Source organism: Podarcis liolepis, assembly GCF_965112155.1.
Source record: "Podarcis liolepis genome assembly, chromosome: 12".
Taxonomy (NCBI): Eukaryota; Metazoa; Chordata; class Lepidosauria; order Squamata; family Lacertidae; genus Podarcis; species Podarcis liolepis.
Window position 1 is genome coordinate 13119968 of NC_139563.1, and position 487587 is coordinate 13607554.

General features: G+C 42.4%; 6 protein-coding genes and 1 pseudogene across 17 annotated transcripts; 5 read left to right on the forward strand and 2 right to left on the reverse strand.

Moving 5' to 3' along the window:
• The first annotated feature begins 137940 nt into the window (after positions 1–137940).
• Positions 137941–158182, forward strand: RNF32 (ring finger protein 32). Of its 3 annotated transcripts, none has more exons than XM_083467173.1 (9): positions 137941–138074; positions 141409–141489; positions 142036–142306; positions 144804–144946; positions 145841–145873; positions 147049–147173; positions 148382–148490; positions 154745–154912; positions 157726–158182. In XM_083467173.1, the coding sequence occupies exons 2-9, from the start codon at positions 141469–141471 to the stop codon at positions 157963–157965; spliced, it is 1110 nt and encodes a 369-aa protein (XP_083323299.1). In that variant the 5' UTR covers positions 137941–138074; positions 141409–141468; the 3' UTR covers positions 157966–158182. The 3 variants fall into 3 exon arrangements, with proteins under 3 accessions (XP_083323299.1, XP_083323300.1, XP_083323301.1); XM_083467174.1 differs by having other exon boundaries at positions 137942–138028; XM_083467175.1 differs by having other exon boundaries at positions 138061–138387.
• Positions 158183–160269: 2087 nt separating this feature from the next.
• LMBR1 (limb development membrane protein 1) lies at positions 160270–487385 on the reverse strand. Of its 2 annotated transcripts, XM_083467064.1 has the most exons (17): positions 225623–226187; positions 208549–208621; positions 204782–204821; positions 203379–203518; positions 198223–198326; positions 185829–185955; positions 185399–185467; positions 184958–185022; positions 182858–182930; positions 178506–178586; positions 177284–177360; positions 176641–176718; positions 174918–174991; positions 174571–174661; positions 170986–171052; positions 165398–165559; positions 160270–163924 (listed from the first exon to the last, which is right to left on the reverse strand). In XM_083467064.1, exons 1-17 carry the CDS (start codon positions 225683–225685, stop codon positions 163839–163841), a joined length of 1470 nt encoding a protein of 489 aa, XP_083323190.1. In that variant the 5' UTR covers positions 225686–226187; the 3' UTR covers positions 160270–163838. The 2 variants fall into 2 exon arrangements, with proteins under 2 accessions (XP_083323190.1, XP_083323191.1); XM_083467065.1 differs by lacking the exons at positions 204782–204821; positions 208549–208621; positions 225623–226187 and adding an exon at positions 484262–487385 and having other exon boundaries at positions 203379–204409.
• On the forward strand, positions 246612–263931 carry NOM1 (nucleolar protein with MIF4G domain 1). Its single transcript, XM_083466786.1, has 11 exons — positions 246612–248366; positions 249273–249397; positions 250187–250382; positions 252178–252501; positions 253165–253275; positions 253612–253779; positions 254584–254705; positions 260154–260286; positions 261537–261668; positions 262277–262386; positions 263494–263931. The coding sequence occupies exons 1-11, from the start codon at positions 247437–247439 to the stop codon at positions 263669–263671; spliced, it is 2529 nt and encodes an 842-aa protein (XP_083322912.1). The 5' UTR covers positions 246612–247436; the 3' UTR covers positions 263672–263931.
• On the reverse strand, positions 280426–292120 carry MNX1 (motor neuron and pancreas homeobox 1). Its single transcript, XM_083467154.1, has 3 exons — positions 291427–292120; positions 286198–286358; positions 280426–282849 (listed from the first exon to the last, which is right to left on the reverse strand). The coding sequence occupies exons 1-3, from the start codon at positions 292046–292048 to the stop codon at positions 282475–282477; spliced, it is 1158 nt and encodes a 385-aa protein (XP_083323280.1). The 5' UTR covers positions 292049–292120; the 3' UTR covers positions 280426–282474.
• LOC310690237 (serine/threonine-protein phosphatase PP1-gamma catalytic subunit B-like) lies at positions 300946–302714 on the forward strand (annotated as a pseudogene). The gene is made up of 2 exons: positions 300946–301634; positions 302182–302714. The product of its transcript is annotated as a serine/threonine-protein phosphatase PP1-gamma catalytic subunit B-like (transcript).
• On the forward strand, positions 335858–393072 carry UBE3C (ubiquitin protein ligase E3C). Of its 5 annotated transcripts, none has more exons than XR_014517419.1 (24): positions 335868–336444; positions 340880–340933; positions 343535–343609; positions 345126–345272; positions 347444–347559; positions 347836–347993; positions 348780–348933; positions 349299–349519; positions 350161–350315; positions 352041–352228; positions 360099–360185; positions 361395–361552; positions 362353–362585; positions 369233–369337; positions 369829–369916; positions 371761–371858; positions 373003–373135; positions 374191–374438; positions 383231–383443; positions 386458–386646; positions 386750–386816; positions 388030–388160; positions 391075–391375; positions 392844–393072. XR_014517419.1 is itself a non-coding variant. In XM_083466681.1 (23 exons), exons 1-23 carry the CDS (start codon positions 336379–336381, stop codon positions 391243–391245), a joined length of 3255 nt encoding a protein of 1084 aa, XP_083322807.1. In that variant the 5' UTR covers positions 335858–336378; the 3' UTR covers positions 391246–392737. The 5 variants fall into 5 exon arrangements, 3 of the variants coding, with proteins under 3 accessions (XP_083322807.1, XP_083322808.1, XP_083322809.1); XR_014517420.1 differs by having other exon boundaries at positions 335877–336444; positions 343539–343609; XM_083466681.1 differs by lacking the exon at positions 392844–393072 and having other exon boundaries at positions 335858–336444; positions 391075–392737.
• Positions 397317–458824, forward strand: DNAJB6 (DnaJ heat shock protein family (Hsp40) member B6). 4 transcript variants are annotated; one of them, XM_083467206.1, is made up of 10 exons: positions 397348–397530; positions 407572–407664; positions 409591–409700; positions 411121–411177; positions 413002–413112; positions 421942–422073; positions 423783–423924; positions 424513–424583; positions 452303–452500; positions 457101–458824. In XM_083467206.1, exons 2-10 carry the CDS (start codon positions 407600–407602, stop codon positions 457181–457183), a joined length of 969 nt encoding a protein of 322 aa, XP_083323332.1. In that variant the 5' UTR covers positions 397348–397530; positions 407572–407599; the 3' UTR covers positions 457184–458824. The 4 variants fall into 4 exon arrangements, with proteins under 4 accessions (XP_083323335.1, XP_083323332.1, XP_083323334.1 ...); XM_083467207.1 differs by lacking the exon at positions 397348–397530 and adding an exon at positions 402452–404665 and having other exon boundaries at positions 404806–407664; XM_083467208.1 differs by lacking the exons at positions 452303–452500; positions 457101–458824 and having other exon boundaries at positions 397350–397530; positions 424513–425282.
• Positions 487386–487587: the final 202 nt, after the last annotated feature.

Sequence of the window (487587 nt, forward strand, 5' to 3'; positions counted from 1 at the left end):
AAAAAAATATAGAACCTCAATATATTATCTCACACAAGGTACCCTAGTTCTATTGAGACTCTGAAATGCAAATGTGTGCTGCTGCTGTTGTGTTGGTTACAGAGGCGAAACTGAAATTGGAGGAAGCAGATGCTGTCCCCCAGTGCTGAGGCTGTTCTTGCTGAGTCTGAACAATCACTTCAAGAGCTAGTAATGAGAGGAGCTGAAGCTGCTGCTGATTACAGACTACATCGGAACGTAAGAAAATGAAAGTGATGACACCTTCTGAAAGGGGATATTGCAGCCACAATATGAACCAAGAAAACCAAGCAATCTCATTCCCAAATCCCACTCTTGGAAGCAAACCAGACTCTCCCTTTTAAACCAGAGAAAGAGTATCATTCACCTATTCCCCAATTAGCAAGGACTATGGGTCACAGGGAAAAAACAAAAATGTGTTCTGGACATCACTAGCCATTATTAATTATGTGTCTAAGAGCATTTGTCAATATAAATAGTGGAATAAATGAATGAGAATAAAACCATGATTAACGTGTTTTTTGGGGGGGAGAAGTTGGATCTGTGCCCCCAAAGGCCTTGCAATCTAAATTTTGACACGAGGAGAGAAAACAGATTAGAGCAATGGCAAAGATAAGGCAACAAGTGCAATCTTGATCCAAAGTCTTTGAAGTCATCCAAAGCATTTCCCATAAGTACAGATCACTCAGGTTGGCTCACAGCCACAAATCTTTCTAAAGCAGATTGAATGTTGGCATGGCAAATGATGCTATGCGTTCAGGATACTGTCAGGCAAAAATACTATGGCTCCTTTTTCCCCTGAAAACAAATCTGGGGGGAATAGTCTCTTTCACTCAGTCTTTGTGTGAATCAGCCTTGGCTTCTATTGGTGGATGGATTCAGGCAATAAGGGATTTTCTACCAAGCAGTCGCCAATAGCAGCAATGAATTGGAACCACGTTGTCTGAAGCAATGCATCCATCAATTCTTGGGGAAAGTGTGGTAATTATGAAAAACATGAGGCTTCCTGATACCAGATTATACTTTGTTCATCTGATTCATTCTTCTCTACCTTGACATAATCTCACAGGTGGTGAAAGGTCTTTCCTGTCACCTGCTACCTGCTCTTTAGCCTGACAGGTAGACCGTAGCCAACCAACAGTGCAAACAGTTGTGCCCACATAATTTGCATTCACAAGTCCAAATAGAAGTAACTTCCATCTCAAGAAATCGCAAATCTCTTTAATTTCCCAAGTGCTTTTCCACCTTTGTTGTGCTAGTGTCTGATTGATGATCACTCACATTAGGAGCTGGAAAAGTGTAGCTACCAGCCCTTGCACTCAATTTCATTTGCTCACAGACAGCTGATGAATTAGGCCAAACCAGCACCACAACTAACCAGCTGTCACGTATATATTAATTTGAAGGTTTGTTTGCTTATTTATGGGCAGTCTGATCCTCCATGACTGCATACGGCACTGGGGTTGTAGAAAACCTTATTTTACGCTAAGGTTTCTAAGCGTTTTGGTAGAGGATGGAAATAACTTACCAGATCACATCGGTGCTGGGGCATAATCTATATTTGATTATCTGTTTATTCACAGTAAAAATAATGGGTGACTTTCTCTCTCCCAACAACCCTCAATGTGATGTACACCTGTTATAAAGCATAAAAATGCCACAGAAATGTCCTGGGTTATTTGCTGTTCATTATCCATGAGCACAAATGCACATGAGCAGTTCCAGTTGTACAACTGGTGACTATCACTTGTGCAACGTATAGCTTGTGCTATTTAGATACTATACACAATGCAGAAATAATTAAGAAAATATCCTACAAAATTACAGAAGCAAGACGTTCAAGCTTAAAGAAAGTACGCACACCAAAGCCTATCAGTTCTCACGACCTTCCAGAAGATAACTTGTTTTAAGAGATCCCTTCTCTCCCCTGAAGCTGCCTCAAGCACCCCAACCCTTTTCTCTGGGCAGAACCATCCTGACTTTTGTCATAAATAATGACTGCAGCCTGGGCTGTTCATTCTCGGAAGCCTTGGCCAACCTGGTGTCCTCCAGACATTTTTGGACCACAACTTCCATTAGCCCCAGCTGGGGGCTGGTGAGAGTTATGGCCCAAATAGTCTGCAGGACACCAGGTTGGCCAAGTCCATCTGTGGACTTGGATTCAGGGGTTTAATGCTATTTTAATCATTGTGATCATGACCTGGAGCTGATGGGTCCTATGTGATTCCTGTTTCAGAGTGCAGGCTATCTCTCCTAGCCAACTCTGTTTCTACCCTTCTCTATGTTTGGTTGCTTCCATGACCACATATAGTGTTGTTACCAGGAAGGCTTCCCACCTATTCAGTGAACACAGGTGGCCATTTCAGGTATATTTTGGAAGACAGAATTGGTTCTAGATCTATTTGCTCCATTTGCAAACTGAATGTATTATCTCACAAAACCAAGGCACTCATTTCATAGTGTGCATGTTTGGTGGCAAGTACTGGGGAGGGGGTCCCAGCATCAGTTCTGCCAGGTTCTGAGCCTCTGGTCTTTTATTTTTGCTTGGATGACTTTAGAAGAGGGTCAGGCAGCTGCCGTCTAGAGTGGTACAACTCATAAACCAGTTTACTATCTCAGTTAGAAGAAAACCTCAGAAAGTGAATGCAGCTTCTAGTTTTCCCCAGAAGTTCACGGCATGTGCGCCCCTGCCCTGTTCTATCAATTTCCATGCTGCATTCATCTAGACTCAGGTTGGTCTTCTCCCGTGATCCCTCCCATCCCTAAATCCAGAGCTGCAGAAACACCTCCCTTTAAAAATGAAATCAGTGGCATGCCGCCCCACGCTCTCACATTTTGCTAAGCAATAAATGTAACAAAGGAAAAACTTGCCTTTCACTGACTATACAATTGTCCTTGCTTTGGGACTGACTGATTATACACATTTTCACCATCTGCAAAATAAAATATTTCCTTTTCCTTTCAAGGTGTCATTATTGTGCCGTGCAGCTTCTGCTGGATGATGTCATGGGTAGTGTGGTTTCAAACAGAAGCAAGCATCTGAGCCAAAATATCCAGCAGATGTTTCAAGAGCGCAGCTGGCCGCATGAGAAGGGTAATTTTAGCGCTCTCCAAATAATTCAGCAGCAAGACTTGTGCTCTGCTTCTAGATCTCCTGCCTGGATATTTGCAAAAAGGCATCAGGGGAAATAGCTGGTCCCTCTCTGTATGTACCCACCTCTGTTGTTCATACAACATCCATGCGTGGTTAGTTATTCTGAGAGACGGTGACTAGCCCAAGTCCACCTCGGTAGCTTCAAGGCTCAGTAGAGATTTGAACTCACGTCTCCCAAAGGTTAAATCCATTACAACATACAGGAACATCTCACATTGGCAAAGTGTTTAGTGAAAGCAGAGAATAATTTGTTAAAGATCATGATAAAGACTGCTGAAAACCCCATAGCCAGATATTTTGTGGGGAAGGGGCCTGAGGGCGGCACGGAACCATTGCAAAACATAGATACAGTCTACCATGCTTAAAGACATTTAATTGTCTGCAAGTATTAATATAATAAAATTTAATGTTATAAAAATCTAAAAGTAAGGGCAGACTGCTTGTCAATTACTCTGATGCTTTTACAGTCATTGGCCAGAACACAAGGAATGTGAGAATCTGCCTTGTACCAAAGTCAGATGTATCTCAGTTTTGCTTCTACTTTCCAAGTGTAGGTTTTGCTCAGCTGTACCTGGAGATGCTAGAGGAAGCACCTGGGGACACCTGTGTGCAAAGCAGGTTCTCTGCCCTTAGCTGTGGCCCTTTCCCTAACATGAATATAAGATTCCAGCCCTCGCAGTTCTGAATAAAGGGCTGATTTAAATAGAAACACAGGGATATGCCTTATACCATTGGTCTCTCTGGCTGCATTCTGTCTACACAAACTCAGCAGTGTCTCTGCAGGGTTTCAGAGTCTTCCCATCGCCTGATCCTTTTAAGGAGAGACAGTGGCAGACTGAACTTTGGACCTTCCACATGCAAAAGTTACAAATGCCAAATGTGTATTCTAGGTTAAAAAGTGCACAATATATACATTTTAGGTTAAATTGCATTAAAATGGTTATTTTAGGGCAAAATGCATACTAAAAATGCAGGATTTTCATGTGTGTGTCTTTAAATTGCAGCATGTTGCAGAAATAGGACGGAACAAGTTTATAAATGAACATCTGGAAAGCTGACACGGATTGGAAATAAACCAATCCATCCTTTCCTAGGAACGAATATATTTACCTGGGAGACAATATGAGATCAGATCAACACAGATTCATAAAAATCACAAGTTGTAGTCTTCTGGGGTGTATACTATTTCAGAATACAGGTGGGAGAACTGGAAGGAAGGAAGGGAGGGCGGGAGGGAGGGAGGGAGGGAGGGAGGGAAAGGAATTTGCATGCACTAACACTATCATACTAGGAGAAGGCTAACAGTCCTTGGAGCCTATACCATATAAATTTTCTGCACAGGATTCATTGGCGTCTGGTATAACTTTATAGATACTGAGTTTCATAGGATGAAACTAGGAACAGAAATTGAATTGATGACACCACCTGTATTGAAGGCTACTCCATGTGTATTCCAGGACATATCCCAGGAAAAACACCTGAGATGCTCAAGAGTACAGTGAGGGATTATATCCCTGCTGGTACTCTGGAGCACAGGTCTTTGAGTTAATAAATCAGGAGCAAAATTCAAGCCAGCTCTCAGTGCAGTGGTATAGGCAAGGTACTGCTTTTCCCCATCATGATTTAGGTCACAGTTTCATGGCTATTGCCATAGCAACCTGAGTTTTTGCCTGTATGCAGAGACTTCTAATGGTATACCACAAGGTGAAAAAGAAAGAAGGCAAGCGAGAGAAACCAAGAGATGTTAAGCAGAGAATCGAACAAAGCAGTTAAAGGAAAAACTTTAAATCACTTTGCCAGTGGGAAGAAATGGCAAAAAGTGGTGCTGGGAAGAGCCCAAGATCCATGCCAAGGATACCTTGAGTTCGGTTTAGGGTTTCCATGGCCTCCATGGCCTCCATGGAAACCATGGGGAAATCTCAAATGGTTGTTGGCCTGAAACTCAGAGCAGGGCATACCCTCGATTTGGTATTTCCTCCAACTTGAGAGGTTGGTTGTTGTTTGTGGAAATAGGAGGGGGTAGATACTGCCCCATTATAATTGCCAGATCACTTCCTGGTGAAGTCTGGTTTTACAGAAACAATTCATGCCTGCAGGGGTGGACAAGCAGTTCTGATGGTCCGCACTCTGGGCTTCTGGAACTCACAGTGGCAAGTATGAGCGGTTAGCAGGACCCTGAGAGGCAGTCCCTCAACTGACTTAGATGCTGCTTTTACAACAAATCCAGTCGAGTTATCCAGCGTCAATTCTGGCCTGGTTAGGGTCATGTTTCACAGAAATTACTTCCTTCGAGTTATGAACAAATCTGTTATGTACTGAGTTGAATAGGATCCAAAATGCAGCAGTCTGATTGGTCCTAGAGCAATAGGATTCAGAATGCAGCAGTCTGATTGGTCCACAGGAGCCACCCAATCCAGCTCCAGGTGGAAGTGAATCCGCAACCTGATTGGCCTACAGGAGAATCCCGGAATTAGCCAATCACGTGGGGCCCATTCTGTAAATAATGTATATAAAGCAGACATTCTGGGGGAACCTCCATTCCTCCTCACCACTATGAGCTGAATAAAGAGCATGAAATCCACTCTCGACTCCGAATATATTTCAAAATCACATCTTTTCTTTTGACACAAATTAAAACCTGTAAAATAAAAAATCCAAAAATACTTCATCTATGGTGCTACTATTCCTGCCGAAGCTCCTTCAGTTATGATATTTTCACATCTCTCTCACTCCTCTCTCATGACAATCGAAAAGCATTTGACATAAACAGACTACATTTATTATATCTCTCCTCCTGACTTAAAAAAAAAAATTCTAGCAAGCTGTAAAAATTCCATTTGGAAACTTGGCCTTCTATTTATAATTTTTATTTCTTTCAAATCTAATCCCAGCAGTGGAAGACACACTTTGCATGTAGAAAATTCCAGGTTCAATTCCTGGCATTTCCAGGTAGGGCTGGGAAGGACTCCTGTCAGAAACAGCAGAGCCAGTCTGTGGAGACAATATTGAGCTGTGAATTCAAGAGACTATATTTAAAATAAATGCTGAAGGCCTACGGGTTTCTATTTTTTCAGAAAATATTTTTTGCATAGCTTTATATAGTTCCCCAAGTCTGGGTACATTTCTCTCCTGGCACACGATCGCAGGCATCATACTGAGCATAAATGATATTCATCTGTGTGCCATATTTACTTCTGCAGATCTCCCCCCTGTAATTGAGCAATAGTTAATGAGCACTTAGGCATCTATTCACAAAAGTTTACTAATGTCTGCCTATTGGGGAGCTTTTCTCATGAAGACTCCAAGTGTTTGGGTGGCTGAACAATCAGCCTCCTAAATATTAGGCAGAACAGTAGAAAGTATACAACTTTGGGGGAACTTTAGATGGAAATTCTATTTTAATGCCAAGATAAAATAAGGAAAAATGCTGCTTCTGTGCTCAGATTTAATGATGCAAATCACACAGACGTGCAAATGTTTATAATTCCCATAACATGTCCAGATTCTTGCATTAAGTGTATCTGAACATTCACAGTGCTTTGGCAAAGTCTGAGATACAGTGGTACCTCGGGTTACATACGCTTCAGCTTACAAACGCTTCAGGTTACACCCTCCGCTAACCCAGAAATAGTGCTTCAGGTTAAGAACTTTGCTTCAGGATAAGAACAGAAATCGGGCTCCGGCGGTGCAGCAGCAGCGGGGGGGGGGCCATTAGCTAGAGTGGTGCTTCAGGTAAAGAACAGTTTCAGGTTAAGAATGGACCTACGGAACGAATAAGTACTTAACCCGAGGTACCACTGTATAAGAATACAAGGAAAGAAGGAAGCATGGGAAAAGATGGGAGGCAAAGGAGTTGTCAGGAGTATTGTAAGGTGAACTTTGTCCATTGTTCTTTGATCTTTTAATATCCCCCCCCCAAAAAATTTACCTGAACTTTTAAATCTGATGTACCCATTAAGGTGAGAAATGTACATGCAGTTAAGATTCCATGCATATATTCCCAGAACTACTGGTGTGTTCATTCAGTTATTTTATTACTCTCCCAGCTACTGAACACCATGTGCCACTCCACTGCTGCCCATCAGGAAGGGAAGGGGTAAGGCAGCAGGAAGCTGGGCACGGTGCAGGTTCAGCAATAAGAGCACTGGATTAGCTCTCCTGACCAGCCCACATCTGCCAAGCTCCCTACTGCCTTACACCTTCTTTATGGTCCAGTGGAAGTGAGAGCTGGACCATAAGAAGGCTGATCACCAAAGAATTGATGCTTTTGAATCATGGTGCTGGAGGAGACTCTTGAGAGTCCCATGGACTGCAAGAAGATGAAACTTCTCCATTCTTAAGGAAATCAGCCCTGAGTGCTCACTGGAAGGACAGATCCTGAAGCTGAGACTCCAATACTTTGGCCACCTCATGAGAAGAGAAGACTCCCTGGAAAAGACCCTGATGTTGGGAAAGATGGCGGGCACAAGGAGAAGGGGACGACAGAGGACGAGATGGTTGGATAGTGTTCTCGAAGCTACCAGCATGAGTTTGACCAAGCTGCGGGAGGCAGTGGAAGACAGGAGTGCCTGGCGTGCTCTGGTCCATGGGGTCACAAAGAGTCGGACACGACTAAACGACTAAACAACAACATCAGCAGCTGTAGGATTGCTATTTTATCCAACTTTATCCTTCCTAACCAATGCACAGAGGTGGGGCAGATCCACCCATAAACCAGCAACTACCACTTTAAATTGAATTTAGTCTCGCTGATTTTACCGATTCCCCCACTTCCTTGTGTGATCTTAATAAATGAGTGGGCTGTGAGTTTAAGACACTGAAACTGCGGCGAATAATGCAGACAAATCCGCAAATGCCATTTGTATGTCCAAAGCAATCATATTATCCCTAATTAAGTTTGAACATGACTGAAGGGCTATGCAAGAGGGCACAAGGGAATCTTTAATTTCATATTCCACAGCGGCATGTCCTATTTGTTTGCTTTGAATCCTCCCCTTTCAATAAGGTGAAAACTTGTGCTAATCCTCCATTCACCAGTTGCCTGGGTTCGTGTGAAATAAACCATGTGGACAAAATAAACCATTGCTAGCTGCAATATTCCATTGTGCCTTAAGCTGCTTCAAGGACCCTCTTCACAGGTAGCCAAATACCACTCGGGCCTCTTCACATATTTGTTGAGGATCCTACCTTTTTTTCTGTCTTTCTCCACAGAACACCCTTACTCAGCCATTGAAGAATAGCCAAGATCCAGGCATAAAATGAAGAGGGTTGGGTGGGAAGGGGGGGGGGGAGAGACACGGGCGTTAAAGGAGCCCAAACTGGCTTTCTCCACACACAAGGAGATAATTGGCATGGCTGTAATTTTGGAGCCCTGAATGACATGAATAAAATGGAGACATGGGAAAAAACTGAAAAGGACAACAGTTTCCTGGCATACACATAATCACTCCATTTTTCTTGGGAGGCCCAGTGGATAAAACAGGACAAAAATGTTTTTTCTCCATTAATTGCTTTCAAACATCGTCCTGCTAAATGCCTAATTAAAAGGTAGAAGTGTGGTTGAGTCTTACTTCCCTCTCACCCACCCCCTCTTATTTCTAATGACCACCTATCGGGGATGGGAAAAAGAAAATCAATAGCAATGTCCTCACAATTTCTTTTATGGAGGCGGAATAAAAGAGATCAATGGGAGAAGTTCTAAGCTTACCTTAAACCTAAGTCGCAGCCTCAAAGACCAAAGAACAAAGTGAAGGGGATGTGGACAAGTTGCGCACGGATGAGGTGCACTCAGTATGTTCTGCACGTATTGCAAAGCCATCTTTTATACCCTGGTCTACTTTATTGAATAAATTATGAATGGATGTGTTGCTTTCATTCCATCCTACCATCATGTGAAGAGATTCTCTGCATTTCTAGCTTTCTTCAAAACAGAATCACCAGGGGGGGTTTTGTTTGGGGTTTTTAAAAAAGCAAAACTCAGGTTTGTCACTTGTATTATGTTCCCCACCACCACCTATGTCTGCAATTTTTCCTATCTATAATTCCTTCTAATACTGAACTCGGTGCCCCTGTGTCAACAGGACTGGAGCAAAAACGTGACTACTGAAAAAATAAAAAGGAGGTATCAGCATGGTTGGGAAAACCCTAAGATTTACAGAACTCCCCTACCCCAAAAAGGCAAAGACAAAGGCATGTTGTTTTAATGAAAAGTCTATTAAGCATAAAAATGGGAGAAACGCCTTCCATTTTATTGGACCCATCAGCTGACAAGGAATGAATCTGAACACAACTGAGGATAGTTGCAGGTATATGCCCAACGTATGCCTGTAATAAGCAGGCTGAATAGCAAAAGCACTAGATGTCCATATCACAGTCTTTCTGGATTTTATACCTTCCTCGGGAATATAAAACAGATAATTTGTGTCCTCCAGGCAGTTTTTATAACAAGAGTCATTTAACGCCTCTGATGCTTTAAAGGGGAATTAGCAAAGGCATTATGTTCTCATCACTCAGTAGGCATCAGGAGTTTATGTTAACATTGATTAAAGTATTACTTACCTTAATGGAGAGTATTTTTGCTTTTAAATTGGGCAGTATAACTAGTAAGGTAGGGCTGGGGGACCTGTGGAATCCAACTCCCATCAGCCCCTGCCACCATGGCCAATGATCAGGGGAAATGGGAGCTGGAGTTCAGCAACATCTGGAGGTCCACAAGTTTCCCAGCTCAGAAGTATGGAAGGAAGCAGCTGACATCCACTATTGGCAGTGAGGGGAGGGAATGTGCTGCCATGAGAGGAATGGGTAGGCTGGGTCAATAGAAATGCAACAGGACCGTCTTTTACTATTAATGATAATGATAATGATAATAATTTTTTATTTATATCCCGCCCTCCCCAGCCAAAGCCGGGCTCAGAGCAGCTAACGACAGTAAAAATAGCACAGTTTACATAAAATCACAGTCAATTAATTGAAATACATTCTAAAATCAGTTCAGAATCAAATTAATGGCAACCATTGGGCTACAGTTCTATGAAAATTACAGAAGGAGAGAGGTCAGAAGGTCAGACTGTGCCTTGGCCAAAGGCCTGGAGGAACAGCTCTGTCTTGCAGGCCCTGCGGAAAGATGTCAAGTCCCGCAGGGCCATAGTCTCTTGTGACAGAGCATTCCACCAGATCGGGGCCATGGCCAAAAAAGCCCTGGCTCTGGTTGAGGCCAGCCTAACCTCCCTGTGGCCCAGGATCTCCAAGCTGTTTTTATTTGAAGACCGTAAGGTCCTCCATGGGACATACCAGGAGAGGCAGTCCCGTAGGTTTTGGCATATGTTAAATAAAATACTACTACTACTGCCAACAACAACAACATGCCTGCCTATCAATAAATATTTCCTGGCCACCATAGAAACAAAACAATGTTAAAAATAAAATATATAGTCATTCATATCAACAATAAGCAATTATAGACAACCACAAAAACTGAGACATCATCAACAGTTCACCTTTTGTCTTCAAATCACAATGAGACTGCAGTCATAGTTCCACTGACCTGGGAGTAATCCCCATTTAATTCAGTAAGACTTCATTCTGAATAGATATAGTTAGGATTGTGCTGTAAGCCAAAAAAAACCATGAAGTTACCAATTAAAAACCTTGGGCTTCACCTAGCACTGAAAAGAGAATGTGCCAGGTGAGCCTCTCCAGACATAGACTCTATAGCCAGGGTGATACATCCAAAACAGCCCTCTCCCTCCACCCTAGGTTCCTTTGGAGGGAGGGAAAGTGAAATAATGATAATATTTCATTGGTGGGAGAGCCTAGAATCTTAAGATTTCTGTTAGCTATGTATGAAAAAAGCATAAAACTTTGGACCTTGAAGAAGGTAGGACATTCAGTTTTTCTTCATTTGCAGAATAATTAAATGACCTAATTGACAGGCCTAGTTTAGTTTAGTGGGTAAGTGGTAAAACTGTTTCTGAACTGTGCTACTTCAGACTGCCAAGTGGCGGATTGCATAACAACATGCACTGAGAAAACTAGGATTATGGGGGTAGGACAGGACAGTTTTCGCCTACTGTTGCATGTAGGTGTGTGTGTGTCATTAAGTGGGAAACATGCAAGTCCCTACCTGAAGTGTAAATGGCAGTCCAGGGCCAGTTTTGCCACAATTCCTACTTTGGGGGGGGGGGATGAACTTCTTTCTCTGGACGTCCTATGGGGTAACAATCTCCTTCTTTGTTTTTCCTTTCTCCAGATCATTCCAGAAGGTATCCAATCCTCACAAACTGCACAAATCTGGAAAGGGGGATGTGTGGATCATTTGTACACAGCAGTGCAGACTTCCTACCTCCTGGTACTTTCAGATAGTTGCCTGTCTCCATTGTGAGAGGCAGTCCTATCCAGGTTAATATTACCAGGGACCATCTGTATTGTCACTGGTGACAAAGAACTGAGTTGTCTTGCTAGGCATCACAAGTGTGGGGCATCATTGAAAACTATGAGGCAGTGCTCTGTGTCTTGCTAGCTGGGCCACTGGAATAATTAAAACATTTTTTTTACCAATATTTATAGACCATTTATTGACAATAAACCTCTAAGCAATTCATATAAAACAGTAAAAAAATACTCCTTAAAGTTCTGATAAAATCAAACATTAAAATCAAATTGACATAAAATTTAACAATATATAAATAAAATGAACCGTTTCAAAACAAATATATATAATAAAAATACATATTGGTGTAGACTTGCCTAAACAAAGTTTTTAGCAGGCAACAAATTACAGTTACCTAATATCAAAGACAGTTACAATTACCTAATATCAAAGACCTGACAGGGTTGCACTGCATTCTAAACCAATGAGCCTCTTGGGCTTGCCGATCAGAAGGTCAGCGGTTCAAATGCCCGCAACAGGGTGAGCTCCCATTGCTCTGTCCCAGCTCCGGCCAACCTAGCAGTTCAAAAGCACACCAGTACAAGTAGATAAATAGGTACTGCTGTGGCGGGAAGGTAAACAGTGTTTCTGTGTGCTCTGGTTTCCATCACAGTGTCCAATTGCTCCAGAAGCAGTTTAGTCATGCTGGCCACATGACCCAGAAAGCTGTCTGTGGACAAATGCCAGCTCCCTTGGCCTGAAAGCGAGATGAGCGCCGCAACCCCATAGTCGCCTTTGACAGGACTTAACCGTCCAGGGGTCCTTTACCTTTACCTTTTTTTAGTTCTTGAGAGTAGCTGCTGCCACTCTGAAGGACCAGTTCCTTGCAGATGCAGTAGGAACGTTATCTAATGACCAGCTCACAAACTCTTAGCATTTCTGTTTACTGCCTCAGCTAGAACTATCAATCAGCTACAAGTGTGAAATATACTTGTTGTTTTAATTGCAAAACAAGAGCATACGCCAACCAATGATAAGGATGGCATAGGTGTGTGATCAAACACTTAAGGAGTACAAAGTATTTTGCCCATAACAAATCAGCATGCAACCATGACATCATGATATAACAAGAACTACCTTGTCGGGCACTGCCATTGTCTGGGCAAATTTAGGTGTATACCAATATTACCTCAACAGAAAAAGAGATTGTGAAATCCCAGGGGATGGTTTTGGACCAACTTAAGAAACAATCCTTGCAATGACAAAAGTTCCTTGGAGCAACATCGGGATTAACAACGGCGAAAGCCAAGAGCCTCGCCCTCCATTGACAGAAAGACGATGCTGCAATGTTTGATACATAAATCCAGAAAAGCGATGGTAATAACGAGTCCAAAAGATGACAAAAGAAAAACAGAAATGGGAAAGGAAATAAACATTGTTTACAAATGGCGGGGCACAATCAATACAGGTTTATGCACAGTTCAAGGTATGCTTCAAAACACACACAAAACTCATGAATACGACTCCTTCATTCAGTTCAGTGGAGAGACCACTGTGTTCACACATCACGTGCCAGGAGGAGTGACTGAGAACCTTCTTGCACAGGCGAGACCAAGCACTCACAAGAAATTGCTGGATTGGCCCACAATGACTTCGCTGTGTTTATGGCATCCCAGAGTTGCTATGACCAGTATTGGCTTGCTGAAGGCCATAGGTACATAAAAGGCTCCACATACAGTGGCACACCTAAGAAATTTTAGATCCTGGACGTAACAGTCTTACAACCCACCCACCTGTTTTTCATAACCATGTGAATTTCTTCGGTTGTGAAGCATGCAATTAACATTTCTCTTCTCCTTCCACTCCATCATTCCTCTAAAAGAGAAGGAAATACACATCGAGTATGCGTAGTTTTGCATTTTAAAAACTCGCTTAAATCTTACCACCATGACTACAGGAATAAAATAGGGGTTGGCTTCTGCTGTTAAATATATTTACTGGGGAATAAGTACCACTTTGTAGTAGAAAGGGGTAATATATTTTTAAATAAATAAAATGAGCACCTGTAAGCACGGACAGGCCTGGTTGGCTGCAACCTGACTATAAAATGTTTTTTTAAAAAATAAGAAGAAATAAAAGGTAATAGAGATGTGTTCTTTTATTTCTAACCTGTATGAATAAGACTGCATGAAAGTGATAGCTATAGCAGATAAAATACAGTGGTGCCTCGCAAGACGAAAAGAATCCGTTCTGTGATTCTCTTCTTCTAGCGGTTTTTTCGTCTTGCGAAGCAAGCCCATTGACGGATTAGCGGATTAGCGCTATTAGCGGCTTTTAGCCACTTGTCTGCTGATCGGATCAGCTGATAAGCGGCTTAGCGGCTTAGGAAAAGGGGGGAGGGGAAAAAACCAGCAGGAACTCGCAAGACATTGTCATCTTGCGAAGCAAGCCCATAGGAGATTCGTTTTGCGAAGCACCTCCAAAACAGAAAACTCTTTCGCCTAGCGAGTTTTCCGTCTTGCGAGGCATTCGTCTTGCGGGGCACCACTGTAATGGCCATGGGAAAAGAACTGGGGTCACAATGTACCCTATCCCTCCCACTTCAAACACTATATACAGAGAAAAGAACTTTCAGGTTTAAAGCCTGAAGGTTTTTTTTAGTCTGCTTAAAGCAGGGGCACTTGGCTCATCCTCTAGTCCTCCAGAAGTTGTTGGACTCCAAGCCACATCTATCTCAACCTAGATAGCCAATGGCCAGGGATGCTGGGAGTTGCCATTCAAGTTCACCTCAAGGCAGGGTGGTTGTGTGTCTTACTTTACAAGGGATGGTCCTCTATTTTGAAGGTTTGGCAGTCCTTTGTTTGAAAGTGTCCTCTCTTTGAGGGCTCTCCAAGTCTGGTTCAAAGATGAGGAGCCATAAAAAGGGAAAGCAGAAGTCCTGAAGCAGCCCATCAACAGTTAGTCTGCAGCACTTGGCCAGGCACAAAAGTCACGTAGTGAACTCCCCACCGGTGAGATATATGAAGCTTCGGTTTAAATCATAAGATTTTTTTCTACATTTGCGTTTACACCAGTCAATTGCTAAATGAAAATTTCAGTGACGGAAATCCTCTTTTTGGTAATGCAGGCCGCCCTACCTGGAAGGTCACAAGGTAGCCACCCCTGGTCTAAAAGACTGCCTTCTCCCTCAACCTGCCTGCTACTTCAGATCATCATTGGAGACCCGACTCTGGTCTGTCCCACTTTCAGAGTTAAGACGGTGGTTTCTGGAGACAGGTAGAGAGGTGGCATTCCAGTTTTGCAACACCCTCCTTAGGGAAGTTCATATAGCAAATACCTGATTGTTGTGCAGGTGTCAAGCCACGGTTATCCTATTATCCTAAGCTTTTCAGCTAACAATGGTTTTGTCTCTTTACTCATTTTATGGCACGCTACAGTTTTAATTCTTGCTTTAGTAGTTTCAATGTATTGTTTGCTTGGTGGATGTTTTCTAATGTATGCCCAGTGGCGTAGTGTGGGGGTGCAGGGGGGGCCGGCCGCACCGGGCGCAACATCTGGGGGTTAGGGTTAGGGGGTGCAAATCCACGGGTTAGGGGGCGCAAATTACTTGCCTTGCCCCGGGTGCTGACAACCCACGCTACGCCACTGTGTATGCCACATGGACAATCTCCTGAAAAAACTAGGAAGTGGTGTATAAAAACCCTCAGAGAGTGCCACACAACCTGGGATGTTTGGAAATGGCATGCTGAATATTGTAAATCATAAACAGTGAGCCTTCTTCTCAACAGCTTATTAAATTTGAGACTGAGTTGGGTAAAAGCCTTTGCAATCTACAAACAAGTTGAAGCACTCCCTGTTTGTGAAGTTTCAACTCTGGCTTCTTGCTCACTTCTATTTTACATCATGGGCTTGTATTATGAGAGAAAGAGAGAAGTTTAATTGCCAGGATGGGGGAAGGTAATCTTTTTGTTGTCAAATGCTGCTTCTGCCCCCTATTGGTAAATGTTCTACAACTTTAGATTGCTTTTTTCAAAACCACAATAGATACAAAATTAACAACAGATCAATGTTCGCCATAGCCCTAATTAATTTTTACATTTGTGTATGGACTGGAACTAGTGATGTCATACTATATCCCTGAATCAAGCCATCGTTGGTTGATGGGTTGGTTTTTAAAACATAACAATGGCCACAGAGCGGCTTAACCATCAATCCCTCTTCACAGGGAATCCTGGAAATGTAGCTCTGTGTGGGGAAGAAGGGTCTCCTAACAAGTTTCAGCACCCTTAACAAATTACAGTTCCCAGCATTCTTTGGGGGAAACCATTTCTGTTTAAACTGGTACCAGAGCATTTTGAATGTATGGTGCGATGTGGCCAATGTGGCCTGTACCACTGAGCCCAAGGCTGATTGTGTCATTTCCTCCTGATGGTCAGAGGCAGAAATGCTTCTAAATACCAGTTGCTGGGAAAACGCAGGAAAGAAGACTGCCCTTGTGCTCGGGTCCTGTTTGCGAGTTTCCCACAGCCTTCCGGTTGGTCACTGTGAGAACGGGATGCTGGATGTGGTGGGCCATTGGCCTCATCCAGCAGGCTGTTCTTACGTTCTTACAATTGAAAGTAAGCACATAATGCTTATTATTGCTGTGCTATGTCCTGTGGTTTAGCCTGAAGGCTTGTGAGGGCATCAGCTCACTGTTGGCTAAGCCAATGTGGGCCTGGGTGGGATCTTCACCTGGGAACCACATGTACACAGTCTTAGTTTCCATGACAAAAGGAAGGAGGGGTATAAATGTAAGAATGCAGAAAGAAACAAATCTGTTAGTTCTGCCCACATCTCATTTCTGACCCCCGTTCAGTGATGGCACAGTGGTACCTCGGGTTACATACGCTTCAGGTTACAGACTCTGCTAACCCAGAAATAGTACCTTGGGTTAAGAACTTTGCTTCAGGATGAGAACAGAAATCGTGCGGTGGCGGCGCGGCGGTGGCAGCAGGAGGCCCCATTAGCTAAAGTGGTGCTTCAGGTTAAGAACAGTTTCAGGTTAAGAACGGACCTCCAAAATGAATTAAGTATGTAACCAGAGGTACCACTGTACTTACTTTCAAGACCCTAAATAGCTTGGGTGCGCAGGTAACTTAAAGAGCACCTTCTTCCAATCCCAGCCTATCTTCTCCTTATGTCACCTGCTGAGGCCCTTGTGTGGTGTGAAGCAGATGACAATGACTGATGAAGGCCTTTGGGGGGCTGTGGCAAGAAGAAGAGTTTGGATTTGAAGAAGAGTTTGGATTTGATATCCCGCTTTATCACTACCCGAAGGAGTCTCAAAGCGGCTAACAATCTCCTTTCCCTTCCTCCCCCACAACAAACACTCTTTGAGGTGAGTGGGGCTGAGAGACTTCAGAGAAGTGTGACTAGCCCAAGGTCACCCAGCAGCTGCATGTGGAGGAGCGGGGAAGCGAACCCAGTTCACCAGATTACGAATCTACTGCTCTTAACCACTACACCACACTGGCTCTCATACTGTGGGGTGCCCCTCCCCAAAAACTCACCTGGCACCCACATTTGGTGAAACCTTTTTGTTCACCCAGGCAGGCCTTTAACTTGCTAAGGACATCTAATCTGCTGGTTTATTTTTAACATTTTATTTTTTAAAAAACTATTTTGGCTATTTTAATTTTGTTTTTGTTTTTTTGGTGAAAGGCAGTATTAAAATGTTTCAAACAAACAAATACAGCCACGGGCCGAGTCAGAAACATGATTTCAAGCAGCAGCAAGGATCTGTCCCTTGAAACATCCTTGTTTGCAGTCTTTCTAAGAGCAGTTCGAAATAGAAGAAGAAGAAGAGTTTGGATTTGATATCCCGCCTTTCACTCCCCTTCAGGAGTCTCAAAGCGGCTCACAATCTCCTTTCCCTTCCTCCCCCACAACAAACACTCTGTGAGGTGAGTGGGGCTGAGAGACTTCACAGAAGTGTGACTGGCCCAAGGTCACCCAGCAGCTGCATGTGGAGGAGCGGAGACACGAACCCAGTTTCCCAGATTACGTGACTACCGCTCTTAACCACTACACCACACTGGCTCTCACTACCGAAATAATCTCAGTCATGGGCTGCTGTCCAGAAAAGAACATGCAACAGGGAAAACAAGGTTTGCTACAAGCTGGGAAAGAGGTCCCCTCAATGCAGACAAATGGTGCCTGAAAACTATTCCTTGTACAACAACACGGTCCATGCAAACCTGTGTTCATAATAAGGGCTACATTGGCACATTGTTTGCATGGTGCATAAAACTGTATAAGAACCTCACTAAGGTTCAAGACAGAGCTAGGTTGGATACTACTATGAAAAGTCCTGTGCAATAGGTTTTACCCATTTTTAAAACTTCAATATTTAATGGCCCATTGCAGCCAGGATGGTGGCAGTGTAATGGGAGAGCCATAGAGATGCCCTCTTGACACTGGCATTGCTGTTTACTGAGATGAGGATGAGGCAGGAGAGAGGTGATTTGGGGCCTGATGAATCACTGTAGACAACATTCACACCATCCTGCCTCTAACCATGTAAGTTGCAGCAATGCCAGTTTCAGAAAGGTGGCACCACGGCTCTGCCCCATCACACTACTAGTCACTATTGCACTTGCAAGGATGGCAAAGACAACTTGGTTCTTGATAACAAAAATCCAGAAGCCACACCCCAACCTAACACATTTAAAATGGCAAATCTGTCTATTCCAGTTCTCCACACAAGTTTGAGCTTTTTATTTTTGTAAGAAACCCTCGTGGAAATTTATCAGCATCTGAGTGCAAAATTCTACCATATTTATGCAAATCTAATGCACCATCAAATCTAAAGCGCACCTCAATTTGCAAAACCTCGAAACCCAAAAAAAGTGTTTGCTGATGCCGTCAAATCTAATGCGCACCCTAATTTTTGCGATGTGATTTGGCCAAAAAAGTGTGCCTTACATTTGAGTAAAGCAATTTCCCCTAATTTAATGCATGTTGGTATGTTATTTTTCAGCAGTATATCCATTTATATGCACGCTTTCCCCATGTGTATGAATTCTTGTATATATTACTTAGCTGGAGAACTTCAATGTAAAATCTGGAGAAGTGAAACACATTGTTTCAGAAAGTTCAATTCAGGTGGGTTCACCTGTGAATAAGAATTGAATCAAATTTCTCTCCCATCCCTGCACACAACCTGATGGGAAGTTTTCCAGTTCTAGGGAGGGGTCTTCATGAACTGTCCCCACTGGTCACAGTGAATTGTCTTCTGCTCTGTTGCCCTTAATGGCACTACAAATGGACTGCTGGAAGCAGCTGCATCACCTTGCCATACTGGCCAGTTCTGACTCCTCACCTTATCATAATACTATATACACACACATGTGTCTAGTCAATGCATGCTGATGAGGAAACAGGATCATGCCCACAGGCTCTGGCCTCCCAACATGCATTTCCCAGAATGGTGAGCATGCCTGCACATGTAGGCACTACTTATGCTTCCAAGAGCCCTGCTTTGGGCAGAGTCTGTTTGTTTATCAAGGCCATTTTCACACCATACATTTAAAACATTATGACATCACTTTAGATAGTCACAGCTTCCCCAAAGAATTCTGGGTATCCGAGCACTTTAAATGTATGGTATGAATGCAGCCTTAGGCAGTTCATGTGCTGCGTATATTACGGGGTGGAGGTAGCCTCTGAGTAGTTTACAATATATCTTAATATGTCATAAATATATATCAAATACCAAAAAAGCCCTTAGAAAAATTACACATGACAGAACACCCCAATTAACTGCTAAATAAGGCATCTTCTTAAACATCAGAATAGAGTGGCAAGTACCAAAAAATGCAATAAGAACTACAGATCTTAAAACAGTGTAATTAAGAGCTAAATAAATTCCCCTAAAAATGTCAGAATAAAACAATAAAAGGTAAAAAGGTAAAGGACCCTTGATAGTTAAGTCCAGTCGCAGACGACTCTGGGGTCACGGTGCTCATCACACTTTACAGGCCGAGGGAGCCAGCGTTTGTCCACAGACGGTTTTTCCGGGTCATGTGGCCAGCATGAGTAAGCTGCTTCTGGAGCAAAGGAACACTGAAACCAGGGAAGCACGGAAACGCCTTTTACCTTCCCATCGGAGCGGTACCTATTTATCTACTTGCACTTTTGGCGTGCTTTCAAACTGCTAGGTTGGCAGGTGCTGGGACAATGAAAACAATGAAAAGCAACAACCCAAAAAAAATCCACTACAAATTCCAGGTTTTAAAATAATGTGATCGACAATTAAGAAAAGGAAAAGTGAACCCATTCTTTCCAACCCACCATATGCCCAACAAACAATTAAACAAGCCAAGCCAATCAAATTCTCAGCCACCCAGATAAGAATAAACACAACCTAATCTAGCTGCAGAAAAAAGGCTCCTACTGCACCTAAAGGTCCCTTCTACTCTGTTCCACTCAGACACACCCTCTCATAATAACACAGTCAGAACCTGCACAAATACAGCTTCTCCAGACATGGGCTCCTGGACAAGTTGTGCAGAATACAAGTAGGGGCTGTGAAGGCGACCAAGCAGGCACAATCCTGCACCCCCACATGCACACACACTGCCCACAGACTGTGCACACATGAGATCTTACAGCCTTTCCAAGCTCTCAATGCTCAAATTACAAGAGGCTCTTTTGTGACTTCCCTCTTACTTGCTGTCTTTCTGAAGACTACAATCAGGCCCAGGCCTAAGGTTAAACTGGGTGAGAACCACAGCTGGGGGCTGTGAATTTAATCACCAGTCTTCCTACTTTAGGAAGTCTTCCTACCCATATATTGAGCACTGTGGAGCAGGAGATCCACTTTCTGAGACATCACCATGAGGCCAGAGAATATTGCGCGCCTTCAAGGTCATATATTCAGTCCTGATATTGTTGTGGAGCACACAAGCATGGACATGGTCATCTAAAACCAACCGAGAGAGAGAGAGAGGGAGAATGAGAATGTTAAAACATGTAGGCTGGGGTGGTGAACCTTCTTCACCCTGAGGGTCACCTTTCCTTCTGGGAAGCCTTCAGGGTGGGCCAGTGGTAGGCATGATCAGAGGTGAATGTGGGTGAGCACCAAATGTGAAGATAATCTTTGAACATTAGACTAGTGCCTATACAACTCAGCCCATCATCAGGAGGGAGAGGTGTGTAGCCCTGCCCTTTCTGACATGTCAATGTCCTTCCCTGTATCCTGGGTTGGAGGAAGTGTTTTCTAGGAGATTAAGGGACCTCCCCCTTCTAGTATGTCCACGTCTGACATGGGGAGATGATCTCAGCACAGAAGACATAAGGGGTGAGGTGTCTGGGGAGGGATCTTAAAATGCTGGTTTAAATACGCATTCTGCACTTGACCTCCTTCCTAATGTTTTATTTTGGAACCTTTAAGATAACATTTCCTGTTAATTATGTTGCAAATGTATACTTCATATTTTACTTTCATTTGTAATGTTTTCTTCCAAATGGTTTCATTTGGTGTTTTAATGTAGGCTTTAAACCGCTTTGCGATGTTTTTCTTAAAGCGGTATAGAAATGACATGAACAATAACAGCAATATACAGACCCCTCTCTAGCCACCAGCCAGGCAAACAAGAGCCATTATCAGACTTCAAGGACATATTCCAGCTAAGTGAAAGCACTGGTGAGCTGCAAAGGAGGATCAGTAAAGGATGTAGCCTGGGAAGAGGGGGGATAGTTTAGGAGAATCACAATGAGTGGAGAGAGATTACTTGAGGCCCACATTTGCCCCCCCCCCAGGCCTGAGGTTCCCTACCCACTGTGTAGACCACCCCCCTCTCTCTCCCATCATAACTAAAAAAATATATATGTACAAGTGAAACAGTAGCAAATGTTTTAATACCCTTCAATTAAGATTTGGTATACCCACCTGGGTTCAGAAAGTGGGGGGTGGGATATGATTCATAGGTTGTATCCGAACCACAGGACACCAGCTGGCCATTCCTGGTTTAAATATTTGAGAAAAGAATATAACATCACCTAACAAAGAGCGATGGGGAGAAAATCTTTGATATTTTTTCTCCTCCCTTTGTACTGAATTTATGATTAAATAAGCTCCACTTTTATGTTAAGCATAATAGAAAGATATGTGGAAGATGCTCAGTACTCATCCTTTATGGATTCATTTAAATTCCACATATTAGACTAAGAAAACACCTGCATTTAAAAAACAGCTTTACAAAGAATGCTCAATAGCAATTGAAAATACTGTTAGCACAGGTGTTGGCTGAATATCTTTGATCTTTAAGGCTCGCTTTCTTAAAAAAGCATTAGGGAGAATGAATGTGTGTGTCTAAGTCAAAAGAGAAAGTATTCTTTCTAAAGCAGACAGGAAGAAAAATAGCTTCAGCTTGTATACCGGCTACTTTCTAAGGAACACAGGCCTCCGAATGACAAGCGAAGGGAAAGCGCGGTCGCTTATGGCCCGAAATGAAATGACATGAATTCAGCTAACTCAAGCCTGCCACTGCTAAGTGTAATACATTATTCATGGAGGTCTGTGATGAGATACTTCCCTGTACCCTGGTGAATTCGCTCCCCAGCATAAATCTGAAATAGATCATTTACTCTAGATTAATATCATGCAGCTTCATAGGAGCTTTAAAAAAAAAAAGAGCTTATATGGGGCAATGCAAGGAAATGCATACGTTTGCAAAGGGAACGCTGACCACACAAATGGAATCCTGGCTCCACTGACGCGCAGGTCCACTGTGGATCTAAGACAACAGCCGAAAAAGCCCACCGAGTTGCAGAAAGATGCTGGATGGCAAACCAATGACTTTTAACCTGCGCTCAGCCACAGGCTCACTGTCTGCCCTGCGGCATCTTTGATTTCTGTTTAGGCCACACAGTATTATTTTCTAGTAGCGTTTATTTGATTTCTTACTCACCCTGCACCGTGAGGTCCCAGGGCACATTACAGCCATTTAAAATAATATTAAAATAAGTTTAAAACATTACAGTCGAGAGAATAGGGTATTTCAGTAATAGATAACATAATATAATGATAATACTGCAAATAGTGTGGTGTAGTGGTTAAGAGTGGTAGACTTGTAATCTGGGGAACCGGGTTCGCGTCTCCACTCCTCCACATGCAGCTGCTGGGTGACCTTGGGCCAGTCACACTTCTCTGAGGTCTCTCAGCCCCACTCACCTCACAGAGTGTTTGTTGTGAGGGAGGAAGGGAAAGGAGAATGTTAGCCGCTTTGAGACTCCTTTGGGTAATAATAATAATAATAATAATAATAATAATAATAATAATAATAATTTATTATTTATACCCCGCCCATCTGGCTGGGTTTCCCCAGCCACTCTGGGCGGCTTCCAAAAGAATATTAAAATACTGTGATACATCAAACATTAAAAGCTTCCCTAAACAGGGCTGCCTTCAGATGTCTTCTAAAAGTCTGGTAGTTGTTGTTCTCTTTGACATCTGGTGGGTAGTGATAAAGTGGGATATCAAATCCAAACTCCTCCTCCTCCTCCTCCTCCTCCTCCTCCTCCTCTTCTTCTTCTTCTTCTTCTTCTTCTTCAAATAGTAATAACTAAACTATTTAGAAGAGAATAAGAAGGCAGGGTGGTAATCCTACAATGAGATCTGCTGCGATGAGCAGTTTAGGATGCAGCAAATCTTCAGCTCAGCTGATTCCTGGATCAGCTGGGCTCAACCAGTGTTAAGTCTCCAACCCCAGCTCAGCCAAAAGTACATCTTGGCACTCCATGGCTGGGACTGGAGAGGGCTGACTTGGGCTGGAGCTTGTTCTTGTGCATAGGGTTTCTCCCTAGCAGTGTGAAATCCAATATAAGCTTTCAGACAGCACAAATGATACATCCACACTCTGGGAAAATATTCTCTATGAGATGGTATTAAATTGGCAGGAGCATGACACTGTCAAACATGGCACACGTATGCCAATAACAGCCAAAATATGTAGAAGAGACAAGGAGAGTGGGAGCCTCAAAATATGCCTCAGGACACCACTATTCATAAATTCACATCCAGGATAGTGCCCTGTATGAAGTGGCAGCCAATTTTATCCGGTTCAATGCTTTATTTGGATGCAAGACACTGTAAAGGACACAAAACTATGTCGAAAGCAGCTAAAATATGTAAAATGAAGGAAGTAGAGATATGCACTCCCAAAATAGCACTTGGGAACCCTCATCCCAACCTGAAAGTGTGTGTTTGTACATATTCTGGCAATCATTTGTGTGGATCCATGGACATCAGCACCCTGCAAAACACTGGCTCAGAGTATAAAATAACACAGTATTATCATTATTATGATATTATATAAATGTTGCTGCAGGTGGATGGCTAGTATCATCTTTGCTCCATTGTATGCATTATCAGGCAACTAAAAAGGTCCGAATCGTCAAAAGCTGGACACGATTGCCAGCATTTTTTCCACCCTCGTCACACCAAATATATTGCAGAAGCCATTCCAAAGCTTAATTCTGCACTCCTTTATTTTCCTAAAGGAGTTTTGCCTAGCCAGCCCATGTCTGCAATAAGGAAAGCATTTGGCATTGTGGGATTACAAGCACAACAATCAAAGTAAAGCCTAAAAAGCAATCCCCAGTTCCAAACTCCTTGCTCTTGCAGCATAGGAAACTATTTTATACTTAGGTGCCAATTTTTGCATAAGCCTTAAGCCTCACACAAGCAAACAAAGGCTAAAGGAAAATTCGGCTCCCCGCCTGCATCACTGGAGCAAACACAAACATGGGGGGTGTACATCCCTGACAAAAGGCCATTTGGGTACCAGACCTTGCTCTGCTCTTCTTAGAAGGTTTGCCTCCTGCTCTTTTCAAAGAACTAAAAGACAAGCTGGGAGATGCACAATCCCTTTGGTCAACTGGCCTCCATACCTTCTCCTTTTCACACTGTCCTGTTAAAGGTTTGACTCAAAGGTGCTCTTTAATGTCTCAAAGGAAAAGCAAGCTGGCAAAATACGCTGGTTCTCAAGGATCCAGAAGGACAAACGGAGCTCAGGAATAATGAGTAATTTGTTTGTCTCCTAAAAGTTTAGATCATCCACTTATTTCAAGAAAGTGACCTCAATGAAAAGAGTAGTATACATTGAAAATAGATTATAATAATGCATATGGAAATTTTTTTGTTACATTTTTTAAAGGCAAGAAAAGACACAAAATCCTGCAATTCTGCTGCAGCCAGTGGAAACTACACCAAGGAGCCTGCTGTTCTCTAGGAGTTGATACAAGTCATGATATTGTCTTTAGTAATGAGTTTTAGAAACTTGCACAGTTCAATAAAAAAAGAACCAGCTGTGCTGTTCTTATATAATTGCATTTGTTCTACTCACTTCAGGACCAGCCTTATTATGAAGTAACATGACATTCTTGCTCCAGATGAGATTCCAGAAAAGTTATTGGCTGTCCCTTTATATCCCATCTTTCTTCCATCTCAGAACCAAGGTGGCATATATTTGGCTCCCAGGAGGTCTCTCAACCAGGTACTAACCAGACTCAGACCTGCTTAGCTTCAGATTACACCAACCTTTACAGTCATTTGGGCCTATTTTTTCCTAAGCATTGCGTAGGGATGTCTGTATCTGTCAATTTCAGTTTATCTCAGAGTCTCAGGTTTTTTTTCCAGTCTTCAGTTCAGTTATCCACATTTACACCTCTTTTTTATTATTCCTCATGAAAATTCACCAGCATTTCAATGTTAATCCCTCAGAACATTTGCACATCTATCTGATATTTTGACTAATACAGGTGGCAACCAATTTAGGCATGTCCAGCTGATGTGCAGTCGGGGATGTGTGGGTCCATTTATACTGAAGTTTGTTGTTGTTGTTTAGTCATTTAGTCATGTCCAACTCTTCGTGACCCCATGGACCAGAGCACGCCAGGCACTCCTGTCTTCCACTGCCTCCTGCAGTTTGGTCAGACTCATGTTTGTAGCTTTGAGAACACTGTCCAACCATCTCGTCCTCTGTTGTCCCCTTCTCCTTGTGCCCTCCATCTTTCCCAACATCAGGGTCTTTTCCAGGGAGTCTTCTCTTCTCATGAGGTGGCCAAAGTATTGGAGCCTCAGCTTCACGATCTGTCCTTCCAGTGAGCACTCAGGGCTGATTTCCTTAAGAATGGAGAGGTTTGATCTTCTTGCAGTCCATGGGACTCTCAAGAGTCTCCTCCAGCACCATAATTCAAAAGCATCAATTCTTCGGCGATCAGCCTTCTTTCAGCGAAGTTAAGAGTAGCAAAATCACAGCTAAGAAGCTCAAATCATATATGTGACTGAAACCCTTCTTTGGGAATTAAACCAATGTCCAGACTTTAACATTCAAAATTTTACAGTGGACACTCAGGTTGCGAACGTGATCCATGTGCACGTTAACAACCCACAGCGTTTGCAACCCGTGTCTGCGCATGCGCGGGTTGCAATTCGGCACTTCTGTGCATGCGCAAAGCGCAATTTAGCGCTTCTACGCATGCACAATTGCCGAAAACCGGAAGTAACCCGTTCCAGTACTTCCGGGTTTCGGCATTCCACAACCCAAAAAAATGCAACATGAAGTAGACGCAACATGAAGGATGACTGTACTTGCAGAAACTTATAGTTAAGATGTATTAAAACATAATATTTACAGTCACATGCTTCTCCAAGCATGGGCCTACAGTCTATTCTTCCAGGTTCCAAACAACCGTAATTTCCTCTCTTTCCACAGCTCAGATTTGCTCTCTCTCTTTCAAGTAGAGAAGAAACACTCCAACACTCTATTCAACTTAGCAGTGCTCACAATGGATTCTAAAACACAGTCATCTTGCTTCACATAAAAATGGAGTATCTCCTTCGCTAGATATCTCCCATGTAACCAATGTTAGCCAATCACATGAGAACTACTAGAGAATTTGGGTTTTCCTAGGGGAAAGTGGCAGCTAGGGCACCTGCTTGAAGGTGGTAGGCTTGCATCAAACAACAAAAGCAAAAGAACATAAGTTGTTGATCAATGATGCCAAGCTCCAAAGGCCACTTTTTCATGAGGTCTGCCAGAGTTCAAAACTGCCCATTTTCAAAAAAATTTGCTGAGAGTTGTTATTCCCTTCCCAGAGCTACAATTCTCACAGTTCCCTGTGAAGCAGGATTGATGGTTAAAATGCCCTGGGTGTTGAAGCTCTGGGAAGAGAATAGGTGCCCACTTAACAAATTACAGCTCCCAGAATTCTTTGGGGGAAGCCACGATTGCTTAAAGTGATATAGTGCTTTAAATGTATGGTGTGAGTGTGCCCTTAGTCTTCAACTGCAAGGATTTTATCTGTAGAATACTGTAATGTTTACTCAGAAGGAACAAGGTGGAGTCGAGGGAAGCAGATCTTCTGGCCTGGAAAAATCTGTAAGTCATATTTGTTTTAGTTGGATGTTTTTCCCTCCCCCCACCCCTTGTTGTTTTTAATCTAGTCTAACCTTCCCCGTTCATTGTATCACAGGGAATATTTGCCTATTGTCGAAGCCCAATATTTTCCTGATGGTTCCTGGCATTTGACTTGTCATATGACTTTGATGTGGTCTGGCTTTTGCATTTAGGGTGGACGGCTTTTCTTTTGGATTGACTCTGGTGATCGCATTGTGGTTTTGTTCCTGTTGTTTAGATGCCTTTGCAATAGGCATATTAGAGATTCATTGACGTAACTGGTAGCGAATGTTACCTCTGTTGCGAAATCTTCAAAGTGCTGGCAATCCTTGCTCCTTCCATAGTATCTCTCTCATTTTGAAATAGCTTCAGTGGCGTCAACTCCACTAGAGATGGCTAAAAATAAAGATCTCTCCTATAGAAGAAGAGGGAGAATCATCACCCACCCATGGACAGGGCAACAAAGCAAGAGCTTTGATCAGATGACAGTATGACAGATTTATCGGAAGATCATTAAAGTCAACTGCACCTAAGTCCCATTGAAACCAATGGGACTTCAAAACGAACTTTTCACATTGATTTCAAAAATACCTTAGACTGGATCTGATCATAATGCTTACTTGGGAATAAGTCCCATTGAACTTAGTGGCACTTTAAAAATTATTATTATCAGGTTGTAAGATATAGCAAAACCATTGACTGTTAAGACTAGGGGGCTCAGAACAAAAACTGATGTCCAAATGCTTCTGAAATTAAGAAGAAGAAGAAGAAGAAGAAGAAGAAGAAGAGGAGGAGGAGGAGGAGGAGGAGGAGGAGGAGGAGGAGGAGGAGGAGGAGGAGGAGGAGGAGTTTGGATTTGATATCCCACTTTATCACTACCCTAAGGAGTCTCAAATATCGGCTAACATTCTCCTTTCCCTTCCTCTCCCACAACAAACACCCTGTGAGGTGAGTGAGGCTAAGAGACTTCAGAGAAGTGTGACTAGCTCAAGGTCACCCAGCAGCTGCATGTGGAGGAGCAAAGACTTAAACCCGGTTCACCAGATTACGAGACTACCGCTCTTAACCACTACACCACGCTGGAACCCAGAACAGGTTCACCCAGTCACCTGTGTTCTCTTCCACTGCAGCCATACTCTTCACTTTTCTGTACTTGGCCCTGGCACCAGTAGTGGTAGGGAGGGCTGGTGATGGGGCCTCCATAACATCTTAGAACACGGTTAAAGCTGCTTCCTTGGAACTCTGCTGATTATGGTTCCCAGGGTGCCTGAGTCCTTACCAGGGTGGAGAGGCAGGACCTCCCAAGCCACATTTACCAGAGTACCTAGTGCTCAGGGGGATTCTATAGCAATGTAAAGACTAATGGAAGCTGCATTGCAGAGCTTCTCTGTTGCATGACCCTCATGTCTGTTGCCAACAGGCAGAAATGCCCTAGAATTTTGTTCAATTCATATTTACATAGCCTAACCCGATTCACAGGGACGCGGGTGGCGCTGTGGGTTAAACCACAAAACCACAAACTTGCTGATCAGAAGGTCGGCGGTTTGAATCCCCATGACGGGGTGAGCTCCTGCCAACCTAGCAGTTCGAAAGCACGTCATGTGCAAGTAGATAAATAGGGACCGCTCCGGCGGGAAGGTAAACAGCGTTTCTGTGTGCTGCTCTGGTTTGCCAGAAGCGGCTTAGTCATGTTGGCCACATGACCCGGAAGCTGTCTGCGGACAAACACCGGCTCCCTCGGCCTATAGAGCGAGATGAGCGCACAACCCCAGAGTCGGTCACGACTGGACCTAATGGTCAGGGTTCCCTTTACCTTACCTTTAACCCGATTCACATTTCCTGGGCTGGAACACAGTTCACACTTCTCTGAATTCTGCAATAGAGTTCTCAGTTCATGATATGTACCAAAATGCATATAAATGTGCGTATCTTGAGACAAAATATATTTTAGGATAAAATGCATACGAAGTTAATAGTATATATATAATGCATACTAAAAAGAATGTGATTTTCATGTGTGTGTTTTGTTTTAATTGCAGAATGGTGTGAAAACAGGACAGAAACCAGCATGGATTGGAAACCGATTTATCTCTATCACTAGGTAAGTTTGGGAGGAAAGAAAGAGATGCCAGATGGGAATTTAGACCTTCCCTCCCTCCCTCCCTCCCTCTTTGTTACTGAGAGATGTGGGGAGCTAAGAAGTTCTCATGCCTTCTTATGCTCCTTATGATGTGATGGGATCAAACTTCGGAACTCTTATGACAATTGACTGATACTTTGCTTTTCCTCCTAAAGGAACCCAGGCAGCAAACAAATATATGGAAAACAAATAAATAAATCTTTACCCGACCCCATTCCACACTGAGCAAGCCCATCACAGGAAAGTGTTTCCCTGACTGCAAGAGCAATTCATTTGCCAATAGAACAAGAAGATGTCAAGGGTGTTTATGGAAATCTCCCTTTGGTGCAAGTTTTCAGAAAAAGGTTGGGCTGTCATGAATTGTTCCTCAGCCCAGCCTTGCCCAGCCCAGCCTTGGAATGCAAAAATCATCTGAAGCCCATTGAGCTTCCCCCTTCCTTTGCCTACAGCCTCCCAACCTCTCCGGTAAACGGAGGCAGAGAGAAGCTGCTGGGAAGCAAGTCAGCAGCGTGTTTGTTTTGATTTTTTGACACTCCTTGATGGTGTCTGAACTGGGCCTTGGGGTGTCCCTTTAATTCATTTTATATAATTATTATTATTATTTACATATATATTTTTAAAAAATCTACCACCTTTCTACTGTTCATTTGTCAGAATGACTTGCAAAAATTAAAAATCAAAACACAATAACCATCTACACACACACACTAATGCATGAACTTAATTTTTTTTTAAAAAAGCCACAATGGACACAGATGATAGATACGACTGAGCTTCACATATAATAATTAGCAGGCAAAAGCCTGGTGGAATTAAGATGTTGCTACCAGCCAGCCATAGAGGCTGTCCTCAGCACTTCATGAGCCACATACCTATGGGACTGCTTCTCCTGGTATGCCCCATGGAGGACCTTAAGGTCCACAAATGACAACATTTTGGAGGCCCCAGGTCGCAAGGTGGTTAGACTGGTCTCAACTAGGGCCAGGGCCTTTTCAGTACTGGCCCCGACTTGGTGGAACTCTCTGTCACAAGAGACTAGGGCTCTGCAGGAATTGACATCTTTCCACAGGGCCTGCAAGACAGAGCTGTTCCGCCCAGCCTTTCGTTTGGACTCAGTATGACCCTTATGTTTCCCTCCCTTTATGGTTTTGATCTATGGGCTACTTTTAAAATGAGGCTGCATTTTAAATTGCATTTTAACCTGCATTTTAAATTGGTTTTTTTCCTATTATGTTTTTACTGTAATTTTATTGGTGTTAGCTGCCCTGAGCCCAGCTCTGGCAGGGGAGGGTGGGGTATAAATAAAATTTATTATTAATATTATTATTATTAATATTATTATTATTAGGCATGGCATCATCTCCTTATCCAAGACTGTTATTTCCACTGAATTCAGTGTACTTTTGTCAGAGGCGGAGCTAGCTGCTCCAGCCCCCGGAGTGGCTTGCAGGGGTGGAGCTAGCCGCTTGCGGGAACGGAGCTAGCCGCCTGCGGGGGTGCGTCGGCCCACGTCCCAGAGGGGTGCACCAGCAGCGGCACACATCCCGGGGGGCACCGCATACGTCAATGTCACCCCCCTCAGGGATGACACCCAGGGTAGACCACCCACCCCCACCTTTCTCCGCTACTGACTTTTGTCTGCCCACATTGTTCACATCCTGCCTTGCCTGCTACATTTGGCAGCATTTGTTCCGGATGCCATAGGATACTCTGCATCAGGCTAGGAGCTTCCGCATGTTATACACTGTGTATAGGCCAGGCACGTGGAACTTTTTGCACTCCATCGGCCTGATCTTTATCTGGCTCCACCTCCCTGGATCAACTTTACCATGTCCAGCCCACCTGCTCAAATCCCTTGCACAGGGGTTCCCAAGTGCCTGAGAGTCATCTGACTCCTGTACAAAGGACTGGGAGTTCAACCGAAGTGAATGGAAAGATAGCTGAGATTAACCAGACGCTTAATTAACGCAGCACAAAGGGCTAATCTCAGCACTTTGAGAACCCTGCACAAAGCTGGCTCCCGGGTGCTATGCAGCCTAGGACCCTCGTACCTACGGGACCGCCTCTCCTGGTATGCCCCGCGGAAGACCTTAAGGTCCACAAATGACAACATTTTGGAGGTCCCAAGTCGCAAGGTGGTTAGATTGGTCTCAACTAGGGCCAGGACCTTTTCTGTACTGGCCCCGACTTGGTGGAACGCTCTGTCACAAGAGACTAGGGCCCTGCAGGAATTGACATCTTTCCACAGGGCCTGCAAGACAGAGCTGTTCCGCCTGGCTTTGGCTTGGACTCAGTCGGACCCTTATGTTTCCCTCCCCTTATGGTTTGGATCTATGGGCTCCTTTTAAAATGAGGGTGCATTTTAAACTGCATTTTAAATTGGGGGTTTTTTCCTATTATGTTTTTACTGTAGTTTTACTGGTGTTAGCTGCCCTGAGCCCGGCTCTGGCCAGGGAGGGAGGGGTATAAATAAAATTTATTATTATAATATTATTATTGGGGACCCCTGTGCAAGCCCTGTGCAGCTGATTGAGCAGGTTTGCGTCCTCCTGCCTAAGGTGCAGCCTGCTCTTTGCAGATATTGGCTGCATGAGTGAGTTTGTCAAGGGATGCTGTCGCATACAGCCAAAGCTTGCCTCCCTTGGCCAACGCACATTCAGGAGTGCACTTTAAGGCTCCCGATTGTACATTGGCAGCCACATTTCTCCTTGCCCCATACCTGACATTACGTATGATGTCAAGTGTGGGACAGGTAGGTGTGGTTTGACTCACACACCAAATTTGAACCCTGGCAGGCCAGGTTTGGCCTACAGGCTAAAGGTTTCCCACCCTGGTATAGGTGACCAATGCTCTGTATAAGAGTGCCAGTTACTCACATTATGCGCTACAGATTTGAGTGGAACATGGGGCATCCCTGCATCAGTTCCTGCTAGATTGACCTGAGAGGCACGGCTATTGTTATGCCAAAACAGTAAGCATCCCCCTTAACCCTTGAAATATAGGAAACATCTCTTTTCCACTACTGTTGCACCTTGAAGCAATGTGCAAAAGTACCTTAGACAACAAAGGAAATTGAGGGAGTCTGCCCACTGGTGTACAGTAGTTCAGTGGCAAATTCAGAAATGTCATGATGGCCACCTCTTCTAAGATTATAGAACTTTCTAAAATTATACAGTAATCTTATCATTCTACGATAATAATTAGGGACGCATTGCAATGTTCAATGCAGATCTCCTCGTGTTGTCTTTCAGCTAGATCTACTATTTTCTGTGCAGATACATGGGAAAATGATCTTGCTCCAATGTCTTCTTTCGGAGTGCTTTCTATGATGTTCCACTGCATGTCAGAGAACTTGCACAACATGCTCCTGAAACTGAAGTACCTTGTGTTTCCATATGCTTAGTTCTAGAGCATATGGTAACTCCCATTTCATGGTGATTGGTAAGCCCTAGGACAATGGAGACAGAGGCCCTGCAGGGACACTGCTGCAGCCCCACACCACACCACTGGTTTTTCATGCAGATAGTCCCAAATTCAATCCCCAGCAGCTCTAGGTAGGGAAGGACTCCTACCTGAAACCGGGGAAAGCTGCTGCCAGTCAGTGTAGGCAGTACTGAGCTAGATGGGCCAAGGGTCTGGCTCATGATATGGCAGCTTTCTATGTTCCTAAGAAGTTAAACTCTCGAGCTGAGTTGGTATGGCAATGCTACGTTGTTTTACAGATGGCTATAGTGTAGGGAGGCGAGATATTTCCCCACAATGGGTATCTTCCCCCCAATAAGTAGTTAAAAGCGAGTGTGCCTGCATAAAACAAGGTAGGTAATTAAAATTATTAACTATAGTCAAACCCATAGAGCTGTGGAGTGCCAACTGCAAACAAAAGTAGGGCTGGACAAGTCTGAACTTGCCACTTTTTATTAAATCTTATTTAAAATACTGGAATAAGTGGAGTGTCTGATGAAATATGCAGGGGGTTTAAACATGCCACAGCTGAAAGAAAACTATACATGTCTGTGTTTTGACTGGCCAAAGATTCCTCTGCTGAATTTGTAAGCATTATTCTAAATGGGCCGAATCGGTAGGCTGCGATCCAAACCCCACTTACCAGGGAAGAAGCCCCAGTGAATTCTAGAGGACCTGCTCCTGAATACACACGGTTAGGATCACGCTGGAAAACAGGGCATCTGAGCTCAAGTTCTTCAGGCCTTTGGTATTACTTTAGGCATCTTACAAACTGTCCTTAATCTGTCAAAATTATTCCGGGCAGATGAGAAATGTTATAAACTCTCATCTACGTTCAGAGAATAATGTCATTTTAAGTATGTTGGGCAGATAGTTCAAGATGTTACTATTAGTATATAAACCCTGTGAAGCCAGTTTCCTTGGGAGATGTCCATACCTCATATATGCCACCTCAGCCTGCAGAACTGGCACTGTTATAGGGGCCACATAACTCTCATTCCACACATGTAAGAAATTGATCTTTTAGAGTGGTAGCACCCACACGCCGGAACTCTCTACCTGTTTTCAATCAGTCATTTTAATTGTTTTATTTTATGTTTTTGTAAACTGCTTAGAGATTTCCTTTTAAAAATACAACATATATATTTTTGTAAAGTTATAAATGAAACAAATTAAAAAGGGGGGGTATGGGAAGGCAGCCTAGGCTTTGGTTTAGGATTAGCATTGGGAAAGCAAGATTCATGTGCCTTTAACAACTGTATCTCCACAATAAGAACTATTATTTATTATTATCTATTGAATGTATAAAGGTAAAGGTAAAGGGGACCCCTGACCAGTCATGCCTGACTCTGGGGTTGTGGTGCTCATCTCGCTTTATTGGCCGAGGGAGCCGGCATACAGCTTCTGGGTCATGTGGTCAGCATGACTAAGCCGCTTCTGGCGAACCAGAGCAGTGCACGGAAACGCCATTTACCTTCCTGCCGGAGCGGTACCTATTTATCTACTTGCACTTTGACGTGCTTTCGAACTGCTAGGTTGGCAGGAGCAGGGACCGAGCAACGGGAGCTCACCCCATCGCAGGGATTCGAACCGCCAACCTTCTGATCGGCAAGTCCTAGACTCTGTGGTTTAACCCACAGCGCCACCCGTGTCCCTAGCATGTATGTATACACCACCCTATACCCACAGGTCTCAGAGCAGTTCACAGGACTTAGGTGACTTCCCATGGCAAAAAATGGGGTTGCGGTGGTGGTGGGGGACAGCAGGCCTATACTCCCTCTAATTTCGTGTTATGCCATGCCCCCATGTTACGTTATACCATGCCCCCCATGGCAGCCATTTTGTAACTGGCACCCTTGGTGCTCTCAAAATCCAAAATGTGGCCCCTGATCCAAAAAAGCTAGCAACCACTGCTAAACTTGTACCCAAATATGCATTTGGAGACCCATTTCTTAATTTTACACCATATGGTAATGGTGGTACTGCTACTGTTGCAACCCGCCTTAGATCAGGCCGTGACCCAGAAGCAGGTCCCAACCCACCAGCTGAAGACCAACGGGTTAGAGTGTGAAAAACCATTGCTGTATCATTCTAATCCATCATTTTCTCATGATAGCATTTCCTTAAGCCTTGGGAATATGCTTGCACATGAACTGGGCTGGCCATGTCAGTACATGTCCATGTACTTCACTTAACCTTTTATTTTGATTCGCAGATATAGCATGCACACATATTTACTTGAATTGTATTACACAATGGACAATAGCATTTGCTTTGGAAGGGCCAGATCCCGCAGCTGACTGCATGGGCGGTGGCTCTCCTCCACCTGTTCAAAGCCAGCAGACATTCTTGCTGATGACTAAACAACACGAGACCTCGAGTCTTTGACATAAGAATCTCATTAATCACACCTGCTTGACACGGGCTAAGATCCGAATCCTGCAGTGTGCATGAAGTGTATCCCAAGCAGGAATCGTGCCCTTATCTTCAGCACCTTAAGATATTATATGGGCACATGGATTTCTTTATTTCAAATGTTTATGTCCACCATTCTATTTGAGACGGGTCTGCATTGCACATTCTCTGAGCTCAAGAAAATAGGAGAGTCCTTTTGTGCATTCCATTCCCTCCAAGTGGTCTAGAAATGCCAGATCATTCATTGTGGCAGGTGTGCCAACTTGAAAAACATATTGGGGAGAGGGGCACATAAGCTCACCCTGCATAGTCAATCACATGATGCAGCACACACCATTTGAATGGCAATGTCCATCAACCTTTTGTGGGGGGCTGAAGGGACCTTGGCCCCTAGGAGTTGGCTCCTATGCATTGTGGCAGTTTTGGAAGTAGACAGACACTGAGCAGACACTGGTGCCTAGTTCCATATGATGCTGCTCATCTGCCAGCAGGTCTGCTTAGATAACATGTGAAAGGTTCATTCTGCATTAGGAATGGGGAGCCTGTGGTTCTCCAGATGTCCCTGGACTACAATACCCATCATCCCCGACCACTGGCCAGGGTGGCTGGGGCCAAGAGGAGTCAGAGTCTAAGGAAAGTCACAGGTTTCCATCTCTGCTCTACAAACTCTCTCTACAGGCAGGGCAGATGGAAGGACCGTAAACCACTAAAGCAACATTTGTCACCTCTCTGTTTCTGGGAGGGAAGGAGCTAGCTTTTGTTGTACAAAGCTACCCATTTAATTTTACTTTCTCAGCTTGTCATTTCTCTAGTCTGCAGTACAGTTTTCCACATTTCAACATCAGTTTGCATTAAAAAAAAAAATCAGCATGAAAATCCATGCACATTTTCACACGCATTTCTCCTAACACACACATTTTCAAGCAATTTCCCCTAATATATGCAATGTATATTAATTCAGCTCTTCCCAACATATGTTTTTCATACACATCTGCCTTTATAATCAGTTATTATTGATACCTTTGATTACAACACTAAAAGGGCCATTCTTTGCTTATGGAAGAAATGAATTTCTTCTGTAATATGCAATAAATGGTTTCCACTGTATTGCACAGGCATCCTGTTTTTGTACGCATATTTTGGCTGGAAAGAGGCATCAGGCAGACGCAGGCTTCCAGTGTTCAAATCCCCACTCTGCCATAAAGTTCCCTGGGTGACCTTGGACCAGTCTCTGGAAGGAAGTAGGGAACCACGTATACTACATTGAACTTGTTGGTGGAAAGTTGGGAATATGTAAATGTAATAATCAATTAATAATTACTTGGTTGCTGAAGTGCTAATTAGGCAGATTTCCATTAAAATGCATACCAAACAAATTTGTCTCCCATCCCTCCTCTGAGCAGTGTGGGCTCCTGGCCAAAACATCATGTCATCAACTAGCCAGACTTTCTCTTACTTAATTTAGGGTTCCCTCTCAGGCTACTGGTCTTCACTTCTCTTTCCCCTCCCAACTGTTCGAAAATATTAGCTGGAAAGGGTGACAGGAAAGGGGAAGTCCAGACAATGCACAGTTTCTTCCCTTGGATGAGGCAATCTGCTGCCAAAGGTCTGCATCCTTCCAGGGAGGACAGCTATGGCAATGGATTTAGTGCTTCAAGCTTCTTGAGATCATGCCTCCATCAGGTCAACTTGAGAGCATTTATAGCCAGGCTCTGAATTTGCTCTGAATGCCCAAGGGGCCAACCACTCATCAAATCTGAGACAAGGGAAGGATTTCATAAGAAGGTAAGAAGAACCTGTGGGACGCAGGTGGCGCTGTGGGTTAAACCACAGAGCCTAGGACTTGCCAATCAGAAGGTCGGCGGTTCGAATCACCGTGACGGGGTGAGCTCCCGTTGCTCGGTCCCTGCTCCTACCAACCTAGCAGTTCGAAAGCATGTCAAAGTGCAAGTAGATAAATAGGTACCGCTCCGGCGGAAAGGTAAATGGCGTTTCTGTGCGCTGCTCTGCTTCACCAGAAGTGGCTTAGTCATACTGGCCACATGACCCGGAAGCTGTACGCCGGCTCCCTCGGCCAATAAAGCGAGATGAGCGCCGCAACCCCAGAGTCGGTCACGACTGGACCTAATGGTCAGGGGTCCCTTTACCTAAGAAGAACCTGCTAGATCAGGCCAGTGGCTCTACTATTCCAGCAGCCTGTTCACAGTGGGAAACCCACAAGCAGGACTCAAGCACAAGAGTACTCTGCCCTCCTATGGTTTCCAGCAAGAAGAAGAAGAAGAGTTTGGATTTGATATCCCGCTTTATCACTACCCAAAGGAGTCTCAAAGTGGCTAACGTTCTCCTTTCCCTTCCTCCCCCCCAACAAAGACTCTGTGAGGTGAGTGAGGCTGAGAGACTTCAGGGAAGCGTGACTGGCCCAAGGTCACCCAGCAGCTGCAGGTGGAGGAGCGGAGACCCGAACCCGATTCACCAGATTACGAGTCCACTGCTCTTAACCACTACACCACACTGGCTCTCCATACCATTACTTACTGCCTCCGACTATGAAGCATGGGCATCATCTCTAGTCGCCATTGATAGCTTTATCCTCCATGACTTTATCCAATCCTCTTTGAAAGCCATCCAAGTTGGTGGCCATCACTCTCTCCAGTGGGAATGAGCTCCACAGTCTAACTAGGCACTGCATAAAGAAGGACTTTCTTGGATACCCCCAAATTCTAGTGAGGGAGAAAAACCTTCCTCTAGCCACTTTTCCCCATGTCACACATAAGTTTATAAACTTCTAGCATGTCACCACTTACCGTATTTTTTGCTATATAAGACTCACTTTTCCCCTCCTAAAAAGTAAGGGGAAATGTGTGTGCGTCTTATGGAGCGAATGCAGGCTGCGCAGCTATCACAGAAGCCAGAACAGCAAGAGGGATTGCTGCTTTCACTGCGCAGCGATCCCTCTTGCTGTTCTGGCTTCTGAGATTCAGAATATTTTTTTTCTTGTTTTCCTCCTCCAAAAACTAGGTGCGTCTTGTGGTCTGGTGCGTCTTATAGAGCGAAAAATACGGTACTTGCCCTTTCTCTAAACTAAAATGTCCCAAGCACTGCAACCTTGGGCTCATCCACACTTCCTGCCACTTTCCCCTTGGGGGAAATCCACTGAATCAGAGCAATTGTCCATCTGTTTTTCTCCAGATTGGTGTTTGTTCCAATTTAGCGCTAAAGAGCAGGTTTTCCAGGGGAAAATGGCAGGGCAAAGACAAAACTACTTGGACCTGTGCCTAGAAAGCAACAGGACAAATGGGAAAATGTTTGGAACCTTGTTTTTTATGCACAGGATGAGCAGAAGTGTGAACAAACCCCTTTCCTCATAGGGGAGACACACCATCCCCTATATTATCACACACACACCCAGGTTAGACTCACTACTTCTTCTTTGGCGATCACTCGTAGCCAAGTAAGATTGTCTTCCAAGAAAACGGTCTTAACTGTGAGTCCGTAAGTGTCTGTGGAGGCCAATTCTGGATCCACATGTCCTTCCACAGTAGGGCCATAGGTTTCCAGGTGGGAGTTGATCATGGTGAGAGTTTGCCAAATGTCCCTTCCTCTTAGATTGTTTCTCCTTTCCACTCTGAGTTTGTGCTTCTTCAAAGTCCAGAATCAATAGATTTTCCCTGGGCCAGCAATACTGATAGACTGTAATTTTCCCTCCTCTATACTCTGTGTTTTGCTCGCTGGGTTGCTCACTGAACCATGTTTGGTTCTTTATTGTACTGAGAACTTTGCTGCATGGACTCACTTTCAAGCTTCCATGCAAATATGTAGTGGTGCAAATTAGCAAAAGTAATTAAAACAATTTTAAAAACCTGTTATTTATTTATTTATTTATTATACCCCACCCTTCCAGGTTCAGAAAACCGGGCTCAGGGCAGCTAACAACAAATTTAAAACTCTTAATTGTGATACAACAAAAACAGTATAAAATATAGTATAAAAGCATGAATAACAATAAATTCAAAGTTCTAGAATCAGTTTAGGGGAAAATCCATCCAATAAACATTAGATGATCACCAGGGCTAGCTGGCTAAATTAGTCCTATTTGGGCCAGCAAGGGGGCCAGGGAAGAATTAGCTGTGGGATCCCAGAGTGGGTAATCTTCGTAAAAAGGGGAGGGGGAAGGAAGGACGGAGAATAAAAGATCAAGCTGAATTCAAATTGAAAGCCAGGCGGAATAGCTCTGCCTTACTGGCCCTGCAGAAGGAAGTTAAATCCTGCAGGCCCCTGGTCTCATGGGACAGAGCATTCTACCAGGTCGGAGCCATCACTGAGAAGGCCCTGGCCCTGGTGGAGGATAATCTGACTTCCTTAGGGCCCGAGACCTCTAAACTATGATTATTCATGGACCTTAAGGTCCTCTGCGGGGCATACCAGGAGACGCGGTCCCGCAAATACGAGGGCCCTGTATAGGCAGCAACTAATTTGCACAGGGGTTGTGTTCCAGACCCATGTGTGTGTTGATGGGCCACACTGTTCCACGAGAAGTTCAATTTTGTCACCCGTGGCTTGAATTAGGAAAATGGGTTTTTAATCATGCTGCATTTGTTAACTAGCTTACAAGTGCCAGGATTTTTCTGCTATCACCCCTCTGGAAAATTATATTTATGGATAAATTTTTTTTGCAAGACAGTCTCTTTTTCCATCAGAGCTAACTTCCATCAGAATTAACTTCAACTCCACATAGTAAACACACAGTCACCACTTGGGAGAACAGAGCAGGCTGGGCTCAATGATGAGTATATGAAGGAAGTATTTTGGCAACATTCCTGATATGAACTCCTACACTCTGAAACACAGCCCCTATATGTCCTTTGCATTGGTTTTCAAAGGGGGGAAAAATACAACAGCCTAGGGACAGATGTGCCATAACTATTTATGGTTTCAAAAGAACAGAACAGGTTTGGTGAGAATTTAAAACACTGTGAACACCAAGAAATGTTCTAAGAGGGGATAGGCATGTTCTAAAGGTGTTTTATACAATCTTCTGGCTCAGAGCCCAGAACTCAGTTGGAACAGCTGTGTTGAGCACCAAGCAACTACTCTTTGAACTTGGAAAAACCTGTGATTAGATCTTAGTAGTGGAAAGGTGTATGAATGAACAGTAGGAGCCTTCTATCCATGACATCCTTCTACATTTCTCAAGTCTTTGCTGCTTATTATTGGAAGAGCACAGCTTTGTATTGCGGCGGGGGGGGGAGAGATATCTTTCACAAGGAACCCATTCCATTTGGATTCTGCTTTTGTAGCATCTATAGGTCTTACAGCTCAGCACGGAGCCTCTCTGATCAAGGTGGCCTCAGGTATGGTGTTGGAGACCCCAGGAAAACCACAGGGCTGTTTCCACATATCATTGGGCTGACATACAGAACAGGATACATGCTCAAATTTTGTTCCAGAACGTGGGAGGGATGGTCTGGAAGTAAGGGAAATGGTAGCTCCATTGTCAAGGTGAGACCATGTCTTGGTAAGGTTTAGTCCCAAAGCATCAGTTCCCTACTGCAGAAGTGGGAGGCTGGGTCTATTGAGTTGGCCCACCTGCAGAAATATATGGAATCTGAGCAATTCTTGAATGCTCTGGGGAAATTTCCAGAAATCAGAACAGGTACTTTATATGGTGCTGCCCCTGAGGACGATTTGGAAACTACAGCTGGTGCAAAAGAGGGCAGTTAGGTTCCTCCATGCAGCATCCTACCACAAAAGTATAACACCTGTGCTAAAAGAATTGCGTTGGCTGCCAATTTAAGGCTTACTTATGGACTTATAAGGTTCTGAACAGCTTGGGCCCAAGCTACCTGAGATAATGGCTCCTCTTGTATAGAACTGCCTGTTAATCAAAATAATCAAGACACCTTGTTAGATGTACACGTCCAGCAGAAATTCATCTTAATGGGGCTTGAAAGAGGCCCTTCTCCACAATGGTACTTGCCTTATGGAATTATCTCTTTTTGGAGGTGTGGCAGGCACTTGCAGTGTTCCTGTTTCATCACTTATTAGAAACAAATCTCTTAGTTCAGGCATTCTCAGGTAGCTAATTCTTCAGTTTAATTAACCTTTCAGTGTCATTTTAATATATATTTTAATATGCTGCCACTGTGTGGTTTTATTGTATTGCTCTTGGTTTTGCAAACCACATTGTAAGCATTCTTGTGAACAGCAATTATTTAAAATTTTGGTACATATTTTTGCTTGGAGAAACACGCTGGAAATTTGAAAGTACAAATTTTGAAGGACAGCTGTATTTTGGTCCATGTATTTTTTCAGAAAATGACGTAGGTTGTTCACATTAAACTTAATACATTTTAAATTGTCCCTCACTCCTAGAGTAACATTGAATGGGAACTTGAATTGACAATATATTGTGAATGTACTGTAGGTGAAATGATTGCACACGCATACTTCTCAAAGTTCTCTTCTGTGAATTAGCAAATCTTCTCAAGATATTCTCCAGCTGGGCGCACACTTTATATCCCACATTGACATCAGCATCCAGTGATTTTTCAGAACCAATCAAGTCCCGCCAATATCTGAAAAGTCACAAACAACAGTTCACACACCAGGCAGCTGGCATGCAGCACTCCTGACACCACCCTGGGATCCTGTGGGATGAAGGGTGTGATATACATTTTAAAAATAAGTAAAATCTGGCTGCAGCAGGACGTCAGACTTGAAATGGCATTGGGGCATTTTGCAGTCACTTTTTTCACTTAACTTGTCAAGAAACGTCCCCTACGATAGGAGGCAGAAACGAAGCTGTCAAATTTTGCATTCTGAAATTCAAACGTCAAATTTCAAGGGTACATTTCAAAGTCAAAAAAAGGTCAAGTGTCAAGTTTGAAAACTTGTTAAATGTTCAGTCTTTCTGAAATTTCATTTGGCATCTAGAATGCATCACGGTCCACTGAAAAGCATGTTCAGATGGATATAGAAACAAGTGACTTGATCCCTGATGGCTCTACAGTTTTTTCTCTTGCCCTGGACAAGTTCTTAAGTTAGCAAAGCACCATTCTTGCTGCTTCTGTGTGGTAGCTTTCTACAATCCTTGTTCTCATGGCTGCTTTGAAAGATCAGTGCAATCCAACAAAAGTTAGTAAGTAATTGATTCTCATTGAAATAAACTGGGCTTAAGTAGTCATGACTGGAAGAGCACTGAGCCCCCTCTATCCAGCTCTGCTGGGTTCTGTTGTCTCCCACTATGTGTAGGATGGTGCCATGGAACTGCCCCTTCTGGCTGCCATATGTATGGGCAGATGGAACTGCTGCTAGTAGCATTCTCACCAGCAGCAGGCAGCCAAATCCCCTGAAATGGCCTTTCAGGGGGAAGGGGTTGGGTTGAACCAGATCCCAAGCAACCCAGCCACCATCACATGACCACCTGCCACTCACCTTCCACCCTGGCCATCAAACACAGCAGAACCGGAGGGTGGAGGGGAGTCAGGACTGCTGCCTTAATCACACTTCCAGTTTTCCGTGTGGCCTTTTCCATGTCTGATTTTTGCAGATTGTGCCCCAAACCTCTGCTTGCTACCACTGAAGATGATCAAGCCTGATTCATGCTTGCAAAGGTTTAAGATGAACCAAAAAGCACTGTGGATTGGACCCATTGGACTATTGTGGCCTCGGGAAGATTTTGCAACCTTGTCAGGTGCCAGCAAAAGAATCTCAGCAAGCTGACATGCCAAGATTTACACAGGAGGGTAACCGCAGGTGCTTATTTTTTTGTCTCCTTGTAGTTCATCAGCGTCACGCAGCTGTTGGCTCATTTTGCAAATGTGTCAACTCTTGGAATAACAGCAACTTACGTAGGTTGGGTGCAGTGCCAGGAGATAAAGAGTTTTACAGAGCAAAGTCATAAAGCATTGAGGGCACAAACCTTGTGGTAGTTAAGGAGACTTCCCACTTATCTATTTGTTTAGATTTTAACACACCTGATCCTGCAAGTTCCAGGTGGGTAACAATGAAGGTAACAGAAATACAAACAGCAAATACATGAAACATTAACAAACATGAAACTCTCGAAGGTGTGTGTGTGTGTGTGTGTGTGTGTGTAGGTTTATCATGCTGGCAAGAGATGTGATCCTGGTGTTCATGGCATACTTACAACCCAAATTCTGCTGTTGAAGAGACCTTCCAAATATCATCTATATGCCCTTTTAATAACTGACAATAATTTATTTATTTTTAAAGTGGGGAAATAGAGGTTAATAGGCCAACACAAGCCCCCAACTTGTGCTAAGGCTATTTGCATTATCCCCAGTCCAAATATTCAAGCCCACGAAAGGGAGGAAATGCAAACTAAGCCATTAGAAGTTATTTGTGTGACAATCAATGTGCATTACAGGCATCTTTGCGGTTCGTATAAAATCCATTTTTGAGCAGAACTCGTGGGCTCATCCATTATAGGTCACTGTGTATTTCAGCATGAGTTTCTGTCGGTGTTATATAGTCTTTCCTAAGATACAAGGATACCTGGGAGTAGTTTGCATAATGCTCTGTTTCTGCAGATCCCATGATTTTTCCCTCTTCTGGAAAAAAAAACTTACTTTTTTTCTACATTTGGGCTAGCCTTCGGCACATACTCATATGTAAGGAAATGCATCTGAACCAGTAGACCATAAATGCACCTTGAAGCAAGTTGGGAAATTATATTAGCCCAATTTAGACATGATGGAAAACATTTTTTTTCACAATATGTGAATAAAGCTGTAAGAGCCTTGAGTTTCTCTGTTATTCTCCTCCTCTTTTGCATGCCACAGTTCCCTGTGATGTTCAAATTCAGAGCACTATGGCTGATTTAAACTCTAGTCCAGGGCTGGGGAACATGTGAACTTCCAGGTGCTGAATTTACACTCCATCAACCCCAGCCAGCATGGCCAGTAGTGAGGAATGATGAGCACTGCAATCCACAACATCTGCAGGGCCAAAGGTTTCCCAGCCCTGCTCTACTTTGTGAACAAACCAGGATCCCAAACCTGAATTGAACCTGGTTTTTTGTTTCCTATTACACCTGAACTCAGACCATTGAATACAAAAGTAACCCAATGGCATAGTTTAGGGATCATGCCAGGGACCAAATGTGGCCTTCAAGGCCTTTCTGTTTGGCCCTCAAGACTCAGGCTGCACACCTTCCTCAGCCTTAATCTCCATGAATTTGTCTAACCCCAATAATAATAATAATGTTATTACTTATACCCTGCCCATGTGACTGAGTTGCCCCAGCTGCTCTGGATCTAGAGCTTCCAAGGTAATATAAAAACAAAGCAAAACATCATACATTAAAAACTTCCTGATGCAAGGCAGTCTTCAGAAAGTTGTGTAATTGTTTATCTCTTTGACATCTGATGGGAAGGTGTTCCACAGGGCGGGTGCCAGTCATAGCTGTCAACTTTTCCCTTTTCTTGCGAGGAATCCTATTCGGAATAAGGGAATTTCCCTTTAAAAAAGGGAAACGTTGACAGCTATATGCCATTACGGAGAAGGCCCTCTGCCTGGTTCCCTGTAACTTCACTTCTTGCAGTAAGGGAACCACCAGAAGGCCCTCAGAACTGGACCTCAGTGTCCAGGCTGAATGATGGGGGTGGAGACATTCTAAGTCAGTGGCCGTCATGGCCTCCAGTGGGATTAAGGATATTGTTTTAACTATGTGCCATGTAAAGCAGCCTCATTGGAGGTCCCCAAGTCCCAGCGTCATGAGAGATGAAGAAAAACTTTTCTCCACTTTTTCCTAAGTTGCATATTTTTTTAAACTTCTGTCACTGCATCTCTTAATCACCTTTTCTCTAAACTAAGAAGTACCGCCGAGACCACATAACACCGGTCTTGAAAGACCTACATTGGCTCCCAGTACGTTTCCAAGCACAATTCAAAGTGCTGGTGTTGACCTTTAAAGCCCTAAACGGCCTCAGCCCAGTATACCTGAAGGAGCGTCTCCACCCCCATTGTTCTGCCCGGACGCTGAGGTCCAGCGCCGAGGGCCTTCTGGCGGTTCCCTCACTGCGAGAAGCAAAGCTACAGGGAACCAGGCAGAGGGCCTTTTCGGTAGTGGCGCCCGCCCTGTGGAACGCCCTCCCATCAGATGTCAAAGCGATAAACAACTACCTGACATTCAGAAGACATCTTAAGGCAGCCCTGTTCAGGGAAGTTTTTAATGTATGATATTTTAGTGTTTTTTTTTGTTTCTGTGGAAGCTGCCCAGAGTGGCTGGGGAGGCCCAGCCAAATGGGCGGGGTACAAATAATAAATTATTATTATTGTTGTTATTATCCCAAGTGCTGCAACCTTTTCTCACAGGGTGCTTGTCTCTGAATGTCGCTGAATCCCAGTTGCTGAGAATCACATGTATGGAAAGGACTCTTGCACTCAGGTCCTGTTTTTGGGCTTCCTATGGGCATATTGTTGGCCACTGTGAGGAGAGGATGATGGTCTAGGCTTTGGCCTGATTCCACAGGGCTCTTATATTCTTACTAGCAAAACTACACATGCTCCACTTTTTCTCAAACACTAAGCTGCAGATTTTTGCCCAGCTAACAAGCTTAATTCCAGAACTGGTTGGTGAAAACCCCCAATAATATCAGAAAATGGGTATTTCTAATACAGGATTGGACTGTTGGCTCATTCATTTAGTAAGAAGAATGGAGAGCCTCAGAAATAGCCTCATGAGGATATGTCTCTCTCTCTCTCTCTCTCTCTCTCTCTCTCTCTCTCTCTCTCTCTCTCTCTCTCTCTCTCTTTTTCTCAATTTGTTTCTGACACAAACTGAAAGCTGAGATCATCTATATGACAATTAAAGGATATAGACTGATTCCTGAATGCTCTTTAAAGATGAATTACTTATGGATTCCTAAAGGCCCTCATCCCCTTCTTGCTATAATCTCTCAATAAGTACCGCTGTCTATGTTGTTCAATGTTTGACATAAACGATTTGGAGGCAGTATATATTTCATCTTGGTTGATACAAGAAATTACAAGTGGACTAAGAGCTAGTGACAGAAGCTGACTTATCAAAGGTTTCTTAGGTACATAAACGAAAAATAAGTCACCATTCTGCTGCCCCTCCCAAAAACTAAATTCCTTATTTTACAAAAGGCCGTATAATCCTTTCATTTTCAAACAAATGCCACAGCACCGTTGTTATTCTAACTTAAGCTCACATAAACCGTACAATGAGGAGCATGTTTAATGTGTTTTTTAATAGCCTTGTTTGAAGGACTTCTTACTGACATCACATTGCTGGGGAGATCCAGAGGGGATTACTTGTGTCAACCCAATCCAGTGGTTGGTAATTGTAGCACAAAGGAGCGATCCAACGGCAGAGCAAAGCCTGTATTTATTCCTGCCTTGATAAAAGCTAAGAGAGAAGTTCAACAAACCTAAACCACTAAATTAATTGGCACTAAAAGCATGTAATGGTTATCTAATCTATTAATTTTTAGTTGAATATTAACTAGGGTGTCTGCTATGACAGGTATTTGACCTGGGCAGATAGAATGGACCAGGAGCAGCCTTGCAGGCAGCTTTCAAGTGAACAAAAATAATTAGTCGGCAGGAAAGGGTGACAGCATTCTTCAGCAGCTACCTGGCAGTCTAAGATTTTTATTTGTATTGACTTTCTGGGGCCAGACGTCTTATGCTTGACACAGCCTGTTCCTCAGCAAGCAGAGGGAATTTCAGATCGAGCTGGGCCTGCTGCTATTTGGCCACTGAAATCCCTTGCAAATATTGTAGCACCATCTTCTCTGCTTCCATAGAACTAAATGTGCTAAGGCCTGGTTCACACATGACACTAATAGGTTTTTAAACTATGGTTTATGACTTACCCATGTTATGTGTGAACCCAGCCCAGCAGCCTAATTGTAGTTTATTAACTAGGGTTGAAGGTCACTCATTAACCAAGGTTTGTAACTGGTTTATAAACCTTAATTAATGTTAGCCATAGCTTAGTGTTACATGTGAACCTAAACTTCCTCCTTAACTATGCTTCAAAAGCCATCACCATCTCAAAAGCTTGAGCAGCAAAATATTCAAACTACTCTCAAGCCTCGGGTGCTCTCGCTAGGGTTTTTAATTGTTCTGTGTCGTAACAAACCAATGTTTAAGTGATCATCTGCCAGACATCTCAGCTTTAACTATGGTTAATGTTAACTATGGTTAAGATTATCTACGGTTTAGTGTTATGTGTGAACCAGGCCTCTATGTTATAGAGTAAGGCCAAGACAAATGTGGACTCCTGCGGTGGCAAAGAGCCTGGAATTGGTGTATGCTCTGTATTTTTAATATTTTGTTTTCACACATGGCCTTTCCCATGTCTAGCTTCATTGTGTGGTGGAGAGAGATATTTTCGAAGGGTCGCATTCAACTAATCCATTGCACTAGCAGAAGTTAGTGCAAGGAGTTCTGCTAGTGCCACGGCCCCCACATGTCCCCTGTGCCTCCCCTAAATCTGCTCTGGAGTGCTTGGTATTGAAGCAATGTAGCCAAATGGGGCGCGGCTGTGCTTGGTTCTATATTAAAGCACTGAGGTTATCAGGTACAGCTGTTTCATGGTTAGTCTACCACTGCCACACCCCTGCAGGTGCTGAAGTGCTATATGTTTGTCTCCTTTGTAGGTTAGATACAATAACATGCACAGCCTATGCCCATTTGCTTAGAACTATAAGAACTTTCTAGGATCAGCTGTGTACTAAGCCGATAGCCATATCTTTCCTTATCTAAATAGCATTTGCGGCACCCCACCTATTGAGTCTAAGCACGTTATAAGAAGTTATGAAAATTAACCATAGGTTCCTGTACAAAAACATGAAATACATTACATGCTGTGAATTCGTGCTTAGCAATCCATATGGCCAAACTGCAGTCAACAAATTATTAACAACCACATCTGTGCAACAAGACAGCATCAGATGTCTGGTTTTCAACTGGACCATTTCACACAGATTGTTTCTGCCCTGTGTGATCCTGAAGACAACCCCCACCCCCAGTAAGCTGGTATTAGTCTCAGAATGAAAGCTCCCTTTGGAACCAATGGAAGCTCCTGTATTGGCATCAGGGAAATGTTCTCCTAAAACAGGGGTCAGCAACCTTTTTCAGCCGTGGGCCGGTTCACTGTCCCTCAGACCATGTGGTGGGCCGGACTATATTTTGGAAAAAAATAAATGAACAAATTCCTATGCCCCATAAATAACCCAGAGATGCATTTTAAATAAAAGCACACATTCTATTCACGTAAAAACACCAGGCAGGCCCCACAAATAACCCAGAGATGCATTTTAAATAAAAGGACACATTCTACTCATGCAAAAACACGCTGATTCCTGGACCGTCCAGGGGCCAGATTGAGAAGGCGATTGGGCCTCATCTGGCCCCCCAGCCGTAGGTTGCCTAGCCCTGTCGTAAAACCTTAAGGCAAGGATGTAGAACCTGTGGCCCTCTAGATGTTGCTGAACTCCCAGCTCCCATCACCCAGCCTGTCCAATGGATAAGGATGATGAGAGCTGTTGTCCAGCAAAAGCCAGAAGAACACAGGTGCCACAATATTGGTCTTAAGAAATCCTTTGTGCATTTTTTGCTTCAGGCTCCAGTTCTCTCCCTTTCCTCCTGTATTGATTTTACCCCATAAATGAATTTTATGAAGGAGGGGGGGGGGAGAGGAAAAAAAGAAAAAAGAGGCATCCGCCAGGTAAAACCTATTTAACGTGGGCACACATGTTTATGAATCAGATAAGATTTGTATGTCTGGTAGGCGGTGGCACTAAAAGCTTTCTATGTCACGACATCAAAGCAGCCAAGAGATGAAAGGCCATATTTGTGCATCATAAATGAGATTTGCATATTGTGATACTCCAAGAATCTTTCATTTGAACAGGTGGAAAAACAGGGAAGCAGGGGCACCCACGTGAAAACAAAGCCTTACTTGCGGTTGATGATTAAATTTTTATATAGCTTTGATATAACCACTGCAATTAAGCCTGGGCGATGAGCAAGGACTTGTTTTGCCCTTTAAAAAGGTACACATTGTTTACTAATCCCTCATTTTATATGATGAATCTATCACCATCTAGGCACAGCTGCGACAAGCCTTTTGAGAGGACGGGTTTCATCCCATGTAACAAATTTCAAACTTTTCATCTCTTTCTCTCTTTTCAAAAAGAAGCAGCAGCTTCTACTTGACAATTGAGGCTCAATGAATCCGCGTCATTTCATAAACGACTATTTCCACCTTTTGTCAAGATCTGAGACGAGGTGTATACAGTGTAAACATGAACCCAGGATCTTTTTACCAGTCGCAGTTGGCCTTGAAAGTGACTGTCAGAAGCTTGTGGAATGTGCCTGGATTCAAACTCATTGAAATTTTCACTTTGTCTCTCCCCCCCCCCCATCCCAAACTTCAAATATTCATTGCTGCTTGTTCTTCACCCTTGAGAAGGAGGAGGGCAAAAAGACAAATGACTTTAATTAAGAATTAGTTATGAGTGAATGAGTCGTCTCTAATTATATCAAGAACCTTTTAAACAGTTTCACTCAGGCTTATTTGATTTCTTAATTACTGAAATAAGAAAAGTCCCCCATACAAATTGCGTTGGCTTTGGAAACAGAAAAAGCTGTCACGCTGTTGCTTATTGTGGATTAACCGATCATGGACTGAGAGAAGGCGGCGCCGCTTCCAAAACTGCATCTTTCTTAAATGCATCTAATGGAGTGGATCCGTGCCTATGAATGCTATATGTGACTCAGGTGCCAGGTGACTATGTTATTTTCGCTGTAGCAAATTAGCACAGCTACCGTTCCAAAATTGGATACATGTTCAATTTTATATTTCAGCAAAAAGGCCAAAGCTGCTGATGGATGAAAACAAACTCCAAACCGATAGATCTAACCACAAATCAAACATAAGCTATATCCACATGAGCTGCTTAGTTCTGAAATCCTGGAGAGCTACTACCAGTGAATGCATAGGCGCCGACTCCATGGGGCCTGAGGGGGCCCGAGCCCCCTCAAAAATTCGTTTGGGGGGGCTCTGCCCCCCCAATAATTTAAGAAAATTATTAGGCACCTTGCCAAAAACCGCGCAGGGGACTCCGGCGCGCGCCTCCCAAAGTGACCGGGAGCTCCTGAGAAGGGGCGGGCAGGTTGGTCAGTCAGAGGAAGACCCCCAGCGGCGGGACTTTAGAAAGGAATGGAGCCGCGGGGCCGAGGAACGGCGTATTCGTCGCCGGCGAGGGACGGGGTGAGGGGAGAATGGAGGGGACGGGAGTTCCCGCCGCCGGAGCGGGGCTTTTTTCTGGGTTCGGCTAAGGTGACATTGGTAGGAGGGGGTGGCCGCCTCCCGGTGCGAAGCCTGGGGAAGGCAGGCCGGTTCTTGCATGCAAAAGCACCACTGCCATCCTGCCGCCAGTATGGACCCCGGTTTCCCCCCCCCCCCCCAATATTTTTTATAAGTCGGCGCCCCTGAGTGAATGTAGACCATGCTGAGCTATTAGAGAAGGGCTGTAATTCTTCTGTAGTGGCAGAACATTTGCTTTGAACACAGAAGGAACCAGGTTCAATCTATGGCATCTCCAGGTAGAGTTGGGAAAGGCAGCTGACTGAGAGAGCTGCTGCCAGTTAGGGTAGACAATATTTAGCCAGGTGGACCAAGGGTCCGCCTCAGCATAAGGCAGCTTCCGACTCAGCATTCCTTTCCTACTTACACAGAAATTAGATGTCATTACCAACACGGGTGGCGCTGTGGTCTAAACCACAGAGCCTAGGACTTGCCGATCAGAAGGTTGGCGGTTCGAATCCCCACGATGGGGTGAGCTCCCATTGCTCAGTCCCAGTTCCTGCCAACCTAGCAGTTCAAAAGCACATCAAAGTACAAGTAGATCAATAGGTACTGCTCCGGCGGGAAGGTAAACGGCGTTTCCGTGCGCTGCTCTGGTTCGCCAAAAGCAGCTTAGTCATGCTGGTCACATGACCCAGAAGCTGTATGCCGGCTCCCTTGGCCAATAAAGTGAGATGAGCGCCGCAACCCCAGAGTCGGCCACGACTGGACCTAATGGTCAGGGGTCCCTTTACCTTTACCAACCCATAGCATATAAGTATTTCCTCATATTTCTTCCATGTTTTCTCAAACCACCAAAATGCCAGGTTTTATTTTTATTTTTGAAAGCATGAAACTGCAGCACAATCACCTCCAGTGCAGATCGCTCTTAGTGCTTACGCTTCTGAGTATTTTACGGTTCCTTTCCTCCCTGCCTAATTAATTACAAGCGACTCCTCACTTACGTGGGGGTTATGTTCCAGACCCCCTACCCCACTCAAAAGTGAAATGCGTGCAAGTGGGGAGCCCTCTGAAGTACTGGTACATACAGCTCCCTACCCAACAGCTGTTGAGCAGGGTAGCATGGCAGCAACAAGAGCTCCCGTGCACCATTTTGGAGCCCTTGGAGTCTTTTTTTGTCTGGACTTTTGGCTCACTGATGTCCTCTTCGGACTCTCAGGAGGGTCTCCTCGCGAGCCATGAGGACTTTCCAACTCTCTCCTGCCAATTCATGTTAGAATTGAATTATTTATTTATTTCCCAGTGGCGCATTTGCATAAAATTGGCAAATGCTAATGTATAGGTGCAAATTTAGGCATAATTACTATAATTTAGATAGCATGCATTTTGCCAAACATTGGCCCAATGACCTGTGTGTCTGCACAGTCTGTTGCCCGGGTGCCAACTGTTGATGGGCAACTTCAAGACCCCTGTTCTTTAATTTTTAAAATTTGGGTCTTCAAAATATAGCTGAACAAATAACAATATCACCTAACTGTGGTGTGACTCAGTCACAAGTCACTTCCTACCTGCCTATACACCAATCCTGGGACAGGGATATCTGGATAGATCGGCTCTGCAGGGTCAATGGCACTATGAAGATCTGCTGAAGGGTCCTGCTCCATTTGCTCCTCCTCTGAGGACACCTCAGGTCAGGTTCAAGGTCTGGGCAAGTACGAACCCTGACAATTCTACTGGAGGGCCCAGAGGGAGGGGGGGTATTTGTGCAGTTACCATCTTTGGAGGTAGATGCACATTTCTGCATAGCATCTACTTTGGCCAAAGTCCCATTCATTTCATTGTCATGCTTTCCATGACCCATAAGCCTGGACCCTGTTTGTGTCTGTATGTATAGATTTCCTGAATTCCTTAAAAAAAGTTGTAGAGTTTTCTGCTGTGTTACTAGTTTTTATGTTTTACTGATATTGTTTTGCTGTTTTTATGTCTTACACTGCTTAGAGATTAAGCTGTTTGTGAATGTTTTAAATAAATAAATCATTTAAATGGGGTTTGGACACGGCAGATGCACATACAGTGGTACCTCGGGTTAAGTACTTAATTCGTTCCGGAGGTCCGTTCTTAACCTGAAACTGTTCTTAACCTGAAGCACCACTTTAGCTAATGGGGCCTCCCGCTGCCGCCGGAGCACGATTTCTGTTCTCATCCTGAAGCAAAGTTCTTAACCCAAGGTACTATTTCTGGATTAGATGAGTCTGTAACCTGAAGCGTATGTAACCCGAGGTACCTCTGTACGTATCATACAGGCATTCACTATCTCATGCAAGTCACAGAATGAAAAAGCTAGCCAAGCATTAGAGGCCATTCCCCATTCAGCTTCCTTGGAAGCCGTGCTGCTGTACTTCAAGGTGTTCCCAAAGCAACTGAGATTTTCTTGATGCTCGACAGCCATCTTTCCATCTCCGCACAAGCGTGCCTCTCTTTTCCAGCATCCCCTTGCCCACAGTTCAGTGACTTCATTCTCTTTTCACGCTACCTCCAGTGGGGTCTATAACGGCAGCCCGTCTTGTGGATGTGAGGCTTTTCCACGGTTCCCTTGGGAGACTACCAATTACATTCTTTCAGCTAGACAGAGAAGGTCAATCGAAGGAAAGGCTTAAAACATTTCCCCCTGCCCCCTCCCTGCCACCCTTCCCTGTTTCTCTGCAAGCTGCCGGCAGAGTCACTGCCTCGGATTCCAGCTCTTATCAGGCCGGAGCGTGTGAGATTTCATCACATTTACTTCCATCTCTCTCGTATTATAGCTGCGTGGACGGATAGCGATCCCGGAAGAATATAGAGGAGAGGGGAGCCGGAGAGCAAGATTAGCATCAGGAATAAGTGTTTTTCTTGGCATGGCTCTAGAATGCCATTTGGGAGATAGAATGCCCTTGCAAGTATTCTCATCCATACAGCAGCAGGACCCAAGCCTTGCCCTCTTGCGTACATAAGAAAGAGCTTATAGACAAAGCTGAAGTGTTGTCCACTAGTCTCAGACAGCACTGCATGCATGTGGTACATTACAGTGCCATCACATTGGGACAGATTGTAGCATCATTACTACACCACCGTGATAGCACACAGGTACATTAACCACCCATTATTTATTTTTATTATTATGCATTAAGTTTCTATACCACCCTACATCAGAAGATCACAGGGCAGTCTGCAATATACAGTGGTACCTCGGGTTACATACGCTTCAGGTTACAGACGCTTCAGGTTACAGACTCCACTAACCCAGAAATAGTACCTTGGGTTAAGAACTTTGCTTCAGGATGAGAACAGAAATCGTGCAACGGCGGCGCAGCGGCAGCAGGAGGCCCCATTAGCTAAAGTGGTGCTTCAGGTTAAGAACAGACCTCCAGAACAAATTAAGTACTTAACCCGAGGTACCACTGTGTGTGTGTGTGTGTGTGTGTGTGTGTGTGTGTACACACACACACAGCATAATAACAAAATAAAAACAAAGAACCTCACCACACAGTTTAAGAGGCCATATGTTTCAAAGGCGTCAGGTGACACAAATGGGGAGCCACCGCAGAAAAGGCCCGTTCCTGTGTTGCCACCCTCGGACGTCTCGTGGAGGAGGCACACAAAGAAGGGACTCAGATGATGATTGCAGTGTCTGGGTCAATTCATATGGGGAGAGGCAGTACTTGAGGTGTTGTGGTCCTGAGCTGTTTAGGGCTTTATAGGTTAAAACCAGCACTTTGAATTGCGACCCGAAACTAATTGGCAGCCAGTAGAGTCGGACCAGGATTGGCATTATATGCTCAAACCGTCTTGCCCCAATAAGCAACCTGGTAGCTGAATTCTGTACCCAGTTGAAGCTTCCAAACCATCTTCAGAGGCAGCCCCACGTGTAATGTTTTGCAGTAATCTAACCTAGAGGTTACCACAGCACAGACAACAGAAGCTAGGCTTTCCCTATCAAGATAGGGGTGTAGCTGGGCTACCATCTGGAAATCACTCTGTGCTACCAAGGCCACCTAAGTCTCAAGTGAGAGTAAAGGATCCATGAGCATCCACAAGCCACACACCCGCTCCTTCAGAGAAAGTGTAACCACATCAAGAGCAGGCAACCTCTCATCCATCTAGTCTAGGGAACCGCCCACTAACAGTGCCTCAGTCCTATCTGGATGGAGCTTCAGTTGGTTGGCTCTCATCCAGTCCATCACCAAGGCAAGACAATGGTCCAGCATATCCACTGCCTCACCTGCAGATGTGAAGGAGAAGTAGAGTTGTGTGTCATCAGCATATTGCTGACAATGTACTCCAAAACTTTGGATAACCCCATAAAGATATTAAACAGCATGGGGAATAAAACTGAGCTCTGAGGAACCACACACTGAATGCTCTACTGGGCTGAAGATCACTTCCCAAGCATCATGCTCTGGAAACAACCATCTATGTAGGACTGGAACCACAACAAAGCATTGTCACCCACCCCTAACCAGGACAGCTGCTCCAGAAGGATACCATGGTCGATGGTATCAAACACTGATGGGACGTCAAAGAGAATTAACAAAGACACATTTCCCCTGTATCTCTCCCAACAGAGCGAGAAAGCAGTTTTTGTGCCCAAACTGGACCTAAAACCTGATTGAAATTGATCTAAAAAATCAGTTTACTCCAAGAAGATCTGGATTTGGTCTGCCACCACCCGCTCAAGAATCTTGCCCAAGAAGGGGAGATTGGCAACTGGATGACTGGCATGCAATGGAACTATTTTCTTGGCCTAATGATTTTTGTAAATTGGGGTGGGGAGATTGGGTGAAAAAGCCCTATGAAAGTTGGATTCAGTTATGGGTGGCTAATGGGGGCAATCTCCAAGAATGTCCCTGGAAATGACATTACATCGTGTCAGTCCTGTAAGGCGGGGGGGGGGACATTTTTCAGCCCGGGGGCCACATGTCAGGTAGGGAGGGTGGGGCAAAAGTGAGCTACTGTCCAAAGCTAACAGTAACATTCATTTCTCTGCTCACTTGTGCCTCTCACCCTGAGAGAGGCAATACAGACCATGGGCTCAGAAAGGTTCCCCACTCCTGCCCTTTATGGCCTATAACCTATGGCTTGTATCTCAAGGGCTGCTTGTTCTTATATGAACCTGCCAACACACGGAGTTCATCTGCATAGACCTTTCTCCAGGTCCCCACACCTGCATAGGTGGGAGGAAATTGGATGTCCCTGGATGCCACGTCATTTGTAGAATCTCTTGCCTAGGTCCACGCACCTGGCACCAACAATTATGAGCATTAGACATTAGGTTGTATTTTCCCAGGCACTCAGGTTCAGACTGTTCTTGTTTTATTGCTTTCTGCTTTCAGAGCTGTGAATTGTTAGAATTTCTCAGCTGCTGTGCTGGGAATCTTTTTTTAGTGCTCTGAAAAAAAGTTTTACCCTGTTGCTATTTTTGTTGGGTCATTGTTGGTAATTATTTCTTTTATGATCATTGGTTTTTATGATGCTGAGCTGCCTTTTAAATGTTTTGATGAGGTGGTGTGTATATTAAATAGGGTAGGGTAGGGCAGCAAGTAAGAGCTGCAATATCTGTGGTATATATTTAAAGCAGTATCATACCATTTGAAACAGCCATGGCTTCCCCAAAATAATCCTGTTAAGGGTGCTGAGACCCCTGTTCCCTTCCCAGAGCTACAATCTCAGAATGGTTTAATAGTCAATCCACCTCTGCAGGAAACTCTGAAACTTGTAACTCTGTGAAGGGAATAGGGGTCTCCTAACCAGGTGTGCCAGGGACGCAGGTGGCGCTGTGGGTTAAACCACAGCGCCTAGGTTCGAATCCCCGCGACGGGGTGAGCTCCCGTTGCTCGGTCCGTGCTCCTGCCAACCTAGCAGTTCAAAAGCACGTCAGTGCAAGTAGATAAATAGGTACCACTCTGGTGGGAAGGTAAACAGCGTTTCCGTGTGCTGCTCTGGTTCGCCAGAAGCAGCTTAGACATGCTGGCCGCATGACCCTGAAGCTGTACGCCAGCTCCCTCGGCCAGTAAAGCAAGATGAGCGCCACAACCCCAGAGTCATCTGTGACTGGACCTAATGGTCAGAGGTCCCTTTACCTTTACCTTTAACCAGGTGTGCTGGGTTCTGCCCCACATTGTGAGTGCCCGGTGTGAGCCTGTGGCATCACATGGTAGGAGGAGGTCCAACAAGGCCCATCACAGACACAGGAGGAGGCCCAACAGAGCACGTCGCGGCCTCAGCCCCAACAGAGGCCCTGCAGTGGACCACCACGGCATCAGAGAGTGGTAAGGCAGCTGACGGCAGCAGGTGGAGGTCAGGCATCCACAGTCAAAATTTTGTTGGTGCCCAGGCACCTAGGGCCCTGCAGAGATGGCGCCTGCCTGTGCTCCTAACAACTCTCAGCACCCTGAACAAGCTACATTTTCCAGGATTCTCATTCACATTTCTGCAAACTTTGGGCCTGCTGATTCCTCCCCGCCCCCCATTTATGTGTGTGCGGTGTCATTTTGGCTACCTAACGATCAGCATATAAGGTATTGATATAGGAGAAAATGGTAATGATAGAGAACGACAGGGGCAACAGGAGCACCCGACATCACTAAATTATGTAGCATGGAATACTTAAAACATTTTCAGGGAAATGGAACAATAACAACAGAACAGATCGAAAATTCCTCACTGTTTTTCTTTTTTCTTTTTTGGCCTGTGTTCAGCTTCCCTCTTGAAATGTTCCTCCATTCACTGAAGCACAGTGATATTATCACCTAACTATGTCCTGATATAATAGGATACATCTGAATTTGCGCGCACTTACTTTGGAGTAAGCCTCATGAACTCAGTGCAAATTATGTCTGCATAAACATGCACATGAGTGTGCTATACATGAGATAAGCATCATCAGGCCAGTATTGGCTACAGAGAACCACCACTTGATCTTATTTACAGAAGTCAGTGCTGCCGTGAAGTCAGCGAGTAGCAACAGAGGGCAGCTCTGAAGGACCAGTGACTCCAAAGCTGAATGCCAAACATTTTCAAAACAAACAATTTCCCCCCCCCCCCGAGACAGAACAGCAAGAAATCAGCTGTTTCATCCAAGCCAAGTTTCAAGCAGAAACTGAATACTGCAAAAAAATACACAGTCTTCACCCTCATACTCGCTATGCATCCAAGTTCATTTCTAAACCATTGACTGGGTTGTACTGGAGTTCCCTGTTTTAGAGTTGGACACTGTATTTGGGCAGGAGTATGCAGAGGTACAGAGAAATGTTTCTCGCATATTTCTTCCACATCTTTGAAATCTAAATGATGCACCTCAAACAGCTCTAAGGCTCTTAAGAATTATTTCAGCAATGCCCAGTCTTCCCAGAAAACTGTATCAGTTCCTCCCAGGGCATAAGGAGAAGAAAACAGGATGGTTGCTCTTATTTAAAACTAGCTCAGAATTCCTGGACCAGCCACAGCAGACTTGCCAATTATATCTTTGGAGTGGGGTTAGAAACCTCTGGCTTAGGGGCCAAATGCAATCTTCCAGGCTCCTCTAGCATTGGTCCTTTGTGACTCTGCCCATGCTTTGCCTCTTATTCTAGGCCTCACCGTTCTTCAGACCTGCTCCACACCTCCTCAAGTGTTTTTGTGTGTTCCTGGACTGTGCTAATGCCTCTTTGCTTTCTTGGATGGAGTGTTGTAATGTGCCATGATGCAATGTATGAAAACCACCACTGGGGGGTTCTGCAATTGTCAGCCCTAGTTTCTCCCCATAGTTTTTCCATAAAGGCTTGCTGTGTGGATACACAAAGCTAAGAATTGCATCTATTGCTCAGACCACTTTTTCCTCTGGACCTAATGGTTGGCCTCAGGACAGAAAAAGCTACCCACTTCAAGATTTGGAGCACCTGGTGGGTTATTTTAAAATGAGATTTAATTGAAATTCTGTTTAGAAACCTTTCATTAGTTCGGGGCACAAATATAAGGTATATGCATTCTAACTTTCATCCTCCTGTAACTTTCCTCCCACCCTGCCTTACTACCAAACTCTCACAACTGTCTAACTCTTCTGTAAATTTGTCAGTAAACTCTGTTATTGTGGCATTTCTCTCCCTTCCCCTTTTCACTTAAAGAAGAACTGAGATTTCAGTCAAAATAAAAAAATTCCTTCCAGTAGCACCTTAAAGACCAACTAAGTTAGTTCTTGGTATGAGCTTTCGTGTGCATGCACATGTCTTCAGATACACACGAAAGCTCATACCAAGAACTAACTTAGTTGGTCTTTAAGGTGCTACTGGAAGGAATTTTTTTATTTTGACTATGGCAGACACGACTACCTATCTGTAACTGAGATTTCAGTAAAAGTCTTTTTTTTTTTAATTCTTTTTATTGAATTCCTTTTATGCACACAAAAAGAAAAAACAAATACATTCAACAAAATATCACGGCACTTAGGTACTGAAAAAGAAAAAAGGAAAAAAGGAAGTAAGAAAAAAAAAGAAAATCAAATAAGGAAAAAAAGAAGGGAAACAAGAAACTACAACATAAAACGTAAAACCATCGACTTCCTTCCCTACTGATTTCGGGTTTTTACTTTCAATAGTTTCCTTTTTACCGCTGGTATTTGTTTTTAGTTTGCACATCGGAAGTTTTAAAACAAACCTGCTGTATTTGGTAAGTTTTTAAAATTACCTTCAAAATAAACCATAAATTTGTTCCAATCCTCTTTTAGCTTTGTATTTTTGTGATTTCTAATTTTTTGTGTCAATCTTGCCAATTCAATAAAGTCGTATAATTTTAATTGCCAATCCCTCACCGTTGGAAGATTTGTGCTTTTCCAATTTTGAGCGATTAGCATTCTGCCCGCTGCTGTTGAATATTGAAATAGAATTTTATCTTTTTCTTGAATTTCTTTCCCAACCATCCCTAGTAAAAAGGCCTCTGGGTTTTTGGGGAATGTGTATCTAAATATCTTTTTTAACTCATTATATATCTGGTCCCAAAATTTTTTGATTTCCTCACATGTCCACCACATATGTATAAAATTGCCTTCTTTTGTTCTACATTTCCAGCAAGCCTTGTCTACAGTTTTGTACATTCTATTCAGTTTTTCTGGTGTAAGGTACCATCTGTATATCATCTTTTCTAAATTTTCCCTAATTGCAGCGCTTGCCGTGAATTTTAATCCCTCACTCCACAATTTTGACCATTTTTCGTATTCTATATTATGCCCCAGATCCATCGCCCATTTGACCATAACTTCTTTGATCTCTTCATCTTTAGTTTCCCATTCCAGTAGTATATTGTACATCTTAGATAATATCTTCGATTTACTTTCAATTACTTCAATCTGAAATTTGGACTTCTTTTCATTCATTCCTGTTTTTTTATCTTCTGTCCATTTTGCATTAATTTGATGATACTGTAGCCAACCCGTCAACTTCTCCTTTAATTCTTCATATGGTCTTAGTTTCCAGCTGTCTTGGGATCTTACTAGTAGATCTTCATATGTCAGTTTTCGCTCTTCCATATTTGTTTTTTTAATTGATAAGATATCTGTTGGGGATAACCACCAGGGTGTTCTCCATTCCAACAATTTCTTATTTTTTTTCCCAGACTTCATACAAAGGGCCTCTAATAATATGGCTCGAAAACCTTTTGTGTACTTTTTCTTTATTTGACCAGAGGTAGGCATGCCAGCTGAATCTATTGTCAGCCCCTTCCAGGTCTAATAAGTCCGTGTCCTCTAAGGTTATCCAATCTTTAACCCAGCAAAGACAGGCCGCTTCATAATATAATTTTAAATCAGGTACTGCCAGTCCTCCTCTCTCCTTTCGATCTGTTAGTAATTTGAATCTGATCCTTGGCCTTCTTCCCTGCCATATGAATCTTGAAAGAGTCTTCTGCCAATCCTTAAATATTTTAGACCCTCTGATGACAGGTATGTTTTGAAATAGGAACAGCATCTTAGGGAGTATGTTCATTTTTATTGCTTCCATCCTGCCCAGCCTCAGATTTCAGTAAAAGTCTTGATGTCCTGGATCACCATAGTTGTTAGAAATTTCAGGAAATCTTTGAAGATGTTGTGACCTTGCCATTATAAGTACTGTTCAAAAGTGGCCATTTGGTCATGGCTACAGCATCTCTTTATCTACATAATGCAGGCCAGGAACAGGAGAGCCACATGCTGTCATAATAAAAAAACTGCATCATTTAGTGCTGCTTTGGAGAAATCTAGGACCAGCTAAATGCAAACAAAGGAGGCAGCAGAGGGAGGGATGAAAAATTGACACTGAAGCACCTTTCCTTTGAGGAAAGACTAAAAGTTGACATTCAGAAAAGAAGGTGATTAAAAGTGAAGATGATCAGGGTTTCTCAAATTACACATGGTGTGGATAAAGTGGATATAAAGGTAGCATATATCTCCCTTTTTCACAAAACTATAACTTCAGATATTCCAATGGAATTGATTGGTAGTAGTTCAGTGGAGAGCAAAGAAAGTAACTTCTTCACACAAAGCCAATGACATGGAGATGCCTACGAGCTAAGACATTTTTAAAGGGAACTGGATGAATTCATGGAGGAGGGTAGGTCTTTCAGCAGCTATGATCCATGATGATTAAATGAAACAATATACCTGAACATCACTTGCTCGGTGGGGCATTCAGCAAAGGAGGCAATTGACTTCATGCCTTGCTTGTAGCTTCTCAGAGGGATCTGAATACAGGGCTGGGAAATATGTGGCCTTCCAGATGTCTTTGGACTCCAACTCCCATCAGCCCCAGCCAGCATGGCCAATCAGAGGCAGTTTTGGGGTAGTACAACTGGTGTGCCGCACTCTGCGCTGTGCTACAGAGGGAGCTACAACAATGCTGTAGAATGGAGTGCAAGAGGCAGAGGCACCAAATTTTAGTGTCGCACAGGGCACCACTGAAATTTGAGAGCCCAAAGTCCACTACCTGGGTCACAGGTGAAGTGTTAACAGTCCAGCAACATCTAGAAGACCACAAGCTTCCCATCCCTGAACTAGATGGACCTTCACTCTAATCCAGGGTTCCCCAAACTTGGGTCTCCAGCTGTTTTTGTACTGCAATTCTCATCATCCCTGATCACTGGTCCTGATAGCTAGGGATGATGGGAGTTGTAGTCGAAAACCAGCTGAAGACCCAAGTTTGGGAAACCATGCCTAAATGTTCAGGGCTGTTCTAATGTTCTTACATAGTAGCAGTAGCATTTAGTGCTGCTGGTTAGCAATGCAGTGAAAAGCACACAGAAACACACCTTTAAGAAGAAATTCCACAGAGCAAAGGGCATCGCTCAACCCCTGTGTACCTTTGAAGGTACCCGTGTACCTTTGTACACACCTTAACCTCTGTTGGACTTCCCTTTGAGATAAGAGTACTTTATTTAAAGTGTTGGGGGGGTTCCCCCGTCGGTATTTGCAGGCATCTTATCTACACATTGCCGTTTCCTTGATCTTGTCAACCAATAAATGGAAACATACTTTACAGTCACGCAATAGGTGCACTTACCTGTTAGTATGTTCCATTTATCCCAGTGGGACTTACTTCTGAGTAGACATGCCCAGGATTGCAGTGTTGTTCTCTCACCACATACACATGCCTAGAGACATGTGATTTGTAGCTTTTGAAAGTTGAGACTGGGAGAAAAATGTAGCCATATTATTATGCAACAATACATTGTGCTGCCAAACAATGGTGTCATAAAAACATACGGCCCGCACACCTGTGAATGCTGGCATAAAGTTTAAATCAGTAACACCAAAAAAGAAGTTGACAAATAGCCAATTATTTGTCATGCAAAAGTTTGGCTTAACATTTGAATAAGGTGTGCTTTTATTTTTTTATTTTTGAAGTGTGAATTGAACAATTTGGTACTTGTGAGATAGCGCTGCTCTTTAAAAAACAAAACAAGGTATTTATTCAAAATTAATATACAATTATATTAATTAGGCTTACATAATCCCTGTGGATATTACTGTATTCTTATTAGCATCTGAATGGAAACAGAGTACAGCTGATGCCAAGTGGTGTGTAGATGTCTAAAGTTTGAAGTACAGTTTCTGAAATATGCATATAGAATCACTCAAAACCAAAAATGAGAACCAGTTACCCATTGCCTCTTGTTCACTCTAATTGGGATATTGGATTGCTTGGAATACTGCTCTGAATTTTGCATGGCAGTTCTCAAGCCATGTCATGTGTTCAAAAATGCACATACTAGGGTAAAGTGTGCATGAAAAAGCATGTGTTAGTAGTAAAAGTAACATACAAAGATGCATTATATTAGAGGGGGGAATTTGAAAAATTCTGTGTATTTGGCAAAAACCATCTAGATTCAGAAAGGGGGCAATAAAATCAGAAACAAATCTCAGTAAGAAGACCAAATAAATAACCAATTACAGCCAGGCCAAAAGTAAGTTGGAATGAAGAACCAGAATTGTGACCAGGTGTGGATGGAGCTAACTGTCTTCTTCTTCATAACTGGGCTGTTCCTTTCATTTTGAAGGGCTTAGAGATTTAACCCACCCCACATCTTGGTAGATTTGTACAAAAGCAAATCTGCCCTCCTTTGCATCCTGCTAAGGTGTGGCAGCACAATCAGAAAAAGGGGGATCTGAGGTTCAAAGGTCACATCTGTAAAACCTAACACAAATTTTTTTAAAAAAAAAATTTTTTTTAAAAAAATTAGCAAATAAGATGGTAGAACTGTTTCTGGATCGTGTCATTTCAACTTGCAGGGTGGGGTGGGGGAGTTACTGCATAATTGTGTTTTTATTGGACAAAGAATCGATTTTCTTTCAGGGTCACATAACAAAGAGCAGAAATCAACCAGCTAAACTTCTCCCGTCATTAAATTTTGGGGAAAACACATTTTGTGTCTGCGTGCAGTATCAGAACCTTTGTTCGAAACAGGAGTGCCTTAGGGACAGCACAGTAAGGTTGGTATCTGGTTTTCATATTAATGTCCAGAATCCAAACCTGAGGCCCCAACCGCAACAACCAGTGCAGCTGCTGGGCCACTGGTGAGACAGCCTTGGCTATGGCAACGGCCATGCCATGGTGAGGGAGACATTCCTCCTGGCCCTGCCCCAACATTAAGGCAAGGAGGAAGCAAGGCAGGAAGTGGGAGGATTCGAGGTCTTTCTTGCAAGTATTTAAAGGCAGGGAGACTCCACTGTGGCTCCTGGTGTGCTTCAGAAGTTGGACCACAGTCCACAGGGACACTAGGACGTGGACAAGCAACAGAACTTTCTGGTACTTATCTCAACAAATAACCCTTATCTGTGCCCAGAAGTCAACCTCCATATGCTTCAGGAAAATCTGTCTAAAGGAGGAAAGACAGAAAGCTGACTTCTCAGTCAAGAGCCACTTCAAGGAACTGGTATGCATATTAACAAGCCTTGCTGACAATACCTGCAGTGCTGTACAAACGCTCCAGCCAATTTTCAGATGTTAATTGCTTTGCCACTTTACTCTTAAAATAGCAAAAAGCCTCACCCACATTATGGACTGAAGCTGAACCTTTAGTGAGCAATTTTTTAAAAAAGAAAAAAAAGAAGTGTGATAGTACGCCTGATTTAAACATACACCATACTAAGTACAGTACACTGTAATCTAAACAGAACCAGATTTTATCATTTGAGGCAAAGTTCACCTGATCCCTCAGAGACCTGAGGAACACCTATTTACTTGGGTGATCGAAGCAAGATTTATTTATTTTATATAACAAAATGTGTATACCATACACATTGTAATATTATTGTAATAAAACCTCAAAGCAGTTTACAAGAAATCTACCGTAAGTGGTTTACAAGTTGGAGGAAATGGATTGACTCATTGGTCCTAAAACACCTCTGGCCTGGATAAATAATAGTATATTAAATTGTTATAATTAGCAATGGTTGCATAATATGAATATTGGGCTGTCCAAATTTCAGAGACTGCAAATTGGTAACCCCACTTGAAGTACTCAAACTGTATCAAGAAAACTGTAAGCGTTGACTACAAATGGTAGTTCCTGAGTTAATTTTCCAATTTGTTGGAGACCACAAATGCTCAAAATTATTCAGAGCTCAAACTATTCATGTATGTGGGCCTAACAGAGATACAGTGAGCAGCTACACAACATAAGGTACTTTTGGTGGTGGCACCCACTTTGTCAAATTCTTTGCCCCAGAATATCTGGTTACCATATATATATATACCATAAGCACAGTACAATACTTAAAGGTCACAAACGATGACCTTCGAACAACAATCACCGAATGAGAAACAAAATGGAATTGCACAAAACTGGAAGTAGGGATTGGGAAGTATTTGCATCCAGGAACAGCTAGTGATTCAGCAAGAGGCAGTTGTAAATTTGTAGTTCCTACCTTACAACTAGAAATGCAACTGGAACTCCTGAATGTTTAATAGCTATGCAGCGGTCTGAACTCCAGAAGGAATGACTGCTTCTTTGACAATGTGGTGATGGGAAAGGAACTTGCAGCAAATGAACTTCACCTTGACGAGATGCTGTTAAAGGTCCTGGAGACCTCCCTAGACCAGGAGATCACAACACTGCATCTCAACTCCTATTCCTGATAGGGTCAATTCGATGCCGCAAATTCAGAGTGCTCCCGAAAGTCATACATTCACCCTGGAAAAGGATGCTGCGTGGAGCTGTGTAACCGGGTGATTGCTTGTGTCATGTGTGAATGGGTTGTCACAGATAGGAAAGTGCTGTCAGTGGTGTTGTCTCTCCTTTAGCATTTCAGATTCAGTGCCTTTCTTTCAATGGAGCTAGGTCACACATGTAGTCACCACTTATCATACACCCGTGCTGAGAAAGTATGAGCATGAGTGAACTTGAGGAAGGGTCATAGCGCAGAGTTAGAGCATCTGTTTTGTGTGCAGAAGGTCCCAGGTACAATCCACAAGCATCTGCAGGTAGGGCTTGAAATGTCCCCTGTCTGAAACCCTGGAGAGCTACTACCAGTCAGCATAGATGACACTCAGACAGATGGACCAATGGGTTGACTTCGTATAAGGCAGCTCCTTGTGTTCCTGTGTTAACTGAACCCAGGTCAGAATGAAGTACAGGTACCATAAATGACTTGGCAGAATTCAACTCTTTTCACCTCTGGCATACTTTATTGATGCAAGTGTTTATGCTTGGAATGTAATATAATAACAATTCCTCCCTTGCAGATAAGGATCTTAATTGATTTTGGAAGAACATGATATGCAGTAGTATGGTAATCATTACAGCAGAACTGCTTTATCCATTTTAAAGCTGCATCACAAAGAGGGGCTGGCACTTCAGTCCTATGTTATTAAAAGTGGATTAGACAAATTCATGGAGCAACTCGTCAGAATACTGATACAGAGCTTCCATGTTTGGAGGCAGTAAACCTATTGATGGGGAGCAACAGCAGGAGAGCGCTGTTTTCTTCTAGCTTGGCTTGTTGGCTTCCCAGAAACATCTGGTTGGCCATTGTAGGAAGCAGAATGCTGAACTTGATGGATCTTTGGCCGGATCCAGCAGGGCTTTCCAATATGATCAATGGAATCCAAGGTTATGGGGGGACATTTAGATGGCTAAATGGGGAAGTTACCCAGCTAATAAGGCCAGTGGCGTAGCGTGGGGGGTGCAGGGGGGGCCGGCCGCACCGGGCGCAACATCTGGGGGTTAGGGTTAGGGGGCGCAAATCCACGGGTTAGGGGGCGCAAATCCATGGGTTAGGGGGCGCAAATTACTTGCCTTGCCCCGGGTGCTGACAACCCACGCTACGCCACTGAATAAGGCAACTTTGCTGTCTACTGTATGTGTTATATGGAGAAAGAGTTAAGTCACATCTTCCTCTGAGCTTTAACTGAAGTGCAGGAAGGCTGGCTGCTGAATACCTAAGAGTGTTACTCTTGCTGTTTTTGTTCTTTCAGATAAGTCATTCATTTTACACTTTGTTTAAAAAAAATTCCACACTGATCTCTTTAAAAGCAAGACGAATGCACTTAAAAATAATAACAATTGAGAGCTGTATGGTGCATATTAGGCAAGCCTCTTACTTTCCTGTATTTAGAGCAGGGAGGGGGAACCTGTTGCCTTCCAGGTGTTTAACTCCAATCCCCATTATCCTCAGCCAACATGGCCAATGGTCAGGAGTGATGGGAGCTGTGGTCTAATCACATCTGGAGGGCAGCAAATTCCCCATCTCTGTGCTTAGATGAAAGCCTAGATGGTGATAATGTGGGGTTTTCCAGAAAGGTGACCACCTAAGAATCAGGAGAGACGATGTGTCACATGATAGAAAGGACACTCACAACGCACCATGGCTTCCTTAAAACAAAGGTAAGCACAACAAAACTTTGCACCCCACCCTTGAGAATTTTACCAACATCTTATCTACTCTTTCATAATTTTCAATTTTCTTTTCTTATTAATTGATGGAGACTAAGAATGGGAAGTGCAAGAGGAGCTATACCATGAGCTATAATGGGCACCCACTGTAATTGCTGCATATGGATGCTCAAAAGTTTGGCCCCATAAACCGTCACTTCCTTCTCTGTCAAAATGTTTGGTGTAGAAATGAATTTTTGTATCTGAGCACAAGACCGGATTTTAAAAAAAACAGAAACATATAAATTTGCTTTTGTCTGATCCAAACTCAGGGAAAAATTTCCACGGGAGACCAAGCCCTAAACTACCTTCTTACGCTACACACCAAGACAAAAATTTATAACTCTGCCTGCATGTTCCAGCCTTGAGGAGGGAGGGGGAAAAATCCTTATTATTTATTTATGCCTGTTGTGTTTAAGAAGTTAAATCCCCAGAGCATCTCAATTTAGATCAAAAGCAAGCTACCATACTTCACCTGGCACACCTGTGCCTTATGATTTCTTAATTACCTGCCTCGCATTCCCAAAGCTAGAAGGCAACGGGGCAGGACTCATTTTCGCGCATGTACAAATCTCTGAAATGCACCTAATGTAACAAAGCCTTTCCAGAATGCCTGAGGTGTTAACCAGTTTTAAAGAATCCCACAGATCCCAAGCCACTTGCATTCCGGCAAATTGCCTCCTTCCAGGTTTTGAGGGTTTAAAAGAAAATGATGAGGGAGATGCCATAGGGCTCTCGGGCTGTGGCCAGTTATGATTGCTCATCTCTGGGGATTTCCATCATCCCACCTGGCCACCAAAATGGCACTGAACCTGCAATCAAAGGAATCCTGGATCCTGATTTCAATGAGGCCGGGGGGCAAGGAGAAGATGAGATTCTGGAACTGGAGAGGTAGATGCATACAAAGTTGCCAGTTTTCTGGGAGGGGTGGGGGATAATTGACCACCCTTGTGCCTTTATTTGCCCTTCATGGATTACTGCCTTGCCGTGGTGAAGGGGCTTGAATAACTCAAAGAAGCTATGAACTATGCCGAGCAGGGCACCCAAGATGAACAGGTCATAGTGGAGAGTTTTGACCAAACGTGATCCACCTGGAGGAGGAACCAGCAAGCCACTCCAGTATCCCTGCCAAGAAAACTCCATGGACAAAGACAACAGGCATATAAAAGTTATGACACTGGAAGATGAGCCCCTCAGGTCGGAAGGCATCCAACATGCTACTGAGGAAGAGCGGAGGACAAGTACAAGTAGATCCAGAGCTGATGAAGCGGCTGGGCCAAAGCCGAAAGGACACTCAGTTGAGGATATGCCTGGAAGCGAAAGGAAAGTCCAATGCTGTAAAGAAAAATATTACATATAGTGACTAAACGACTAAACAACAACAAATGTGCCTTTATTTTTACATTTTTACATTTAAACCTCACTTTTCTCCATTAAAAGAAAGTTAATTCACATAGTGCATTATTTAAAAGTATGGAATTCACTCCCTCAGGAAGCAGTGATAGCAACCAAGTTGGGTGTCTTTAAAAGAGGATCAGACAAATTCATGGAAGACGAGGGCTATCAGTGGCTACTAGCCACTGTTGGAGGCAATAAGCCTCTGAATACCAGTTGCTGGGGATCACAAGTCCTGCCCCATTACCTTTCTCCATCAATTAATAAGAAAATTGAAAATGTCCTTGTGTCCAGGGAAGTCAAGGCAGTACACAATATTTTCCAAAAGAGTCTCCTCTCCACACACCAAACCCAGACCTGTTCAGCTTTGGCAAGGTGGCTGCATCATCCAGTGGCGTAGCGTGGGGGTGCAGGGGGGCCCGGCCGCACCGGGCGCAACATCTGGGGGGGCACGTTCGCACTCGCAGCTCTCTGCCCCCTGCTAAAATCCACGGTTTAGGGGGCGCAAATTACTTGCCTTGCCCCGGGTGCTGACAACCCACACTACACCACTGGCATCATCTGCCTTCAGATGATACCCTTGATCTTTCAAAATCAGCAGGGAGATATGCCTGTTAGGTCTCCCCAAATACAGCTACAGTATCTGTCTGGAAAGCCGGAAAGCCTGGGTACATCTCTCCCCACTCTTTATTAGGTTTCATGCCAATTCTCTTTTCCTTTAAGAGTACAGGTTGCAAGTGAGTAGAGCAATAATTAATGTTCAACTGGAGTTACGTGGCTAGAGAGCTCTTTCTTATTTCTTTTACCGCAGCACCCCTAGGGGCCCATAGTAAGCCTCTTAAGCTGGGAATTAGTTGCTATAGCTTTGCTATGAGAACCAACTCCACCCAAAATAGAGTGTAACTTGATTGTTTGCCATGTCCTTTTGGGGACCAGCACATGTAGCTTTCCTTTGATATTTTCTTCCTCCTGTTTAAAAAAATATGCAGGTGCAAACGCTGAAATCTTCAGGAGAACATTGGTACAGGGAAAATGCTTCTTTCATCCTTTTCTCTAAGAACTCCCCCAGCAGCTTTTCCTCAATAGGGAAAAGATACCAATACCTTATCTCTATGGAGAGGGGGGAAAGCACCTGGTGCCATTTTTAGTGGGGAAATTGCCAGAGGAAACTATCCCTCTTTACTGGCCTTCCATTTGTGGCTAAAATGGGGGTCAAACCTGCAACCTTGGCATTATCAGCACCACACCCTAACAAACTGATGTTAGTGGTTAAGTTTAGACACCATTAGAAGAACTTTCTGATGGCAATAGCTGTTTGACAGCAGAATGGACTACCTCAGAAGGTGGTGGACTCTCCTTCATTGGATGTTTTTAAAAAGAGGTTGGATGGCCATCTGCCAGGGCTTCTTGAGCCATGATTCCGCCACTGCAGGGGGGTTGGACTAGATGATCCTCAGGATCCCTTCCAACTCTATGATTCTATGGTTAAATATTACTCCAAAGGAAATCAGTGCGAGGCATGTACTTTAAGTTTTACTTCTATTCAGTCTTCCACTCTATGAATCCACTAGTCCCAAGGAATTATCACATTCTTAGTATCTCAACCAAAATATAGAGATAATATGACAGTAACGTCGGTATGTTATAAATCCATACTGCAATAAGAAGAAGCTGAAATGTGTAACTCTGCATTTACATGGTCACAGGCAAGTGGACAGTGCCGCATTGTGGCTTCCACGACTGCACAATCTGTGTTTGTTTCAGGGAGGCTTGTAAGAACCTCTGGCAAGGGGCTTCTGGATTTCTCCTGCTGCGGTAAGCAAATTTCCAGGTCCCCAGATGTTCATAGCAAGAGGAGTTGATATGCTACCAGATTTGTATCCACATACATTTCGACAGCAGTCACGAAATTAAAAGACGCCTGCTTCTTGGGAGAAAAGCAATGACAAACCTAGACAGCATCTTAAAAAGCAGAGACATCACCTTGCCAGCAAAGGTCCATATAGTTAAAGCTATGGTTTTCCCAGTAGTGATGTATGGAAGTGAGAGCTGCACCATAAAGAAGGCTGATCGCCGAAGAATTGATGCTTTTGAATTCTGGTGCTGGAGGAGATTCTTGAGAGTCCCATGGACTGCAAACCTCTCCATTCTTAAGGAAATCAGCCCTGAGTGAGCACTGGAAAGACAGATCGTGAAGCTGAGGCTCCAATACTTTGGCCACCTCATGAGAAGAGAAGACTCCCTGGAAAAGACCCTGATGTTGGGAAAGATGGAGGGCACAAGGAGAAGGGGACGACAGAGGACAAGATGGTTGGATAGTGTTCTCAAAGCTACCAGCATGAGTTTGACCAAACTGCGGGAGGCAGTGGAAGACAGGAGTGCCTGGCGTGCTCTGGTCCATGGGGTCACGAAGAGGCGGGCACAACTAAACGACTAAACAACAACAAAAGATTGCCTCCACATTTCCATCTCAGTCTTCTTTTAGGACTGAGGGGAAGAGTGAGCAAGGAAGAGCATTTCATGTTCACAAACGTGAAGGCCAGATTGTTTAGTGTCTTGTGTCCTTTCCTCAGCAGAAAAAAACGCCTCTCATCTAATGTCACCCTAATTGCCCAATTTAATTGCATTGTAGCAGCTGATTGTTAAGTATCCTTGCTAAAGCTGTTTAGCTGAAATTGGATTTGCAGTTCAGAATGAAAAATTAATTCATGCAGAGTTTATTTAAATTAAAGAGGCAAAAGCAGCCACCCGTCATCCTCGTGCTCAAGAGATTCAAACAGATAGATGCCTGAAATGAGCTGCATTGAATTGCAAAGAGCCCTCTTGCAATCATCCTAGGTTTGTTGAAGTTGTTCGGTGTTAGGCTACCCAGCGGAGGCATGTCAGCTCCCATCAATAAGCGGGCGAATTATTCTTGCCCTCACAAACCCTTTTATTATTTGCAATTTAATTCACGATGCTGCATTCTAATACAATCAGGAGACAATTTTCTTTTAATTGCAACTTTGGGTACTTTCCCATGGCCTGAACAGGGATGAGGTCATGGTTGACTTTATTCTGCATATAATCCATAAACATGTAGAGAGAAGGGAGTTTGTGTGATGATTCATGTGAGGATAGTATGAGAGAAGAACCACTGTGGGGATTGTGCCTTCAGTTCTTGGACTTCAATGTGGGAATTGTGCTAGCCTACTAATGTTCTATATAACAGTATTCAGTAATATGAAATGTGAACCCCTTTCCTCTCTTTACTATTAAAAACTAGAGTGGCATTCAGCTAATATTTACTCTGAGCAGACCCACTGAAATTAATAGACTTAGCCATGCACATTAATTTCATGAGTCTACTCTGAGTAGTTAAATACAACCCCTAATCTTTTATCTACAACATCAATTACACATTTAGTCCCGCTAAACGTTTCCTACAAGAAAATTGATCCTTGGCTATTTCCTAGCAAACATCACTTTTCCAGCTCCTCTGTTCAAAAACTGCAGCTCTTGGCTTTAATCTAACATGTTTCCTGGGCTACATGTTATTCAAACTGATTAGTCAAATCACTGAATGAACCCTCTTGTTAATCTGAATTTAATTGACATTTCACCCGTTTGCCAGGAGCTGGCCTCCCTTGCTTACCCTTCCAAGAGCGGAGGACAAATCTCAGGATGGCCTTACACTCCCCGGCACAGCTAAGATTATAGCCTGCCTCTCTTGACTGTTGTTCATAGAGGCAACAGCAGCATGTCCCTAACACTAAAGAGAAGCTCGAGTTGAATTCAGAAGCACAGTTTTCACTTTGGAAAATATTGTTTTCTTTTCTCTGTGTGTTATTTTATCCTCTTCATAATCCAGGTAAAAATAATAATTCAGAGTGGTTCTACACATTACACAGAATGCAGCAGCTGAAAGGTGTTAGAAGTCAATTGTACCAACTAATTGAAATTGAGGGTCAATATTTTTTAACACACACACAAACACAAATACACAGCTAATAAAACTATTATTCATTCTGCTGTGCTAGTTTACCTAGTGTGGGGAGCTCCTTATATTAGGAATCATTCAAACATCTGAAAACCTCCCCTGAAGTCTGAAGTGGTGCAGTCCAAAATTCTACTGATGAATTCTGCAGCCATCCTGTATTCTCATTCTGATTCTGTTGTTCGGGTTTATGTAGCTAAAAGGCACCATGCAGAAAAAGGACAAGGCACCTGAAGAGTCAAGTTAATCCTGATATTTGCAACAGTTATGAAAAAAAATATGGGGCAAATTACCTAAAGGATGAAGATTCATATTGTTAGATCTGCTCTATTATGGAGAGCATTATCTTTATGTGACTCTTCCTTATGTGTTAAATACCAAATTTCACCTTGGAATGGCATTAAAATCCCATTAAAATCAACAGAATTTAACAAAATTGCAAGCCATTTCACACACACCCTGCCCTTCATGCCATTGCTTTTCCACTTCCATGGTCACAACTAATTTTTGCTGAATTGTATCCTTGCAAAACTCGGTTTAAGGTAAGCTCATATTCCTACATGGATAAAAAACCCCACAATAAAAGAGTAATATGTCAAAAGGTCCATAGGCCACATTCACATCATACATATAAAGTGCTATTGTACCACTTTCAACAGTCATGGCTTCCCCCAAGTAATTCTGGGAGCTGCAATTTGTTAAGTATGCTGAGAGTTGTTATGAGACTCCTAACCCCCCAAACTACAGTTCCCAGAGTCAATTAACACTCCATCCCTCTTCACAACCTTGGGAATTGTAGCTCTGGGAGGGGAATAGGGCAAATAGGACCACAGTTATAGCATAATACAGTGGTACCTCAGGTTAAGTACTTAATTCATTCCGGAGGTCCGTACTTAACCTGAAACTGTTCTTAACCTGAAGCACCACTTTAGCTAATGGGGCCTCCTGCTGCTGCCGCGCCGCCAGAGCACGATTTCTGTTCTCATCCTGAAGCAAAGTTCTTAACCTGAAGCACTATTTCTGGGTTAGCGGAGTCTGTAACCTGAAGCGTATGTAACCTGAAGTGTATGTAACCCAAGGTACCACTGTAATATGTTTAAGACTAAGGCCATTTTCATACAATCCATATATAGCACTATGATACCACTTTAAACAGTCATAGCTCCCCCCCAAAGAATTATAGGAACTGTAGTTTGTTAAGTGTGCTGAGAGTTGCTGGGAAACTTCTATTCCCACCATAGAGCTACAATTTCGACAGACAAGCCAATTTAGAACTCAAGAGTATTTGAATTTCCAATGACTTTAAGGGAACTAATTTAGTTTAACTCAAGAGGTGCTTTTTGTTGCATCTTAAGTAAAACTCTCATTTGCCCTGCTACAGATCACTGCAAGAACGGGTACCCTCTTCTAATCTAGAAATAACTAGGCTTAACTCTGGTTCATTGAAGTAAATTTGCTACAGTGCTGAGGAAGTGTATGGTCTCACCTGGTGCTCTTCAGGAATTCTATGGGTTGGTTTGCACAGACATGCACTTCCCTTTATTGCTCAACACTTGACGATTCCCTGATGAACGCATAAGCCAAAAGCATTGTGCTCATGGGGATATGAGAGCAATAGTGAAGTAGCAAATTCAGATGTGCAGGGTGCCTTCCTCACAGCCATGATTATACAACCTTCTAAGATTATACAATAATCTTATAATTATACAATAATAATAATTAGGGATGCATGGCAATGATCAATGCAGAACTCTGTGTTCTGCCTTTCAGCTAGATCTACTGTTTTTTGTACACTTACATGTGCAAATGATTTGTGGTGCTGCAATAACCTCTTTCAAAATGACGAGCTGTGTTTTTCATGAAGGTCCATTGTACATAACAAAACTTGCACACTATTCCCTTGAAACTGAAGCATCTTGTGTTTTCAGTGTTCCCAAATGCTTAGTTTTGGAGCATAAGAGGTTCCCCTTTTTTTTACTGATTGGGCAGCTCTAGGATGCTGGAGACAGGGAATCTGCTGCAAAAATAGTAATAGGACCCCCATCCCACAACCCCAGGCCATTGCACCGGTGTATGAGAGTTCCATTTACAATGCTTGATCTTCAGTTGCACACTCTGCAATTAACACTTGATGCTGTGACGCCCAAGAGATCAGTGTGCATGTGTGAGCTTACCCTGAACCGAACCAGACCCTGAGAGCATCACCTGAGGCCCTTCTTCATGTGCCCCTACTCAAGAGTTATGGAGGGTTGCAACACAAGAATGGGCCTTGTCTGCAGTAGCTTGCTCTGTGCCTTTGTTACAAGCAAAAAAACATTCCTCTTCTCTTAGGCCTTTGGCTAATTAAACAATCTGTGGCCTTTTAAACTGGGGGGGGTACTGTTTTGCTTGTTCCTATGTTATGTATTTCTCTGTTTTCATACTGTAAACTGCCCAGTGAGCCTCAGATGAAGGGTGGTATAGAAATTTGGTAAATAAACAAAAACTTGTGGGTGAAACTGAGAGAGGCAAAGTTACTTCATACATTTGGGAGAAACCATAGAGATACAAGTATGAGTGGGAAGAAACCTGAGCAGATAGCAAGACAAAAGCAACTTGCAGACAGCCGTGAAGAAGATGGGATGTTCTCTGCATAACCTTAATAATCTCCAAACACACTTATAACAAAGATCTTGAATTCATCTCTTAATGCCTAGAGGAAATTTTCATCCAAAGGCAGCGTGACATTGAGATTAGCTTCTGATGAAGGCAGCCAAGTTGGAAGGAGGGAGAAAAGCCAACACCTGGCATTTCAATTTATCTTACCTTTCAAGTAATTTATTCAGTAAATAAATAGCTGATTACCACAATAAGCTTTCCTTGGCTTTGAGAGCTGGACTGACTATTGGAGGCTATATAATTGAAAGCCTGCGTATGTTTCAAAGGGAGGGGAGAGAGGGCAAAAGAGAACCTCTTGAAACACACAGCTGGATGTTTTAGTGGAGAATAACATTCTTTATACTCCATAGACTTTTCTCTTAAATCTCAGCTGTCATCGCTGGGTAATATCCCCACCCTATCAGATGTCATGGATGCCCCAAATTTCCCATCGCCCTCCGTCTACTTAAAATGCTTTTGCTTTCTGTCTAATTGGTAGAAGATCAGATAGTGGCTGTCTTCAAATGAAGTCTGTTGTTTTTAGAATGTTAACAGTCTGAAACAGAGCATGACAAACAATCCAACCTCTTCAATTGTTTCAGTATATCTTGAGGGTAGCTGCACTTCTACTGGGGCTCGGATCACCAAGGATGGAGCCCCTGTTGCATTACCAGAGCTCCTCCACGGCAGAAAATGAGGTGCTTTGAAGCTGGCTCAAAGGCCTTAGAAGGTATTTCATGGCCTGGATGTCGGTGGAATTTTAGTATCTTCCACATCATTCCATGGGCCTCCAGAAACTACAGGGCTAACTGTTCACCACCACCAAACAGTAAAAAGGATCCCAGGTAGCCGTGCTGAGAAAGAACTGCAGCCAGTGACAGCAGACAGTACTGAGCTACATGGACCAGTTTGGAACAAAGCTGTTTTCATATATTCAGCAACGAAGCAGGCATAACCCTAAATAGATTCCCTACATTATAAGCAATCCAGGTACCAGGACTGAGGTTGTTCTTTTAACAGTAGACATGTAGAAGAAGAAAATAGGACCCAATGCAGGACCCAGTTCAACCTTAACTAAATCCCATTGAAATAGGGGTGTGTGTGCAAAGTTACAATGCATACAGTTAAGTGGTAGTAATCCACTTAACTCAGAGGCTGTACATTCAAATGATTTCAATATTATTTAAAAGCAGAAGAGCCATGCTGGATCAGGCCCAAAGCCCATTTCGCCCATCCTGTTCTCACAGAATGCCTATGGGAAGCCCTCACACAGGACTCAAGTGCAATTTATTTATTATTCTAAAAGCTTTATAATACAACTTATTTTGAAAGGAACTCAAGGTAGCTTACATCATGCAAGATAAAAATGGATATTCATCCGTCACACATCAACCAAGTATCGTGGAAGAACAGCATTAATGGAAGAAACCAAGGATTCAAATAACAAGGGTCCGCCATTATAAACAGCAAGCAAAAGAGAACATAGCTTGCACAGCGGTAGGTCAGGAGTGGTCTGCCTTGTGGATTGGCCAGTGGTCAAGTTCAAGGAATAGCCCTCTGCAGAGTCCAGGCAAGAGCCCTTTGTAGGCAATACAGTAAAATGGCTTCAGAAACCTCAAACAAGCCTCACCAAGCTTACTCTGCTGTAAGCTCCTATAAGAGAAGACAGAGACTGTACCTGAAAACCATCCAGCCACACCAAAGGGCAATACTGCAAATAATGGCAGGGCCAGGGCTCAGCCCCCAAGTAGAGCTTGGAAGCTCAGCATGCCTGTTTTGCAATTTAGGTGATCAGCTGAGCACCCTACCCCAGAACTGAATCAATGTCTGCTTCATCTAGGAGCTCTCCTAGGTCCTGCACCACTTCACTTCGCCCTGCTATGAGGATCTTGTCTGTTGACTGTTGCATGCTGATTGGCAGTAAATGACTCCAGCTGCAGTTGAGCCAGAGTTCATTCAAATTGTATTTAAATATATATCCATTAATAAAAATAGCATACAAAAATGCATTCTGTCAGGGGGGAATTGGGAAAGTGCATATACTAAGCAAAATTGTACTGAAAAAAAATTGTGTGAAAATGTATATGAATTTTCAAGCAGACTTTTTATTTTTTAAAAAACACACACATATGCAGAAATGTTCAAACCAAACTTAAAGACTGTGGAAATGAGAAACTAAGATAAACCAAAATGAATAGATTTGCCCATTCCTAGCTGTATCTCATTAAGTACTTCCTTTATGTCTCTCACAATCTGAAGCTCTGCACCAGTCAAGTTTAGTCTGCCATCAGTTTCATTTAATACATTTCTTTCAAACTGTAACACTTAAAAACCATAACCAATGTTATAACATAGTCTGTTTTCATCTTTTGCACATTAGTGTTGCTATTGCCTTTAAAAAAGCAGCCTGTGTTTTGTTTCCAAATTAATTAAATTTGTTTCTTAAAACTGGGTGTTGTTAAGAGAACTTGGAGTTAATGCTGCAATCCTATGCATGTCTTCTCAGAGATAAGTCTTACTAAGTTCAGACGTATTCCTGGGCAGTGTATGTAGGATTTCAGCCTCAATTATTTACGTAGGAAAACTCAATTAACAGTGTAATCCTAAACTTGTCTCCTCAGAAGTAAATTATACTGATTTCAATGGTGCTTGTTTCCAGGTAAGTGGGGTAAGAATTGCAGCTTTAATAATCTAAATCTGGTTTAAAGATGCAACAGAGTTGATGAAGAGATGAATTGCTCTTCTTGTTGTGTGTGTTTTTGGAACAAATAGATTTTCACAAGCGAAGTATCTCGTTCCTTACAGCTACTTTAGGCATTTAACTTGTTACTACATGACTACAACTATAGTCCCTTACTGAAATGAACATTCCCCCCCCCATTTTTTTTGTCACATCATTAATATCTTCATTCAAAGATCACACATCTTTACTTCAAATAAGCCATTCAACCATACAGTCAACATCATATGACCTCACTTACAAACAACCTTTGACAGCTGGCAGAAGGGTGAGTAATGGCGTTCCACCTGCCCTCTCCGAGAATTCTTGCATACTTGCTTTTATATCTTTGCTTTGAATTATCACATTGCAATCAGTAACCTCCTAAATTTACCAATGATTTTCACAAATGCATTAGCTTTCCTACTTAATTCAGTTTTGTTTGTTTGTTTTCAAACAGAAATGCACATTTAAGCAGAGAACATCCTTTTTTTAAAATATAGAAATAGAGGCTGAAGAAATCTTGGCTCCCATCCAGTTCTAGTCATGGGCAACTAGATGAGTGTTAACAACTGGTGGTCTCAGGTGAGGATGCAGACCCCAAAGCAAATAAGAAAATCTAATCAGACCATTCAGTGGAATCTAGATGTTCAGAGCAGTGCAGATCCATACTAATGCAAGTGGAAGCCCCTATATGGGACTGCCCTTAAAGACTATTCAGTGGGGGTAGATAGAGTAGCCCATTTCAGTTCCCAAGTGGTTACATATTGAACTAGTTCCACACTGGCTGCCAGGGACATTCCAGGCTCAAAAGATTTTTACATTTAAATACCTTCATGGCTTGCAACTAGCATTATCTTCCAAAGCTCCCTCCTCCTGCATGAACACACTCTCCTTTTAAGATTTGCATTGAGAGTCATGCTCCAACTGCTCTCCCTTTCAGGAGTTTACATTATAAATAGTGTTGAACAGGACTATCTTGACCATTGTCCTATCTTTGAAGAATCACATCTCCCAAAAGGTTCATCAGCATTCTTTCCTCTGTGTTTCAGATGTATTTGCAAGGTCCATCTGTTCTGGAGGGTCTTCCTCAACATGATGCCTTCAAGATATTTTGGACTACAACTCCAGTAAGCCTCAGGGACAACAGGAGTTGTAGTCCAAAACCTCTGGAGGGTATTAATTTAGACCAGTTAGATGGAGGGACAGATGTACTTTAAGAATGGAAGAGCCTGCTTGGTCAAACCAATGGCCCATCAAGTCCACCATACTATTCTCACAATAGTCACCCAGATGCCTGTGGAAAATTCTCAAGCTGAGAACAAGAGCACTCTCATCTTCTATGGTTTCCGGCAACTGGTATTTAGAAGCATGACTGTCTCTGAATGTGGAGGAAGAGCATAGCCATCATGCCTAGTAGCCATTGATAGCCTTATGCTCCATGAATTTGTCCAATCTGTGGCCATCACTGCCTCCAGTGGGAGTGAGTTTCACAGTGCGCTGCGTGAAGAAGTATTTCTTTTAACTGTCCTGAATCTTCCAACTTTATTGGGTGCCCATGGCTTCTAGTGCTATCAAAGATAGAAGAAACTCTATTTACTTTCACCAAGCTATGCATAATTTTATAAATGTCTATCATGTTGCCTCTTACTTGCCTTTTCTCTAAACTACAAAGTCCCACTTTGGTTTTGACAGTATTACTGTTTTAGATTTTCAGGTTTATAGTTCTAGGGTTTACTTTTAGTCTGTTCTACTGTATGAAATTGATTTAAATTGATGTTGTAAGCAACTATGGAAAAGCTGGCTAGGAAAATTATAAATTAACCAGCTCACAGACCTGCTTCAGGATTTTGGATGCACATGTAGAATGCCTGCTGAAGGACCAGGAAGACACATTTTCAAATGAACTTCGCTGGGTGATCTGGGACCAATAACTTTCTCTTACTCAGCCTAGCCTACATCACAATGCTGCAGGGAGAACACAGGAGATTGGGAAACACGAAAGCTGTCCTGATCTCCTTCAAAGAATGGTGGGAAGCAAATGTAAAAATAAATAATTCATGAGTCCCAGCAGCCCAAAGTAATACAGTCAGGATTTATTTTATACATGTCTACTCAGAAATAAATCCCATAGCGTTCAATGGTATATGAATATAGCCATGCCACTAAAGGGTGGTATTTAGCTAAGTTACTCAGATCAGACTCACTGAATTAATAGACCTAACTAAGTCATGTTCATTAATTTCAGTGAGTTTACTCTGAGTAAAAGCTGAGTACCATCTGAAGTGGTCTAGCAAGTTAACTTTTACTTACGAGTACACCCACTGAAATAAATGGATGTTAGTTGGTAATGTTCATTATTTTCAATATATCGACCCTCATCAATATATCGATCACTGGATATAAACCATAGAATTCTTTCAGATCCACCGTCACCGGAATGGAGACAGGTTTTTTTTTCTTTAATGCCCAACATAAAACTCCAGTGAGTTGTAGTCATGGATGGTTAACAAGAGCCAACACAGTCAAAATCATCTGGACAGGAAGCCAGCACTCTTTTGAGGGCCAGAAATATTACTGGAAACTCATCTTTCCAAAAATTATTATGCCTCAAGTTTGCTTCCGGCTACTAGGTCAAAGTGCTTACATCCAATTAATGATATACACCTACGTCTACCCAGAATATAATTTAGTTGTGACTATACTTTATTGCTCCAGTAATCCTTTGAAGACCAATCTAACAGTCATTGTGGATCTTTTATTTAAAATGCTACTTTATAACAAATGCCACAGTCTCCAGTTTTACCTACAGACTCCTCTAAGCAGCAAACACACAAAAATCAGTTAACAAAGAACAGAGGGGGAGGGTTTCAAATACACTAGCTAATATGCTTTTCTTTACAGTGTAGTACTATGGCCTGAATGTCACACAATATGTATTTTATAGCAAGAGACATAATTAATAGCAAAACAAGAATATGCTTCAAACAGCCCTCACATTTTTTTATGTAGCATATCAATATTGTGATAAATAATGTATTTGAAAGCACCCTCAGATAGTAAAATCTATATTTATCTCAATAAGACAAATTCCCGTTTTCAATGTCTATTCCAGTTTTCATACACATCTTTGCATGAAAAAGTATGTGATGAGGCACCGTAAGATATTTAGTGGGGAAAGGGAATCTTGTTGTGATTTATTAAATGCATAAGAACCAAGAATGGCTTTCAGATCTGCACACAAAGGCCATGCTTGCATGACAATGGCAATGCAATCATATTCTCTCCCAGGGAGAAAATCAAAGCTACTTTGCTCCTCCACCATCTTTTTAGCACATCTCAGGGTGGCAGAACAGCTAAGCCAGCATTCCGCTTAGTGTGTCTTCCAAATACAAGATTGTGGTAAAACTCTCTCCTCTTTAACCATGATTGGTAGCCAGGAATAAACCATGATGACATCTCTATGAGATTTTCATGTTCTGCAAAACCTCTGGTCCTATTGCACCAAGGCTGTGACCAGAGATGGTCAAAGATATGTTGGCGCTTTGAGCCAAAAAATCCAAATGGTGAGCCTTCTTCCCAGTGGGGCATAAATACATAATAATGAACTACATATCTGTGCATCAAGTCTGGGTGCACAGTAGAGCTTTGAGGTCCTCTCTTCCCCCCCCCCCCCCACACACACACACGACGAGGGGAGTTATTCTGTCTGAGAATCTAATTCCATACCTCCCTTTTGCAACACCAGTGGAGAAGAAATGGGATCTTCCTTCCTAGAGAGAATCTCTTTTCTGTAAAGAATGTTATGGTATGCCAAGGTATAAAATTTCTGGGTTTGTTAATGACTACATGAATTTGAAATGTGTGTAGTTCAGGAATGAAGAACCTGTGGCCCTCCAGAAATTTCTGAGCTACAGCTCCCACTATCCCTCACCATTGACAATAGTGGCTGGGGTTGCTGGGAGCTGGAGAAAACATCATTTGGAGAACCATGAATTCCCACCCATGAATTGTGGGGCTGGAACACAGATACAAATGAAACTGCAGTCTCTTTGGATACATTTATTAAGTTCACAGTCAGAGAGAGGAATAACATCACATTCTCTATGGAAAAATCAGTTTATTATTTGGGGCAGCCAGGATGTGCTGAATGAAACATCTGTTTGAGAAGCAGAGGAAGAGTGGAATAAGGCTCCTGGTGTGATCTAATTCTTTTCCGAATTCTTTTTTTTTAATGTTCCAATGCTTCTATGTATAATGAAAGAGCCTACGCAATTGCCACACTAATCATTTATAATCAGAAAATAGACAAGTCCCATTGTATAACTGAACCAGCAATATAGCACCATCTGGTGTGTGAAGAGTGAAGATGCAATATGGGGAAAAATGCAAATACAATTTTGTAATAAACAAGAAGAGAAGGAATAACAAAGTGTGCAGTTTTAGGAGGGGCCACCACATGGCTTGCGGCAAAAGCAGCAAAAATTATGGCAATTTTCAAAATCACCTGGTTTTTGTTCAATATATGCCACAGTTATCAGACTTCTAATGCAGAACATTTCTGAGAAAAGTGTTCTGCAAAACACCAAATAATAATTGGCCAAATAAAAACACTGGGGAAAAGGAGTGAAAAGCAAATGGAGCTCATTTTCTCCACCCTTGCTCCTCACTCCCACAGAAAGCATCTGAGTTGCCAGAACTGATTATCCAGATCACCCTTCCTAATCTGGTGCCACCCAGATGCTTTTGGATTCTAGTTTCTGCTATCTCTGACCAGTGGCTGTGCTAGCTGGGGCTGATGGGAGCTCTAGTCAAAAACATCTTGAAGATCACCAGGTTGAGAAGATTGTAGGAACAGTGAAGACAAAAGGCACTGTGAGCAGCTTTGAGGGAGGCAAAAGGAGCAAGGACTGACATAGGGATGCATAAAGTCACCAGTCTTTCCCAACCTGATGCCCTCCAGATGTTTTTGATGACCATTCCCATCAGCCCTGGTGTCATATACCTGTGCTGGCTAGGACTGGTGGGAATTGTAGTAAAAAGAAAAGGGGAAAAAGAACACCTGGATGGTACCAGGTTGGGGACAGTTGCCTTACACCAAGTCATACTGCTTTGTCCATGCAGTCCAATATTGTCCACTCTGAAGGTGCATCTTCATGGTCTTTCCCATCAAAAAGGACCCATACCTGGTCCTTTTTAACTGCAAATGCCAGAGGCTGAACCTGTTGCTCTTATTGATGGGCTTGGTCCAAACAATGACAAACTATTGGTGCTTTACTATTCCAATTTTAAAATACGATGGGATTGGATTGCGAATATAGGGTATTCGACTTCATGTATTTTGCACGCACTCAAAATGCTCAGTTGATGACTGTGACATGCATACATGACATTAAACAATGTTTCAGCATTGTTTGGAAGCTTTCATTTCTGTTTTTCAACTAACGAAGGTTTGTTGTTATTTCAGAACCTGGAACTGTGGTTAATTATAACTATGGTTTAAGGGGGGAACCTCTGGCTCACAGACCAAATTAAGCCTGGTATCATATGTGATGTCAGGTGTGAGACAGGGAGGGATGCAACCACCAGTGAACAATTGGGAGCCTAAAAATGCTACCCTGATGGTTTCATAGCAAGTAAGACTTGCTGTCAAACGCTAATCAGCCAAAGCAGGGCTTACTATTAGCACAAATGATCCTTTCAACTGCTTGCCTGAATGCAAGCTAGCAAGGCAAAGGCTCTTCCTCATAGCCTAATCCAAGCCTACAAACATAAGGGAACTAAGGATCCAACCCACTGGCTGTAAAAGGTTCCCCACTTCGCTATATAGTATACAAGCAAGACGTAAAACTTCCTTGCACTTACACATGAGACTGAGTGAGATTTTCTTCATGTTTGAAACTAATTTACTCCTAGTTTAACCAGGAGTTAGTGAAAACATAAATGGGGAGTGCAATACATTATCCTAATGTAAGTAGAAGAAAAAGTAATATGTGAACTGAGACAGGAAGTCTATAATATTTTTTATACACTGGGTCTGATTTAAGCATCCTTGTCTCACAATTGAAGTGATTAAAGCTTGGTAAGGGAGCGATTCCTTCTTGAAATCCATATTCATGAGGACCTCCTCAAAATCTCATGTTATTCCATGTCTTTTATTCTTGATTAATTTGGAGTGTTCTCATCATTGCAGATACAGATTAGAATCATCACTGGCCCTTCACACAGTCTTTACAAGGGGTTAGAAATGCCTCATTTTGGCAGGTTTTAATCACCTTCTTTCCTTAACAGAAAGTCCAACTGTTACCCCAACTGTTCTAATTTTGGACCAGGATCCCTATTTATTTTCATTTCATTTCTGCATTCATTTACCCCAATTTTCTGAGGCTTATGCCCTGCTCAGAGTATCTTAAGGTTGTTTTTTTAAAAAAAAAATGTAAATTCAAATTACTAATCACCATTAAAACAAATCAGTAAAATAAAATACAAAGACAGATGTAACAGATAATAACAGCCCTCAACATAGGCACTTATGTAAGGCAGTGTAGAACATTTTAAGGCAAAGGCTGAAATTCTAACCCCGCTTAACCGGGAGGAAGCCCTACTGAATTGAATAGGACTTACTTTTTGAGTAAACACGATTAGGATTAAGCTTCTGGTGTCAATTTTGCTCAAGGATGGTCTAAGACATTTTGTTACCTGAGGCCGAAAAATCCTACAACTGCCCCTTCCTGGGAGTAAAAATGCTACAATAATAAATTAAATAACTAAGATTTTGTTGCCCCTTCATTATACCCCAAACATTATACCGCCTCATTCTCTCTAATGGTAGAACCTGCCCTTCGTCTACTAGGCCTCTTGGGCTTGCCGAGCAGGTCGGCGGTTTGAATCCCCCTGACGGGGTGAGCTCCCGTTGCTCTGTCCCAGCTTCTGCCAACCTATCTGTTCAAAAGTGTGCCACTGCAAGTAAATAGGTACCACTGTGGCAGGAAGGTAAATGGTGTTTCCGTGCGCTCTGGTTTCCATCACAGTGTTCCACTGCACCAAAGCTGTTTAGTCATACTGGCCACATGTCCCAGAAAGCTGTCTGTGGACAAACGCTGGCTCCCTCGGCCTAAAAGCAAGGTGAGCGCTACAACCCTAGAGTCGCCTTTGACTGGACTTAACCGTCCAGGGGTCCTTTACCTTTTACCTTTGCTACATGGACTTATTTGGTAGGCAGGAATGAAGAAGGCAGCCAGATTATCTCCTCATATTCAAACCAGGTCCAGGTGGATTGAACTAAGAGAGCAAGGTACTAAAAGGTCACTTTGAGAGGCCTGCTTTCCATTCTCACATATGTCCACGGCATGAGATACCCAAAGCAAAAGCAGCTGGGATGGTGGTGCAATTGGGGCTGCCTTGCTCTCCCGACTTCCCAACCCCGCATGTCCTGTAACTTACTGAGAGGGGGACAGGAAAGGGCCACAAAGAGCTCAGCTTGGTACAGGTGCAGCATTAGGAGCACTGGATTGGCCCTGCTGCTACTGACTCCAGACTCCCTACCAATTCTGCTTGGGATAGAACTAAGTTGTCAGAGGTCAAGGAGTCTAAATGAAACTCAACTCGCACCCAAAAGTGGGTTCAGAGAGATTCTCAATGAGCCAGAACTGAACTCAAACCTAAGACCCCTCTTGGTTATCTTGACTCCTATCCTCCTACATTTTGTGTTTGAGTGTGAAGTGTAGGGAGGGCTGTAGCTCAGTGGTAGAGAATATGCTGTGGATACAAAAGGTCCCACGCTCAATCCCCAGGATTTCCAGGTAGGTCTGGAAGAGACCACTGTCTAAAACCCTGGAGTGCTGCTACTAGTCAGTGTACACATACTGAATGCATCTATATAGACTGATGGCCTAACTTTGTATAAGGCAACTTCTTATGTTCCTAATACAGGCAGAGTCCATGTAAATGTAGATGGCTTGATCATAACACCAGCCAAGTTCAATTTGTATTTTTGTTGGCATTCTTAATCTAACTTATTAAACTCTGGATAAATTTTCAGTTCAAACTTTACATTTAAACTGAAATTTCAGATCTAGTATGCTGATTTTATTTTTTTTAGAACATGGAATTGGGAAAAAGTGTATTTTGCTGGAGAGCAGGAAAACCAAAAGGTGGGATGTTTGGTGCAGAATTCAGTTTCCTATAAATCTCATATTTCATTAAAAAAAAAAACCCTTATGGTGGATTAGAATAAATCTACTCTGGCTCATGTGTGCTGTGGTACTGAAATTGTAGTGCTGTTGCCATGTTGTTTTTATGCTTTGTTTCACTGTTTAAATATTATTTTAACTGACTGGTTTTACTGATTGCATTAGACAGTTTGTAGAGGAATACATAAACATGGAAAGCAAATAAATAAACCCTAACTTTTAGCTCTCATGGTTGCGGATGTATGCTTTAAAAAGTGTGTGAGACACTTGCTCAAATTTTTGGAAATAAAAAATGGACAGTATAATATTTCCAAAATAACACTTAAATTCCAGTTTAATTACCAGTTGGATAAAGAAGAAACTGGTCCCTACAGCTCAGGCCTAGTCAGGTTTGTTACAGCTCAATGTCATGCTGTCCATTTTGGTGTCAACAGCCACTGAAGTGCTTGAATTACGGGGTCAGGGGCTTACATTTTGCAACAGTCCCTGTACCTACTGTTTCTAGAAAGCTATGGGGGATATGATTTGGCCCAAATTGGAGAAGGTATCTATGGATTAAGGCTTGTGGATTTCATTAAAAGTTCCCCTACCTAACTCCCCCTTGACTGCATTTAATGGCATCAGCATGGGAAAGAATATGGGAAATTATGGGCTCCAGAAAATGGGATTCCTGGGTTGACACAAGGCTGGGATTCAGCCACAGATCATATTTTTCCTTTTCTCCTGTCTATGTCATAAAGGAGGAGCCAATGAACTGCAAGACACATGCATCAGTTGTACAGACTTCATGCATAACCCACTCCTGATTCATCAGCTCATACTGCTGAAGATGCAAGCCTCTGTTGAGTTGAAACAGCACCTTGCTGCTGTTGCTTCTATCAAAATTACTATGGAGAGTACTTCAAGGAAAGTGCCAGTTGTCGGTAGCTCTGGAGCAATAAAATCCATGTAAACCACAAACAACTTAGGGAGAATTCACTGACAGGTTCATGGAGCACTGGTCTATCAGTGGCTATTCATCATAATAGCTTAAGAATGCATCCTCCAAGTTCACAGGCATCATCAGATGCTGGAAACAATCACAGGTGGAATGTCTCCTCCCCAGCCTCTCTTGCTTTTGTGAGCTTCTGGAAGTCATTTGGCTAGCTACCTATAAACAACTGGGATCCTGTCTTTGCTTCAATTTTTCCATACCTCCCCATTGGCAAGTACTGGAGCTAAAGGATCAATTTCCGCCACCCAGGGAGACTTGCCTGGTGCCTTTGTTACGTATCTTTAGGTGGCAGTCAAAATATTCCTCTTCTTCCAAGCCTTTGGCTAATTAAACAATCTATGGCCTTTTAAATTGTGGGGGTATTGTTTGTTTGTTACTATGATACGTATTTCTCTGTTTTTATACTGTAAACCTTCCTGTGATCCTCAGATGAAGGATGATACAGTATAGAAATTTAATCTTAATCATAATCTGCATTGTGTCTCTGGATTCACAACCCATATTGTTTTCTAATTCTTTTTATTTTTCTTAGGAGAGAGAGAGAGAGAGAGAGAGAGAGAGAGAGAGAGAGAGAGAGAGACTCCTGTTTGTTTCTTGTTTTCATCAGGGGCTCTTGTCTAGAGTGGTTTCAGCCTGGCAACCAAAATGACGTTTAAGCAACACACTTCCTCTGATTTCCATCTCAGCTTTATGACCCTGAACAAGTTTATCTAATAGTGTGGAACAATGTAGTTTTGAAAGGCACAAGAATGTTTCATCCTTAATGTGGAAATGCTTTCAGATGAGCGGCAATGACAAACAGGATGCTATGCAAAGATGTTTATAGGGCTGTTTACCAGAATGCCATTATTATTACCATGCTATAAACTGCAAAAGATTGTAGCCAGACTAGCAACGAAAACTTCAAAAGAACTGGACAACCATATTAGCAACTTCCTAGAAACCAGGGCTACTTCTGCAGGCTCTGAAGTTATGTGGTTGAATTTTCTACAAATCCTCAATACATTTAGAGATGAATCACACTAGGTCCTTAGTTCTTCTGCACTGGTTCAGGACTGTCATGCCATATATAAATGTTTCCTAAGTCAGTGGGCTAGAGCAATTTTAAATATTTTCTGGCAAGTCACTGACCCAATTTGCTCATCATTTGCATGGACATGGCCAGGGCCATTAGGGAGTCCTACCGTTAGGGAGAGTGAGGCAACAGCCTTAGGTAGCGGTGGCACAACCCCCAGCAATTTATTCTGAGCCCTTTGGTCATTCCCCTCTGTTGGGAGTTCAGAGCTTTGTGTACCACAGACATGTCATATGTCCACTAAACCGGCCTGCTACCTTCAGGTGCTGTGGATAATGCCTATGTTGAAGTACAGTCCAATCAGTTTCTGTACAGAGAATATAGGAGGCAGCAACAAAATATCTTTGACCAGCCCTGAACCTGATAAAGGACAATGATCTACTGATTATTTAAGCCAAGGGTATGCTGGGAACTGCCCTGTGGTCCATGGATGAAGGTTGGTATACAAATTTAATAAATAATTAACCTGTGGCACTCCAGAGATTTGCAGGACTGCAACTCCCATCACCCTGACCACGAGCCAGGGTGGCTGGAGTGATGGGAGTTGTAGTCCAACAACATCTGGAGGGCCACTGGTTATGTAAGCATAGCTGTCAATGTTTCCCTTTTTTTAAGTGAAATTCCCTTATTCCGAATAGAATTCCTCAGAAGAAAAGGGAAAAGTTGACAGCTATGTATGTAAGCAAATCAAAATCAAGTCTGCCATACTCAGAAAGTGGAACCCATAACTATAGACAAGTCACACCAGTGTTGTTTCCTCCAGTTGGCATTTTCACCTGGAGGAATTTAAAGTTTGGGAACTCTTTGAGTTCAATCACACTACATGGTAACCCTATGGGAATGAGCTGTTTCCACATCAAGACTACCTGTGCGACCAACATAATAAGTATAATCAGGGTAGCTTGAAGAAGTCTCCTAATCTATCTTAGGCCAACACCTTCCATATTTTTTTGACCACATCCAATCTAGGCAAGTCCAAATATGGTCTGAAAATCACTCCAACTTCTTCAAATTGTGGATTTTGGTACTATGCCTAGTAACTATATACTAATCCCACTATAATACAACTCAAAATGGCCACAATTCACTCAGTAACAATGCTAAGAGAATGGCTATGGTTAGAATTCATGGGTAGTATGAAGAGATCCTGAAGGGGGCTGTTGCCCCCCACATGGCTTCGTAGCTGAGCCAACACACCACTGAAGCCAGATGTGGGGGTGCATGAGGATTTAGCAGATTAAAGGGCAGCATCAAAGAGTGTTCCCTTCAGGTCCCAGAGGGAGGCAGCAGGAGGAGGGGGGAAACAAGAGCAAAGGCGAAGGAAGACAGAGGAGAGAAGGAGAAAGCAATAGCAAAGAAAGGAGGGAGATGAAGTAGACAGTAGTGGGGAACAGGAAAAACTACAAAAAGGAAGTAGCAATAAACATACTGGAAAGGGGAGAAAAGGAATCTAGGGAAGTAAGAGACTGAATAGGTCAGAAATGTGTGGGGAAAGATGGTGTGCAGTGATGAAAAGGGGTAACCAAACTCTTGCAGTAAGGTCCCACCAGATTGTTCTCTAAAGAGACCACAGACCACCTGAGGTTCTTAGGACTTCTTAGATTTTAGGTATGTAGGAGCTGATGGACAGGAATAAAAATGGCTGAGTGAATGGCTTGGAGCTTTCGCTAAAGATGATTGAATTGGTAATCAATTGGTGCATTCAAGTTGATTGATTCATTGGCTGTTTGATTAAACTTGCTTGGTTTTAAATTGTCTTGGTACTCCCTGAAGTAAACAGAGGCATAAGAAGTTTTATAAATAACATAAAATAAGTCATCATTTCAAAGACCCTTAATCTTGTGCAGACTTTTTTTTCTCTTCCAGGGACATGGAGAATTTTCAGGTTTTGTACAGATACAAAAATGCAGTTTACAGAAACAGGTTGACCAGATTCTCATCCTTCTTAGAAATTAGGGCTGCTTCCCACTATTCCTTTCCAACCAGTAAAGGAAAGAGGGTGAACCAGGGTCATCTTTGGAAATCAACACAACTCCCAGGTATGTTTTACTGCTTGCATTTTTAAGCAGGACCTTTCAACTGGCTCACAGTTAAAATTACTGCTTCCGTTTCAACTACCAAAAGGATAAACTGCAGAGTAAAGGTACAGCATAACAGTACAATGATAAAATAGAACATACTGCTTTCAGTGAGATTAATGCTTCCCACTTGGAAGGCTTCCAAACTGGTGTCGTCTAATTGAGTTAAAAACGTGTCACATTCCCCATTAAGTTTCCAATTCTTCTCATTTGCCAGCAGAAATATAAATGTCAATAAGAACCTTCCCAGTTTCAAATTGCAAACCTCAACACCACTTGCACACTTGAGCTGCAGTGAACCTTTACAGCAGAGATGGTGAATCTCTGGCCCTCCAGATGTTAATTGGACTCCAGCTCCCACCAGCTTCAGCCAGCATAGCCAATGGTCAGGAATGAAGGGTACTATAGTCTAGAGTGGCACAGGCTTCCCATCTCTGCTTTACGGGATCAAGATGTCCAGAATGGTAACGTCAACAGCAAAGACCTGGTGTCCCCTTTAACTGGAACAACACTGATCACAGTTTTAACATATCAATTGCACATTTTTAAGGCATATTCTGCCCTTTCCAGACATGCTTCATATATTGGGAAATAATGTGTATGGGGTGTGTTAAAGGAGGGGTATTACTTCTGGTGGGGGAACACATCACACTCCTTCTGGGGTAGTTTGTCTACCTTTGGTCCCCACCATGTGCTCAGCTCTCACCTGTGGCTCTTAGAAGCTGTCAGCATGCCAACAGCAGGCACACCCTGAGAAATGGCTTTGACCGGCTAGCTAAACCAGGTGAGGGTAGTTGATGGGTCTCAAACCCTCAATGAGTTAGGGACTTCCCCTGCATGCAAAGACAGCTCCAACAGATTGTGTGGCAAGACCAATGGCGGGTCCAGTGGTCAAGAAGGCAGTTTCTGCATGTGCTATAGAGGGAAGTGGGGGACAGATGAGTTGCTCAGGGCAGGCCGACTGAATCATAGAGGCATGGGAGACCACCAAAAGTGCCACATCAAAAGATCTCATTGTTGGAGGTGGAGTGTAAGGAATCATACATGTCACCATAGTGAGGAAGATACAAGACAGCTTGTGTGCCTAACCAGATGCAACTGTTGATGGGCAACTTCAAGGCTCCCACTCCCCCCACTTTTTTCTCCTTATGGGACTGAACAGCCCTCAAAAGGAAGACCCCTTCAAACAAAAAAAGAGGGCCACTTTCTGTAAAATAGGACACACGGCCACCCTATCCTCAGCCCACTATCTGATAACTTTTTAATGGGGGGGGTTGAAATTGTGGGCCCATCTGTATTGCAAAGCATGTGCTCTACCATTGAGAGATGGTCCCTCCCCTGAATTTATCCAGAGTAAATGGTATTGATCCAGACAGGAGGTAAGCTTAATATGGAGGGGGGGGTTAGCTAGAGCAGAGAGACGTCCAAGGCCTACAGCAACACAGCAAATCATAAATTCTAAATAAATCAATGTGATGTCTTTGTGTAACAACACTACTGCGTGGATAATAGGCAGTACGAGAATGTAATGTATGCTGCAGTCCCTATCGTTTCCCAACTTAGGAAAGAAAAATAACAAATGCTTGAAAACTCTGCCAAACAACAAAGCTGAGATTTTATACATGCACATCAATTTCGCCCTAAAGCCTTAAAAGCCCGAGGGTCATCCCAGCCCCTTTAATACCAAAGGGCCTAACTATGCCGCCGATCGTGCACCAAGCCCAAACCTGCTTTTGTCTGAGGAAAGATGAAAGCTCCCTAAAACAGGTGAAGGCTCCTTTTGAATCATCACCTGCAATTAAACAAAGGGAAACTTAGAGGAGGAGAGGTAAGCTGAACTCTCTTTTAAAAGACACCAGCAGAGCAGGTGGATGCTTGCCGAGGATGGCTGTGGTGTCTGCTGTCATTCTTTCACCAAATGATGTGCAGTCATGAGGATTTGCTGCACGGAGGCAACAGGTCAGTGGTGACGAAGGCTGATGAGGGCAGAGCACGGGAGGAGAAGGGAGGAGGAGAGGCAAGGGGAAAAAATGGAAATATATATACACAGCCCACATATAAGACTCAGTGGGGAAAGACTTGGCTGTTTAATAGCATTCCTAGATCTCTGATGAGTTCTAGTTGCAAAGAGAATTTCTTTAGGACCATCTATCAGAGGTAGATCACATCACATAGACTAACCAGAATATCGAAAATACGTACGTCCTGCTGGAGATGTATATCGCCAAGAGCAGATTGTTTGCATATCTTCTGGCAGTGTGAAAAAATTAAAGTAATTCTGGAACAGTGTATTTGAAAGTACAAGAAAACATTGACTACAACTTGCCACACACTCCAGAAACAGGTTCTCTTTGCTATTTGAGGTGAGTCTGACAGACTCAGAAGCGATGGCAACTCTTCTAGAGACAACCAGAAATTGCAATATTCGCTAAATACTGGATGATTGAAGAGACCCCTCAATTGAAAGACCGGCTAGAGAAAGTATGGCATGTAGCTACTTCTATTAAATTGACATACTTAAGAAGAGAATAACCATCAAGAGAACAAGTTATTAAAACAATGAGCCCTTTTCACAAGGGTTGAACATACCTGAAAATAAGTTACAAAGGGAGATGCTACCCAACTCTGCATTATACACACACACACACACACACACACACACACACACACACTTTTCCCATCCCTCCCTTCCCCTTTTTCTTCTTTCCTTCTCTTTTTCCTTTCTCTCTTCTTTCCGCCTTTCTTTTCTCCTTTCCTCCCCCTTATTTGCCTCTTCTCCCATTTTTTTTCTTCTCTGGTGTTTTCTAGGGAGGGCATTCCACAAGCAGGGAGCCACCAACGAAAAGGCTCTATTTGGTGCAAACATATAAAGCCCTACACAGCTCAGGTTATCTGAGAGGCCACCTGATCCCTTATATATCCAAAGATATCAGAAACTTGTTTCACAGTAACTCAGAGCAGAGCAGTGCTGCTACCTCTGTTTTGTGGGATAGCATTCCTGTCAAGATAAAACAGACACCCACTTTCCAGACACCCACATTCCAGAAACAATTGAAGACATTTTTGTTCTGATGCATTTTTCCAGCTGGATGTATAAGTTTCCTCACTGGGTGTCTATTTTGTTTTCATATTTTAAATATATTTGCTTTTGTGTTTTTGACTCCTTTTTGATGTTTTTGTTGCACATTGCCTTGAAATGCTTGTGTAGAAGGTGATTAATAAAACAACAACAATAATTATTTTGTCCCAATTTTGGTTAGTAACAATTATTCTTTCCTCAGTTTCACTCATATGTTCCCATGGCACTCATCCAAGGCTTTGGAATACTAAACCTGCTGAGCAGGTAACGGTAGTTACTTTCATTCTCCAGGTCTTTGCAAGAACTTGCACTTGTGGTATTTAAAACATTAACAGCATTAACTCGTTAGGCCAAAGTTTGCCTCGGTGCAAATACCACAATGTCCACTCCATGGAAGCCAATAGGGGAAAAGGACTGTTTAAAAATAATAATAATTTCAGTGGTACTCAGCTCCATATTATGCCAATCATTTTGGGCCTGGCTGCAGGAAAAGAACAATCACCTGATGTCTACATAGAAGTCAGCCCCATTGAGTTCAATAGGGCTTACTCCCGGCTAAGTGGGTATAGGGTTGCAGCTTTTGTCCATTAGAGTCAATCCATTAAAAACCTCTTAATCAATTAAAAAGGCTACTGACTGGAACTGGTCTGAGGGGATACACCCTCTGATGCAGATTCACTGGCTGCTAGTGTGCTCCTGAGCACAAGTGAAAGCGCTTACTTTTCAAGCAGCTTTATATGAGGACCGGAAGTACCTGTCTTTTCTCTTCTTCTTCTTCTTCTTCTTCTTCTTCTTCTTCTTCTTCTTCTTTGGCGATCACTCATAGCCGAGTAAGATTGTCTTCCATAAACACGGTTTTAACAATGAGTCCATAAGTGACTGTGGAGGCCAATTCTGGATCCACACGTCCTTCCACAGTGGGGACATAGGTTTCAGAGCACGAGTTGATCACGGTGTGGATTTGCCAAGCGTGCCTTCCTCTTAGCACGTTTCTCCCTTGCGTCCTGAGTTCGAGCGCCTTCAAAGCCCATGACACCTTTGGTAAAGGCTATTCTCCAACTGGAGTGCTCACAGGCCAGTGTTTCCCAGTTGTCAGTGTTTATACTACATTTTTTAAGATTTGCCTTGAGACAGTCTTTAAACCTCTTTTGTTGACCACCAGTATTACGCTTTCCATTTTTAAGTTCGGAATAGAGTAGTTGCTTTGGAAGATGATAATCAGGCATCCATACAACGAAGTCCAACGAAGTTGATGTTGAAGAATCATTGCTTCGACACTGGTGATCTTTGCTTCTTCCAGTACACTGATATTAGTTCGCCTGTCTTCCCAAGTGATGTGTAGAATTTTTTGGAAACACTCCTTTCAAGGAGTTGGAGATGGTGTTTATAAGTGGTCCATGTTTACAAACATATGGTAAGGTTGGTAGTACAATAGCTTTGTAAACAAGCATTTTGGTTTCCCTGCAAATGTCCTGGTCCTCAAACACTCTGCACTTCAATCCGGAGAAAGCCGCACTCGCAGAGCTCAGGCGATGCTGGATTTCACATACCATGGTCAGAGGGCCTTCTCTGGTCCCTGTTCATGGCCGCCACCACACTCATCTGCTGGCAGTGACGCTTGTTAAGTTACCTATGCATTGTGTGAATAAACCCTTGATATATTTGTAATTGTGTTTACACACTGAAAATCAAAAAACCTCTTTTGAAAAAAGATCCTTGATATGGGCTTATATATTCTGAACCTTGGAGTTCTCAGGGTGGCTTCGTTATAATGTTTTTGGAAACAGAAAAGAACAAGTGGGGAGTGCTCCTGTTTAGGATGCCTCCAGGATGTGCCAATTCCTTCCCAAGGTCAGTGGACATGCTCAATCTTCATTTTGTCATCATCGTCCCCCACAAAGCTTTTCCCCCATCATCTCTACAGACCTTGGGGTTTCCTCAAGCCTACTGATCCTCTTCTGTGAAGATGGTACTATTCTGGCAGTATCACCACTAGAAGAATGAGTTTGCTAGAGTTCCCCCAGAAGCATGCAATGGCACTTGCTGTGTGATCAACTCCTCTCCACCAAAGCTGCTCGCCAGTCATTCTGCGGCTCAGTTCCTCTTTGCTTGGCCTTCACTGGCTGTGCCCATGCCCTCTTACCCTTCTGATTCCACTAACAGGCATTTAGATTGGTAAGGAGAGGAAGAGCAGATAAACAATATAAGCTCTGCCAAGCTAGCGTATCAGTGTTGGGGGCCTCAGCAGTGGGGAAATGAGCTACCAGGGGGAAGCTGGGGACAGGGAGGAAAATCAGAAGCTCCTGGAGGGGTTGACAATGGGGAGGTCAGGGAGTCCTTTAATCAGTGAATGAAATCATCAAACCCTGATCCCTGCCAGACACACACGCGCACACACCCTGCATTTTAGCTAAATATTGGTTCACCTGTAGCCCTATAAAAAGCAGAAGCTAAGGGGCTCAGCACAAAAAGGCCTCAGGAGCCTTGGCTTACCTGTAATTTAAGAACTCCCCCCCCCCCAAATGGTGATCTGCACTGTCAGTGCTTTTCATCTATTCACATTTGTGTTTATACAACTGTTTCCTTAGTTTGCTGGATGGTGTCAGCAAAGAAAAATGAGTTTCTGAAGTACAGATCCCCCAAACCACACTGACCACTAGAAATGAAAATGAAGAAACACAGCCAACTCTCAGAAAACAACTAGTATTCCTGATGTAAAAGCTGGAATCTCGAAAAAGAAGAAGAAAGACCAAAAAGAACGGGGAAAGAAATGCTTCCAGCAACAACATTATGGATAATAATATGCGTCATCCACCAGATAAGCTGTTGCTAAGAAATGAGTACAGATGCGCCAACCTCTCTTTAGTGCGGGAAACCGCTGGGTCAAAAATACTGAAATTAAAATACCCTTTTAAAAGATGCAGGTGTAAAACACTGGAGTTTGGTTGATAGGAGGTAGTCAATGGAAGGTTGTTGTTGTTTTATGAAAAGGAGTGGGTGAGAAACATCTGTAACAAGAAAGAGTGTGCTTTAAAATGCAGAGCAAATACCTCCTTAAATCTTGCTGCAAGTCAAATTCTGCTCTTGGGTGCAAGTCAATAAACACCATCGACTTCACAAAGAGACAGTTATGAATATTCAAAAGCAGAACTTGATCCAGTGTATGAGAATGACTGTACAGTACATACATACACACAGAGAGAGGGGGGGAGAGGGAGAGGGAGAGAGAGTTGTTATTGAGTGTTTCTGAAGGCAATGTATTTCAACATTCCAAGAAAAGAAGAGGCCTCTAGAACAGATCAACCCTGTGCTGGAACCAAGTGAAAACTACCCCCTTGCTGCAGCGCTGGGGCATGTTGTAACACTTTGCGTGTTGGTGCTCCCCTGGAGCATGACATGCAGCTACAGAATAATGAAGACATTGAATGGCTTGATTGACAGGGCTCCAGCGGCGCACAGAAAAGAACAATGATTGCAACATAGTGGCAACCCCCTCTTGGATTAAAATTTCCTTCTCATCTGCAGAATCAGGAGGATGCCAGCATTTGTAAACATGCTTTATTAAAACAGTTACCACAGTCACACATAAACGCACGCACGCACACACACGCACACACACACAAATGTAATAAGAACTGAGGAAGGTTCATCCTAAATAGAACTCAGTGGCAAGGCTAGTCCTACTGTTAGGCAGAATGAGGCAACCGCTGCATGTGGCAGATACTGAAGGGAAGCTGTGGAAACCCTCGGGCTGTTATTTTTATACCACTTTATAATCTCCTTTTCTCCAAACTCTGCAACCTTTGTTAATGGTATAATGGTGTTTTAAGTTTTGAAATGTAAGTCACTTGGAGACCTTTGGGTAACAGGCAACTAAGAAGTCTAATAAATAAAATAGTAAATAAATAAATGGAAGTATTTCCTGCACTTGGAGAGCCCCACCCACTAGGAATCAAGCAGCTGCCTAGTTGCATAGCTCCTTCCAGGGCTCTGCTGCTGTTTTTGTCATACTGCAGTCTGATGAAATGTCAGGAACATGATTTGATAGACAGATAGAGAGATGACCCTGATGTGCCTTCTTCTGAAACACGAATCAAGTATTTCATTTTCCATGGGTTCCTTTTACAAGGGCAGCTTGTAACATGCCATAACTTTAAGGATATGATTACTGGGGACTCTTAGGTAACTCTGTTGTTGTGCCCAACAAGACACTGATGTTTTAATCACATTACTGAACGGTGTGTCTGTTTACCTTAAACCATCAATGTTCAGTTCTTCAAAGCTCTTTGTATTTGGGTTCTCACCCTATAAGCTCATAAAGCATCTAAGTTTTTTACCTCCCCCTTCTTCCTTTCTTCAGACTGCGCAGTAACTACATTACAGTTGGCACAGCACCATAAAAACACGTTGGCAGTCAAACAAATAGCACCACACGAGACCCAACATAATTGTGGGTTATTGAAAAATGCTTCCTGTACATGGCTGGAATTCCCCTTGCGAGCTGAAAAGTTTTCTTAGCTGGCCAAAGTTCACTGTCAGAAGTGCCTGCACACCTTCATGTCCTCCCCTGGAGGACACACTTGATCCATGACTTCAAAGCTCAGCCAAACGAACCTGTCACTTACGCCTTAGAACTCTTGTCCAGTGCCACCTAACCTGGAAGCCAGCTAACCCTGGGCTTGGGGCCAAGGTATCACTCACAAAATCCCACCCAGCACAAACGTAAGGAGCAACAGGGGAGGGGGAGCACAAAGGATTGAAGGAATTAAATAGGAAGGGATTCACTATCTTCTCCAAGTTACTTCTCCAGGTGACTTCCTTTACTTCTGTACCTGATAAAGCACCCTCAGCCCCCAACTGCGCCAATGGTCTCCTGCACAAAGTCCAAGACAAAAGTATTTAATGCCATCAAATTATATACTTGGTTGTATTTATGGTGTAAGTCCCTCTTGACTGCCGGTTCAGGTATTATTTATTATTGTTATAATTACTGTTATTGTTTTTATTATTACTACGTACTACTGCTGCTACTAAGGGACGCGTGTGGTGCTGTGGGTTAAACCACAGAGCCTAGGACTTGCCAATCAGAAGGTCGGTGGTTCGAATCCCTGCGACGGGGTGAGCTCCCGTTGCTCGGTCCCTGCTCCTGCCAACCTAGCAGTTCGAAAGCACATCAAAGTGCAAGTAGATAAATAGGTACCGCTCCGGCGGGAAGGTAAACGGCATTTGCGTGCGCTGCTCTGGTTCGCCAGAAGCGGCTTAGTCATGCTGGCCTCATGACCCGGAAGCTGTATGCCGGCTCCCTCAGCCAATAAAGCAAGATGAGCGCCGCAACCCCAGAGTCGGCCACGACTGGACCTAATGGTCAGGGGTCCCTTTACCTTTACCTTTACCGCTGCTACTATTACCATTGTTATTACATACATAACATAATTTTCTTTGTATACCACCTTTGCGCCGTTCAAACCATGCTCAAAGTGACTTGCAACTTGAAAAAAATACATAACTACAATGTAACAAAAGTAGTGATATTAACAATAAAATATTTAAAAATACACAACCAAGTGGAACAATTTCCACATAAATCACAAGATGATGTAAAATATACAAAAAACCAACAGCAACAAAGCCCTGTCAACAACCCTCCAAACAACACCCCAGCCCTAGACTTTACAATTATACAATTGTATAATTGTAGAGGCAACTCTCATTTTATGCACGTTCAAGGCATGCAAAACCACTGGTGCATACACTTTTTTCAACCCCAGAAGGGGACAGAACAGGGCATGGGGCACAGGACAAGCTTATAAATGCTCCACTAACAATCACCCAAAATGCAACTCCCACACAAAAGGGGAGTAGCCAGTATAAGATTGTGTGTATAAGAATTTACAATTATTAGGATTATTTTTACATTTATATCTCACTGTTCCTCCAAGGAGATCAAGGAAATTTCATTATTCTTTTGCTCCCAATGTTATCCTTATAAAAACCCTGTGAGGTAGATTAGGCTGTGAGGCAGAGTTTCATGGTTGAATGGAGATTTGAACCCTGGTCTCCCAGATGCTAACCACTGCAGTCTGGTACAGACTCAATGGTGGGGGGAAATGAAATAGACAAATAATAAAATACACTCTTCTAATTTATTCTCAAACAAATGAGTTTTTAAACCCTGGTGGCTATCACAACTTATTCTCTTCTACTTTAACGCTTTCTGTAAACACAAGCCATACCCCTGCAAAGGTCTTCCACCACTAGACTCAGTTCATATTTCTGGTGGGTTAATTAATTCATCTGCATTCACCAAATCACCATAATCTGAAGCTGAACCCCCCAGCCACCTTGAACTGCCTTGCCACTTTTACTACAGATTTATGACTCATGAGTTGTATTGCAGTTTAAATATTAATACTTCGGGCAAAACATCCTTTCCTGTTCTCCACAGCATAACATCATTGCTAATCTCTCCCCTTCATGTTAAAACATTTTCTAACTTTCAAACGGCACATGCAGCACGCAAGAACATTTTCAGCATTGCAGAACCCAGGAGTAGAATGACTAAAACCTGTGATTTATTCACCGGAGAGTTGTTAGAATTTTGGCAGTGGTTTATTCTCCACAACAAGTTGCTTGAATTGCAACATGGTACCCTAATAATCCAGAGCATTTAACATTTCAACACGAACATTAGTCCTGTCATAAGTAGTAATAGTGACACCTTGTGCCTATCAGTACACATTCTAACCAGAAGTCTTGAGTCATCTATGGTTTAGTAAGGCAGTCTGGAACATAGCTGTCAACGTTTCCCTTTTTTTAAGGGAAATTCCCTTATTCCGAATAGGATTCCTCGCATGAAAAGGGAAAAGTTGACAGCTATGGTCTGGAAGCTTCTTGCAGAACAGGGGGAAGTTTCCTGCTTGGCAAGGGGTTGGACTCGATGGCCCTTGTGGTCTCTTCCAACTCTATGATTCTATGATTCTATTCTATGATTCTAAGTGCTCTAAAAATCAATAAATGCATCTGCCATGATATTCTCCAAAAGCCAGTAAATAAAAACAGGTGGAGCCGACACAAGCAATCCAAGCCAGCTTTGTGACCATGTCACTGAGGACTGTTGAAAGTGAGGACAGTTTAGTTGGCTAACTGAACATTTCCCCAAAGACTGCCAAAAAAGGTGTTTAGCACTGCAAAAGGTGTTCACAAAAACTGGTGGGTGTTAGTCCTTGCATCTGCCTGAACATTACATCAACATTTTAAGTTCATACCTCATTTTGAGTATGGCCACATTCCTACCATACATTTAAAGCATTATGATTCCCGTTTAAACAGTCCTCCCCCCCTCCAAATTTTTCAGTAAAGCCGTTTTGTTTAGACACGCTTATTACTGGCATGTAGATGCTGATGCGTTTTCATCTCTTTTGCTATTAATTTTAATTGTTTTGTTGTTATTTCTTGCAAACCTCTTCAAGTTCATGTGATTTACAAATTTCGTTAAATAAATAAATAAAAATAAATGCAGTGCTCCAACCATATTGCACACAAAAATACATAAACTGGGTTAAAGTGTGCATCCAAATGTATATATTAGTGAAAACAGCATACGAAAAAGCATTATATTAGGGGGAAACCTGTTTTGCAAAAATGTGTGCAGTGGACAGAATCTCATGTAAATATATGCATATTAGGAGAAATTACCAGGAAAGGCTGATGATTTTTCATTAAAGCTTTTTTTAAAAAGAATTACGAACCAATGTGGAAATGTGAAGAATTGAATTTAATATTGGAGAAATGAGAAACCAAGAGAAACCAGATTTTTCAAATTTGTACATTCCTAGGACTCCCAAGACACTTGGAGAACCGAAGATAGTGAGCATTTCTCTAATTGCGTCAGCATGGGGCAGTTTCTCCTTTCAAGTTCCAGGCGTTATAGAATAGAATCACAGAATTGTAGCGTTGGAAGGAACCCCAAGGGTGATCTAGTCCAACCCCGTGCAATGGGTTGAGATCCTTGCTCAGCTCCACATTTGTAAATCTGGGATAACCGAGAAATAACCATTGGATAAATAACCATTGGATTCCATCTGCACATATTTCTAATTTTAATCATGCGCCCTAAGAGCAATGAATGCAGGTAGGCATGCAATTAGAGTATTATTAGAAACGCATATTAATGAACTTTTCTACACGTGTGTCTTCCACAAAGTAATCAGCTAATCAGAGCTGATTAGTTGCTCAGATCTAGTGGCATTGTAGCCCATCATTGTAGCAATCATAAAATAATTCATGAATTATCTGAAGGCAGCCCTGTTCAGGGAAGTTTTTAATATGTGACATTTTAGTGTATTTTTCATCTTTGTTGGAAGCCGCCCAGAGTGGCTGGGGAAACCCAGCCAGATGGGCGGGGTACAAATAATAAATTATTATTATTATTATTATTATTATTATTATTAGATGGGCCTGTTGTGTCATTCATGCAAATGAATTTTGCTTTGGCCAGTAAACTACCGTATGTACTCATCCACACCTCTGCTTCCCCCACTACTTTCCCCTGGGGAAACCCAGTATTTACTGCTGAATCGGAGCAAAACATCAACCAAGTTTTCCATGGATTGGCATTTGCTCTGATTCAGCAGTAAAGAGCAGGTCTTCTAGAGGAAAGTAGCATAGCAGATGGATAAACTGCTTGGACCTCTGCTTTTAGGGAGCAGTACAAGTTAAGTGTGAATGACCCCTATCTTTCAAAGAAAACCCCAAAAGTATCTGCCACTTCAGCTAATCACAAAAACAAACCCCTGTGTTACAATGAGAATGAATCACAGAAATATAGACACAACACGTAGGCTAATAACTGTTAGAGCATATATAATAGAATAATGATATCGTTCAAAAAGTATAAATAAATCTATTAGAGTTCATATATACAATGTAACAGACTACTGGCACAGAACGTCAAGCCATGTGTTCAAGATAGGTGTCAAAGGTCAGTCTCATAATCGTTATACAGTGGTTCCTCGGGTTACATACGCTTCAGGTTACAGACTCCGCTAACCCAAAAATAGTGCTTCAGGTTAAGAACTTTGCTTCAGGATGAGAACAGAAATCATACTCCGGCGGTGCAGCAGCAGCAGGAGGCCCCATTAGGTAAAGTAGTGCTTCAAGTTAAGAACAGTTTCAGGTTAAGAACGGACCTCCGGAACGAATTAAGTACTTAACCAGAGGTACCACTGTACAAAGGTTTCAACAGAAGAAGTCTCAAAAGTCTCAAAAGTAAAGTTTTCTCAATAGTTTTCCTGAGACATTTTTTGAACCATGCAAATGTTCAGGCTCCCATATGGCAATGTATCTCTGAAATCTGGAATACAATTATTTTCATTACTGATGGAATTTGAACTTATTTAGAATTTTTTTGAAGCCATTGTGACTGTAGTATGTAACTGCAATCCAGATTCCTCAGATTTTAAATATATTAACCATACATTTTAAAAATAAAAATAAATGGAAGCTGCTGTTTATTAAATTGTAGATCATCTCAAATGTAAAAAGGAAGGAAGGAAGCTATGTTTCTGCCAAACCTATCAATATCCTTCAAAACTGTATTAAAGTTTTATTAATGTATCAATAAAAAAAGATAATTAGTCAACTAAAAATCCATCCACTGGTTCACTGCCCTAAAATTTTATAGTAAAGGAAAAATAACCCCTTTTTATACATGACTAATTATTTAATATATTTTAACGTAGGTCTTGTACCACCCTGTCACGGGTAAGATGCCTGTGATGATTTTTTAAAATTTCTGTACTGAATCCAGGATTTTATTTTGTTTTAAAATAAATTATACCTAATTGCAACTCTGTTACTTCTACACACAAGCATCTCAAACTGGGAGACTTGGAAAAACTTGTGAATATGTTAGTTAAATGCCTTGAGCATACACAATGTTATCATCTTGTACCAATTTAATAATAGTCATTTAAATTTTAAATGAAGGCAAACCAATCAATAAAAACACACATGGACTCTCATGGGATGCAGAGAGCCCTAATCTGCAATTAGCATGCAAATAAAGACACAGCAGGAAGCAATGGAGAGTATTGACTTAATTGCAGTATTTTAGGAAAGGCCTACGTACAAGGAACGAGTGGCAGTCTTGTTTTTTCGTCAGAGCAGACTTGGATATGTTTCATAGACTTTGGCCATGATCGAAGGGAAGTTGTTGTGGCCATTGAAGGGAAGACATGCCTTCATCGTGGGCTAAGCTAGAGCCATCTTTTCAGCCTCACTCCCTAGTCTCCTAGGGCAACAGTGGGTTACGCTCCCTGGTAGGTGGATGTCAAAGGGCAGCACTAGAGAAGTCTGAGGGTGAGGGTAGGAAATGCCACCTGAATCTTCCCAGCACCAAAGTCCACTTTAGAAACTGCCATCATGCACATTGTGGAATTTTCTCATGTGCAAGCAGGGCTAGTCTTACTTTTGGTGGGGTTGCACTACAGTGTTAAAGCACATTCTTTCCATCCAAAAATTCTGGGCATTGTAGTTTCTTAAGGGTTGCTGAGAATTTTCACTTTGTGAGGGGTTAACTTCGTTCCACACTTGCAAGGAACTGATCTTTCAGTGTGGCAGCACCTATATTTGGGGATTTCCTGCCCACTGACTGTTGTCAGTTGCCTTAACTGTGCTGTTTTCGTCACCAGATATAGAAATTTGACACGTATTTTAAAGTTATTTTATTTTATAATGTATATTTTAATTTATTTCATTTATATTTTTAATTTTTTTTTTCAAGTTAACTTGTTTTTAACATCTGATTTTTTTCAGGAATTTTACATTAAATATATAATTAAGTGGTATATCAACCATGCTGGATATGTAAATAAATGATTGTCATTCTTTCCCTGGGTTTCTGATATGCCTCTTCTAACTCTAATCTTTCTCACTCATCTTCCTGCCTTCCAGCAGCATTAGCATATAAACAACCATACACTGATGTCCTCCTTTTCATGTGGGATTTTTCCCCCCAGTGAACTTTTTGGCTGCAATCCTAGGCAGCCATATGTGCAGTTTGGGAAGAAGTGCCTAAACGCACAGCTGGAGGTGTTGGGAACGCTCCTTTCCTTTGGCAGCTCAACCAGCAGAATAGGAAACCTGCTTCCTTTTCCCTCTCCCCCCCCCCCCCCAAATCTTAAATCAGCTTGCCTGTTCAACCAGATGATCTGTAAAAACCTTCAAAATCATCTCCCATTTCATGCATATTTCTCGCACTTCTACACATACAGCTTTCCAGAGTCTGGTATTTTTTCTTTTGACTTTTAAAAAGTGTCTCTCAACTACTGAGTGTTTTTTCTTTTGATTTTTTTCTCCCCTTTCACATCTCCAATTAGAAGGCATATTATATTGCCTCTGCTAAGAGACCAGCTCTCTTTGGTCCTACCTCAACTGTCACCTAGCAGTAGCCATACCATCAAACTACCTGAACTACTCCCAACTCAGCTGCTCAGTATAAGAACTGTAGCTTTAAGAACTTGTACGTGAGCTCGCTTTATTCCCTCTTCCGTCCCCATCCTTTCTTCCTTGTGTGTCATGTGTGTCATTTATACTGCAAGCTTGAGGCCACTGGCTGTCTTACTATTGATCTTTATCAACCATTCTGAAAGGCTATTTTGGCTAAAGGGGGGGGGAGTCTTTAAATAAAAAAACCCAATAGACATTTCCAGTAGAGCAACATTTTTAAGGATTAAATCCTCCCTCTTAATTCGCTCACATTTACACTGTACGCTGGGTACTACGTATAATGCAGTGCACCTGTGATACCCAAGCTAAATGTATACTTTGCGTCCTGTGTGTATATGTGTAAAAGGTAAAGGTAAAGGACCCCTGGATGGATAAGTCCAGTCAAAGGCAACTATGGGGTTGTGGCACTCATCTCACTTTCAGGCTGAGGGAGCCGGCGTTTGTCCACAGACGGCTTTCCAGGTCATGTGGCCAGCATGACTAAACCGCTTCTGGCGCAACAGAACACCGTGACGGAAAGTAGAGCACACGGAAACACTGTTTACCTTCCCGCCACAGCACTATTTACTTGCACTGGCATGCTTTTAAACTGCTAGGTTGGCAGTAGCTGGGACAGGGCAACAGGAGCTCACCCCGTCATAGGGATTCGAACCACCAATCTTCTGATCGGCAAGACCCAGGGGGTTAATGGTTTAGACCACAGAACCACCGGCGTCCTATGTGTATGCGTGTGTGTTCCACAAAAAAAGTGTTAATGCAAGGGAGGAGGAACCTAGATCAGGATGATGAAATGAGTGGTAAAAGTTTAACTTTTCATTCATCTGACTTGTATCTCATTCTCTCCAGAAGCAGGGACCCAATGGTTTTAAAGATGCTCTTGGAGTTGGATTCCAACTTCCGTCAATGCCAGCCAGTGTGCCCAATGGCCAGGGATGATGGGAGTTGTAGTCCCCCAACTACTGAATGACCACAAGCACCTCATCCCTGTTCTGTTTAGTCCAGTTGCAAAACTGGAGTTGCAGCACCAACCCAAACCCACCCATCCTGAATCCTCTACAGATTAGCAGAGTTAAACCCCAGCTGCTTTGAAATCATGCCTAAACCCAAGAGGTTTACATTAGGTTTGAAGGATGAAATATCAAGTGCTGTTTCTATTTATAAACTACTACACTTTTTTTTCTTTTTGTCATGCTGATAAATATCACCTGATAAATCAGATAAGAGAAACATTGGCAGAAGCCCACATTCTGATCTCATCCAAAGCCAGCCTGCTGCTGATTAATGAGTTGTGATATCATAGTCTGTGAGGACACATACTAAAGTGGCAGCGAAACAAGTAAGCACTAGACAGTGTCACACCTTCTTTCTTCTTTAAAAGTTGAAATTTGTAACTTCACAAACAACTTACATATAAATACATTTTGTTTCACCCAACACCTTGGTCCTCGGTTGTTGTTTTATCCAAACTCAGTATTTTTACTTCACGGTTGTAATTCTATTCACAACTGCTGTAAACAAAGATCTGAACTACACATTCAGGTCAAGAGATATAGCTCTCTTAGAAATGTACCAGCACAATATGTTGGTGCAAATATATATATATATAGAGAAAGGATAATTCCTGGATGCCAAGATCCAAGTTTGGGGCAAGTCCTCTTTGGAGAGAGAACCCCAGGAGAGATTTAAAGTCACAAAATATGCAGCAAAGTAAAGCATAGAAAGGCTGCTGGACCTTTGAAATATGCCCTTCCAAGTCAGTTCCAGAATGTCCCCTTAAAAATTCTCTTTCCAAAGTTTCCGTCTTCTCCCAGTATAGGAAAAAGACCCAGGCATTTGGTAAGTTGAAAACTGGTTTACTTACAAAGATCATGTTAATGTGCTTCAGAAAAGTTGCACAGGCAGTAAAACTTAGTTTAGTAAGCAAGTTGTAAAAACTCCTAGATTATTGGTATAGGTACTCAAAAGAGGCTTGTGAAAGCCATAAGGTTCAGCTGAAGCAATCAGCTCAAACCTCTTCATAAGCTGATCTTCTGGATAAAACAATAGGCTTGATTCTACTCAGTGTAGACCTATGAAAATGAATGCACCCAACTTCATCATGTTCATTAACTTCAGTAGATCTATGCTGAGTACAGCATATGACCCTATGCCTTTTAGAAATACCTGAAAACACATGTAAATCAGCCCATGTGTATAGGTATGCCTTAAAGGGACCAATGCAACTTATGATTCAAGTATATCATTAGTAAGCTAAAGAACACTAATGGGCTGTCTCTTATTCTTTCTTTTTTGAAAAAATGTCTCCGGGCTTTGTAACATAATATGACAAAATGAGTGGTTACATTCCATTCATAAATTGATTAAACTGAAGATCACACAGGTAAATTATATGTAGAGGCTGGAATTAGCACACATAATGAATTTTTTTCTTTAAATCTAACCAGCTAGCCAATTGATTTTTTACCTTCACAATTCCAGTTTATAGTGCCATTTCTCTAAGTGATGTTCTTCACCAGGGTCTAATTTAAATGATGGATCCTTCTCAATTACTGTCCATTAGAAGACAGGAAAACATTAAAATCAACAGAGTATTGTGAGAATTATGGGTTAGTCTTTAAGTAGGAGATTGTAAGTGAAAATTAATTTAACATGTTCATTTCTGACCTGGATATTTTAAAAGGGGGTGAGGCAGAAGAGATTAAGCTAGAGTTGTTCTTTGACCAAGAAGAAGAAGATTGGGCATGATACGGAAGAGACAGGGGGCACTTAGGGCAGTCATAGATTAAAAGCCAGATGTTTATCTTGTCCAAGGCATGAATATGTGGAGTTCCTGAAGGCAAATATTGGGTTAAAGGTAAAGGTAAAGGGACCCCTGACCATTAGGTCCAGTCGCGACCAACTCTGGGGTTGCGGCGCTCATCTCGCTTTATTGGCTGAGGGAGCCGGCATACAGCTTCCGGGTCATGTGGCCAGCATGACTAAGCCGCTTCTGGCGAACCAGAGCAGCGCACAGAAACACCGTTTACCTTCCCGCCAGAGTGGTACCTATTTATCTACTTGCACTTTGATGTGCTTTCGAACTGCTAGGTGGGCAGGAGCAGGGACCGAGCAATGGGAGCTCACCTTGTTGTGGGGATTTGAATCGCCGACCTTCTGATCAGCAAGTCCTAGGCTCTGTGGTTTAACCCACAGTGCCACCCGCGTCCCAAATATTGGGTTAGCAATCTTCAAAGCAGAGGTAAAAGGTAAAGGACTGCTGGACGGTTAAGTCCAGTCAAAGACGGCTATGGGGTTGTGAAATACTTCCTACTGTTGTATTCTGGCTGTGTCTGGGAAATTCCGTACATTGGCAACCCTAGTTAACCCAGTGACTGGCCCAAGGTCACGCTGTGAGCTTCATGGCCAAGTGGGGATTTGAAGCCTGGTCTCCCAGGTCCTAGTCCAACATGCTAACCATTACACCACACTGCCTCTACTTTTGAGTAGAGCCTCAAAGCAGAATGGACATGGGCACTAAAAAAATTCTAAAAATGCTTATTAGTGTGAATCTGAAAGAGAACTCTTAAAACAATATTCTAATGGTATTTAACTGCACGCAGAATTAATAAAAATTTTGGCCAAAACATGCATTGCTCGAGGTACAACGGAATTAAGATGTATTAATAGATATCTTTTGTTATTGTAAAAAAATTAAAATGCCTTTTTAGACAGAAGTATTGAATATTATATGAATAATAACAAGCTACAATCTTCCAAGAAACTCTAAAATAACTCTCCTTTTCATACTTCATCCTGATGTCATTAATATTGATTTACAACTGATTACAGCAGTAACAACTGCAAAACACCATACAGTATACTGAACAAAAATGAGAAAATTAAAACCTTCCTACCATTGGGTAGGGAAAACTTTGCATACTATCTTAATGATAAATCTTACATATGAGAGAAGCATAATACTTAATAATCAAGAAAACAAATTTATTGAGAAGTGGGCCTTGTTTTTACATTTCTGGAATGACAAAGTAAATGACGATAGTTTTGTTTTACGTTTATTCATGGTATTATAGAGTTTTTGTTATGTTGTCCCTCTCCCCTCTTCACATGTTATTTCCTCAGGGGGTTGGCTCACCCCCTCCCCCTTTCACTTGTTTTCCTTCTTTTTTGCATGAGAAGCAAGCATGATTGGTGTATAATGTGTTTGGGGGTTTTTTTGCTATATATTGTCACAACGTAATATTTATTTAACAAATTGAAATAATAAATACTACGACTTAAATAAATAAATAAATTAGAATGCCTTTATGGTTTAAAATCATTTCCCACATAAATTACTTCTGGAGAAGAAAGGGGTTGCACTAATGGTAGCGGGGAAGCAAACTCAGAGGAGAGAGGCTTACACAGAAAATATACAGAAAATTCTACTTGCGTTCTAGTGCCAGAAATGCAAAAACAAAAACAAAACCCATTTTCCTTCTCAAACTCTCAGGCACTATTTTTTCTTCCTGTCACAATGCGTGTGTGTGTGTGTGTAGAAAATCCCCAAGCTGATAAACTAAAAGCAGGCTACTGCTGCTGCAGAAAAAAAGATACAGTAATATAATTATCCTAATGACATCAGTCAAAGAATTTCATGTAACTGAAGCTGAAACTATGAATGAATGAGGAAACTAATGTTACAAAACCTCTACCGCTCCCACCCCTCTCCTGTGGAATTAATACTACGGAGACCTATAAAAGATTAATCAAGGTAAGCAATCAATAACTTCTCAAGTGCTAATAAGCACTGCCATGTTCTATGATATGTTGAGCACTTTATCATGTTTAACCATATGAAGATTTATGGAAAATCCATTGTTAAAACTAAAGGATGAGGTAATGGACCACTTAGTAAATGAAGTGCAATTACAATTTATGCTTGATATTGTACATTCCAGAGATCTGCAAAAATCATTTTGATTTCTTCCTTTTTAAAGAGAGGAAACTGAGGTACTGTGGTCACACATCTTGACATGCAGTTGTGTGAGAACAGCCAGGAAGTCAATGGTACCCATCTCTCAAGGAAAGTAACCCTGAAATACCGTGCTTTTCTCCTTCTCAAAACAGAAACATGCCAAAAACCTATTATAATGTTATTCAGTTGTTTGACTTTTACTCAACAAATCTGAAAGATAAAATATAAAATGAATTAGGATTAAAAAGGTTCCTATTATTACACATCATTCTAAAAGATTTGTAGGTCGGTCCAATGAAGGGCTTAATGGCTTATTAATAGCCCATAAAACAAAGGCCTCAACCCAAAGGGTCATTGACAGGGACCCTATGGGGCCCTACATCCTACTGCATATTATTAACTAAACCTACCAAATCATGTGTTTAAGAAAGCTGCTAGAATTACATGAATGGATCCCATGTATTTGTTATGACAGCCAGCAATAAGTATTTCTGCATGACAGTAAGTCTAGGACATGTATTTATTTTACAGCTCCATGTTTTAATTGATTCATCAGCGGCCTTAATCAATTTTCATCCATCAAGTGTTATGTGGCAGGAGTTGACAACATTCTCTGGCCAGGATCCAAACAACTGTACAATTATATCTGTACACCAAAGGAAGCCTGGAGCTTGTGTTTGCTTGAGAGCAGTCAGCCCATGATCCCATGCACATGGAAAGTTTTGAAGTAGCAAGACCTTTCAAGAAGGCATACCTGAGGGAAGGCTGCAACCTCTATGCAGGCCTATCAAAACAGTCTTCTGTGTAGCCCCCCACTATTCAACCTAGACTGCCTGGCAGAAGCCTGAATCACTCTTGGACCTCTCCCTCAGGAGCCATCAGGAGCCTGGTCCTGCAAAGAAAATGTGGCTCCATAAATATCAGAAGAAAGGCTAGCCCAACACACACAAACACATTTCATTACTTGTAGGAGTGTATAATGACTCAGCTCTCCAAGAGCATTTACTTGGACGCTGTGGGGCCACTATTGGACACCCTGGGATACTTGTGATGGCTTTAAACATAAATTATGGGTAATACTGTAACACTTACTGGTATTAATTTTCTATAAGTATTTGTCATGATCCAACATGGGCAATCCATTCATGCATAACCTGATCCAAAATGAAGGTTTCTTCCATGAATTAACTGGGCTTCTTGAATCATGACGAATATTTCTAAAATATCAACACTGTAAATTAGAACTTGCTTGTCAAAGGAGGTGGTACAATGAATCACATCTGGGGTAAGTATCTGTCTATTTCAGTTTCTTGTTTTTCAAATGTTATATTAAATCATTCACATCAATTCACAATTTTTTAAAAGTCCTTATAAAAATTTATTCTACTATGAATTTGCTTAATATGTACATTTTTGCAAAGGAAATTTTCCCTAACATGATGCATTTTTCATTGCCATTTTCATTAACATATGCACTTTTGTACGCATTACTTGACTGGAGATCTGCGCTGGAAAATTTGGTGTCCTGTGAATTTCAAAGGATTGCTGTGTTTCTGTTTTGTTTCAGAAAATATGAATTAGGTAGATTTGTGAACTGAATCAAATTTGCTCCCACATTCTGTGCCTACTTGAAGGCCTTGGTTTTGAAATAATTACAATGGAGGATGGTTGTCAGGAAGGGGGAAATCACAGGTACTAGGTATCCACCAATACCCTTAATGACCCTTTCTGAGCACCTTCTCTCTAGGATCCTGAATAAGTGAGGCTGATATAACCTCTACAACTTAAGGAGTGGCTAACAATTTTTGGTCTGTGGGCCACATTCACCTTTCATCAGTTCTCCTGGGGCCACATGCCAGCAGTGTGTGTAGTCACCCAAACTCTCACAAGCAAACACATCAACACCACCACTACAACAACAACACACATGTAAATCTGCTGAAGAGGAGGCATGTAGCCTTTCTTTGCTTATTAAGTAATCAATCTGGTGACAAGGGAGGGGGTGATTTGCATCCCCATCAAAGTGCTGGGCATGGTGTCTAACTTAAAAAAAAAAATATGTTTGCCACCACTAAAAGTCAGGTTTGGGGGGCCAGAAAAAAATGCTTGGAGGGCCACATCAGGCTCCCCAGACAGGTTGGTTAGCACCCCCACCTTACACTTTGTGACACAACTCATCCATGTGTTGTTTATTTCAATTTTTCTGAACGAAAATTCATGAGTTAATTTTTCAGAAATAGTAATCATGAGAATTCACACACAAAAGCACACACCAATATCCCCTAGCACTAATAAGTCATTCAAGACATACTGCTTTCTAAAGCAATGCTGCTACATATACAAAAGCCATCATTTCTTAGATTCTCCAGGGCATAGGATACATAGTCTAGGATTTATAACGACAGATTTAACATACACTACATTAAATGTCCCAGGCACTTTCATTTACCTCTTTATAATTAAATATTAATCAATTTCACAAATGTATACATTACGTTTAACCAAAGTGTATTGATCCTTTTCATGTTTGAAAAGCAGAACAACCACATTCTGCTTTAATACAGCATGTTTAGAATGCTGATTGATTAAATCCTCAGGCGTTCTTATGGTCCAATGTCATTGCAGAAGCAGACCCACTTGCAAGGTTTCAGTAGATCCTTGTGTGAATTTGATTTATTCTGGTGTGTTGGTAGAGGGGTTTTTATTTGTTTGTTTGTGCAAGTGTACAAATAATATAGCACTTTCCCTTTCACCAGAAAGGGTCATGGCAGTGTGCAGCAATCAGAATAATTAGAAAGTCTTGACACATATTTCAGCAGCAGAAAGGTCCTCGAAACCAGGCCTGCTTAAGTCATATCTCTCCAGCATTCCAGGAAAGATCTCCACCTGCTCTCAGAAATGTTTGCCCTGTTATTCTTGAAGCCAAAATACAAGGGGGGACCACCTCACCCTCACCTTTCAGAGTCCTTTAGTTGACCTTACTTTCAACTTATCACAACTAGAGAAGCAAAAGACCACACCAGCACTTAAGCATGCCTGGCCTTCTGGCGAGAGATAAACCTGTCAAGGGTCCTCCAAACTGGTGTTTCCTGCAGGTATAATCTGCAGCATGTTAATGACACAGTAATAGTGCATTAGTGCTTCATTTATATTGGACCATCCACACACAGAATCATAGAACTGTAGAGCTGGAAGGAACCACAAGAGTAATCTCACCTAGCCCCCTCAATGCAAGAATCTTTTACCCAAACCCACAACCCTGAGATTAAGAGTCTCATGCTCTAGCAACTGAGCTATCCCAGGGGAAATCATTCTGCTTTATAAATTGCTCTGAGATGCTTAACCAGCCAATATCATTGCATTAATATCAACAACCTCAGATATGCAGATGACACAACCTTGATGGCAGAAAGTGAAGAGGAATTAAAGAACCTTTTAATGAGGGTGAAAGAGGAGAGCGCAAAATATGGTCTGAAGCTCAACATCAAAAAAACGAAGATCATGGCCACTGGGCCCATCACCTCCTGGCAAATAGAAGGGGAAGAAATGGAGGCAGTGAGAGATTTTACTTTCTTGGGCTCTGTGATCACTGCAGATGGTGACAGCAGCCACGAAATTAAAAGACACCTGCTCCTTGGGAGAAATGCGATGGCAAACCTAGACAGCATCTTAAAAAGCAGAGACATCACCTTGCCAACAAAGGTCCGTATAGTTAAAGCCATGGTTTTCCCAGTAGTGATGTATGGAAGTGAGAGCTGGACCATAAAGAAGGCTGATCGCCAAAGAATTGATGCTTTTGAATTATGGTGCTGGAGGAGACTCGTGAGAGTCCCATGGACTGCAAGAAGATCAAACGCATCCATTCTTAAGGAAATCAGCCCTGAGTGCTCACTGGAAGGACAGATCGTGAAGCCGAGGCTCCAATACTTTGGCCACCTCATGAGAAGAGAAGACTCCCTGGAAAAGACCCTGATGTTGGGAAAGATGGAGGGCACAAGGAGAAGGGGACGACAAAGGACGAGATGGTTGGACAGTGTTCTTGAAACCACAGACATGAGTCTGACCAAACTGCAGGAGGCAGTGGAAGACAGGAGTGCCTGGCGTGCTCTGGTCCATGGGGTCACGAAGAGTCGGACACGACTAAATGACTAAACAGCAGCAAATCATTGCATTATTACTATCTGGAGGGGCATTTTTGCACTATGGTGCAATGAAAGTGGGACAAAAAAACTTTTTGTATAAAAGGTTAGGATTTCAGCAGAAAGTTTCTGGATGTGCCCTGAAATGGTACTTCATTCACACACTTTTCACCCAAGGAAAGACGCTCTGGAATCTTTATTCATGCAAGTAGACTCAGCGACTTCATTGATCCTGTTGCATTTAACCAGCTATTCATATGAGTCAAGGTTTCAGGAAGAAGCCCTATTAAAAGTGGAGCCACCCAGCTTTCACACTGCAAGAGAAAGGCACAATAGATTTGCTTTTTATTGCAGTTTACCAGACAATGATCCACCAAGGCTGGGGGCAAGTAAATGGTTCTGTTCCTTTCCAGGGGTGAGGGCTGGGATCTTGTAAATCCCCCAAAGGCTAAATTAGATTAGACAAATTTAACCCAGCTGAAAGCCCAATCAACCATACTCAAATAAATTAGTAGAATGCTGTTGCAGCAACAGTTGACCTTTAATTCAAAAATTAGCAATGGCATTTATTGTCAGGTACCGGTATTTTAGGTAGCTTAAGCTAAGGAAGTTTGGGGTCTAAGGTTGCCAGGTTACAATGCAGAGACTGCCCCACAACCTTTACTTCTGCTGCTGAAATTTGAGTTGGAACAGCCAAAGATTCTCTTATCAATTCTCTTTAATCCTTTGGTTTGACCTCTTCCCTCATTTACTAAGAACATAAAAACATAAGAAGGCCCAATCCAATGGTCCGTCTAGTCCAGCATTCTGTACTCACAGTGGCTAAACAGATGCCTATGGAAAGAATACAAGCAGGACTGATAAGCACAGCAGCACTCTGCCCTCCTGAGGTTTTCAGCAACTGGTATTCAGAAGCAGAGCACACCCATTCAGAACATTCAGAGCCCTGCTCCCTAAAGCAGGCTGCAGGCAAGAGACTTGGGCTGTGTACACACTGCCACTTTAAAGCACACAGAAGGCTTTTTGAACTGAGTTTTCTGCATGTGCTTTTATGCACAATGGTCCACATCTGTGATTTCTGGTAGGACTTCAAGGAGGATAGACAAAAGGGCTGGAGGAAACATCTGAAAGAGGCCCACTGAACTGAGAAATGACCTGTCCAGAACACATTATGGTTCTCTCTATCCTTTTAATGTCTATGTGTCTTTTCCTATGCCCGCTTTTCCCAGCTACTCTATTTTATTCCCCTCCCATCCAGTTGTCATTTTTCCCACTCACTGGGCTATTGCTGGAGTGAGGGAGTACCCCCAGAGGAGTTTTGTCTGCATTTTGTTTGTACCTGGGTAAACCTCAAAATTACCCTTCCCCTGCTGCTGCTGCGCTTGTGTGTGAGAGATGCAGTTTTGGCTGCATTTTGTGAGCATGTGAAGATTTGAATTAAAAAAAGAGGAAATGATAGCAAATGGAGCCTCCATATTCAGAACCAGCCAATCTCAAAACACCAGCTGCTAGAGACAAACAAGTGAGGGCTGTTGTTTAACTATTCTTAGGTGTTTCCTAGAGATATCTTTCTGGTCACTCTTGGAAATGGTATTCTAGACTAGATGGCTCCTTGGTATTCTGAAGCAAGACTCTTCTGAAGTTCTTAGCATCAACTTGAAATTCATTCCACATGCAGCCCCTTGAAAAAATCTATTTTTGGCTCATTCTTATTTCAATTAAAAAGCAATGTTAAAAATGTACTTGATATGCCAATCCCAAAAGCATATAATAGGCACTAAATATCTGCAGCTTCCCCCCACCCCATACAATATAATATGTGACAACAAAAGTATTATCCTAAGGGTTTGATAGAGACATCCATGTTAGCTGAAATCACTGGGCTTTGATTGCAATCCAGACATGAAACACTTAAAGCATGCCAATTTAAGAACAGTGCCTCTTTGATCCAATTTTGCCCAGCCTTGCATCATTTACCTGTCTCTGTATAGTCTCACCAAACGATTGGCCTACAAAAAGAAATCTTTTGAGGGCAGGGAGGAACAAATTTTAATCAGCATAGGAACACTCACTAATCTCTATAACATTAAATTGCAAGGGGAGCCATTTCTTCACTGTCAAGATTAAGTCTCTCTGAAATGCAACATCTCACTTTCCAACCATTCGGAGCAATATATATTCATTCATTTATTTCTATCCCATCCATTATCCCCCAAAACCCAGTTAAAGTAAAACAAACTACATAGAATAAAAACAAAGAAGCCAATTAAAAACCACTGAATACCTGCAAAGGTATTCCCAATGAGATCTCCCCTTGGGGCAGCCATCAATAAAATCTCTCTTCTCTCTCTCTCTCCCGCCTCCCCACCCATGTGCCCTTACTGATCAAACACAGAGCGCAAAAGGCATAACCAGGACTCTCCCCGCTGCCGCCGCCCCTCGCCGTTGCGGTCCTTGAACTAAAACCATTACTTTCCCTGTGGTCTGCCACCAAAAAGAACATTTCCATACTATGTTGCCCACCCTGATAAAACACCCAAAGTTGTGCTGTCATGAAACCATGCATTTTCCCATCCTTGCTACACATCACGGACTGCTGCCAATGGGGAAGGAATTCATTATGATGTAATATCACATAGATGAGGAGTATGCTTTACTATACAACAGGGGAGGGAAAATCCTCCACCCAGGCAAGGCAGAGGCATTATCAGAGTTCAAGGGCATATTCCAACCAGGCAAAAATGCCCAAGAAGGGTGTAAAGGAGGGCTGGTGAGGGCTGTGACCTGCAGAAAGTCCTGGGGGCCAGATAGAAAGGCATTTGGATCCTAGATCAGAGGTTTCTGCCTCTGCTGTACAAAATAAAGAGGAGGGTTGCCATTTTCAATAGCAACCCCTTATCTGTTTTAATATGCAGCTATTTCAAAGAAAAATCAACGGATCATCTCTAGGTTCAGAAATAAAAGAAAATTGAGGTTTTCTGCTATTGTTGCACATTCTGGTGCTATTGTGCACTAGAGAAGGACATGGTGTGTTGCCAAATGGGCAATGGTTCTTTTGGATTCAGGTAGGCAACAAAGAACACCAAATTTGCTCTTTAACAGCTTTTATTCATAGGATGAAGATATAAAGAACAAAAGCAAAGGCAAATAATCTTACACCCCTTTGTGTTGCCTTTGTAGGAAAATTTTGCGTTCTGAAATTTCCATTGTCCATCTGTGTGGGAATAGGTACAGAATCTTAAGAGCCAAGTTGCAGCCCTTGTGCCAACCTAACATCTGTGTCCGCTTCTCTCTAAGCAGGGGTGCCATTGGGACTTATATACCTTTTCCCTGCTGGTCTGCTCCCACCAAAGCGAAAGACTGACTAATATTTGGCAGGAAGTCATCACAAATAACTCCTAAAGCTAGCTGATACTCCCTATAGCAGGTGTCAGTGTGAGATCCCTGTGGAAGTCAATCTAGGTCATCACAATTCCCATATAGAGTTGCTTCAGCAACTATTTTATAGAATAAAAAGAATTAACAACTTAAAAGCCCAGGTTCACAGGATTTCTAGGCATTACCTGGGCATGAGAGGGAGAATTGCTTGGCACCACCCTAATCTCCTCAAGATAATGATTGTCTTCCGTGGTATAGCAATATAGATGGAAAACTTCCACTTCTGACTTTAAACTAATCACAGTCCCATCTGACATCTGAGTTGGGGGGTGTCTATGGTTTGCTTAAATACTAATTAATGAGTACAATACAAGATCAAACAGAGCCTAGCTCATCCTAACAAACCAGTTTAAAGAAACCACAGTTCTCCAAGTTTGGACATCATGGGAAACTGTGGTTTGTTTAAAATCAGAAGTTTTTGATCTCCTCCTCTAGCATGCAAAGAGCAGGAAAGGGAGAGGTGCAAACTTGAAGTTTATGCATAGCGGGCAATAACAGTTTTCCATTGCATCTGAATGTGGCCACTTTGGCTCGGGTTTTCTGCAAATTGCCGTTTATTCAGATTCAGTGCTAAAGAGTGGTTTTTTTCCAGGGAAAGTCATGGGGCAAACAATAAATCGCACAGACCCATGCTTTCTAGGCACAGTACAAACAGAAGTGTGGAACAGCACTATGTTAGCAAACTATTATTTATTTAATTGCACAGACACATCTGTATGGGGCTTACAGTATACAGGATGCAATTACTTAAAATCTATTTTGTTAATTTTGGATATCTATGGCAGTGCAGTATATTTTGGGACATTCTCCTGCCCCTTAAAATGAGGATAGAAAGCAGGTAGCCACATACTCCAACTCTTGGGACATGTTTCACTGCAATGCACAGTGAAGCCAAGGTTACAAAAAGGACATCAAAATAAATGGGAAGGAAGCAAATTAGAAAATGGAAAGAAAGAGCCTGCCACTTAATAAATATTAGGCTAGCATTTGCCTTCAGCAAAGAGTTATTCATTTATTAAATTATTTCAATTTATATTCTCCCGTGTTACAAAGACTCTTGTCAACATGTTTTTAAAAATATTAGATAAATAAAAAATGAGGTGCTGAGCCATAAAAGAAAAACAAACTCAGATTGGCCTTCTGCTAGCTAAGCTCTGCAACTACCGGTAAGTGCCAGCCTATGCAAAGCAGTCTTATGAAGAAAATTCCTAAATAAGGCTGTTGATTTACAAAGCATAAGCAAGTTGAAAAGCTAGTCCTCGATGGCACCATGTCACTGAAGAAAAGGGAATCTGTGAGCGTTCCAGGAGCAACTGAGTCGCCCTCTGTGGAAATGGAACAGAGTTGGTGGGCTGGTTAAGCATCTCAGAGCAATTTATCCTTTTCCTACTGTGGGGTTGAAGACATTCTGGGGCACCATGCAGAGACTCAGGCCAAGGTCATGCTAGCCCCAGTCCCAATGACTCCAAACGAAATTAAGAGATGATGATGAAGAAGAAGAAGAAGAAGAAGAAGAAGAAGAAGAAGAAGAAGAAGAAGAGTAGTTTGGATTTGATATCCCGCCTTTCACTCCCCTTCAGGAGTCTCAAAGCGGCTAACATTCTCCTTTCCCTTCCTCCCCCACAACAAACACTCTGTGAGGTGAGTGGAGCTGAGAGACTTCACAGAAGTGTGACTGGCCCAAGGTCACCCAGCAGCTGCATGTGGAGGAGCGGAGACGCGAACCTGGTTCCCCAGATTACGAGACTACTGCTCTTAACAACTACACCACAGGTCATGCCATAAAATACGTCTTTCTGTTTAACATTGTTGCCATGCATATATATTTTTTGCCATATTGATTTATGGGACAATCTACCACACTCTCCTCTCCTCCAACCATGTGCACAGTTCTGAATACTGTACTCCCCTACCACCAATTTGTCATAGTTGTGGAAAGCTATGCACACAAATAGGCTGTACATGCTTAGAGTAGGTACTGGGTTGGCACCTTGTTTTAGCAATATTGATTAAACATTAGGAATAACTTTCTGATAGTTAGAGCTGTTTGACAGTGGAACGTACTAGCTCAGAAGGTGGTGGGTGACTCTCCTTCATTGGATGTTTTTAAAAAGAGGTTGAATGGCCATCAGTCAGGGATTCTTTAGCTGTGATTTCTGCATCACAGGAGGTTGAACGAGATGACCATTAGAGTTCCTTCCAACTCCACAACTGTATGATTCTGTGATTGATTGATTGATTGATTGATTGATTGATTCATTCATTCATTCATTCATTCATTCTCTAGAAAGCATATACAGGCTCAAACTCAGAGACTATTTGTAAGCATTGGGGAAGGGGTCATGCTAAATGCTATTGCTCCTTAATAACGCCCTCTACATTAAAAGTGAGCATGCCGTAAATAAGTCTTATAGCCTGCTTTTCTCTTCAGCAGCCCTGTTAAAGGATCTGCGCTGTCTGCCAATTTGCTACTAGGCCAAGTCTGAGGTGCTTTTTTTTAGTTTACAAAGCATTCAACAGCTTGAGGACCTGGCTCTTTGAAAGACTGCCTCTTCCTTTACACACCTTCCTGGTCAGCTAAAAAGGCCCTCATGGTGAGGCCACCCTTTACGTCGACTAAGGGGTTACTGAGAGCTGGGCATGTAGTATGGTGGTGCCCGTTATGTGGCTAGGGCTCCTATATAATAGTAAACAAACATTGACTGTTGTTTGCTTTTGGCTCATGCTGAAGTCATTTTTATTCAGGAAAACTTCCTCAAAATAGCAACGCCAGCCTTCCATTTTGATTTTATTGGTCACTGATTACTTGTATTTCTGTGCTTTTTCATTGGATACATTTTGAATCTGCCTTCTGAAAGTGGTTCTGGCTACAAAGGCTATACCACATATTTTGCCCCCATGCCTCAAATGTCTGAATCAGCTCTAATGCCTTTAGAAACAAGTCAAAAGCAGGTGTCAGAGACATATCTAAGGTAATAAAAGGTTTCCGACAGGAAGCCCATTCTCATCATTTGGGACAAAACGTGAAGAACAATTCATCTAAATAATGAAAACTACAGTGCGATGGAGAGTGGCAGAGTGTAATTATCCAGCTGGCACAGAGCCAGGTCACCAAGTGTTAACACCTTTAATCTTCAATCAGCAGGCCTTTCATATAGGACAGGATTCTTTTTCTAAATCTGTGGAATGAATGAAAAGACAGCTGAGGAGGAGTGGTGGTGGTAAGATTCTATCTTCTTTCTTCATTGCTTTATCACTATATATGGATGTAGAAATTCTGAAATATCGATTAACTTGCAATCTTTGAAGTTAAAAAATGTAATAAATTGTAGCATCATAGCCTGGCAAACACAATATTCCTTTATGGCAGCTCCTGATAATTGTGAGGAGCTAAAATAAGCTCAAATGCTAACAAATGGATCTCCTCAGCACACAGTGAACTTAAATGGTTGTAAAGTTTCCAAGTATTGGATAAAATTAGATTTTTCTTATTTAGATTTTTTTATTTTAAAAATCTGTCCCTCTGCCAAAAGGTTCATGGTGGCTCACAGTCTAAAAAAAAGAAAAACGCCAAGAGATAGATAGATAATAATAATAATAATAATATAATAATTTATTATTTATACCTTCCCCAGCCACTCTGGGCGGCTTCCAAAAAAATGTTAAAATACTGTAATACATCAAACATTAAAAGCTTCCCTAAACAGGGCTGCCTTCAGATGTCTTCTAAAAGTTTAGTAGTTATTTTTCTCTTTGACATCTAGTGGGAGGGCGTTCCACAGGGCGGGCGCCACTACCGAGAAGGCCCTCTGCCTGGGTCCCTGTAACTTGGCTTCTCGCAGTGAGGGAACTGCCAGAAGGCCCTCGGTGCTGGACCTCAGTGTTCGGGTAAAACGATGGGGGTGGAGACACTCCTTCAGATATACTGGACCGAGGCCGTTTAGGGCTTTAAAGATGATAGATAGATAGATAGATAGATAGATAGATAGATAGATAGATATAACATTTTTGGCAATACAATGACCAAATAAATGTGCACCTTGTTCAGCAGGCCTAGAAGACGTATGTGTCTTACACAGCAATCATCTATATGTTTACTCAGAAGTAAGCTCCACTGAATTCAATGGGACGTGCTTCTAGGCAGGGATGGGCAAGCAAGTAAATACATGGCCCTCAGGACTCTCCCTGGACCACATCCCTCACCAGCCTCGCTTTACCCTCTCCTTGAGTATTTTTGCTTGGCTGAAATGTGTCTGTCAACTCCTATAACATTTCTTGCTTGCCTGGATTGAGGACAGATTGGGTTAGTATGTGTAGAAACTAACCTACAGTGCAAAGAAAAAAATACAGTTCCTGATGTATGAGATTCTGCATGATGTGGATGAAGAGAGGTTTTTCTGCCTCACAAAATACTGGAACCCAGAGCCATCCAATGAATCTCAACGTTAGAATATTCAAGGCAAAAGAAAGTACTTCTTCACATACCAAATAAGGTACAGTGGTACCTCGGGTTAAGTACTTAATTCGTTCCGGAGGTCCGTACTTAACCTGAAACTGTTCTTAACCTGAAGCACCACTTTAGCTAATGGGGCCTCCTGCTGCCACCGCACCGTCAGAGCCCGATTTCTGTTCTTATCCTGAAGCAAAGTTCTTAACCTGAAGTACTATTTCTAGGTTAGCAGAGTGTGTAACCTGAAGCATATGTAACCTGAAGCGTATGTAACCCGAGGTACCCCTGTATTAGTGGCCACAAGATGCAGTGATGGCTGTACACTTGGCCAGCTTAAAAAGAGGATTAGACAAATTCATGGAGGCTGTGGCTATCAATTGCTACAAGTCATCATAGTTATATTCACCTTCCTCTGTCAGAGAAAGCATGCCTCTTTATGCCAGTTGCCGGAAATCACAAGGAGGGAAGATGTTGCATGCAAGCTTCCCAAAGACATCTGAGAACAGTATGCTGGACAACATAGGCCTTTGGCCTGATATAGCAGGGCTCTTGTCAGGATCCTAGGTTATGTATTTCCCTACCTTCGCTGATTTACAAAGCAAGTTGTTCTATTTTAAAGTCACAGGAAGTAGACGCCTCACACATTTTAAATAAGAGATCTCCCACCTTACACAAAGCCACTTTACAGAATCAAGTAATGAGTGAGCTTTCCTCAGTTTAGCAATGTTGATAGCAAGATTAATTATCTTTCTGTTGCGATGCAAAAGCTGCCACAATGATGTGTCACTGCCACTTAACCAGCAAAGGCTTATTCATCACAAGTGACAAGCCGGCAGCAAAGTGAAATTCTTGTTCCAAGAGTTGTCTCTATGGCTAAAGGTGCTTTGAACACAATAGTTCCCTCAAAGCCGGATGAGGAGGACGTGAAGGAGGAGGAGGGAGGAGAAAGACGGAGAAGTACTTGAGCCAAAGAAAATGAGTGGAAGAATTTAAGCAATTTGATTTAAAACAACAACAAAAAAACCCTGACCTTTTCAGATTTAATCTGAACACCCATTAGGTAAAGAGGAAACACTGTTTTGCTTGTTTGTCTCATTTGAATTAACTCAAATTCCTGCTAAGAACAACAAAGCACTTTCTTTGTCCTCCTTAAATTAAAAGCTGGGGAAGGCATGTTTACAAACAGCTTAATTGCTTTCGTGCAAATACTGTGTTACATTCCAACATCCTGTTAAAAAAAACCCTTTGGATTTTCACATGTTCCTCTTCAAGGTGCAAAGTTGGAGTTGGTGAGTAACTTGATATTAGTGCCACTGTGCTGTGTTTTACAAGCAAATTGTAGCAAGGGAAGCTTTCGCTTACCCAGTGATCTGTCTAAAAACATAATGGATTTTCTGGCATGCTGTGGCCTTTCAGACAGAAAACTAGCACCTCAGGGAGAAAGGTTCCAGCCCTGGAAAATGAGATTACCCACTTGCAGTCTGAAGTGGAACAGTTCATTATACCACCCCAGGATTCTTCTGATATTGTCCTGCACTTGTTGACAGGGGCTGAGAGATAACGATGTTGGCCAGTTAACAACTACCTGCTTCTCCGAACAACCTGTTTATTGAGCATTCATCCTGATTTGCTTGCACAAAGTTTATGCAAAGATCTGGTCATTATTGAACATTTATTCCAATTTGTTTGCAAGCAATGAGCATTCATCCTGATTAGCTTGTGGGATATTTACACATCTTCCCAGCAATCATTTGTTCATTCCAGCCTTTTCAATGAATTTCCCCATCACTTTCTTAACTGCAAACAGTCTAATTCTTTTTTAAAGTAGATTTGTTGCGCTAGGGTGACAGATCATTTAAAACTACTTTCATTGCACAAATGTGCATTTCCAGTAGGCACTTAAATTACTCTCACAAAATACTTGCAGCACTTTAAATGAAGTTAACTTGTGCTGGAATTCTAGTTAAGGATAGCCCAGCAGGAAGAAACACACAGTAAAATACAAAGTATCTAAAAATAACTAAAGTCAACTTGTTGAGAGTAGAAACAACACAGTTTATCAGTTATTAACATGCTGGGAGGTAGGAGAGGTGCAGGTGAAAGAACACACCTCAAAGCTCAAAAAGCATTGAGCAAAGCACCTACAGAAGTGCTATTTAGCACAGGAGACACTTAATAGCCTCTTTCAATTAAACACCTCTCACTGCTGAAATTAGCTCCATGGCTTAATGAAACCAGCTGGCTGAAAGAATTTGAATGAACACAACATGCTCACAAGGATAAGTGTGACAACAAATAGTTAATTGATTTATCCGTCATCTAAAACAGTTTCTGGGGCTGAACTGACTTGTAGTCCAAAACATCTGGAGGGCACTAGGTTGGGGAAGGCTGATCTAAAAGCACTGCTCACTCATACAGCTGTAGTGATATAATGGAAAATTTGCCACTACATTTCTGTGGGTCTTGCATCCATCAGTATGTGGTTCTAGGTGTCCACTTCCCAGTAAAGGTTTGTTCTGTTGCTGGTAAGATCCAAGGACAGTTCCACAAATGAAGAAACTTAGCACTTAATCTCATGCGAGCATAAATACACCCTTTAAAACACAAGAGAAATGGCTGAACTTTACCATTAGGCTTCCATAAAACCACATTGCGTACAATCCCATAAAATGAAGTTAATATGTAATTGTAATCATAAAAATTACATTAAAATACTGGTATTGTCAACTTAATGGCACCATAAAAGAAACTGCTATAATGGCAGTCTTTGTTAGCCCACTTGCATCACTATTAATTAAAACCTAGCCTTTAAATTTGGACCCTTTGGTAGCTAGAAACATTGTCAATGTTCATGGGAGATTTCATGCATATAGCAAAGTATAATGGGGAAACCTTTCTTTCAGAGCTGTGAGCATAAGTGTAGGCTGATCTACATGTGGACAGAAACTGCATGCTCTGATATGCCATGCCACTTCAGATTAGAGGTGGGGAACAGGAATAGGCTGTGTACCAGATCTGGATTTAAGATCTAGATTTGGGATTTGGTCAGATCTAGGAAAGCAGAAGTTCCAACTAGACAAGGATAATGAGGTTCTGGTCACTTAGTTTCCCTTCAAGAGCCCCCATTTTGGTAGTTCAATCATCTCCCCATTAGTAGTTATTTTATACTACAAATGTTCGGGGGGGGGGCGTTGCCCTGCTTTCGTTACACTATAGTGCAAGAGTGCCCCTCCAAAAGGCACTGGCAATAATGTTGGGGAACCATCACAGAATAACTAATAAAAATGTATGATGGGTGGACTGTCCAGTATAAATCAAGGAAATACAGCCCTTCAAAGATAAAGATTCCCCATCTTGCAAGAACAACAGCGTATTTGTCACATTAGGCAAGTATTCACCTTTCGCACTGCTCCATCCCCAGTAATGGCCAATGGGAGACCAGCCACATTCAGCAAGGAAATCTATTTCCCCAATAGACCAGAGAAGATCAGGAGACATGCCACAGGCCCAATAAAAGCTTCTAGGTGAGGCTTGCTCACTAGCCTGACTCTGAGCAAACAGGTGTCTGCTCCTGCTGGCTATGAATCTCCATAAACTTGCTCATCCTCTGACCTTGTCTTGCCCTGCCCTGTCCCGTCCCATCCTCAGTGTAACAAGAACTGCAATGGGCTGTAACAAGGTTGACTTCTGCTATTTGAGCTAGTGGAGCAACATGCAACGTGGGGAAGAACCATAGCTCAGTGACTAAGCACATAAGTTTTGAATGAACAAGCTCAGTCCTGAGCATCTCCAGGCAGCTGGCAATGGGAGACACCTCCCTGCCCAAAATGGTGGAGAGCTGCTGAAAGTCAGAGGAGGCAGTATTGCGCTAGGTGAACCAATGGTCTGGTTCAGTATAAGGCAGCTTCAGGGATAAATATGCATAAGATAGCAGAATGGTGAACCCAACCCTACACATGCTAAAGACAGATCACTTTATTAAAATTTCACAGAACATTCTCTGTTGCTTACATCAAATGTCATTTTGATGCACACTTCACTATAGATACAATAAAGTAGTGCCAGAGGTGTTGCTGCTTTCATCATCCCCTAAAATGAGCCTGGGCTTTGGTTGGGGGGAGCCTTACTCCAGCTAAAGAAATATGAACGGCAATGAGTCACAAATGCCAGGGGAACTCCTTCGTCAGTTGGTTGATGCCAGATTCCTGGTTCTTTTTTTCCCAAGCCAGCTGCCAGTTTCCTTTGGAACATGATGCTGGGATGTGGCCAACTGCTTAACAAAAACTCATTTAATTTAGAGAGACTTTCAGTTTTATACTCAATAAACTGAGACAGCAGTTCGCTTAAAAAAAAAATATCTGCGCGCATGCAACACTTGCAAAACACACACACACAGCCCCCCCAAAAATCCTTAGGTAAGTTCTCTTTTCAGAAAGGAAGAAAGAAAAAAGAAAAGAGAGGGGGGGGAGAATCCCAGTGAACCACTGAAAAACAAAGTGGGTACAGTGTGTAGATGGGGAATGTAAAGGAAGATGACCGCCTAAATGTGGCTGCTTTAGCAATGGGTGACATTTCCAGTGGGCACCGGAACAACTAGATATTTTACGAATGTCAACTTGTCCCTGCTGCACTGGAGTGCTGTATGTCACGTAAATGAAACAGAGCCTCCTGAGTCAAAATCCTTTTTCAACTGGAAAAGGTCATACCAGCAAAGAGAGAAAAGGCGAGTGGACAAATGCACGTTATGCACACAGAGACCCAAGAATGAACTGACAGGAAAGTTAAAGCCAAAGAAGGCAGCAATCCAGTTTTCTTCATGGAGAACCAATACAAGACAGAGCGTTAGATTATATGAAGCAAAATCATACCTTTATTCTGTTATGCACCTGAAACCTGTTGTGGGATGTACTACACACTTTCCTTACGTTCCATTGCTGGGCAGGATATAATAATGTTGGGTTGCTAAGGTCTTGAAACTGTATGTCCTATTCATGGGCATAGCCAGGGAGGGGCAGCTGCCCCCCTAAATCAATAAAAAACAATAAAAATACATAGCTAACTGAGGTTCTGCCCCCCCCTCAACAAAGGCCTGACCCCCCCTCCCAATAAAAATTCTGGCTATGCCCATGGTCCTATTTCAGTTAGCCCGAGAGCCCACTGAGCAAGATTTGAATGAACCTGATCTGGAGGGGAAGATGCCCAGCAATGTGAAAATGGTATCCGGGTTTTTACATGTGTCTGGCCTGCCTTTCTATAATAATTGCTAAGGCAGGTAACCTTATATCAAATTTACAATACCAATACAAACCAAATATCATGAAAATTAAACAAGAGAAGGTTTATTCACTTTCACAATTTTATTGATTTAAAAAATGGGGAATGACAATGTAACAACAAGGAATAGTATGCATACATGCAGAATACAACAATCAATGTAACAAAACTAGAAGGGGAAGATGAGGGAAGTTGGGGGGTGGGAGCTGGGGAATTGTTTCTCTTTTTCTTTTTTCTTACTTTTTCTTAATACTCTAACTTCCTTGTGAGATAATATGTATTGCAATGAACATAAAATTGTAAAACCCAATAAAATCTTTTTTAAAAAAAGAAAATTAAATGAGATAAACAGTTTTAAAGGGTGGGTTTTCATGGGGGAAGCTTGAGGCAAAACAGCAAAGGCCACCGCTAAGACACGGAGCATGATAGTGCAGGCCTCTGCCTGGAAAGAGAAGGGCAAAGGGTAGGTGTAGAGAAGCCCAAAATACAACAAGAACCTAAGAAGAGCACTGCTGGATCAGGCCAGTGGCCCATCTAGTCGAGAATCCTGTTCTCGCAGTGGCCCATGGGAAGCCCACGAGCAGGATCTGAGCACAGGAGCACAACATTAAAAGCAATGTTAAATGATGTACATTTAAACAGCAGCAGCTACAAATTCATAAACAGTATCCATATCCATGAAAATAAAGACAAAGCATTACAAGGCAGCGTAACGTAGAGCCACCTATTCATAGAACTGCTCACCCAACTTCACTCTCACCATCCATTTCATGGCCGGCATTTAGTACCTCACACATTATCCTCATCCGCTAGCCCAGGGGTCTGTAACCCGCGGCTCCGGAGCCGCATGTGGCTCTTTTACACCTTTGCCGTGGCTCCGGGGCGGATACTAGCGAGGGGAGGAGGCGCATTGTGCACCCCGACACTCCCCACTGTGGCGGGCGCTGTACTGGCTGTGATGTCACATGGGGGCAGTGCGTGCGTTAGTCACGCACCGTCCCGACGTCACCTTCCCGCCCGCTACATTGTAAGGGGCATGTACGCTGGTCACTGCATTGAAAGGGGGCATGTACGCTGGTCACTGTTTTGAAGGGGAGTGAAGACACACACAAAAGGTAACTTGTTAATTTAACGTTTATTTCTATGAGGAGGAGTAATTCTGAGGGGTCAGAAATAATAAAAAAGTGTCAAAAAGGTAATTTTTATAATGACGAGTTTTGCGGCTCCCAGTTTTTTTTTCTTCGGAAATGGGTCCAAGTGGCTCTTTTTGTCTTAAAGGTTGCAGACCCCTGCGCTAGCCGCTCACATGCCACAATATTAAAGGTTCTCCCCATCTCACTAATGGGCCCTTGCCCCACATGCACTGAAGCATCATAACCTGGGCCCAGACCTTTAAATAGTACAGTGGTACTTCGGGTTAAGTACTTATTCGTTCCGTAGGTCCGTTCTTAACCTGAAACTGTTCTTAACCTGAAGCACCACTTTAGCTAATGGGGCCTCCTGCTGCCGCCGCGCCGCCACCACGCAATTTCTGTTCTCATCCTGAAACAAAGTTCTTAACCTGAAGCACTATTTCTGGGTTAGCGGATTCTGTAACCTGAAACGTATGTAACCTGAAGCGTATGTAACCCGAGGTACCACTGTAATGCCATAAACGCAACATAAAAACAAAGACAACACGCGGACTCCATTTTTCATTGGACGGTCCGTTACAAAAAGTAATCTGACGTCTTCTGAAAGAAAGCTCCACACAGAGAGCGTTACACACAGATATGGTGTCAAGGCATAAACACAAATGTATAGCATGTATAACCCCATTGACTTAGGAGTATTGTTATTTTGTATTGTTCTTAATGTTTCTTTGTTTAATCAACACTCTTCATTATGGGTCCCTGCAGAGACCAACAGCAAAGGACTTCTATGAGGTGAAGAACATAAAACTCACTCTCAAAAAAAAAACCCCAAAAACCCCACACAGCAGTACATGAATAAGGAGCTTGTTCCTTTGTTAATTCCTAACAAGGAACTTAACAGCACTGAGGAAATTTGAATTGCTTTTTAATACTTCAGGGAAACTTTACTACTAACCTGTTCTTGAGGGTTTGGGGCCGTCCAGAAAGGCGGCAACAGGAATCACCTGTTCTGAGGTAAAATAAGCCAGTTGCCCATAATGGTGGCTGCTCCCTGCCTCAATTCTACCACTGAGCATGTGCAGCCTTGTTAACATGATATGCAGAAAGCAGGCTACACTTGCTTGCCAGTGACTGTCTACAGTGGTGCCCTGCAAGACGAAAAACCCGCTAGACGAAAGGGTTTTCCGTTTTTCGATGCGCTTCGCAAGACGAATTTCCCTATGGGCTTGCTTCGCAAGATGAAAACGTCTTGCGAGTCTTGTGATTTTTTTCGCTCCCCCCCTTTTTTCCTAAGCCGCTAAACCGCTAATAGCCTTTTAGCCGCCAAGCCTTTAATAGCCGCTAAACCGCTAATAGCGCTAATCCGCTAAGCCGCTAATAGGGTTGCTTCGCAAGACGAAAAAACCGCTAGACGAAGAGACTCGCGGAACGGATTATTTTCGTCTTGCGAGGCGCCACTGTATTTTAAAGGTGAATGAATGAATGAAAGGGGAAGCGACTACAGAATTATTATTTTTTGTAGTTCCACTACTCTACAAATGTGCTAGCAAATGCCAACGCTTACCGAGTGCCTGTTGGTTTCCTTCCACCAGGCCTTTGCCCATGGGTAATATTTAGAGCTGGAAAACACTCCTATGTTTGAAATGTGCTTAATGTTTACAAATCTGAGGATCTGCATGAGAATTCCCCCTCACACAGGCTGTTTGAAGCACACAGGCTTACTTCCAAGAAATGTTTCAGAGCAGATCATCTCAGGAGACCATATTATACGTTGATCTCTTGGCTTAGTGAAGAAATTCCTATGCCAAATGGATATTATCAGATTCTTAAGCAGCAGTTAGGCCTCCTCTAGGAACGATTTGTTTCAAGTACGCATATGAGCACTCATCCAGGCCCAGAGGCATCTGTGAAGTGGAACGATCTGTAGTGGCAGCACCCACTGTAACAGCAGCAGCAATGGGGGGCGGCAATAAGGGCGGTGGCAGCAATGTCCAACTTGAGCTCTGGTTGGAGCTAGCCAAGCTTTCAGCTGCAAGAGCCAAGAGCCTACTGAAATCTGATGCTGGCCTTGTTGTCAGCCTCTGTCAACATCTGCTACCTGATGCTTTCAAGCTGGAAATGCTGCAAATTGAATCTGGGGGTTGCAGCAAACAAAGCACCTGCTCTGCCACCAACTTGTGGTCCATACCTGATCATAGCTGTCAACCGTCCCTTATTTGGCGGGAAACTCCCTTATCCCAGCACTGTGTCCCGCTGCTGTCCCTTATTGATGATGTCCCTTAAATTTTCCGGGTTTCAAAGGAAGCAGCTCCTCTCCCTCCCTCCCTGCTGGCCAGGGAGGCTCCAACTGTGTTGCTTGGCTGCGCGGCCCGCCCCCCTCCGGTCTCCTCTCACCAGTCTTGGCCCCTGGGAGCCCCTCCCCGCCGGGACTGAGGAGCCTTGAGAGGAGAGTGAAGGCAACCATAGAGAAAGCAGTTGAGAGAGAGGAGGAGGAGGCGGAGGCGCGGGCAGGTGTTCCAAGGGCTAACCATAGAGGGGGAAAGCAGAGGAAGGACCGCAAGCGCTTCTCCCATAGATTTGTAGTGGTAGACTAGCATAGATGGTCTGATCTGCGGGTTTACTTCGGGCGCTATTCCCTCCCCCCTCCTCCCACCCCGCCTGATGGAACTGAGAGCTGCAGATGGAGCACAAGAAAAGATACAGAACTGCAGCAGCATCTTCGTAGCTTGGACTTCGTTTTGTGCAAAAAGTGGTTGCTGCTTGTAGTTATTTAATTGCAGTGTTTCATCAGCTGGTGTCTTGAACAGCAACCTCTGGAAACGAAGGGCTAAAAACCGGCGCTGCTCTCCCAAATTATCTGGTCCCTTTTAACTTCGTATTTCAACTGGTTGACTAAAATCCCTTATTTTGGCTGCTGGTCCCTTATTTTTGAGGCTGCTGGTCCCTTATTTTCAAATCTGTAAGTTGACAACTATGCACCTGATGTCTTTTCTGAGTTTCAAACCCACCTTCCACAGCTTGCGACACAATCAAGTGAAAAGGCAAGCTTCATGCGAGTCAGCTGAAGACAAACCAAAATAATACGGCTGATGCGTGAGAGAAGCAAGAGACCGGGCGATGCTCACTGTCATGCGCCCTCAGTGCGGGGTTCGCCTGCTTCTGGCTCAGCCTTGCATTTTTATTATGACAACAGTGACATCCAGTAGCTTTCAATCCTAAAGACTTGATGAAAATATGTGATGGAAACTTTTCTCTCTCTTTTTTTTCTTTCTGGAAACATGAGAAGAAGCTGCTTATCTTTGGGAAGACGCTACCTTTGATGCTGATGTAAAAATGTACAGAATGTGTCTAAACTCAATTAAGAAGTGTCTGAAGGGGGAAAAGAAATCACTTAACCTCTTCAAAACACTTCCTTTCCCCATTCTAGAGACGGCTGATGTGGTCTTTGAACAAGAGTAGGAGGGCAGGCGAGAATTGTGCTGAAAATTTGCTTCTTTGAAGTAAATTGCCTACTTCAAACTACTGTCTCTAAGTAGTTTCATAAAGGGGGGAGGATCAAAACTAGCATGAATTACAGTTTAGAGCAAAATAATGTTGCCAATCTGCTCAAGGTAGCACTGCCCACCTTACCTTACCTTCACCTCTCCTTGGCACTGCTCTCGCACAACTGCCTGTTGGAGTTGTGCTCAGCTTTCCCCATGTGGTAAACCAGAGAATGGCACATAGCAGCCTTTTCAGGGACCCTGGACTGCTTCTGCCCATCAAGGCAGGCCATTGGGATCTTCCAGGACAAGCAGAGGCATAAAGAGCTTCCTGTTTCAGTTGAGCCTGGATTGAGAAACAAGGTCTTTCTGACATAGATGGTTCTGTATCCTTTGGTACTGACTACTCAGCCCTGACTACTGTTGACTATGGTACAACCCTGACATCACTGAACCAAGGACTGCTATGGTCGACACACTCTCCACACGTGGAGGCACCGTGGAAACTTTAAATATGTTATCTGTCCAATCCCATAATGCTAGCAGTTACCTTTACAGGACACTTAAGAAGAGCCCCCCCCTTAAAATGACTATTTTGGGGAGGAGTTTCCCCAAAACAGTTCAACAATTTGGGTTTGTTCCCAAAGAAAGCTCAACAATTTTGGTGGGTTTCCAAAAATAGCTCAACAACTTTGCAGGTGTCAGGAATTTTAATTTTTGGAATACGGCAACTCTACCTAAGATCATGAATTACCTTGCATGTTTATTTTTTAAAAAAAAATTAAGGGTGGGGGAAGTTGAACAAAAGACTGCAAAATACGATCTGTAGCATGCAAGTTACTTTTAAATGCAAAAGATGTAAATGCTAATCAAGGTTAAGAATATTTTGCTCCCATAAGAATCAAATTCCTTTAAAGGGTTTCTTTTTTTTGTACAAGGAATGTAAATGCTACACTTAAAACAAACTGAAATTTATTTTGTTAATATAAAACAATATTAGAAACTGCAAGGGTGTGTTGTGTGGAATTTAACATGTATCCATACAGCTCTGTACAAAAATATTAACTTTAAACTACAAATACAGAGACATCTATAGACTTAAGTCACATTCAAAAGTTCTGGCTGGTGATGCTGGAAAACAAGACTACATTGAGGATAAGCTCAGTGACCCATTTCAGACGGAGGTATGGGGAAAAGGGTTAGGGACTGAAACCAACCACTGTCTGCCTCTTTTAACACGAATCAATTAATGAAATGGTTTGCTGTTAAATTATAGCCTGCCCTCACACACATGATGTAAATACATGCTTAATTCCCATTGAAACCAGTCAGTTCTGCTCAAATTAAATTGAATTATGCATAAAGAAAAGAAGCGTCTTCAGAGCACAAAGCGCCCATAGCACCCTCTGCTGATAAAGAGGGAAGAGAATAAAATTCACAGACAGCAATTCTACAAACATGTGTTTTTTTAAAAGACTGTTCTGGGGGGGTGGATGCATGAAAAATGCATATGATATTAACTGTCATGTAAAGTGATCTATTAAAGAAAATTGTACTTGGAAATCTACATTCAGAACATCCCAGCCAGATGAAAAGATTCTAACCAAGCAAATACATTTCACAACCTTCCCACATTTCTATTCATCAGTCCAGTATTCATTTTGACATTATTTGAGGCCACCACTCAACAGGCCATTGAATTATTCATTTGGCTCTTATTGAAATATTAAGGATGTAATCAATGGAGCGCATGGATGCTTAGTAGGCTTGTATTGAAATGAGATGATGGGACGAACTAGGGTCCAGACTAGCTAGGATAGGGTACCATTCACTGTTCGTACAGAGGTGAGATCATAAAAAGCTCTTCTGTTAAGTCAATTTAACTTACTATTACTGATCAATGGGGCAACCTAATATAAGTTAAGAGTCAGGAAGTAGTGGCTCCTAGGCAGTACCCTGATAATGCCATTGTCAAAACCAAATGTAGACAAGTAAATTAAAACAATTCTTTAAAAAGATAGTTTAAAAGGCTCTTCTTAAAAACCTAAAAACTCCCTTAAAAGAATCAAGTCTTCAAAGAAGTTGTATGATGTAAGAAAGTCTTTAAAAGAATCCTTCCAAAAGAATTTAAAAATTATAAAGTAGCACCTTTGAGACCAACTGAGTAGTTTTAGGTACTGTATAAGCTTTCGTTTGCATGCACACTTCTTCAGATACCTGGACAAGTAGTAACTGCTGGGATAGGTTTTGCCAGAAGGCCATTATGGAGTATAGATATTGGAGCTGTGACCCATCCAACCACTTTTTCCCCCTACGGGAAAATGTCCTTCAAAAGCAGAGTCCAGCATGACACTACACTACTGCACTATAATTTATTGTCAACTTCCATTCTGTTCAGTCTAGTCAAGCCTGGGAGTATTTTTTATCCACTACAGCATGTAATTGTTCCTCTTTAGGTGTTAAATTAGCATAGGAAGGAAGTATTATCACAAATGATATTTGTGAGTGGATCAGTTTGGCTTCAACAGAATTGTAAGACATTCTGCTATCATTTGCACACCCAGCCAGATGGGCAGGGTATAAAGAATAAATTATTATTATAACAACATCCAGTGTAGATGTTCCTTTCCAACTCTGGATACTTCATGCATCTGATGAAGTAAGCTCCAGTCTACAAACGTTTGTACCACAATAAATGTGTTAGCATTCAATTTCTACAGCATTGTGACTTTGACAGCAGAGAAGGCATTCAGAGGCCCATTTGCCCCACACTTACAGACAGACAGACAGACAGACAGACAGACACACACACACACACACACACACACACACACACACACACGACTGCCTTCCTTTTAGCTCAGTATTGTCTCAAGTGTTTCAGGCAGGGGTCATTCCCACCCCTAGCTGGAGAGGCTGATGGACCTGTTCCCCAAAAATTGAATCTGTGTCCTTCTACATACAAAGCAGCTGTGCTCCAGCCCTTCCCCACCAGAGCTCTGGGGGCCAAACTATATATTCTTTTTTCTTTGTTTTAGTGGCTCTCATTTTTCAGTGTAAGCTGCCTTGAGTCCCATCAGGGAAAATGGGGTGTGGGGTATAAATAAATCTTTAATAATAATAATTTGATTTCATATCTTTGCCCTTAAGCGTAACATAAGGTGTAACATCAATTGCCAATGCAAGGAGTCTATCTAGAATCGAAATGCAGTGGGGAGTAGGAGGGTTTTAGCCTTTGACAGCCTTCCTGCAAAGGCCTGTTTTGGAATCAACCCTTGATTGCTGGCAATTAGCATACTGGGGAAAACTTCTCATTTGCTTTCATTTTAAAACTCACATGAAAAGTAATTTTAAGATGCTTCGTACTGTTGTTTTTAAAAACATAGTAGTCGACTTTGGAATTGCTCAGAGCATGCCCTGAGATCTACTGTGATGACAGTTTTAATAAAGCAGCTGCTACGTGCCACCAAGCCTAGCTTGGTGCTGCCTTTTAAATAGGATTGTTTGTCTAGAAATGCAAGCAAAGGCCAGTCTCTGGACTAGAAGAGGCACCTTTTGATTGCACACACTGAACTGAATCCCTAATAAATTTCCCCACACCTTTGTCTGAACCAAGGGAGGCAAAGGTCTGCATTTTCTCACAAGCATGTACAAGCCTCATCCCAAGTCATATGGCTTTCAGCCTCAGAATCTAACTCTTTATTGACTTAAAGAGTTTGTCTGAGTGACAACGGACATCACTGATTTGTTACTTCTGTCATCTTTGCTACCAGTGCGCTTTACTTCAGATCAAAGTCAAAAGCCTATCTAAAATATATATATATTACATATACAAACCACAGTGACAAATAGTATGCTTTGTTTGACATTGCAAAGCAAACAAGAAATTGCTTTCAATAACAAAGAGAAAGAATCCCCTCTTTTCAGTCCTAATTCTAAAGCCTGAAATGCTATGAACTAGAGGTTTACTTCACGCTCAAGGAATGAGCCCCTTTCAAAAATATAACTAGCCTGACAAAAGTTAAACTGGAATTGCAATGTCGGGATTTTTTCAAAATTGTGTACTAAGAAAATGAAAATAATTAGCTTCCCATCAGCAGAAAGTATTTCTTTTAGCACAGTTTGTTTATTAGAGCCAATACAGTAACATACTTGCAACTGCAGGAAATAAAATAACCATAAACACCTAAAATAACCCCCAATAATGAAACAAACGTTGAAAAATACATACAAATACCAGTAGTATTTGCATACCTATTCTGATTTAGATGCAGCTCAACAGCCTTGAACCTATGCTGCCCTAGATTTCAAAGCCAAAATTCTATGATCAGGAAATCCCAAACTATGGGAATTCAGGACTCACAAAATAAACCATGCAAACACACTAATTTTGGACTCAATTTTATTTGACCTAAATATTGCAACAATGGTTGGTTAGTAGTAGCCTGAACGCAGTTTAAAATAACATCAGGCCTTATTTGAATACCTACACTAAGCTAGATATTGAACTGCAAAATAGTGCAGTTGGGAGCAGTGCAATGAAAACATAGCTTATACTCATGAATGTGACCCAGAACCCTGATGTGCACATAATTCCTGCAGGGTCAAGCTTCTCATCAGGGCCAGCACATCCTGAGTCGGTACCCCTGTGGGTGGTGAAGTTGCACTGGCATCAGCACAACATCTTGCTGAATTGCATGAGATCTTGCGGAGTGCACAAGATTATCCTGGAAATCGGTGAGATCTCACCAGCAATCGGCAATGCTTCTCCACCAGTGACAGAAGCAGTATGGCTGAAGCTGGGAGGCATGGCAACAACAGCAGGGCCTCCAACAGCAAAACAAGACACACTGTTCCTGCTCCTCATTCATTTCAATAGAGGCTGATCTGTACACGTTTCCATAATCATAAAGGAATAGCAGGCTTCCTCAAACTCGGCCCTCCAGGATCCCTAACTAGCAGGATCAGTGGTCAGGGATGATGGGAATTGTAGTCTCAAAACATCTAGAGGGCCGAGTTTGAGGAAGACTGGAATAAGGCAAGTAACAGTTTCATAATAACCCTGCTTTGAAGTTCCATCTGCAACATGTATACCAATCTTGCAGCCATGGCCCTCTTGTTGTATTGCTGGCCACAGCAATACAACCCTGTCTGCTAGCAGGGTTGCATGTCTACGCTCAGTTGTCACAGGCATGCCACTCAAGCCAGGAGTATCAAAGGGTGTGGCCTGCAAGCACAACCCAACTCTCCCTTTGATCCAGGGAACATATGACGGGCACATCTTCACACTAATGATATATGGGATTGTGTGCATGAGCAGGGAAGAATATAAAGCAGGGATAGCCAGTGTGATGCTCTCTTTTGGTTACTGTATTTTTATTCTCTTTCACACCGCTATACACATTTGGATAACGTGCTTTGTGTGCTTTTTGTTTCCTTGGCACAGGTCACTTACTGCAGCAACCAAGGTTTGATTTGAATTTATATCCCATACTTTCAACATCAACCTATGTTCTCATGGCAAGTAACAAAATAGAAAGAAAGCAAAAGTACAATTTTAAATAGTAATAATGAAAATATAATGCATACAAATTATCACAGCGAACAACCTAATCAAATAGAGTAAAATTAAATTGTCTTAAGTGCCGGGACGCAGGTGGCACTGTGGGTTAAACCACAGAGCCTAGGACTTGCCAATCAGAAGGTTGGCGGTTCGAATCTCCGTAACGGGGTGAGCTCCTGTTGCTCAGTCCCTGCTCCTGCCAACCTAGCAGTTTGAAAACATGTCAAAGTGCAAGTACCGTAGATAAATAGGTACCACTCTGGCGGGAAGGTAAATGGCTTTTCCGTGCCTTGCTCTGGTTCACCAGAAGCGGCTTAGTCATGCTGGCCACATGACCCGGAAGCTGTACGCCGGCTCCCTCGGCCAATAAAGCGAGATGAGCGCCGCAACCCGAGTTGGTCATGACTGGACTAATGGTCCCTTTACCTTGACGTGCCAAAACTCAATGGCAGGGGACCTGCTTTGCATGCAAAAAGTCCCAGGTTCAAACCAAGAGACCCCAGTTGAAAACCCTGAAGGATGTCACAGCCAGTCAGTGTAGACTTTTGAGAGGACCCACTGCAGAATAAGACAGAATCAGTCTGCAATGAGGTTTTATTTTCGGAATGAAATCAGTTTTCCAAGAAGCGCTTTTCAGGGGCAAAAAAATATGTGTTATACCTCTCGACTGTGGGTAAACTACATAGCAAAAACAAAGACTCTCCACGGGGTCCTGGAGGGATGCGCGTGCATACAGCCTCAGTATAAGGCAGGTTCCTATGTTCCTTAAAATGCTTACTTTGGTAAGGAAACAGAAATAGGGAGCGTCTACAAAGCAGGTGCTCACTACTGGCTACTCCTAACTAGGAGAATGAGGGGTCTCCAAGCGAAACACGTTCTACTGCGGGCTCTTCACAAAATCAGCAGCAGCAGCAGCGTTCACTGTAAACCACGCGCCGGATCCACCTGAGCCGCCCACCGCCAGAGGTGCGTATGCGCCTGCGCCTTCCCTCTTCGTCGCCGCTTTGCGTCTTCTCCCGCGCGCCGCAGACGTTCGTTCAGTCTTTCTCTCTCTCGCGCGCGCGCGCTGAAACCTCCAATCACAACGAATCTCTCTCGCTCGCGCTCAACAGTCTCCGTCGCCGGTGGGCGCGCGCGCGGGCACACTGTCTGTTTGGGCGAGCCTGGTCGCTTAGCAACCGGCGCGTGGCCGAGCCTGAGGGGGGGAAAAAGAGCGGTTGACCAGGTCGGTGTGTTGGAGGGGCGAGGGAGAGAAACGTCGCGGGAGGCAGGCAAGCTGAGGGGGGAAATCTGGAGCGGGGGCAACTACTGTTAATCTGTTTATTACATCATTCATATCCAAGAGTTTTCTGGTTTCCTCCTCCCTCTTAACCCTTTTCCCTTTTATGTAGCAAAAGTCTTGAGGGCAGGGACTTTTCTTTAGCCGTTTGTAAGCCGCTCTGGAGCCTTCCCTCCACCCTTTTCTGAAGAGCGGGGTAAAAATTCGTTAAATGAAATAAAACCAACATCTCGCCTTTCTTCCAAGATGCTTCAAGCAGCGCACGTCGTCCTCTTTCCCCACTATCCTAACGAAAAGCCTGTGAGGTAATTTCGGCGGATTGGTCACCATCAGTGAGCTGCTTGGCCGATGGTGGAAGTTTGAAACAGTCTCCCTTGCCCTGATTAGACACTCTTAACCAGGGGTCAGCGAACTTTTTCAGCAGGGGGCCGGTCCACTGTCCCTCAGACCTTGTGGGGGGCCGGACTATATTTTGAAGGGGGGGGTGAACAAATTCCTATGCCCCATAAATAACCCAGAGATGCATTTTAAATAAAAGCACACATTCTACTCATGTAAAAACATGCTGATTCCTGGCCTGACCATGGGCCGGATCAAGAAGGCAGTTTGGCTGGATTCGGCCCCTGGGCCTTAGTTTGCCTACCCATGGTCTTAACTAACAGCTCAGGGGTGCCAACTTGAATAAAATACAGTATTGCGGGGGGCAGTTAAGCCCTGCCCTGCATATTCGATCACTTGACACGATGCATGCACAAACCATTCGAAAGGCAATGCCCATCAACTTTGGGAGGGGGAGGGGCCCCTCAATTTATGGGGGGGGGGGCAAAGGGCCCTCGACCCCTAGGAGTTTGCTCCTATGACACCACTGGACTCTTTGTAAAGTTTTTCTGTTTCATTTATGCTATGCGATTCGTGCTCAGAGTGCTTTACAATAATTTTAAATTGGGATGCGAAAATATGTAGCCCTCTATTTTTATTTATTGAATTTATATACCACCCTTTACCTGTGGGTCTTGGGGCAGTTCACAGAATAAAATCAAGATATAAAACCACAAAATACATAATAAAAATAAAAACCAAGCCAGTTTAGGCCCCCCTCCCCAAAAAACACATTTTATAAGGGCATTGCAACTCCCCTCACCATTAGCTGAGGTGGTGTCCAACTACACCTAGAGAGATCCCTGATTAAAAATGACGAGATAACAAATCAGGGGTGAGACTCACGTTTTGGAATCACAGCAAGGGACCTGTGAGAATGATCAGTAAAAACATTATTTTTTGAAAGTTGGTTGGCGTTGAATTCTAACAACAACCAGAGGGAGCCCTGATTTAAAACAACCAGCTGTTAAACCAGGGGTGGATAACCTTTTGCACCTATGGTCAGCACTCCAGAGGCTGTGTGTCAAAATGCACAGGGCCAATTCTTGATTTATTTTGAAAAGGACAAATTTAGAGCTACAGTTCACAACACAGATTGGCATCACAGTGACCTTTTTTTAAATGGAGAGATTCTAGAGGACTTGGTTTTAAAAAAATAAACCTTTTAGCACCACAGTGTTAGAGCCGGGGACCAATGGGATCAGTGAGTAAAAACATTTAAATTTAATTTTAAATTTTTAAAAGATGGAAAAGTTGGGAGGAGTGTGCAAAACCTTCTGGCATTATGGTATCCAAGTGAGGAACCCAGAGAAAGTATCAGTTTTATAAAAAGCAAATCAAACTTTTATTTGGTATCATAGTAAAATGAAGAGTCCCCTGCACCAAGGAAGTTACATACTGTATTCCAAAGTTTGCTATAGAAGAGGGAGATAGCAAAGGAAGATTACACATCCATTTCAGATGTCCTTATTTAGGCTTAGTAGGAAGATGTAGATTAAAGGGCTGTGATGAAAAATATGAACAGGTAGACGTAGTATAGAGCACAGCTCGGAAACCTATTGCCCTACAGATGTTGTGGACTGCAATTCTCATTTTCCCTGACTATAGGCCTTTTAGAGTGAGGATAGTGGGAGTGAGAGTACACCAATATTTAGAAGGCCATTGGCTTCCCAGCATTCATCTGAACATAGCCTGGCCCAGCCAGTCTGGCAGGTGCACAATGCAATACTAGTTACCTGCCAGACAATATTTTTGTTGGTCAGTTTAGTGACAGTTGGAGGAGAGCTGCATTGTACTTGAGCTTTTAAAAAATCAGGATAAAATTGAATTCTTGTTAATGCATCTTATGTGTACATACGATTAAGAGGTTGTATATAAAGAGAAGTGGAGGGGGTGATCAAAGTAGGAATCATAAATAAAGCACAGTGTTATGGGGTGTTGGGTGCCAGTAGAGGGAAAACCACAATGGACGCAATCACACAATCCACTAACAGTCTGTTCTGAAGTCCCCCTAAAAGAAATGATGCTTAGCTTAGTTACAACAAACTCACATCCCGTTGCTTTCAAAGGGATTTAGTTGCAATTATCTTTTACTAGATTTTGTCTAATTAAATGTTGCTGCTCAGTCCTGTCCATGCTTTGGAGCACGTCCTGTTGATTTAAAGTAATAATTACTTCAAGTAACTATGCTTGGAATTATATCCTTAAGATAGTAATGTGGTGCATATTTACAGATAATTTGCAAAAAAAAAGTAAGATTTTTGGTTACAGCAAAGATTAGCAAATGGGCAGGCCAAGGTTTCTGATTAATAAGAAGATACCATAAGTGAGTGTAGAGGTAGTACTGGGAGACAATTAGAAACAGAAGATGACCGAGAAAGAAGCTTTTTATATTGTGGAAGAATAAAGGAACTAGTAGCTCATCTAGTCAGTCATGCTTTGAATATTATTAAAGAAGAAGTCAAAAGGAAATCTTAAGTTAATAAATTGTTTTTTATGTAATAGAAAATGTAGACTATTTGAAACATTTTAGAAGAAAGCACCTAGCTTCAGGTTTTGGTCAACCATCTAGGATGGTCAAGCAACAATGAAAAATAACGTTAAACCTGTGACATGGAAACTGTTGGAACAATTGAAGAACTGAGAAATGTATTTTATAAGAGCTCACTTAAGTCTTTGAGAGGTCAGCTCTTCCAGATATATTCTGAATACTTTTTGTTCACCACATATGTCACCAGAAATAGGCATGCCTGTTTTATAGCATTCAGCTGTGATGCTGAAACTGACTCATGGCATAATAGACTGGCCCCACCTGTCTCATAGAGCAACTTCAACATGTGCCATTGTATACACATTATATTTTGGGTTATCATTCCAGTTACTTCTCTAGTGTTTGTATTTGTTGTTTTAGGACACAGTTTTGACAGACTGTTCTATCAAATGTTTAGATCAGTGAAGCATCCTTCCATACTGAAGATAACGAAATCATCATTGCCTCCAGTTCCAAGATGCAAACAAAGTATAGCAAGGTGCATGAATTGTATGGTTGTAAAACATGCTAAAAATTGTAACTTTTACAATAAGGTATTATAAATAGGCCCATTTGATGTATGTAGAATATTATCTACTGACATGGGGTTTTTTTAATGTGTAGTTGCTTTGGAAGGCAAGAGTAGCCTAAGGTTTGGTTTTTAATTACATCGAAACAAAATATGTTTAGGCATGTCAAACTTTTATAGTTCATAATGAGTTTATTGCACATAATAATTATGGGTTCAGTAATTAAAAGTTTAAAAATTGCTGCTATTTTATTTAATATAAATGATAAATCAAAGATTTCTTTTGCCTTTATATAAGTAAAAGTTAGGATGTGTCAAACATCAATCTTATGTTTCATATTATGGTAATTGTATATTAGTAAGACTTCAAGCATGGGAGTTGTAAGAGTATAAAGCCTCTGTCAAGTGAAAAACCATCATTGGCTAAGGGCTGAATTTCTTTTGTTGTTTAATATGCAGTACATAACGTACACATACAGAAGTAATTTATAATAATAATTATGAAACTTTATTTAGGGGAGTTCCTCCAAACGAGACTCTGTAGCACTTACCGCCGTGGCATTACAAGATCACATTTTACATAATCTTCAGGTGCAGAATCTTTCATTAGCAGATCCTTTTAAGTCAAAGACACAGAGTAAAAAGAATTCATACAAACCTGTGAAGAAGGAGACAGTCAGAGCAGTAGTTGATACTGGACTAAAGAAAACAAGCAGGCACCAACAAAAAAATGAAGATCCAGAAAAGGAGTATGTTCTTGATCCTTGTCCTCAGCCTCTCACGTTAGGTAAATTATGTTACAATGTGTTATTTGAAAGAATATTAATTAAATTATAATAAGTATTTTTTTCCATATTGCAACAAAGCAGAAGAAGAGTCCTACTTGTCCTTACAAGTAGACCCATGTAGTCTGCACTGTTTGGAAGCTTATGAGCAGGGCACAAATATAGCCTGACCTGGTTTGCCTAAGCATCTACTATTCAGAGAAAATACTGTCTCTGAACATGGAGGTTCTAAATATGATAAGTAGAAGGAAACTTTTAAAGACCAAGGCTAATTCATTTCAAGACTTAGAGTAAAAAATAAATAAATTGGTAAGGATGTGAAAACCTTATTTGTGAACTGATATGGCTATGATTACCTTCAGTTGAAATGTAATAAATTACAGTGGTTGAGGGGGGAAACCGCATAAGGTGCTGACTATATCTTTGATAATTGTGTTCACTCATTATGTTTGCTAACACAAAGAGGTATCTCACGAAGGCTAGGACTTACTTACTTACTTACTTACTTACTTACTTACTTGCATGCATAATATACTGTGTGACTTCATCCTTTAAAATAGTAGCTCTGGCTTTGGGTTAAGGGGCAATGTCTTTAAAAGAATGTATTGTTTCCTCCTCACCCATATATGTAAATTGCCACTGTGATAAAGAATAGCAAAAGACAATCCTTCCAGAATAAATAACTTTTTGAAAGAGAGTTCTTGATATCAGTGAACTGAAAATAAAGTGCAATTAAACTGTATTAGCACCATCTAGAGTTGCATTATTACTGCAGGTGGGATAAGCACTTGGGCAACTATTGCTTTTTTAAAAGGCAGTTACTAGTCTGGGCATAAAACTTTTACTTAACCTTTATCTACCCCTTGCTCAAAACTTTACAAGTTATGTTTTCATAATGATTTTAGGGCAAACCCATGAATAATGCCTGTAGTTAAACACTTCAAATCAAGAAGCAGACGTGTCTCATAATAAAAACACATGGATGCAGAAGCTTAGAATCCTGCCTCAGGAAACAGGAGTTGCACAGGCAACACATAATATTGCCATGAGATAACATGTTATATTATCTGGCAATCAGGAAGGCCTGCCCAGCTCAAATGTCTACACTTTCCTGACTCCTAAAGTTTCTAGCACACTCTTATTAACCCAATAATAGAAAAGCATTTAGCCTTTCTTTCCCTTTCAATCCCTTCCCCCGGCACTTAAAAAATGTGACTCAAGCATTTCCAGAGGTTTAACACTCTAATCCTGCAAGCACATTAGATACTTACAGGTATGTTTAGAAGTCTGCAACTGGAAGCTCATTAAGATATGTAGGTATGCAATCACATAACTCTCTGGGCAAAGGGACTTCATAGTTCAACCCTGCCAAAAATTGTTAAGATCTTGGTTTCCGTACATCATCCTACATCTTGGACCTCTTCTGCAGCTTTCTTTCTGCTAATATCTCAACTGCATTTTTTTAAAAGCATCTTACATTTGTTTGTGTATTTAAAGCACTTGCACCCCACCTTTAAGCTGCATAGCAAATGCCCATGCAAATAAAAAGCCATCAGAATTGGGAGGGATCCAGATTTGGACATGCACACAAATCTCTGGCGCAGTCATACTGTATAGGCCCAAACTGGGCTTGCTGCCGCTATTGTGCAATATACGAGGAAAGTCAATTCATATATGACAAAGGATTTCTCAGAAACATTAAAGCCTGCTACATCTTTCAGAACTGCAAAAAGGATTAATAACTGCCTTCAAAGAACACTTCATTGAACTGGCTTGATGACCAAGATACTAGGTGGAAGGGTGAATCACACCTTCTGCTGGTTCAAACAAATAAGCCTCCAAATTCCAAGAAATTTACAATCAGTTGATCAGTCTGCATTTGTTTAATTGTTCAATGCACTTTCTGTGAGTCATAACATGGAATGGTTTCCGTGCTATTGTAGGTAAATACAAATATACATACAGGGATGGGATCTGAAGTCTACAAACTAAGATGTTCTGACCATCTATTTTTGATTCAGGATTTTGTTTGTTGGCACCCTGCACTGCACATATTCTCTCAGTAACTTCAGTTGAAGAGTTGTCAGAGGTTTTGCTTGCCTGAAAAAACTATAGTGCTGCTTTCAGATGGCACATCTGCCACTCTGAATAAGTGAGACTTAAGGGTTCATAAAACAAATCAATTAATTTTTCATTTAAATGTAGATTTTAATATTCAGATTAGTAATAAATTTAATATGTGCACATGCAAAAAGCATTAATTTTTGGTGGTTTCTTGTGGGACTAAAGCCAGCCTGCACACTGTCTGAAAGAACGCTGTCCAACAGAATTCCATTTTTAAAAGGGACAAATAAAGTTTAATTCACTGATTGCCTATTATTCTGTTACTTTCATCGAAGCCATTATTTTCAAACCTGTGCTGGCATGGTAGATGGATGGATGTTTGTGTACACAGAAGGAGGAAAGCTTTCCATATTTGCTCATATTTTGTGTCTATAGCTCAGCAACTTGGGTTGGTGGAACCTCCTGCCATGCCACTAACCATTGAGGAATGGGAGCATGTGAAACAACGATCCATAAAACAAGGAGATTCAGTTCAACCTTGCGCCATATGCAGAGAAGAATTTGCACTTCAGCCACAGGTATTTTGTCTGTCTTAGCATTAAGTCAGCTATCCCATGAATATGTTGAAATATGGACTGGAATCACAGTCAAAGCACTGGGAGAGGATAGCAAAACTTAAATTATATCATTTTGCCACTGCACAGAGTCTTTTTGTATCAATGTGTGTTGATAGAATGTATGCTGAAGGTTGGGCATAGGAAACTTCCCAACGTCACTTCCCAACGTTTCTGAGAGAATGGAATAGTTTGCTACTCCTGAGCAATCATTGAATTCCTCTTCCCCAAGAAGTCTTCTGTCAACTAAGAGCTGGAACATGCTTTTTAATACAGAGTACCTTGTGTAGCTACTATAAATAGCTCAGGTCTAGGCCTTGTGAAATAGCTCAAAGTTGCACCATTTTTGTAAACCGGGAGGGGGGGAGAGAAGCAGGCCACAGGAGTTGAAAAACTTTAGAAGAAGATCCTTAAGTTTATTTATTATAGTCAAGAAGAAGAAGAAGAAGAAGTAGTTTTTATTATTATCACCACCACACCATTTCCTGAGCAGAGTTCATGATCATTTTTAGGAATTTTGATTGTACTAAGGTAGAATTTCTTAATTGCTTGCAATCACGCTTTTAAGAAAGGGAAAGCCAATATAGGTTAGGAAACAATTTTTCAAAGTAGTTACTGCAACTTTTTGTTCTTGATCTGAAGTTGCAGATTGTTATTCTGGCCAATTCCCCAAAATGGTTAATGTAAATTTTGCTAGATAAATAATTACAAATTGTGATTGAGCCCTAAATATTCTATTTCTTCAATGAAAGCTATTTATCTGACATGCCATTGGCAATTTTCACTAGTTATACCAAGAGTAGTATATATTTTTTGAACTTTTAAGTTTCACAAGATGTTTTTATTCTCCCCTAACAGGTGTTGCTGTCATGTTCTCATGTGTTTCACAAAGTAAGTAAACCATACGTTTATTAAAAGTGAAATGTGCATCAAAGCAGTCTTGTACATTGTAGAACTAATGTGAATTTAAAGTGTTGAAGTCAGGCTTTTGTTTCTAAGATTCACAAGTTGAAATAATTTGAGGATATACTGTTTTGAGATGGTTGCTCTTTCTTGTAACACTAAGCCAAGCCATGGTTTAGCAGGAATACATGAACTGCTGGAGAAAAGATTCTGGCTGTTTTGCTCCTCCTCTGTTCCTGCTGCTACTGCTGTAAGCTTAGCTGCAGTTCAACCTAGTGTGTTGCCCAAACCCAGACTCATGATTTGTCTCCTCAGCACAACAATGGCATGTTGTAAATCATGAACCTATCTTGGTTTACAGAGCATAGCTTGTCTGAAGCAAGATAAACCATGAGCCCAGGTTCAGATGATGTGCTGAATTAAACCATGGCTTAGTTCTCCATGGTAGGATTGAAGAATGAACAAAGTAATTGTGATCTCCAAGAGAGCACACTAAGCCATGGTTTGGTTTGGCTTAGCTTTACATGCGAGATGGATCAGTGTCCTTTATCTTATTGTGAAATGTTATCATTCATATATATAAAGGCAAACGTACCACAATTGCATGTAGTTATGCACTCTTGAGGTTCTAGTTATGTCAGTGGACCTAGGGTTGCATTCCATTTAAGTGTATCAGAATCAACAATGTGCAAGATTTAACTGCGTATAAGAATAAACAATTTGCAACATTTAACTATGCATGGCTCTTTATTTACTCTAGCTGCTTCATAGTTATTTTATTTTATTACATATACTATTTTATTAATATTCTGATATTCCTCTTTAAAGAGCCAACACTGTTTATTAAAGTAAATCTGGAATTGGCAGTCTGAGTAGTGCTCTAATAAGGATGGCAAAAAGTGCCTAGACAACATGGAAGTATAGGAAGAACAGAAACAGATCAGGAATTGTAGAAACTCCTCTCCGCATTCCAATTCCATTACTTTGAAATAACACATTTCCAGAATTTTAGCATCACGTACATTCGCTTTCCCCTGCTGCTAGTTCCTGTGCAAGCTTTGCATAAATTGTACCCACAAACTCATATGTATGAAGATGGTGGGGTGGTGAGGGAAACACATTTCAAGCAGATTTAAAGGTAAAACTGAATGTTATTTTTCTAGGCATGCCTGAAAGCTTTTGAAAGATTTGCAGGTAAAAAGACCTGTCCAATGTGTAGAAAGATCCAGTATCAGACCCGAGTAATTCATGATGGAGCACGCCTATATAAAATAAAGTGTGCTACAAGGTAAGGATGACTGGCAAATGACAAAACTGTTTTCACTGAGAAACATTTATTGGAAGATCTGCATACACAGAAGACACTACACAGTGATGGGTGCAGTGTTATACCAAAGCTAGAGAATGATACTTTAACCTTTTTTATTTACATTTTAATGGTTAACATTTAATTTTTACAATTTAATCATCTCTTATTTAAGCAGAGATGCAAAGCTTCTATGCAAATTTTCACTTTGAGGCAGATACTAAGTTAAGGTTGATTTTGCTCAGAAAATGTGTGATCATTTTCCAGGCTCATTCCAGACCACCATGTGGTTCATGCAAGTGCCTCTACTGGCGCAGTGGAACAGTAGTTACTACGAAACTACTAGAAATTTAAAAAGCTCAACAACTTCAATCCTAAAAAAAGCGCAACAACTTTGGTCGGCCCCCACGGCCCTTCACTTCATCAAATCTGGCCCTCTTTGAAAAAAGTTTGGACACCACTGCTTTTGATGGTAGATGTATTCGAAACCAAATGACCTGCTAGCAAGATTTTAAAGATACAGTGGTGCCCCGCAAGACGAATGCCTCGCAAGACGAAAAACTCGCTAGACGAAAGGGTTTTTCGGTTTTGCGTTGCTTCGCTAGACGAATTTCCCTATGGGCTTGCTTCGCAGGACGAAAACGTCTTGCGCTTTTTTCTTAAAGCCGCTTGAAGAGGTGCAGTTGCGACGGACCGTGCTTCGCACGACGAAAAACATCGCAAGACGAAAAGACTCGCGGAACGAATTCTTTTCGTCTTGCGAGGCACCACTGTAAAAGAAAGACCATAATTTTCTACTTATAGAAAATCTTTCTAACTTGTAGTAGCAGTAATTGGTGTGAAATAGTAAAAAATGGAAGTGTCTAGTCAGGAGCTCGCAGTCAAGGGTTATGTTTTGCTGCTGTAGGAGAGCCTGTCATGTTACAGTAGTGGTGGAAGACGAAAAACAATAAGTGGTGCAAAAGCATTCTGGATGCATGGTGGCCACATAAATGTGCTTAGCAGTTTTGGCTCCATTTAATAGAGAGCCATTCCTCTAAAGTAGCCACCACTGACAGAAATGAGCTCTTTTTTCATCCTATTTGTTAGTCCCAAGATAGGAGCCACCAAAGCTCGCAAAGCCCTATTTATAGCCTTCATTCTGGGTGTTTTAATCTGGGTGTTTTAATCTGTATCTTTTCTTGCTACAGAATTCAAGCTTTTTGGCGGGGGCATATTGTTAGGAAATGGTATAAAAAGCTAAGAAAAACAGTGCCTCCAAAAGATGCCAAATTAAGAAAAAAATTCTTTGAAGAAAAGGTATGTGTAGCATTTTTTAATTCTTCACAATGTTCCCCAGATTCCTCAACCTCAAATTATAGTGCTATAAAAACAAAACAAGGCCAGCATTTATTTATAAGTTAATACTTTATACAGCAGAAACCTAATACACCTTGATAATGTTTAAAAAGTATATAATGACTCTGGGTTTTTCCTGGAGATTCTCTTCTGCATGCATTTTATGTTTAGTCAAGCTTGCAGGTAGGTGTTCTTTTGTTTTTTCTCCTATATAGTACATGGTGGAAGAGCTGGATAGCTACAGTGCTTCTGATTTAATCTCAGTTTTAGTTTAGACTTTTAACTATGGGATAGTGAGAAGAAAGGTCTCCACTTTGTGTAGCAGTCCACTACACAGATGTTGGGGACACTACCATGTGGAATAATTTCAAATGCCTTTCATACTTCAATAGCTGAAAACAAAAATGTTTTTCAAATGATTTAAAATAGTTATTCTTAGTTCTGCGGGAATCTTACACTTTGTAGTTTTGGGTAATTTTCTTATTATATTCTCAAAGGATTAATTGTTAGACCAAGTCATGTTTGATACATAAACCATATTCAATGCCCTTCTAATGATATGATTCAGTTCCCCAAAATCATTCACATATTATCTATTTTTATGGATATCGCTTCTATGTAGAATAACAACAGCGGTCATTCCAGTGTTAGAGACACAAAGTAGTTGCAGATATTAAGAGCATATGTATATTCTAACAAAAGGAAATAATGATTATGACAATAAGAAGCCATGTCCTCTCACCCATCATGCTCTCTGTCTTTCTGACCTTTCAGGTTCAATCATGTTGCTTTTCAATGCAGCAAAATCACTCTGAGTTGACTTTACTACATCAGTTACAATCTAAGATGCGTGGTTTGAATCTTCCCACACCTAGTTAAAAAAATTGCTTCAATGCTTTACTGTGTCACAGTAATTACTAGCTCTCACCATGTGAGGGCATATTTAAACAATATATTTGCCTCTCAAAACTGATATGGGGAAATCACCTCAAGGTGACTTTATCACATCAAAACGTAACATGTTAATCAAGCTTCAGTCTTAATCTTAAAATGCAATCTGTACAACTTGAAAATATGCACTTATGGAATTAAAAGTAGAAATCTAAATATAAAGAAGAGTTGGCTGAGCCACAGCTTGCATAATCATAGTCGCTGGCCATGATCTAGAGCAGTGCTTCTCAACCTGTTTTAACTGATGCCCCATTTTAGCTAATACAGAAATCCCACCACTAACTTCAAACCCAACTTCCCTAATTATTTTATTTTAATGTTCAAATGGATGGAAATTGCATGATGTTCAGTTTTTTACTTATATTGTACATATTTTTTGGAAATACACCCACACACAGAATATCTTCATACGCCCCTGGAGATGGGATGCCTCCTGGCTGAGAAATACTGAACTACACAGCTCACATACAAGGAAACCTTCATATTAATTTCAACAAAAACATGGCAATAGGTGTTCAGGCCCCTCAGACCCTCCATAAAGCAAACTTTGCCTTTTCCTTCTACAGATTTTCTTCTGTTTTCATTATTTTAAAAAATCTGATCAACCATACCAACTCTTCCTTAGTTGCCATACCCTTGCTGCTTCTTTCTAACACAGGGGCACACTACTAAAACCACTCGGATGACTTGTATATAAGAGGCAGCATCATTATATTAATGGTGTTACATTGTAATTGTTAACTCTTTAATTCGTTTTTCTTAGTCTCTATTTTTTCCTCAGTCCTAGTACACATTCTTCCTCCTCTCTCTGCATTGCCAGGAAGTTCTCAGGAAGTTGCAAATAGCCATGGAAGGAACTGCAGTTGATCCATGAGCCCCTTGGGGGGGGGAGGCCTGCTCTAATACCTAGTCTTATTAAAAGGACCAGAATGCAGGACAGTATTTTATACCCTCAATGTGGTCTACACACTGTCCTTGAGCAGTTCTTTTCTCATGGACTTAATGCTATGCCAGGAGTGGGGTAAGAAACACCTGCAACTCAGTTTGCTCCATCCATTCAACTTGCTAGGTTTGATGGACCGATAGGTAGTAATAACCAGTCATCCTTGTCTGCAGAAAATAACACATTCGCATTCAGTTCTCCTTATGGAAAACCATTGTTCCTAATCATGTACTGCCCTCCACTTTTGAATCAGAGATTCCACACTACTTTTCACAGTTATCCAGCCTCGTTGTTCACGTGAAATATACTTTTTAATATGTGTACACTTCAAGGTCTCATGGGCATTCAACTTGGTCCTGAAAAATATAAGGATGGAAAAATATAGGGCCATAGCTGCTTGCACCAGTATGAACTTTATCCAGTTAGGTATGGATATAATGGTCACATGGGCAATTGGTGTAATAAACTTAGCTCTTTATATATTATTAATACATTTAATATTTATATATTTAAGGGATTTGAACCCCCCTTTCCACTATACAATATGTCTCAAAGCTATGAACAAGCCTTGTGCCCCCTTATGCTCTTCTCTCTTTGTGTCAACAAGCAAGCATACCAGAAAGTCATTGGTAAATTATATTTTCCTTTCTGTCAGAAAATCTATAGTTAATGGCTTTAGAGCAAGCTAGGATATCAAGCTGCATTTTGAAGTTGGCTTCATATTTTGGCTTTTTCCAAAGCAGTTAACTGTAGTTTTCTGATTTGAAAGTGATATAGAACATGGATAGAGAAACAATAATTAACTGATGACTTCCTGGTATGTTTGCTTGCTCACAAAAGTGGAGGAGTGAAGTGGCTGTATTTGGGGACACAAGACTTGTTCATATATCTGCTACTTATGCAAAGATACAATAATTGAAACACAGGTACTGCCTCCTGCCAACCAGCCCCTCCCAGTTCCTTACCACTTAATCTGTTCCATGAAATCATGATGATCCTGAATGGGGTAACTGTGCCCCTGAAGGACCAGGTGCGCAGCCTGGGAGTCATTTTGGACTCGCAGCTGTCCATGAAGGCACAGGTTAAATCTGTGTCCAGGGCAGCTGTTTACCAGCTCCATCTGGTACGCAGGCTGAGACCCTATCTGCCTGCGGACTGTCTTGCCAGAGTGGTGCATGCTCTGGTTATCTCCCGCTTGGACTACTGCAATGCGCTCTACGTGGGGCTACCTTTGAAGGTGACCCGGAATCTACAACTAATCCAGAATGCGGCAGCTAGACTGGTGACTGGGAGCAGCCGCCGAGACCACACAACACCGGTCTTAAAATACCTACATTGGCTCCCAGTACGTTTCCAAGCACAATTCAAAGTATTGGTGTTGACCTTTAAAGCCCTAAACGGCCTCGGTCCAGTATACCTAAAGGAGTGTCTCCACCCCCATCGTTCTACCCGGACACTGAGATACAGCGCCGAGGGCCTTCTGGCGGTTCCCTCACTGTGAGAAGCCAAGTTACAGGCAACCAGGCAGAGGGCCTTCTTGGTAGTGGCACCCACCCTGTGGAATGCCCTCCCACCAGATGTCAAAGAGAAAAATAACTACCAAACTTTTAGAAGACATCTGAAGGCAGCCCTGTTTAGGGAAGCTTTTAATGTTTGATGTATTAGAGGATTTTAATATATATTTTTTGGAAGCCACCTAGAGTGGCTGGGGAAGCCCAGATGGGCGGGGTACAAATAATAAATTATTATTATTATTATTATTATTATTATTATTATTATTATTATTATTATTATTTATTTTGCCATTGTTGGATACATTCATGCAGGACCAAAAGAATGACACAAATCAAGAGCATGTGTCCTTATCAACATCATCTGTGTTGCTCACATTACTTATCTACAAGTACCTACTGATAGATTCAGCAACTTTGAAGATAAAAAACAAAGTCTGCAGAAACAACAAGATGGCTTTCATAGTTAAAGAGAAACTTGGTTTATTCGTATGTTTTATCATTTATAATTCAAGCACCCAGGAAGATGCACACAGATTTCCTTTAGATATATACAAAAAACACTGTAGTATTTTACTAGCAAGTGAAAGTTATGGCTGATTCTGCACGCTATTAATCACTGTAGGTTCAAAGCTATCCAGTACACTTACATGAGAAGTAAGTCCCATCCAAATCAGTGGGGCTTAATTCTGAGTAAACATATAGGATTGCACTGTAAATATCAGTTTCTTAAGGCACTTAGTCTGCAGTCCTCTGCACATTTACCTAGAAGTCAATCTTTGCAGGCCTTAGTTTTGAGCAAACATGCATAAGATTGTAATGTCACCCTGTGATCCTCCAAAACTGGTGTTTCTAGATCGCAAAGAAGCATTTTAACATGGAAGTCTTACCTTTTCAAAAGTTAAAGAACCACACAGTTCAGTTAAAAATGCTACAAAAAGATGGCTGAGTAAAATGTATTAAAATATATATTGACTTCCTTTGGCAGTAACACACAAAAGAAGGATCACGTATTGTACTGGTAAAGAAATTCTACAGTCAGACCTTCTGTTTAAAATGTCACTGCTAAGTAGAATGTATTTTATTTGTCTGACTGTGGCACAGTAGCCTTTTTATTAATCCATTCAAGATTTTACTAATAAACATCAAAGGGGTTGCAAAAGGTTACTGCAACCAAGCTATGCTAATTTTTAACACCAATGTATACACAGAGTGAAGTGTTGCCTAGAATTCAATGTGCTTGGTAGTGAATTTCTTTGATCCTTATCTAGAACTCTGCTTGTATATGTCATCTAATTGAAGTAAGATATTTTATTGCTGTAATTAAATCTTTTCAAATGCATTGCATTATCTTAAACTTAGCTAAAAATGCAGACAATTGTTTAAGAAGCTAGGTATATTATTTGTAAAACAGTGCAGCTTGTTCTAGTATCCTCCTTCCCCACCATGTGACTTCTTCCCAAAGATTTTAATTTAAATCTCACCAAACAGCATAATGGTCCATGAGTTTGTTTAGCCATTTGACTTCCTTTATCACATAGAGATGGCAAACATTCTGTTGCTAACTTGATGTGGCTCCAGGCAGCAAGGCTATGAGGATTTTAAACCAGTAAAAGCTTATCAACTGATTCATTGATATGCTGTAAATTCCAGTCTTTTCATTTTACTTTAAAGTCAACACATTAGTAAGCAATTTGCTGACATAAAGATGGATTGCTTTAAAAGGGTTCCCCTTGGGTGGACAAAGTTCACCTCAATGCTTTTGTGTGCATCTTTAATTTAATCTTGTTCTTGGGCGTTGCCTAAAACTTGTGACTGATGGTGCTTTACATATTGATAAAAATATTTAGAAGGCCTCCACTTTGTCATATTGTTCAAGTTAAAGGGCAAAGAGGTCACGAAGTAGATACAAAATTAATTTCTTAAATATAGCATTCTTTTCCAAACAGCTTTTCTGGGAAATAAAGATATCCCGGTTTTTTAACAGGATATTTTCCTTTTATTCATTAATTAACTACCTTTCCTTTGAAGAAAACATGTAACTGCTTGGATCCTAAGTTGCTTATCCATTCATGTAAAGTGAAAGGGGTGGTTTCTGCCACCTCTCCTTCTGTTTCCAGCTCACAACACCATATCACAAACCATTCCCAAAAGTTCCCAAGCCCCCAGGAGGGGAAGTGCCGGGGTGAAGGAGACGTGGGAACGCTCTATTCAGTCCAGAAAGGAAAACATTAGGATCCCCCAAATTTTATTTTACATTACAAATTTATATTTTTGGTGTCTGTTGAAGATCTTCCTTTTTCAACAAGCCTTTTAACTATAGATTTTTCACCAGTATCACATTTGAAACTGTTTTCTTAGATGTTTTTATTGCTGAACACTTTGGGATGTTTCATAAATAAAAATAGATTAATTGCAAACATTGACTTTGGTCTTAGTGACAGGAAGAAAACTGCCCTATGATCCTCAGATGAAGGGCAGTATAGAAATTGAATAAATAAAATAAATAAATAAAAATATTTAGGAAGCTTCATTCACTGTCAAATAGCCAGGGGCAGTTTTAGGTAGAAAACAGGCAAAGGGTCCTAATCCTGATGGAGAGCACCTTCTGGATTGTGGCCCCACATTCTGGGTGAGAAGCAGATACAAAGCTAGTAATGTGCATTGGGAATAGGATTCATTATTTAAGCCAGAAGGGTGTGTCTTAACTCCCTGCAATGGAGGCAACCCTGGCACTGATACCTCATATACTCTTCATATCTGCTTGCAACCTATTACAATGGGAGTAAAATCTTTGTCTTACCGTTCAGTTTTCAGAGATCTGCCAACGATTATTGAATTCATATGATACCCGCATAGACGAACTCTTCTCCGAGATTGATTCTAATGTAGCTGAAAGTCAAAACGTGTTTCAGCAGCTAGACAAGAAGTTGGGCCCAGGCATAGATGAAGTTGAATGGGAAAAGATACAGATGCAGGTTGGTTTCAGAGACAAAAATGTGTATTACCTCAATCTAGCTAAAAGACGGACTCTGCCTCCTGTGCTTTGTGTTAATTGACTGGTAGCAGCCTTTTCTGTACCTATTATTTACATCTTTGTCCTCCCTTTTCCAGTGGTGTGCATGTGCTACTCCCATGAGGGAGGATTGGCTGGCTGGGCTACTTTCTGTGAGCTTAGGAGTTGAACACAAGTGGTGGACTACTTTTTCTGATCCAAGTCCAAAACTGCTTCTACTATACACCGGTGCACACAGAATTATCAGTGTGCCCTGTTCAGACAGCAAAGCCAGCTATTGGTGGTTGCCAATGCCAACTTGTCCTTGAAGCTTTAACATAATCTACCTTAGAGTTCTACCACCTGTCCAGCACAAAGCGTAGTTACCTGATTTGTTGCATTAACCCTTCATCCTGTTCATTGTTGGCATCTTAGTGATCTAACCCATTGAGCAAGTTCAGGGAACCATTTTCAGTGCCAGGGCTTGATCAGAACTTGATCAGAACTCTTTTGAGAGAGCTATCCATCTTATACATCATATGGTCAGGCAATTCAGATTTCACGCCAGGAACAAGTTCAGGCTAATCTCCGATTTTAAGAGCTGTAGTGCTTAGCACCAAAACTTGGAAATAAGGAGATATCTGTGATCATATTAGGTCAGTTGACAGATAAGTATGTGCGCTCAGAATGGGCCAAATTCAGAGGCATGAACGTACCTTAAGGACCTCTTGAACCCTTATACCCCAGCTTGATCAGAGAGATCATCTCGAGGAGCAGTTACCGTATTGGCCTGAATATAAGCTGCACCCGAATATAAGCCACGCCTTTAAAAATCGGGTGGGGGCGGGGGAAAAGACAATACCCGAATATAAGCTGCTCCCTTAAAATTCTGTGGGCACTCACACCTGTTCTGTTTTACCATATGTCTATTTCAGCAGCGATATCATAAAAGCCAATTTTTGTAAGGTCGTGAATTTAAGCCACGTTTTAACTTTTCATGGTCAGAAATGGGGGGGGGGGGTGTGAGGCTTATATTCAGACCAATACGGTAGTTGCTGTCCATGTTTCAGAGGCTCAACCAGTCTCTGCTAAAAATTGGGTATTTTGTGTCACTGCTACCATGCTATGGAACACTTTCCAGCAGAGATTCGACAGGTATTGTTGCTTGTGACTTTAGACCTTATTATGCCTACAGGTATTTGCAGCTGATTAATTTGATTAGCGAGTCACTTTAAGGATTGTTTTTAAATGTGTTTTATATTTTATAGTTGAGCACCACGATGATATTTTATATGATGGTACAGAAATACTTTTATAAATGCAGAAATTAGGCTTGTGGACCAGAGATTCTTTACCCGTTCTTAAGTCACAACCCACTAGGGCTGTGCAATAAATTGCAATCTCAAATAGTGGTATTGAAATGACATCGTGATAAGTGTTTCAACAAGGCAATATACCGAGAACAAAAGGTGGAGACTTGACAGCTACGCAGAGGGTAGCTCAGCTGATACTTTGCAGGCATCAGCTCTCCTGCTTTGTTTGCTCTCTCACTCTTCACTCCCTCCAAACCCCTCACACAAACCAGCGAACTCTTTAAGCTTAACCAGTATCTTCCACACCATCTCTCTCTGCTTTGTTCTCACTCAACCTCACTGAGAAATAAGGAGAGTGGCTGGCTGTTGGTAACCCCTTGCAAACACACAAACCAACTCTTTAAGCCTAACTTCCTGCTCTCGCCCAAGAGGTCTGCTAATTATGCAGAGCCTGCTAACAGTCCAGGAGGAACACCCCCCCCCCCAGGCTAGACAATCAAAGATTCAGCAGCAAAGTAGACAGAATGTAAAAAAAGAACTGGAAAGCTCTTCTTTCTTCCCTCACACTCACCCCCCACTGGTGGAAAAAAAGAGGGGGTAGAGTTTTCATTTTTATTTTCTGGTGGTGTTTATGTTGTTGGTTTCCCCTAAATAGCTTTCCTCCATATTAAAAAGGAAGATTTTTAAAATTGATTTAAAGGAGACAGTCTTTGCTTGCTTGCCCTCCCTCCCTCTCTTTAATAAAAAGGTAGAGATTGGTAGTATGGGGGTTTTGGGGGAGCCCTTCTGTGGAGGGGGATGGAGGGGAGAAGATTTAGCTGCCTGCCTTATGCTGAAATGGGAGGTTAGGTACTATGTGAGAATGATGGGGACTGTGTCTGTAAGCAATGCAAGCAAATGAGTGCTCACAAGCAAGCCCTACTGAATTCATTGAGACTTACTCCCAGGAACGTCGAAGTTGGGTTTATGCATGCATGGATTCCACTTAGACCTCTGAGTAGGGAAGCAGATGCAACTTGACTAGTAAATCACTTAAACTACTCTTAAATAAGTTGAAAATATATTAATATATTCTATGGCAGTTTATTTATTTTTATTAAATCTACTTCCCTACATTTTATCATGATATTTAGCTGATGCTGCATCGTGATGTTGAAAAACAGATATTGCTCTACCCTACAAACCCACTAGAACTCTTTCCTACATTTAAATATTTATTTTCTCCATCTTTCATCAGTGAAACATTTTGAGTATTTTTTTATTTGACCAGAAATGACTAACTTTAGTGCTGCAAAAGTTGGTGTAGTCTAGTATAATTCCAGTTTCAACTGTTCTATCAGCTTAAGAGCTGTTGCAAAAATGATGATTCCAAAGCCATTCCCCCCCCACACACGTTCTTTTGGACTTTTTGTGTGTATGAATACAACATGTTGCTATTAAGTCAGTTCAGTATTTTCTATGCTTACCATTTTCTTTGTTTCAGGCATTCCGGCAAGACATAGTTGACTGCCCAATTTGCATTATGCCGCTCATCTACCCCACTCACCTGCAGGATGGAATTGCCCAAGCCAGCTACCCATCATGCTCCAGCAAGACCGTTCTGCTCTCCTGTTCACACATGTTTCATAGTACTTGTGTTCAAGCATTTGAAGACTTCTCCTTGGGAGAAAGACCCATATGTCCTTTATGCCGCTCCCATTATCAGAAGAAAATACTTAACTAATGTTTTAATATAATTGTTCAAGGTAACTAAAAAAAGGCATTGGGTTGTATCCAATGCTGGCCATATTCCTTGGAACAGACCCATTGAAATTTAAGTCATTAAATTTTAATGGGTCCACTTTGAGTAGGCCTTCGTTGAATGTGTATTATAGAAATATTAATGTATTTCAAGTATATATATGAATTACTTGCCATTTTCAGCAAGAGCTGCCACACAAGTTTTTCCTTTGTGCATATGTTTATGTCAATAAAAAAAGATTGCTGTCACTGGCCTTCTGGCAATTCAGAGTGGGATGGGCTTTTATAGTATTGGATACAGCGTATTTTCCCATAATCGGGAAAGGGGTGGAAGAGATGTCAGATTTATGGGGGAAGGATTTACCAGGCCTTAATTAAAACATAGCCATTGATTTACACCCCTTTCATCCAGTTTCTCGAAACCAGAGACTGAAGGCAGAGGACATTGCAAGTGTGGTAGCAGTAGCAACTAGGCCACCATGTTCAATCTTGTCCCTCACAGACTCCCAAGCAGGAGAGAGGTTTCAATTCCTGCCAAGGAGTAAGCACTGAAACTGGGAAGAAAGGCTCAAACCCTCAAATCTGTAAGCAACCTAGGGGGTCATTTCATGCGTTTCACTAGAGTCGGATGTAAATACATGCGAGCTCCATCTCATCACCATTCCTATTTTTAGAACAGGGTTCTAAAACATACAAGAAACCTCCCTGCTGCAATTGCTCTTCACGAGTCATTCCCATTGTTCCACATTGCAGGCAGTCACATTACAGAACCATCATCCTAATCCCTGAAGAGAGCTTTTCTCTCCCATAAAGTCAGTTCCTCACAAAACAGAAATAATATTATATTACTTGTACCCTACCCATCTGATGGGTTGCCCCAGCCACTCTGGGCAGCTTTTAACAAAATATAAAAGAACTCACAAGGTTAAAGCATGGCTGTGTTTATCCACAGGATAGCCACTTGAAGGAGTTAACAGGAAGGTAACTTTTGTTTGTGGGTTCTACGGAGTCCCAAATGGGAAGAATAACAAGCTCACCAAGAGATGGGAATAGGAGGCAAGCAAGTAAAGAGACAATTGAGGTAGTTCTCAGTAGCTTAGAAATGCTTTGTATGAAGCCAGCAAGCTTTTTTTTCTCTTTCATTTCTGGCAATACTTGCAAGATTTGAGCATGTGCTCCTTGCCCAGGTGAGTGAGGCACAAGCCAAATATACTCAAAAGAATTTTATTCCCTACACTCACCGTGATGTGAGTATGACAACAGGCTAGAGACTGGGACTAGAAAAGACAGCACCAGTACAAAGGCAATGAGGAAATGCTAGAACAGAATTCCAACTCACTTGGAGATAGAACCAGTGTCTTTCTGCTTAGTTCCTTTCTGACTACTCAAGAAGGAACCTCTGTACACAAGAGGTTAGTCAGAAAGGAACTAAGTAGGAATACACTGGTTTTACCTCCTTATAGGTAAAGGGTAAAGGGACCCCTGACCACTAGGTCCAGTCGTGGATGACTCTGGGGTTGCGGTGCTCATCTCGCTTTATTGGCCGAGGGAGCCGGCATACAGCTTCTGGGTCATGTGGCCAGCATGACTAAGCCGCTTCTGGCGAACCAGAGCAGTGCACGGAAACGCCGTTTACCTTCCCGCCGGAGCGGTACCTATTTATCTACTTGCACTTTGACGTGCTTTCGAACTGCTAGGTTGGCAGGAGCAGGGACCGAGCAACGGGAGCTCCATCCGTCGCGGGGATTCGAACCGCTGACCTTCTGATCGGCAAGTCCTAGGCTCTCTGGTTTAACCCACAGCGCCACCCAGCACCTCCTTATACTATGCATCAAAAAGGTATTGTACAGGAGTGAGGAGAGGAGCCAGCACTCCTAGTCTTCCAGAGCTTTCTTCAAGATTCTGCTTGTGGTCAGCTTTCAAATCATGGGATGTATATCTTCCCCTACCTAGATGTGCTTTCATCCATCCTCTATTTAAAAAGTGTTCCTGGGCACATTAATGGTACACCCCAAAGATCTGTAAAGGTGGCGTATCTTATTGTCCATAAACTTCACCCATACATACAAACAAATACATACATTGCTACCCACTCCCCATTTCTTCTGAAGAAAGTTCACAAGCTCCCTAAGAGGAGAACAGAAAAATCTCAGTGCAGAGGCAGAACATCTGTGAGATGTTCTCAATACCAGGCTGTACGCAATGTCAAAGTGTTTTAAGTGAACAGAAGACAAGGTGCACCATTATGAAGCTTGAGCTGAATGAAACACCTCTGAACCAAGTAAGCTGTAGAAGAACATATTGTCAAATCCTTTAATTGACACTGTAAAACAGGCAACTGTGTAAAAGAGATTGGAGAAAGAGGTGAAGGTAAACGTCACATTACAATCTGTAAACAAAGTGTCCTAGTGAAGCCAACTTCTAAATAACCCCTCTATGTCTGCTTGACATTAGCTTAAAAAGCTAGAGAGTAAAGATGTGCTCAGACTTTGCAACAACAATTCTGTCACGCTGTGTTAACACAGTGTACCAGTGGAGGAGAAAGCCAAACAATGGCGCACTTAAGACACTTAACTTGCATACATTTTTGGTCTGATTTGATATACATCTAGCTCATACAAGAAAAGCATATTTGTGCTTTAGCCTCATAACGAGGCAGATGGTTTATGACTGAAGTAGAGGTTTTTGTACCTTAAAAAAAAAGGTACAAAACACTTGACTACACAAGTCAAACCACTAGGAATACATTACTAGTATCCATCAAAGAATTACTAATACCATCTACTTAAACACATTTAAGCCTTTATAACTTTAAGTATTTATGTGTAATTTTTATCACTATATTTGAAAGTAGAACATCTGTAAAATAATTTTCAACTGAGGGTTAAAATGACAATTTTAACAATTTCACATGGACAAAGTCAAGGAACAGGAGACCATCACATATACTTATAATGGGGGGAGGTGCTGAATCTGTCCCCCTTCTAGTGACTCTTATTTCACTTGCATCTCCAGAGTGGTGCATTGTGGATTTTTGTGTAAGTTTGGAAGTGGGAGGCAGCAATAGCCAGGTTATGCTTCAATTTCACAGGGTGAGATGGCCTGTATTCTTGTATCACCAGGAAACAATGATTTGCTGCAATGGCACTGGTCACATTACTAGATAGATCCCTCCTATTTTCGTGCCAAAGGCATTAAAACTTTACAGGGGACAGCTTAGACTTTGGCCTAATTTCATGCAAGCGGCTGGGAAGGGGCGAGGAATGGAAGGGGAGGAAGAGGTCCTACCCATCACTGGCCTATTTAGCACCACAAATATTGTCCCAAATGTGGCCCTAATCAAATGACTTTTGGGGATGGGGGCAGGTTTCATACCATGTACCATTAATGCTAACCACCCCAGGATAACCAAAGGCAACATTTTCAGGGAAGCATTTCCTCTTGCACAGCTCCTGATTTGAATGGGGCTGTACAGTAGAGCACTTACAGGTGAACCAACCCAAGTTTATTAAGGTACTTACGGAAGATTCCGCATGCCATCTGCATTTATTGTCTTTGATGTTTAATTTGCAAATTTGTCTTAAGTCAACTCTCTACCTATGAAGAACATGGATTAAAATTCTCAGTAATTTGGTATGAACTTTGTCCAAAGAATGATAGCCACAGAATCACAAATACTTTCAAATTCAGTTGGATCCATCTATATGTTGACTGCAGTAGCTATGGTAATAAGCATACTGTTGATGTACCTTTACTATACAGAATCCACTTTTTTTTTCTGTAGGCATATTACTATTACGACATGAACGATTATGTTTCAATGTGGTGTTGAGTGGAGGTGCCAAGCACACTAAAAATCCTAAAACCAATTACTACCATTTCAAAATGAGATACAAGGTATCAATATCTAAACTCTTGGGCCTGGCTCAGATACTAAAATGCTGTGAATGTGAATGGAAAAACAAGTCAGGAAGCAGAAGTTCATTGCAACTTCCCTTGCTTAACAGCTTCCAAACAAGCTTATCCACAAGTTGGCTGGTTCAGAAGCCATTAATTTTCCCATTTGCATGTGATGTGAAGTTATAGTTAACTCATAACTACAGCTTCCTGGCTTCTTTCCCCACTTATGTGCAGTGTGCTGTATGTGGTGCACAGCACTTGTGCATATCCTGGCTTAATCTGATTACCCTAACAATGTCACTACGTGAGTCGATTTCTCTACATCTTCCACTGTGGCAAAAAGCCCCCAGTTTACAATTTATTCCAGTTCCCAGAAACAGTTTTATGAAAATAAGTTCTGTCCTGCATCTGTTCTATTTGTCATTTCCACTGACAATATTAGAAAAAATTCTATTATGTATTTACTATAAATGCTACCTTCCAAAATTTAATGCAAGATTAATTTTCATAAGAAATCATATGAAACTTAGAATAGTGTCTATTATCCAGGAACTCTACACTGATTTCAAACAGTGTAGAAAATGCTTGTGAGCCCCAGTGAATCTAGTAACATTCTGAACTTTCTTAAAAAGCAGGATAATTTGCAGAATTATTTTAACATTGTACAACACATCAAAACCCAGTTTTGGACTTACTGAGATTAATATAATACTGATATTTTCAAAGTGAGGTAAAACATTAAAGTTGTGAAGATCCAGTTAACCTTATGGGATCTAACTTATAAAATGTGCTCATCTATGAATGGCCAGTGTCACTTCATCATCCAAGAACTACAAACCTTCAGCAAAGTTTCATAAAATGTCATGCTAGCCTTTACAATCTACCTACCTCTACTCACAGTATGTATGCTAACTTCCTTCAGATTCATATGTTACACACAAGGTTTGCTAAAGTGTAACAATATCAATGAAAATTGCATGCCTTAATTGGAATCTATATTTTCATATTTAAAAAACTGGAGTTTATAATCTGCTACCTGATTACTCCATGTTTTTTAAAAAGATAGATCAACAAAGAAAATAATGAAAAAATGGTCTATTCTAATGAACTAGAATGCACTGCACACTTAACCCAGGGCATCTAGAGTGGGATAATTGTTTTCACACTTGTGGAAGTTGTGTGCTATTGTATCCTTTTCTCACTGCTTATGCATATAAGGCGACACATTACACGGAAGGGAATGAACAGAATTCTCTGTGCATTTAATGGAGTTGTGCGATTGCCCTAAAATGCATGATTATGTACACAACAATCAGAGGTCTGTGAAATTACAATTTAGCACTGCAACCTAGGCTTACGTTATTGTGTAATTCGTAAGTCTCAGTGGAAGTTACCTTTAGTGATAACTGTAGGCCAGTTTGTTATTTAGAACCAGGAACTGCTGGTATCTTAAGACACAATGACAGTGGAAACTCATCAGACGGGCAATGAATGTACTGATCCTGGATCTTACCATGTTCTCTATAAGTTGTCCGTTTTCATAATGCAATTTTACTGAAAAAGCAGCAACTCTAGTAAAGGATTTGCCATTTTCAACTAGCAAGGCGCAACTCAGACACCCAGCCTAATTCTTCAGCAAAAGGTTTATGCTTGGGAGATTCTTGGCCTAAGATGTTGATGGATCAATATGGAGGTGTATCCAGAGAGGAATGGAGTTTTCTTTTCCGCTTCCAGGTTTCAAGGCAATTCTGCGCCAGCTGACACAGTAATTTAACATGGATCAATCTGAGCAAGGAGAGAGTACAGTCTGATACACCCAGCTTTCTTGGGTGCAGTTTTTTTTTTGTTATCAACTTGGACCCAATATACAAACAAGAAAAAGCAATACAAAAACAAGTGCTATGAAGTGACAGGAATGTCATGAAGTCAAAAGGGCTCGGTTCCACCACCTGCTTTTCACAGTGTTTTCTGGTGCCCGTTTACAGATGGCTTGGCAGCCTCAGAGTCTCTTGCATTGTGTGAGAGGTGAAGCTTGTCTAAACCTGCAAAACATTTCAAAAGACAGTCCATTTAAATTTCTCTTTCACTTCTGACAACTATAGGTGTTTTCAAAATCACATTAGTCTTCGTTCCAATACATAAATAAATTGAAGATTTTTGTCTGTGGAGACCTTATCTGAGAACATGGGAAACTAGACAGGATTATAAATGGCACAAGAACAGCATCTGTGCAACTTAAATGCCCCTTGCAACTGTCTAGTAGAACTTGCAAACACTGTAAAGTCATAATAAGAGGTATTTCCTCTCCCCAGGTCTAAATATTTGGTTGCTGACGGGAGAAGCAGAATGTCATGGCATCATTATACAAATTTAAATTCTATCAGTCATTGCAGATGGGAAGGGGAGCTGTATGTGAGCTTTCCATCACATCTTACTTTCACACAACAAATACTGAACATTCTACATGGCTTTGTCTATTGATTTCTAATGTGAAGTTGAATCCATAAATCTGCAATTTCATTATTACTAAATTTTCAAGTAACAAAATAAGCCTCAAAAACTGTAAAACAATAAACTACATCATGCAGTTTGAAAAGCAAAACAGAACAGAGCATTCGTCTACTCAAAGCATCTCTCTGTCCATGAGTCTCTGGTGGTCTTCTAATGTTGCAATTCCTTAATTTCCACCTCAAAGCTTTCCAGCTTTTGCATCATTATCCAAAGCAAATCAATTGGCATGTCAAAACCTGATAAGAAATATCCTGTGCCCACTCTCAGTGTTGGTGGATTTGATTGTGGCAACACATTCCTTAGTTATATCTTATCTGAACTACTGTAATGTGCTGTTCGTGATGCTGACTGAACAGTGAAAGTTCTACTGCTTCAGAATATTGCAGCCAGGCTATTGAACAAGGCAAGCTGTAGGTGGCATGCAACTCCCATATTACAAGAGCTTCATTTGGTACCAGTCTGCTCCCAGGGAAAATTCAAAAGTACTGGCTGTTAAATCATGACAAGCCAGAGAACTACTTGGCCTCAAATTGTGTAAGTTTTTGCAGATCATAACTAACATAATAATAAATTTTATTATTTTTATAAATAATAATAATAATAACTAGCGTTATTATTACTACATTCTGATGGTAGATAAAGCTTTTATTCAAACAGGCTTTTGGCTTCATAAGCTGGCTTGCTATGGACACTGTAAGTATGCAAAACAATTGGTTCAGTTGTTCTAGTTGTTTTTATTTTTACTTTTGCTTCATTATAAGTTGTCTTGAGACCACTTGACAGAAAGATGGGATAAAATCAAACAAATAAATTGTTTTCTTAAAAGGAATAAACTAGGTGAACTCAACACAGAACCACTCACCACATATGTCTTTTTATACCACATGAAGGAAGCTGGAAACCCACACCAGGCAAATTACTCTCCCTATAACTCTAGAATTCAAATTAAATTAAATTCAAATTATGCACAATATGGCTATCAAATGAAAGAGAACAAATGTTACCTAATGCTTTGAGAAGCTCCTCTCTAACTGCAGAGGTGAACTTTCTAACCAGACACAGGGTTGTCACAATGGCAAAGAGGATATTGTAGGATAGCACAATGTAGAAATTTCCTAACCAGTTAAACCTTCCAAAGTCTCCAAGGAGATCAAACCTGGTAATACCTGCAGGGGGAAGAGAACGTGACATAATTCAGAAAAGCAAATGAATGAGGATGATATCTAAGATTGAAAAATGACCTCCAAGTACTTTAATCGAAATAAATTTAAAAATTGTCCAGTAGCACCTTAGAGACCAACTAAGTTAGTTCTGGTATAAGCTTTCGTGTGCATGCACACTTCTTCAGATACACCGAAACAGAAGTCACCAGACCCTTATATATAGTGGGAGGGTGGGGTGGGGTTTTTCTCAGAAGGGTAGTAGGAGATGGGTGATTGGCTCAATGGATATGATAAATCTGTTGACGACTGTTAACAACTGAATTAGTCCTACAGGAAAAAGCAAGGGATAGGATGCAGATGACCAAAAATAGCTTTAGCATATGCAATGAGACAAGAATCCAATATCTCTATTCAGACCAGGTCTCTCCATAGTTTTCAGTTTAGTAATAAGTTGTAATTCAGCAATTTTTCTTTCAAGTCTGTTTCTGAAATTCTTTTGTAATAAGACAGCTGCTTTGAGATCCTGTATTGAATGTCCTGGGAGATTGAAGTGTTCTTCTAGTGGCTTCTCTCTCTTGTGATTCCTGATGTCAGATTTATGTCCATTTATTCTTTGGCGTAGGGTTTGGCCTGTTTGTCCAATATAGAGAGCTGAAGGGCACTGCTGGCATTTGATAGCTTACACCAGTGTTTCCCAACATTTTTTGGGCAAAGGCACACTTGTTTCATGAAAAAAATCTCGAGGCACACCACCATTACAGCCCCGTGACGTCAGCGCGCAGCGTCACGCCGGGAGGGACATGAATTGCTAGCAAATTACATAATCACCTCCTTGAGGGCTGGCTCATCTTCTCCGAAGGCAGAACCCCATTAATTAACAGCACAGACTCACACCATAGCCAAGACGAGGGGGGAAAACCTCAGTCATGCACAGTCATGCACATGTGGGGGCTAAATGAGGACGAAGACCGGGCAGAGAGCAGGGTTCAAATCACCCCACCTGGCCAGGACAATCCCTGGGTGCTCCCTTGGGCCACTCGCCTGACCCACCTCACAGGGCTGTTGTTGCGAGGGTAACACGGGGAGAACCACGCGCGCCCCCGGGAGCTCCTTGGAGGAGAAAGCGGGCGATGAATGCAATGCACGAAATATATGAGAGGCGACCAGGTTTTGCAGGTGAGGGGCCCCCGCCAGCCTCCGCTTCCAACACCCGCCGCAACGATGCCGAAGTTTCCCCCCCGGGCTCGGCTCGGGGAGCAGCGCTGCTCCCCCCGGCTCCCCTTCACCCTCCCGGCTCTCTCTGCCGCCCACTGGGGACTCCCCTCACCTGCCAAGTCCGGAGCGCCGGTGGAAGTTGCATGCATGCATGCAGGGCGCCGCGTTGCCATTGCATTGCACTGCACTCCATGCAACGCCTGCACGCATGCATTGCCTTGCATGCCCGCCAAGGGGTCTCCCCGCGGTCCGATGCGTCCCCTCCGGCGCGGATGCAGCATTGCAAAAATAACACCCCCCCGACGCAGCCCTACCTGGGGGGCAGCCTCCGCCGCTCCGCCTCCGCGGGGATCCCCGGGCTCCATCCTGCCGCCCAATCTCCACGGGGGCGCAGGCAGGCTGCGCGGGGTCTGCGCGGAAGAGCCCCTGCCCGCCCGGCCGCCGCCGCTGCGCTCATTCCATGGCCGGGAGAAGAGGGCTTCAAACAAAACGCCCGGCCCGCCAGGCCACGCTGGGAAACGTAGTTCGCGCACCCCGCGCGGGCGCGGAGCCCAAGGGCGAGGGGACTACGGATCCCGGCAGTCCCCGTGCCGGGGACGGAGGGGGAGAGGCCGGGTGCAGGGATGGAGGGACGGGTGGGCGAGCGAGTGAGTGAGTGGCAGCCGCCAAGCCTTGGCCGAGAGCCAGGAAGGGCCTCCCCGGAGGAGGAGGAAGAGGAGGGAGGCGCAGAGCGGGAGGGAGGGAGGGAACCCCAGGGGTCATCTAGTGACGGCGCCCCAATCGAAAATTTGACTTTTTTTAAAAAAAAAAATCTTTCGAATTTTTAAATTTTCCCCGCGGCACACCAGGCAACATCTCGCGGCACACTAGTGTGCCGCGGAACAGTGGTTGGGAAACACTGGCTTACACAATGTCAGAAGATGAGCGATTAAATAGGCCTGAAATGGTATGTTTGATGTTGTTGGGTCCAGTGATGGTGTTGTCTGGGTATATGTGGCAGCAAAGTTGGCATCTGGGTTTATTGCAGGCTCTGGTACCAGTGTCCATGTAAAGTCTGGTTGCTGTATTATTGTGGGTGAGGAGTTGTTTAAGATTGGGTGGCTGTCTGTAGGCAATGAAAGGCCTTCCTCCCAGGGCTTGAGAAAGAAAGAGAACTGTCATTGTCTAGGAGAGATTGTAAATCTCTGATGATGCGTTGAACTGTTTTAACTTGAGAGCTGTATGTGATTACTAGTGGTGTTCTGTTATTTTCTCTTTTGGGTCTGTCTTGCAGCAAGTTCTCTCTGGGTATCAGTCTGGCTTTGTTGATCTGTTGTTTAACTTCATCAGGCAGAGATTTTAGTTCCAAAAAGGTTTGCTGTAGATCTCTTAGGTGAGAATCCCTGTCTGTAGAGTTGGAACAGATGCAGCTGTAACGTAGAGCCTGGCTATATACAATTGATTGTTTGGTATGTTTGGTATGTTAGCTGAAAGCATGTAGATACGTTTGTCGGTCAGTTGCTTTTCGGTATAAGGTGGTGCCTATGCACCCATCGTGTATTTTTATAGTAGTGTCCAGAAAATGTATTTCTTGCATAGATTGGTTCATTGTTAGGTTGATGGTGGGGTGAAAGTCACTGAATATTCTAATACAGATAATTTTACTTTCCCATTTGCCATTCCCATTTATGACAGAAGCTCTCCTCATTTTATCACCCAGAAGCCTGCTTTACTCATCCTATGAAAAGCTTCATAGCATCCAATGTGGTGTGTTTTGAGACTCTGCAAAGCACCACATGACTCACTGTACCCTAATGCACTCCACTAATCCTGTTTGGACAGCTGTGTATGTGCATTTTGTTAGCTGTGTTTTAACTGTTCATCTTTGCAGTTTTAGCCTTCCTTTTATCTCTATGGCAAACAATATAGGAATTTCATTTGTGTCCCTCAGCAGGGAACTAGGGAGTCTTGCCTTTAATTTGCTTTTTGTGTAGCAGCAATGACACATCCTCTTGTGTGCATGTGTGCACACTCATTTTTTTCCTGATTATATTTTCTATAAGAAGGTCATCTTCATGCCAGTTGATATAAGGTTTCCCACCCCCCTAGAAAGCCTGAGCAGCAAAAGATTACAGACCTATTTTTACCCCTCACATTTTTTTAGGCTGAAATACCTAATGGCTGCAATTACTCACTTCATTATTTAAATAAATGTGTACTAAAAGTTAGGAAAAATTGCTAAATTGATGAGACTTTCAAAAGCAGTTTGTGGAATAGCACAGGGGGCTTGCTCCATTAAAGGGAAAATATGCCTCTAGGCATGATCAAACATTTGAGAGTTCCTCAAGTAGCTCTTTCTAGGTTGTTGATGCTACTTTCCTTTGGTTTCCCTTGTTTCCTCTACTTATCTAGCAAGTGAGTATCATCAGTAGTTATGACGGAAAAGCTCATATTTGTTAACTATTTATAGAGGTCTTGTTTGTTTGTTTGTTTGTTTGTTTGTATCCTGCACTTCTAAAATCGTCTTCAGAAACCTCAGAATCTAAACATTAAAAGAACAATATGGTGCCATGCAAGTCTCCTGGAGGAGAATATTCCAAAATGAGGGCAGTGTGGTCCCACAACTAAAACTGCTCTTGTCCTGTTATAAACCACCACATCTCAGAACGCAAGGAAATCTGGAGCGGAAGCTCACAAATGATACTCTCTGTCACTGCACTGCAGCCATGAATGGCTTTAAGGGGCACCAAGACTTTGAACTGAGCTCAGAAAGAAGACTGAGAATCACTGCAGCCAGTCTAGTACAGAGGACTATGATCCCACCACCCACCCCAGTTAGCCTTGCAGCTGTAACCTGAGCTACTTGCAATTTCCAGACTGTCTGTAAAAGGCAGCACAATGTACAGCCCATTGTAATAGCCCAAGTATATTAGATTTGTTATCTGTGGCTGCAGCTGCTTTCCTATTATCGCAATGACAAGGTCATTTGTGTTATGAAACAGTCTGTGTGGCTTTTCAACAAGACCACCTCACTGAGGTTTGTGGCTATGAAGAAACCGGAATCTGGATTTTCCACAAGCAACCCCAGACCTATCCATTGTGCTACACTGGCCTCCAAACTGCATGACTGCATTCTTGGACAAACCTGATGGTCTATATTCCATTTGACTTCAGGACTAGTTTTAGCACTGAAACTAGCCTGGTTGCCCTTACACCTGAAGGACACAGGGGTATGGCCTTGTTAACACTTCTAGACCCCTCAGCAGCTTTTGATACCATCAATCAAGGGCAAGCTACTCAGCTTCAGAACTGGGGCACTTTGAATCAGTTGCTCCATTCCTATCACAGAGGCAGATTTCAGGTGCTGGTGGGAAACTACCACTGAGCTCTGAAATTTAGACTACAGTTCTGTTTTAGGCTTTTGCTGTCCTGACCTTTTACTGCTAATACAGTGGTACCTCGGGTTACATATGCTTCAGGTTACATACGCTTCAGGTTACAGACTCCGCTAACCCAGAAACAGTACCTCGGGTTAAAAACTTTGCTTCAGGATGAGAACAGAAATTGTGCTCCGGCGGCGCGGCGGCGGCAAGAGGCCCTATTACCTAAAGTGCTTCAGGTTAAGAACAGTTTCAGGCTAAGAACAAATCTCCGGAACGAATTAGGTACTTAACCCGAGGTACCACTGTATTTATGCCTTGGTTTGTTTTTAATCTTTGCTAGCCACGCTGGGAGGGCAATTTGCTTGAAATCAGGCCATAAAGTCTGTGCACACATCAACACACACAAATCCAAGGGTTTGTCAGTATAAGAATCTTACTGTCTATATTTCCTCCTTGCATGAAGAAAAAACACTACACAGAAGGGAAGGGTGTGCTACCAAGCAAATATACGCTGACTTTCCCCAGGGTCTTTCCTCTGAACTCTGTCCCTTTAGGGCCTACCACCCAAGCCACAGGCTTACAAGGAAACTTAGGCATTGATGCTTGTGTTTCTGGAACCCCAGCAGTAATGCTCAAAGTCTGGCGCTGACATGGGAAGAATGGCCAGAGTCTGCACTGGCTTAAGAGCTCCAGCAAAGTATGTTCAGAACGCTGTTTCATAAGACACTCAAGTTGTACCTAGATTTTCTTTCCTGAAAATAGGACTGAAACCATTTACTGATCTGTAGGCAATGACACCAAACTACACACACCTCAATAAAGAGTTCTCTAAAAAACAGAAATAAGACTTACCCAGTGTCCTTGACATAACTGGCAAAGCTGAACTGAGGACTAAGATCGAAACGCAGTTCCCAATTATCTGTTTGAACAAAACAAAATAAAAGGATTTCAATATGATTGATGAGCTCTAAGTCTACCAAGTAAGGCACTGAAAACACACCCAGCTTCTTCTAATTTGATTTTAAAGTCTGCCCATCCCTAAGGTTAATGTTTCCTCTGCATTTCTTCAATATTGCTCAGGTCTCCTCTAAAACAAATTATATAGACCACCGGGACTTTAGATATTGGCATATACTGTATCATACAAACACAAAGAAAGCATACTAAGCCCCTATTTCTGCCACAGATGCTTTTTAACATACAGGGATTCCAGCCTCTGTGCATCCAGAACGGCATTTGGTCTCTGTATTGAATCGAGCAGCAGGCTGGAGTTGCTGCTGTTTTTGGTCCCAAAAGAATCTTTGGGTTCTTTGCTGGCAAGAACCACTGCAGATCAAGAGATGAAACCGTAATGGGCATCCTTCTGTGTGCTGAAGTGGGGGGCTGAAAGAATACTACAGGTATACAAATCACTGTATAGTTTATTTAAATTTAAATAACAATTTGACACACAGCTGTGAGGCATTTGCGAGCTTTTTTGCTCCGCCGTGACCTCCCTGCCAATTTGGATACAATAACGGAACTGGAGGCCCCTCGACTGTCCTCGGGTCCAGTATTGGACCACTTTGACCGGATATCCCCAGCCGATGTGGACAGACTCCTCCGAGCTGGAAAGCCCACCACCTGTCCTCTCGACCCGTGCCCGTCCTGGCTGATTAGAGCGTGTCCAGACGAGGTGCGGGCCCCCCTAGGGGATATCATCAATTTGTCCCTTGGCACCGGGACATTCCCAGGGGAATTGAAGGAGGCAGTGGTGCGCCCACTCTTAAAGAAAACATCATTAGATCCTTTAGATCTATCCAATTACTGCCCGGTTTTGAATCTTCTGTTCCTGGGTAAGGTGATTGAGAGAGCGGTTGCTGAACAGCTTGGTGGGTTTCTGGATGAAACATCGGCTTTGGATCCATTCCAATCTGACTTCCGCGCTGGTCATGGGACCAAGACGGCTCTGGTCGCCCTAACAGATGATCTCCGCAGGCAGCTGGATCAAGGCGGGTCGGTGCTGCTGATTCTTCTAGACTTGTCAGCAGCCTTCGACATGGTCGATCACGAACTCCTGGACCACCGCCTTGCCGACGTGGGGATTCAGGGCACAGTCCTTCAATGGCTGCACTCGTTTCTCTCTGGTCGGGGACAGAGGGTGGCGCTTGGGGGGGAACTGCCATCGCGCCACTCCCTGGTGTGTGGAGTCCCTCAGGGTGTGATACTCTCCCCGATGCTTTTCAACATCTTTATGCGCCCCCTCGCCCAGCTTGTCCGGAGTTTTGGGTTGGGCTGCCATCAGTATGCTGATGACACCCAACTCTATCTGTTGATGGATGGCCATCCTGACTCGGCCCCAGACACACTGATCAGATGTTTGGAAGCTGTGGCTGGATGGTTACGTGGGAGCAGGTTGAAGTTAAATCCTTCGACAACAGAGGTCCTTTGGCTGAGTCGGGACGATATGGGATTGGGGGGCAACTCCTATCTCTTGTGGGGGCGCAATTAGTGCCAGCACCGTCCGTTAAGAGTTTGGGTGTAATCTTCAACACCTCCCTCTCCATGGAGGTGCAGATTGCAGCTATAACAAAGGCGGCATTTTTTCATCTCCGCCAAGCTAAGCAGTTGGCTCCTTACCTCTCTCGCCCTGACCTAGCCACAGTGATCCACGCGACAGTCACCTCCAGACTGGATTATTGTAACTCGCTCTATGTGGGGCTGCCCTTGAGACTGACCCAGAAACTCCAGCGGGTGCAGAATGCTGCAGCGAGACTCCTTACGGGGTCCTCACTGCGAGATCACATTCACCTGGTGCTATACCAGCTGCACTGGCTCCCGGTGGAGTACAGGATCAGGTTTAAAGTGCTGGTTTTAACCTTTAAAGCCCTATACGGCCTAGGACCCTCGTACCTACAGGACTGCCTCTCCTGGTATGTCCCACAGAGGAATTTACAATCTTCAAACAAAGATGTCAAGTCAAAAACATCTTGGAGGTCCCAGGCCACAGAGAGGTTAGGCTGGCCTCAACCAGAGCCAGGGCTTTTTCAGCTGTGGTTCCGATCTGGTGGAATGCTCTGCCACAAGAAATTAGGGCCCTGCGGGACTTGACATCTTTCCGCAGGGCCTGCAAGACAGAGCTGTTCCACCAAGCCTTTGGCCAGGGCACAGCCTGACTCCCTCCTTTGGCAATCTTCACAGAACTCTACCCAATGGTTGCCATCAATTTGATTTGAAGTAATTTTTTAATGAAATGATTTTAAAATGTTGTCTTATTTTATTGTTGTTAGCCACCCTGAGCCCGGCTTCGGCTGGGGAGGGCAGGATATAAATAAATAAATAAATAAATAAATAAATAAATAAATATTTTTATTTTTATTTTTATGGCATTTAAGGCCACTTCTACAATTCAACACAGCACCCAGGAGACTGTTCCATCAATGCAAATATTTCTCCTTGCCCAGCAGAATCATCTCCCTTCTCCTTCGCAATGTTCTTGGAGTCTCCTGAGTCTCCAGAGCAGATTTGAGGGAGTCACAGGGGGAAGGAGGGGGGAAAGCCCCACTGCACTAGAGGGAGTCCTCGCACTGGCTTCCGTTTATGCAGTGGGTAGTTGAATCTGACACTCATACATTAACCATGGATTACATAAATCTGTGATGAGCATTTTTCTAACATGCTGTATGTGAAGGGGCTGAGCATATATATTGGGATTCCTCAACATTTTTAATCAAGGATCATCTATAGTTGTTTACTTTCCCACTTTCAAGAATTGCTTTCAAGATGAAAGCAAATATTTCCCCCCTCCTCCAATTCTTTGAATACAAAAAAGAAAGGAGGGAAGGAGAAAGGGGATCTCAAAAATTCAGAAGTTAAAGGACAGTAGGTTTTCAGTTTAAATAATTTTGCTGTTTGTGGGAATGACTTTTTAATGTGTACACCCCAGCACTAGTTCTTCTAAAGCCACTATAAAGTTCTGGAAAAGTCAAAGTAGCCTCAGAATAAAAAGTGTTGCTGAATAAAACTACTTCTGATTTAGTTATTCAATTTGAATTAATTTGCCTGCATTACTTGTAGCAACCAAATTCTTTGCATTTCAAAGAAGCTCCTAAAGTACAGTTTGCACAGAGTTACTCATTAGCAATACAAGGGGGGGAGGGAACCCTTCAACAGATTTTCTATGGCTAGTTAACAAGCTTGGCCATTCCAGCACTTTACAAGTGAATGGACGCCATCCAAACTAAACAGGACAAGGCTTTTCCTTCCTTCCCCTCCCCCTCAAGACCATTCAGGGCCTGAAAAAAAACTTCTAGTCTGTTTACGCAACTTACAAACACTAATCACCACAAATGAGCCATTCAGAGCAATTACCATCTGTGGGAGTCAGGTTTGCCTTGGGTGGAAGAAATGGGCAAGCAAGAGGAGGGAGACATCACCACCTCAGACTTTTTAACCTACCTTTGTCATCGTTGTGTCATCCTTTCTGGGAGTGAAATCTCCAAAAAAGCGTAAGCTATAGAAGCCAACAACCGAAGAGACCATTAGATAGCTGTGAGAATCAAGGAATAAAAGAACCACTAAAGAATGCCGGTTTCAGACTCCTAGAAGACTTAAGCACCACAAAGGGAAGGGGGGAAGAGAGAGAAAGAGAGAGAGAGAAATAACAACCACTTTTGAGTGCATGGGAATGACCGGCCTGTCATTTTCTCTCTTCTAGGCAAGTGTCTTAGTAAATTAACAGCGTCCCAGAAAATTAGACAGAATACTTGTTAACAGACAAGAACGGCTACTGAAAGAAAGGATACAAAATCAAAATGATCTCGAGTGCTGCTCCCACAAAACCAAATGTGGACAGAGAGGCATTTCCTATGCCAGGCCCCTGCAAGATTTAAGAAACAAAAGTATTACACAGAGAGCACTATTATTTTTCTGCCCATGAAATCTCAAACGCATTGGACAGAAGTACTAAAAAGGAAGAGTTATGAAGCATCATTTTCTGATAATCTTCTTACTAAGCTAATCCCTAGCCATTAATAATCACACACTATCAAGGCTGAAAACATGAGCCAGACATTCCAAAACATAATTATTTTCCATCCAGATGAGTTACGTTAGAATGCCAGTGTGCACAAATAATTTGAAATGCACAAATAATTTGACGCAAATAAAGGGAAACCAGGGGAATTGTAAAGCAGTTTGCCTTACTGGCTCAACAGTAAATGCAACTCTTTCTAAATCATGCTCCATGTGTAAATAGAGTAACACAGAAAAGTCACAATATAACTAAGATATATATAAAGAAGGGTGACTCTACACAACTGGAGCCTTGTTCAGTCTTCCTGCTGATGTGATGATCCCTATTGCTTTAGATACATGCCACTTTAAACAGCTTTCCCCACCAGCGGTGGTGTTAATGGTGACAAAGCCATTTCCGACTATGGGGAGGAGAGGGGGTTGCGGTCTAGCCCCTCCTCCCCAAGCGCGGAGGCTAACCTTGGCCCCCGCGAGAGTTGGGGGAATCCCTGGGCGTGCTCGCGACCCTGCCCGCCTATCGGCGGGCCGGGGGGAAGCGTGGCTTAAGGTTTTTTAAGCCGGGTACGCCCAGGGTCCGCCCTCTTCACTCCCGACCAGCTGAGAGGTTTTCCCATCCCACCCACCCTTAGACGTTTAGGTAGCCGTAGGTAGTCATGACCTTGCTATGGACTTCGGTTGGTCGCCGCAAGGGGCCTGGTAGGAATTTTTCCAAGTTGGCGATCTTCCGCCAGTTGGTTTTTTCGCCTACCTCGTAGCAAATCGTCACAACTTTCCCTGTATTGGCGGTTAGGCATTGGCTGGGGTTCAATTGTTATGCAGATGGTTGGGGGGGAAGGAACGCCATCACCTTCCCCCAGGAAATGGGGTAGTCCGGTACAGGACTCCGTGGGGCGTTGTCTTGTCCGAAACCTACCTAGGTAAGGGCCCCCGGCACGCCCCAAGCGGTGACACCGGTGGGATCCTAGTTGGCGTACTCCAACGGGGGCCTCCCACGGTTAGTGTTAACCCTTCCCGGACATCATGCCGGGTAGCGGATAGGAGCCAATGCCTAGGGCCAATACCTTCAATTCTCTAATCAATAAAGTTGTGGCCATTTCATGCCCATTAAACTTAAACATCGTGTCCTGTGTCTTTCTTTCTGGGGGAGGGGTTTTGACACGCAAACAAACAGCTCTGTCCATTATTAACCTGTACACATCTGCTGCTGCTTCCAACACTGATTATTGAGATTGTTCCTTTTATTCTAATTTAGATATGTTACACATGCCAAACAATGTGTGAGCCACACTTCACAATATGAAAACTTGAGGTTGTGTGACTGCTAAATCAAAGTCAAGGACAGAATTCATACTTCTGAACACAGGTCTGCAATTCTATACCCATTTTCCTGAAGCCCACTGAATTCAATGGGACTTTTCCAAGTAGGCATGTATTAGATTGTGCTGTCAATGTGCCTTTTGCTGGTGTTAATATCACAAAAGAATAACACTTTACCCTTGACCCCTTTGGCATTGCAGTTTCATCAACCAGCAGGCAAAGAATATTGCAAGCAACCAAGAGGACAGAGATTGCCTTAAAAAGAAAAAGAAACATCAAGTCATGAAGGTTCAAAAATATTTGCTGTATTTCACACTGATTACCATTTCTGAAGAATTCCCCTCTGTATTGGAGAGGAAAACTGAGTGCTAATGGCTTAGGGCAGTGGTTCCCACAGGGTGTGGCAGGAGCGGGTAGCAAGTGTGGCAGATTCAAGGACAATCAAAGAAACATTTAAACATTTCAGTGTAGTATAGTATCATATCACATCAAATGTAATTGTTTTATACTCTCTGGATGTCCCACAATCATATTATAAAGTAGTTGTGTTCTATGTTATAAATCAAGCACAAAAAGAAGTTGTTTCTTTTTGTTTCCCAATGTACTTCTTATCAATAAAAAATTGGTGTGGCACAAGCAGATTTTTTATTCTGGAAGTGTGGCCCAGGCCCAGAGAAAAAAGTTTGAGAACCACTGGCTTAGGGAGACAAAAACAGCTCCTTATTATTTTTGTTACTCAGCTCACACACGTACATGAAAAAGATCACTAATCTCAAAAGGACAGGTGGGTTTTAAGCAATGGAAGGAAATTACAGCTTACAGTTTCAATTAGCAGCAGGATCATTACAGCTGGATACACAAGATTCCTCTCCCAAGCTGAAGCCTTTTTCCGTCGTTCTTTTAAGAGAAAAATAAGAAAACTTGCTATATTAATTTGTTTAGAGACAAACATCTTTTCCTATTCTGAAAGTAGAAGTTCTCTAAGTCTAAGATATACATCCACCACACTTAACTAAAAGTAGCCCCAATTAATATTGTAAGCAAGACTACTGTGGAATTCCAAGGACAACTTCCTAGCCTACCTCTGGTTTCAGGAGCAATTTGTAGGTCATTTATATTGCCCTGTCAGGCAATAAGTGCCACACACATTACTCCACGTACTATTAAATTGTCCCTAACCATGACCAGGCAAAGCAGTGGAAGGAGTCATTTTGGGGACATCAACCATCTACCCATCTTTCTGGAATGTTTTCCCCAACAATCTGGCTTCACATATGAGGAAGCGCTTGGAACATTCAAACATTTGGCTCCCTGTATGGAGTCTGCAATGGTACCCTTTTTAATACAGATTACATCACATGCAAAAAGCTTATCAAAAAGAGCTAACATCCCATTGACAGAAGAATGTATATGTGGTTTATTTCCTCTTTTAATATAATTTTCCAAAAGCACAGTCAACCCATGGAATTTGTTACAAGGTGTGGCAATTCTCACCAACTCAGGTGGCTTTAAAAAGTGATTAGACGAATGCATGGGAGGATAAGGCTTATGATGGCTCCAGGACCAGAAACAGAATGCATCTAAAGACCAGCTGGTTAAGTACAGCAGCAGGAAAGGGCTAGTGCGCTCATGACCTATTTGTGGGTTTCCCAGAGGTATCTATGGGAATCAGGGTGCTGGACTACACAGGTCTTTGGTCTAATCCAGTAGGGCTCTTATTTCCTTATTTTGTGTGACTATATCCATCCATCAGATGGGATACTTAATTTTAAAAAACAACTGAAAGCTATTAAGTACATATTTACCGAGTCCCATCAGGGAAAAACACAGGGCATAAATAAATCAAAACCCATTTACAGGACTGCAGGGTTTCCCGCCATGAAGTGTGATGTTAACAAAACCTATTTACACAAGAGATCGTCTTGGTAATAACACCTGATATGATAAGCACACACATTTCTAACACCACCCAGAAACAGTTTTAAACTGAACTAACACACACACACACACAGGGAACCACAGAAAAGGCCTGATGTAATTACCCAATTTTGTCTTCATACTCTTCACATTACTTAGTTCCTGCTTCAGCTGCTTTGTGTTGTACTCCACTGGTGAAGACATCCCTGTTCAAGAAGAAAGACATGGTTAGGACTACTAAAACAAACCTGGCTGGATTATAATGGTGCAAAAGAAGCAATTGCGCCAGGGCCCATGCCAATAGGGGCCCAAGACTATGAGCTGAAGCTGCTAGGAAAGTTATGAAGCAAAATGTGCAAGCAACCTTCTAAATGATTTCTGTGAGAAGACTCACACTGGCTGCTGCCAGCGATGTTTTTAGCCAATGAGTTAAATCAGAACTGTGACTGAAGAACTGTTTGAATCCCAGACTATCGGAATCCCTGGGATCCTAAAGAGTTGTTGTTTTCCTTCCTCTTTCCTGCTTTTTTCTTCTTTTCTAGTCCTTGGCATTTCCATTGCCCTTCCTTTCTTTGCAGAAACCAGGATGCACCTTTCCTGCAGTGGTCCATCTGCAAAAATATAAACTGTCCTCTGCTTCCACATGGAAAAAGGCAAACACCTCTTTAACCATTTTACATCAGGAACAGAACCATAAATCACAGGTGGAGCATAATGTTTGCATGCATGGGGTGCTAGGTTCAACATCTGGCATCACCAGTAATGAGGATAAGAGCACAGCTAGGAAAGTCCTCAAAGAGCAGCTGCCCCTTGGAGCAGAGAAGAGTGAGCTAAATAATGGGCTACCTTGTATAAAGGAAGCTTTATTTGTCAATACAGGTGTTTGGATGCTCACCAAATCTCACTGCATCTGCAGTAATTTTCACATCAGTGTTAATGGGAAATACATCAAATCTTTAATATTTACACTGACGCATAAATGACAGGTCTTACAACTTCCTCCGAGATGATAACAAGGCAACACTAATCCCAATATTTTGCCAAAGAGCAAGGCAACATTTTAGAGCAATCACATCAGAACTCTGAAAGACAGCACAAACTATTCAAAGCACTACAGCCTCTCAACTTCATTTCAAACAAGCACAAAAGTTTAATGTCTGCATTGTCTAGCCAATAAATCAAACTGGTAGACAGAACATGTCCAGACTAGTCATGAAAAATTAGAAGGGATTCTCCAAGAAAACCACAAAGCAGCTCATTTAAGGTCAATTTAACAGTATTATTTTGTTTTTCTTCCAGCCCCAACATAATATTTCAGTACCTCAAAGGAAATTGTAGGAGTATCTATTTGCATTCCCTGTAGGTGATTGGCAGTTCAACACCAATTAGTTCAAAATTACACTGTTACTAGTGCGCAATAAAAACAACACCTTTCATCTTTCTTACATAGGTCAGAATACCTTCAGAGCCAATAACTTTGATCAAATAAGCATTTTTGATCCTGCCCCACCCGTCTCCTTGGATTCAGGAAAACTAATAGCTAAAGGCAACTTTTCCCTTTTAATATAAAGAAAGTCCTAGCTTTATTCTTTTGGTGTAGGAATGATGTGGGTATTGAAATACAATATGCTAGAAACACTGCTGCCAACCCAGTCTCTTTCGCAACAAGAAAGTTTAGGCAGATCATCCATTGCAGGGATGATTTCCTCACCACCAAAAAAAGCATATGGGGAAAATAAAGTTATATAAAATTCACATTTTATAAATTATAAGTGTTTTTAATAATTGGCATGATCTTAAAAAGGCATTTTTAAAAGACACAAGATTAATAATAATGTAAGTTTTTTTCAGTTTGATTCCTAGAAGCATTCCGCTAAGCCAGAACCGAAGTAAAAATATTGCTGATTCAGATCCCACCGTCTAGGAAATTATGAAGATTATAGCTACCAAAGTTTCTCATTCTTTCCAGGATTAGAGGCAGGTTCCATAGTCCTTCATTATGCTAGTACCTGAGTTCCTGCCAAAAATGTGATTAACATCTGTTCTATGTGTGTCCACACTTGCAAACAGGTGCTCAATACTTCCTTGTTCAGTATTTGTTAGTTCTCAGTAGCATACAAAGACACGGTTCTTCAACAGGTGTGTTTCTTTTTCTTGGATAGATGAGTGGGACAAGCGAAGGTCCACAGCACCACTGTGTTGACTGCCCCACAGACAAAGGAAGATTCTGAAAAGGTTCCATGTGGTGTAGTGGTTAAGAGCGGTAGTCCTGTAATCTGGGGAACCGGGTTCGCTTCCCTGCTCCTCCACATGCAGCTGCTGGGTGACCTTGGGCCAGTCACACTTCTCTGAAGTCTCTCAGCCCCACTCACCTCACAGAGTGTTTGTTGTGGGGGAGGAAGGGAAAGGAGATTGTTAGCCGCTTTGAGACTCCTTAAAAGGAGTGAAAGGCGGGATATCAAATCCAAACTCCTCTTCTTCTTCTTCTTCTTCTTCTTCTTCTTCTTCTTCATGTTTAGCCCAGGGAATTTTTATGTACAATGCTTTATAACACACAAACCAACTAACCTATTCAAGAAACCGAGGAGAACATTTCCTGTTTTGTGGTTGCACTTCCAACACCTCTGATCCTACACTGTTGCAACTGAGGATAAACAGGAACTGCAGCTTCCGACTCCAAAGCTCTTCTTTGGAATTCTTCAGGGAGAGGGGATTTTCATCAGGACTGGCATGGGAGAAAGGGTTAACTTCCCTTGCCCGCAGAGTCCTGATTAGTCATAGGGGCAGTATCTCCAGCAATTGCTGGGTGAAGTGCAGGAAGCATAGGAAGCTTTCTTCTACCCAATGAGACAATTGGTCCATCCAGCTCATTACTGTTTACACTGACTGGTGGCGACTCTCCAGTTTCAGGCAGTCCTACCTGGAGATACCAGTCTGGTATCACGGGACACCAGGGACCTTCTGCATGATGCAGATGCTTCACTACCAAGCTATGGTCCTTCCCAACGGTTGGCTAACTAGCTGACCCCCTGATCAGGAGCACTCAGCACTGCAACGTTTTGTAGCAGGCCCATCTGTCCACAAAAAACTTGAAAATAGTCAAACTAAAGGAAATGTGACTCTAGTAACTACACGTATTCCAAAGCTTCTCAGCTATACAGTAAAACATTTAAGCAGCTGAAATGCATATTTTAGTCTTCCCATTTGATTCTCTGAAAGGACAGAATTCAAAACCGACTGTGTCAAAACACGATTTCTCTTAAGGAAAAAAAGGGGGGAGGGAACCATGACCATTCCATGAGCACCAAGGAAACAATAATGAAATACACAGCAACAATTATTATGCAGTTCCATCATAACATCAAGCTCGGTAGTTAGGGAAAAAATAATTACTCCACTGTAGCTTCAAAGAAATTCACTGACATTTGTGCTAAAGGTAACATATAAACCTGTTCAATGAAACAGATGCTCTGCTCTAAAAATCTTGATGTAGTCTTTGAAATTCCAGCTATAATTCTCTGTATTTTAGATGCTTATACAAATAAAACTATTCTCTATGGTTATATTATGACATGATTACGGTACATTACATAATGATTACATTATGACTTGAGCTCATTTGGAGGTTCTGGCAGGGCAACACAGCTATCATATACCCTTGGCCGAAGAACGGTGCATTCATTCTTATCTGAGATAGTCATCCTCTTCCACCAAACTTGCAGCTTCAGGAAGGACGCACATGGAACAGTGAGGGAGGAAGGGCCCAATCAACCCTGGCGACCAATGGAGTGATAGCCAGATCACCCTCAAAACAATGTCACTTCATTGTAATTGCCACCCTATATTTGTTTATTGTTTTTTTCTTCTTATGATAGCACCTTCATTTCTATACTGCCAGCACAGTACACAAACACTTGGGCCACAATCCAGCAGCATCTGCATACCTTCTGATGGAAAAGGACAATGTGGTATTTCTTTCTGTGAGGTCCCTGTAACGTTTTATGCATAGCATGTAAAGAAATGGTTGGCATCCATCTGTTTTGAGAAGCAAAGGAGTGTGCCTCCAGTGGTTCTGAAGTCAAATCGCTGCATTAGCAGCACAAAAGTGACCTCTCCAGGGTGCAAGCCTGGGACGTGTGTATGGGGGTCCTGACGTGCCCAGATGATAAGAACCCCCTCTCTTGTCCTCACTGATGTGGTCCAAAGGAAAGCAGAGTGCATTTGGCACCAGCTTGGCTGCAGCAGCTTCCGGAAGGAGGGATACAAGGAAATGTATTCTTGGTTTTGCCTTTATTTAAAATGGCTGCCCACACCACAATCCGATCGGAGCACTTCCTGTCCTTAAGCAAAGGCAGGTTTGGATCGAAAACAAATGTGGCAGCTGGTAAAGCTTATCATTTCTGTAGAAATGACAAAAAATTGCCGCCTTATACAACCAGATACAAGACGAACCACCGTAAGTATCAAACATACCTACCATTTAGCCTCCTCATGATAGCTTCTTCTTCTAAGGTGATGATATATATCTGTTCATCCAAGTCTTCAAGGATCTAAGTCAGAAATTTAGACACTAGATAAATATGCATTACAGGTAGTCCATACACAATTCACCATGTACATGGCAGAAGAGAATAGGAGCCTAGGCATGAGGACAACCTATACTGCTGGGCCAAGTGTGAACTGGCCCTCAGCTGACCAAAATGGAAACATTTATTTTTATAACAATGCTTCTGGCATTCTCCTAGGTTTTTCTCTTGGTTCCCAAACACAATGGATAATTTTACATTTGTGCATATAGAATTGATCCTATGTGATGAGCAAAATTCTTCAAGTTGTCTACATATGAAGAAGGTTTGTTAAAAAATGTTCAGTTGACGACACAGGTCAAGATCACAATTCTGAAAATACACAAGTACAGATTTATTTATATGTAGGACCCAGGTTACAACATAAAAGCATTTTCCTATAACAAAGACTATGAAACAAAAACTTTCACGTTTGTCCAGACCTAATATTTTTTTCTAGAAAAGTTTTCCAGTTTAAGTCACCTGGCCTGAGATAGCTCAGTCAGTAGCACATGAGAATCTTAATCTCTGGGTCGTTGCTTCGAGCCCCATATTGAGCAAAGGATCCCTGTATTGTAGGGGTTGGACAGGGTGACCCTCAAGGTCCCTTCCAATTCTATGAATCTGTGATTCTGATAGAACTTGGTCAAACACAGACTGTTTAGGTAAAGCTACTTTCTAGTTTGGGATTCAGGTCCCAAGCATGATATTTTGGGGCCTGTTACAAACATGTTAACATGTGCCTTCTCCACACACTTGCCATGATCCCATACATACAATTTCATGTTATCATAAAAGAAATTTTTCTAATTCTGAAATTAAATTGTATACATTTCTGAAATTGCACCATGGTGCACACCGAGGTTTCTCTGCCATGCCCCCAAACACTCCTCATTTCTGCTATTTTGTTAGAACACAAATTCCAGCCGGAATGAAAGTTCTACAAAGCTTGCTGACTATTTTGTAAAGAAAATGGTCCTAATAAAGGGTGTAATGTTTTGCTTTTTTATCATATTGTACCAACACAGCAGGACGCGGGTGGCGCTGTGGGTAAAACCTCAGCGCCTAGGACTTGTCGATCGCATGGTCGGCGGTTCGAATCCCCGCGGCAGGGTGCGCTCCCGCTGCTCGGTCCCAGCGCCTGCCAACCTAGCAGTTCGAAAGTACCCCCAGGTGCAAGTAGATAAATAGGGACCGCTTACTAGCGGGAAGGTAAATGGCGTTTCCATGTGCGGCTCTGGCTCGCCAGAGTAGCTTCGTCACGCTGGCCATGTGACCCGGAAGTGTCTGCGGACAGCGCTGGCTCCCGGCCTTTAGAGTGAGATGAGCGCACAACCCTAGAGTCTGTCAAGACTGGCCCGTACAGGCAGGGGTACCTTTACCTTTACCTTACCAACACAGCAGCAAACGTTTTACAAATAAATCAATTCATTTCACAGCTTTATCTTTCTGCACCTTTTCTTTGCAAAATCATGGATTGCTTTCCCAAAAAATAAATTTCTCATTAGATCCCTTGACCGACAAAATAGCCAGGTGCCATAACTGCAGTTTTTGATGAGTGCAAGCTTGCTTACACTTATTTCGGTGTCTGACAGAGAGCCTGACAGTGTGCAAAAAGTATGGAGGGCTATACACACTTCACTGAAAACTAACTGCAGTTCTTTGTTGCAAATATCCTTTAGTAAGGTAAGTGATGATACTTCACACTCTTTTCCAAGTGGTCTTGGAATATTTATTTTCAGGTGGAAATGTCTCTGAAATATCTGTAGGATATGTGTGAAACAGACATTTAGAAGTTTCCTCCAGTTTATCGGGGCCTAGTTAAGTATTTTATGACTGAACAAAATATAGAACATATGGGTTTATTTGATGACAATTTAGCCTCATTATCCCCTCATGGTAATGGGGTTACAGCCTGGCCAGACCAGGCTCCTACTTGATCTCAACCCACCCAACCACATGCTTGGGACCTGTTTGCATTTGCTTACTGCATCAAAGCAGGCAACACCTACCGTTGGCTTCACAAGCAACTGACCCATCACTGTAAACATTCGTGAAAGTCCCACTGGTGTGCATACTGTGGAGGAAAACACAATATAACATAGTTCTAGTCTCCATTAAACAAAATCTGAAAGAATTAATATAGGGAACGAGCAATTGTAGATAGCAAGAGAAGCTCCATTCTGCCCAATAGTTTCTTAATTTGTTGACATGCAGGATAGACATTGGCTGTTTTCAGCTGTCAGAAACTCTAGTAGGGGTATGAAGTTTTCACAACTAGTGAAGCGCTGAAGTTTTCACAACTAGTGAGCACATTTATAAACAAATGTTGTTAATACTAGTCTAACAAAAACCAATAGCCAGGGGTGAAAGGATAAAGCTATTGATACTAAAACGTCAAAAATAATTACATATGCATTACTTCCTCTTCTGGTATATATGGCAAGACTTACGTAGAAGTAATAAACATCCCATCAGTGATATACAGGAATATAAATAAGGGAGGTAGAATTCCCAAAGATCTGGAAATAAAAAAGGTAAAATGGATTCAGCTTGTACAGTATTTTGTCTCATTTGGGCAATAACATGGGGAAAAAGTATGCCGATCACCGTGCAATCATTCTGCTGCTGTCTTAGTAAACAATTATACTACCATGCTTACAAACATTTACTTTAACACTTTAACAGTGGCTGACATGGACAAATCTACCCTATGAATGCATATATTTGTCAAGTTGCTTTAACCTCAATTAAGACTCTTGCTGAGCAGAGAAATGCAACTCCCCATACCTTCTGTTCGCCGCAGTGGCTAGAACCTGGAACTGCAAGTTATTCATATCAATGTTTTGAAAACAACAGAATATGTTATAAAGATGTCCGTACCATACAAAGACTCCATACTCGCAGCATCATTGTCTATGAGAGCTGAAGCCACCCAAACGATTCCAAGGATAAGCAGTGCAAGAAGAATGAGCATAACAAGGGTTTCCAAAATGCGTGCTTTGATCCCCTGTAACAAAAAATAACTTGCAGTTAAAACACACACAAATATATATTGACCCACACACAGCTGATCACCATATATTTCCTCCCATAAGTGACTTTTGAGAGCCTAAACTAGACTTTCTTCTTCTAAAGCCACAGACAACAGTTTACAGTTACTAACTGGCATCACAGTTTTTAACAATTTTATTCCATAAATCTTAATATTTTCACAGGAGCGTTTTCAAATGACAAACTGCTTTTATTAAGTCCCTCAGCTGAGAAAGGATATTGGTCAAATGTTATCTACAGTTCCAGTCAAGAGAATGGAAAGCCAAGTGTTGTATGTAATCCAGCCGCCATTAGTTTGCTCAAGTACAATGTGCCAATCCAAACACAGTCTTCCACCATAATGGTTTCTGCTCTGTTCCTTGCAATGTGAACACCCTCAAGAGCACAGCACAGCACTACACATACTTGAGATGCAATACCAGTTCCTTCGCATGTAGGTTATTGGAGATGGCTGGGTTTGATATAAACATGGCCCAACACACATCAGTTTCTCCTGGGCCAGACACCTAGATCCTCACTTTAAAGTTCCTGCAATGCCACAGGGCCAATTTCAATTCAGCAAGAGAAGGTTGCACGTTTTAAAAGCTTAGCCTCATTTTCATAAAAGCACTTCTAAAATCCTTCTATACTTCCAAATCCAATTTCCCTATGTCTATCGCATTTCTTTTCACGATTACAGCCATCCTGCAGAGGCGCATAAAGGACCTGATAATTAATTCTTCTAAAAAGCAGAATATGCCTGTAAAGTAACTTTTCAGCTCATGTACGAATGGCAGCTGACTTTACAGTCTTGAAGCAATGAGAGACTAGGAAGCCACAAAGCATAATTACTAAGAAAGAAGCCCTCTCTCCTCCCCTAATAAATCTGTATTAAAGAGGATTACTATTATGTCAATTGAAACACATTAAGACATGCCTCAATAAGTGTGTTTACAACTTATACCTAGAGGGTAGTTTCTCTCCATTCATGAAGTATATGTTTTCTGATGACAGTTCCCTGTTGACTCTGGATCTAACTTTTGACTTAAAATTTTCAGATTTTGTACTTTTGGAAAATTCCAGGAATAAGTAGAAGCAGAAAACACACCAGGCTACCATACACATACAATTATATGGATTGGCTAAGAAATATTAAGTATTATTGACTCAGAATCAAATGAAAATTATCAAGTCTTGTCAAGACAGTGTGTATTAGACTACAGATAAAATTTATTTTAATTGTGAGAAAAGCCTGACTTGTTAGGTTGGTATACTAGATTTGGAGCTTTCTGCAGTCATGCTTGAGGCTTATATTAATATGCATTTGTAGCTAGTGTCCTCATTAAATTAGTGAAAATCACAGAAGCTGCCTTTGTTGTTACAATTATTCACTACAGTGGTGCCCCGCAAGACGAATGCCTCGCAAGACGGAAAACTCGCTAGACAAAAGAGTTTTCCGTTTTGGAGGTGCTTCGCAAAACGAATTTCCTATGGGCTTGCTTCGCAAGACGATAATGTCTTGCGAGTTCCTGCTGAGTTTTTTTCCTCCCCCCCCCTTTTTCTAAGCCGCTAAGCTGCTTATCAGCTGATCCGATCAGCAGATAAGCCGCTAAAAGCCGCTAAAAGCAGCTAAAAGCGCTAATAGCGCTAATCCTTCAATGGGCTTGCTTCACAAGACGAAAAAACCGCTAGACGAAGAGAATCACAGAACGGATTCTTTTCGTCTCGCGAGGCACCACTGTATTGGGACATGAGAGTCAAGAAACTTGAATCAGAGTTAGCAGACCTAAATGGAAGGGGAGCAACACAATTTTTGAATATACTCAGGATAAAAGATGCATGGATGGATGACATACAAAAGCCTCATACTGTCTAACAAAAATTGTTGTCTCTCATTCATTAAAAATGAATGAACTTGGTAGGCTGGTGGAAACCTACACATCCTACAATGCTTGCCCCAAAGTGCTATCTATCAGCAGTAATATATACATATATTAAAGGAAGCTAAACATCAAATAGGAATACTAGACTAAGGGTCATTTTAAAATAATATATTTGCATACATATTTATTTTAAAATATTTTGATACCACCTTTCACGTCAAGTATTGAAGTGGTGTAGTAGAACAATTATCAAAATTATAAAAAAACAAGGAGAAGATGCAAATAAAAACTAGGAAAGAGATATTATGACAAGCATTAGCAAAGATCGGTGTTTTTTAAATACCATAGGATTGCATTGGAAAACAGGGAGAACAAGCTCCTTCTGGTATCCCGGCCCCAAACCGTTTAAGGCTTTGTAGCTCAATACCAAAACCTTAAACCTTATTAGGTGACAAAATTCAAACTGATTATTAAGGTCAATTAAATTTTTCAAAGATCTTAAACTTTAGCTGTCTACCGTATTTTTCGCCCTATAAGACGCACTTTTTCCCCTCCAAAAATGAAGGGGAAATGTGTGTGCGTCTTAGGTGGCGAATGCAGGCTCCTTGGCTTTAGCGATAGCAATGCGAAGCCTCCGAAGCCTGTGCTCCAGAGGCTTCACGTTGCTTCCGCTGAAGCCAGGAGAGTCTGATCTTTGAGGCTGGTGGTGGGGGAAAGCAGCGCTTCCCCCATCGCCAGCCCCAGAGGATAGGGGGCAGTGGGGAGGCGCACGACGCCTTCCCGCTACTCTCCAACCCGGCTTTGAGGCTGACGGTGGGGAAAGCAGCGCTTCCCCCATCGCCAGCCCCAGAGGATGGGGGGCAGCGGGGAGGCGCACGACGCCTTCCCACTACTCTCCAACCCTCCTGTGGGCTTTTGCGGGAGATGGGGGAATTCCCCCACCTCCCGCAAAAGCAGGCAAAAGCCGCACGCTCTTTAAAGGGGCTCTGCGGCCTCTGCTGGCTTTTCTATGGGGGGGGATTCCCCCACCTCCTAGAAAAGCCCGCAGGAGCCGCGCACCCTTTAAAGAGCGTGCCGCTCTTGGGGGCTTTTCCCCGAGGAGGGAGAAGGAACTGACTGGCCGTTTCAGTCCCTTCTCCCTCCTGGTCGAAAAGCCCGCAGGAGTCACGCGGGGCTCCTGTGGGCTTTTGCGGGAGGTGGGGGAATTCCGCCACCTCCCGCAAAAGCAGGGAGAAGGTCTTGGAGTAGCGCACAGGCTGTGTGCAGCCTGTCCACTGCTCCCAGAGCTGCGGGGGGGGGGTGTCATATTTTTTCCTTGATTTCCCCCCCTGAAAACTAGGTGCGTCCTATGGGCCGGTGCGTCCTATAGGGCGAAAAATACGGTATTTCAACAAACTGAATCAGCATTGCAGGACACTAAATTATCAATGAAGTTAAAATAGTTATATTCCTTTTTAAAAAGTAGAGGAGGGGTCTGAACAATAAGCTGACATGTTTCTACAGAACTCAGGATTTAACACACAATTCTGGCAGAACATCTTGGCCTCTTGCAATGTATGCTGACATTACATTTTATGGCACTGCCCTCTATGCAACTGGCAAATCTGAGAAACACCCATGAAACAGACCCAACCAGAACGTTTTACTGCTTAATTCTTTTTCTAGGAGCTGTACTTAGGAAAAAAATATTGATAAAAATATTCTTTTCTAACGCTGGCACAATAATTTAGCATTCCAATACCACTCCAGAACTTTTAAAAAATAATAAATGAGGCAAACATGAATGAGGCAAAAATATGTAAATTCATTTGTTTCATATAATTTATTCTTGTTAGAGAAGGAATGGGCAGGGTTGTTGCATGGTGTAGACCTGGCCCAAATTATTTGCCCATCATCTGTACTGAAGTCACCCTGAAGTCACCAATGCTGCTGCAGTTTTAATTAGCAACCATAGTATCAAATGCCCTATATTGTGGCTTTTATAGTTCGAGGATTTTCAAATTTATGTTTAATAATAGCCTTGACCACTACTTGCAAAGAAAGCCCTAAGCCAGCGAGGATGCCACTTTAAACAAAACACCTATAGTAGTATGCTTTAAATGAATTTTAAAGAAAATATTAACTTAAGATTTTAGCACATGTCAAAACATTGCAGCCTTTGATGTCACTGATTAAATAACTTTTGCTTCTAGTTCTGGTAATGAAAAAGTACATAGGGTGTAATATAGTGCAGCACAATTCAGCTGCATACCAGTAAACATTTCACTGAGATCAGAGCACTAAAATTTCAGTCTGTGATGAATGATTTTTATAGACAAATAAATATGAGAGTAAATGCCAAATAAACACACACTCCTAACCACATTCCATTATTCTGTTTGGAAAGCCAATATTCACAGTAGCTTGTGCTTATCCCAAACTTCAGATATTTCAGCAGGCATAGAGTGGGCTTCTGTCATATAAAGGAACTCTCTTCTCATTAACAATTTTTCTGGGAAGCTATACAGAAAACCCTGCTTGGGAAAAAGGCAAGAGTTTAATCAAGAGATGATTCCCCAGTGAAGAGCTGCCCTCGTCTTTAATAGTATTACCAAAAATAAAAGGGATTAAAGTTATTCCAGAATTTTTTTAGAGGAACAAAATGTTTTTAACAACAAATCCTCTAAGTGATGCACTACAAATATTCCATCACAGTTAAGATAATTCTGCACTGACTTCTTAAAACATGTAAAACTGTGTTAAGATACCTGGCAAGAAAGCCAAGATCTAAAGCATTTGTACTAAACAATATTCAAAGATGATGCCAAATAAGATTCTCTCTGTGCCAAAAAATCAAACATTAAACCTATATGTAAGGCTGCTCCATCAATTTCTAAACCTGCTATTCTTGGCATAGCTGAAATTTCAAATAATGTAGTTTATGAACTCCAAAATCTATCAGGAATGATCCTGTGAACTAAGGAGTCACAGCATATCAGTCATCTATATTAAATAGCCAGCACTAATTTGCTTTTTTCTGTTTAAAAAACATATAGGACCTAAAATCACCACAAAGGTGTAAATTATTTAACTGAAGTTTTATAGATTTTTTCCCCTGCATATTATCTGTACAGTGCTATGCAGTCTCTTGTTGCAAATTGTTTCTCACTGCTGAAAATTTAGGAAACAATTTGAAGAACTACAGAAATGCTTAACATAACTTGAAGAACTGAGCTGTCATAAATAAAGTCTTTTGGGCAGCGATCTCTCACTCATATCTGTACAAAAAATAAGGCTAAGCCTGTTTTATTTTCAAACAGTTTTCTTATTACAACTGTTCTATGCTAGAGAGGGAGAGGTGGAAGTGGTGATGGGGTTACTACTTGACACACAACAGCTGGTGAAATATTGCTCTATTTTTTGTAACAAACACCAAGATCAAAACATTATGCAAGTTAAATTTCCTTGAAAGGTTCCCAGCAGGAGCCTTCCTTTTTGTTTTTCGCAGTGCTTGATTTCCTTTCACCCACAAAAAAACGGCTCACCAAGAACATCCATGTGCCACTAACACTAAGCAGCACTTCCTTAATCACTTATTTCCAACAATTTATGGATGATCAGTGGCAAAAAAAACGAGCAAAAATAATGAAAGAACGCAATGAAGCGTCCTTGAGACATACTGGCTTAGACTTCCTACTCATTTCTCTGTCTCTTTAACATTGGGGGCCTGATACAAATTAGCCACTGAGGGGGGGGAAGTCATCTGGTCATAAAATACAGTACAGGGTCACTTTTATGTAAGTTTGCCAAAAGGGACATAAACCAGGACAATTTCAAACTGTGACACAGGATAGAAGTATATTAAAACAATCTTTGTTCCTCCTCTATTGTGCTGTCATGTTGCTCAGCTTTATAGATATTCTGAGCACCAACACTGGCCTCTTCACTTCCACCTGGCCTACCTAATTAATTAAGCAAGGAAGTTACCTCAAAATTTTCTACCATTTGCTTTTATTATCAAGCACTCTCTTTTGATGTTCTCGGAGTTAACTTCTTAATCCACAGACTTCTTGTGCTGTGTTTCAAACATGAAGATGTCTGGATACTTTGCATAATTGGTCAGGATGTTGCTGTCGCTCATGGTAAATTTTATGCCATAACTTCAAGGGCAAAAAAACCCACACACACAAAAACCCAAGGTGAAAGTATGCTATGGTGTGTGTTTTTTATTCATGTTTCAAATTTCGCATTTCAATAAAATACAAATGATGCCCCTTCAGAAGCCCTTCTTACTATGATAATACATTTGATGATATGTGAAGAAGCATCACTATAGCTAGGTTATGAACACATATAAACAGCATTTATCTTTCAATTGAGAATAAACACAAATTGAACTTATGGCGTTGTGTACACATTGTGTGCACTGCTCCCCTAGGTTCCTTTGGGAGGAAAGGAGAGATAGAAATTTAATAAAATACATACATACTCTGACAGCTGAGATTTCAACATACAGGCCAAAATCCAAATAGCTCCTTAAGCCAATGCAAAAGGTTTATCATGGAACATGGAAATTTAAGAATTACCGTATTTTTCGCTCTATAAGACGCACCAGACCACAAGATGCACCTAGTTTCTGGAGGAGGGAAACAAGAAAAAATATATTCTGAATCTCAGAAGCCAGAACAGCAAGAGGAATCGCTACACAGTGAAAGCAGCAATCCCTCTTGCTGTTCTGGTTTCTGGGATAGCTGCACAGCCTGCATTCGCTCCATAAGACGCACACACATTTCCCCTTACCATTTAGGAGGGAAAAAGTGAGTATTATAGAGCAAAAAATACGGTACTTTCCTTTCCAATAACCCGCATCCCCATGCCGCATCCCCTATAATAGCAAACTCAGGGCAATACAATCAAACCAAAATGAGGTTACTGAGAAACAAGAGGGAGAGATCAGCTTAATTGGGTGAACTTCAAGCAACTTAGAAGTCTAAAACTTTTTTTTTTAATTCAGAGGGGGAAGCCTATTCTATTCTATTCTATTCTGATCACATGCTGTAGGCAGGAGCAACGATTTCTGAGATGTCAGCTCGCTCTGATCAGTTTTTCAGACTCGCCAAGCTGTAGCAGGTGTTAACTGTGTCCTTCTGTAAAACATCTAAGCAGAATTGTATACCTCCCACCCCAGATCAAAACAAGGATACACAGAAAAATGTAGAAGTAAATAATGAACACATATTTTTAACAGAAAACTGAACTGCACACCCAAGAGGAGAGGGCCCTAGTTAAACCCTCATCACCTACCGTCCTATTTCTGTAAGTTGACGAGGGATTAACTTGCTTGGGACATACCACAATGGTTCCCAACTGGACGTGTCCCAATTGCAGTGCTAGCGATCAAAGCACCTGATGCAAAACTGTGCAGCCGAATGCCGCATCAGAGGAAGACCACTTGTAAGCTCCTTACAAGTTATAATATTCTAGAAGATATACTGCAATATTTTGTTGCTGATAAACTTGTCACAAACTGTTTTAAAAACTCATGAGTTTTTGTGTTTGTGGGTGGGGGGGTGCTATCTTGAAAAGAACATGTCTAAAGGTCCTTGTTATCAAGAACTAATTCCACAGTTCTTTGGATCACAGGCTTAGAAGGCAATGGTGTTTTTTGTTTTGTTTTGTTTATTTATGCATGTATGTACAGTATATATTGTTACATTTATAGCTAAAGGGAAAGGTAAAAGATCCCTAGACAGTTAAGTCTAGTTGAATTCAACCTTGGGGCACGGCGTTCATCTTGCTTCAGGCCGAGGGAGCCGGCCTTTGTCCACAGACAGCTTTTCCAGGTCATGTGGCCAGCATGACTAAACCACTTCTGGCGTACAGAACACCGTGACAAATGCCATATCACACAGAAATGCCATTTACCTTCCCGCTGCAGCAGTACCTATTTATCTATTCACGCTGGTATGCTTCCAAACTGCTAGGTTGGCAGGAGCTGGGACGAAGCCATGGGAGCCTACCCCGTCATGTGCGGATTCAAACTGCCAACCTTACAATCGACAAGCCCAAGAGGATCAGTGGTTTAGACCACAGCACCACCTGCGCCTCTATTATATTTATATCTCAAGGTGGTGTAATAGTTCTCCCCACTCCATTTTATCTTCACAACAATCCTATGAAGTTAGGCTGAGAGACTGTGACTGGCCCAATGTCACTCGCTGAGCTTCTTGGGTCAAATGGGGACTTGAACCCTTATCTCCCTAGTCTGACATTCTAACCACTACACCACACTAGCTCCAAAGAGCCATGAGGGGAAAGAAGGACACTCCCATTGCTATTTTGGAAATGCTTGTGGAAGAGCTTTCTCAGACCATCACACAGCGCTGTAACAACTCTCATGCTTCTGCTTGCGCAAGCAGAAGAACATCCTTGATTCAGCTTCCTTTTTCTGACGCAGTGCTCAAGTGCATGGCATAAAATAGTCCTTCCACATAGGAAAGTGTAGCTTGGCTCTAACACAATGAGACAGAGAAGCTACCAATTCACATAATAGGTAAATTATTCCAAAAAGAACCAGCTGAAGCACCAGCTGCATATTAACAACAACAACAAAAGTCAAGCAGCAGATGAACAAAATCTCCTTGGGTAAAATAAAAATCAAGAATTAAAATATAGGAAATTAATTACATTGCCCTTCTTATGTGCTTTTAATGCTTTGTGTATCACAATGAGTGAATAAGTGAAAAAGTAGATTCTAAAAGTAAGCCTAGGTGAAATAATTTGGGTAACTAAAACAATTATGTTTGTTTACTATCAAGGCAATAATGAACTCCAAGACATTTAACAAGGATGTAAGTACTGAAAACCAGCTTTCAGAGTGAAGACGGATCTATCTAGATTTACAATTTAAAGAATATGGAGAAAACTGCAGACCCAATAAAAAAATGTAACAGTGGACTAAGGGAAAAGGCCATTTAAGCCCCTTTTAAAAAGCAGTGAGTTAATCCCCTTAGGCCTAAAATATCCTGTCTGAATTAACAGAATGGTTTAATTAAAACCCTAGACAGAGAATCGTGTTTAGTTTGATTTTCAGAACACTGCATCCATCCGTGGTGAGTGGCCAATTTCCGTATCTGTATCTCTGTGTAATATGGAAGTGGTTTAAAAAAAACAACTTTTGCCCAAGGGAATCAATGGGAGCCTTCCAGAGGTACCATATGCCATAGAGAATGAATGCCATCAATTAGAACAGAATAACTCACAATAAATTTGCAAGCAGCAAATAGTGGTAGTGATGAGGATTTATCTTTTTTAAACAAACAGAAAATATTAGTCTAGATGTTATAAACATTACTAAGGCCTACTTTTCATTATCAAAATATGTCATAATTTATTATACAATATATTACACTAGGGTAGGAGGTTAAGTTCTAGCCGTCAAGCCATCAGCCGGTACCCAAAAAGAGTCAGAAGACTTTCTTTCATAACTGCAAATTTAACACTGTCTGTTCCTTAACTGTAGTAATAAGTTCAGGAAGGTAGCCGTGTTGGTCTGACGCAGTCAAAATATATATTAAAAATGTCCAATGGCACCTTAGAGACCAACTAAGTTTGTTCTGGGTATAAGCTTTTGTGTGCATGCACACTTCTTCAGATAAACAGTAATAGTAGTAATAGGGTTATGAAAAGGTAGCAGAATTACATATTCCCATCAGCCTTAATCAAAAGCAGTATAGCTATGGTCCAGAGACAAAGCCATGGTGAACACTATCCAAGACTTGTTTCCAAAATCAGCACAGCGATAACAACAATCATGTAGAAAGAAGCAGAGACTGAGGGGAGAGAGTGTGTGTTTCTAAAGAAAATGCATATTCCTTAGCTGGATCCCAGCTCCATAATGATGATTAGGGGATTGGTATCATTACATCTGTGGAGGCCTCAGATATCAGATACAGATTGTAGTCCTACCTAATGGGAGAACCTCAAGACTTGTTCGGGGGGGGGGGAGGATAAATGGCTTTTCAAATGCTATAAAAATACTCACCATAAAGTAATATCAAACATCAATTCACATTTTGAATTCCCATATTTTTCGTCCCATAGGACGCACCTAGTTTTTTGGGGGGGGGGGAAATAAAGGGGGGAATTCTTTATTTCCCCCCCAAAAGCAGGTCGGGAAACCGAACCAGGTCAAGGAACAGCGGGATGGCGGCGCTGCGCCTCCCTGCTGTCCCTCGAGCTTGTGGGGCTGGCCAATGTCTGCCCGGCGCGAGGGGCGCTCTGCTTCAGGGCACCCTGCCCGCCGGGCGGCAGGCTGCTATCCACAGCGTGGGGAGCCCTGCGGGGAACTCCTGCAGGGCTCCCCACGCTGCAGAGGTGTTCCCAAAGCGCCGGGCGCTCTGCTTTCAGGGCGCCCGACGCTCCGGGAAACAGGCTGCTATCCGCATCCTAGACAGCCCTGCGGGAACTCCTGCAGGGCTGCCTAGGCTGTGGATGTCTTCCTGAAGCCTGGAGAGCGAGAGGGGTCGGTGCGCACCGACCCCTCTCGCTCTCCAAGCTTCAGCGAAAGCCTGCATTCGCCCCATAGGACGCACCCAGATTTCCCCTTCATTTTTGGAGGGGAAAAAGTGCGTCCTATAGGGCGAAAAATATGGTAGATAGTTCAGAATTCACTCACTTCATCACTTACATCCTCATAGAAACTTGCACCTACTTCCATTAACAAATGGTTTGGGAGCACCTAATCTTGCTCCCTGAAATTTGCCATTTTAAAAGATGGTGTAAATATATACAAAGAAAAAGTGAAGAGTTTTAATTATTTATATTCATGTTGCTACATTTAATCAATTTATCCAGAAGCACATTTACATTTTTTTTAGCTCTACTTTATTTACATTTTTTATATAGTAAAAAACAAATTCATTATTTTGGAAAAACCTATTTCCATTTCATTTATTGAGGAGTATGATTGTGTGTGTAGGAAAGTTTCATAAACACACACACACACACACACACACACACACACACACCAGATACAAAAATTCCTCTGCAGGCATGGTATGTACATTTTCATACACCACCACCTGTGAAGCAATGCAGGTATCAGATATTCAGTGAAGGGCGACAGCTCAATGGTAGAACATCTGTTTTGCATGATGAAGGCCCCAGGTTCAATTCTCCAGGTACAGGTGAGAAAGACTCCTATCTAAAAACCTGGAGAGCCACAGTCAAACATGTTGACAGTACTGACTGAGATCGACCAGTGGCCTGACTAGCAGATTCCAGGATCCCTTGGATATCTGAACCGTTTTCATGCTCATATGCTGTCATATGCATTTTGCCCTGTCTGGGCTTCAAAATATAAATCTGTCTGAACAGGAATACAAAGGAGACTTCTAAATTGTATCTATGGGGACTCCACATGAAGAGGAAAGGATTAATTCAGATGGCAGAGGTGGAGGATAACCTGCAGAAGGAAACTAAGACTAAGAAGGAGACCATACCAAACAATGGGAGGAGTTAGCAGTCAGCAGTTGTTCTATTTAGCTGATTGCAGTCTCTGGGAGCTTGCGACCAGGACTTGTAAATAGGGGTGTCTGAAGCGTGTTTTCAGGGGAAGGCCCAGAGTGCTGTCACAGTGAGCCTGGTGCAAAATTTTACTCATTTTTTTTAAGTGTCAGCCCAATGGTGGACCTGTCCTTTTGTGGCCCTGAAGCTTCAACAGTTATGGGGGCCCATTTGCAACCGGCAATGTCTGGGTAACCACTGTTATTTTCTTCAATGGGATTGTTCCACAACAGATCACTGTACCTTTACAACTGTGCTACTGACTCTCAAACTTTGGGATTGTTGAAATATATACAACCCAAAATTAATCAATTTAAGTCATGTGACTCCATTTGGGTCTACTAGACCCAAAATTGTAAAGCAATGAGACTTAAGGTCGCTTCTGGGCCCCTTCAAGATTCATAACGTATTTCAGATATAAACTCCCTAAATAAATCTCTCTCACACTCACTTGTTATACTCCTTCAAAAATATTATTTGTGTACTGTGTTATTTCATAGAATCATAGAGTTGGAAGAGACCACAAGGGCCATCGAGTCCAACCCCCTGCCAAGCAAGGTTATCAAACCTAATATATTAAGAGGACTAGCCTGAATGCAGACCAGCCAAGAGTTTTGTTGCTACTATATTTTTAAGTTCCTATTACTCAGGTTTATACATAAATATTGCCAACGCCAATTACTATCATCATTTAACACACAACAATTTGTTTTACATAGATCCTAAAAGCTGGCCATTAGTTTTATATATATAACGCTGCTGGCTGCTCATAGTATTTTAACCATCACATTCACATATATTTAATACCCACGCACCTTTTTTAAGCCAGCAAAGCCTTCCGACTCCAGAAAGAAGAAAGCAAAGGGCATCAGTACAAACAAACAAAGGTTGGAAAAGAGAGAAACAAGATTCCATAAGCCTAGAGAAAAACAAAATGTATGTGTTACTTGTGAAAACTGCAGAATCTTTACAGTATAACACAAAATGAGTTCTATCATTTATTCCACAACACCCTCACTGAAGTGAAGAAACATGCTCAGTTATTTCTAATGATTTCAAGTTTACTATAGCTGAAAGTAGGTGGGGAAATTAGCAAAAAGGGCAGGGGTATTATCCTGCAAAACCTCTTCCCCGAGCTGCCAATTTGGGAGACATGTAAAAGAAGGCACCATTGCCCTGATTTGATTTGGTTTCTCAAATGTCTTGTAGCTGAATTTGATTGACTATGTGGCAGCGTGACATCAGTACACTGGTTGTATGAACCCTGGCTGGCTATAATGAACAGATATCATGTTTTTTAAAAATACAGTATGCCAAAGCAGCTACCCAGAGTCAGCAAACATGAGCAAAATGGTAGGGGGAAAGGCCAGGTTTGTGAAATCTTCGGAATAAACACGTTGGTTCTGTGAAATTAATTCATACCAAAAGTGTTTGTCCACAATTCAGCTCACTGCTGAACTTTATTCTCATCTGCTTATGAAAGACCACTATATCACTTAATTATTACCTTCCAGTGTTAACAGCAGAACCCAAATATAATGCTCACTGACACTTTCACTACTCTGAAGTACAGTGGTACCACTAGTTACAAACTTAATTCGTTCCAGAGGTCCGTTCTTAACCTGAAACTGTTCTTAACTAGAGGCATGCTTTTGCTAATGGGGCCTCATGCTGCCGTTGCGCCGATGGTGCACAAGTTCCGTTCTCATCCTGGGGCAAAGTTCTCAACTCAATGTAACTCCTTCAGGTTAGTGGAGTTTGTAACCTGAAGCGTTTGTAACCTGAGGCGTTTGTAACTCGAGGTACCACTGTACTTAGTTTGAAAACTAGATTCCTCTTCTTGGAGGAAACCAATTTTCTGGATCCATTTCAATCAGGGTTTTGGCCTGGTTTTGGCACAGAAACTGCTTGTATGATAGCCTCTGTCATGAGGAGAGATGGGGAAATATGTCCCTGTTCAGTTTCCTTGACCTCTGATCCTGGACCAGCTGCACTGGCTGCCAATCAGACCCAATTCAAAGTGCTGGTTTTGACCTATAGCGCTTTTAATGGCTTAGGACCACAATACCTCCAGGACTGCCTCCCCTCATATGAACTGCCCCAGACCCTGCAATCATCATGTGAGGCCCTTCTTCGTGTGCCCCCTTCCGAGAGAGGTCTGCAGGGTGGCAACATGAGAACGGCCCTTTTCTGCAGCGGCTCCCCATTTGTGGAATGCTCTCCCCAGGGAGGCTCTGGCTCACCTGGTGCCTTCATGACATATCTTTAGGCACTGCACAAAAGTGTTCCTATAATACCTGGCCTTTGAGCAATCTAGGGCCTTTAAATTGTGTTTTTACGGGGTGATTTCTTTTGTTATTATGTAATCCATTTCATGTTTTCGTTTTGTATATTTCTGTTGTGCACTGCCCTGTGATCTTTGGGTGAAAGACTGTATATAAAATAAATAAAATAAAATAATAGATTGGCATCTGAAGTGGCTCAGTTGCATGCCACATGTTGTCTAGCTCTCTGAAAATTACTGCAGGCAGTGCAACGTAGAACTCAACCTCATCCATTCAAAGTTTGGTCCTCTTTTCCTTAGAAGAACCTATGAGGCGAGCAGCTTGTGCAAGATCTTTGTCAAGGGGGGCAGGGAATCAAACTACACCCTGAAAATATGTTTGGAATGTTTTGCTATGCACACCTAATTGTTCTCCTATACTTACTTTGTCCACAAATATTTGTGTGCCAAAAATTGCTTTTATATGTATGAAGAAGCATAGGCCTATTACTGCCGGTAACTCTTTTAACCCCCCCAAAGAGAGGATATCATAAAGGAGGAACAAAAGGTTGTCTGGGGAGGGGGTAAACTGGCTGGGTGCGCAAAGCATGGGGTGAGCAACCACACCCTAAGCATTAATGCGGCTGATGACAAACTACAATGTATGAAGGATTTTATGAGCAACCCACACAAACCTTGCCAGCTTAACTGATACAATCTAAATGTTAAAGCATTTAAGTGAAAGAAAACTGCAATTAAGCAAGCATGTTACCACTTCTGATAAAGCCTCACCCTTGCCGACAGTACTTGTGGAATAGAATGCAAGTTCGGCATTGTGTGGATGTGGAATTTTCACTATATTCTATCCCCATCTGCTGGACACATATGAGATAACCAGAACCTCACATTTGTCATGTTCATTTTATGCACATTCCACTATCTCAAGAGTTTTGAAAGTGAGCTAAATTTATCTGGTGTTAGACATACCTTAAAATTATTCTTTTCACTTGAAAAGGTTATCTACCTTGGCTTTCAGAATCATTACAAATGAATAACTGAACTACAATCACTAGCCTATTCCAGTTAGCTCAGTTGGTTACAAGTATGGTGCTTGTAAGGCCAGTGTTCAGTTCCCATACATTTCACCTGCATATTCCTGCACTGCAGGGGGCTGGACTGGGTGAACACGGGGGTCCCTTCTGAGTCTACAATTCTAGGATTCTAAGTGTAATAAACCTGGCATTCCCTAGATGTTTGTATCAAGCACAATGCATTTTCAAAGTTTTCAAAAGATTTCTGCATTCAATTAAACACCCTTTATAAAGGAATCTACTATAGGAATAGACTGCAAAATTATATGCTTACATGTAGATTACAGATATTACTATGCAAAATAAGATAAACAAACTTCATGTAGGAGCTTCTGGTTTTAAACTACCATGTGCGCCCCCCAGGTAGCAGATGATACACAAATATATTTTTATTAATTCAATTTCTCTATGAAGGACTCAAGGGAAGTAACACATTCTAGTGAAAGAATTAAAAATATTAAGTATCTAAAACAATCCATGCTAGCGCTTGGATACCACAATGACTGAGGACCCCCAAGCACACAAATTCAGCAGCTAACTAAAGTTAATACAGTGGTACCTTGGTTTAAGAACAGCCCGGTTTAAGAACGATTTGGTTTACAAACTCCGCAAAACTGGAAATAGTGCCTTGGTTTGAGAACTTTACCTCGGTCTAAGAATGGAATCCGAACAGTGGAAGGGCACCAAAGGCAGGAGGCTTCATTAGGGAAAGCGCACCTCGGTTTAAGAACGGTTTTGGTTTAAGAACGGACTTCCAGAACAGATTAAGTTCGTAAACCGAGGTACCACTGTATAACTTTGTATATGACATTCAATATCACACTGAGATTCTAAGCTGCTGACTAAGCAGTATACTCCACCTGTTCAATTACTCCTCCCCCCCCAAAAAAATATGGTGACTTCAATGTCGCTATTTCACAGACCCTTTATTCACACGCCACTAATTTATTTATTCAATTTATATTCCATTTTGCCTTCAAGGAGCTCAAAGTGGCACACAAGTTTTTTTCTCACCACCACCTCATAAGGCAGGTGAGATAGTGTCTGGTCCAGCACTACTCAGTGAGCTTCATAGCTAAGTGGGATTTGATCCTGGGTTTCCCAAATCCTACTCTAAGTGCTACACCACACTAGCTTTCTCATCTTCAAAGCAAAGAAACGGAATAATTCCTGTCTTGCACAGCCAATAATCTTGCTTCTGCACTGCAAACTGAAGTGCCAAAAAGAGTGGCAGTCTTTATACACACATTCCCACACATCAGTCTCTCAAAGCAGAGTTACCATTGATGATCTTCATTTATCTCATGCCCCCTTAAATCTACAGTGGTGCCTCGCAAGACGAAAAGAATCCGTTCTGTGATTCTCTTCGTCTAGCGGTTTTTTCGTCTTGCGAAGCAAACCCATTGACGGATTAGCGGATTACCGCTATTAGCGGCTTTTAGCGGCTTATCTGCTGATCGGATCAGCTGATAAGCGGCTTAGCGGCTTAGCAAAAGGGGGGGAAGGGGGGGAAACCGCAGGAACTCGCAAGGCATTGTCGTCTTGTGAAGAAAGCCCATAGGAAATTCGTTTTGCGAAGCACCTCCAAAACGGAAAACCCTTTCATCTAGCGGGTTTTCCGTCTTACGAGGCCTTCGCCTTGTGGGGCACCACTGTATTCATCGTACAGTTGGATATGTGGGTTCACATATGTAGCTTGTTGCTATTGGTGAGCTGGAGGATGACCAGGAGCTCCCTGAGGCAAACATCACGGAGGAGCAGCCTGTCAATGAGTTGTGTCTACCTAGCTATTTGCTGGGCCTCCCTCTGTTTTGACTTTAAGACTGCCTTTGAACCATGTTACCTCTGGGTTTGAATGTATGACCGCCATCAGACTGCGATTCACATACCATTCACTGCTGACTCTCAGGTACACTGCTTGTGTTATCACCTGTGGAACGCCAGTTCTGTGTGGTTCAGAATACTAATCTGAATACTGGACAGAAGTAGAGCAGGACATCTCTGACCTCATAAAAACAAACTCTATAATGAAAACAAAGCAGCCACTCTTCCCAAGTTTCATTCTTCCCACACAGAACCAGAATGACAACTAATTGGGGATGCCGCCACATCCCACAAATCTAGTATAGATAATTGAGGAGTGTCTAAAAGACAGCATTCAACCCCTTCTGAAAAATAGTTAAGTTGATCTATCCAATGGAAGTCCTGTTTGTTTGTTTGTTTGTTTGTTTGTTTGTTTGTTTGTTTTGTTGTTGTTGTTGTTTTAACTGGACTTACAATCACCCTGTCCCAAGAGCTCAGGGTGGAAAAGAAAATGCTAATTATTGTACCATGTCCCTTGCCACCAAAAGCCAGTTTGACTAAAAGCATCTTGCATCAATTGCAGAAGATGCATAAGTTCAGGATTTGGAGAGCCCTTATGAAAAAAGAGCATTCTAAAGATGAAAGGAGGTAAGATTACCTGCCCAGTTTACTGAATGCCCCTACTTAGGATGGAAAATATTTCCTAAAGTAATCTGTGTACCCTAATGGTTCTGATTTGATGCATAGCTGGTACACTTAAGATAATTTTGCGTTTCAAATTCAAGTACCAATATTAAAATGATATAATACAAACCATGAATTAGAGATCCATTTAACCACTGAATATAGTAGCTATGTGGAAAAGAGAGCAGGATTTCGTTGCTGATTATTGAGAAAGGTAGAAGGAGGACAGCACCAGCTGAAACTGCAAGTGTAAATGTACTCAAGAATAGCCTGAAAATCAAAAAGAAGAATTATTGTTACTGCTAATACAACAGTTCAAACTGTTAAGTTAATGAAAACAGCTTAAAAAGAGCTTCAATGCATAACTGCCACTGCTTTGCAGGCACCAGAGCTAATATTCAACATGCAAAGTTTAATTTTTAAAAAAAATAGAATGGAGACCTATCAAATATTAGCTGCTATTATTATTAATTTATATATGTCTTACACATACCAAAATGGCCTCTAAGCAGTTCAATTAGCACACCATCCTCTCACTTCCTTATCTTTCCTTATACCTCACAAAACAAAACAAGACACTATTCCCGAATGTGTTAAAGAAAACCAAACATCTGTCAAGGTTAATGAAAGTGCTCCCTCTGCTGTAAAAGTCTAGTACTGCTGAAGTAATGAAAAGCTCTGCATGGGAGCAAATTCAAACAAATTTTGGTTTGCAGATGAATACTAAAAAGGAAACACACACATATGCCAGAATCCAAAGAACAACACAACTAGACTGGCATGCATAAGGAGGCTCTGGGCTGAGAATTGTCAGATTGCAGCTCCCATGCCGTATGGAAGTTATGATAATGATACTTTTATAAGAGTTCTTATAAAAGCTATTCAAAAAGTCAAAATTCTCAGTGGACACCTAAGTTTTAAAGAAAATTTAAATACGGGGAATGCAGATTCTATTTTCAGTTTTTGCTTTCATCAGGCTATTTGATTCATAAACACGGTATCTATTGTCAAAAACTAAGAGCTAAAAAGCTATGCAAGCAGCATATATTTTAGTTTTGTGCTTGGAGAGCACAAGAGTATTCTTCTTCTACAACAGAAAAACACTTATTTGGCCTCATTCATTCATTATACTAAACCATAGTTCATTAAAATAAATTAAAACTAAATAAATTAACTACGGTTAATTTAAAATAAATTAAAACTAAATTAAAACTAAATAAATTTACTACGGTTTGTTCAGTGATTTGAAACCATGGTTTGTTTTTGGTTCACCAAACATTGGCCTGGTGTTACGTGTGAACCCAACAGCCTTCTTTAACCACAGTTTGTTTGCCCACCCAACTCTAGAAAAACTACAACAGCATGGGGCAAGAGCAGCTGGAAAACAAATAAAACTTTGGAAAAACAATCCATGATTCATTTGATTGTCTGTGGGTTTAGCGTTATGTACAAGCCAGACCTATATTTGCATAGCACTGGAAAGGTAATGAAAGCCTAAATAAGATATACATATACATACAAACATATACATACGAAATTCTATTGACAATAGCATCTTCATCCTCTTGCTCATCTGAAAAATAATGCATATTTGTATTACATTTTATTTCCAAGACAATTGTTGCCTGCTTTTTACTTCTTTTCCAACATTTTTATATATAAAAAAGTTAAAGTGATCAAAATGCACAGATTACAAATCAGTGAACCCTTGTTTAGACTGCCCTAGTCTTTGCCTTAATGACAGATGCCTACACAGCAAGATAGCCCAATCTTTGCACTGTCATAGTACAATGCTCCTATATACAAGCTTTTTTCCTCCACTAATCTCAAATTCAGCATTTGAGTCTGCATCACAGTTTACAAAACCTATTGTTCTTGACTGACTGCCTTTGGACAGTCAATGAGGTAGCAAATGAGGAAGTCACTCATGCTTCCTCTATGGCTGTTTTTAACTTTTACATAGGCAAGAGACACATCTCGGTGGCAAAATGCACAGTCCATGTTATCCAGTGCATAAACAAAACAAACATCTCTCCCTTCACCCTCAAATGAGACCCAGAAATGTCAACAGAGGAAGCGTAAGTGACTTAAGTTTCCTCCCTTGCTTGCTTTGGTAGAATGTCCTAAGGCCATCTTATGCTTATTTTATTTGCAAACACCACCAATATTAAGAAAAGCGTACCACGGCACTGCAAAGCATAACATCAACAATAAAATTCCATTAATAAAGAGAAGTGAAATCTCAAAGCACTTTGAAACCATAGGTAAAAAGTTTATTTGTAGATGGGATTGCACATAATTTGGGGGGAAATTAGAATACAGTCGTACCTCGGCTCCAAACGCCTTGGGAGTCGAACGTTCCAGCTCCCGAAAGATCGAAAACCGGAAGTTTCAGATGTTCTTTTGGAAGCTGAACATCCGACGGGGCTTCCGTGGCTTCCGATTGGCTGCAGGAGTGTCCTGCAACCAATCAGAAGCTGCACTTTGGAAGTCAAACATTTCAGAAGTCGAACAGTCTTCCAGAATGGATGGTGTTCAACTTTCGAGGTATGACTGTATGTACAATTCTTAATTTGTTATCACACTTTCTTTACTTCTTAGCACTTTGGCTTTACTTTAACAATGTTAAAGAAAATGGAAAATGGAAATTGTGCTTCCTCTGTGTTCTACCATGAATTTGTATTTACAGATTGGACTAGCAGACATTCTCTGAATAGGATGACTCCCCACTCTGGCCTTGATAGGCAGGGTCTTCAAGACTGTTGCCACCCCTTCCAGGGGGAGCATTTGTCCTGCCCTCCAGACCTAACTGGCAGAAAAGAAACAACCCCTCAACCCCAAAATAAAACAACTCAGGGTAGATAGGAAATGAGAAACAGATTGAAAAGAGGTTTAATTTGAAAAGTTCCAACTGTAAGGTGCAAGACAATATGAAACCGTATTAGTTATTAGGATTTGTATTAAGAAATTATATATATATGATTTGACAAATCAGTGCAAAATTTCATATTTAAAGAGAAAAAAGGAAAAACACAGTTTTGGAATTTTGAAACTTTAGAAAGCTCCATTCAAATATTGTCAGAAAAGAAATGAAAATGTAATCAAAATATTATGTAAGGTTTTTTTTAATCAAACGTCATATTTTTTATCATACTTCATATTTGTACTTTATAAAAGTACTGTATTTCATAAATGTTTAAACAAAAAAGAGAAATGTGAAAGTTTAAAGGAACTAATTTTCATGAAGCTACATTTATAAATATACACAATGTTAGAGATGAAAGTGAAGAAAAATGTCAAGATGGCTTGATGGTGCAAGCCACCAGAAGCTTACCCTTACCCAAGTATAACTTAGTTTTTGACGGATAAGAAATGACCAACCAGGTGCCTGTGGGAAGTCTGCAAGCTGGACATGAGCGCAACAGCCTTCTGCCCACCTGCAATTCCAAGCAACTGATAGTTGGTGGAATAATGCCTCTGACAGTGGAAGCAGAACATAGCCATCATGGCCAGTAGCCTTGGATAGCCTTGCCGTCAATTAATTTGTCTATAATAACATAACTGAGTACAAATAAATTTGGATGTTAAGTTTATTTATGTTTTATTAATTTTTCAATTTGCAGATTTAACAAAGAATTGGGGTGAAATATCATGAAAAGATGGGGAATAAAGTAAAGAAGAAGAAAAACAGGAAAAATAGTACTAACAGTAACAGTAAACCATAACATATTGGATACACTGTCCATTAATATGTGGATCTTACATTAAAAATACAAGTTAATATAAGCCCTCCAGTTAAACTTTAATCTCAAACCCTTAAATAGTATATCATTTACTGACATAGTAATGATAAACTAAATTAGCAGTCCTGAACCCATATTTATTTAGACTGCAACCATACTGCTATTTGTATCACTAGGATCCCTGTCATGCAACTTTTAATAAGATTGCACGTGGACTCATTGTTAAACCGTGTTTATGGAAGACAATCTTACTCGGCTACGAGTGATCACCAAAGAAGAAGAAGAAGAAGATTGCCACCATGCAGTCTGTAGACATTTGGTAGCTAGGTGGCAGCATGGCACAGACAATGAGCTTTCTTTCTGGCAATTGCAGTAAGGTGCTTTCCACGACTGTTAACACACATCTGCTTGGGCAGGTTTTGCCCCACTAGGTTATTGGCCCATTTTACATATGGCGCTGTTACATTACTTACTTACATACATATACATATACATATACATATACATATACATATACATATACATATACATATACATATACATATACATATACATATACATATACATATACATATACATATACATATATATATATATATATATATTAATAATATTTATTGCTTTTACAACAATTTAAACACTACAAAAAAACAAAGAAAAAACAATACATTACAATACAAAGACACTGCCTTACACTAAAACAAAAAAATTCCTTCCAGTAGCACCTTAAAGACCAACTAAGTTAGTTCTTGGTATGAGCTTTTGTGTGCATTGCACACTTCTTTCGTGTGCAAGCACACTTCTTGTATCTGAAGAAGTGTGCTTGCACACGAAAGCTCATACCAAGAACTAACTTAGTTGGTCTTTAAGGTGCTACTGGAAGGAATTTTTTTGTTTTGACTATGGCAGACCAACACGGCTACCTATCTGTAACTGCCTTACACTAAAACATTAAACTAACAAGACAAAACAAAAACAATTTAAAAACACATCAACCAAGAAAAGAAAAGAGAGAAAAAAGAATAAATAAATTTCAATGTCTTATCTTTCTTTCACATATTTCCACGACCTCCTCACATCTCCCTTTTTGTATTCCACTTCTGTTAATTATTATTAATTACTTACTTATATTGTTGATTATTTTTTAGATTGTATGTATAGTTTAGTACTTATTTGTTCTTATACATATTAACAGTTTAGTATTGGAATTTTAGATGGTAAACCACTTGGAGATTCTGTTATCAAAAGCAATATATAAATTATTTAAATAGATAAACTTCACCTTCTATTAACCAACTTGCAAAATTATAAATGAAGAAAACAGGCACAAGTTAAGAGCTAAAGTCCTAACAATTTGGGAAACTCACACTGCAAGAAATAAAGGTTGGGCAAATACAACGAAGAAATAATGTAAAATAGTACGGCTCTCTGGTCAAACACAAACTTTCCCCTCATCACCCAAAACACCTTTTTGGCACTGTGCCCCAATATCATCAAGAGCATCTCATCTATTTCCCATTTTGACTGCAGTCTACATATGACTATAAAAACAGTTACCTCCTTTCCTCTTGTATCTTCTGATAATGAAGTAGGAAACAATATAGAGAATAGCAAACAGAAGAAAACAGATCTGAAAAAGAAAGTTACAGAGTGAAGAGATTCACATCATATAACAAGCAGCAATTTAGTTTTCAAAAATACTAAGGTGACACAACCTATAATAAATAGAAAGAAAACATTATACCAACAGTATAATTACTAATATGCAACGCTTATGTTATTTTGGCTATTTTTGTAGCTTTTCCAAGTACCAATTTTACTGCTTCAAGGGCCACACATAAGAAAATTCACCACTGTATCTTCTTAACTAGTCAAGATATATTTAAAAGGCCAGATTGCACAGGAATTAATCCATCATTTTTCAGGAACAATGTGTATTAATACGCAAGATGACTGCCAGTCTTATTGTCCAGTGAGCATGCCAGCAAACTTCTGTTTTGCTTGCACAACACATTTGAAGATATAATCTGGCAACTGACCCAGAGCACCAATAGGATGCAATAATGGCACTCCAGCGCTCCTGCAACACATGAAGTCTGCTAATTCATTGCACAAGTCTAGGTATTTTTTTTACTGGATCAGGCTTGTGAGAAAATAAACTATGCATTAAAATGGTGTTGAACTTTATACTAATCATTTGTATTTCTTTCAACCACTGACATGTAGACAACTACTGTCCCCAGAATATAATACAGGAAAACAAAGCCAGGTATGTTAGAAATAAAGTAGGAACAAAATGAATGGAAAGTTAATTAAAGGTTTTAAACCATTACACTTCCTGTAGTAGCCCCACAATCTGACACTAAAAACCCAACTATTCAAATTCATAATTTATGGGATGCCAATCCCCAATTCTACCGCTAATTGACTAAGGCTTGCAATCCTATGTACACTTACCTACCAGCGAGCAAAGACTCCAGACTGTGGGGCTGCACAAAACATCTCATGTCAAAGGACAAAGTATAAAGTTTGCAATTTGTGCTACATGGGAAACAACTACTACTGTATGTCTTCCTTCTTACAATGACTGGCAACTGAACAGAGTGATCAGTGGAAATCAGCAGCAATGTATCTTTCTAACCTGATTTATTCTTTTATATCCTGTCAGACCTTGAACTTTTTCATTAAAAAATATCTTACAATCATCATCATCATCATCATCATCATCATCATACTAATAGAAACTAGGAGAATAGAATACAAAAGTGTTGGCAATGTGGTGCCCTCCAGCTGTTGTGGACTGCAACTCCCAGCCTCAGACAGCAGGGTCAACAATGAAGAATGATGGGAGTTGCTCACAGAACCTGAAGGGACCAGATGGCTGCCCCTGGAATCAAGTGTCTAGAAAGAAAGAATGGCTGCCGTGGTTGATTAGGAATATTCTACGCTGCAACATTCTGTTGCAGGTCCCACTTGACTCTTACCATAATTGAAACTTTCCGATACAAAATGTGATAAAAATGCAACATGAAAGTTAGTCTTTCCTCTAATAATGAGAGTCTGTGCAATGTAATGTTGCCCATGGATAGCAAATGGCCAAAGGATTGCACTCCTCACATACACAAATTTTACTATTAATCATGTTTAGTAGTCAGTATGCTGGTTTAGGAATAACACCAAACCATGGTTTGGCATTACGTATATAAGAAGAGTAGTTAATAATAATACTAAAAGTACAAAGGCACAACTGTGCCTTAAATGTCTGAGTAGAAAAGAAGAATAGAGATTAATAAAACAACAAAAATAACTCTTCATAAAAATATTCTTTAACTTTAAAGTCGAGTTTCACATTAAATACTGACTGAAAGGCATCATATAAGAAGAATGAACTCAGGATGAAAGGGAGAAATGAGCTAAGAGGAAGGCATGTTTGGCAAATCCTCGCCATGATCAACTCCTACCTGGATCCAAAATTGGTCTCCACAGTTGCCTACGGACACACCATTAAGACCATATTCATGGAAGACAATCTTACTCAGCTATGAGTGATCGCCAAAGAAGAAGATTGACTGTATATTTGGATGGAAATAGAATATTCCCTTCCCCCCATGCATATGTCAGGACTTAATCTGAGCTGGATTGTACCTGAACAGTATATTAATTTGCAATTTCTTTGGACTCTGGCTTTATTCACTGTGCTTTCACTCGAATTAGCTATCTCTAAATGCCAATAACCAGTTATATCAAATGACTGGACACATCAGCACTCTCCAGGCCAGCGCTTGTCAGCATATAGTACCCCATTCCTGCTTCAGCTCATCTTACCCAGCACTTGTCATTAAAACCCTGAAGAGTGCTTCTATTATCCTTCGTTCTCAGGGTTTCAGGAAGGAGATAATGAAAAAACTAGAGGGTTGTTTATGCAAAGACTATTTTAAAATACATTATCTACAATTAATTGGCTAACACTTACGTTCTCATGCAAAAACACTTATGGATTAAAAATGGCTTGCTTTGCCAAGTTCAGTTTGACTGGAAGCAGGGTCATATTTAATTCTGAAACAGTACTTCCAACCCACAGCGAGAGATCTATTATTCCAAATTAAATCAGTGTGATTTAAAGCCAGAATAAAGGTAGTTCACATTTTTGCAGAGAACACCTAACGCCATGCAGGGATTTGCACATGCAATCAATTTCTGACTTCCAACTGCAGCTACCCATAATTTCATCAAAGTGATCTTCAAAGTGTATTTTTAGGATAGAGTAGGAAATGGGTCTATAAACAATTTGTCATGTGATGCTATAGAGGATAATCAAAAGTATATCCTTTCCTCACCTCTTCCTCATGCTAAACCTCATCCAGTGGGTTGGATGGTTGGCACCCATGTGTTGGCACCCATGTGTCTCGAGAGACAATGAAAGAGTGCACCTTTGGGGATGAAGCCAAACTATTGGAGGGTTACAGCATCTGCTGTGGCTGTAGAGACCGATACAGGAGGGACATGTTTTGTTATAGCGGGGGCAGATGAAGGCACTAGGAACTAGAGTGGTTAGATAAATCACCTAGAATGAAACATTATACATAAGAGATGGCAGCTACCAGCATGCCCTACAGATAGTTAATTTCACTTGCACAGTATCTTTCTGTTGTTTGGCTAGTGGTTGAGACTCCACCAACCAAACTACAAAATGATACAAGTGAAATTAACTGTCAGTAGGATACACTGGCAGCTGCCATGTCTTTTTACATACAATGTTTCATTCTAGTGATTTAACCACTCTCAGTTCCTAGAAGTTTACACACCATATATTCTGTAATAGGGCAAAGAAAGGTTGGCAATGTTATTATCACATTCCAAGCATATTGTGTCCAAGGACCAACATTTCTCATGGCTAGCGCTTGCAAAAGTAACTGAATTTAAGCTCTAGAACTTCTTTGTGATCAGATGCTGTAGTTAAAAGGTTGGTGGTTTTTTGGTTTTTTTAAAAGGCCTAAAATCTGGGGCAGGGGGAGATTATACAGCCCTAAATCATTCCTTAGATTCCCCCAACCCCAACTCAAGAGATGGTTCTACAACAGCAAAATACTACATACAAAAAAAAAAAAGGTCAAATGATGCAGGTCTGACAAGAAGCTATAATAACTCATAGCAAGCAAATAAACACCCAAAAAGTGAGAGGCAGTCCATATTAATGCCCTGAAGTATATTAATTCTTGAATAAAAGCAGCAGGAAATATAACCATTTGTGCATCATCTTCAAATTGCTGATACAGAACTGCATGTAAACCTGGAAAGGCCACAGTGCAGCCTTTTTCAACCTTGGGTCCCCAGGTGTTGTTGAACAACAATTCCCATCGCTCCTAGCCAGCATGGTCAGTGGTCAGGGATAATGGAAGTTTATCCAAAAATGCTGAATGTGTATGCGGATAGATGACTGCATGGAAACACATGAGGTTGAAACCAGGATGAAGTGGGAAGAAGCTGAAACATGTAAAACCACTTCCACATGTGCTCAAAAAAGCACAGCCATAATTGCAAATACAACCATGGATCCCTCAAAATAATTTTTAATTATTCCCAATATTTTATAATTCCCAATATTTTCCAAGCTTAGTGATAGAGAAACTGGTTACAGTGGTACCTCAGGTTAAGTATTTAATTCGTTCCGGAGGTATATTCTTAACCTGAAACTGTTCTTAACCTGAAGCACCACTTTAGCTAATGGGGCCTCCTGCTGCCGCCACACCGCCAGAGCACGATTTCTGTTCTCATCCTGAAGCAAAGTTCTTAACCTGAAGCACTATTTCTGGGTTGGCAGAGTCTGTAACCTGAAGCGTATGTAACTTGAAGCGTATGTAACCCGAGGTACCACTGTATCTTGTAGGTTATCTTAGGACTCATGATACAACACAAATGCATAGAATCAACAGCAATGCCTTCCTTAAACTATCTTTCTCAGTGGTACTACCGTTGAGTCTGCAAAGCATTACAACTGTAAACCACATTAAAAGGTTTAGAACAATTTAGAACAGTTTTCCAAATTGAAAGCAGTGAATATAATTACAATTAGCAATCTTTCTTCTATACAGCAGGTGGCAACAGACTGATTCTAATGCAAGAGTGTTCCCATAAGGAAATGCTTGTGTCCTTCAGGGCCATTTGGCAACTAAACAAAGTACTAATAGCTACATGCAGATCCATCTCAAGCATCATAAATAAAGATATGCCACTCACAGACTTCTGCAAAGAATATCAAATCAAAATTTCATTTTTATTTGCATTCCTTGGTGCCGCAGAAATGCTTTAAAAAAATGGAAATGGGAGTGGGGGCATAATATTGTCAGTTGCCTTTGCTCATGAACTGCTTTGATTACAATTAAAGAGGTGAATCAGGAATTAATTTCATATGACAATAGTTATCCATCTTCCTTAGGAGAATGGTGAGCCTGGAAGACCTTAAGAATGATGGTATCATTCAAGAATTTCTCAGTCCAACCCATCTGTAGTATAACAACAACGATGGCCTATCATATAGGGTTGTCATAAGGATTACTAAGAAGGATATTGACAAGCTGAAATGTGTACAGAGGTGGGAGACAAAGTTGGTCAAGGATCTGGAAACCAAGCCTTATGAGGAATGGTTGACGGAGTTGGATATGCTTAGCTTGGGAAAGAAGAGACTGAGGAGACTGAGAGGAGATGTGATAGCCATCTTCAAACATCTAAAGGGCTGTCACATGGAAGATGGAGCATGCTTGATTTCTCCTGCTCTGAAGGCTAGGACCCAAACCAATGTACTCAAGTTACAAGAAAGAAGATTCCGACTAAACATCAGGAAGAACTTTCTGACAGTAAGAGCTGTTCAAAAGTGGAACAGGCTCCCATGAGAGGCGGTGGACTCTCCTTCCTTGCAGGTTTTTAATTAGAGGTTGGATGAATCTAGCTGAGATTCTTGCACTGCATGGGGTTGGACTCGATAACCCCTGAGATCCCTTCCAACTATGATTCTATAAAATGTAGCTTCTGAGTGTAGAAGCATTCTTTACCTCAATTTTCAATGCCTGGAAGCCAAAGTTTACTTGGCATAACAACATAAAGAAGTCAAGTCTGTTAACCCTGCTAGATCATCCACCCATAGCAATGTCCTCAGAAAACCCAGGTCCATCACACTGATCTCTGAAATTCTTGCCATTGTAGAGGAAGGAACAATAGGCTAGATAATATTAATCTCACTGCTTCAGAAAAGAACGTTGAAAGGAGTGTACTTTCCATACTCTCAAGCCTTAGCTTATTATTATTGGTTTTAAAAATGAAGTTCCCAATTAAAACAGAAGGGCAGTATGATAAAGCCACAACAATATCAAGTTATCTTCTGCTGCTCTTTGTAACACACCTTTAATAAGGGTGAGGAACCTCTTGCCAATGGGCCAAATTTGGGGTACCATAGTTCCTAATTTGGTCCACGAGGCCGGTTTCCCCAAACCATGCCCATCTGCCCCACACCTGACATCTTATGTGATGTCAAGTGTGGGGCACCTAATGGTGTGTCTGAATCATCTGTACAACAGAGTTCCCCTTGCAAAGCCCCTTGCAGTGGTGTTCCCAGGCACCTGACAACCAGTTAGCTGTCAAGACACTTGGGAAGCACTGCAGAAGGGACAACCCACCTGTCCAGTCAGGAATGAGGATGGAGAAAGATCTGGTCATTTGGGTCAAAAGGTTCCTTGCCCATGCTAGAAGGTAAAAAAGGTGTATGTTCTTCTTCTACATTGACTGTTCTAGGCATAGGCATGTAGAAGAAAATTTGAAAATAAAGAAGTTGTTGGCACAAGTTAATATCTTTTTAGCTTAAAGGTACAGGTACCCCTGCCCGTACGGGCCAGTATTGCCAGACTCTAGGGTTGTGCGCTCATCTCACTCTATAGGCCGGGAGCCAGCGCTGTCCGCAGACACTTCCGGGTCACGTGGCCAGCGTGACAAGCTGCATCTGGCGAGCCAGCACAGCACACGGAACGCCGTTTACCTTCCTGCTGGTAAGTGGTACCTATTTATCTACTTGCACCCGAAGGTGCTTTCGAACTGCTAGGTTGGCAGGCGCTGGGACCGAACGACGGGAGCGCACCCCACCGCGGGGATTCGAACCGCCGACCATGTGATCGGCAAGTCCTAGGCACTGAGGTTTTACCCACAGCGCCACCCGTGTCTGTTTTTAGCTTAAGTTGATCTTATTTATATTTTAAATTGTTTGGAATACATGTTTGAAACTTTTGAGAACTTAATGTGTTTTACTCTTTGTAAACCACTTAGAGATTCTATTTATAATCAAGCAGTATATAAATCTTGTTAAATAAAATAAATAAAATAAATAAAATCCCAAGGTGGCACTTTTACAATAAACTATATAAATAAAACTCAATATATCAAATTATTCATGATATTCTTTAGTATAGAACTACATCCCCACACCTGCATATTCATGGAAGCTAAGAGTTATAACTCATAAAAATTTATCCCAATGTATTGATTTTTCATACTTTTGATATGACAGATTTATAATACTCTACAAAAGCATTAAATTAGAACCAGTACTTTCCTCCCCTTAGAATAAATAAGAAACTAGCATTAAGCTTTTATGAAGAAAATATAAGCACAAACAGAAGGATTTGGAGTCACTAAAAACATATTATTCTGTTTACAGCAGAATATTACTTCCTAACACAACTGGATAAAAGCAAATATCAACAACCAACAATCAAAAACCAGGCAAATCACTCCCTCTTCTCATAGGCCAGTGTTTCCCAACCACTGTTCCGCGGCACACTAGTGTGCCGCGAGATGTTGCCTGGTGTGCCGCGGGAAAAATTAAAAAATTCAAAAGATTTTTTTTTTAAGTCAAATTTTCGATTAGAGCGCCGTCACTAGATGACCCCTGGGGTTCCCTCCCTCCCTCCCGCTCTGCGCCTCCCTCCTCCTCCTCCTCCTCCGGGGAGGCCCTTCCTGGCTCTCGGCCAAGGCTTGGCGGCTGTCACTCACTCACTCGCTCGCCCACCTGTCCCTCCATCCCTGCACCCGGCCTCTCCCCCTCCGTCCCCGGCGCGGGGGCTGCCGGGATCCGTAGTCCCCTCGCCCTTGGGCTCCGCGCCCGCGCGGGGTGCGCGAACTACGTTTCCCAGCGTGGCTTGGCGGGCCGGGCGTTTTGTTTGAAGCGCTCTTCTCCCGGCCATGGAATGAGCGCAGCGGCGGCGGCCGGGCGGGCAGGGGCTCTTCCGCACAGACCCCGCGCAGCCTGCCTGCGCCCCCGCGGAGATCGGGCGGCAGGATGGAGCCCGGGGATCCCCGCGGAGGCGGAGCGGTGGAGGTGGAGGCTGCCCCCCAGGTAGGGCTGCGTCGGGGGGGTGTTTATTTTTGCAATGCTGCATCCGCGCCGGAGGGGACGCATCGGACCGCGGGGAGACCCCTTGGCGGGCGTGCAAGGCAATGCATGCGTGCAGGCGTTGCATGGAGTGCAGTGCAATGCAATGGCAACGCGGCGCCCTGCATGCATGCATGCAACTTCCACCGGCGCTCCGGACTTGGCAGGTGAGGGGGGTCCCCAGTGGGCGGCAGAGAGAGCCAGGAGGGCGAAGGGGAGCCGGGGGGGAGCAGCGCTGCTCCCCGATGCCGAGCCCGGGGGGAAACTTCGGCGTCGTTGCGCCGGGTGTTGGAAGCGGAGGCTGGCGGGGGCCCCTCACCTGCAAAACCTGGTCGCCTCTCATATATTTCGTGCATTGCATTCATCGCCCGCTTTCTCCTCCAAGGAGCTCCCGGGGGCGCGCGTGGTTCTCCCCGTGTTATCCTCGCAACAACAACCCTGCGAGGTGGGTCAGGCGAGTGGCCCAAGGGAGCACCCAGGGATTGTCCTGGCCAGGTGGGGTGATTTGAACCCTGCTCTCTGCCCGGTCTTCGTCCTCATTTAGCCCCCACATGTGCATGACTGTGCATGACTGAGGTTTTCCCCCCTCGTCTTGGCTATGGTGTGAGTCTGTGCTGTTAATTAATGGGGTTCTGCCTTCGGAGAAGATGAGCCAGCCCTCAAGGAGGTGATTATGTAATTTGCTAGCAATTCATGTCCCTCCCGGCGTGACGCTGCGCGCTGACGTCACGGGGCTGTAATGGTGGTGTGCCTCAAGATTTTTTTCATGAAACAAGTGTGCCTTTGCCCAAAAAAGGTTGGGAACCACTGTCATAGGCTAATGTGGCGGGAGAGCAATCCTGCTTAATGCTGGGTTCCTGCTTAATGTTTCAAAGGCTCCCAACAACTAGCTGGCTGTCAAGCACTTTGGCAGCTGCTCAAAGCAGGCTTTGATCAAGCCCAATTTTTATCAGTATGATGTCAGGTCAGGTACAGGGCAGGTGAATGTGACTTGCCCAAAATGGACTCAGGGGCCAAATGGGGAAGCCTGGTGGGTCAACACTGACCTGAAGGCTGGAGGTTCCTCACCCCTGATTTAAAGCATTCGGATTTGGTCCATGACATGCAAGTTCATATGCCCACTCAGCCATAAGTTGCACTGGTGACATTAGGACAAAGGCTTGCCTGGCACCTTTGTTGCGTATCATTAGGCACCAGGCAAAAACATTCCTCTTCTCCCAGGCCTTTGGCCACGTAAACAATCTATGGCCTTTTAAACTGGGAGGTGTGTTGTTTCTATTTGTTACTATGATACATATTTCATTTTTTCATGGTAAAGCACCATGTAATTTTCAGTATAAGGGTGATATAGAAATTTAATTCATTCAGTGGTTTCCAACCACGGTGTCATGGCACCCTAGTGTGCCTTAAATGATGGTCAGGGGTGCCATGGGCAACACTAGCCTCTGTCCCTCTTTCCTTCCCTCCCTCCTCTGATGCCCTCTCACATCTCTGCCTACCCCAAGCTTGCATAGCTGTTTACTGCAGCAGCCCTGGCTATAAGCTCTGCAAAGGAATGGTGCCTGAAGGAGGCATCTTTCTTTAGGGTAGAGTGAGGGCATCTCAGAGACCAGAGAGAGCAGCAGCAGCTGCCTGGAGGACTCCCAAGGAGAAGAGGGGAGCATCAGGAGGCTGAGGGAACACTCCACAAGGGACGGTGTTTGAAAAAGGATGAGAGGCTGCCAGCTCTGCAGGCAAGGGGGGACATAGCTGCACTCCAGAACCCCACACAGATGCCCTAAAAAGAATGTAGTTGGTCAAGGTAGCCGTGGACTTAAAAAGGTTGAAAACCTCTGAATTAATAAATTAAACTAATTAATAATAAACTCACAGTTAACCCCATGGGGAAAGTATGAGGTGCAAATATTAAAATAAGACTCTGAGCTTTCTCTAGTTATTGTAGATCGTACCATTTTACCAAATATTTGCAAAAATATTTGTGAAAAGGAATAAATGCTGAAAAACCTGATGTTTCTCAAAGACCATAGAACAAGTTTATTAGCTGAGCAGGAATCTGGATTTTGGGGAGCCATTCAAATTCTTGCCCAGCCAACAGAATTCCTAGATCCAACCTCAAAACTTTAGGACTGTATTACATCGCCACATTCACTGACAATACTGAACAATAATTTTAAATAATCAAATTTCAACAAACCATGGATTAGTCTATGAAGCCTCCTCATTTGGGCAAGGCATGCCCATATGCCCAACCTCTGACATCAAACATGACACAGTTTCAGTGTAGGCTGTTTAAAAGTCCTTTTGCAAACAGCCCACGCTACTCTTTGAAGTCCCAACAACTGGGGCTACAAAGTGCATCACCTGATGTTATAGTGACTATAGTAACCCCACCTGCCTGCCAAATTTGGCCCAGCAGGCATGGGGAGTCATGGTCCACCAGGATTCGCTCAATTTCCAACTACCAAAATCCAAAATAAATGCGGATTTATAAGTGTGTGAAACAGGCACTGCAATACTAACATGCCTGCTGCTGGGGCTTCAAGTAACCAAAGGAAAAATTTAACAATGATGACTGAACAGTTCAAACCCACTCTGGTCAACATTCACACAGAAAGAGAATACATTTCACCTTGAACTCAGCTGAATAAATTTCTATCCATTTTTAGCTTCTCAGGAAAACAACTGTCTGTGATGCAAGCCCTACAGGTCAAATAAAGGACCAATTGTACTGTTCTTTAGAAGATTCTCAGCAACATGCCAGGTAGGCCAATTAATCAAGAGTTATAGTGAGAAGAGAAAAAGCTTTCAATCCTAACATTATCACATTCTTGTAACATTAACACATTCACGTTAATACTTGGCTTCCATTCATGGTTTGTCTGGAAAGAAAACAAATCTGTGAGCCTGGTTTCACACTTCACAACAAGCCAGGTTCTGTATTGGTTTGGGCATGTTTCCTCTCCCACATTGGCAGAGTAAAGAGCAGAGTAGGAGAAGAGCACTGGTGCACATTAATTTATTTTAAACTATGGTCTAACAGTAGGAACAAACCCAGCCAAAGAAAAAATAGCATCTCCAAGGAGACATTGAAAAATTACTTAAAAGACAGATATTGATTGGTAGTTTGTGTGGAAAAACTAAGAACAAATGGCAGCAGCCAAATCACAAATATATGTGATTGAGTACCCACATTTTCCCTTAATTTTTAGAAGCCACATACAACACTGGATCCAATCTAACTGTAAGCACACAACCTGATAGCTCAGTCAGCACAGCATAAGACTCTTGATTTCAGGGTTGTGGGTTTGAGCTATGCATTGGGCAAAAGATTCTTGGATTGCAGGGGTTTGGACTAGATGACCCTTGCGGTCAATTCCAACTCTACAATTCTGGGGTTCTATTATCAGAAAATCATATCTACCTTCAGCAGAGAAATGGGAGTGAGTAGGAGCAGGTGAAACCAAGTCCATGCCCCGCCCCCTTCATCTCTTGGAACACTTATCAATGCAACTGTTGACTTTTCTACTGCAGTTACTGTATCTGGACTGAAGGAGGGGCCATAAATACAACACCCCACCTGTGAACGGAAGAGGTATTTCTCACTTCCCCCTACCTTCTGCAGTACCCAATAATCTTCTCCTGGGTTTGGAGACCCTTGGGAATAGTGTGCGATATTGTGCACATGGCTGCAGATAGAGAGGGGAGTTGGCTGATATCTCCCCCCTTATGTGAATAGAGGAGCAACTTAGGAGCCAAGTAAATGTTCTTCATCCATATAAATTTGCCCTTTGATTGGATTAGGAAACTAAAAACTGCCATACATAATTAGTTCTTAGACAAAAGTAGTCAAGTAGTCACTCCCACCATAGTAGACAATGACCTCTGGGAAGGGATTGAGAGAAACCATGAATTAACAACCATAAATTACCTCTATGCAACATATTCTATTTAACACACCTACATGGAAAAAATACCCAGAGGATCTAATTTATACCAGGGAATTTTACTCAATAAAGCAGAATGAATGCCATTTACTTAGACAGTAAATAAGCACTGAGGATGAAAAAAACTGTATTTAATTATTGTTTCCAGATTTTCCAGAAAACTAATTAAGGATTTATATTTAAGATTTTCATGAAACAATAGCACCATGAGTAGTCCTTTAAACTTTTGCAAGAAGACCCTAAATTCTACACACAAATCATCGAAACTATAAATTTATTATCATTCACATTTGTTCAACTGGGTTCTCCTTAGAACTGTTGCCATGGTCTGGGAGCTTCAGGTTACATTTGCTTCAGGTTACATATGCTTCAGGTTACAGACTCTGCTAACCCAGAAATAGTACCTCGGGTTAAGAACTTTGCTTCAGGATGAGAACAGAAATCGCACAGCGGCAGCACAGCAGCAGCAGGAGGCCCCATTAGCTAAAGTGGTGCTTCAGGTTAAGAACAGTTTCAGGTTAAGAACAGACCTCCAGAATGAATTAAGTACTTAACCCGAGGTACCACTGTATATGCATTCAGCATTGAGAGGGTCATAGGAGTCTGGTGCAAGGCAACCAGAAAAGTTATGTCTTTTGATTATTGGCCATCAATCAACATATTAAAACTGAAGCAATAAAGCTGCTGGCACATTTGTAAAGCTAAGCAGGGTCTGATATGGTTTCAATTGGATGGGGATTGCAAGTTGAGATTCCTGCACTGCAGGGGGTGGACTAGATGACCCTCAGGATCACTTCCAACTCTACAATTCTAGAACTCTTTTCTTTCCATTGAGTTGTGATCTCAATGAATCAGTCAACAAACTTTCTAAACTGCAAGTCATCTCATTTCTGGAAAATGTATCGTGCATTATTTATAAACATGTAGCCTTTAAAAATGCTAAGTTGGCATATTTGGTGCATCTCAACCATCATTTACCCTGAATGCTATCACTTCAAAGACTGAAAAGGATGTTATAAAAAGAAATTCCACACTGGAGTTTTATAATTCGATAGAAAGGAAGTGAAGGCACCCATGGTGCAATTTCACTTCCAGAAAGTCCATTTTCTCATATATTGCTAATAAAATGTTACAATTTGTTTGATGTTTATCTGTATTTTGAGTCTGATTAATCTATTATTCAAAGTCTCAATGAAGCAAGGGACTAGGTGAGGAAAGCTATCTGAAGCTGAATCCAAACAATGATGGCATGATGACATGGGTACAAGAAACTGACTACTGTATTATTCTTTGGTAAATTTGCTGTACGTTTGTGCGGTCTGAAGAACAAAGGATGGTATGACTGCCAAGTCCACTTTCACAAACTAAATTTGTAGCTATTCAAAATGCAAACTAGGTTCATAGCACCAGGAGAATTGGACCAACAGTAAGAAGATGCTGCTGAGAATTATGAAAAAAGCAGAAGGCTAACTTAAGGTATTAGTTATTCTGCAACTTTTGCACAACGCAGAAGTGTTGCTGTGCTATGTATGGGCTGCAATTTCTGAGAAGGGCTTAAAATTCACTTTACTGAAAATATCAGCTTACAACTGAAGAGAAAAAAAAGGTTTTATAAAAGACCAAAGCTGAAAATAACAAATCCTCAGAAATGAGAACAAACCCTCAGTTGTTCACACCTTGATCTAATAAAACAAGCAAAACAAGAAGGGTCACTATAATCAAAACCAACAAGCTAAACAATCTGGTCTGCTCCTACTCTGAAAGGCAGGATTCTCCATGCATTAAATGAACAATGTGTCCCAGGCCACAGGAACCAGCCTGATTCCGGGAATAGTGTAGTGCAAAAAAGCAATTAAGGAAGTATGCCAGGTTACAAAAAGCTTCCAAGAACACTAATTTTATCTAACCTGTTACAGTTTTTTCAATAAAAAATTAGAGGCCAAAACTGAAAACACAGTTTGGGGAAAGTATACCATAACATTCCTAGAGAAAGACTATATATTCTATTTCTGGTTAAGAACAGCATTTAACACAGGCTGAGCAACTATAAAATCCATTACCAAAAGTATTGTGTAGAGGAGATGACGTAGTCCTGTGACACTGAGGTGTTAACCACATATTCCCTCATTCTGATGCATGCCATGCTCAGTCTGGAGAAAGTGTGAAAGACGTGTGTAAGGAAAGAAGGAACGCAACAAGCCACCCCATACTTGCCTATGGAATTTACAAAGCAACATGGTGGTTTTAAGTACTGTCTTTATCTAACATTAAAATCAGCCGAAGGAGAGAGAAATGTAAAATATTACACTGGGGCGTATTGAATAATGGGATGGAGGGCATGCCTTACAGCACAACAATTTAAGGTGGCATCAGGCAATAAATAAGCAGGAGTACAATCTACTCACACATCCAACTTTTCAGTATTAAATTGGCACATCACTTCATGGGGAGACGTGCAGATTCACTTTTGTATTTGTGGGGGTGGGGAGATGTTATAGAACCAAAGTGGACAACTCCGAAGAGGCCATACAGACAGTTATGTATCTCTGAATGTACCCAGCATGAAACTATGCAAAGCTGGGGAGGCGGACAACAGGTTGGGGAAGAATGCTGTGAGAATAGTATTTAGTATGATGTGGGGAAAAGCAAAACATTAGTGGGTACAGAGTCACAAAGTACATAGCACTTACGAGGCAGTTGGCTAATACGGGACTGATGTGGAGAGGCTAGACAAATGATGTACTCTTGTACTTGACTGGCACAGGTTCAACAGTGTGTGTCAGCATTAGAAATATTCGGCCATGAAATTCACTTGGTAACCTTAAACCCATTACCCTAACCTACTTCACAGGGTTGTTATGAAGTATAGTGGGGTGGGGGATCCATGCACTTTTTGAGCTCCTTTGGGGGCAAAGTGAGGTACAACTTTTTTTCCAAAAGTTGATGGTAGTCAATTGCAAACAACATGACCTCTAGAGATTCATCTATAAATGTGTGGGGAATCTTTTTCAGCATGAGGGCTGTATTCCCCCATTGGCAACCTTATGGAAGTGGCATGCCAGTTTAGGTGGGACTAGAGACAAAACTGGGTGGAACAATAGGCATGACCACACACAAAAAGTAAGGTGTTTCTTTATGCACATACATCTCTCCATGCTTTACTCTTGCAATTAAGAAACATTATCCCAGTTCAAGGAAACATTCCAGTCAGTAAAAAGATGATGAGGAGCATGACCTGTGGAAAATCCCAATGGCCAAATAATGAGGCCTGGAGGGTCACATTTGCACCCGAGGCCTGAGGCTTCCGATCTGTTCTAGAAGATGGAAATACAGTGGTACCTCGGGTTAAGAACTTAATTCGTACTGGAGGTCCGTTCTTAACCTGAAACTGTTCTTGACCTGAGGTACCACTTTAGCTAATGGGGCCTCCTGCTGCGGCCACGCAGTTTCTGTTCTCATCCTGAAGCAAAGTTCTTAACCCGAGGTACTATTTCTAGATTAGCGGAGTCTGTAACCTGAAGCGTCTGTAACCCGAGGCACCACTGTATATGCAAGAATCCTGCACACCTGCTCAGTACATGATAGGCAAAAGTAGTAGATGGTATTTATAGAAGGGCTGTGGTGACACCATATACTTCCAGGCTTGGGTTAAGGTTTGGATTATGATCTGGAGCTAGGAAGCACTTTATATGCAAATCAGAATGGCATAAGCTTCTTTATAGAATGTACTCCCACATTCAGCACAGGAGGTAAAAGCAGTGGATAGCTGGATACATCAAAAACACATCACTTGTGCAAAAGGTGATGGACTGAACTTTGAATGCTTCGATTTTACTCAGAAATTAGTACCAAAGAAACTAATGAAACCACTGAGAAGTTTTATTACAATCAAGCAGTATATAATTTACTTACAGGTACTGAGAATCAGAACTAGAGTACAGCTACAGTGTGTGTGGTACAGTCAATACAGCTGCCGTACTTGGTATGGGCTGTGTTTGGGGAGAGGGTTATATGAGAATGAGGAAGACACTCTCCTGCAGGAAAGTATGATACATACCACTTATATTGGCTGCAAAGGTTTTTTCTCTACTCTGTATACCCATCCTGTGGGCAGTCATATGAGCATAAGCTTTTCCAAGTGAAAAGATCTTTGTGAACTAAGTGTCAGTCAGTCAACACTTTATATGCTGAAATGAAAGGTCACTGCAAGAGCGTCCCATGAATACATTTGACCCACATAACTTATGCCCAATAGAGTGCAAAAGTATTCCATGAACACATTTGACCCACATTACCTTGTTTGTTTAATATATTTCAGACATGCTTGTTTACATATTTATTATATTTCTAAACTGTTCTTCACCTGAAAGGGATCCCAGTGTTATATACAGCAAGTAATAAATACAGTAACACAATGCTGTTTTAAAGTCACAGACCATAAAACCAACTTACAGCAAGTACCTGACATAAGCAAAACCCAGAACTCTGTCTACAGAGACATCCCAGACTCTTAAGAACAATGATGCTGTTAAAGGGTGGTAAAGTGCTATTTATTATTCTACCTCCTCTGCCTATGGTGGGAACAAAAGAATTATAGAACTAATAATAATAATAATAATAATAATAATAATAATAATAATAATAATAATAATAATAGACACCCTGCGCAGGTGTAGAAACTCTTTAGGCCAATCCTCCTTGGAGACAGAAACTATGACCACACACTTCCAAAGCTGCACAAAAGTGCAACGCGGTTAATTGTCTCATTACATGTTTGCCTTCGCAACTACTGTACTACATAATGCTTAAAAGCCTGGCTTTAGTCCCTAAGCAGCGACAGTAGGGGCAACACGCACACAAATACGGAAAAACGTGGAACAGTTTCTTTAAACTGAAAGGCGAAGCGTGACTTGCGGAAGGCGAGGGAGGAGGGTGCAACTTAACCACAAGGGAAGTCCTTTTTTAAAACAAACAGCAGCAGCAGCAGCAGCGTCTACCAACTGCCCGGGCGCATAAAACGCAGGTGCAAATCACACGAGCCCGCTCGGCGCCGCTTGCAAAGCGAGAGCGCAGCGCCGTCTCCCCGCACGCGGGGGCGGTGTAGGCGGGCCTTCGTGAGGGGGGGGGGCAGAGCAAGCGGGATCCTGAAGGGGCAAATGGGGTCGACACGTTAGAACCGTGGGGGGCGGTTTCGGAGGGAGGGCGAGGGGGCCGTCGAGGGAGGCGGTGCCAGCAGCCCCGAAAGGGCCCTCGGTTCCCGGCGGCTACGCACCGTGTACTCCCGCACTTGGCTGTGGAAGTTCTGCTCGCGGATGGTCACCTCGTCCGCGTCCATCCTCTCATCGCCGCCTCGCAGCCCCCTCAGGCAATGGCGGCCGCCGCCCCAGCTCCTCCTGCTTCCAGGGCGACGGGCGGGGGACCATGGCAGGGGGCGGCGGCGGATGCCCCTGACACCTGGGGGGGAGCGGGTGAGGGAAAGAGGGCGGAGGGGGCAGGAGTGAGGCGCGGGCACGACGCGACACTTAACGACGCGCGCCGCCGCCGCCTCCTCGCTCCCTCGCCGCGGGGTCTGTCACACACCGTCCTGCGGCTGAGGGGGGCGGATCGGACAGCCTCTCTGAGGGGGTACCTCGCTCAAGGGTGACGCTGCGCCTGCGCGGACAAGGCGGGGGCCAGCCCGCGCGAAGGGCGGGCAGGGGGCAGGGCCTCCGCGACCGCGGCGCTCGAGGAGGAGGGCGGGGCTTAAGCGGCGAGGGTGTGGCTACCGCCGCCTCTTCTGCGTTGCAAGGAGAGAGGCGCGCGAGCAAAAGCTGCGAAGAGCGCCCGCGCGCCTCTCGAGGGCGGAGCTTGCCAGCGGGAGTGGGCGAGGCTGCGGAGTTGTTGACTTAGGAAGAGACATTGGGAAGAGGTGGAGCCAAAGATGCAAAGTGAGGCGGGGCTTAGGCAAAGGTTTGCGGGGTTCGAAATAGGCGGAGCCAGTGTGGCTATTCCACGAGGAGGCGCAGGCGCTGATGTTCTTAAGAGCGGAAAGCCCACAGCGCTGCAGGTGCATACTTATTCCCAGTACTGTACAGGAAATTTATGTTTGTCTGGACTAGATGACTCTTCGGGTCCCCTTCCAACTCTATAATTTTATGATTCTGAGGTGAGGCGACGGCCTCTAGTGGCAGGATCCACAGGTAGCACAAGATTCCCCCCTCCCCGATGTTCTAGCTTTCCATGTACAGTGGTACCTCAGGTTACATATGCTTCAGGTTACAGACTCCACTAACCCAGAAATATTACCTCGGGTTAAGAACTTTGCTTCAGGATAAGAACAGAAATCGTGCAGCGGCAGCAGGAGGCCCCATTAGCTAAAGTGGTGCTTCAGGTTAAGATCAGTTTCAGGTTAAGAACAGACCTCCAGAACGAATTAAGTTCTTAACCCGAGGTACCACTGTATATTAAATTTATATCGAAAAGAACACTCGGGTATTTCCCCCATCTTGCAGGCTAAAATGGTACAGTCCAGTAAGTGGTGCTTCTGCTGTTTAGTGTGAGTCACTTAGTCTGAACCAGAGTCCAAAAAAACTGTTCCATCTTTAAGTAACAGCAATGACACATCCGTAGGAATGACACATCTGAAGAAGGGTAACGTAAGAACTCTCTCTTGACCCCTCTGCATTCTTAACATGTTGATTGCCGTGCATCTATCAAGTTCTGTCAGCCGGTGTCCAGAATAAATCAACCACATTCCTTATGACTGAATAGTTGGCCCCTATGGAATCGAAAAGCAAAACGAAAACAGTATTTTTCATTCTCATTATTTGAAAGCAACTTGGTGATATTCAAGGGGCTTGCAGTTTGGCACATTTACAGAGATTAGGAAGGAAGACTCCTTTATGGCTGCAGGATAGAGAGGATGAACCAAGCTGCTCCCTCTTTCTAGTTTAAGATGCACAAGGTCCTAAGTTTCATCCCCAACATATCTAGGTAAGGCTGGGACTATCCCCTGTCTGAAACCCTGAAGAGCTGCTACCAGTCAGTGTTGACAATATTGAGGTAAATGGACCAAGGATCTGTCTTGTTATACAGCAGTTTCCTATGTTCCTAATTACTTCAGCTTTGATTTTCAGTTACTAGATAACCATCCAACAAGAATTATTAATTAAGAATCTCACAATTGGTCTGTGATCATTTTTACATTTAGCAGATAGATGACGCTGATTCCTATTTAGCTGTACATTTGTAATAGCATTACTTACTTAAAGAGACTGTAAGTACTGACATCATTTCCATTACAAATCACCAGTATTTTGATAGATTTGATAGTCACTGCTAAGGGCTATTTAACAAATGATTTGAAACAGTTCATTTAGCTCATATTTGTTACACTTTGCTACCATGGATGTGTTAATGTTAAAACTGTCAAAACGTGATATTTAACTCAGTAATAGAATCATTGTTCCTAGAGTAACAATTCATTGTCCCAAACTATCTATAGTTATCTATTTTAATTCATTCTCACTCATTGGTCACTTACAAATCTTCAAGTTCACTTTTGTTCTAGACATATGCATCTAGAATAAATACCATCTGCCAAAATTGCACTAAAAATTATATATTCTTGTATTTAAAATGTATATTCTTATTTCTTAGAACAGCCTGATTTCTGTGTGCTATTCATTGTGTTCTCATGCTTTACCAGCCCAGCCCAGGGAATCAACCAATCTGCATGGATGGATATTGTACAGATGTGAGGATTTGGGATTCATCATCTCTGCAAATATACATGTTTACATCACTAGTGGAAGAAGTATCTGAATCAGCACTACAGAAGATATTCCAACAAAATCAGGAAAGGCTGAAAAAGTTGGATATGTTCAGCCAGGAGAAAAGAAGCTTTGGCTGGTGAATGGGGCCAGAATGTCCTTTCCATTTTCTTGTGCAGTCTCAGGGCCAGTGACAACTGAGGCTAAACATTCATTCATGCAGAGATTGTGAAAGCGACCTCCCTGTGGCTGCTGCTTTGGACAATGGATGGTGGCAGAATGGTCTCCTGCTTGCAGTGATGTTCTTTCTGGAAGGCAGCCTCCCAGGAACCATAGGTCCCCAGACATGTTCAGTTTGTTCTCATTAAATGCATGTTACGGATCTGTACACACATGAATTAAACATGGCCTGGAGATACTCTGTTAATTCTAACTGCAAAGCTCTAAAGAGATCTAAGCTTGAATCCAACCATGTGCAGAGTTGTGCTCACATAATGGAACTTCTTCTCCTGTCCCCTTAAACCCCCCCCCCAACGCTTTGGAACAGATTCTGAGAGTGGGGAGGGAAGAGAAGGTAGAAGTGCCAATACCATTCCCCACAATCACCCATGACATGCACAGGAAGTACAGCAAAATGTGAGGTTTATAGTATGTGTCATGAAACAGAATTTCTTTTCTTTTTCTTTTTTTCAGAACTGTTCTGGATTTCCATTGCATGCCATGGTTCTCCTGCTCTCTATCAATAACAGCCACAAGAGAAATACATTATGATATAAATCACAGATAACATCCTTTTGAAAGTGCAAAGGGGAGTGATCTAAGGAAGAGCAGTCACTGTGAATTACTGGGCAGATCTGTTGAAAACATTTGACCAATAATTTATGAGCTTGGGGTATTTCTTGACATGTTTTTAATGTGGGAGTATGGATTTTTCAGGGTGAGCCATTCTGGGAAGTGTCCGTCTTGAATCACTCTAATTTCCGGGTTATTGGATGTATTCCATTCTAATGGTTTAAAGTTCGTGGAAAGCTAACTTTGTGTACAGGTTTTATTTCATAGTTGACCAATGTCCTTTTAATATCCGTTGCAGGGACAGGAATGAGGCAATGCGTCTTGCTAGGTTGGCCCTGCCAGGTAACACTCATTAGGCAAAATAGACTGGGGTGTGGTGGGGAATTGTATAGTAACTAGTAAGTTTCAGGAACATGGAAGGCATTATGGAGGATGATGTTGGGTGTGAGACAGGACAGTGGGTTACCTTGGGCCATTCACTATCTCTCAGCCTAGAGCGCAAGCTGGTTGTAAAGCTAAAAGAGGGAGTGGGAGAACAAGGTATCACACTCTGAGCTCCTTAGAGAAGGGGGAGATAGAAGTGTAATCAATAAGTAAAACTTGCCTCAAGCTATAGCAAAAAGATGTGGGACCTTTCAAACACCCATTAGAAATGGAACCCATGTGTAATATTTTCATATTAAATGTGTCCCTATGTGTACTGCTGTGGTCATACAAAGGGCTGCCGAAGAGGTCAGAGACCATCTTGGTCAGGCATAGGCAAACTCAGCCCTCCAGATGTTTTGGGACTACAACTACCATCATCCCTGACCACTGGTCCTGTTAGCTAGGAATGATGGGAGTTGTAGTCCCAAAACATCTGGAGGGCTGAGTTTGCCTATGCCTGATCTTGGTTGTGAGTCCTGGAAAACCTGCTCCCTGCCTTGGGAGGGTGGGACCCTGACTGACTCCAGCTACAAAAGCTGAGGCTGCAGAACAGACTTTTGGCCTGGGGTATTGTTTAGAGGGAGGCATTGCTGCTGCTGTTGTTAATTTTTTATTATTTATGTGGCAATTGTTTGATTTGGTTGTGTACTTTCGATGTTTTGCTTATTATTTATGACTACTTTTCTTGTGTTTGTAGTTGCGTAATTTTTTAATATTAGCTGCCTTGAGCATGGTTTTAACTTTGGAAAGGCGCATACAAATAAAATGATTGATTGATTAGTTATCACATCCAAAGCAGATGTAGCCCTTCTGCTTACAAACATCAGCCAAGTTGGACAGGACCCTCAAAATCCAATCTTGGTATTACCAACATTCACAGTTAGAGATATGTTAAGTTCAAGGGCCCACTAACAATGGTGCGTTTCCATCATCAATTGAAGACAACCTGTTTACTCAGCCTTTGCCTGACAGTTAATAGCAGTGCCCGGTGTCCATAAACTGTGGGTGTTCAGCTGATGACAAGTGTTGCTTTTTATTGAATATTTATGGTGTGAACTGCTCAGATGGATGGATGGATGGATGGATGGACGGACGGACGGATGGACAAGCAGATAATAAAGTCATTGATTTCACTATTGAGTGATTTTTATTGATTATAAAGTTTTTATGCTGTGAGCTGCTTCAATTTTTCCTTTGTAAATGAAAGGCAGTATAGAAGATACCCTTTTGATAGATTGACTGGTTGCATTTATATCCCATCTTTTTCTCCAAGGAGCTCAAAATGACATACATGCTTCTCTGCCTCCTTTTTTAATCCCTACAACAGCCCTGTGAGGCACGTTGGGCTGAGGGGCAATGGCTGGCCCAAGGTCATCCAGCAAGCTTCATGGCAGAGTGGTGATTTGAACCCCGGTCTACCCAGCCCTAATCTGACACTTTCACTCCTGCACCACACTGGCTCCGATAAGTCATTTTTTTACTTCAGGGCAGTATTTTTAAATACATAACTGTTGTCTTCACCAACTAGGTACCCTCCAGATGCGCTGGCAGGGTCTGATGGGAAACTAGAAGGCACCAGGTTGGCAAAGCCCACGTAACTATATTCTTGACGTCAGCCCCTTAGGAAGAATTATCTCCCAATTATACATAAAAGATGACCAAATAGGAAACACCTTAAATTTATATCAAATTATAATCGAGTTATTCTCCACTATCCTAATTATGTGCATTAAATATTTTTTATAGGGCAATAATTTCAGAGTCTCATGTTTTGTGGGCAGCTGCTAAAGTGGTAATTGCATTTTAACTTGAGAAAGACAGATCAATCAATCTCTGGTCTCAGTTCAAAAAAAGAATGTTTGCAGCTGTCACTAAAGTCATTCATTCATCCTTTTGCAATATGTTTGAGTGGCGCTTCCCATTAACACCCCTAAGCTGCTTGCTTTCGGTGGGTGAGTTAATAGATAACGCAGGTAACTATGGCATAGCAATCTACCTACATGGGTAACATGCAACCTAAAAGTACCATCACACTTCTACGCGACCTTATGTCTGTCTTATCTCTATGGGATCGGGATTGCTCATATTGCTCCCAATGGGACAGAAGCAGGCTATCTTTTTTTTATTGCACTCCACATCCCTGATTCGGGGATCTGCAGGAGCCTTGATGCAGACATAAAGCTCTTCCCCGTAGCTTTCCTTTTCACATAATAATAATAATAATAATAATAATAATTTATTATTTATACCCCACCCATCTGGCTGGGCCTCCCCAGCCACTCTGGGCGACTTCCATAGAAACCAAAAATACACTAAAATATCACACGTTAAAAACTTCCCTGAACAGGGCTGCCTTAAGATGTCTTCTGAATGTCAGGTAGTTGTTTATCGCTTTGACATCTCGTGGGAGGGCGTTCCACAGGGCGGGCGCCACTACTGAGAAGGCCCTCTGCCTGGTTCCCTGTAGCTTTGCTTCTCGCAATGAGGGAACCGCCAGAAGGCCCTCAGCGCTGGACCTCAGCGTCCGGGCAGAATGATGGAGGTGGAGACGCTCCTTCAGGTATACTGGGCCGAGGCCGTTTAGGGCTTTAAAGGTCAGCACCAACACTTTGAATTGTGCTCGGAAACGTACTGGGAGCCAATGTAGGTCTTTCAAGACCGGTGTTATATGGTCTCGGCAGCTGCCCCCAGTCACCAGTCTAGCTGCCGCATTCTGGATTAGTTGTAGTTTCCGAGTCACCTTCAAAGGTAGCCCCACGTAGGGAAGTAAATGTAGGGAAGAGCGCCTTGCATTAGTCCAGATAAGAAGACTGGAAAACAGCCCAGTGTTTGAAACACTACAGATAGCTCCAGGTGAGCAACTTGCTCCTCCAAAGGCTGGAGGTAATCTAAGGTGACTTGTGAGTCGACCTCAGGTCCACCCCTTTTCAGGTTTAAAGGTAAAAAGGTAAAGGGATCCCTGACCATTAGGTCCAGTTGTGACCGACTCTGGGGTTGCAGCACTCATCTCGCTTTATTGGCCGAGGAAACCGGCGTACAGCTTCCGGGTCATGTGGCCAGCATGACTAAGCTGCTTCTGGCGAACCAGAGCATGGAAAAGCCGTTTACCTTCCCACCAGAGTGGTACCTATTTATCTACTTGCACTTTGACGTGCTTTCGAACTGCTAGATTGGCAGGAGCTGGAACCGAGCAACGGGAGCTCACCCCGTCACGGGGATTTGAACCGCCGACCTTCTGATCAGCAAGTCCTAGGCTCTGTGGTTTAACCCACAGTGCCACCCGCGTCCCTATTTTCAGGTTTAGCTTCCTCTTATTATTATTTATTGAATTTATATACCGCCCTGTGCCCAGAGGTCTCAGGGCAGTTCACATAAAAGATCAACATAAAAACCACAATATATATAATCAAAATAAAAACAACTCAATATCACACACACACACCCCAAAAAGAGCCACATTTTAAAAGGGCCTTGTGTACTTTTCATTGTGCTGTGTTTTGTAAGGAGGTTTCCGGAATCGCACATGCTGTCTTTTCCTCGCATCTGCCAGAAGCCACCTGCCTGAACAGCTAAAAGGCTCCTGAGAGGCCACTGGAACCTTTAGGCTCTTAAAGGGCCACCCACCTGGACTGGAGGAGAGTGTGTCTTCTTGCCACTGCCCCCTGTCTGGTACACTCTCTGAGCCACTGGGCAAACATGGCAGCATGGGAGGTACTTGGCTCCTTGAGGCTCAGGGGAAGGAGCTTCTGAGGAGTCTTGGGCAGTTCTGGTCCAACTCTGGCTCTGTGTCCTGCGCCAGATCCGTCTCTTCAGCCAAAAGCACTGCAATCTCAGACACAACTACACAAAGCAGGATAAGAGAATTGTTGTTGTCCTTTCCTTCCATCCCTTAAATTTTGTATTTAGATTTAGTTTCTGAATCACCAGTAACTGAGCTAAATAAACAGTTCAATGATCTACCAGGCTGCTCACTTCTACAAATTAGTCTTTGTGTGGCAATTGATCTGGGTGATCATCAATGCAGCACAGGATCAGCAAACCCATGTGTGATCTCGTCTTCCATGAACTGGAAAACTGGGAGGGGGTGGTTCCCTCCAAAGGAAGGGCAGATTTTGCAAGAGTTTGTTTCTCTCAAGGCAAAAACAAGTGTGACTTACTGTCTATGTACGCTATTCCACAAACACGCCACCATCTTTTAAATGCAGTTCCCATCAGTACTGCTCCATATAACACTGGTGGCCTTTTATACTGGTAACCCCATCCCTATTGGCATTTGACCAGCTCTTGAAGACACATCTGTTTAGACAAGTGTTCTCCTAATCTGAACCTCCTGATGAAATAATTTTAATAGCTGTTTTAACTGCTATGCCATTTTAATGGCCTCATTTTATTTTAAAATGTTTTGCTGGAATTGTTTTATTGGGAATTTCAATTATGCATATTTTTATACTTGTAAACCACTTAGAAGCCATTCTGGCATGTAAGCAGTATATAAATTAATAAATAATATTAACGGTATACATTCGGCATTGGTACGCCAGTGGCTTATCCACCTGGGTCACTGGTTTGCTAATATGGCAACACTATCAGCAAATGGTCTGGGCTTTGCATCACATGTAGTAAGTGTTCCCCATCATGCTAAAATACACTTGCCAAATGAGTTTATTTAAACATGATGGGGGGGTGGAACATTTGCACAGGTAAATGATTTAGCTAAAGACCATGTAACAACTGTTTCATTCCCAAAATTACATGCTACTCACACAATTAGATACTGCACTCAGAAATCATAACATTTAACTATAATATATTTCCCCCAATGGGTTTACATAATCCCTTTTTGCCATTTTCTCTTTGACAAGAAGCCATACACTTTTATTAAAGGCTTTTCCCTCCCAAAAATGTTAGAAATCTTAAGGGCCATAAATCATCTTAATTCTTACAATTAATAGAGGCAAGATTTATTCTTAAATCATGAATGCTCCTTTCTAATTAAATTCAAATGAGTTTAATACCTCTCCAAAGTGTTCGGATAATAAGTAGTCCCTTTTTTTGGACCTTAACATCCTTGATCCCTGTCAATAATTAGATTGGGTGGCTTATAAAGCACAATGCTTGGCATTTTTAAAAATCTTTATCTTCCTCTTCTGTCTCATTAACAAAAATGAATAGGTTCACTCTTCTGGCAGAGGAAACCATGGGGATTCAATGTTGCTCAAGGACATGACAGATTCTCGGGATATTGAATTACGTCCTTCTGTCCTCCTTGGAATAGCCACTGATGAACAGGAGACCTAGATTTCCAAACTCATAATTATTTCTCAACCTGAAAACTCAAATTGTATGATGAAGAAAAATTATGCAGAAGTATAAACTGAGGTCATTTTCAGTATTTGTTCCAAAAAAAATTTTTAAATTCTTGGCAGGATGTTGCAAATGGTCAGAGCCTGCGTGAGACATTTTGCTGTTTCAAGCAGCTACGGTGCAGCCCAGAATCTATTAGGGATTCTCTAAGTAGTGGATTTCCTACCATGAGCAGGTGCTTGGATTGGATTACCTTTGAATCAACTATATGATTCTAGGAGTATCTTGGGGGTCTCACTATTGAGGGTCTTCTCATGGTATTCAAAGCATGAATGCTTTGAAAACCTGGTCCGTTCAGAGAAGTGCTGGAGCAGATGATTCAACCTTAACTCCTAAACAAAATGCAAATTAATTTAAAGCTGTTGGTGTTTGTTAAGATGTTTACATTCCCCGCATCGCAAACCCTGCACTCGCAGCTTCCTCTTCTGAAAGGTACAACTTTCTGCCAGGGCACATTTTGTGACTTTGCTAAAGGCAAAGGACAGGCTTGTGTGCCTCTTGTCAGATAGCTCTAAAAGTAGATCTGAATCACATTCTGACTCACTCCAAAGCACTCAGAAGGGATATTGAAGGAGAAAGAGATGTGATGTGATTGTTGACCTCCTAGAAGTAGCTCAACAGCCTGGCTGTTTTCCGTGCCCTCACCAGCGTTAGGGGTAAAAATATATTTATGAGTGCAGCATAATTTAATATTTGTATGTTTCTTATTTTGCTCATTACTGTGTGAGGTACTTGATTGATCATCGGCTGCCCTGCTCCTTTTCCAGAATGCAGAAAGTAATTATGTGAGCAGCAAATCTAACTGATCAGCTCTTTGTATCGATAGTCAGGAGAACTTGACCCAAAATGAAGATAACAGCAGTTAGGATTGAGATTACCCAAAGTATAAAAGGGGGAGGTTAAAATCCCACACTCAAATGCCATCTTCAGAATTTTATCTTCTGAACTATAGTCCTACAATTCTGATTCAAGGATAACCCTGCTCAAACCATCAAGGTCTCCTACTTCAAATGCAGCTTTAGAGAAAGCTGGTCCAAAGAGATGGGAATCCTATCATACACTGATAGAGGAGATGATGGTACCATATTCCAAACCTCAGTACAGTTCATTATAATGACCTGGAAGATGTGGCACTGGGAGGCCCATATAGTGTGGAATAAACTAGGACCCCAGTCCTGGAAGGAGCAACATCAGCTCTTCTGGAACAACTTTCTCTCCAGCGGCTATTACAGTCACTTACAGCCACTCCAGCAGAGTGCCTCAAGAAGAAGAGGAGTTTGGATTTGTTATCCTGCTTTATCACTACCCGAAGGAGTCTCAAAGCGGCTAACATTCTCCTTTCCCTTCCTCCCCCACAACAAACACTCTGTGAGGTGAGTGAGGCTGAGAGACTTCAGAGAAGCGTGACTGGCCCAAGGTCACCCAGCAGCTGCAGGTGGAGGAGCGGGGAATCGAACCCGGTTCACCAGATTACAAATCTACCGCTCTTAACCACTACACCACACTGGTTCTTCAATGGAAGAGATGGGAAGCAGGACTCATTCCATCAGCTGTGCTGAAGAATCAGTGCCATCAGGTTACCCCTTCCCCTGAACTGCTTTCTTCCAGCTAGTCAACATAAGGAGTACTATTTAACTCCCCCCATCCCCCATCCATCCCTGTCCCTTTCTCCTTTTGCACCGTGTAGTTTTAGATTATAAGTCTGTGGGCAGGGACTGTCTTGTTTAACTGTATGTAAGACACTCTGGGAGCCTTTTGGCTGAAGAGCAGGATACTGGTGCAATAAATAAACTACTGAGGAAATGACACTCTCTGCTGAATACATGCCATGCGTTTAAAGCACATGGCTTCTGCCAAAGAATCCTGGGAACCATAGTTTCCCTCCTGCACAGTGCTACAATTCCCAGCACCCTTTAAAAACAATATTTCATCCTGCTCCCTTTAGCTTTCCTTTCCCATTTACCCCAAGCTACTAATCTCCATTGCCTGCTACAGCATACTCCTTGCTCTGAGCAACACCAGACTGTTCAGTCCCTTATTTGTTTTTTAGAGTGTGGGATTTATAAACAATACAAAATGGAACAGCTTAGGTTCCCTTCTTCAAACCTTCCAGTCCTGTTACCAAAGTCATGCAGTGCAATCCTAAGCCTTCAGAGGGGCTTCCTCCCAAACAAATGTGCACAGGATCACACTCTTTGCATCTTCCCCATGATGAATCCATACTGAGAATTCCAAGCAATAGATATTTGTAAGACAGAGGATGCACTACGAGGCTGTGAGCTGCCTGTTCTAGAACTGTAAGTTCTGAGCCCGCAGCAGAGCATCCGTCACGCAATTGACAATGATTTCTCTACATGATCTCAGTTTAATCTGCATATGTTTATTGAAAGATGAGATTTAATGGGTGAGTCTAACCTTGCTGCCTAATTATGTTATTGCTGCTTTAATATTTCTCTTTAGAAAGTCTCCTGAAGGGAATTGGGCATCTCCCCAGAAGGGAAAAGGTTTTGTCTTAACCGACCGGAAACATTTATACTGATGTCAGGAAGAATTATGGGTATGGGTAAGGTAAAATAAAGTCATTAAAAGTGAAAAATTTTGTTTATATGTAAATACATAAGCTACATTAACCAAAGCATTATGCTAATTATTTCTTTGCAATGATGCTAACCTTTTGCAGAATATACATGGGTACCAGAATGCCATACATTAACTGCCATTCCAATTAAAGTGTGCATTCAGAAGCGCAGGTGCCCCTTAGGGCTAAACCACATGTTACATACTGCAGCTGTGTGTGTCTGTAACATAACCACAATGGCTAGTTCTTCACTGCAGTGGACCTTCAGGACAGAGTGGTGACATCACACACACACACACACACCAGTGCTTTTCTGCTTGTGGGGATTCCAGACCCATGATTGTGATGAAAGCCCAAGCCTGGAAGCCCAGCAGGAGATGGCGGGGGCCAGCAGGGGGTGGGATAGTGAATGAAGCACCCTACCCTGTTAGACTCATAGAAGAATAAGAGTTGGAGCTCATCTGGATCTGCAATGCAGGAGACAACTACATCATCCCCAAGAGATGCCCATTCAGCCTCTGCTTAAATACCCCCAGCAAAGAAGGGCCCAGAGGCTCCCACGACAGCACATCCCACTCTCAAACAGCACATACTACAAAGAGATTTCTTCTAAGAATTAGCCAATATCTGTTTGGGTGCAATTTTCACCCATTGGTTCTAGTCCTGCCCACTGCAGCAACAGAGATCACATCTGTTCCATTTTCCAATTACTGTAGTCAGTGGAGGCTACACACTCTGATCATAGTTAGTGGAGGGAGGGAGGTTCCACCCACCTCAGGATCCTACCCATCTATTGAACTTTGTCTCCCTGTTCAGGTATTTGTAACCACCCTCACAGTCTGAGGATCACTGCTTACTCAATCTTACCAGCTATGAATAAACCATCAGTCCAGTTGAACTTAACAGGGCTTTATAACAAATACACTTGCCAATTTCAGGATACATGAAGGCAGCCTTCCCCAATCTAGTGTTCTCCAGATGTCATTGGACTATAACTCCCATCATCCCTGAGAATTGGCAGTGCCGGGTAAGAGTCCAACAACTTCTGGAGGGCACAACGTTGGGGAAGGTTGCATTTAGGCAACCAGCAAAGGCCACAAAATGGCAGTGGCCAAGGATAGAACCAGGTGGATAAGCGAGATCAGAAGTTTAAGCCATGAAGCCGTTGAATTCCCAGACTCAGACCCCAACACAGGAGCCCCTCAAGCCACTGACCCCTTAAACTTTTGTCCCAACTCCCAATGTGCACCTTGAAAACCAAATTCTCATGAGGAACTAGCCCCTTCTTCACCACAAGCCTTGCCATCTCTAGGCAATAACAAGGCAACAAAGTGGGAGCTTTCTTGAGAAGCGACTGAGAGCAAGGTGCAGGCCAGAGGACTGCCCCTTTAAAGGTTCACACTGTTCAGCAAAAGTGTGGAGTCTGGGAGAGTTGATTTGGCTGAGAAGGATAAAGGGGCTCAGCTGAGCTTGAGATTGCCTTACAGCAAATTGGCAAACAAGGAGCTATCCAAGGTCCTGCGACTCCAGCCTGATACTAGAATCATAGAATCATAGAGTTGGAAGAGACCACAAGGGCCATCGAGTCCAACCCCCTGCCAAGCAGGAAACACCATCAGAGCACTCCTGACATATGGTTGTCAAGCCTCTGCTTAAAGACCTCCAAAGGAGGAGACTCCACCACACTCCTTGGCAGCAAATTCCACTGTCAAACAGCTCTTACTGTCAGGAAGTTCTTCCTAATGTTTAGGTGGAATCTTCTTTCTTGTAGTTTGGATCCATTGCTCCGTGTCCGCTTCTCTGGAGCAGCAGAAAACAACCTTTCTCCCTCCTCTATGTGACATCCTTTTATATATTTGAACATGGCTATCATATCACCCCTTAACCTCCTCTTCTCCAGGATAAACATGCCCAGCTCCCTTAACCGTTCCTCATAAGGCATCGTTTCCAGGCCTTTGACTAGCTTCCTTGCTGACAAAATCACACCCAAATGTCTATTGTGCCCTGTGGTCAAGGCAGGACACAGTTTCTGATGACAAGTCTTCAAAAGATGCCTAAGAACATCAAAGAGCAAATATAGAGGATTTACAGTAATTCCCATTTGTATTCAAAAAAACCCTACATCCTCTTCTGTTTACATGAGCCATCAAATCCATATCTAGTCCCAATGAAGAGATTAAAACCTATAAATAGGGAAGGGGGGGTCACTGAGTTCATGGATGGTGACTTCAGCAAGTGACTTCAAGCCTACTTTCAGCAGGGATCAGTGGTAAGTTCCCCATGGAAAACTTGGGCATTTCTACATGTCCCACATCTGACATCACATTTGATGTCAGGTGTGAGACAGATGGGTGTGGTTTGCAAAAAACAGCCTTACAGGGCCCAGTTTGGCCTGCTGGATGCTGGTTCCCCCAGCACTGCTATAAATGAAGGATGCAGTCTTTGTAGCTTTGGGAGTTAATTCACTGCTGTTTCTTCTACTTTGACTTTCTCTTCTCCCCACTGTGATCATACATAGTAACAGCTGCGTGAAAATGACAGGCATGGTTGTGGTTTAATGGGAATAACGACTGACATCAAGGGCTAGATCAGAAGGGACTGACATTTTTTTTAAGTTAAAAATAACGCCATTAATTTAACAAATATGGAGAAAGGACAGAGGCAAAAGGAAATGTCCCCTTGTTAAATATTTACCACTTGAGCTTTGATGAAAACCACCCTATAAATGACAATATAATACAAGTAAGTGTTCCCAAGGTTAGGTCAACTTTCACGTTGAAGTTAAGTCTCTCATAGAGGGAAGAATTACATTTCTTGGCATGGACGCATTAATTATATAAATTTCATAAAGGAAATGCAAAGTCCTATAATGTGTGGCATTGATTAATGATGCTCTTCTGATTTATGGCTGTGTATTTTTGAACTGTGATATTTAACAAGCAGCTAATTTAAAAGCTAGGTTTCTGTCACAACTTTTTATGATGCTTCCAGCAATCCTATTGGTAGCTTGAAAATTATTGTGTTAACACTTTGGAAGGCCAATTTCTAAACCGACAGTTTTCCCACTGAGAAAATAAAATTATTGTGTATTAAGAAATTGTGTTATATCTGTTTCTTCTGTCCCTTGCATATTTCAGAGGAAGCATCTCCCCCTGCTATGATCTTGACTGTTCTTTAAGCTTTGGCATACAGGCCAAGCCTGTTACACTGAACACATAGGTAAAGGTAAAGGGACCCCTGACCGTTAGGTCCAGTCGCGGATGACTCTGGGGTTGTGGCGCTCATCTCGCTTTATTGGCTGAGGGAGCCAGCGTACAGCTTCTGGGTCATGTGGCCAGCATGACTAAGCCGCTTCTGGCGAACCAGAGCAGTGCACGGAAACTCCGTTTACCTTCCTGCTGGAATGGTACCTATTTATCTACTTGCACTTTGACGTGCTTTCGAACTGCTAGGTTGGCAGGAGCAGGGACCGAGCAATGGGAGCTCACCCCGTCGCGGGGATTCGAACCGCCGACCTTCTGATTGGCAAGTCCTAGGCTCTGTGGTTTAACCCACAGTGCCACCCGCGTCCCCGACACTGAATGCATAGCTACCACCAAAACCAGCAGCTGTACAGGTGCCTTCTACATGCCCAACAATAATGCTCATCTGAACTTATCTATGTTGTGAAATCATGCAGCTCTCCATTACCCTACCCTTCTTCATATCATTGGCTGCTCCCGGCAGGAGGAAGAAAATATACAATGCAATCCTATGTCACTGCCCTTAATGGAGCAGAGGGTCTGCCACCCATCCACAGCCCTGCTGAGAATGCTGACTAGGGAGGAAGGTGAGGAGGGGGCCAGCAGATCACTGCACCAACCTGGAGCAGGCACAGCAACTGGGCTCACATTGGGTTTGATGCCATCACGTGATGGCAGTAGGATTGGCTTAGTATCCAAGAGATCCAGGGCCAGCTCAGTCATTATCCCCCACCCTACTGGAATACCCCCATTTGGGGGCTGTTGGCTTGCTGCTTCTTGCAAGGAATGCGCTGGCAGCACTTCTACCTTCTGCTGAATCCAGTCACACCCAGCCTATTGCAAAGAGGGTTGGCATTGCTTTTCCAGTTCTGTTAGATGTTATATAGGCAAAGGAGCCAGTGTGAGAGCCAGTGTGGTGTAGTGGTTAAGAGCGGTAGTCTCGTAATCTGGGGAACCAGGTTCGCGTCTCCGCTCCTCCACCTGCAGCTGCTGGGTGACCTTGGGCTAGTCGCACTTCTTTGTGGTCTCTTAGCTCCACTCACCTCACAGAGTGTTTGTTGTGGGGGAGGAAGGGAAAGGAGAATGTTAGCCGCTTTGAGACTCCTTAAAGGGAGTGAAAGGCGGGATATCAAATCCAAACTCTTCTTCTTCTTCTTCTTCTTCTTCTTCTTCTTCTTCTTCTTCTTCTTCAAAGGGAAGCAAGACAGTTACCACTTTCAGTGGCAGCTATGCTATTTGCATAAAAGCTGGGGGTTTTGTTCTCGTTTAAAAAAAACATGAAAATAAGTTCTGGATGCATGTGGAGAAGTGTCTTATATGAATTAACATCCACATTATTGTATTCTATTTTTATTGCATGAAATTTATATACTGCTTGATTATAAAAAAAACTAAACAAAACCTCACAGCAGCTATAATGGTTATCAATGTCTCCATGCTTTTTCAGAAGTTTCATATATTTGTACATCATCACAGACGTTCTGTAGATGTATGAGATACATTTGGCCATTAATGTTAATTTTCAGGTCTTTGAAAGCCATTCATCTTTGAAAGCATGACATCAAGTTTAAAAGCCCTCCTTTATTTGAAAGGTTAAGCCTATTAAACACTTAGTGTGTGGGGGGGGGGGTTTTGGTAGAAAAACAGTGTATATTTAAAAGTCAGCACACTGCTGCTACAAAGAATTAAGTTATAGCAATTTTTCATGCTGTAGTTTTAAAAATTATTTTATTTACACAGTCAAAGCTATGTGCAATAAGAACAGCAAAGAAGCCGATATATTTAAAAGAAAAAAGCCTGCCAGAACAAAAATGTCTTCAATTGTTTCTGCAAAGTGCAGATACCGAGCACCTGTCATATCTTGACAGGAATGCAATTCCACAGAACAGGGGCAGCCAGGTTAAATCGCTGCTCCAAGTTACTGTGGAACAGGCTTCTGTGATATTTGGCACTTGCAGGAAAAAAGTTACTGCAGATCCCAGGGATCTACTGTGTATTATTATGTGTGTGTATATGCACACACACACACACACACTGTCATTCAGGTGGTTTCTCATGTAATCTGGTCCTGAGCTATGTAGGGTCTTACATATAAGTATGAACGCCTTGAATTTGGCCCAGTTGCAGATTGGCAGCTAAGTGTTATATGCTGCTGATAGTTTGCCCCAAGCAAGCTAGCCACTGCATTCTGCCCTTGGACCAACCCCGAGGATAGCTCCACATACAGCACATTGCAATAACTCAACTGCAAAGTTACCATTGCATGGACAACTGAGGTTAAGCTATCCTGATCCAGAAACAGCCAAAGCTGTCTTACCAGTACATTTCCGAGTACCAGTACGTTTCCGAGCACAATTCAAAGTGTTGGTGCTGACCTTTAAAGCCCTAAACGACCTTGGTTCTGTATACCTGAAGGAGCATCTCCACCCCATCATCCAACCCGGACACTGAGGTCCAGCGCCAAGGGCCTTCTGGCGGTTCCCTCGCTGCAAGAAGTGAGGTTACAGGGAACCAGGCAGAGGGCCTTCTCAGTAGTGGTGCCTGCCCTGTGGAACTCCCTCCAGGCAGAAGTCAAGGCAATAAACAACTATTTTACATTTAAAATACAACTGAAGGCAGCCCTGTTTAGGGAAGTTTTTAATGTCTGATGCTGTATTGTTTTTAATATTCGGTTGGAAGCAGCCCAGAGTGGCTGAGGAAACCCAGCCAGATGGGCGGGGTATAAATAAATAAATAAATATATTATTATTATTATAATTATTATTATTATTATTATTATTATTATTATTATTATTATTATTATTCCAACCACAGTTGGTACATTCTCAGTTTATCAGCACCTTTCTGAGAGCCAGTGTGGTGTAGTGGTTAAGAGCGGTAGTCTCGTAATCTGGGGAACCGGGTTCACATCTCTGCTCCTCCACATGCAGCTGCTGGGTGACCTTGGGCAAGTCACACTTCTCTGAAGTCTCTCAGCCCCACAGAGTGTTTGTTATGGGGGAGGAAGGGAAAGGAGAATGTTAGCCGCTTTGAGACTCCTGAAGGGGAGTGAAAGGCGGGATATCAAATCCAAACTCCTCTTCTTCTTCTTCTTCTTCTTCTTCTTCTTCTTTACTCTGTATGTCGGGCTTTGTTTTCTCTCTTTCCCCCAAAGTTTCTCCAATTCACACTGGTGCAAAGGGCTTACTGCACACCTGGAAACCACAGAGCAGGCACTGCAAAAGTGAGGATGCACCAGTGCAGGGTGGAGACCAAAGGTGGACAAAGTACCCCAGAAGTACCACCCCTCTCCCAACACCCCATACACCCTGATGCCAGCAACAGAATATCCTCTGCAAAATACTAACCAAACGCCAATTTCATAGGAGTTTTCCTATGCATGAGTAAAGTGCAATTTAACCTTGGAATCTTCGTGGGGGTAAATATATAGTTAGAAATATAACATCTAAATACTTTGACAGATCAGCAGGACCTCCTGTGCCAACGAAGGAGAAATATCCATTAGGCATAAAGGACTTTTGCCTTGGAAGCGGAAAGCTGTAGTTCTGAGGCTCGTGCCACCTAAGATACATGATGTAATGACTGAAAATGGAGAAATGTATCGAAGGTAACAAACCATCTTCTGAAAATTAATGAGTTATTAAAGTTTCCCAGCCAGAGCTGGATGCAAATGCTCAGTACTTAGGAGGACGAGAAATGACGGCCTTGGGACTGCAGCCCGGGGACAGCAAGTCCAGCCTAGCTAGGCACTGCAGAGGATACAAATAAGTCAAAGCTGGCAAATTGGTTTCTTGCTGGCAATTATCAGGAATATGGCTGAAGGTTGGCCAGCTGCAGCGACTCAGTTTCCTTTTCACCTTTAGGGTAAGAACAAAGCAAGAAAATAAAAGGATCCTGGCTCCTCCTTCTCTCCTCACCCTCCCAATGTACTCTTCTCACACACGCACCTGCCTTTTGCTTGGCTGCGTTTTTATAAATCACTGTACTTTATCAAACACTGTGGTTGATGCTGTGGGAGATACTGATGACCTAGTTCCCTAAATGCCCTTCCCCACACCCTGCACAGCTCTTGCGAGGAAGCACAAGGAGTAGTGGTGAGAGAAGGGTTGTAAATGGGCCTGCCCAGGTTTGTATAAGGTAAAGGTAAAGGGACCCCTGACCATTAGGTCCAGTCGTGGCCGACTCTGGAGTTGCGGCGCTCATCTCGCTTTATTGGCCGAGGGAGCCGGCGTACAGCTTCCGGGTCATGTGGCCAGCATGACTAAGCTGCTTCTGGAGAACCAGAGCCGCACACGGAAACGCTGTTTACCTTCCCGCCAGAGTGGTACCTATTGATCTACTTGCACTTTGACATGCTTTCGAACTGCTAGGTTGGCAGGAGCAGGGACCAAGCAACGGGAGCGCACGTCACGGGGATTCAAACTGCTGACCTTCTGATCGGCAAGTCCTAGGCTCTGTGGTTTAACCCACAGTGCCACCCGCATCCCACACAGGTTTGTAAGCCACCTCAAATATTCTAAGGGAAAGGGTAGAAATGTTTTCAATAAGCAAATCCAATCCAGGTAAGATTTTATGAATAAAGCATGTATTATAAATATGCATACCCAGAGAAGTGCACCTAGCACTTACGCTGACCATTATGTGGGATAACCAGCCTCATATAGCCAACATGCTTAAGTCTAAAGCATGAAGGGGCTAACCATAGAGTAAGCTGTCCTTTGTTCACCTTGAGAAGGACTGGGCAATTAAGCCTGTTCTTCATCCTCCAATGTACCTGAGCTCAGCATATGAAGAAGTTTGAGCTGCTTGCTCCAAACTCTGACTACATGGCTCTCACAAGCCACTTTGGAGTTCCTATACCGATAATTTATGAACTTTCATCACTGTAACTAAGCCACGTTTTACTGCTTGTGCAGCTTTTTCTCAATGTTGTATGGAAGGGCACAGGAATCTGACCATTGGAGAGTTTGTAAGTAAACCATTTTTATCTTACCAAATATCTGGTCTTTTTCTATGCTAGAGGAAGAGGGAAGTTTTGGAACTCACAAGGGCATATTTTAAAGGTCTAACAGTCTATATTTCCACGCTTTACTTTGCTGCATATTTTGTGATTTTAAATCTCTGCTAGGGTTCTGTCACCAAAGAGTACTTGCCCCAAACCTGGATGTTGGCATCCAGGAATTCTTCTTTTATATACCTATGTTTTCCTTGCCACCAACACATTAAAGCCCTGAATGGCCAAATATCTGAAAGAACACCATCTCCCATTTCAACCCATCACCCATCCAGTCTTTTAAATAGCAATTTCAAAACTTTGGGGTAATCTTTCAACCAAGGTGTACATCACCTCTATACTCCATTAAGAGAAAGGTAGTTGGCTTTGGATTATAGTCTTTGCTATTTTATGTATTTTTAATACTGTGTTTATTTTGTATTGATGTTTAATTGGTTTGAGAATATGCAATGATGTGTTTTAATATGCTGTACAGCACCTTATGAACATATTGTCAAGGATGATATAAAGATGCTCAAGTAAATAAACAAACAGTTGCCCTGGCACCCCAGAAGGAAAAGGAAAGGACACTCTAGCCCATGGGTAGGCAAACTAAGGCCCAGGGGCCTAATCCGGCCCAATCGCCTTCTCAATCCAGCCTGCAGGCGGTCCGGGAATCAGCGTGTTTTTACATGAGTAGAATATTTAAAATGCATCTCTGGGTTATTTGTGGGGCCTGCCTGGTGTTTTTACATGAGTAGAATGTGTGCTTTTATTTAAAATGCATCTCTGGGTTATTTGTGGGGCATAGGAATTCGTTCATTCCCCCCCAAAAAAAATATAGTCCGGCCCCCCCACAAGGTCTGAGGGACAGTGGACCGGCCCCCCGCTCTAAAAGTTTGCTAACCCCTGCTCTAGCCCCATCCATGAGCCAAAGTAACAAAAGCCACCAAGTGCTACCCAAGTAATAACATTCAATCATTTAATATAGCAGCACCAACCAATACTTTTGAATTCCCTGCCTATTGATATCGGGCAGGTGCCTTCACTGTATTATTTTTGGCATCTGCTGACGACATTTAGACAAGCCTGCCCAGATGTCTAAAAAGTTTGTACGAGTTTTAATTTAACATTTTTATTATTCTACTGTGGTTTTAAATTAGGGTTGTGATTGGTTTAGTGACAATTTTGTTGACTTATCTTTTTCTGTAAACTGATTTGAGGTTTTCCCCCACGATCAAGTGGTATGTAAATTTTATGAAAGAAAAAACAAACAAACAAACGCCAGAAAGGGAACATCAGCCTGACCTGAACCAGATCTATTCATGCTTATAGCTCAACAGTTCTTTGCAGCCTTGAAGAGCTGATCTCCATACTCTTTCTTTTCTAGGAGTTGTCTTTTTAGTCTGAAGGCTGGGCCTCTTTCTTATTCTTAATTAGTAATTGCTTTGGGAAGCTGAAAATTTTGCCATTTGTTGATATTTTGTTGATATCTCATACGCAATGGATTGCTGAATTCTGTTTGCTTTCAGTTTATAGTCACAGCATGGCAAGGTGGCCTTTGCTGAGAGTTACAACAAAGGGATACACAGCAGGCAGAGAAACAACGAAATGAAAACCGTCTGAAAACGGAGCGATAATAAGTCTCTGAAAACCGGAGTAGGCGGGTGGGAAACAGTCACAAACAGAGAATTCCTGTATGGCTTTTGCGAAGAAGATCCGTTCCCAGAGGGAACTACATTTCCCAGCGTTCCTTGCGGAGGACGAGTCAAACCAGCAAAGGGTCCCGAAGCTTGCCCAGGTTGCAACGAAGGTCCAGCAGGTGGCGCTGCCGTTTCTAAGGCCCGAACCAGCCGCCGCGCCAAGATGGCGGCGCCCATGAGGCGCAACGCTTGAGGGGAGAGAGAGAGAGGCCTAGCTTGTGTACACCGGCAGAGGCCATGAAGCGGGCGGCCCCAAATGGCCAGGCGCGCAGCAAGAGGCGAGGGCGGCAGAAGCAGAAGGCCGGGAATCTGCAGAAACTGGGGCTGGCGGTGCGGGAGTTCGTGGCGGCTGCCGGGGGACCCGAGGGCGGCCTCGGCCTCCCCTCGCCTCCACTGCAGGAGCCACCGGCGTCGAGCAGCCGCAAGAACCGCCGGGAGCTGCGTCGAGAGAAGCGCAGGTTGAAACGGAGCCGGCGGCGGCGTCTCCTGAACGGCGGTGAGGCGGTGAAAAATCCCCGGCCTCCTCCTTCGGCAGCGCCAGCTGGGAAGAAAGAGGAGAAGGAGAAGAAGAAGCAGGTTTCCTTGCCGGCCCCGGAGCCAGAGAAGCGCCTTCTCCCCGCCGCCGCCGCCGAGGCCCCTCGAAAGAAACCCGGGAAGGCCTCTCCTTCGGCCTCGGCCCTGGCGCGCAAGCGAGCCTTGCTGGCGGCCAACGAGGAGGAGGAGCGGGAGATCCGGCGGCTGGAGAGGCAGCTGGGGCTCGACAAGCGTCGGAAGAAGAAGAAGCAGCAGCCGCTGGAAGGGCTGGCGGAGGAGGCGGCGGCCCTGCCTCCCAGCTTCGCCAGGGACGGGCTGGGTTACGTGCTGGGAGCCCTGGAGACAGGGACCCCCTTCTCCGGCCTGTACGAGAGCAGCGAGGGGGAAGGAGAGGAAGAAGGAAAGGGGCAGGAGGAAGAGGGGGGAGAAGGGGCTGAGGAAGAGGGGCTGAGGGGAGATGAGGAGGTGGGCCTGGAAGAAGAGGCCGAGGAAGATTTCGCTGACCCAAGAAGCTCAGAAGAATCCAGTGGTGAAGGAGAAAGCGAGAATGAAGAGGAAGAAAGCAGATCCCCTGACCTAAGGAGCCCAGAGTCTGGAGCCAAGGAACCTACCTCTCCTGAAGAACAGGATGAGGTCGGTTTTAAAAAAAATATTGGAGGATGTTTAGGGGGTCTGTGTGAGATAGACTTAGTGTATGAGATAGACTTAGTGAGATAGACATGGGTCATAGCTCAGTAGTAGTACAGCAGTAGAGCCAGTGTGGTGTAGTGGTTAAGAGCGGTAGTCTCGTAATCTGGAGAACTGGGTTTGAGTCTCCGCTCCTCCACATGCAGCTGCTGGGTGACCTTGGGCCAGTCACACTTCTCTGAAGTCTCTCAGCCCCACTCACCTCACAGAGTGTTTGTTGTGAGGGAGGAAGGGAAAGGAGAATGTTAGCCGCTTTGAGACTCCTGAAGGGGAGTGAAAGGCGGGATACCAAATCCAAACTCTTCTTCTTCTTCTTCTGCTTTACAATTAGAAGGTTCTTGGTTAACTTCCGCACATCCCCAGATCAGGCTGAAAGAAACTCCTGGAGGCCTGCTGCAAGTCAGCATGAGCTATATGGACCAATGTTCAGACTTGGTACCAGGCAGCTCTGTGTGTTTCCTAAGACATACCTTTGACAAGTGCACAGCAACAAACTTTCTCCTTGGAGAGCAGCAGCTAATCTGAGCTTCCCAATGAGCATACCTTTCAAACGTCTATAAATTAGCAAACCTACATTTGTCACAGTCACCATTTACACTTTTAGGTACAGATGCCAATGTTAAACTGTGAATATTTTTACCATGTTGGCTATCGCATTGTCACAGAGCATTTGTTTCCCGCCTTTCGCAATATCAGTGTGCCAAACGTTCACATAGGTGGCTTACATTATAGTAAAATATACAGAACAGGTTCCTTTTCATTCATAAATCACATGAGATCTCAATTTTCAACCATTTTCTCAAAAAGTAAATTATTTAATTAATCCATTGTCTTTTTTTTTCCTTCTTAAAGAATCCTTGCCAATATGCTACAAAGTATATTCCCCCACATATGCGAAGGTCTGAAGAGACAATAGATGCCCCAAAAAGGGAAGAATTGGAAAGGCTGAGGAAAACACTGAAGGGCCTAATTAACAGGTAGTATTTTAATTTTTTTATTTTATTAAATGTCTCTAGCACCCTTCATCCGAGGATCACAAGGTGGTTTACAATGTAAAAATGCAGAAATATATAACATAGTAACAAACAAAAACAATACCCCCAAAATACAGTTTAAAAGGCCAGAGATTGTTTTATTAGCCAAAGACCAGTGAGAAAAGGAATGTTTTTGCTTGGTGCCTAAAGGTATGTAATGAAGGCAAGCCTTCTTGGGGAGAGTATTCCACAAATGGAGAGCCACCTCAGCAAAGGCCTGTTGCCACCCTCTGGACCTCAAGACAGGAAGAAGTATCTCAGATGATGATTTACAGGACAGTTTGTATAGGGAGTATTGAAATTTTCCTTACAGCCAAGACAGCACATTTAAGGACTTCTAACTTGCCCTACTCATGAGTCTGACCAAACTACGGGAGGCAGTGGAAGACAGGAGTGCCTGGCGTGCTCTGGTTCATGGGGTCACGAAGAGTCGGACATGACTAAACAACAACAACAAACTTGCCCTACTGCAATTTTTATTTGTTGCTCCAAGTATTATTGGCATCACTTTGTGTTCAGTTAGGGGAAGAAAGGCAGGAAATAAAGCAAACAAATTGAGCTGAATGGCCTATCAGTTTTTCTCAAATGGACGAAAGTGTTTATATAAATATATACTTTAAACACCCATGAACACACATTTTGAAATACATTTCATGTGACTGGATGTTAAAATGAAACAGAACATTAAAGCTAACGTTTAACTTTATTTCCATATGATTTATTTTCCGCTAGGTTGAGTGAACCAAATTTAGCCTCTATAAGTGGACAGTTGGAGGAGCTCTACATGGTGAACAGTAGAAAAGATATGAATGAAACGTTGACAGATATCCTTATCAGTGCTTGCGTTACAGAATCAGCAATGCCTTCCAGGCTGGTGATGGAACATGTGCTTTTAGTTAGCATCCTTCATCGGACAGTGGGAATTGAGGTAATTTTTCTGAATCTTCCCCATTGTTGAGTAGCACAGTAATAAAGGAACTTTTCTACTACGCCTTTCCTTTTGGTTTACTAATAATTTCATGACACTTTGGTCATTTTAGATTTTATGATACTTGGTTTTTTAAAAAAAACAACAATGTCATACCAGGTGCTGTTAAGCAGAAGGGTAGAATATAAATATAGTCGTTATTTCAGAAAATATTCATTAAGTAGTACTTCACACCTTTGTGATGAAAAAGCCAAGGATCTTTGCATGTTGACCACAGAGAAAAGCAACTTCTGCAAATTTCACTCTGTGTATTCTGTAGTAATGATTTGTTTGCCATAGTTCTATTAAAACTAATAGGAGGTTTGACACTGGTTTCTAGGAGCCTGGAGTGCATGTTCTGATTTCCAGCCATTTCTGAAAAAGGGCATTTGTTATGAAGGACCACAGTTAATCACATAATTGTACTTCTCTCTCTGGCCTTACTTTTTACAATTCTGCCCACCTCCCCACAAAAAAACTCACACATGTACACACACACCTGCAACTTCAGGATTATGCTTCATGCATCTGATGGACTAAAGTCAAGGAAAGCTTATGTCAAGGAAACAAATTTGTTGGTCTTTAAGGTGCCCCAAGGCTCTTTGTTGTTTTTGCTGCACAATAGTAGTATAGCTACTTATTGAAAAGGGGGCATTTGTTTAAACAAAGGAGCACTTCAGTTTTTCTGTAATCAACCAGTATGCATAATTAATTGAATAAAATTTGTAGAAAGAGGGGTTCATTAGTATTTGAGTTTCACATCTTTTCCCTCAAGAAGGCAAACTTGAAATGACCTCAAGGTCACTTACCATAATAAAACAATAAGGTGCTGTTGGCAGTCTGAAAGTCAGCGCAGTGGCGTGGCTAAAATGTTGGACTAGGGATGATGAGACCTGACAGGGCATAGGGGTGTGTGACTTGCTCCTTTACATTAAAGGTAAAGGACCCCTGACAGTTAAGTCCAGTCGCGAACGACTCTAGGGTTGCGGCACTCATCTCGCTTTACTGGCCAAGGGAGCCGACGTTTGTCCACAGACAGTTTTTTCCAGGTCATGTGGCCAGCATGACTAAGCTGCTTCTGTTGAAACCAGAGCAGCGCACGGAAATGCCATTTACCTTCTTGCCGGGACAGTACCTATTTATCTACTTGCACTTTGACGTGCTTTCGAACTGCTAGGTTGGCAGGAGCTGGGACCAAACAACAGGAGCTCACCCCGTCGCGGGGATTCGAACCGCCGACCTTCCGATAGGCAAGCCCAAGGCTCAGTGGTTTACACCACATTATCAGTGTGTGAATTTTCTACAGTCACACGTTCATTTTAATAACTGACTTGCCTTGTATACAGGAGCATCACCATCCACTGCAATCTAAGGCTGTTTTCAAAAGTGGTGCTTAAGTGGACTTCTGTGCTTCTCTATTAATTATATTGAACATCTACACTTGTTCTTTCTTAATCACCTTGATACAGCTCATTAGCATTTGCAAGGGTGTCCTGCCAAACTAAAATTCATTCAGATATCACTTGTGAAATAATCTTGAGTGAAAGGACTTGTCTGTGTAATGCAGCCTAATGCAGTGATTAGTAATCTTATGCTAGCACAGCAGCTAATATTATAAATTATTATATATGACTTTTAAATTGCTGGTCAGCAAATTCTAGGACCACAACATTAGTTATACATTGTTGGCTTTCTGCTTTAAAGTGTTTAAATGGTCAGCAGCTCATGGATCATGTTTGTGTGTTAAATGTTCCAGGTTGGTGCTCACTTTTTGGAAACTGTGGTGCGGCAATTTGATGAAGTCTACAAAAGTGAAGCTGAAGGGAAAGAATGCGAGAACCTCCTTATCTTAATTGCTCATTTGTATAACTTTTATGTAGTGCATTCACTGCTGATCTTCGACATCTTAAAGAAGCTTGTTAGCACTTTTTCTGAAAAGGATATTGAGCTAATTCTGCTGCTGCTGAAAAATGTAGGCTTTTCCTTGAGGAAAGATGATGCTTTGGCCCTAAAAGAACTTATCACGGAGGCCCAGAAAAAAGCAAACGCAGTAGGAAAGCAATTCCAGGACCAGTCAAGGGTATGAATGCCTTTTTAAAGTACCTTTTTGGGGTAACTTTTTCATCAAAATCTGGTATCCCATGCTTTCTGGGATGGAAAGAATCTGTCAGCGGAACAAGGGGCGAGGCATTTTTTGACAATTTTTTCTTCATCCTCTAGAGTAGATTTGGGGGACACTGGGGGGGGGGAAGGAATCCCTAAAAATCCTCATCAACCAGGCCTTTGGCTGATTAACATGTGATACTCTTTTAAATGTGTTGTGGGATGGGGGGTTGTTAATTTGGTTTTTGTTCTTACATTTGTTATGTATTTTGTGTTTTTTTATGTTGTGAACTGCGCCGAGATCTGCAGATGAAGGGCAGTATACAAATTTAATAAATAATAGAAATAATCACCTCCCTCTCCCTGTTCCATCAGCAGACAGAAAGCACTGAATACCATCCTAAAAGAGTTTGGTAGAAACTTTAGTATCCCTATATTTTCCCAACACCACTTGCACTATGCTATGATGTGTTGGGCGTTCTCTGGAAAACTTACAAACATTTGATTTTGTTTGACGCATTTAAAAATTGGTCTTAGGGGTGGGTATAAAACTTCAGTTCTAGACCATTTTTTTATGCTACAGTTCTTTGCCGTTTTAGGTACTGGAACAATAATGCAGGCTTACTGTCTTTCTCTAAAGGTTTGTTTCATGTTGGAGACCATGCTGGCACTAAAAAACAATGACATGAGAAAAATCCCTGGGTACGATCCAGAGCCGGTTGAGAAACTAAGAAAGCTGCAGAGGACACTGGTAAACTCCATGAAAAACCATATTGCTATGTTTCTTTCATACACTGTGAACAGACTTGAGTATTAGCAAAAGCTGCTACTAACATCCTGGGCCGTAGGAGCTCCTTATATAGAACAGTTGACTGCAACAAGGTTTGGTTTTCAGTATGAGCACTGGCTGCTGAGTTTACCAGTAGTTCAAAAAGAGGAACACTTTCAGTTCAAGTAAACCACAGCCTGGCTTTCCATCATATCTGCTGCCAGATGTAACTGGAGGACATCTAATTAGGCTGACAACTAGGTATAAAACTCTTTATTTTAAAAAATCTTCTGACATAGCATTCTTCCTTTCTGTAAGACTCATAATAGCAGTTCTGGAAAAGAAGCTCAACTTCGAGTGTCATTGGAATCTCTCCTAACTGCTGAACAAGTTGGTCGGTGGTGGATTGTTGGGTCGTCATGGAGCGGAGCGCCAATGATTGACAGCACCAGCAACCAAATGCAACCAATACTAAGTGTAGGAAAGGTAAGTGTGATCCTCCCTATTAACGTCGTTCTGGAAGTGTGTCTTAAGACAGTCTCCCAAAGAATAGTCTTGCTCTAGGGATTCTTAATGAGCATAAATGAAGGTATTTGTGGTGGTTGTGCTTAGAAATTTATTCCTTTCAAAATCTGTTCAAAGGTACAGACATACATCATTTTATTTGTATGCCGCATTTCCATAGTTAAAATCAAGCTCAAGGGGGCTTCATGGCAGAAAACTGGTGCTGGGCTGTGAGCAAGTTCCAGATCAAATCCTTGTTGCTGCTTTTTCTTCAAAATAATAATAATACAGTGGTACCGTGGTTTATGAACTTAATCCGTTCCGGAAGTCCGTTCTTAAACCAAAGCATTCTTAAATCAAGGCGTGCTTTCCCATAGCAGCGGGGGACTCAATTTACAAATTTACACACTCAACAGGAAACAGCACATGTTCTGCTTCCAAGTAAAAGTTCACAAATCAAAACACCTACTTCCAGGTTTGCAGTGTTCTTAATCCAAGTTGTTCATAAACTAAGCTCTTCTTAAACCAAGGTACCACTGTACCCATTTTAATCACACTTTGCAAAAAGTATGAATAACATACTATGTAGTTTGGCCCTGAGGATTACATTTTGAAAATACCTGGGTTTCCTCACTTCCTGAGAAAGTTATGTAGCTTGAAAGCCAAACATTTGACTTTGCTCACATTCCTGATGAAGATGTTACCCGACTGTTTGAAATTATGAAATTCATCCGCGATATTAAGAGTTTGTGAAATGTTAAGTTTTCAACCCTTTCCCCTACTCAGGTGAGTTCGAAGATTCTGGAGCTTGCTCGTAAGCAAAGAATGAACACAGATATTAGGAGGAATATATTTTGTATCTTGATGACTAGCGAAGACTTTTTGGATGCCTTTGAAAAACTTTTAAAGTAAGTAGTCGCCAGGGTAGGATGATTTCAGAAACTTAAGCCACTCTTTGGATGTGAAATACCTTTCTTGTGAATAAGAACTGATAAAGCCTTAGCTGGAGCAAGTGTACATTCTGCCTGGTGCAAACCCGAAACAATTAGAAACATTCTTACAATGCATTGCATGTTTATTCAGAAGTAAAATATTCAATGGAGCTTACTTTCAAGTAATCATGCATAGGATTGAAACCTAAGATACAATCCCATTTTTGAAAAAGAGCTTGCTTTGTAGAGGGAGAAAATAATTTTTTTGCACCTTTTTGTGAATTTAGGCCTGTTAACTGAAATCAGATGGCCGGTCCTGATGGTTTGCTTAAAGTGTTGCCTGATGGATGTAAAAAAAACACCTTAATGTTCCTTTAATGGCTGTGGATGTTCTCCTGAATGGGCAATCTATCTGCAGGGGGTGGGATCTCAAGCTAGTGCTCTGCAGGGTGAAGGGGACAGCATGAAAGTGAGAGGCTGAATTTGAAGAGGAGAGTTTTAGCTTGGGCTAGCTAAACTGGAGCAGCCTTGTGTGTGGCTGCGCTGACAGCTTTCTGAGGTCTGATGGAGCCGCAGCAGACGTGCTGTCTGCCTGTTTCCCGTAAGCTATTTTTGTAAACTTTAAATTAAATGATTTTTTAAAAATCACAAATTTCTCTCATCTAAAGGCAGGTGCCCACACTTGCTGGGTCAAGGATTCTTTATCCTTAATCAAGAAAGGCTACCAGATGCCTCTAGCAGGCTCCACTTGCTCAGCAGTTTGAATATAAATAAATAAATTTCTAAGTACATATCTGTGCAAGAGAGGGACCTGTCCCTCAAGCCTTGAAGAAGACTCAAGTACTTGATAGTGAGGACAAATAGGTTTCTCAGTAAGACAAGCTGATTCTTGGACCCTATCAAAATGAAATGAAACCCTATTATGCCGCTCCTGGAAACTTTTGCCATGCACAAAGCAGAGAGTGCATTAACACTGGGGTCTGGAATATGAGCTGTTATGACAAACTGGGACCTAGTATAAATCGAACCAACATGGAAAGAACAAGACTCCCAAGGAATGTGAGGCAATCCTGAAAGTGAGCCTGGAGGTTGCATGGCAGGAGATGAGGGTCTTGAGTAATCATCAGCTGCAATGGGTCAAGGTTGACCCTGAAATACAGCTTCTTAGCTCTTAGTTGTGGGTGCGATGATTGAGGGACAGTCTGCTCAGGAGCCTGTCAGTGATGAGAATAAAAAAGCTGGAAGAAACTTTTAGTAAAGCTGCTGGGGAAAAGCTCTGCCAGAGTTGAGCAAGAGAAAATGCTCTCCACACTGGAAGTGAGTGGTTTGCAGAGAAACTAGCTGGAGCCTTCAGCCATGAGCAAGAACAACCTCTTCTTGAGCCTCTCTTCTCTGTGCCATGAAAGTTTAAGTCGGTTGGACCAGGCCCTTAAATTTGCACACCCCAGAGGCAACACCATACAGTGGGAATAATTCAGAAGCCTGAAAGTCAGGGAAGTAAACAGATGGAGAAGCTTAGTAAAGGTAAAGGGACCCCTGACCATTGGGTCCAGTCGTGACCGACTCGGGTTGTGGCGCTCATCTCGCTTTATTGGCCGAGGGAGCCGGTGTACAGCTTCCGGGTCATGTGGCCAGCATGACTAAGCCACTTCTGGCGAACCAGAGCAGCGCACGGAAACACCATTTACCTTCCCGCCCGAGCAATACCTATTTATCTACTTGCACTTTGACATGCTTTCGAACTGCTAGGTTGGCAGGAGCAGGGACCAAGCAACGGGAGCTCACCCCATCACGGGGATTCGAACCGCCGGCCTTCTGATCGGCAAGTCCTAGGCTCTGTGGTTTAACCCACAGTGCCATCTGCGTCCCTCATGGAGAAGCTTATCTGCCTCTATTAGAGGTCCTGTCCACTACCACTGGGGGCATGGGAGGAGAGGAAGATTTCATGGCAGCTCCCTGGAGTGAAGTCAGTCTTAGCAGAATATGCTCCTAGATAAAGACATATTGTAATGGAACAGGATCAGTGCATGTGTAGTAAAAAGTGGAAGGGGTAACAAATCTGCAGGAGATTCATGAGCCTGGCACATTACAATTCCTGCTGAACAACTCAGGGGTTTCTTGGCAAAGAACTATTTGCTGCGAGACTGTTTGACATTCACATGTTGCTTATGGAAGCATGCTTAGAAATGGCTTGCCAAGCAGACGTAAAAGCTACAGCCATTGAATGCTGTGGAGCCCTTGGGCAAGGTGTGTTGTGTCAGTAGAGTGGTGTGTTTGGAATCAGCTGTTTTAGTATCTTCCCTACTTCAGGGATTTGGGGTGCCTAGGTAGAAATGCCTTACAAATGTTAGCTGCCAAGCTGCTTGTTCGATTCGGGTGGGGAGGCAGGTATCACATTTTGGTGATTGAATGCACTGACAAATTAGGTAAATAGCAAGAGTAAACCTCACCCTGCTTTTGTTGCTGAAATGCCATTCATCTCAGAAGTCTTCCTAATGTAATGGAGGACAGAGGAGGAACGGCTTATGATTAAGGATATTCTGATTCATGTTCTGAGAAACTGGGAGCCAAACGAGTGCCTGTGTAGGAATGCTCTGGGGGCCTTGTTACTGGTTGGAATTTGTTTTTTGTCTAGAGAAGTAAATATAATTGATGCGGAAATATTCTGTTATGGAAATAACTAATCATGGTTCACTTGTATGTTTTTGGCTACTTGCTACTCCAGTTCTCTGTTCCCAAGAGAACCTTCAGCCAGGAGCTTTTTAATGGTAGCTGAACCACTTTTGAGAGAGGGGCTGGTATGACTTTGTCCATCTATCTGATTACTGTAAATGGTCTGTCCTTATGGCTTTCCCTAAAGTGTCCCCTGATGGGATCTGACAAAAGAGCCTTAATGTTCCTATAATGGCTATGAATGTTCTCTTGAATGGGCAATCTACCTGCAGGGGGTGGGGTCCAAAACCAGGACTCCACAGGGTGTATACATATGAGGGAGGGTGGGAGAGAAAAGGTCATTTGAATTTAGAGATGAGACCTGGGATTTTTAGCTAGAGTTGTCTAAATTGAGATAAAGCCTCAGAAGGAGGTGCTCTCTGGGATCTGATGCAACATTTGCAGGTTTGCTGCCCGGTGGACTGCCTGTTACTATCCAATATGCTTTGTATATTAACTAAAACATATACTATAAGGACACAACACAAGTCTCCAGTGCTCTTTCATATGTAATGTTGCTTCCAGAGTTAATCACTGCTCAAGAAAGCGGCAAGAATCTTCCATTTGAACAAGTAGGCAGCAACATTATTTAAGATTCTGATGTAGGAGTAGACCCTACGTCTGAAAAGATGAGAAACAGTTGCCACTCAGAAAAGCAAAAGATCTCTTTAAAGGGTGTGAGAGAGAGAGAGGCTGCTTTTTGCCTTAAATTATAGGCAAATGGCACACTTACCAAGTGAAGGAATCCTTTTCTGTTTAAACCCAATCAGAGAAAGCCCAAACAAGGAAGCACTTGAAAGAGTGAATATGGAAGCTCAATCAAGTTTCTTAGTTGGAGAGTGCCTAGTAGGAACACATTTCTATGCACCCTTCTTGTTGTGTGTTTGTGAGGTTTCTCGAAAATTTAAGTCCCATTAACCAACTCTGCTGCAGGTGGCTTAAATTAAACTCCAATTTCTTTTACAAAAACATTATTACTGTAAGCAAGCATATATGCACAAATGTAACGGGAGGTCCCATAGACCCCACTATCTAAAATTAAATTCAGCTATGAATCATTGTTGTGTATGAAATGTGAGGTACTCGCTTCATGGATTTCAGTGGGCCTTCAGCTGCATCTTCAGGTTAAAGGCCACCTGTCATCAACATTTGAACAATGGTACTAAATCCTGCAGAATAAATATATGAGAACCTTAGTGTTCTGGCATCCACATATCTCCCTATGTTCATTCTCAGCTCTTAGGTCAGGAATTGCCAATATGTTTTGCTCTGTGGACACATCTGCAAACTGAAGAAACTTGTGGGCACCACATACACACCTCAACCAAGCACAATTTATTATATTGGCTACAAAAGAATGCTTCTTTCAAGCCTAATTTCAGCGGGGGAGTGGTGTGTGACAGGGAGAGCACCATTGGTGACCCTTGCCGCTAGCTACAGAAATTAGTTGCATTACTTCTGATCCTCTTGACTAATAACATCTTCTGGGGCGATCAGTGGCATTGTTTGCTACAAATTGCACATTATTGTTCCATTGACTTCACTGAAAAGTGGCTTGGTGTAAAATGAAGCATTTTATCTATACCTTAGCAAAATCAGGCCATCCCAGCCATGTAGTTCATCTCCGACTGGGTAACTATAGATGAAAGCCTCATTTTGAAAGGATGCAAATTTTGTGCTTGACACTCTCTGCATTATAATATTAAGCATTTTTCATTTTAATTGGCTTTAGTGCTGCCAAGCATTTGACAGCTCTGGAATCTAAATCAGACTTATTTGACAGAACAGGTACAGCACAAGTTAAGACTATTCCTTGCCAACAGCGTCTTAATCCTCTGCGTGGTCCAGCTCTGTGAGTAAGGAGGCCGTTCAGTCCTGCCAGACTTTCTGCTGAGACAGCCAGTGGGAACTCATTAATGCTGATTATATTTTTGTAATTAGGTTGGTTGAAATCCCCAACACCCTCAATTAGGAATTGGAAAAACTTGAGAGGGTAGTTTTTCCTTCGGTCACTCACTAGCAATTTCTTAATTCAGAATAGCTTGGCCTCCCCTCAGCCTGGTGCTTTGGGCTACAGCTCTCATCAGCCCCAGGAAAGACAGCTGGTTGTAGATAACCCAGATTTTTGTAACCCAGAGGCCAAACATAGAATTGTAGAGTTGCTAGGGACCCTGAGCATCATCCAGTTCAAGCCCCTGCAATGCAGGAATTTGCAATTGTCTTATATGAGGATCAAGCCTGCAACCTTGTTGTTAGCAGCACCACACTCTAACCAACTGTGCTATCTACATATTGTCATACTGAGAGATTCCCTCTCCCAATTCTTTTGCATACCACTGCATTCAAATATGGATCGTAGTCCTACCTACCTTTCCTATCAAGACTTTTCTCTTTATAAAAAAATTAGTAATCGTTCCACAACTGTATATTATGCAAAGCACACAGTTAAGAATGCTTTCTTTTCCAGAAACCCATGGTATGGATCTTGTTGTCCATATATTATTGAAATCATTATGCAGAATACACTGCAATGAAGAAACTGGTTTGGCATAAACTATTTAGATCCTTTTTCTTTTTCTTTTTTTAACTTGATGCGTAATGGATTGAGTTCGAGTCAAGAATGAATTGGGTGGCAGTAACTCTTCCATTTTATGGTAGTTCAGCCTAAACATTCAGGAAATGGAATTTACATAATGGCAATTGATGTTTTAGGCTTAGGCTGAAAGATCAGCAGGAGAGAGAGATTGTCCATGTCCTCTTAGACTGTTGCCTGCAAGAGAAGACTTATAACCCCTTCTATGCATATTTGTCTGCCAAGTTTTGCGAATATGAAAAGCGATTCCAGGTAAGCTGAGAACTTGTCTTTCTCTTTACTGGTTGCACCTTTTAAATTTCTGGGAATGAAAGTGGTGTTATCAAATGGTAATATATGGTAGTTAAATACATGACTGCTAAATGTAATAGCTGCATTTATGTAGAAAATACGTTTCGGGTGGGGGGGGGAGCCATAACCCTTTCATATGTAAAGCCAAACAACAGCATTGCCTCAGAAAGGAACCACAGCTTAGTGATGGATTGTATGGAAAATATTTCAGAGTGATTCCCTGCCATATCCATTTAAATGATTTGGAGCACATGAAAGTAGACACACACACAGAGAGAAAGAGAGAGCGCAAATACACATTCTGGGACCAGTGTGCTCCAGTGTTTAAATTAATCCTCAATTCTGTATTTAGTAAGGGACAGTCTCTCATGACAAGGGCACCATAAGGCAGGAACCTGTAGCTGGAGGCATAAGAGATGCTGTCTGCCCTTTCACACAAATTACCCTCCCTCTGTCCTCTTTCTCCTTGAAGCAACTCCAAGGGAAGGAATGACTGATGATGCAAGCGTCAGGGAGAGGACAAATCCATTCTCTAGCAAAGCATGGTCTGCATGATCTCTCCTCCTTTCCAAGGAGGCCAGACCAGAAGAAAAAGCAAAAAAAAAAAGGGGGGGAGATAAAAAGGGAAGATCTCTCTCCTGTACCCTACTCTCTTCCACTTCTGATCCTCCAACTGGTTTATATCTAAAAGTTTCCCTCTGGAGTCAGAGGCTATCACCATTTGGCCTGTCAGAATGTACTGCACATAACTTACAATGCTGCAACAAGTAATTAACTGCAGAAAGTGATCCTGCCTTATATTGATGGTTTGGGGCAGGAGGTCAGCTGGTGAAGCTAGCACCGTATCCTATGACCTGCCATAATACCACGGGGGGAAGGTGGGTAGCTTTGATTGCAGTGGAGGAGAATGAACTGTGCCAACCCCTGAGCTGGGATAGGGCTGTGCCAGTTTCTGGGACATGTCCAGAAAATAAAGGGGCTTAGATTTAGTGCCCCTGTGCCCACCCCAGCATGCCCCACTTTACCTCTAAGCATTCTGAAGGCAGGGCAGCGTCCTCCAGTGATATAAATGTCAACCTGCTAGTGTTACCTTCCTCTCTGCCAGCAGAGCAGCACCATAGATTGCCTTTTGAGGCCCCTCAGCCAGCTCTCCTGTGAGAGTAGGATTGTTAATAAACAGGCTTTTCTCTTTTTATTTTTTTTTAAACCAGATGACATTCCAGTTCAGTATGTGGGATAAAATAAGAGATTTGGGGAACCTGTCCACTACTGCTGTATCAAATTTAGTTAATCTCTTGGCTCATTTGTTGAAGACTAAGTCTCTGTCCCTCACTGTTTTCAAGGTAAGCAAAACTCTTGTTGTTGTTGTTGTTGTTGTTTTGAAAAACTTTACTTTTAGATCTCCTGATAGACTCATGCATAATGTGCATGTTCTTTGGTATGTAACGTCACCTAACAAGCAAGGCAAAGCAAATGGTTATTCTATGGGGGGAAATCTAGGTTTGCAACAGTATCCATGCAGGGGTACCCAGGGTGATGCTGTTTGACCACATCTGCCATCATCCCCAACCAGCATGGCCAGTGGTTAGAGATGATGGGAACTGTAGTTTGACAAAAGCTGGCAAGTGCCCTCTTAGCTGCCCTTGAGGGTGTTAAGATTTAAGCAAGTTGCTGTTGATCTCATGTTTCATGAAATCTTTCCCACTTCTTTGTTAATTGGCCAGTATGTGCAATAAACAGATGTCTTTTTGCATTGAATTCACAATTAAGCTTTAGATCCCATTGTATATTCAAACAGGTGAGCTGAGCTCTCTGGAATTATTAAGGACTGTTCTTTTGGTAATAGTGTACAGGTGATTTATTTAATACTAATAACATTAGCATTTTCATGACAGCTTAATAGCTTGAGAGTGTCTTAAGAGTTTTTGACATTTCATTGCTTTTTAACTAGGTAATTGAATTCAGTGAATTAGACAAGCCAAAAGTCCACTTCTTACGACAAGTACTGTCTGCACTGTTCTTGAAAACAGATCCAGAAGAACTAAACCACATCTTTGGAAAGTAAGTCATCCCAGGGGTTCCAGGTAGAATTTGTCAAACCATCATTTTAATGATAAAAGGGGTTCTGTCTCAGGTAGTGTTAGAAACTGAGATATGAAAGCTGGGAGCTAAATGGCACCTTATACCTAGGATATGAGTGCAACAACGGAATGTCTAGGTGCACTTTTTAAAAACAAGAATACAAAGCTGAAAGTGAATGAACTGCAGCTAAAATATGTTCATTTTTCACATGGTCTAGTCCTTCCCCTGCCCGCCCCCCAATATTCTTAAGAGGGTCTCTTCAGTCTTCAAAGAGTAGCCGGAAGTGGGGAAGCAGAAAAAGGTCCTCCTTTCCTTCCAGTCTGCAGTTTTAATCTGAAATCTTAGGTGCAGTCCTGCTCCCAGAGCTCAGAAAACTGCTTGCGCTAATGAAATTCCCTGTCGCAAAATGCACCTTGAACAATGGGAGTTTCAAACACTGGTCTCAGGTAAAGGTAAAGGGACCCCTCACCATTAGGTCCAGTTGTGGCCGACCCTGGGGTTGCGGCGCTCATCTCGCTTTATTGGCCGAGGGAGCCGGCGTACAGCTTCTGGGTCATGTGGCCAACATGACTAAGCCGCTTCTGGCGAACCAGAGCAGTGCACGGAAACACCATTTACCTTCCCGCCGGAGCGGTACCTATTTATCTACTTGCACTTTGACGTGCTTTCGAACTGCTAGGTTGGCAGGAGCAGGGACCGAACAACGGGAGCTCACCCCATCGCAGGGATTCGAACCGCCAACCTTCTGATCAGCAAGTCCTAGGCTCTGTGGTTTAACCCACAGCGCCACCCGCATCCCCTGGTCTCAGGTAGAATTTGTCAAACCATCACCTTACTGTCAAAAAGGGGTTCTGTCTTTTCTCCCCATTACTGTAGCTTAACTGGAACTAGAAGCCGGAACATTTCTGTTCTTCTGCAGAGCCCTAATGTGGTTTTCCTTATGGTGTCACCAGCCTAGCCATACAATGCTCCAGAGTATTTTGTAAGCCTCTATCCTGCTTGCCTGGCTGTACCCGATTAGTGATGTAACATTGCCCTAAAGAAAACACTGGGTTGGTTAACTTGCAGTTCTTTGTGTTTTCCCAGGTTGGCTGACAACCCAAAATTGGGAATGCTGCATGAAGGCTTGAAGCTTTTCCTCACCCATTTCTTGCTGAAGAATAATCAAGCTCACAAAAATGTTGAAGAAGCCACTTTGCTAAAAGAGAGAATTGAACTAGTGACTAGGACTTTGAAAGCAAAAGAATCTAAATTAAAATTATAGCGTTAGGTCCAATAATTTTTATCTATTGGAAATGCAGACTTAATGGGGGCGGGGAATGACTTGAATTGGGTGGCCTTTCATGAACAGCAGACCTCATGTTCTGATCAGTTCCTTCACAATAATGTGGAGCTGGATTAGGTTTGATATTCAAACTGGCTAGTATTTATTATCCTTCTGTTAAAAGACAAAACACAGTCACTAGTGAAGTCTATTATCATCTATACAGTGTATTTTTGAAAATAAAAGTTTTGTACCCTTGATTTTTAATGTAGCGTTTGAACTTCTTTTTAAAAAATTCAACAACGTATTGCCACATCATGTTTATAGTGCTAATTTAAATTCCTCATTCTTATGCCAGTCTGTTGTCACTCCCCACTCCCCCAATTCATTCTACTAAAATTTTGGTAGCTAATGCAAACAGTACATTGAATGTCTCTCTGACAGTCCATTCCCTATTGTTATTGAAATCAGTGCAGAAACTAACATTGTTACTCCATGGTACCCACTCCAAATACTTTGGAAGTCCCCCCCCAAAAAAAGTTCCTTTCTATGTAGTCAAACACTTTTTATACATACAAAAAAACCCCATTACTTTCCCTTACTGAATTCAATAGAAGCCAAATGTAAGATGAGGGCAAATGTCTGCTGTCACCTTATGGATTACATTTTCTTCTGCCTGTGCTTACACAGAAGCTGATCAAGAGTAGCTTCTTAAGGACAAAAATCAAAATGGTAGCCAAACTTTCCTCATGCAGCAAAAGCAACAGAAACTTGTGCCTCCTTAAATACTATGAAATTCATTGTGTGTGCAAAACAAAAGCTTTTTGCTGCAGTAGCTTTATTAGTTTTAAACTGCCACTAATTATTGATTTTGGTTACTGTCCACAAATCTATGACCTCATCAAATCAAGCTGAGTAAAATAATAATAAGCAAGCCAAGTGGATTTTTTACTTTACAGCAGGGGTTCTTAACCTGTGGTCCATGGACCTCTAGGGGTTAATATACCAGGTGCAAAAAAATGACTTTTCCATTGGGATTAAATAAATTGTATACAGAATTTTATGTGCATATGCATTTTTCTGGGGTCCATAGCTTTCATCAGATTCTCAAAAGGGGTTTGTGACCCAAAAAGAACCAATGCCTTACATTGTCACTTAAGTTTCATGAGTCAGTGTATCTTGCCAGACCTTCCAAACACAGGATAAGAAAAGGCAATACATTGTTTGGAGTATTTGTGAAAGAATCGCTCAACCAGTTCATTTGGTAAATTGAATGTCCATGTAACAAAAATTGGGTCTTCGCTTGTCTTGTGTATACTATGAAACAAGTGTGTGGAACTTCTAACCCTTTAGATGTCATTGAACTGCAACTCATTTATGAATCTCTCTCAATGAGGCATGCCAAAGTACGCTAATCTTGAAATACAATAAAAACCATCTACAAAACAACTATGCATATAAAAACAATTTCAAATAAATTCAGATACTGACAAGATAAGATTCAGTACTTAGAAGTCTTGTTGAAGGACAGGTCTTGTTAAAGAAGAAAGTATTCAGCAGGCACCAAAAATAAAAGATGGAATTAAATATAGAATTGCAGTACGACTTCAGTTTTATATTTCCTATTGTGGGGGGAAGAGATGGGTTGTAACTGTTTTGGGCTGTAACTGTCATCCCTGACCATCAACCATGCTGCCTGGGACCCTGGGACTTGTTCTCCAACAGCATATGGAGAACATCAGGTTGTCTCTCCCTATGGATAAGAATTCCCTGTGGCCAAGGGAAATGTGGCTTCAAATCCCTGTATGTTTGTAAAGCTTGCTATATGTCCCTGGACCCAACAGTCTATCCTATCTCAGAGACTTATTGTAAGAATAATGAGGAGCTAACTACCAGAGTTGCACAACACATTTAAAGCAGTATCGTGCCACCCTAAATAGCTATGGCTTCTCCCAAATAATCCTGGGAACTGTATTTTGTCAAGGGTGCCGAAGGTTTTCAGTACACCCTTATTCCCATCTCAGAGCTCCAATTTCCAGAGTGGTTTCACAGTCAATCTCTCTCTCCAGGGTATTTATTGTGGGATAGCCAGCCTCATAACCAACATGCTTAAGTCTAATTAATGTATGAAGGGGTTAAAACCATAGAGTAAGCTGTCATGCCAGGCTTAGCTCACCTTGGAAGGGACTAGGTAGTCAATCCTTTATTCACCCTCCCATCTAAAAGAGAAGCTCAAGGTGTGAGGAGGCCTTGACTGCCTGCTGCAACTTAAGACTGCTTGGCTCTTACAAGACACTCTTCAGTTCCTATACCAGGGGTCAGCACACTACGGCCCGGGGGCCAAATATGGCCCCCCCAGGCTCATAAATCTGACCCTGCCACCCACTTGGTCAGTCCCCTCACGCTGCAGACGCCTCGCGGCATGGGGACTGACTTCCACAACGCTGGCACAGCTTCTGTGTGGGTGGCAACACTGGCGCAGCTTCGGATTGGCTGCAGGAAGCTCCTGCAGCCAATCTGAAGCGTGGACGCCTCTGGACAGGTGCCACTGCTAGCATGGCTTCAGATTGGCTGCAGGAAGTTCCTGCAGCCAATCCGAAGCCTCGCCACCTGCGTACTGAGGTAAACCCAGCGTGGCCATGGACAGGGAGGCCGGCGGGCGGGTGGCAGGTCTGAGCCGTGCCATGGGCATTGTGACGGGCATGTCATGGGGCTTCAGCCGGGGCTTGGCACGCCTGCTGGCCCTGCGCCTGGCACCCAGCTCGGAGCTGCTGCAGGTGGCACGCTCGGTGGCCGTGCTAGAGCAGCTGGAGGGTGAGCTGCACGCCACCTGCCCAGCACGGGGTCAGCAGGCATGACCTGCCCGCCAACCTGGCCTCGGACGACGGGCTGCAGCAGTACACGCTGCCTGGGATCTCCGTGGGGACTGGCCAATGGAGCAGCTGCTGCTTGTCAACAACGCCAGTGAGTGGGCAGCGCCAAGACGCATTCCTGAGCATGTGCAGAGTGCATTCCTCCTCCAGGTCCTGAGACAGCTGCGGGACCAGTTTGCAGGGTATTTATATTTTTCAAAATATAGTCCGGCCCCCCACAAGGTCTGAGGGACAGTGGACCAGCCCTCTGATGAAAAGGTTTGCTGACCCCTGTCCTTTACCAATAATTTAGGAACTTTCACCAATGTAACTAAGGCCCAGTGATGGCCAAACTTGGCCCTCCAGCTGTTTTGGGACTACAACTCCCATCATCCATAGCTAACAGGGTCAGTGGTCAGGGATGATGGGAACTGTTGTCCCAAAACAGCTGGAGGGCCAAGTTTGGCCATCACTGAACTAAGCCAAGTTTTACTGCCTCTGCAACTTTTTCTGAATCCTGCATGGGAAGGCACATGAATCTGACCATTCGAGAGTTTGTAAGTAAACCATTTTTAACTTACCCAAAGTGTGGTCTTTTTTTCTATGCTAGGGGAAGGGGGGAACTTTGGAAGGCACTCACAAGGGCATATTTTAAAGGTCTATCAGCCTATATTCCCTTGCTTTACTTTGTTCTATAGCTATCTATCTATCTATCTATCTATCTATCTATCTATCTATCTATCTATCTGGTTTATATACCGCCCTTCATCATAAAATCTCAGAGTGGTTCACAGAATAAAATATTTTGTGATTTTAAATCTGCTGGGGTTTCCTCACCAAAGAGTTCTTGCCCCAAACTGGATCTTGGCATCTAGGAATTATTCTTCTTATATTTTATTTTTTACTTGCACCAACATTTATTATTGTCTTTGACCGTGGAGGCAGATCATAGCCATCGTGGCTAGTAGCCATTGGTAGCATTATCTTCCATTAAATAAAAGGTTCCAAACGTTTGCTTTCGGATGTTGTGCCACCATGCATTTATTTGCCTTTATACCTTGATACCTTGGAGGACACAAGTGAACAGAGACTCAGGCTGAAGCACAACAGTTGTCCTCCTCTGTGAAACTAACCTTTCGGGAAGCAAGGGCCATATTTTATGCTACCCATTTTAATTCAAATAATAAGTGTCCCTCAGATATTTGGAAAACCCTGGTCCAGGATGTAAGCATAATGTTTGATTAAAGACATAGTGCAGCTGTCAGTTGTACATTCCACATAGAGCTATTGTCGTGGATTGTAGCTTTTTTTTAAAAGTCGGGGCAATGAGATGTTAAACCCACTATTCTGGTTTTTGGATCAGCGTTAACAGGAGAACACAAAGAAGTCTGTTTTGTAGCTTAAGAGAAAGTGTTACGTGGATAAATCACACACAATCCCCTTTGGCAGAGCTTTAACGCTGCAGCACCTGAAAAGAGCTGAGTTTCTGCAGAACTCTTTAGCATTATATTTTTTCCCATTGTGCTGCATGAAGTGGGCGGATGAGTTTGATATCAGCACTTCTCCACAAATGTGCAAGTGCGTCGGCGTGACAGCCAGGCTTTGCCTTGGCAACTTAATATTGTCCTCGAAACATCTGGAATCATTTGATTTGCATTGTTCAAGAGAACTTGATCTGTTAAACTGTCAGAGGCTGGGGGTCCAAACAGTGCCAATCAAATGCATATTGTCAGGGAAGATGCATGTGTTCAGTTTAACGCTAACATTCCCTATACCTCAATCCCACACTGGATTCCAGAACGTATATAGTTCTTTCCACAAAAGCCCTCATTCGTGACATGGTATCCAAATGGACTTTGCCACAACTCTGCAACTGCTTTCTGTATAGAAATAAAGCTGAGGGCTGAAAGCATTTATTATTTTTACAAAATGTCAAAAGTGCTTAGTAACGGAAGGCTACAATTAGATAACTCGCTAATAGGTACATTAAAAAACAGGGATGCACACAGCAGAAATAATGGCCTCTGGCTTAGATGGGGGAACCTCTGGCCTTCCCAGCATTGTTGGACTATAATTCCCATCATCCCTGGCCATTGACCAAGGCTGGTGAGAGTTGAGAGTCCAACAAGTTCTGGAAGGGGCATAGATCCCACACTACCAGACTTGGTTCATCTTTGATCTGATCCTGCAAAGTTCTTCTTTATGTTCTTAAGTCCAAAATAGCAGAGGTCACCAGAGCCCAGCATGAATAATGGCTGCACTGTTGACTTCAGACCATAAGCTGGACCCTGACCACTGCATGGCATATTATTTCTAAAAGGCCTTTGACAGTCTCCCAGTTCGTATGGTTTGTGATCAAGCATTTGCCCTGAGCCCACAGAGAACAAAGGTATTGGTGTTTTGTTTTTGATTTTAATATAGTATTGTTGATTTACAGGGTCCCAAAGAGGGCGTGGCCTGGTTGTAATCAAGTCACCGGTTCTAAAAGATGACTTTGAAATGGTGTTCCTATTATTGCACTTGACTGTATTTTCGTTTTTGTAGTGTAAAACAAACCAAGCAACATCTGGCAAGTGGGGAGGTCATGGTCTAAAATAACATTATTATTGTTCAATGTTGTGACATCAGATAGGTTTGTGGATATTTCAAATACAGATGCAACCACCTTTTTGCCCCAATAGATGGGGCTTACCATTTGTAGGGGACTCTTTTACCAGCTGTCACTTCTCACAATTTCAGATCTCCTAAACCTAAAGGCCCTTCTTTCCCATAAAGCTTAATTTACCTCTCGCCCTAGAGGCATATGAATCACACCTGCTTCTATAAAAAGTTACTCTGCCACCAAAACCTGCTAGGATCTGCATTCTCACTTAAGTGAAACTGCAAGTATGCCACAGTAGCCTCCCTCTAGCATCGATCTGGGTGCTTACCCAAGAGTTGCCAACTTTTCAGTAAGCTTCTGCTACAATGCCTTAAATGCCATTTTAATCTACAAAAACTAGCAGGTGATGTTTGTATCTATTAAGTGAACAGCTTTGCCCGCTAATTCCTGCAGATAAAGTGCTCTGTTAATAGAGGAGCATGTGGCTAGCCCAGGTAAAGCAGACCTTTGGCCCTCCAGTTGTTGTTGGACTACAACTCCCATCATCCCTGACCATTGGCCATGCTGACTGGGACTGATGGGAGTTGGAGTGCAGCAATGTCTGGAGGGCCAAAGGTTCCCCGCCTTTGCCCTAGCCTGTCCACAGAGAATATCTGTGCTGTGAATAGCTCAGTGTTTTGAATCATACTGAAAAAACGTAAATAAAATATACATTAGGGCCAAGGCTGGCTGCTCTAGCTGATAACCAAACTGGCTTACTTTATCAACAAAATAGATGGTTAGAAGGACTGGCGTACCATAATGACCACAGTTCCAGCCCACCATCAAAACTTGATTATACTTTGGGTCTGTGATAGTCAGTGACTGGTTGTGGACAGGGTGGACCTGCAAGTAATGTAATTTCCTTTGGTTTGGGAAGGAGAGCTTGTTCTCAAGTTCAAATGCTGTCTGATCTCCATAATGGAAGACATGGAAAGATTTTGCTATATACGTAAAAGAAGTTAATAGAAACCTGGTTGCTTGTCCCTTGTTCTTCAGTCATCACTAATGATGAATGGGTATTTGTTTGTCGGCATCCTTCTGTCTTGAGAGACAATGGATTGCACTTCCGGGGATGAAGTCATACCATTGGAGAATCACAGGACCTGCTGTGGCTGCAGAGACCAGTAACTCATAACTGCTGCCTCCTGTGGTGTTTTTGTGGTGTTAGCAGCACCAGAGCGACCTCTATGGGGGTGCAAGCCTGGCCAGTGTGCCTGGAGGTCCTGGGCTGCCCAGACGACAAGACCCCCCTCTCAACCTCGCTGATGTAGTCCAAAAGAAAACAGAGTAATACATTTGGCACCAGCTGGGCTGCAAGGGTTGCCAGAAGGAGGCGTACAAGGCACCACCTTAGGGACTCTACTCCGGATTTGTGTGGTATTTACTCCTTAGCTTTTTCTTCTCCCAAAGATGTCCTGCAATGCAGCAGTTATGGGTTTTTCCTTAGAGTTTACTCCTGAAGCCTTCCTGGTAATCACAAATGGGGGAAGTGATATTGCACTCAGGTTCTGCTTCACATTTCCTAGAGACAGCTAACTGGCCACTGAGAGAAGAGCATGCTGGATCCCGTGGCCTGATCTAGCAGGACCTTTATTAAGTTCTCAGCAGACTGGTTAATACTGCTGGACGTGGCTACTTCACCCATTGGTGAGTACACTAGCTGCCTCTTCCAGAGGCCAAAACACAAGAAGTGCTTGAATACATGTGTCCATCTTGTTAAGAAGGCAGGGCCAACCTAAGAAGCTAACTGAGCAGGCAAATAAATCTGACGAGTGATGATGAGGACAGCATCTACCACTCAACCTGAGGGTAGCAGGTTAACTTAGGAGCCACCCCTTGTGACCACAAGTGTGAAAAGTGCTAAGCTAGATGGATCAATGGTCTGATGGTATAGGACAGTCAGGTGGCTGCTGCCCACATAAACACACAAACACACAGCATGGACCTCCTAGCAGAGCCAGCTGTGTTGGGCATATTCTGGCAGAACATGTGGCTTTGGATAGCTGGCTGCTGGCTGGCTGCCACCATTTCCCATATAGCAGCCAAAGGTAACTGTAACTGCATTTGAATTCTTCTTGACCTCCTTGACCATGAAAGGTCTTGTATCCTGTTACTAATCATTTGAAAAAGTAGCCCACACCACCCATCCAAAGGCCAGCGGGAGTCTAGGGTGAAACTCCATCCATTTTATTGTCTCATGATATAGCCCTGAAGGAATTCATATATCCTGGTCAAAAGAGAAACCAGATGTTCTGCAACTTGGCATCAGCTAACAAGTAAATATGGGATCTGGGGGCTTAGGCCACAATCGTGACCCCGCTTACCTGGGAGTGAGCTGCACTGAATTCTATTGGATTTACTTCTGAGTAAAGGGTAAAGGTAAAGGGGACCCCTGACCATTAGGTCCAGTCGTGTCTGACTCTGGGGTTGCGGCACTCATCTCGCTTTATTGGCCGAGGGAGCCGGCGTACAGCTTCTGGGTCGTGTGGCCAGCAGGACTAAGCCGCTTCTGGCGAACCAGAGCAGCGCACGGAAACGCCGTTTACCTTCCCGCCAGAGCGGTACCTATTTATCTACTTGCACTTTGATGTGCTTTCGAACTGCTAGGTTGGCAGGAGCAGGGACCGAGCAACGGGAGCTCACCCAGTCATGGGGATTCAAACCGCTGACCTTCTGATCAGCAAGCCCTAGGCTCTGTGGTTTAACCCACAGCGCCACCCGCGTCCCCTTGCTTCTGAGTAGACATGGTTAAAATGTAAGAAGAGCCCTGCTGGATCAGACTAAAGATCCATCTAGTCCAGTGTTTCCTAAAGTTGGGTCTCCAGCTGTTTTTGGACTACAACTCCCATCATGTCTTGCTAGCAGGACCTGTGGTCAGGGATGCTGGGAACTGTAGTCCAAAAAAAAGAGCTGGTGACCCAAGTTTGGAAAACACTGATTTGTCCAAGATCCTTATCTCACATTGCCCAAACAGATGCCTCTGAGAAGCCCACAAGCAGGACCTGAGAACCACAGCATCCCTCTCCCCAGTTGTGATTCCCAGCAACTGGCATACTGCCTCCAACAGTGGAGAGAGCACATAGCCATCCTGGCTAGTAACCACTGACACAGCCATGAGTTTGTCTTTGTTGTTTAGTCATGTCCGAATCTTTCCCAGCATCAGGGTCTTTTCCAGGGAGTCTTCTCTTCTCATGAGGTGGCCAAAGTATCGGAGCCTCAGCTTCAGGATCTGTCCTTCCAGTGAGCACTCAGGGCTGATTTCCTTCAGAATGGATAGGTTTGATCTTCTTGCAGTCCATGGGACTCTCAAGAGTCTCCTCCAGCACCATAATTCAAAAGCATCAATTCTTCAGCGATCAGCCTTCTAATCCTCTTCAAAAACCATCCTGGTCGGAGGCCATCACTGCTCCTTGTGGGAGCAAATCCCACAGTTAGGATGCGGTGTTAGGCAGTAGGTGCCAGACAAATGGAGCAGACCTACAGCACGAAACAAGGAGCCTTCCAGGATGGAGCTGGCTCTGTGATGAACTCTTCATTTATGAAGACTGTTTGTTCACAGGGCTTCCAAGACAGACAGGTCTAGTGCTTATGTGTTAGGGTTTTCTCATCAGTGAACAGTTTTCCTTAGAACACATGGATCCTATTTGGGCTTATTTGTTATATCCCTTAATCTTTATGAGACTGTTCATTAATGACATCCATCTGGTGGTGTTAAGGGCCACACTGTATCCTTGTTCCTACTCGCTGCCTCTCCAGCAGAGTGCCAAAAAACTTTTTTTTAAGGCTTTGTTATCTATTGACTCTTAGATAGTCTTTGGATCATGAACATTAAAAGGTTACAGGCACGGACTTATGTATGCATGTTAACGTTACAAGACCAAAGAAGAGACAGAAATGTTGTTGGTCAGCATTTTTATTTAACACTAATAAATCAGCCACAAACTTTTTATAGCCGTGTGTAGCCCATAAACTGGCTGTTCTGGAGCAGCTCTAAGTGCATGCAGGCTTTAGAGTTGCACAGGTCACTTTGTCATGCCAAATTATGAAGGGGGGAATTTGAAGCTTCTGATCTTAGGCTACAGTTCCCTAACCAATGGGCTGCAATCCCAAGCCTTTAAGGGTTATCAGTATTCTGTGGTGCCTAAAGAGGAAGCCTGTGCAACAGGAAAGCTCACACACTCTCACACCAAGAAAAGCTAAATAAAGGGGCTTTGCTTTCTTCCTGGGCATGAAAGCTCCCCTGTGACCCCTTTGAGCCAGGCACTTTCCCTGAGCCAGCTGTTTCCTCGCTGTCTCCAGAAGGGCCTAACTTGAACCAGTGTTGACTCTGCACATTGTCTCCAAGAAGATAGCTGGCAGGACTCAGCTGGGGGCTGTAGCAAGATAAGGACCTTTGTTCCCCTCCAGCTGAGTAAACCAAAATAAGTTGCAAGGGCAGTGCTAAATCTCATATAAACCAGGCCTGAGTTTTAGTTGGGTGGCCACTACTGAACAATCCCAGTCTGAGAGGGAACCTCCACCCCCCTCCTCGGCTTCTTGTTTGACTTCAGGGCAAGCCGAGGCTACTGAGGGGTTAAATGTACCTTAAGCAAATAGGAAAGGAAAATGAATGGATGCAGGTGGTGGAGCGCCCCCTCCCCAGGTGGAGGTGTGCCTCATGCATTAACTTTTGGTTAGAGCAGAGGATGCACATGACAAGAGTTTCAAGCTACGCTGCAGTCTAAAGGACTGCTTGGTTAAGCCGCTCACCTTGCAATACTGTCTGCTATGCTTTGCTCAGCTTTTGGCAGGACCGTAGTCCCCTCCCAGAGCTACAATTCCCAGAGTTCCCTGTGAAGAGGGATTGGCTGTTAAGCCACTCTGGGAACTGTAGTTCTACGTGGGGGCATAGAGGTCTCCTAACACCTCTAAGCACCCTTAACAGATGTCAGGGAAATAAATAACTCTCTGAGATTTAGAAGACAATTGAAGATATCAAGGGAAAGAGACCCCTGACCATTAGGTCCAGTCGCAGACGACTCTGGGGTTGCGGCGCTCGTCTCTCTTTACTCACTGAGGGAGCCGGCATACAGCTTCCAGGTCATGTGGCCAGCAGGACTAAGCCGCTTCTGGTGAACCACAGCAGCACATGGAAACGCCTTTTACCTTCCCACCGGAGTGGTACCTATTAATCTACTTGCACTGCGTCCTTTCGAACTGCTAGGTTGGCAGGAGCTGGGACCGAGCAACAGGATCTGACCCCATCATGGGGATTCAAACCTCCAACCTTCTGATCAGCAAGCCTAAGAGGCTCAGTGGTTTAACCCACAGCACCACCTGCGTCCCTAATTGAAGGTATAGGGAAGTTTTTAATGTTTCTTGTTGTATTGTGTTGCATTTGTTGGGAGCTACCCAGAGTGGTTGGGGTAGCCCAGGACTCAGCTACTTTAGTAAAACAACAACAACAATGTTTTGAATGCATTATAAACATGCAACACCAGATGGTGCAAGAGAGCAAATAAATTTCTATGAGATTTTTACATAGCGCTTTTTTCATAATGATTTAATTTCTGACTTATTTATGGTGGAGGGGGGTTTCCTATGTGTAGATCCACCCCAGTCAGATGGGTGGCATCTGAATAAATTAGTATTAGCATTAGCATTAGCATTAGCATTAGCATTAGCATTAGCATTAGCATTAGCATATTACAAACTGCAGCTCCCAGAATTCTTTGGCTGCAGATATGACTATTTAAAGTGGTATCATACTGCTCCAATTGTATAATGCAGCCCTACAGATACTGCTGAACTTCACCAACCCCCCACCACGACCGACCTGGCTGAGGTAGAGGGGAGTTGGACTCCACCAACATCCAGAGGGCCACAGATTCTCTATCCCTGGCCTCAATATCAAATGCTGGTGGCAGCAAGGAGTCTGTGGCTATTCAGGAGAGTAGAACTTCTGAGTGTTTGACACACAATCAAACTCACAGCAGCAGCTGCAGCAGCCTGTGTGCCTTCTGCAAAGGCCTCTCGTCATCTAGAAGCAAGTACCCTCCAATGTACATTTGTTAATAGGATCCCTTGTAATCACTCCCTTGTAATCAGTTTAATTTCTGGGCCAGAAGTGAAAAGTATGTTCCATGGCTTCCTTCCAGGGATGGAAATCTTATCTAAAAAGCTACACATTCCATTTTCTAGCAGCCCCCTTGATGACCTTTTCTCTCCCCCCTCTCTCCTGCATAGTTTGCACACCCACAAACCAAATAAACCTCCTTTTTACATCTTTATCAACCAGGTTCAACTTTTTTTTCGTTTGCGGGAGGGGGGTAGTATTTGTTTACTTCCCACTTTCTGGAAACACCTGGAGAGCCATGCAATGATTTATGAAGTGAAAGTGTTAAATGAGGCCGCCAGCTGCTAAGACTGACAGTGCTTTATACGTTTTTATGAGGTGCCCTATTATGGAAAATGAACTTTAATCCGCCCATAAAAAGTGGGATCTGAAAACCATATTTACACTAGTAATCTGGCATGCTGAAAGCATTCTTGGGACACGCAGGGAAGGCTTTAAAGGGATAAAGGTTATACAAAAGGCACAATACACTGGTAGGCTTTTGCCATTGCAGCCTGTGGCCTGCTGCTACAAGTCTTATTTACAGTCTTATTTACAGTCCTGAATCACACGTGAATACACACACCTCTTGAGACACACAGGAGAATTGCATCATAAGAAGACTGGTGCTCTAGCTTGCTGCAACCTTATTTACATTTTAAAACTACATTGATGTGGCACTTTTTTGTATTGCAACCCTCAAATCCCTCCCTTATTCCAAGGGTTCCTAACTGACCAGAACAATCAAGGAACAAACACACACACACAGACACACACACACACAGAGAGAGAGAGAGAGAGAGAGAGAGAGAGAGAGAGAGAGAGAGTGTTTACTAGCTTGCTGTGCAAGATTATATTCTGTTGACTTTGATGGAAGGTTCAAGGTTGACAACTTTTCCCATTGTTCCTTTGCCTGACGTTACAGATGTTAAAACTCCTGGCACTTTTCCCACCCCTTTTTGTTCTACGCCATTAAAAAGTTCATTTGGCTCTTTTTATAATAATAATAATTTTTATTATTTATACCCTGCCCATCTGGCTGGGTTTCCCAGCCACTCTGAGCAGCTTGCAGCACACATAATAAGATATCAAACATTTAAAACATTTTTTCATTTTTTTAAATGCATCCAAGTGCTGTTAAAGGCACAGGAATAGAGTATTTTAAAAAGTTGGCAACTAAAAGTTTAGGAGACTATTAATACCAAACAGAGTGGATATTATACAGGCTTGTGACATATGCAATGGCTAAGGACAGGAAATCAGTCTGTAGAGACTTTCTCTCTACATTTGTATTTGTAAGGTGTTGTTTGTATGGTTAGCAAGCAAAAAAAGAACAACCTTACTTCTGAGAGGGAAGTACTGACACCTCACTGCTTGCGACCATCTGTGTTTATTCACCAGATCTCCTCCTTATTGCACATTCATGATGATTTGCACTCACGATGCTTTCAGGGCAGTCACATACAAACCCATTTTCAACACTGTTTTTGCCTGCAAAAGCTTCATTTCCTATGAGAGCACATCCCATAACTTCCTGCTGAGATCCTGTAACTTTTCGTGCCACAAATGCTCTATTTCCCCCCTATTTCTATAGCAATAATGTGGCTGCATTAGGAAAGCATCGCAGAACAAGCTAAATACAGACACATCCACCTCAGTGCACTATTACTATGTCAAAAACAAGTTGCAGAATATATCTGCAATAAAACACCAGTCTGGAGGGACTCTCAGCAGTAAAGCCAGCATGGAGTAGTGGCATGAGTGTTGGACTAAGACCTGGGAGACCAGGGTTCAAATCCCCACTCAGCCGTGAAGCTCACTGGGTGGCCTTGGGCCTCTCAGGCTAACCTACTTTACAGGCAAAATAAAAAAATTCCTTCCAGGAGCACCTTAAAGACCAACTAAGTTAGTTCTTGGTATGAGCTTTCGTGTGCATGCACACTTCTTCAGATACACATCTGAAGAAGTGTGCATGCACACGAAAGCTCATACCAAGAACTAACTTAGTTGGTCTTTAAGGTGCTCCTGGAAGGAATTTTTTTATTTTGACTATGGCAGACCAACACGGCTACCTATCTACTACTACTTTACAGGGTTGTTGTTGTTGTAGAGATTAAATGAGGACGAGGAGAATCATGTATTGAGTTCTCTTGAGGAAAAGCTGTTATGTGTGCAATAAATAAATAAATTGAATTCAATCACGTCCTTGCAGACTGCCTCTCTGTGTGTGTTTACTCAGGGGTAAGCCCCATCCATCTCAATGGGGCTTACCCCTAAGTAAATGTGCATCTTTTGCCTCTTTGGTTTACAACAACTCCGCAAGGGAGTCCACTTTTGTCCCTTATATCACTGCTGTTACCCTTTTTTAAAAGGGATAACTGGACGGGGTTGTAGAAGACAAACAACAACCTGGGGGGGGGGGAGTTCCCTCATTCACACACCTGGAGTCAATCCGGAGTCACTCCGCTACGTTCAGGGAGGCGGGAACCTCTTTCCGTCGCCTCTTCGGTGGCAGTCGTTTGAACCCAGAAGCGCCTTGTGAAGGATGGCTGGAAACCGAGGCCAGATCGCCGACCGGCAGTAATTCAAGGCACCGGCGATGAATGGCGAGCGGCGGCCCAGAGTTAGCATCGATGAGCCGGTGATGATATTTGAATCTGCTATAATTGATTTGGGGAAGCGCCTCGCTGACAAGGAGGAATTGATCATTCAATTTATTAGCCGGATAAATCCCGACGCTGCTAAGGGGCTGGAGCGGGGGTGCTTTTGCTGAGTAAGACGTTTAATTTAAATATATATATAAATTAAAACGGGAGCGGGGGAGCCAGCAACCCTGTGCTTGACTGCACTTGGGAAGCCTGAGGCCGATCCATCAAGAACTTGAGCCGGAATGCCAGGGAAGATGGTTTTGGTTTTGCACAAATTCGAGTCCTTTGTCCAGCAGTTGGCAACGTGGCGCCTTCCAGATGTTTGGGACTACAGCTCCCGTCAGCGCCAGCCAACAGATGAAAGTTATAGCAGCGTCTGGAGGGCGCCACGATGCCAAGGGCTGCCGCTGACCAAGGTGCTGAAGACGCCCTTTTGGGTTCCACTGCATGCATGTTTGATCGATTGCAAATTCCTATTGATTTCTATGGCGCGACGAAGCGAGTTTTAGGATCGGAGATTGACCCAAGAGGAGAAAGATTCTTTTAATTAGAAGTCGTTTACTCCAGAGGCGTTCTACTGACTTCAGCGGTACTTTTCTAGCGGGGCGGGAAGAGTTGGGTTGTTTATTCAGATCAGAGTGCATATTAACTCAGAACAAAGGTTCCACTCTTAACCGCACTTACCGGAAAGCAAGTGCTCTTGAATTCAATAGGACTTACTTCTGAGTAGACATTGTTAGGATTGCACTGGGGCTTCCTCCTTCGAGTGTTTAGGATTGCAAGCTTAATAGTACAGTGCAGGGCACCTGGTGCTTCAGAAAGTAAAAGGCAAGTATTTCTATCCCCTTTTCCGGGTTTTCCATTTTTCTTTTCCAACTGACACACAGCAGTCCTCAGCTGTGGACTTCTAACCTCACTGAGTTGCTTGGGGGGGGGCTGACCCCCTGAGGTATTGTGAAAAAGTTTGTTGTACTTCTGTAAACCTGAGGGGTTCCTGCGTCCGTCCCCTGACATTATTCTCTTATTTCTCAATGGCCTCGTTGTTTTTGCTTCAAAGCTATGGACAATTACCACCTAACCCCGCTATTAAAGGGAATGATTTTTAATTACGTATTTACCCAAACGTATTTCTTAAAGAATATGAAATATGTTCTGCATACAACTTGTCACATACAACTTGTACTGCTTGGTCTATTTATGACATCTCTCTGTGTGTAGGTTAGAGCATGGTGCTGATAACACCATATGGGACAGCTGCATTTGGGGGGGGTTGGACTAGATGGCCCTCAGGGCCCCTTCCAACTCTACAATTCTACATTTCTATGATTCTATATCCAGTGTTACACAGTGCATCAAAATCCTGATTCCTACATCTACTTAAAGATTTCTTTTTCCACTTGGTAAAGCAGATAGAAAATACAAGTTTAGAATGCAGCACATAGAGCTGGGAAGGTGTTTTTTTTATTATCTGGGCTCAGAAACAGAATCTGAATGGGGAAGGACAGTCAAGTGTGCTGAAAGTAGTGCAGCATCAGCATTTGGGCATATATTTGATCTACGCCTGCAGTTCCTGATCCAGCTAGCGAGATGCGCAGAGATCAGTTTTCTCTGCTCCCTTGGCCTCTGGTGTGGGGTGGAATGGCAAGTTTCCTGCTAGTTCAAAATATCCACACATTAGTTTTACACTCTGTTTTCTCTCCAGGCTGTACAGTGAGCAACACAGTTCAGTGCACAGGAAATATACGCAGTCTGTTGTAATCGGTTGCAGTTGCAAAATTAAAGGCCTGCATACAGCCCTCTAACACTGAAATACTATAAAAACATAGATTTTATGTACAGTGGTACCTCGGGTTACATACGCTTCAGGTTATACACTCCGCTAACCTAGAAATAGTGCTTCAGGTTAAGAACTTTGCTTCAGGATAAGAACAGAAATCGGGCTCCGGTGGCGCAGCAGCCCCATTAGCTAAAGTGGTGCTTCAGGTTAAGAACAGTTTCAGGTTAAGAATGGACCTCCGGAACGAATTAACCCAAGGTACCACTGTATCTCAGAAGTTTGGAGTTGCATTTTCGGTGCATGCTCAGTATATGTATGCATTTAATTTGAGGCATTTATGCAATGTTTGATCAGTATTGATCAATGCCCCCATTTTAAAATGCAGTATGAAAGAAAGCAGCATTAAAATCAATGGGCCTGATCCAGCTAAAAATCAAACACAGCTAGAATTAAGAATTGTGTGCTTATAATGGGGAAAAGTCCTTACTTAAGGTTATCAGCCTTCTGTGATATGAAGCCGTTTAGCAACCCTCAACCTCTGCACTAGGAATGTCATCGTTGGTTGACCTGACCTACAGTTCTTAAGGCACAGGATCATGCACAAAAACCTGGAAATCCTAATTCTATCTGCTTCATTTTAAATGAGTTGTGAATTGGTTTTGTTGAGCATAAAGCCTAGGAAAAATTGACACACAGAGCCTTAAAGCCAGCTCTTTGGCTCAAGGAATCCATGCAGATCTCAAGTACAAAACCGTTTTATTTTACATAACCTTTGGGACATTGGGAGAAGCCGATTAATAACTTAGCATGCATAAGTAGAGGTATTTCTCTTTAACTCTTTTTATAAATACAATGTACAAAAATAAAGACAATACAGTCCTCCCGAGATTCCCAGCAGATCCAAGCTTCATGGTCGTAGGTTTCCCAGATTGCTTCTTATAAAGCATAAAAACTCTCAATACTGTCGAAGAGAAGAGGCAAGGTGGTCCAAAGAGACACATGTCCAGCGTCAGCATTCAACACGGTGGCACTGACATAATAGAACAGGGAATCGTTAACCAGGGCTGCAGAAAGGAGACGACTCTAGCTTTCGGTACTATCTGTACTGGGTTGTGGGGGGTGCCCATCAGCTGTGCCTTGTGAACTGAATTTTTTCACTGAGACACATTACTAGGTCTGGAGGTTGGCTCTTCTGACAAAGAGCTGGCGACTTAACATTCCCAACCAACCACTAGAGGACAATGTGGTTTTACACTCCTGATCATTGAGCAATGCTGAGGAGGAGCTAAAGGAGTGAATAGTGCAGGGCAAAAATGGGGAGGTCAAGCCACAGGCTGATTAAGCAGGAGTGAACTGTCAACCCTATTTTCCTTAAAGGCCCAGAAGCTTCTAGCCAGCGTGGTGTAGTGGTTAAGAGCAGTGGACTCGTAATCTGGTGAACCGGGTTCGCTTCCCCGCTCCTCCCCATGCAGCTGCTGGGTGACCTTGGGCCAGTCACAGTTCTCTGAAGTCTCTCAGCCTCACAGAGTGTTTGTTGTGGGGGAGGAAGGAGAATGTTAGCCCCTTTGAGACTCCTTAGGGTCGTGATAAAGTGAGATATAAAATCCAAACTCTTCTTCTTCTATACTATTTATACAACCATGCTGGGCCTTTGATTCTTTTTAAAAATATGTTTCATTGCTGGCTGTTGGAATTATTTGTTTTAGTGTGGTCACGGAAGGGAGGTTTTATTTATTATATATTGTAATGTTGTTGTGACTTAATACTGTTTGCAAGATGGGGAGGGGGAGCTGTCAAAGAGCAGCCCATACAATTATTAAAAGTCAATTTTAAACAATAACAATCGAATTAAGAGAACTCTCATGTGCTAAGTGTAAAGGACTGGCTGGGCAAAGAGGAATGGTGGAAGGCACCAGCCAAGAATCCCTCAAGGGAAACCCCAGAGGAGGAAGGCTCAGAGCCCAGGGATCCGTGATGGAACACTGAAGAGAGGTCAGAGGGGCTGGATGCTGAAGGGGCAACAGGGTAAAGTGATCAGGAAGAGCCTGCGACAAGGAGCAGTTCAGACTCCGAGGCCGAAGCAGTGGAGGGGGGTCAAGAGGCTGTTGAAGACTCCAGGGAGTCTCCCTCTCCTGTTGCGCCAACCTCCCCTCTCCATTGGTCCCCAAGAATGCACAGAAAAATGAGGAGAGCAGGAAAGAGGCCACAGGTGTGTAGACGCAGCTTGAGACTGTTTGTGAAACATCTGGGAGAGGAGAAAGAGTGTAAGGCAGAGAACCTTCAGTTCTGCCTACTGCTCCATAGGGGCAAGACCTACTGGGCAGTGTTGCTGAGTTGTATGCCATTTCCTTGAATTGTTAACTGCACAGACATGCTGACCCACGTTTGACTCGAGCCCTGACACTAAGCCTGAGTCCATGGGGGGGGGAGGCAGGACACTGAGGAACATGACTGTGTAAACTGGGGAGAGCAGGGTTAGTTGCACATGGAGCGCCATTGGGGCCAGTAAAGTCAGTTGCATGGAGGACAATGAGAGTGTTTTACTTTAGACCAGCCTTCACCAACCTGCCACCCTCCAGATGTGTTGGACTACAACTCCCATCAGCCCCAGGAAGCATCACCATGGTCTCATATGGCCATGCTGGCGGGGGCTGATGGGAACTGCAGTCCAAAAACACCTGCAGGGCACCAGCTTACACACAGAGCAACAAACACATGTGGGGTTGGGAAAGGATTTTCTCCTGAACCAGTGCAAGGAAGGCGGCTCTTGGCTCTGGGATCCAAGTGTTCAGGGAGCCGAGGTGGGGGGCAATTGTGGGTGGGCTCCCCCATGCCGTCCATGGGACTGCCTCCCATCCTCATCCCCGTCAGAGCAGTCGGGAGACCCATAGGGGCAGCAGTGTCCGGGCCGATCTTCCTCCTCCTCCTCTTCTTCATCATCCTCTTCCTCATCATCCTCTTCCTCCCGGTCACTGTCCCTGAGTTCCTGCAAGCGGCGCCCTCCATTGTTTTTCTCTGGGGGCCCCGCGGGCACCACCTCATCCCCCACTTTGTCCTCCCCAACACTTCCTCCTTTCTGCTTCTCCGCCTCCTGAGCTGCCTGCTCCTTGGCCTTCTTGCTCCGCTTCCACTTCATACGCCGGTTCTGGAACCAGATCTTCACCTGGGGAGGAGAGGGTGAAAATAGCACACAATGTGATCAGGCGACATACATGGGATCAGACCTATAGCATGAGGAACAAGGTCTGTCACAGAACGAGCCAGCAGTAAATCACACCGTTCAAAGTTGGAGTCAACTCTTTCTTAGCAAAAACACAATCTCCACAGACTTGGTTGAGGGTCAGGCCTGACAAGCACAGAAGCTAATTCCCGGTGGCCTTACTGCATGAAAATCAGCTGCTGAGACTGAAAGTTCCTGGTACTCTACAGCCATCTAAGTCCTCTCCTCTCCAGGGCTTTTCCCAAGCAATCAGAGACTATGCCTGCATACAGCCTGTCACTGCTCTGCCCGTTTCAACCCCATTCTGGTTCTGGGAGACAAATAGGGAGAGGAGTTGGTTGCAGCAGGAGGGAGAGACACCCAGGACTCTTCACCAGCCTGACTCATCTCTGCCTCTTGACCTCCCTCCTTTCCCGCTTCAGCTTCTGCCTCTGAGAGAGAGAGAGAGAGAGAGAGAGAGAGAGAGAGAGAGAGAGAGAGTGGTGTAGTGGTTAAGAGTGGTGGACTTGTAATCTGGTGAACCGGGTTCACTTCCCCGCTCCTCCACGTGCAGCTGCTGGGTGACCTTGGGCTAGTCACACTTCTCTGAAGTCTCTCAGCCTCACTCACCCCACAGAGTGTTTGTTGTGGGGGAGAAAGGGAAAAGGAGATTGTTAGCCGCTTTGAGACTCCTTAGGGTAGTGATAAAGCAGGATATCAAATCCAAATCCAAACTGATTCTGGATTTCTCTCTGCCAGTTTTGACTGTTTGAAGAATGAAAAAACTGGAAAGATGGTTTGTAACTTTTTAAATAAATCTATCAAGTGAAGGCTTCCACATATAGCATCTGCATTTACCAAGATAGCATGAGCTTGGGCACTTTACTAATCTTAGGGCCACACTCTCTTGGGGCCCCCCAAAAAACATACTTCTTCTTAATTGTATATCACTATTAATATACTTCTTCTTAATTGTATCTCTGTTCAACAATTAGTTTGATAAAATACATATTTTGTTATGCGCAAATGGCTTTAGATACCTATTAGGTCCATAAATTACCATATAGCATATATTCAACACAAAAAACAGCAACAATTTGTTGTAGACAAAGGACAGCTGGACATATAAAGGGCCCCATTACCTTCAGTAGCTTAGGGCCTCATCAAACCTAAATCCGGCCCTGGTCGTGGCTGGGGGAGTTGAAGTCCAACAACTGCTAGGGGGGAACAGACTCCCATCCCCCCCCCCCATAATTTTTATTATTTTTCATTCAAATAAATAACATATAACTACAGTAACTTGTCCAGTGATACATCATTAAGCTTCACATGCAGTACATAATACACAAGCAATTTGTTTGTTTGTTTGTTTGTTTGTTTATGTGTTATCAATTCAAGTAGCCTCCCCACAGAGATTCTTGTCTTGAAGGTGGAATAACAGTATCTTCAGTCTCATTTATAAAGGAAAAGAAAGGAAACCAAATCTCACCAAAAGGGTCCTTGAAGTGCTTCTAATTAAGTCTTTTGTGGCAAGTAAGTCATTCCAGTTGAGCCAGATTCCAAATACTATTTAACCAGATTTCATTGGGGATTTCTATAGGTTGTTACCAATATTGGGCTATTGTTAACAGGGCTCCTAGTAACCGGGGGGGCGGGGGAATACTAAATTTCAGCATCTAAGGTTATTTTTTAAATTTGAGTCTAATGATAACAAGACAAGAGCCAACTTGGGTGGGAGGCATTGCTGTGTAATTGTGGAAATTATGTGAAAACCTGTTTCGCAAAAGGAGTATACCAACGCAATGTACAACTCCACAAATGCATGAAAACATGAGCCTATCTCTCCGCAGCCTTTCCAGCACAGTGGGGAGATGCTGTTTTTTATTTTGGCTAGACATGATGGAGCCCAGTGCCAGCAAAACATAATTTTGAGAGAAGCCTCCTGCAGACAGGCAGAAATTGTTCATAGGGATGGGTGGTGCCAAACTGATTCCCATTTATGATCTGCAATTATGATCCCTTGCCTTCACTCCCCCCATAATGTCCAGAGGCCGCCTATATCGCCTGTGTGTCGTTCTAAAAGAATCCTTTAAATTAAACCCACCTTAGATTTAAATAAGGAAGGAAGACATAGAGAAACATAGTAAGCTACACTATGTCAGACTATTGGTCCATTTCGTTCAGTAATGTCCACAGTGATTGGCTGCAGCACTCCAGGATTTTAGATGATGCCAGGGATTGATCTGAGGACCATCTGTATGAAAAGCAGCTGCTCCACCCCTGACTCAAGGCCTCCCCCCACAAAACAGCACCCAGTACAATCCCACGCATTCCCCCTAAGAAGTAAACCCTGTGGAATTCAGTGGACTCAGTGCCAGATAAGTGACAATAGGATTGCAGTCTTTATTAAGATAGATAGATAGATAGATAGATAGATAGATAGATAGATAGATAATTTATTACGGTCAAAGTCCAGCTTGCATAACACAATAAAAACAGTGTCCATAAAGATAAAATATACAATCAGAGCAGATTGCAGCAATAGCTCGTAAGTTAAAATTGAGATACAGTGGTACCTCGGGTTAAGTACTTAATTCATTCCGGAGGTCTGTTCTTAACCTGAAACTGTTCTTACCCTGAAGCACCACTTTGGCTAATGGGGCCTCCTGCTGCCGCCGCGCCGCTGGAGCACGATTTTTGTTCTCATCCTGAAGCAAAGTTCTTAACCTGAGGTACTATTTCTGGGTTAGCGGAGTCTGTAACCTGAAGCGTATGTAACCTGAGGTACCAGTGTATATACATACACCCGTACAACTGAGATTTGGGCTACCATAAAAATTGACCCTGGGGCACCCCAAAGGGCGACTTCAGCATTTCCCTAGTAAGCTATTTTATTCCAGAGGATGATCTGTGCCTACCAATCTGGGCGCAGAATCTGGCTACCAGCCAGGAACCTTTATTGCATTTCCAAGTTTCCAAAAGGGCCTGGAGCACTGGAATGGCAGGGTGGGGTGCTTTGTGATGTAAACAGAAACTAAACGACACACTATTCCGCTCCCCCGTGTTAATATTTTGGCTGAAATGAGAAAGGAAAGCCGTGGACTCAAAAGTGCGGACCCGAGCGCTTACTTGGTGGTGAGCTGATTGGACCTCAAGGGTTCTTTACGCAGGTTCCTCCTGCCTGCGGAAGATGCGCAGCGAGCCCAGCAAGGGGAAAGCCCCTTCCTCTGCAGGTGATCCCCCTCCTTTGCTGAATCCAGCTCCCTCCTCTCTTCCTCCTCCTCCTCCTCCCTTCCCCAGCAAGACACTCACCTGCGTCTCGGTGAGCATGAGAGACGTGGCCACCTCGAAGCGCTTCGGCCGGGACAGGTACTTGTTCAGTTTGAACTGATGCTCCAGTTCCAGCAGCTGCTGGCTGGTGAAGGCCGTGCGGGGCCGCCGGCACTTGCCCAGCAGGTTGGACTGTGCTTGGGCTGAGGAGGGAGAGAGGAAAGGAGAAGGCGTGAGAGAGGACGAGGAGCAAGGAGCGCGCCACCCACTGCATCCCTCCAGCCGCGCTCCGTTGCGCAAGGGCTTCCTCCGTCCTGGGAACAGCGGCGGAGCTCAGGACCCTCCTGGAGAAGCTGATCCAGTACAGCTGGGCGTGAAACGGAGATGGCGATTAAGGGGGAAGGAAAGGCGGTCTAGAAAGACACACAGCAACAAGATCGGGGGCGAGAGGAGAGACTTCCTGTATCTTCTGTTTATGTAAACCATGCTGGGAATTGTGATGGAAAATCCTCAGAATAACTAATCCTATGGAAACCCTCTCTCTGGGGTTATTTCCGTGCTGTCCAAGTCCCCCTCCTCCTGTTTCTTACTTTGTTTTCGCCCGAGTCGAATTTTGGACTGCAAGCTCCGCGGGGCGGGGACATGGTCGCCTGGACTCGACGGCGTCTTATGTTGCTTTAGGAACAGGAAAATGAACAGCCCCCACCTCCTCTGGGTCTCGGGTCCCACGGAGCGCTTTGCTCCGCTAGCCTCCCCTCAGCTTCCTACTATCCGGAGATATGCTGCCTCGGTCAATGGGGGCTGAGGACGCACCATATATTTAAATCACATGACTACCTGACAAAGAATCATTTTGCTCTTATGGCTGTCCTAATATCCATTAATCCGTCTAAATTCTCCTCTCTCTTTTTTTAAAAGTCATCTGTCCTAGTTGCCATCACTGCAGCTTGTAGTTCCGCGGGTTAGCGATGCATTTTTATTTTTATTTTACATTTATTGCATCTATGTTTCGTCTTTCCAGAACCTATCTCGCTTAGCATTTTTGAATGCGCCTCCTGTATCAGTGTACACACACACACACACACACACACACACACACAATCCCCCTTTCCACAGCACAATCGTATACATCTTTACTCAAACGCAAGTCCCTTCGAGTTCAGTAGTGGGTATAAGATTGCAGCCGCAATCAATGCATGAACGAGTTGCCCTGCGCAGGGAAGTATGGAGAGCGTGGACCGGGCCAGGAGCAGCGGAGGCTGAGACATTTGTGCGGATCCGAGCGGATTATCTCACACCCAACTGCTCCTCATCATAACATCTTTCAGATTCATGATGCCATCTCACATCTAGGAAAGAGGGGAGGTGATTTAGCTGTATAGCTTTGGGCACAATAATTTAATTCTATTTTTAAGAACTATTTTTAAAGGATTCCTTAAAAAATATTCCGGCAGAAGCACAATATTGGTCGCGGAAGGACGGAGCCAGAAAGGGGAGCCATCCTGCTACGGCTTCCTCAGAGCCTGTAGCCTCGGTCTGAAGTCATGCTCTGATGTCAAACGGTGATTCATGGACACGGAAGAAGAAAGTCCAAGGGAGAGATGTGCGTAAGAGAAGCCCGCTGGATCAGGGCAAGCGCCCATCTAGTCCCGATGCCTGCGAGAAGCCCCAAAACAGAACATGAGAGCAACAGCCCCCCCCTCCTCCTCCTCCGGATCCCGACCAACTCATATGCAGAGACACATATGCGGACACGCGAAACCTTTAAAGCGCATTTTTTCCTTCAAAGGATTCTGGGCACTGTAGTTCATCCTTCGTAGAGTTACAATTCCCAGCATTCTTTAGCCAACTGCAAGTGCCCAGAATTCTCTGAATGCGCCTTGAAAGTCTCGTGGAAGAAAACAGTGGCCTTCGCGACGTTGTTAGCCTTCTCCTCCGTGAATTGGCCCGATCCGCTTCTCTTGCTCGCCTTACAGATCGTGAGGCAAGGACTGGACCGTCGCAAAAGCGCTAGGGCGAACGCCAAGGCAGGCAGCGGACAAACTCGCCGCCCTTCCGACGGCCCTTGGCTCGGCAAATCCTAAGAAGCCCCAACCGGGAGAAGATTGCAAACGGGGCTTCCTTCTCAGTTTCTCCTCCGCCTTCAAATCCTGGGCTTCACCTGGAAGGGTGATCCGTCCGGGGAGAGGCCTCGCTTCCCCAGATTGCTCTCGCTGACCCCGCACCCTGGTGGGTCTCTAGACATCTCCTTTCTCACCAAGGGAGCCTACCTCTCTGCCACGCCAAGAGCCGCAGGAGAAGCGAGCCTTCCCTCTACCCAGCCAGCCAGCCCTGTCCCCTCTCCGGGCCTTGCTAGCCCCCGAAGAGCTGCTGGCCGCGGCAAAGCCCGCAGAGCGCCGGGAGATGGAAGCGCGGCGCTCCGACGGGGCGCCCTGGACCGAGGGAAGCGCTTCGCACAATCCCAGCCGGAGAAGTCGAACGATGGGGCGGCCTCGGGGCGGGGTCACCAAGCCCATTCTCTGATTTCCCAAGAGATAATAATTGGGAGAAAGTGAAAGGGGCGCGCGCGATCCGAGGGCTCAGGAGAGCTCGCCCCCCCCCACCGCCCTGAGGGAGAAGGGTAAGGGGCAAACCGTTGGCGGGTTTCAACTAACGCCCCCTTTTAAGCAATGGTGCCCCTTTATTCTCAAACTGACCCTCGAACCGGACTTTTTAATTAAAAGGAGGACTCTTGGGGAATCGATCTGAGAAAAAAAGGCCACAGGGAGCAGACTCCGAAATGACATTTCCCCCCCTTCCTTGACTAGACTTAATATAGAACCGAAACATACCCCGCTACCAATTCCAAAAGACTTTTGGAAATAAACGGGGGGTCTTCTGTAAGCGGCGTGGAAAACGAGAGGTGTTTTCCTCGACGCAGTACGAATTAAAAGTCCTGTTTTCTAGGGCACTGTCTGGCAGCCAAACGAATGGTCTACATTTGGGTGTGTTCTGTTCCGCCCGGATTAGGGTCGTCAGTTTCCACCAACTGATATCGGAGATATCAATGTAACTCTCCTCTTGTTAATATTGCCCTGTAAATACAACCATGGAATTAAAATCCTGCTATCCATGCTGGGCTTTGACGGAACAAGCGCTCAGTCTTGAGAGGTTTCATCAGTCTTCTGCGACTTGTTTGTTGTTTAAAATGCGGTAGGCTTATTATGCTAAATAAACTAAATAATTTTAGGAAAAACGTGGTAATTTTAGGAAAAACGTGGCAAGCTGAATAATTTTAGGAAAAAACGTGTAAAAGAAAAATGTAACAGAAATAAATCCTGAGAATGTTCCGCTTTCTTGTCGCGTCAAAAAGAGGGATGTAAACGCTGATATTTAGCTGCGTTTTTTGCTAGAAAGCAAATCCGCGTTGCCTAAATCTGTTATCTAACAACCAGGGCTTTTGTGATCGCATTCAAAACTTCAAAGCCCTGTTTTCCTAACCGGAATTGAACATAGGAAGATACAGGCCACCTTTAACCCTCGTCGATTTCAATATCAATGCTTAATTTTTATTTATTTTGTTGCAGTACTGAACCCGCAGTCTCACCACCGCTTTGGGTACTTTAAGAGGATTCCTTTCAACAGAACAATTAGTTTGATTTGCAGGAAACCTCTTAAAATATCAGAATAGTACGTGGCGTTTTTTTCTCTCTCCCTTAAATTTCCAGAGCCTCCTGCCACGTGCAAACAGCACCGCCGAGGCGGTTTTTCGCACCCCGGCGCGATTTCTCCAAGCCTCCCGTTATGGTCTTTCTTCGGGCTGTTTGTTCACACGTGCGTTTTATTTGCGGGAGCAGGAATTTTGACAGCTTCCCTAATTATTACTTTTTCCTGTCGGAAGGGCCTCTTCTTTTCTCCTCCTTCAAAAAGGGACGGGGGGATAAGAAACAAGTAACTCCCCCCCCCCCTTTAACGATTTATCAAGAAAAGTAAGCCTAACTCTGAGCTGCACTGCTTTTATAGCAAAGTGAACATCAAGGAACCAACACGCCATTATATCTGCGAGGTCGCTTGTCTCGAGTTATTAATATGAAATAATAATAATATGGATTTACTGAATGATTATTGCACAGGGAGGGGGGAATACAAGAAATAGCCTCACCTAGGCCTAGCTGAAATTTTACCCCAAATAATACAAATCTTGGTAGGGAGTATTAAGAGGTCAGTCTTTTGGAGACACAGCCCTTGTCTGCAAGAACAGCTAATGGTTTGGCTTCGATATTCCAGTGCTCCCCATACAGTTAAGAACACATATTAGGGATATTATAGCAGGGATGTCGGGCGCACACCCAGGGGGGAAAGTATTTTAAGATCCCGACATTCTCAAGGGAAGTCAGTCCAAACAAAGCCCAAGGTTAACCCTTCCGTTGAAATAAACGGGACTTAATGGGGACTGGATCATCCCCATCGCCTTTTTTAAAAAAACGAAGCTCTGAAATTGTCCCCATGAAACCCTAAATCAGTTGCTAGGTAGGGCGAAAGACAACCACCGGACTGGCTAATCCGATGGATTCGCGGTTTAGGCTCCAGTGAGTCGGCCGCTGCCCTGTGCGCAATATTTGGCCTTTTCCGCGCCACCCAACCCTTCCCACTGCTTCTCGTGTTCGTCCGTGTTTGATTCCCAAAAGAACGAACCCCCAAAGCACGCGTTTTGCAGGTTTAAAGACCTCCCTGCTGGGAAATGGCCTTTTCCTTCCTTGTTGAGAGGAGCCGCTCCTCCCCAAGGCCACCTCGGCTTTCCCAAGGGCGATATTTCTTTTAGCGGGGGTCTCCCTTGCTCATCCCCAAAACCCCATCCAAATACACCATCCTCGATCAGCCAGGGAGCGTCTTTTTATCGCAAAGGAGGAAGGGCGAGGAACAGAATCAAGGCAGGCGCCATCGGCCGCATTTAGGCCCCAGCTACTGCCTGGCAGAGAGAAAAACGGATAACAAAGGAAAGATCGCGGCTCCCTTGTCCTTAAATTACATATTCCAGAGGGACAGAGTCTATATCATAGGTGTGTGAGCGTTCACACAATCGTATCCGTGCTGCTTAGGTATGCATCTCTTCCCCCCCACCCCACCCCGGGAAACCCAGCCAGATGGGTGGGGTATAAATAATAAAATTAAAATTAAATATAAAACCCACACACAACAAGAGCAGCACGCATCCAGAGGTGCGCACGCAAGCTCACACACATTATTATTATTATGGATCTTTTGTCCGATCTCTCTCTCGGTGCTACTCACAGTTAAAGTCGGGCATCTTGGGCAGGATCATGCCCGCGGTGGAGGCCCGCAGCCACTGGTCCAGCTGGAAAGTGCCGGCGCTCAGCTTGATGGGGTCGGCGGCGGGGTGCGACGGCTGCACCTGCGAGTAGGAGTAGGAGAGCGCCGGGTGCTGCGAGGCCAGCGCGGCCGCCGCCGCCGGGTAGCCGTACATGGGGTGGCCGTAGAGGGCGGCTTGCGGGTGGAGGCCGGCGCCGCCTTGCGGGTGCAGCCCCAGGGCGGCGTGGGGGTGCGCGTGGGGGTGGGCATGGGGGTGAGGGTGGGCGTGGGGACCCCCCGCCGCGCCTCCCCCGCCGCCCAGGAATCCCGGCTTGGGCACCAGCCCGCAGTGCGCGCCCAGGAGCCGAGGCGGCGACGGGCTGTCGGTGCGCAGGCCCTCGACGGACGAGGGCGGAGGCTCCGCCGACGAGGGCGGGCTGCAGCTGGAGCTGGAGCTGGCGCTGGAGCTGCTGGATCGCGAGCTGGCGTGGCCCGACAGCGAGGTGACCAGCGCCAGAGGCGACGTCTGAGCCGTCGAGGCCGCCGCCTTGGGAGGATCCACGGCCAGCAGCGCGTCGATGCGGAAATTCTTGGATTTCTCCATCCCGGCGGCGCGGGCTTAGACGGCTTCGGAGAGGCTCATGGGGTCGCCTTGCAAGCAGCAGCTCCGGAGGAGGAGGAAGGGGAGAGAACCCAAGGCGGCGGCGGATGAGCCCCAGCCCGCAGCAGCCCCACCATCCGCGCAACTTGCGCCCCCGCGCCCCTTCCGCGGAGATTGCACGGATGCAGCGAATGTCTCCCCCACCCCTCCAGGGGAAAGCGCTCCTTCTCTCACCGCTCTGGCGAAAGCGCTCCGGACCTGCTGGCTGGGCTCACTTGAAGGCTCGGGAGAGGCTCCCATAGGCTCTCCGGAGAGGCAAGGCACCATTGGTGGCCGGAGAGGCGATCCGGAGCAGCCGATTGGCCTCGGCACACAGCTGTCAAGGATGCTGGGCTGCTAGGTCCCGCCCACCTGGGGGGAGCTTCCTGCTCCTTTTGGCCAGGGGGGCGCGAGGGAGAAGGAGAGAGAGCGCTGACGGTTTACGCAAAACGCTTCATCCGACGAGTTTCCCATAGAAGGGAAAGGATATTTTTTCCCCTGCCTTCGACAATAGCGAAGGAATCGCGTTTCTAAGTTTCTTTCCTAAGTTAGGATGCTCTGTCTGGCTGCGAGAGCGATATGCTCTAACCTTAATTAGTGGGGAGAAGGAAACTTCTCTTTCCTTTCTCAGCTACTGAAAGTTATTTGGGCAACTCACGCAGCTAGGCGAGGGCTGAGGCTCTGTGTGTGTGTGTGTGTGAGAGAGAGAGAGAGAGAGAAAGAAAGAGAGAGAGAGAAAGAAAGAGAGAGAGAGAATCTGAAATAATTAATAGCAGCACGGGGAGGTTCTGCTCTATTTAGAGGCTGTCTGACCCGCGTGCTGAGTTCACAAGTGTCCCCTTTGCTTTTCTGGGAGCCCGTGTGGATATTATTACAGAAAGAAATACATAATTTGCACAGAAGGGAACTCCCGGTTATTCCTGTATTTTACTTTTCTTCTGTAGGTAGCATAATTAGGATAGGACGAGGTGTATCACATCTGAAGCCTGATTATTTTGGGATGGCGTAAAATATTTTCCTCGCCCTCTTTTTAAAACCTTTCATTTACAGCGGTCAACAGCCGACCTTTCAGGGATGCTTAACAGTAGCACCCGAAGAAGACCTTTGTGAATTAAGAAGGGACAACAAATACATAAACCCCAGTTGTTCTTTTGTCTTGTTTTCCCACCCTCCTCGCATCTTGACCTGGATATGGAGTGGACGTCCAGTGTTTGAAATGGCGAATGCTGCCATTTCTGGAACCTTGAGAGACTTCAGCGTTCTACTCCCCGGGAATGGAACGCGGATGCATTTTCCTCCAAGGATGATATCAAAAGAGCATCAACTCTTTGCTAAGGTGCTATGTTTACTTACCTAGGGATCAATGTTTAAAAATCGCATCCTTCGTAACAGAGTTGCAGGTGCGAAAATAAAAATGAGATGAGAGTAATAAACTCCCAGTGTGTCCGTCTTTTAGAAAAGTTTTATTCGCGCTCGTTGTGCTGCTTTTCAGGTTGTCACAACTGAGGACCAGTTTGAGCCCATGGTTGCTTACTTGGAAGTAAGCTCCTATCAGTTCAATGGGGCTTCTCCCACATGCATGGGACTAGAGTCTCGGTATTATTATTTTCTAATCCTTTTCATCTTTAAAATAAAAGGGATGCCAGAGTCCTGAATTGATAATTCAGTCCGTTGTTAACCAAACATACAGAAAAAACCCTCTGAATTTGCTTAGGCATCATAGCCTTTACGCGAAACGATGCACGATCCTGGTTTTGAAGGGAATGAAAAAGAGTCTTTTAAAATCCCATTAAAATTAGCGTCAATGATGTTCTCTTTTCGTTTCCTATTCAACAAAGATTCTTGTTTTTCTCGCCTCCGCCAACTGCAAATTCTGTCGTCCTTGCCTATCGTGAAAATGCGCTCCTTTCATTTCTCCTCTCCTGCCTGTTAAATGTATTTAATGTGGATAAGTTCTTGCCTTCCAGCTTCTCCTCCGATTCCTGGACACCTGAAATTAAATATTCCCCGCCTCGACGGTGCCAACAGCTTTTTAACGAGCTGGAAAGAATAAACACGGCGAGGTCAAAGAAGTCAGGTCCGCCGCCAACGCATGTTTAGTCGATGGTGTTATTAAACCCACTTATCTTACACAAACACGGCTAAATGCATATATATAGAGACGCATATAGGAGGCGTTAAGAAAGCGAGGGGAAGAGTTTGGGGTTCATTTGCTTTGGGGGAGAAATCAGAAACTGCCAAGGCGGCTGCAGCAAGTTGGAGAAAGACAGAACCGCCGGCGGGAATGTGAACGGAAGGTCATGTAACGTCGATGCAAGGCTGGCAGAGAGAGAGCAAACATCGGGTCCTTTGCCTCTCTCTGCACCCCTTTTCTTGTCCCTCCCTTTCTTCAGAAGCTCTTTGTGAAAGAGACCAAGTTCGGCTGACTTTGTACCGGGAACCATGCTTGGTTTTGCTGCAGGAAAGACGGCAGCCTCCGGGGGTCAAAGAGGTTTATGAAAATGGGTTTCACCTTTTGGTGCCTTCGGGCGCTTCTCGGGAAATAGGAGATCTCGTCCCAAGGAAAGCGAAGCGTGTGAAGAAGAACTCCTGACCCTCAAAAGCATTGTAGGATATCACGACAAATAAGCCTGTTGTTGGGCCTTAGTTTTTGGGGCGTTAGTTGGACGGCGGCTGATGATGAGACTATTTCACGGACAGCAGCGTGATAATCTCTCGGCCACGTCCAACTAGGCATCGTGTTTCGTTCCTACACCGCTTAGCAAATAGTCTTCCTTGTAGATTTGCTTGATGATTACTTACTCGTTTATGAATACAGGGCAGGTAACGTGGGGCTCACGTGCCTTTGAGCATGTGCAGAGGGCCTCTCCCCTTCTCATCAAGTTTCCCAGGCGTTGAGGAAGGCTTCCCCAAAACACAACGACTTTGAGGGTGGCCCCTGCCCTATATGGCAGATATCCCCATGAATTCAAGAGCCTATAACTGCGCTCCTGTGAGCCTTGTGTTTCTCCAGATGATTTTAAGACAGGGAACCTGATGGACTCCAACTCCCATCAGCCCCGGCCAGTACAACCAATGACCAAGGATGATGGGAGTTGAGTCCAAGAACATCTGGAAGGTCACAGATGGGAAATCTGGAAGGTTTCCCATCCCACGAAGCTGTTCAATATTATGTCCGCTAACAATTTGTCCCTCTGACCTATTATTGTCGAAGGGTTCAAGGGCTCTCCACCTCTTCAAGCAGAGGTCTTTCTCATCTCTCACACACCTGGAGATGCCAAAATTAAACATGGGACCTTCTGCCACTGAGTCACGGCGGCCCATGTCTTCTTGAAGGGCTTTCATTAACTACCGGTAGTTCTGTGTCTTCAAGGTTGGCTGCAAACGCACCGCACAATTAAAGCCGACCCAATAATCTTGGGAACTGTAGAATCTTGGGAACTTGTTAGGGGTGCTGGGGATTGTAGCTCTGTCAGGGATAAACTCCAGTTCCCAGTATTTGGGGGGTGGGGGTGGGAAATGTGCTTTAACTGTATGGTGTGTACGCAGCTCTGTTATGGGCGCCTCTCACACCGTGGTGACGCGACTTGTAGGAACGATCTGGAAACAGGTAAACGTTGTTCTCATAAGATGCTCCTTCAGCCAACCCATTGATAAAGGCGGAGCAGCAAGGCCCGACTGGAAAGTTGGCAACCCAATTCTCTGGCTCTGTTCAACATACCAGGATGGGGGGCAAGTCATAGAACGGTTGAAAGTCTCCTTCTGAAGCACTAAATGGCACTGAGGCGCAAATAACACAACAGCAATATATTGTATGATCATTCGTTTTGGTTACTTCTAATATTTTGTAAATATCCAGGGGTTCCCAATTAGCTAATTGCTGAGGATCCCCTATTTTTCGAAAGCCAAGCCAGGGACCCCCTACTTTTGAAAAAAAATGATAACTCTATGGTAGTTACCTCTGCAAAGCAGTTTTCTGAACAAAATGTGGGGTAGCCTTTAATAAGCAAAGGATTTTTGGTATACTAAAATAAGACCATAAAATTTGTGATATTACCCTGCAAAAATGACCCAAAAAAATTAGTTGGGGGCAGGCAAGGGATGAGGCTGCGGACCCCCAGGAGTCCCCGAGTCCCTAATAGGGAACCACTGATATAGACTGTTCCTTCTCGAGGAATTATGACACGTGTGAAACGACGGAGGCAGTGTGCCCTTCCTGCAGCCAAGAGATCAGGCCATTGCACTGGATTTTGTATTCGCTAACTTATGTGGGGATGGAGGGAGCGGAGTCCCACCAAACCTTCTCGCGTGGAAAGCAGCGGATAAAGCAGGGATCGGCCCAGCCTTTCTAAGTGGGCGAAAACTTCCAGGTTTGTGACCTCACCATCAAGCTCTGGTGGGAGTCACTCAGGATTCTTCTCGGGTCTCTCTCTCCCCTCCCCCTCCCCGCCCACCCCCGGCCTATAAATTATGGGCCTGTAAAACACACCGCTTTCATTTGTATAATGCACTCTTCCCCACCCCTTCTCTCAGAGGCCATAATTTATCCATCAATCCCCCACGCCTCCCGGCGCTTTTAAAGACGTCTCTGATAGAACGGGGAAGATGGGCTTTTGCGAAGGTCCCAGGGACGCAAGGAAACCTCAGCAAATCACCGATTAACACTGGAGGGCTGATTCTCCCCCCTTAATCTTTTTAAGTCGTAGTAGTGGCAACGCAGGTCCGTTAAGCCAAAACTTCGAGGACAATTTGGAAGCCACGCGATGATGAAGGAGGTCAAGTTCGCAAGTTGGTTCTCGCTGCCTTTAGACTTGGCCGCTGTTATTTATGATTGTTACATCCACCGACAAAGCAAAGCAAATATACCTTAAATGCAGGCTTCTTGCAGCGGTGCTCCAGGGTCTTTCTCCTCCTATGGCAGGGAGGGGCGGTTGCCAGATTTTTAACTGGGCTCTGCAGCTGTGCCTTTAACTGGGAGGCTTTTAAGGTGCAGGAATTGGCTGTCGGAGCTTTTCTCAAAGTGGAGATAAATGCCACCCGCCATCTGATACCTCCTGCAAAAGAAGGCTCCGAGTTAAAGACACAGGCACCGATTTTAACCCCGGCAGCCCCCTGACGACAATCGCCACCCGTCCACCATGGGGTTTTTAGGGGAAACGAGTGGCGTGACTGGCAAGCGGGCCCCCATCCACCCCACCTCTCCGTTTCTATAAATGAAGCACATCTCCCAAACTCATCAGTTAAGACTGAACTGAGATCGGCCATGCCGCCTTCGGTTGAGCAGTCGCGACTCCGGATTTACAGCCGGAGCCGCTAATGGTGGAAAGTCGGAAGCCTTCTAATAGGAAGTCGTTCTTCTTCTCATTGCCTTTCCTTTAATCTGCTTTCCGTGCGGAAAGCCGGGAGATTAGCAGTTTGATCTGATTATATCCCTGTTAAAGTTGTCCTTCTGAGTTACAGGCCCTGTCGGCAGGCTAAAGTAGAGGGCAGCGAAGCCTAGCAAACACCTCGATCCTATTCTTTCTTTTTTGTTTCAGTACTTTCACATCACGAGCAATTTGTTTCTGCAAAGAGGGAGAAGCGCAGGGTGGGGATTGTTGTTTTAAACCCCTGCCCACCCCACCCTCAGACTTTAACATAAACCCGACATGCAGTTAGCGTGCCAGGGCTCAATGGCACAGCAGCAGAGGCCGGCGGAGAAGGTGGCAACCCGTTTGTGCGCACTAGGTTGCTGTTAAAGGCACAGAAGCAGAGTCAGGGGGAAAAGTTGGCAACCCAAGCAAAGCAACCCAGGCAGCATCTTCGTGGCCTAGGCTCCTAGGGTGACTCCATGTTTCTGACAAACCTGCTGGGCCTCTAGGAGATTATTAGGTGAAGCTTCTTCTATTAGAATTGAAGCGCAATCAGGAAAAATATCTATCCCTTGCATGGAATCGCATTGAGACCTTTAACTGGAAAAATCTATCCCTTGGCCGTCGCGAGGATGTTGAAGGCACCGACGCCCTGATAATGGGTTTTTCCCCCTGTATGAGATCAGATGCCCTTTGTGGACAAAATATCTGGATTCGCAGTTTAATCCTATGCATATTTCTTCAAGATCTTCGCCATCCTGAACAGGGGAGAGTTGGGTTCAATCCTCTACTCCTCCATGAAGCTATTCTGTAGTCTTGGGCAAACCTGATAGCATAATGCCTTTATATGCATCAAAGGGGGGTTTGAATTTCTGCACTGAAATACCTTGGAGGAACGCGCTTTCCCCTCCAAGGAATCGCATTGAGACCTTTAACTGGAAAAATCAGAAAGCTTATTTTTATTATGGGACAAGCACACTTGGATAGCAAAGAGTCTAACTATCTAGCTGGCAATCCAAGAGAGCGACGCGTGCCTCTATATTCTCAGCAGAGAAAGATCCGAAGGATCCTAAGAGGCTCGGAATAAGTGAGGAGCGGAACAAGAAGTGAAAGTTGCAACTAAGAATATCAGTCTAAGATCAAAGAAGAGGTCAGTCCAGAAAACCTCCTCATTCCTAAACTGTCACACGCACAACGTAGGGCACTTTAGGAATGGGGAGGGAGGTTCCCTTCTCCATCCGTTTTAACCCCGTGCAAACTTCTCGGCAAGTTGGGTTGCATCCCCACACTTCCAACATTACATTATCACTATTTTTCAACCTAACTAACTTCGCAGGCTGCTTGTGAGGCTAAGCTAAATAAATCCTAGACCCGAATCCTATTTCCAGAGCCAGGAGCATGAGACTCCCATCAGCCCCGGATCGGTCAGCATGTCCAATGGTCAGGGAGTTGTAATCCAGTAATTTACAAAGGACCGTCTCTGCACTCGCGAGTGGTTCAAGTTGCTTTGAGCGTCTGCCACGCGCAGTAGCCCTTCCCGCTGGCTACCTGAACTACCTCTATGTCAGCCGGTCGCTACGAACTAGGGCTGCGTTTGCTTCTTTCTTCTCCTTTCCCACCCACCTTTCCTTACATGTTGTGCCCTTCAGATTATAAAACTGGGAAGACCATCACCCTTCTTCACGGCTGATCCCTGGTAACCTGCTGTTGCGAGGCATCCTGTCCCTGATCCTAAAAATCGGATATAGCCATCTTGACTAGCGGTCAAGGGCTTGCGGATTTCATCAAAGCCTCTCTCTCTCTCTCTTTCTCCCACCCTCCTCTCCCAATAATCCTATCACTAGGCTGGATTGCCAGGGATACTATAGAAGGAGCAGGGATTATTTTTCCGTCCGGGGTGGGGTGCCTTTCCTCCTGAGCGACCTTCTGGGGTAGGAAGTAGATGCCAATTGGTAGGTAGAGGCAAAAGTGAACAGAGCAATGGATGCCAGGACCAAGCACAGAAATGGACACGCCTTGGTGCATGTGCAGAGTGCATTTCCCTCTGCAACCGCATTTCGTCCGGGATTTATATATATATATGCTGTATGAATATATGAACTGGAATACGATTGTGCCTGAAAGTTCTGGCCCATTTCATGTGCTCGGGGAGCCATCAACTGACATTACAGCCATCTCGTGAAGGTGATACAGCCCAGGGGGGCTTTGACGTCTGCGTAAGCTTCAGACCCAGCACCGAACGTGAAAGCCCTGTACCCTGAGGACATGGCAGGCAGGCTGTCCAACAGGTAAAGCATTTCTGTTAAGAGCTCCCGTGGGCTGTAGTGGTTAGTGTGTCGGACTAGGGTGAGGGAGATCCAGCTTCAAATCTCCACTCAGCCAGGAAACTCGCTTGGGCATCTCTCATCCTTTATACAAACAGACAAGCAAACCTTGCCTTGACTCGCTTGCCCTGTTGATTTCAATGCAAGAGCTGCCCGATCCTATTCACGTTTCCTGCGAGGTAAATCCCACTGAGTTCAACAGTAAATGCGCCTATTGGACTGCAGCCTTAAGCGCAATTAGCTGTAGCTGGGTCGGCCAGGGGCCAGGTCTCTCCCCCTGCCAGCCGGCCTGGGAATCAGAGAGATAATCTAGCTAATGAACTCGTTTAAACGCTCCCAGGTGACCCTCTCCCTCTCAGCCGGACTGATCTTTGCTGTGCAGGAAAGCACCGCACTCTCCCCAGGGCGCATGCGCCCTCCTCACACCATTTAATCAATCTTACAAAGGGGAACTTAAATCTCTCGTTTCTGCCTTCTGTTTAGAGATTCTTCACATTGACCGTTTTCTCGGAGAAGAAATAACGCGCGCAATTTTTTTTGCCCCACCATTTCGATCGTGTAAATTTCTCATCGCCTTTGGAATTGAGTGCCTCTTGAAAGGTTTAGGCGTTCAAGACATTTTTCTTCTGTTGAATCCTAAGTTTTATTAATTCGGGGAGTGGAGGTGGGGGCTTGATAGATGACCCCCTCCTATTTCATCGTAATTTCATTATGTGGGTTAATCATGGGGAGGGTTGCTGCTGTCACTGATATTTTATATATATATAATCTTCATACTGGGCCCCTGGTTCTCTCACAGGTCCGATCCTAAACCCATTATTAATTTGATGGAGGGGAGAGCATTGATTTAAGTGGAAATGAACCCGAGAGGCATGTAATGAATTCTACGTAACGAAGGTTGCCAACTTTTCAAGCAGGCCCTGATGCTGGGCCTTTAAGGGCACCACGATTGCAACAGTTGGCAGCTAGTAAGGGTTTTGATTTCCGTGCTGTGCAAACCGTCCTCTTGCAGATCAAGTGTCTGTTAAAAACACAGCAGCTGAGAAGTTGGCAACATGCAATAATTGCCCGGGTGAATGGATGGCTAGATCTCAGTCTGTCGCAGAAAAATCAGTAAGAGTATTGCATCTTAAAGCCTAATTTTATTTATTTTAGTATCGCTTAATAAGCATGGTAGCAGTCCTTGTGAGGGGAGGAGGGAAAGGCGGCCGTTTTGTTCGCCCGCCGACGCTGTTTGCGGCAGCTCCACCTCCTCCCCTCTCCGAAAGCGAGAGAGGGAGGAAACGGGGCGCGCGGTAGGACATTCAGGAGAAGGAAGGAGCCAGCTCGGGAGCGGGGGAAAAGCCGCGCGGGTCGACCCGGCGGGCTCCGGCTTCGCTCCCTCGCCCCGGCCGCTGAGAGGCGATGGCGGATATTGACAAGCTCGACATCGACAGCATCAACCAACGGCTGCTGGAGGTAAAAGGGTCAAAACCCGGTAAAAATGTGCAACTTCAAGAGAACGAAATAAGAGGATTATGCTTGAAATCTCGAGAAATCTTTCTCAGTCAACCCATTCTGTTAGAACTTGAAGCACCACTTAAAATATGTGGTGACATCCATGGACAATACTATTATTTACTTCGACTCTTTGAATATGGAGGTTTCCCACCATAAAGCAACTATCTTTTTCTTGGTGACTATGTTGATAGAGGGAAACAATCTTTAGAAACAATTTGTCTTTTACTGGCCTACAAGATAAAATACCCAGAGAATTTTTTCCTCCTTAGAGGGAACCATGAATGTGCCAGCATTAATAGAATTTATGACTTCTACGATGAATGTAAAAGAAGATACAACATCAAGCTGTGGAAAACCTTTACAGACTGTTTTACCGTATTTTTCGCCCTATAGGACGCACTTTTCCCCTCCAAAAATGAAGGGGAAATCTGGGTGCGCCCTATGGGGCGAATGCAGGCTTTCACTGAAGCTTGGAGAGCGAGAGGGGTCTGTGCGCACCGACCCCTCTTGCTCTCCAGGCTTCAGGAAGACATCCGCAGCCTAGGCAACCCTGCGGGAGGTCCCGCAGGGCTGTCTAGGCTGCGGATAGCAGCCTGCCACCCGGCGCGAGGGGCACCCTGAAGCAGAGCGCCCCTTGCGCCGGGCAGACATCCGCAGCGTGGGGAGCCCTGCAGGAGGCGGATAGCAGCCTGCCACCCGGTGTGCGAGGCGCAGAGCGCCCCACGTGCTGGGCAGACATCGGCCAGCCCCACAAGCTTGGGGGACAGCAGGGAGGTGCAGCGCCGCCATCCCGCTGTTCCTCAACCTGCTTCTGTTTCCCCAACCTGGTTTTTTTTGGGCGGGGAAATAAAGGGAATTTTTTCCCCCTTTATTTCCCCCCCAAAAAACTAGGTGCGTCCTATGGGACGAAATATACGGTAATTGTTTACCAATTGCAGCCATTGTGGATGAGAAAATATTCTGCTATCATGGAGGCTTATTGCCAGACCTCCAATCAATGGAACAAATCCGACGAATTATGCGGCCTACTGATGTGCCAGATCAAGGCCTCCTTTGTGATCTGCTGTGGTCTGACCCTGACAAAGATGTCGTGGGATGGGGAGAAAATGACAGGAGTTTCTTTCACGTTTGGAGCTGAAGTGGTTGCAAAGTTCCTTCATAAACATGATTTGGATCTTATATGCAGAGCTCATCAGGTGGTTGAGGATGGATATGAGTTCTTTGCAAAAAGGCAACTGGTAACTCTGTTTTCTGCCCCAAATTACTGTGGGGAGTTTGACAATACGGGTGCCATGATGAGCGTGGATCCTTCCAGATTTTGAAGCCTGCAGAGAAGAAGAAGCCCAATGCTAGCCGGCCTGTAACACCACCCAGGGGAAAGAAGACTTGAACTAGCAGAGAGTAATGCTGGGATCAGCTGGGAGGCAGGATTAAAGCCTTTTGATACTTCCCCTATATTCAATGTTGAAGCTTGTTTGTTTGTTGCAGCTGAAGACTTATTCCACAAAGTTTAAAAAACAACCAGCTACAACAGTGAACACTGTTCACCTGTTTCTATGAATATAACACAGTATCCTGTGGTGTGTGTGTGTTTTTTAATTAAAAAAACCTAATCTTTTTGAACAGATGACAGTGTACAATACAATGTGGTAAAATGCTTATTAAATGAATAACTTTTTAAAAAATAAAAAATAAGCATGGTAGCATGCAATTATAATTTGCTCCACACTAATGTCAATGGGCTTAGCTCTGAAGCAGAAATTAAAGTGTATTGGGAAGGCGTAGGGACTGCCTGCAAAATAGGATCCCCATCAGCATACTGTGGTAGAAAGAAATGCATCCGATCTCATTAAGTTCAACAAAAAATATAAGATTCCAAGTTCTTTGGGGGATCGGATTCGCTTCAGCCGCTTTGCCAAAAGAGCACGAGGAATCGTTGGCCGTGGGAGCTTCAAAGACCTGCCACTGACCCCTTTAGATCTGACCGATGCACCTGTGTTGATCCAGCATTTTGAGCCTTGTTCTGGGGGCGGGGGAAGCGGGACTGCTTTATCTCTTCCGAGATAGCTTTCTACATCCTAGGTGGTCCTCCCATTCAGGAAAAAGTTCCCAGGGCTGGCCTGAAGTTCTCTGGGAAGCTTCGAAACGAGAAATAAAGTCAACAATCCTTCTCTGATATCACTGCCTCCCCCCGCACCTACGGGGCTCCCATTTGATAGAGTTGGAGGGGTCCACAAGGGTACAACCACCTGCGATGCAGGGATCTTTCACCCCAATTTGTCTGTTACAGGGAATAGCCGATGGTAGACATGCCCGGCACGAATTTATTATTCATTCTTTTGAAAAAAAGAAAAGAGGCATCTTCTAAGAGAGTCGCTCACCTAAGGTGACTGCAAACCGCATAATACAATAAAAGCTTCACCCGCTGATTCCTAAAGATCCACCCTCTGTGAATGGCACATTGTGTTGGGTTTTGTTTTCCCCTGGCAACCCTAAACCAGATGGATAAATCTGGGCTGAAGAGACGAGGAGAGTCGAGCGCTCTTCATCACACGATGGTTTCGATGCTGTTGATGTTGGGGAGGGGAGGAGGGGGAGGGGGATCAATCTGCGGCCCGAGGAGAAAAACGAGTATTTAGTTTTTAAAGTAACGTAATCGGTGACTGCAGCTTCTCTGCCTTATCCGGTTCCGTGACTTTGATCTGGCTTGTCGGCGGCCATCTTGTCGGCCCCAGAGACGTCTATTGTGCGCGACATTTTGCCGACGCGGCCTACCGAGCGCCTGGTCGCAAGGCGCCTTCGTTAGAGTAGCAGCGGGAGGGAGGCCCCTTTCGTCGCCTCGCCTGGGGGCTGAGGCTCCGCAGCCCTCCCCGTATGGGCGACGAGGTCAGGCGGAGGCGCAGTGTCGCTCGGCGGCTGCCCTGAACCCAATAAAGCTGATGCGTTTGGGCCGATCCATCATCCGCCAGCCACGCGCCGCGCGGGCCCTTCCGGTCGGGGCCTCTGCGCCGTCGAGGCTTCGCTTTGCTCGGGGGAAATCAAGCCGGCCTCTCGCCCCCCCAGGGGAGGCTGCCGAAGGGGCTCCACCGGCGCAGCCTGCGGTGGAGGAGACACTATGGGGACGGAGGGGTGGGCAGCTTTTCAACCATCCCTGTCGACGCGCCATTAAGAGCAGCTTGATCAGAAGCAGCAGAGGGTGAAACCGCGTGGACTCGCGATTCACGCTGGCATGAAAGGGATAAAGTCGCTTTAGGAAATAGCTGAAGAAGAAGAAGAGTTTGGATTTGATATCCCGCCTTTCACTCCCCTTCAGGAGTCTCAAAGCGGCTAACATTCTCCTTTCCCTTCCTCCCCCACAACAAACACTCTGTGATGTGAGTGGGGCTAAGAGACTACAAAGAATTATACATGACTAAGCCATTTTTCACCTTCTCACCCCTTGCCTTTTCCTGTAAGACCTATTGCAGTCGTTAAGAGTCGTCAACAGGCTCATCCCACCACCCTTCTGAGTAATACCCCTCCCCACCTTCTCACTATATAGAAGGATCTGGCAACTTCTGTTTCAGTGTATCTGAAGAAGTGTGCATGCACACGAAAGCTCATACCAAGAACTAACTTAGTTGGTCTTTAAGGTGCTACTGGAAGGAATTTTTTTATTTAGACTACAAAGAAGTGCGACTAGCCCAAGGTCACCCAGCAGCTGCATGTGGAGGAGTGGAGACACGAACCCGGTTTCCCAGATTACGTGACTACCTCTCTTAACCACTACACCACATTGGCTCTCACTCTGGCCCCTCCCCCTAGCTGGGACTTGGGAGACGTGGCTTTGGGTTGTGTGGGGAGAAATGGAGAAACCCACGTCGTCTGGGCCCTCTTTGAAGACACAGTGAATATAGAGTAGAATAGAAGGGATATATCATCAACCATCTTTGCTGATAGCCTCTTGCATTTAGAAGAAGAATCATCTTTATTTGCATCAGTCACTAGCCATAGCAATAAAATAAAATGTGCTGAAGAGGTAAAACCTTACCTATAGAAAATATATTTTGGGGGTTTACATCAATCATCAAATTGCCCCTGCTAAAAACCTTGCATTTATTATACAGTAACCTAAAATGCTAAACACAGGTGACACATTCCACTCCATCCTCAGTTCCAGCCTCGTTTGCATCGTTTTATAAATAGGTACAAACAGTGTTTTTGTATTTATAATTATTTAGGTAGGTAAGGTGCTAAGTGGCCCTTGCAGCCTGCATTTGCATAGCAGCTAGCAGGGTGAGAATGTCACCCCAATATTTGTCCACCTAGCCTCTCGTTTGACTGGCAGTCCTACTCGTTCAGACGAAATTGCAAAGGATCGGATTGTATGACTTAATAAGTCTCATTGCAATCCGCTTTCCCCTTTTCCCCCAAGCACACTTTCATCGCATTATCTGTAGCTGCCCAGTTTTGGTCTAGCACTGTAATAGTTCACACGCACACACGCGTCCTTGAGTATGCATCAAAAAGCAGGGTAAACAAAAACAAACGGGCCACAATACAGCTGGTGACAATTTGCCCATCACTGGAACTCCAGAGGAAACGAGACCCCTTTGATTATTTGTTCTGATGCAGCAATTAAAGAAGATAAGGTATGTTCTATTGGGGGATGGAGGAGAAAGGGGGAAACCATGTGTCACAAGCTGAAACGTTTCCTTGAAGCAATTCCTTTTGTTTTCAGTTGAATTTAGGAGTACTTCAGGTGTACACTCAAAACATTCCTAGACTCCTTCAGTGACTCCTTCAGTGCTAAGAGAGGCCTGTTTACATCAAATAAATTTAAAACAAGAATCTAAATGCTATGAACTAATCAACACCATGTCACACTAACAGCCACTGCAAATAAATCAAATGAAGAGTGGGTGAGGGATAGCCTGTTAGTCCCTGCAGGGGAAAAAACAATGATGAGCTACCTACAGTAAAGCTTTAGGCTGCAATGCTGACCTGGGAGCAACCCCACTGAACACAGTTCAGTTACTGTATCATCAGTTGGCAGAGCACCCATACTGTATTTACATGTATAGTGGGAGGCTATAAACATTGGTACCAGATGGGCTTGAAAAGCAAGAAATGTCTAGCCATTGGTGTCGGTCTTAAGACATTTTGCTGCCTGAAGCAGAGAAGCAAAAGTCTCCTCCCACTCAGTCAAGTTAGGGTGCTTAGTAGCCAAGGCCAGTCCAAATTATTGCCTCAGCCACTGAAAGTCTGATTAGTGTGTTGCCTCTTCCCATTGGTTACCCTTTTGTTGCAACCCAAATCCTCACCTCGCTCCAATTAGGACATACTGCTGTTCAAGATACAGTACAGTATTGCTGAGATGTATGCAAGAGGAAGAGGGCATTCACATTTAACATTTCTCTATGCCCGACAGCTCAACCGCAGGGAGATATAGTGGGAGGCTGGGGAGAGCTTCAGTCCTCCCATTTCTCTGTGTGAAACAGGTGCAGTGAAAGAACATGGCGTTGTCAGTGACACTGTCCCTGCCTGCAGTGCTTGTGGCCAGGTTTACAAGTGACTCTGAATATCGGGCCACTTAGTTGGAGAGAGACCATCCTTTGATTATATTATTATATTATTGTTTCTGCCTTCTGCAACATCCCCAGTGTAAAGCAATGCAGATTAAGAGGTGCTCACACATGCCAATATGTTCAAATTCTCTTGCAGAAATCCGCTGTTTAAATTACACTGCGGACTTTCAGGATTTTTGTGGACGAGGGATACGTATAATTCGTACTGAACGGTCTAAATCTTCAAGCCTATGTTCACTTTCCAGGAAGCAACTGAACACAGCACCACTTCCTTCCAAGTAAACATAGACAGGATTAAGGTGTAAAAAAGAGGGAAACTGCTAAATATTACATAACCTACTTTCTTCTTCAAATAGCGAGGTTTAAGATCATTTTCGTTCTTCTCCTTGTATATTTCAAAATAATATAAATAGAAATAGTGTTCCTATTTAAAAGAAGATGAGTATCTGGAAAAGTCATGGCTTGGCAAAATCCGTAGAAAAGAATTGAGCACAGAAAGCAAAGCTGTGTGACCCAGAGCAGCGTCCGTAAGCCGTCTAATGGAGGAACAGCAGCCAAATTCACATTGGCAGATGGCAACAACGGTGTGCAAATATTGCATCTTGCAAGTGCTCAACATCTTGCTTTTGACACCTAATTTTTAATCAATGAAAGCGAAGCATGGCTTTGCGTTACGCTGTTTACTGGCAGGTACTTGGATAAATACGGATGTGCTTGCTTGGTTCTCTTCCTTGAAACTGACAGGCATAGATCCCCATTCCACCAACATAGAAATGCCCATCTGCTCTCAAATATGTTTAGACCAGTGAGTTTAAACAGCTTTTAACACCCAACTATTTGTACAGTATATGATTGCCATGTTTTCAGCTGGCTTCTGCAGCAATGCCTTTAACGTCTGCTGAACCTGCAGTGTCCAGAATTTCAGGCGGAATCTCAGTCCAAATTTCTCGCTGGAGATGCGGAGTCTGAACCTAGGACCTTCCGCGGGTGCTCCGACACGGAGCACAGGCTGTTCTCAAGAGCTTTCTGAGCAGAAGCTTCCTTAACTTTCTGCTGCGAAGCAACACAAGAGTCTTGTGGCACCATTCAAGCCAACACATTTATTGGGGCGAAAGCTTTGGTGCACCAGGGTCCATTTCCTTGCTAATCTTTAAGGTACCACAATACTGTGCTGTTCTCGCTGGAATGAATTGAAAACCAGAGGACCACCGTCGCCTTTTCTGCAGTAACCCATTTTGCTGACCACCGTGGTCTCACTTCCTTTCAGCGTGTTGCTTTCATCTGTTGCAAGAACCCCGCAGCAATGCAAAATACACCGGGAGGTCCGGACTGGAATCCCCCCGCCGCCCTAAGGACGGATATGGCTTCCATGTAACTTCTCAACAGGAACGACCATCTAGCCCACCCTCTCCTTGCAATGCAGAAATCTCAACTAAAGCATCCATGGCAGATGGCCTCCCAAGCTCCGTTTTAGGACCTCAATCGGTTGCGCGTTGCTTCAAAGCAAAGCCGTCGAGCCCAGGAGGGTGATTTCAAGTTGGCACAACTTTTCTCCTTACCCTGCTTTCGGTTTCAAGGGTGTTGCGAACGGGAAACGGAATTTTGCTTGATTCTGATCGTCTTGGTTTTGCTTGCATTTTATTGCCACCCTCTTTAAATAAAGACTTCCAGCTTGCTCGCTAGTTTTCTGTGTGGAAATACTTTTTGGAGAGGGGCACATCGCAAGGCCTAAGTGGGGAGGGGCCATAACCATGGGCGAAGCCAGGTTTTATGTTGCGGGGGGGCAGGCTCCATGTTAGGGGGCAAAACCTCAGTTAAGTATTTTTATTGATTTTATTGATCTGGGGGTGGGGGGAGCTGCCGCCCTGCCCCCCTTGGCTGTTCCCATGACCGTAGTTCCGTGGGAGCCACTTCGGCTTTGCAGGCTCCAGGTAGGGCTTGGGAGAGACACCCCTTGTCTGATGAAAGCCTGGGATGCCGCTGCCAAGGAAATGGTCCAAATGGTTTCGCATCGACCACCTCTGTTTTTCTAGCGAGCGAGCGCCTCTTGGAATTGCACTGGAGGGGGGGGGGGGAGACCTACGTGGCTTTGAGCTGACGGATAAGACGTTAGAGGGGTTGTGTTATGCAACGGAAATTATTCTGCTTGCCTTAGCGAGTTTAAAAATCCCGGTCATTATTTCTGAATTTGCACAGATGCATGTAAATTAGCGTGTGCAACTTGTGCGCAATTTTGTGCTCCTGGGGGCCCTCGCCCTGGATATTTTGAGTGTCCATCTATGGACACCCCTTGGAATGAATTCTCTTTTGTTTCCCAGGAAGGGCTTCTGATATCTCACATTCTGTGCGCAGAATTTTAGAGAAATCGCCGCTTTTTTTCGGGGAAAAAACACCTTTTGGAATTTTAGCAACGAAACTGTCAACAACTTAAACACTTCCAAAAACGTGGGCAAAACCATGTCGATGTCCCTTTAAGCTCATTCCCCTCGGCTATTCCCAACCCCCCCCCCCGATTTAATTTCATTAAAACGCAGCATGAATATTTCTATTAAACCTAAAATGAAATATGAAGCCATTTAGACTTTGCCTGCACCAATCATCCAGATTTATGACTTTTATTCCTCACATCAGGAGCTGGGGGGTGAAAATGAATTTTCTTCACCCAGGAAGGAAATAAAAACCCAGCCTCGGTCATTTCCAGAAAGCTGTTAATTTGCCCGTGTGGTAATTACTTTCACAATTAACTAAAATACAAATCAACTTGACAAATTGGGTTAGTTTAGATATTAATTAGCCCTCTTAAATTTATTCATTATGAAAAGACAATTTAAGAGGACCCCGGGTGTCTGTTTTATTGCAATAAATTATGGGTAGGAAATGGGGCTCTAATAAAAGAGCAACGCGCGGCGAAGCGGGGCCCCGTGGAAACCTCCGGAGGAGGGGCTCTTGCGATTTCACCCACTCCACTTTGCAACTGACAAGGCCCGGCGCATTGTTGCAGCTCCGGCTCCAGCGCTTGGAGACAGGCACGATTCCACCGACGAGGTGTTTGCCTGTGAAAACGTCCCTTTAGAAAGGTTGGGCGTGAAAGGGCGGGTGGGAAAGCACTGATTACACGTGTCAAAATAATAAAAGCGGGAGAGAGCGCTAATGGGGGAGGCAGCATCCTCGGATTGGGTCTCAACGCCACACAAGATGAGTAGCCAAAGCGCCCTTCCATCTCCTTCCCTCCCTCCCGCGCCAAGTTAGATCTTTCTGATTTAACACCATGTCGATAGAATCATTCCATGCCTTTTAGCTTGTGATCTTTATAAATGTCCCTCTATTAAATTAGAAAATGATTCTCTGCTCGTTTAATTGTATTCTTTCGTTTTCTTATTTCCAATTAATTAGTCCTATCGACGTTGCAGTATTTTAAACGACTGGAGTCCGTTTGCAATCTTAAAATATATGGGTCAGCACACGTAATTTGGTGCTAGACAGAACTATATAATGTGGGTTTTAACTACTGTTCTCTCATTCGTCTTCAACGGCTGTTTGAAGGCATCAAAGTCTTTATGGGGGGGGGGGTGCGATGAGAGCTGTCTATTCCAGCACCCTTCGAACGAGTGGTTTTGAGATATAATACATTTTTTGGCCATACATCTACTGGGGGGGGGGGAGAGGAATGGAGGTGGGGGAGGAAGCATTTTGCAAAAGGGTGAAAGGAAAAAAAACCACCCACTGCTACTTGCTTCTTACAATCTGTATGTAAAGTAGGAAGAAATTACACCATTGAGTAGGATAGTCTTGTTCATTGTTTGAAAGTCTTGTTTTAAAAACACAATGAAATCCTGATAGGCAGATACTAATTTTAAGCAACGGCCAATCTGGCAAAAAAACACCCTACTGAATAAGGGACTGGCAGTATCGGGGAAATTGATATTCAATGCATTGTTTACTGAATATACATGCATTGGCTTGCAGGTTTTACATTGGTATAAGTATGAGAACACAAATATGCTGGAATATATACATGACAGCCGCCCAGAGTAGCTGGGGAAACCCAACCAGATAGGCGGGGTATATTATTATTATTATTATTATTATTATTATTATTATTATTATTATTATTATTATTAATTATATTTTTCTGTACACGCATGTCATCTAGCAATTTTGCATATACTTATTTTTACACGTTTAAGCTATGCGTTGTGCTCCTTTCTTCCCAGAAAAAGGATTCCTCTGATTTCATGGGAACCATGACTTCCGTGTAAGCGGCTCAAAAACACACACCTGCGGATACAAGTTCAATTATTTTCAATACTTTCAAATAAATTTATTTAGGGACTGGGTGGAATGATAACTATGTGCGTTAATGGTTTAGATATTCCGTTTGGTCGTAACGTCCTTTCCATTGGGAGTTTCAAGCCGATTCTTTTATCCCGCGATTCTAAATGGTAATTACTTGCAAGTAAACGCCATGGATTTGGAAATAAGCTCCATAGATTTCAGCGTGACTCACGTCCAAATTACATATGGTTGGGTCTGAATCTGAAAACGCATCTGTTTAAGACTGCGATTCTATACACAGTTACCTGGGAGTAAGCCTCGGTGACTTCAACGGGGCTTCCTTCCGAGTAGATACGCACAAGGTTGCTCTGTAAACGAGGCTTGCGTTCACTTCTGAGTACTGAACTGTATGCCGGAGACTTTGGTTTTAAAAAGCAGACATGATCCTATTATATTTAAAGGTTGAGCACAGAGAGACTGACCAGCGCGTTTGTCAGGAAGAATTAATTGGGAAAAGGTTGGCGATCTTGTCTTGTTCGAAATACGTTTCTATCCTGATTTCTGGGGAAACAATCGTCTTGAAAGCTGTGCCACAAGCGAGGACCCGTTTTCCTGAAGAAAAGCTCAAATGACGAAAAAGAGCAACGTGCCGTTTCGATACCAATCCGATCCAATTGGCTGCTGTGACCTTTTAATTAAAAAGGGGGGAAAAAACTGCTATCGCGAGGAGGCAAAGAGAATCCCAAATTTGACAAGGCGCCTTTTTGCAGGCATGAAAAAAAACCCCATCAAACCTACCACATTTTAAAAACACTCATAAAAAAACAACCGAGTTTAGATCCCAATTAACCTAACGTAGCTGTTTACAATGAAAGGAAAGGAAGAACCCATTCCTGTAAACTCGACGGAGGTCAAAGGGGCCTTATGATTTTTGAGGAATTATTCAGTCATTCAGACACATGAGATTCTAGGATGCCGTTCAAAATGTTTAGGGCACAATGTGGGAGGGGACTATGTTATTTTAAGTTCCTGTATTTCAGTGGCAGAGATTTAAGCCAATGCTTAAATCAGGGGTGGGGTGTTGGCGTTTTGGAGTTATTTTAACTCAGCGGAAGTTGAACTTAAAACCGAATCCCCGTTGGAGAAGCACCCTGAAACTCTTGAGCATGGGAAAATGAAAAAGCCACTACATGCTTGATAGGAAATACCCTAGTTCTGTCTAACTACATAAAGTAAAGGTAAAGGGACCCCTGACCATTAGGTCCAGTCGTGGCCAACTCTGGGGTTGTGGCGCTCATCTCGCTTTATTGGCTGACGGAGCCGGCTTGCAGCTTCCGGGTCATGTGGCCAGCATGACTGAGCCGCTTCTGGCGAACCAGAGCAGTGCACGGAAACGCCATAAAGTAAAGATACCCTAAGCTGTGCTTGGTTTTGCATCTCAGCAGAAGAAACACAAAAGAGGTCCCAAGGTGAGAATGATGAAGAAGAAAGTAGGAAATGAGGTCGGCGGTTCGAATCCCCACGACAGGGTGAGCTCCCATGCTCGGTCCCTGCTCCTGCCAACCTAGCAGTTCAAAAGCACGTCAAAGTGCAAGTAGATAAATAGGTACTGCTCCGGTGGGAAGGTAAACAGCATTTCCATGCGCTGCTCTGGTTTCGCCAGAAGCAGCTTAGTCCTGCTGGCCACATGACCTGGAAAAACTGTCTGCGGACAAACATTGGCTCCCTAGGCCAGTAAAGCGAGATGAGCACCACAACCCCAGAGTTGTTCACGACTGGACGTAAACTGTCAGGGGTCCTTTACCTTTTAGCTAGATTCATATCATGCCAAACACCAAGGACACAAGGCAGGCAGCAGTATGCACACAGATAAAAATGAAGATCATTAACTGCTCCACAAATCGTCAACCTAAGAAAGGAATGTGGGGTAGGAAAAAACCCCCACAACCTTTAACACTGAAATTCTAAACATGTCTGCTGACTTACTCTCAGCTAAGCACAAATAAGATTTTAGGCTATCTCTCTCTCTCTGACTCCCCTCTACCTACCCCAAATCTCTTATGCTCAAATTATGTTCTTTTCTAAAGCATCAAGGTGCGCCACCCACTTCCCATGCAGAGCAGACGTCTCTCTAAAACTGAGAAGTAAAACAGACTGTTTCCAATGCAGAAAGTCTTAGAGAGTTGATTTATTTCACAGGGTTATTCTGGCACCTGCCACTTAATTTTGTCTCTTTCACTCTTTCAGAATGGTGGTGAGGGGGTCATTTTCTGGCTGCCAATTATATAGGGTGCCATGATTTCGTGAGATTTATAATCAAATATGATTTGCTCCATTCTCACAAGAAAAGCATGCAAATAAGTATCTTTGAATTTAATGCAACTCCCCATGGGATTTATTTTAAGCATGCACTTAAATGTTCAATAACGTGTGTGAAGTGCATTGAACACTATAAAAGTGCTACAGAAACGCTAGGTATTATTATTATTATTCTTGGCAAATGTAGGAATGAATCGTCACATTGTGCTCTGCTTCTCCCCCACGGATCAATGCAACAAGAGTCACGGCACCTTAAATCTAACTTTTATTGTGGCAGAAGATTTTCTGGGCTAGAACCCACTTTTTCATATGTACAAAATATTAGCTTTTGTTAGAAGATATATACACACATGCACTGGCAAATGAAAAATATATAAAAGGAAACAGAAAGGTCAAAAGACCATGATTGTGGTTTTGTGAAATTTCTACAAAGAACTCACACTCAAGGTGGGAAAAGACCGATCCATTCGTAACTGTGGTTGTGATAATACTGTATTTCTAGTTATGCTATGTATATTAACACCTGTAGTAGGAAAGAAGCCTGTTGCTCTGATTAAGCATAAGATTTGCTTATAAATTTTAGTTCAGTCAAATTGAGTCTATTCATTTCAGCCTCTCTTTTTTTAGCAGCCTTTACCGGTTCCCATCTGTTAATATTTGGTTCTGGTTGAAAACATAGGATTCTTAAGACATGGGCACAGATCCTTGGACTCATAAATGAATATACTACCATACAGTGCTTTTTTGTGTGGTGAAAATCTGAGTTGCCTCTACCCATATCTTGATATAAGGGCTCTGGGGTGTCAGCACAAAATGGCTGCCATGGGCAGCAAAAGAGGCGATGGTAGAGTTCATGCCACTGAGTACAGTCACAAAACAAGCACAGCCATTATGACATAGCACAATTGGGTTAGGCTACAGTTTGAGGACTAATATGGTCATCTCTCACTACAGAAGTGATCAATAACCAAGGAAGGGGCAGTTTAATTGTCCTAATTTCGCTGCTCAGACATCATTCTGCTGAGGGCTGGAGGTTGACACTGCTGGATAGGAAACAATATTTAATAGGTGGAGGAGCAGCTGGCCTGCTAATATAGCAATAGATAATAGGTGGCGAGTTCACAGGAGCATATGATGGGAAATATATTGATAATGCCATTTTTCTTAAACTTTTGAAAATGTATGTAATGAATGTAATTTCGGGTTGAAAATTAATTTAAGGTATAAGAATCATTGGATTCAAACTCATGCTTTTTCCGCCCTAATGGCACTCGGTGCTAATAATATCTGTCTAGCCAGCTAAAGAGGTTTTAAAAGAGTAGGCCATTAGAGTAGCCATCTGACCTTGATTAAAACTGCATTAACCTTTACATTAAAATGCATTTAAAATGCAGACATGCTGAAAATATCAAACACAAATAACATAAATCTCAGAGATTCTGCGGCTTTACTAGCTTATTTGTGTGAACGGCAGCAATTTGTTGCTGTGACATCTACAATTTCCCAGGGAGGAGGTAGCATTTTTTGTCGCATTAATTTCCGTGCTGTGAGTTGGCATTGCTCTGGATGGTAATTGGGAGGAAGCAACGGAATTAATGGCCATTCCGATGAAGTTTCACAGGACACAATCTTCGCTGGAGATGGTCCGGAAGATCGTTTAGAGTTCATTTTAATACTTTCCAAGTCAGCGGCATCATTTTGAAGGGCAAATCCCAGTTGTCAGGGTCTGAAATTATATAAGGTTGGACTGTAATGGTGTATCACAGGTTTAACACACATAAGGTCTCAAATTCAACCCCCAGGATCTCCAGTTGACAGACAACCCTGCCTGAAACTCTGGAAAGCCATTGCCAGTTGTCAGGGAATGGTCTGAATCAGAGGATTGGGAAATGCATTCTCAGCCAAATCAGCTCCTCTTTGAAGGAGAAGGAGGAAGAGGGGGAAGATCCAGCGGTTTCAGAAGCAGAGGGAGACACAAACACTGAGCAGCTTAGACAGGAGTTGCCTAGCTAAGAGATAGTGGACAAGGAAACAGAAGGGAGGGAACAGCCAGCAGAGATGTCATTAGAGTTTTGTGGGGCCCTCCCTCCCCAAGAACTAAGAGGTCCATCCGTATTAGAGAACAAAGAATGCAGAGCAGATGAAGAACTTCCCGTTGGCACCTAGGATGTTGTGGGAGACAGAAGGGGGAGGATTTAGAGTAGCCAACTGCTCTCCTTGTGGAGAGATGTGGATTTTTGCTTGCAACCAGATGGTTGAATAAAAAGGACTATAAAATGTAAACTGCTCGTTAATTCTTATCTGTGAAGTTACCAAAGGCAGGGCAGGACTCTCCATGCCTGATACCAGTCAGCACAGTCAATATGGAGATGGACAGACCAAATGGTCTGATTTGGTATAAAGTATCTTCCTGTTTGCCTAGTTGTACCACTACCCTTCATTCTGGAGCCCAAGGACAAGTGGCAATTGCAGCTGAGTATTCTTTCTCCCTACAGCTGCTCTTCCATTGGCCAATGGATGGGACCAGGTAGGTCTTCTGGTTGCTGTGATGTTCTCCCTGGGAGGTAGGAGGTGCAGCAACGCACCCAGTGACCCTTATTCCCTGATGGCAGAGGCCAGAGGCAGCTTCCCTTCAGGGGTGACAAATGCATCATTCTTTTGTTGTTGTTTAGTCGTTTAGTCGTGTCCGACTCTTCGTGACCCCATGGATCAGAGCACGCCAGGCACTCCTGTCTTCCACTGCCTTCCGCAGTTTGGTCAAACTCATTCTGGTAGCTTCGAGAACACTGTCCAACCATCTTGTCCTCTGTCGTCCCCTTCTCCTTGTGCCCTCCATCTTTCCCAACATCAGGGTCTTTTTCAGGGAGTCTTCTCTTCTCATGAGGTGGCCAAAGTATTGGAGCCTCAGCTTCACGATCTGTCCTTCCAGTGAGCACTCAGGCATGCATCATGCTATTTATTGTAAATAATTGAAAGTGATGTAACTTTATGTTGGTTTCACAAGCAGCAGGTGAGGGTGCTATAACTGTGACTGGGCTGCACCACTTCAGGTGGGAAGTTGTGCAATGGACTGCTCCTCCATGCAAAGAGGCGTGTTTGACTGATGCCACAAGCAACTCTGAGTTCATACCATTCACCTGGCTGGCATATTTGCACAGGTTTGGCGCTGTGTTCACTCAGGTCAGCTCCTTGGAAATGTTATCTCAGCATAAATATCTCAGTCTCCTTTTGAAGAACTCTAAGCTGCTGAATTACAGAGTGTGATTAGCATAATGAAGGGAAAGACAATATTGACATTTCCTATGTCTGCACTCAGATAATGCTATATGAAAAGAGATATCTGAAATGCTAATGGAAATGTAATTGATGTAGCCTGGGCACTTACATTACCACCCACTGGAAAGGTTAGGAGCAAGCTTGTGAGGTAGATAAGATTAAAAAGCATTACTATTGCATTAACACAAAACATATTTAGATTGCCAAATTTGGTGTGAGATGGGGTGCTAAGAATTGCTTTCTGAATCAGAGGCCTTCAGCAGGCAAATGGTCTCTTTGAATGAGCCTAACGCTATGACTTGCAGAGGGCTGTACTATTTTGGAGATTTGTTTTAGAAAAGAGAAGGAGAAAGAAAGAGAGAGAGATCAGGAAGTTGAGCAGAAAAGGAGAAGAAACACCAACCGTGCCAATTTATGCTGAACCAGGTATCTCTAAGGCAAGTTTGTGGGAGTGGCAAAGCGCATCCTGAGCATGTGTAGAGTGCATTTCACAATTGAGGGGAGCCTAGCAAGCTACATTAAGTTATACCAGGTCAGCCACTATTGGTCCACCTTGCCCAGGATGAGGTCATTCTGACTGACAGCTGGTCTCCAGGGTCTCAGGCAGTTCTTTCTTGTCATCTGTTACCTGATCTTTTAACTGGGGAGGCCCAAAATAATACCAACAGGGGGGGATATAAATGCAGTAAACAATAATAAATTTATAATTATGGGTCTCCCAATGTCAGGTCTAATTTGACTCTTCACAGCTGCTACCCCTCACTCAATAATCACCCACCTACTCAACCTGTACGGTAACATGACAATTAGGTTCAGAGGCAAAAATGCCATTCATGCAAATTGCTGGGCAGGGACTGAATCGACAAGCCAGATTCAAAGGTTATGTGGGTCGCATTGGCATGTAGGCCACCATTTTCCCACCTGTGCGTAAAAGCATTGTTCTTCAACCTTGGGTTGCCAGATGTGGTTGGACGACAACTCCCATCATCCACGGTCAGCTTAACCAATGGTCAGGGCTGATGGGAGTTGTAGTCCAACAATGTCTGGGCACCCAAGACTGAAGAACACTGCTTATAGAGTAAAGGTAAAGGGACCCCTGACTGTTAAGTCCAGTCACGGACGACTCTGGGGTTGCGACGCTCATCTCGCTCTATAGGCTGAGGAAGCCGACGTTTGTCCGTAGACAGCTTCCGGGTCATGTGGCCAGCATGACTAAACCGTTTCTGGCAAACCAGAGCAGCGCAAGGAAACGCCATTTACCTTCCCACCAGAGCAGTACCTATTTATCTACTTACACTTGACGTGCTTTCAAACTGCTAGGTGGGCAGGAGCAGGGACCGAGCAATGGGAGCTTGCCCCGTTGCGGGGATTCGAACCGCCAACCTTCTGATCAGCAAGCCCTAGGCTCTGTGGTTTAGACCACAGCACCACCCGCATCCCATGCTTATAGAGTAGTTCTGTTCTAATTCTTACTGCCTGGTTCAGAGTACTGGCATTTCATTTAAAAATAAATAGGATTGGCTTCCTTTTTCTTGATGCACCTAAACGCATTATCAGCCAAGGTTGTTTATTCCCACTGGCAACCAGGCTATTGTTTCAAAGGATGGCAGAGATCCAGAGTTCTCTTGGTTCATAGTGCAGCTCCAGACCAATCAACCTTAAGTTGTTTAAGGCTGCTGTGTACTTTAAGTGTCTATAAATCAGCCTAATGAATAAAACAGCACATGCAGAAATTCATTACATATTGGATACACTGGGGTGCGATTTTATAATTTGATGCATGCTTGTTTTGCAGCATAACATCCAGCATATGGAGGCAAAATTACAAAAGGCTGACATTTCTTTCCCTGTAAGTGGAAGGCATTTCCAAAATAAATGAAAGGAGAAAACCCAGCTAAATGTTTTATTATAATAAAGTTACTTGAGGCCAGAAGTTCAATAAGGAGGATTTATAAACGTATCATTCCAGTTCTTGGAAGGATTTCAACATAATTTGCTCGTGGCGTAGCAAAGTGAGGTGAAATCCATCTATGGTCCCTGCGGAGCAATAAATACACAAAAATGTCTATTTAGATTTGCCATTTGAGTTTACTGTGTCACACACACACAAATTGCCCTAGATCATCCCAACCAAATATTTCTGACTCTTGGTCCAGTAAGGAATCATTTTACAGTGTGCGCTTTTAAAGTAACGAATGCCACTTTAACTGTAAGCACAGTGTTCATGTATGCCTGCAAAACAAAACCTGGTCCTTGTAAATCCCTGTGCTCAAATTGGTCTACTTGGATGTGTAAGGACTACCAATGTGATGGATGGTTTGCAGAGGTGGGCTCCAAGGTTTTCACCCTCCACAATAATGTTGCATACCCTTTTAGGCTGAGTTGACAGTGTAAATACATTACAATAATGGAGGCTTCATTTGATGCCCATTTGTAAAGGCACATAGATTTTTCAGTTCATACAGGTAATTAGGTTTCTCTATTTTCTTCCCTTCTTTCTGCTGTGAGACCACAATCATTTTATTTACAACCTGAAGCATCTTTACAACCACCGTCTGCAGCTGATAAATTTCAACACATAATATGGTAATTCAGACAAACAACGATTTGTTTCAGTAATATGAATAATAAAACTGCATTTCAAATTCTTTACAAGGTTAACTAACAATGCTTCACTTGTATCAGCAATTCTAAAAATCAAATAATCATGTGCTTTACTCTACAGCTTTTCGTATAGGATTTTTACCTGTTAGGTTTACAAACCATAAATTTGCCTTTGTCAAATGAAGCAGGTCATATCTGTCAACATTTCTCTGCTGAAAATATCCTGTGAACTGCCCCTAAGACCTGTGGGTATAGAGCGGTATATAAATTTAACAACAACAAGAATAATAATAACAGACATCCTATTCATCTTCATCATCACCATCACCATTTTATTATTTATACTCCATCCATCTGACTGGGTTGTCTCAGTCACTCTGGAAGGCTTCCAACATATATAAAAACATAATAAAACTATACAGGGCTGTCTTTAGTGTCTTCTAAAGGTTGTATAGTTACCTATCTCTTTCGTTCGGGGGTTGCATCTCCATACATTCCATCATTTCTCTGATGAAAACAGGGACACCCTACCACATCGTCCAATGTTTCTCATTTATTTATTTATTCTGCATTTTCAAAAACAGGAACAGAGAGCATATTTAACCCCGCTCCCCCCTCCCCTCCCCCTGTCCCACTTTCAACTTTGTACCAAATAAAGCATGTGTACTTATACCATATGACTTCCCTTCCACACTTTACCTGGTTCCTTTGCTTTTCTGCTACTCTGCGCAATCCACATCTTTTTAATCATCCAATTTGTTATCTATTAAAAACTCTTACCTATTTCAACTCTGCTGGATTCACTCAAAACCTGCCAAGCTGTGTATTTGTTTTTACTGGTTTTTAAAATATTCAATGAACATTATCCATTCCTCCTTGTACTCCTTATCTTTGTTTGTAATAAATAGTAAACTTTATTGGACTAGTCATGTTGTGCTGATGCCTGATTATCGTCTTCCAAAGCAACTACTCTATTCTGAACTTATAAACGGAAATCGTAATGCTGGTGGTCAACAAAAGAGGTTCAAAGACTCTCTCAAGAAAAATCTAAAAAATGTACAGTGTTATAAACACCAACAACTGGGAAACACTGGCCTGTGATGTCTCCAATTGGAAAACAGCCTTTACCAAAGGTGTCAGGGGCTTTGAAGACGCTCAAACTCAGGATGAAAGGGAGAAATGCGCTAAGAGGAAGGTTGCTTGGCAAACCCTCACCATGATCAACTCCCGCCTGAAAACCTATGTCCCCACTGTGGAAGGACGTGAGAATCCAGAATTGGCCTTCAGGGTCACTTACGGACTCACTGTTAAAACCATGTTTATGGAAGACAATTCTTACTCGGCTATGAGTGATCACTAAAGAAGAATAAATAGTGAAAGAGGTGAAGAGAGACTTGGGATCAGGAAGTGTGGCTGGGCTCCAGAACTGGTGGCAGAGAGAGACATGTGAGACATTGTGAGAAGGATACTGCCCTGCTCCCTGGCTGACTGGTGGACATCACAGGTACATCTTGAGGAGAACCTTTGCAGTTTTTCAGACAGCTGGGGAGCTTGTGCCACTTAGTATCACACAGACACAGAAGTGGGAAGAGAAGGACACAGAAACCACACACATCAATATTGCCAAGCAGAACCCCTACAACTAGGGAAAACTTCATGAAAATTCAGATGATGGCATTAATGCAGAACACCCTCCTTGCGTTGCCTTGCCATGGAGGGAATTATTGCCAGGATGGACTCAAGAATCCAAAATACATTCCCAATTGCTTTCAGAATACCAATGGAGATTAATTGAATCAATGTCCTACAAACACAGTCATCAAATGTCCTACATAGACATTAATCAAAAGTGTGTATCACTTACTGTGTGATAGCTTTCCAATAGTGTCTCCAAGGTAATGAGAACGTATTTTCTTCCCTTGCCAAGACTCAATAGGTTTTTAGAGGCACATACCACTTTTTATCCTAGGGTTGCAGGGTGGTTTACAGTATGAAAGCACAAAAATACATAATATTATGAGTTTTTTTGAGGGTGGTGGTGGTAGCCTGTATGCCAAGACCCTTCCAATTCCGGGATCCAGTAAGTGTTAAAATCTATTCAAGGATTCAAATGATTGGAAGAGACAGGCTCGCTTCCCTGTGAGGTAATGGGTCTTTAAGGTAACAAAGGAAGTGGATCTGTGCCAGAAGGATGATGGGTGGAGCCTTCTCCCCCAACTTGCTGGTAGTTAGAAAAACAAAGGCCAGAGCTGAGAGTTGAGTAATGTGAGCTAGAAGCTGAAAGCAAAGCTGTAGGCTGTGAAGCCAGAGACATGCCTGATTTCTGTTGGAATCCAAGGCTCTGGCTATGGGGGAAGCAAGGCCCTTTGGAGTTTTTAATGCTGTAACCCCCACTCACAAGAGACCAGGGCCCTGCGGGATTTGACATCTTTCCACAGGGCCTGAAAGACAGAGCTGTTCTGCCAGGCCTTTGGTCAGGGTTCAGTCTGATTCTTTTTTTCTGTATAAGAACAAGCATTAAAAAGGCCTCCTGGCCCACTCACAGGTCCTTTATAAGACCAGTGGTAACAGTTGGCCCTGAATAACCTGAAAAACCACTCTCAATTTTACCCTGTCCAGATTTTAATTTGCTCTGAACTAATTTTAAGATGTATTTTAATTAATTGATTGCCCGTTTTTATGTTCTTTGTATACTGTGTTAGTTTTGTGATGTTAGCCGCCCTGAGCCCGGCTCTGGCCAGGGACAGCGGGGTACAAATAAAAATATATTATTATTATTTATTATTGTAGACTCAGGTTGTATATATGTGTAAATAAACCATATATCATAAATACACCACAGTCTCTGCTGTCCTTCATGCCAAAGGAAACATGAACCCTCGGGGAACACCTGGAATCTCACACCACTCGAAGATTGGGGTGTCATGCAACGGTCACATAATAACAAACAAAACAATAACCCCTCCCAATATAGTTCTGAACCTGTTGACACAGCTCTTTATGGATCATTTCTCTCACAGCTATGACGTTTGTCTATCCACTCCACCAGCAACTGAGCTGAATTGGAAATCTTATAGTCTTTCCAATCACAGCACTGGTGTTGTGAGCAAATACCCTTCTGCTAAGTATACCATCCTAGAGACCTTTCTGTGGAACCAAGCTTGATGCTCCATGAATGGCAACATGAAGTCCGCACAAGTCTAATTCCGTTTCATACTTCTCCACTACAATGGAGGGATATATGGCTTGAAGAAACCAAGTGATCTTTTTTTTCAGCCTTCACCTTGGGTTCTAAGTGGTTGTTTCAACTGGAAACATTTTACTAAAAGCCCTTTTGATGGAACCGAGTCCTGTAGGAACAAAGCCAGCAATTAATGAAATATGATAAAATAATAAAAGTAGTAATACATTAACTATATTATCCTTCCACATTTGGACAGTTCTTTTCATTATATCCTCTTTATGGACATCCTCCAGTCACATTTGAAAAGCTGCTTTATTGCAGTTCTGCGACTATTTTGGTTTCCAGACATTTAACAATCTACTTAATACCAATGTTCTCATTTGTCCTTCCATTTTCCACTGCAAGACATTATGCAAATGTTGAAGAGGTTTTTCTTTTCTTTTCTTTTTGTCCCTGTTGTGTTCTGGATATTACATCTGCACCATTCCTGTAGGCTTCTGAATCTTTGTTTTAAATAGATTGTGAAACCTATTTCTCCCTCTCCATCAGTATGTCTGGGATGAAAATAGCATGCTTTTGAGAACAAAACTCACCTACGTATGCACACAAGTTGCGTTTTAGAAACGAGATTCAGATTCATAGTGGGAAGGGATCAGTAGATCATCTGGGCCAGTGTTAAGATCCCATAACAGTCCCAGAGCGATGCAAAAGTGTTAAAATAAAAAAGTGTAGTCTTCTTTTCTGTAATTCATTTTCAGTCTTGCACAGCTTGTGCTTTACCAAGTCTAAATGCAGCTCAGCAGAGCAGAGATATTTGGTGACTTAAATAAAGCACACAAGGAATCATCTGCTTTTGCTTCCTGCTAGAACAGTAAAAACAGGAGCGTGTGGAACAACTTGCAGCCCACAGTACATTGTCAGTGGGCAACACTTGCCTTGGTGGGTTCCACAATGAACAAGAATGGAGTATATCCATGGAGTTAGGAACATAGGAAGCTGGCCTATCAATCTCCCTTGGGAGATTGTGGACTCTCCTTCATTGGAGGTTTTTAAGGAGAGATTGGATGGCCATCTGTCACTGAGAGATAGAATCATAGAATCGTTGTGTTGGAAGGGACCATCAGGGTCATCCAGTCCAACTCCCTGCAATACAAGAATCTGTTGCACTAAAATGGGGCTCAAAAGGACAACCCTGAGATTAAGGGTCTCACAATCTACTGACTGCTTTAGCTGAGATTCCTGCATTGCACGAGGTTGGAATAGGTAACCCTTGGGATACCTTCAAACTCTGCAAATCTGTGATTCAGACTGAAATGGTTTATCTAGCTTAGTATTGTCTACTACTTAGTCTTGCGGCTTTCTCCCCATTGAAGTGCAGAGTGTTTGAGGTCTGGGACATTTGCAGGGAAACCAAAATGCTTGTTTACAAAGCTATTGTACTACCAACCTTACTGTATGCTTGTGAAACATGGACCGCTTATAAACGCTATCTCCAACTCCTCGAAAGATTCCATCAATGGTGTCTCTGAAAAATCTTGCACATCACTTGGGAAGACAGGCGAACTAATACCAGTGTACTGGAAGAAGCAAAGATCACCAGTGTTGAAGCAATGATTCTTCAACATCAACTTCGTTGGACTGGTCATGTTGTGCGGATGCCTGATGATCGTCTTCCAAAGCAACTACTCTATTCCGAACTTAAAAATGGAAAGTGTAATGCTGGTGGTCAACAAAAGAGGTTCAAAGACTGTCTCGAGGCAAATCTTTAAAAATGTATACTACACCAACCATTGGGAAACACTTGCCTGCGAGCACACCAATTGGAGAACAGCCTTTACCAAAGGTGTTATGGGCTTTGAAGACACTTGAACACAGGACACAAGGGAGAAACAAGCTAAGAGGAAGGCACACTTGGCAAATGGACACTGTGATCAACCTCTGCCCCGTAACCAATGTCCCCACTGTGGAAGGACATGTGGATCCAGAATTGGCCTCCATAGTCACTTACGGACTCATTGTTAAAACCGTGTTTATGGAAGACAATCTTACTCGGCTACAAGTGATCACCAAAGAAGAAGAACAACACAGACTGGCAGCAGCTCCTCAGGGTTCCAGGCAGGGGTCTTTCTGCAGCCCTACCTAGAGATGAAGGGACTGAACCCAGGACCATCTGCATCAAAGCAGATGCTTTTCCACTGTAATATGGTCTTTCGCTATATCATATCTCCAATAGTAGGCCCACCACCAATGACAAGGAAGTTCTGTAATCATTAGGAGTTGTCCTAATCAATGGAACACCAGCTGAAACTTAGTGCAAATGAGGACGGTATGTCTTATTTTACTTAGGCTTCATAGAAACGGTGTGGTATTCTTTATATATCTTTCATGTGTTTCCTCCTCTTCTTCTTCTTCTCATTCTGAAATAGCATTCTTCCACTCCAGGAAGTAATTTTTTTTTTTAATTGCCAGCCATGATCTGCAAGAGCTTTGCCAGGCTGTGAGAGAAATGTCAATTAATTGTCAATTCGGAATACTGAGGAAATTGATTAATTGGCACCATGAAAATCCCCAAATCAGCAGCAATAAATAATTCTTTTCTAAAAAAGTTTTGACCCAAGAAGTGCTAAAACACCTCAGATTGCTGCTGCTGCTGCTGTTAAAAATGACTGATGAAGCTGTATTCTCACTAGGATCTTTGTAGGTCCTAAAACATCTGACTAATTGATCATCACAAGAATGACACAAAGCCAAGAATGGAACAAAGTGTCACCATTGCTGAATGAGAGACCCCACCTATAGCCCTCATTTCATTTCTATTTTTCCTCCACAGTTTTGCTGGTGGGCACCCTTGATTATTCTGAGGTTGAGGAATAGGGCAAGGACCATATCTTCTTAACCCTTGATGTCTATTGAATGAAATGCCATGCTTGGGCTGGATTCTTTCAGATTTGTATTGAGGGTAGCATCATGGATGCATGTTATGGGGGGTTTAGACATGCAGCATAATGAAGTGGTTGAAGTCTGAGATGGCTGAGGAGTGTAGACAACTCTGGACAACACAAGAGTGTTCCAGGCTGCTTCTTTGGAATGCTCTCTCATGCAGTTAAACCAAACAAAGAAAACGGCACATAGAAAACTCGCATGCCAAGAAGAGAGCTGACTAGAACCTTTCTCCCTGATGAGCTACTACATTTCAAGGGAGATTGTTGTTGTTACAGTGGTACCTTGGTTCTCAATCTGTTCCGGAAGTCCATTCCAAAACCAAAGCGTTCCAAAACCAAGGTGCGCTTTACCATAGAAAGTAATGCAAAACGGATTAATCTGTTCCAGATTTTTAAAAACAACCCCTAAATTTTACTATCTAACAAGACCATTGATCCATAAAATGAAAGTAATAATCAATGTACTGTACTATAAAATAAATAAGACAGCATTGTAGATGATAAAAATTAAAACTATTTTTTTCTTACCTGCACTGATGATAGTCATTGTTTGGATGGGGGACTTTTATCCATTTCCACAGTCACACAATCAATCAATCAATCAATCAATCAATAGCTGAACTGGGTTCCACACAGTCACAAAAACAAATTAACTGAAAAAGCCGCAAAAACAAAAATGCAAAATAAATAGCAAAAACAAACGCGCCAAACTTAATCTGTTTCGGAAGTCCATTTGACTTACAAAATGTTCGATAAACAAGGTGCAGCTTCTGATTGGTGCAGGCACCCTGGAAACAATAGCCGACAACCGCATTGGACTTTTGGCTTCTGAAAAATGTTCGGAAACCGGAACACTTACTTCTGGGTTTTCAGCGTTTAAGAGCCAAGGTGTTTGAGAATCAAGGTACCACTGTATTATTAAAAGGGACCATCCCAATACCACCCTGTGTATCTGCAGTAACAGGCAATCAGGGCTGAGTCATGGAAAGAGCCAGGAGTCTCTGCCACAAAACAATCAGGGTCAGAGGGCCAGCCAGAAAGCAAAATACAGAGAACAAACCAGGGGTTGGTAATGAAGAGCAATTGGGATCAGAGGGCAAATCAAGAGGCAAGAATAAAGATGAAGCCACAGTTAAGGAGCAAAGGAAACTCCAGAAACACAGAAGAAGAACAGTTCTCAGGTAGATGACGTTGCTCAAGCAATGATTGAAAAAGCAGCCTTTGTTTTTAAAGTCTGTTGACTTTATCAATATTTTCTTATGAATATTTTATACTATTTTGTGTAAAGCACTTAGATTTTTATTATCATCAAGTGTTCTATAAATCTCGTTAAATAAATTACTTCCTCTCTATGATTGGCTTTCTGTGTAGAGGATATATTTAATGGTTTGTTTGTGTTTAAAGCTCTACATTTATATATATATATATATATATATATATATATATATATATATATATATATTATAATATACTTATGTTCCTGGCACACAAGGAATTAAAACAAGCTCCCCAAATCTAAATGAAAGAAAACAGCATTCCCATTTTTCAACACACAGTGAAAATAGCAAGTTGTAGCGATTCCTTATCATCTGAAACACTAGCGCTGCACTGATCTTTTCATCATATTTCATTATCAAATGCAAGGTTAAATTCATTATATAGACATTGGTGGTGTGCGCTTTGCAAGGTTAATGCTAGTACAGTGATAACTCCTCTTTGAATATAATTATATTTTCTTGCATTCGCTCTGATATGTATATTCCCTTGCTGGCCTGGATGATATAGGGAACCCATGTTAAGTCTTTAAGCCAGCTGTGTTATTAGCATTTGGCATTAGAATTCATTATATAAATTTATTGAAGTGAAAGTGGAATCTACCAAATACAGTGTGTAAAGGGCAGTTGTTGCCCAGGATATGTTTTCTACATTACGCTTGTAGCTAATGACTCGCGACGATCCATTACCAGTATATATTACACTTTGGGATGGTGCCCAAAAGCTATTTCCACTGAAAACAGTTTAAAATTAAGAATCAATTTACATGGGCCATATCAACACACATCAAGCTCAACATGTCTCTTCTCAATGGGAACCCTGGTTTTCTAGCCGAGGAGATGAATGAGTAGAACACTCAAAGTTCTGGTGACAAGAACAATCCTCATTCCTCCACTTACTCTTTTATGTGGATTCCTGGACGCATTGTTCCAAAGTCTCTCGCTGTGACCCATTTGCCATATAACTCTTTACTACAAGGATAGTTACATGACAATTTTTTTTAATTAATGTGGATCCCAAGTTGCAGACTAGCATTAAAAGGTGGATGCCTGATATGAAAAGATTCAAGGTTGCCAAATGACATCTCGGAAGGCAGAGGAATTGCTGAATATGATTTTCAGGGATCAGAGGGTGGTAATCCATAAAGCCCTTTGCTTTCTCCTATCTCCAGGCAGGGCTAGATTTAGGTTTGATGAGGCCCTAAGCTACTGAAGGTAATGGGGCCCTTTATATGTCCAGCTGTCCTTTGTCAACAACAATTTGTCGCTGTTTTTTGTGTTGAAAATATGCTATATGGTAATTTATGGACCTAACAGGTATCTAAAGCCATTCGCCACTGCTGCTGTATGTAGGTTTTATTTCATTTGTTTTTTATCTTATTTTTTGGAAATGTACACCCAGGTTTTTTCCCTTTAATTTTTTTGGGGCCCCCAAGCTATAGCTTGTTTAGTTTATACGTAAATCCGGCACTGTCTCCAGGATTAGCAAAAGCAGAACAAATTATATGAAATAAACGCAGGAAAAAATGCTATGCCAAATTAGAAATAACATACGTTTTCATAATTGAAACAAGGCACAGAATTCTATCTATTCTATCTATCAGAATCCTGTTTTTATATAATTTGGTTTGCCTTGCTACAGAATGTCTCTCTCTCTGTGTGTAATAACCTGTGGGCTGCATCTGCACTTCAGGGCTTTGACTATAAGTCAGTGCCAATTTAAGGGCAGGCTAAGCAACGCGCAGCTGTGACAATTGTCAGCTGAGCAGTAGGGAAAGGATCTCCAGGGAAATGTCGCACAGGCGATTCAAAGGAGGCAAAGGCTGTTCAAGTTCCTTGGAAGTCATAAAAGGCAGCGGGACACTTGCCATTTGACTCCCACCAAGGCAGGATCAACTTAATAAATCTGTGGGGCAGACGTGGTGGCGTTTGGCACATGATTAACCCAGAGCATTACTCTAATTGGTTTAATTCATATATTTACTGTCAATCTTTAAAATACAACTTAGAGCTTTAAAGGGCTGAATGATCCTGGGGCAAAGCCACCCTTTGCAAAAAGCCTGCAAGAATGGTGGATGACTTGTTCGTTTGGCAATCACATATTTTTCCCTATTTATGGCTTAGATTGTAGGAGTATAATGTGTGCTTAATCTCCAGACAGCTCTCCTATTTAGAATAAAGCTCAGGTGTCCTCACTGTGGCCAATGTGAGGCTCGCAAGTAAGGGAACACAGAAGAATCCTACAGTGCTATTATTCTGTGTGCAAGGAAAGTGGGGCTTTTACTGCCTCCTTTCTGGCACGACTGCCAGAATGGATAGGCCAGCCGGGCAAGGGACTCTTAGGTAGGCAGCCATGACACTTAATTTGTATTTGCCCCCCACACTGAGGGGGCCCGGCGTCATGTGACCCATCCCACCTCCACCCAGCGGGCCGGCACTCACCCAGGGGGAAGTGGGAGGTGGCAGCCCCCCTCAATATGGGGGAGGGGGTTTGGCCCCTTGCCCAGAAATATTGAGGGGGCTGAATCCCTTTCTGCCCCCTATAGTCTGCATTACTGTATACACTGTAGGAACTGAAATGATCTAGAAATTGTTGTATGCAAGGAATCAGTTCTAGGTGGAACTAGCAAGGAAAGGAAGTTAAGGGATATTTGACTAGTATCAGTCTCATAAATAGTTTTGCAGTTGTTGTTGTTTAGTCGTTAGTCGTGTCTGACTCTTTGTGACCCCATGGACCAGAGCATGCCAGGCACTCCTGTCTTCCACTGCCTCCCGCAGTTTGGTCAAACTCATGTTGGTAGCTTCGAGAACACTGTCCAACCATCTCGTCCTCTGTCGTCCCCTTCTCCTTGTGCCCTCCATCTTTCCCAACATCAGGGTCTTTTCCAGGGAGTCTTCTCTTCTCATGAGGTGGCCAAAGTATTGGAGCCTCAGCTTCAGGATCTGTCCTTCCAGTGAGCACTCAGGGCTGATTTCCTTCAGAATGGAGAGGTTTGATCTTCTTGCAGTCCATGGGACTCTCAAGAGTCTCCTCCAGCACCATAATTCAAAAGCATAAATTCTTTGGCGATCAGGCTTATTTATGGTCCAGCTCTCATGTCCATACATCACTACTGGGAAAACCATAGCTTTAACTATACGGACCTTTGTTGGCAAGGTGATGTCTCTGCTTTTTAAGATGCTGTCTAGGTTTGTCATTGCTTTTCTCCCAAGAAGCAGGTGTCTTTTAATTTTGTGACTGCTGTCACCATCTGCAGTGATCATGGAGCCCAAGAAAGTAAAATCTCTCACTGCCTCCATTTCTTTCCCTTCTATTGGCCAGGAGGTGATAGGACCAGTTAGTTTTTTTGATGTTGAGCTTCAGGCCATATTTTGTGCTCTCCTCTTTCACCCTCATTAAAAGGTTCTTTAATTCCTCCTCACTTTCTGCCATCAAGGTTGTGTCATCTGCATATCTGAGGTTGTTGATATTTCTTCCGGCAGTAGTTTTGCAGTAGCATACTGCTAAGCAAAGTCCCCTCCCCTTCTAATCCAGTCTTTGTGAATCATTTATAAACTTGCACAGGATGGGCTGTAGTTGAGAGACAGTAACTTGTGACAAAACACCCCACAGGTTTAATACTGCCTTTTAAAACACTTAAATAATTCCTGTATATATATTGAAAAAGAAGTTCTATCTTGTAGATACCTGCTGTGCGAAGCAATTAATAATGATTTTTAAGTGCCCTAATAAATTTGGGTTTCATCGCTATTGTCTTGCATATCACTGACTTTTTAAAACAAGGACCAGGAGCTCTTAAGGAGGACAATAACACATGCTAAAATGTACATTACCTGACATTTTCCCTTGGCACATCAATTATAATTAAAGAGTAATAAGAATGCCAAAATGGACCTCTCAGACACTTTCAGAGACAGGGTCTGGCATTAATAATTAAATCCATTAATTGTAACTACTATATTTTAGGGGTTTGTGTGTGAGCTTGAGCCTTCAGGTAGCGCACAAACTAATTCATTGCTTTTGCATTCCTGCCAGTCTTTGTTAATTAAGGTTCTTGATTTACTTAACTCCAGGACAGATGTGTTAGGAGTGCCCAAAAGTAAGCCAACAAAGGGCCACTAGTTCATATTACTGAAGACCGTTTGCAACCTCATGAAAAATGTTTCTGACGGCTTCACAAAAATTGATCTTCAAAATGGGTTATAATTGTTTTTTAAAAAGTTGTGGAGAGGGTAGAGTTTCTCTTGCTCATACTTGTGATTAACAGTGGGTTTCCTATGCATGTCCACTCAGAAGCAAGTCCTGCTGAGATTCAAGTTGTGGTGGTTAGCTCTGGCAAATTTGTATTCATAAAGAATCCAAAATTGGAAACAGCCACCATGCTCTTTAGAATGTCCCTTTTGAATTGTTGGTCGTAACCTATATGGTGGGGGCTGTTGCAATCTCTGGTTGACAAACTGGCAGGGCCGGCTGAATCAGAATACAGTGGTACCTCAGGTTACATACGCTTCAGGTTACAGACTCCGCTAACCCAGGAATTGTGCTTCAGGTTAAGAACTTTGCTTCAGGATGAGAACAGAAATCGTGCTCCGGCGGCGTGGTGGCAGCAGGAGGCCCCATTAGCTAAAGTGGTGCTTCAGGTTAAGAACAGTTTCAGGTTAAGAACGGACCTCCGGAATGAATTAAGTACTTAACCCGAGGTGCCACTGTACAGCAAGTCTGCTTTCTGCTATCACGACAAGGCTCTTTTGTGTTTACCTTTTTGAACTGGTAATATTTCTGCTAGATGCTGCTGCTTTTAGGCTATTTCAGGCTATTATAATTATTTTAATTATTTCAAGCCTACGGGGTTAGATCTTGGTATGCTGCTTTGGGGGGCTTTATTGGAAAACTGGCTTATAAATGCAAATAAATGAACAAGATATAATTCCTTTTAATAGGAACTAGATGTACATTGCCAAGAATAAAAAGTGTCGCGGTCAGCACGAAAGGGACACGTTGAAACTGGCCCAGAAATTTAGTTTATTTATAAGGGTGGCTTTAGGGGTTGTGTTTTTTCAGCTATGGTCAATCATACCGCTTTGAGTTGTCTCTACAAGCTTAGAGGTAAGGTTGGAATGATTAATGAAACCCTGAGTCTGCTGAATTTTATGTGAATTTTGTCAGTGAAATTGCTTCTGTGTAAGGACATGCCTATTCTTGCTGACTTGTTAGCATTTGATTTTCATGGGCAAGAACAGCAAATGTTCTTAAAGCATCCATTAATTAACTTCAATTAATTAACAGTAATGGCAATCATTCATCTAAACCCCTTAGTGGTAACTGCAGTCCTGTATTCTTGTTTAATGTAATTATCTATATTAATTTCTCTGATGCACAAATACCATGTCCCATATTATCTTCCAGCTTTCAGTTACCAGTCCTGAATGTACTTAATCACGGATGTGACATTCAGCTGAATGGATTATGGGACATTACATACCCTCCAACATGTTGAGTCCCCAAACTGGGACGCATGTCTTTCCATCTGTGCTCCCACTCGAGTCACATGACCCATGCGAGATCACGGAGCCCAAAAGGTGTGCTTTTTTCAGGGCTATGCTCTCATGGCACCCAAAAATAGATGCTCTCATGGCACCTAAAAACTTCCTTGAGCAGGGCTGCTTGCGTATTCATGACTGGTGCCCACTGGGGCAAGCTGGGAATGGAGAAGGAAAGGTTGTGGGCATAGAAAGTACTTGTGGGACGACAGAGGATAGCAAGAGGATGGGGGTCAGAGCACAGGAACTAGAGGAGCAGGACCCCTCACCATCACCATAGGGGTCCATCTCTCTCTAAACGTGGCAGAATCTGAGCTATAGGGAGCTCAGAGTTGTTAGACTACATCTCCCATCATCCCTAGCTAGCAGGATCAGTGGTCAGGGATGATGGGAATTGTAGTCCCAAACCCAAGTTTGGGAAACCCTGCTCTAGGAGACAAAGGCAGGCAAAGGTGCATAGCCCAGCTCACTAGCTGGCCAGGTGTGGCTTGTTAGCTCTGGGAGTGTGTGATTCCTCAACTGGATTAGGCTCAGAGCAGCTGAGGGTCACATGCCTCATAAAGCCCAGATGTTACAATCAAGATTCAAGGGATAAAAGCAGAGCCAAGGTGCTGTGTCTGCTCAACTTCCCATACTGATGAACCATGGCTTGGGTATCTGAGAAGCTCCGTGGGACTGAACTGCAAGTACCCTAACCCTGGTTTGGCTGCCTAGGCAGGCACCTGGATTTTGGACGTGGCTTGTTGTATTGAACCTGGACAGTGTTTCTTGACCTGTTGGACTGCCAGACTAGCATTTGCCCTTTGGACTGGTTGCCAAGTACGCCAGGGTTCTGGACAGATGTTCTCTCTCAGTTGTGGGTCAGATACCCATTGCTGTTGACAAAGATTCTCATTGAGCAGATTATTAGCACCATCAGCATTGTATGATTTGTCAGAGCTGTTAAACTTTTGTTTAGTGTTAACAAATTTTTTTATGGTAAGCTCAGTGCGGTATTCAACCAACGATCTAATAAATTGTCCCAATAAAATTTATCAGTTGAATTAATCAGGGTGTAAAATGACTACTGCACACTATATTTCTTGCTGTTTGATTTTTATTTAAAAACGGGCTGAATGAAAATTTATGAAAACAATTAAAGCTGTCACGAATAGAGTCAGACTCTATGCCTATAACTTAAGGTAACAGCAAGTCACTAACAGCTACAAGATTATAAAGTTAGCATGTTATTCTCGGGAAGTGTTACATTACAGTCATAAATTACCACTCAGCAGTCCATTAATTCCAAGTCGGTCTCTGAGAAAGAGGCTTTGTTTCCGTTGCTGCCAAAGCTCCAATTGTCACTTGAGTAGCTTGTTGCTCTGGTACTGTAAGCCATAATGACTGACAGACTTAAGTCCAGATTTAAATACAAGTTTTCAGAAGAAGAGATACTTATATATTTTATATCTATTTATTATTGCATTTCTCTCTAAGGTGCCCAGGGTGATATACATGGTTCTCCTTCCTCTCCATTTTACCCACACAACAATCCTGTAAGGTAGCTTAGGCTCAGAGATGGCAACTGACTGAAGGTTGCCCAGTGAGCATTATGACTGAGCAAGGATTTGAACTCTGACCTTCAATTTCCTTGCCCAACACTTTAACCACTGAACTACATTGATGGTGATGGACAAAAGACCAACATTTGCCTGCTTTGATGGTTTCTGGGATTATTCTCCACTAGCAAAATGCTCATTGTGATGTGCTTGATGTATGCAGAAGGATGCATTTTGTCTTGTGAAAGCCTCAGGGTGTGTGACTATGGGCTCTGAACCATCACACCTAGTATGGGATGGCTGTAGGTTAGGTTTTGTCACCCAGTGTCATGGGTGAAATACTCCCCCCCCCTTCCACACAGCAAAGATGAACTTCTTTACTTGTAAATTGTGTGGTGTATAACATACCGCTCTAGGATATCCACCCACAGTTCAGATTTCTTTTTATTCATGAAATTTGCAAAATGACATTTGGCCGGCCATTATCACTTGGCCTAGACTACCCCACAGAGTTGTTGTGAGGATTAACGAAAAGTGGAGAAGGGGTAAGATAAAAGCATAATAAATACATAATTTATTTTTATTATAGCCACTTTTTCTCCAAGAAATTCCAGACAACACACATGGTTATTTGCTCTTTCCCTGCTCCAACACCCTTTAATCCCATCCTCACCCTGTCAGGTAGGTTAGACTACAGCTGATGTAGCCTTCAAAATGACAGGGGCTACAAGTCCACCCCCCTGAATCTTTGACTATGCTTTCTGGAGCCAATGGAAGCGGGGAATCTGTGGCCCTTTAGAGATCGTTTGACTACTACTCCTATCATCCCTGACCATTAGTTGTTCTGGCTAGGGCTGATGGGAGCTGGTCCAACAACATCGGAAGGGTCACAAGTCTCCCATTTCTGTTGTACTTCAAAACATCTTGAGGGAACCAGATTGCGGAAGGCTCAAGCACCATGTGATATCTCCATGTGTGAATTATCGTGCGAACCTGCCTTTAGTCTAAAGCAAGAACTGGGAACCTATGATTCTCCAGGTGTTGGTGGCCTACAGCTCCCACCATCCCTACTTGTTGACCCTACTGGCTGGGCCTATTGGGAATTGTAGTCCAAAAAATCTGGAGGATACTACGGTAGGTCAAGGAAGCCTGGGATGCATGGAAGCAGAGCAACCTGTGACCTTCCCAGATGATGGTGGACTTCATTCCTGACTGCTGTTCGGGATGGGGGCTAAAGGGCAGTGGTTTTCTTTTCAGGGGGTACTCAAGGGTACGCAGTACCAACACCTCTTTTTTCTTGTCATTAAAAAAGTGTGGCATTGCTGTAACAACTTCATGGTGAGTACCAGCACCTATTTTTCTAGAGAAAAGGCACTGAAGGAAATTAAAGGGGGTTGCAGCCCATCAACAACTGGAAGACCACAGGTTCCCCACTCCTGATGTACAGGTGTAGACACCACCCTGAGGTTTTTTCCTACACTCAAGTGGTGAATCAATTTTATGACATAAAAAAATAAGTACATTTAAAGCACATGGCTTTCCCCCAAAGAATCCTGAGAACCGTAGAAAACTTTTCGCAGAGCTACTGTTACCAGCGCCCTTAAACAAGTTTGTTTATTTTACTCTTTAAAAAAATTATTAAATGTCTATACCACCCTATGCCTACTGGTCTCAGGGCAGTTCTATGCATATGGTGTAGATGTGTGTGTGTGGGGGGGGGATACAAGAAAAAGTGCAGCCTGCGACCACATCCCAATAAAACCTTTATTTGCGTGCAACATAAAAACAGTGGCCACACAGGACAGAAACCCCAAGAAGAGAGGACCCTTTTCTTTGGGAGGCAAACTGCCTTAGGAAGCCCGGGGGGCAAAGGAAACTCCTTTCTCAGAAGAGGCGAGAAGCCCCATCACAGCTGAGGGCACCACGTTGCGTATGTGTGTGTGTGTTTTTGTGCTTGCACCCACACCACAAGAACCTGCTCTAAAAACCCCGCCTTGTGCTTCCTCTGCTTTTCCCCCCCGCCTGTCATCCTCCCTCAAAAAGCGCCGGGCGCTCCGTCTCGTTCTCCCGCCTCCCTTTCCCTATAGGAGGCGCGAGCGCGCCCGCGCGCCCGAGAGGCGGGAGCGCGCTGAGGGAAAGCTGCAGTCGGCGGCGGCCATCTTCTTTCAGGAACCGGCTGATTTCCACCGCCCCCCCCACCTATACCCCCTCCTCCACCTCCGCTGCAAATGAGGCAGCCCCAAGCGAGACCCCTTGCCACTCACTGAGCCGGTGCCGGGGCGGGGAGCCGGAGCCACACGGAGAGACACCCACACAGGATAATTTGGGAGTGGGGCGGGGGAATCTCCCTTCCTGGCCGGCCGGGGTGCGGAAGGGGCTGAGGGAGGAGGGGGCGCCTCAGCCCTTGGCATTAGGAGCCCTGCGCCGGGAGTGGGCGGGTGGGCGTGAGGCTGGGGGCTTCCTCTCGGGGTCGGGCGCCCCTTCCCTGGTCCCCACCCCCCGCTGGCTCTTTCTGCCCCGCCAAGGTGCTGCTGCTGCTGCCGAGGAGGCGGAGGCTGCTCTCTCTCTCCCCCTCTGGATGGGAGGATAAGCTGTAACCATGTTCAGCTTCGAAGGGGAGTTCAAAACCAGGCCCAAGGTGTCTCTTGGAGGAGCCAGTAAGAAGGTAAGCGACCCCCACCCAGTGCCTGCGCCGCCCTTCTCAGGTCTCGGGGTCTCTACGCGATTTTTGTCTCCGCCAGCCCCGTTTCCCAGCCTGCCTGCAGATTCCGGTGGGGCCCGCGAAGCCGGCGTGACTAAGGTTAAATCTGAGCAACCCCTTGTTTTCCGCGGTGTCTAGTGTGTTCTCCCCTTTCCTAATAATAATTTTTATTATTCCCCCACCCCAAGACCAGGGGCCTCTCTCAGACCTGTGGGTGCAGCTCAGCCCCAGTGTGTCTTGGGTTTGTTTTTGTTAGGAGGAAAAGGCGCCTGGAGAGTCATTTGTGTCGCCCCGGCTTTGGTCTTTCCCGGAGAGGGTTTCCTTCAAGGCCGAGGGTTTTGAAAAGAGAAACTTGAGATTCTTTGGTTGTGAAATAGCCAGCAAAAAGGCAGAGGCGTGATTGGAAGGGGGGGGAGGGAAGGGGGCCACCGTCCCATTTGTGAAACTCCTGTGGTGCATCAGCTCTTGCAAGTGTCTCCTTCTCAGGACCCTTGGCATCAGCTTGGCATCCAGTTGGAAGAAACGTAATTGTGGGAGGGGAGAGCTAGGGGGCGGCGGATAGGCCTCACTCTTGTGTTGGGGGGAGAGTTTAAGAATTTAGGCTGTAATCCTAACACTGTTTACCTGGGTGTGATTGAATTGAGTAGGCATGGTTTAGGGTTGTGCTGTTAAATTCCCACATTGCAACTCCTGGACTGTACAGGAGTCTGCGAAACATACTGATTCTCGACACTGCCTTTTTAATACACGATTTGAGGAAAAGCGCACTCCAGGTTTCTGAAGTAGATAGGACAGCAGGGAATGCATTCCTTCACTTTGGCCTAGGTTTTTCTTTTCTTTTTTCATTTTCTTATCAGCACTCTCTTACTTAATTCGTAGGCCTCTCCTAGTGCTGATAAAGCGCATAGGGGCCCACTAAAAATGTCCATGCACAATATGGCATCTATGTATAGCTTTCTGCTTTTTATTTAAAATAAGTATCTGTAATAAATAGGGGTGTGCGTGCTTTTTAAGTATTGAGATGGCACAAACTGAAACCTGGCCTGGTTTCAAAACTCTCTTGTGTCTTTTAGTGGTTTAGAGGCTATTTATGCAAGTCATTGGTTCTTAACATAAGTTTCCTGCCTGCAATGGGAGTAATAATGCTTATCTCATATGATTGCTATGCAAAGGAACAGGTTTACCCACAAATGCAGTCATTTAGCATTTGCTTTAGTTAACTATAACGGCCTGTGTGTTTAAATGTACCCATCATTCAGAATTGAGGCAGACCTGAAAGCAACAGCTGGTCAGTCTGGTTTGAAGCTATTCAGGTAACAAATACAAGAGCTCATGAAGCTTGTGAAGCAGTTTGCATACTGAAAGTACTGCGTCAGTTATTAATGAAAATATGCTTTATTTGGATTCTTGATTTTTATTTTTAATTCTGAAATTTAAAATACTTCTCATGAATTGTATGAGATGGGGCCTTTAAATGATATATTGTGCCATAAAGAAATATCACAGCACACCCTTTTCTGCGTAGTGTTACCTAGGCCATATTTTCATGAATCAGATGCACATCAGAAGTATATTAGGTATGTGTAGCTATTCATCTGAATTATTGAGGAACTATCTACTGACACATTTCTGATGGCTAGAAGCCATTTACGTTCATTAAATCACATGTGCGATACTGTTTTCTGCACTGAAGAAAGAATAAGTCTTGATATGCAAAGACGACAATTGGCAGGGTATGTCCTATTCTTCAGGAATGTATCTTAGGTGCTTTACATCTTTTGTCATCAAATTATGAACACTAATAGTACCACTTAAAGATTGTGCTGCTTTGCTTAAAAGTTGGGCAGGAATAATATATTCTCGCTGTGATTTTTAAACCTCTGTTTAAAATTATTAGGCTGTTTGTGCAATAATATTGAGCGTGATTTATTAAGACTTAGATCATTATTACACTTATATACCACTTTTCTGCCAAGGTGCCCAATGTGGTTTACAGTTTAAAAGTACTAAAACAAATGAAACAGAATGTAAAGTTGGCCAGGGTGGGGAAACAGTCTGCCTGGAGCAGGCCCTGATTTCTTTGCCTCCCTCCCTTGATGTCTTGCTCTTGGATTATTACCTAAATCACTTGAGAGGCTCATTGGTGAACTTGTAGCACACTTTCCCTTCCTTTATTATCTTGTCTCTTTCAGTTTTCCTCATCCCCTGTAAATTTGATCCCACTCCCATCCCCCTCCTATAAATTGGTTTATTCAGTGGAAGCTTTCTGTAAGAATTGGCATGTAAACATGAGGCCCATTTCCTCACCTCTGCTGTGACCCCCTCGATCCAGGTAATGGTGGTGGGGACAGCTAAAGTGGGCCATGGTAGAGCTTTATAAAATGATGCAGAAAATGGATAGACCTTCCCCCTCTGCTCCCCCCCCCCCGCTCTCATAACACTGGAACACGGGGTCACCCATTGAAATTGATCCACTGTAGATTCAGGACAGAAAAAAGGAAGCACTTCTTCCCACAACACATAATTTATGGAACTTGCTGTCACAGGATGCAGTGATGGCCGTGGCTTTAAAATGGAATTGGACAAATTCATGGAGAAAAGGTCTATCAATGACTATTAGCGATGGCAGCTAAATGGAAGTTCCATGTTCGGAAATGGTATGCTGCTGAATAACGGTTGCTGGAAGGAGACTGTATGAGAGGGCTGTTGCCTTCATGCCCTGCTTGTGGTCTTCCCGGAAGCATCTGGTGTGGTGTAAATAGGGTACTGGGCTAGATGAACCTTTGTTCTGATTCAGCAGGTTATCCCACAGTCATCCTGGAATATGTGCTTGACAGATAATTCTGTTGAAATCAGCAGAATATACCTTCAAAGAAATGCATTTGAGATAAGGGTTTTCCCCAAGGATTTAGGAATGTGATGGATGCTTTAGTGCTGGGTCTAATGCTTACATACTACTTAGAGGCAGCTTCCGTTGTTTTAATGGTTTTGTCCATTTGAAACACCTTGGCATTGACTTCTTCTCTAGAGCTCTGTGTGAATGGCGTGAAGGGAGAAGCAAGGGAGCCCAGGCTTTTATCCTCGGCTCCAGTTTGGCCCAAGAAAGTCACTTTACGTTTTGTTTAATGTATTTGTTCTAAAATATTTTTAAAATCGTGAATCACCTCAGGTTCCTAAGCAGAAAGGTGGCATATAAATTTAATAAATAACACACATTGGTAAGTTGCATGTCTGATAACTCGGCTGTACAGTGGCACCTTGGTTCCTGAACGGCTTAGTTATCAAACAAATTGACTCCTGAATGCCACAAACCCGGAAGTAGGTGTTCCGGTTTGCGAACGCTTTTTGGAAGCCAGACATCCAACACAGCTTCCGCTTGAGTGCAGGAAGCTCCTGCAGCCAATTGGAAGCCGCGCCTTGGTTTTTGAACGGTTTCGGGAGTCGAATGGACTCCCAGAACGCATAGAGTTTGAGAACCAAGGTACCACTGTATAGGGAGATCTTGAGTTTGGATTCTCATTGGATGATTGAAATCTATTGGGTTGACTCAGCATTAGTAATGAGGATGTAAATCTGTGTTGTTTATTAGCCTTTTTGATTGGTTATTGTTAGGCCTGTTATTTTCACTTTAAAAAGACTGATAATTAGGCTTATTTGCTATTGCAAATGTTTAGTTCTGCTTTGTGTAAGCAACAGAGAACTATCTTAAGTGTGTAGGCTTCACCACTTCTTTTCTGATATTACTTCATCAAATTATAAAACCAAATAAGGCAATATTGTTAAACAGTTTTTCTACTGTAACTTTCCTTTTAAAATTGCTTTGACTTAATTCCTTAATTACATTATAGTTCCCTAAACACATTCTATCATGGTGCTCAAATGCATGAAATACTTTCATATGCACTTTTCTTTTAGCACCTTCTCTGACATTGGGCTGTAGGTGGGTATTGTTTGGAGAAGATCAGTATTTATTTAGATACTTATATTTATATTTGTGCAGTTTAATTGAATGAACAGTGTGTGGCTGAAAACTTTTTTTGAGACTTTGTTGGGAAAATCAGAAATTGTAATGGATGTTTGTTTGTTTATTCATTCATTACTGTTAACTGGTTGTGCCAGTTGAATCCACTGCAGTTTTAAATTGTGTTAATTACTGTAGTCTAGTTTAAACAAAATAAAGAAATAGTCATGCTCACGTTTGTGATGGAGGCCGTTAGGTAGAATGACTTTAGGCTGATTTGTTGTGTGTCATTGATTGTGTTGTATCTGAGCACATAAAGGAGGAAGATGCATGTTACTTTTCTGCAAAATATTTTGGAAAGATGATGTTTATCGTTATGCAAAACTTTAAATGCATTTGTTTAGGTAGAAACAGAATATAATTTCTCATCTTTTCCAGGAGGAAAAAGCTTCTCTTTTGCATCGCACACAGGAAGAGAGGCGGAAACGAGAGGTATGATACAAGTAAAGCCTTTTAAAATAGCTTCCAGTTGAAATATTGTATGATGAAAATGCTTATGTTTGTATTTAAAGCACTGAACTGCTGGACCCCAAGTATCTGAGAGAATACTTGCTGCCGTTCAGTGAGCTCCATGGACGCTGCCCTCCTAGGGCTTCCTGTGCAGTGCTAGGTACATAGGATTGTGTGTAGGGGGTACTGTTTAGTGGTGGCTCCAAAACGGTGGAATTCCTTCCATAGTCTGCCTTGTTCTTTTAGGCAGTGCGGATCAAGACACCCCTCTCTTGACAGGATTTTGAAGGAGGGGTGGGGTGAAGAATGGTTAGCTGATTTTCTTTATAGCTACCTCTTTTTTTGAAACATTGATGACCAGTTGGATGCTGTCTTTCGCCCCTTCTCTGTGTTGGAGTTAGGAACTGATTTAGATTAAATTAGTATTTTATTTTATTGTTTTGTCTTTTTTTATAAGTGTAACCCTCCATGGGGCCTACTGGCAAAGGATGGTATATAAAACTCGTAAATAAATAAAATAGCTTGGTTATTGGCTTTTTAAAACCTCCTGTTTTCCTCAATTTGTAGTTGCGGAATTTTTGAATGCTAAATAGTAGGGCCCCACCTTACATTGTTTTGCACCACATTTAAATTTTGCTGGGATAATGTATGCAAGCATGGTGCCTTAGAATTGCTAACATGATCCTGACTCACTAGCAGAAAAACTAGTTGTAGGGCTGATTCACACACTTGTTTGGCAGACTAGAGCAGTGTCTACTATGCCATTTTCCTTACGGATTTGTATGATAATGTTTCCTGATTAACCATGGTTTACCGACATATGCATAGGCAGGAAGGAGCTGCCTCTAGCTTTCATCCCCCCCCCCCTTGGACTCCAACAATTTCTTTTCCTGCTTCCCCTACAGCTAGGCAAATGTCACCTGAACTAGGGATCATTTGCAACCAGTTCTTCTCACTTTCAAAACAAGCAAACTTCAAGCAGTGGTTCCTGACAGTCTCTGTAGAGTTTGTTAACAAACCACTTTTCTTTATCTGTATGATGCACCAAGCCTGCCTTTAAAGGAGAGTAGAGCTGAAAATTGATGGAGTCATGGGAAAAGGTGGTGCCTCAGCCTGAGGCTCACTGCAGCTTCTTCCTTCTTGGCTGCGTATTACTAAGCCATGTTTCTGTGTGTTGTGTGAACTGGACTTCAGTGTCATAGGCAGTCATGTGAAACACTGCCTATGTTTGAGACACCGTCATCATAAAGTTGATTAACTACAACCATGGAAATTCTTTTGTCAGCTCCAGTGAGCAGATAATTTGCCCGTTTCATTATTTGTAAGGCTCTGGTGCAGAAAATGTGCATAAGAAACAAGGCACTCTGTATTTACAAGAATATATTTTGTTACGCTAATGTACTTTTGAAGATGTAGCATATATCGGGAAGAAAACATGACTCAGTCTATTGAGAATAAAATCAGACACAGCTTTAAAAAATGAGTAGTGAAATTGCTGCAGTGACCTCAGGCTTCAAACATTTGCAACTATGGGTCACTAATTGACAATTATGCATTCTTGGATGAAACCTATGCCTAATGAGGAGAGTATAACTGTCTTGTGTTGTAATTCAGCTGTGCGCTGTGGAAGATCAGTTGCTGCTGCTGTTGAGATTGCTGTTGAATTTTCCTGTTTTGTTTCCTTTTTAAAAAAAACCAGTACAAGTTGATCAGCAGGCTCCCTGTTTCCAGGGTCTGTCATTTGAATATCCTTGGCTCACTTCTTGCCAAATCTTTATTCATTCAATTTCTTATTTCTGTTCTATCATTCCTTCATTTATCGGTGCTGCCACAGTAGTGTATAAAAATCTGAATTCCACCTCAGGTAATCTATCCCCCCCCCCCAATATTTAACTTGTAATGCCGTATTCTCATTCCACCAACATCTATTAAACAGATATTTTAGTAGCTTCGGGTCAACATTTTCTGTTTTGATAACCATGGGGTACATAAGGAATGCTGGGGCACAGTTGTACATAGATATTGGATATGAGATGCGAGGTTTAGTTTTTTTATTAGCTGGTGGGAAAAGCAAGGAGCTTTGTAGGGTGGTGATGCTCTGGTCTCTAAACAATGGATGACCTGCCCAAATGGCATTTGGCTTCAGTCTTCAGCATAAAGGCTAGGAACTTAGTTTAAAAAAAAATTAGAAGAAACTTTGTTTTAAATTTGACGGATTCAACAGGAAATACATTATACGGTAAACTTGTTGGATATGCATACAATAAAGAGAGCTTGCATCACAGTGGAAAAGCATATCAATGGGAAAGCACAATTCTCCTAATGAGCAGCAAGATATTTGTGTTCCTTTCAGTCTGTCTTGTTTGGCTATGGCTTGGTGTCAGGCAGCGTAAGCCCGTTAGGTGGAGAACCCAGACCTTCTCTACCACAAACTCCACTGCTCATGTTCCTCTGATACTATTGAAGACAGAGTTTTTTGTGTGAGGTTATTCAGTGACTGCACAGGTGTTTTTCTTGTCAGTGCTTTGTTCTATTAACTACAATGCAGCAAATTTTATTTTGACCTTTGTCTTGTCTCCTTAGGAAGAAAGGAGAAGGCTGAAAAATGCAATAATCATCCAGTCCTTTGTTCGTGGGTACAGGGACAGAAAACACCAAGTAGGCATTTTTTTATGATTGACTTTTCTTATGTGCTTCTGAGTTTGCACAGTAACCACAGAAAGATATACAGTGGTGCCTTGCAAGACGAAAAGAATCCGTTCTGTGATTCTCTTCGTCTAGCGGTTTTTTCGTCTTGCGAAGCAAGCCCATTGACGGATTAGCAGATTAGCGCTATTAGCGGCTTTTAGCAGCTTATCTGCTGATCGGATCAGCTGATAAGCGGCTTAGCGGCTTAGAAAAAGGGGGGAAAGGAAAAAAAACAGCAGGAACTCGCAAGACATTGTCGTCTTGCGAAGCAAGCCCATAGGAAATTCGTTTTGCGAAGCACCTCCAAAACGGAAAACTCTTTCGTCTAGCGAGTTTTCCGTCTTGCGAGGCATTCGTCTTGCGGGGCACCACTGTATCTAACAAGAGTTAACACTGTCACTATTTCAGCCTGCCTTCTAGTCACTACCATCAGCGTGTGCAGAAACAATGTATGCTGATCTGCTGTAGAAAACCCTCTGATACTTACCGTACTACTTCCTCAAACCCACAATGTAATAGCCATGTGGACACGCTTGTACTGTATGTTAGTCATTCTCTCCCTGTAGTATAAGACTCCTGTTCAGTGATTCTCTGGAGTGGGATTATTGGTTGCAGCCTATGGGGAAACCATAGTCTTAAATTTAGTTTGGAACTCCATTTAGAAGGACTTGAGATGAATAAGAGCACAGTAAAAATGAACTATAACCAGAAATATAAAATATATATTGTATGGCTTTGAAGAACCCTGTGCTTTCTCCCAGGAACATCTGTTTATGCCCAGAGGTTTGCCAAATACCTTCTTTTAACTGCAACTCCTTGTGCTACACAGGAAGCTCTGGAGCCTGACTTCTGGAAACAGGCCAGTGGGCAGGAGCAAACTCTACTTATATCCCTTTCAATCCTTGCCTGTGTAAAAGTGCAGTAAAATTATGAAAATATGTACAGTAGTTCTAATCTGGAACATGTATTCATATGTATAGTCGTAATGTCTGTTGGGGAACTTGTTTATTGTTAGTCTCAATTAGATGAATAATGCAGTAGAAGATGAATTCACACAAAAGTAATTACTTCACATTAATTTTATTCTTGGTTCATTCTAGCTTTCAAAATGAGTTCTAATTCTGCTCTTAGTACATAGGCAGTTCTGTTTCCATAGGATTTGAGGGAGTTGATGTGTACAGATGACAATACTTGTACTGTACTGACTGATTATGCTTTAAAAATTTCTGAAAACGCTATGACATCACTTTGCATTTTTGCACCTTTATGTAAAAGCCAATTTAACCTCCACACTTGGCCTTGAGCAAGTGATTGTTCCAACAATGTACCTCGGGTTATAAACAAAAATCAATGCTGAAGAAATTATATGCATAAAATTGTTCATTGGAGAAAGCTGCAGCTTCAAATGAGTATATTGAAATCTTGCCTGTGTTTCATAATGTTGACAATACAGTACATTAACTTAAATTTTATTCTTCAATTTAAGTATTCCATTCAGAGGAGCGAATTTGATTACTGTGCTAATCTAGCGCAATCTGGAGGAAGTTTCTCCACCGCCAATGGAGCAAATCTGACTCTTTTAGTTCGCCAACTTCTGTTTTTCTATAGGCATAATGAGGATTCTAAACGTTTGGTAAGTACTCAATGAGAGTGATTCCAGTTTCTTGTGTGTTTTTAGTAATTATTTTTAATTTCTTGGTTGTCAGTACTAAATGATCTGTTCAAAAGACAGTGAGGTTGAATCGGGACATGCAGAAAGTAACTTGTCCTTGCAGAGAGGGGGTGGCTTTCCCATTCTTCCTCCTCTTCTGATAGCAACCCCAAGAAAGGACTCCTTCTTCCCTCCCACAAGGTCAGGGTTTCACTAAGGCCAGTATACCATCTGCTACAAGAGAATGGTGCCACCCAAAAAAATCCCCACTTCCTTATCTGTGGGAAAACATGCTTTCAGTTTTCATTCTGAAGTGTGTGGATCCATCCAAAGTTTTGGAGAACATTACATCCTAATAAACATTCAGATGCTTTCATAAAGTCGGTGCTATCTAACCTTAAGGGCTTTATTTATTTCCTAAAATTTATATAGCAGTTTATAGTTAATGGAAGATGGCACAGGCTCATTTGGCTGAGTATGCATAGGGGGATGGACGGACGGACAAGACTTAGGAATGTACCCTTGACTCATAAGTTTCTTTCAAGAGTGCCTCTTTCACATAAAAACCTTTCTGCAATGCTCATGAAGTAACAACAAAATAAAATGTATATGCAACACCCTGAAATTACTTTCTTCCCTTGGCACATGTTGGTGTTTAAATGAAATAAAGCTGAAGTGTGGAATCTTTGGGGGTGGGGGTCAGTGTGGTGAGGCCACATCACTTTCCTTCTCTTAAAAGCAGTTGCAGGGCACTGTATGTGTATGGTTGCTAATCCGTTTGCTTGTGCTAGTTTCTAATGTGCTAGTTCCTGGATTGTTCCTCTACATGCCCCCCACCCTACTCCACTGGAGCAGCTATTAGCCATAGATGGTAAAGATCATTGTGGTACCTTTGTTTTTTATCCTCCATGGCTATCAGTAGCTTGGGAAGGAGTATTTAATTTAGGGCCAGAGCATAATGTGTGTGTGTGTGTGTGTGTGTGTGTGTGTGTGTGTGTGTGTTTAGGGAGAATTAGCCTCTTCATCCTCAAGAAACTTATCTAAGTAGGGTGTCCTAGTGGCTGCTTTTACCAAAAAGAAAAAAATGTTCAGCTATCCTGTTGTATATCTATCCCTTATTTCCGAATACAGATTAGTTTTTCTTAGGCATAAAACAGGAGAAAATAACATGGTCTATTATTCAAGCTCGGTACAGACAGATTTGGGACCACCTCATTATGACAAACTAATGTGCCACATAAAGATAGATAACAACTTGCCCAAAATTGGAAGCTTTGTTTACCATTTTGTGCCTCTTCTTGGCATACTTTGATGACATATGACCAAACACAACACTATCCCCCCAATCCTACATGCTTTGGCCGAGCTGATTTATTTTTTTAAATTCTGTTTTGGGGTATTCTGCTTGGGGGCAGGTGGGGATTAACAGTCTTAAAGGTAAAGGGACCCCTGACCATTAGGTGCAGTTGTGACCGTCTCTGGGGTTGCGGCGCTCATCTCGCTTTATTGGCCGAGGGAGCCGGCGAACAGCTTCTGGGTCATGTGGCCAGCATGACTAAGCCGCTTCTGGCGAACCAGAGCAGCACACAGAAACGCCGTTTACCTTCCCGCTGGAGCGGTACCTATTTATCTACTTGCACTTTGACGGGCTTTCGAACTGCTAGGTTGGCAGGAGCTGAGACCGATGCTAATTAAGAATTAGAAATAAAGGTCTGGGAGAGGAAAAATGTCTCAGCTTGGCACCAAGCAGACATTATGTCGGTCATACGTTTCTAGGGGGAGTGTTCCATAGGTAAGGCCAGGGGTTGGGCACATCATGGCAATGGCCCTCTCAGCATTTGAGATTAGAAACACTTGAGGAAGGGCCTCCATTGATTCATCTTGAGGTGCAAGAGGTGTTCCTTTAGATCAGGAGAAACCTGTGGCCCTCCAGATAATGTTGAACTTTAGCTTCCATCAGTCATATCCAGCATGGCCAAGGTGCGGTATGAAGAGAGATATAATCTGAAAACATCTGGAGGCCACAGGTCCCCATTCCTGCTTTAGATGCGCGTGCATGCTTTATGTACATGAACAGTCACAAAAAGCACCAGTGTTACTTTTTAGAGCATTTTAACACTTGTATCTGCTGATGTCTTTCCCCCCATCTCCAGATATGGATATGTCAGAACTTGATTAAGCAGAATTCTCAGTTTGTGAAGCAGCTTGATGGCCCTGAGAAACTTACATGCCTATTCCAGATAAAAAGGCTGTTGGGCTTATGTTGCAGGTAAAAACAAATAAACTTAATCAGCTCACTGCGGACTTAACCATGTTCCTTAACTGAATTAGCTCACTTAAGGCTACAAATCTATATTAAATATGTTAAATGGCCATCCTGAGGTCTTTAGCCCCAGTTGGCTCTATGGACAAGAGCGCTTTATGTTTTCTTTTGAATTCTGAGGTCTGAAATCTTATTTCATTGTTTGCAAGTTAGAACTTATTCCTTTTTTGCTAGAAGAGAAAAGCTATACCATTTGAGTGACAAGTTTTATTTTTGTCATAGATTGCTGCAAAACTGCAATGATGACAGTCTGAATGTTGCACTTCCTATGAGGATGCTTGAAGTATTTTCATCTGAGAATACCTATTTGCCTGTTTTACAAGATGCTAACTATGTAGCATCAATAATTGAACAAATCTTGCACTACGTGATTCAAAAAGGTTTGTGTAATGATTGCTTTTCAAAATTTTATTGAACTTTGAATATGTAACAGCTGCCAGCTTTGTGAATGAGCTACATTTACAATAATACCCAACAATTGTGAATATTGCAGTAATACTGAAATGAAACATAATCTGCTTATGTCTTCGAAAATGCTGTTTCTTATTGAAATATTGTAAGTGTTAATGCCTTGCAGATGGTTGTATATGTTTTCAAATGTTTCCTGATGCTTTATTCAGGTTTTTTTAAAATGTGTGTGTTATTTTTTACTCTTGTTATTTTAACTTGTGATGGCTTTAATGTTCATATTGCCTTATTGTTAGCTTCACTGAGAACATTCATCCTTAAGAATGGCATGTAAGTGTTTAATGCAGAGTCCTTTTAACATTCTTTTTTGTAATTGTAAAACCATGGACTACTAGGCTCAAATTCCATAATACTATGAAACAGCAGATTTAGCTGGTGTTTTGAAGAGCCAGTGCTTTGAATTGGCACTAATTTTTGGATTTGATTAACTAGATGAGATCAGTTGCCAGTTTTTTCCCTCTAGTTTATCAGCTATGCTGCTAAAATTATAGTTACTATATTAAAGCACATCTCACAATGTGGTCTTTGGCCCATAAAAGCTGGTACTTGGCATCCCACACTCTTAGTTGTGTTTGTGCATCCTTTGACATGCCTTTGCCTCTGAAATATATTTTAGTCAGTTGTAAAATAATTTTATTGTTTAAAAATAAATGTATGCCTTAAAATGGGTACAAATGCTTGAATTCTTTTTCTTTCAGGATACTACAGGTCTCTTTATCTGCTAATAAATAACAAGCTTCCATCAAGTATTGAGTATTCTGATGTGTCTCGAGTTCCTATTGCAAAAATATTGTTAGAGAATGTTCTGAAACCATTGCACTTTAATTATAGCTCCTGTCCAGAAAACGCCAGGTAAGCACGTTTAGTTGTGCATTGGTATGTATTAGTTTAATTCCCCCCCCCCCCTTACCATGGCAAAGCACTAATAGGTACTAATGGAATAAATATGTAAAGCTTTGTGGAATGACTAGACCATCTCTTTCTAGTCTTAAAACAGCCTCTTATTACTGTTCTGAAGACTTGTTTAGCAAAAATAAATACAGTAACAAGAGGGTAGAAACAGAATTAATAAAATGCACCTTGACAATTATGAAGAAAAAAATCCCAATGGGTAAAATATATTTCCAAACTTGAATATTTTATTGTATTGTCAATGTAGCGGTGGAAAGGTATGTTCACATTTCCCATAAAGAGAATCCTTTCTTTACCTTCTGCAGGCAACAGAATTTTGCTGCTTTTACAGAAGAATTCCTGGCAGCACCTTTTACAGATCAGATATTTCATTTCATCATTCCAGCGCTTGCAGATGTGAAGACCTGTTTTCCTTATGAACTCTTTTTGAATGCACTATTGTTAACAGAAAGCAGGCGTTTGAGGAAAAGTGAGAGAGCTCCTTGGCTTTTCTACGTTGTTCTAACTGTTGGTGAAACATATTTAGGTATGTAAAGCATATTTAATCAGTTAAAGTATCCATTTGTTATATGTCGTCCCTGCAGTAGCAGGCTAGGTGCTTTACAGTTGCAAACCTTACTATTATTACAACTATTATGCCTCTTCTACTACAGCCTATCTTTCCTCCAAAGGCCTTAAGGCAGAGTACATTGCGATTGCATTGTTCACCTTAAGACCTTTGTGAGGTATGTTAAACTGAGAGTTAATTGACTGGTCTTTGGTCACATTCCTACTTTCAACCTTGAACACCCCAGTGAAAATTTAGCAGGTTGACTTCATACTCTTATAAAAACGCACGGTGATCTTGATATTCGCAATAGAATAAATACGTGGTTTTGGTTCTTTACTGATCTCAGAAACCCAATGCATAATTTAATCATTGTTTTTAGGTTCTCATACTTAAATATTGACAACAGCGAGGTCTTAAAAACTTAAGAAAGCCCAGAATCTCAAGATTTGAAAAATCTGCACACCATGTGGCCTATGAACCATATATATTTTACTTATCCCTAAAATACGCACAGTATCAGCAGCGGGTGTGTTCAGTTTCTTACAGAGAGTCATAAGTGATCCCTGCTCAGTATTTCTGTGTTCTTTATTCTGTATTTAATCTTTTTCTCAATATAGGATCTCTTTCAGAAGAAGGGCTGCTTGTGTACCTGCGAGTACTTCAGACATTTCTTTCTCAGTTACCGGTGTCTGCATCAGGTGCAGACTGCCAAGATTCAACCAGTGACTCTGAAGATGAAGATGAAGGGATTAGCAAGATGACTTCCATGCCTGTAGGTATTAAATGTTGTCAGAAGAAATTGCACAGTGGTAACACTCAAGCTTGGAGTAGGCTTCCTCTTCTGTAATACTCCATTCTTCTTTGGCTTTTGCAGCAAAATACGTTGGCAGTAGTTAACTTATATTTGGCTTGGATCTATTTACATGTGGACGGTTTGCAGTTTCTCTTGTATTTTCTGTGTGGGGAAGCACAAATGTTTACCGTTTTGTGTGTGTGTTTAACTTTGTATATTGTGTGCAGTGCCTCTCCCAACCCACCTCATTTCCAGGTGTTTTGTTGCAGACTGCTTACAGTGGCTTTTTCATGGCTAGGCATGTCAATTGCAGTCAAATAGCACATTACACAGGTGGCTGCATAATGTACTGTGATTTATTGTGGAAGAGAATGGAATTCTAATGGGGGCATAGAATTTAATGACTGTTCAGAGAGATCAGTGAGGTGGTGTATAAAAGCCTCACTGCTCTTTGTATGCATTTATAAATAGAAGCCTGATTTGTCAATTTCAGGTAGTAAAAAATATTAAAGTTGCTGGTATTAGGCATCACACATTGCACTTGGACACATGCTATTAGACACTCTTTTTTACAACAGGCTTTGAACTAGTCGTTACTATCTAGGTGTTTTTTTAATAGATGTTCGGATTTGAGAATTAAGTCATTGTTATGTTTCTTACATGCTTATGGAAAACTGACCTTGAAAATGCACAAATGAAAAATAACTCTGGTCTTTAAACACTATCTTTATTGGGTATCTTGCTTGAATATAATTTGTTAATCAAGCCAAGGATACAAAGTGAAATAACTAAAAAGCGAAGATCTGGCATAAGTTAACCAAGACTTGAAACCACATTTTTGAAGAATTTGAATACTTGGAAATTAGCTTTCAGTGGTTAACAAAAACATTAGAACAAGAGCCGCAATACAGTGTGGAAAGTTCAATATTTTACTGTCATAGGTCAGGGGTCCTCTGGCTCATGGCCTCCTTGTTGGAAGCACATTAGATTTTGCATGGCTGTAGTGTGTGCGTATGGGGGTGTGTGTGTGGATGAATCGAATTATGTGAATGGGATGTTGCGTGTGTGCCTGCCTTCCTGCATGAGGGAATGTAGCCCTTGGGCTGAAAAAGATTTCCAACTCTGCTTCAGGTTGTCCATAGAGTGATGCTTTTTTTACTCACCCAGGTGTGTGCAAAGATCCAACATACTGGAGCGGCAGGCCATTGCTGTACTACATTGCAATCTTCAAACTGATTATACAAGTATTGCAGGGCTTTTCTTCATGGCAGCCTTCTTTATTATTCATCTAGTACTAGGGTAGTAGACAAGGAACCCAGATAGAACAGTGGAACAACCCTTCAGAGAAAAGAGACTAAATTTCCCCCCCATTGTGGTTAAACTGCTCAGGCATACTGCGTGGCTGGTGCTGATCTGTGACTGAGTTCTCTCCCCTCCACCTGCCTTTTAGGTGGTGTGGCTTGCCTTGAACAGAAGGACTAATAGAGTACCAGCCTCTTCCATGTACTGTGAGATTCAGAAGCGTATCTTTGCTTTTCTAATCCATTTAGATAGTAGAACTGATATCCTGCTTTTGCTGGAAATTGCAATAAGTGCTTTGAGACTTGTTAGCTCCTCCAACCCAAAAGAGGTTAATATACATCATTATTTTAAAAGCACACATTCTTTGAGATGTTTAAAAAAAAAAAATTCTTCCTTTTGCAGGGAGATGGAAGAATATCAGTCCAATATATAACTGAAGAGTGTCTTTCAAAACTGGATACAAAGCAGCAGACAAACACTCTGCTAAACATGGTTTGGAGAGATTCAGCTAGTGAAGAGGTTTTTACTCTGATGGCTTCCATCTGTCACACATTGATGGTGCAGCACCGAATGATGGTGCCAAAAGTCAGGTAAGTCTAAAAAAAAAAAGAAAAGTGCATTTGCAGACATAAATCTACAAATTTAGGGGCAGTTCTGGCATTCTTTCCTGCGTGCCCAAAACACTGGTCCTATGTTAACTCTATTTCATCAGCAGTATGTGTTGGAATTATTTGGAAGCTCACTGTCCAGAAGCCCTAGAAATGTACTAAGGACAACAGGATATAGGGCAGTTCGCTTTGATTTTGACACTTTTTGGTAAAACAGAGATCCTTGGTTGCTTTGATATAGAAACAGATCATTTTATTTCATTGACTATGCACTTGCTGAGAGAACCTTGAAAACAAGGCTGTGGTAGGGATCTCTAAATGTTTGGGAACCAGGAGGCAAAGAGCTTTCCATTTTAACAAATTTAGAATTTAACTATTGTGGGTTTCCCATGTACCCTACCAGGGGTATTTAGTAGACCATTGTGAGAACAGGATCCTGCAGGCTTGTTTATGTTCTTGTGTTTCCACCTCTTTCTGCAGCTTAAGTGTAAGCTATTTGTTTTAAAAGTAAAGGTAGTGCTGTTGGCCAGTAAGAAATTCCATAATGGGAAAATACCTTTTAGGCCAACCAAAATGTGACAAAAATAGTGTGCAAGCTTCTGAGTTCTCCGGAACTCATCTGGCTTTTAAAAAAGGTATTGCCCTAATGTGGATTTTGGAATTTTATAAGAATTTTTTTATGCCACTTTGGCAACTTAGCCAAGCTGCTGACCATTACCTTTTGCCCACATCAGCCGTTAACCCTTCAAGCACTTATCACCTGTGAATTATTGGGCAGGACTCCATCCCAGACCAGTTGAACAACATTATTCACATGGGTATGGCAATGGAATGTGCCTTGCTCACTGTTTTTAAGTGAAATAAGCAGGCTAGTTGCTAAAGCAGCATGAAGGCTTTCCATGCTTTCTATGGAATAGCCAACTCACATTAGGAATACAAGTGCAGCACTACAAGCTTTATAAAAATTGCCGGCAGTACACTTGTTAGACGAGTGGGTAGAAATGTGTAGTCTTATCATTCAGAATCCTAATAAACATGAATCTAGTTTTCTAAGCCCAAGGGTGCATTTTTGTTTATTTAAAATACGTTAAGCCGCTCGTCGTCATAACTGATTGCAGGGCACAAGACATGTATAAAACCATAAAATTTAATTATATCTAATACAGGCAGTGACCATTTTAGGCGTGTCTGATATATGTTCGACTATGCACACGTGCATTGCGCTGAACCTGGGAGTGCCCTGAAAATGTTGTAAAAACATCACAATGGAGGGCAGGGGTAGAACAGGGCAGGCCACCTTACGTGGGCCCTGCCAATGCACATGGGAGACTGGGACGTAATCCTGGCTCAAATTGGTCGCTGCCTGTATACAATTTAAGGGGGGGGGACACCTGGAAGTGCATAGGTAGTCTGCTCTCAGAACTTGGTGTACATGAGTCCAGCTGGCTAAGCTAAACTTTTCTCAAACAGCAGCTCCACATGCCCTATGGGGCTGTGGTGGTGATGGGTTAGTTTCAAAAACAGTTTATTGATATATCTTTGTGGGTGGGTCCAGCTATTAACGCAGGGGAACAAACTAAAAACCCTGGCCCGCCTCTTTAAGGGGTTAGCTAAATGTGAGAGGTGTTGATTAGAAAGACTTAAACATTAAATGTAACTGTGGACCTTCATAAAATACTGACCAATACAAGAGGTAGTGATTGGTGTTGGCTGACACCCCCCTCCCCGAATAAGTGGTACAGCTACTACTTTAACTTTAAACTCACAAGAAATGGTGAATTGCACAGTTACTGGGAATACCATAAATACTCCTGGTATTTTGGGAATGCCCTACTACAGTTGACTCAAACTGCTTGGTAAACAACGATATAGAAAGCTAAGTGGTGCAGTCTCTTTAGCCCACTGGTGTTTATAGCTACTCAAGGAAGTAAGATGTCAGTGAAACTGTGATCACTTGATTAGGGTAATTAGTTCTTTGTCAACTAATGGCATTAGAACAGGATGTGAGACCTGGAGATCATAGCAGAAGCTGAATTAGTATGCCTCTCTTTATTGCAAGTGGTCTATTGCCTTGGATAGTAATTAAGGGATTTAAATGGACCATTGCTCTGACTTGTGGTTTATTGGTGAACTGTGCAGTAAAGGTGCTTAATTAGTGACGTTTCTATAGCCTTAATTGTATGACGACAGCCTCTATTTCCTCCAAGGAGCTGTGCTTAAAATCCTGTAGTTCTTTGTGTGAATTTATTTGGTTTTGCTTCCAGGTTATGAAGGTGGCTAACTTTAATTGTGTGCATGTTAGGCTGGCAGCCCTTTCAGACCCACAGCTTACCTTTAACCCAAAGGGGCCTGCTTTTAATTGTTTTACTGTCTGCCTTTCTCTTCTTTGGGTGACAAAGGAGAGATTTCTGGCAGGTGCACCTAGGCATGCAGGATATGTGTACCTGCTTAAATTCACTTTTATGTAATCAGTCAGTAAAGATAAGGGCGCTCTACCCTCCTTTCTTGATCACCCCTTTCTATTTTTTATTTTCTAGTTATGAGGGGTGGAATACTAAATGAAAAATGGTGTTCGTATTGTTGGAATGCCCTACTACACTCCAAGACCAAAGTATTCAATTAGAGCAATATACTGATTTCCAGTTCCGTTTCTGGGAAAGTTGTTCTCTATGGAAGAATTAAAATATTGTATTTACAATGCAAAAAGCAGAGTTACACATAAGGGCAGGTTAAGAGTGCAGTCCTAACATCTTTGTGGTGTGTTCACACTTGCAAAGCTGATGACATAAATACTTCCTTATCTTCGTAGCCATTTGGTAGACGGAGGTCTCTTTGTTGCTGTGTTAGTATTTGTGCCAATGTAAGCACAAGGCATCACTGCAGATCAGGCTGCAGTGAGTGCACAGGCCTTGAGTGTGTGCTGTGAGAAAGCAATAAAGATCAGAGGCAAGCAGTAGCACTGGTCAGTGTCTCTATTCCCTGCCTTTTACCTTTGTCTTCAAGTTAGGAGTTAGGAGGATCCGGGGCATGGTCTGGAGGATACAGCAACTTTGCTGAAGCTTGAGAGATCTGGGTCTGGTCTGTTCCTGAGTAGGAAACTGCCTGGGAGTCCTATGTATGCCATCTGGAGCTCCATGATGGAAGAAAGGTGGGATATAAATGTAATAATTAGATGAGAGACATGGAGTATCTGTATGATGGAAGGGCACAGTTACTATGTGTATTTAAACCCGCCGGAGTCTGTGGACTTCCTCAAAGCACTTCTACTTGAAGCAGGCGGGGGGCAGGCAAAGAAACCTGCTTTGTACAGGATCTGCTTGCCCACTCAAAGGAGAAGGTGCTGCCTGTCAGCTGATATCTATCATATGTGACATCATCTGATGGATGAGTGGGCGTGGTGTGGGGAAAATGGCCTCACGGGCCGAATTGAGCTCCCTGATGGGCCAAAGGTTCCCCACCCCTGTTCTAATTGAGAAAAACAATTTAGCTCAATATCTACCCAGAAGGAAGTCCCATTGATTTCAGTGAGCCTTACTTCTAGGTAATTGAATATTAGATTGCAACCATACTCTCCTCCCATGCATATGTCTGTACTGGGAGTACTAGTTCCTTTTAACTGCTTGTTTGATTTTTCAGTAAATGGGAATGTCAGGATAGATTCTAGAATAACTAGGACTATATTATACTATTGAGTCTATTTCTATGTTGTGTCAGCACTGTGAAGCACCAGGTGTACAGAGAAAAGCAATTTTGGAATAAATTGTGCCTAAAGAAAATGACCATTTGTTCTTAAGCAGTTAGTTCTTACACCTCTAATCCATCTTTGCCAATGTGCTATTGTAGTTAAATAACTGAATGTTTTCATTGCCTATAAAACCATGTGACTATTCTTTGTAGTGCTTGCTAATTTCATTTCATCTAGAACTCTCTTCTCCTTTTTTTGCTTTTTTTGGTAAAGTTAATTTGAATTGTCTGCCTTCTAATTTTGTTTCCTGTCTGCTTGTTGCCTGTCAGGATGGATAGAAATTCAGAATAGAGTGAAATTTTCAGAAGTACCAGCCAGAAGTAAAATAATGAATTACTGCTTTTATTCCCAGTTACATATGGCTATGAGAGATGACTTTGCCTGATGGAATTGTAGACATCCATCCCTCAGCTACTATTTTGTTATGCCTATAATGTTACATTTTGAGTCGGTCAAAGTTAAATGCACACTATATTTCTGCAAAATCAGATATTGGAATTGCTGAATAATTCACAAGTTGCTTGCTGTGTTTTATTTTTCCCAGTTTGGAAGAGAAAAACTTGATTGGTATTTACTGGTTCCATGTTGAGTATGGAAATGTGAGGCATAGGAAGTATGAGGTATAGCTGTGTGCTGCACCTGCTTTGGGTCCGGGCTAGGCTGGAACCATGGGTAGCTAGAACCAAATTTAGGCTTGGAAGGGGGCTCTCAGGAACATCCTGTAGAGGATTCTGGATTTTTCTGTTGACTAGACAAAAACAGATTGAGACTAGTGCAGGGGTGGCTAACCTTTGGCTTTGAAGATGTTGCTGGACTGTGGTTCCCATCATCCCTCACTATTGACTATGCTGTCAGGTGCCATAAGAAAGCTGCAGAGATAGCACAGGATAGTACGCACCCTGGAAATGATCTCTTTTCAGCATCTGCCTTCTGGAAGAAGATATAGGGTTATAAAGACCAGGACTAGCTGCCTGAGAAACATTTCTATGCAAATGCAATTCTGGTTCTAAATGCATCATAAGGAGTCTTTATAGTATATTGTATTTTAAAATGGGGTTTCAAAGTTTTTAGGGGTTTTTGAATGTTTTATGTACATTTCCAATTTCATTGTTCTGTATGGGACAATGACAATAAAGATATCGTATATCGTTGACTGGGGTTGATGGAATTTGTTGTACAGCAGCAACTGGAAGGACGTACAAGGGCTGTAGAGCACATGCTTTGCATGCAAGCAATCCAATATTTTTTTATTTAAATCAGATTTTTTAAATTTAAATTGGATTTTTAAAATAAAATGCTTTTGGAGGAAAAATCTTTCTAAATATAGTTTTTTATTTATCTTACATTATAGTCCAAAGGCTATTCATCAGGAAATAAGATTTGTTTTAAGTTTTTCATGTGTGCTAAAACTCAGCCTAAGGTGTGTGTTTTTTTTAAAAAAAAATTTTAACCACATCAGTTAACAAACATGGATACATATGCTGTAATGTTATTGTTTCAGTTAAATAAATTGTTTAAATTGTTATTAAGGAAATGATTATTTTTCTCCTTCCAATAAAGTACAGCAGAAAAGTTGTCCAAATATAAACCGTTAACTTATTAAACCTCACAATAATTTCATAATTATCTGTCAATGTTTTTCTAATTGTATAATCAAATCAGTAATTTTTGATATAACTGTAAAAATTACTCTGAAAATTTATTATTCCAAAAATGAAACCATCTGGTTGTAAATATTAAGATTATATTTTTTTGTAAAAAAAAGATTTAAATCGTGATTTAAATCGATTTGATTTAAATCGATTTGATTTAAATCAAATCCACCCTGATGAGAACTGCTCATCTTCTAACATTAGGCGGATGAGACTCAGGAATATTCGCCTTTCTAGTTAGAGAGAACCCATGTTCAAGGCACCTCTTTGAAGCAGCTGTGCTTCACAGAAATGTTCTTTGCAAAGTGAAGAACATTTATCAATGTATCGTGAAATTACTATTCTGAGCTTGTGTTAAAATCCGCATGCCACACTGCATAAAAATATCTAGAGAGCGTCTTGCTTGTTTGTGCAGGGTAGAAGTCCTGGACAGGCATTAGCAGAAAGGCAGCATTTGTTTACAGTTCCTTGGTGGTGTTTCCGAATGGCTCACTTAATCTTATGTAATTGCAGTCACATCTGTTATCTTCTACCTGTAGCATCTTCCAGTTTGAAGGAAGTGTCAAAATGTGTTGCCCTCCTGTGGTGACCTTTTATCCAGCTGTATGAGCTTGTCTCATTCTATTGTATTCTCTTCATTAACTTAAATGGTCTCTCTGGGAAACTGGGCCCAATTTATGACCTAGCCAGAAAATCTTGCCTTTAACTAATTAACTTACAGCATCACCTCAGCTAAATAAAGCTTAATGGGTCATTTAATCTCTCCCATTCCAACAGAAATAATTTTACACTTTTTTAATAAAAAAAGAGAAGCCAAGGGTGCACAAGATACCCTTCTGCCAAACACACACAAATCATGTACTCTTTGTGAACAACTAGATGCTTGCTTAGAGAAACTGCAGGATTCACATAAAATTGCTGTGCTTTACCCAACTCTTCCCTTAAATTTAACAGATGTAAAATAAATAAAGACAAAGCCTTGGAGGCCTTTGGCAGCCCAGTAGTTCAAGCTGAAATTGGATACTTCCTCCTTTCAACTCCCCATTATTTGAAGCTAGTTATCCCATATTTGTTCTGTTTAAAATATTTTTATTTTGTTTCTCAGTCAAAGACTCTCAAGGTGGCTAATAACATTTTAAAATGATACGTATATTCAAATTACAACAATTAAAACAAAATACTAAAACTGACTCCATTAGCAGACAGTAATAAAACAGCAGTACAATCAAATGCTACTAAAAGCTAGAGAAAATAAAATGTCCTAACAGATAATGCGTGTTGGGTGAGATGTGTTAATGTACATAAGTAATTGGGTTATGCTGCTTTACAGTTGCTGCCAGAAATGGAAAAAGGTGATGCCATTTAAATATTGTTTTAATTTCATTTGAATTCTTTAAGCATTAATTGTTTATAGAGCTGTGGTTGTAGATAAGGGTGCACTTTGCTGGGAATTTCAAAGCTTTTCCTTTTGGGATTGGTAATAGTAGATGTAGCTTTGGAAGGAATTTGCTGGCTTCCTGGACTCTTTCCCTCTTAGTTGGGTTGGGAAGTGGATCTAAAACTCCACCACCAACTCAGGCCATTTTGACAGGTGCCTGGGGCCACCTACCTTTATTTGTTTTCAGCTATAATTATTTATTTCAGAATATAATTCAGTGCTTTAAATTTTTAACACCTTTTGCTGTTGCCACTGGGTGAGAGAAAAAGGTGCCAGTGGATGGAAAGGAAGAATTGGTGCGCTCCCAGTTCTTCCTTTTCAGTTCGGCCCCGTAGGAATACCTGTCCTATATCAGGTGAGCACAATTTTGGGGAAACCCCCTATAGACCAAATGGTGAGGCCTGGCAGTCCTAGTTAAGCCTGTGGACCTGAGGTTCTGCACACCTGCCTTAGGGAGATACACATTACAGTTACGGTAAGTGTTACAGAACCAAACCATACTAAGACCTTTATTCACATTCTCAGTGATCTTGGAAATTCCATAGGCTCTTATGGCTTAAGATATGGAAAAATACATGTAGTAGTTCTTGAATATGTGAAACGTTTTTTGCACGGAAGCTCAATGTTTTTGAAAAGTTGCAGGAAGGTTATAATTCTGTTGAAGGGTCTTCCCATAATATCACCGTTCACAGCAGCTTTTGTGTAATAAATTGAATACACGTGACTAACTACAACTATAATTTGGAAGGGCCCTGTAATGATTAGTGAAGCATAGAAGAACAGGTTAACAGATCATCTCTGATTACTTGTAGCATGGTAAATGACTGCTATCGTCTTTACATTTGGAAGGTATCTGTACAGTTAAAACAGAGATAAAATAAAGTGAGTTGACTAGTGCTGGAAAGAATACCTATTTAGACATGTTGCTTTGAGATAAATATTGAAATGAAAGTTGACAAAGATGCTTTTTATTACCCACACGATGTTCTTCAACCTGTTTCCTTTTTTCCTTTTTAGACTTCTGTACAGCTTGGCTTTTAATGCCAGGTTCCTGAGGCATCTTTGGTATTTAATCTCCTCAATGACTACACGAATGATTACTGGGTATGTCATATTCATTAATAATCTAAATGTAAATGGAGCAGTGTGTGCCAGTGCAGAACCAAACAGTGTGTGAGAATAAATGGGAGGTGTGTTGTACTTGGAGACAGGAGGTGCCATCTTAAGAGGCACTGCCTCTTATGTGAGAATGAAGAAGGAAGTTTCCTCTAAAACGATGCCTGATGTCTTGTTTGCGGGCTTCCCAAAGGCATCTTGTTGGCCACTGAGAACAGGATGCTGGGCGCTAGGTGGGCTTTTGGTCTGATTCAACAAGGCTCTTCTTAGTTCTTAACACACCTAAGCATCATCTAAAAACAAAATACACTTTAAAAAAAAGCATATTTATATGGATAACTGGGAATGCAGCACAAGGTAAATTTACTCATGTATGCTCTCTTTTCCATACCATGTTGATTATGTGGAGGAGCAAACACATGAATGGGAGTTATGATTTGTATAATGGGGGGCAGCCCTTTTACACTTGCATAATTTCACTCCTGAGCTAGATATTATTATTGATGAACCAATTTAGCTTGCATAAGATGAAATGAAATTATATTTGTTACCCTTACTAGGCCAAAATATGGTTGTTCGTGCTGGCTCTTGATCCTGAAGTTGCATCAGTCTCTATAAGTACTGTGATGCACTGCCCATCCACCTGGGAATTTAACTTTGGTTCCCCTCCCCCCCTCAACTTCAGTGCACCTCATTTTTCCAATTAGAACATGCTTTTTAAGACTTATTAATATGAGTGTCTGTACATTCTGGTATGTTAGTGTCTTCTCTGTAGATATTCATAAAATAGCTTTTAACATTTTTAATGCCTGGCTAAGTGACAGAAAATACCTAATGTTCCGTTGGGATATTCAGCCGCGTGATAACCATCCTGAGAATATTATATAAACAGAAACATAAATGCTAGCATTATTTTATTAGAATCCATGTTAAAAGATAAATTATGAATCTTCCACCTTTTAAATATAAGTAAGTTAAATAAATATTTATTTAATAATTTTGTGTACCTCCCTTCATCCAAAGGCCCAAAAATATTATTTGCAGATTCTAAAAAGCATATTTCATCATTTTAAACTTGTTCCGTATTGTGGCATCGGGAAAATAAAAATCACCTCAAGTCCTCCCCCCCACCCCCAGTTCCCAGGTCCTAAGATTAAATTAATGACTGCTCTTCATCTTTTGTTCTGTTCTGTTAAGGTCTATGGTGCCACTCCTTCAGGTGATATCACGTGGCTCACCGATGTCTTTAGAAGATTCTAGTCGGATCATCCCTCTCTTTTATCTTTTTAGTTCCTTGTTTAGTCACTCGCTTATTTCTATACATGATAATGAATTCTTTGGTGATCCTATAGAAGGTAAGAGTATCCTCCTCAACAACTTTTGTCTAGTGAAATATTTCCCCTCAAAACTCATATTGTTGTTATAAACACATAGTCGCATGTGTGTGTGTGTTTGTGTGTGTGTGTGTGTGTATTATCAACACACACCCGGGCTGGAAGTGTACAGTATTTCCCAAAATTCTACAAAACTGAGTAACTGTTGGTTGTCTCATTGTTTTGTTGTTGCTATAATTATACCATAATTTTGAAATATTCTCCTGTTGTTTGTCTGTCCCTGCCCTTTAGGATCTCTCAGGAGTGGAGGGGAAATATTGCTGAATTTGCTGGGGTTTTATACAGGCCTGTAGCAACTTATGACTTTCAAGCTGGACAGAACCCATTGGACACACAATAGTCGTCTGCAGGGTGCTTAAGCATCCTTTATTTTGGCAATTGAAAGCAGCCAGGCAGTAAAAAGGAGCATTCTGGTGCTTCCCTACATGGTGTGTAGGCTGTGTTGGGCTTTTTGGGTTAGAAGTTGTATGGATTTGGTTAAAAACAAAGTGCCAAACTTGAGTTTTGAAATTGCTGCTAAATTGTCATAGATAAAACAATAGGGAAGGTTTTATTAGACTTGCACTGCTTGTATAAAATTGGCATGCAAAAATGTTAAAACCCAAGCCCTGTACTTATTCCGCTATATTAGAAATGTAGCTAACTCTTAGCTACATTGAAAGCAAAGAGGCATAATTCTAACCAGAGATCCAAAATATCTTCTCTAGTTCTGTCTTGTACTTTGGGTCCAGAGAAATAACTTCTAGTTATGTATTGCCTAGTTGTAGGTCCAAGGCAGTCATCGATGATGCCTTTTACGTTAGAAGAACTGGTAATATTATCACGCTGCCTTCGAGATGCTTGCTTAGGAATCATTAAATTGGCATATCCTGAAACCAAACCAGAAGTTCGTGAAGAATACATTGCAGCATTTAGAAGTGTTGGAGTCACCACAAATACAGAAATGCAACAGTGCATCCAAACAGAACAGAAACGGTGGATTCAACTCTTTAAGGTACAGTATAGTTTTGATTTATATATAGAACTTCCCTTTTCATGCACTTTAAACATGGAGATAACACAGGTGATGATGTCTACATATGGAGTTAGCACCTGATTTAATTACAAAGACAGTAAGAGAGATTAGTTTTTTAATTAAAGGGTTTTTTATAGAGTATGTTTCTCCTGATTGTAAAGGCTATTGTAAAATAGTATTTCTGGCAGTATACTTTTAATCTAATTGAATTTAAGTGGGATCTTAGAATTGTTAAAAATGCCATTATATCTTGGAACAAGTAGTTTTCTTGAGCTTAGATGCAGAAAGGAGAAGTGATGTAGAAAATGGGTGCTATATTCGTTTCTGAATCAGCTACTGATTTTCAGCTGTCAGTTCTTGCAGATGTTAAATGTCCATAAATAATGAGTATCCTAGGGTCATCATTGTCCTATTGTCCTATGGATGACTATTGGCATGTTTAGAGCTTATTGCTCTGCTTTCAGACAGTTTGGAACAATGCAGTAAAAAAGACCAAACTGAGTAGGGCTTTAGAGATGGGTCTTTTACAAAAATAGATGACATAAGTTGGTTTTTTATTTCATTTTTAAAAGAAACTATTCTGTTAACACAAGGGTGGGGAACATGAGACATTCCAGATGTAGTTGGACTATGGTTGGCTGGGCTGATGATAGTTGTAGTCTAAGAACATCGGGAGGACACCTGGTTGGCAACCCTTTCTAAGTGAATCAGTAGGGCTAATAATACATTCTTCAGTTTCCCCCTATTTTTGTTTTTTCTCTGTTGAGACAAACAATCTTGGAGCTATGCCCATGGTCCGTACTTCATGTACTGTTTTTTTGGGGTGTCTGTATGATCTTAAGCTCCTTTTTGAGTACCGTACACATTGCAGAGCCTGGCTGAAAAGCTATTGTGTGGATATCAACCACCTATGGGTGCAGCAAACCAAGACTTTGTTTGCACATCTGTTACAGTGTTTCAGGGAGACGAAATGAATAGTCTTCTACCCAGTCTATTTTTTCTTTCTTTTTTGGCAACCCAAGGTTGAACAACACTAAGGAGGTGGGTTAGGAACCGAGAATATAACGGTTGTGCAAGAAAGTGCTTGACTTGCCATGAAATTTCTGCAGCAAACACATATAGTCAGCTAAAATTACTCATTAAAGGAGTGGAAGCAGAAGAAATGCATTTTCCAAATTGAATGCTAGATTTACAGTCGGTTTAATACTGGCGACCTCTCACACACTAATGTTCAGTTCGAGTCATCAGCCGTCCCTTCAGGTCTTTTATCACTGCTTTTGTCAAGCTATCTATTTAATTGAAAGAAGTTAATTGAATGAAAATGATCAACTAAGCTTGTATTAATATTGCTAATGGAACTTTCTTCTTGGCCATGTTTGGAGAAAGATGTCATGCTAGACTTTAGGAAAGGCCCATTAATGCTTGCACTTAACCTGATGGGCTAATTAAGGAATGCTTATTCATTCTACAAGTCTACAATAGCCTCTATCCCGCCCATTTTGCCCGATTTTTACAACACATTTCACTTACGAGCATGAACATTACGGACATTACCAGTGATGAGAGTAACTGATAATGTTTTGATTGTGTTGAATACGGTCCTAATGCATCACTAAAGTTAGAATTTTTGCAGATTGATCTAATATCTGTTTGCACAATTTTATTTAATTAGATGTCCTTTCATTATCCTGTTACATGCTCAGTTTGTTAAGCTGGGCAGAGAGGCCCAACACATGTTTTTGTATGTTATGAAATCATGCCATGTCCTTGCGCTGTGCATCATTACAACCATTTAGCAAACTATCTGGTGTTGAAATCTACAAAAAGAACTGTTTTAACGCCTATGTAGAGTTGTTAAAATTTGGAAAGATTCCAGTGGGCCTTGATAATTAATAATTGTACAAAGAAAAGCAAGTTGCAGAATAATGTTCACCAAAGAAGAAATATATATAATGCATTTCTCTTAATCTGTGTGTATTCTGTGCCTTTAAAAATGGAACTGCACAAGATACACCTCTGTGGCCAAGGGATGGAAACACGTGGTCCTCCAGATCTGACTCCCATCATCCCTGAACACACCCCATGGCTGATGGGAGCTTGAGTCCAACATCTGGAGGGCTACAGGTTTCCCATCCCTTTTGCCCAACACAAAAATGATAGAATCTCAGCAGGTTACAGCAGAGTGCTGATAACACCAAGGTTGCAGGTTAGATCCCCGTATGGGACAGCTGTGTATTCCTGCATTTAAGGAGGTTGGACTAGATGATCCTTGGCTTCCCTTCCAACTCTCTGGTCTATATGTCAGATATAACATAGACCCAACCCATTATAATTTCACTTCTGTCATGTTCTGTGAATGTAGGAGTCTATGGTAAATGAATTGAATGAAATTTGTAGAATATAGTCTGTACTAAAGGTTTCAAGTCCTGCATTTTTGCATGAGATTCAATTTTTCGCACAAAGGTTGTAGTGGGTGATGCTCTCACTGATAACCCATCACAAAAAATTCCCATTACCTAGACTTACATGCACAGTTCAATCCTTCTCTTTGAAATCTGCCGCAAGATGGGAAGAAATCGGTGTCTCACTCAAGCAATGTGCATTCCTACTTCTAAAGTACAGTACAGTAGTAACTTCTTACATAAGGAACCAGTTTGCAACAAATTTACTCTTCCTTTCGTGCCAAAGGGCAGCTGAAAGAGAGGGATTGTAGGTGCCACTTCAAAACAAATAGTTTTATCCTTGTTTGTGTGCTTCTGCTGTTGACAAACCTGATTTATCCTTAGTTTCCACTCTCCAAGAATTTTTTAAATGAAAAATTGGATACAAGCCTATTGAACTAACAAAGTTTATGAATTTGTTTTGTTTCTATCAAAAAAACAAAATGCTTTCACCCATATTCTAATTCTAAATGTTTTCCAAAAGCTCAAGAGATTCCTAAAACAATTTGTAAAAACAACGGAACCTTACTTAAGAGAATAATTTTTAAAGTTACACTGTTACATTTAGTTTTAGTTTCCAAATAAAGAGGGGACAAGATAGAAATTTAGATAATTATTAGGCATGGTATGGAGAAAGTGGATAGAGAATTATCCCTGTCTCTCCCCACCCCAATATAATAGGGCCCCGATCTAGGGCCCAAGATCACCCCATGAAGCTGGTTTGTAGAAGATTCAGGTCAGATAAAAGGAAGTGCAGCACATAGGAATTCACTGCCACAGGCTGACAACATGGGTGGCATTAAAAGGGGATGAGACAAATTAATGGAGGATAAGGCAATCAACAGCCAGGCACTACTTCTATAATCATACACTGCATGCTTCTGAATACTAAATTCAGACAGATTCAAATTACAAGAAGATTTTGCCTAAACATTAGGATCAACTTTCTGACAGTGTTAGAAACTGAGATATGAAAGCTAAGAGCTAAATGGCACTTTAAACCTAGGTTATGAGCGCAACAACTCAATGTCTAGGCACATCTTTTTAATAACAAGAATACAAAGCTTGAAAATGAATGAACTGCAGCTAAAAGATTATGTTCATTTTTCACGTGGTCTAGTCCTTCCCCTGCCCACCCCTCTAATATTCTTAAGAGGGTCTCTTCTCCAGTCTTCAGAGAGTGGCTGGAAGTGGGGAGGCAGAAAAAGGTAACCCTTTCCTTCTACTCTGCAGTTTTAATCTGAAATTTTAGGCGCAGCCCTGCGCCCAGAGCCCAGAAACTGCTCACGGTAATGAAATTCCCAGTGGCAAAATGCGCCTGGAACAATGGGAGTTTCAAACACTGTTCTGACAGTAAGAGCTGCATAGTAGGGGGTTGGACTAGATGACTCGTTGGGTCCCTTCCAACTCTACAATTCGGATTCTTCATCCTGCCTTTGCACTTCCCATGGGCTTTTAATTGGTCATTGTGAGAAAAGGCATGTTGGACAAGAATAGTTAGGCCTCTGGAATGATCCAGCAGGGCTCTTTATGTTCTTGCCTCGTTTTTAGAATAAAGAATGGTTCCCTTTTGTAAATGCCCCCCTGCTCTGGTGTGTTTCTGAGCAGGCTTGTAGGAAATTGGTCACCCACCCCCTCAAAAAAAAAAAAAAAAAAAAAAAGCACTAAAGACTATCTCTGCCTCAGATTAATTTCTTTGAATGTCTTTCAGATTACTTCCCTCAGTGCTTGAAAGGTTTCACATGCAATATCTCATGACGTTTGCAATCAGGGCCTAATGGAATCAGTGCTTGAGTGACCAACTTGGCTAACCTGCATTGAATTTTACAAAGGGCAAAAAGTGGTGAAAAAGATTCTGCATAATCATACAGATCTCCTAATGGTCCCCCCACCAGTAGTTTTCTAACCTGTAAAAAAGTTCACTTAATAAACCAGGTCATTAAAAAAAAAATCTTCAGTATGTGGAAAGGAAGCCCTTTTGATTGTCCATTAAGTTCTTTTGCTCCCTTTGGCATCTGCCCACTAATGCACCAGTTGAGACATTATTGAAGTAATTACATTTTTTTAAATAAAAGAAAAGCCCTATTGGCTCCATACTGTACAGCATAGTGCCATACATCTACTGTGCTGCTTTCAAACTTGATATAACTGTATGGGAAGGGCAGGGATTTTGTTTAGTCTTATAAATTAAAGCTGAGTGCCTTAAAATGTTCAATTATGATCTGGGTCTTGGATCATCATATGCATTCTTGGATTTTGTGAATGTCCCAAGGAAGGGAATATGTGACATCTCTTTTCTAGCACTATTTTTTTCCCTACCTCCAATAATCACCTGTGATCTAGCACTGGTACCTGTTGGAGGAACTGGATATTTACATAGGTGTTAATTTCTTTTATGGTCACAAATCACCTGATGTATGAGATAAATCAACAGGCAAGGTCAACTAAGCCAGTTACTATGGCAATGACCCAGTGTTTAAGTCATGCCAGCTCATTAGTCAGTCAGTCTGTCCATGAGTTGGAGTCTGTGGTACGTCTTGAAGGTGGAGCAACAGAGATACTTTATGCTTGTATATATCTGTATCTGTAGAGCCGACAGGCTGTATGTTTACAGTGGTGCCTCGCAAGACGAAATTAATTTGTTCCGCGAGTCTTTTCGTCTTGCGATGTTTTTCGTCTTGCGAAGCACGGTCCGTCGCAACTGCGGCTTTAAGAAAAAAGCGAACAAACTCACAAGACGTTTTCGTCTTGCGAAGCAAGCCCATAGGGAAATTCGTCTAGCGAAGCAACGCAAAAACCGAAAAACCCTTTTGTCTAGCGAGTTTTTCATCTTGCGAGGCATTCGTCTTGCGGGGCACCACTGTATATGAACACCTAGAACTGTATTACTAAAGCCTTATTTTTTACAGCCGTAAACTATTTTGGATTTTAAGCTGCCTCTGGGTGGTGACTGGAACTGTGGGGCAACTACTTCTATGTAGGTATCTTACTCAGATCTCCTGCCTCCTGAAACTTTGTCCTTATATCATGAGGAGTAGATACTGGCCTGTTCAAATGTAAAACCTTTACAACAGTGAGCTGCAGCAAGCCTTGGTCTTGTACACTTCCATCTCTTCCTTGGGTGCATTTGTAAAGAGGATTTAAGAAATACTCAGTTCCATTTTGAAATAACTGCCGCTTGTTGTGACATCTGAAGTGTACAAACTGGTTAATCTTAACGATGGCCTATTCCAACAAAACAATAGTAAAGATTAACCACAGTTTTTCTGGGCTCAGATGTCATGACAAACAACAGTTAATCTGAAATGGAAACAATACTTTGCTGAGGCTTACTGTGGCTCATTCTTGTAATGCTGAACCATAGTTTAGTAGTATATCCGAATATAGCCACTATTTAGACAATGACTGCAGTTAGTGCAAAATGAGGCAGTACAATTGTTGTGCTTAAAGATTGGCACTGGCTACCTGTTGGCTACTGGGCTGAGTTACTGTAGGTACAAAAGGCTCTTAATTGTTTGGGACCAGATTACTTAATAGGTCACCTTATCCCATACATATTGATGCAATCACTTTGATCTGTGGAACTTGGGCCATGTCTACATTTGTAAGGAGTAATTCCCTTAATGTGACAGCACCTGTCCTTTGGACAGTTGCCATGACTGTACTGTTTTAGATGTCTGCGGAAAACTTTTCTGTTTCAACTGGCCTATCCAGACGTGTAATTTTGTTTCATTTGCTCTTAAATCTGTTTTAGATGTTTTATTGTATGTGGTTGTTTTTATGTTTTAAATTTGTTTTAATTCACTTTTTAAAGCTTTATTTATTCATTCATTTATTTAGTGTGTGTTTTCTGCCCAGAGAATGGCAGGATGTAAATTTAAGTTAATAAATGGTACAATTGGGTATTCTATTCTAAATTACGTTAAATGAAAACAGTTTTGTTTCCTTGACTTTCCTCGAAATCCGATTTTATTTTACATGTTGAGAGATTTCAGTTGTTTTGATGAAGAAGTAATTTAAAGTAATTTATCTAATGAACTTTGGCCAAATATTTGATTACTTAATCATGTCTCTTAAGAACAAAAATACTGTAACATTGTATATTTTAAAACATTGCTGCTTTTTTCTGTGGTATTCTGAAAAAGACAAAGTTACAATCTATATTGATATATTTCTGCCATCCAGGTAATCACTAACTTGGTGAAAATGTTGAAATCTAGAGATACAAGAAGGAATTTCTGTCCACCAAACCACTGGCTTTCAGAACAGGAGAACATTAGAGCAGATAAGGTAATACAGATCATCACATATGTACTTTAGTACAATTCTGGTGTGCAGGTGTTAACCCGACACCTTGAAGCATTTGGCATGTTTACGTCACTTGTTCTCAGTTCTCTATTTGTGATATGTTTGCCATTTCCTATGCATGCTTACTAAGAAGAAAGTTGCACTAAGTTCAGTGGTACATACTTGGGAATAATTTTGTGTAGGATTGTAGCATTGATACACAAGGTATTTGTCATATTCCCTGATAAACTTGTGATGCCTTGCTCTGTTGCCCACTGCATATGTAGAGTTAATCAGAATTTATGAATTGGGAGTGGTGTTTTATTTGAGTTGAGCATTATTTTAATACATGGTGTCTGTTTTCCTACAACATGGTTTGCAGTATCCTAACAGCTGTATGTCATTTGAAACTCTGTTTCTGATGATGATAATGATTAAACTGTCTTAAGGTTTTGACATGAAATATTTAACTATTATATTTAATAAACAACTAGGTTACACAGCTTTATGTGCCATCAGCCAGGCATGTATGGAGAGTGAGAAGAATGGGAAGAATAGGACCTCTGCAGTCTACTCTAGATGGTAAGACAATATTGCTTTGCCTCGGAAACTGAAGATGTTGCATCTTTTCTTTCTTTTAATAAATGGAGAGCCTGTTTCTGGAATGTGAGCTTTCCCAATCTGTTGATACAGCATTTAAGAGAATTTGTGCTCCAGTCACAATGCAGTTCATTGGCAATAGCATGCTTCTGAATTGTAGTTTCTGGGAAACAATACATTGTGCTCATGTTCTCTTTGGGGCTTCCCCAAATATCTGGTTGGCCACTGTGAGACAACTAGACAGGATGTTGGACTAGATGAACCCTTGGTTTGATGATGTAGGATTTTTCCTACATTCGTGCCAGCAGTTGTTAATATACCAACAGCCTCTGGGATGGAGTGAGCTAAATTTTACCTAGACAATTGATGGTACCCACTAAAGACCAGTACCTTTTTACATGGCCAGTTGTTAGGTACTTGAAATTCCACTGGATTTGATGTCCTCTTATCTGTGCAACTGATAGATTTGCATCCAAAATCAGTTTTCTCTGCCTGTTCTCTTTAATTTCTTGATGAAATAAAGGCTTGATCTTCCATAGGTTGTTCCTCTACCTTTCTTGACTGAATGCCCTTGAAATGAAAAAAGATGTGATCAACATGATTGTGTGAAGAAGGGCACATAACAGTGTGTTTATGATTTGTTTAATCCCACTTGACTCCATATGGGCTAGAATCAATTAGTGTGAAAGAACCACTGACTCACATATGGCTCTGTTTATTTGTGCTTTTTCATTTACTTAAATGGCAAGCTCTTGAGTTCTAAATGTCTTGTGTATTGATGACTCCATCCCATATTTCTCTTTAAAGATGGAAACGTTGATGGGGCAATGTAGATAAAATTGACTAATTGACCAGAATAATTGAACTGCTGAAGTTAGATAGTGGTTTACCTTTGCTGTACATGCACTTTGTTTTAAAACGCTTTTAACCCTTAGCTTAATAGATAGCATACGTTGACTGTAATTAAAACTGTTTACTGAAAGTTAGGAAAACACTCATTCCAAGGGTTTACAATATTGGTATTTGCCAAAAATTCCCAGCTCTGTTTCTGTGGCACTAAATAGGCACTCTTAATAGCTCTAGTTAAAAATAGCTTGAGGAGCTCAAAAGTATAGTATCTGTTACTGCTGATGCTTGCTATTGAAAGGCCAGCTAGTCACTGCTACCCTGCAAACAGATGATGATGATGAATTGCTTCTGCTTTAATACTCAAGTCATACACACCCAGTCTTCCAAGAATTTTTACCATTCCTGCAGACAGTGTCTGCCTGTGCTTGTGAATAGATCTTTCATCATTTACTCAAATAACTAAAATTTTGTACTTTTTTTCTTTGGGGAATTTTCATTTCCAACCAAATTGGTTTGCCTTTGTCCACATGAACATTTATATGAGGTGTACAGTTTAACACAGACTACACCTCTGCTGTTCCAGTGACTATAGCCAGGACTCAGTTAGGGCTATACAATCAAGTGTGTGCATTTGTATACCTGGTGGGACTTCCTACAGTTTCATTTCTGAACTACAGCATCTCACTTTACATTGGGGACCACTCCCAGTATCCTTTGAGTTTGGGAGCTACGTGTTGAGTGGCACAAAGTATGTGGATGGTTCAGTAGGAAGAAATGCCACCAAGTCTATGAGCAGTAACCACACACAACTATTTGGATCTCAGTTTATCATTGCTTTATACAGTCAGCAAGCTTGGCTCTCTGTATGGAGTGATGTCTTTACCACCCAGAGAAGAACGGAAAGGTAGTTTATTGTATTGTGCACTAAAACTGAGCTCGCTCTCTCTCTCCCCCCCCCTGACTCTCAATTTAAAAAGTGGGGTTGGATCCAGCACCTCTTTCCGTGTCTGAGGAACGACAACTTGCAATATTGACTGAGCTACCTTTTGTGGTTCCTTTTGAAGAAAGAGTAAAGGTACATCATCTCTTTAAGTATTGTACTTTTGATAGTTAGCATAAACCAATGTATTTGCTAAATACAGAATCTTGCTACATGATTTGTAAAGGACCCTGTTCTGCAATACAGAAATAGGCGATCTTTCTGTGGGATGCTATCATTCCAGATGCCATTTTAAAATCATAAGTGAGTGGTAGCATGGTTCAAAGGTTCTTCAGTTTTAGTGCCTCTGTCTTAAAGCGGCTGGAGATGTTTGTATGTGTCTCGTGGTGTGATATTTTCTTTTTAAAATCCTAGATGTGCCAAAGCTATTCTTCGCACCTCCTCTCCCAGCCTGGTGTAATGAAGGTGTTTTGGACTTCAGCTTTCATTAGTGTGCCTAATGCTCACAGACGATGGGAATTGTGGCCCAAAACACCTGCAGGGCACCAGGTTGGGGAAAGTTGCCTTGTGTGATCACAGCTGTGTATGCCTTGCTGGTGTTTAACAGTCATTTGTTGTTCTGGTTGCAGAGGATGGGCAACACTAGAGAAACAAAGTCCAAAGCGCTGTTATATTTCAGAATGGGGAGTGCCTTTTTTGGGATGGGGTAGGTCGATCCTGACCTCGACCTATAATTTAGTTATAACTTTGAAAATCATCAGCCCTTTGAAGTATACCACAAAGTGCCTATTGTTTAAAGGGCTGTCTTCATCTTAGTTTAAAAAAACTGTAATAACTTTCTAAGGTTCTTTTGTTGACTCTACAGCTTTCAGCTAATTAGCAAACTGAATTCCCAGAATTGTGCTGCCATCAATGTGTGCTAGTCCTATCAAGGAAATGAAAGATAGTTTCATGGGAGAAATAAATCACTGTTTCCCAAAAGGACAATGATAAATGGAGGGGAAACGTGTTGTTTCGCTTTGGTGCAAGACTTACAAGTGGTACAGAACAGAATTATAACTTGAAACTTGCATTCGTCAAGTTTCTTAATGCAGGCATAATACTTTTTTTAACTATTCCCTATACTAACAGTTTACACACATTAACAAACTCTCCAGTATATTATCATTAAACACAGTTTTGAAAGCAAGCTGGAATGTTGTGAAATTGTGGGACATTGAAAATCCATATTTAAATGGGATTACTTTTTCTCTCCCTTTTATTACTCAATTTATACAAGATATTTCAAAGGCTGATCTATGCTGACAAACAAGAGGTTCAAGGAGAAGGCCCATTTCTGGATGGAATTAATGTCACTATTAGGAGAAATTATATTTATGAAGATGCGTACGACAAACTTTCCCCTGAAAATGGTAATGTGTTTTTAAATTAATGCTAAAATAAGTTCATAGTAATAAAATCACTTGCCTTGGGAACTATAAAAATATAAGTCATTTACTATTTTCTTGCATGAAAAGCTTACATCTAGATTGTGGGCCAATTTGGTTAGTGCACCATATGAGGATGAATAATTTTCTACCTCAGAATTCCACCTATCTATCTATCATCTATCTATCTATCATCTATCTATCTACACCAGGCATTTGTGAAGCTGTGTTCTATTTTGGGATTTAAAAAAGCTTTTTAAAAAATAAAAATAAAAAAGCCTGTTGCACATTATTTTTCTTCAATGTGTTGCCTGTTTTTTCACATGTTGTGAGTGGATATTCATACTTTCAGTAGGATTTCAAACATTTAATTTGTGAACAGCTTACTGGTGGATAGACTGTTGTAAGTTCAAAGAGCTTGTGATCTGAATAAAAGCAGGCAGTTTTGCTTCATCTTTCAAGGCGAACATTTTGGTGGTGAAGCTGTACTTGCTTTCTAATTAAGGACAGAACCACTGTAGAAATGTTAAGTTCAGCGAGCAATAAAAACAGAGGGGCTTCATTCAGTCGTTGAGTTCCAGAAATAAACCTTGTAAGTCTTAAGATGGAGTTATCTGATGGGAGTTATCTAGCAGCACCTTACAGGGGCGCAGGTTCCTCATCACTTATTTAGAACAACTTGTCCTGAAGAAAGCCTGAACCAAATGCACCTTTAATTTTTGTTTAAGTGGAACTGCAATTATTTTATAACATTAGGCATGTCAATAAGGTCAACAGACTTCATAACATGTTTTAAAGGGGCTACTTTACCCACCTGTGGATTTTTGTAAAAAACAAAACAAAAAACCAACATGAGGGAATCCATTACATTGGGACAATATTGATGATTTTAGCTCATGAACTTCTAGATTGCATATTTTATTAACCCTTTAGGCACACCACTGTATGGTATTTCTTTAGAAAGCTGTTTTTAAATGCATGCATGTGTAAAGAGTTGTGCACTTGCAAATTCTTACATAACTTGTTTTCTCTTTCTCTAGAACCAGATTTGAAAAAACGAATTCGTGTCCATTTACTTAATGCCCATGGTCTAGATGAAGCCGGTATTGATGGGGGTGGAATATTCAGAGAATTTCTGAATGAACTGCTTAAATCAGGATTTAACCCTAACCAAGGTTTTTTTAAGACCACCAATGAAGGACTGCTTTACCCTAACCCTGCTGCACACATGCTCATTGGAGAGTCATATGCAAGGCACTACTATTTCCTTGGGAGGATGCTTGGAAAGGTAAAAATAAATAAATTTGCAGATATATGAATAGGAGCTGCTTGTGTAGTATATGAGATAGAAGTGGATTTTTTAATGGAATGTTTTCAGAAATGGAAAGTACTTGGGGAACAGTAATAGGTTTGTATCCATTTCCTTTGCCCTTTCTATGGAGAGAAAAGCGTCTTTATTTTGATCATGTGTTACATTTGCTTTAACGATATTGATAGCTAAATGCGCACAGCTGCATTCTTCATGCTTGACATTCTTACTACTTGCGGGGTTACTTTCTTAATGCTTCATGTTTTAAGTGAAAAGATACACCATTTTTGGACAGGACATTTTCCAAGTTGAATCGCCTTCACACAACAAATTAACAAGACTTCATAAGCAGGTTATAGATTATGAAGTCTGAATGATCACTAGTGTCGGATAAATTTCTGTTTCAGGCAGACAACGATAGATAGATATGATAATGAACTCTCTGATTTGATAGGGTTTCATTCATAGAATCTCAAGCCTGGTCATGGTGTCAAGTTTTAGTTTTTCAATGTCAGGAAAAATGCATTTGATTTCCACCAAGATGATTCCTTTTCCTTCCCAACCCAACCCAGCAACTTTTTTTCTTGTCTCTAGCACATAGAGCAGGACCTAAGGTACTACAACAGCACTGAGCCGTGATAAGTTAAACAAAAGAACAGGATTATATTAATTACCATTGTTCCTGATTCTCTAGTTTCCCCCTTAACTTCCAGTATTGACAGTCATTTCATTGAACTCCCATAGTGACACCAGTTGCACAGAAGGGTGAAGGTGCAGTAGAACAGTTTCACACATTGTTTTTAGGTGTACACCTAAGATATTTTAAGTGTACATCAAAACATGTAAATCACGAACCTTACAGGTGTGTCTTTGCAAACTTGTGTCATCGGGAGCCTTGTTGAGTTGGGGCACTCTTGACTGCACACTCTGGATTTGTCTCAACATGGTGTGTGAAATGGACTTTGCCATCTGGCCATATCAAGGCTCCACATAACAACACTAGAGAACAGTTTGTGCTGATCTAGGAGCTACTTGTAACTGCTAGAGTAGACATGTATTGGATCTGGAAGACTTCCCTTGCCAACATCTAAAATACAAAAGCTGCTATATTTTACCTGGATATTAACAGGTTAATTGTTAAAGTATTAAAAGGGGAGTGGGGAAAGTTTGGGTTGAGAAAAGCTGAGTGGCATGGCTGTTCTTATACTTTGAAATCAGAAGGAACCCAGTTACTTGTCATTTTGAAAGCAGTCAAATATTGATGTGTGTGTGTTCTGTGTTTACATAAGGCACAAAATGACTACGTTATTTAATAATTAGCTGTACCCAGGTGCAGAAACACCCTTTAACTGGCATGTTTGGAAAGCTGATGAATTCAGTAGCAAGATAAGGCACGGTTTTACTATTTGGTCCCTGCCAGTATTGTGGTTTTAGTTAAAGACTTTATTAAATTCTTTGGTTTTATAAAAATGCTTACCTTTTATCCATTTGCAAATAATTTCTGAAATGCTGCAGTTGTTTAGTCTTTGTATAAATAAACTGCATGCCATAGAAAGGAAGCCGTCTGAAATCCACAGAAATTTCTTATTTGTATAAATAAAAAATGCAGAGAGTGTTGCTGCTAAGAGCTCTATTTATATGACAGTGTTATCAGAAAACAAATACATTAACATTGAATGATTTACCTATATTCTGTGTAGCCAGCCATTCAGTGGTAATCACCTAGTATATTTTAGTTAGTGTTGAATACTTCTTACCCCAAATATTTTTAATCCCCCCAAATGTTTATTATTAAATAAAATAAAGAGTATAAAGAAATACGAATACAGCAGGATGAAAGCAGCATAGGGTAGGACATTATCATTGATCTTGTTCTAAAATATTACAAAAAAACCCATTTTACCATAAACATGGCTTATATATATTCTTTTGTAATAAATTATCTTAATCATAGTTACTATGGATCAAATTTTCTCAACTCATGTAGATATCCATTTTTTAAAAAACTCTCTTGTTCCAGTTCTGTCTTAAATAAATTGTATTATATCACTGGCAATTTATAATAATACACATTAAAAGCTCTTTATTGTGGTAGTTGCAATTTTGAAAGAATATTACCCCCTCCAAATATCTTTGAACTATAGATGCTTTATATCACAGTCCTAACCATGTCTACTAAGAAGCAAGTCCTATTCAATTCAGTGGGGCTTACTCCTAGGTAAGAAAGATTAAGATTGCAGCTGTAACTATTTAGGATTACCACATTTATAGAACAATCCTATGCACTTCTACTTGAAATAAGTCATATTCAGTTCAGTGAGGCTTACTTTTAGTTATGGAGGGTATAAGGTAATAGATTCATTGGCTCAATAAATCAGTTTAAAACATTTTGATATTTTGAAAATAAATTAAGGTTGAGCTTTCAGATGGCAACAGAGAAATTATGAAACTGCAGGGAATATCTTAAGGTGATGGCAACTACAGCAGAACCAAGTGTCTGAAAATGTTGAGTTACTGTTTCAGAACTGTTTCACTTGCATGCTTTTCTTCCAGTTTTTTAAAATCATTTGCCTGAAACTCATATGATTAAGTATGGCTGCAATCCCAACTCCACTTACCTGGGAGTAAGCCTAATTGAATCTAGTGCTTTGGAGCAGAGATGGTTCGTTTTTGTGTGTGGCAATATTACTCAACTTCCAAGAACTTCATGGCAGACACAAATTCTAGAGGGAAGGCTTTCTCCAGTACTGCACTTCCACCATGGGAAAAGCATGTTGAACTTTCATGTCATGCAGTTGATGAGGGACCAGGTGATTTGCTAGAAATTTAGTCACGCCTAAGGGGAACAGGAGCAGATCAGATAGCTGAGCCTACTCTGTGCTTTGAAGAACTCCTAGGTTGGCTCTATCCTTCTTTATTGTCGCCTCAAATAGATGTCAAATAAAAACTAGAAATCTTTTTTTGTAATCTTTTTAAGTCTCCTAAAATAATTTTTTTAAATGCCATTAAGTAAACTGCCTGATATTCTACTGTTTGGGCCTTTTTTATTCAATATGTTAATAGCACAAATAAATGTGGTATTTGAATAATTTCAAAATAGTATGAATTTGCCAATGATTCAATAGTATAAGAACTCAGTATTGTTCAACAGATTTTAAAAATTCTTATTTTTGAAATGGTTTTAACATAACTAATATGCTTGTCTTCCCTATACCGGTTCCTTTCACATAACCAATTATCTTTTCATTACAAATGGCTAAACTTAGTACCAGCATTTATAAATATGTGTCCAGCACTAAAGGACTACTAAAAGTGTGGTATTTTAACACTAAATCTTTGAAAGGGAAAAGATTGTATTGATTGATTGTGATATTTATTGGGTCATAATGTATTTAAATTTTCTTTAATGCATATGTTAGTGATTGTTTACTGTGATAAAGTGCACAAAGGTCTCTGCAAGCAATTCTACATGGAAAGAATTACCTCATGTCAGTGGTCACTTCTCAATTAAAAGTTCCATTAGCAGATGATTCCAGCTTCTGGTTTGTGTACTGATTGCATTTTATAGCTCCTAAATCAGGCTTCCTAGACAGGGAATAAATAAACAGTTAAAGTATGTGGTAATGGCATCCTGATCTTCTTTTGCCTTTGGAAACACCTAGGTCCATTTAAGTCAATTAAGTTCAGAATATTTAGTGGAATAAATTGTCATGTTTGAACTCTTACTGAAAATGAGTACTCTGCTGATTTGAAGATATTGATTCCTCTCAATACGTGTTCCCACCACATGGATTAATTATAATTACCTCTGCCCACTTGTTTTTTTAAACAAATGCTTCATATAGAAAAGTTATACTTCTTGCTGGTAATTTTATTCTAAGAACTCATCTTCATGAACTTGCAACAGGATAATTCTTTTGAACAAACTAATTCTGGGACACTTGTGCTCTTAAGGGCCTGTGGCTATCCGTGCAGAGCGGCAAAAATGCTTCCTTAATGCGGATCATTATAGGAAATTGTAGTCTTGTGATTCTTGTTATCTGCACAGAAACAGATGTGCAGATATGTGAAATATGACTTTGAAACTTCTGCTTGGAAGATAAGCACAAGTCCTCCCATATGTGTTTGTAGTTTTGGTTCTCTGTAAAAATGACTACAGAAGCTGCTGGAGAAGTAGCAACAGCAAGTAGTATGATTATTGTAGAATATTTAGCAGCAAATCTGTGTAATTGAAATACCAGAGGCCCATAACGTTGTCTTGTGTGTCTGCTTATAATAGAAGTACACAGCTATTTTTCTGTTTAATATGTGAGTACAGTGGTACCTCAGATTACATACGCTTCAGGTTACAGACTCCGCTAACCCAGAAATAGTGCTTCAAGTTAAGAACTTTGCTTCAGGATGAGAACAGAAATTGTGCTCAGGTGGCGCGGCAGCAGCGGGAGGCCCCATTAGCTAAAGTGGTGCTTCAGGTTAAGAACAGTTTCAGGTAAAGAATGGACCTCCGGAACGAATTAAGTACTTAATCTGAGGTACCACTGTAATAGTTTCTCACAGGATAAAAGAGTAAATTAATCATTCAGGGGATCGTGAATTTGATGAAAGGAGCAATAAATGAAATAAATAAATACTGAGGATTGTATACAATGACTGTGTGAGCTGAAGGCAGTTTCTACAACTGTCTTTTTCTGTTCCCACGCCCACCCCTGATCAGTGGGGCCATGCCATATGGGGACTGCAGTGTGGTTGTGGTTGTGGTTGTTGTGGAATTCACGTGAAATTAAGTGGAGCACCATTGGGTCAAGATTCCTCCATCTGCTTTCAGGTGATTCGTTTTCCAATTGCAGTGCCATATGACACCCCCCCCCATTAGCCTGTGGTTCTGGAGAGGGGTTTGAGGGGTAGAGAGAGCTGCTGGCAGAAGGGGGGCGGTGAGTAGAAAAGTTGGCTGCACAGTTTTCCACTTGCACAACCATTGAATATAAGTATGGGTGTTTAAGTAAAAGGATATAACAGTGTAATACATCGGGGAAAATGTGTTTGAAACAGGACAAAAAAGTATGATTTAACAAACAAATAAAATAGAATGTTTTATTTTGGTATTTTTACAATTTAAAAATAATACAATACTAAGTTTGTCTTAATATTCTGCTGTATATTAAATCTGAACATTAGGCTGCTGTGGCTGCAGAAGAAGGCCATATTAGGGGAATATTTAAGAAAAAATAAAAAGTCTGTTAAATGATACAGTGGATGCATTTGAATGTCTACATTAAATCACAACTTAGGAAGACACGACTGAGCTTCAGCAGACCTCAGACTTGCACGCTTCTTCTCCCATGTGGTCAGAATGAGTTCAGAAGCAACCATCTTAGCTTCACAGCACAAGCTTCCAAACTTTTCTTCCTGGCTGCATGGGAGAAGGAGCATGGAGTGCTCAAGCCTGATGTATTTTTAGTTTTTAAATTTGAAAATGAAGGACCAAGGTGAGCTTGGCTTGATCAAGAAACCCCAGAAGTCTGGCCATGTGTGCACCTACTGCAATGTGTGGCTTATTATATTTTGCCATGTAGAAAGAGAAGAGCTTAACTGTGACTAACTTATCAAAGAACTGCTATACATTTCGCAGATGCCTATTTTAAAAACTTAGCTTTTACACTAATTGGAATATTAACTATTCATCTCACCTTGTTTATACAATGAATGTTTCTTTTGTCTTTTATATTTGGAGAAACTTGGCTATGGGAAACTGTGCCATCTTGATTATAATTTTAATGAAACACCATCAAGGTGGCCTAAAAATGTTTTATATAGTTTTTAGATTAAGTTATAAATGTTTGCTGTGGAGCTACCTGAAGATTGATAGATCTGCATTTGAAAAGCATTATTTTTATATTGATTCTTAATGTAGTAAATTACTAAAGTTATTTGGCAGCAAACAGAAATGGCCTGTGATGTTGTTCACATTTATTCTCCTGATAGCACCACAATTTGCATTAATTGCATTGCTAGTGCACTCACTTATATTAAAAGGCTTCTACGATAATTAATCCTTTTTATTTCAAATCATTTTGGCACAATTTCCAGCAATAAACACTCATAAAAGACAGACACTTGAAAAATAACGTGCAGGTTCTTTCAATATACCTATTGCTATTTTCCCTTGACAAGGAGTTATTGATAGGCTTCTAGGAGCCAGTGTTAACATGTGGCTAAGAATTAAGACCCATATGAAAAATGGTAAGTGGATTATTTTGCATAAAAAATAGACAGTTCTTGAATCTGTGTAATTAACCTGTGTTTAGAAAATACCTTGATTTATGCCTACATTTGTATTTCAGTTGCATACATTATGGAAATTTAATTTATAATCCATTTAGCTGATGTGATCATAGTGTTTAGGGCCATCATTTATTAGTGCTTGTATATTAAATGCTTTAAATGCCTAAACCTGACTTGTGTTGGGGGTGGGGAGGGGAAATATATATATAAGGATGCCGAAGTATTTGGTGAGTCAGTGATTAAATTCAGCTTCAGATTTCAGGTAGCTTTGATATATTTACCAAAGTTGTGGAGTGTGTGTGTCTGTTACTAATTCAGAATAGCAAACTGTGACCATACAGATTGCAAATTAATGATTTACACTTGAAGTTTACTTTTTCAGCTACACAAAGAAAGGTTTCAGTTTTCATCCCTTTCCTAAAAATGCCTCCTTGGCTTTGATCTTGTTATTCATACATTCTTGGGGCTAAACTGTCACACAGTGTTTGTGTGTGAAGGTATTTTGATAGGGCATCATTAGGAGATTTGTGCTTTTTACTGCCCTTCGTGAATCTTTAATTTTTTCTTGACCCTGAATACAGAAAGTTTATGAAGATTTGCATTTGGAAATAGAAGGAAGGAGCCCCTCTGTGCTCATATACATGCTGTTAATGAGAGTAATTATGGCAGCTCATCCAAGAGCAGAAACCTAAAGACCTAGAGTGGAAGAGTATAGGATATAGAGCTAATTACAAATTAAACAAACAAACAAACAAACAAACAAACAAACAAACCTAGAGTAGCACAATCTGCAGCTTCCAGTGTTTAATTGAAAGCTGTCATTAGCTATCACTTTATGGTCAGATAGATAGGCGCATTGTTCTGAATGTCTAGGTGAAAGCAGTATATGTCTACCATTGATAAATAGGGTGGTACATAATTCAGTTTAATACTATAACAGCCAGTAAATGCATTGGAATTAAGGACTCTTAGCATATAGAGCGTGGGGTTGGTGTTTGCCTATCCAAAATCCTGGTGAGGTATGGAAAAGAAAGGCGGTTATATTTTAAGGGCCAGAAAACATTCTAGCAGTGAATTGACCGAGTGACCCAAGGACATTGGTTCACTTGTAGGAGAACTTGAATTTGAAGCTGCTAGATAGCAGCCGTGGTGCATACCTACTTTTGAAGACTTTTTCTAACTTTGATTTTAATGCATTATCGGTAGATAGCACACTGATTTTTAAAAAATGTGCAACCTTTCTGTTAGACACCAGGCACCAAGGCTACCTGAAAAAAACACAACCCCTAACTTTGCTGCATTTAAAAAATAACAGTAAAACAATAGCAATACCCATAGCCTTCTAATATTTCATACAATGTAGATGCATTAAAAAGTTTGTACACAATTAACCATATGCCTCTCTCGCTCGGGGTTTGTTACTGCATTTAGCTCTTCTGCCCAAGTGCAGAATTTGGCATGGGGTATGGATTCCCATGTTTTGAGAATCTCTCCTTTCATGTAAATAAATGGGGGGAAGTGGATACATGTCTTTTCTGGGTGGGATCTCAAAATATAAAATGGGGTGGCTGGGTGGATGAGAGGGGAATTAGATTCAGGGCTGGGAAGGTTAAGCACTCCTTAGTTCCTCTGCCCCTTTCCATTACTAGCAATGGTCAACCAACCAAGTAAACATGGCCATACAAATCCTCAAAATTTTCATAACGCAGAATTCACCTTCGTATGGGGAGAGGTGGTCCTTGAGGTATTGCAGTCCTGAGCTGTTTGTTTATAAGTCAAAACCAGCTCAGAATTGAATTGAGCTCAGAAACTAATTGGCAGCCAGCACAGTTCAAACTCTGTTGCCCTGGTGAGTAACCTGGCCACTGAATTCTGCACCAGCCTGAAGTTTCTGAACTGTCTTCAGAGGTAGCCCAACATACAACACATTAGAGTAATCTAACCTAGAATGGGGCTAAAGACAAAATCAAAGTTTCCAATGTAAGTAGAATTGACTGAATACACACAGGAGATAAGCTGCCATTTATTCAGTAAGGAGATGGTCTTTTTCATTTTGACTTCAAATAAAAGCATTCAGGTTTTCTTATATAGTGTTTTGGCAACTGTTAAATGACGGAAAGAGATTCTCTACAACTCTACCATGGCACAGCTTGATTAAGTCATTTCTGAGTTTTGATGTTGCTAATTACTTTATGTATTTATGAGACTTGTTTTAATGTTTTTGTTTATGCATTTTTTGTATTGCCTTTTCTGATACATACTGCCTTATACTGATACAAACTGCCCGATGACCACTTTTGGTGAAGGGCAATATAAAAATATCGAAATAAAATATTTACATGGGATGGATGATATGAATGGGGGAACTTGTATAGCACTCCCATAGATGGAGGAGATGTCTTGCTAAGTTTCTGAAGTGAAAGGACATAGTAAATACTTAGCTTCTGAAGTATATAAAAATAATTCTCAACTTTACATTTTTTTTAAAGGCTTTATATGAAAATATGCTTGTCGAGCTTCCATTCGCCAGTTTTTTCCTTTCAAAGTTGTTGGGAACAAGTGCAGATGTGGACATTCATCACTTGGCTTCACTAGATCCCGAAATGTACAAAAACCTACTTTTTCTCAAGAGCTATGAAGGGGATGTGGAGGAACTTGGGCTGAATTTTACTGTGGTGAATAATGAATTGGGGGAAGCACAGGTAAGGGACTTCGGCTTTTAAGTTCTCAGCAATGTTTCCATTCAGATGTCATAATGATAAAGCATATGTTCATCAATGACTTTGTAACTTGGAGTCAAAACATACAGGCACTCTTTGTATTGATACTCATCAAACTAGCTTTTATGGCAAGTCACATATGCCTTTAGATACAAGCTTTGGTTGTTATTACATAATTTTTGTACTTAAATTAAAAAATGCTTTGCATCAACCTCAAGTTCTTCAGTTTCATCAGAAGCACTTAGACATTGGGATATGCAGAGAATACTGCTTTACAAGTGTCACAAAGTGTTTGCCTGTTTGACTTGCCTGTTGAATTGTTTTCATAAATAGTTGTAGTTGATGACTCTAAAATGTTGGTATGGAATACTGAATTTGTAGACATTCAGGATGCTATGAAGGGCAATTCTACATGGTAGGTAATGACTCGAATAGAAAACCCTAATAGTGGGTTTTCAAGAGTATATGAGCTCGAATACAAAAGAACTGGACAATTAGTTCCAGAGGAACTTTGCATTGTGCTTTTCAAACAGGAACCCCTGCTATGCGGCAAATCCTCACTGAAACAGAGGAGAATTTGAAAAGCAGTGTGTGATGCACTAAGGGGGTCCTGCTCAAGCCCTTGGGTGCACCTAAAGTATCTTGTTGGATCTCTGCCATTGTAATTACTTCTGCTGGGTGCTTCTGAGAATATCCTTGTGAAAGAATTTAAGAAGAACAATTTCATATCTTAATTGACTGTCTTTATAAGGAAGCAGTTCAGCTACCAATAAAGGAAAGCTATTATTACTTGGAGAAAATCCAGTCTCAGACACAATCCTAATCATACTATTCAGATCAAGGGGACTTTTATGTAAATCCAGTTAAAAGTAGGGTCTTAAATACAGGTGACCCATCTGTCCCCCTGAAAGTCTGCTGGATATTGGGTAGAGAAGTCCGGTAAGAGGCCACTGTTAAAACAAAGTCAACAAGAGCATCAGGTACAGTTTAGCCATTGTACTGTTACTTGCAGAAGATACTTGTTGCAATTGGCCACGCCCATCAACCTCACCCCCTGCTCATTGTGTCCATTTTGCTAGTTGAAAACATTATGTTCCAGAGTCTCGGATTAAACCACAATATCCTTAATTTGGGTGTAATGATAAGTATTGAGGTAGAAAGGGAGGTGGATTACATTTAGAACCTAGCTTTAATTCCTGATGATTGCTTAATTGCTTAATAATGCCTAATAAATGCATCCCAAATCTATCACCATCAACCACATTGTTCATGATGAACCACATTGTTCATTCTTCAGGCCTTGGACTCTGGCATAGGAACTTGTGTTACATAGTCAGACCACTGGTCTATCTAGCTGTTGGTTATATATGCTGGCAGCACCTCACCAGAGTTTCAGATGTTCTCCCTCTTAGCTTACAGCCCTTCCGTCTTCAAGGAAAACAAATTGGAAAGTGTGATGATGCTGTTGACTTCACAGAAGTGTTGACAGTGTTCAGTCTGTGTTGATTAAAACTTGGCAATGGGAATTGAATGGTATATTGGAGGGCACTAGAATTGCAGTAATTCCAAATAAATGTGTGTTGCTATTGTGCTCGGTAGTCTTGACACAAAAGGCATCCAACCACAGAGGCCTCCTCCTAGACTAGGAATGTTTGATAATGGAGCAAAGGGCTGCATTAATTGGGAAATCTAGACCTGAGTGTCAGCAGGGGCGGCTTGCCCTGTTTTGCTGCCTGAGGCAGAGCGGGAAGGGGCATGCCCCAGATAGAGCCTCGCTTACCAGTGCATGACTCCTGGTGAGATCTTGTGAGAGGTCAGTAATATCTTGCTGGAACCTGGATACCACAACCTGGGATTCTGCCATCTTAAGGGTAGACTGGCCCCAAGTGTCACATTAGATTCTGGTGACTGGGAGGTCTAGAACAGGCTTCCTCAACCTCAGCCCTCCAAATGTTTTGAGACTACAATTCCCATCGTCCTTGACCACTGGCCCTGATAGCTATGGATCTTGGGAGTTGTAGGCCAAAAAAACACCTGGAGGGCTGAGGATGAGGAAGCCTGGTCTAGAATGTTCTGAGTACTGTATCGAGTTTCTCTCACACACAGCCCATAATGATTTTCAGCAACAAGGGGGTTGAGCTGTCACTTTGCACCTTGGAATATACCAGGCAAGATCTAGCATGGCTTGGGGATACTCCATCTGGTGCCATTGCTGAGACTTTGCTGTATCCGAGATCTTGGGGCCTATAAAGCACTTCGCTAGCCTGGTTGGGTGACATCCTCAGCCCCACCTTTCATACATGCGTAACAGGCCCAGAATGTGCCATCAACAGATACCCACAATGCTTTTTTTGTGGGGGACGGTGCATTTTGAATTCAGGAATCTTCTCCAGAATTTTGGCAGAGTAGAACTGATTCATTCCTGGCTCTGCCAAAACTTCACTGACTGGAACTCCTTGCATTTGCTCATCCCTAATTATATATTAAAATATTTGTGGTCAGAATGTTAAGTGTATTCTTGAAATAGCTTGCTTCTATATTGCAGCTGAATCTCGCTGATAAAGCCTCTTTAGGGGAATGTTGATTTTTTTATTTATTCATGGAATAAGTTCTTTTGGGTTTGGGTGTGGTCAAAATGAAAGGGAAAGCATTTAAAAAGGTATATTGCCGGTTTAAAGACCTGTGAACTATGGCCTGCATAATTTTAAATAGACTTTATAGTTATGCCATCTAGTGGCAGAAGGTGCAACAGAACTCCTGCTTAAATTTAGTTAGTAAGGAAGGACTGGGTTTTTAATTTTGGCTCATTTCACGCCGTAAATGCCCATCTGCATTGATATTTCTACGTACAAATAATTCATGAGTGATCAACAGTAATATTGGGTGATATATAGGCTGATATGCCACCAGATCGTCATCAAGGATATTAGGATTTAGGAGGAAAAACTGTTCATAAGACTGACATTTATTTCATAGAATATTTTTATGTTTTACAGGTGGTTGAACTGAAGCCTGGTGGAAAGGATATTCCTGTCACTAGCGCCAATCGAATCGCATACATCCATCTTGTGGCAGACTACAGGTTAAACAAACAGATCAGGCAGCACTGCCTTGCATTTAGACAGGGTCTTGCCAATGTTGTTAATCTTGAGTGGCTTAGAATGTTTGATCAGCAAGAAATTCAGGTACTGTTGCATAGCTCTGTGGACAAAATAATTTAGTAATATAAACCTTTGAAAATCCTGCCTGAAACTAAACTATGCACCTATCTTTCCCTATCTGTTCTAGGTTTTGATATCTGGTGCACAGGTTCCTATTAGTCTAGACGACCTTAAAACTTTCACAAACTATTCAGGCAAGTATATTGTAATTCAGATGATAAATAAGACAAAATCAAAGGCATGAGCCAGGAAGGTTGAGCCACGGTTTTCAATTGAAGAATTAACTGTGTTTAACTTCTCCCCATTTCATGGGATTCAAATTGGTTCTAAATTTTAGTTGGATCATTTTCCACATCACAATTTTAAAGAGCAATACTTAAAACAACAGCAACCAGTTACAACAAAGTCCTTTATTGGCTCAGTTTTATATTAGGGAGCTCTTGGATTATGCCCAGTGCCACAAAGAAGACTGAGAACACCAAATAGATAATAATGTCATACAAATGTACAATAATTCATGATGATCAGAATGCCTAAGAACATCTGCTACAATGAGTTTTTAAAGCTACATTAATGCTCTCATAGGACATGAAAGAAAATACTCAAATGTAGTCCATTTTCAGTATATTATCTTGGATTTTAGTGTTTCAAAACCTGTGGCAGTCATTGGTGGGAGACCATGTCACACTATGTCTGCTGTTTCCCTTCTACTAATCTGGGTCCAGCCCCATAAATTTAAATATGCATATGTTTAATGAAAAGATAGTGAAGGCAGATAACCTTCCAGCTGGAAACTCTATAATTGAAAGTCCTGCTTGCTGTAATTGGTATTGTACCCTTTCCCCATGACACTGAGGCTCCCAGCTGGGTCTTCTTTCCCCATATTGGCCTGGCTCAGACTTGCTTAGTCTTGGAGATGGAACTATCTAAGGTGCCTTCTCACTCATGCCTTTGTTTTTCACCATTTCTGCTTAATGTGCAAATGTTGCATTGAGCGAGCTCAGTTTTAGAATGCTGGGCTGCTTCCGAAATGTGCTGAATCTTATGATGTTGCACATTTATTGAATCCCTGAAAAGGCTAAGCTGGAATGGGGCATGGCATTCTGTTGCTCTCAGTACCAATGTATCAGGTGGTTCAGAATATGTTGGTTCTTTTGCTGGCACATGTGGGCTGTATAATCTGCACATCTGATTTTCTGCAGTGAGTACTGTAAGATGTTTGAACAAAAGAAACCAGTATTGAGGAAACGTGCAGCATGGCTGGCATTAGATGAGACCTGATTGACGCATTTCAATCATTCAGATTTATCAGTGTATCCAGAATGCACTGTAGCTGTCTCCTAATAGTATATCGTAATAGCGCTGTTCAACATTGATACAATTTGTTTTTCTTTTGGAAAATTGTAGGTGGTTATTCTGCAGATCATCCAGTAATCAAAATCTTTTGGAGAGTTGTAGAAAGTTTCACCGATGACGAAAAACGTAAATTGCTCAAGTTTGTGACAAGCTGTTCACGGCCTCCACTCTTGGGGTTTAAGGTATCCGTGTTCCTGAAATTGGCTTAACAGAAGCACAATCTGATTTATTGCAGCCATTCCCATGCTTTAGCACATTAAGAAATAATTGCTCAACAATTTAAGAAAAAAGCACAATAAATAGGAGTACTCAACATTTGCACACAACATTAAGTGCTCATCAAGTGCTTCTGCCTGATTTTGGGGGGTTCCTCTATGCCACTGATACATGGTAAAGTATTTTCAGGAGACTAGAGGGCATTGAGGGATTTTGTGTTCTTCATTGAGTAACTATTTCTAGACCTTGACATGAGAAATAAGGTTTCACAGATCTCTGGTTATGCTGCCCATCTCTATTTTTCCATTTTCTGTTGTGGCTGGAATTATTTCTTAACTTCTTGATATTGTGAGCTGCTTTGAGTATGGCTTACCATTGGGAATCAGCATACATATACATGACGATGTACAGCTTTGTATCTCTTATATGCCCGTTACAGGGACTGTGCCTATCCAGTAAAATCCTACCACGTAGTGCATATTATTTGACATGAGGAGCAGGAAAGATGCTTCCCCCATTTATGGGCAAAGATTCCCAACAGCTGTTGCCGCTGTCTGATAATTGTGTAGGCTGATGAATAACTCCTGTCAAATGCCAAGAGCTGTTATTGTTTGCCCACCAAGCTCAGGGAAATGTACTGTTACCATGCTGCGCCCAAGCAGCATAGGAGCCCTGAGATAAGTAGCATAATTCAGTGTGACTATTACAAATGCTGTTGCAGTGCTTTTTTTGAAGATGAAGAGCACCATGTACTGTAAGTAGTAATTAGTATTTGCAATGAAATAAGTGGATTCATTTAATGAAAAAAAATATATATTGAGGGCAGCAATTAGTACAAAATGTCTTCGGTAATTAATTGTACATAGCTGCATTAAAGTAGAAGATAATTAAATGTTACTGTTAAGAACATAACTTTCTAATAGCCTGGCTTTGAAATCTTGTCCATGCTACATTGTGGAACCTTCACCTTTGCTAAAGTTAGTTCAGACTCATTTAGAAGAATGCAGTATGTCTTGAAGTACTTTTACTTATAAATAGCACAGTCACGACTTGCACTATTTAAAAAAGAAAAAAAAATGGAAGCCTTTACTGCCAGCAGCTTCAGCTCACAATAACATATGCTAAAGCTAATTAAAGTTTAATAAGTTTAATAAATGAGATTGTTACAGACAAAAAAAAAATCATTAAAGTGCAGTTGGAAACTGTTAAGTTCCAATCAGGTCACACGATAAATTGATGATGCTTCTCACTTCTCTACTATTGCAGATTCCCGTTCCACAGTATTTAATTATTCAACAAATGGTGCCCTTGGCTTGACATTTCAATATAGAACTTCATTTTTAACATTTTTAAAGCTTAAAGTAGGAAAATTCAATTAGCATTTTGAAAGGAACACTAAAAATACAGCATTTTATCTATGACATACATTTTAAGGCCTCCATTTAAACAATAATTTAACTTAAAATCTCATTAACCTTCTGGCATGGGGTGTTAGGATTTTTATTTTATTTTTTGCAGTTTCTAAAACCAGACAATCTATTTTCACTCACCAAAGCATTTGATTAAATTAATAAACTCTTGTAGGGAAAAGGAGAGCTTTGGATATAATGTGGAAATGTCTTAGGCACCCCTAGGGTGGGGGTGGGGTGGGAGGAGAGATCTTGTTTTCTAAGAACTGAGGAAAACCTATTTTCTTTTCCTTTCTTGGGGGGGGAGGGGTAAAACCATTTTACACCTTGGGAATGTTCTTATTTTGTTAGAGGCAGAGTTGTTAAGTAGCTAGATCAGAGCTTTCCAAACTGTGTGTTGCGACATGTTAGCGTGTTGGCTTTGTTTTCACCTCTGGTTTGTTAGTAAAACTGAATTACTGTGTCACAAACTGATGTATGTCTAAAAAGTGTGTCACCAACATGAAAAGTTTGAAAAGCTCTGAGCTAGATGAATCGGGAATAGGCAGCATGTCTGTGACCAAAATGTTCCTTCAAAGCACTTTGATATGGTTTGACATTTTTGGGAGTACCAGATAATAATCTCTCTGTGTGTTTGTTTGTGTGTGTGAGAGAGAAAAAAATATTTGATTCCTCAGATGTTAGAAAATGATTACTTTCTGCTGAGAGCTGCCCTCTGGACTCCACGCAACAATCTCCCACCCGACCCGCCATGCTCACAATGGTGTAACACTACATACTTTTTCTCTAAGTGTTCTATTGCTGTAAGAAACAAATGGTTTGAGGATTATTTAAATGTATGTGTAGATAAACACCAAGTGCACATTACAGATTGCTCAGCTTCATAAGACATCTTGATTCCTGATAAACACATGCAAATTAGCTTTTCAGTGAATCAGAGTTAGGTTTTTAACGATAGAATATGTGTTTTGTGGAACAACAGTTGTGTGTTTATTTTTTATCTAAGGGCCAATAATCACATCGCTGTGTTAAGCTTACACAAGAATCTCAATGCTAATCCAGTTTTACTTTTAACAGAGGACTTCCATGCTGTATCAGAAGCTGCTTTTGAAACTCCTCTCGGTTTCAAAACCAGCATTGGCTGCTTTTAAAGAAATTCTGCTTCTTCAACCTTTCTGTGGACCCTGGCCAAAATCTCAAGCTGGCAACTGTCATTCTACAACACTGTTGAATAGTAAAATTATAAAAATGAACTGATGTGGGCAAAGTACCTTGTAGTTGTCCATTTCATATAAAATTCCACAATAGGAGGTTATTGTGACTTCAGAAGCTAATAGTGTATCTCTTAATACATGTTTAGGGGGCTTCTTTAAGGCCGCAAGGAAACTTTTATTTGGATTGTTTTTTTTCTCCTTGTTTGGATGTTTGCTCTAATCCTTGTTTCATCGTTACATCTTTTCTCCTGCCCCAGGAATTGTACCCTGCTTTTTGCATACACAACGGAGGCTCTGATTTAGAGCGACTACCCACTGCCAGTACCTGCATGAATTTATTGAAGCTTCCAGAGTTTTATGATGAGAACCTTATGCGAAGTAAGCTGCTTTATGCCATTGAATGCGCTGCTGGATTTGAGTTGAGCTGAGCTGAGCTACTCTAATGCTCTGTTGAGGAACTAATCAGTGCCTACTTCCATACGCACCACCCACACCAAGCAGATTAAGAGAATCCCACCTAGGTTTCTGCAACTCATCTTTCCTGTCAAATACTCTCAAGTAGGTTTCGGTTTCAGTGCAAGATGTTATTTCTCTGTCATTCATTAAGCATTTAACTGTATCAACGGTATCTTACTCTGATTCCAAAATAATGACGCTGTGTGCAGTTTGGTAGGCTTTCCAAGAAAGAGCATATTTGGGGGCACAGTAACATCATTTTGAAAATAACCAAAGATGAAGCTTTGGCTTTGCGCTGTTCAAATACAGAATAATTCCATAAGCTGGCAATAAAGCAACATACAAAGCAGCCCACGAGGAATAAACAGGGTGATGACTTTGGAGAGGGAAGCAGGCATTTTGCAAGTGGCTCGGAACTGAGAGGCTAAAAGTTCCATTTTTTTCTCCTTCAAGCGGCAGAAATTGTTTACAAACCTTTCTGCAACTGCAGTTTGTTGCAACTGGGGGGGGGGAATGCATTTTTATTACCGTGGTAGGCATTGAAAGAGAGCGTTTATTTCACTTGTGTGTGTGTGTGTTTTTTCAATACCTTCAGTTATCTGAATGGGCATGCCTGTTCTTCAGTCACTACCTTAACCTGTGTCTTGATTAACTGGACATGTTCTTTCCTTCTTCTGTTCCATTTTCTCCTGTGTGCCTGTAGACTTTTTAATGCGACAGACTTCTTTGGCATATATAATACATACGATAGCTGTGACTTTGGAAAAAGAAATACTTCTAACAACTATTAAAATATATTTGAACCGGAAGCTCCAGGCTTTTAATCTTTTATATCTGAAAGCCTGTGGGTGGGTGTTCACATACCCTCTTTAGCTTTCTCTGTCAGGAATAATTGTGGTTGGTGTAGAAACTGGGCTTTCCTTCGTTATTTGCCATGATTAAACAACTACGAATCCATTTGCTCAGTTAGCAGTTAGCTGCTTGGACACGGGGAAAGGAGTGCATCACTGGACTATGTTTGACTGACAAGGCAAACATTTGTTTCATGTGGTTCAGAAATGGTTATGGCACTGGGTCAACATTTGTCTTCACGTGCAATTCTCACTAAATTATTTTTTTAATAATATAATTAGAACCTTAAATCATTAACGGGCAGAATCAAGTGTGTCCTTTATTGTCAGTTCGAAAAGGCCTGAGAACTTTTACATTGGGGGGGCCCTTCCACTTCCGGCCTCCTAGACCGAAAGCTATTTTACTGCTGGGGAAGCTTCTCAATTTCATATTTAATTAGCAGTAAACAGCAATATATTTTAAATGTGCAGAAGAGCTCTTGAGTGATTTTAAGATGTTTACTAGTGTTAGTACAAAAAAAATGTATAATTTCATGATTTGGATAAGAAATGAAGTGTTAAAAATACTATTTGTAGTCACAATGTACAGAAATAAAACAATTGTTTTCTTTTTGGTTTTGTTCTAAGCTGCTTTATTTATGGTAACATTTACAATGCCCTGCCTATTCTGTTCCTGATAGCTGGCTGCCTGTGTTCTTTTTATTTTTATTTTTATGTAGATTATGGAACTTAACACAGAAGGACTATAGAAACCTTTAACAGGACTGCTGCCTTCTCTAAAAAGCAAAGCCCGGATATTTCCTTAAAAAAAACCACACACCATTATTTATTCTATAATCCAAAGTATTAAATATTTTAAAATTATTTTTTCAACTGAATTAATTTGTTGGATTAAAAGCTGTCATGTTTGTAAGTTGTAAAATGTAAATTAAACTCTTTTTGTATTGAGTCCTAGTATTTCCAGGGTTTTGTTAGTTTTAGGCCACATTATTTTAATGTCTGGTAAGTTACAATTTACTCTTGTTGTGCAAGCATAGGGCAGAGTTTCTAAAATGTTATCAAGGAAGCCAAAACAAGAATGAGGCTGACACTGGCCAAAATCAAATGAGCTATTCTCCGCCCCTTTCTCTTCAATGCCACATTGCCACCATTTTTAAACAAAATGTTTTTGCAGGCGGTCTGCCATGTGCTATAAAGTGCTGCTCTTAGTGCTTTTGGATTGGGAGGAAGTATATTAGCACATATGTGACTTTGTCCAGTATGTTCCTGTCGGCAGGACCTACAGCATAGGTGGCGTAAAATTCCAGGAGCTAAAATCTTAATGACAATTAGCACAATGAAAAAAAGCAGGGAGCAGCAGAGCCTGAAAGGAATACAGTCAGTTCTTTCCAGCCTTGGAAAATAAAAAAAAAATGTATTGCAACATCATTCTGCCTGGGAGCTGGCAGTCGTATTTATTATGCAACCGACTAGCAAGATACCAACCAATTGTCAGAATCTGTACAGAAATGCCCATGTTGAATTGGTAGGTGAATGCAGCCCCACTTGTCATATAGCTACTGTACATTTCCTAGGGCCTCAGTTCCATCTTTGTATCCCTTGCAATCCTTACCTTAATCCACGGGCCATGTCACTGAGATGTCCACTGAGCCACAGAATTATGTATGTAAATATGACCCTAGAAATGGATGAACCCTGGAATAAGGGGCAGAGTTTAGTTTTGTTCAGAGAGAAACTTTGGAGGGTGGCATCCACGTCACCACAAGCCTTGCACTCAAGCCTTAGCAGTCAACCGTTTTGGCCCCTGAACGCCACAAACCTGGAAGTGAGTGTTCCGGTTTGCGAACGTTCTTTTGGAAGCAGAACGTTTGGTGGGGCTTCTGGGGCTTCCAATTGGCCGCAGAAAGCTCCTGCAGCCAGTTGGAAGCTGCGCCTTGGAAGCTGAATGTTTTGGAAGTCGAACAGACTTCTGGAACGGATTATTATAAGGCTGTGGTGGTTCAGAGCCTGTTACCTGACTCACTGAGCCAATTCTACACATACTCTAAATACACGTTACTAAAGGATTGGTCTGTCTGTAATGGTTATACACACCTTTTTGCACCCCCACTTGGAGAAGTTTGAGGCCTTGCCATCATTTGCATGAGTGTCAGAAAAATCAAACTCCTTCAAGCCAAAAGATTCCTCCAGAGTGACAGGTAAGTTGTCCATGGCTGACTCCAGCAACTGAGTCTCTTCCCAAGTCTCAAGTGTTTCTATTTACACAAGAAGCTGCTTTATACTAAGTCAAATCGCTGGTCCATCTAGTTCAGTACTGTTTACACCTAACTGGCAGCAGCTCTCCAAGCTTTCACATGGGACATTCCCAGCCCTAACTGGAGGTGCCAGAGAGACCTTCTGTATGCAAAGCAGCTGTACCACTGACCTATGGCCCTTCCTCTTTTTCTTATTGTCATCTGACCTTTTGCATTAAAGATAGCTTGTTGTTGTTTAGTCGTTTAGTCGTGTCCGACTCTTCGTGACCCCATGGACCAGAGCACGCCAGGCACTTCTGTCTTCCACTGCCTCCCGCAGTTTGGTCAAACTCATGCTGGTAGCTTCGAGAACACTATCCAGCCATCTCATCCTCTGTCGTCCCCTTCTCCTTGTGCCCTCCATCTTTCCCAACATCAGGGTCTTTTCCAGAGAGTCTTCTCTTTTCATGAGGTGGCCAAAGTATTGGAGTCTCAGCTTCAGGATCTGTCCTTCCAGTGAGCACTCAGGGCTGATTTCCTTAAGAATGGATAGGTTTGATCATCTTGCAGTCCATGGGACTCTCAAGAGTCTCCTCCAGCACCATAATTCAAAAGCATCAATTCTTTGGCGATCAGCCTTCTTTATGGTCCAGCTCTCACTTCCACACATCACTACTGGGAAAACCATAGCTTTTACTATGCAGACATTTGTTGGCAAGGTGATGTCTCTACTTTTTAAGATGCTGAAAGATAGCTTACACAAATATAAAATCCATGCACCCTGTTATTTGACTAAATAGCTTTGAAACGATTTTAAAATTGCTGTAACTCACCCTGGGACCTGCTGGCGAAGGGTGGGTACAAAAACATCAAATTAATGCTCGTAGCAAATTAAAGCCAAGCCCAAGAACAAAAGTTTCTCCACCCACGCACCTTCTGCCCACTCTCTTCAGCTTGAAGGTTGTCATTTGCTAAGTAAAAAGCTGATGGGCATCTTACTCAACAACACAACCCAAACTATCACATGGTCATCTGTTTACTCCTAAGTGAGGGAATAGCAGATTATCTGTGACTATTAACCACCTCTCCACCAAATCAATTGGCCACAGGGCCTGTGCCAGTCCCCTGCTGAAGCCCCGCACGCGCCTTTGGCTTCCAGCCAGATCTTGCAAGAGATCCATGAGATCCCACTGCAACCCAGAAGCTGCGACTATAGCCACTTCTCTGCCAATGGGTGGGAGAGACAGGCATGGAGGTGCCAGATAAGTAAGGAGAGGTGGTGGTGGAGGTGGCAGTTTCCAGCAACATCTTGCAAGAGCCCCCGCAAGATCTTGTGCAGCTCTCGTGAGCTCTCCCTGGAAGCCACTGCTGCTCCAGCAGTGCAGATGGGCACTGCCCCTTGGATTCCACCGCCCGAGGTGGCTGCTTCAGTCCGCCACACAGATGGGACGACTGGTCAGCCAGAAGCCTATGGATAGTAAGAGAGCGACAGCTGCTCCTTAAAAATGACGACCAGAAATATTGGGGCAGCAGGGAAGAAAGGTGTCCACTGGCCTCACCTTAAATCAGGACCACAATTCCCATCATCTGTGACCACTGGTCCTGTTAGCTAGGGATGATGGGAGTTGTAGTCCCAAAAACATCTGGAGGGCCAAGTTTGGGGATGCCTGCCCTAAATGCTATCTGGGCTTTGCCCAGACCAGGGTTTCTCAAAAGCTTTGGTCCCCAGATGATGTTGGACCACAACTCCCATCATCCCACCCCAGCTATCCGGACCAGTAGTCAGGGATGATGAGAGTTGTAGTCCAACAGCATCTGGGGGTCCCAAGGTTGAGAAAGGCTAGAGACGTTGCTCCCGCTCCCCACTCCTGTCCTCTTAATAGCGCAGCGCATCCTCACAGCCGCCAGGGAGCGCCCGCTCGCGCCCGAAATATCCCCCCTCCCACCTGCGGCAGTGGAACGGGGGGGGGGGGAGGTAGAGACGCCAAAAAGCAGAAGGAGTTATTCTAGAAACTTCCGGAAAGTAATAAACCCCGGCGGAAGTGAGAGCTGAGACTTCCTCCTCTCGCGTTCTCTTCCTTCCCTTTCTCTCCAGGTTTACGGTCACAGAGAAAAGAAAATAGAGAGATGACCGAATCGCACAGATCGGGAATTTCCGGGTCCACGTTACGGTAAGTCAAGAGCTGCGTTAATAGAAATGAATGAGGAAATTCCAAGATTCGACCATAACTGTGACTGAGCCACAACGTATTCACCCGGAAAGACGGCAGCTAAGAGATTTATTTATGATTTATGATTATTATTTATTTAATTTTTTAAAAAGGTTGGGCAGAGTGGCTTACGACAACCGCCCAGCGATACTTCGAACCTTTTGCAGGCAGGTATTATAACTATCATCATTATTATTTAATATCATCATTTATTCCATGTGTATGATTAAGTTGAGATTCCTGGATTGCAAGAAGTTGAACTAGATGACCCTCGGGGTACCATCCTAATCTACAATTCTATGGTTCTATAATTATTTTGTTACCCCCGCCAGATGAGTACATCTGGAGGGGTATAAATTATTATTATTGTTGTTGTTGTTGTTACCTTCCTTCCGCCTTAAAGGCCCCAGGGCGGGTATACATACACACATACACCTCTCTCTCTGAAAATAATAAAATGTCATAAGCCGGGGCGGGGAGCTTTTTAAATGTGTAAAAGCACATTTTTTACATTAAATATGAAATTAAATGAGAGATTAGAACACTGGTAAATCCCTGCTTGCCTTTATTTGGGGGTGGGGTACGCTGCTCCCCAATCAGACATTATATCAAAATTATTTCCGCCGGTCGGGCTGAGTTAGGATGAATGAATGGTGAGGAGGAAATCGAGAACCTTTCGAAACCTTGGATCTTCAGCTATAAGGTGTCACTCTTCCATTTCCTACATCTAGGGAAGCGCGCTGGTCTGGGGAGGGAGGAGGAAACAAAACACACAAAAAACCCCACCAACGGCTCTTCCGACGCTTTCAGCGTGTGACGCACTTCCTGTTTGCGGCCCTGAGAGGAGGAGAGGCATCGTCTCCACCGTCACGGCTGCCGCTGCTTTATCAGAAAGCGGGAAGGGACGAGACGGGAGCTGAGCGCTGCAGTCGCCGGCCTTGAAGGAGAAGAAGAGCTCGGAGGTGAGGGAAGCGCTGAGGGCGCGGGGAGCCGAGAGGGGAGGAAGGTGGCGGGTATGGGGGGGGAGGAAGGGGGTTGTTCTGAGGGGCGGCGGGGGGGGGGGTTGGTTGGTATCTCCACAGCGGCGTTGGCGCCAGGGGCGCGCGGCCTCCCCCTCCCCTCACACCCTCCTCCGCCTCGCGCTCTCTCCTGATTGGCTAAGGCCCGCTGCAGGGGGTGGGGGAGGGAGAAGGATGGTTATCTCTCGGCTCCTGCTGGGCTTCGCCTTGGCTTCCGATTCCCCCCTCCCCCACGAACCCCCCCCCCAATACAGACTAGATTTTCTGGGCATTTGTGCCTCCTTCGCCCTCAAAGGTCGCAATGGCCTAGGCGCCTCTTTCTCCTTCCTTTGTCTGGTCTACCTCTTCTCCAGCCCCACCCCCACCGATCTGTTTCTAACCCCCCCCCCTCCGTCCTGGGGTTGCCACCCCCGGGAAACTCCATGGGGTGTGTGTGGGAGTGGGTGCCCCCCGTAGCGCCTTCCGTGAAACGAATCAAAACAAAGCGCAAAAAGGGGGGCGTCGTGGAGTGGGGGCGCCCCATAGGAACGCGTGGCGAGTCTTGTCTGGGTTTCGGAGCGATTTCAGTCGTTCGAGGGCTTCAAGCTTTAGTGGAGGCCCAACTTCTAAAAACGTTTATTTTTCCCGTCCGAAACAAACGCTTAAAAATTCAAAGTAGATCATATTTGTTGTACGTGCAAAGAGGGGGCGATAAGATTTTCATTGGCTACATGCAGCCTATTTCATCTGCGGTCCACGAAAGCTTATCGTGCGATAAGTGAAGGCACCGTAACGCTTTTAATTTTATTTTTCCGTTTGCATTTTTGCTGTGTAGTAGGCTAACATGGCTTGTTCTCTGGAATGGTATTGCTGTTAGCGATTTGTTTTCTGTGGCAATTGCCTGTTTTGTCTCTTTTTAAAATTCTTCTTGGTTTTACACAATGCTTTGCAATTACAAGAAGCCTTCCTGGTTTTTTGTAGATTGTTTTTTAACGGCTCTGTGCAAATGTTACCACTATTTAAAAATAAATAAATAAATAGAATCCTTGGTTTGTTTCGAAATTGCTCAGTGAACAAACTGAGCTGAGGTCAGAAACTGCCATTTGAAAACTATTAGGAGGAATAGGCTAATGGTGCTTTGCATGTTTACTTGGATGCGACTCCTGTTGAATATGGTTGGCATTGCAGTCTAGAAGATGTAGAAAGAATAGTCTTTAACTGGCAGCTGTTAAATTGCTTTCGGGGGAGGGAAACTTTTGAAAGTTGGAATCTTAAGATTTAAAAGTTAAGTAGATGAATGCTTTGTATATCTGTTAAAGCATAACTAATAATACTTGCTTGACAAATTTTAGATAAAAGCATTTCGAAAATAAAATAAAAAGAGTAGCAGTGTAACTTTTAAAGGACAGTAAATTTCAAGCGAACAATCCCTTGGTTGGTTACTTGATTCAAATGAAACTTTGGAGGTTGTGTAGAGATGATATATACATATATATGGCTACCTTGGATTTTGTAAAACTAGTGCTGGGTCCAGTATTTCATATCTGGCCCGGCTTTTTGTCAGGAGTGGGTTAATAAAATACCCAAAGTTCACATATTAAATTGTTGATTTTGTTCAGCCTTGTGTAAGCTGCCCTAAGTAAGCCTTATTTGAAGAGCAGGAGATAATAAATTACTGAAATATGTGTTACTTGCTTCAAGTGAGTGACTTAATAGCAAGACTAGACTGGAGGCAATTTATGTGGTACCTCTGCTGATCTTTTGGGCATCTGGGATTTTCCGTGTTTCTCTAGAAATTTCCAGACTCATAATGAAGGAGATTAAGGAGCTAGGGGAAGGATAGTAAAGTAAAGTGATGATACATTCTAACACTACAATTTTATTTATTCTTTACAAAGCATAAATTTTATTATTCATTAAATACCTTTTGCCCTTATTCTGTGAACCACCCTGAGATCTACAGGTGAAGGGGCAGTATACAAATTTAATTAATGTTAATAACACATTAGATTATAAATGGAAATTCATTTTTTTCCTTCACTGTGTAATTATTCATTTAATCTTAAAGGTCCAAGTAGGAGGAAGACACACTATATTTGTCCTAGAGTTCATTTGTATTCCACAGGAATATTATCTTAAAGCTAAATTTTAGAATTTAAAAATGATGGTTAAATGTATATACTAACTTAGTTGGTCTTTAAGGTGCTACAGGAAGGAATTTTTTTATTTGGACTATGGCAGACCAACACGGCTACCCATCTGTAACTGTATATACCATGGTTGAATTTCCATTGGCAGATTATGATGGCTGGACTTTAGTAATTGTTTTAGGATTAACTAAAAGCCAAATGCTACATTAGTTTGCATTATTTTCTGTATTTCTATTTTTTTCTTCACTAAGCTAAAGCTTACTCACCTTTTAGTCTATATTTCTGAATAATTTGGTCCTGGGAGTGAACTTAAGAAGCTGTTTAGTTCAAAATCAGGCCATTGGTCCATAACCATCTGTTTCCATATCACTGTTCTCACAGTGGTTGTCCTTTGCCTTTTCAAATATTGCTTCTTTGGTCCTTTTTAAATGTGGGTTAAACCACAGAGCCTAGGGCTTGCCGATCAGATGGTCGGCGGTTTGAATCCCCGTGATGGGGTGAGCTCCCGTTGCTTGGTCCCTGCTCCTGCCAACCTAGCAGTTCAAAAGCACATCAAAGTGCAAGTAGATCAATAGGCGGGAAGGTAAATGGCGTTTCTGTGTGCTGCTCTGGTTCACCAGAAGTGGCTTAGTCATGCTGGCCACATGGCTGGCTCCCTCAGCCAGTAAAGCGAGATGAGCGCCGCAACCCCAGAGTTGGTCACGACTGGACCTAATGGTCAGGGGTCCCTTTATCTTTACCTTACTGAACCATTTATTTGCAAAGCATATGGTTAAGCAGACATCACTATACCTGCTAGTCAAACCAGACTGAACAAGAAGAGAGAAGTTGGCCTTGTTATAGGATCATTTGCATCCTTGAGGAAGTATTTAGGACAAGAATCATTCAGGAGATAATTAGAAGCTTAAAGCTCAAAGGTCAAGATTAGAAAAAAGGTTGGGTAGAGCATCAGCAGGACATAGGAGTATTCTTAGGGTTTTCAAAAATTCCCAGTAGAGTGCTAGTCTCACCTTTATGCAAGGATTTCAGCATCAGGCTTATCCGATGTAGTGTGCGAAAAGGCTGTTCAGGGAGAGCTTCCCTTGTGATGAGGAAAATTACACAGGAGGCTGCGATGAGACCAAGAGCAAGTAACCTGTTGCCCAGCAACTATTATCTCAACACACAATCAGTAGAAAGGCTGTTAGCCAAAGAACTCTTTATATTTCAGTTTACCCAGTAAAGTTATATATTCATTCAGACAGAAACAGAGTTGTGGCTATCTTAACTGTACTCATTCCAGTACTGTAGCTGAGTTCAAAATACACTAGACTCTCAAAAACATTTATGACTCTGGTAAAGACCTGGATTAACATAGTGTAAGCACTACCTTTTAAGTGGAGCTTTAATTGCTTTTCATATTGAGGCCTAGAATATTTTTGAAACCTGGAAATTGTGGAGCAGGATTACAACTTCTTATTTTTTATTGCAAGCCCTCCTGTGCAAAAGAATCACTTTCACCACCCCTCTTTAGCAGAGTATTTGCCGTACAATTTGGATTGTTGGCAGTTTGCTAGTTTTAAAAATTAAGTTCATTCAAAGTAACTTATTATAAACTGGAATAGCTAGAAGACCACTTGATCAAAAACTCAATAGAGCCATTATATATTATGAATTTTAGAAACATCTATCCCGCTCCCCCCAAAAAAAGCAGAACTATATCTTCATAAGAATAAAAAGCTTTTAAGTTGAATTCCAGATTAAGGCTTCTTCACCTTTCTGATGTCTACTTCATTACAATTTCTGCTCGCTCCTCCCCTCGTCACATGCCACTTCATGTTTAACACCCTTTCTTCAAGGATGGCATCTTTATAAATTAAGCAAGACATATTTAAGCAAAACATCAAAAATATACCTTGTATTATGCTCTACCAAATACTATATTAGTACACCTATAAGGAAGATGCAGGACAGTTTTAGCTAGTGCTAGAAACTTGCTTGGTACAGATGTCTTAATCAGGCATGGCTCTTAACATTCAGTCATTAATGTTATGGTCCCCAGTTTATATTTATGTGCTGCTGTGAGGTGCAAGATTTTTATTTTATATTTACTTGTGAAACTTTTAGATTGTTGCAAACCATTTAGGCGTCTTGAAGTATGTAGTCATTAAAATATAACGTGCTTCACGTTGCTTGCAAAGTCATTGTGATTGGGAATGATCTCTGTTCTGCAGATGCCTTAAAAGGTTAACTGAAGTTTCTGTTTCCAGTATGTAATTCTGTAATATCAGAAGCTTGTTTACTGAAGAGTTTAGATGCAAGATTAATTCAGTTGACACATTTGCATTAATAAGTGACAAAATAATTTGTAAAGTTGTTTCATTTGATGCTCATTAAAAGGGCTTCCATGTTGATTAGTTTGTGGAGACATGGTCTATTAATAGTTGAACAGTGTTGATAAAAATAGGATAGCCTTTAATGTCTTTTTTGTAGTACTGGATATTTTTGTTTTAGAAACTCTTAAATATAGAAATTAAACAGTCCAAACTGAAAATTTATTCAGCCTGACATCATTCTTGCTCTCATTTCTGGTGTGATGATGGTAAGTCACCCAACAACTACAAGTTTCTATTCCAGGCACAGGCAAACTTGGGCCTCCAGATGTTTTGGGACTACAACTCCCATCATCCCTAGCTAACAGGACCAATGGTCAGGGATGATGGGAGTTGTAGTCCCAAAACATCTGGAGGGCTGAGTTTGCCTATGCCAATTCTATTCACTACAAAATGCTGGTACAATGGTACCTCTACTTATGAACGTGTGCCGTTCGGACCCCCAAAAGTCTGTAAGTAGAGCGCCACTACTGTGCGTGCCTGAAGCCCGATAGAGCGCTTCTGCGCATGCACGCAGATCGCTTCTGTGCGTGCGGCGAACCCGGAAGTAAACATAACCTGAAAAGCCGCAACATGAAGCAAATGTAACATGAAGTATGACTGTATCTGCCATTTATAATCCACTGTGGGTGATTGATATCACCATATATCTGAATTGCCCTTGTTTGCCTTCAGAAAACAGTTTTGTTTATTTGCCAAAATCTTTCTAACCCATCCTGTATCGGTTGATCTCAGGACAGGATAGCTCAGTTAAAACAATCCCTAAATACTGACATACCACCCAAGATTCAAAGCTGGAAGTCATGCAGCAGACCAGTGGTGATTCTCTAAACCTTAAAACATTATAATTGTACTTTGCACAAAATGTTAAATGCTGAACACCAGCAGCCAGCATAAGCAGTCTGTATACCAATCCGCCCTCAACACATTGTGCTGAAGTATAGCTAGTGTTAGCATCAGCAAGGTGATCCACAACAAGGGGGACCACAGAGGAAAAAGGCTGTCTTTTGCATTTCTGCCTAATAGGCCTGTGCAATATATCAACATACTGCTTAAAAAGGATATTTAGAGAAAATTGTGAAATCCTGGCAGTTTATTGTGAATCAAGGATGGCATTGGAAAAGCTGGGGGAAACCTATGCTTTGTCCTGTGCAGCCCTTGCTAACTCCGCCCAAGCTACTCCCTGCCTCCTGAATATCTAAAAGTGTGACACTAAATTGGCTTTTTTTTTGTTTAGTAATGTAGTTAATTTTTAAGGAAGCATTCTCTCACCTTACCTTTGATATCTCTGCTGCTGATTAATTCTACAGCATTTATTTTAGAGAAAATGTGCTAACTTAAACATTATTGGTACAGTACTATAACGTAACAGTTGTAACAATATGCTACAGATAAAAGAACATTTTATCAGTTTTAAAGTTAGACCCATAAGTAGTAGAAGTTGCCGTGGCATTACCATGTTCACCTCTACATAGCTCCTACATTATTTCAGATACTGTGATAAATCAAAATATTGCAATGTGTAGCTGGTGATATATCGTGATGTTAAAAATCACATATCACCCAGCCCAACTACTTAATACACAGTTCCCTGAGGCAGGACACAGAGAAGTTCCTCACATCACATCTTCTGGATTTAATGACTAAGTAATATTTTTTAATGGTTGGAATTAGTACACTTTAATTAGGGGTACAAAAAGAGGGGCTTGTCATTAACCCCTGCTGTTCCGTTTTTATCCAAATGAACTTAGAAATTGCTAGGTATTGAAGGAGATGCACAGTCTTCTATCACTTGCACAGTAGTGAAGAAGGGAAGAAGGAGCAGCATAATGTGCCTTGCTGTTTCTAATTTTATTGAAACGTTTGTAAAAATGGGAGAAGACTGCTTTCTTCTCAGACCTTCTCACTGTTAAATGTTGTTTTGCTGGAAAGGCCCCTATTCTCAGTTGGGCTTTTCTGCATATCCAGTTCTTTGCTCCATACGTAGCCTCAGTTCTGGATGATGAAGTTAATCTATAACAATCATGTGTTTTTATTGAGGTTCCTGAACTTTCTTTTCAAGACCCCTTGAATTATTCGAAGCACATAGCATTTGAAATAATTTACCTGGATTTCCAATAAGGCATGTGGCTAGTGCAGTATTGTCTCGCGTTGTTGGGCCATAAACTTCAACATGCCGTCTTGCCATCAACTGTCATCTATCAGCAGTCATTCATTTGGCTGCTGTAGAGAGAGAGAGGAGGAGGAGGAAAGTAGGGTCCACTCCATTTGCTTGCCTGAGAGACTGGTTCTATTTGGTTCCTATCTCTGAATTGTTTATATTCAATCTATTTATAAAAACATTGTAACTTTTAAGAGCTGACACATGAGTTTGCTATTTTGCTTCTCCCCTCCATGCTGTTTTCCTTTTGTTCCAAGGTTTTTAGATTAGAGGCTGCAGGCAGGGACTGTCTAGTTAATCTTACTATTTAAACCAATCTGAGAGTCTTTTTCAGCTGACTAGCATGGTAACAATGTCTTAAACAAATTCCTCCCCTTTCTCCCTCAAGTCCATTGGCAAGTAGCAGGTTTAGAACAGTGTTTCCCAAACCTGGGTCTCTAGTTGTTTCTGGACTACGATTCCCATCATCCCTGACCATTGGTCCTGCTGGCTAGGGATGATGGGAGTTGTAGTCATAAAACAGCTGGAAACCCAAGTTTGGGAAACACTGCTTTAGAAGAAAGAGTTTTACACTGACAATACTAAAGCTGTATTCTTAAAAAAAAGCTAAGAACTGTATTCTGCAGCTCTGCTGATGGAATGCGGCATTGTAAAGTTTCAGCTCCTTGTGCCTCTTCTGTGTACTTTTTGGGAGCCCTTGGAATAGTATAGTAGAGGGGGAAATCAGAAAAAAATAGGATTGTATCCCAAGCATTGCCAGCCGAGTTCTGCTGATGCAGCAGCAGTTCTGTTTCCTTTCCTTTCCTTTCCTCACCCTTCCCCTTCCCCTTCCCCTTCCCCTGGGGCATCCACCCAATCTTCTCTGGAGGGTTCCCCAACCCTTTGGAGCTGAGTTTGAAGGTGCACAGAAGACTGCAGAGAAGAGGATAAGAAAATCCCATACTGCTAGGCAAGTTTCTTGTGCTAGTGGAATGAGAACATTGGATACTGCCCAGAACCTGCTTGTGAAAGCTTCCCCTGGATCATTGTCTCTTCTGTGAACAGAAGAACTCCTTTGGCTACAAACCAAAATCTTGTATATAGATGTGTGTTTCATGATGGGTATCTTGGTAAAATTCCCTTGGATGTACCATCAGTTCTCCCCTGCCCCCCAATGTGTAATGCTTTGTACTTTCATGAAATGGTTGTGTAAGATTGGAGACATGTCAGTGTAAAGCTACTGCATGATATTTAAGTTCTATCATGCAGCTGTCTTGACTATTGCATTCTTTGCATAAATCCTATGGCCACTGCTGCTGCGTACCAGCGCCCTCCTTTCCGTTCCATTTCCCTTAGTTTAATTGGCCTCTGTGATTCTCTTGATTTATAATTACATCCCACTAGGTGACAACCTGAGACTAAAGTGTTAAGACTGAATGAATGGAGTTGTTGTCCGGCACCCTTTATCTTCACTCTTTCCAAATAGTGGTGGTGGATGGCTTTTCAAAATGCTGACAGATTTAAATTCTACTGAAGCAATTAGCATGAATTTTCTTGATGGCACAGAATTGGCATGTTTACTCCTTCATAGAATTCTAGTTTTGCTTATCCATAAGCAGCCTCAAACAAATTTTGTGAAGTGCCATGAACTATTGATAGAATTGTTGGCTTTTAAAAAGTATGAAATGTCGGAGGTACCACATTTTGGAATTCATGAAATTCAGAGTTACCAATTTGATAGCTTCCCCTTGCCAAAAATCTATATTGTTAACTTATAATTCATGAAAATTGTGACCAGTTGTTTGCCCTGCTGTGTAACAAGCTAGTCCCTGAATAAGTTGACATATATTTTTCTGTGTTTTACTTCCTTGATGGATTTTTCTGAAGATGCATTTTCCAGTATTGCCTGTATTGATACTAGTTTATGTAACAAACACACATACTGGCTGGTACCAACGTGCTTAATCTTAAAATATAATTAGAGTGACTTTTGGAATTTGTTTAATGAATACCAGTAAAGCATGTAAGGTGGAGCATCTTTACACATTGTTTAAATGTGTTTATACATATATTTATTCATTTTGTATTCACACGTCAAGTTTGCAAGTGTAAATATCTGATTATTATTATTATTTTTTGCTACAACTCTGATTAGCTTGTTCAGTAGCGATATGCTTTGCACGCAATGTGTGGTGGGGCACTGAAATCTGCTTTCAGTTTTCCTTTTGCTTGTAAGATTATGACTTGCCAGAGCAAAACACATTAACCATTAGTCATATGAAGCCTATACTCTTAATCTAATGAGGGCTAGAAATTAATCATTAAGTATTTGTAGAGCCATAGTCAAAGGAAATCCTTGTTCTATTTACTGCATAATGGTGAGGATATAATTTTCAGCACATTTTGCTGACGCATACTGAAAGGATATCCCTTATCAGGCTGATAAATGCTGAAATGGATTTTCTTTTGCTTGCTGTTCATTCCTTTCCCCCCTGCATTGCCATTCTGTTATTACTTGTAATTTGTAATCTTACATTTCTTATGGTTAGCTTTTGCGGTATATTCTGTACAGGTATTGGTTTAAAATGGAAATACTTTCCAAAAACCACTTGATACTTGATATTCAAAAACTTACTGGCTCCTTTCTAATCCAGGCTTCGACCTGAGTTTGGTATTGAAACAGGCTTCGTTGCCCTGGTGGATAACGTATGCCAGGAACAAGTATGCAGTTCTTTTGGTCCTTTTGGACTTATCTACAGCATTTGATACCATTAACTGTGGTATGTTTCAGTTGTCTGCCATTGGTGGTGAGGCCCAGGGTATCCACTTCTCTATATCTCTTGAATCCATTCTCTCATTGCTTTCTTCCCCAGGTTAGGCCATCAACTTTTTGGCCCATCGAGTGCATTTTGAATTTTAGAAAGTGCTGTGGGTGCCAGTCAGAAAATGGCTGCTTTGGGAGGCATGGCTTTGGCCCAGCCCACTTCTGTGCCTCCCCTGCAACATTACTTTCCATCGAGGGCATTAGGCACTTGGGTTAATAAAGTTTCTCCATGTGCCATTAGGAAATGGTGCAATGGAAACTTTTCTAATGGATATGGATGAAAGGGGCCCTTCTGTTTTTCTCCTAGAGCTCTCTGTGACAGAAGGGTGAAGGGTTCATTGAAAAAGGGTTTGGAAGAAACTCTGGTAGATACAGGAGAAATGAATGCATGCATGTCCAGTTCATCTATTTGTTAAACTGAAATCTATGATTAAAGCAGACTCGTTTCTATCATGCAGCTGTCTTTTCAACCAAAATTTCCAGTGTTAATATTTGTTAAAACCTTGTTTTCTCCCCAAGGACTATTGTTATCAAAGCAATATAAAACATGGTGGATTATTATGAAGTTCTAGGAGTGCACAGACATGCCTCACAAGAAGACATTAAAAAAGCGTAAGTACCAACCTTTAAAACTGTAGGTAAGCTGCAAATATGTTTCGAATTTCTTTGAATGTAACATCTCCACATTTTGAGTGGGTAACATGGTTTCATACATCAAGTTATCGTGTTCATTGCTTGTGATCACTGGAATTATTTACTGTATCAGATGATGTTCTGTACCAGACAACTGTCTTGAGAATCGTTAAGTCATGAGAAGAATTCTTGAATGTGCTCTTCCAGCAATTTTTGGGCTATATCCAAGCCTAGTTTGCTCTCGGACTCAATGCATTTCCCCCCTCCTCTTACATCCTGAATTCAGAAGATTTTGCTTTTAGCTAACACAATTCTCATTTTGTCTAGACTGGGAATTTGTGGGTAACATTGGCTATGGTTACTTTAAGCAAGCCAACTTCATATAGGATGATTTGAAGTTGACTTACTTTGATACTAACGTTATTTAATCACAATTCCTAGGTGAGAAGCTTTTGCTTTGTCCTCCCTCAACTTAAAGGGAAGGAACAGGTGTATGTGAACTGGGGAAGAGGCTAGGCTCCTTCATATAGCATTAAATCATGATTTTGCTTTCAATCCAATACAGCCTTTCAATTCAATACAGGCTCCTGAACGCCTTGGGAGTTGGAACGTTCTGGCTCCTGAACGATCGAAAACTGGAAATGAGTGTTCCAGTTTTCGAACTTTTTTGGGAAACCAAACGTATTGTTCACTATTGTTTCCAGTGTGCCTCCGTAATGGGGAATCAATCAGAAGCCGCGCCTTGGTTTCTGAACTTTTCGGAAGTCGAACGGACTTCTGGAACTGATTCCGTGTGGCTTCCGAGGTACATCTGTACAGCCTTTATACTATGTAGGACACTGTTCCTATTTGCTTGTTCTTATGACTGTCCTACGTATGTTGTTGCAGTGTTTCCGAGTTAAAACAGGCCTGCATTTCCTAGAAGCAATCTGCCTATTTTAGCAAAGAATGACTGTCCAAATTTTCAAAAACATATCTTAATGAGATACTTTGATCAGTTTGGTTTACTATTAGGGGTAAAACTATAAATAGCATTCACTTCCTTATTCCTTCAGATGAACTTTTTCTAAGAGCTTTGGAGGATCTTGAGAATGCTGCTGGCTGCTTCTTTTTTCTCTATTTAGTATTACGAGTCGTTTGTTAAGATAACTGAATTGACAACTATTGATAGTATTTGCCAGAATCATGTACTATAGTTTGGAGGGCAGGAGCCTATCATTGTTTGTCAATTTGAATATCATAGCAATCTATGGTTAGTGACAATTGGGAAATGGAGAGGGTTATTAAAAGGTTATTAAAAGTATCTTAGCTCTTGCAAACCTTAAAGCTTATCAACTTACACTGTATTATATTATGTTACTATATCGCTGCCTTCAAATAATTCATATTGGGAAGTTACATATCACTTTATTAAAAGCTCCTGTAATCAGTAAGCATCTTTGAGTCCAGTGCTGCAGTAGGAGAAGAGAATTACATCGGGGTGGGGGCTACATTGGATTACACACACTGCATTTAAAGTATGTGTTTGCTGACTACTTTTAACACATTAAAGGTTTGCCTGGTGCCTCCTTTATGCACCTTTAGACGCCAGTCACATACATTCCTCTTTAAACAGGCCTTTGATTGATTGGCATCCTATGCCCTTTTAAAATGTGTTGGGAGGGAGTTATTGGGTTGTTTTTGTTTTTATTTTGATTATGTATTTTGTGCTTTTATATTCTGATGTTATCCTGAGAACCGCCTTGAGACCTGCGAGTACTGTATACTACTACTACTACTACTACTACTACTACTACTACTATAACTATAACTTAGCCAATTGAATTAATAAATTTTCCCTCTCATTTTGTATTTGTTGTGCATCATGAATAAAATCAGCTTATGCAACTTCCCCTTTTATTTCAGGTACCGCAAACTGGCATTAAAGTGGCACCCTGACAAGAATCCAGATAACAAAGAAGAGGCTGAAAGGCAATTTAAGCAAGTAGCTGAGGCTTATGAAGTTCTGTCCGATAGTGAGTATTAGATAAATTTAAAACATGTTTTTTTACCTTCCAAATCTGACTGCAAATTTGGCTGAAGCCAGTTCCTTAACTTTGCAGTTTGGGAAGTTAAACTTATTTTTAGAATTGATTGCCATCAAAATAACTCTGTGCTGGAATTTTACAGCTTACCTTCCCAGTTGGGATGAGACCATACTACTTGCCAAAGCAAAAGCTGCTGCTAATCTGAGCTAGCAGTGAAACATGTTACACAACTTTTATTTCTTGCCAAAGAACTGGCTGTGGCTGTCTGTGCTGTTTGTTGCAGAGGAGGTTTTTTTTACAAGGAATGCTCTCAACTACTTTTTTTTTAAAGAAGGGACAAACAAGGGTTTGTGTTCTGTGTGCTCTTATCTGTTAGTATATTGAGTGGGATTATATTATTAACTATAGAACAAAGCTTATATTGGACATAAGTTGGTCACACTATTTAACAAAAGCAAACACCAAGGCTTAGCATTCATTCTGTATCACGGATAAAACTGCTTTGTTCTCTGCAAAATATGTTTTATATTTAGGGAAATGTCTGGACCCAATAACTGGATCCTCTCATAGTGTAGTATACTAGCTTTTGATTTGCGAGATTAATAAGCCATCAAGTTTATTAGCTATAATAAGATTATGGCACTCTCTCCCCACAGAGGAGTACTGCAAGTTTTTTAATGGGTTTTTAAAGTCTACTTATTTTGAATTGGCTTGTTAAATTGACCTTTTTTAATGCTTCAGGTTTCAAATAATTAAACTGTTTTGAAACCATTTTAATATTACTAGTTTTTATGCTTTCTATTTTTAAATAATTGACATGTCTGGGGTTTTTTGAGCTTTTCTATTATGATGAATTTTCTTACATGGTTATGCTTAAAAAGGACAGCCTATTAATGCTGCTGTTGATTCCAGTAGTGCTTGGTTTGAGAGATTCATCAAAGTTATAGCAAACAGGTTTTTTTATTTGGAAATTTCCTGAAGTTTCTGGATTGTATTTTTTTGCAACACAAATACATGTGGTTAATTTATAGATTTTGAAGGCATTTAGTTGCAATTTGTAGCAAAAAAGAAGAATAATAGATACGGGGGCGGGGGGGAATCACAGGGCCTTGTCAGTTAGCAGCTTGAACTTGAACACCATTAAAAATTCATACTAAGTAATGAATATGCCTCTGCTTTTTATTTTATTTGGATGATTACTGTTACATATAGCTGCGTCAAAATAATGTAACTAGTTTTATATGCATAGCTTACATATTGAGGCCATTTTATTACACATTTTGATCCTTTTGTTATAATGATTTAAAATAGAATGTATTCTTAACATATAACCTTAATATATTTTTCCATGTTTCATTACTTTCATATCAAAGTGATCTATTTCTTATCTATTCTCTGTTCTTCATAGCTAAAAAACGTGATATCTATGACAAATACGGAAAAGAAGGCTTAAATGGAGGAGGAGGTACGTAGGGATTTAATGCTTTCTCCTATTTTAATGCTATGAATAACTTTCTAGCTAAAGATGTTTCTGCCATGCTAATACAAACAGGTTAATTTGGAGATCCAGTGAATGCCACCAGTGCCTACCATACTGAATTCTGGCAAATTTACTAACACTCATTGGATCCCCCAGTCAACATTCAAATTTGTTCGGCAGCAACACAATGGAACAGGGGGTTTAAACCACAGAATCAAGATTGTATAACTGGAATGAATCACCCACTATATTGTTGTACAAAGTTTAATGGAATGTTGCTGTGGAAAAATTGATGGGAAATAAAGTAAGTTGCATGAGATAAAATATGTGAAAATCAAACAACTTATATATGATGAAATCTAACCCAACAGAGGAATTTGATTTAATTTGCATTAACTAATAAATGGGATGAACTCATAAGTAGCATGAGACTCTTAATCTCAAGTCGTCAGTTCAAGCATTGCAGGGGGTTGGACTGGATGACCACGTGGTCCTTTCCAACTCTACGATTCTGTGGTTAAGAAAAGTGATCAATATGAGTAGGTAATATGCTCTTCTCATAACTCCCTGCAGCCCATCTGGATGTGAAATAGTTCTAAGTTCCACAGCATATTTAGCAACCTGGGCTCCTTTGATAGGAAGAGCCAGATGATAGATAGATAGATAGATAGATAGATAGATAGATAGATAGATAGATAATTAGATCAATAAAATTCTCAGTTACCAATCCAAGGCAGAAGGCCTTTGTGGTCTTCAGCTGGGTGAAGAACTAAGAACTAACTAAAAAAAATAGAAGGAATATACATTTTATATTGATCAGGAACTGAACAATGGGGCGGGCTTTCCCATTTATTTTATTGTTCGGTGTGGTCAGACCTACTTAAAACGCAAGCTAAGAATTTACCATAATCTGGGAAGGGTGAAGAGAGTAACTGGGAGCCCTGCTTTATCAGTGGTTTTCCGCGCAAGGCAGTCTGGCACATTCAAGTACTGGCCTGCCAAAATACTTGGCACCCTTTTCTTTGGCTTCATAGCTGTTTGCTGTGATTCTTATCATGATGCCAGAGTCACAGTAAATTTAACTTAAAGCAGCAAATGTTTGCACAAAGGCCAAGCAGCTTGCACAAAAATGACACATGACATTCTGTCACCCATCTTAATGTGTCATGACTGCTGTACATTGTGCGGATTGCTGGGTATGCAGGTCTAGTAAAGCCCAGATGAACAGTATGAGCCCGCGGTGTTGTAATTACTGTATTGGAGTATGACGGTGGAGATCGAGCTTCAAATCACTACTCAGCTGGAAGTTCACTGAGTGACCTTGGCTTGCTACCCCTTAGTTAAGGGTGAGCTTGATGATAATAAGGAAGAACTATATATGCTTCCATGGAGGAAGTAGGTTGAAAATGTAAGAAATGACATGCTAATGAATTTGTCATTGCTAATTCACACAATGACTCAGACTTTGCGGAAAATCTTTGTCATAACATTTAAAAAAGAATATTCTAGTCCTCTTAACACAACTTTAAATACCTTAGAAATGAGCTCAGTTTATAGTCCAAAATGTGTGTTGAGGATATGGGGAGCTTTAAAGCATGGATTTCCTGATCTGGCAATCTTTGGTTGCAGTTCTTATGATTGTAGTAAAATTGTCAATATGCCTCAAGAAAAATAATAACTTTGACAGGTTTGTCATACTGAACCATTACTGAGAACAGTATAAATGAAAATAAGTTGCAAATGTTAAGAGATTTAGATGTGTTAGGATCCTGAAGAACTGCTGTGATATTGAGTGCTCTCTTGTTGCAGGTGGAACTCATTTTGACAGTCCATTTGAATATGGTTTTACATTCCGGAATCCGGAAGATGTCTTCAGGGAATTCTTTGGTGGAAGAGACCCATTCTCATTTGATTTCTTTGGTGAGTATACAACATTGACATTTTTGGAAATATGGATATGCAAAATGTTGAAACACATATGTTGGTAATAAATATGCTGCATTTTTTTCATGTATGGATCCCAATAAGGGTGTGGTAATAAAATCTGCACCTTTTATACTTACTGTTGGTGTTGACAAAAGGATAGCTTTAGTATACACACAGTCTGACTTTGTACCTTTAATTGGATATTTCAGGGCTACTGTGAATTTGTTAAATAGGCAACAATCTGCATGGAAAACCATAGGAGGGGAGAGTGTCACTGTGTGCAGAGCCTTCTTGTGGGTCTCCCATAGGCATTTGGTTGGCCACTGTGAGATGCTGGACTAGATAGGGCACCGGCCTAATCCAGCAAGGTTTTATTATGTTATGTTCTTGTTGGTAGCACTGCAGCTACAGCAGTGATTTGCTTTCAAGCTTTCCCCTTTGAAATTGACTTACTTATTCGTATACATTCTGAGGTCTTATGGAGCTAGTTACCTCTGCTGTAAACCAGCCTGAACCCTTTTATTTCTTTTGTCTTGAGGTGACATGGGTAGTAGTAAATAGGATTCTGTATAGCTAAATTTATATATTGCGTTCTAAATATTGTGGGGCGGGGGGGCAGGCTTGTTGTAAACACTGTTTGGTGATGGTGGATTCTTTGAAAAGTGCAAGACGGGTTAATGCAATCTAGTTGGCACCCTTCTTGGGTAGAGTGTGCTTTGATGGTATGGGAAAGTGTATGGAAAATTGGCTAGCAAGGTGCTTCTAAATGAGCTGGCCGCTTTTTCTCTGAGACGGCACCTTAATGACCAGCTAGAATACGCATGTGGTAGAAGTGTCTGAATCATAAGGATGACAGAGTTAAAATTGCATTCCTTGTAAGCAGGGCATATTTAATGTCTTTAGCGTTATTCCAAAAAAATAGAGTGGGTAACTTCTGTATCTTTTCTAGCAAGTGACAGAAATCAGCTTGAATAAAGCTCTTAAACTGCTACCTTCATTGAGATCCACCAGTGTGACAATTGATCACTGAACTATAGTATATAATTTATCATTCATTGGTCAGCTAGGGTAGTTCAGTCGTCAGAGCATGAGACTCTTGGTCTATGAAAAGAGTTTCAGTTGTCAAAGCTTAGTATTACATAACTGTTTAAAGTTATGAGGCTTCACATGTAAAAGTTCATTTAATTCATAAATTAAGGTATTGCAACTCAAAATATTGAATAACAAATTAATGAATTGACTTAACTGCAATTGGTACTTTTTGTAGATACCTACTCAATGATTATCACTTGGCTGCCAGAGGAGTCTAATGAAGGATCAGAAGAAAGGTCTATAGAGGAGCTGGAGGATGAGTGTAGTTATGAGTCAATAGAAGTGGCAGAGGAGCTGGAGGAAGTGCTAGAGGAAGAGCTTTATGAAGAATATTGTGAAGATTTTATTGAGGTCTTTGAAGAATATGATGAAGGATCTATTGAGTTGGAAGAACTACTAGTAGAGGAGGAGGACTCTGAAGGAGTAGCAGAAGAGTCATTTGAGGAGGAAGTGAGTTTAGTGTCAGAAGAGTGGACAGAAGAGCCTAGCAGTATAACCTTGGAGGAGCTGGAAGAAGAAATAAGTATAGGATCAGAGTTGGAGGAATTCTACTGACAGGAAACATTAAAATTAATAAATTATTTATCTAAAATGTCTCTTTACTTATCTGAGGGTGCTTAGTTGTGGAGTACAAAGTAATTTAGTAATAGTTTGGTTTGAATACAATACAATACTTCAAGCTCTTACAAGGTTTGGGAATGCTCAGAATATTTAGCAGATCCTGAATGCTTGCTTTTATGTAGATGGCGTTGTACATTATATAGGCTTATGGTGCCTATTATAGCCCTTTGCCCCTCCCAATTTCATTTTTGAAATTGAGTTCTGCCTTTTTTGTAACCATGGAGGTGTTTAGCTAGGGTTTTTTAAAAAGTTGTTTGGGAGGGTGTTGTGCCTATATTTGAGGAGATGTTGCCTCCTTTTTTTGTCTGTGCTGTTTGTATTTGTTAGTAGTTCTAAGCATCGCCAGTTTTTCTCCTGTGAAATGAGTATTTTGTGGTGCACAGTTTCTTAGATTTCTAGAAGTGCCTCTGTTTGGGGACCCCTTCAAAGCAGTGTAGAACAATATCCGTTAGCCTTAATAACGAATTGGCCTTCTGTGTTGAAGTACTGTAAAATTAATTATTTTTCCTTTGAGATGTTAATAGAGCGGCGCAAATAGATCAACATTAATGAATGAAATTACTTTGTGGTGGTCTCATTCAAGCAGTCTGAGGGCTTGTATATAAATATGTGTTCAAATCAAAGAAGTTGTAATCAAATTGTATCCCCTTCAAAATGGTTGCTGAAATTGCTCCTGCTTGGTTTTACAAGTATTTCATAATTGTACTGAAGGGGTGTTAACAGATGAGCAGATTTTCAGCTACCTTGGTTTAATTGCAAGGCTTGTTTCCTTTGGGGACAAAATAGCTCTAACCATATTGAAGAGTATCTTTCTACACAGTTGGGGTTTGGTGGGGAGAGTTCTCTATACACTTGACACCTAATTAATCTATTTTGTTGCCTTATTAAGCAGATCACCAGTATGTTTCTGTTGCAAACAAAGTAGCACATTTTTGTGGTCAACACATATTCTTTCTCCAAACATCAATATTGTATCTTTTCTGTGATATGGAAGTTTCTTGATACTGTAGTAACAAGCGCCTGGATTCACATGTGTGCAGCCCTTGTTATGGATGTGTGTTAACACTTAACCTTATACCCACAAGAAACTCTCACACAGGAATAAAGAAAGTTTGACTTATTATATGACATAGGAGCGGCAGAGTAAGTAAATGCTGCTTAAGACAGCAAAGTTACAAATTAAGCAGGTAGCCAATGTCTCCTAGTAGGAGGGGCTTTGGGATAAGGAATTTCTGTCTTTCCCTCAGAGTTCCTGCCCATTTCTCACCTTGCCCATCCTAGCCAGAAGAGGACTGAAAACTGGCCATCTTGTTTGTTTAACCAACTTTGATAGTGAGCCATTTATCTGACTCTGGCCATCTGTCTGCTATCTGCCTTCAAATCACCTTACCATTGTGTAGATGGCTTCCATAGAGGAGTTGAGTATCCTGTGCTTGGCAATTACATTTGCATGTGTTAATCTTTAGGTCAGATGTGGGTGAACTCAAGATATGTCTGAATGCCATTCAGGAGGCTTGCTATCAGGCTTGCTCCAGGGTCACCAAATTTTATCCTGGAGGGTTTACTGTCATGTTTAAGTTGTGCCAACCTTGTACATATGCCATGCTCTACAGAGAGCAACCTTATCACAAGTTCAGATTCACACACTCCTGTTCACACTGTGTGAGGCCCATATCAATGCAAAGCATTATTTGTGCATTTGCTTTCTCTCACACACCTTAATCACTGTCCATTTTAGCCCTACTGCATTACAGAGCATACACAGGTGAACTTTTCAGAAGCATTGCCATAGAAATAAAACAAGTTGGCTCAAAGTGAACATGTGGTAGGTGAGGTTAAAAAGGACAAACATGCTGATTACTATCAGCTAAGCCAGTGATCTTCATGTTATCTGTCAATTCAGTGCATCCCATTCAGTGGAAACTGTCTTATTCCTCTACTAACTGTTACTGGAAGGACAGTGAGAGATTTGCAAATGGATAACTCACTTAAGATAAGGTATTGCCTGCTTCGGTATATAGTTGCATGGTATCTGCAGTTGGTGGGATCTGCGGACAGGGAAAGAGATAAAAGATCCCCAAATAATTTCCTAAGCACCTTGTTGTGACAGCATAGTTCTGCATTGCATATATTTAGTGTTTACAAAAAGTTTTCACATTAAGATTATGGATTATCATTGTAGAGTGGGATACTTCACTCAACACATGTCAAAATCAGAGTTATTTTGGATTTGGATTTTAGGACATGCTGACCTGCGTAACTTGAGCGTCTCACAGAAACAAGCACAAAACAAAGGTTAAAATTATGTGCAAGTTAAGGTTTAAACTCTGTTCTACTCTACAATTTAGTTTTTCTACAAATCATGTGTATGATATTTGGAGCACTATCACACTAGCTGCTAGGCATGTAGACAGATGAGATCAAATAACTTGAATGGAAAAGAATACCTGGTGAATTAAGTACGTTGATGCAAAGGCATACAGAGCTAGAACTGAATGGGATGAAGTACACTTTCCCCCCCCAAGAGCTCAGTGTTGCTGAATGGTAAGAGAAGGTAATTTGGTGTTCCTCAGGAATTGAAGGCTTGAGTCTCACCCAACTACAGTAATTTTAATATGGACAGAATAGGGGTAGCTTCAGGTCTCCTTCCACTTTACATTCATAATCCTATAGGGTTGTGTGTGACAATGTGTTTTAAGCAAATGACCAGGTAACTTAAAATAAAAAAGCGAAAGAAAACTTGGTTATATCTAGATGCATAATAGCGGGCAGTAATATAATATTGTTCATGTTTACACAAGTGACCTTCATAGTTTGCTAGTGAGTCAGATCACTTTAGCAGGAATAATTTAGACTGTTGCATTAGTGGCTTACCTGATAGTGCATTCAGCTGAAAAGGGATGTGTTCTCAAGTTTTAATACATGAACAATCTTTCCAAGCTTTTTGTCTCATTTGGGAAACATCCTACTAAAGCACTAATGCTTGTTTTCATGTATGAGATAGTTTTGCTAACATTGTTACCCTTTATTATGATAGCACATAGCACATAGACGTGTGCTATGCCTTTTAGCAGTACAGTGGTACAGACTCCGCTAATCCAGAAATAGTGCTTCAGGTTAAGAACTTTGCTTCAGGATGAGAACAGAAATTATGCTCTGACGGCACGGCGGCAGCAGGAGGCCTCATTAGCTAAAGTGGTGCTTCAGGTTAAGAACAGTTTCAGGTTAAGTACGGACCTCCGGAAAAAATTAAGTACTTAACCCGAGGTACCACTGTATGCACAAACACTCATATATGTGCATACCCCTAATATAATTGCAGTCAAAGGGTCGGGGGGCTACTCCAACTCATTTTTCATTGACCCTTATTTTCATATGCATACAACTTTACAAGAAAATATTTAACTTGATTTATCCAGAATAAATCCTCTAGGGAAAAATATGTGCTATGTGGAATTACGTCTCCATTGCAGTTAGTTGGTCTAGAACAGGCATAGGCAAACTCCGACCCTCCAGGTGTTTGGGACTACAATTCCCATCATCCCTAGCTAACCGGACCAGTGGTCAGGGATGATGGGAATTCATATCCGGAGGGTCCACTGTATTGTTTTCTTTGAAATTTGATTAGGTTTACCTGGTGCCGTGGTCTCTTTAGGGTTCTGTGTCTTTCTAAGCCAGCCGCAGTGCCCTGCAAATACATTTTGGTAGTTTTGAACCTAAAGGGTTATAAGTCCTATTCAGAGTAGAGCCACTGAAATTACTAAACTTAAGTTGGTCGTGTCCATTAACTTCAGTGCATTTATGTTAAGTAGGACAATACCACCCAATATGGATTATTTGAGAGTTAAGTGGATTCAAGATTCTGGGCAAAATCTTAAACAGTTGCAACTGAAGGCCACTGTTAATTCTTTTGCCCATGTTGCTGTTGACTTAGCCTCAGGCTTTTCCAGCAGAAGAGATTTTTTTTGCAGCTTTCACCTCCATTTTTCAATTTGGACATTTACAAAGATAAGAATTAGCAGTATGGGAGCTTGAAGGCGATGGGCTTGTTTGATTTACAGATGTACTGTTAAGATGTTGGTCAGATTAATTAGTGTGATTAACAACCAAGTGAATTGTGTAGCAGCAACAGACACCATTGTTTTACCAACAGTACAACAGTGGTTGAAAACCTAGAACCATTATACATATCTATGATGCAACTGCATTTGGAAAACACTACAGTTTGGGTTGTTGCACCTCAAAAAGGACACTGTAAAGTTGGGAAAGGGCCTCCAAAATGATTGAGGGGGTTGGGCAACTCCCCTGTGAAGAAAGATTGCAGTGTTTGGGACTTTTTAGTTTAGAGAAAGGTGAATAAGAGGTGACACAATAGAAGTTGATAAAATTATGCCTGGCATGAAGAAAGTGAATAGGAGAATTTTTTTCTCCCTCACCACACTAGAAATCATGGATGTCCAAGGAATCTGAAATTCGAAGATTGAGGACAAGTGAAAGAAAGTACTGTACTTCTTCCTCACAGCAGATAGTTATATGGATTTTACTCCCGTGGGAGGCAGTAATAACAGGAGTAATTAAAAACAAATTCACTTAATTTGACAACTAATTCTAGATATGTTCCATATCTTGTATGGCTGGTTTTCACTCATGAACAAGGTGTTCTTCCTCCTCTTTTGAACTGATGAATGATTTTGGAAGTAGGGAAATGAGTGACCTATCAGAGAGTGTTTTTTGCTTTGTTGCCATTGTCAAATTAGGTTGAAGAGAAAGTGCTACCAGAGAAAACTGCCTTGAACAAAAATTTAATATACACCCAGGACAAACAGATGGTATTGAACGTATATCACCCCAAAAGCATAATGGTCTCAAGTTTTCATCCATCTTGCTCCCCTTATTTCTGAAGGGGATGGAGCACATGTTCCCCATGCTGTAAAATGATGTCACTTAAGCCCAAATAATTGGATGCCTATGAGATTATGTATCTGATTCTAGGTATATAAATTAAATCCTAGTAAGTATGTTTCAAGTTGCAAATTTCAGGAATGCCTCCCTAAGGCCTATTTTGTATGCTGTCAGCAAAGCTGTCATGTTTTCACAGCTGCAGCCACATTAGGCTCCCTGACTAGTGAATGTTCATGATGCCTGCAAACATTGACTACACTTCATATGAGCTCAAACAAGTATCCTTGTAAGATACATTACGTTTATAATGTGTGAACAGGCAATAATATATGCAGGGATGTCCACCAGGTCGATCGCTGGTTCCCTTTCCTCAAAATTGGGCCTCGGCCTGCCCTTCATTGTTCCATAATCTCCAAAACAGAAGACAACAACTTTGACCTGTACACCCCCCCCCCCAGTAGATCACTTCCAGTTTTTTATTCTGTGAGTAGATCATAGCCCCTGATATAAAGCATCCCGCTTGGAACTTCTTCTCAGGCACTCTTTGATTTAGATAAGTTTTGAAGCTGGGAAAATAAGAGATGCTACTGATACCGGAAAACTGCATTTTAACTGGAGTGACATAATACACGTGGAAGCAACGAGTTTCTCCTGTGCCACAGGGTACTTTTGACTTGGCACACGGATTTTTTCCTCTGCCAAAAGGTTCCTGGGTGTTGTGCATATGTAAATGCTATGCATTCTGGGTAGGATCTAGATTGTTGGTTGCATGTTAGTCCTGTTGAACTCATTGCCTAATGTTTCATAATTTCAGTGGGACTCTGATTCAGCTAAGGTAGTCTGGATCCAGCCTTCCATGTTCAGCCATTCATCTTCATATAGTTGTTGAATTCCATTGCTTAACCTGTCCCCCCCCCCTTTGGCCTTGTTCATATTTTATAATAATATGTTCCTCTTAAAAATCTGCAAGGACTGAAAACTCACTTTTTACAAATTATTTATTTATTGCATAACAAGATTTATATACCACTTGATTGTAGAAAAACACCTCAAAGTACCTACAAGCATATAATTTACACCATTTGTTTGTTTTATTATTTTAAAATGGTAAGCTTCATTGGATTATTTGGCAGAAAAGCGATATATAAATGAAATAAGTAAATAATGCCACTTAGCATAGCATACACATAAGCTTCAAAACACTACTTTACAAAAGTTTCATGAAAATACTTCCCCTATCAAAATGGGTGCATGTGTCACTAAAATGGTTTTTGTTTTTTAATAAAAAAGTTACAGCAGTATATAATCAATTCATGTTTGTCATTCCTAGTATGTTCATAGTTCATATGTCTGCTTAATGCATCTTCAAACACTTCATGCATATTGATACAACTTACTTGTACCGACTATGGTAAAGTGTTTGGAGTATAACTTTAGCATTCAGGTAGTACTCAAGGATTTCATATACGCTCACAAGCAGATATAATGGACCATTTAAGTTTATTTCGGGAAGACATGGCTTCTACAATAGATGTGGTTTCAGAGAGGAAAGACTAGCCCTCAATTTTAAAAGAGATAATGCAACATATAAAATCACCATTGAGCTTTCAAAATGCCAACTACTTTAACTTCACATTGCCAGAAATTTTCTTGCTTGGTTTCTTCAAGCACATCCATTGTGGGTTTTCTAATACATTTTTATGATCTGTAGTCTTTGTGAAGGCTTTTAAGATATTTCGTTAAAGTGAATCTAGAAAACCAGATTCATCTCTTTTAACAGAATTTAGTAGTTATACTTTCAGGATTTTGAATATATAATGTATTTCACTAAATGGCAATGATGAATTAAAAATGAACTACCTGCAGTGATATTGAACCTTTCCACAAAATCAGCTGCATCCCTTCCGATAGGGAGAAAAAGATCACAAAGGCTGTAAGCCTGTGCAGACTTTCATGAACACAATGAGATATACTTCTATGTATACATGCATAAGGTTGCACTGAAAAGCAGAGACCGCTCCATGCATCTGGCAGTTGGAGAACTAATGTTTGTTAAAGATGGAAAGTGTGTGATATTGCAAGTAGACAGCAAGCACTGGCTTGGTTGTCTTTAATACTTAAAAAGTCACTAATTTTGTACGTTACTTGGAGTGTTTAGTACTGAAGCTTACTGGTATATGATTTTTAAAACTTTATTTTTATTTGCAGAAGATCCTTTTGATGACTTCTTTGGCAATAGGCGAGGGCCACGTGGAAATAGGAACAGAGGTGGTGGATCCTTTTTCTCCGCTTTTGGTGGATTTCCTGCATTTGGGAGTGGTTTCTCTTCATTTGATACGGGTAAGGTGAATTAAATTCAGTTTAATCAGCGAATGTAGACAATTTCCCAGTTACAGTGAAGTTTAAACTGTAAATGGTAGGATTGTTCGATGAGCCGCTAGTTAAGACATGGAAATTTGGGAGTCTTCATCCTTGAAAATTGGCTGTGCTTGCCCAAGGCTGGTGGGAGTTGTAGTATAGCAACCTCTGGAGCACCACAGATTCCCTTCACCTGAGCTACAACTGAAAGGAAACAGTGCTGAATCCAGAGCAATTTTAGATGCACATAATTCTTGAATTTGAACTTGCCTGTAGTTTGTTTTCTGGAAAGTTCATCAGTTTCAAAAGTGATTTTCCATGTGACATTGGGTAAACTATTATTAGTAATACTAATACTAATAATATACCACCCTTCCTCTGAAGAGCACAGGGTGGTTTACATCATAAAAATAAAATTACAGTTTGGATTCCAGCTAGCTTTTAGGAAATGTGTCATTATGCTGTCTTCATCTCTTCAAAAGGCTTGCAGCATAGGCTTAAAACAGTGAATCACATAATTTTAACTTTCACAAGCAAGACATCATGTGGTTTACTGTTAATGTACCGTATTTTTCGTCCCATAGGACGCACGTAGTTTTTTTTGGGGGGGAAATAAAGGTAAAAATATTTTCCTTTATTTCCCCCCCAAAACCAGGTCGGGGAAACCGAACCAGGTCGAGGAACATCGGGATGGTGGCGCTGCGCCTCATTGCTGTCCCCCGAGCTTGTGGGGCTGGCCGATGTCTGTCCGGCGTGCGGGGTGCTCTGCTTCAAGGTGTCCCTTGCGCCGGGCGGCAGGCTGCTATCCGCAGCGTGGGGAGCCCTGTGGGGAACTCCCGCAGGGCTCCAACACGCTGCGGATGTCTGCCTGGCGCGAGGGGCGCTCTGCTTCAGGATGCCCCTCGCGCAGCAGGCTGCTACCCGCAGCGTGGGGGGCCCTGCGGGGAACTCCCGCAGGGCTCCCCACGCTGCGGATGTCTCTCCAGCGTGCGGGACGCTCTGCTTCAGGGCGCCCCTCGCGCCAGGCAGCAGGCTGCTATCCGCAGCGTAGGGAGCCCCGCAGGGCTGCCTAGGCTGCGGATGCGTTCCCAACGCGCCGGGCGCTCTGCTTTCAGCGCGCCCGGCGCTCCAGGAAGCAAGCTGCTATCCGCAGCCTAGACAGCCCTGCGGGAACTCCCGCAGGGCTGCCTAGGCTGCGGATGTGTTTCTGAAGCCTGGAGAGCAAGAGGGGTCGTGCGCACCGACCCTTCTCGCTCTCCAAGCTTCAGTGAAAGCCTGCATTCGCCCCATAGGACGCACCCAAATTTCCCCTTCATTTTTGGAGGGGAAAAAGTGCGTCCTATAGGGCGAAAAATACGGTAATTTCTTAGTATCATTATATTAGAATATAATCTCAAGGACCCAAACTTTATTTTGAGTTGGAGCATCGAAAGCTGAGGAAAAGCTACAGCTAAATTTAAGCGACTGGTGGTTGTTTAAAATTGCTGGAATCAGGATATAAACTAGTATATGAAGTTAATAGACATGGTTACACATAGTGGCCTGACAAATCAGTTCTGAATTTTACTGAGTTTATTAATCTGTGGAAAAAGCAGGAGTGAAAAACTGTTGGTCCTTTGGTGTGTGGGGGGGGTGTACCCCTTTTTTTGCCTTGGTTCAAGTACATTCTGACACTTTGATTCCCTTACCAGGTTTTACTTCGTTTGGTTCTCTGGGACATGGGGGCCTTACTTCATTCTCCTCCACATCGTTTGGTGGCACCGGGATGGGCAGCTTCAAATCTGTATCGACTTCAACTAAAATAGTTAATGGCAGAAAAATTACTACAAAGAGGTACAGTGATCTAAATTCACATTTTTTCAGTAGGTTAGTTATGTAACTGGTTTTCTGTAGTCAATAGATTTTTTAAGACGTAGAATTATAAAAATATATTGCTTCTCTCTTTATTACTTGCCCAAGGAAGGAAACAAATGCTTTCACTAGCCAGAATTAACTTCAAAGTGTGTATATACTTTGTTTACATTACATTTGTTTTCAGGTTGATGCCTCTGATTTTCCCAAGTTTTGAGTGTGGTGTTAGTGGTATTTGAATAAGTTGAATATTCCTGTGATTGAGGTGCCAAATGTCCAATCCTAGTGGATTAGAGATGTGATAAATATGTGAAATTGTGATGTCGGATCTGGCTGAAATTGGAATTGTGCTAAAATGGTGGCTCAGGGTTTCATAAGGGGTTCAGTTTACATAAGCAGTCAGAATTGTTCTAAGCTTTTGCATAAAACGAAACTTTCCAGTTTAGCTGCTGCTATTTGATGCCAATCAGTGGTAATCACTTTATGGACAAGATATCCATGTGCTAACTGGTTGTTATTTAAAAAAACAACACTTCAGAAAAGACTATTAAATGGATTTTTATCCTGCAGAATTGTTGAGAATGGACAAGAGAGAGTAGAAGTTGAAGAAGATGGCCAGTTAAAGTCTTTAACAGTAAATGGTAAGGAGCAGCTGCTACGCTTGGATAACAAGTAATTCAACGCACGCATTTAACAGAAATGTTAAGCTATAACAAGCACCCTTTGAGGATTAACAGGAACATTTTTTTGAAGATTTCAAACGAACTCTTTTCATTATACTGTACGTAATCTAAAGTATTTATAAACGGCTCATCGGAGCTCATGATACTGTCAGACTTTTGCGTTTATTTGCTGGGACCACATGAATAGGACCATTTTTTGTCCTTAAAATTGTTGTAAATTTCTGTATGCACTTTGCTTTTTATTAAACCTGATTCTAGGTGGACAATTACCCTGCATTAGCGCTAGGGCAAAATTGTACACTAACATTAGCATGAATCCTGCTTTTTTTGATTTTTTTGTTTGTTTGTTTGATATGTGAGCCAACTAGTAGTTTAAATCTACTGTGAAGTTTAACATTTCTGAGGCAGATTTAGTTTCAAGCTTTCAATATTTAGTAGTGAAATAATGTTAATATGTTACAGATGGTGCATTTTTGGTTTAAACGAATTAAGGATGTTTTCTAGTTGTGCATGAATGCTGGCAATTTAGTCAGTTTTGACATCTAAATGTGTAATGTTTAAGCCTAGGCTAACAAAAGTTAAAACTAGTGAGCTTGGGTACTTTGTCATTTTTGCTAAAACGTTAAAAAATGAATAAATGCTGATGTTTGTGGTGCATTCTTTCATGGGTAACATTTGTAGCTTTTTTTGTGCGCCTGTGTAACTTGGATGATAACTATACTCTGCTTTTCAGTACCTGCTTACTTCAGACTTTCTTCCTTGCAAACGTTTCCCCATATAAGAATTGGGTGCCACTAAACAATTAACCACAACATTCTCAACTAGACAAGTGTTATTTCTCTGGATTAGGTAAATGTCATACCAGTGGATGTGAAACAATTGTTTTTTTTCCTCTGCCTGAAACCCACCCCCCATCTGTGCCAGAGAGTTCCCCACACCTTTTGAAGCAGATTTTGAGAATGTGTGGGGAGAGCAAGAGTTAAGTTCCATTTGCACAAAGCTCATTGCTCGAGCAGGACATCAGAGATTGATATTACCCCCTAAATTCATTTTTTGTGAACTGGCATAAATGTAGTTCTAACCATTATTTTTCAGTGAGCAATGCTTTTTGTTTTTTCCTGAAACAGTAGATGGCTGCAAAAAGCAAAATAAGAAACATATATTTGTTTTTCAGTTTAAGTGTTGCATTTTTTTTAGACTGCCATTCAGTTGGATAAGTACATGGGGGAGTCCCTTATTCGGTATAAACTAGGCTCCAGTGAAACCTATTTAAATTAAGCTACGGGACAGAGGATCACACTGGAAGTGTGGGAGAAAAAGAGGAAGGTAAACCTTTATCAGGGCAGCTTTGCTCTAAAACCTTTAGATTATCATTAGTTGTAATGAAGTTGTTTCCTACTGGTGGCTAACCTGTAGCCTTCTGGAAGTTGTTGGACTACAGTTCCCATCCCATCGTTGTTCCTGGTGGCTGGGACTGATGGGAGTTGTAGTCCAATAACATCTGGAGGACTGTAGGTTAGCCACTGTGCTATATAACTTCAGGAAAAAGTGAGTACCTATTAATTTAGGAAGTGCAAGCACACTTTGTATCCCTATCTAAAACTAACCATAAGTCTAGCTTTGGATATCCTGCCTACAAATTACAGAAAGCATCATTCCTGCATTGCAGGGAATTGGACTAGATGACTCTTGGGGTCCCTTCCAACTCTACAATTTTGTGATTCTTTTAAGGTCCTTCCTAATATAAACCTCTCAATGGTTGGCATATGTTCATATATCTTGGGCCATGTCCTCCAAATTGACTGTCCTTGTATGATTAAAGAGGGGAGGGGACCATTTCACCAAACTCCTTCATTGGGAGAAGAAATTCTTCAGCACTTCCTTGTGCCAGCAGTGGCTGTAGCATAGTTTCTTTTTCTCTGAGTCCCGCCTCCCCTGCTTGCTGCTACAAAAGTGGCAACAGCAATGGCCATGTTGACAGACTGACCACCATTTTGCATCCTCCCCAGTGCCCCTGGCCAAATGCCATTCTAGGGCATGTGGGACAAAGGAATGAGAAAAGGTCAAATGTATTTTTAACACAGAATTCATTAATCAGTAACTTATTCTGATCTATATTTCATTTCTTATTTCTGTTCTCTTTGGGAAACATCAGTCTAGAATGATGAGGGTGAATGATATTAAGTTAGGAAAGGCTAATCACACTTGCAATAAACAGAAACCTTTAACTGAACCAAAAACTAGCTGCCTTGTGCATTTTCCATTTCTCTCCTCATAAATTCCATCCAAATTGCTAAAGGAGAGCATTAATAGGTTACTTTCATTGAAGAATCAGCCCCTGGTACTTTCTCAACATTCACAGTTTAAGAACTATTGACAGGGCTAGTTGTAGCTTATTATTAAATTAGAATCAAACTGTATTGTTGAGCAAGACTTGACAAGAGTTAGAAGGCTAGCCTATCAACAACTATATTATGGTGATAAAATAAGTAGAATACTGTACATTATTTCATATTTCAAAACACAGTGTGCTTAACTTGCCACATGGGTGCTTTTGCTGGAATGGTTCTATGCAGGCAAACATGGGGCTGTGTATATACTGTGGTTGAAAATCAGAACTGTGTGCCAAGAATTGTCAACATCCTGTATCCTGCCTTGCAATTAAAATTTACATATTTGCTTATTTTGAAGCCCTCTCCTGTATCACTTGAAATCTCATGAGACTTCACCAGGCATCAAACATATGCATTATCTGCAAAACCTTCACTACCAACCTTCAAGTGGGGGCATAATCCCATGGGAATTATGAGAAAACATGTAATTTGCATCACTGACAGACATGCCGCTCATACTTTGTAGCCTATCAAGAGCTGAGATTTTCAGGATGCTGAATTCCATGCTAGATGATTTTGTACTTGCGCAATCTGATCATAGAATGCACACAGCCCCAGTATATCAACTTGCCTGGCAGTTCTGTCTCTTCCAAATGCGCTGCATCATATTTAGCAGCAGCTAGTCATTTGGATGTCATATCTAACTCTTAGCTGCTAACCTTTCTGGTATTGCAAGCCAAGCTACACTTTGTGTTGTCTGTATGTGCAAGGTGTTAAATTTGATCTGGCGAAATGTGGTCCTTACTGCTTAGCATTTGTGAGAATAAATCCAGACCTTGCCTGGGGGGGGGGGTTGGGTGTATTGTTTGTAGCCCAACAGAAACCTGTTAGTCCATGCATCCACAAAAAATTGAGTTTACCTGTTACCAGTCTGGAAAGGGTAAAAGGTGCTCATTTACTTTCCTGGGGGTTGGCTTCATGGCATGTACCTCCCCTAGATAAAGAACAATAAAAATGAAGGTCCTTAGAAGCCAAAGCAAGAACAATTGCAAGACCCAGAGTATAAACATGGTCGGTCTATCTATCTATCATCCATCTATCTAATGTAGCTACATCATTGAAGATACAAAAATAAATAAATCAGAAGACTGCACACTAGTAGACAAAGAAGTGTTTTGACTGCTTCGTATTTTTCAGTTGAGAATTGTTTTATCAATTGTTCATTATATGAGTGATCAACTCCTGCAGAGTTGGCGGTTCAGAGTGGATCTTTGTCTACAGTTGTGCCATCTTCTGATTTATATTACTTGGTTTTTTGTTTCTATACCTTCATTGATGTAATTACCGTATTTTTTGCACCATAACACTCAGTTTTTTCCTCCTAAAAAGTAAGGGGAAATGTCTGTGCGTGTTATGGAGGGAATGCCTACGGGTGGCATGCCTACGGATTTTCCTCCTCTAAAAACTATGTGCGTGTTATAGAGCGAAAAATACGGTAATTTTCCAGCCATACATCTTGAGTACAATACAATACCATTTTCCTATTCTGAGTTGTGTAATTGTTTTTGCTTATGCAGCTCCCCAAACCAGTCCCATTCCCTATTTTCTGGAATATGCAGTGTAAGATGTCAGGGGCTTAGCAAGTCCATTTTCCACTCGCCCTAATTTTTTTCCTTTTTTCAATGACATGAAATTTTTGTTCCAATTACTTTTGACCATATATTTAATTTGTAGACTTCCACAGTCTGCCTAACACTTTATTTAGAGCCCCCCTCAATATACTCATCTGCCACTAGCATTCTGTAAGGTGACAGGTTCTTGTCAAAGTAGCTTTAAAATAAATAACCCTTTCATTTCCAAGTATGTATATTTCTGCACACCTAGAAAGTTTCCTGTAAAAACCACCCCCCTGTCTATGTATGGCTCTGTTTCTCTTCCTAAATGATAAAGCATTCAACCACCTGAGTTCTCAATTAGAAGGAAGAAGTGAGACCTACAGCAAACTATTCCAGTGTGGATTACTCACAAGTATTCCAACCAGCCATGTTCTCTTCCTGGGTATTCCATTCTGCCGCCACCCTGGCTTTGTTCTCCCCTATCCTAACAAGCACTCAGCGTTCTGTGACTACTGAGCATGCTGCGTCCTCATGTGGATTTCCCCCACAAAAAATATTTTTTCAATTACTGCAAGTTTTGGGGGGCCCCATGAACCCACTGATAGCTCTCAGTGCACTCATGTTTTGGCTAAAAAAAAGCCCTGTCAGCACTCATCAGCTGAGATTGTTATTAGAGAGGGGTGATTGAGTAAGATGGGAAAAGGAATTAGAGGTGAAATATTCAACAGTGATAACAAATGGGCAGGTTATGGATCTATACTTAATTCCTACCACCCTACTTGTTTTAACACGTTGGGTGTTGGTCCCTCTTCCTCAGTGTTGTCCGCACTGAGTGGCAGAACATGGACATTCCGCATGCAAGCAATGTGCTTTTTACCACTGACCTATGGCACTTCCTGACTACAGATTCTGCTCTATTGGCACACTATTATATTACGGAATGATAGTTTTGACTTGGTCACTTGTGGGTTTTTCTAGCTGCGACTGGCTGATGTAGCTGATCATCTAGTCTTGAGAATAGCTGATGGGCTACATTTTACAGCTGCCACCAGAGAAAGAGAAATTTATCTATTGGATCCAGACTTTGTTGCACTTTGAAATCAATGGAACAAAGGCATGACTTTATTTGTGCTGTTAATTTCAGTGGGGTGTATGTGCAGCTAAGTCTGAATCAAGCCTACTATGTGTGCTATGTTTAAATCCTGTGGGTAAGTAGCTGTATCATAACTTTCTGTAGAACTTTGGCATCCTTTATTTTCAAAGCTTGGTAAGTCTGGAAAGTTGTTTCTAAGGGCCACTAAATGCATGCTGTATTTATGTGTAGGTGACAAGGTTTGCAATCTTCTGCATTAGCACATGAAACACATACCCCCCTTTGTTTGAAACTTGACCCAGTTGCTGAAGCATTCAATACTGAGACATGCTAATACCAAATTTTCTAAATTGTGAAGTTTATTATTAAATACATTGTATTAACCTGTCTTCTGTCTAGTTACTAGATTGAACGCTGTCATTTGTACCTTGGGATTGTTTTCCAACAAGGTATTGCTAAACTGTCCCCTTTAAAATGTTGTGTTTTGTAAAGGTATAATTTATGTGTTTTGAGACGTCTGATTTAATTTTGAAAGATTTAAACATTGACTTATACATGTCATTCTCATGTCTGGGCTTTCTCTGTTGCCCATCTGCCTGGCTAAACATATTGGTTTGTATGCAAATGGCATTTGTCTGATGTCTTGTATAGTGTTGTGTCCCAGTATGTTTTGGAGTCTTCATTAACCATATGTGTAGGTTCACATTAGACCCAAATGCTCAAACATAAAATCTGCTTAGCTCTTGCTTAGCTGTTGTTACTAGATGAGTCACTTAACCTCAGTTTCTTCATCTACAAAGGTGTTTTTTTAAAATGCTATATATTGAAAATTGATAAATGAGGCTGCAGTTGGGTATCTTAGTGATTGCATATAGTTTACAACTTGGGCCCTCATTCTGATGTGATATAGGACAATGAGGCCTTTGCCTTAATTCTCAGTTCTTATTGGTGGATACTTTGCCAAACTTTCATTCTAATGTCCTCCATACAAGCAGGGTTTGGGTATCTCTCTGCTCCCAGTTCTGATTCCCATGATGTATCATAAGCTGCATTCGAAACTAATTTCATTTTCTGTAGTACAGTGGCATGTGAGACTGCTGTTTGGTTTCTGTCCTCCACCCGGAGTAACTGTTTCAAATCTTTCTTTATCATGGTCACTGTCATTCTTTATAATGTAAGGGCTGCATTAGTCTTTTTACTTACGATGCTCGGCGGAACACCATTGCTATCTGGCTTCCCTATAACAATTACTTTGCTCTTTATACAAAATGCTTTTCCGAGCCTCAGAGTTGAGCTTGCTTGTAATGAGATGTCACATGTCAAATGACAGACAGTCGACCCTACGAAACTTCTTCTTCCTTCACTCTTGGTAGCATCTTCATGTATGTTTCTTGTCATTGAGTTGCACTAGCAGAATATTTAGGTTACTTTTTAAGTTACATACTTATGATTAAGGCCAGGTTGAAAAAGAATTTGAGTCACAATCTCTATTCAGCATATGCTTTGAGGTTGTCCAGGGCAGACTGCATTCTTAAACGTCCTTGCTTCTGTTTTGCTGGCTGTAGATTTCCGAATTTATTTGTACCATACTCAGGTTTTTGAAGAAGCTTTTAATCCTAAGGCTGTGCATTGGGTTGCTCACACTGGCCATATTGATGCCTGGAACTGCCTTATATTGAGCCATATCATTGATTCACTTAGCTTGGCGTTGTTTACTCTCACTGGTTTCCCACTATGTTCGATAAAGATCTTTCCTAGCCTTCTACTGTGTATTCAATATAGTAGCTTTCTTGAAGGATCAGGTGAAAAATAAGGGAACTGCAGGAGGATAAGGCTGCCAGTGGCTGTTAGATAAGACGTCTATATGTGCATGATACTGCCTGTGACATACAGTCACATCTGCACTGACATCTGTTACTTTCATGCTACCTCACCACTGGCTCCAGTAGACTAGAGGCAGAAATACACCAAGGCACAAGGGGCATATGCGTTACAGCACACACTTGAATGTGCTCCATCTCATACTTTTGGCGTTGACTGGTTTATTTGTTTATTTAAGGCTCTGGTATACTGCTTAACCATTTGCATTTCTAAGGGATGTAAGGGACATTTGTTAAAAGCAAAAAAACTAACCCAGTTAGTTAGCCACTATAAACACCAAGCCACCAGAGATTTTGAACTGAACTTAGGCAAGAGCTGATAGCCACAGAAGTTAAATCAAATTTTAAGTTTATTTGGCCTTAGGCTGCAGCCCAATAATTCTAAATGTACCAGAGAAAACAAATATAAATTAGAAAATGCTCCAAGGCAGTGCTTAAAAAGGAAGAAATTGCCCATTCTAGTACCAGTGTGAGCCAGTGTGGTGTAGTGGTTAAGAGCGGTAGTCACGTAATCTGGGGAACCGGGTTCGCGTCTCCGCTCCTCCACATGCAGCTGCTGGGTGACCTTGGGCCAGTCACACTTCTTTGAAGTCTCTCAGACCCACTCACCTCACAGAGTGTTTGTTGTGGGGGAGGAAGGGAAAGGAGATTGTTAGCCGCTTTGAGACTCCTGAAGGGGAGTGAAAGGCGGGATATCAAATCCAAACTCTTCTTCTTCTTCTTCTACTGACTAGACCATTACGTTGCTGTATGAGATGCAACCATTAGTCACAAATCTGTAAAAAGTACTGAGCAAACCATTTTAATGCTTGGGAAGTTTATTTGGAGTATTTTTTATAATGCACAGGTTTCAAAAGCTGTTGACAAAGGTCAGAATCCATGGTCGTAGGGTTTCCTCATCTAAGTCACCTCCTTAGACAAAAACAAAGGCCCTAACGTGCCTCTCAAATCATAATTCCACTTGGTACTTAAAAGGGCATTCAGCTGTGTTTTCATTATGTGCGTCGTCCCAGAACGTTTACATAAGATTAGATCCATGGTAACTCTGTTTTCTCCCATAAATTGCTGCAGTTGGATACACAAATAATGCCTTCCCAAGCAGCATATCTTCTGTTGTGGGAGTCTCTCAAAAGCACTCCAGTGACTTAGATTTCTGATGTGTGTACCTAAGGTAAAAAGTACTAGACTGTCACGTAATTAAACTTTGGATGCAGATCAAAGTTCACTGTTGGGTGTGGTGTTGAAAAATTCCTAAATTGCTGTTTGGGCCTGTTCGTGGCAGCTGGCCAGGATAAGACACTTCAAAATAATAGCATATTATTCGAACAATGTAGGTCAGTAGGTGCTAAACAGACACCCCCTGGGACAATCTAGGGCGCCGCCTGGGACAGGGAGTCACACGTGCACTTCTTCCTTCCTTCCTTGCTGTGGCTGTCTTGAGAGTGAGAGACCCAGAGAGGCATGTGCCCTGGGAAAGGGAGAGCAGTTTCCGGAATTATGGGTGGCACAGCCTAATTAACGGATCACTGCAGATGTCATATGAATTAACAATGTCGAACATGACAGCCTGTTGAAACATACAAGAAGAATTCCTTGAATGCTAAGTAGTGACAAAACTTGGGTTGAACCTTCTGCATTGAAAGCAGAATGGTAAATCAGTAGCAGCTACTGATTTTGTGTATTTCTATATATCAGGAACAAACAAGTCTTTTATAGGATGCCTTTGCTATTTGCATTTCATCTAATGTGCATGCTTTCGTTGCTCCCCACTTTCTCATTCAAAGAGCGCTCTTTGTACTCAGCGCCTTCTAATTTTAGCCAGAAATCTGTGCAAATGCATTTGCTTAATCTGATTGTGGTTGAAAATGGGTGAGACTGTTCTAGTATTCTAAAAGTTACTAGTGTTCAGAATCCTGACTCCTAATGATGTGATTGTTTCATTGTGCGAAACAAGTATCAAAGGTATGTTACTATTTTTTAAGGTTTGTCTGTGTGAACACAGTATCTTTAGGAAGATGGGAAACTTTATTATACCGGGTCAGACCATTGTAGCAGGTTGGACTGGATGACACTTTCAGTCCCTTCCAACTCTACAATTCAACAATTCTATAATCCACATATCTCAATATTTATAACGCCTTGTTGACAGGCTTCTTCCCATGTGTGCTTCACACACAACATTCTAGCTGTCACACAGTGCATAAGAACACAGTGGAAATTAGTGTGGGGAAAGGGCAGGAGACAGTTTCCCCCGCCCAGCTGAAATTTAGGACTAACCTTAGCTGGGGTGGGGAGACTGTATTTCCATTGCTTTTGTTCCATCCAACCAAAGACTTGGCTTTAATATGAGAGGAAAGAAGGGGGTGCATCAGGTGGCATGGCAGTAAGGGCTCAAGCAAGAGAAGTGAGAAAGGATAGAGGAGCCACCCATCTCACTGGCTCTGAAATGTGAGGCATTTAGCAATACAGTCGTACCTTGGATCCCAAACTCCTTGGTACTAGGACGTTTTGGAACCCGAATGTCTGACGGGGCTTCTGACTGGCTGCAGGAGCTTCCTGGAGCCGTTCAGAAACTGCACTTTGGTTTCTGAACGTTTTGGAAGTCGAACTGTTTGACTTCCAAGGTATGACTGTATGTAGGCATGACTTGTCTTTGTTTTGTCTGGCAAAACCAAAAAAACGTTGCCAGGACAAGACTGGGCAAATGAAGGACCCAAGCCATTCTGATATGCATTGGCATGGTATTATGATATATATACTATTACATTTTCCTCCAAGGAGGACAAGGTGATGTTCATGGTTCTTCCCTCCCAACAACTCTGCAAGGTAGATTCGGCTGAGAGACAGTGGCTGGCCCAAGGTCACCCAGTGAGCTTCATAATTTGAATCTGGTCTCCTTGACGCTGGTTGTATATTCTAACCACTGTTCCAAATTGGCTCTTGGCAATGCACACTGCATTTTATAGCTCTGGCCTTAGCTCTAGACTTTCAGACAAAAAAGTGTGTGTGTGTGTGTGTGTGTGTGTGTGTGTATTACACATTCCATGTGTGTGTCTGTTGCAATATACAAGCAATACTGCAGCAACAACCATGTGACCTGGAGCAGGGCAGCTTAATGGTGCTCCCAGTCTTTCAAGATAAATAGTTTGATAGCTATTCTGCGAGTTGTGCAACAATATATAAGAAAATGTGTTGAAGCTTACTGCTGCTTTTCATGAACTTGCAGACAGTTTAAAGATGCTTACCTGGCCAGAGTGAGTGATCTAGGGCAGATGGTGCAAGCTAAGACTTGGTGGCTTGTCAGCTGGTGTCTGCGTTATGTTAAAATAGTTTTTTTCTAGACCAGATGACACCCACAGTCTGTACACTTTCTGCCATGTCAAAAAAGAACTGCACATTCACTGGGAAGAAATTTTGTTTTTCTCTGATTATGATAGCTCCCTGAAGAGTAACCTCCTCAGTGCCAAAGGTTGAAAATTTAGAACATCATGTATATCTCCTTCTGTGTCCAGTGGTTTGGGAAAGTGGCAAAGCAGTCAGATTATTGCCTTGGGAGTATTCTTCCCGGGTACTAGTTTGTTTGTGTGTTGGGTGAAAACCTGTGATGAGCACTTTTGTTTAAAGCTTGAATGCTTGTCTCTTCAGAGCAATAACCCTGACAGTGAAGGCAATCAAGATAATCGTTCAGGTAGTAGAATTTTAAAAATGAACATTACTAGTACTGTTAAGAAGGCCAAGAGGCCTGTTTGCAAGCTGATGGACTAAATAAAGGCTGCTCAGTCAGAGGTAAAGTATTGGCTTGCTTACTCCTCTGGTGGAAGCAGAGATCTTTGATAAACAGCCAAGAGCTCTTTTTCAAGTACTTGATGCATGGTATCTTTTCCTAGAACTGTTTTTCTCTTATAGGATTTTTTTTGGGGGGGGGGGAGTATTGTAGCTCCTTTGTATGTCCTTCCCTGAAAAACGTTTCCTAAGTTTCAAGTTTTCTGACCCTCATCACAAGCTCCAGCCTTCCTCCCACAGTTAGAGCTGGAGGGGGGGGACCAGGGTGTTGTTATCTTCACAGCAGTGCAATATGAGAAGCGTGAGATTCAGCCCCCTCTCCAGTTTGGAACCTTGTCCCAGTAGCTATGCTGCACTTTGGAGGCACTCAACCTTCAGAAGCAAGTCAGGGATATTTGCCACACGCCTCTCTATAGCTAACTCAGCATAAGGGTTGGGGCTTGCCCTTCTTTCAGCAGGAATCTGACGAGGGGAGCAGACCATTGTTCCTGATCTCGTACTGTACTGACTTTTGGAACTGCTGTGCAAGGCAACCACAAGGCTTCTGGCAATAAGACATTTCTAGACAAGGCAAAATGTGTGGACTCTTAGTCATCATCTTCAGTTGGATCCACCAGCAGTCTGGCTTACCTTCAGGCTAGAAAACACTTCTGTTAGTATTGACAGGTTTTAGGAGAATTAGTACGCTGTCTTTAAGCCCCCTTCCAGTGCTTTGTTTTCTTAGCTGAAACTTAACTTAGGGTCTGTTTATCCCCCCTGAGAACAAAACCATTCCTAGATTCGTTTTGGGTTATCCTTTAGTTTTGTAGTTCCTTGGATTATTAATGCTTTTATTTCCACCGGAGCCAAGTAACTTCCTCTTTGCACGGTGTCCAGTATGTGCAATGGTCTTTGGGACTTTCTAAAACACGGCAACACTTGCCTACAAGGATAACTGGTTTGCTTGAGAATGCTGCCGGGAAAGGCTTCCTTGCTTGCCAGAATGTGTAGGTGTGACTTGGTACAAGATTTCCCTAGATAGGCGTTTGCTGCATTGTGTTTGATTGATACTACTTTTTTTTAAAAAAAAACCATTCATTTGTTTCTGCAGAACCTGAATTCTGTTCTGCTTCATGAAAACTGGTGGGATTTTAAGGCTACACTAAACTTTGCTCCTTCAGCCGTTTGCGGCTCCTTTTTATGCCACAGTTCTTTCCAGCATTGCTCCAGTTTCTGAGAATTGCAAAGCTAATGTGGAAAGGAGCTGCAGAGCAAGTTTTCCCCGATGTGACCATTAATTTCTGACAGTACCAAGCAGTGCAGGAGTGACTCTTGATTCAATAGTTTACCCGAAGAAGATGCTTGTGCAACCAGAAAGTTTGCATATCTTCTATATACTAATGGGTTGCAGCAGATGACTCACTAATTCTCCTTGAGGAAAGTAGCCTTTAAACTATGAAGGGCAAATAATTTTGCAATTTACTACTTTTGCATAATCTTAACTCAAGGTCCCAAACATTTAAAAACATGCTAGCATAATAGCACAAAGCTACTTTTCCCCAGCTGGTTATAATCTCTCTCTCTATTCTTGAAGCAAGGAAAAACTGTCATTCAGATGTTATGGTAAACATATGTGCAAGTTTAGGAAGAATGTTAACTTATCAGTCCATTCTTAGTTTGACAATAGAACATCCTTTCTTTCTTAAAAGATTTTCTATCGTGCACCAGGGAACAAAACTCCCAAAGTAGCATTACAGACATTTAAATATGTTCCAACTGTTGAGACAATAAAAAAGTCACAATAAAAATAGAACATCATAAGAATGTGCTGGATGAGGCCAATGGCCCATCTAGTCCAGTATCCTGTTCTCACATTGGCCAGCCCGTTGCCTGTGGGAAACCAGCAAGCAGGATTCAAGCGCAAGAGCACTCTCCTGCGGTTTCCAGCGGCTGGTATTCAGAAGCATTGATACATCCCAACGGTAGAGGCAGAGAATAGCCATAATGACTAGTAGCCATCAATAGCGCTCTCCATGAATTTTAATACTTTTCAAAAGATCTTTATGTTGGTGCCATCACTGCTTCTTGTGGAAGCGAGTTCCCTGTGTGCTGCATGAAAAAGTCCTTTTTCCTAGAAGAAATGGGATAAAGGCACAATATCCACAGGAGCTAGCTAGCCATTTTTAAAAGGTTGGGAATATTTAAAGGGCATTGCTGTTGAAAAAAAGCCTAAGAATTGCACCAGGTGAGCTTTTCCTGAGTAGAACATTCCATAAACAGTACTGAAGCTGAGAAGGTGCTCTTTGCTGTTGCCCCCTGCCTAATTTCAGTAGAGAGGGAGCACCAGGAGAAGGGTATCTGATGAAGCTCTTAATGTACCGGTAGATACATGTGGGAAAGAATATCCTTTAAGTTGTCAGGTCTTCAGGTTACTGCATGATTTCCATACATGGAAAGAGATAGATGCGTATCGAATAGACAACATGAAACATCTTAAAGCAAACTGCTAAAAAGCAAAGGGCTGCCTTCTGTGGAGACCAGGGAGTGTCATGCCTCTTGTGTGTGGTGCACTACCTGTGTGAGACTACTTGTGTGTAAGGTGTGAGATCTTCTGACAGACATGGAATCCACACCTGCATATTTAGCTTATTACGCTTGGTGATTGTGGGCATTCCATATTTTATCAGACCTTCCAGTCACTGAGAAGTTACAAAGCGATGGCTGGTGTGAAATGGGAGTCTCTTCAAGATTTTACTTCTTCAGTGCTGAGGAGGCTTCATTCAGTGCCCACCTCTCTATTCCTCCCATTTCATCCTTGGCTTGGCTGCATTTCTTAAGCAACCAAGCTTTCTTCTAAAAGATTCTAAAACTTCCATTACACCAGACCTGTTGGCTGTGCTATAATAGGACTTGTGCCTTTGGCATCTATCCTGAGTACTTATGGGGCTTGTATGAGGTTTCACAGAATTATAAAGCCCGGATCAGCAAACTTTGCAGTCTGCTGAGTAAACATAAACGGGTTGGGACATCCCATCATGGCAATGAGCAATTCTTTGAGTGCCAAATACCCGTCAAAAGATACCACAGCAACATAAATTATTGAGCTTAAGACAGGCATTCAAATAAAAGGCTGCAGTTATCAGAAAGCAAGACCTGCTTACTGTCGATAGCAGCCGGTATTTTTACTATGCATTCCAAAGCACTTCAGGTGCATCTTCTGTACAATAACCTTGTTACCATGTTGTAGATGGGGGATCGGAGAGTCAGAGAATTGTGGCTTGCTTAAGGGACGTGGGTGGCGCTGTGGGTTAAACCACAGAGCCTAGGACCTGCCGATCAGAAGGTTGGCTATTCGAATCCCTGCGATGGGGTGAGCTCCCGTTGCCCGGTCCCTGCTCCTGCCAACCTAGCAGTTTGAAAGCACTTCAAAGTGCAAGTAGATAAATAGGTACTGCTCTGTGTGCTGCTCTGGTTCGCCAGAAGCGGCTTTGTCATGCTGGCTACATGACTTGGAAGCTGTACGCCGGCTCCCTCGGCCAGTGAAGCGAGATGAGCGCCGCAACCTCAGAGTCGGCCACAACTGGACCTAATGGTCAGGGGTCCCTTTACCTTTTACCTTTAAGGCTAACTTAAGGGAGACTGTGGTTGTGGTAAGATTGAATGGAAGGCTTTCCTGTCAATATATTTAGCTGTGACAGTGCACTACAATTTTGGGAAAGGACACTGGATTAGTTTTACTAACAATTTTATGCTGTGCCGTTGCTTAGATGGCCACCTGCTACTTTTGCAAGCCACTAGTCTTGGGCTACGTGTCCACTGGATACCCTATCTGTATCTTTGGCTGGTGGATCAACAACTGTGCCCTTCAGGACACAGATACCTTAACCATTGTGACTCATTCGCTGATAACCTCTCTGCTGAAATAAGGGAGGCCCCATCTGTATCGGCATTCTGCTGGCTTCTGAAGACGCACCTTGATTATACGCATTCCCTTGATCTCTTGACCTGTTTTAATTGCTGTGTTGTTTTAATGGGGTTGTTTTATTGCGTGCTTTAATTATGGAGGCTTATAGTTTAATGTTGGTGAAATTGGCTTTTAATCCTGTAAACCACTTAGAAGCCTTTTTCGACCTAAAGGGGTATATGCATTAATAATGAAGAATAATACTCTTGGGGAAGGATTGCTTGGCAGTGATGCTGGGCAGCCGCTGTTTGACTGTGGCTTCCTTTTCATTAGACACTCGCTGCCTTGTCCTGGGACTGATGATTTCTTCCTGTCCTTCATGAGGAGAGTTGATGGAGTGCAGACCTGGGAGAAGCTTTCTGTAAGGATTTATGGGGAGCAGTTGTCAGGGGTGCATATGTGTATTGTATATTCTACCACCTGAGTAGGGAGAAAACTCTGCACAACCACCCTGGAGTTAGTGGGCTACTTGCACAGCTGAAAGGAAGGGTCTTGGTTCTAGTATAATGGGATAGGATGCTGATTAACCATACCATACATATATCCATGCCTATCACTGTGCAGTGTTAGAAACTCGGATACATAAGCTAATTGCCAAATGACACCTTAAAACCTAGGTTATGGTTGCCACAACGTACTGTCTAGGCACCATTTTTCCCTCCAGTGGAGGAATGAATAATAATAATAAAAAAATTGTTCCATTTCTATACTGCTATATATTTTAAATAAATAATTTCAAAGCTCTTTACAACGCATTAAAATGTGAAATAGAACAACGCAGAATAAAATAAATTCAAGCTTCAAGGACAGGGGTCAGCAAACTTTTTTAGCAGGGGGCCAGTCCACTGTCCCTCAGACCTTGTGGAGGGCCGGACTATGTTTTGGAAAAATATATATGAATGAATTCTTATGCCCCACAAATAACCCAGAGATGCATTTTAAATAAAAGGACACATTCTACTCATGTAAAAACACGCTGATTCCTGAACCGTCTATGGGCTGGATTTAGAAGGCGATTGGGCCGGATCCGGCCCCCGGGCCTTAGTTTGCCTACCCATGTTCAAGGAGAATATTTCAGATCCTTCCCTAAGTGACTTTTTGCTTTCCCCTATATTTATTTACCAACTTAATTTATATAGCTGCCCCATATCAGAAGTACTCTAGGGAGCCAGCGTGGTGTAGCGGTTAGAGTGCCGGACTAGGACCTGGGAGATCAGGGTTCAAATCCCCACTCGGGAACGAAGCTCTCTGGGTGACCTTGGGCCAGTCCCAGCCTCTTGACCTACCTCACAGGGTCGTCATAGGGATTAACTGTGGAGGAGCGTGAACCATGTACTCCTTGGAGGAATAGGTGGGATATGAATGCAGTGATGCAGCTCTTCTGCTTACCTGCTTAAGACAGCTGGAGAGGCCAGACGTTTGAAGGTGTCCATTGCTAATCTGGCACCTGGGAAATTTTGGACGCTGGCACTGCGTGCGTGGACCTTAATTTGACTAGTAGGCCTTTCATAGCTGTGTTCTATATTCAGGGTGTGGTGCAGGTGCGGAGGTGAGGTGAGGTGGGGACTAGAGCGCTTGCTTCAGTGTAAGGGTACAGTGTCTGCTTCATATCCATCTCAGTCCGTCCCTGACGTTAGGGCAGGGGCCCAAGAATGCATTATCTTCTAGAATTACCAGAAGCATGCTTGTTTTGTTTGTGCTGCTGCAATCGGTTCAGGGTACGAAAAGAACTGAGCTCAGAGGAACATACTGAAATGAAACCTGTCATGTTCAGGCGGCGACCTTTGGCACGTCGCATATTAGGCTGCCATGCCTTCATTGGTTCGGCAGAGCTTTTGTTTGGCAAACGGCTAGGCATTCTTCGACCATAAGAGTGAGCTTGGTTTCAAAATAGTTTGTCTGTGGCTTAGGCCTGCCAGGTCAAATCTTCCAAAAATAGGAGGCTGTAACAGGGTGCTGCGAAAACTACCGAAAGGGCCTTGCTTTCTGAAGGTGAGACGTTGGGTGTTCTGCATTACGGTCTTGTGTAATGTTTTACACCACACCTGCAGCTGAAAATTCATTCTTGGAAGAGCTCTTAGTAAATTTATACAACTTAAAAGCAGAGAAACATCCCGGAAGAATGGGAATTTCCCTGTTTGTCTTCTCTGAATTGCTCAAGGCTGTCAGAACACAGTGAACTGTCACAAATGTAGACTGAAAGTCATAGAGTGAGATCACCTGAGATTTCAGAAACCAGGAAGGAATCGCCCATGAAACACCAGCCATGTCTCCATAGCGCGGAACTTTATTTCCTCTAATTTACTACCCTCCACCATTTCCATTTTCTGTTTCACACACTCATTTCTCTCAAGTTGTTCTTCTCATTCTGATCTGTCTTCATATGATCACAAGCTTATATTGTCCAGTCAGAGACCACCTCGGTTTTTTGCAGATCTATAGATAACAGAGGAAGGTGGCATCATCTCCAAAGCTGTTGTGATTATCTGTTGTGTGACAGTGTCCGTAAATGCTTCAGCAGGCACTGCAAGAACACTGAGAGCCAGGGTGGTAGAGGATAGAGTGTAGGCTGGAGTTGGTTTCAAATCTGGTTTCAAATCTGCTGTAGTTGCCTAGGTCTCAGCTTTACCTACTAGTGTCTTTGTGATGATAAAACTGGAGGAAGGGCTATATGTGCTGCTCTGAGTCCCTTTGAACTTTGTGGGGTTTACTTCTGAGTAAACATATGCAGGGGTGAGCTAAAAAAACAAATAAATCTCTTCCAGACTTGCAAAATGCCACATGCTAGTGATTTCACAGCTGCTTTGACATTCCTTAAATGGTTCCTAGATGATTTCAGTCTCATGTCTACCAAGCATTGTTTGGCCAGGAATTTTTTAAAAAGTGACTTTTCACATATCAGACCCTGGGATATCTCAAGTTGTTTTTTTTTTTAGTAGAACATATATCAGCGCAAGTTCTTGTTTAAAAAAATACATGATGGGGTATAGCAAAGCATTCGTGTTTTTGAAAAAGCAAGTTGATTTTTATTATAACTTTGCCTTATTTGGAAGTGCTGCAAGTGTTGTGGGTTTTTCTGGAATTTCAAACACTTGCTGGAAAGAAATTTTAATATTCAGAAGCATTTGTACGAGCTATGGAACTGGCAGTATTTTGAACTCTGAAGGTTCCCTGTGTTGGAAAATGCTTCAGGATTTTTAGCGTGCTGTGTACTGCCAAATCAATAGAAGATTGCAGCCCCCCCAAAGCAGCTCCCCATTGGGCATTTGGTCTACTAAAATGAATGCTGAATGCTAAATTGAGAGGGAGGGTGGTCTTTGTAGGACATGTGTTAGCACAAAATGTAATAAGAAAGTAATGGTTTTCCAGTTACTGAAGCCCATGGGTAGGCAAACTAAGGCCTGGGGGCCGGATCCGGCCCAATCGCCTTCTAAATCCGGCCTGCGGATGGTCTGGTAATCAGCATGTTTTTACATGAGTAGAATATGTCCTTTTATTTAAAATGCTTCTCTGGGTTGTTTGTGGGGCATAGGAATTCATTCATATTTTTTTTTCAAAATATAGTCCAGTCCCCGACAAGGTCTGAGGGACAGTGGACCGGCCCCCTGCTGAAAAAGTTTGCTGACCCCTGCAGCCTCTTGGCTTCATTAATTCAGTGTGTTCCTAAGCAAATATCTAACTAGAGCTTCTTGATATATAAACATTTGATTGCACCCAGTGATATGCACACTGCTGTAGTTAACATCGCGATGGCAGCGTCTAGCACAAAATGGCATCACTTGGGAATCTGAGCTATCCTTTTAAAAGAGTTGACTCTGACGTGCATAATTTAAGAGGAAACCTTAAAAGCTACAAGGCAGCTCTCCTAAACTCTTGGGAGCTTTTGGTGAGGTTCTCAGTATGCAGCAGATGGCACCTACCGTATTTTTCGCTCTATAAGATGCACCAGACCATAAGACACACCTAGTTTTTGGAGGAGGAAAACAAGAATTTTTTCCCCTGAATCTCAGAAGCCAGAACAGCAAGAGGGATCGCTGTGCAGCGAAAGCAGCAATCCCTCTTGCTGTTCTGGCTTCTGGGATAGCTGCGCAGCCTGCATTCGCTCCATAAGATGCACACACATTTCCCCTTACTTTTTAGGGGGAAAAATGTGAGTCTTCTAGAGCAAAAAATATGGTAACTTTGCTGTGCCATGCTTAGAAGGATGCTGCCCCCTGCTTGTTGAGGCTGAGGAAGGCAAGTCTTTGCTGTCCATTCATGATCTTTGCAAAATATTTGGCCAAAAGCTTCCAAACTTTGCTCAAGAATCTCAAATGCCGTTGCAGCAAATGCATTGTAATTGGTGCAGATTTTCATTTTCTTCCATGCAGAGCTGTTCTCTGGCAGCCACCATTGCGAGACCATTCACTGGGGTCCAGTTTACTGTAGTCCTTTGTTTTTCACTGTACTGTTTTTGAATCACGCCAGCCTTGTCATATGCACTAATTAATTTGGCAAAATAAATATTAATTCCTTGATTTGTCTACGAAGCTTTGATCTGGAGGCACAACGATGCAACCATGTCGCCGAAGCAAAGCGGCATTAAGTCTGCTTTGCAAATAGAGGCCTGTTGCAAAGAGAAATATAAATTGCACACTGGGGAACTTGGCAGAGAAAAATGTGAAGAGTGGGGTGGTAGTAGCAGATAGCCTGACACCAGCATTTGGAAGTAAGTTCTCAAAGAATCATGGTAGCTTTTTCGGTCTAATTTGGTATTAGTGTGAGTGGGAGCAGGGCAGTATTCTGGGAATGCAGAGTTTTGGGAGGTGAAAGGAAAGCTATTTTATTAAATTGTTTTTACAGTGACATCTTCTTGCTCCCCGCCCCCCCCCCAAGCATGGGCTGAACAATAATTAGAAATAACTGCTGCACTCCTGCAGGATAGATGCTTAACAGCATGTATACCTCTTTCCATTAGGTTGCACAAAGGTTCATTTGGAATGGTGATCCCAACATGAGACACACCAAGCTCTCCATTCTCTTCACCCCCACCCCCAAAAAAAGTACAATGAGATGAGATGCAGCCTGAGGCCAGGGTGTGAGAGAAGAAGCTGTACCATCTTGTCAGAGCTTTGTCCCACAGTTGGTGTTTCCCTGCTTCAGTCATACCTTGTGCTGGAATACATTTATTGCCACTTCACCCTCAAGAATGGCAAGCTGAGTCTTGCTTCACCAGTAAACTCCCTCTAAACTCCCTCTCTCTTAACTCTGCAACGTCCTATGAGAAGGAGTCATTTCTCCTATTAAGTGTGCAAAGCTCTTTACAATCTTAGAAGAGATGTTTACAACAGTTCTGAAAAAGTGCCCATTTTACAGATCTAGAATTGAGGCTAAGGTGTGGGAGGGGAGGGGAAGGAGATTTGCCCAAAACACTCACTGCTAGTTTATGGCTGAACTCATCCCAAGCCAGCACTGTCTGTTGAGTGCCTTTCTCTGTTGCTTGTCTCCTACATTTGGCATTTTTTTAAGGGACTGCATGTACTGTCTCTGAAAATGAAGGTTTATTTTGGCCATCTTTGCTCATATCCATCAATAGACCACCCTCTTCAATTTCGCATATCTTTTTGCAATGCATCTAATCATCAGTGTGTCATCACTTCTTTAATCCTGTTGCAAATGACCCTCTTATGCTCATCACTATGTTTTGGTTGCCCTCCAAACCTTTGTTTCACGAATATCAGTTGCTAATTGCTTCTTTGCCCTTCCACAAACTGCAGAACGGATGCATGCAGTTTTGCTTCTGACGGTGAAGAGTTGTCAGTAAATTTGAAGTACGCATCTTCAGCAAATGTACTGACTTGTCAACATGCCTTTTACCCTTTTATAAGGCATACACTGAAAGCCTATTCCTTATTAAAAGTGTTGACAGATTACTTCACTGTTGATCTTTCTCAGTTGATCTTTCTCAGTGTGTAGTACTGCCCTCTGCTGGCTAGAATGTATATACTTCATTATATCATTTCCGTCTTCTAGTTAAGAGTATTGTGTTCAGACACAGGATAATATGGTGGACTGGGGATTTTCTTGTCCTACCAGCTAGGCAAAGCTAATTCATATTATTGCGACTCTGAAAGATGTTAAGAGAGATTCCTGTTTATTCAGGTTTTATCTGAATAAACAGGAATAAACCTGAACAGACCTTTGGGAATATGCCTTGCAATGCTGAAGATTTATTTAACACCAATTCCAACTAGTTATCTAACACCACGTATTGCCTTGTAAATGCTTCTGCAACATTAGGCCTTGGATAGCTTCAGTCAATCTAGACCAGTGGTTCTCAAAGGGTGTGTGACCTGCCACACTGGTGCAGCAGAAGAGGATGGCAGGTGTGGGCAGGAAGATTCAAGGACAACCAAGGAAACACGTAAACATTTCAGTGTAGCGTAGCAAAGTATAATTGTTTTATTTTTTGGCAGAATATGGATAGGTGTTTTTCAAAATGAGAGCAAGAACATCAAGTGATTCTGAGGACAATCCTAGTTGCGTTTCCAAATGTATTCCTTATATATAAAAAAAAATCTGAAAGTGTGGCCAAGAGAAAAAAAGTTTGAGAGCCAATAATCTAGGGGTATTACAGGAGACGTTTGGCTCCTGCTTTGCCTCACTCCTGGTTCTGCTTAATTGGCTGCTGCTCATGGAGCAAAGAAACTCAAGAGCATCTACATCACATGTTGTCTTCTGCAAGACATTAGCAGAGAAGAAACATGGTTCCTAAACAGCAAGTCAAGGGGATGGAGCAACCATGATCTAGTTTCCAGCCCATACTTTTATATTTATATATTGTACACTTCCATTTCTTCTTCATGCCACAGTTTAAGATAGGGCCACAACTTCTCAAAGTCTTCCTGTAGCTCTTAGGTTTCCTTAAGATGTTCATTAAATAGTGACCACTTGCTGACCCTCAGAATAGAATGGTAGAGTTGGAAGGGACCACCGGGGCAATCTAGTCCAACCCCCTGCAATGCAGGAATCCTTTTGCCCAACATGGCAAAACCCATGACCCTGAGATTAAGACCTACTGAGCTATCTGCTAAAGAATAAAGCTCTGCCCCTTTTTGTTTGATTCTGGGCCAGCCCTTCAGGGTAAAATGGGGTTCTTGGTTAAACATAAGTGCAAACTCCTATCCAAAAGGGACTTGCATGACTGAATGAAGAAGTCAGACCCAAACAATTGAGCCACACAAGTCTCTTTTTGGAAAAGATCTCCAGCATTGCAGTTAACAATTAACACATCAGCATGATTGGAATTACCTTTTAAGTCATTTTACAATTAAATTTGGCTATAACAATCAGATGAAAGAAGCAGCTAGTTTTAAGATTCAAATTATCAGTTGCTTGTGTGATAGCTTTGAATCCTAGCCGTTCTGCCTAAGAACACTTTTCATAAGAGAATTTTAATTGGGTTAGAGAGGAATAAAGCCAATACTGTTAATTGCATGGAGAGAAGAAAACCCTATTTCAGTAAGCTGGGGGGAAACAAATATGAAACTTCCCCAAGTATAATTACTGTAAGGAATAACTATTCATCACTGTGATGCTTTGGCGTTAGTATGCTTTAATTATAAGAAACATAGCAGTGCTGATTCTAACTTCTAAATGCTAATTTTCAGTAAATGTCGCAGAAGATGTTTTGGGGACTGGTGGGTGCAGAAAGAAAGTCTCTGTTGTCACCTCCCCCCTAAAAAATGATCTACCTTGCATTTCTCCAGGTTACTGGACAAGTTGTGGTGGCCTGTGGGTAGGGAATTAAATGGGACCTGGCTGAATGTATAGGTAGTTCTCTGACTCAGTGGTAGATCAGAGCTCTGCATACAGAACTTCCAGGTTAAAAGCCTTGGCATAGGTGGTGATGGTAGAGCTATTTGCTTGACACTCCCAAGAGCTGATGTGAGTCAGAGTAGACAGCAGCCTGACCTATCACAAGCCAACTTCCTACATTTCTGTCGCTGAACTGCAATCTTTATGGAGTAGAAGAGAAACCGGATCAATCAAATCACATGTTCATTCCTACTCATCATCATCCAGACCTCATGACTTCCTGTGCATGGTGGTTGGTGGTTGAAACTTTTCCTTGACCTGTTGCCATCTGAGCCGCCTTTAATGGTACCGGTGGAAAACCAGTCTTCAAACGTGGAATGAAAAGAGTGTTATAATTTAGGAGCTGGTTAGGCTTGAGGCTCGTGAGAGAGAGAGAGAGCGTGCCTTATCATTAAACAGCCCTAGCCGGCTGCATAGATATGATGATGACTTATTAAATTTCTATACCACCCTTCATCCAAAGATGTCAGGGCTGTTCGCAACAGAAAAATACAAAATACATAAGAAAACCAACAAAACCAAAACCAATATCCCCCCTGCTTCCCATGAACACATTTAAAAAGCCATAGATTGTTAATCAGCAAAATGCCTTGTTGAAGGAAAGCAGTCCTGAGCCATTTTAGCTTTATAGGTAAAAACCAACCCTTTGAATTGGGCCCAGAATTGGCAGCCAGGATCGGTGTAAGATGCTTAAACTGTCTTGTCCAGGGGTCAGCAACCTTTTTCAGCCGTGGGCCGGTCCACCATCCCTCAGACCATGTGGGGGGCCGGACTATATTTTGAAGGAAAAAAATGAACGAATTCCTATGCCCCACAAATAACCCAGAGATGCATTTTAAATAAAAGGACACATTCTACTCATGTAAAAACAGGCTGATTCCCAGACAGTCCACAGGCGGGATTGAGAAGGTTGCCTACCCCTGGTCTTGTCGCACTGAGCAACCTGGCTGCTGAATTCTGCACCAGCGTAAGTTTCTGAAGCATCTTAAGAGGCAGGCGCATTGCAGTAATCTAACCTAGAGGTTACAAGAGCCTAGATAGCAGTAGTTAGGCTGTCCCTGTTCGGATAGGGGCACAACGGGGCCACTAGCCGAAGCTGATGGAAGGCACTCTGCGCCAGTGAGGCCACCTGAGCCTCAAGTGACAGCAAAGGATCCAAAAGGACTCCAAAGTTGTCTAGCCACTCCTTCAGTGGGAGTGTCACCCCATCAAGAGCAGGCAACCTCTCATCCATCCAGTCTAGGGAACCACCTACGAACAGGGCCTCAGTCTTATTGGGACTGAGCTTCTGTGTAGAAGAAATTCCTTTTGCTATTCAGGGCTAGCCCTACCATTAGGCAGATGGGGCGTCTGCCTCAGGCAGCAGACTTTGGGTGTCACGAAAGAGCAGCAAGTTATGAAGTTTTTTGTTTTGTTTTGTTTTGTTTTGTTTTTTTACTGTATCACTATTTATTGCCTTTCTTTTTCTCCTAGGAAATGGGAGAAGCGTTTTGGGTATTTTCTGATTCAGGTGCCAAAATTGGATACCATGCACTTTGACTTGGAAGGAAGGGGTGCTGTTTCCCTTCTGCCACAAGTAGCAAAATACCTTGGGCCAGCGTTGCTGCTGCAGTACGTGGAAGCAACATTCATTCCCTGAGCAGCCTTTGTACATGTGCTTCTTCTTCCCCAAACAATCATACCTACCCCCTCCCAAAAATATCCCCATTAAACTTTGTACAAATTGCACAATCATGTAAGTGCACAAGCCACAACACAGTGACATTTTGTTCTGATGTAGCAATAGGCTGGCCAGACGCATACTGGCTTCCAGGGCTATATAGAAACAAATCTGAGCAACCCACAGGCTGCTTTAGGATAAGGTGGTGCTGACTGTGGAATTGCTGTCCTTAAACGAACCGAGCAATTACTGTGTCACCTAAATCACAGCAGAGGGCCAGCAGGTCATATGTATCTTGTATTCTGTGAAAAATCAACTGAGAAGATGTCCCGTGCACGGATGAGACTTGGTCCTATTTAGTGGGGACTGGTGAAGGAGACATTATGTTCTCTTACAGCTGAGAAAGGACACCCCCTTTAAAGAAAAGTTATGGGCAGTAGAAGAGGAAGTAAACATCCTTCTTAAAATCAGTTTAATAGTGTGTCCATGCTTCATTGTTTAATATTGTTCTGATAAACTCCTCAAAGCCTTTGTCATTATAAGAAGTCCCCTTTGTTTTGTAGATTACTTCCATTACTCAGAAATAAGACTGAGGACAAGAGAAGATGAGCTTGGGCAGGGTTATGTCATGTCTGAACTTGGAATTAAACTCTAGTTTCAAGCTGGCACGGGGGTTCTGCCAGTTTTCCATGTTAGTTCTGTTAGTGGCATTTGAGAACTATTGTCATACTACTATTCAGTGCTGTGATCCAAAAGCATCCTAGCTTTGCACATGCAATAGTTCTTAAGGATTTCCTTTCCCCTTTGACCTGTCTCTCACTTCTTCATGCCAGTTCCTAGTGCTCTTTGTCACAGGATTCGCTTGTAACCAAATACATACAGCCATCTAGCCATCCTTACCAAATGATGCATGAGCCAGTAGGGAAAGCATGCACAAAATGTGGCACCACCTTGGATGACACCATGCTTTTATGAGCACTCATTAAATCTGATTAACGAGATGAACTAAGCAATGTGTTAGAAATTCCAGCACCTCTTTCGTATTGTTTAATGTCTTTGTGGTAAAAGTTTTCCTCCTGGCGCGCTCTGCCTGCCTTTTTCATTTCTACTTTTATGTCTCGCCTCAAGAGCTAATCCGTTCCTTAAAACTGGGGCAGCCCTTTGGGGCGTCTCCTGTGGTTGGTTTATAGCTTGCCCCATGAGGATTTTCTTCCTAGTATCTGAAGTTGCTTTGTTTTTAACCTACGACACTTTGTAGTGGCAACAGAGGGGCTGCCAGTATCTCTTAAAACCTTGGGAAAATCCTTGTTAAGTAAAGCAGGTTTGAAACAGCCAGATTTAAAAGCACAGAACTCTAAAACAGTAGATTTACAAACCCAAAGGCCTAAAAATGAAGGCTTTTTCTAGCGGTGGAACTGAGCTGGGAAGTTGGATAAGCTCAAGTCACAGAACAAAGGAGCCACTCACTATGCTTGTCTGTGTCTCTATGAAAAAGGGAAAGGCCTGCAAAAGTGAGTAGGGGACTGTGTGAGATGGGATGTAAGCAGATACGTTCAACAGCCACATTGGGGGATGCCCTATATTCATTGAACATAGCTTTTTTATACTCTTGCTCAAATGTGAATGAATGGATTGATGATGACAGCTCCAGATGGTCATCACTTCCTTGTGGATAACTCAAGCTTTGTTATGAAGGCACCTCTGGTGGGTTCAGTTGCTTTCTGGAGAGTTTATGCCAGCAAGGCTGAAGGTCAGAGATAATAGAATCTGCAGTCTAAAATAGTGGACGACACTAGGTTAAGAAAGACTGGTTTATGCTGGTTGGAACATAAGGCTAGGCTGCACTGAGCTTTAGTACTTCCTTGTAGTATGAACCCTGAACTTCTTGCAATATTGACCTATAGTACAATGTCAATTCTGCCATGCCGGTGTGAACAGTTACCCTTTACTTGGCAAGTTGCTTGGACTCTTTGGTTCTTGAATAAGGTGAATGAACCCCAGAGTGCAGGTCTCAGGATTGCATGATGCTGGTAGTCTCTTCTAGAGGGTTGCAGACTCCCATCAACCAGACACCTTGTGCTTCAAATCCATGGGCAGCCATTTAGGGAGACATGGCAGTCAAGGGCATCTGAGTGAGCTGATCCAAAGAAATGGGTGCAGAGACCTGGTGGGTCCTGTAACCTCTTAGCAACTCACCATCTGTGAGAAGCGCAAGCTGTTGATATGAATTATGGAAGCTGCTGTGTATCATATCAGTTCATCACTGGTCCAGGAGAATAGGAAATAGGACCTTTGGAGAGTCCTGAGAAGCATGTCCTCTATTTTTTTTTACTTTATGGCTGAAAAGATTAGATGTGTGTGTGGGACTTCTTTTTTTAAAAAGAGAGATGTGGAAAACACAAGTTCTGCCTTAAGGTTTTCGTCTCGTTACATCCCAGGTAGCGGTCAGGATCACTTTGCACAAATCTCTTTCTCCCTATGCATGATCTTATTCATCTTTGCATTCTTGCAATCCTCGGCTTTCCTTTTGCCTCCCAAGTAAGCTCTTTACTTATTGCCAAAGTCCCCCTTTAACAGGCCTTGAGAAGGTAGTGTCACAATCAATTCATGATCTGTTGGTGCCATTTCTGAACACTCAAAAGATGGTCACTAGGATCCAGGCCGGCTTATGCTTTTAATGCACCTGAGTTTACATCTTGCTGTGTTGCAGATTTTAGCAGGACTTTTTCTTCTGGTTACTCTTGGTGGTCCCTTCCAACTCTACAGTTCTAGGATTCTAGTGGCATTAGATGTGTTCAAAGCATGGGATCTTCTGGGAAGCAGAGTCTGCTGAGTAGACCTGTTTTGTCTTATTGCCTCTACGTCCTGCACATGCTCAAGGAGAATTTAGAGAACAGAGCACTCACCTGTGTCATTTCCTTCAAAATGGAATGTAGTATGTACTTGCAACAACCTTTGTTAGGAGTTTCGACTTGCAAGTACAATATTCTTCTACTTGCCTTACTATTCTAAAATGTAGCTGTGCAGATACCCTGGCACAGTTTGTGGTCTGTGCCAATATGATGGGAGATATGTGCCAATATGATGTGAGAGCCAGTGTGGTGTAGTGGTTAAGGGCGGTGGACTCGTAATCTGGGGAACCAGGTTCGCATCCCCGCTCCTCCACATGCAGCTGCTGGGTGACCTTGGGCCAGTCACACTTCTTGAAGTCTCTCAGCCCCACTCAACTGACAGAGTGTTTGTTGTGGGGGAGGAGGGGAAAGGAGAATGTTAGCCGCTTTGAGACTCCTTCGGGTAGTGATAAAGTGGGATATCAAATCCAAACTCTAGAAATACTCATAGGTTGCAGATGAAGAAACTGAAGTGAAAAAAAAAAAAACTTAAGTGACTTGCTTGGGACAACAGCTAAAGTTACGGGACTGGCTTTTCTCTTGTTTCCATGGGAGACAGAGCCATCCTGGGTGACCCCACTCATTTCTTTCTTGAATGTTCTGCTTTTTCCCCCCTCTCAGGTGTAGCTGACGACGAAGCTTTTGCAGAGGAATGCAGACGCAGAGGACAAAACGCCTTGCCTTTCCAGCCGGCTAATGCCCGTTCTCCAAAATCGGCCCTGAAGCCTGCCGCCTACCCCAAGCATACCTTTCACTGTAATAGCGATGAGGATGATGACTTGGTTATGACCAACTGGGAGGCGCCCATTTATTCATCAGGTGTGCACAAAAAGGTGACGCAGGAACCGGTAAAAAGGCAGGAGCCAGTGCTAAAGCAGGAGCCCGTAAAAAAAGTCACGCCACTTAGCCAGAAGCCTAAGTCAAAGAACCCAATAAGATCGCGTTGCTGCGTGCTGATTTAAGGCTAACATTTCACATGCTCTGTTCCTCTGCATTCAGACTAGCTTCAGGACTACGTTGTCCTGCCCGTTTTCAGAAGATACCCAAATAAAATTCATTGCCTGTGCCAAATTGTGCATACAGCTCACAGCAAACAGCAGAACTGTGTTTAGTAGCTGACACGTTGCTTGCTTTCCTTGTTCCAAATGCAGGTTTCTAGTAGCCCGGATAGATTTTGTTCTTTGCACTATCAGGTAACTAGATTTTCAAACTTTTGAGGCCTGGTGGAATCTCCTTGGCAAAATGGCTTGCCCTCCTCCTCCTCGTTTCCTTTAGCCAAGTGTATGTTTAGCAAGGGCTGACATAAGCAGCAGCCCGTTCATCGTTTTGCTCATTTCAATCGGTGCCAGATCCAAAACGTCTAATTTGCAGATTAATACTGCAAGATTCACATTTCCCTTGGTATCCAGTATTAACAAGCTCCTGAATGTGAATAATCCATTGTTCATTCCCTATTTGTTTTTTACCGCCTGCCGTCATGGGAGATGCAAGTGCACTAAGTTGCTGATCCAGTCTGTTTCATGTGCTTACTAAAACGAGAAGCTGCTGTATTGTAGCTTAGTAACTGCACAGCTGAATCTTCAGGTGTCCCCCCCCCGCTATGGCTTAATTTCAGAACCAGTTTTGGGAAACTATTTTCAGGAAACCTCAGTTCACCATTGCCAGGCGGTCACTCCCCACTTTCCACACTTCTTTGAGTGCCAACGCAAGCAGAATGAACACGAACTGAGGAGAAATGACGATGTGAGGAAGATTTCACATAGCATGGTTTTTAGGTGCAACACCTAAAGTGGGGGGTTGTATCCAAAGGTTTTCTCCCTCAGGTGGAAGGAGGGAAGGACTGTTTGGATCCAACCCACAACACACCTCTGTCTCACTAAGGGAGGTGTGTTGAGGAGCCAGGATTGGTAGGCTCAAGTTGCCTTGTGTAATATGAGAAACTGCCCTGAGTGTAGAAGTTCCAGGGTGGGTTGTGTTCACCTTGTCCCTGGCAGAATAGAAAGGGAAATGTCTTTGGGTCTTTCCTTGCTATGGCAGGCAGCACAGCCAGATGGGGTGAGTTATCCTCTCCCGTGTTGCTCCTTGCCTGCAGGCAATTGTAGCCTCAAGCATCTTATTCGTCATCCCTGCTTGTGGCATTCTGCAATCTGGGAAAGGCAGATATGAACTTGCAGAAACCTGCTTTATGGCTTCCTTTCAGCTCCCATGACCCATGGAGACCAGAATCTAGAGCGGGGACCACCTTGGGAAGCTTTCATGGTGCAAACTTAGGAAACGTGAAACAACCGAGAGGGAAACTCTCGTTTGCTTAAAATTAAGTAAAGTAACTTGTCAATAGGTTGCCAAAGGTCTGTCATTTTGGTTTGCCCTCAAACCTTTTGCCTGTTTCCCTCCTGTTGCTTCTGAGGCCATTGATACGCCAGCCTTAATGGCCATGGATGGTCTCCTACTAAGTTCAGAGTAGACCCATTCACTTACATTAGTCATTTCTGTTTGTTTCAATGGATCTACTCCCTGTCTGACTAGCGCTGATACCGCTCCATGTTTTCTCCTGATACTGCACGTGTCAAGGATGCATTGTGGTCTCGGCTGGCATGTGAGCAGGTGCTGAACAGGTGAGGCAACTCCTGGTAACAGGAAGCTGACCTTCCCCACAACTTGAGTAACTATGCTTCAGCAGCTAGTCAATTGCAGGACGCAGGTTTTTTTTGAAGTGGCTCTTTGGAATAACACGAAAGAGGGGTCTGCAGCTGCAGCAGCTACGCCATTGTCTTGCTGTTGTTTGTAATCTGACAACGTAATATCGGAGCCATCTGTGCTTTTTGCTTTGCAAGTAAAACGGGGGCTGTCAAATCCTCACCCATCTCCCGCAGACTAGGGCCCATCATTTAAAAATGCTAGACATAGTGCAGTTTGAACACACCAGGGAGGGCATGTTATTGAGGTAAAGTTCCATGCTTTTTTTAAGGGACCAGAGGCTATCAGATGTCAGATTCAAAAATTACAATGCTTCCTTGTTTAAAATCTTTGCATCTTTTTACAAACTTTGTTCGATCAGGTAAGTATCACTATTCCCTGTACTGTGCAGAGACAAGAAAGTTGCCAAAAATAGACTTCAGCACTGATCAACTTTTCCCAGCATCAGTTATGGGGTGGGAGATAGGGTGCATTGGGTAGTGTGCATAGATGCCTTGCATCCAGCAGGCCCCAGATTGAGTACCTGGCATCTCCCATGAAAACTGATCTCAGGAGCAGGAAGGTGTATCTTGAAGTGTAGTGTGGATGTGTCTTGAAGAGCAGCTGCCGGTTGAAGTATACAGTGCTAGACGACATAGACCAGTGGTCAGATGAAGATCCTTTCATATATTCTATGAATCATGTTGCTAGAACTCTAGTACTTCTCACCCCATTGGGTCCTCACTTCTTTGCTGAGACAGACACCTGTGCAATTTTGTCTCTCCTGTGAGATCCAACGGTTGGTTGTAGCCTTGTATGTGGAAGTACCAGCTTACGTTGTCAATATTTACCCCCTGTTGGCAACCTGGTGATCTACTTACAAGGCTCCTGCTAATGGGCCCTCACTGTGATTTAGGAGTCTTGCGACTGCCTTTGTTGGGTTCATACTGTCTCTGAATGAGATCGTATGTTCTGCATCATGGACAATTGTCCCTAGGATGAGTGATACCTAACTTGCAATAGTCCCCCCCCCCCCAATTAGGTAACTGACTGAACTGGTAAATGGCGGTAATTATGAAAAACTGATTTGAGCAGCTCCCCCATTTTTGGAGTAGCAAAAAACTGAATTTGAACCCAGTGAATAATTTCAACCTTGGATATGAGAGAGGAGAGTGCCCGTTGGTAGGTAGTGCTCAAAACTGTCGGTGGCTCCCTTTTGGGCTGGATATTGCCCACCAAAAAAAAAACCCTATCTGGTCTCCTGTTTACCCTACCAAATTTTAACCAATGCAATGAAACCTGCATTTTCCTTGTAAGGACAAGAGGGTGGTTTCTCAGTGTTTATCTCTTGGGTTTTTTATGCAATTTCCCCATTAAAATAGTTTGTCAAAGAGTTTAGAAACAGAGCAACCACTGTCCATGGAGCAGCTTTCATATGTCATAGCAGGTGATTTCAGCTCTAAATAATTGGTTGCACTACAGATTTCTGTAGAATTCAAATGGAAAGCTACCTGTTTCTGCATAATTCAAATGGAAGCTCACTTATTCCAGGCAGGGTTGCTTCCCCACCTGCACCAAATGTTTGGCTTGCCTCCTGGTACAGGGCAATGCATTAAACTGCTGTAAGTATATCATGGCCCAAGTATTCTAGTGCAGGTTAGTCTCCTGTCAACTTAAGCACTATAACTGCTTAATCCCCATTGAAATGAGCTAGTGCTCTTTGCGTTGTATGCTGTCTCACTTCGGCAAACAGTACAGATAATTTAAAATACCCGTCCACCCCATCATTTAAACTTGTACACATTTGATAAGAAAATAAACAAGGCCATCCCGAATCCCTTTGAATGTTTTGTTAACTCTTTTCTAAATTTCAAAGGAATGCCTTCAGAAGCGAGTCACAGAGATGACCTTAAAACAGCCTTTAAAAACTGGTACACATTTAAACTTGTACACATTTGATAAGAAAATAAACAAGGCTATCCAGAATTCCTTTGAATGTTTTGTTAACTCTTTCCCAAATTTCAAAGGAATGCCTTCAGAAACAAGATACAGAGATGACCTAAAAACAGCCTTTAAAAACCGGTAGGGTTGTTAAAAGCCAAATTAACAAGGGAAGACTTATTTCGACAAAAGTTTTCAAAACCTCAACTGATGACAGACAGGGTTGCTCTGAAATAGGACCGAGTAGATCACAGGAGAAGGGAGGGAGCTAAATTCACAACCTAGCCTGCAGTTTTTGAGAGGGAGGACCCAATGGAAGCAAAAAGGGCCATTTCAGTTAACAATATAGTTACACTATATTGCATTGATTTAGGGCCGGACAAGGCAGTCCTTTTTGTTGTGGTTTTTTTGACTCACAGGCGCATGGTAAATAATCTTGTCAAGACCTAGCCATAGCCTTTAAGATATTTACAACAGGGAACTCTTCAGATGATGGATAGAGTGCCTCTGAAGTGAATGCTAATGGGAGCTTTCAGTATGGCCAGGAGGCCATTTCACTGAGCCTATGGCCAGTGGTCACCTTTTGGAAATAACTTAACATGTGGAGGAGCTAACTTTGGTAGGCCAACTGTTAAGGAAATGTGAGAGACCTGGGAGGAACCTTGCACTTGCTGAAGCCCTTTGCTTGTGCTCCTCAGGGGAGACCTGCCTTGCATTTTCCAAAAGGCTTAAAATCAGAATGCTTCTGCTTTAATGAAGGGAAATCTATATGCACAATGTTTTACCAGCCGTGTCTCCTCAGGATACAAAGAAGTCAGCAAGAGGAAGAAGCAGAAGCTGAGGGAGGAGCAGAAGAAGAAGAAGTCAGCCAAGGCACCCTATTAAAATGGACTTCGATGCCCCCCAGCACAGACCCTCTCGCTGTCACACCACTTGACCCCACCCACACTCCTTTCCTGGTGCTTATATTTTCTTACGGCTAATCTCACTTAGCAAGGGGGGGGAGAGAGACTATGGCTCCTCTCTAAAGTACACTAAACTTGCACTATTACGCTTGAGCACCACAGATTTGCTTGAGTTTCTATACGACACCCCTGTCAGAAACCCGCTCCACGGAAGTCACTTCCATTGAAATCAGTGGGTTTGGCCTCTGAGCAGCGTGTTTAGGATCAGGGTGTCCGATGCATCAGATAAGCAGATCCTGGCTTGAAATGTGTTTTATTTTCGAAAAAAGAAAAATAATAATAATGTGGTAGAACCTTTTCAACCTCTTTCCTTCCTGGGGCTAAAGCTATCGTAGTCTAGTGTGCTTCTTCTAGAACTTAGAAAGGTTGTAAACGATGTGTCTATATTTCCAAAAAAAACCCAAACTGTTTTCATCATGGGATATTCTGACCTTACTATGTTTCTCATTTCATATGACCTCAATTTTCCTTAGCTGGACTCCCCCATAATGACTGAGGGTCAGTTCTCGGGAGATTCAGCCCTGCATCTTATTTTCCACAGGGGAAGAAGCAGTTGATTTTCCTTGCTTGCACGTGCCATTATTGATGTGCTATGTATCACAAGCAGTGGGCTGTGATTGTGAGAGAGAGCAAGTCCCCCCCCCCAAGCTTCTTCGTGAAATCAACCCTTGTGAGTTCATTATGCCCCCCAGAACTCTCTCTCGCCAGATAATAAAAGGCATACTTTGAAATACTACCCTATGTCCATTGCCCGAAAATCAGTAGCCTTGATGATGTGTTCATGCCAAGTAGAGCAAGGGTCACAGCACCCCGCCTCACCTGCCAGAAATCACCCCTCTTCCTAGGGTGGCATGTGAGGCTATACAAGGGTGGAGTGGAGCCTTGACTAGCCGGAAAGAGCTTACGGCCTGTATTCCTTAGTCAGATCTAGAATACTTATTTGTACATTGGGTGTATACTATGTGTGCTGGTTCCCATTTGGTCTAAATTGGGGTTGAAGGGGTGAATTAAGGAGTTGGATGTAGCAAGGCAACTTCATTCCCCTCCATATAAATGTTTCATTTGCATGGTACATGGCTTCTGTTAACCTCATAAATGCTACTAAGTTGGAGCCTTCCATTCCTTTAACTTTTCCCAAGCATGGTTACTGTATAAGCAAGTTGCCTCCTTGCTGCTTAATCCGCGATTTGAAGTTCTCAGCTGCTTCGGTCTCCTGTGTGTTCTCCCCTCCCTTCTCTCCCTGATAAATTATGTGGCAATTCTCTTCCTTGGCACTGTTGGAAACCCCAAATTTCCTGGAGAAATCGTTGATTAGCGCCCCTAATAATGTATCTTAGGTCCAGGAAGATTAGGATGCAAGAGGATTTGGGGTACTTACTTGGATTAATCTTTAATGCTGGTATTATGAAAATGTAATCTTGTGCAACTCATTAGGTATTTAAAACACAATATGTCTGAAGTTTGATGCAGAACCACCCCCCCTTTTTTGTTACATGAATACCACTGATTTGTGTCGTGCCGTGTTACTAATATTTAAAGAAATAAAGCAAGTTCCCCACTCCTTGACTTTTTATTTTTATTTGAACAGCGCAAAGAATGGACTTCTGACACACATATATATATAAAAGTCAGGATGCTAAACTAACTCAATGGAAGTTTCTGCAAAGAGGGAATTTTTGCGTCGCTAACAAGATGAAGGGTGGATTTATAGCTCTCCGTAGAAATGTATATTAATTGGAATTGCTTCTGAGGAGGTAACAAGAGACAGCAGGAGATACTAGGGACAGAAGAACAGATAGCTTAAGTCTGAGAAACACTCTAAAAACCTTAATGTTGCACACATACAGAGAGAGAGATTTATTCACACAATAAATATAATCACATAACATTTTTAGAATCTATCCAAATATATTCTCAAGCACTTTAATGATATGTAGTGCCACCTTCACGCCATATGTACATTACAATTTCAATATACCATTTTTGAAAATTGGAATGTTTTACTGCACACATTTTCTGTGATTATATTTCTTGGCTGAATAAATTTGTGTGTGATTGCCTGAAATGGTTTTATACTAGGTTTTTTTTTTATTATTTTTATCTTGAGTTTTAGCTCTCTGTTCCAAGAGTTGCCAACATGACTGTTGTTCTTACGGGCTTCAGAAATAAGTGTAAGAACATAGTGACTCTGTTTCTCACTTACTGGAGCCCAAGAATGGATTTCTCGATGACACGTTAGGGTTTGGTGTCACTGGCCAAGGGAATTTCTGGTGTGCTGGGTTTTAATCTAAAGTCCAATAAAATGCCCTGGGGAAATTTGATTGTGTAGGTCTCGCTTCATTCACAGCCTGGGCCTTGCCTGAGATGACTGGAACTGTTGATTCTGGGCTGCATCAATAGGAGTATAGCATCTAGATCAAGGGAAGTAATAGTGCCACTGTATTCTGCTCTGGTCAGACCACACCTGGAGTACTGTGTCCAGTTCTGGGCACCACAATTCAAGAAGGACACTGACAAACTGGAACGTGTCCAGAGGAGGGCAACCAAAATGGTCAAAGGCCTGGAAACGATGCCCTATGAGGAACGGCTAAGGGAGCTGGGCATGTTTAGCCTGGAGAAGAGGAGGTTAAGGGGTGATATGATAGCCATGTTCAAATATATAAAAGGATGTCACATAGAGGAGGGAGAAAGGTTGTTTTCTGCTGCTCCAGAGAAGCGGACACGGAGCAATGGATCCAAACTACAAGAAAGAAGATTCCACCTAAACATTAGGAAGAACTTCCTGACAGTAAGAGCTGTTCGACAGTGGAATTTGCTGCCAAGGAGTGTGGTGGAGTCTCCTACTTTGGAGGTCTTTAAGCAGAGGCTTGACAACCGTATGTCAGGAGTGCTCTGATGGTGTTTCCTGCTTGGCAGGGGGTTGGACTCGATAGCCCTTGTGGTCTCTTCCAACTCTATGATTCTATGATTCTATGATTTTTGCCACCTTGGGTGCAGCATCCCATTAATACAAGCACTTGGGGATCATATAGGTCCATCGTGGCTGCAGGTGGGCTGGGCTATGCCCACAACTTGAATGCGGGCCCCATAAGATAGCCTAGGAGAGAATGTGGCCTTTGAATGGGGAAACGTTATCCACCCTTGTTCTAAATCAGGCATAGGCAAACTCGGTCCTCCAGATATTTTGGGACTACAATTCCCATCATCCCTGACCACTGGTCCTGCTAGCTAGGGATCATGGGTCAACATTGATGCCGAAATCCAGCATCACCTGAGCTCTGTGAGTGCGGCCTTCTCCCAACTGAAGTGCAGAGGGTTTGAGGACCGGGACATTCGCAGGTAAACCAAAGTGCTTGTTTACAAAGCTATTGTACTACCAACCTTTCTGTATGCTTGTGAAACATAGATCACTTATAAATGCCATCTTCAGCTTCTCGAAAGATTCCAACAATGGTGTCTCTGAAAAATCTTACACATCACTTTGGGAAGACAGGTGAACTAATATCAGTGTACTGGATGAAGCAAAGATCACCTGATTCTTCAACATCAACTTTGTTGGACTGGTCATGTGCAGATGCCTGATTATCGTCTTCAAAAGCAACCACTCTATTCCGAACTTAAAAATGGAAAGTGTAATGCTGGTGGTCAACAAAAGAGGTTTAAAGACTGTTTCAAGGCCAGTCTAAAAAAAATGTAGTATGAACACCGACAACTGGGAAACACTGGCCTGCAAGCGCTCCAGTTGGAGAACAGCCTTTACCAAAGGTGTCATGGACTTTGAAGACCCTCAAACTCAGAACGCAAGGGAGAAGCATGCTAAGAGGAAGGCATGCTTGGCAAATCCACACCGTGATCAACTCCTGCCCGGTAACCTATGTCCCCACTGTGGAAGGACGTGTAGATCCAGAATTGGCCTCCACAGTCACTTACGGATTCATTGTTAAAACCATGTTTATGGAAGACAATCTTACTTGGCTATGAGTGATCGCCAAAGAAGTCCCAAAACATCTGGAGGGCTGAGTTTGCCTATGCTGGTTCTAAATCTTACTTGCTGTGCATAAACTGGTCCCACTGGAAGAGCTTATACTTCCTGTCTGGAGATTCAAATCAGTTCAACTGTTTTCTGCTTGCAAATGTATGTTTAGATTTTAAAAAACACACACATCCTAGAAGGTCCCTCTGACTTGCTTCCTTGTACAGGTGATTTAACAGGACAGACTGTTTCTGTAAAGTTGTGACCAGCAGGTTTTACTGGCTATATTGGAGTCATTTCAAGGAAATGATTTAGGAGAAAGCAAATTTGGGGCCCATGTGATTCATTTGTGTTGGAGACAATTCACATCCCTTCTAACTCTGATTCTGTGCGTGATGGAGAGAGGACTGCTTCGTGCCACTTCCTTGATTCCTGTTCATCTGGGTGGAAAATACGATTTATGAAGCAATTCTGAATGCTCATCCAGATGAGCCTAATGTAAGTACAGGGTTGGTGGCTGCTGGGATAGCTCAGTCGGCAGAGCACGAGACTCTTCATCTCGGGGTCGTGGGTTCGAGCACCACATAGGGAATAAGATCCCTGCATTGCAGGGGGGTCGGTCTAGTTGACCCCGATGGTCCCTTCCCACTCTTATAATTCAATGTGTGATGGAGAGAGGACTGAATCCAGGTGGGCATTCTATTTCATGTTTGGGGCATGCTTCTTGGCAGAGTTTAAGTCAAGCATAGATAAACTCTAGCCCTCCAGCTATTGTTGGGACTACAAATCCCATCATCTCTGATCAGTGGCAATGCTGGCTGGGACTGATGGAAACTGGAGTCCCACATCTAGAGGACCGCAGACTCCCCATCCCTAATTTAAACGAAAGAGTCTGAGTTAATCAAGGCAACATTCCCAAAAGAATGGTTTGTGAATATTCAGTTACTTTCCATACCTCGTATGAACTATAGTATTGTTTATACATTAGCATTCTCTCTCCACCCGCCCCCCCCCCACTTTGTTAAGCAACGGGTTGTTGTTTTTCCTTTTTGGCATGCACACTTAGTGCGTGGAGAGGATTTTTATCCACAATAGTCACAAAAAAGCAGTGACCTGGCCCAATAATTGCATGTGGGTTTGAAATGCAGTAGATGTGTGTGTTTAGTGGGAGGTGGTTAGCAATTGTAACCCCGCTTCCTCCGTGCCACTGCCTGGATCTGGATGACTGCAAGGAGAAGAGTGTACTTTGCATCGAAGATCTGAGGAAAAAGGTGATCTTCTGAAAAGAAGTCTCAGCCGCAAAAATATTCGGAAATCCCTGGTTTTTAAGTTTCTGCTGATGCAAGTGGGAAGAGATGGGTGTTTCTACTTACCAGCCATATTAGTTATGCTTGGGGTTAACATTAGTGGAAAATTCCTGCAGTATTTAGTGAGCCTTTCTTTCCTACCTGTTAGCAGAATGCTGAAATGGAAAATTACCTGAGAATGATTCAGTAGGCATGAGTCCAGCTGGGAGCAGAACCAAGAGCTGAATTTTAGCCACGCAATTCCTTGCATACATTTGTTTCAAGACTATATCATCTTACAATATGTTAAGGATTTTGTACACCTGCCTTATAGGAAACACACTTGACATCTTGCCTGTTCGAGCCAAGCAGAAGCAAATTAGTAAAGTTAAAATTGCCAATAAGGCAGCGACAAAACAAAATAATCCAGTGCTGGAGTTTTGGCTAGCCAAAATATGAATATATATATATAAGAAGGGCAGCTCTCATTCAGGACATTTAGCAGCCAATGTAGAGAGATTGGGACTCTGACAGCATCATGGGAAACACATCTGGCGGGTGGGGGGGGTGAAGAGGAGAAATGGATATGATTGATCTGGGTTTGGGATTCTAGGTGAGTCTGGGTTACTTAATCCCTATCAACGTCTTTTTACATCACCTACCATAATAAAACATTTGCATGGCTTAAATGTTTGAACTGCCCAAATGTTCTTGAATTATCCTTTCTGCCCCCGCCGTCAGTAACATAGCTGTCCCGTTTTGAGTCTGGCTGCCTCCCTTTAAAAAAATTAAGCCCCAAGACTGCATTACAAAATTGTTTTTGGAGCAGAAGAAAAGCTGTAGGAGTTTCTTCACATGCGATCTCTTCTGCCTCTGCATATGTGACAAAAACGAAACATTGCAAATTACAGACGGGCAGAATTTGCGGCAGTTTCCATGACGGCAGCAGTTCAGAAATGCACACGGTATCTGGGTAATGAAAGTGTCTTCCCAGTTAAGTGTTGCACTTATTTCTAGCAGTTTGAGATCCTGTTCCTAAGGATGATTAGAACAGGCATAGGCAGACTCTGCCCTCCAGATGTTTTTGGGACTACAATTCCCATCATCCCTGACCACTGGGCCTGTTAGCTAGGGGTGATGGCAGTTGTAGTCCCAAAATATCTGGAGGGCCAAGTTTGCCTATGCCTGGGTTAGAACTTACAGAAAGGAGAAGCTTGTGAATGATCTTGCACGTCTCAACCAGCCCAAGTGTGTTTCAGATGTGCTGTCTGTCGTACTGCTGTCTCTAGACACCACTTTACTAAGGTAAAGTTGTGATCCATGTTTGTTCCCGTCACCATGGTAGAAAAATCTGTGGTATGGCTGTGATTAGAAGTTTTGTGTAAAGGCGCCCCCATGTGGTGAATGCACGCATTTCAGGCAGAAGACAGAATTTGCTGTTTCCAAAATATAATCCAGTGTGTTTAGTCTTGACAGCAACAAATAGAACGAATTGTGGTGCTGTTTTGATTTCTCTTTCTCCCCCTTTAAAAGCTGGTAAAGTTCACATTGCAGGACAGTATTTCCCAACTTGAGCAGTTTTGATATCTAGGGCACAGTGGTTTTTCCTCCTAAGTGAAAATTGGATGCCTACCTAGTAGTAGTAGTAGTAGTAGTAGTAGTAGTAGTAACAACAACAACAACAACAACAACAACTGCATTTTCTACAGAATGCAAAGACTTGGCAAATTAGCAGAATATAAAAATACATTTCCAAAAACAACATCAATACAAAATATTGTCATTACAATATGATCCCGATGATTGAAAAACTACCATCATTCTTATTGGAAGACGATTTACGTGCATGTTTAGATTTTTGGTGCACATTCCTCAGGCTAAAAATATTAATAGCAATGGTTCTGATACGTGCACCTCGCTTTTGAATAGTCTTCCAACAGAAGACACCATTTCCTCCTAAGCAGGTACATTCCCTTATTACCTGCTTAAAAAATAAGGTTGCATGTTAAAGCATGCACTCAAATATGCATAAAGGGGTAAGAATATAATAATTTCCACTCTTTAAATGAATGCCGTTCTGTGAGCACTTAAGGACTAATACAGGGCTAAGACACAACTTGACTGGAGAATCTTCTGTGCATCCTCGTTTTGACAGGTGAACATCAAGCCTGGGAGCTGCTGGTTTTTCTGTTTTTAGGAGAAGCTGCCTGTACTTTATTTGGTGGAGAAATGACATTTAAATGCAAGAGAGAAGGGGGGAGGCATGCTCCAATCGTGTATTTAAAAGCATTGGAAATAAAACTATTACGCCCTACACCAATCTGCAAAGCAGTGTCGTGGTTCCCATGCCCATGGTGTCTGCTGTCACAGGATCACACCAACAGCCAGAAGAAATGATGTTATGCATTTGCTTCTACTTCCATGGAACCAAGGCTGACAATTTGATTTATATTGTCGTCGTCATCATTTATTAAATTTGCATACTGTCCTTCATCCACAGATCTCAGGGTGGCTCACAGCATAAAAATGCAGAATAGAACCACAAAGTACATAATAAAAACAAGAACAAAACCAATAACCCTGCCTCCCACAAGCACATTTAAAGGACACAGAGTGTTAATCAGCCTAATACCTGGTTTAAGAGGAATGTTTTTGCCTGGTGCCTAAGAAATGCTGGGGAGAGTATTTCCAATGTGAGTAACACTTCTCTTCTTTAATGTAGGGAAGTCTAGATTTCTGTTTCAATTGTTGTCCTCTTTTGTGCAGTAATAATTTGTCTGCCTACTTCTGATTTCTACTCATTCATCTGCTGATGTCTCAACAAGAGGGTTTGGGTTTCTAACTTTAAAGCATTTAATTTAAATTTAATTTAAACTTTAAAGCATTTAATGTTTTATGAATGCTGGGGAAATGTTGAAATGAAATAACTTGGCTCTTGCAAAAATGTTTAAAGAATTTGGCAAAAAGGTAATGGTTATGAGAAGTTGGTAAAAAAGATTTAAGTTTTAAGCTCTAAGGTCGTTTCTATAAGACAAGATGATAATAGAGTAAGGGAACGTAAAGATAAAATATTATGAATTATGGAAAGGATTTGCTGTGACTATTATTAATCAAGATACAAGAGATGGGAGGAGGAGGAGGTCATGGAAAGAAGGTAATGGAAATTGGAGAATTTGAAAGCGATGGCTTATTTTTTCTTTTTCTTCTTATGCTTTTGTTTTTTTCCCCTTTTTGTAATTTTGTCTTTTTTCTGTGTAATTTTAAAATTTTTTTGTTTCAATAAATATCATTTAAAAAAATAATAAAGCATTTAAGAGCTGAACAGCAAAAAGAGGCCCATCTCACTTACGGTTTTAATAACGCAATATTGCTCACACACATTACAAGGCTCAGGTTAGATTTTGCCCGATTGCTCCTTGCTCCCGTTGGCTGGCACAAAATGTTCCCCCCTCGTTCCTTGGAAGTGGGCGCTCTGCTTCTTGGCAGAGTAGGAGGAGTGGCAGCCACCCAATCTAGTTTGTACCAGCAGCTAATAAAACAAACTGGAATAGAGTTTCAGAAGAAAGCACCAGTTTTCCCTTTCCGAGTTCTGCTCCAAATGTCCCAGGCCATATGCTTCCTCCGTCCGTTCTTCACACGCGTCTATGCTCTGCTGTAAACGTTAAAAAACGGGTCCAGCTTTTCATAACTCAAAGGGATAAATCTGGTGCCAGATCTTGGGCTTCATCTGAAAGTACAGATGGGAGAAAGAGGAGTTTGCCAGATAAGTTTTTCACCACAGCTGCTCAGGCCTGCGATGCTAAAAGGCAGGTAGAGCTGAGAAATGTGAACTTCAACATCAGAGAATTGTGTATACAAATAAAAAACCCAAAAGCTCTTTCCATAGCAGCTAGCCTGGTTTAGTAGAGACAAAATGGTGGTCTGACTATTCGCTTTTAGTGGTGGTGAAGAGAAGTTGAGCTTTTTAAAATTTTGTGCGACTTTGCTTCCTCCTGTTTCTGCTTTGCCCTTACAAGCAACAATCTGGGAAATAAGGGGTAAGTAGTGACACAGGGACGCGGGTGGCGCTGTGGGTTAAACCACAGAGCCTAGGACTTGCCGATCAGAAGGTCAGCGGTTCGAATCCCCGCGACGCGGTGAGCTCCCGTTGCTCGGTCCCTGCTCCTGCCAACCTAGCAGTTTGAAAGCATGTCAAAGTGCAAGTAGATAAATAGGTACTGCTCCAGTGGGAAGGTAAACGACGTTTCCGTGCACTGCTCTGGTTCGCCAGAAGCGGCTTAGTCATGCTGGCCACATTACCCGGAAGCTGTATGCTGGCTCCCTCGGCCAATAAAGCGAGATGAGCACCGCAACCCCAGGGTTGGCCACGACTGGACCTAATGGTCAGGGGTACTTTTACCTTTAGTGACACAGGAGCAGAGCAGGAACAGAGAGGCCCAAAGGTTGTAGCCTTTCCTCATGGGGAATTGCTCCATTCCCTTGATCATTTTGCTTTGCCCTTTTCTAAACCCTTTCGATTTCTGCAACATCCTTGTGGAGCTGAGGTGACCAGAAGGGTACACAGTGTTCCAAGTGTGGTCACACTGTAGATTTGTATAATGGCCTTTATGATATTGGCAGCTTTATTTTCATTCCTTTCCTAATGACCCCTAGCAGGGAATCTGCCTCTCCCCACAGCTGCCTCACACTGGGGCAGTGCAAACAGATCCACTATGTAAAAAGAAAAAAACAAAGGGGGAACGTTCTGAAAATTATTACAGCTAAAAATATCTAAAAGCGTTATAGTGAAAAACATTCTATGCAGTGATCTTGCGCCCTTAAGAAAAGGTGACTGGCAAGATCTAAAAGGGCAGCAGATCCAATGTAGATCTTTATCCCCCCCTTGCTGCTGATGTACATCTTCACTCAACCCTTCTTCTCTGGCAAGGCGAGGTGGGAGGCACCATTTGCCAAAATGTCTTGGGCCGGCACTGGCAGCCAGGAACTGTATTCTCCATCCATCCAATGCCTGGGTATAAAGTTATGTTTTTAAATTCCCCCTGAAAGTTAAAAGTGATGGTGACAGGTGCACCCTCAATAGGGAAGGCGTTCCACAACTGGGGAACCAACACTGAAAAGGCCTTTATCATGGGGCAGCAGCAACTGGGCAGTCCCTAGTGGTAGCACCACCAACAAGGCTTCACTTGCCAATCACAGTGTCTAGGATCATTGGTGCTTTTTTAGACTTGGGTGCCAAGCCATTTAGGGCTCTATATCAGCCTTTTTCAACCTGTGGGTCCCCAGATGTTGAACTGCAACTCCCATCACCCCTAGCTAGCAAGGCCAGAGCTCAGGGATGATGGGAGTTGTAGTCCAACAACATCTGGGAACCCACAGGTTGAGAATAGCTGCTCTATATGCTAGTACCAACACCTTGAGTTGGGCCCAGCAGCTCACTGACAGCCCATGCAGTGCTTTCAGGACCAGTATCACATGGGCCCATCAGGCCGCCTCAAATACCAACCTTCTGTACTAGCTGCAGCTCCAGACCATCTACAAGGGCAGCCCCAGGTAGATCACAGTAGCCCAAATGGGATGTCACTAGAGCATGGACAACTGAGGGTATCCTGGTCTAGGGATGGCCATAGCTGGGCTGCTTGAGACAAGCTGGAATCCAGGAGTCTTCCCAAAATATGAACCTGATCCTTCAGGGAGAGTACAGCTTCACCCTCTTCTAGAGCTGAAAAACCAATAGTAAAACCAATTTGTTCATAAGAACATAAGAAGAGCCTGCTGGACCCATCTAACTCATCTAGGTCTTGCAGTGGCCAACCCGATCCCTATGAGAAGCCTGCAAACAGCACCTGAGCCCCACAGCCACCCTCCCCAACTGCAATTCCCAGAAAGTGGTATTCAGAAGCGCACTGTGTCTGCCAGTGGAGGTACAACATTGCCATCATGGCTAGTTAAGTCCCAAAACGGTCCAAGACCCAAAACGTTTGTGAGCATCTGAATGCAATCAGAAAGTGACACTGCAATATTCCAGATAAAGATAGTTTTTGCCTTATCTACATTTTTGAGAATGACCTTCAATAGGTAACTTTTCAAAAATTCATTAAACTTGCACATTCATTAAAGTTACACAATTGTTTTAATAATAATAATAATAATAATAATAATAAATTTTATTTATATCCCGCCCTCCCCAGCCGAAGCCGGGCTCAGGGCGGCTAACAACACTAAAACAGTGCAACATTATAAAAACATCATAAAAATTAATTAAAATCAAAATTGATGGCAACCGTAAACTAAAGTATTGTAAAGATTGCCAAAGGAGGGAGTCAGGCTGTGCCCTAACCAAAGGCTTGGTGGAACAGCTCTGTCTTGCAGGCCCTGCGGAAAGATGTCAAGTCCTGCAGGGCCCTTGTCTCTTGTGACAGAGCGTTCCACCAGGTTGGAGCCGCAGCCGAAAAAGCCCTGGCTCTAGTTGAGGCCAGCCTAACCTCTCTGTGGCCTGGGACCTTCAAGATGTTTTTATTTGAGGACCGTAAGTTCCTCTGTGGGGCATACCAGGAGAGGCGGTCCCGTAGATACGAGGGTCCTAGGCCGTGTAGGGCTTTGAAGGTTAAAACCAGCACCTTAAACCTGATCCTGTACTCCACCGGGAGCCAGTGCAGCTGGTATAGCACCGGATGAATGTGATCCCGCAGCGAAGACCCCGTAAGGAGTCTCGCTGCGGCATTCTGCACCCTCTGGAGTTTCTGGGTCAGTCTCAAGGGCAGCCCCACGTAGAGCGAGTTACAATAATCCAGTCTGGAGGTGACCGTCGCGTGGATCACAGTGGCTAGGTCAGGGCGAGAGAGGTAAGGAGCCAACTGCTTAGCTTGGCGGAGATGAAAAAATGCCGCCTTTGTTATAGCTGCAATCTGCGCCTCCATGGAGAGGGAGGTATCGAAGATTACACCCAAACTCTTAACGGACGGTGCTGGCACTAATTGCACCCCCGCAAGAGATGGGAGTTGCCCCCTCAATCCCATATCGTCCCGTCCCAGCCAGAGGACCTCTGTCTTCGAAGGATTTAACTTCAACCGGCTCCCACGTAACCATCCAGCCACAGCTTCCAAGCATCTGATCAGTATGTCTGGGGCCGAGTCAGGATGGCCATCCATCAACAGATAGAGTTGGGTGTCATCAGCATACTGATGGCAGCCCAGCCCAAAACTCCGGACAAGCTGGGCGAGGGGGCGCATAAAGATGTTAAAAAGCATCGGGGAGAGAATCGCACCCTGAGGCACTCCACACACCAAGGAGTGGCGGGATGACAGTTCCCCCCCAAGCGCCACCCTCTGTCCCCGACCAGAGAGAAACGAGCGCAGCCATTGAAGGACTGTGCCCTGGATCCCCACGTCGGCGAGGCGGTGGTCCAGAAGTTCGTGATCAACCATGTCGAAAGCTGCTGACAGATCTAGAAGAATCAGCAGCCCCGACCCGCCTCGATCCAGCTGTCTACGAAGATCATCTGTTAGGGCGACCAGAGCCGTCTCGGTCCCATGACCAGCGCGGAAGCCGGACTGGAATGGATCCAGAGCCGATGTTTCATCCAGAAACCTACCAAGCTGTTCAGCAACCGGCCTATAAGGAAAAAGAGAACCCACTTAAAAATCAGAATTAAACAGAATGATTAAAAATTCAATTTCTTGACTGCACTAAATGGCCACATTCTCTTCCTTTGTCGATTAACATTGCAAAGTACAACACCCCCACCCCCCCGATTGTGAGATACCGGCTGCCGCTCAATGAAATCACATTTACTTTCAGGATGATAAGCTGCATCAGCTAGAAGCAGGAGCCAGATATTAAAAAAACGAGGGATTTTGCCCACATAAAAATAGAATTTCATACTTGACTTCCTACCTCACTTCAAACACCACATGGTGCCGTGGTTTAGCCTCTGTTTGCTCCTCCTAATATTTTTGTCTCTAATAACAATATCCTACCCATGTCAGGGGAGCACAATTGATCTTGTCTCCTTCTGTTGCTGCAGGTAACTGTAGTCTTGTGCTTGCGCCGCTGAATGTGACCGAGCCTCATTCACACGTACCTGGGAGCCAGTGTGGTGTAGTGGTTAAGAGCGGTAGTCTCGTAATCTGGGGAACCGGGTTCGCGTCTCCGCTCCTCCACATGCAGCTGCTGGGTGACCTTGGGCCAGTCACACTTCTCTGAAGTCTCTCAGCCCCACTCACCTCACAGAGTCTTTGTTGGGGGGGAGGAAGGGAAAGGAGAACGTTAGCCACTTTGAGACTCCTTAGGGTAGTGATAAAGCAGGGTATCAAATCCAAACTCCTCCTCTTCTTCTACCTTGGTCTGCTTCATGGGGTCATTCACAAAATGTTTTGGAGCATAGTCAATATGCAGTAAAGCTCCAGTGAATTGCCTTACTGACTGCTCTTGCAAATAGATGGGCCGGTCCTACTGTGAGACAGACTGAGGTGCCTGCCTCTTAAGCAACAGGAGTAGGGAGGCAGCAATGAGGAACGTTGAGGATGTGAGCAAAAAGCAGGAAGATGCCTCCTGCCTCCTGCTTCCAGTTTCTCATTTAATATTTTAATGATCCAGATCAGAATCTTTCCCCCCACCCTGTAAAGGGGAGATATCATATGGAGAAGAGCAGGAAACAGTTTTGTTTCCGCCATTTCTACTCCAAGTGGAATAGAGTCTATATCAGTATAGTTCAGTATAGCAGAAGGAGCGTCTCCACCTCCATCGTTCTGCCCGGACACTGAGGTCCAGCGCAGAGGGCCTTCTGGCGGTTCCCTCGCTACGAGAAGCCAAGTTACAGGGAACCAGTCAGAGGGCCTTCTCGGTGGTGGCAACCACCCTGTGGAACGCCCTCCCACCAGATGTCAAAGAGGAAAGCAACTAACAGACTTTAAGAAGACATCTGAAGGCGGCCCTGTTTAGGGAAGCTTTTAATGTTTAATAGATTGTTGTATTTTAATATTCTGTTAGAAGCCGCCCAGAGTGGCTGGGGAAACCCAGCCAGATGGGTGGGGTATAAATAATAAATTATTATTATTATTATTATTATTATTATTATTATTATTATTATATCCACAGTCGGGTCTTGAGCCAAAATGCCGCTCCTGCACCAACTCCTACAAAAGCAGCTTGAAGACCTATTTCTGTTGCTTGCCTGTCAGTTGAAGCCTAGCATAGGGGAGGTTGGCCCAACTCAATCATGCTGTTAAGATGCGCCTAATACTTCAGAGTCCAGAGTCCAGAGCAGAGGAACCTTAACAAAAGCAACATTTAATGGAATTGTGAAGCTTATCTAAATGAGGAAAAAAGTATGGGGGGGAAAGTTATTTCTCATGGCAAGAAGCTGATCCTCTGAGATTTCCCCGGAGACAAATTCAGCAAATAAAAAAAAGAACAAGAACCTTCCTTCCATAAAACCAAAGGGAATTGTCAGCTCTGAGGCAGAAATTGGAGAGCCCACTCAGGCAAGAAGTGGATTAGGTGATCTCCTATCACAACACGTGCTTGTTACAGTGCCTTGAAAGGCTTTCTGCTCCCCTCATTCATTTCCAGCTGTGGAAAAGATTGAAAGAAGAAAAGAATACATATTTTTGCAATCCTTAATACAAGGTGTTCCAGATGGGACCATGGCTTGTGCTAAGAGCCTGCAACCTTCACCCTTACAGGGCTTCTTGTTGCAATGCTTCACAAAGCATTTCTTTGTGGGCATATCGTCCACAAAGGAATCCTGAGCAAGACCCATTGAACTCAGTGAGACTTAGTCTGAGCAAACCTGCTTAGGATCACAGCTTCTCACACTGGCTCCTTTCAAGTTTCTTATTAATTACAGCTAGACACTAATTGGTTCATATTTAGCCTAACGTAACTCCTATGGAAGTCAATGGGAGACCAATCAAGCTAATGGCCCTTGATTATGAACAGAAAGAAAATCTTTTGTCAAGGAACATGAAGCCACTTGAACACTTAAGAGTTCCAGTTACATCCTCAAGACTAGTCAAATTGTGATTAAGTCTTGAAATCCTTTCGTCTATAGCTGCCATTCTTAAAAGGCTCTAGTGTTGCATGGGGGTGCCACCATCGGGACAGGGGGCGAAACAGCCTCGTTTGCTGCTTTTCTCATGAAAATGAACAATTCCCTCCCATCTTTAAGTTCTAGTAATTCAGCACTTTGAGGTTTTGTTCCCCCTTTAGCTCACAGGAGCCCACCCCCAATTCCCAATCTGTGACTGAAGCAACCATGTCTAGATACTTCTCCCTAGAAGCTAAACATATGGGATGGGCAGACCTGTCCATTGTGGTTTCTCTCTCCTCCTGATTTTCTCATTTCTCCATCCTATAAAGAACTAGGTAAGCCTGACCTACCTGCTCCACTCCAACTTCCACGTCTACCTGCAAGAGTCCAACTCAGCTGCTGAATTTCCCACAATGCCCTGGGAGCGAGAGGCACTGTAGGGCATTGTGGGAAATTTAAAATGGCAGCCAGGCAGCATCAATTGGAGGCTGGCACTGATTGGAGGAGTAAACCAAGAGGCCACATCTGCATTTTACTCTAGTGGGGAGAAGGCTGTTGGCTCTTCTTATGTTCCCCACAAATGTGTAAACCAGGGCTGCACTTCATGTATTGGACATGGTGGGCTTAGTTTCAGGAAAGCTTGCACTGCCATAAATTTGCATTTAAAAGTGCCACAAGGTGTGTGTGTGTGTGTGTGTGTGTGTGTGTGTGTGTTCATGAAATCCCAAGGCTATACTTTTCCTCAGTGCTATCCTTCAGAATGTCATCTTCTGAACAGGAGGTTCACTCTTCTTTGATCTTTATAAGGCCGTATTTAACAACTAACAAACCAACGGCAACAGCTCCAAACTCTACAGTTTTCCACGAAAATTTCCACAGTGCATTTCCTTCCCAAATACCAGAAGCAACAATTTCATGATGCGGTTTCTGAAGAGGCCACTGGAGGGACATATTTACTACGGAAAGGGAGAGAAAATCAGCTGCCTTCAATGCACCCGTGGCGGAATGGGAGACAGCAAATCCGTCAGTTCTGCTTAAAAGCGGAGAATATAGCACAGCCTTGGTTATTAGCTGAATATACATAGGGAGGCAGGAACAAAGGGTAACAGAGCGGTTTATGCGTCCTGTATATTGCTAAGGCCCCCAGCCTCGTTTTATGACATTTGCAAGGCAATGCAAGGAAATTGGATTGTTTCTCATAATTTTTAAAGCATTAGCCCCGTTTTAATGGGGGGCAAGTTTAATTGCATTTTAGTAGTTTAATGGGCATTGTATTATGGGCTGCATGATTTTCACTTTAATATCCCTACCTGCTCTGAGGTCATGGGATGGGATGGGATAAATTCAAATAAATTGCTCGGCCTCTGTATGGAAGCTGCAGTGCTTGACCTCAAAACCAGTCCCTGACTGATCCTAGATGTGTGTCGGGGCATGGTTTGGGGAGCTGGGATTGCAATTTCTCACTGGTAAGGAGAAAGCAAATTAAACATGCCCAGAGAGGCCGTTCTCTCATTCGTTCTTATATTCTAGACAGGGTTACCAAATGGTCAGAATTTTATCAGCTTGGGTTTCACTCTATTGATTGACTGTTGGAACTAGAGGATGAAAATCTTCTCCCCCCCCCAAAAAAAAATAAAAAACCCAGCCAAGTCATTTTAACATTTTGGGTGATCTACTTTTGGACAATGCATTCAGCCAGACCATGTGTGTGCTCCTCCCCCCTGAACATGCCAGCCACTCCAGAGGAGAAACTGATGCTCACCCTTCCTTTGAGAGCCAGTGTGGTGTAGTGGTTAAGAGCGGTAGTCTCGTAATCTGGTGAACCGGGTTCGCGTCTCCGCTCCTCCACATGCAGCTGCTGGGTGACCTTGGGCTAGTCACACTTCTCTGAAGTCTCTCAGCCCCACTCACCTCACAGAGTGTTTGTTGTGGGGGAGGAAGGGAAAGGAGATTGTTAGCCGCTTTGAGACTCCTTAAAAAGGGAGTGAAAGGCGGGATATCAAATCCAAACTCTTCTTCAATGAAAAGAATACCTGCAGCATATCCAAATAGTTTCTGGGTAGGCAAATAATCATTCCCTTCTCAAAGAAAAGACACTCTGCACATCTTCAGGGCCATTTCCCACCTTGGTCTATATTTAAAAAAAATCATTGGGAAAATAACTCTGCTTATACTCAGGGACACTCGCAATTCGTTTTTGCATGTGAAGCTTGGCACATTTTAATTCCAAGTGCCCACACATTGGAAACCAAAGTCCCAACTCAGTTAAGAACCAGCACTTAAAGTGACAGTATTTCAGAGAGGTAGAATATTATTTTGGCAAACAAGTCATCTTTTGATAATGAAGCTGTATTTCTTGCTGATGTACATTTCCTTTTCTCTTTCTCCATATACCAATAACAAAGGAATATATCAAGTTGTAAATTGTGTAGTTGTTTCTTCCACACAGCGGAATGCACCCACCAAATCTTCATCAATCCTATATGGCAAAAAAGTAATTTTCTTCACCCTGGAGAGAAGGATTCCTGTGACAAGGACTCCAGCCCTTTTCTTTTTAAAATATGATAGCCAGCCAAATGTGGAAACCTGAAGATAAATATAAAATACTAGTAAATTCAGCTCGCATTTGTGGATATGCGTGCTTGGCTGCTAAGGGAAATCTCTCCAAGACTTTCTCAAGGAACAACAGAACTACCTCAGCCCAAATTTTCACTCCATATGTGGTCTTGGCAACTTCCTTGCTAGTGTGGTGTCCTCTAGCTGTCAGCTTCAATTGATAGATATTAAAATGTCTTATTTTCAGATTTTTCTAGTAAACAAGGGGGCTCGAATAAAATGTGTACCAAATTTCAACTTTACAGGTGACAGGGACGTACCCCCTACCATTTTGAAGTAGGGGTAGAGTACAGGAGAGGTGTTGAAACACTCCATTATCGCCCCCTTCCTTGGTAATTAAGGTTTCTTGGATTGTATACAGATGTTGACTTTTCTCTAGGTTGTTGTTTAAAAAATGTCCTTCCTAACCTGTTCGCCTTTCAACAGAGAGAAATGTGTATTTCCCCCATACAGCAGGAGGCTGGAAGAGGTGATTTTGAGCAGACAAATAGGAGGAGATGCGTTTTCCTCCCATGAAATGGGTGGGGTGGTTTTTTGCAGTGCCTCCTTACTTCCTCTTGGCACCTGGGAACCAACCTGTGGCTGCTTTGGCTCCTAGGGGGCAGGTGGACCACCAGAAGGATGTCTAATGCCAGAGGGAAAAGTCCTCTTGACTTCAACAGCGCTCACTCCCAGTTTAAGCAGCATTAGGATTGCAGCCTCCGTTCCTACTAACGTTAGCTGGATCATAACCTCATTTGTGCCTGGCGTGGTCTGGTCCATGGGGTCACGAAGAGTCGGAGACGACTAAACGACTAAACAACAATAACCTCATTTGCTGAAGTGCTTCAGTATCTACCAAGGACATCACTTGCTGTGCTGGTATAAATTTAAAGTGGGAAGCTGCCTTCTGCTAGGTCAACTAGTTTGTCCATCTGGCCCCTGTATAGTCTACTCTGACTGGCAGCAGCAGCAGCTGCCGGACAGAGAAAGGTCTTTCACACCACCTGCTACAAATAGTGGAGTCTGGTCCATTGGGGTGAATGGGGAACTGCCCCACCAACCACAGTTGCCCCCACCTGCCTGCCTTCTTACTTCCATCCAGTGCAGAGGGATGCATTGGATGCCAGCTTCCTCCTCCATAGCCTCAGTGTTGCCCCTGTAGAACTGAGTACATTATGGGGACAAAGTTAGAATGTCTGGCATTGGCTCTGGCGCCACCTGCTGCTGGGCTCCCTGCATTCCACCCTATCAGACCCAATGGGCACCACTGAACCCAAGACATTCTATATGCAAAGCTTGTGCCCAGCTACTGAGTGACAGTCCCTCGCCTATGAATGGGTTGTGCCAAATGCTATAATACCATTGCATCCCCAACCATACATTATTCCAGTGCTGCAGGCAAACACACCAGTGCAAATATTTACAATCGGTATGTCAGATTAGAATTAATGTTTGATTATTATTATTATTATTATTACCACTATAAATTGTCTTGCTTGATTTCCCCCTTCAGTGGCCATTATTTCCTCCAAACCAAAGCTCTAAACCTGTATGCACAGGTTTCTATTTATCACAGCTAGTTAAGGCTGAGCTTGGATTAAGAAATGTTTCAAACGCCAGTTCATTAAATTAAATTGTATAAAGGCAAATTGTACTCTTTAGTGAGCAGGTCTTCTCCCAGATGAATATGCACCAAATTGCAATGTAAAATATTAATTTCTTCTTTATACTTGCTTTTAGGAATGCTGTAGCCGGTTCCGGTGAAAAGCTCCAATTTTCTAATTTGATGTGAATGTTAACACTGAAATCGTAAAGTAGAATTTCTTTTGCTCTCCAAGGAATGACTAAAGACTGAGCCCATATTTAATTTGCATAGTATATTACCGATTAATATATTTTTTTAAAATATCCTTCTTGATTTACGCTTCATTTTCATTCTCCGCTTTCCAGTGAAAAGCTCACACACTGAAAATGGGAACTTTTGAGCAGGGTAGCTAAAGCAATGGGGCAGGCAGGGGCTGTAATGGAGTGAGATATATTAGATCAATGGAAGAGGTCAGAGGACAAGGCTTGGAGACTGTGGCCTTTGGAGGTGAGGGGATTAGGGCTACAGTTCTATGCATACTAACCTGGGAATAAGTCTCATTGAGCTCAGGAGAGGGGGAAAAAGGGCCACATGGTAACAATGGAACTCGTACCTGCCTGCTCATGATATTAATTGAGTTCAGTGGGGCCTACTCCCAGGTAAATGGGTACAGGATTGCAGCCGAAATGTGTTAAATCTAGACCTTGAGCACCTCTTGTGCTTTTAAGAGTTACACGGAAGGGATGGTTTTGCCATTCACCATGAATTGTGAACCTTAAAAGAGCCTGTGAGATGCCCAATTTCATATATTGATTTAAATGAAAGAGACGGTTCTTTGGCTGCAAGCGTTTAGCATGCTGTACTTTTCGTATTCTAAAGGCTGGAGAGAAATTCCATTTCCTCTGATGATAAAACTTCTGCGAGATTCAGAGCATTAAAGAGGATCCAGCGAGGGAAACAAGACAGACACACACACACCATGACTGACAAGGCAGTTTCCCATTAAATCTACAGTCAATTTCTTTATCAGGCAGCTAAGATGACACAGGTAATTTTGAGCCAATGCACTACCTGCCAATGGTGTGAAAAAGAACATCCACAAAATAAAGCTGTGATTTTTTTTAAAGAGCTCATTTTTCCTTTTATCTTTTGGGGTTTTGGAGTGGGTGGTGGACCTTTTTCCTGCACCTTTAAGATGCATTCCAATCACATTCCCCAATATCTATTTGTCGCCAAGATAACTAAAGCATCAAATGAAAACTGTGAATGTGATGGCTTATCTCAAATCTTGCATTTCTAAGCTCTGAGCCCTCCCCTCCATCCTAAGACTTGTGATAAAAATCACCAGGCCCGGAAAACTTGATAAAGTTGCAACCTAACAGCAGAATATTACACATGGGAGAGATGGATAATTCAGCCTGCAATCAGCAGTTCAGCTTTGCTCCACAGTAGTCCAACTGAAATTCACATGGACTGGGGCTTTTGCTGCAGAAAGGACTATATTGAGGAAAAGCAAGTGCAGGTGTGAGACATTATTTAGATCAGGGACAGGGAATTTTTGGGTCCTGCAGGTGTTTCCAGCTGAGCCAATCTGGCAATCCCATGCCCGCTGCCTTGTCCCTCACTGTGGGAGATTAGCAGCCAAACCTAACAAATGCATATTCTTGCTAATTAACACGAGAAGGGGCTAATTCCACAGAGTTGATAGACCACAGAAATACAAGTGGTGGAGAGGACTCTGTGTGATGTCATTTCCCTCCTTTCCTGAAGAGGAAGGAGTATGTAGCACTTCCTGTTCCTCTCTCTCTCTCTCTCTCTCTCTCTCTCTCACTCACCAACTTTGGATGCAGATCTCTGCTTGCTCCAGTTTTAGGCAAATGGACCTGGAATTGGTTATCCTGTAAATATAGGTATTTTGCCTGCATGGCTGCCATTGCTGTGAACCAATGCACGATTGCAAAGTAAGTAAATCTTATTTTTTAAGCTTCCTTCCCAGGTTGTTGCCTGATTCTTTGTTAAGGGTAGAAAGGGGGAAGCCATCTTACTTTGTTGCTGGACTTGCTGAAAACAAGCAGCTTAATTCCTATGCTCTTAATTTTGCTACCAGGGGTGAGATTTTAAAACTTTGTTCAACCCATGGCAACCTTACCCTAGAGGCCAAGTTGGGCACTCTCCTCCCAAACTATTAACTTCTCCCTCAGCCAGGAAGAAAGGGGCAAATAATTTCAGCCACATCGCAGGATGGGTGTTTTCATTTGCAGCCATTTTCCTAACAAACACTGAGAACAGGGCTTTGTGTAAGAGCGGTTGTACGCATTACACCAAATGGAAGGGTATTTAGAGTTCTGGTCTATACGCCTTCAGACTGAAAATTTTTATTTGAATTCTCCCAGGTCACACTGCCTCCTCATTCCATGCGGCGTGTAGAATACCTGACAATTTCTTCTAAAAGGTTTTGGGAAGGGGTCAAAGCTTGGTGGTAATGGGGGACACACTTGTGCATGGAGAAAGCCCCAGGCCCAATTCCTGGCATTGCCAGGTGGGCTTGGGAAATGACTGTGCTGATACTCCAGGGAGATGCTGCCACTCTGTGTAGACAGTTCTGGGCTCAATGGCTCAATGGTCTGACTTGGAGGAAGCTTCAGCTGTTCCCCCTGAGACCTCAGAACTATGTCAAAATACCTAATTATGACATAATTTAGAACAGGCATGGCCAAACTTGGCCCTCCTGCTGTTTTGGGACTACAATCCCCATCATCCCTGACCACTGGTCCTGTTAGCTAGGGATGATGGGAGTTGTAGTCCCAAAACAGCAGAAGGGCCATGTTTGGTCATGCCTGATTTAGAAATGAAAGAGCCAGGACAGGGTGATGACAGGTGTTGGATTAACTGGGGAGAGACTCTAGTCCCTCTTCAGACATGAATCTCATTGGGTGACTATGGGCCACACTTTCTCAGCCTAACCTACCTGCCAGGGTGGTTGTGAGAATCAAATGTGAGGTTGGAAAGATGTTGCACACCATGCTGAGCTCCTTGTGGAAAGGCTGGAGTATAAATTTTAACAACAACAAATTCTTGTGAATTATCTAATTAACCTCTGGCACACCCAATTATCCTAAAGAATGTTTGCTTTAAATCTCCAAGGTGGTGTTTTCTTTTCAGCTGAACATGTTACAGTCTAAGAGGAGGCAGGCAAGTATGTCTTATTTGCCTAGTGAAGTCTATAGTCCTTCTCCCGATAGTAGCTTTATGTATACTGGAATACTTTGTATGTGTCAGTGGTTTAGGGACAATTTGCATACTTGGCTGGAGCTGATAATGCTGGACTGCAACTACTATCTGTAAGGCCACAGGTTTCCCATCCCTGGTTTTTGCAGTCAGCAGAGTCAAGTGGCAAAGTTTCTTCTTCTAGACTGTACCACTTTAGGCCTCAGTGGTATTCTAATGCCAACAGAAAGCGCCCTCCATGGATGGAGTGTGCACTTTAGAATTCCCCTGTGACATTTGAGGTTCTGGGGCAAGCAAGTCAACAACAGCAGCAGAGGTTGGACGGCCATCTGTCATGGATTCTTTAATTGAGATTCCTGCATTTCAGGGGGTTGGACTAGATGACCCTAGGAGTCCCTTCCAACTCTACAATTCTATGATTCAGTGATCATAAATAGAACGTGTGAAACATCCCCGGACTAAGATGACCTTCAAAGTACTTCCCCAACCAGAATGCCTTTAGTTCTGTATAAAGCGTGTTTTCCTCAACATCTTAGGGTCTCCTTCCTTGAGAGCTGTTCAGCTTTAATGCCCTTCTTCAATGTCCATTACCTGATAACATTTATTCTTCAGTGACAAACACCGTTAAACCGGAAGACCGAGAAAGAAACCAAGGGATCTATTAAGAAGGCAATGTTATGTGTGATTATTCTTGGGTATTCTTTTTCTGACTGCTATAAACGGGTGACAGAAACGTCTTTTTGCGGCTGTCTCCCCATTGTCACGTTCCCCTCTTCGTCTTTCCTCTTTGTTGGGGATAAAGATGTCTTGTGTGATGTAGGCTGCTGCGAGTTCAGGAGCAAGAGACTTATGTCGCTTTAGTCCATGAATCACAGCTCTTGTGCCTTTCCCCCACTCATAAAGAATAGGGTTTTTATTATTACTATTTTTTCCTCCCTGTGAGGCAAAGCTTTTTATATCAAACAGTATTTTCAAGAGGAATGAGATTGTTCGGGCAGTGGTAATAACGGCAAGGCTTTCTTGCTTTGGGGTTCATTTTTTTGCTTTACGATTACCCGCCTGAAATGGGTACCAGTCATATTTTGCAAGAGAGCCACAATTCTGAGGCTGGCACCACTGCCCTCATTAAGGTCAATTGATCATCCTTGCCTCAAGGAAATGGGGGGGGGGGGAAACCCCAACAAGAGATGGGTCACTGTGCACGATGGACTCAGCGAAGAATGTGGCCGGATAGAGAATCTTAGCTTTGTTGGGTTAGTTGGTCCGTGCAGACAAGTCTATCAACGAGAAATGTGTCATATACAGATTTCTGTTTAGTAGACCTTTCTGTCTTGGGCTTCTCGTTTATCATTGTCTCCCTGACAGGAGCTCTGCCCTGTTATCCTGACTTGTATGTCATTTATCAGTGTTAAGTACAACAAAAGAACATCCCTTTAAACCCTCTTTAACTTTTCACATGCTTCTACTGTTGAATAATGGTAGCTGTTGCCATTGGCCCAAATATCCCGTTTTGTTGCTTTTCCTTTCAGTTCTGTTAGCTGCACAATAATGGGCTGAAATGGCTCTAAGAGCTCTTGGAAACCTAGCACATATATATTTCTGCATGAGTCATATACCCTCCCCCAGTTTTCTTTTTTAAACTTAAAAAAAGAAATGCAGCAGGACAGTATTCTTGCCAGAAAGCAATATTTTGTAGGCCTATCTAGAGTTGGCTATAAATATCACTTATAAGGCACATTAGTATTCATTACCACAACAGGGCTAAATAGTTCTTAAACAGGATAAAACAAATATTTGTACTTTAGTAGGACTGTGGAATGAATATTTGACATGCTGCAGCGGAATTATCGTGCGAGAAAATTCAGGTGGAATTCTTTTCAGGTATTGCACTTGCTCGCAACTTGGGCTTGTACTTTGAAGTTTTGCTTTTCACCCCGAAAGGCTTGGTAACGGAGTTTTTACTTTACAGTAGCATTCAGACCCAAAAAGCAAAATTGCGACAGAAAACACCCCCACCAATCACCTTCATTAAAGCATCATTCTTCCCTCTCCCTGCCAGAGATTTCTTACACGCTAGCCATGTTTTACATCCACCTGTTATTCATATACTCCAGGGGCAGTATTTTAGAAAATGGAATTATCCCTAGTTTTACCTGTTAGCATGCTGGGGAAATGTGTGCTAATTCTCAGCACTAAAAGCACTGCCTCCGTCTGCTCCCTCTGTTGGGCTGAGAACACTCCTTTGCATTTAATTCCTGCTATTTTGAACAGTATAGTAAAGTACTTTGCTCTTTGCTCTCGCTCTCTGTGTGCGTGCACACACAGGCCTAAAAACACAGATGGAGAGTCGCCAACTTTACAACCGGACTTTGCAGCTGCGCCTTTCACAGGAAATTAATCTGAAGCCATTAGCAGGTGAGAATGTTTATCTCCATCCCAAGATAAGTTTTTTTTTAAAAAAAAATTATTCAAAATTAAAACAAAACATATTATCCAGAAACATATCATCCCTATTTCCCACCATTTTTGCTGACACGTAGAACAGGGGTCAGCAAAATTTTTCAGCAGGGGGCCAGTCCACTGTCCCTCAGACCTTGTGGGGGGCCGGACTATATTTTGAAAAAGAAAAGGAAAAAAAAATGAATTCCTACGCCTCACAAATAACCCAGGGATGCATTTTAAATAAAAGCACACATTCTACTCATGTAAAAACACGCTGATTCCTGGACCGTCCACGGGCCAGATTTAGAAGGCGATTGGGCTGGATCCGGCCCCTGGGCCTTAGTTTGCCTACCCATGACGTAGAAGCACGAGGGTGGGACACTCGCTTTGGAGCACTCCACTTGCTTGGAGATGATCTAAAATGAGGAGGAAGGCAGAAGTCCGCCATCTTTCTTCCCAGCTCTATTGATATGTTTGGAGCAGGGATGAAGGAACCTGTGGCCCTCTAGATACTGCTTGACTCCAACTCCCATCAGCCCCAGCCAGCATGGCCACTGGACAGGGATGACTGGAGTTGTAGTCCCTCAATATCTGGTGGGCCACAGGGCAGCCACCCCTGGCCTAGGAACTACCTTTGTGGTTTGTTCATGGAATGTAGATAAATATACAGTAATACCGCAGTCTTCTTTAACAGCTTGAGAAAACAGGGTCAGACGAAGCACGGAGAACAGTAGTTTTGCTCCATGGGGAAAGCATTGTTCTGTCTATTGCTAGGTTTAGACTTTTGTAGTGGAAAGACTGATGACAGTGAGGTTCTCTGCTTGGGATGGAGCAACAAAATGATTATTTACATGGACAGGCTTAGCCCGGCTGCTAGCCTTGCAGCACTACCACCTTTTTTTTTTTTGAAGTACTGGAAATCTTTTGAGAGCAGAATAATGATAGTGTTATTCTTAATGTATACTGGTTGGGACCAAGATATATACATTATGTATTTTTGTAAACCACCCTGGAAGCTCTGCTAAAGGCCAATATGGAAATCTGTAAAATATATGTATGTGTATTAACGTGTTGTGCTGAATTCAGTTTTGGAGTAAACCAAGCAGCTATATTTCCCAGTGTGGCTTTCTGGAACAGAGCGCTTTGGGGGCTTTCAGAGCATCAATAGGAAAGGAAGGGTTGCTTCTGTGGGGAGGTTCTAAGTCAGTGTATCCCAAACTTGGGTCTCCAGCTGCTTTTGGACTACAATTCCCATTATCCCGCACCATGGGCCTTGCTAGCTAGGGATGATGAGTTGCATTCCAAAAACAGCTGGAGACCCAAGTTTGGGAAACCCTGTTCTAATTCTCACTTTCTTGCAGGCATCGTCTACAAGATAGATTTCTCCTGCCTTCAGCCAGTGCTTGCAAAACGCTGTCTTCTTTTTCCTCTCTCTGCCATCTCTGTGCTCGGAGCCCTTGTGCTATGGTTCCTCAGTACCTGACAGTAAGGGATTTCAGCAGGTGGGTGGGACAACCCACCTGCCAATTATGTGATGTTGTAATGAGGTCAGTGATTGACGGGTGGGTTGCCCCACTCAGCTGTCAAATTTGGCCAGTACAGTGGTACCTCGGGTTAAGTACTTAAATCGTTCCGGAGGTCCGTTCTTAACCTGAACTGTTCTTAACCTGAAGCACCCCTTTAGCTAATGGGGCTTCTCGCTGCGCCGCCGGAGCATTTCTGTTCTCATCCTGAAGCAAAGTTCTTAACCTGAAGCACTATTTCTGGGCTAGAGGAATCTGTAACCTGAAGCGTATGTAACCCGAGGTACCACTGTATAAATCCATATAAATCTAATAGGACAACAGGGTCATTACCTGTGAGGGTTTGATTAGCTGCTTGTGCGTGAAAACGTGCTCCCTCAGAGTTTGTGCGACCCCACAAACCTCCGTGTGTGACGGAGCTCCTCAGACATGTCTGCTCTAGTCACTAGTAGAGTCCGACAGTGGCTGTCTGCGGAAGCGTTTCCAGCAAAGAAGTTCCTTAACGGAAACGCGTCTCCTGGACTCACGGCGTGACAGTTTCCTGCGAGGTGTGGGTCTCCCTATGGGAGACTCCGATACCTCCCCACTGTTCTCGCTGGAAGCCTCCCTGAGCCCTCCCTCCTGCTCGCATTCCCTCAGAGACCCACTCCTCCCCCTGCTGGTCCCTGCTTCAGCAGTTGAGTCTCTTTCATCCTGCCTGAGTCCCTCCACCACCTGATGCTCTGATGGCAGTTCCCTGACATCCACCTCCCCTCCAGGGCCCCCCTCACCCCCTCCCAATTCCTCCCCCCTGGGAGGTGAAGGGCTAAAACCCCGAAACGAATCTTCCTCATCTTCTGACGTCTCGAACAATTCTCTCCATCGATCGTCGTCCTGGCCAGCTGAATCCTCCTCCTCTTCAGAATCTGGGAACCCCTCCAACTCCTCTTCCTCGTCGGTGGTGGCAAAGTATTCCCTTCGGAACCTCGCTACAGGCTGAGGTTTACGTGGGAACCTCTGATGAAAAGTCTCTATTAAAACCTCGTCATTGACATCCTCTGCCCTAACCCAGGTGTTTTCCGACTCCGGTTCCCCTTCCCACATTACCAAATACTCTACTTGATCTCCCTTCCACCTGGAATCGAGGATCTCCGCTACATGGTAGCTGTGTTCCTTCTCCTCCATTGCTGGTCCCCTAGTGACCCTCCCCTCACTGTCTCCTCTATACGGTGACAGCAACGACCTGTGAAAAACTGGGTGCAACTTCATGTGGTTCGGTAACCGGAGCCTGAAAGCCACTGGATTGACCTGCTGTATGACTTCAAACGGACCCAGCCTTTTGGGTCTTAATTTCTTACAACCTCCTTTGAATGGCAACCCTTGGGTTGACAGCCACACCTGGTCCCCCACCCTGATGCTTTCACCTTCCCTTCTGTTTTTGTCTGCCTGCCTCTTATATTCCTCCTTAGCCCTGTTTAAATTGAGTTGGAGCTGGCGATGGATCGCTTCCATTTCTTCCACGAACTGTTCTGCAGCTGGAACGCTCCAGTTCTCCCCCTCCCCCCCTGGGAAGGCTCTGGGATGGCACCCGTGATTAGCCAAAAAGGGGCTCATCCCCGTGGACACGTTCTCTGCATTGTTGTAGGCAAATTCTGCCAACGCCAACTTCTCCACCCAATCATTCTCTCTGTCATTAACATAACACCTCAAATATTGTTGGAGAACCCCATTTGCTCTTTCCGCCTGCCCGTTGGTTTCAGGATGACGGGCCGTCGAGAAATTAACCTCTACATGCAGTAAGCTCATGAGCTTCCTCCAGAACCTGGAAGTAAATTGTTTCCCTCGGTCTGAAACCACCCTCAAGGGGGCGCCATGCAACCTAAACACATTCTCTACAAACAATTTGGCGGTTTCTTCTGCTGTAACCGCATGTGAGCAGGCTATGAAGTGGGCCATTTTAGTTAACAGGTCTACTACAACCATGATGGCTGTTTTCCCTCTAGACCTTGGCAGATCAGTCATGAAATCTATTGCCACTGCTTCCCACGGTCTTTCAGGTGTGGGCAGTGGTTCTAATAAACCAGCCGGCGCCCGCCTCTCCCCCTTGGCTCTTTGGCATTGTTCACACCCTCTCACATACTCCCGCACATCTTCCCTGACCTTGGGCCACCAAAATTCCCTGGTAACCAGCCACATGGTTTTGTGTTGCCCAAAGTGCCCTGCTGTGGGGCTATCATGCAGCTGCTTGAGTACCTTCTCCCTCAATTCCCCTTCAGGTATATATAACGCTCCCTTATAATACAATGCCCCATTTCTCTCCTCAAAACCACCGGATTTGTCTTCCTCCCCTCTGAGATCCCTGAGTTTCCCCTGGGCGTATGCATCCTGCACCGTACCCTCTACCAATTCCCTTTGCCCCACCAAAGTCGCCCCACACACCCAGCGGTCCTCTGGAATGATATGGGTTTCTTCGGGTGCTCCCTCCCCCTCCAAATATTCAGGTTTGCGTGAGAGAGCGTCCGCCCTAACATTCTCTGGGCCTGGCACATAACAAATCTCAAAGTTAAATTTGGAGAACTCTTGGGCCCATCTCAACTGCCTTTGGTTGAGCACTCGCGCCGTTCTCCAGTACTCTAGATTTTTATGGTCCGTGCACACTTGCACTTTATGTTGTGCACCAACTAGCAGATGCCTCCATCTCCGGAACGCCTCATGAATAGCAAGCAGTTCTCGGTCGTACACCGTGTAGTTCCTCTCGGATTTGTTCAGCTTCCGCGAGAAGAAGGCACACGGACGCCACTCTGACTCCTCCTTCCCCGGCTGCAGAAGAAGCACCGCCCCTATGGCTCTGTCAGATGCGTCTGTTTCAACCCTTAGCTTCTTTCGTAAATCCACATGCAGAAGTTGTTCTTCAGAGGCGAAGGCCCTTTTCAGTTCCTCAAACGCTCGCTCCGCCTCCGCCGTCCATACAAACTTCTTTTTACTGCTGAGACAGTCAGTGATGGGCGCCGTCAGATGGGCGAAGTTGCGGATGAACTTACGATAAAAGTTTCCAAACCCTAGGAACCTCTGCACATCCTTCTTGGTTTTGGGTGTTTTCCATTCCAGCACTGCCTGTACCTTGCCGGGATCCATGGCCAATCCCTTGTCTGACAGGCGGTACCCCAGGAATTCCACCTCCTTGGTATGGAACCGACACTTCTCCAGTTTGACCCACAGCCTGTTGGCTTGCAGTCTGCTCAACACTTCTCTGACGTCTCTCACATGTTGCTCCTCATTCTCAGAATACACCAACACATCATCTAGAAAGGCAACGCAATTCTTGTAGAGCAAAGGGCCCAGCACGTGGTTCATAAAAGATTGAAAACACGCTGAGCCTGCTTGTAATCCAAATGGCATAACGAGGTATTCAAACGCCCCCAAAGGGGTAAACATGGTGGTTTTCCATTCATCCCCTTTCCTTATGCGTATCAGGTTGTACGCCCCCCTTAGATCCAGCTTTGTGAAAATCTTTCCCTTCCTCACCCTGGTCAAAATATCAATTCTGGGCATAGGGAACGCCACCGGTTCAGTCACTGCATTCAGCCGCCTAAAATCACATACAAGTCTCAGCTTGTCCGCATTTTTTTTGTCCACAAAGAACACTGGGCTCCCCCCTGCTGCTTTGGACTCTCTGATGA

What these genes read in the sequence shown, in the direction of transcription:
- LMBR1 (XM_083467064.1), bottom strand. Translation starts at nt 225,685, where the DNA reads ATGGACGCGGACGAGGTGACCATCCGCGAGCAGAACTTCCACAGCCAA. An exon ending in GAGTATGAAGACAAAATTGG is followed by an intron (nt 177,361 to 178,505) that starts GTAATTACATCA and finishes TTCTCTTAAAAG; the next exon opens with AACGACGGAAAAAGGCTTCA. An exon ending in CTCGAGATCATTTTGATTTT is followed by an intron (nt 174,662 to 174,917) that starts GTATCCTTTCTT and finishes TGATTCTCACAG; the next exon opens with CTATCTAATGGTCTCTTCGG.
- UBE3C (XM_083466681.1), top strand. Translation starts at nt 336,379, where the DNA reads ATGTTCAGCTTCGAAGGGGAGTTCAAAACCAGGCCCAAGGTGTCTCTT. An exon ending in TTGGAGGAGCCAGTAAGAAG is followed by an intron (nt 336,445 to 340,879) that starts GTAAGCGACCCC and finishes CATCTTTTCCAG; the next exon opens with GAGGAAAAAGCTTCTCTTTT. An exon ending in ACTACACGAATGATTACTGG is followed by an intron (nt 360,186 to 361,394) that starts GTATGTCATATT and finishes TGTTCTGTTAAG; the next exon opens with GTCTATGGTGCCACTCCTTC.
- NOM1 (XM_083466786.1), top strand. Translation starts at nt 247,437, where the DNA reads ATGAAGCGGGCGGCCCCAAATGGCCAGGCGCGCAGCAAGAGGCGAGGG. An exon ending in ATCGGACAGTGGGAATTGAG is followed by an intron (nt 250,383 to 252,177) that starts GTAATTTTTCTG and finishes TAAATGTTCCAG; the next exon opens with GTTGGTGCTCACTTTTTGGA. An exon ending in CAATACTAAGTGTAGGAAAG is followed by an intron (nt 253,780 to 254,583) that starts GTAAGTGTGATC and finishes TCCCCTACTCAG; the next exon opens with GTGAGTTCGAAGATTCTGGA.
- MNX1 (XM_083467154.1), bottom strand. Translation starts at nt 292,048, where the DNA reads ATGGAGAAATCCAAGAATTTCCGCATCGACGCGCTGCTGGCCGTGGAT. An exon ending in CAAGATGCCCGACTTTAACT is followed by an intron (nt 286,359 to 291,426) that starts GTGAGTAGCACC and finishes CTCCCTCCTCAG; the next exon opens with CCCAAGCACAGTCCAACCTG. An exon ending in TCATGCTCACCGAGACGCAG is followed by an intron (nt 282,850 to 286,197) that starts GTGAGTGTCTTG and finishes TCTCCTCCCCAG; the next exon opens with GTGAAGATCTGGTTCCAGAA.
- DNAJB6 (XM_083467206.1), top strand. Translation starts at nt 407,600, where the DNA reads ATGGTGGATTATTATGAAGTTCTAGGAGTGCACAGACATGCCTCACAA. An exon ending in CAAGAAGACATTAAAAAAGC is followed by an intron (nt 407,665 to 409,590) that starts GTAAGTACCAAC and finishes CTTTTATTTCAG; the next exon opens with GTACCGCAAACTGGCATTAA. An exon ending in ATTCTCATTTGATTTCTTTG is followed by an intron (nt 413,113 to 421,941) that starts GTGAGTATACAA and finishes TTTTATTTGCAG; the next exon opens with AAGATCCTTTTGATGACTTC.
- RNF32 (XM_083467173.1), top strand. Translation starts at nt 141,469, where the DNA reads ATGCAAACAAAGTATAGCAAG. An exon ending in AAAATAAAGTGTGCTACAAG is followed by an intron (nt 147,174 to 148,381) that starts GTAAGGATGACT and finishes TTCTTGCTACAG; the next exon opens with AATTCAAGCTTTTTGGCGGG. An exon ending in AAAAATTCTTTGAAGAAAAG is followed by an intron (nt 148,491 to 154,744) that starts GTATGTGTAGCA and finishes CTTACCGTTCAG; the next exon opens with TTTTCAGAGATCTGCCAACG.